Source organism: Cygnus olor, chromosome 2, assembly GCF_009769625.2.
Source record: "Cygnus olor isolate bCygOlo1 chromosome 2, bCygOlo1.pri.v2, whole genome shotgun sequence".
Lineage (NCBI taxonomy): Eukaryota > Metazoa > Chordata > Aves > Anseriformes > Anatidae > Cygnus > Cygnus olor.
In genome coordinates, this window is record NC_049170.1 from 3,010,550 (window position 1) to 3,543,688 (window position 533,139).

Here is a 533,139-nt window from a genome sequence, read left to right on the forward strand (position 1 = left end):
ATACCCATCTCTAAATTTGTTTCTATGTCAGTATTCCTGACCTGCCTGTACAAGATCAGGCCATGCTGAGCACAAACCAACCCGGCACATAAACATTTCCAGACCCTCAAAGGGCAGATGGGAATTAGGTGCCTTAAATAGGAGTTATACATCAGAACATAGATCTAGGTGAAGATACTTGGCCTAAAGGTATTATCATTAGGGGAAGGGAAAAAAAAGAAAAAAAAAGAGAAAAAAAGAAATAAAAATAAGAAAAGCAAGAGGCACATAAAGTGTAAATAGGAAACTAAGGCAGTAGGAAGATTCTCAGTAAATAATTCTTGCTTTGCACTGATTTGTTTTCCCAGTCATAGGTGCAGAGGAGGACTCAGCAGGCAGTGATGGCTGAGAGAAAAAACAATGAAGTTCAGAAAGGGGCTGAGGGGCTGAAATGTGTATTTATTTTGCTCTCCAGCACAACACAAGCCAAAGGACCCCTCCGTCAGACTATGTCTTTGGATGTCCTTGGGCTTCACTGCAGCATCTTTTACCTGTCTAAGGACATCCCAAACCTCACCTGTTTAAAAACTGGACATTTATCTGAGCTGACAAGGCTTTTCTGAGCTGCTAGAGAGAAGCAGGTGGTCTGAAAAACACCCTCCTGGGGCAACTCTGCCTTATTTCTACTCTGAATTAATCTGTTTTTCATCCCCCACTGCTTGTTTTTTGGGTGCTTCCCCAGCAGGTCAAAGAGCCCTTGAGCAGGAAGCACTCACTCTCTTGGGAAAGCTGCAGCAAGGGCACCTTTAAACACTTTCCTTTGGAAAATCTACAGGAGTTTCCTCGGGAAAGGTGGTAAGAGGCTAAAAGGCAGAGGGAAGCGGGGAGAAGAGGAGGGCTGGGAGTGAGAGGCACAGATGGCCAAGTGACTAGTACCACTGCGTGGCTTCTCACGAAGCAGGGTTGAAGCTCCTGTGTGGGGTCCCAGCCAAGTGTCTTCCTCCTTGATGAGCCCCAGCCAAGCAAAAGCAACCGAGCTGTCATCAGCTGTCATTCTTGGGCACTGTTTCTGATTTCTGCCCCCCAAATCTACTGGTAACGAAGTTCACTGCTTCTTTCTCATTTTGCAGCTGCCATTTGCTGCTCATCAAAGTTCTGCAGTCTGTGAAAAGACAGTTGATGGATCTTTTGCAAGGAGAGAAAAAAAAAATCCCCAACCCATAAATAAATGGTGAAGGAAGTATAAAAAGCAAAGCTTTCTCAAAGCAGTGGCTCGCAGCTAAGTATTTTCAGTCACCCCTACTGACCAGACAGGTTATCCAGAGTACTCCCAGCCCTAGAGATGACATTTGACATGACATGTACATGAGATGTATCAGTTAGGTCATGGTGCTAAAGCACAAGACACCACCCCTTCCTCCTCCTTCCTCCTGCACCCCTCAGGGAATCCAAAAGTTCAGGGGCTTTAAAGTTGAATTCCCCACACAAGAGTTCAGCACCTTTCAACCTTTTCAGACCTATTACAGGAAGAAAACCGGGAGGAAGGAGTGTAGGGAGGGAGGAGGGGGGTCAGGGGGTTATTTTATGGGCAGGTTTAGAAGCTCAAGAGAAAAGAGGCTTGTTGCATTGGTTGGGAAGGAGATAAAAGTCACTATATTGGTTCATCTCCAGGGCCAGTGGCAGGGAGTAGGCTCCTTCTAAAAGCCTTATAAATGCACCTTTAATTCTACAGTAATCCCTGTATAATTAAGAGAAAAAGTCAACAGAGAGGGTTGTGTCATCACAAGATACCAGCAAACTGGTTTAATATTAAAAACAAAGAGTTCAAGAAGAAAAATAATAATAATAATAATAATAATTTAAAAAGCAGAGTAATCTACCCAGTCATAATCAAGTCATATCAACTGATTCACTCCTCCTGACATGCTCAGGGTTAGTTTGGGCAATCTGGCTGGTCTGGCATGGAATGACGATTTGGGGTGGGGAGGTGCCAGCTGAATCCCAAAGAAACCCACGTGCCCCATTCGGTCAGCTGCTCTGACCAGAGCCCACAGTAGGAGGAACAAACATCCATAATGTTCAGTTCCCCAGTCAAAATTCTTCGGTATTCATATTTTTACCCTGTTGTCTTCCTTTCCCTCACATTTTTACGTAGCTCTCTGTACAACTCAGTTCACAGGAATGTAATAAAACTATCAGTATATGAAGTATATGGCCCTGAGACAAACACAGGACTGAATATGAATAGCATTCAGGACTTGTAAATAGGCAGATGGGGCATTATGCTGGACAAACATTTCTCTGTGCTGCTAGGAAAAGCTTTTTAGGCCCATCCCTGGTGATACTTACACCTAGCAGAGGCAAAGTGACAGGCTAAAGGAGCTAGAAGATGAAGATGTTGTTCAGTCCATCACCCTCATGGTGTTTGTCCACTCCAGAGTGTGGTGTACCTGGCTGGGACGGGCCAGCTTCCAAGAGAGGTGGCAGCAACAACCAGGCCAGGAGCAGGGACTAGAGTGTATTTCCTCAGTCTTCTCCTTCACTGTAGGGTTCAAATAAGCCAGGGTCTTCAAAAAGCAGTGTCTCAGAGCAGTTCAAGTATGGCTCCACCCAAGGATTTTTCAGGTAGAGATGGGAGTGGCTGTTGACCCATTGCTGCATCATGGGGCCTTGGTGATCCCCACCACATCCTGCCCACCATTGAGCCACAGTTCTCTTTGGATGCATATGAGTCTGATACCAGAGGGAAATACCTCGTGGTCCATAGGCACACGGAATTCTGGAAAGTTTCACACTCTTGGTACAACCAGTCCAGAGCGATATTTCCAATAGATCTTTTCATCCTACCAGAGACCAATAAGGCCTAGGCAGGTGGAGGTGCTAGAGCTGATCCACACACGCAGGTAATGCACTCTAGAGAGGCTCCTCACTGAAGTGACAAGTGGCTACATCAGTGTCTTTCTTTAAAAGGTGCCTACAACTCCACAGGGCTTGAAACAGAAAACTTTATTTTATTGTAGGAGTTCTGCTCCTCTCACAGGCACAGCTGTAAGTGCAACCCTCCAACACCAATCTGCCAAGTTCTCCCAGCTGTAGGTTCCTTAAACTACAGAATATGCCCTTCCCCACTGTATTAGATGTCCTCTAGTTTGGTTACACAAGTTGTTCTCACGCTTCCTACACACACACTTGCCATGCAGCAATTGTGTGCGTTCAGTGTCACAAACATCTTGAGCATTAGTCAGAGCTCCTCTGTGCAAGTATTTTTGGTTAAAGCTTCAGGCCTACTTGGAGCTAGTTGGATCTCCAGCTTCTTATTCTCATTAACTTGTTTTTTCATTGCTGCAAGTCACTGAGTTTTTTAGCATTTCAGCCTAATACTGTCCTTGTAAAGTCTGGCTGTTTCCCAGTTTGCACATATTTATGATACAATGAGGCCTACACTTAGGCCTACCTAACTCCATCCATAGCAGCTTACACTGTGCTGTGACCCCCAACCCTGACTGCCCTTACCAAAAGGACCCACCTGAATGATTGTGAGCAGCCTTGAGCCTGGAGGAAAACTCAGATCCTGGATGCTGGGTTTCATGGAACAGGACTGGGGAGACCTCATGACCTTACAGCTCCATAGCAGCATCAGTGGACATCCCACATCTTGGAGTGTTAATCAATATCTGCAAAACTCCTTGTAGCTAAGAGCCCAACAAACAGCATGTTTTCGATGGGAACATCTTCAAGTTTGTGAAAAGTTGTAAATGCTTTAAAAAATCTGTGGTGGCTCAGCTGTTGCTTAGGATTTAATAGTGACAGCAGGTTGTATTTGGCTTCCTTCATGGGCAATTAAGGGGAACAAACCTAAGTATATCATCCCATCTGAAGTTCCAAGACACATCATTAGAGATGTCTGGTTCTATCTATTTGATATAATAGGAGAGTAAGGTATCTTATTTGACATGAAATTTTTTAATGTCTCAAGATGGTTAAAATGATTCATTAGGATAGCTTCAAGAACTACAGGACTACCTTATAAAACATTTGTTAATTTGTCTCTTCACACCACATTTTGTATTGCTCTACACCAGATGTCTCTTCAGCCAGTGCTTTTTTCTGTCCCTACTATTTCCAATGCCCACAGGAACAAAGTGCAAATTTCCCATCTTACTTCCAGAAAATCTTGGGGAAAAAAAAAAAAAAAAAAAGAAAAATGGATGTAAAAATGATATGTAAATTTAAACCCGAAGTTTCAGCGAAATATTTTTCATGCTCTGTGCTAGAAATGGGTGCCGGCTCCTTTGAAAGTTATTTCTCGGGTAACATAACTTAGTAATTACTTATTTCACTTAACATCTACATAAAGGAAAAAAATCTAACATTAGTCACACTACCTCTGAGATTTCATATTTCTGTATCTATCATTGCTACTGATAACTGTCCATCCCCAAAACCCATTCCTTCATTTGATACCAGGGACAGTTTTTCTCCATAAGCTCCTCAGCAGTGAGACTCCAGCCTTGGTTTCCCAAGTCCACTAAACCCCTTGGAAGGACTTTTGCTGACCGTGACTTTTGCAGCACACCAGGAGCACCTGTGTTGCATTAGAGAACAGCAGTAGTGAAAAAAAATAATGAAATATTTGTCTCCCAGCCCCCTGCCCCACCTTGTCCCAACCCATCTGCCAAATATAAAAGAGCATTCGTAATCTAATTAATCTAACCATTGCCTGTCACGGCTGGAAGGCAGTTTTGAAAGACTATCGCCTTGTGTTTTACTTCGTCTCGAAAGTTAATCTCCTCAAAGCAAAGGGACTTCCCACTCCCCCAAGCCCCACAACCCTTAATCTTTCTTCTTAACCAGTTGGTGGTGAATGTGCCTCTGTAGCTGGATACAAGAATGTGCAAGAGGGAGGCATCCCCTCCTCCTCTCCTGCTGTACAAAAGAAGACTTGTGAGAAGAGATGCTGTTCAAGATGCTCTTCTCCTGCCACAGAAGGAATCACAGCTCCCCAGCCTCACTCTGTGGCTAACCAATTACTCTATCTCTTCCGTCACCTGGCCCTTTGCTTCTTTTTTTTTTTTTTTTTTTTTTGGTTGAGATTAAGAGATCTCACACACTTGGAGAGAAGAAAGAGCCCCCAGTCCATCTCCACATTGTCAATTATAAACAAGGACCTAGGGAGGGGGAGAGGTAGGGTTGCACACTGTTATTGAGTTAAGCACTTTGGAAAGGTCATCTTCAAGGTCTGGGCCTTCCCTTTCCCACTCCAAGCTCACCTGGGCCCATTAGGGAGGAATTTCTGGGCCCTCCTGTATTTCATTTTGGGCCCACTGACACTTCTGAGGAGTAATAGAGAAGGTGGAGAGGGAGGAGGTGGGATGCAGGGAGCGGAGGGGAAAATGAAGACAGGTGGAGGGAAAGACAAGTCATTGAGAGACTTCAAAGTAGAACAAAGACCCATCCAGATGTGAATAATTGCTAGGTCAGCACGTTAATCACAGGCAAGGGCTACAGTGCGAACCATCCCTGGTCCCTTCACAGGGGCAAACAGGGGAGAGGGGGGGCACAAAGGGAGAGGTACAGAAACGGGGCTTTGATACAGCAAAGAACAAGCCCGAGAAGCACATTTTCCAGGTGATTACGTGAATAATGAGCCAACCTCTGCTTTATTAAGGGCACACCGGGGCTGTAATTGCAAATAGGCTGCAGCTCGGGGGGCAGCGAGGGAGGCACTGCACACACACCTAGCCTCGTGCATACCCGCAGCTGGCTTCCACATACCTGCCACCCAACAAAAGCTCCATCTCACCACCTGACAGAGGATTTCCTGCAGTAGCCACCATGATATCTAGGCTTTCAGATCTCAACATGGTGGGAGGGAATGATTAGGGTTTTGTTCTTGTGTCTTTGAGGTGAATTATGACTCCGAGGCCAACGGCCTCTAACCAAGGGTTGAGAAGATGCTGGCTTGTCATCTTTGCCTTTTTTTTTTTCCCCCAATCGTGTTCTTGTGCCGCAGCACCAGCTGTGTTTATTTTGGTAACGTCTTTCTTCTAAATAAGGCCACAGGGTTTCACTAACTGCAGACTAAACACCTTCCCACGTGGCTTTTTGCTGTGTAAATAAACATCCAGCATCTAAATAGCTAGGGGTGATGCTGTGTTGCTGACGTCTGCATGTTCTGTTATATAAAGGAAGTTTCTTATTGCAATTGCATGAGCTGCACTATTATTACAAGACAGTTACCAGTATCTCTTCTTTTCTGTGCTCATTTTTAAACTGATGATTTTTACCAAAATTCTTATTCTTATCACATATACAGATCATAACATCAGACCCCCTTCCAGAATTACATGATGTGACTCACCGAGGGTCTGTGCTTTGCCCCACAGACGTGTGTTTGGTAGGGTATGTTGGTTCGGCAGGGATGTGATCTTGCTGTGTTTTAGTGAGTGTGCCACACAGGGCCAGTTCTAGTGAGGACAGAGGAGGGAAGATGTGGGCTCTGTCTCTGGAGCAAGTACCACCCATGTCTGTGGCAGGATCCCTGTCCAGGACTCAGGGAGGTTCCTGCCTCCTGCAGCCTTTTTCTGATGACAGAACATCACCTCAGGCTGTGAAATGACATTTCTTCAACCTCCCTGTCAGTCACTTTCCACCCACCACCTTCAACTCCTGTGCCAGAATCTACCATTCCTAATTTTGGGAAGTTTGGAAGTAGTCACTCCCGTGTCAGAGCCTTCTCAGAAGCAACCTGCTCCAGCTGGAACCTCAACATTGGCACAAAAGCTTAAAACAGAAAACTAAAATGAGGTTCCCCCTTGAGCAACTAGATTCTTGACCTGCATCCCAGCAACAGTAATTGTACCAAGGACCTTCCAGACTGCATCTCACCTGCCCAAAGACCACAGTGCAGACCTCAGACAGAAAACCAAGCAAGTGAGGTGTTTGGATTTGTAAAGAAAGGGGAAAAGACTCCATACATTGAGACTCTTCTTGAAATGATTCTCCCTTAGTGTCATTTTTGAGATACTATGGGATACTCATAGACACTGGGGAGCTACAAAGGCTGGAGAGAAGAATAACTAGGAGACAGATTTTCTTGTCTAAAAATTATTTCCTGAGACCCAGTGCTAAGAAAGATGTAGACAAGCGGGAAAAGTTTCAGATTAGAGAGAGGAAAGTGTTCAGAAAAAATGATTGAAAAATAACTATGAGAAAGCTTAAAAGAAACAGATCTGCTGGTCTAGAAAAGAAGAGGTTTATGACTAGAACCAGAGAAGATCATTCAGTATAGGGTTGAAGAATAAAGTTTAGACAAGAGTCCATCCAGAATATCTAGATTTCTGATGAAAGGCAGCTACTGATTAAAAGTCTTTCTCTCTTAAATGTTCTGATGGACCCCAGTCATGTGGTTTTTGTGTCTAGAAACTTCATCAAATCTCCACAGAACAATGAAGAATTTGATACCTGTGCAAGTAAACAGTTCAAATTTATGCCGTATTTTAAAATTAAATGTTAAGAACACACAAGGCCTTAAATTCCAAGGGGATGAGGCCTCAGGTCTTCAAAGGGGAAAGGTCTGAAACAGCACTGCAACTCTTACATGAGTCCAAACTGTAAAGACAGTCAAAAAGCTGTACTTTCAGGCTTGCAGAGTAATGAAGAAGGACTGAGACTCGGCAGGGTTGAGTCCTGAGCTTTTCTTCTCGCACAGATTTTCCAGATTTCTTAGCAGAGTCTCCTGCTCTGCACTGCCAGAACACAGTTTCTTCCCCATCCATCCCCCTGCTGGGTTAATTGCAAGTAGTGCTTCATCAGAAGCACCAGGGAATTCAATAAGCTCTCCTCTGCAGCTGAGCCCGAAGAGATGGTACTGTGCCAGTCATCGCTTAGAGGTGCTATTTGGCTTTGGCACTACCACTGCCTCATAAACACCTACTTGGCCTCCGCCTCATAAACATCTCATAAACAAGTGTTTGGCTTGGTGTGGGTCTCCAAATTAGTGTTTATAGCCATGTAGAGAGCAAGCTGTATGCATAAGTAATCCTGAAGCAAAACTTGCCTTCTCAGCAAAAAAAAAAAAGAAAAAGAAAAAAAAAAAAAGGAAAAAAAAAAAAAGGCAATTGCTTGGCTGTATCCACTGATTTGCTGCACATGCACAAGGGACCGTGGTGTTACCAGATCTGCATATGCCATAACCCAAGGGAGAATGCTCTGCTCCTACAACCTAAACTTTGATTTCTTGAGTTAAGGGTTGTATTTCACTTTCTAGGACTCTGATGATCTGTGGATTCCAGCTGCTTGAGAACAGCGCAATCATACAGAGCTGAACAAGTCTGATATTCAAGCTCGCACAAGCCAGATGAGTGCAGGCAGCAGGGACGGGATTCATTTCAGCTCACTTCAGATGTGAGCTACCCACAGAAGAATCCTCTCGAGGTCAAGAGAGAGAAATAAGCACCATTAAGGAGCAGTTTATCTGACTGACTTTAGATGGTTAGGCTTGGGCAGATAAATTCCAGCCAAGGAATTGTAGAAAAAGTAGTAGAAATCTGGAAAAGGGGAAGTAGAGATTGCAACACTAAGGGGACAGAGTGAGAAACTTTGGGATCAATTGCACCATAGCAGAGTTGTTCAATCAGAAGGCAAATTTAGATTCTCTGACTTTTTTCAGTGTTTTCTTTGAGCAAGCCTCAGCTCCCTGAGTCCTGCGATTATGACAGCTTCGTTAAAAATAGGCAGGTTGCTGCCTTTTGTGGTTGAGAAAAAATGGATTTAAATGTGATCCCAGATGCTCTGAGATACTAAGGGAAGTGGAATCAGATGAGAATATGCAGATCTTGTCTAATTTTCATGATTTTCACCTGCACAGTTGACAGTGTTGCAGTTTGCAAGTCTGAAATCAATGCTCTGACAAGTCATGTGGCATTTACCTGTCCCAAGCCCAGCTGCACACAGGGATAACACAGCTTCCTTCCTCCCACTCTTCATCAACTTCATCACGAGCTCTTTCAGGCAGGAACTTTTCCCCTTCAGCTAGCAAACTACTAAGCCAAACAAGACATATTTTTAAGGATAACATGTGAAATGATGATTTTTTTTTTTTAGCATGGCACCTGGCACTGGTTTGCCTGGTTCATGCTCTCACTGCCCCAGACAGTGGCTGGCTCAGGTCAGGAGACAGAGGAGGGCAGGTTGAATGCAAACACTCTGTTTTCAGGGGAAAGGGATTTTTGCTGCAAGCTGGGTTGTGTTATTTGGCCTCAGAACCGAAGAAAAGCCCTTGGCCCACGCACAAATGCAGAGTTTATGTTCCTGCACTAAACCTAGCACAGTGGGGACTTTGTTTTGTTAAGAATTGAGACGCTACTGTAATACAAAGGTTTGAAAAGGCAACATAAGCATGTCCCAGCTCAGCTTCCAGCTGCCTGTGGTTCATGAACCTCTTAGCCAATGGTAGAACCTTTGTCCATCATCTTCTTGCACAGTTGAGCTGTGGCATCAACTACTCATTTCTCATACTTGGGCTTCAAAAGGTTTACCGAAGTGAGCACCAGATGCAGAAACTGAGCACACAGCTGAAAATAATGCCATCACTATCTGCCATATAGATCCTTCAGGGAGATGGTTTAGTGAAAGCTGAGTGAAATGAGACACACCAATGCCAGCCATGGAGTGAATAGGAAATTAAGTGGTGGGATCATGTTTAATGGCTGGAAACAGGTGTTCCAACTCTCTCTAGTGTCTGGTCCACGCATGAGAAAAATACTTTCTGGTACCATCAATGAGTGAGTTGCTTCTTCAGCTCCAAGGGTCTGCTTTGCAGTATGAAGATCCTGGGACCATAGTCTTCTGTTGCTCCTGTTCCTCTCAGGCAGGGTTATTATAGTTGCCCAGATGGCACAGAAACCAGTGTGATCTCACATTTTAGAAACCAGCCCAGGTAGGACACAAACAGTTCAATTCGACTGTGTATGAAAGGTTGGAATCACAACCAGAAGGAGAAACTATGGTTAAAGAGAGGGAGATAGAACTCTCTAGTAAAGACCAGTCAAGGTGAAGATGTACCTCATCCCAACCTGTGTGTTTATTTATTCTTGTTCTACGGGGATGTCAAAGAAAAGCTCAGAAAGGTAATGAAATGAGATGATGTTGTATGCAACTGTGTATGAGTTTGTGTGCACACCTGTATATGACCCCATACAAGCACTGTATCAGGACAAGGTATAAATGCTGCTCTTTTCCAGTTACTGTTTTGACATTTTCAGCTTTTACTTCACTGTTCAGTGTTTTAGTAATGACAAATAGAATAAATACTTTTGTATTTTCTATTTGCAACACCAACAGAACAGCTAGCAGTATGGGCAGTGTTGACCTGACAGCTCCATCCTCATCAAGAAAAAGGAGCCGCATATAAAGATATGAAAAAAACACCAAATATATTTTAATTTCTTATGTAAAGAATCCAGAGCTAGCATTGTGATATATTCTTGTGTTCCTCTTGGAGTTCTAAAAAATTCTAGAGGCACAGACAGTCCTGCTGGAAGGAACTTTGAGAAATCTACTCCATCTCTCTGCCCTAAGCAAAATCAGCTCTACCTTAAATACAACTTCCCTTCAAGGAGGTTCCTAATTGGCTTGCTCTTATCACAGTCTTTGAGCTACTGCATGAAAAGGGATTTTCTTGCTTCTCACTGTCAGAGAGGAAATGTGATTCATTGTGATGAATTATAGATTCCTGTAATAAATTGCCCTTCTCAGGAACATTATGTTTCTGTGACATTGCTTTGTCTGCTAATCATATCCTTCCTTAGAGTAAGTAATGCTTCAGTCCCAATCTCTAAGATCCATCAACCAGATTCATAAATTGAATGAAATTAAATATAGACGGATTTGGGCTTTTCCTTTCCAAATGGGATGAAATGAGTGTTTTGTGAGCAGCTGTCCTGGAGCAATTCATGTTCTAAAATCTGAGAGTTCATGACTCTTAAAAAGTCTCATATATGCACTAATAATTATTCTCTTCAGTTTTCACATTTTGGGACAAAGTTAATTTTAAATTTAATCTCACTTCTCTCTCCTCACAGGTTAGGCAGAATTCCATGAGAAACCTACTTTGGATGCATCACTTACCTGGGGCACTGCTGAGCCCAGATGAACATATTTCTTGTACAACTCTGTTGAGGTATGGGAAAGAAACACTCCATTCTTCATGGGGACACAAGACAGAAGGAGCAGCAGTTCCTGCAGAAAGCTGCCAAACCCATTCAGACCATACTGACACAATGGCAAATCCAGGTATAGAAAGGCCAGACACCTACTGATCTTGCACTATCAAAGATCAAAGACCAGCTTGCTTGGAAAATTTGAAAATTTCAGAAGGCCAGGTTTGACTTACAGCTTCATCAAGATAGAGAAAATAGAGCTAATACCTTTTTGTCCATCATCATACCTAAGAGGGTCCAGTGTTTGTCTCCATCAGATTTTCAGTGGCCCTCCCCAGTGATACTTACCAGCTACTTTTTCATCACTACTTACAAACAAATCCAAGCATCTGGAAGCTTTGCAAGCTGATTTTGCTTTTCATTGTTCCAGTTCTTTCTTTCAAAATATGAACATGTATCACAACAAATAATTCTCCCTGTTTTCTATGAAATTTCAGCACAGGTCCCACAATGACAGAATCAGTCTTGATCAGGTCATTTTACAAAACTTCCTGCCTTCAGTCATGGAATCATAAAAAATTCAGATTGGACAGGACGGGGTTGGCCATTTGACACATTGTACTAATGTGAGAGGTGTAGGTGTTCACTTGGATTAGAAATATATTTTAAATCTTACTCTGGTACCAGCTGTTGTTCATGGATGGGAGACAAGATTAAGACTGATGTTGTGCTCTTGGACCAAGGCTGAAAGCAGTCAGCATCTTGAGTCTATGATCACAAAGCTGCAATATCTAGTTGGTGTTGTACTTTGCAGGAAGACTTTAAGTTTCTGTAGGTTTTTTCCTGTAAAGCTTTTAGAGCACTGTGTTAGCCCTGAGCAGAGGCTTTTATCAGCTTGTAAGATGAAAACAAGGAACATTTTTCCCAAAACATGGAAGAAAAGGCAATGTTGAGGTGACACAGAATATCTTGGAACAGAACATGTATCTCTAGTGAGCAATGCTTGTCTAGATCAACAAGACCACCAGTCTTCTCATATCTTCTTGAATCACCTGCTTCCTACCCCTACTGGAAAGGGACACCCACTTGTGAGGGATAATACCCTACATCCTAGAATTCTGTACTTAGGGTTCAGAACTAGGTTAGGGATTCACCTCCTGTACAAAATGTTTAATCTTATCTGGTCATCCAGGAGTCAGGTCACTTGAGATGCCCTTTGTATCCCACCTGGCCTCCACCAGGTCCACCAGTGTGGGGTCTCTGATAGGTCCTGTGCCATGGCTGCCAACATTTTCTGGCTGTCATAGATATCTAGATGTCATAGATGAAGGCATCTCAAAGGGTTCTGAAGTCTCAGCTCAGACAAGTGAATCTGTCCCCATTCTCTGTGGCCAGTGGGAAAAAGGCCCCACTTACAGAGTAGACATTGAATGAGCCTCCAGAGGTGCTGACCTGTCTCCATTGGCTATGGAGACAGCCTGAATGATTGGCTTAGATGAAAAGCCTAAATTTCTGGGAGCTGAAGTCAGGGGAACTCACTCCCACCTTTTAAAAATATCCACCTCCAGGAGAGGCAGCTGACTACATTAGGATTCCAACCACGAGCGTCTTGGTCTTGCTTCTGTTATAAACTCACTTTGGGGTATTTGCATGTCCCTTCATGCTCCTCTTCCCTGGGGGCAGAACATGTCCTTTGTTGTCTTCTCTGTCTGTTTAGATTGGGAGCTCTTTGGGGCAGGGGCTCTCCTTTTGTGCATGTCTGCAGAGCACCCAACACCACGGGACTCAGATCGTGGCTAGGACTACAACTTTAAGAGTAAATAATAATAATATGCATTAGTTGCTAAGTAGGGGAATTAGGGGTTAGCTTATATGTAAGCACCGTACATAGTGTAATGATATCCCCGTGCTAAATGCAACTGGATCCTTCCATTATTAAAGCAGCAGGCAAACTGATGTTTGATCTGCAGGGCTAATTCTAGTTTTTGGAGACATCAAACAGCTGCTTTTCTTTTTTTCTTGGCAAATGCGCATGTTATAAGCAAATCTGAAATTACCAGGTTCACAAGTTGAGTTTCATGCAGTGAAATGTTTACTTTGATGCCAGAGAACCTGGCTCCTTTCCATTTACAGTAAATGAGGAAGAAAATTGATTTGCAGCAGCAGGAGGGGTGTCAAACCTTTATTGCTGCTCAGGACATGTATGCACTGCTAACCAGGAAGATAATTAACCTAAATTAACCTTCTGCCTTAAGATGAGTCATAGTTTGGGGAGGGGGGGAGGTGGGAAGCAGGGGTGGAGAGGGTGTAGGGAGTATATATTTCTGTAGAGCTGTATGGACACGTCCCGTGCATTTCCAAGCAAAGATGATGGGCCCATGTAGCAACTGCTTAGATTTAAGTGGAAATTCTGGACAGGCATTTTTACCTTATGAAGCAGCAGAAAAAAAAAAAAAAAAAAAAGGTTGAGGTTGAAATTAGGGCTCAGGGCAATTAGGAATTGCATAGGGAGCTGTGCCTGCAAAGTGGGGAAGAAAGATGTGTTTTCAGGTGCTGCTGGCAAATGTTGGTCTATCCCAGCCAGGAGAAGCAAGCTGTAGTTCATGAATCTGACCTGCCATTAACATTGTCCAGTCTTCAAAAAGGATGAAAAGCCATGATTTCTGCCTGAGGAGTGGCTTTGTGTTTCGGCCAACCAGCCACATTAATTGCATTTTGAATACAAAGGTTACCCATTTCCTACAGCAAAGGGGTCCCAGAGCACAGCATCACACAGACATCGTGGACATCCCATGACACTGTCTGCCAGGTAGAGCAGCCAAGTAGGATTTGTGATGGCTGTTCACAGGGTTGGTCCTACAGCTGGGAAAGCAGGAGGAAGCTCAAGACACTACTCTGTGCCTCTCTTTTCCCTATTTGTATAAGGAGGGTTATTTAGTGCCCTCATCTGCGGATGGCCCTAAGACCTCTGGCTGAAGGGCTGCGGGCTGGGGAGAGTTGCCAGCGGTGAGACCCTTCGCTCTAGGCTGTGTGTATGAGGAGGCTCCCAGGTCAATAAGGTATGAACCATGCTGCTGTCATTCATCTACCCAAAAGCTGATTCACACTGGGTCCAAGCTCCTCCAGGGTGAGCAGCAGATGAGGCTAAAATGCCCCTTATCTAGTTCCAGGCCATAGGCATCATTTGGGCCATGCCAGAGAAAAGTCAAGCATTACTACTTTGCACTTGCCACACCATGAGGTTCTTCTACTCGGGACAAAGCCAAAGCTGGATTTCTTTTTCTCTTGTTTGAGGAGTCTAAGGGATTTAGATACCCAAACACTTTTGACGTTGCCCCTGTAGGAGATCAGAGCCCCGGGCAGTACTCAGAAAAGCCCACAGTGCGGCAAGCAGAGCCACCCATCTGGAGGGAGGCTCTGCAGAGCTGGGTACCCTGCTCAGGTCCCATGGGAAGAGCTCTGTGTCTGTTCCCACAGCTCAGCACACCCCAACACACAACCTCAGAGACATCCCAGCTTCATCGGGGTCCTTCTCTACTCCCACCTGCCAGCTGCAAGTGCAGCCTTCCTTTTGATGTGGCAGCTCAGAACTCATCCAAAGTTAATCCTCATTCCCAACAGCCGCTTCACATCCCAAGGAAAAGCCCCCGCATTATGGATAACATCCAGGGTGCTGGGGAGGAAATGTCCATTTCAGGAAAACAAATTCCTGGCTAAAGATATACAGGATAAGGGAGAGACGGAAATGATGATCCAACAGCCTTGCTGCTCAGCATGGACCTCACATCTGAGGTCTCAAATCCCAGCTGATAGGTATAGACTTGAGGTGATCAGATTTATTGTAAGTTCAGTATAGACATGTATGATTCTTGTGTGCTACTCATCCTTCCGTCTGAACAGCAGAGATAATCCATCCTGCTTCACCAGGCAGGCGTGAGGATGCAGACACTGTGTTGGTGAGGGGTGCACTGGTGCTTCAGTATGATGAGCAATCAAGCCTCTGATCTTCTGGTGCCTTTACTCCTCTGTCTGCAAAGTGGGAGAAGTGATCACAGAGAGGCAACACTGCCTGGATTCATCCAAGAAGGTTTTGTGGGGGAAATTATGCTGATTTAACCAAAAGGTTTTCAGGGAGGAGGGGGAATCTCTCAAAAAGTCAAACATCTTGAATTTTTTTTCATTTGGTGATTTTCGCCCCAAATAAATAAATAAATATTATGTAATTAAAATGATTTAAGCAGAGTTTAGAGACAACACAAAAGTTTCGGGGTCAAACGCAGCATTGCATTCAGCTCAAAGCAAAGTGTTTTTGATAGTTTTTCGGTTCTTTGAACAATCTGGAAAGCCGGCAAACCAAACAAAGCAGTTGTGTGCACCAGCCCCAACCTGCCAGCTTTGACACCGATAGCAGAGAATCCTGATGTGGGAGCTCATGCATCCCACACCTCTGGCTCCATCTACCTGGACAGATGTAGCCAAACATGTTGACTGTCCGCAGGCTATTATCCGTGATCTTAAACCACATAAGCCAGCACCTCCTTTTCCCCATGAATTTTCAAGCTCATTGGCCACATTCAGCTAAATCCCGCAGCAGGTTAGCAGTCCTAGCACTGTGAGCCACCGCATTTCTGGTGGTCCTGTGCAGGATCTGCAAGCCACGTGCTGCGTTCACTTTCTGAGCCCCAGAGCGGGTCCCCCTCCTCCAAAGACAGACTCACACAGGATTCCTTTTGAAGTCTGAATGTCTGTTCCCGGGCCAATAAAGTCCTGCAATTTCCCTGCAAGAAGGTAAAGGTGGTGAAAGGTGCTAGCAAGCACCTCCTTGTGAATTGCAATTAGCAGCTTGGTGAAGGGGGAAAGTGTTGGCAGAAGAAGGGCAGGCGATGGCTCTCACCTCCCCTGAGGTGGGCCAGATGGGCTGGGTGGGCATCAGCCCCAACACCAGGGCTGCAAACAGTCTGGCAAGCCAGCCCTGGGCCTCTGGAGTGCTAAAGGGAGGCTGGGGGGTTTCCTTACACCATATCTCATCCTGCTGGTGACACTGGAGGAGGGTCGTATGACCAACAGGGAACGGGACCACTTTCCAGAGACTCCAGCAAGGGAGCTGTTCAGTTGGCCTTAGCAAATGGAGCCATCGTGAGCTGTGTTTTCCATGAGAAAGGCCACAAGACCAGCCCCAGACACATCTCCCCCAGTGTCTAGCTACTAACGAGGAAAAGACATCCTTCATAAGCAATAAGATCTGTCGTTTTAGGGCCTCCTTGACCGCTCCATGTCTCTGAAGGATGTGGGTGTGGAGGGAAACAGCTCTGCTTCAGAAAAAGGAAGGGGAGAGGGTTATATATACAGAGAACTTTGGTTACTGTGAGGAAAAGGATGTACAAATGTTGCTCTGGTAAAGATATTCCAGGTAATAACCCCAGGTAGCCATGCTTCTCTGCAGAGAAGAGGAAAGGAGGATAGGAAAAATGAAGAGTCATGTAACTACATAACATAGGTTTTGCTGTGTAAGCCTCCAAAAATGATCTAAACAGAGTTCTTACTGGAGATGGTGGCAGTGGCAGTTTTGTTAGAGGCTTGGTAACAGACCCTAAAGCAACATCCCCTTCTGTGTCTGGTCCAGTTGCCTCCATCTGATTCCACCTTTCAATGAAGACAGTGTCAAGCAAAGAGGACAACCCAAGGACATTCAAAGAACCAAATTAAACCTCTCCTTCCCCATGACACCGCTTTGTTTCAGGATCTCCTACTGATACCAGCTGGCCATCCTGTACACCTTTAAACCCGCTGCAGAAGCAACATAGATCAGCGTTGCTCTAGCTGATCAAGAACTCTGCACCCAGCAGCATCACTCCTGTAGAGTAGCCCTTATATCAGGTTATTGGCTGGGGAGTATCTCTCTTTTTTTTTTTCAGGACTCACATGGACCAAACATGCAAGAAATCTGGGGTTTGCACATCTGTTTCTATCAACAGACAGTTCACTTGTACAAACACATCCAGTCTAAGGGTAAGGCGAATCCTTTTCAATATTAAGCCACTAAAAGACAGGGGAATAGGTTGAGGACTGGCTAGCAGCCAATGAGGTTTGCAAAACAGTGGAATCTAATAAAAATAATTGAAATATTTAAAGGCAGTTGCTTCATTTTATAAAGAAGCACCTGCAATGATTACCCCAAACATTTGCAGGTGGAAAAAGGGCTGAGCACGTCACTGGTGTTAATATCATTTTTGCTCAGAGGGCAAATTAGGCATTGTAATTGTGAAGAATCATTGGAGCTATTTCAATAATGGGATGACTCTGATAATGAAGGATGATTCCTTTAGATCCCCTCTAGTGTGTTTGCCTGCAAAGCCAAGGTTTGGGTGTATTAAAACCTAACATCAAGGCAAAAGGTATTCTCTGCATCCAGGCACTATACGTCAAGGATTACTTACTTGCTTCAGCCTGTTAATGTCTTGAGAAAATGGAGGATAATTCACCTAAAACCCCTACAGCCAATCCCTCAGCTGATATAATTCAGCCCATTTCCACTGACTTCAATAGGAAGCTGCCATTTCATGCCAGCTGAGCATCTGGACTTTTGGATTTTAGTTTGGGTGCTGATTCATCACCTCCTATTGTCTGGCTGGATCCCAGGGCACCAAGGTATAGTTTCAAAGCACAGCAAATGTGGATTAGAAATGCACACACCGCTCAGCAAGGAAATTGCAACGCATGTCCACATCTTCATCTGTGGGTAGTCTTCTAAAGGAGCTACGCTAACAGCCTGGCCTCCAGCATCAGTATCAGCCCATTACCAAATATATTGGAAGCAGAATAGCATGTTCTCTTTGAAAACAGATGAATTAAAACACACATACCCAGTGCCCATGCTACTGGACTCATAGGTGGATGTAGACACCCTTCTGGTCTTGATCCAAAGCCCCCTCAAGTCCATGGAAAGACACACTATTTTCCAAAAAAAGTTAAATCAACCATTGTTAAAAATATTTCCAGAGATGGCAAGCAGTAGAAGTGATCCTCTGCTTGTACTTCCCGTAGGCATTGGGCAGTTTCTTGGCATGGAAGAATAGACTCACTGAAAAGCCTGGGACACAGGAAATTTTATGTCCAGTTTGCGGCATTGTGGAACCAGATAGGCTAGAAAAAATAATATGGAAAAGAGCAGTCAGACATTGTTCCATGTCTTACTAGATGTGAAAGCAAAGGAGAAATATCCTGCAGAAACATGAGGCTCATCCGGGATGCTGATTCTGAGTCCTACTGACAGTGGCTGTATTGTCTGTTCTAGCTACGCTTGAAAGAAATTTTGGATGAGCTTTTTTCATATAAAAGGTAGAGAAGACTTCATACAGTATTCATCTGGCCAAGTGTAAATACATGAAATAAAGCCATCTGGATCAGAGGGAATCCTCTAGGACTCCTTCCCTTTATAGGCCATGGAGTTCTGGTTAGTGCCATCAGTGAAGTACAATTTGTCCTACCCCAAAGCAGACAAGTTGAACATCATCTTTAGTTTCCACTGACTTTAAAGACCTGAAGACTTTTGAAAGGGTAAATTATCCTACAGGGAGTACAACAAATATGAATTACAGAGCATTTGAATAATATTGGCCCCAAAATAGAAGGGCTTTTTCATAATTGTAGCAGTGGCTAACAGTCCTCCTCTACTGAAGAAGCAGATTGCAAGAAACCCACCATCTGAAGGCTGCAAGTAAGATTAGCTCAGTGTCTTTTCAGGACTTTGCACTACTGCTTATCATTATAGCAACTAAGTCACCAGACCCTTCAAAGATGGCATATCTAAAGTCCAGGGGACTAACTCATACTGATTTTAACGGCCAAACAGTGATTACTTCTAACATAGTGGGGTACATCTCCCATACCTATTGGATGCCATATGAGTGAAAAAGTTGGATGACCCCTTTCCTGTGAGGACCTGCACCTTGGTGCCCATGGATGAGCACAGATGGGTAATTAAGCCAGATATCTAGCTAGCTTTTGTGTGGTCACTATCACACCAAACTTTCCCAGTGACCTATGGATACCTTCCAAAATGCTGTATGGAAATACAGAACCAGGCTCTCTAGCAGCAGAAGTATCCTTAACCTAACAAACAGAACTGACCATTACATGATCCAAGAGCTGAAAGGTAGAGCTCCCATACTGGCTGGCTTTCATGTGACTAAATGTGGTGGAGGTCTGTCTGTCTGAGCTAACCTCACTCAGCTCCCCTTATGGTCAGTGGGGATCTTGCCAGCAAAATCATTGGTGCTACGGGATGCGTTCACACCATCGTAAAACAGATATCTAAAATAAACCAGATGACTCACTAGATCTAGCCAGGGCTAGAAATAAAGCATACGTTTTCAGCCTGGAGTAGAATTAATTTACTAGCTAATGAGGTAAACTCATTAAATCAAGGCCATTCTTTTTTCTTTTTCTTTTTTTTTTTTTTTTTTTTTTTTTTTTTTTTAAAAAAAAGAGTATATTGTCTTGGTATTTAAATCTTGCCCCTGGAATCACTGGGTGGGGTCCTCTGACTTGTGTGATGCAGGGGATCAGACCAGATGATCGTTTGTGTTGTTACCTCGCAGTTTTAGGAGTCTAGGAATTTATTGTTTTATTGTTTTATTTTTGAACCTTATGGCTCAGAGTCTGCAATTACCAAAAAACAGTGCAACCACGGGTTGTTGCTTTTGCAAAGACCTGTTCAAGACAAATCCCCTGCTAGGTTTGTTCTGCATATTTGGGCTATTAGAATGTGGATATGAGAGGAGACAGATGTTGCCCAGCTACCCTCGGAAATGACGTGTCTGATCACTTTCCCTCCTGGTAGGGCACAGCACTGCACAGGAGCCTGCTCTCAGAGACACTTGCCTAATTCCACAGAGTCAGCAAGGTGAGAGCTTTGGAGGAGTTTTGGATAACACCTAGCGCCTCCCTGCCTCTCCTTGCACAGTCGTGCCTAGTCCCCTCCAGAGCCTAGCGAAGCCTGCTGCTTCTGCAGCACCAAGGGGTATTGGACCAGATTCACAAACCCGAGCACCATTAAGAGAAAATACTACCAATATCAGCATTCTCCACTCATTTACACCTACTTTGCATTTAAATACCAGTAAATGAGTGCCCAAGGGAACAGAGAATCAGACCCATCAGTGTGGGTATATTTCAGCAACCCAGACCCCAGGAATTTTGGAAGTTCACCAGCATTATTAATGTATATTGAAAAATAGCTGGAAATGCACCCAGCATTGTTAAAGAATCATTTAATTATTATTAACTGAGTCACAGAGGGCAGGCAGGCAAGTTTATGAAACTGACACACCGAGTAACCACAGGCTCTAGACAACGAGATCGCTATAAGCCAAAGTTCGTAATTAAACTCAGGCTGCCGTGGCCCAAGGATGGGTGCTGCAGCCTGCTGCATTCAGCAAGTGCCCTCTGCTGGACTCCAGTCCCAGCTGTGATCACACCTTCTGCAAACCTCTCCTCTGCAAAGCTGGGTGCACCGCAGCATCCTTCCAGCGTGACTTCTACCTGGTGGCCCATTGCAGCAGTCACTTCCAAATGGATTTCCTAGTAAAAACAATTATTAAAAAAAAAAAAAAAGTTACAGCCCATGTCAGCACAGCTTGGTTAGACTTGAAACATTTGGAACACGGATGCAGTTCTGACGTGTTTGTTGCCCTTTCCCATCCCATTCCCACCAGCTCGTCCTGGCGACTGGGAAATGTCCATCTTCGCCAGTTAGCTCATGATGACTAAAGCAGGTGGGGCATGCACCGTGAGGAGATATGATGTGAGAGAAATGAGTGCAATTAAATAGCAGAGCTTTCAACACACAGCTCTCAGGGCCTTATTTAGCAAATTAAGTAAGCCGTGCTTTCCTCTGCAGTGCTTCCAGTGCCATCAAGAGGAGTCTCAAGGTCAAATTTGTTGCTGACCATTCATAACACCGAGCCATAGGATCTCAGTTAGAAAGCATTAGGGCTTACTATCTGGGGAGTCCCTGGATGGGAGCAGGGTGCCAGAGTGCTCTCCAGGACACTCAGATGCTGTGAGGACACCCTACTGACCAACCCCAAACCCACCTGAATACCTCCTTTTCCCCAGCTCACTCCTCTTTATGCACATCTGCCATATAGCAGAGTCCTTGAGCTCTAAGCAGTTTACCAAGGGACATAAGCATTTTTTCAGCCACCGACAACTGTCCCTAGATGAGATGCTCCCTATGCTTTTTGCTCCGTTCACTTTTTCCAGCTCCCTTGCCTATTTCGGCCACCGGGTACTCAAGGCAAAAACCATCTCTCATTAGGTCGACATGTAGGACCTAGCACGGCAAGGCCTCTAGGCATGCTTATAATGCAAACAGAAAGATTAGATCAAGCCTGGCCTCTCTCTCAAGGCTGTGGGCAGCAGAAGAGTGTAGTGTTTGCCTCTTATCTGGAGTCTTGGGGGATTGGCCCAACATATTGACATAAACTGCTGCCAATGTCAGTTTACACTAAGAAAACCAAGTTATAAAATGTGTTGGCTCAGGAGCAAGATTTGAGTCCAGGTAAGGCATCCCTCCGAGGAGCTGGTAACCTCCCATGGAGGAGGGAGAGGAAGGGACCATCCAAGGCAGTCACAGCCTTGGCCACCCCAAATCAATAGGGCACCTGGGCAGGAGTCAAACCCCAGCCAAGCTTCAGCCAAAGTGTGCTGGGGACACTTACGTGGTGGGCTCAGGGTCCTGCAAATACCTGCAGAGCTCTCCAGAGAAATATGTAAAGCTGTTTTTGAAAATCTGCTAAGGAATCAAGGGGGAAAAGACATATGTCAGACAAAGTAGTCTGAAAGGAAGAACTGCACTTTCACATTAAGAAATGCCAAAAGAAAACAAAATTTCAATGCTTTACAGTAGTTAGTGTAGCTCAGTATCTTCTCTGTGACTACAGCTAAATGAGATGCTCTCCAGGGAGGCCTCTTTCTTCAGTCATTCCCCTCGTACTGCACCAGCATCCATAGCCATACCATGGGAATGCTGGAGATGCACTTCTGCCAGCTCCTCCATCTACGGGTGGACCTGTTGTCTATGAATTTGCCTAAACTTTTTTTGAACCTGATGATATCTGATGATACTGCCTCAACAATCTCCTCTAGAAACAAGTTCCAGAGAAGTTCTTCAATGTTTTTTTTAATGTTTATGAATTAAAATTCAAAAGAACTTCTAAGCAAGAGGCAGGAGTCATCTCCAGCCTCAGACACCAACATGTAGGGTGTCTCCATGCTAGGTGTTGGGGCTCCCACTGCAGTCCATGGTGAGGCTCAGTTGTCCACCTGCAGGCACCTCAAGCCAAGTGAGGTGCCCTCAGGCGGTGGCTTTCAAGTCACCTGAGCTCTTGTGTCACACCTGGCCTGCTCAGGGATCTGCAGTGCCACAAGGCACCACGCATCCACCATGTCAGCAACCAAGCTGAGCCCCTCACCAGCAGATCCCAGAGATCCCAGTGCAGTTCCCCAACATGATTGTTGTCTTCATTGCTTGTCATTGTTGTCCTCATTGCTCATTGTCCTCATTGCTCTGTGGGCTCCAGTGACAGGATCTCCATTGATTATCAGGAAATCTCAGGCATGGGGCTTGCATGGTGTAGACATCTAAATGTAGGTAGGTAACTGAGTCTGGTGCTGAAGCAAAGCCGGGAAACCTATTTTAATTAGAAGATGCAATTTTGAAATTAGGCCAAAAATTAACATTTTGTTTTTCAAATATTTTTTTCTTTTCTATCTTTAATGGAAGAGACTAACCAAAAAAGTAATAAAATAATAAGCCATAGGCTCATAGGATAATTCAAGCTGGAAGGGACTTCAGGCATCTAGCCCAGCCTCCTGCCAAAAACAAGTCCAGCCCTGAGGCCTGACCAGATTTCTTTAACTACAAAATCACAAAACAAGGTCCTAAGAAGCCTGACTTGATTGCCAAGGTGTCTGGCATATATTTCATCCAGAGGTAAGGGGGAGCTCTGAATGTGCACGCAATAGCAACATCACATAACTGGCTATAACCACAATGACAATTGTCTACGGGTGAGACATGGAAAGGAAGGAAGCAGGAAACCTCTATAACCACATGAGCAAGAAGAGCAGGCCTGAAGTTGGTGTGAATTAATGACCACTGGGTTTCAACACAGAACAAGACAACCATGTCCTCAAGCACCTTTCTGCTCTGTACGGCAGCCTGAATGCATGCACATGGAGGCCACGACCTGAGTGACATGGGCTAGGGATCCCATGCACCAGTGAAAGATCTTTAATGATTCTGAAAATTAAGGATGGTAAGTTTGTACATCAAGTGTGGCATCCCAGGGAGAGGAATTCCTTACTGGCCTTCTTTCACAGCAACAGGGGAACAGATCCAAATGGTCAAATAGCAGTAGCTTCAACAGGAGAGACTTGAGTCAATATGTGAATTATTCACAAGTGTTTCTACTTACTGATTTAAGATCTGCAACTCTTATCAACAAGGAGAGAGATCATACTATCTTTTCTTTAAGCTAGATTAAGAAGGAAAGTAAAAGTAGGTATTTAAGATAAGGAATGAAACAACGAGTGAGCTGTTGTATTAAAATAAAACCAGTGTAACACATGGAGAAAGAACGACATTTTTGTTATAGCTAGAACTTAGAAGTGGAGAAAATCAGTAAGGGAGATAGAGGACTTCTAGAAATATTTATAGTCAGCAGAGTCAAGGTTGAAGACAAGGCATTTTTCTTGTACACAGAACAAAAGAAATCCTGGTGAGATCATTTACTTGTTACTCCAGGGGAATGGCAAAACCATGGATAATAACTGAGAAGATCCATACATGTTCAATAAATACTTCAGTTCTGTATTTTGGGAAAAAGCTGCACAAGCTACTTCTACCACACACCGCTGATGATCACACTTATGGCTCTAACCGTAAGCAAGCAAGATGGTAATCAGCATCTCCCACAGCTAGCCATTAATAAATCTGCAGATTCAGAGCATTTACATCCAGGAGTTTTTAAACAGTTGGCCAAGAAGGGGTTGGAGCCTATTCAAAATTCTCTGAACCCCAGGGAAGTTCTAGAGGACCAGAAGAAAATGTTCTGCCAGCATTTTAAAAGAGGCAGGACAACACGGGTTCTAGACTGCCAGCTTGCCATTAATCCCAGGAAAAAAAAATAATGGAATAGCTAATATGAGATTTGTTTATTATGGAATCAAAGGAAGGTAATATAATTGCTGCCAATCAACTTGGGTTTATGAAAAATAGATCTTGTCAAATTAATTTGATGTATTTTCTGATAACAGCACAAGCGTGGTTAATAAGGGGAAGAGTGCTGATGTAATTTTGCTCAGATTTTCCTCAAGGCAATTGCCTGGGTACAGTGTGATATTTTGATTAAGGAGCTGGAGTACCAAACATGGCACACATTAAAGGGATTAAAAACTGGTTAACGTAGGTCTTGAAGCGTAACTCCAAACAAGGGATCCTCGCCAGATGGGTGTGTTCCTAGTCAGGTCCCACAGGGAACGGTTCCTCAATGCGCAATTTAACATTTTCTCTATGGCCTGGAAAAAAAAAATTATATATATATATACAAATAATTGCTGGTGACAACACAAGGTCTACAGGATCAGCACATAACGAAGAGGCTGAGGTCAATGATGTGGAGAAAAAGGGCTCAGCAGCTAAGCTAGGTGCTTAGGTGCAGGCATATAGCAGGCAGATTAGGGCCAAATGTAAACAAGGATGTGCAGGAGTGAAGAATTTTGCCATATTCCACCCCCACCCCTCTGGAAGCAGCAATGTTGCAAAAGATGTGGGCACCTGGTCAGCTTGCTGTTGGTTTTATTGCAAAAAGATCTAGTGATCATGGACACTGGAAAGGAGGAATGTTGAATTTATGGGATGTCCCCATCACCCAGCACTCCAGGCAGCTTGTTATGTGACCCAGGCAATTTCCCTGGATGCTTCTGCAGGCAGTGGAAAGAGGGAGATGCTCTTGCCAGGCAGGTTATTGGAGCTGTGTGGGAGAAATACCAAATAACCCAATTCTCTCCTCCAAGGGAGCAAAGGGACATAGACCAGCTAAGACCTCCTGCTGCCCAAGACAGGCCAAAATAGGGTGCAGGTGAAACTCCCCACCCCATACTGTTCCTCCCTGACTGCACACAGTGCACTGCTTCTGAAATACTGGGAGGCATAACCCCAAAAAGATGTTGTTCAGTCAAAGAGAAGTTGGAGAAGAGTTCTGGGAATGGAGGCAAGGTTGGAAGCCCTTACAGGGCTTGGTCCACCAATTCAGTGAACAGAAGGAACAACTAATAGTTTAATTGAGCAGAGCCTACAGGTAAAGAAAAATGAATAGTTTAATTGAGCAAAGGCCACAGGTAGTAATCTGGGGAACAAAAGTTCAATAATAGAGCTCTTCAGCCTATTATGCAAAGGTACAAGATGATTTAAATGTCAGAAATCAAAGCTCTCCATAATCAAACACCAGTCATGACATATATGTCAACACTGAAATTTACTGTCTGATGGAAGAACTTAGCAGAGGCTATGACAATTCACATAACATAGATTTTGAGAGGAAGGCCAAATGTTTTATTTAAACACATTGTCTAGTTCAAGTTGGAATTTACTCAGTGTCCTCCTCTGCTTGTCTTACACAGGAGGCCTGAGAGAGTAACCTCAGTCCTTCTTTCTGGCCATTTAAACTCTCCCTAAATTAAGGCAGGTGGGGAGGAAGGCTGTCCTCTGAGGACCATGGAAGCATCAGTACCTGAGTCATGGCCAGACCACTTAGACATCCTTGCAGCCCCCATTATCTGGTAATTTGTCATGACTTGACTGGAGACTGAATTATGTCTGTGAAGACTGTGATTCTCATCCACATTGGAGTCTTCCCCTCCTTTCTGTCAATGGAGGGTTTTCATTGTATTCTTCATATTTTCTTTTCTCCTCCTTTCTGTGGAGATATATTCACATACATGCGTGCATATACACTCACCCCATTGTACCTGTCCATTTCCAGTGAAGAGAGCAAAGTCTTCTTAAAACAGCATTACTGATGGGCAGATTTGGTCTTGTATCTCTGTTGAGAATGAAGCACCCACCTCCTTCCTTGCCGTCCCATTTTGTCTGCTACCATTTCTCAGCTTGATTTTTAGGCTTGCATAGAGTTAAAGCAGCTTCAACACAAACAATTCAATGGTAACTGGATTCAGGGATATTCTGTCCTATCAGTGCATTGTTTAGGAATGTTCTTGTTTTTATATCTAACACTTAAATCCCCAGAAGGAATTCAGTTTTGGGACCAGATCCACTGGAGGGATAAACCCACCAAATTCAAATAAGTCTACAAGAGATGAGGTCTCCAGAGCATGGTACGCACTGATGTGTACCATCCTAACCACTTCCTATCTCTTGCCCATGAAGCATTTCTTCTTTACGGTGTGCTTGCAGAGAACCTAGCACAGTCAGGCCCTTTTCTTGATCTGGAGCTGGACTCTTCGTGTTTTGAACAGGAGTCGAATTAGTGGTGTGGGAGGATGTCATCCACTCCAGCCCCATGCCAGGCCTTCTCCTCCTGGAAAGAGGGGAGGGAAGGCTGACCACGATGATGTGCATCTGAAGCAAGAAGAGCCCACGATGCTTCGTGCTAGGCACCAGGAACACCCGCAGCATGACAAGTTTATACCTTCTAGACAAGGCGCTAGGTGGCACGGCGGGATTACACCTCCCATGCAAGGCATTAGGTGGCATGTCCTCAGGGAGCAGCACTGCCCTATGGCCATCCCTCACCCCCCAACCCCACGCACCCCACTCAACCGGTCCAGGGCATGATGTGGAGACCTGGAGGCAGCCAGGCCAGGCTGAGAAGCTGTGAGGTGGTGGCTGCTCCTCAGCAGGCCCTGGCGCTTATTGAGGAATGCCTAATGAAATCTGCTCAGGAAAGCTATTTATAAAGATATTTATCATGCAGATATCATGCAGAGTAATCAGCTCCTAAGCCAACACCATAATCTCTTCACATGTCAGAGCAGTGCACGGATTGTTCCAGGGAGAGGTCGGGGAATGGGAGATTAGAGCCAAGCCCAGCTCCCAGTCATGGCAGCGTGAAGCCACAGTGGGCTCGGTGAAGCCAATTACACCGCAGAAGTGCCTATAAATCAGTCACAAATCAAATAAAGCAGAAAGCATTGCTTACACGCTGTGGTTTCTACCACCCACCGCTGTGAGGATCACAGCCTGCTTGGATTCACACAGCGTGCGGCATGACAGAGATCTGCTCCGACCGCCAGCGTGAGCAGCACCAGGGCTGGGTTCTTCTTGTTATTTTTGCTAATGGAACTTCCAGCAACACGGGCAGCCGCCTGCACTGCTGGTGCTGCTCCAGCATCGGGACCCAGGCCCTCTGCAGCCCTCCGCACCTCGCAACTCCCTCCACAGTAGGCCCAGGCATTGCATAGGCAGCCAGGCATCACTAGATACATATACGATTCTGATTTTTGTCTGTGTGAACATATGCACACTGTACATAGCTTGATGTGCTACATGTGCATGTATGAGGTATCTCTTTCTTCATTTATTTGTGTGCAGAGGTGAGTGCACAACTCACAGTGGCACACAGCTGACAGGCCTCAGGCCATCCAACCTTGCAGGGCTGCCTGCAGGTCAGAGGGTTTTCTCTGAATTTTTCAGGATGCAAGAGGACCCAATTCATCTCAGTTAACTTTAACCTCTCAAAGTGGGGCACACCTGGACATCTGGGGCTTCTCTCCCACCAAGGGGCTGGTACCTTCAAGGGACAATTGATTCCCACCTTGTCTGAGGGACATATTTTAACCAGGATGAGCCACCATTTAGAGATGCTCATCTTTATCCATTGACTCCTGAAAAGGCCAAAAGAGTAGCTTAAGCCACCTGCTTGGCATAATATCAGTCCTACTCAGTGTAAGTAACACAACACCATCCCTGTTTGGCCATGAACTGCAGTATACTGTGATCATAACAGGAATAAGCAAGGAAATGGAGTCAGTGAAGACAGTAATCGTATTACTGTTAACAAATTGATGCAGATATTTCAGATAAGAGGTGATTTTTCAAAGGATCCTACCTGACTCAGCACCCTGACCTCTGTATCCAAAGGTGACGAGGCCCAGATGGCAGGCAGTCAGGGACGTGCCTTCGGTGGATTCCCAGTTCGTGCACAGGTGCTTAGGGACACTTTCACCCAAAATCCATCAGGAGAAAATGTACTTCAAAAGAAATGGTTCTTTGTTCAGGTGTTTTAATCATTGCAAAGGCGTCGTCTCCCCAGACAAGAACTGTGTGTCATCCTCAGCCTTGGCTGTAAAGAGAAGAGTTCCTACACGAGAAGCCATACCCCCGCAAGGCAGCTGATGCACTGAATGTGTGTACTGAATGTTGTTGTTTTCTAAATTTTGTTGAGTCATAAATAGGTGGCAACAGAGTATTGTGAGAAGGTATTGGGCTTGGGAAGTCAAGGGATGTGGGGAAGGGTTCACCATACTATTTTCTATATGTCTTCATTCCTACCCAACACCAGACAAGGCTGGCCATGGCTGCTGTGCACTGAGAAGGAAAATGCATTTTTCAAGGGGCTGCAACACACTGTCACGTTGAGATGTGATGTCATGGTCACATCCCACTAAACCCTCATCACCTTGCCTAGGAGAAATGCCACGCCATCACAGAAGGCAAATTTGTTCCTTCGAGCCCAAATCAGCTGTTGGGAAAGGAAACGGCACGGGGTGTCTAGCAATGCCTGCAGCCTGGCTGTGCTAAAGGTGTAGCCTGTTTTTATACAGCTGTTGCCTAGAACAGTTTCTCCCCTGTGGTACCATCATGCTGGGCCACACCAGGATACCTTCCCTGTTCCCCTCCTAGCTGACGGCCCTTTGAAGGGGCTGAGCCCAGGGTTTATCTCTGGGATTTTTCTAATGAGCTCTTAAACCTTCTATCAATGACACATTCCATCAGTGGATCAAGGCACCTAAATAAAATTGACATAAGGCAAGGCCTTTTAATTATCCAATTATTTTGTTTCAAGCAGCAGCTGGTAAAAAGTAAAAAGACTTAGTGTTCTTCTTTCGTCTCTCTTGACATAAAATCAAGGATCAAAGCACCTTAATTTTTGGCCTCTGATTTTTCTTTCCTTGATTTAAACACGCCTGTTATGAGTTCAGTGGCCTTCCTGCCCCTTTTCTTATTTAGCAGTGATTAGTGAGTGGTGAAGCTCCAAGGCCTTAACTTTTGCTGTCATGAGATGAAGTTCCTGTGCTGCTGGGTGCTGAGGGGGCACAGAATAGACCATCACCCGATCACCCCATCACTTTTCAATCTAAAGAGTGGAACGCTGAAGATTTGCTGACAGAGAACTAACACATGCAAAGATGAGACCTTTTGTCCAGGATCACACGGGAAGCCTTCTGGAGACCCAAGCACCCGGAGCTGATCGTGTCTCTGTGTTCAGGGCCCTGCTGGAGGTGCTGGTTTGAACATCCATGTGTGTTGGATCCCCAGTATCAATGCAGGCTGGAGATTTCAAATACTGCTTGCTGATCACTTCCCACCTTCACCAAGCAACCTGTAGATCCAGCTTGAGTACCCCTTGGGTTTACTGACCACTAAGAAGAACGGATACTGTGGATTACCATGTATAGACTTTTTTTTTCTTCATTTACAATTGTGGAGAGAAAGAAATACCTCATCCCAATGGGCAACTTGGCCACCCCACATCTGACTTGCCACTCAATAGGTCTGTCCCTCTCCAGGAGCAGAGGGTGGTGATTCTGGGCTTCAGTAAGGTGGGAGAGATTTGGGCATAAATTCTACCTTAGTGTAGCATAAAAATAAGCATAACTCAGTTTCCTTTTTTCTCCTTCCTGAGCCTGGACCTCCAGGCATGCTGGCATCCGAGTGGAGAGTCCCTAACATAGGACACGGAGAGTCCATATCCATGTCATGCACCAACTTGGATATACATGCATGTGTGGCCAGTTGTGACGGGGAAGCAAGAGCCCACAAGAGTGTTTCCAATGAGGGATGCCAATGCAAAACCATCCTTTTGTCACCAGCACAGGGTGGGAGGGCTTATGTTAGATTTCCCAATCAATTCCTGCAATGTGATGCTTCATGAGACCCTGTGAATATATGATGGTTTCTAAATCAGCTCATTTGATCTGTATCTGGACGCTAATGCTGCATGAAGTCCCTCCTAGGATGAAGCCCTGGGTGGCCTCATGCTGGTCTTATGAGGAGGCTTTGCTTAGGATGTTGGTTAATTGTAGGGCTCGTGTTGGCAGACCCAAGGCAGCTTTTGGTCATTCCCTCAGCTATGAAATGTGACGTTTAGGGGAGCTGGACAGAAAACATCACACCTGCCAGCAACTGTGCATTCTGTTATTGATGTCTTGAAGATGAAGCCATTGCCTCAAGCAGCTCTTCTTCAGTCTTGTCACGAGTCTGGCTCCTTCTACACCCTTGGGCAAGTCCCTGTGCCCCAGGCCATTTCGCTATGCAATGTAGAAAGGGTGCTTTGGGAACCCAAAGATCTAGCTAGCAATGTCAAAATCGGTATCAAAATCGGTATAATAAATGTGTGTGTCCGTGTGTTGTCCAGGTGTACAATACAAACTAGATTCAGCCACTCAACTGCCTTAGCTTCACCAAAAACATGGGTATAATCATGTTGCTGTCTTCACTCCACTGTCAAAAATGTGTCCTCTTGGGGTAGATGAAAAGCTCTGCTAGGAGATAAAGACCTTGGGAATGATCCAAACCTCTTAACTTCAAACATTTACACAAGGACTTGGTGGCAATTTCTCTGATGTGTCTCCAGTTCCTGTCTGACACAGACAAAACCTTTCCTTGAGAGCTTCCCACTTCTCTTTATGGGCAACACAGCGAGATGTGGGTGAGCGGCTCAGTCTGCCAAACCAACCTTGTGGGTACCTACAGGTGGGTGAGATGAATCCCATCCCTACTGAATTTGATGGACTTCTGTCTGCACTTCAGCCAAGGGGGATGAGATTTCTCTCTGTATTTTAAGGTTTACCTTTTGGTAAGGCTCATGATATTCAGGGGCACCATTTAGGAGGGAAATGACCACAGAAGAATGGAAGTCCAGATGGAGATGGGGTTCTGGTGACTCTGCAGATGTCTCTCCCGTCTCAAAGGCTGGAGCTTGATCATATCAGGAGTTCCACTTTACTCCTTTCAAAAAATAAAGACTTCTTATTAAAGAAGCTCTCTTCATGATCCCATGGCAAAGGTTAGCACAGGGTCTTGGTCATAGGAACATGTATTTCACGCAGCAGACGGCAGAGTGACAAACCGTAATTAACATCTGGGAGCAACAGGCAAAGATTTGGAATGGAAAATATTCCTGCCTTAAATTAAATATCAGTTTGGTCAGAAGATGATTAAAAATATGCTTTCACCTGCTCCTAATTATTTTCTCCACTACAATAGGTATTTGTTTCCACTCGCAGGAAGCCGGAGCTGTAAGACAAGGTGTGCAGAGGGTGGAATTCACCTCTCCGAAGCAGCTCTGACCTGCGTAAGGCATAAGCCTTTTGCATAAAGGTGCTTTTTACTCCCAAGTGAAGCTCAGAGCACCTGAGAACCGCATGCATTAATGTGAGCCCTTGCCCGTGCTGCTGAGCTGGTACCTGCTGCTGGCTGGCCCTGCCCCAGGGGCGATGTGATCCAGCTGCAGATCGAGCTCTCCCCGCGTGCCTGTGTGCATGCAGCGTGGTCGTGCATCTATGAAAATACACACGCAATATGCACGGACAGCTCTCTGTAGTTTTTAATGCATGAAAATATCAATATAAAAATAAAATCCCCCCCCAAAAAAAAAAATGTAAAAAAACTGTAAGCCTTCAAAACAAACATTCTTTTCAAGCCACTGGCAATTACAGAGAGGTCCTGATCCTTTCTGCATGTTACTGTCAAACGAGTTTTCAGTAGGATTCAATAAAGTGATCTGACATTTCTTTGGAGATCTTTACACACAGTGGCTGAAGCCAGGAAAGAACTTTACTTCTGGCAGCTATGTGAATATTTTATTTTGCCCAAAGCTAGACAGGTGTGATCAAGAACAGGGGGAAAAATATATTAGCAAAAGACCTTTCAGTGGCAATACAGGTGTTTACTGGAGTGCAGTCGGTTTGGGTTTTTGTGTGTGTTTCTTTTTTTTTTTTTTAAGAAACAAAATCTTAGCAAGGCAAGATTAAAGGCACAGTACATTTATTTCTTAGACTAAAAGGTAGGGAAGCATTTTAAAAAGCAGGTTAGAGTGCTGGGTGATGAAGTTGCTAATTTTTAATTTCTAACCTGCAGCTGTTAGCATTTGTCAATGAAAAGGGTATTTTGAACCAGAGCTACAGTAGGGATTAAGCTGCTCATTCCTACAAGCTTGAAAAGATTTTTGGCACATTAGATAAGTCTTGTATCAGAGCTTTCCTCATCAAGCACAGGGGAGGCACTGAAGAGTTAATAGGGTTTATAATTCACAGAACAAGTCAATACACTCATTCAAATAGTTACAGAAAGGTCACAGGCTGAGATGCCTGAAACCTGCTTAAGCAACAATTTTTTGCTCTCAGGGTAAGCTGAAACACAGGACACATTTCCTGGAAGAGGTCGGAGATGTTGCTAGAGCAGGCAGGGGCCGGGGAAAGGAGCTGCACAAGCTGTTCAGGACCTGGGAAGCCAAATCCCACCCCATGGGCTCAGCAGGTTTGTTACAGAGGTGGTTGAGCACGATGTACAATGAAGGGGAGGGAGGAGAAGGATCTTTAATTCAGCAGCAAGTGTGTCAGAGCATCTGGGACCAGCCTGGACGAGGTCTAACAAGAGCAGGACCCTGAGAATCAGCTCACACACACATAGTTTAAGCACAGTCCATAGCAATGCTGTACTAAAATTTAGTATCCAGCTATAAGTACTGTATACTAATACCCCTTAATATTAAAGAATTGGTCACTTGAGACCTGAAAGGGCATAATTTATCATGGGAAAAAAAAATAGCTTTTCAGTTCATAACCCCCACAGTCTGCTTTACCCTTACCCCACTGTACACAGGACTGCAATAACTGCAGTACAGCATTCACTGACATCTCTCGCATAGATGGATTAGATATCAATCTGCAGCCTGGGCTATAAAACGAAGTTTCCAAAGCATGAATGAGAGCAGCCCTGATGCAAAAATAAGATATTTCAGGAACTGGAATCACAGAAATTCTGAAGATGGATCTGGAAGGGACCTTGAGGGGGACCTTAGATCAGTGCAGCCCATGGCTTCAGGACCATTTTGAGCCCAGCCAGAAAAGCAACAGATGTAGTGAGCTTTCAATAGAAGGCTGATTTCCTGGGGGAGGGCAGTTTTCCACTCCAAGAAGGCTTCCTGAGCTGTCCCACTCAGTGGCCACAGAAATGCAGTGTACAGTGCAGAGATGCCCATATAGAAATAAGACCAGTAATTCCTGTGACCTCCAGCTTGAATCCCTTCTTCAGTCGAGCATGTACAAGAATTGAACACACCTCAGGACTGGGAGAACCCGCAACTCTCCTAGCCTCCTACATACTCTAACATTGCGTCAGGATTAAAATAATAAATGCAAGAGCTGCTTTCTCCAACATGTCATAGCAGTGCCTGGTTGCACAGGGTATCTCTGGATGGCTACTCTTCAACATGAAATGCAAAAGAGGAGGAAGAGGGCTGGGATGGACACTTTATTCCTTTGGCTTAGAGAAGCCAGGTGGCTGAATAGCAAAAAATCAACTGCACCAAACAAAGTACAAACATTTTATTCACTGAAAACACTGCTTCATGTAGACCAAAACTATGCACCATGTCCTGTATTTTTACCTATATTTTACAGACAATGTGGTGTTCCACCAAAGGAGGCAGTATTCTGCTTGCTGTGCAGAGGAAGAGTGAATGTGATAATAGGCACTGTACCAGTCCAGCTCCAGTGCTGGATTGGTCCCCCAGCACTGCTGGATCCTCTCCAGCTAGTGCTTTTGGAAGGGCAGAAGGCCAGGTATGCTCCATGTTCATGGGCCCTGCATGGACCCAACCTTATCTATGCCACAGGTCCTGGCAGCAATGACACAAAGTCAACCTCAGGCTCACAGGATGCCCCACCACCACCCCTACGTGAGTTTAAACCTTCACAACACGTTTCATGAAGAACTTCAGGCTCCCTGTATAGTCACTGAAAGGAAAGGGTGCAATTCATCTTCCTTACTTTAGGCTAAGGCAAGTCTCACTGTGGTTGTATTGACAGCACACACATGTCACCACAGTGAGGCACAATGGGTCACAACCACCACAGCTGTGTAAGAAATGTCTCTAAGAGCCTCCAGAAGGACTGAAAAAGAGTCAGGTGCCTCTGGGAGGTGACTTGGGGCAAACAGCCAGCTCAGAATCTCCTGTCTCCTTCTGGTGGAGCTTCTGCCCTCGAAGACAGAGGGACCTCACCGAGACACCTTCATCTGGATGGTGGTCTCTGTTACACCTATTAAAGAAGGCTGGCCCTCAGCACGTCCTCCTGCTTTCTCAAGAGGAGATGGAGGCTTTGGAGCTGATGAGTACAGACAGGATAGTACAGGACACAAAAAAAGAGAGCAAAGGTTGTTATTTGAACATAATGAGCACTGGAAGTATCTGACATGGGTGCTGCCACCCCTCCGGGTGATAGAGAAGGTGAGGGCCTCGCAGCCCTGCTGTGACATGCCATCAGCTCATGGGAGGCTGCACATGTTGCAAGGGCCGTGCTTCCGCAGCATTTTCTTGTAAGAGAAATTGGAGATTGAACCACAACCACTGGGAGAGTGACCAGTGAATGCGTAAGGCTCTGTCTGGAGGTCAACCTGAGGTGAGCTCAGCACCTTGCGCAGAACGAAAAAGAGGGGTGAATCATGGCATGGGTCATCAGCAAACCCCACACATGATGGGAGGGAGATAAACAAGGAAACAAGGAGAGAAGCCACACACCCATCCAGCCTTGCGTTGGCACAGCATTCACCAAAAAGTCACTTCCCTGGGAAAATGTTGAACAATTGACTCATCAAACTTTATTGCTTGCGATACCCCAGGCCCCAGCTAAATATTATTCACAGTAATACCTACCTGTGTGCCAGTAACAGTGATGAGTGGACAAGACCTGGCACTTTCTGCAGCTGGGAAACTGAGGCAGAAGGCTTTACCTGCGCTGCCAGCCGAGCAGGGGCTGAGTTGCCTCCAGCCTCATGACTGGCCCACGTTGTTCGTCTGCAAACCCACCCTCTCTGTTCCCAAAGAGGATTTATAATTCCTAGAATGGGATCTTTTGCAATCATAAGTCTCCTGAGGACAGCACAGTGTCTCCAGCCCATGGCTGAGAGAGTGCCCAGTGCCTCCCTGCCTTGCTGCAAAGATCCGTGCTCATTTTGGGGAGGGAATAAGACAAAGCCACATTTCTTGCTGTTTGTGCAAAGCAGCCCCTTAAAGAACTGAGGGCTTCTTGCTCGGAAAGCTCCAGGATCTAAGGAGCCTCTCAAAAGCCTTTTAATTACGTCTGAAATGGGACAGGCCTTGCTCTTTGGGGAACATCATGAGACCTAAGAGCAGAAAAAAGCTGAGAGAGCTGGTCCCCACCGACTCCCAGCTCCAAGCCAAACAGGTTTGGCCAGCTCTAATTAAGGTAATTAATATCCTCAAACCTGTTATTAAGCAAGAAGCAGTAAAAGGGAGTCTCCCCTTTACCTCGGGGTCCTGCCAAACACCTCAGCCCAACAAGAAGGCCATTGTCAGCCCTGTGCACGGCCTGCGGCCTGCGGGGCCACAGGGCCGGATCCTGCCACCCCGGGGGTGGTAGGGAGTCACTGGCTGAGCACCCATCTCCTTCTCCGTTCTGGGAAGCCGATTTCAGGCCACGTCCCACCACCCACACTAGATGCAACGATGGTTGGTGAGATATTTGGGCGGTGGGATGTGAGTTCAGGAGGTGTTTGAAAGGCGGCCTGCCTTATTCACTGCTCCCCAGTTAACGGGTAGGTCAAGTGGGAGCATCCAGAGGGCAGAGTCGAGTCTGCACATCACCCCCAGAGACCTGGAGTGCGAATTTGGACTTAAATTCAGACTTTTGGCCAGCAGACTGTCAATGAACACAAAGGAGCACCGGAAAGGGAGCTCAGTTCAAAGATCCCGGTGGATCTTCAAAACAAAATAATTAATAGGACATGAATTGGAATACAAGAGATTCCAATTAAATGTAAGAAAAAACTTCTTCTACATGAAGATCTTCAAACAGTAGGCCAGGAATAGCCTCCCTCCTTGGAGGTACACAGATCCCAACAGGACCCAGTCCTGAGCAACATGCCCTAGGTGAACCTGCCCGAGCAAACCATCTCCAGAGACCCCTGACCATCTCCGTTCTTCTGCAGTTCTGTGAAATCAGATAAATATTTAAGACCCTTATATAGCAGATCAAATACATGTATAACATATACCATGGTGGAACATAAGATATTCCAGTCCCTTCGACTCATGGGGTCACATTCATCCAGCTCTGTAGATGCAAAGGGAAAATGCAAGATGCCCCAAGCAAGGTGCAACACCGATCCCTGATGTCCAGCACATGCAGGGGAGATGCCAGCTGCCAAGGTGGACCTCTCCTTTCCTTTAAGCAAAGAAAGGCGCTGACAATTTTTTAACTTCATACCTGTCCTTTCAAGTCCTTTCCCCCCACTGCCCCAAGGTAGGAAAATTCCTCCCGGAGGAAAACACTGTCGCAATCTATTTTGGTTCTTAGTCAAGTGCAAGAGTTTGTTGGGGGAGGTTGTTTTTTTTTGGGGGGGGGGAGGATTTTTTTTTTTTTCCCACTGGAAATGCTTCTCTGATTTCTTCTTTCAAACATACCTAGAAGGAAAATTTGCTTTTCCACTGCTGGCCTGCAAGAGCCCGAGGTGTCAGGCTGCCCGCAGGAATGTGGGGCTTGATACCTGCAAGGTGATCTGGCAGGAGGTGAGCAGCCCCTGCAGCAGCCACCCCACCAATGGCTGCTCCATCCCAGCCAGCCCTAAAGACGGAAAGAAAGAATGTTATGGCTCATAAGAGCAAGCAGAAATGTGGTCCTGAGCTGGTTCCTAGTGGTGAATGAAACAGGGGTAAGTCCCTGTGATTTTTGTGCAGAGCAGGTGGATGCCACAGACTCTGGTCAGCACAGAGAAACCACTTTCAGTCCAGAAATGGCACAGATGAAAAACATCAGCTACAGCAACTGCTATTCTGAGTTAAAAAATAAATAAATAAATGAAAATAAAAAAATCCTTATAGTCTACAAGGCCTGGGCACCATCTAGCTGATGTCTCTCTCTCAGGGATTTTCCAGCCCTTGCTTATCTTGAGGGCTTCCCTGAGCAGCCAGGTCATGGGAATGAAAACTTCACGGACAGACCAGCGGCATCTCAGGGCTGGTGCAGGACTTGGTGGTGGCTGTGTGCTGGGCAGGTGTCAGGAAAATGGTCGTCACAGGATTTACCTTCTGTGCTTCAGCAGGTTTCTCCGAGACATGTGCAAACTAAGGTTTTCCTCTCTGGAGGAATATTCTTGTTTTGTTTTTTGGTTTGTTTGTTTGTTTTCAGGAGGACAAAATCCTCATGCTAATGCCATTAATTAATCAGAAATTCTTGTCCCCAAAATGTGCAGGGTCACAGCAGCACAAACAGCAACAGCTCCTCCGAAGGGACCATCCCCTGAAGTCTAAGCTTTCAGCTGACCACTTCATGCAATGTCACTCTGGGCTCATTCCTGAGCTTGGCTGCTCCCAAGGCAATTTGGGATACACACAAACATTTTCCCATGTTCTTCTGGATGATGCCACCACCTGCCTCACTCCTGAGTCCTGTGGGTCACCCTGGATGGGTGTCAGCTCCCTTCTGCAGCAAGACAACACCTTCCTCCAGGAAAAGACAGGCTCTTTCCAAAGGTTGTGCAGGCAGTAACCATGCCAGGCTGGCTCTAACACCAACCTTAAAAGCCCCACTTCGTGACCCTGTGAACATATAACACCCATCGCTTGGCCAAAACCCATCCATCTTGGAACTAGGCGCTGAAAGAGGAATTGAAGATGGGCGGACACAACCCCGCCTCTCATCTCCTTGAACATGCAGGCAAGGAATTCACAGCAGGACACAGCCTTTCCCTCGGGAGTTGACATCCAAAGCATTTGCTGGCCCTGCAGGCTTGTATCCAGACCACTACCAGCTGCATTCAGAGCTCAGTAGTCCCAACAATGCTGAGAATCACTGGGAACAGTCACTGTCTGTCCCCATATCCATGCCCAGGACTCTATTTGTTGGCACAGGTCAAAGTGATGCCTTAGAGCCCATTATGGGTTGGAGCAGATGACCTCCAGAGGTCCCTTCCAACATATTTTATTATTCTGTGGGCCTAAGGCAATCACCAGAGAGAGGAGAATCTCTTCCAAGAACTTCCAAGTCCTTCAGCAGAGGACTTCTCCACCTCCCTGGCCATGCACAAACCTTCCCCGCACCAGATTCATAGCCCTGAAGTGCTGGAGAGGAAAGGCACATTCATCACTTTGACCACAACCTGCTGAAGCTTTACAGAGATAGATAAAACATCTACATGTCAGTGGAAAAGATAGTATAGGAATCATTAAAAATAAATAAATAAAATAAAGACTATGGAAGGAAGGACGTTTGCCCTGTGGAATGAAGAATAAGGTTTCATCAGGTTTCAAAAGCCAAGTGGACATTGATGGAGATGGAGCTGCAGAAGGGTAACATCTCTGGTGCAGGCAGCAGAACATCAGCCCTCCAATGTCTGGCATTTCGGGGTGGGATTTTGGAAACGACAGGTCTCTTCATTCAGAAATATCAACTATCATTTTTTTCCTGCATAGGTGTGAGCCTGTGGCCTTGAAGCCTGATTCAAAACCCACGATAGTTGTGCGCTGACTTCAAGAGGCTTTGGATTAGGCAGAGCGTGAACTCAGGACCAACATTTTCACACTTCCTAAAGAGAAATTCCCTCTCTTAACATTTCTGAAGCCAAGCAAACACTTTAGCACAGTGCCTGCTTTCAGAGCCAGGCTTAGGTACACGCCGTCAAGTACATTTGCCACAGCAGAAGAGGAAGCTCTCCACACGAGTATGGGATTTTTGGTTGGTGGAGGAGAAATCTCTTCAACAAAAAGTATCTGAATAGACAAACATCCTTCCTCTGCATGGTCCGGCCTTGATAAGGTCCCAGCACTAGCCTGGGCAGAATCTGTCCAGAAAGTTAATCTCGTCCCCTCTTGGGCAAATGCCCATTCATGTTACTTAAGTAATAATTTAATTAAGTGCACCCAGGCCCCTCATGCATGACCTTGCTGGATAATTAAGATGAGTGATCAGGGAACCACGCTGGGACCAGCAAGCCAAGAGAGGCCATTTGGCAGAGCCGTGTTCCCAATGGGATGTCCACGTTGGGTTGTCTATCACCTGCTGCCTCATTAGGGATGGGAGCTTATGGCACCCCCGGGATGATAACACCCTACAACAACTGCTGTATAAAATGAGTGCACTGTGCTGTTCCCATAAAGACAAACGTGCTGTTGGGGAAGATCTGATTGGATCATAAATTTCCAGCTAGGAGAAAATGGGAGGCAGTGGTGCCAGCAGAGGGAGTTTGCCGGCTCACAAGCCTGCTGGAGCAGAGAGCCAACAATCTGTCGAGAGAGATGGAGGGGAAATGTACAAACACCAGATCTATATTTTTAAACAGATTAATGAAACCAAACCAATTCGTGTCACTTCATGCGTTCAGCAACCCATCACAAAGCAAAACAAAGAGGGGCAGAAAGGAGTAAAATAGAGACTGGCCAGCTTTGCTACCTCCAATTAAGCCAAAGTAAATTCCTCCCCCTGTGAAGCCCGGAGGCTGCCAGCCTCCCCTCCGTGCCCTACCGAGGGACACACAACATGCTGGGGAAGCCCATCCAGATGCCTGCAGGGAGAGACGAGTGGCTAATTAGAGTCCTGACCATGAAGGGCACTCAACAGCTCTCTGAGGGACTCTCCAAAAAAAAACAAATAGCCTGCAAGATACATTGCCAAATAACAACATGCCAACCTCAAGCTGGGAGATTGTCACACCATTCTTTTCCTTTTGGTTTTGTTTTTGTTTTTTTCTTTTCCTGGTGATGCAACAATCATTTTTTTAATAGCTATCAGCTTTCTTCACCCAATCCTAACCATCTGGCAACTCAAATATTCAGCAGCAACAAGGATGGGATGAACAGGTCAGTGACAGTGAAAATTTGGAACACATGCCTCTTGTAATTGGTTTAGCCACCTAAATTTTGGAGGCAGCCTTTTTCTTTCACTTGAATTTGTAGCATCTCAATGTCTGCTGTGCTTCTTTGTGAGCTACAGGCTGCTGATTTCTCCAAAGAGAAGTTGCTGTCATTGGGGCTTGCCTTGGGAGGGCTGTCTAAGCTCAGTTTTGGACAAGCACCTAGTACCAGCAGCTCTTTTCAAGAGCAGAAATAGGTGCAAAGTTCAGTGACTTATCAGCAATGGTTAAAGTCAGCCCCTGAATTTCCCATCCTTATATCTGCATTTCAGGGAGGGCTGCTGTACAGTAACCAATTTACTATTTATAATTGTTTTTATGAACAACACTCTCACTTCTATCTTTGAAAGTATCTTTGCAAAATGTTCCTAGCCCATTTCACTTCTTGTCCTCCCCTAATTTTATCCGCACCAAAGGTCCCCACTGAAATATTTCTGCCACGAGCTAAGTCAAACTTTTATTTGCAGAAATACAGAAGGGCCAAAGGATTTTTGGAATATTTTTGTACTATTCTCTACTAGTTGCTTCCATTCAGGTTTACAAGGCAAAGTTTTGACCAGTTTAGCCCACCAAAAATACAATTCAGAAAGCAGATAAGCAGAAAGTTTTGTCTGGGGCAATTTTTTGAGATTTTTTTTATTTCGCAAAGTAACGGAGCTTTCCTAGACACATCTCTGTCCACAGTAAACTTGCCAGGAAATATTCTTTTGTCCCAGAATTTGTCATTAAAAGCAAAGGGAAAGTATCCATCCTGGCAGTAGTTTACACCTGCTCTAATGAGTAATTAACTATTCAAACTATTAAATTGCTTCCTTCCTTAAAGAGTTCGTGATAAGAGGGAGATGGAGGGTGGAAAAGGGGTTTGAACTGAGATCTCTGACCTCAGAAAGAGCTGGCCTGTCCACCAGAGAGTCACTGCCTCGTGGAGCTGCTCTTTGCTCTTTTCTCGGTGGCCTGGAGTTCACCTTGCTGAGGAATGGGAAAATTTCTACTCTCACAATTATTTCCCACCCTATTCAAGCCGGAAGGCGCCTGTGTACCCCACACAACCCAATGGCCCCTGAAAGGGATGGGAATTAAAGGTTGTCCTCAGCCTTGGAGGTGATCCTCCCAGGGCACTGGGGCAGGGGGCACAGGAGCCTGGGGGGGGCCTGTGAGTGTCAAGCAAGCCTTTCCAGAAGACTTTAAATTTTAGTTTGTGCTGGATTTTCTGGTAAGTTTTTTATGATTTTTAACGCTGAGTATTTCTTTCTTGGCACTCAAGAGACATGAGATCAACTACTTAATCCTGCATCAGTAAATCATCCGAGTGTATTGGCCAAAAAGAGGTGGGAAAAAAAATGGGAAAAAAATCATCTCCTGCTTTCAAGCCTAAATAACTGTGTTGTTCGACAGCTTCAGGAGTGGGTTTTCAGTTCACCCATCGAGTCAGGGACTATTGAAAATAATAATGATCCTACCTCACATTAGGAGTGAAAGCCAACTGTGAAATGAAGACTTCCAAACTCAAGTGCCTGTAGTAGAAGTCTTCTTGGCCAGCTGGTATCTGAACTCCTGCTGAGGCCAGTGGAGATGCTGAGCTCTGTCTGGGCACCTAAACCCTGCTGAATTCAGGCTTAAGGAGTTTTGCCATACTAACCCGAGTTCCTGAGCAAGGATGCATTGAAAAACTCTTTCCCACTTTTAAACTGGGTGCGATCAGCTTCATACAATCATGCACACGCAAACAGAAGTTGGACCCATCGTGTTTCCTTTCTGACCATCATTTGAGGAGGCAGCAGCCTGCAAAGCGCAGAGGTAGGCTCAAGCATCGCCACCATCTGGAATAATCTGTCTGCCTGGTTGGCCCCATGTGGCGCAAATGCAAGCGTGCTGAAAATGGCAGGAAATGCCTCATTTTGCTTCAGGGAGGGCCGTAATTAGATAATGTCTGTACAGCACTTGGAGCCCATTGCAGGAGAGAAGCCGCAGCCCTGCAAAGCATTAGAAGCATTTCGGAGCCGGGGTTTGTCACTCAGAGGTAAATGATACGGGGGAAGATGGCAGCTTGCCACAAAAATGTTCCCGATCCTCGCATGGCATTCGGAGCTTAATGCCTCAGACGTGTCCCGACACAGAGCTGGAAGCCTGACACGCTTCCGAGCGCTTAACACCACGGTCGGGGGCTGGAGAGGCCTTGGTGGACCGCGGCAGCTGCCGAAACCGATTGCATCTGGGGAATTCCAGCTGGGAGGCCACAAGATGCACAAGAAAAGGGATCTGATGGCTCAACCCAGAATCGTACAATCCCAGAATGGGTTGGCTTGGAAAAGACCCTTAGGGATCTTCAAGTCCAATCAATCTCATGTAAATCAGGGGATTAAAGGTTGGGAGCGCTGCATCCCAAGACAGCACATCTCCAGGTGAGAAGTCCGAGCTCAGGAGGGACCATCTTCCTTGGGTCTCTCCCTGTTGGCCATGGCTTTGGGGTCTGTGTCCATCTCAGGGCATGAACCTGGGACTCGATGGATGCACCCTGGGGCAGGGAAGAGGCAGACAGGCTTTGAGATCGACCCCGCACTGGTTCAGCAAAATTAGTGGTTGCATTCAGTTTGTTTCAGCTTAAAAGCGCTTAACGATAAGAAGACAACGCAATCCTTCATGCAGTTTGGGTCTGGAACTACTGATGTGCCACCCCCGAGGTAGGCTAGGTCCATGCTAGGGAACGAGATGGAGCAGCCCTAAGTGCAATTTGTATGCCTTGCAGGGATGGGGCTGCCTTCAGCAGAGGTGAGCACCCATCGGTGCTGAGCCTGACCCACCCCACCAGGCCAGGGATGCCTTGGACCGGCAGAGGAGAGGAGCCACCACAGGCAGAAAACAGGCAAACAAACAAAAGAACTTAATTTTCGGGTAGTGGGAAATTGTTATTTTTTTCCCATTTCTAATTGCAGATGTTTGTTTTTGAAGTAAAGGGAAGGGGTTTGGGTCTTACAGTGCCCACAGATCCAGTGAGAAAAGTTATTTCTTTGCGCTTCATCTCGTTATCTCTTTAATTGTCGTTGATTGCCACAAGTGGTTGCCCCCATTTCTGTCCCCACAACAGAATTTACGGGTTTCCCTCCCCTTGGACAGGACATGTTTAAGAGGCTAAACGAAAAACTGAAGTTGAGCTAAGTGTGCCCGACAGTCCCATGGGCACCAAAACGAGACAAAACGGGACTTTAACACAGGCTCAAGGGAAACGGGTGTGGAGGTCTTTTCCAACCCCAGAATGGGAAATTCACTGATTGCAATGAATGTGTAGGAACTAAGGGGAACCCTCCCTGCTCCCCTGCTCACCACCTCCTGCCATCCTCTCATCTCTCACCCCAAAAAAAGTGTTGGATCAGGCCGAGGCTAGAAAGGGACACTGTGCTGGCACCGGGGGACCACCACGTGTGACCCTGCTCTGAGGCAGGAGCTGGACCCAAGCTGAGGCAGAAGATGCCCCCGGCTCCGGTGGCCACACAGGCTGTGTTGATGCTGCTAGAAAATGAGGCTTAGGGGCTGATCCTGAACTTGAAGCTAATTAGTGTTGACTCCATTTTGGACCACCCTATGGGTGTCTGCAGGGCAGGATCAAGGCATGATTTGGGGGCAGGTCATTCCAGGTTACACCCCTGGTATGAACTGGAGAGCGATTTCACTCTCTCTTCCAGATATGGTCCTCCAGCACTATCCCAGCAGGCTTTAGACCCTTGAACACCCCAAATGCACCCTGATCAAGACCCCAGGATGGCAGCAGACCCCCCTCCCCACTACGTAGCAGCCAGCCCTGCTCCATGGTCCTATAATATAGCAAATATTTGGGTGGTGGTGGTAGCAATGTAAATCTAGGGCTGTTCCACATCATGAGCTGTCTCTCTTGAAGCATCCACAAATCCCTGGAGATCTTTGCAGAGCCAACAGCACGGGGTGAAGAGCCCTGCTTCACCAAGCAGCAAATCCCTGACTGCTCCGAGAGGGACTTGATGGCCTGGGGGACATCTCCTGGGAAATGAATCTGGAGGAGAAAAGGAGGACTATTCCCTTGTTCCTAAAATAAGCTGATTATTTGGGCAATTCGGGCAGCCTGGAAGATCCTCCTGCACACCACATGCAGCTGCCATGAAGCATCTCTCCTCCTCTGGCGACTGCAGCCTGTTGGTACCTTCCTGGTTTAGGTCACTGAAGAGGAATATGACAGAATTCAACCCTTCCTCAAAAAGTAAGCAATATTCCCAAATGCCCAGCCCCAGCCTCTTCTCAAGATGTACCCAACTTTTCCCAGGAAGTCTTAAGTGCCACTAGTCACCTTTTTTTTCAGGGAGGGAAACTGAGGCACACAGCAGATGGTTTTTCTAAAGGAAGAACAAAATCCACTTGTCATTAACATAACAAAGTTTGTTGACATGCTGTCACAGACCTGAACCTCCAGGAGGCTTGAACCTAGAGCTGGACCTGAACTTTTTGCAAAGACTGAGCATGTCCCTGAAACCCCATCCAGCAAAACACTTACCCAACCACGCATTTCCCCAGGACCCTTCAAAGGGGACACCGAGGCTCTACAGCAGGATGCAAACACAACCTTTAAGTGCTGGTTGACACAGCCTTGCCAAGGAGGTCCCAACGCACCTCTTTGACCTCCCAGCCCCACCAACTGCTGGAGACCTGAGCCAGGGGCACCATGGATGGACCCAAGGGACACTGCTGGCTCCATCCCAGCTCATGGTCCGTCAGCACAGGGGGATCAAGGTGCTGAGATGTCCTGTTAGCAAGACAGCACCAAAAGACATGTCTGAGGAAGGGGGAAAAGCCGGATGTTTCACACGCCGCAGATCTATGATCCACAGGGAGAGATATATTGGAGATACATTGCTATATTGGGTCCAGGGTGAACCTGGTCTTGGAAAATGTACACACACAGGAAGTCCTTGGGTTTGGGCACAAGACATGGGGCTGCTAATCCAACCAGCAAGCTGCCTTTGGCTGCCTTGCAGCCTCAATTTCCCTAGCTGCAAGCGGAAGGTTAAATCCTCGACCTCGAGCCCCTCTGAAGACAGAAGGTGCCTTTCCACGTGTCTGTCTTCACCTGCACACTTCAGCTAAAAGGCTGCTTGGGAGGACGTGATAAGGGGGCTGCCAAGGCCCTGTGCCAGCCTGCCCAGTAGCAGCAAGACAGTTTGACAGCCAGGCGTCCTGAGGAAAGGAGGGGAAGCAGAGCTGGCTGCCTTCCTCAGGAGCGAGGCAAGACATTGAGATGCTGATGGATTTTATCTTATATGTCTGGGGAGGTGGCTGAGGAGCATCTGGGGGGGTCTCTGAATATCACTTAGGGAGGAGCGCAATCCCCAGGTGGTTGCTGGTGTCTCCTGGGAGAGTGAAGCTCCCAGAGACGTTGTAACTGGCCACAAACCATCATCATCCTCACCATTATTGGTATTAGTGAGATATTGCTGCCAACAACTGCTGCAACTGAGATTGCCAGTGGGGCAGGCAGTGGCTTTACCAAGCCACGAAGTGAATTTGTCCTCCAAATTGCCTCACTATGACCTCTCACACCTTTACATCGGCAGGGGGAATAAAAGATGCTCTTTCTGCTACAGCAGCAGGGCTGAGTGTCCTTCAGAGCTCAGCAAGTCCTTTGCCCACCAGGGACATCACAGCCACCAGCCTTCAGGTCCACAGCTCCAGGGGTCACAGCAAACTGTTGGCCACTTCATCATCTCTGCTCCGATGTTTCCCAGATTCAGGGTGCCATCTCAAGGAGATCTTTGTTGCCGCCTGGACTTATAAAAGGATTGGCTGGGGATAGCTGAGCTCTTTTTCTGATGGAAAAACCTCTTGTCAAGAAATTCCCACCTGGGATTTCCCCGATGGTCTCATAGAGACAGGCAAGAAGGTGGTGGGAAGTGTTGGACGGAGTCCTTGTTCACCACTCACCACTTCTGGATGGGAAAATAAAATGAGAGAGAGATTTATTATTCTTAATGATTATATTATTAATGACTATTATCAGCAGCAGCCATCATGCCAGCCTGCGCCACCCCCCCCCCACCCCCCAATGCTGGCATCCATGCACTCTCAAAGTAAATTTGCTTTGCAAGGAGGCTTAAAAACGTGCACTTTGAGAAGAAGGGCATAGACCCAACTCGTTTACACAAACAAGCAGGAGAACAGGCTTGTCGCATTCCAGGCGTGCTTCCACCCGGCCGCCAGCCCCCTCCCCATCCAGCGCAGGAAAAGCTCTTTTCAAAGAAATCCGGCACGGAAAGCTCCCCCTCTGCAATAATCGGAGGGGGATCTATCTGTGTACACACATGTTTTAGCTCCCAGGGCAATTTTGATGTCCTCCATTGAGGCTGTGAAGTTGTCGAGCACCCAAAAGCCACCCATAGGTGGGGAAGGGTCCCAGGGCCAACACTGACCCCGGCGTGGTGCTGAGAAGCCACCAGCACCACGCCGGTGCTCACCCGGCTCCGCCCATGGTGGGACCCAGGGGGAGCCACAGCCCCCGTTTGGGGAAAGAAAAGGGAAAAAACTACAGAGGGAAATCAGATAAGATGCATTCCTGGGCGCTCATTACTGAATGACCTCACAGCGCAGCTCGAATGCCCATACTTGACCGGGCAGCCGTCCGAATGCACTTGATTTATAGAGGCACACAGGCGGAGAAGGGTGTTCCCCCACCCCGGTGCGGCGGGGGGACCGGTGACAATGTGCCCCTTGTGCTTGAAGTGTGGCACGAGGGAAATGGGAAACGCCGGCGGGGCGATAAGCGGCATTCCAGCCAGAAACGCAAACTCGGCGTGCGCCCGTCACTCGGCGGCTGCTCTCACCCCAGCAGTCGTCCCTGCTCAGGACTTGATACCACGGATAAAGCCCCGAAATTGAAGCGGGGTTGGAAAAGCAGCACCCGTTCACCTTTACCCTGTGTCGCTGTTGTCCCAGAGCCACCAGGCACCAGCAACGACGGAGTGTCACCAATTCTCCATCCTCCCCAGGTGCACCAGGTCTCCTTCATCCAAATCACAACACACCCGATTCCCCTCCTTAAGGGTAAAAAACTCCCCTTGCTGCCCCAGGATAAAAATTATCAGGGTCATACCAGATTCAGAGCATCCCCAGAGGAGGACAGCTCTGTGGGTCTCGTTCTGCATAAGGGGAAACTGAGGCACGAAGCGTGCGGCTCAGCTCCACGTGCATCCTCGCCTGAATTCGGGCTGGAAGCACACAGTGGGTTTCCCAACCTTCCTTAGGAGGCAGCCGGGAGAGACTTGTTTGCCATCGCGCCTCAAGCTGGAGGGGGAATCCAGCGGGGTGGGATGCAAAAAGCCCCACTGGAATCCGGCCCTGACAGCCGAGGTTTGGGGCTGTTTATTTTCTGTGCTAGTCTGGCAGGGGAAAGAGAGATCAGGGTCACGGCGTGGGCTCGGGGGTGTGGGAAAGAGCTTTTTTTTTTTTTTTTTTTTTGCAGGTAAAGCCATGCAAAAGGCCCAGGGTCTCAAAAACCTGCAGCAGACTGGAGATGGGGCGAATAAACCACCTCGGGCATGCTCCCTGCCTCAGTTTCCCCCAGCGCTGACCTCCTGGGGGATGAGCTTTGCCATTTTTTCCTCCCCATTGGGTGCCAGGGAGGCGCTGGGATTTTTCCCACTGCCCCCAGCCCGCGGCCCCGGCAGCCTGGGTGTTCCTCGGCAGCACTGCCATGCGAGCACAGCCCCGGGGTGCTGCGATTATCAGCTAAAAGCTGCTACCTGGGGCTTCGCTGCTATCGCGCAGACATACCAAGCCACTGACTTCTGCCTTTGTCCATCCCGCGGTGGAGTTTCCTGGCTTGCTGCTTGTTTATGCACGTTTCCTCCCCGCGCCGTGACTCAAGCCTCAGGTATTTGCAGTTTGGTCATTACGGGGCTCAGCCACCTTCCCAGCAAGCAGGAGACTTCTGAGGCCCTCTGTTAAGGTGAGCACCCAAGCTCTGGGTGCCTCAGGGCTTCAGCACCCCTCTGGCACTCCAGCGTGTCCCCCCTGCACCCCACGGCTGAGGATTTAGAGAGAGGGGGAAATTGTGATGCTGCCGAGGGCTGGATGCTCCGCCGGCGTGCTGGAGATGCAGTGGTGAACCTGGCGGCCCCAACATGTTCCTGAACCCCAGAGGAAGGATTTGGGTGGTAGGGCCAGGGCAGAAAAGCCAGATCCATGTCTGCATTCACAGGGAGGGCTCGCTCGAGGAGGAACACGCAGCTGTAGGGTCTGGTGGGCACCCTCTCAGCTGGGGCTCAGCCCGGGTCCATCGCTGCAATCCACAGTTTAGGGTCACACACAGGGTCCTGTGCTTGGTGGCTCCCTGCCATACTCCTGAAATGACCCCACGCGAAGACTGCTCCGAGCTGTGCTGATGCCCAAATCCACCCCACCAAAAGCAGGAATTTGAGCCGCCCCGCCTGGGAGCTGGCATTTTCTTGAGTCCAGGCACCCCCAGGGACCAAGCCCCCACCTGAGCTGCAGTCCGCTGATTGCCAAGGATATAGGAGCTGAATTCAGACCCAGCCACCAAGGGTCCAGAATCCAACAGGACGGACCAAACGGCTCACCTCTAGCTCGCATCAGCACCTCACGCCATGGAGATACCAAGCAGAGGAGACCAGCCCCCATGGCGCAAACCTTCCCCAGCCATGGGACAAGTAGGAATGGCACACAAGGAAGACACCAGCCACGCTCCCAGCACTTTCTCAGCATGTCCAGAGTCTCCCAGCACCTCCTGAAAGCCGCGGTGTCTGCCTGTGGCTTTCCTCCTTGGAGGTAAACTGAGGCACTAACTTGCAGCTCCATCCTGGAGGCTGCTGCTCACCCGGTGAAGAAGGGGTGTCCTACAGGCACAACCGGGTGTCTGTCCCTTCAAAACAAAAGGAAAATGTATTTTCCTTGCTAAATCTGTCCCAAGAAGTCCAAACACAGGTGTCTTACATGGATGAGAGCTGGGAAATATGTTGGAGATGGAGGAAAGGTGCGGAAGTGCTTTCCCCTGGGCTCTGCAAGTTCAGAGCACGTGTGGCAGGTAGGGACGAGCTGATGTGAAAGCCAAGGAGCCCTCTGAGCTCCTCTGCTCCAGAGAAAACCCCACAGCCAGCTTGTCCCCGAAGCAGGGGCTGCCCTCGTTCCTTGCCTCTGTCACACCACGACATCCTCCCCGTCAGGTCCCCATTTCCCCACCCGTGCGTCCCAAGGACAGCCACCGCCACCGCACCGCCGGCCGAAAACCTCTTAATCCCCAGCCTTTGACCTTTCCGCCTTTGTGCGGGTGAGGAGAAATCGCTGGCGTTAAGGCAACAAGGAAATGAGCCGCAGTCTGATCCTCCTGAGCCCTGCGCTTCGTCTCCCACCCACCCGTGATGTCCCCAGCGGCCGGACCCCGATCCCTCGGCCACCCCAGGGGACAGCTCGAGGAGGGAAGGTCCCCGCCGCACGACACCATGGAAAAGCCAGGTGGAACCTGTCTGGATGCTGCAAGACGGTTGTTCTGCCCCAGGTTCCCTTCCAGACCGAGATGCAGGAGAGGATTGACTTAAATAAGAGCGGGATGGGTTTGCTCCTTCATGTCTAGGGCCACTGCTCCATCTAGTGTTGGAAGTGTCCCCTCGCCTGGCGCTGCCTCGCGCCGGCGGTGTCACCGCTGGGGAGGGACAGCCCAGAAAACAGGTCATGGAAGGGTTTGGGGAGGAAAACAAAGCCTTGGTGATTTTATTCTGCTTAGTTTTCTCTTTCTTCTGCCGAGAGAATCTCCAATAGTAGAAAATCCCAAATCTCTCCAAAGAAGCGCAGCCGTCAGAGCTGAAAGAGCGGAAGACTTCCCGAAGGGTCACTGACTCCAGAAAAGCTACAGGCTGTAAGAAACCCATTAATATCACATAAACCCACAAATAATCCCCCTCCAAAAAAGTAGAGATGAGCTTCCAGTCGCCCATAAGGACCAGGGAAAGAGGCACTTTGAATGGAGGACACGGAGAGCCATGCATGATTTCACCGCAGGGCGCGTTTCCAGCGGGCGCCAGCGCCACTGCGAGAGGGCAAGGAAATGCAGCAGGACGGATTATTTGCTTTCCCAATGTAAGATATCAGGGAAACGTCTGTGTGTCCGTTAAGCCTGACATTTGTGTGGGGCGCTGGGATGCTGCTATCTCAGCCCAGACTGTGACTTTCTCAGTCTTGGGGTGAAGGAGCGGAGAAGGCTCTTTCCGTAAGCAGCCCCGGGGTGAGCAATTTGGGGCCAGCTGGGTCTGTGCGGTGGGTCCCTCCTGGGCTACCAGCTGCAGAAAGCCACAAGCCAAAGGAAAGGGAGGAGAAAGGGCCCATCTCGTGCCCTCAGAGAGATGAGGACCAAGGGAGCGGGGGCTGTTCCCCTGCCCATCCCAATATCTCGGTGCTTTTTGGGGAGTTCACTCCCCAGCAGCTGCCCACAGACCACCCGCCTCTATCAGCACGTTTAATTAAATACCAACTCTTAAATATCTGGGCCTGTTGGGATCCAGGGAAGTGACTGCTCCAAATGATTGCTTCCAAAAGCAAGATTTTTGCAGCTCAAGAGGAACCAGGCACCAGCACAGACCGCACGAGCCCTTTGGTGGCAAGGGGTGTCAGCAGCTCCCGGCTGCTCGGTGCGCCTGAAATGAAATCGGAGGCTCTGGCAGAAGCTGCTGCCACAAAGTTTGATGGAGGAATGGCGAGTTTCCATGTTTCCTGGATGCTCGAGGGGTTCCTGGTGGGCTGGCAGGACCTTCCCCAGCCCCCAGAGCATGCTCAGCACCCAAGCAGGGGCCAGGACGCGCCCCTCGCTGTAGCCATAGGGCAGCCTGGCCCCATGCCCTGCATGGTCTTAGAGGCATACAAAAATCCTCATTCCTCATCAACAGCGTGGTCTGGGGCACATGTACAAAACAGCTTCAGGACGGGGATTGCAAATCTACCTCCTGGTCACACTGGAGGTGGCTATAGCAATATTAATGCCTGCGTGGGAGATGGGAGAGTTGGAGCCTGCAATAAAGTCCAGAAGCACAGACTGTCACCAGACCCAACATCAGGGGCACCTCCTGCATCTCTAACGGGCGCAGAGAGCCATGGAAAGCATGAAAAGGGATGGTAGCACTGCCCTATGTGGTCCTCTGGTATCTATCAACGTGGCTTCCCACCGTGGGCAAGTCATGGTCTCTGCCCTTTACCTGGCCACCTCTGCCTGCACAAGCTGGAGGGGTGGGTGTTCAGCAGCACGTGATGCATCACCACTTCTTGCTCCAGAAATAGAAGAAAGGAGGAAAAACTGTAGGGTGAGGGCTGGCAGGGTCCCGTTGTGCAAAGCCCTCCGTGCATCTGATGCTGGGCTGTGAAAGGGCAGAGCAGGGGAGATGGGAGCAGCCCATCTCCGCTCCCGTGCCAGCAGGGATTTGTCCGGCTCGCACCCCGTGGGGCTGGATGTGCCCGTGGCTTCCCCTGCTGAATGCAACTCCCCAGCGAAGGGTGATTTTCAATGGGAGGTTTGACCACGACCTAAGCCAGCCCAGCCCCGGGATATTTCTATCGGCATTACACACTCCGAATGCTTCAAGACAAGAAGTTACATGGAAAACCCCTTTTGTCCCTCGGCACAATCTGCTTTTTTGTTCGGGTGGCCAGGATAATTGGAGCTGCACAGCGCTACCTTAACGCCCTTCCCCTGGTCATGGACTTAATGCTGGGGAGAATAACTCCCTGCAGTTATTGCCATAAAGCAGCACATAAAGAGAGCGCCCTTTTCACTCGCCGATGCCACGGGGACCACCCAGGCTCCGGCGGGACAAAGCTGTGCTCGTGCACCAGCTGCAGAGGTGTTCCCCACTGATGCATGCAAATTTATGCATACAAACACGTATCCATCAAGAAACACAAAATCAATCCTTTCCTTTGCTTCTATGTGTTGTTACCCACGTGTTGCAGGACGTTCCTAAATTAATGGCAGTTCCTAAATTAATTGTAGCAGAAGTGCTGTGCCCCGTCCCGAGGCGGGGATGCTTGGCACGAGCACCCCACGGCAGGAGGGTCTCTGCCACCGATGTCTCACCTGCGTGGCCTTGGGCACATCACTCGTCCCTGTACCCCCTCTGGTGCCCTATTGGCACCGGGCAGAGGGTGTAAGCAGGATGGCTGCTCCCCCAGGGATTTCAGCCGGTGTTTGGGGAAGGTGTTTTTCCAGCTGCTGCTGAGCTGAGCTGAAATGAGCCTGCAGACCGATAATCCTAGAGCTGTAGAGGAGAAACACACTCAGGCATCCCTGACTTCGGAAACGAAGCCAGAAAAAAATAAATAAATAAATAAATAAATAAATAAATAAACAGAAAAAGGGTGGAAAAACAAAACAAAACACAATTTTAAGGAAGAACAAACCAATTAAGAGACTGATTTCCCAGTGGGAAGAAAAAAAGAAAAGAAAAAGAGAAAGAAGGAAAGTGGCCGGGCTGTGTCTGTGTGTCCATCCACCCCAGCTCTGAAATACCACAGAAGTTGATTCAGCTCCAGCATCAAACACACGGAGGTCTCCAGGGTCCTCTATGTCCTACAGCCTTTCTAAAATGTGATATCTGGGGGGAGGAGAGCTGCACACACCAGGGCCCCAGGGGAAGGGAATGCTGCTCAAGCCCTCTATTAGACACCGGAGAACCCACACAGATCAACAGAGCCAGGCAATCCGTTTTTGATGTTTTGCTGCTGACTGCAGCAGTGGGTGGGTCACGGGTGGGGGGGGTTTGGTTTTGTCCTGGTCACTGAGGGCACCCCGGGCAGTGGGTGCTGGGTGCTTGTGATGCTGAGCACCCAGCGGGTCGGGGCCCCGGTGCTTTCGCGAAGCCGCTGCTGCCATCTGCTGCAGGAAACCGCCCTCGGAGCCAGCAGCAAAATAAATAAATTAAATAAATAAATTAAATAAATAAATAAAGGCTAAAAAAGAAGAGTTTTTTGGAGCTGTTTCCACTGCTGCTAAGGTGGGCACACCAATTCGACGAAAGCAGAATGGGCAGAAAAGGGCTGCTTTTGGTGCCCTTTTTTCCCAGAGCAGTGAGCAGTACTTTCGGCGTCTGCATTTTTGGAAGAGACCGCTCAGATTTCTGTTTTTCAGGTTTTTTTTGCTCAGTTTTACATGGTCTCCAGCTTGGTTCCAGGCCAGCTGTGACCAGCATCTGCCATCTGATCCAGCACGTCGAGGAGCTTTATTCATTATTATTTTGTTTCAGTTCTTAATTTTCTCAGGAGCTCTGCTTTTGCTTTCATTTCAGTTTAGAAAAGATATGAAAATAAATAAATAAATAAATAAATAAATAAAAAACTGCAAAACTGTGGGCTTAGAAAAAACAAGTCCTGCCCTCACCCTGCTTTGATGCAAGGAGCAGCCCTGGCTGGATCGAGGACTGAAAAACCATCAGGGACCTCATTAAAACCTGGGGAGCAGCCAGCATCACCTGAGCATGGCCTCTGGTCCCCTGTGATCCGGATTAGACCCTCCAGGAGCCCAAAACTAAAATAAGGGGCTTCCAGGGGCACCAGGGAAGAAATCAGGACGATGTTTCTGGCTCAGGAGATGCTGCGAGGACAAGCGTTTGGGAAAGCTCTTCATTCCGGCTCATCCTGGAGCAGCTGATGGAGGGATTTCGAGCCAAGGAAACTCGCTGCTGTAGTTTGTTCCTTGGAAAAAAGGGATCCGGGCCCAGCTCCCTCCTGGGAGGTGTGTAACGGAGCGGCTGCAAGCAGACATTGAGTGGTCGGTGCCAACCAGCGGGCGGGCGCCCTTCCGCAGTGACTCAGAGTTGGGACCTCACGGCTGACCGACGGCTCCTCTGGTGGCCTCCTGGGGTGTTTCCCCTCTAAAAAGCAGGGCCCCCAACCAAGGAGAAAGGTGTTTCAGAGGAGGAGAGCTCAGATGAGAAAGATCTGATAGCTGAAGCCATTCCTGGTGACACGTCTCAAACTTACGTCTTCTCCTGCTCAAGCCACCAGCCCACCTTCCCACCTGCACCAGGGGAAAAGGTCTCTGGAAGCAGACACATCCCCTCCTGACCTTTTCTGCGTGCCCCAGCCAAGTGATCCACCCCAAAGCTACGTCCCTGCCATGCTTGTGCCATGCCCTAGGGCCAAGCCCACGAAGGGCTCTGCCAGCATCTTCCACAAAGTCCCCACCAAGCCCAGCACCAGCCACGCTCACGCGGTACCATTTCCACCCCTCCTGGCCTCCAGCTATCCACGATCCATCCGACAAGTGCTCCTGTGATAACTCAAGTGCCTCAGCTGGATTATAATTACAGATTTCACACCTCCAGAGATGTGCAGCTTCAGAAGCTGGGGCCTGGCTGCAAGCAGGCTAGGAGAGCTGCCCCGCACCCAGCACTTCCCACACCAAGGACCCCCAAATTTCCACTTTTTTCCCCATTTTTCCCACGCCTGCCTCTCCCATGGTGACAGCAAGTCGTGCATGTTCCCCTCCAGTCTTTCCATCTCACATCACCATGAGCTAAACCCCAGGAGCAAGCCCACATGGCCACTTTATATCAGTGCCCACAGAATAAATCAGGAAATGAGCCTCTCTTTTGGTTTATTTTCACAGCATCAGCCCTCATTAGTGGGCAGCACGTGCTCCTTGGGTGCTGCTCGGCAGATCAGGAGAGGGTGGAGCGATTTCGACAGCGCCGGCATCAGCCACGCGTTATCTGCTGGCACACGCGCGTGCCCGGCTCCCACCCGGGTGAGTTTTCAAAGGTTACAGAGCTTATTAAAAGGCTGATTCATTATATCGCCTCTGTAACCACATCGTGGGTATGGGCTTAAATGTTAATTGCAATCTAATTCCCAAGGATAAGTCACAGCTGTTTCCCTAGAGATAAGTGCGGTGCACATGCTGCAAATGTAAAGGAATAACTGAAATAAAGGGGCGTCTGCCTGAGGGATGGTGAAAACCTGGAGGGCAGATTGATCACAGCATGGAGTCGGCACAGGTTTTCCCCCCGTGTCCTGGGGGAATAAAAAGGACTTGCCTGGGAGGTGGTAGATCAAGTCCTTGCCCTGCTGTTGTGCCCCCATGATATCTTGGGCAAGAGGTCTTGCAGATGATCCCCTAGCTAAGACCTCCTAAAGTCCTCATTTGTGAGGTCGTAAGTACCACACGAGGCTACCCATGGACATTACAGCCACTCCAGGGCTGGCCAAGCCCGACCCAACCACAAGATCCAGCCCAATCTCCAACCACTTCTGCCAGGGTTGCCCAGAGCCACAGCTGGATTAAGAGTCCGTGATGGGCTTTCCCTTCCATGAACTCAGTGGACCTCTGTGAACTTTTAGCCCAAATATCATCCTGCAGCAAGGATGCCCTTGCCTGCAGTTAAATGGAGGATCGCTCAGGCACTACTGGGCCATACAAGCCAGGAGCTTAAATTATTTTAATTTAATTTACACTTGAATTTCAGCAAATGGGACCTTGGGAGCAGTTGTTTCCTCAATTTCTTCTCTGTATTGCAAGCCCAGCCCTTCCACTGAGGTCAAACTGTCTTTGACTTCAGCAGATTTGCCTTGGGCCAGAGGAAAAATTTGTGATCCATTGCACAAGTGAGGTCTGCTGTGCTCCAAGTAAGTGTTGGAGGCTGCTGCGTGATCCCATCATGTTCATACCATCCTCACAGACACTGCTCTCTCCGTGCTCAGGGCAAGAAGGGGGAAAACTCCCCAGTTCTGGGCTTGTTGAGACAGTGCCAAAACTGATAAAGTTTAAAAACTCGTGGGGACCTGTTACATTGCAGGGTCTAGGCCAGGAAAACCCATTCATCAGGTAGAAAACCTGCTGCAGGTTTTGGGACCTGTTTGGTAATGCAAGAGGTTGAGACCCAAAATGTGCATGGGGAACAGGCAAGCCACCTCCGCAGAAGGGACAGTGTGGCTCCAGGGTCTGAGATGAAGCTTTCCTTGGGGAAAGCTATGAGCCCCCCCCAAGCCTCACCTGATCTTTGCATAATGTCAGGTGGAGAACATCAGCCCAGGACCTCTCACCTCTAGCCCTGCTTATCTTTCTCCTGCCATGCAAGGAGATTTGATTAAATGAAGACAACAGCACCCAACCGAAGGCTGAAGGCTCCTCTGGAGGTCTCTGGTGCAGCGGTCATCTCAGGTGTCTGAAAGATGGATGAATTACACCCTCAGATCAATGGTTCTCTGCAGTGACTGTAAAAGGGAGCAGGGAATGAACGTGGCTGGGGATAGCTGGCAAAATGGAATGAAATGATCCCATCCTGTAGTGATTTAGGCATTTGCCACCTTTATACCTCCCTTCCCATACCATACCTTATTACTGACCCCAAAGCCTTCTCTGCAGTACTTGCCTCCAGCAGCCAACCAACACCAAACCCATCTGCCTTGCAAACCTTGCTGCAAGGCCCAGGATTTCCCTTGCATATCGTCACTTCTCACTCCTGCTGTCATCCATATTGCAATTTTTCTGCAATGTGTATCTCCATATTTCTACAAAACAGTTGCTGGATGAACAAAACTCCTCAAGGTGAAGCTTTTCAGCCTGGACATCCCAGAGCAGCCCCGACAACTCAAGTAGTTTCACACAAGCCGGACCCTAAGAGCTGCCGTCTGCTTTTTTTCTCATCCCGCAGGTGTCCGGTGAGGGTATGTGACCTGACATTGATGTTATAATTAGGCGGGTTTCCATCTTTCTCCTCGCAGCTCAAACAATCGCCGTCTTCTTGCAGGCGGTCAAAGTTCAGCGCGGGCCTGGGACGGCTGTGACATTGATCGGCGGGTCCCAGGGCAGCCGCTGCCTTCCCCTTTGACGCAAGTTGTCAGGTTGGGGCATATCAATTAGTGGCTGCCGCGACTTAATGAGGTTTTGATGATGGAGAACAGCTGAAATTTCATTCCCGTCCAGGAAAAAAAAAAAAAAAAAAACTGATAATAACTTTGATACCTCTGGTGTGACATTTTCTTGTAGATCTTTGTAGCCAAGCGACTTGAGATGGAGAGCTGGGGCACTCGCTGTTACAGCTAATTAACTGGGATCATTTTGGAAGAAGCCAGGGGTGGCAGAACACAATATTAGTGTTTCAGAAGTGGTAGTTTTGCTAGCAGACAAAGGGATTTGGGGGCATTGTGCCGCTAGAGGTGAAATATTGCAGCGCAGCATTTAAAATCATGGTTTCCTGTGCATGGTCATTAAATGTGGTGGGCAGACAGCTTTCCCTGATGGAGCTCCATAAAATTGCACACAGCTCTCCAAATGGGACATTTTAAAGCTCCTATCTTTTGCCTTTACACTGGGACAGCATCTCCCCTGAGATCCTCCTTTGCAGAGCGTAGTCTTCATGGGCAAAGCTGCACCAGCAGTGGCCTAGAGACTTAAACTGAGGCCTACAGCCTCCCCCAAGTGGTTGTAACTCTTCCTTCTGGCAAAGCTTTAGGAAGCCCTGGTCCCACACGTGCTGTGAGGCCGCAGGTCGGTCTCCTTGCTCTTCTGGGCCCTGCAGTGCCTGGAGGGATGTCCCCAGCTCAGGGAGCCACTGTGTGTGGGGCAGGCTGTGGGATCTTCACAGGACTCCCCATTAGAGCGTATTTTCAATCCTCACAGCAGCCCCAAGTTATCCAGGTCACAGGAGCTAATATATTCATACATGAGACTCAAGGATTCCAGGGAGACCAAACCAACCTCAGGAGTTGATCCCATTAAATACTTCATGCCACAAGTAATCGCGTGGACCTGCCACGTTACTGGTTTGGAGGGACTGGCAGCACCCGTGTGGCATGGCTGGCTCCAGGGACACCCTAAGGCCAGAGACAACTGTGTTTGTCCAGAGGAGGCCACAAGGACGCTCAGATGCTGGAGTACCTCTGCTGTGAAGCCAGGCTGAGGGAGTTGGGGTTGTTCAGCCGGGAGGAGAAGGCACCGGGGAAACCCTATATAGGCCTTACAGTACATAAAGGGGCTGCAGGAGAGCTGGGGAGGGACTCTGTGTCAGGGGGTGAAAGGATAGGACAAGGAGTAATGGCTTTAAACTAAAAATGGTAGATTTAGATTAATATGAGGAAGAAATTCTTCACTCATATTGAGGTGAGGCCCTGGCCCAGGCTGCCCAGAGGAGCTGTGGGTGCCCCATCCCTGGCAGTGCCCAAGACCAGGCTGGATGGGGCTGGGGGCAGCCTGGGCAGGGGGCCTACCCATGGCAGAGGGTGGGATTGGGTGGGCTGTAAGGTCTCTTCCAACCCAAACCACACTGTGCTTGTACAGTTCTACGGATCTGTGATCCTGTGACCTGTGCCCCATGGATCTGGACATGCTGCAGCCTCATTTCCTGCACCACTGGTACATCAGCTTCAACATTAAAATGCTGCCACAGAGCGAACCCAAAACTGGAGAAGGTGGACGGAGAGACCATCCACAGCACCAACCAATGCCATTATCAGGACCTGAGTCTCTGCTGCTCAGGTCCCCAGACCAGAGGCCCTTCTGGGTCCAATAACAACACTGCTGCACACTCCTAAACACTAAGCAGGCTCCAGGCTCAGCTGAGACACAGCTCTGAGCGCTCGGGATGCTGTGGCAACAGCATCTCCTGCACACACCCAGCTGACATACTGGTGAATTCGGCTCATCTGCTAACACCTCGTGCCCTTCACAGGGAGGTCTGACTGCCTAAAAAAGGAGGAAAAAGGAGGACAGCGGCAGTGTGTGAAGATACCCCAGGTGCACGCTCAGGAATATGTTTCTGCTGCCACTGCAGATGCCCAAATGTTATCAGATGTACTTGGTGTCGATGGTAGCACCTCTATATTTAAAGTGCTCTGTGGAGAAGGCACAGCCAGCAGCACCTCTCAACCACAGCCTTTGAGTTTCAGGTGCAGGCTGAGCAGGTTGCAAAGCATTTCCCAGGCAAAGCATCCTTCTGGAGTGTGTTTTCCAGCTTGAATGCTGAGCAAATGAAGTGCTTGGGGTCTAAATGATGCAGGGCGCACGGCAAAGCCTCACCCATCACCCGAGGCTGGTCATGGACATCTTCCCCAGAGCCTTCCTGGGATGCTGGATGGAGAGACGATAGTAGGAATAGTTGATGGTAGGTGATGGAAACCTGAAAATGTCTGGAGAAGGACGGGTGAATCACTCCCCTTAATCTCCACTGACCTGAGCAAGAGCTGAAGGACTGGCTGAGCAGGGACATCTGCCTGTAGCAGCTGAAGGGAGGGGGATGGATAAATGACAGCAGAAGAACCAACTTATCCTACCTAACCCATCCTCCCCACATACCAAAGACATCACAAGGCTGCTTAACGAGGCATCATCCCCTTGCACATGCAGGTGAGAGCATTATCCAGAGGTGTCAGCGGCAGCACTAAAAATTAGCAACACGAGCATTACACAAAGCTCTGCTCCCTGGCAGGTTGCACTGCACGTCCCCGAGTCACGAAGTGTAGCTATTTCTGAAATAAGGAGGAAAAAAAAAAAAAAAAACAAGGCAGAGAGAGTTGCAGTCATTTGCCCACCATCCCGAGGGAGTCGGTGTCATAGGCGGAGAGCTGATCTGCTCCCAGTTCCTCACATCTGAGATGCTCTCAGGTGCGTGGGTCCCTCTGCCAGGGAGAAACCTTGGCAAAATGAAAGCTCTTGCTGCAAGCTCTTGTTCTTCTGCTGCCCGTTGAGGGGACCATTTAGAGTTCTGCTTGCTTTTCTCTTCATTTCCACCTTCCAGGATGGCAAAGCGTGGTAGATCTGAGGCTTTTCAACAGCCCAGCCCCACTGTTAGGTGACCCCAGGCCTCCAAATGCTAAGAACACTCACTATTTTTTTAGTAGATAAGGTAGCAAATAGCTGTTGGGGAGTAATTTCTCAGCTCCTGTAAGTGTGATTCTCACCCCAACATGAGACTCAAAGGTGAGACATCCCCAACCCAGTAACACGGCCTTGCAGAGCAGAGAGCAGAGAGCAGAACAACACAGGGGCCTACCCCAGCATCACCCCAAAATACCCAAAATGACTTTGCCATCACCACTGGGAGGGATTCTCTGGCTGGACATCACTGCCACCTCCTCAGAGGGACCCGCTCTCACCACCACTACTGGACACCAGCAGAAGATAATCAAGCACTATCAATATCTCAATAATATCTTGATAAAAAACAAGGTGCCCACACTGGGGGAAAAGATTTCTTTGGGGGACCTGGAGTTAAAGCAAACCCTACCCACAGTGTTTTTTTTCTGGGGCAGATGCCAAAGGAAAGCATCACTCAAGCAAGCACTGCGTGACTGGGGGTGATATTTTTATAACCTCAGAAAATTCGCCTTTTACATACTTTTATTTATTTATTTTTTTGATTTTTTCCCCCAAAGCCAGGAGAACAGGCGTAGCTCCGCAGCAGATGCGTCATCCGAGGCTGCCGGCGGGGAGAAAACTGAACAGCCCCAAGGGGGTCGCGTGGAAAAAGCCATCCCCAGAGCACCCAGCATGCCACCCCGGGGAACTCGTCTCTGTTTTGTCTTTCTCCCAAAACTGCCTTTTCACAGAAAATAAGGTTCCAGCACTCCTGCCCTGCTGGCAGCAGAAAGAAGCCTCCTTCTTCCTCCAAACGCCGTGAGTCACCGGGCAGAGCGCTCAGCTTGCATCACAGCAGCCGTGACTCAGACCGAAGGGGACAAATTCCTCTTTGGGGAATCTCTGCAAGGCGCAGGCTCGCTCAGGGAGGAGAAGGATGATTAAACCCCAAGAGCCATGCGCCCTGCCTAATCTGACCCTCCATCAGCTGGGGTTTTGCAGGGACAGGCGAGAGGCGATGGGGCGAGCGCCTCCTCCCCGCGTTGAGTTAGAGCGAGAAGCTGCTCTGGGTTAAAAATAACCCACCAGAAAGTGAAAAAAAAAAAAAAAAAAAAGGTTATTTTTAGTGCAGAGCATCGCCCTCATCTGGTTCAGAGTCCAGGCATGGGGACCCAGCTGCGAAACAAGCGGGTGCTCGGCTTGTAGGGGGAGCTGGGTATGGGGACACATGCACCGGTGGGGTTTTGCTGCCCGGGGTGCAACTTTTCAACCTTTTCCAGGAAATTCTCCTGATGGCAGAATTTGGCAAGAAATACAAGGGGATTTGAGCACCTGGGGCTTTTTTTTTCCACGCCCTTCACCACTGGTCCCCGGCCCCGTTCAGCAGCGGCGGTGTTCAGGGACGTTTCAGTGTGCAGCCTCAGGCACCGCAAGGAGCCCGAGGAACAAAAATATGAGCTGAGCAAATATGGATGTGCCAAATGCAAGCTCGTGAAAGCTTTGCAGTAATCTCTGTGGCTGTGGGATGGGAAATATGGACTGTTCCTCACAAGGTTTGGCAACAGAAGTGCCATCCTTTATTGTCACTTTAGGTTGTGCATATGGGAAAGGTTGTTGGAAGGCAGTAGTAGTAGGTAGGCTAATCGGGAGGAAACCAAGCCCCATGTGAGAAATAGGGAACATCGGTTTGACTGCTGGATAAAGAAAACAAGGGGGCTGCTGAAGGATTCAGCCCCCGTTCGCATTTTGGGCCCTGATGCTCTGGCAATGCTGCGCTCTGCTCCCGATGGACGCAGCTCCCTGCGGCTCGTGGCGCCTGCAGCCGAGGGGACAGGGCCATCTGCAGCCTGGCACTCGTCACACGCGGATGCAAGCTGCTCCACTGCAGGAACTGCTTGGGTTTTCCCTTCCTTAAATCCTTCCTGGTGGCCCATTTCAGCGGTCATCTTCCATGGACAGTGGAAAAAAATAAATACCTTTGTTTCTCTCCTCATGGCTTTGCTTTTGCAGCACCCCGTTGCCATCGCCCTCTCCTGCACCACCGATTTTTTTATTTTTGTTTTTTTAGGGAAAGAGGCCTTGCCTTCTGTCCTCCCTCATGTAAGGTTTTCAGCTGCCACACCATTTCAGCCCCATTTGCAGGTGACTGGAGGGCTCTGAGGTGCTCGTTTCCTGGGACCGCTGGGGGGAAATCTTGAATCTTGAATCTTATTTTTGTGGCTCCCTGCTGCCTTTCAGAACTCCTCTGCCTGTCTTTAATAAAGGAATTATTGAGAAGTCAACCTGGGACAGCACACGACCTCGGTTTCCCTTGAGGTTACCCAACAGAAAGAAAATCATCCTGACATTGCAGCATGCATTTGGCTACACCAACCTCCTGAGCTTAAGCCACGTGAATGTTTATTTCCCATGAGGAGTTAAAAAGAAAAAATCCCTGCCGTTCCCCTTCCCCCTGCCCATCTGCGTATCGTTAAGTGTGAAATATATATATATGTATATATATATTTCTTTTTAGCCCCCATGGCAGGGTGCAAGGGCAGCTTTCAGATGTGTGCCCAAGCCTCAAGCACACCCCTGAGCAGCAGAAGGTGAGGGCACAGAGGCGAGAGCTCGGGGCAAGGCAGCAACCCGCAGCCCGACCCCATTGCGCTGCCTTTCAGCCCCATCCCGGCCCTGCAGGATCCCACGTCCAGCTGCGCCAGGGGAGGTTCAGGATGGAAACGAGGAGACATTTCTGCTCAGAAAGAGCAGTCAGCGTTGGGACGGGTTGCCCGGGGAGGTGGTGGCGTCACCGTCCCTGGGTGTTCCCACACGGAGCGGCACGGCCTGCGCAGGGCACCGTAAAGGATGAACACAGCAGGCCCCATACAGCAGGCATGCGCTGCCACAGCAGCCCTCTTTCTCTAATTTTCCCCCCTTTTCGCCCTTTTCCTCCTTTTCCCTCATTTTCCCTCCCTTTTCCCCATTTTTGCCCCTTTTCCTCCTTTCCCTTTTTCCCCCTTTTCCCCCTTTCCCCCCCTTTTCTCCTCTTTCCCCCTTTTCCCCCTTTCCCCTTTTTATGCACTTTCTTTTTCCCCTTTTTCGCTTTCCCCCTTTTACTCCTTTTTCCCCTTTTCCACCATTTCTCCCTTTTCCCCCTTCTCCCTTTTTCCCCCTTTTCCCCACTTTTCCCTTTTCCCCCTTCTCCCCTTTTTTCCCCTTCCTCCCTTTTTCCCCATTTTCTCTCTTTTCCCCATTTTCTCCCTTTTCCCATTTCTCCCTTCCCCCCCCTTTTCCCTCCTTTCCCTCTTCTTCCCCCTTTTCCGCTTTTTCCCCCCTTTTCCCACATTTTCCCCCTCTTCCCCTTTTTTCCCCTTTCCCCCTCTTTCCCCATTTTCTCCCTTTTCCCCATTTCTCTCCCTTTTTTCCCCCCTTTCCCCCCCTTTTTTCCTCTTTTCCCTTTTCCCTCCTTTCCCCTTTTTCCCCCTTTCCCCCCTTTTTTCCCCTTTTCCCCCTTTTTTCCCATTTTCCCCTTTTCCCTCCTCTTCCCCCTTTTCCACCTTTTTTCCCCCTTTTCCCACGTTTTCCCCCTCTTCCCCTTTTCTCCCCCTTCCCCCCCTTTTTCCCCTTTTCCTTTTTCTCCCCCTTTTCCCTCTTTTCCTTTCTTTCCCCCCATTTCCCCCATTCCCCTCTCCCCCCACAGCCCCACCCCCACCGCACCCCCCCACGCCCCGGAGCCGGAGGGGGCGTGGCCACGTGGCGGGCGTGGCCGCGTCGACCAAGTGGGCGTGGCCACAGAGTGGGCGCGTCTCCAGTCCCCCAAGCCCCGCCCCTCCCCGTTACCTCCGCGGGGAGGGGGCGTGGCCCCGCCGCTTCTCCCGTCGTGCCCCGCGCGGGGCTGGCACTGACGTGGCCGCCGAGCGCCGCCATCTTGTGTGCCTGGGCGGCGAGCGGCGCAGGGCGGGCGGCTCCGAGCGGCACGGCCCGGGGACAGCGAGCGCAGCGCCCGCGGCAGCGCCGGCCTTCCCCGGTGGGTCCCCGACGGCCCCTCGGCTTCCCTTCCCTTCTGTTTTTTCCCGCTTTCCCGACCGCGGCCGCCTCCCGTCCGCGGCTGCGGCCTGAGGGGCCCGAGGCCCTGGGCGTTGAGGGAGGGCGGCGGGGCCGCCTCAGGCCGCGCACCCTTCGTTCCCTCACGGCTTCGGCGGGGGGCGGCGGGGCCGCTTCTGGCGGCCCTCCCCTGCTTCCCTCACGGCCCCGGCGCCAGGTTGCGCTGCCAGGCCGCGGGGCTGGGCCCGGGGAGCGGCGGGGCAGGGCCCGGAGCTGCCCCCGGCCGCTGTGGTGCCCCCCTCCCTCCTCCTCCTCCTCCTCCTCCTCCTCCCCCCTTTCCTCCTTTTCTTCCTTTTTCTCTATTTTCCCTTCTTTTTCTCTCTGGGGAGCCAAAGGGAAGGGGGAACCGCCTCGCCGCTCCCCCTACCGGAGGGATTAACCGGGCCTCCCTGCCTGCCCCACGCTCCCGCATTCCGGCCCCGCCCGAAGGAGCTTTGCCTCCCCTTCCTCTTCTCGGAGGGGCCTCGGAGAGGTGGGGCCGGGGAGTGGGGGGTGGATGCATGTACGGATGGAGCTCGGGGGAAGCTCGGCGGAGGGAGGTTGTGCTCTGAGGGGCTGGCTGCCGAGCTGGGCGTTGGGGTGACGGGAAGGAGTCTGCAGCCTGGAGGAAAGTGGTGGACATCCAGTGCTTGGGTTTGAAGGTCTGGGAGATCACTTTTCCATGGCATAGCAGCTCCCAGTGTGAGGATATTATTTAAAATACTTTTAAAAGGATTTAAAAATACTATATGGTGTCTCTGTAGCAGTAAATGTGATGTTTTGGGCTGATAGCCTCCCTCCGACAAAGGGATAGGCAAGGAACGGGAATCTCTTCATCATTTGCCCCGTTACAGTGTGACAAAACTCAGCCAGGTCATAAAACTGCCCAAATGTTGTGTTTGACATTGACCTTGCTGCTGTGCTGCGAGGCTCCTGCCAAAGCAAATTCCACAGGTTGATTAGAGTTGTATCCAGAGGGCTTGTTTGGAAATATGGCTTGGTCAATAACTAAAATGTGAACTGTTTATCTAATACTTTGAACTTTGTTTTGCAAGCAGGGAGGCTGACAAATCCCCCTTGCAGCATATTCCATTAACCTTATTTTTCAGGGAAAGAAATCGAGTCAGGGTTTTTGTTCAAGGTCGTTTGGCAATGTGGTTATTACTATTTTTGCTACTGATTTGCAGCATTTATGTAGGAAAAAAAGGAACTCCAGCTGAACTAGAGGATTGCTTCTTGACTTTTGTTCCTGGATTTTGTAATCAGCTTGTCAAAACAAGTACTGTCGTACAGATACAGAAAGGAAGGGATTCTTTGAAACAAGGTTTAGGAGGCTGGTATGATGCTGCATGTTTCCTATGTTTAAAACGCATCAGCAGTGCCCGAGAACCCTGTTGGACTGCTTTGTCTGTTGTGGTAATGACGTTGGGTGAAAGGGTGAGGAAACTTGCCTCGCTTGAACCTCTTACGCTCCCGTGGTTCGCCGAGTTTACCGACTCCTCCGCTGCGGTAGCGCGTCAGGTGTAAAAATGACTCAAGCAGATGTCATCCCCGCTCAGAACAGCCTCTCCTGCCCCAGCAGCTTGTGGCAGACACCATCGCTGCTGGATCGTACCTTTAGAGCCTGGAGTAGGGTTACAGTGCAAACACCTGGAGGGAAGGCGCTCCCCAGGGGGCTGAGGCACGATTTTGGAGGTTGCCTGCTGGTGAAATACAATCCGGAGCTGGAGGGGGACTGGGCAGAAGTTCTGCACCAGTGCTGAGAGGCAGAGCACGGTAGGGGCTGGATTCGCGTCCTCGTCCAGCTCGTTGTGTTGTGCTCCTGTAAAGTGGGTTAAAAATCAGCTTCAAGCAGCATTCGTGCATCTCACTGAGGCGCAATTATCAGATAAACTATCAATTGCCTTAATTGGTGAAAGGAGAAGCTCACAACGCGAGGTTCCAGCTGAATTTGCAGTGCTGTAGTTTAAAGAAAGCCCTTTCTTTTAGTAAGAAAAGACCAGTTCAGATATAAAAGCTGCTGGGATGTGCCAGGAGGGACTTTCATGCTAGAATTCTTGCGGGTTTCAGCAGCCTTCCCAGGAATCAGTATTTCCTTACAGCGGGTAAGGTTGGTGAGCACGAGTTCGCTTTTTCTTCGAAGGAACAGTTCGATTCCTTCTGGAAATCTGTCAAAACTTTTGCTGCTGGGATGCCGTGGAGCCTGCGTTAGAGCTAGCACCGTCCTCTGCTGTTACTCCCTTTCCTTAACTGATGAGTAAAGAAGTTTATAATCAGCTTCCTACTACAGCAGCTGTTTTTTTCTGTTACTCAGCATATTTTTCTTTCTGCTTGCAACTATCCATTTTTGTTTCTTCTTCCTAGTGCATGCAGACGTTGGAGGGCCGCGGTGCTGCTTCTGCTGATGTTTCAGTTCTAACGAACCACGTCTAACGCAGCTCTCACGCTGATCTCGTACCTAACTAGCTGTGTAGGCTCTGCTTTGACATTTTCCCCCAAACCAAAAGCCGATTTCGTTACCGGGGCTCTCCTGTGAGTTCTTGCCATTCCTAACATAAATGTTGACTTACTGCCCGGCTGCTAGGAAGGAGTAACGGGTTGTTTGGCTTCGCACCGAAGGTTTTTAAACTTGTGAACGGTTCGGCCTTAAACCGTGCAGAGCTTGTCGGCAGAGAAATGCTTTGTAATGCTCACTCGCCCAGCAGCACGCCCGCCGTTTAACGGGGGAATGTGAAGGCAGGATCGAATTGGGGTGTCACAAACACGCTGTTGGCACCGCCTTATTTCCTGAGCAGTCTGTGGGGAGGTGATGGATGCGCTTTATCCAAAACCATGAACGGCGCCTGGCTGTGCCTTCAAGAAAATATTTTTCAGGCCAGATGTGTTTTCTCCTGTGTGTTGGTTCGCGTGCTTTTGAGTCATGTAATGACACCTTAAAATAGGTTGAGATTTTGCTGTGCAACAGACGTAGCTCGTTCCCTACATCAAGGTGAGCGTAAGGTGACGGGTCTGGTTTGGTTTGTGACCTGCCCTCTGGCTTGCTCCAGACTTTTTCTTTTACTCCAACCCCTCCTTCAGGAGCGAGTTCTTGTGGTGTGTAGGAAATGGTCGTGGCCCCAAAGGCCACCTTCAGCTGATCAGTTCAAGCCTTTGGAGGCCAAATTCAGTGGTGCCTCTGCATGGCAGCATGGTTACAGGCCCCGAACTTCTATTTTACATGGCACTACAGCGTACGTATTCTACGCTAAGCTTCTCTGAAAGACAAACACCAAATTTGTGCCCCCTGGGGACATCGGTTCCATTTCACGCTTGGCAGAAGCACCGCCAATATGCAGTGGGGGAAACCTTTGCAGTGGTTGGGGTCCCTTGAACGCTCCCGTGGTTTTAATGGGTATGGCTATGAAGGCACGGGGACTTTTGGTGATATTTGAGTTCCAGATAACGCCCTGTTGATGGAAGAAGCCAGCAGACTCGTTAGCTACGCCTCTATCTTCTGCTCGGTGCCTGCCGACCTGAGCATGGTCTTGAGGAACCCAAGGCACCGAAGCCAAATTCCGGTGTTAAGGCCCCGTTAACAGGGCTCCTTTGACACTTGGTCATCTTTCCCTCGGGTCATCACGTGCGGGGGGCCAGCAAACAGCGCCTAAAAATAGCTGGATACGACTGGAGGTGAACAGTTGGGTACGGGGCCGCCCTGGCTGTGTGCGAACGGGGGTTGATCAAAGTGTTTATCAAAATTTTCAGCGACGGAGAACTTAAATCTGTGAAGAAATAGCTCCAGGCTTAAAGACCCCAGCCGTACGTAGCTGCCTGTGCCTGCGGGGCTGAGGTGCTGTGGGCCCAGGTCAAGCCAAAACCTCCAGCAAGGGTTTGTTCCTCCTTGGCTCGCTTCTCATGTGATTGAATCACACCTTGTGTTGTAAGGAACAAGCTGCTGAGTTCATCTGCACTTCGGTTGAAGTTCTTCACCTGTTCTCATGTGTAACGCCAGCAACAGCTGCTCAACCAGATTTTTTTTTAACAAGTTTTCTCACCTCCCTTTTACACGTGGCTGTGGTGATGTTTAGTGCCTATTATTTTGCTGCTTTTTGCGTGCTGAGCTTTTAGCGTCTTCTAAAATGTGATAAAGCAGCAAAGATGATACTGGCCAGCTAGTAAAACCTGGCTGGCTTTTAAATTGATATTCCTGTGAAGTAACAAATTGAATTTTATTTTCCTGTGACGGATGTGATCAGTTTGTGTTGATCCCGGTTTAGGAATGACGGGTTTGGTTGTTTTTTTCTTTCAGTTAGAGATGGAGCTAATGGTTAGCCCAGTGGCAAGCAGTCTCCTCGAAATGGAGACGTGTTTGGGATGGCAAACGGGCCGCCTCCGTCGGCGCACCAGCGCTTCTTGCCACAGGTCCCTCAGCAAACAGAACAAGGTCCAGAAAGAATCGGTAAGGCTGGAAAAGCCCTCCGAGGTCATCTGGGCCGGCCACCCCGCTCCCAGCACCATCACCCACTAAACCCTGTCCATGCAAGCAGCCAGGGGACAGCTTTTTGATAACCCTGTAGCTGTAGTGTCCCCGCTCTGCTGCGTGGGTTTTTAGGTGGGCTTTAGGGTTAGCACTATGAGTGGGTCCAGCTTTGCGATGCCACGGCTGCCCCTCGTGGGACGGGGCACTGAAAAAAGATGGAAACATCCTTGGGAGGGAGGTTTTAGGGGTTTGCCTTCCGCACCTCCATGTGCCAGAGAATTGAGCTTTTCTTGCCTGATCTTCGTTGCTGCTGGTGTTCGTCAGCTGCAGAGACCAGGGTGCCAAAATGAGCGCATGTAGCCGCTCTTTTCGCGCTGCTGGCAAAGCGTTGAGCATTATTTTTTCTGCTTTGGAAGCCTTCTGTGGTAAGCGTTGGTACATACCATGTACGTAAATGTTTCTATACTGTCCTTTGCCTAACGAAACAACCCCTGACTTCTGTCTGTTACGGTGTGGTGAAAGGATGCTATAAACCTGGCATTCGCCCTAACTCCTGGCTTTGTGAAATTTAACCTACGTGTGCTCAAAAAACTTTTTTCCAGGGGTGTAGAGCTGAGATCAAGCAGAGTTGTGGCCGTGCAGCTGCGCTTCCCGTATCGTGCGGTGACCCCGTGGGCTGCTGCTCTGGCTCCATGAGAGAAGCGCTCTGAATAAAACAGCACTGAAAGGCATTAATGTGTGGTTTAGTGCAGACTGCTCCAGGAGGTTAAATGTTGAATGATCTTCGGTCTTCAGATGCTCCTCGGAGCTTTTATTTAACCCCCCCTGCAATTAATAAAGGCAAATTCAAGCTCTTAGCACGGGCTGCGTCGCTCTAACAGGCACCGGGCTGCCTGCTCCGGCAGCCGCTCGGAGACCTCTTCCGAAGATGTGCTCCCAAGCAGTAAGCTTCTTGTCACGTTTCCAGGCGTTTCATCGGGCTTGTTGAGCCTCTAAAACAATGTTCAACAATTAACAACAATATTTAAGGAAAAGCGAGAGTTATTTTTGTATATAGAATACAGGTAGTATTTTGGCAAGTCTTTACAGGTGGGAAATGTTTGAAGATGCCTGAAGATGCCTGAGGATCGCTCGGTAAACCTACCAGGGTCTTGAATTTCCCCATGTCTTCGGTGTGTGTATGTTCTCCTGGCCCAACTAACGGGCTGAAACGAAGCAGACTGTGCTCTGGGGTATGCTGGAAATGCTCGCACTGTCCCTTGGCTGAGCTGTGGTGGGAAGCGGCTCCAGCCCAGCTGCGGGCTCTGTCGTGGTGCTCACGTTGTTGAAAAGCAGAGCCCTGGCGGCGGCAGGTCGGGATCTGGTGCTGGTGTGGCTGAGGATGTCCTCGAGGAGGAGGGAGGAAGTCAAGGGGCTTTTGCTCGTGGTATGAAGTGACAAATTCTGGCAGGGACGGTGTCCCAGGAGGGGTGTCGTGTCCGGAGGCATAGGAAGGAGCAAGGTTTCCTTTCCTGCGGCAGCGGACAAACACGGGCAGAGGACGGTCCTGCTGGTGGGGAGGATGGGCTCCTTCTCTGCCCCAGCAGCATCCCAAAGGTACCAGGTGGGACCCGCAGCACCTCGGGGAGCTCTGCACGGGGGCTTCCTGCAACGTTCTGCCGGGGGGCAGAAGCTGGTGGGGCTCGTGCCGTGCACAGCTCGGTCAGCACAGGCTGCGGCTTCTCCGAGGGTGGAAAGAGGTGGAGGTAACCGCCAGGATTTGCTCCTTCCCTGGTGGCTGCCGTTGATCCACGGCGTTTAATAACCTACGATGCTTTTAAGCACGCTGAAGGAAAAAAAAAAAATCTCACAGGGTTTACGAGGCTGCCTTCCAACAAAAGCCCTCGAACTAGTTCCGGTGGGTTATGGGAGCTCCGGTAACGGGTAAGGGTTCAGCCCTGACTATTGCTTTCCAGATAAAGCAGCAGGTAGAGGCAGCGGGAGCAGAGGAAAGCTTGCAGCCTCCTCCCCCAGCACAGCGAGAGCTGCTGGGCAGGGAGGTTCGCTGCTGTGTGAGCGGCCTGGATAAACAGGGACTGGAGCAGAGCTGCCTTCTCTGCTTCCTCCTGAACTTTCCTGCTTATATAACCTCCACAGATTGAAGTGGCAGGTGAATATTCCCCATGGTGCTTCAGAAATCGGACGGAAATGGTTTAATACCAAAATTTTACTTCTAAACTTTTCGCTTGGTTTTCACCCGCCGGCTGCCCTGTCTGGTTTAGAGAGGAGCTTAGTTCTAAAGTCTCAATCCTGCTGAACTTCAGTCACATAAAATAAATGAATCTGACTTGAGTTCCTCCAGCAAGTCGGTGTTTGATGTCATTCAGGAACTTTGGAGTGGACTCTGGACCTCACTGTGAGGCTGCTTAGTGCAGAGGCATGTGACTCGCTTCGTGGCACAGGCTTAACTTTGGGTTAAAAATTGTTTCCAGCAAACTTCCTGCGGGGGGCAGAACTGCGCGGGCCTTCCCCAGCGCTGAGCGAGGAAGCCAGCCTTGGGAAATCTGCAGCGCAGGGCTAGAAAGAAAAAGGCAAGATTTTGGTCTGGAGAGCACTTTCCAGTTCAGTATTGTTTAATTGTCTCACGCAGATACGCTGTGAGATACACTTGAGTGAGAATTCTGTTTCAAGCACGCAATGAGCACAGAGTAGCTTCAGGAGCAGGTTCAGCATTCGCGTTACTCCTTAAATTCTGACTTGGTTTACAGGAAGCCCAGCCCTCGGACGTTGCACGGCTTGGCTCTGTGCGCCCGTGCCGCCTGAAGCTTGGGTTTTCAGTTGGGCTCGGTCCGTTCTCTTCAAACTTACATCTGGCTTTTTATACTAAGCAGCAATAAAAGTGTGTAATGTCCCGGCTACATCTGGCTGTAAAGCTTTCGGGCTGATTTTCTCCTCTCGGGCGAGCAGAGCGACAGCTCTGGGTGGTTCAGACTCAGCAGGGGCAAGGTTTGGGGTGGAGAAGTGGTGGTAAGGGTGGACCCATCGTCCCAGGGGCTCAGTGGCTGCTGGCAGGGAGAGGCGGTGTCTCAGTGCCTAGCCAGGGAGCTCCTGGTGGCATCAGTCGCTTGTGAGCAAGAAAAAGAGTTGGGACAGGGCGCTCGGACACGTGGTCTGATTTTGGGGTGGCCCTTTGGGGCCCCAGGAGCTGGACTTGATGGTTCTTTAGGGGTCCTTTCCAACTCGGGACATTCTGAGATCCAAAGTGAAGAACGAAGCATCTGTTTCTAACCTGGCTCTTTTAAAGTACTTCACGTTGGGAGTTGGATTTGGTAAAGAAGGTCGTTGGCGTTACTGAAAGTAATGGTGCTTACATTGTGTTCACCGGGCATTTCCTCAGGGTTCAGGAGGAAGGAAACTGTTTGAGTAGGAGCGAATCCAAGCTGTACTCTGAGTTTCCTTCTCAAAGAAGGTGCAACTGAACAGGGAAAAGAGAAGAACGTGTTGAAAACTTCATTTAACTGCAGGACAATTACAAAAAGTTTACGGTGACACCTCAAATTACGCCTTAACAGGGAGACAAAGTATCTGACATGGGCAGTTGTGCTGCAAGCCAACAGGAATGGTACAAAACAAGTTAGAGAGCAGCATTTAATACTAAAATCCCTGAAAGAACATTTGAAAGCTTTAAAGCACTCAGAGCCGCATCATTTTATGAGGGCTAAGTTTTGGTTTACCTGTTCGTTGTCTTGTGTTGCTTCAGTGTGGGGGAACAAACCCTGTGCTCTGGTCGGGGTGTCTGTCGGGGTTTGTATGGCCTGGTGCTCTTTCGGTGGCTGACTGTGCCCTGCTCAGAGCACGCCGTCGGTAGCTCACGAGTGATACTGTGGTCTCTTTCTCTAGACTTCACTGGCCAGTGAAAACACATCTCAACCATGGGAAATATTTTTGCAAACCTCTTCAAAGGCCTTTTTGGCAAAAAAGAAATGCGTATCCTCATGGTTGGTCTGGATGCTGCAGGAAAGACTACTATTTTGTACAAACTTAAACTTGGTGAAATAGTAACTACTATTCCCACTATAGGTAAGACTTTTACGTTTATTTAAATGCTTGCGTTGAGGTTTGGGTCCTGTCGTTTGCAGCAGTGCCTTACCCACTGTCATCCCTGATGTAAAGGATGTAGTGCTGCACCCCCCCCGATGTAAGGGACTTGGTGCTGCGCCCTGACTGTTAGACAGACATGGCTAAAGCCATGCTATGAACGAATCTCTGCCAAATTTTCCGGCATGGGAGGAGATTACACTGATTTTGTTGTTTGTTTTTTTTTTTTTCCTCCATTCCCTCCCTTTAGTCCCTTGGGGAATGACCCTTCATGGGCCGCAGCAGGTTGGTCTGCATGCCTTCTGCTAGGCACGCCGTGGCCTTGGGTAGTCGGCTGAGAACTGTGGATCTGAGCCTTGCATTATTTGTTCTCCTCAGCCTGGGGTTGCTTTTTGACATGTTTGCTCTGCATTTTGCAGCTGCTTGGCTAGCAGCCCAGCTGTTAAGTTCATTAGTCTAATTGGGGCAGGGGTGGTGGTGGGGGCAGAAGTTCTAGGGAACCCCCATCCCTCTGTTAGGAGGGATGCACTGTGAGACTGCTTGCTTAAAGTAGACCTAAAGTTTAACATTTTTAGTAACGACACTGAGTGTGACTTGGTAAATAAAATAGGTACAGGCCACCGATGTTTAATCGAGACTTTGCCACAATTTCTATTTTAGGTTTCAACGTGGAAACAGTAGAATACAAGAACATTAGCTTCACAGTGTGGGATGTAGGCGGCCAGGATAAGATCAGACCGCTCTGGCGCCATTATTTCCAGAACACACAAGGTGAGTCCTGACACTTCAGTCACGGGTTTCCAGGATATAAAGTTTCTAGTGTCCGTACTGTAATAATCTTGCCAGTTTCTTGGGGTGGCGGGGAGTACATGTTACGACAGGGTGTGTTTGTGTGCCGTGTGGCTCTTACATTAAGCTCGTGCTTGTTTAAAGAGGGGTGGAAAGAAATGTAGAAACCAATCTTGTCCATCAGAATCAGAATTCACAATTTCTGCTCTTCTTCTGTATGCATCGTAGCTCTCAGCCTGCACTTCAAAGCAGCCTTCACTGCTTGTCATTTCCTACAAACTTCAACAGCCCCGTGAGCTGAGAGCTTGTCACTTCTTCCACTGCTGCGCCTTTATAGTGTGCATGCATTAGAGCCCTGTCACAGGATTTCAAGAGTTGCTACTGATTGGGAAGTATCGAGTGGTTACGTAGATGAAGCACACGAGCTCCAAAAACGCAGACACGACGAACTGCTCGCTTTCACCAGCTCTCCACAACAGCAGGCTTTCTCTCAGACACGAGATTACAATAATACAAACTGTGTTTTTTCAGGTATATTGTTCTGCATTACTCCTCCTTCAAAGCTTAGCTCTGATCTCCAGCAGCAGGTGTCATTTGGCAATAGTATTTGTATGCTTATTCTCACTATTTGCTTACTCCTAGGTTTGATTTTTGTGGTTGACAGTAATGACAGAGAACGAGTGAACGAGGCCAGAGAAGAGCTCATGAGAATGTTGGCAGAAGATGAGCTTAGAGATGCCGTTTTATTAGTGTTTGCTAACAAACAGGTATGCCCGAGGAAGGTGTCTTTCTGTAAGAAACCCCGAAAGCACGCGACGTATCCGTGAGTGAACTCAAATTTGTGTTTTCAGCGTAATAGATACGCTCAGTAAGTGTCCGTTCAGCTTTGCTGAAGACAACCGGCCCTTTCAAACTCCTCTGTGCGTATCTGCAGGGCGCCTTCTGTAAGTGAGCTTACAGAGGGAAGAGCGTGCTGCTACGTCGCTTGTGCAGGCTCGGATGTGACGGGTGAGAAAGCCGTGCGAGCCTTTTCTAGGAACAGGAAAGGTGGACTATAAACAGAAGCAGTACTCAGCCGAGTACTTTGTGATTAAAAGCCGAGGTTAAATCATTACTGCAGTTGCAGAAAACACTTCCTGCGTGGAAAGTGAATGAAAGGGCTGTGAGCTGTAAGCAGGCTGGGGGCAGATCAGAAGGGCCCGATGGCTTGAGCCAAGCATCAGCCAGTTTGCTCCTGTTTTCTGAAGGCAATATTTGGTGATGCTGCCAGCAGTGCTCCTGACTGTGTTTTTAAACCTTTGAAAACTTTGGTATAAGCAAAATAGCTTGAATATAAAATTAATTATCTGGGGTTTTCTGAAAGTTAAATTGAGAAGTCTTAGCTTTTTTTAAAAATGGATTTAAAGCTGATGATCAAATTGTTAGGAAGGTGGGCGTTCCTCCTCTGGTGCTAGGAGAGAAAATGACTCTTCTTCCTTCCCCCAGGACCTGCCGAACGCGATGAATGCAGCGGAAATCACAGACAAACTTGGACTGCATTCTCTTCGTCACAGGAACTGGTATATCCAGGCAACCTGTGCCACTAGCGGAGACGGTCTCTATGAAGGACTGGACTGGTTGTCCAATCAGCTCCGAAACCAGAAATGAAACCATAAACCTTCCTCTTCCCTCTTTTTCCACCCCTCCCTCTTATTTCCTCCTATTCGCCCTTCGCTTTACTCTAATGTGGCAAACTGTGCTACTTTGTGGTATTGAGTGCCGGAAGCTGTTTTCATTTCTTTTGTCACAGTATATATTGCGTCATGCTGTAAATGTGGCAAATCCAAGCCTGAAAACAGTTAGGTTTCTTATTTAATGTAAATAGTTTTTGTTTCCAATGAGGCAGTTTCTGGTACTCCTATGCAATATTACTCAGCTTTTTTATTGTAAAGAATCAACTCACTGTTTAGTACTTGGAAGGGATTAAGTGGATTACCATAAGGGTTGCCAGTGGTCCTCGTGCAGTAGAGCTGAATACTATCCCGGTTGGGTTGTGAGATCTGTGAGATCCATTTTGGTGGCTGGTTTTTAACCTGAATTCTGTATTTTTTTAAAATAGTCGAGGAAAAGTAAAAACACTTCAACACACAAAGGTTTGACATAGCTTCTGCTGTTCTAGCTCTAATGCGGTGACTCTTGATTCTTTGGAACCGGTGAAGCAGCGATTGACACCCGGCTGGCTTCATCTGGTTAAAACACAGGTCGTAACTAACAGATCTCTGGCGCTTTCTGTAGCTCATCCTACGTGCTCACATTTGTTCCTGCTCGTTTCAAAGATTTGTCGGACCTGGTTTAGCTGAGCGCGCAGAGTCGCGCTAAACTTCTGACTTTTGGTTCAGGTGAGATTTACCACTTCCATTGAACTTGAATAATTTCTGGAAGTCACATTTTTAGCCTGTCGTATTTTGTCAAAAAGTGTTTTGTACTTTTCTTGTGTGTAAACCACTCCAGAAGGCAAACTTTTCCACAGAAAGCACAGCCTGTACTAGTCCTAAGCTCTATAGTCGGAAAGTACTGTACTTAAGTAAGAATTGCCATGAAAAACACCAAACATCTATGTATAGTGTCTAGGGGAAAAAAAAAAGCATGAGAGTTAGGAGAGTCATTCCACTCTAGAAGTACTCAATCCCATTTTGGAACAATCCCATATCTGTATATGTGTGAAAACCCTTGGCATCCCTCATACTGCAAGGTTCAGATTTGCCATCAGAAAAAAAAGACCTCTTTACTTTTCTTTTGTATTTTGATAAACACTGAAGAAGCTGGAGCTGTTAAACTTTAACTTGAGGAACTATCAGAACTGGTTTGTTTAGTGTTGTGGAAACCTTTATTGCTTTCAATACACGATTAGTAATCAACTGTTTTGTATACTTGTTTTCAGTTTTCATTTCGACAAACAAGCACTGTAATTAAAGCTATTAGAATAAAATCTCTTAACTATTTCATGTTTTTTATGCCTTGCTGTTCATTTGATCATCTTGGCAGAATCATAATGAGATACTTGTTGAATAAAAAGTTTCATGAAACTTGCGCTGGTATCAGGGTGTTCTGTATCCCCTTTGTGCAGCAGTAGGTGTTAGGCTTTGCTGAGGGCTAAATTGAACCAGTACCGCATCACAAGTCCCATGAAAATCTACGAGCTCACATTTACCAAATAATGCGTTGTTCTAGTTCCTTTTTTCTTTTTTAAGTGAAGAAGCGGGCAGCAGCCCTGTGTGTCCTGGTGTTTGGTGGCGATCTGCTGCTTCTCGAGTCCTTGAAGGGCATCTATCAAGCTTCCTGAGCAGCCCCATCGCCTCCCACAGCAGCTTCTTCCTTAATAATAGGCTCTGGGGATGATCTGCTTTTAAGGAGGCAGACTTTGTGCCCCAAAACTCTTTCGTTTTTCCCTTCCACAGTCTGCTCCAGCCCTAGGGCTGCCCTCCTGCCTTCTCCAGTCAGCTACAGCCGTGTTACGGAGGCTCGCCGAGTGCCGCGGTCGCTCTGCCCAGCTCCAGCAGGAGCGCAGGTTTATTCCGGGCTCACAGCCCCGGCTGTGTTCTCGCTCTCCGAGCTCGTCTCGGTAGCAAAGTGTAAACAGCGTTAGGCAAACAGCGACAAGGGATTACCAACCTCCGGTAAGTCAGGTTATTCCTCCAAAGCCCTTCGTCCCACCTCGCATTTCAAGCTCTGAATCATGATCTCTGCACGCCTCGCTGGGCAGGACGTGTATTTATTGCTGCTCGGCGAGGGACCTGAACCTGAAGGGCCGTCGCTGCCTCGGTGAGCAAAGCCCCCCCCCCAGCCCCAAAAAGGGGGGGCGCCCTGCCCTGGTTCGGAACCCTAACCCCAACACCAGAAGCTCCCGCCTGCGTGGGCGTCCCTAAAAGGTTTTGGGGTGAGGCACGGTGCTGCGGGGGCAGCGCAGCGACCTGACTGCCCCAACCTTAGCAGCTCCCGCGCCTCCGCGCGCAGGGGGAAGCGAAGAGATGTGAGCGCGCTGATGTTATCTGAGCTGGGGGAGGCAGCTCCAAAAGGGCGGGGGCGGGCTGAGGCTCCTTCACCCCCTTTCCACCCCAAAGGCCTTCGCTGAAGGAGGGCGCGGGGAAGCCGGAGCGTGGGACCGCAGCTTGGGAGCCGGGCCCCACGCTGGGATTCGTGCAGCCTTTGGGGTTTTAAGTTCCCTTTTCAGCCCGGAGCTCCCGGGGCCGTGTTCCCGTTAACCCTCCCCGGGCAGCGTGGCTGCGCTGCACCAACCCCGCCCTGCATTGGGGTGCTCCCGGCAGGCACCGCTCGCCGCCTGGACCCCAAAAACCCCAGCAGGGCGACCTCAGATGCAGTGAGCTCGGCGAGAAAACAGGCTTGGGACTCCGGTGGATTCCCCGCAGGCAGCCAAGCCGTGGCTCCCTGAGCTGGTGAAGAGAACCAAGGGGGTTTCTCCCACCAGCGGGGTGCCAACTCCACCCCCAAAAAGCATCTCAAGGGAATCTCAGGAAGCAAAACCCCACAGCAGCGGGGTTAAGCAGGCGCTCGCAGCCGGGGCAGCAGGGACAGAAGGGCTTTATTGCCGCTCGTCCCCCCCGCGCTGAATGCGGCCCTTGTGCACGCGCGGCCGGTCCCACCCCGCACCGGCACCCCGGCCCTCGCGGCCGCCGGGATGACGAAGGCCCCGAAACGCCGCCAACCAGCACCGGGTGCGGGGCTTTTGTCCGCCACGAGGGCACGGAACGGCCCTGTCCTGGGCAGGAGAAAGGGCAGCGGTAATTAAACGAACGAGGCCCTTGGTGAGAGGAGAGCCCTTCCCCGGCGACCAGGATCTGCTGATTTAAAACCCACGCTCCTCCCGCGGCGCGTGGAGCACGTAAATCCCCCTGGCTGCGGTCTGAAGTTTAAAATCCTGGAGGGGAACGTGAGCGCGCGGCTCCCCGCGCGGGGGGCAAAACGCCCCGGCCTCATCCAGCTCCTCCCCGTCAGCCGAGGGAGTATTTCTAATTCGGGCGGCTTCCTTTTTACCCAAAGCGGCCGTTTCTCAGCCAAAAAAAGGCACGTCCGTCCCTCCTTTTTCTCCGCGTGCCTTGCTGGGAAGGTGGTGGCTCACGCCCAGGCCTCCCCAAATTAAAGAATTAGGGGTCAGGGTGGGCGTCTCGTCGCAGCAACCTGCTTGGGGCACCCGCTGCCCCCCGAAGAGCACCCACGGCATCGGGGCGGGGGGCTGCTCAGCCTCTGCCTCACCTTTATTTTGCAGCTCGTGAACTTAAAAAAGGGCTTAAAGAAAGAAATTCCCCTCCAGCCGCTTCGCCAGCGCTTAGTCCGGGCTGCGCCGAGGCCAGCCCGCCCCAGCCGGACGGCGCCAGCGGAGCTGTGACTTTAATTTAAAGAATAACCTTCAAAAATATAAAACCTCTGGCATCTCTCCCCAGCAAAGCCCCTCAGTCACCCGACTCGGTGTCGTGGCGCTGCCTGGCCCCGCCGCGGGAGCGGGGAGAGCGGCTCCTGCTCCTCTTCCTGCCCTTGTGGCGCGGGGACGGGGGCCGGTGGCCGTCCCCGCTCCGGCTCCGCGCCCTCCTGCGGGCCGGGCGGCGCGAGGGGCTCCTGCCCGAGCCTTCCTCGCTGCCGGAGGAGGAGGAGGAGGAGGAGTCCGTGGTGTCGTGGCGGTGCCGGTGCCGTGAAGCCTCGGGGCGGTCCTGGGCTTTCCTCCGGTGGTGCCTGCGGGGACAGGGGGAAGGTCAGAGCGGGGGACATATCGGGGACATCCCGGCCCTGCTGCGTTTCCCTCGCCCCGTTACCTCTCGTCCCGGTCCGGAGAGGAGGCTGAGGAGGAGGGGGAGGCCGCCCGCTTGTGATGTTTGTCCTTTTTCTTCTCCTTCTTGTGTTTTTTCTTCTTCCTTTTCTTCTTCTCCTTTTTGGCTTTCTTGCCGCTCTCCGTCCTGTGGGGTCGGGGAGAAATCAGGCAGCACTGGCGGGTCCCTGCCCCCCCCCCCCCATGTCCCTCCAGCCCCTTCCTCTGCCAAAAACTCGTCCGCAGCAGCCCTCCCTCCAGGCACTCCCCCCGCGGGTCTCCCTGGTAAAGGAGACTCCTGCGGTGAAAAAGGGGTTTTGGGGGTGAAACAGAGGTTTTGGGGGTGAATTCCCAGAGGTTTTGGGATTCTTGGGTGGCACTGGGACGTCCCCCGCCCTCACCGCTTCTCCTCCGCCTTCTCCTCCTTGTCCTGTTTCCTCTTGGAGCCGGACGCCTCGGGACTGCCGGGGACCTTCTGGTGCTGGAGGTTGGAGAGAGAAAAACGCGGAGCGAGTCCACGGGCTTGCCCAAAGCTCTGAATTACACAAAAGAGGCGCTTTCTCCCTTTAAAAGGGGGAAATTAACTTTGGGACCAAGTTGAAGTGCCCGCAGTTGTCGCTTCCAACCCCGCATTTCTTCCAAAGCATGCAAGGAGAACATGGGAAACGCTCGCGGGTCGGCCCCGACGTACCGTGAAGACGGAGAGCCCCATCTTGGCCGCCTCCTTGTCCTCCTTGGAGAGCATCACCCGGCCGGCGCTGCCGCTGGGGACAGAAACGTGAAAAATAACGATAATGATAAAAATAAATAAATAAAATAAACGTGAAAAATGATGATAATGATTAAAAAAAAAAAGGTAAAATAAAACCGCTCTGAAACGCGGCGTCTCGGTGCCCACCTGGAGCTGCCCAAGCCCACCACCCGGTCCACGTCTTTCTCAGCTCGCTCCGCGCCGTCCCGCTTGCACACCTCGGCCAGGTCCTGCGGGAGAGAGCACTGAGTCGTGTCCCCCCCCCTCCAAAAAAAACCAAAAACAAACAGAGTTGGGGGGGACACCCCAACCTGCAGGGACAGCGTGGGGACCCCCTCACCTCCTTGCTGAGCCCCGTGGGTTGCCTCTTCACGTTCTTGTAGCCCCTACGACAAAAACACAAAGGGTGCTGGTGGGTGTCCCAAGCACTTATTTTGGGGGGGGGGGGGAGTGTGACGGGGGGGGGGGCACTCACAGGGCTGCCATCATGGCCTCCTGCTCGGCCAGGCGGACGGCGGCCAGCTCCTCCTCGCGGGACAGCGGGGTGGCCTCCTTCTTGCTCTTGGCGTACCACGTCAGGTCCTTGCCCTTCTGCCACCGGCCCACCGGGGCCATCAGGGAGTTTCCTGCAGGGACACAAAATGGAGCGGGGGGAGGGGGGGGGGGGGGGGCACGAGGCGTTTGCCCCCCCTTTCCTCTCCCCGACCCGCCAGCCCCCCAACCCCAGGCGGTGAGGGGGAACTCACCCAGGTAGTTTTCCCTCTGTTTGTCCGTCTTGACATCCTCCCAGCTGAACTGGTCCTGGCCCCCTCGCACCCCGCCTCGGGACGAGCCGAACATGGTGCCGGGGGCGCGCTGCAAGAGTCAGCCCCCGTTTCACCCCCGCCCTGCCAGCAGAGCCCCCCCACACCCCATAATTGAGGGGGGGGGGGGGCTTACGGCAAGCATACCCCCCAAAAAGCCCCAAACCCATGGGTGCAGAGGTCAGAGAAGGGAGAAAACCCTGAGGTAGTGCAAAGTGGGGGTTCTACGTTGGCTGGGAGGGGGTTGGGGGGGGGTTACACGAGTTGGGGGGGGAGTCAGCAAGGCCCAGAAGCCCCGCACAGCCGGTGAGGAGGGGCAGCAGGGGCTGCGGCCCCAGCAGCACAACGCTGGGGGCTCAGAGGTGGTGGCAGGACCCGGATCCCCCCCCTCTATTCCCGGTGCCCCCCCACCCCCACGCACCTCCCGCGCCGCTCAGGCCCCGCGCACCCCGCAGCCCCGCCCGGGAGCCACCACCGGGGAGATAAGGGGGGGGGGGGGAAGTCGGGCTGAACCACCGCGGGGGGAGCTCCCCTGAGGGAGATAAATAAAGCAAAACCACCCCAAATTCTCCAGGACAAAATATTATTATTATTTTTTAACATGTTGCTGTTAGGTCACAGTCAGTCGGCCATCCCGTCTCGGCAGGAGCGACCGCGAGGTGCTGCCTCACTTTTTGCAATGAGCTTCACGGTGTCACTTTTTCCAGAATTTCTTGTATTTCTCCATGTCCAGCTTGTCGAAGGTGTCCTCCTCCTCCCTGGCCCTCAGTTTGGTGGGGAACTGCCGCCGCAGCCGGGCCTTCCTCTCCGCCTCGGGCAGCGTGTTGCTGTCCAGGGGCAACTGTGGGGAAAAAGACATCAAAAAGTGACATTGGGAAGCATCAGAGCATCCAACACTGGGTTTTGATCTTCAAATAGATCGATAGTTGCCACAGTGTTCCTCAGTAAATGGTTCTGGTGAGGTGAGCGCCTTACCATGAGGATCTTCTTGGGCTCCTTGTAGCGGATGTGGATGGTGGAGCCGTCGGTCCTGACCAGCAGCAGCGGGTACTGGCGGCCGTACGCCTGGCGCTGCAGGCGGGACACGGCCACCCGGTTGGAGTTGGCCTGGATGCAGGCAGTGTGCAGGCAGCGAGGCGTCGGCAGCCCTCGGGGCACGGCGTCGAGCTGCAGCAGCACGAGGCTGGGGAGATAAATTGGACATAATAAGTCAGCACCAGCCCTGCTGGGAGCCGTGAGGGGGCTGAAGGCTCCACGTTTACCTCAGGGATCTCCTCAGGGCTGCCATCACGCCCCGGGCCAGGCTCAGGCACAGCACAGAGGTGTGAGGGGATGCAGTGCCGCTCCCTCAGACAACCTAAGGACAAGGACAGCGGTCACAGGGACAGATGAAGCCCTACTGAGCCCTGTTAACACCTCGGGGACGGGTTTAACCCCAGCCCATGCCCCCAAACCGCCGCCGCCCCCCTCCGCCCCTCAGCCTCAAGATGGCGCCCGCGCCCTCACAGCCCGCCGCCTCCAAAATGGCGCCCGCTCCCCCCGCACACCCGCACAATGGTTTGCCCCGCTTCCCCCCTCCCCGCTCTCCCCTCAGTGGTTCAGCCCAGGGTCGGCCCCGCCCCCACGCGGGGCGCCCCCTCCCCCCCCAGCTGCCGCCATGGTTCGGCCCTCACCTCCCCCCCCTCCAGCCCCCTCAAGGTACGGCCCGGCCCCCCCCCGCCCAGCCCGCCCTCGTGGTTCGCCCCGCTCACGTGACCGCTCCGCAACAGCCGCCGCCTCCCCCTTTCCCCGGCGGGGCTCCGCGCGCCGGGACGAGGGGGCGTGGCCTCGACGGATGGGCGCGGCCTCGCTCGAAAGGGGGCGTGGCCTCGCTGAGGCGCAGGCCCCGCCCCTTCCCCCCCCCTCCCGGTGCCGCTTCCCCCCCATGAGCTGGCGGCGGCTGCGCGGAGCCATCGCCCGGGCGGCGGCGGGTGAGGGGGAGGACGGGGGGCTCTGAGGAACTTTGGGGTCCTGTGAGGGGCTTCTGGGGTCCTGTGAGGTCCCTATGAGGGGCTAGGGGGGTTCCCGTGAGGGACCGGGGGTTCCTGTGAAGATCCTGTGAGGGGCTTCTGGGGTCCTGTGAGGATCCTGTCAGGGGCTGAGGGGGTCTCTGGGGGGGGGGCTGTGAGGGACTGAGGAGGTCCTGTTAGGGGCTAGGGGGTCTGTGAGGTCGGCCTGTGAGGGGCTGGGGGGGCTCTGAGGATCCTTCGAGAGGCTGCTGGGGTCTTGTAAGGTCCCCGTGAGGGGCTGGGGGGGTCCTGTGGGGGGCTTGGGGTGTTGTGAGGGGCCAGGGGGTCCTGTGAGGGGCTGAGAGGGGCAGTGAGGGGCCGGGGGTCATGTGAGGATCCTGTGAGGGGCTGAGGGGGTCGCTGGGGGGGGCTCTGAGGAATTAAGGAGGTCCTGTGAGGGGCTTCTGGGGTTGCTGTGAGGATCATTTGAGTCTTTTTTTTTTTTTTTTGGCGGGGGTGGGGAGTGGTGGTGGTGGTGGTGGTGAGCTGTGAGGGGCTGCTGCGGTCCTGTGAGGTCCCAATGAGGGGCTGGGGGGGGGGGCATCCTGTGAGGGGCTGGGGGGTCCTGTCAGGGGCTGAGGGGAGCAGTGAGGGGCCGGGGGTCCTATGAGGGGCAGGGGGCGTCCTGTGAAGATGTTGTGAGGGGCTCAGGGGGTCGCTGAGGGGGGCTCTGAGGAACTGTGGGGGTCCTGTGAGGGGCCGGGGGACCCTGTGAGGCTGGGGGGTCAGTGAGGGGCTGTGAAGGACCATGGGGGGGCAGTGAGGGTCCGGGGGGGGGGGGTTCTGAGGGGCTGGGGGGATCCTGTGGGGGTCCTGTGAGGGTCTGAATGTCCCCTTGAGGGGCTGAGGGTCCCCCAGCAGCACTGAGCTCTGCGGAGAAAAGATCTCAGAGTTATCATGAGGGGGTTTCTGCACCCAGGAGGGGCTGGGATGGGTGTTGGGGGGTTTCTGTGTCCAGGGGTGCTGGGATGGGCTGCCCAGGGACGTGGGCACAAGCACAGAGCCTGCTGGAGATCCAGGAGCGTCCTCTGGAGAGCGCCCTCAGACCTGGGGTCTGGAGGGAACGGCCTCAAGCTGCGCCAGGGGAGGTTCAGGCTGGAAACGAGGAGACATTTCTGCTCAGAAAGAGCAGTCAGGCGTTGGGACGGGTTGCCCAGGGAGGTGGTGGCGTCACCGCCCCTGGGGGTGTTCAAGGAGAGGTTGGACGCGGTGCCTGGGGACATGGTTTGGTGGTGACATCGGTGGCAGGGGGATGTTGGACCTGATGATCTCGGAGGGCTTTTCCAACCTTGATAATTCTAGGATTCCTGTGCAGAGCCGGGGTTGGATGCGGTGACCCCGCTCACCAGAGCCCGGTGTGGGGAACGGGGCTGCGTAACCACGCCTGTGTGAGCATCGACCAACAGAAACCTCCCCGGGTGTGTGGAAGGGAGCGGGGCAGTGCTCGGACCTGCAGTTCTGCAGCTGGACGCAAGGTCCTGGGGCTGCCTCCTGCACCCTGCACCTGACTGATCTCCGCAGGGAGCGGTTCGAGCTCAAGACTGCCCTCTGCAAAGCCAGGACTGCTAGTTGCTGCTGTCAGTGGTGGGGGGGGAGGGTTAATTAGCGCTTTGGGGTTAATTGCTTCCAGCAGAAAGGTTATTCGGGTGCTCCTGCCAGCCCAGCTGCGTGGAGGTGCTCTGCTCCCGTTTCAGCGCCGCTTTTCGGAGAGGGAGGAGGAATTGCCCGCGTGGAGCCGCAGCCGAGCGCGTGACCGGCTGTTGGTGCTTGATTAGGGGGCTCGTTCCGTGCGGCTAATGAGGCGATCCCGTTAAGTGGGCTGTGGACAACGAGGCCTGGTGGCAAGGAAGAATTTTGTAGAACAGGTAAAAGCGAGTAATTCCCTTTGATTAAAGCATCCCCTCAGGGCAGTGCTCTTCTGCAAAGCCTCTGGGGCTCCCCGGATGGGTGCAGGTGGTTCTTGAGCTGTTGCAGCCTGCTCAGGAAGAGTCTCCACACTTACAAAGTCAGAGTTGCACCTCTGAAGAACCTGCTAAAAATAGGGAATGGGTTTATCCCCCTAATCCGGGAGACCTTTCCTGGGGCTCCAGAGAAACTATCCTGTAAGCCGCTTTCCGACTCGGGCAGGGGGCTTTGCCTGCTCCTTACGGGCTGTCAGCTAATCGGCGTTAATTTCGTTTGACTCTTGTGATGTCTGTCCTTCGCCTTACTGGCTCTGCGCTGCCTGCCAGTTAAAAATCAGGGTGGCTTTTAGGAGGCAGGGCTGGCCTGGGAGATGCTCCCTGCCCGCTGCTCACGTGTCCCCCACCCCCTCGTCACCTTGCGGCCCGGCGGGGTCTGAAAATGTCAAAATCTGAGCGGAGGGGCGGGGTGGGGTGGGGGGGGTGGGGGGGAGGAAATTCAACTTCTGCTCAAAACGTCCCTGGAACTCTTAGAGCTACAAACGCGGCTTGGAAACGTGACGCGTAGGGGCAGGGGGCTGTGCTGTGCCAGGCCTTCCGAAAACGCGTGCCAGGCCGGCCCCGAGAGCTATTTTTGCCGCCTGCTGGCCCAGGTCCCCAGCTTGCCGGCTGCGTGTTTGCTGCCTGCCACCCACGGAGGGCCTGGCCCCTTCGTCTGGCGGTGGAAATCGCTTTTTATTTTTTTTTTTTTTTCCCCTGTAAATTACGTCGTGTTTTCCTCTGCTCGCAGAGGTCCCCGGCAAAGGAGGTGGGCTGTGTTTGGAGGGAGGCAAGAGGGAGCGTCCGTGAGTCCTCCGGTTTATTCTTAGCCTTTTTCCCAAAGAAAGGAGGTGCTCCGGCTGGGCAGAGCGGAGGTGCGTGATGGAAAGGGGTGCTGCGAAGCCAAGACCCTCCGAAACAAGAACTCGGGGCAGTCGGCTCCCGTCCACTGAGGATTTTGGGAGCCTCAGGATTTACAGGAAGCTCGTAGCCACAGAAAAGACGGAGCGGTAGGGCGTGGTTAGCCAGGTTTGGCGTTCCCTGAGGACATGAGGCTCGCTGCGAGAAGATTAAAGATCAGCGGGCGGTCTTCGTTGGCCGTCTTAAAATCACCCCCGGGCGATTAAACAGCTCACACGCAGCCCGGCGTTCTGCCTGCGAGCCTGTCGCGAGGAGCTGGAAGGGAGCGAAGGCACGAGGTAGGGATGCACGGCGGCGACGCGCAGGGCTGGTGCCGCAGGAAGAGGCGTGTTTGGAGCATACTGGAGCGACTGGGGGGGGATAAAGTGGCTCCCCAGCGCCCTCCTGCCTGATTTATGGTGAGGGGAACAAGCAGGGAGAGGAGAGGAGCTTTGGGCAGGTCGGAGGGGCGGCTTCGCTGCCCTGCCGCAGGCCGTGTGGTGGCAGGGAGGTGCAGAGGGTGCTCTTCTGCTTTTGGGGCTGAGCATTTAGGGGAAAACCCGTGGTTTCAGGAGTTGGACTCGATGACCCTTGTGGGTCCCTTCCAACTCGGGGTGATTCTGTGGTCTCTGGGAACTGCCAAGGAGCAAAGGCGAAGGGAAGGACGGCGCCGGCCCGTACCCACGGGGACTTCTTAAAGCTTTGCCCAGCCTTGATGATTTTTTTTTTTTTTTTTTTTTTTCGGGTGGAGAAGCCTGACCCAGCAACGTGGTAACGCGCAGACGGTGGGGCTAATCCTGCAGCGCCCAAAAAACAGCAACAAGCGGTTCCCTTTTGGCCAGCGATTGACCTTGGGTGGTTTTGTCCCCACGCCTGCCTCTTCCTACCGCCCCGGATAAGCTCAGGTCAGGCAAGTGCCGAGAGTCCGTAGGAAACGGGGGAAAAACTCCCGTAATTTGCTGGCTTTAGAGCTGCCCGCGATAGCACGGAGCCGTGCGGAGGGGATTTAGGGATAAGGAGGCATCCAGCACCCGCAGGCTGGGGTCAGGGAGGCAGCGAGGCCGGATTAGCCGGCGGGGCGGGGCCGCAGCCGGTTTTGTAAGAGGCCGCGTTTGGCTTGAGGATGGTTCAGAAGTGATTTGGGAGGTCGGGGTGACATTGCCACGGTCTGATTAGAAACGGAAAGGCGTCACGCTGTCCGTCTTCTGGGTTCTCCCGGGGCCGGGCCCAGCTGGTGAGGTTAAAAAAAAAAAAAAAGTTGCCTTCCCCGGGCCTTTGCTGCTTGCACGAAGTCGTCGGCTTTAAATAGGGAAACGAGACGCGTCGGATTCGTCCCGCTCGTGGTGTCACCTCTGGGTTAGAGGCTGCCGAATTGCTGCGGGTGGCTGGCAGCCTGCAGGTCCCCCCGCGCTTTATCCTCGCGTTAATAATCAACCTCCCTTCCTCCCCGGAGAGGCGGGCACGTGAAAACGCCCGTTCTTTTCTTTCTGCCCGAAGAAACGACTGCCAAAAAGTCCGCGTGTCCCGAGGCTGCCTCCTTTCCGTTCCGGGAGCCGGAGCCTTCTCGCGCGCTGACGCACCTCGAGCCGCAGGGCGCGGCTGGGACCCGCGGGTGTCCGCGTCCCTGCCCGCGCCCAGACTGCTGCTGCGAGGCTGTGAGGTTTATTTCCCCTGTATTATACACGCAGGGGGGAGAGGATGGACACTCCGATGGTCCTGAGATGCCCCCGGGAACCTGCGGCCGTGTTTTTTCTAACCAGCTCCGTATTTGTCTGTCCCTCTAGCCATGCAGGGACCAAGGCCCGTGGTTCTGAGTGGCCCGTCGGGTGCAGGAAAGAGCACTTTGATAAAGAAATTGTTTAAAGATTACGAGAACGTCTTCGGCTTCAGCGTCTCCCGTGAGTATCTGCGTGTCTCCAGGAGGGTTTGGGGCAGCGGAGTTTGGGGTCGCCAGCCCAGAGCCCGAGTCCGTAGCCGCGTTCGTGTCCCGAACAGTGGGCCCAGGGCCAGCACGGCAGAGCCCGAGATTTAGAACTGGTTTGCTGGGTCTTGGTGCCGGGTTAATCGACGAAACGCTTTGCCCCATCGTTGCATTCAGTCCTTCCGCCGTTCCTCTGCAGCCATTTGGCAAGAACCCAGGAGAAATCTTCCCGCAGTCACGGGCGATGCGGTTCGCCTTCTTTCAGCGCTTCGTCCTCTGACACGGGCGGTGGGAAAGGGGCGCTGCCTCGGCAGACTTGAGGGATTTGTGTCGTAACCGCCAGGACCGCGCAGTTTCCCGTGAAGATCACCCGTCTGTCTGTGCAAAACGCTCATTTCCACGAGCAAAATAATCTTAACACACCTTTCCCCTCCTGCTGAATCCTATAAAATAGCGTGGCGCTCTCGGGGATGTTCTGTAAGGGCTGCAGGGTAATAATGACACGCATCGGGGTCGCCAATTCCTCTGTGCTTTCTAATCGCAGCAGAGAACAGGATTTTCTTTAGGCAGCTTGCCCGTTGCGGTACAAATGTTGTTTCCTTTGTCTCGAGTGACACCTTGAAGATTATTCAGCCACAGCACAGCTCGTTCACCTGATTTTCCCTGGGGCTCTGCGAGGCATTAAGTGCTTAAAAGTGCTTTTTGTTGCCCTGATGCTTTGGATGCCGCAGGTGGAATCCTTGCCTCTAGATCTGTGAAATCCGGATTCATTCCGTCGTGAAAGAGCAAATACTGGAATGTGGAAGAATTTAATGGTACCGGAGATGGAAAAAACTTCTAAACGTCTTTCATTTAGTGTGTTTCATTCTATTTTTTTAGTTCAACTGAATGTCTTACTAAAGAATTCACTCCAAACTAAACCTTGTCTCCTCCAGGGTTGTCTCTTGGTATGTATTTTTCCCTAAATCTCTGTAGGCAGCTCAGACCTTGGTAGTTGGCGCTCTGCGCAAGCTCAGAGGTGATCGTCGCCTTATTGTGGGCATGTTCTTAAAATAATAAAACTTCAAACGACTTCCAGCAGGCTTCAGAGGCAGCCCGATGTATTCACCTGCGGCACTTTGCCCCTGTTCATTAAATCGGGGATTTTCAGCCCCTGTTCATTAAATCGGGGATTTTCAGCCCCCCATGTGGGTGCTGCGTGACGCGATCTCGTAAAACAAAGCTAACTGTGCAAAGCGGGGCACTGCGAATTCCCCTGAACCGAGGCAGGGCTCTGAGTAACGTGTCTAGGATGGCACAGGGGGTCTGTAGCGGAGCAGAAAACCAAGCCCAGCCCGGTAAGTCCCAAACTGCTCAGCCCCTAACGATCTCGGCTGATTGCTTTCAGATTATCTAGGATTCTCCAATTACAGGCCGACTGACGATGCCGTGGTGCTTTACCCTGGCTGATTCCAAAGCTTTGATCATTTTAAAGGGAGGATCAGCTCACTGCGTGGCTGGGTTAATCTGCTGCGTGTGCGCTCTTGTTTCTTTTGTACTCTTACTTCCTTGTCAGCCTGCGCAATTTACGGGGCTGTTTCTTGCTTGCAGACACCACGAGGAAGCCGAGACCGGGAGAAGTAAATGGCAAAGGTGAGTGCGGTACGGAGCAGTGTCTCACCCGATTCCCCAGGTTACTGCTCCGAACACTTCTGAATTTTGGTGTGAAACGCGTGAATCCCCGTTGGCAGATAAGATAGCCCTACAAATGTGTTTTTGGGGTGTGTTTCTGCAGGCAGGAGGAGCAAGCATTCAGTAGCGATACATCTGGATGCGTTTACTTTTGGTTTTGATCTCGGTGGCCGTAAGACCGCAGTCACTGCTGCTCTGCGGCATGTGCCACGCGCGGGAGAGAAGAAACGAAGAGGGAAGGATGCGGCAGAACAAAACCAAACTTAACTGAGCAGTGAAGTGTTCGTTGAGGCAGAACGTGTGTCTTTATTTTCTCTGGGCACTCTCTGCGGCACGCTGCTCGAGGTTTCCAAAGCAGGGCTCTCAGTGTAAGCACCCCAATCCATACGTGAGCTTGAACGGCTCGACTTTCTGAAGCACCACGCATCTCCGGTTAGATGCATCAAAGGCACAGCGTTTGGGGAAGTGCAGCTGCTTCGTGAGACGCCTTGATCTGTGTCAGTAGCTTGTGTGCAGCTGGCTAGATGCTTTTCCTGGCTTCTGGTTTGTTTCCATATTTCAGAAAGGATCAAATGAGGCTCGCACTTCGTTTCCAAAGGCAGCTTTCACTCTGAAGTGAAAGAGGGAAAATTTGACAGAAGATAGAGAGACGTTTGTGTTTGTTTATATCTCATCTTCCCTTTTATGTTCCCATCCTAGTCTTTAATCATAAATGCTTTCAAGCCAAGGGCTTTGGCAGTCCCGTTGTAGTGTCTTTCAAGCTTGCAGGCGGGTTTCTCACTGCGCCAGGAAGGGGAAGGTGCGTGGAGAAGGGGGCACAGCAACACGTCTGGCCCCATGGAGTTCCAGAGTAGTTTGAGTAGGTGTCTGGTCAGTTGGGGTGGCGAGGAGATGCTGTAACTGTTAATTAGACAATAGTTATCTACAGACTGCCAGCGTTGTACTAAGGAGGTTTTGAGGTGCTTCTCCCCTGAGCACCCATCCCTGCATGTTTGGCCATGAACTTTACCTTCAAAGCTGTTAGTTTTGGGGTATTTTTCCTGTTTGTCCTATCCAGATTACCACTTCGTGACCCGAGAGGAGATGAAGAAAGAAATCGATGCTGGGGAATTCCTCGAGCACGCAGAGTTCTCCGGAAATATGTATGGGACGAGGTACGCGACTCGGGCGCTCACCACCAAACCCAGGTGGTGCTGGGAGCTGAGGTTAGGGTGAAGGAGAAGATATTTTAACTTAATTACACCGTTTTTTTCCCAATGCACAGATTCTTGCCTTAATCAAGCCTTTCATTTCGGTAGTGAGGTACTCGTCGGATTTATTTGGTCATCATTAGACTGCAAAGTTAAATCCTGCAAAGAATTACCTCGCTGTAATTAGTTCATCGCTGCATTATAAGATTCTCTGTGGGCTGTAGGACTACTGAAGTTGTTCGTATGCTGAACGCTTTCTTGCAGAGGGGCAGTTTTCACAGTCTGTTTGCGCTACTTAATATTTTCCAAGTGCTCGCAGACTTGCAAATAGATGCCTTGCGTGCCACTCTTGACTAGAGTTAAAGAGTTGGATGGATTTTAAAATAGCATTGCTCCGGGCATCGGAGCTGACGATCAATAAAACGTTAAGCTGCAATGTTAATTAGAAGTCAGGTATCTTACGTAATTATTGTGAGGAAACTGTGGCACTACAGCACAGGACCTGCTAAGGAAAGGTAAATATGTCCTGGGCTGTTTAATTGGTTGAATTGAAGACGGTCACCTGAAATTCACCCGGTTCGTATTTCTTAAAGGGCTGAGCGTGCCTCTTTTTGGAGCATTTTTTGGAAGCAGCAAAGGCAGCTTCTGAGGGTGGTTTCCTTACGGGATGCCCCCAAACTGAGTGTGCTGCAGGTGTACGGCTCCAAAGGAGCGGTCAGGGACTCTGCGTTTCGTTAATGAGGCTGTTCTAATGAAGCTGTTTGAACGCAGCGTGCGCAGGCGTCGCTGCTTTCCCCGCAGCTGGGGCAGGCTCTCGGGTCTGGTCCCGCTGCGGCTGGTGGAGGAGGGCGGTCTCCGCGCTGTCCTTCTCGCTCCCAGCCTCGCTCGTTTGGCCAGAGGAACCCAACCTGGCAGCTCCCCGTCCAGTTTACCTCAAATACCCGGCGCCAAGGAGAAGCCAGTTTCAGCCTCCTTAATCCCCGGGTACGTCCTGCGTAGGACAGGCTGCCTGCCTTCCTTCCTTCCTTCCTGCGTGCCCTGCTTAATCCGCTCGGCCGCCATGCAGAGGAGGCGGCAGCTCCCTGATGTCTGACCCGGTCCGAGTCAGTCGCGGGGCGCTTCCCTCGGGGTGGGTGTCGGGATGGCTCCTTTCGGGGGCCGGCTTCTGTGAAATGTGCAGATTTCGGCGTTTAATCAAACTTGGGTGGAAAGGGCTAACAGGATCGGGAGCGATTAGGAGGGAATCGGCGACCCGAACGCCTTTCACAAATAAATTGTGTTGGGAAGACCTCAGGGGGGCGTGGGTTGCGGAGCAGAGTGGGGCGAGGGGTACACGTGCTCGTGTGCATCTCAGACAATTCGGTCAGCGATGGGGAGGCAGCACGGGAGAGCGGGAACACGGCTTGGCTTTTGTCTGCCTGGCGATGGTGATTTTGGAAGAGCAGAGCTTGGCAGGTCAAACGCCACGGGCACAATAGGTTTCAGTGATGTGCTCGGGTTGGGTTTGATGCCCTTTTCTCCTTGGCCCTCCCTGCGGTCTCCTGTCCCCCCTGCGTATTCACGCCGCCTCCGCTCTGTCTGGCGGTGGGCGTGAAGGGTGGGAGGCTGAAATTAACCCGGATCAGAAATTAACCCCAAACGTTACATACCGAAACCGTCCAAGCCTGTGTTTCCATACAGGTGCCTAAGGGTGTTTCTGATGTGATGCGTGGTAGAACAGAGCTCCTCGTGCTTATCAGAGGAGCTGAAGTTTCTGCCGATCCTTTGCGCTCCCGAAATCTCACTAGCTAATAACATTTAATACCCCGAAAATGAATTTCTTTAAGGACAGAGCCCCCTCAAAGGGCTCTGCCTTTGGATGGCGCAGAGGAGCCAGGACTTCGTTTAACCTAGAGGCTGCAGGCAGACGAGAGGCGTTGGGAGCTGCTGGCTCTCGGCCGAGTGCTTGCGGCAGGAGCTGGCTGACGCCTGCTGGTAGCAGGTGAAGCCTGTAGCCAAAAAAAAAAATAAAAAAAATACACATTTGGGGGAGTTTTTGTGGATCTGCTGGGGGGCGATGCTCGGGTCTGGGCTCTTCCTGCTTCCCAGCCGGGCACGGCACCAAGCCTCTGTATTTGTCCAGGGCCCTGGCTTGGAGGAGAACCTGTGCCCAGCACAAACAGTGCCTGCCGAGCCCCCTGGGAGGGCTGACACCCGGTAACCAAACCCGTTACCTCTGCCGCACGGGGAGAGGGCTGGAGTTGCTGCTTGTCAAGGGATGACCGCAGGTATTGAGGAAAAACCTCAAGGCAGGTGTACATGCAGCCCGTTTTGTGGGAAGGGACAACCACCTTTAGAGTATGAGAGAGCCATCACTTAAAAAAAATACTTATTTTCGCAAGATGCAGGATTAAGACAATAGGCAAAGCATCCTCAGCGTGCCTCAGGAGAGTGCACGGGTACGGGAGCTGGGAGATCTCCGGGGATGGAAAGTTCTCGGTGGTCTTGCTCTTAGGGTGTGATTGTTTCTGTGTTTCTCAAAGGCAGGAGCTTTATGGACTGTGTTTGAGGGATAGTCGCCCGTTGCCCCTTCCCACACCTTCCATCGTGGCTTTCCCAGCCCCTCTGCACCATCCCGGGGGCCCAGAGGGCACTCGAGGAACGAGAAACCACTTGGGGAGGGCAGAGCGGGCTCTTCCTTCCCTCCTGCAGCAGTTTGGGCACGTGGCAGCCCTACGCAGAGCTGCTGCGGGGCAAACCAAGCCCCCAGTGCTGGGGCTGGAGGCCCTGACCCCTTCCCCGGCTGTTCCGTCCCCAGCAAAGCCGCGGTGCAGGCTGTGCAGGCCCAGAACCAGATCTGCATCCTCGACGTCGACATCCAAGGCGTGAAGAACATCAAGAGGACGGACCTGAACCCCATCTACATCTCCGTGCAGCCCCCGTCCATGGACGTCCTGGTGAGCGGCTGCCTTCCCTTGCCGGTAGCGGTTAGAGGTAATCGGCGCCTTGCTCTCAAGCCATGTCCCCCCCCGGCAATTTCCTCCCTCGTTGATTTATCTCCACGTTGATTTATCTCCGTATTTTAAGGACCACACGGCAGGGGGGCAGGAATGCGTTTCCAAGCACGCTCCTCTCCTGCCCGGTCTGACTCTCCAAGCCCTCACCCCGGTGATAAACCTTCCCGTGCCCTGGTTTTGGGTCCCTCCTGCACGGCTTCCACGCTGAAGTGAGACTTCTGGTGTTGGTTATAGGCTCTGTTACAGCACGGCCGGGATTTAAATGCATTAGGTGTGCTTACGGTGGGGAGGTTTTGTGCTGAGACTTGCTTCCAGCTACTAAAGTTAACCCTAAGAAGGCTGGTTCTGCAGCGTTGGGATTCCTGTACGCCCTCTGGCCTCCCGTGGCCCTGTGAAATACCGATCACGCTGTGCCTCTGGGAGAATCGAACCACCGACGTGGTTCAGAGGGGGGACGCAGAGGCGCGCGTGCGACTTGCTGAAGCCGTGCGAGGAGTTAACGTGGCAGAGAGGCCCACGGATCCTGGCTCTCGGGGCAGGGATGCTTTCTGCGTGCAGCACTTGGGATGCTCGTTTCTATAATGCGTTTGTCATTGGGTTTAGGAAAAGAGGCTACGTGACCGACAGACTGAGACAGAAGAAAGTTTACTGAAGCGTTTGAGCGCAGCCCGCGTAGATCTGGAACTGAGTAAGTCCGGGGGGCCTCTGAGCAATGTGCCTGGGGAGAGGGGGGGGCGCTGGTGACTGAGGAGCTGCTTTCTGCACGAACGTCTGCCTTCTGCTCCCCGAGGAGCGCTGGCAGGGCTCGGGCATGAGCTGGCTTGGATCTGAGCATCATCCTGCATCGTTTCCCGTTGCGGTTCCTCGAGGGCATTTGGCAGAGGAGCGCGTTGGCAGTGGCTGAAATAATAATAATAAAATGCTGCAGGAGCTCGGCTCGTGCACGAGCGGTGACGCAGGGAAAGAACGCGTTCTCCTCTAACTCCCCTGCCCTTGGCTCCTTCCCTAGGTAAAGAGCCTGGCCTGTTTGACTTGGTCATTGTTAACGACGATCTAGAAAAAGCCTATTCCGAATTGAAGGAGGTGCTCCTGAAGGTGAGTTTTGGGGGTTTTTCTGCCTCGTTCCCTGGGCGAGCTGCACTGAGCAGGGGCAAAACACGCGCAGGTCTCTGAGCGGCACAGCAGGGGCGTGCTGGTCTGAAGAGGCTCTAGGACAAACCTTGCTGTGCTCCTCCAGCCCTGCCTTCTCCAGATCTGTCAAACCCCGCGTTGCTTCCCGAGAGTGACGGCTGCTCGGTTGTTTTCCCCTTCTTCTTGCAGGAAATCCAGAAGACCCAAGAATCCAGGAAGTCCTGAGCCCGCTTGGACATTTTAACTTATCATTCCTGAACCACGTCGCAGCGTTTCATTTCAAGAGACATTCCCTTTAGGCCGATCCTCCTCCCAGAGCTACCCTAGGACGTTTCTATTAAAAGGAAGGAAAACGAAAGCAGCTTGCACTTGTTTCTCTTCTCCGGGGGTGCTCAGCCCGTGCTCCCGCGGGGTCGCTCCTCACGCAGACGATTTGCAAGTGACTCCCCAGCACCTGCAGCAGGGGGGCAGAGCTGTCGGGAGCTGCAGCTCCCGGTGTTGGCCGCCTCCTGCTGCCTCTGCTTCCTCGTGCAGACCCGGCCCCGGCTCCTCCAGGCGTTTCTGATCACCTCTGCCCGCCGTCCTCAGGCTCCTGGTGTTGGGTTCCGTTGCTCTTGCAGAGCAGCACGTCGGCACGGCTCGCCTGCTCGAGCCGCGGTCCCTGCGAACACACGGGTTTGTTTAACGAGCGGGGGGGTGGGGGGGAAGGGAAGGGTTGCGGGGTGTGATCTCTCCACAGCCCTTTTCTGGGGGAAACGTGCTGTGAGCCTTTCTTTCTCTGTCACTTTGGCAGCGATGTCGTAATTCAAATGCCCTTGTTCCGCTCGAGTTTAAGTGCAGGTAGATTTTTGATTGCTTCTATACCTACAAAGTGGGGGGGGGGGAAAAAAAGATTTCCAAGCTGTGCAGCCTCTTCTTTTCGGAAGATAACATAGAATGCTCTCCTGAGGGCAGAAATAAATCCACTGTCCTAGCAGGGATCCGTGAATTTTAGCCATCGTTCCTCATACCGGTCCCTGGCTCGAGCCAGGGAGAGCTTTGCCTCGCGCTTTGCTTCCCTGCCTTTGTTCAGCCCTCACCCTGATGCCTCCACCTAAGTTCTGAGCCCTCTGATCCCTCCCGCGGGTCGTGCCCTGGGCCTCACGGAGGGATCGGTCTCTCTCCGAGCCACGATGCTCACAGCACCCCGGGCTTTGTCAGAGGTGAGTGGGGGAGGCACCAGGCACGCGGCTCCGCTCGCAGGCTTGCTGTCCCAGAGCCTCTCCTGGGAAACACGGGCAGTTTTGGGTTCGATTCCTGAGAAATGGTGAATCCTGCAGAGCTGGCGTTTTGGTTACTTCTGTCCGTCCTCCCCCAAAACCAAACCCAAACCGACTGCGTTGCGCACAACAAGCGGACGGACCGTGTAGCACCAGGCTGTGCCCGTTTGCTCACCAAAACTGTCTTTCCAGGGCAGGCTTGTGCTTTTAACTCACCTCTCTTGGGTCTTACCCTCTTCACATCCTATTTCTCTGGTGTTCCCTGCTCCTTGCCCCCTCATAACCTTCTGAACTCCGGCCTCCCCGTGAGGCGCAGCGGTAAGCAGGACCTGACCTCCCGCAGCCCTTTTTGCACCTTGTGTACGTTTTAGCAAGATAAGAGCTGCCACTTAGCTTCAACATTTGTCTCTTGGGGTGTTTGAAATATCTTCTGGAGATCAGGGTGCAATCCTCCTCTCCGCTGACACGAGTATCGCGTGGCAAGTTTCTAGGATTTGGTTAAATAACCAGGAAAACGCTCCCCTAAAATTTCCCCTCCCTGGGAGCATCCCACGGTCCCCATCGTATCGAGGGGCATCGCTGTGGCCAGGCTCCTGCTGCCGCCGCTCTCGGTGCCGAGCGATGGACCGTGCGCGACACTTCCCAAGGCTGGTGCTCGGTTCCGTTCCGTGGGATGCGTTTGCAATGGGGAAATTTCCCCTCTAGATGGCGGAAAGGACAGCAGGAAAACGCGGGGGGCCCACGCTGCGGAGCGTTCAAACGCAGAGGTGCGCGACTGCGGCGCTCGCCCCCACTCCGGAGGTCCCCGGCCACCGCTCGGGACCTGCGGAGCTGCGGCCAGATGGAAATGCCCAGCGGCTGCGTGCCCGGCAGCCGGAGCCCCCCAGCCCCCCGAGCTGCACGGCTGCCAGCGCCAAATCCAGCCTGCGGGAGAGGTAAGCGAGGTCTCCTGGAACAGGCAGGGACAAAGCCGAGGCTTTGCGAGGGAGGGAAAAGTCATTCGGAGCACTTGAGCTGCGGCTCTCGACTCCCGCCGCTCCCTTCCCCGGTGGGAGCAGGGAGGGAATCCTAAGCAACCTGCCCTATATCGGGTGACCTGCTTTTAGCCGTTGCCTTCTGCGGCCGCTGGACCGATCGCCTCAGTGCCCGCGCTGATGCGAAGCGACGGGGTGGGCGTCGGGATGGCGACGCGTCAAGGAGGGACGGCGGCGAGCGGCTGGTGCGGGGCCTTTCGGCGCTCGGCTCCGCGGAGGGGAGGAGGTTTCATCATCTGAATGCGGAGGGAGGGAAAAAAAAAAAAAACAAAAAAAGCAAGCGTTGCATGCTCAGCCTGCCTGCTGCCTGCCCAGGAGGGATTTGGGGGTCTGCGGGGGTGTCTTTGGGGTCTTGTGCCAGCAGCTAGGAGATGCGGGGTGTCCCTTTCCGGGGGCAAGGAGAGCGTTGTGCTGCCTTATCCGTGCCGAATTGCTCCTCGGCATGGGATGCTGAGGGACAAGGGAGCAGCAGCGATGGGGGGAGAGCAGTTAGTGGGGGCTTGGTGCTTGTCTGGCTGTGGGGGGCCACCAGCAGGAGAGCAGGAGGCAGCAAATTTGGGGCTGGAGGGGTTACGAAGGCAGGGACGTGCCTGGGGGGCGGTGGCAGGGTTGCAGCATCCCGCGAGGCTGATGGTCCTCATCTCGGTGCAAGAAAAAAAAAAAAAAAATTCACGTGCAGGTTTTGGGGCAGGTGTTGTTAGGTCGTGGGTGTTTGGGGCGTGCGGGTGATCCCAAAGGCCGGGCTCGGGGCTGCTCCTCCCAACAGGGGGGAGCAAAGGCACCTGTTGGGATGTTTCCTCTCTGCCCCTTCAGAAGGGAACGTCCATGGTGCTAATTACACTTCCAAAACCAAACACCCCCCTGGCTCTGGGCTTTGCCTTCTCCAGGATGCTGCCGGCCACCCGGGGTGGCGCCGGCGACCTCCAAAGCTCGGTGCAGGGCTGGGGGACAGGAGGAGACGGCAGGCTCTGGCTGCTCTGCCCTTCGAGGCATCAGGCAGCCGCTGTTGACCGGGTTTTTCGCAAGGCAGAAGTCATTTTCCAGAGTCTGAGCACCCCAGCTGCTCTCGAGGGAAGGCTGAGACGTTCTCCAGCCCCGTTGCTCTGTCTCAGGGGTCTTTGCTGTCCCCACCAGCACGCACCTCGTGTGACAAATCACCCAACGGGGCTCCAGCTTCGCCCTGCACAACACCAACGTCGTTTCAAGGGGCGAACGTGGGGTCAGTGGCTTTAGGCGCGTGACGGCAGAGGTGTCCTCACCTCCTTGGGGGGGCGGTGACAGGGCCGCCCGCCCCAAATGCTGCCTGGGAAGGGAGCAGGGTGGTGGCACGGGGCTGGTGGCAGGGACGACGAGGGCAGGCAGCGCCCCAGCACCCGCTTCAGGTGCCCCCAGCCCAAATCATCCCGGGGGAAGCCAAGAAATGCTGGAGCCACGCTCCAGGACGGCATCGAGCAGCCGAAATCAGCCCGAGGCCCATCCACACACCCCCCCCCCCCAGGGCTCTTCCCCTCGTCGTGTCCCCCGAAGAGCCCCCGGGCCAGAGCCTTGTCCTTGCCGAGGCTTTTCTCGGCGTCCGTGCCGTTGGAGGCAGCGCTGAGTCTCAAGCTCACTTCCATGCGACTGCAGAAAGGCACCGCGGGGCAGAGCCGTCCCGGAAAATAATCGGGCAGCCGGGGCAGAAACGGGCAGGAGGCTGCGGGGAAAGGGGCAGCGGGTTCCCCAAAACCAGCCCGGCACGGGGTTTTGGGGTGATGGCTGCGGACGTGGCACTGAGGGACGTGGTTTTGTGGTGGGGCGCGTCAGGTCAGGCTGATGGCTGGACCTGATGACCCTTTGTGGTTCTGAGACTATCAGTTACTGGCTTTCTGTCTTAAAAAAAAAAAAACAAAACACAAAGCATTTATTTCCTATATCCAGCATCTGCAAGTCCACATTCGCAGCAGGAGGGAGCTGGTTGTCCCTGAGGGCAGTCTGGGGGCGATGCTGGATGGTGTACGCTCCCGAAGGGATGCTGTGCCCCCCTGGGGACACTGATGCCCTCCTGTGCTTCCCGCAGGACAGCGAGGGGACCGCTGTGTGCCGGCTGCTGCCGCCTTGCCCTGAGCCACCCGCCCACAACGCCGCAGAGAGCAGGTAGGTCCCATAAAACCCCAACCATTAATTAACCCTCGCTTGGGATATCAACCCCGTTTGTCCCCATCCAGGATGCTGCTCCTCCAGGGGCTCTTCTTTTCCTCAGGAAGCAGCTCAGGAGGAGGACAGGTTTCTCTCCAGCACAGGGTCCGGGGGATGAGATGCTCCGGGGTGCCTGGAGGAGGAGACCCCACGGCCCCTGGCACAGCCGCCTGCAGCAGGAGGAGAGCGGGGCCGGGAGGCGGCCGTGCCCGCCCCACCAGGCTGTATTTGGGTCATCCTCATCGAGCGGCCGTGCAGCTGTGTCATCCCTGGAGAGCCAGGGGACACCGCCGCCCGCGCCGCTCGGCGGGTGGCACACGTGGCTGGGCGCCGGTACCGACACCGCGCTCCCCGTTTCTTAGAGCGCAGGCATAAAAATGGGGGGAAAAAAACCAAACAAACGGGGAATTCAGTCCCGTCTCGGCTTTTTCTGACAAGAGCAGCTGTGCCTCTGCTGGTCCAGGACGTGGCTCCATCCCCGTAAATCGCCCGAAGCCATCTGCAATTCAGATTGCGTGCGGCGGCAACTGGTACAACAGGATGCTCGTGCGGGCGGGACGCGGTCCCCTCCTGGCTCCGTGCTTCTTCCTCCCCGGGCATGAAAGGAGGGAGGAGCAGGATGTTTTCCCGGCTCTTTCTTTCCCCATCCCGGCTGCCAGAGGTCGGGGAAGCGATAAAAAGAAGGGAGGCAGAGAAGGCCAGATGCCGGTGCCCAGGTCGTGCTGTGATGGGAAGGATGGGGCAGGCGGACCCCCAGCGGCCAAGTCCTCGCTGATTATCGTGGTTGTGCCCACGGAGTTCAAGCTGGGCTCTGTGAGCGCTGGGCTCGCTGCTCCCGCATCCTCCCTGCCCCGAGGAGGAGCCCCCTGCATCACAGCAGCTCTCCCACATCTGTTTTGCCTTCATATATGTATTTGTTTTGGAATGCACTGCATTTTTTTTTTTTTTTTTTGCTCCGTCTGCTCTGCCAAGCATGGGTGCTGGTGCTCCCAGCCATCGCCGCGGCTTCAGGCCATCACCTTTAGGACCTGCTGCTGAACCCCAGGCACCAGGGCTGGGGTTGGAGGAGCAGAAATAAAGCAGATGGCCCGGCTGTGATAACACCTCCAGGCTCTTCACTGGTTTTGTCGCTGAAATCCAACCTGAATCCCCCTTGCTGCGTTTTGAGCAACTCATCCCATGCCCCATGGTTGGAGAGAAGCAAATCCCCTGGTCCTGCAGCAGCTCCTGGTGCCCCTAAGGGAGTGGTCTGAGCTTTCTCCATGTTTCCGCATCATCTGGCCTCGTGCTGGGCCCCACTTAGCAGTAAGATCTCCCCTTCTCTTCTCCACCCCACTCATCCTCTCCTTGTCCATCCTGGTGGCCTCTCCGTGGGGTCCTCCCTTGGACGCAGCACCCCCAAGCTCAGTCCCCGGAAGGATCCCTCCCAAACGCCACCCAGACCTTCCCTCCTTTCCACCAGCGAGCCCTTAACAGATGTGAATCGCAGCCCAAATTTTCCAGCCACCGTTGCGCCCCTGAAGCATGTTATCCAGGACCCGCGCCACGTGCAGGAGCCGCAGCTCCGGGAGGGGACAATGACAGCATTGAGCGCGCCGCTGAGCCGCGGCTGCATTGTGCCTGGCAGAGAGATGCCCGGCAATAATCGCCTCCTCCTTGGCTTTGTTGCAGGGCTGCGGGCCGGCGGCGCAGCAGGGATTTTCCCCCGGGGGCTGCGGTTATGCGGTGAGGACCCGCACCTTTTTTCCTGGCTGTGAAAGGTACGGCTGGCTGCGACGGCGGGGGACCCTGGGTTCGGAGGGAGTGTTGGTTTGGGAGGCAAAAAGATGCTCTGGTCCTCGTCCTGCGGGGGACCAGCTCACTCCTTCACGGACTTTCATCATGCGTACGATGTTGGGAGCTGTGGAAACTGTCTTCTTTTTGTGGTTTTAAAATGTTTTATGATAAATGTGGGCTTAAGCTAAAGAAATCAAGCTCCGCTTAGGGTCTGGGCAACCCCTAGGAATTTGGACCCAGGGCTTTGCTTGGAACTGTTACACAACAAGGCAGAAAGAGATGTTGCTCCAGGTCCAAAACAGAGCTCAGCTGAGATTTTCAGAAGCATTTAAGGTTGTGTTCAAGCTGGGCACTTACAAGAGCATTTCCCTAAACTCTGGCAAGGATGTTTTCCTCACCCGAAATCCACTCAAAAATCTCCAGTCTGGGCTGAAGTTTGTCTTTGAATCAGTTTGAGGTCAGCAAAGACCCTCCTTGTCCTCCTGCTGCAGTCCTGGGGTGTGCTGCAAGCTCATTTCCCCCAAAATCCCCTTCTGGGAGCATATCCCTCCGGCACAGCCAGGTGGGCTCCCAGCTCTGTCCTCCCAGAAAGTAGCTGGGAGAAGAAGCTCACTTGGAAAATAAAAGAGGATGAAAATTTGGCTGCCCCCATCCCAAGGACATTCCTTCCCCTTAAAATGGGGAAAACAAGTTATTTTGAGCGGTTTCGTATGGTGGTGCTACTTAAGAAATTGCGAGGTGTGGGGTCCTCGAGATGTTTGCAGAGCACGAAGCAGATCTACATGTGTCCTGCCTGGCCATGAGGTTTGCAGGGACCTGCCCCCCCCCCTCAGACGGGCACGGGCTGGCCTTTTTCCTGGATTTATTTAGGGTTTTAAGCCCAGGCATTGATGGGGACAGGCGTTGGGCCGAGCTGACCCCAGCAGAAGCTGCGGTTTTGCAGCTGGTGTCCCCAACCGCTGACAAAAGGTCCATTGAGGAGATGACGCTCTTTGTAAGGTGCTTTTGTCTTGTTGTTTGTTTTATTTTAAAAATAATACTAATATCCAAGGATGTGAACATACCTGTCATCCTCACACCTCAAAGCACCTCGTGAGGGCTGTCTGGAGCAGCTGGGGAAACTGAGGCACAGGGAGGGCAGCAGCTGGTGGCCTCATCTCCTCATTAACAATTTTTCCCTCTCATAGTGGGGTGACCCCCAGCTCTCTGGTCCCCTCAGAGCCACCTCGGTGGCCACTGGGGGCCCCTGGGGGCTGGAAAACTCCTCCTGGCCTCAGGTGTTTCCCGATCCCCTTTGGGGCCTCCATCTCCTCCTAATGGCCTCCTTTAGGCCTCGATGGGTTGGACACACCACGTCCTGTGCTGCCGGGGGGGGGGCAAACGCCCCAGGCCCCCTGATGTTCAGGAGGCCTCCGGCACCTTCTCCTTTCACCCAAATTACCTCCAAGAGCCACGGGAGGGCAATCTGTCCTCCCCCAAAAGCCTCCTTAGGAAGCGTCCCGAGGAAGGAAACGCGATTTAACGGGGCTGGGTGAAGTCACGGGCGGCTGGGAACGGGGGAAAGGGGCACGGCGGGTCCCCGCCTCGTCCTCCTGCAAGCCGCGAGAGCTATTTCTGAGACAATCCTTGGGCGCTTTCCAGGCCCGAAATACCAGAGGATGTTTCTCGGTGTGTGTCATGAGGGACCCCCCTTCCCCTGTGACACGCGGCTCGGGGAGGGGGAGCAGGGCACCGAAGGGCTCCGCTCCCTCAGCGCCGCTCCCCCGCCATTTCCAGCTCCTCTGGGGCTCGCCCACCCCCGGCTCCTCCACCCAGGGGCACTGTGAAGGCCGAGCAGCTCCCTTTGACCCTCTGTGTTGCTCAGAGATCTTGGTGACCGGCCATGTAAACCGCTGTTGTTCCAGCTCCTTGCCAGAAAAAAATAAATAAATAAAAAATAAGGGTTTGGGCTGCTGCACGCTGTCTATGCAACCCGTTATGAGATGTGGAAATGGAGGCTGCCAGCCTCAGGTGCCCCTGCTGCCCCGAGGGCGCAAGATGGCTCTGTGTGGGCCCGAGGGCTCTCTGAGGCCTCTGTGCCTGGCCCGAAGCCTGTCCTCATGCCCAGCAGAGGCTCTGCCATCCCCTGGGGAGGCTGCCAGGCTGTGGAGGTGGGAGGGATGGTGGGGAGCCACCTGCAGCCGGGGGGACAGAGGCTGAAGGTACCTCAGGAGGCCTCGGGGGAAGGCCAGCTGTGGTTGGCCTGTGGTGGTGGTGGTGGGTGAGGTTGCCCAGGGCCCTGTCCAAATGAGTTATCTCCAAGGGTGGAGATGCCACCAGCTCCCTGTGCCAGCGTTTGTCATGGAAAAAAAATATATATGTGTCGCATCCATTTGAAATGTTTCTGGCTGCAACTTGTCCTTTCACTGTGCACTTCTGAGGAGAGCCTGGTCCTCCTTCCCCACGGCCTCCTGTGAGGCAGCTGCTGCTGGTGAAACCTTCCCCTTCTCTCCTCTGGGCTGCTCAGACTCAGCCTCCCCTTGGACAACCGTTTTGGACGCCTCTCGTCACCAGGACCCCAGTTTGTCTGCAGAGCTGCTCTCCAGCCAGTTGCTCCCTGCTGGCCTGCATCCTACTGGGGCCGTGGTTCTGCCTTGGCCTCTGCTGAGCCTCACCTGGGTCCCCTCAGCCCCTTCCTCCAGCGTGCTGAGGTCCCCCTGAGTGGCAGCACTGCCGTGTAGATGCTTTTCCTCTAGCTGGGACCGGCCACAGACACAGTCCCATCATCCCCATCATTAACGGTGTTCAACAGCCTTGTAGTGAGGCCACATTTCTGGGTGAATTTACAGGCAGCATCGCCATCTGAGCTGGGATTAGGTCTGTTTCAACACAGCAGGGACGGAGGGATCTTGGCATCGCCCGAGGCCGTGGTTTTGCTTTGCCTTGTTATTTCTGGCTGCGATTGTTTAATGCCCTCTCCGACACACGCTTGGCCAAGAGGTTCACAAGCGTGTGCTTCGTGCAAAGAGCCTTTCTGACACTAGGGAGCGGGCCGTAGAGGGCATGCGTGAGCTTTGGGCACTCTCCCACCAGCGGGATATAAACAGATAAAACCTGGGAACGCGGCCCGGAAACACGGCTCATCCCGGGCGGCTGAGCCGCCGTGCTGGAGCATCGCTGCCGGCCCCAAGCATCTCCCGTTTCCTTCCCACCAGGAGGGCTGGGATGTTCCTGCCGTGCTTCCTGCCCCGGGGCAGTTTGCAGCTGCAGGGTGGGAAGCTGGGGGAATGGGAGAGCTGGGAGCAAGCCCCCAAGCCCCCAGGCTGAGCGGGATGCTGCCGTCCCTCACCACAGCTGAGAAGGACCTTGAGGACCACAAGAGCATCTCTGGGTGCCTGAACCAGAGTCAGTCCAACCACAACCCCATGACGTCCCCCATCGCTTTCAACCTGGGAAAACACCCTGACCATGCATCCAGCGGTCTCTGCTTCAGAAACCTGCTGCCGGTTTCTGAGCCAAATTCCTTCAGGCACGTTTTTATCATCCCATTTTTCCTGCAGGGGACAATGGCGTTGCTGGCTGCTCTCTCCAGCCATTTCCTCTGCTCTCCCAGACAGAAATAGTTAACTGGGTTTACTACAAGACCCCATTTCCCTTCCTGGCCCCCCAAGCCGTGGACAAGAGTTGCTATTTAGTGACAGGGTGCAGGAGCAGAGGTGCCCTCCCTCGCCCCAGCACCGTGTCGGTGACCACTTCCCTGGGGCTTTGGCTGGTGGCACAGCACCTCCTGGCTCTGGGGACGGTGTGAGCCAGCCCCAGCTCTGGAGAGCTTCAAGCACAAATAAATGGAGCCACTAGGAAAATGGTGGGAGACTAACAGGGATAAGCAGCTCCAGGCCACCCCTAGCTGGATTCAGTTGCCCAAATGCAGGTGTTCAGGTCCATTTGAGATGTTTTGGGGCAGCCGCATGGGAGACAGCCAGGACACCCCAGCACCTCTGCTGGGGACACCACATCCCCCAAGCCTCCGTGCAGCCCCCCAAATGAGCTGCTTCAACCTGCAAGCCCTGGTTCCCACAGCCACCAGCCCCATTACCAAGCATCCCATCCCTCTGCCCCTACACACCGTTTTCCCTCCCCAAATCCAGCCTCGGGCACATCAGCGGAGGCACAGGGCTGGGGCAGCCTCCAGAACTGACCCCCCAGCCCTTTGCCACATCACCATTAGAAGGGAAACAAAAGCTTTCCCCCAGAAACACAGATCCCAGGTGGAGATATTTCATCCCCCAGCCACTTGAGACATTTTCGCCGTAACCGGTCCATTTTGGGAAGGCTGCTGGCTCGTGCAGACCTCCAGCTGCCCGAGTGGCCGGGGGACGAAGGCGATGCGGGGCTGGGGAGGAGCCGCGCGTCCCCGATGTAGCCACTTCCCCAAGGGCACCGAAGGAAGGCTGCCTGTCAATGGGGCTTTGTTGCGAGCGGACGAGGCGCTTGGAGGGAGGTGGTGGCTGTCAGGCCCCCAGCAGCCCAGACAAAGCATTTTTCATGCGGCGGGGTCAGAGCAGGAGCTCCTGGGTGTGAGTGGGGTGAACCAGATGCTCGGGGAGCTGCGTGTGGGGTAGGGGTGCATGGAGCCCCCCTTCCTGCGCTCCTCCGTTCTGCCCCATGCAGAAGATCTTTGCTGGGGAGTTCAGCGCTGCTGCTGATTGAACGCAGCCAGAAATTTGCCCGGGATGGACCTGGAGTTTTGTTGGGCATGAGCCATCCCACCGCCTCAGCTGGGAGCGGAGAGATGAGGAGCCCCAGCAGGCCAGCAGAGCTCCACCAGACATCCCCAGGGGAGATGGACTGCACAACCCCACGAGTTCAGGAGATGGAGAGGAGCGCCGTGTCCTTCCCTTTGGCCTGCCAGATGTCCTACAGCTGATATCGTCCACGCTGCTGCTCTTCCAGTGTGCTGTGGGGTGAGACCCACGGCCAAGAGAGCAGGGCTGGGGCTGGATCCCTGCACCGGGACTGCTCCACACCTCCAGCTTCCTGCCTCCCCACATCGCTGTAGGGTTTGACCGAGGATGTTTCTGCCCTGAGATTGGAGAAAGCTTCAGGGGCAGACACGGGAGGACGGGACTGCCTGGTGAGTCCGTGCCGGGTTGTACTCGGTGTGAGCTGTGATCCGAGGAGCCCCCGGGAAGGTTTTGATCTCCTGCTCTGGTCCTTTAGAGGAGAGGGAGCTGTGGGGGTCGGAAGGACACATCTGAGGAGCCCACGAGAAGCTCGTTTGCAGGAGAAGCTCGTTCCTAGCTGTTATTGCAGAGAGGGCTGCCCTGGCAAACGGGAGGAGATGGCTGAAAAAAGCTGACATCCCCTGCTCCTCGGGGCAGCGAGGCTAGAAGAACGGCAGAGGAAAGCAGACAGCTTTCTGCAAGAAATATTGTGCAAAAACATGCGAGGCTCTGCGTGCTGGCCAGGATGTGCGTGGGTGTGGAGCTGATTTATTTGATACTCCACGAGCAGAGCTCGCCCCGAGTTCCCGAGGCAGGAGGACGAGGTGGAGGCTCTGCTCCCAGCAGCTTTGCTCCAAGCCTGCGACCGGCATTTCTCCCCCTGGCGGGTGGCTCCCGAGCCCCCTGGCAGCTCAGGGCACTTTTTTTGGCTGTTCCAGAAAATTGTAGCAGCAGTTTGAGTGAGGATGAACTCTGACATGTGATTTACGTAGAGCGTCTCACGGTGTTTATGTTGGCAGGGTGTGGTTTATCCACAGCTTGAAACGTTCACTGGAACCTCTCGTAATTGGAGTTTGAGAGCAAAAGAGTGCTGGTGACTGACATGCACTAATTGGAAAAGGGCTGATTGAGGGTGTGGGGCAATGGGGTGGACCTCCTGGCTCCTGTAGGGCTCGGGAGGCTGCTGCAGGGACAGGAGGCCTCGCCGGCAGGAGGGTTTCACCCCCAGTGTGGTGGGATCAGTCCCGATGTGGCTGTACCGCCGCTGACGGCCGTGTCCCGCTCCCAGCGGGACCGTGTCCCTGGCCTGGCAGAACAACGTGGTCAGCAGAAAAGATATTGGCTTGGGAAACCTCCAAAAGCGATTGCTTAAACGTGCTGTTTTGTAAAGCAAAGCAGATCATCCGCTGCTCAGATACAGGGGAGCACCTTCTGCTGGTGTTAAAAACTCAGCTCGTTTCCCTTCCCGTTGCTCCTCGCTTTGTCACAGTGCTAGGATCTCAGTGGCGCAGTTAATATTTTACTAAAATCAGTGACTTCAGTGGGATCCCGTCAACATCTGTGGGGTTTGGAGCAATCTAAGCTCACAAGCGTCCCACAGAAAGCATCTCCCTGCCCTTCTACAGCTCCCCGCTGGAAGCAGGACTGTCCCTCTCCTGTTAGACCTGCAGCTGAGGTCTGCGAATACAAAACTTCTTCAGGTGCAGTGGGTCATCTTGGGGCATAAGGCAGCAATTTATCCCGTCTGCCATGAACGTAAGAAGCAGGGAGCTGAGCTGAGTCCTCCTATCTCATCGCTCTTTCCCTTCCGAGGCAAAGCCACCACGTGCATGTGGTCCTGCCTCCGCGTCACCCCACACTTGCCCCATACCCCAGCAACCCTCTTCCTGGAAGCATCTCCAGGGGCTCCCCTTCCAGGGAAAAAGGCACTTTATTGCAGGCCACTTGATTAGGAAATTTGACTTGCTTTACACTGTTGTACCCTACTAGAAAGAGAAAAGAGAAAGCCAGAGGACTGGAGGCACACGTACATGCCTACAGTCTAGGTGTGCATCCTAGAGAATGGAGCAAATTTGGTTAAAACTGGTTTGTTGGAGCAAGCAGCCTTCTGTTTGAAGAAGTTTCTGCTATCTCGAACTGCACGGCACCATAAAAAAAAAAATAAAAAATCAGTAAAGCCTCGTCTGGCATGTGTGAAATCCTATTAACCTGTGGCCCGTGCTAATGTGCGGGGGCAGAAACGAGCCGTACAGTAGGAGAGCCCATCCTGCTGTTCTTCCTTGTAACGGGACGCTTCCAACAGGGAGGCCAACACAAATATTTGTAGCACGGGCAGGGGCTGCCCGAAGGGAGCCGCGGCGGCAGGACCGCTCCTGTCCCCGGGCAGGAGGTGACATCACCCGGATTCCTTCACTGAGGAATGCAGGATTTGGCCTCTTCCCTGCCAGTAATTGCTTTTTAAAAACAGACCTGCCCAGGGGGGCACGTTTCACCCAGCCCCGTCCATCGCACACCCTCAAGTCCCCCCAGTTCCTTTTCTTTTCCACGGCGTTTGCAGGGCTGCTGCACGGATGGGCACGTTGAAAGTGGTCATTTTCCCCAAATTGCAGGGAAAAGCACCCAAACTTCCACGACCGGGGGCCGGCCAGTGTCCTGGGGAGCTGGTGGGGGAGCGATGAGCCCTTCTTGGGGCTGGCCAGGGCGGGCCGAGGATGTGCACGGACTTCTCTGCTGGGCAGAGTGCAGAGCTCAAGAGGAGCCCATTTGAGGGTACGATGATGACCCACATTTCTTGGTCCTACAAAGCCCACCAACTGTGTCACGAGTTTTTGAATTCCGGATTTCTTTGTCATGACTTGATCAGATATGCTAACATGCAGAGCATTGTGGCTGACCACAAGTAGGGCTTGGACGGGTGGGGCTAACCCAAGCAAAGCCATAATTCCCCTTCCACCCAACCCTTGACTCCTCCGTAGGGTTGAGCATCCCCACGGTCCCTTGAGCTCGCAGTCCTCCACCCCTGGCTCTGCTCTGGCTCCAACTTCAGCCACCACCACTGGAAAATGGTGGGGTCACTCATGTTCATGTGTCATCGGCACTTCCACCGGCCTCGGCGGCAGCGGCGGGTCAGTTCCTGTGGGCTGGAGGCGCTGCCGTCATTTCAATAGCTGGAACTAGGTGTAGTTGTCCTGCCCCGCTCTGGGTCCGAGGGGGTAATTTAGTGGATGGAAAGGCACCACGTTTTTTTTGCTCTCGGTGCCTGAAAGAGGATGGCTGGCAGGAAACGAGAGCGCCGTTCTCCAAGGCAGGGGCGGTGTTGCTCCTGCACTGATTCTTTAATTTTCCGTCGGGTTTTGGAAATTGTTGGCTATTACAGCCGGACAATTAAACGCAGAGAGAACGGCCAACAGAAAAAAAATAATGCTTGATCAGCTGAATTTTTGAAATGCGGATGGATTGAGGATGTTTGAATGGAGAGCAGCAGAGCAGGGGCTGCCTGGGGTCTGGAGCTGTGGTCCCAGAGATGTGGCACCAGGTGTGCCAGGAATGGGTTTGGTGAACTATGGTCATTGGAGCTGGTAGGACAGATAAAACTGGCAAGGCTGGAGGCAAAGGGATCGTGGTGGAGCGATGCCATGACATTTTGTTAGGGGTGTAGGCAGGAGGGAGATACACAACCAAGCTGGACGCAATGGTGTGGCTGCTTGGGTCAAGACGGGCACGTGGGACAGAGGGGCAGTACCATGGGGCAGGTGCACCTCTTGGGGTCCCCCCAAAGATGGCACAGCAGCACCGAGGTTGGCTGTAGAGGGTTGAGGTGAAGGCTCCCAGGCTTTGAGGGCAATAGGGACCCAATAAACAGCCAGGAAAAAAAGACGGCGATGGATGAAGTTCTGCAAACGATGCAAGGAAGCTCACAGGCCCTGTGCTCCTCAAGGCTCAGCGGGATGGGTGCCGCTGTGGGGCTCTGCTCCAGCTCCTTGCTGCACGCACGGCCTGCAGGGCTCTACCTTGCCCGTCCACGTGCAGATCATCCTGCTGGAAAGCAACGCTGCAGGACAGAACTTGTGGGTTTGGTTCACGTCCCTTCTGTACAGGGCAGGGATCTGTGCTGTTACTGAGCCTTTCTCAGGAACACAGATGGTGTGGAGGTTTCTTCATTTTTTCTGTCTGGAGGCTAACGGGAGACGCCTTGAAAAGGAAGGGAGGGAAAGGGCCAGAGGTGGAAGGAGGGAATTTTCAGGGAGATCTTCCCACAGCTTCATCTTCCCTCAGCTTCTGGTAACGGCCAGGTCACTGACCACAGCTGTTCACTCCGGAAAATTTCCAGGGGGCTTCCTGGAATACCCAAGTGTGGTGGGCTGGGGGTCCAGCTGTTGCTGGAGCCCTGTTGAAGAAGACAAACCTCGCTCAGCCAGCAGCAAACAGCGTCCCAATATCCTCCTGTGGGTGTAACTGATACCCTGGCCTGGCATTTCTAAGAGCTGTTTATCACACAGTGGAGGAGGATCAGTTTTTTTTTCCTTTTTTACTCTCTTTCCTTTGTATTTTCCACATCGTTTCACTCTTTAAGCAATGTTGAAATCGGCAGAGGAGGCTGAGCAGGCTCTGGGCAGCGAGCTTCGAAGACAAGAAATGTGAGCACAAGACTGGGAGCCCAGGAAGGGGCTCGGTGAATTCATGGGGGATTTCAGTGTTATTGATGATTAAACAGTGACTGTAGCATCCTCTGCATCCCATCTCAGCCTTGCAGTGGAGAAAACCTCCTTGGGGACCAGCAAAGTACCCGGCAGGGGGGTGTTTGGGCCCCGTGCCCATCCCGGCGATGCCGTGGGTACCATGGGCCCCTCTGCAGCCCAGCGAGTGGTGCAGGGTTTGGTGTCAGCTGCTCATTGCTCTACGAAACCTGCACCATGAACCTGGTGCTCTCTTGGGAAGATTCCCACCTCCAGGAGGGTGTTGTATCAGCAAAGAGAGAAGAAAACCTCATTTGGCTTCCCACCTGGCCCAGCCCTGAGCACCGGAGCGGTGTTGGCTCAGCCCCGCGTCCCTGCCTCTGCCAGATGCAAAGGTTCTCCCATGCCAAATGTGAGGAAGGGCTGTCCACCTCCTCCTCCCGCATCTCCCCCTCCTCCCCTTCCGCCTCGACCTGCTCATTCATGAAAAAATGCCTGTTGGACGGACACGGACAGAGGAATTAGCGTTGGCGCATTTCTTTTCCTCGCGTTGGCCAAGGGAGGTCGTAGGCTCAGAGGGTTTTAATCTTTGTTTTCACAGCTGGATCCGATATCGCCCTTTCTTCTCTCCGCCTTTTTATAGCTGCTCCCTCCCCACGAGCAACCTGTTGCAAAGCAGAGCGGGAGCGTGGAGCACAACCCGCTGCAGGCTTCCCCAGGGGCAGCGAGCCCCCACCTCGGGACCGACCACCCGCACGGCCCCACATCTTCATTAAGGATTATTTTAATCCCCTAAGAGATTTACGCTCTCCTACTGGGGTCCTGTGCCCATGAGGGCAATGCTGCAGTGAGAAAGGTGCCATCTCATGAGGATCCTCTGAGAGGATCTGGCTGCTTCCCTGCGGGCACCACGTGGGGTGAAGACGTCCCAGCAGCGTGGTCCGTCCTTCGGTAGGCAGCAAGGTGGGGTGTCTGCCTTAGCCCTGCGCATGGGGTAGGAGGGGGCCATACCAAACCAACCTGGGGACATCACCGTGTGGGGTGCTGTAGGGTTTGGTGGTGCTGGTGTAGGGCTTGGAGGTGCTGGTGTAGGGTTTGGTGGTGCTGGTGTAGGGCTTGGTGGTGGTGGTGTAGGGCTTGGTGGTGCTGGTGTAGGGCTTGGTGGTGCTGGTGTAGGGCTTGGTGGTGCTGGTGTAGGGTTTGGTGGTGCTGGTGTAGGGCTTGGTGGTGCTGGTGTAGGGCTTGGTGGTGCTGGTGTAGGGCTTGGTGGTGCTGGTGTAGGGCTTGGTGGTGCTGATGTAGGGTTTGGTAATGCTGATGGAGGGCTTGGTGGTGCTGATGTACAGTTTGGTGGTGCTGGTGTAGGGTTTGTTGGAGGTGATGTGGGGGTTGGTGGTACTGATGTACAGTTTGGAGGTGCTGGTGTAGGGTTTGGTGGTGGTGGTGTAAGATCTGGTGGCACTGGTTTGGATAACTGTCCCATGCAGCAGACAGGCAGGTGGGTGCCCAAGGCTCGGACCTCTGGCTCTGAAGGTCTCCTTGGTGCCAAAGTGTGCTTCAGGCACCAGCACGGCCCAGACGGGGCCAGCTCCGTTCCCACCTGGATGCCAGCCTGAGGCCGCAGGGCCTGCCCCCTTGGCATGGGGGACCCAGTGGCATCCAGACACAAATTTTGATGTGATCCGTCATGCAGGGACTGCCAACCTCTCTGACATCCAGGAAGGCTCCCATCCTGCCCAGCCTGCGCTCTCCTTCGGATCACACTGCCCATCCTTCATGATGCCCTGGGGCTCCCAGGGCAGGAACCGGACAGCTTGCCCAGCACCGGGCACTTCCCCGGGCATTTCTCTCTTCTATTCCTCTTTTTGGCACGTAGACACAACTGTTTAAACATCTCTGTGTATAATTATCTAGGCGGACATTTAAATATTTACTGGTGATACTGGGGTGACTGTAAATCTCGGTCAGCAGAGTAGAAACCTGCCCCGGTCACGCTGGGACCCCGGCCAGCAGGGTAGGAAAGCACTTGTAGTAATAATGTTTCCTTTTTTTCTGTATTTTCTGTGCTGTCTGTTATCTAAGAACAGCTGGCAAGAGCATGTCCAACCCGTTTGTTTCCTCATTTATCACGTTCGAGTCTCTCACTCTCTTCCCTTTTAACTATCTTTAAATCTTATTAGTGATGGAAAAACATCACAAAGTCGCGTCCAGGTGTCTGGCACTTTTGCTTTGCCCTTCGCTTCGTTGTCTTCAGTCTCCTTACGTAGTTGATGATGGATTTGTGTGTGTGGAGGATGCCGGGGGGGTCCCTGCTCCTCTGGAGGGGATGGTGCCATCTGTTCCTCCCCAGGCCTGGTGGCCTTGCCGAGATCCCTCGGTTGGTAACCACTCCAGGTCCGAGCCCTTCCAGGTGTGGAAAGCCTTGGGAGGACATTTTGTGTGGCGTTTATCCGGGGAGGCAGCAGGGATAGGTTTGTCGGGGGGAGGGACGGTCTGGCAGCCGTCCCCGGCCCTTTTCCCCACTTGCACAACGCCGTTGTGGTTCTTCCTGGCCTGGCAAGTCGGAGGCTCCTCCAAAGCCAGGGGGTTGGGAAACAGAGGCTCCAGTGCCTTGTCAGAGAGGTTTGGTGTCATGGACACACGTGTCCCATTCAGACATGGTTTTGGTTCACTCTACAAGCGTGGGCTCTTGAGCTCCACCTCCGCTCCTCCAAGCAGGCCGCTCATGGAGCTGCTGGGTTTAGGAGGCCACCACTGGCTTTGGAGCAGGTCTCAGCGCGCCGAGCAGGTGCCACACCACACCAGAAGGACCTTCCACCTGCTCACAAGCACGGCAGCTCTTCCAAACCACCCCACGGGGGCTTCAGCCGCACTGCTGCTGAAGGCACTAAGGCCTGAGGCCTGCCCGGGGGGACAGGGCAAGCACCTGCCTTGCTGCTGGCGGCCTGTAGACCAGGTTGGATGAAGGTGTGACCACACGTAGAGCATGGACCTGGCTCACGTAGCTGAGCTGGATTCCCCACGGGTCCCATTCCCACCCAGCTTTGTGGGGACTTGCTCTCTGCAAGTCCCTGTCCTCACTAGGGCTGTGGTACAGCTCCTCTAATCCTCAATACCTTGGTTGGCAAATCACAGTTACTTTCGGGGTGTTGGAGAGGCAAAGATAACTTTGGATCAAGTCATTCTGGGCTTCTCCTGCACTCGGGGGTTAAGAAATCTCCACCAAATCCCATCTCCAGAGCCATCCTCCGTCCTGCGCTGTGGTTTGGGCAGGCGGACATCTGACAGAGGAGGCACGTGGTGATGGAGGTGACACCGTCCTTCTTCTTGTTGGAACTCCTACAAAAACGGGCAAACTCTCAATGTCAGCAACCCACCTGTGTTTTTGCTCCCTACCTTCCTCCTCCCTTTTCCTGGGGCTCTTCCAAGCTCCTCTCTAACACACCACCTCTGCCCATTGACAGGTGTTAGGGGAAACAAAACCCTTCTGGAACAGCCAAAAATGTGTCCGTTTTCGGTGCAGCTTGACTTTTTCCAGCGTTCCCTCATCTTTCCCGTGCACCCTGGCCTTTTTCCTCTTGATGCACCTCTGCTCAGTGAACCGCTAAAGGAGGAACGACCACGGGGGCGAGGACAGGCGGAGGTGATGCGCCGCGAACTTTTGCACATCCATTGTTGCCCGGGGATCCACTTCCTCTGATTTTTATGGATTTTTTGAATTTTTTTTCCTGCAAGTTCAGGAAGGTCTCCAACGAGCCCACCCTGGCGGGGCTTCACAGGGCCATGCCGTCGGCCAGCCAACGCTGGGAACGCCGGCTGGGAAGTTTATTGCTTCCTGTTATGTGCCGCGGTGGGTTGGTGGGAGAGACGTGGGCCAGCGCCAGCACCAGGTACTGCCCCGGCACACGGGGTGGGGTTGGAAATGGCCCCTTTTCCTCTTTGCTTCTCCAGCTACTTCAGGAAAGGGAAGCAAATAAAGGGAATAATTGCTCGATTTGGCCTTTGCAGGGACCTCTGGCTGTTGAGGCAGATCTCCGCCTTTGGTCTGCTTGCTTTGGAGCAGGAACAGACGCAGAAAAATATCCTATAAAGGATATTCACCAAGCAGCGTCCCCACAGGTCCCCATCACGGTACCTTTCTTGCCACCTCTTGGTATATCGGCCTTGAAAATTTAACCGAAATGTTCCTGATAGACCAAAAAAAAAAGTGGTTTTGTCAACATCGAAATTTATCTCAGGAATGTGTCCATCACAGCGAAAATTTCAGCTGGGAAGGGCTGGAATAAATCGCTTCTGCGCTTCAGCCCAGGCTTAAATGCTTCCTCTGGGCTTTTGTGCTTTGTGATTTAAATCTTATTGTTATTTTCCTTTATTGGATTTTTCTTGTCATTTTCAAAGTGAAGTGCTTTTACCTTTCCGCAGTTATGATTCAGTGAAATCCCAGGGAAACGTTTCACCGCTTTTCAGCAGAAACATTATTCATCCTGCTAACATCTGGCTTTTTCCTCCAATTACCAACCAAACCAAATTTAACAGGAATTCTGTTTTCTGACCTATCTTCTGGGCTGACTGAGGCCAAAGCGTGGTCCAAATTCAGTGGCAGTTGAGAACTAGAGTTTATATTTTCCGAGTGCATTAAATAAAGCAGCTTCCACCTTGTTTTCAAGGTTACCCTTACGTTACCCAGCCAATATCCCCACGGGCTGGTTTTTTTTTTTCTCAATTTGGTCCTTGAAAGAGGCAGAGACCCTCCACAACGTCCTGATCCAGACCAAGACCTTCTCGGGTTGATCCAACCAGAAGAGCTGGGAGCAAAAATCACCAAAAACCGAGCCCGATGATGAACGGGTAGAGGCCTCTGCTCTCTGGCTTAACATCCCTTCTTTACGCCTCACCATAGTTCTGAAAAGTCCACGCAGAGATTTGCGATGGAGCAGATTTTAGCAACAGACACTGCCATAACGTTTTACCCTGCCTGTAAATTTTTTGGTAAGACTGTTTCGAGGTTTGGCTGAGTCCCTGCGACGTGAGCCCTGCTTACTCCCAAGCCTTGGAGGACACCCAAAGCTCTGGATGAAGGAGGGAAGTTTGCACAGCCGAGGATTGGGGTGGTCTGTAAGGTCCCTTGCAGCCCAAACCGTGCTGTGGTTCTAGGTCCAAAATGAGCCCGTAAAGTCCATTTTGCATGGGAAATAGGACATAAATGGCAAAGTCAGTTATTAATCACTGGTGGTGGGGGAAAAAAAAAGAAAAAAAAAGAAAGAGAGTAGAAATTCTCTGAGTCTCATAATTTTGAGGACAAGACCAGGGGGATTTCTGGAGGTGGTGTTTGAGGAAATGCAACCTTTTGTGACCTGGGCTGGATGTGAACCCAGCAGCAGGTGTGAGGCAGTCCTCTGCCTCCTCGTCCTCGTCCTCCTTGTTCTTCTCTTCCTCCTCTTCATCCTCCTCCTCTTCATCCTCCTCCCCCACCAGTGCTCCGTTCCGGGACGAGCAGAAAAGGAGACTAATGGCAGGAAGAAGGGAATCAGAGACAGGAGGAAGCACTGACGAGGGAGGTTGCCTCTCCCTGAAGCATGTTTACATCTGACAAAAATCCCCGTTGAAAGCTGTTTCTGGAACCGCGGTGCTCTGCTCAAGGCACGGGGCTGCAAATAGCAGTCCAGACAAACCAGAAGCACTAACGAAATCAAAACCTGCCTCTTTTTTTTTTTCCTGTTTAGCTGCAATGTTTTAAAGCGTCACCTCTGCTTGCACAGCCTGTCTTTCAGTGGCTCTCACCATCACTCACCAGTAACGCTGTGATGCTTATCCCTTTTTTCTCTCTAAGTTTTGTAAAATTTGTCCCAACACGGTGACGTTGCTTCCTGGGTCTTGTTTTAAAGAGCAGGCTTGTTATTTGAACAAAGACGCTTTTCTTCATTTTGCGTAGTTACGAAACAGATCAAATGAAAAACCAAAAGGTGGAAATTAGAGAAGAAAAGGAACCCCGTGCAATGCAGTACAGAGCTTCGGAGACTTGGGGCCAGGCTGGCTACCTATGGCTGCTGCTCACCACTGCAGGCACGGAGATGTAGCACCAGATATTACTGTAATTAGTGGCAGCAGTTACTCATTTTAATGGGACATCCAAGGGAAACACATCCAGACCAATGCCTGGCTGGAGAGGTGGCTCCCAGCAGCCAAAAGTGCTCAAGCCTGCATTACATCCACTCCCCTCCATCTCCGCTGTTTCTTGTTTGGTGCCAAGCACCAAATGGAGCCAGGACACGGGACGCTGCACAGAGTGAGAAGGTGCCTGTTGCTGCTTTAGCCTCTAACATTTATTTATGGCTAGAAAAGCTCTGTTTGGTCTCCAGTGCCTGCGTTGGAAGGAAGAAAACACAAGCTGTTTATAAGTGCACATATCCCTGCCGTCCTCTGCTATTACCCTGGCTACACGCAGCGAAGGTTTTGCCACGCATGCAACTTGCTCGGATGGTGAAAACCGAACTAAAGCACGCAGGAGAAAATGCTCAGCCTCCAGCCCTCTGCCTCCTTCCCCAGGTGATGCTTTGGTTCGGGGAGATGGGAACCACTCGATCCCCGCCAGTGCGGCTGCTGGAGCTGCTGGAGCAGCCAGTGCCCTGCTCGCCCGAAAAACAGCCACCCCAAGAAGACGTCCACCAGAAGAGATTGCTGTGTGTATAAATAACCCGCACGGTTTGAAAGCAGAGGGTCTGGAGAGGCTGCGGGACCCACGGGACTGGGACGGTGCCGAGCTGCCTTTTATCTCCCAGCCGCTGCCTGCGCTCCTGCAGAGCCTGGAAGTTGTTCTCAGCTGGTTATTTTTAAAGAACTAATAATACTTCTCCGCGGCTCCATCCTGCACCCGCTGGGGCTGGTGGAAGTCTTGCCACGCTCCATGGTGGGAAGGAGGTTTTGGTGGCCATCCCTCAGGTCTGCTGGGTCTCACGGTCCTTCAGAGGTCGCTGGTGTGAAATGCGCTGGAAGCCGGGTGGGAGAAGGCTCCCAGGGACCACGCGGTGGCTCCTGTGGAGGTGCCCACCAGGTGTCCCACCACGTTGTTCCCAGACGTGAAGGACCCTGCCCCTCCAGCCTGCTGGAGGCCAGACCCAGCCCTGAGTTGTTCTCAAGGGTACCAGGAGAATTTTCTCCTTCTCCGTGAGGTCCCGATGGTCCAGGGAGGTTGGGGCATTGCTGGAGGAGATCTCCAGCCCTGGTGGTCTCTGGAACCAGCTCCGTATCACCCCAAGTCCTTTGAGAGTGCAAGCTTTGTAGGTGTCCTAAGCACTTGAAGCATGCAGTCGGGGTCATGACCATTTAACCTCTTTAGGGACTCACTCCCCCCAAAATCCCTCCCTGGACCTGTTTTCCCCTAGAGTGGCAGCCACCCCTCGAGGGTATGTTCAGCCCTACATCTAACTTTCCCGAATATAAGGATTTTTCCACCTGACCTACCAGAGATGGCTACTTCTGAACAATGAATTAACTGACCGATTAATTAAATGAAATGATTTTGGAAAACCATAGCAAATATCCTGCTTTGTCAGGACCTTACTGGGATAAAAGTTCCCAAAAAGGCATATGTTCTCTAATGTGATTCCCCTCGATCAAAATGTGCCTCCTCCCGCGCTTTCTCCCCTCAAAGGCTGAGTCAGATCCTTTTCGTGACTTGCTGGCTGCTGCTTCCTTCTCCTCCCGGGGAGACTTTCTGCCTCCACCCTCTGCTTTCACCCAGCAGCTACCTGGAGCCCCAGCGCCGATCCCACCGGTGCCAACGACTCCCCATGGGCACAGCAGGGACGAGAGGTGCCCCCGGACCACCAGGAGGGAGGGTTTCTTCTCCACTTTCCTTAGGCTTTATGCGCATTCCCACACTTCTTATTTCTTTTTCCTCCTGCAAAGAAGCCAGAAAGCCAGAATGTGTATCCCAAAGCCTTTCCCCATCCTTTTTCTACCCTCTGCCCCCATCCAGGTGCTCCGAGGGAGCACCATGTCTTTCAGAGAAAGCCTCGCCTCGAGGAACACCAACGCAGGACCTTCCCACTGCCTTTCCTCGCTGCTGAGCCTTGCTTCTTTCTTACTTTTTTTTTCCACCAGCTCTCTGCCCAAGAAACTTTTGCCAAAATGCATTTTCCACATGTTCCCTATTAGTCATGCTCTCTGTCTTACAAATCTGTTACCAGCGCCACTAGCTGATGCTATTAATTTACTTCCAGCCGGCGCGAGAGCTCGGCAGCAAAATTCCAGGCAGCGTTCCTAAAACCAGACCCGGCGGCTTGTTTGGATTTAAAACCCATGCCTCCTTCCCCCCTCTGGGACATAGATTCCACCTTCTCCCAAGGCTTGGGGAGACCCGGCGAGGTGTGGAAGCAGGAGGTTGCGGTGGGAGCGGGGCTGCCCCAGAGGCGGGGTCTGCAGTGCCTTAAATTCATCCCCGGAGCTCCGGTTTCCAACGGCCGGGGCATGGCTTGACCGCAGCGGTGGCGGCGGCAGGAGTTTATCTAGGGCAAGGCGCAGGAATGCCGATGGAGGAGGGCAAGCCGCCGCAAGAAGCACCATGTCTCTGTGAGTACGTTTCCCATTGTTTTCCCTTCAGTTTAAACAACTGGGTGGGAAGCGAGCGGAAAGGAAGGACGTCCAGCGAGCACAGATTTTCTTCTCTTTTTTTCGTCTATTATTCTTTTTTTCTTCTTCTATTATTCTTTTTTTCTTCTACTATTCTTTTATTTATATTTTTCTCCCTGTTCTGCTTAGTTTACCCTCGGCTTTTAAAGTTTTCCCAGTTCCAACAGTCGTGCCTGCGATTGCACAGAGGGGTCAGTGGATTTGGGGAAGTAACCGCGGTGGGAACGTGGAGCCAGCAGCTAGTTCCTGGCTAAAATTGTCACTATCCTAAAACGCTGCTGCCGGGCAGAGAGGTCCAGCCGCTCTCTGTGCACCATGTGCCCGATGTGCACCCCATGCACGGCAGCAGGGCTGGAGAAGCGTGCAGGCGGATGGCTGTGAATGAATGGATTTCCGAGCCGGAGGGATGGGAGGTCCTCTCAGGGGATGTCTGTGGCAGATAACAGAGCTACAAAAGCCAACAAATCCCAACCGTCTACCTGCTGCAGACCCGTGCACCCCTTCCCCAGGGGCTCGGCTGCCTGCCCTCTCCACTCAGCGGAGGAATGAGGGCTACAGCACACGGAAGATGCAAAAATCCAGTTCTTGGGCTTCGATAGCCAGCAGCGTCCGGAGCTGAGATATAGTCCTGGCCTGTTAGCGTCCTCCCCATCAGCAAAAGTGAACGAATCCTTCCTCAGAAGCTTGTTTGTGTTAGAATTGGTTTTAAAATGTTAGCATAATACTCTCTCCCCACAACTAAAGGCATTGAAATCCCACAGCGTTGCCTTCCCGGCTGGCACGTCGCAGGCCGAGCACGGGAAGCAGAACCAAGCTGGCCCTAGGAGGGTTTCTGCCCTCATTTCCCCGGGGTCCAGGGGCTGCAGGAGCTGATTTCTGCAGATGTTTCTGAGGGTCCGGGACAGCACCGACAGCTCTGCCTGTAGCTGGCATCCTCTGCGCGCCTCCTCAAAGCCCCAGCCTGCCAATTCTGCTGGTTCACAGCCTCTCTCCCTGATGCAGGGGGGCTGTGAATGTTTTTATGCCAATGTTGTGGGGTGCTCCTTTCTGAAACGTGCCTCCCAGAGGAGTCAGTAGGTGCTTTGCTAACAATCCTGACTAATAGGATTATTATAATTAGGATCCAAAGTGGAGTATTTGCTCCAAAATCCATCATTACCTGGGGCAGGCACTCGCTGCTCCAGCCAAACTGCAGCTGGGAGGTGACCCCAGTCTGTGTGGATCGTGTCACAGAACCACAGCATGGTTTGGGTTGGAAGGGACCTTAAAAATCATCCAGTTCCAACCTGTGCCATGGGCAGGGCCCCCTGCCCCCAGCCCAGGCTGCCCCCAGCCCCATCCAGCCTGGCCTTGGGCACTGCCAGGGATGGGGCACCCACAGCTCCTCTGGGCAGCCTGGGCCAGGGCCTCACCGCCCTCTGAGTGAAGAATTTCTTCCTAATATCTAATCTAAATCTCCCTTCTTTTAGTTTAAGGCCATTCCCCTTGTTTTATCCCTACACGGAGTCCCTCCCCAGCTGTCCTGCAGCCCCTTCAGGCCCCGGCAGGCCGCTATGAGGTCTCCCCAGTCCCTGAGTGACCCTTGCAAAATGCTGAATTGTCCCCAGGGCCCACCTCAGGCGAGCACCGAGCTGACAAACAAACTGCTGTACGGGACATTTGAAGTCCATGTTTTAGAACAAGCCTAAGTTGGGGCTCACAGCTAATTGGAGAAGCAGATGGTGGCTGAGCACCGACGTGGGGACCAAGGGGCTGGGTCCCCGTGTGCTCCGTGTAGGCTCCAGAGTTGCCTCAGCTGGACACGGATGCTCCAGAGGTGGAGGCACCATGTCCCACAGTGGGCGATCGGCACCCTGGTGCCTTCCCTTCCTACCCACCGTCAGCTGGAGCTTGGCTGAGCGCTGGGATTAATCCTACAAATTGGCTGAGGCCCCATCCTGCCCTAATAGATCAGGGACACAACGCAGAGGGAGGGCTGAAGACACCTTGAAGTGGGTCCAGTGGGTCTAAAAGAAGCAAAAGGTGCTCAAAGGGGATGGTTTCCTGCCTCACCCCAGATAAATAACATAATGCTAAACCCAAATGCTTCAATAAAGAAAGAAGAGCTCTGTGGGGTCACTTTCCACATTCTTCTGCAGTGGCTGTGCTGTTGTTTTTGTGGCAGCATTTCTGTACTGACCATCAGGTCTGAGGCGTCACTTTTGGGGCAGGAGATGAGGATTTCTGGTCCCAGTAGCATTGAGGGCTGTAGTGCTTCTCCAGGTAAGCTGAGGGCAGAGAGGAGACCTTCCCCAGCCCTGCTGGCTGGGCCGAGCTCTTTCCCTGCTCCCTGCCCCGGTTTCTCCAGCTGCAGGACAGGAATTACAGCCCCCAGCACCATCTGCAGCGCTCCCGCGGTTCCAGCCTGGCGTGTGAAGACCTGGGGGTTTGGGTTCACAGAGGTTTTGTTTGATCTAGAAATAGCAGGGTTAGAAAATTCCATCTGCCGGCTCTCGAGAGCCCTCGACAGTGGAAGAATTGAGCTGGATCTCGAGCCTCCGGCCGCGCGAAGGCGAGCGCTGAGCAAACCAGAGCTGCTTGGCTCCCGTCCTAAGAAGCAGCGTGAGCAAAATAACATTCCAGGAAGGCAAAACGTGGAGAACAGAGCAAGTCACGTTCGTGGCTTGCTCCTGTGCCGGCTGCTGCTCGCAGCTGCTCCCACCCCGTGCCTGAGTGGCTAAGGGGGTTCAAAGCCTCCCCTGAAAACCTCAGGGTGGGATTTTGTGTCTCCGTGTAAAAACGGTGCCAAGGGTTAGGACCAGGCTCAAGTCTTGTGGCGTCATTTGTCTTCCTGGACATTTGCCCCCGTAAATGAGGGCTGTGGAGCAGCAGGGAGGTTTGGGAAGGCTTGGTTCTCCACCTGCGGAGCCATCACACACCCCACACCAACCTGCTTGTGCCCACACTCATGCACTCGGCTCTGTCATCCACCACCATCCCACTCCATCTTCAATCCCACCCAGGCACCGTTTTGCGGCTGGGACTGGGCTCATGGGTGCCCAATTCACCACCTGACATTAGGGGCACGGCTCCGAGCCTGGGGGTGATCCGGAGCAGGGACGCAGGGGTGCAGAAAGGGTGAGCCGTGCAATTACTGCCTGCCTTTAATGATGCCTGGGGCAACCCAAGGAGCTTGGGCTGAGCCCCTGACTCCCACAAATCGAGCTAAACACAAAACAGTTCTTCTTCCTGCCCAGCTGTCCAGGTCTTCTAAAACATGCATGGTTTTCCCTGCAAGCTTTTGAAGGTTTATTTTTAAAACAGTCTGCATTTGATTTAGGCATGTTTTGCTTTGTTTTTCAAACGGAACTTGAAAGGGACATCAGCCTGTAAATATAAATATTCCCATTCTTTCGCTGATTCTTTGCATTTTTCTGGGTTTGCTAATGCAAGACATTTCAGCATCCCCTGCTCCCGCATTCAGCCCAGGCGCTCGAGCCCATGGCAGGCAAGCAAAAGACTATCACAAGTTAAGGATGTTCTGGGTACCTAGGTGGCCTCTGTGGTGCACTGCATTCATTTTTAGTCACCCAAGCCCTTCCTACAGCTGAGCAACGTCTTGAAACAGGCAACAAAACGTGTAGCTGGGATGTTGGGATGTTTATTTACAGCTCTGTTGTCTTCCTTCCTTCTCCCTGCAGGTTATAACTGAGTAGCCCTTATGACCAACATGAGCTGGAGCTTTCTAACCCGCCTGCTAGAAGAGATTCACAATCACTCCACCTTTGTGGGGAAGGTCTGGCTCACCGTGCTCATCGTCTTCCGCATCGTCTTGACGGCGGTCGGCGGAGAGTCCATCTACTCCGATGAGCAGAGCAAGTTCACCTGTAACACCAAGCAGCCCGGCTGCGACAACGTCTGCTACGATGCCTTCGCACCGCTGTCGCACGTCAGGTTCTGGGTCTTCCAGATCATCATGATATCCACCCCTTCGGTCATGTACCTGGGCTATGCCATCCACAGGATCGCCCGGTCGGCGGAGGAGGAGAAGAAGTTCAAGGGATTCAAGAAGAAGAAGCAGTTTGCTCTGAACTGGCAGGCGGTGCGCAACATGGAGGACCCGATGGAGGCAGACGAGGAGGAGCCCATGATCTCCGACGACACGGCAGACAACGAGAAAGCCAAAGCCAAGCCCAAGAGCAAAGAGCAACAAAAGCACGACGGGCGGAGGCGCATCCAGCAGGAAGGACTGATGAAAATCTACGTCTTCCAGCTACTTACCAGGGCTTCGTTTGAAGTTTGCTTTTTGATAGGGCAGTATTTGCTCTACGGTTTTGAGGTAGAAGCTTATTTCGTCTGCAACAGACTCCCCTGCCCTCACACCGTGGACTGCTTCGTGTCCAGGCCAACAGAGAAGACGATCTTTCTGCTGGTGATGTACGTCGTGAGCTGCCTGTGCTTACTGCTGAACATGTGTGAGATGTTTCACCTGGGGTTCGGGACCATCCGAGACGCCATTCGCAACCGGAAAATCAACAGCTTTAGGCAGCCCCCCTACAACTACGCCTACCCGAAGAACATCTCCTGCCCTCCCGAGTACAACCTGGTGGTGAAATCAGAGAAGTCCACCAAGATCCCCAACAGCCTGATGGCTCACGAGCAGAACCTGGCGAACGTCGCTCAGGAGCAGCAGTGCACCAGCCCGGACGAGAACATCCCGGCAGACCTGTCCACCCTCCACAAACACTTGCGAGTGGCCCAGGAGCAGCTGGACATAGCGTTTCAGAGCTACAGCAGCACCCAGGCCAACACGCAGCCCTCTCGAACCAGCAGTCCCGCCTCAGGGGGCACGGTGGTGGAGCAGAACAGGGCCAACACCGCCCAGGAGAAACAAAGCGCTAAACCTAAGGCCTGCTTGGAGAAAGGGAGCTCCAGCAGTAAAGACGGAAAGACATCTGTATGGATATAGCTTGTCTGATGGCAGAGAGGGCAGTGTAAGTGCGGTTTTTGTTTTGGTTTGTTTCTGGTTTTCGGTATTGTCTTGAGTTCATTTCACAGGGCACAGACGCAACTTTTATATAGAAGTCAAGAGAGAAAATTCAGACCAGTTTAGTGCTGTCTTCCGGTGCATTAACAAAAGACGTTTCCTTCCTCTTCCCAACTCTTTCTCCAGCTGGGAAACTCCAGCGAGCAACAGCGAATGCCACATCCCACCGGGACTGGCTGCGAGCAGGCAGCACGAGGACGCAGTGCTGTGGATCATACGGTGTTTAATTACTAAATACCCTTAATCAAAATTAACTTCTGATCCCTCGGTTGGAAGGGAAAACAACCAGTCCGTGGCATGAACTTTGACGACGTGCTGCCCTGCCTGAACCTGCAGACCTCAGGCATCGCTGAGGGTGGCAGAGATGTGTGCTGCGAGCGACGGCCCGGCACCCGCACCACTAACACAGCACCGAAGGCTTTCATCTTTTGGTCCCCTGCGCTGAAACACCAAGCCACTACGATTGACCACCCTTGCAGATGCGGTGGGAAGCACTGCAGTTACGGTGTTTGCAGCAAACCGCTGCTCCACATCATCAGAAAGTGCCTTTATGCAACCAGGAAAACAAAATCGCAAAGGGTTTCGACTACTTGGTTTGCTAATTTGAGCAGAGATGGGAAGATCAGTGCTGGCAGATTTGTTTTTCTGTTTAATCAAACCCTTCTAACTAGTGGCAGAGAGCAGATCTATGCATCGCGTGTATATGGTGTGTGTGTGCGTGCATATACGTATATACATGGACACATGAACATGTGTGTGTGAATATAGATATATAGAGAGATATATAAATGTAATATCAACCCTCTGGTAATTTTACAGCCTTCCAGCCTCACCGGGCCATGGGCAGGTTTCCGCACGCTTGTCTGGGGGCTCACCTACAGCTCCGGCTTCCCTGGGGGCAGGACCCAGGCCAGCAGCAAGAAGTTTTCCCCCAGTTTATGAACAGCTTCTTTTGGCTTCACTTGGTTTTAGGGTGAGGTAGCTAGTGCTGGATGTGTTTCGTCAGGATGGTTTCATCCTGGGAGCTGGGATGTCCCTGAGGTGCTTGAGGCTTGGCAGATGCTCTTGCAAGAGTCAAATGGTTGATTCACCACCATGGTCAAGGGCATACTTCACGTGAAGGAAGCAAATCCTTTCTGAACACAGCACCACCCCTGCTGAGCTGCTCCCTCACGGCTGTGCCAGCGCACAAGTCCCCATGCATTTCTCATCCACTGGATCAATGTACCTTCCTGATGGGCATCTTTCTCCTGTCCCCGAGATCAGTCTCTGAAAGCCTCAGGGGTGCCAGTTGTCACAGGCCAGCCCTTGGGGACCTGAGCGTGGCCATGAACACTGGGTTCACTGCACCAGAGCTGTGCAATGCCCTTGGGGTAGCTAAAAAAGGAGGTTCAGAAAGATGCAAAGAAACATCCTACAGGGTATTCAGCCGCAAATATTCAGCGTGGTTTTGGGGAACAGTTTCAGGCTTGTTCCTGGTCCCGCTGAGGGTACTGGTGAAATGCCTGGAGCTCTGCCTGCTCTCGCTGCTGGAGATCTTCCCCTTGATAAAGCCCATATGCATCCAGGAGGAGGATCAGCGCTTCCTCACAGCAGCAACAGGCAGCAGCACACACCGGTCACATGGAGGGATGCTTTGTGCTGTCAATTTTCCATGAAGGGCTTGTAGAGTTCACGCCGCGGTGGTAGGACACACATATCACACGGCCGGAGGGGCCGGGTGCTGGTGGGTGAGCTCCTGAAGGCACAGGGAGAGCACAAGAGGAGCTCTTGGTGGACATTTGCCCCAGGCAATTACAGCAGACACCAACCTGTCCCACACACTGATGTGAAATCCTCACCGAGGGAATCCCCCCACGTGGCCTGAGCACAGCCTGGTGAGGTCCCGGGGCTCTCTCAGGAGCCCACGACAGATCCGTTTCCACACCTGCAGGTTCAGAGATGCTCAGAGCAAGGGTGCTGGAAAGGAGCACAGATCTTCTCGCCAACTTGCCAGCATTGAACGCATCCCCAAAGGCTAGCACCAACCCCCCGCTGCCACCCCTGGCTTCTCCCCTGCTCGGTAGACACGAAGAGATGCTTCTTCCCTTTAGGTCTGCAGAAGGTTGGGGGTGCCTGAAGAGGGTCTCTTTTTTTTTTTTTTTTTTTAATTTTAATTTAATTTTATTTTTTATTTTCACACCACGGATCCAGCACGCCGAGAGGGTTTTGGACGCTCTTGGTCCTGCAGCAGATCTGCAGCCTCCTCCTGGCTGGTGTCACCGCCCCATGCAATACGCACACACTGTTTTCCATAGTGGGAGTCGATAATTGCGATATTGACGAGTACTGGAGCCGGGGCAGACACTCGGGGGGATCGATACCAGCTCCTCATCTGGCAGGGCAACCGCTCGCTCGGCCGCCCTCCCAGCCAGCCCTGCTCATCTCCAGGGCTTGAAACCTTCCCTTGCATCAAAGGCTTTGCGTATGGGGGCCGATCTCGCTTCCCTATTTCTTTTTCCAAGCATTTTGACAGGGACCAGAGCACACAGGCACGTCCATGGCAGGACTGCTCGGTGCTGGAGAGGGATGCAGGGTGTCCTGCGAGGCCCCATTGACTCCTCTCACTCTGAGTCAGACATGTATAGAGGGTTATTATTATAACAATATTATTATTATATTGCTCACTTCCTCCTTTCCTGCTCCACTGCTTGGCCCCTGAAGCCCTCAGGAGGTTGTGTCTTCCACTGAGCCACCACCAGCAACGCGACCGGCGCGCACTGAGCCGCTCCTTCCAGGGCAGGAGGAGCAAGCCCACCTCCGCCGTGTCCGTCTGGGGAGCAGAAGGCAAAGAGGGCAAAACAAGCAGTGCCACAAGCAAAAAAAAAAAAAAAAAAAAACAAACAAAAAACCCTCACAAACCCAACCGGCAGCCGGAGGAATTTCAAGTAGACGACTGGCAGCGTCGGCCGCGAAGGAGACGCCGGTAGAATAATTAACGCTTTGCTTTTCTTCCTGCAGGTCGGTCATTTTGTTCACGCTCCGGACGGGTTTAGCTCTGTAGCTGAACTAATCGTAAACGTTGACACTCTCGCTAAGCTTTGCCGGGTAAAGCGCCCGCCCTCGCGTTTCTGTTCTTGCCATTCAGGGCCAGGAATGTCCCACGTAAAAGCCAGATTACCTTGTTGCTTGCATCACATTCCTCTGGGAAATACTTGAACTTAACTCGAGGCCATAACCAGTCTGTGCTGTTATGAAGTTTCTGGGATTTTTTTTTTTTTTTTTGTATGTACTAACTGTATTTGTACTAGAAAACCTTTGAGTATGAGGTTGAATCTCTAAGTATTTTTCAGTGTAAATGTTCCATGTGGGCTGTAGTTAGAATATGAAGCACTGGTCAAAGGAGAGATACGTCAGCCCGACTCTTCAACTGGCTATTCCACATCCATTACTAATAAATGGAATAAAACTTACATTTTGTTACAGTACGCAGAGCGTGTGATGTTTCCGTGCGAGGGGGGCTGAATGTTGATGAGAAGACATTCTTCTCAACCTCTCATTTGCCCGGTTTAACCATATAAGACCTCTATTTTCCCAGATACGGCTATAAATCACCGCAAAATATTTTTGCCTTAAGAAGCAGTTGACCTTCGGGTTGTTTGGGATGTGTTGTCTCTCTGATGAATCACTGCCTGCAGTTCCTTCAGGCATGGAGCTGAAACCGCCTAGAAAAAGCCTCTACCCCAAAAATTGAGAGAACTTTTCCGAGGCTGGGAGAAGTCAGGAGCGAAGGCGAGCAAACGCTGGGAGGTCCCTTGTGAGAAAGCCTGCTTTTCGGAAAGCCCTCGGTCTTCGCCCCTCCCGTTAACTGGCAGGCATGTTCGCTCACAACTGCCATCCGAAGAGTCTTCAGGAAACGGATTTGGGGCGGAAACGTGCATTTTTTGCTGTTCCTCTGGCAGCTGGGCTGTCTCCACGACTCCTCCGGCAGAGCAGGATCAGCTCCCCCCAGGAGACGAAGGGAAATGGCACCCTGCAAGGCGTCCTTGAGGATGGCCGGTGGTCAGAGGCACCTTGTAGGGCACCCACTTTGCAGTGCTACACAAAGCAGATGAAAGAAAGAAAGAAAAAAAAAGTCTTGCTAAACAACAAGGCGTCCTTCAGAGCAGGAACAGGCTGAATTCGCCCATGCTGTGGGGTGATACCAAAGCCAAACACCCATGGGTGCTGACCTCAGCCTGGTGCCGCTGCAGGACTGGGCCCTGCAGCGAGATTCCCTCGCTAGCAGCCTTCATCTCTCACCTCAATTCCTCCGGGACCCAGCCTGGGGGCAGCCCTGTCCTGTCCCAGTGGGCGAGCGGCATCAGCGAGGGGTGAGGTGTGCGGAGCAGCAGTACCCCTCTTCCCCAGGTCATCTCCAAATTCCTGCTGCTGAGAGAAGTGGCAGCAGCAGCCTCGGTCTTGCATTTTCTCGTTTCTCTAGAAAGCCAGGCTGAAATGCCAGCGGCTTTCCAGCACCCCTGAGATCACAGGGCTCGTCTTGTTCATCAGCTGCTCCACGCCTGCAGACGTTCGTCCTGCCAACAGCATCTCACCAGCCCCCAGTCGCCCCCCCTGGGGAAATGACAGTGACAGCTTTACCTTCGTTTTCAGACAAGTCTCGCGTTTTTTTGTGCCACCCAGGCCAGCTGCAAGCTGTGTTTCCCTCCCGTGCCCTGACCCCTGGATGCACAGCTCGGGGACTAGCACACGCACGGGGCTGGGGCTGAACAATCGCATCTCACGTGGGTTTGTGGACGGCAGCCTGTGTGCTCTGAGGAAAAGCCGGAGCAAAGGAGTGCACGGCAGCAGTGCTGAGCTGCGGGCGGGTGGCCAGGGGCAGCCACTGCTGGGTTAGGGGGGAGCACCCCAGGGTGAGCCCTGGCAGGTGGGAACCCAGCAGCCAGCAAGCCCCAGGGAGAGCAGGGAGCAGAAAGGCAGGGGCAAAAGGCTGCTGGCAGCTCTCTGGGGCCAGAGGGAGAATTGCTGGCCTTTTCCCATGTCGTATTCATTGTTAGAGGTGTTTCTGAGGCGCCCCAGTGCCTGGAGGAGACGTTTGGGGGCGGATGTCCCCTTTTGGTCCTGTCACCCTGCCACCCTATGCCACCGTTAGAGCATTACAGAGAAATTGCTTTTCCAAATTCCCCCTGCCTCTGCCAGCCCTGCTCAGCACCAGGGCACTAAAACTCCTTCGAAGCGGAGACATGGAGCAGTAGCTATCAGGTCGAAGGGGGTGCCTCTCCCCCACTATCCCACCCTTATGAGACCCCATCTGGAGTCTGCACCCAGCTCTGGGCCCCCAGCACCAGAAGGACAGGGACCTGTTGGAGAGAGTCCAGAGGAGGCCACGAGGATGCTCAGAGGCTGGAGCACCTCTGCTGTGGAGCCAGGCTGAGGGAGTTGGGGTTGTTCAGCCTGGAGAGGAGAAGGCTCCAGGGAGACCTCACAGCGGCCTGCCAGGGCCTAAAGGGGGCTGCAGGAGAGCTGGGGAGGGACTCTTGGTCAGGGGGTGTAGGGATAGGACAGGAGGAATGGCTTTAAACTAAAAGAGGGGAGATTTAGATTAGATATTAGGAAGACATTCTTCACTCAGAGGGTGGTGAGGCCCTGGCCCAGGCTGCCCCCAGGAGCTGTGGGTGCCCCATCCCTGGCAGTGCCCAAGGCCAGGCTGGATGGGGCTGGGGGCAGCCTGGGCTGGGGGCAAGGGGCCCTGCCCATGGCAGGGGGGTGGCTCTGGATGATCTTTAAGGTCCCTTCCAGCCTGAACTGCTCTGTTATTTCATGTTTCTATGACTCCAAGTGCACTGAGGGCAGGGCGCAGACTCCTCTCCAGCCTAGTTTTTCCACACAGATGCTGAGCAGAGAAGGGGGGTCTCAGGGCAGAGAGGAGAGGACCAGACAAGCCCATGCATACATGCTTCTGGAAGCACAGGTCAGATGCAAACTGCCTCAAATGCAGTTCCCAGTGAGGGACATGGCAGTGCTCAGTCTCACCCTGGTCATCTCACAGGAGAGCACCCGCCACATGCAATATTGCCCTCCTGAACAAAGGCAGGAGGGTCCTGCTGGAGAGGGGCTCTGGTGCACCATAGCTTCATCAGGTGCTGAATGAGGGAGGTGGAGGGTGGGTAGGAGGCACCCCATGTCTGCCACGTCCATGGGGCCAAAGCTGGATCCGGCTGTGGGTCCACAGTGCCCGTTACCCCTGGGGACTCAGCCCAGCTGTGCTTCCAGATGTGCAACTTCTTCCAGACCTCTAAATGTGCCGCTCTTGGCAGGGATATAAAATAAATAAATAATAATAATAATAATAATAAAAAAAACATAAAAAAACAACGATGGGCATCACCTCTGCATCCCCAGCTGGCTCAGCCACCATGTGTGCAGCTCCCCAAAAAAACAGCCCCATCAGCCATGTTTTAGGGTTTGGTGGGTTGCGCCTTGGGACCTTCCCATTTATTTGGGGCCAGCTGAGCCCCCCGTGCCCAGGGCAGCAGCAGGGATGTGACCACAAGCGACAGGCACCCCCAGCTGAGGGACGAGCCCCAGGCTGACGAACCATGGCAGTACCAGTCCCTTGAGAGCCACCCGCCCCCCTGAGAGCCACCCCAAGGAGCCCCACCAGGGTGGGCGCGCAGCAGGGTGGGTTGACCAGGCGGCCCTAGGGGCTGGGGCGGCCAGGTCTACCCGGGGTTAGGCCAGCTGGATGGGGCCTGGTCATCGGGGGGCGTGGTCTGTAAAAAGGGGGCGTGGTTTGCAACCAGGGGGCGTGCCCCGCCCCTCCCCGCCGGCAGGTGGCGCCCGGCGGACACACACAAGATGGCGGCGGCGGCGGGAAGAGGAAGCGGCGGCCCGCCCTGACAGCCCGTTACCCCGCCGCCATGTTGGTGAGGGCGGGCCTGCCCGGCCTGCGGCGGCTGTGGGGGCGCGGAGTGGGGAGCGGGGCCGGGAGCGGGGCCGGGGCTGCCGCCGCCGCCGCCTGGTGCTTCCCGGCGGGCCGAGCGCTGCTGAGCGTGCGGGGCGCCGAGGCCGCCATCTTCCTGCAGGGGCTGCTCACCAATGACGTCACGCGGCTGGCGGGGGCGGGGCCGGGGGAGGGCGCCGTGCCCCCCCTCCCGCGCGCGCTCTACGCGCATGCGCTCAACGTGCAGGGCCGCTGCCTCTACGACCTCATCCTCTACAGGTGAGACCAATGAAGGGGGGGGGGGGGGGGAGGTGGGCGAGACCATTGCCGGGAGGCGGGGGGGGAGCCTTGGAGCCTGCGCTGTTGCCATGGAAACGGGCGCACGCGGCCTGCGCGGCCTGCTGTGTGGTGGCATAATTCTAATAAAGTGAAAATCCTAATAAAATTATAATGATGTATCTTACTTTATCATTCTCATAAAATGACAATTATTTTATTTTATCATTATTAAAAATGATTTTTTAATTTTATCATCATAAAATGATCATTGCCACAAAGATAATTATTTATTTTATCTTATCTTTATTAAAAATGATATTTTTTATTTTATCATCATAAGGTGATCATTACCACAAAAAGATCATTATTTATTTTATTTTATTGTTATTATACAATGATGATTTTATTTTATTTTACCATCATAAAATTTTAGTTTTTATTTTATCATTATTATAAAACGATAATTTTTATTTTATTATCATAAAATTATATATTTCTTATTTTATCATTATCATAAAATAATAATTCCTGTCAGCGGCAGTCACAGACCCGCCCCTAAGAAACTTTGTGCGTGTCTTTATAAATTCAGAAAAGTACCAAAAGCAGCTCCTCTGTATGATTTTCCTCCCTGGCTGTCATATCTGTGAATTATCCCACAGAAAATTACAATAACCTGACTTTTTAAAGCAGCCCTCCCAGCAGGTCCGGTGTCCGAGGATCTGTCTGGATGGTGTCCAAGGGGTTTGGGTTCTCCACTCACTGCCATTAATGGGGTCATTAGCACAAGCAGGGTGTCCGGCGCTAATTACACTTTATAGCCACCTGACCCAGGTGTGAGAGGGGAAATGTGTAACCCAGTGAATAAACATCACAGAATGTTAGGGATTGGAAGGGACCTTGAAAGATCATCTATTCCAATCCCCTAAACATCCTGTTTGTACCATCAGGTCACTCGCTTAGTAATGAAAGGCACAAAAATGAAGACCAAAAGATGGAACTATCAGTCTGTTTCTTAAGCTGGTTATGATCTGGAAGAGAACAAGAAAAATACACATCTCAAAAATACGCTCTAGGTGACCCTGCTTGAGCAGAGGGGTTGGACTGGATGATCTCTGCAGGTCCCTTCCAACCTCAACCATTCTGTGATTATTTTGTTACGGGGTGCGGAGTGCTGTCCTTGTCTGTAGCAGCAGCATTCCCCAGATCTCTGGATTCGGACCAGGCTCAAGATGATAATGCCTGTTTGCTTCCTCCGCTGTGGGGGTTTGCTGCCCTGACCTTGTAGGTGTTGCTTTTTTTAGGCTTCACGAGAGTCCAGAAGAAGAGCCACACATCCTGCTGGAGTGTGACAGCAGCGTGCTGGATGCCATACAGAAACATCTGAAACTGTACAAGATCCGGAGGAAAGTAAACATCGTCCCTTGCCTTGACCTTTCTTTGTGGGCCGTCTTCCCTGGGGAGCAGGCTGGAGATATCGCTGGTTCCCTCGCACAATGTGCAGACCAGGCTCTGGTTTTAACTCCTGACCCCAGGACAGAAGTCATGGGGTGGAGACTGGTTACAAAGAAAGGAGCAAATCTGACAGAGGTCATCCCTGGAAGTCGTATCGGGAGCATTCAGGATTACCACAGGCACAGGTATAAGCAAGGTAAAGCCAATACCTGTTTTGCGCTCTCTGTCACTGGGTTTTAGATAAATACATTTCTTTATTATGAGGGTCTTACTATCGGAGTCCACTCTGATACTGATCGGTGGAGTAAATTATAAAAGCTACAGGGGAATGCCTCAGTGTGTTTAACTTTTTAATAAAGGCAGGAATTGTTTGCTAATTTAAGGATAAGACTGATCCAGTAGTTACAATTCTGGCCTGTGGCAGAATCAATATTTGAGTCCAGTTTCCCATTACAAAAATCGTGGGATTGTGGGTCAGCGAAAGAAAAAGGGGATTATTCATTTTCTTAGAGGGGAATTTCTGTGGTTTGAGTCATTTTGATTATTTTAGAATTATGCACAATCTACATATTTTCCTTGTTGCTAAGGAAGGAAAAGGAAACACCCTGACATACTTTCCTAGAAATGTATGACTGGATTTGCAGTTATTTTGGAGGCCAAGGAGTGTATGTTTGATTTGAGAAGGAGTTTGGTCTTGAACGCCTCTGTGCCTGTGCAGAGCTCCCATTGATTTTACTATGTCCACATAGACAGTGGAATAAAATAATTAGCAGACAGAAAGATGATGGTCGTCTGCTAATAAACAATGATCGCAACGTGAGTGTCTGTCTGGTACAGAAAAGCTAACTGTTAATGGGTCACAGTGGGCTGGACCGCGGTGGTGTGCTGCCTCCCAGAAATACCAGCGCTAGTCTTGCTTGCTACTACAAAAAGCCAGGCCCAGCACTGCTTCAAAAAAAAATAACATGCCACTGGTCACAAAAGAAGCAGTCATAGCTACTCACACAGCGTTTGACAGTTGGCTGGGTTACTTTTGCTAGCTTTGAAGAAAATAACTCATTGACGTTACGGTCTACCTGTGGGAGAAGATAATTTTGCCATTAGCATTAAATGTATGTTGATGCCTTTGTATGGGAGTCTGTATTGCTCAGCTTCACAGGATTAGGGTTTAGTGCAGTTTTTGCAGTTATCTTTTAGAATAATCTTTGCTAACCCTGATCATTTACAGCTAGTGGTTTCATTAAGGCCCAGACCAGAGTACTGACAAGCTCATTCCTTTACATTGCTTCTTCTCACCTCTCATTTTATAACACAGACGAAACATACTCCAGAACTCTAAAATACTGAACATGTTACTTTATTTACATGTTGGTTTTACTCCTTTCCTAGGAATTCCTGAAGGTGTGAAAGATCTCCCTCCTGGAGTAGCCCTCCCACTGGAATCCAACCTGGCCTTCATGAACGGCGTCAGCTTTACCAAAGGCTGCTACGTGGGACAGGAGTTAACAGCCAGGACCCACCACATGGGTGTCATTCGCAAACGTCTGGTGCCAGTGCAGTTTTCAGTTCCTCTTCCCCAGGAGAGCATTCCCGAGGGTGCCGAGATCTTGACTGAATCGGGAAAGTCAGCTGGCAAGTTCCGGGCTGGAGGAGATGAATTCGGCATAGCTTTGCTGAGGCTGGCTAATATAAACGAACCACTCTGCCTAAACGTAGCGGGTGATAAGGTGAAGCTCACCGCAAGTATCCCTGAGTGGTGGCCAAAAACTGCTAGCAAATAAATGAGGAGCCGCCACTTGCACATTTGCCTTATTGAGAGTATTTTTGTGTGACAAGCTTGGGAAGGTGACTGTGCCTTCAGCTGTTGTTTGTGGTGTTTGGTGAGGGTGTGTGTCAGCAGAATTCTTCAAATTGGGCTTAAACAGCAGGAGCCCAAACCAGCAGCAAGTGCTGCTGACTGTAATGCTTTGTGGAGAGACCCTTACACAGGGAAGCACACCTTTCTCTGAGGGTGCCCCTTGTTTATTTGGACTCCTGCTGAATCTTTAGTCCACCACTTGCTCGATCAAGTTGTATTCTGCATGGGGTGCTGTGTGTATGGAGAGACCAAAGTGAGTGATGGGGCAGGAGTATCAACACTCTATGCACTGAAGTTTTGTGTTCAGAATTACCAATCTGTGGTATTGTAATTTTCCATTGGGGAGCATGCTGCACTTACCTTGAATAGGATATATCGTTGCTATACTCAGGCTGAAGTGTTCATTGCAAAACACTCATTGCATTGAGCTTCTTATTAAACTTGCTGATTGGGTGGGTATTTTTTTTCCACCACTCTAACTTCTAATTGTGCTCAGGAAGAGGAATAAATTGTACTTCTCCTTTCAGATCTGCTTTTAATACATCACGCCACATTGAGAAATGGGGGAAAGCTCTCAAAATATCCCTGTCCTGTTCCCTGCTTCATAGCCAGCAGAGGGTGCACAGCCAGAGCAACCTGCACCGAGCTCCTGTGCCGTTGCTCACCTTGGCCACGCGTGCTTTGCTCACGCAAACAACTGTTCAGAGAGGAAAGTGATATTTTATGGAAATAACGTGTGCTGGGGCATGCCCTGGAGTGGCTATTGTATTGGTGTACTGGTGCTTGGCTGAATAATCTATTACTATAAGCACCTTCCCTCCAGCCTTAGTGATTGAGTTGCCAACAACAGTTGAGGGGTGGAATTTTTTGGCAACTTTGTAATTTGTACATGAATGTGTGCACAGTTACATAGGAGGAAAGATTCCTCACTGTGTTTCAGTTACGCTGGTGTAGTTGCAAATGAAGGTAATGCCAGGTGAAGGTGTTGTGATTAAATGCAAAAAACACTAAGACCACATGCCCCGCAATCTTGTAGAAAAATCCTCTGAACTTTCCTGAAGGCTTCAGCAGGGGTAGCACAGCTGGTGAAGGGACAGCGTGCCCCCACGTCAAACTGAGGTCCTTGCGCTTCCCTCTGCGTAAGCTGCAGTCTCTGGGGCAGGGGTTAGTGCTTAGCCCGGTGCTTGGGGCAGGATTTTCACCATGTTCATTTCTCTGGCTGCTTCATCACCACACTTGTTCTTCCAAGAGCTGTGTCCCTCATACAAAAAGCCCGTTTTGGGCGAGTCCCTGCTGCCATCCCTAGCTGAGGTTTTCTCCATCCATAGTCCCCTCTGGGTTTTCAGAGCAGCCCAATACTTCAGGGTGTCTTTGCTGCTTTTTTCTATCTCCTGCTGCTCTTCTTTAAGCTTGTTCCTGCTTCTGCAATCAATGTGTCCATCTCTCTGTGCCCCAAAGCCAGACAGGTCTGTGCCTGTCAACCTGTGGCAATTTATAGGAGCCCTATGTATTTTTATATTACAATAAATCCATTATGTGTTCAGTCTTGTATTTCCATGGGTGATGAAGGGGGTGATGAGAGAGTTTAGCAGGTGACTAAAAACGCTCTTGTATGCGTATGTGTAATAAAAAACCGTCCAAAGTGTGTTCTATTACTGTGAAGGGAATTTATCTGTGAAAAAAATGCTCATATTGCTTAAAGCTCATTAAGCTTGCTGTGAAATGAATCTGTGGAATATCTCATTAAAAGTTTATTGTCTCAGTAATTTAAATGCGACTTCTCTTAGAGGGAGAAACACTAGCTGATGTTTACCTTGTGCAAGGATATACAACAGAAGAGTTGTTAGGGCTGGTTGCCGACAAGAAACACGTTCAACACAGCCCTAAAACACTTTGATGGGTTTGAGATTGTTAAAAAGTCTCTGCGCTGGAAAAATAAATTAAACTGTAGTGCTTCACACTTTCAGGATCCTCTGAAGGCGACAAAGGAGAGACTGTGCTGCCTGTGTTTATGCCAGTCTGACAGAAGCAGCTTTTCCTCTCAGCCACCCACTGTGCAAAGCCTTCTCAAAATAGTTATATTGCACTGCCATACCAACAGCCTGAATAAACACCGCATTTCTTCTGTCTGGGGAAGCCCAGTACCTCTTTTCTGGTGCCCAATACCTCTTTTTCTCTCTTAAGTATTTGAAAGGCTTTTTTTCTGTTGTCAACTGCTGCATTTTTCAGACTGCAGACTGAAAATGTGCAGGCACAAAATTTGCCCACAGGCTGATTTTCAGAGGCACTAGACCACTTCTGGAGGCGAGAAGGGATGTTGCAGAAGTTGGGAGGGCAGCCCCCATGCCCACCATCCTCTTTTTTTTTCTTTTTATTCTCCCTCACAGCCCGCTCTATCACTAAGAGCTTTGTCTGGGTGAGCTTGGGCTGAAAGGTCAGCAACACAGCTTTATAACTATGAGCTTGCATTTGCAGTGGCATTTACTCTATTATTGATTTTCGGTAAGGAAAATCTCATTCAGCTAAGGTAGAACTGAATGAGGCACAAAGATCCGTTGCTGAATGAAGAAGCTATCAAATACAAGCTAGTCAAAAACAGAGTAACCACTGACCTTTCTGTTAGCTGCATAAACTAATGGGTCAAAGTGGTACTTTTAATGAGCAACTTCAGTATGAATGAGGAAAAACTGAGAAATAAATCACTGGAGGGCTGCTGCCTGCATGATCTGATGCCTTCCTAGTCAGGGTTTAGGCACAGTCCACATATTAGAGGATTACCTCCCTACAGACTGCTCTCAGTTGCCAAAATCCTTATCAAACTGCTTGCTCTGAAATTTCCAACCAGGTGTAGACAGCTTGAAACACCTGAGCGTGGCTCACACAGTCCCCTTGCAGAGAAACAAGATGCTTTTATGGTGCAAAGCCATCTGGTTTTTGTGCTTTTGCCAGCAGGGGATGAGCATTGCCCCGGGTTACCGAGCTCAGCTGCGTGTATTTACCTCTCCAGAAGCTAGGTGAGGTGAATCCCACATCAGGTGCTTGTCTCAGACTAAATATAGCTGAAAAACGTCAGCCAGAACAGATTATATCTGTAAACACGCAGCTACGGGACAAGGCATTGTTGTGGCTATTTAAAAATCGTGGTGGCCCTGCCTGGCAGAAGTTTCTGGGCTTTCTGAGGTGGAGCGGGGACTGCATCCAGGACCAGTGGGCAGCAGGAGAAGGGGGCACGTATAATTTCTGAAAAAACAAACAAACAAAAAAAACATTTCAGTGGGCGGTGGCAGCAACGGCTGGGGGGGAGGGCTGGGGCGGACCGTGAGGGAGGGGGAGAAGGGCTAAGATGGCGGCAGGCCCTGGGGCTGAGGGGGCTTGTGAGGGGAGGAAGGGTTTCTTTCCTTGTGAGGAGCAGTGCTGTCACTGCAGTGGGGTTGTTGGGCTCCCTTAGAGCTGAGGGGAGCCCCTGTGGTGGTGTAAATAAATAAAGGACTGTCTTTGAAAGTACCAGGTTTTCGTGTCTGTCGTGTGCCCTGCTGGGTGTCTGTCAGAAGTTAAAGGACTGTGAGGGGTGCTGGCACCCCAAGTGGGTGATGTTTCTGACCTGACAGGGAGCAGGAGGGAGCTCTGAAGCAAGCAAGGGTTATCGATTGAAATCCCAACAGGGTAAGACAGGCATCATTTTCTGAGACTGTTGAGGGGAATACCCTGAAATGTTTGGTTTCGGGAAGAAAAGTTTTTTTTTTTTTTTTTCCTTTTTTTTTCTTTTCTTCTGTTTGTTTCTGGAAGCAGTGCTCGGTTTCATGTTTCTGGTTTTTAAGTTTCCTCTCATAATAAAAGCCTAAAGGTGTGGTGAGGGGTCCCAAAGGAGGAGTGCTGGTGCTGAGTCTGCTGTGCATGCAGGTGTTTGCAGGGTTATTGAAATCACTACTGCCTGCCCTGTAAAACGTATTGTTACTTGAGTGAATCCACTGCTGTGGCCTGCTTGATCTTACAGATAGTGGTAGCTTTTTAACATTTTGAGTATGTTTGTCAGCTGTTGATACTTTGCTAAGACCTTTTAAATCTTTGGTGAGTTGGAGTGCTGCACAGGTGAGTCACAAATGCCACATATTCCTCCCCAAAGCGTGTGGTGTTCCTGCCTTTCTAACAGGCATGTTTTCTCCGGAGTTTTCAATACATGGCAGTTTGACAGCTTGTGCTGACTTTTTCATAACAATCCCTGTTGAAACCCAGCTCTGCCTGCACACCTCTGCATGGGCAGGAGGGGCACTCAGTGCATTACTTGGAGGTGCAGGTACCAGTGCTGGCTCCTTCCTCACCTTGGTGGTGTGGGAGCGTGGGTTCTGCTGGCTGGGGGCAATGAGATCTGCTACATTTTGACTTAAAACTACTCTCATCAACCATTTACCTTTTGTTTTTGGCATAGACTGTGAGCCCATCTTGTTCTGCCATACCATGCAGTTCTGAAGCTAGTGGAAATAATTTATCTCCAAACAGGATTTGGGGATTTGTGTATGGTTTTCTTGACTTTCCCCTTTTTTGTCCAGGTCAAACAAGTGTGAAATTTTGCTCTCAGACTTCATTTGAAGCCGTTTTGGTCTCCATATCGCTAAATTGAGTGCCTGTACTTCAGCACTGTTTGTGTTGCCATAACACTGGAGTTGTTTGGACTTTCTCTGTTTCTTTAATCCCTGGTCAGAGCATGGCTTGAGATCAGACTTGTTGAAACACTTGAGCTTGGCCTGTACTTTTGGCAGCGTTAGTGCAAATACGTTATTCTAAACGTGGAAGTGGGTGTTAAAGCTTCCTATATCACGTTTATGTACATTGTCGGTCTTAAATCATGGCCCCATCAGATTATTGGGGAGGGTGGAGGAGGACAGCCACCTCCTCTAAGTGCTTTGTGGTAGGGGAACAGCGACAGCCTCGTGGTGAGGGGCTGAGGCTGTTAGGAAGGTGAGCCCTCATTTCCTACATGCTGCTGTGTCAGGAAAACCATATGGATGGACTTAACATCTGGGGGAGGTTATGTGCTGCGGGAAATTCTGGGGTGTGTTTTAGCAGTGCTGTCACTGGTAAGTGCTAGGGTGATGGTGATTGTGAAGGATTTTAGTGAAAATGCCTTAGGAACTTTGGATAAAGTCTCTCTCTCTTTCACCTTTTAAGTTCTTTAGTTTTTAGTCAGTCTGCACTAAGTTCTTCAAGAATTTAAGAAAGCGATTTTCTGATTTCTAATGCAACACTTGTGGCTGTCATAGGAGTTTTCTCCTATTTTGTAGGATGGATTTAGGGGCATGGTAAACACTTCAGTTTTATTGCTCAGGGTGAGCAGTGTATATTTTTAATTGTAATTCAGCTGAAGGATAGATTGAGATTTTTTGGAAAAAAAAAAGAAGGCTAGGGACTTGCTGGCACTTTGCTTCCTGTTTTATTCCAGTCTCTAGAGTCACTACTAATACCTGGCTGGTGATGGACTGTTCTACCCAGCTACTGAACTGCTTTCATTTATAGCTATCTGACAAGTTGATTGCTTTGTTGGTTTGTTTTCCCCCCAAAAAGATGAAAATGGCTCTGTTGGCACTGTGCATTGTCCCTATGGATTTCTTAATTTGCTTAAATTATTTCTTATTCTTTTGTAGAATGAAAGAATGTGGTGTGAGGGAAGGATCAGGGTTCACTGTTTGAATTAATGCAAAGAGTTATAGAAAAATAACATCTTTATAAGGAAAAAATGTGTAAATAACTGTTTAAGGGGTATTTGACTGAAAGTGGAGAGAAGGTAAGTCAGGTACAGCACTTTAGCTTGCAAGGAAACCTTTGCCTAACATAGCCTTTGTTTCCTGTAATGAGAATTAAAAACATAGGGCTCCATTTGCTCACACTGCATCCTTCACTGGTTACTTAGCTGGAGTGAGCCAAGCTGTAGCTTTCAGTGGAGAGAACAGGAACAGGAGAGGAGTGGCAGGTGCACCATAGGCACTGACAGAAACATTCATTTGGAGAAATTATTTTTTCATGTAGAGAAACCAAAACCCTGGAGGTACAAGAGGCAATGAACTTGTTATAGGAACTCCTGTATTGTTAAATAGGATGTTACTATACCCCATAGCAATTAATCCTCAGTGACAGTGCTTCCTGATTACACCTTAAAGGCATTTGGAATTATTGATCACCTGAAAGCAATTGTCTAGGAACTACTGTTCCTGCGGGCAGTAGGAGAAAGTGCATTTCGCAAGCACCAGACGCCTTTTTCTTTCCATCTGAGCAGCAGTCCCCAGCTAAAATACTTCATCTCTGTTTGCCAGGCAGTTCCTGCGAGGCGCCGTGCGAAGGAGACTGCTCCAAGGGCTGCAGCCCTGGCTCCTGTGCCTCGTGGCTGCTGCACGACGGAGAGGAGACTACAATTCCCATAGTACTTCCACATACTGGCACTCCAGTGACATCAGACGCTACATGGCTGAGACTGGTTGTAAAGCGAGGAGACCAAAAATGTAAGCTCGGTGTTTCTTTCGCTTCTGTAGCTTGGCCTTCGGCAGCGTGAAATCTTTGCCTGCTAGGGGAGGATTTCACTTGCTGCGGAGGTGTTTGATAAGGGCGCGTACCTGAAGAAAACCTGAGGTGACACCTAAGGGCAAGCCACCCGTACTGCTCGTGGCGGTGCTGCTGCAGCTCTGGGACTCCCCTAGTCTCGGAGCAGCTGCGTGGAGTCCTCACTTAATGCCTGTGTTGCCAGTTGGGCTCGGTGGGCCGTTGCCTTGCCTGCTGCTTTCCGCTCTTTCTGGCGGGTGGAGAGGAGACGCTGTCCATAGCCTGGCAACGGCTTCGTCTGCGTGTAGTAACCGGCTGCGCGGCGCCGGTCCCATGGCAGCACTGGTAGGAAGGGGAATGAGGTGCGGCGGTGGCACCGGCTGAGCTACGCCAGCGGACTCGCGAGCCCAGGGATCGGCTGCTGCAGTGTGTACAGCTGGCACGTCCCAGTGCCTGCGCCGCGTCCTCGGTGGCCCGTGGCGGGGTTGGGAACGCTGCTGCGAGCGGCTGGGGGGACCGTCCCCGCAGGTTTGTCTTCAGGGAGGTTGGTTCTCGCAACGGGGAGAGATTTATGGGGGGTTTATTGTTCGGGAGAGACGTCAGGTGTCTGAAGTCGTGCTGGTGTTTTAGGAAGCTGGAAAGCAGTTTTGCAGTGTAGTATTGCTTGGGTTGCTTGAATGCTGCAGTTTAAAGTGTAATCGGTTACTCGCCTGGCGGTGCCCAGCCTTTCAAGAGATCCCATACTATGAGTGCCTGGTAAAAACAATTCTCCAGACACAAACGTCACGTAGTGTGGACTGCCTGAGCTTTCTATAGGGCGATGGTGGGAGACTTACAAAGTGGATGGATGGGAAACTTGAGAATACTTGCTGTTGTCCTTACTCTGAGAAACTTAACTTTTCAAGCAGGTAATAGTTTTCCTTTAATTCCTGTTAACAGCTTAAAGCTGTTAAATGGCCTCGTGATGTTATTTGCTCAAGTCCGCAGTCCTGAAGACTATTTACTACTTGAATTTCACAAACTGAAGAAGTGGCCAAGAGGGAAGAGTAGCTTTATATCTAATCTTAGCAGTCTAATGAAACTAGGAGACAATTCTTTTTATAATGATACTGTGTATACAGATCTGTGTATACAGATCCTTGTACTGCTGACGTTAAAAATTCAATTTGGCCACATATACTGGTTTGTAACTTCAGAAAATTTATTTTGATACATGAAGTAATTTGAACTTGAGCAATTTTATGTCTGTTTAAAAATAACTCTAAAAAATACATTTGCAAAGACATTTTCATTTAATGGAGTTTAAATTGTAGTGGATGAATCTGGAAAAATATTTTGTAACTTCATTATTGATTTTGTATTCCTAAACAAAGAGGTTTACTGGGAGTATGTCAGTACTAACAGTGCTGTTCTACAGAAACATCTCTGAAAGGATATCAACTGCATATTGTGCTTTTATTTTTAATACATTTAAACCACCTTTGGGTTAGTTATTTGTGAAGTGAGGAGTTCAAAAGTCATCGCCTGTCTGTGTAGCAGTGCCTTGTGTTTCCCTGCTCTACCAGGAGGTGATGGATGTGACACGTGGTAAGAACTGAGCTGAAGGTGAATAAATAGAGGTAGCTGCTGTTAAGTTCCTTTTTATTTCCATGAAGCCTACAGTGAACTTAATATTTTATTAATTCAAACACTGAAGCATATATTTGGTTGCCAAATATTTTAAGTATCATAGCCTGCTCACTGATAAAGGTGTTAGAGTGAATTCTTTCACCACCTTTGTACAACTTTCCCTTATCAGTCCCAAATCTGACCTTCTGGCTAAGGACATCCCACAGCTGAGTTGTGCCTACTGCTCTTACAGCTGGCAGCTTAATGTCAATGCTTTGTGAGGAGTGGGTTTTCTTTTTAATGGGGGATTAGCGCATCAAGGCATTTATAAACAAAAACATCCTCTGAAACTCCAGAGTAAGGGTGGGAAGCTTAAGTCGCTGCCTGCAGATGGACTTGGAAATAGGGCTCTGCTGTTTGAGGTACTCAGGGTTTTGGAGCACTGTTAGAGTTTGTAGATCATTAAAAACAACGCTGGTAACTTTTGTTTAAATGAATTGCAGATCAGGACTTTGTTTCTTAGCTACCAACTGGCAAAGTAATAGCTTATTTTTTAATTAATAAAGCAAAAATTGCAGCAAGAGAGGTTAAAAATTTGAATTTCTGAAATTAAAAACTTTAGGAAGGTTGAAATTACAGTGCTTGCACCTACACAGCCCCACTTCCTGTGGATAAATCTGTGTTGCGTGGCTTCCCAGGTGCTGAACTTGCTTCATTTCTTCCCATTGACTCTCTAAGCTTTTATGTTCGTGTTGTAGAACTGTTCTGCGTGTTGATTGTTTAATTTTTTTTGGCCAAGGAAGAAGCACCTCACAGAGGTACTGGCACACTCTTCCGGGGATAATGTTTTCATAAAGTTGCAATTGAGGAGCAGATGGGAGATCCGTTCTGCAGCAGAATCTCTGTCTTGTGGCTTTGTAAAGCAGACACAGGACTAAATATAAGAAGTCCAAACCAGGCGTGTCAAAAAAAGGAATGAGGGTCTTCAGACTTAGCACTTCACCCTTGGAATCTGATTTCTACAACTTGTAAAGGCTCAGGTAGTGGAAGTGGAAGTCTTTATGCCCTCCTTATGATCTACCTACAATATTAAAGTGACGTTTCAAATTCTTTTTTTCCCCCCTATGGTTTTAGATGCAGCCCTGATGCCGATACTCTTCCATGCTGACATCAGCGTGGGTGCACGTTCACAAAGCATCTCTAGGAGGGCGATGTAAATCCTTCTGAAGATGCTGCTACTTGTGTTATTTTGAAAAGCAGGCAGCCAGGTTAGCAGAGCTCACGTTAATCAGTGAGAAAGAGCTCAAAGTGAAGTTTCGTGCTCAAAGTTTGCTTCTGTTTGATCAAAACAAGGAGGTTGTTGAAGCGTGTGTGTCCAGACATGTGCATAAGTATACAGGGGAACACATTATCCCTGCCTTCATCAGGGGACAGGGCACGTGTGGGCAGAAGCTCAGAAATCAGAGTGGCTGCATATGTCTTGAGAGGGCTCATTATTTACAAGGCGTGTTCAAAGTTTCTGGTGTTAACCTGAAGTGCTGAAGGGCAGGCTGATGGACATGACGCTGGCATGAAGGGTTGGGGGGGCTGTTCTTTCAGGATACTGAGAGTTATGTTTTTGGGGAACCTGTCCTTCCTCTAAGCTTTGAACCATCGGTTAAATGCCCTGAAATTGCAGGAGAGGTGGCGAGGTGTCTTGGCAATAATGGATTTCTGTAAATGCCACGGAATTTGACAGGTTTGCACAGAAGAGAGCATCCTCGTACAGAAAAAGGCTTCTGAGTAACTTTGAGCATCCATCGTGGCCTGCTGGTGCAGCCCCATTACCGTAAGCTCTGTGCTGGTGGCCCTTAGGAGGAGAAGGGGGGAGGCCACGAGGCTGCGGCAGGGGAGGTGCTGCTTGGGGCAGGGCACGAACGTGGAGGAAGGAAGCCAGTCTTTGGTTTTCCCTGCTGATGGAAGAAGTGGTTTCCTCCAGGTGCTGGGCCTGAGGTCGTTCATCTTTTGCTCAGAGTTCTTGAACAGTGTCAGAAGAAAAAAGAAAATAAAATAAAAACTGTTTAAGCATTCAAGACGTGATGTGGAAAAGCTCCACGAGAAACTTTTTATTTGTGAATTTAGCAAAATGCAAGCTGGCATTGCTTCTCTAACTGAAGCATTTGCTTCTACCTGAACTCTAACGTAGCACCCTCCCATCCTGAAGATACCCCAAAAGACCTTTCTAGGAATGAATTATTTACCAGTAGGGCAGCGAGCATGTGTTTGTCACTCCCTAAAAGGTAAGTAACAGCTCACAAAGTTATTGAAAATCCTTTTTTTTTTTTTTTTCCTGAAAGATGGTGTATTGGCTGGGGCACAGTGATTGCACTCTTACCTCTTTTTTTGGACAGCTGTATGAATTTAAAACTTGGATGTTTCAAGCCAAGCCTGCAGAAATCCCACTTTTAAAGCTGCAAGTAGTTGCACTGTGTCACAGAGAGGAATGATTTGGCTAATCACTGCAGGTCTCGTTAAGTCTGCTTTGGCAGAAGAACAGCTAATAAATCACAAGTAGGTAAAAGATCCAGAGAGGTTAGCAGCTTAAACGTACTGACAGAACAAATCATCACTGGTGGTGTAAAGATCCTGCTCATCATCTCTATTGAAAGGAAGCTGTGTAGGGAAGGCAGCACCAGGAGCAGCTGTGTGCACCTGAATCCCTTCAGTGCTGAGCCCCCTAACTTAGCTTAAGCACGGCGGGGGCTGATCCCCCTGGTTGTAGGGGCCACGGAGCTTTTTGTCAGGAGTTCAGAGCGTGTCAGCGCATCGAACGTGCACTGAAGGCCACTTGGTGCTAGAGCTGCAAGCTCGGCCCTTCCTAGAAGCATCGAGGTACCTGCAGGACACTTCCCAGTGCTGTTCTGCTACTGGCTGCAGACTTTGCTGTCCGTCTGAGCATGTTTCTCTGCTAAAAGGTGATGTAAATGCTGTGGGAATCCCAAAAAAGCTTACTACCAAGAACGGGTTAACTAATTCATCCAGCTCTTTGCCCGTTTCCAGCAGCCCTTGGTAGAGAGAAGAGCAGGAGCTTGTCTGGGGGCTGAATTAATTGCTGTAGCATGTTTCGGTATGGCCATCAGGTTGGGTAAATCTGGTTCTGCCGTTCAGCAGGTCAGCCACAGGTGGACGTGCGTGCAGCCGGACATAAGCTTCTTTCTTTAGAGGAGTAAATTTAGAAGAGTAAGTGCTGCGCTGATTTTTAAGAACTTAAGATGTGACTTGCACACTTAAGAACAAGCTAAATCGAGACGAAAAGCAGCCCGTTGCCCACTTGTTGCTTCCACCAATTAATGCTTTGTGTCAGCAAAGATGAGACCTTACAAAGATGAGACCTTGAGCAGCGTTCAGTTCAAATGTGGGCTCTGCTCCGCTGCGTGCCGTGACGCGGGCGGCTGATGCTGGAGGAGTGGCACACATACAGCTGCAGGTGTGTCAGTAAGCGGCGGCAGCTTGACAATCTGCTTCCCAAAAGGGAAGCACGGAAGCTTAGACTCTTAACATGTGTAAATGCACATGCAGAGCAAAGATCTTTAGGATCAGCCTGTTTTTAATTGGAGTGCTGCTGGGAACGTGCTTTTATCACACCTGGATTTGAGTAACAGTGGGTGGGAGAACCTGCCTGGCCTTTGCCACTGACGGAAGGTGGACTGGAGCCCTTACACAGGCAGTCCCAGGGGTTTGTCCTGTGTGCTGGGGATGGCCGTCGGGTTCTGGGCTTGTGAGCAGGACCCCGTGGTCCTTACCTGGTAGGTAAGGACCTGCGTGATGTGTCGGTCAGCCTGTGGCTTGCTGGGCAGCGTGCTTCTGCCTGCCTGAGCCTAGGTGCAGCACGGCGCTGCTTGCTTGTCCCTTCTGGGCCTCCATGTGCCCCGTGGTCAGCAGCTCCTGGCTGCCGAGCTGTTTTGTCATGCGGGACCTCAGCAAGAAAGGAACATCGTCATCGTTCTGCCAACATCTGAGATGTAGGTGATAGCGGAGGAGCTGTGGGCATGGAAAGATGGTGGGAGGAGCAGTGAGGGGTGGCTAGAAATGAGTTTCGTGCATAACAAGAAATACACTGACCTGGTAATTGTTCTTCTTCTTTTTAATTGTTTTTAAATAGGTTAAATCTGTCCATAAGAATCTAAATTTCTGCTTGCATGGCAATGCTGCATACGTCAGAGAAGAGAACTGGCATTCTGCTACCAAGGACATGGTCAAGCCCAGTGCCACCCTTGGTCCTTACAAGTCACAGGTGAGTCCAAAGAGCAAGTTTGCTTAGGGAAACAGAAATAAATACTTCTACAATATGTTGGTTTTTTTCTAACTACGTGTATTGAATAAGCACATACAAAAAATAAAACTCCTCCAACCCAGGAAGTGAAGAGAGTGCTCCATTACAGCCAGAGCAGATTTCACTGTTTGTGTCAGTGCAGGAGATTAATCCCCTGTTCGTGGCAGTCAGCAGTTCCTCATCCAGCAGGGCTTTGAGTGTCTCCTGTCAAGGGCACTTGTGAGACTCACCACAAAGTCTTCTGAAGAACAATTACTGGAAACTACTCTGGATAAAAATTCTTTGACCGTAAGAAATGAGTGTACTTAGATGTCAGTGTTTAAAACAAACAAACATAAATTTCCCCAGTAGCCCTTGAGTGTGCTTAATGGTAATGGGGCTACAGAACCCCTGTATTGAGCAAGCGTCTCAGAGCTGTGCTCTCTGTAGGATTTTGACCCAGCTATCAAAGGAAGCAAGTCTCAGAGCTCTCTTATTCTCAGGAAAAGTTTCCAGTGCTTTGCAGAGAAGGAGCATTCCCTTTATCCCTAACAAGCCCTTTGGATGTTAGGAAATTGAGATTTAGAAGGAAGTCTCCAGTAACCTGCCATCATTGTCTTTTTGTCCCTAATATCACGAGATCTGAATACCTGACCTATTTTCTTCCCCATTTATAGTTTTTATTTATCCCTGTCACCTGTTTGTACCCCTGCTGGTTAGTTTCCCAGGTATCACAAGAAGGCAACTCGTAGAACTCTGATTTTTTTCACTAGTTTGTTTCAGAGAGTTGCTAGCAGTGCCTCCCAAATGGTTAACTGGTTTGTGTGCTGTAGGTGGGAGTTATTAGGGTTCTTAGTCACAAACAAACAAAAACCACAATGCTTTTTCATGTTTGGTTTATCTTGCCAGGAAAAGCAAGAAATAAACACTAAACGCTTATCCTGCCAAGAAATCAAAGAATACATTCAATATAGAAGCAGTAATGCTGTTGTGGTGCTGTCACTTACTGGCATCACAGATAAAGTTTGACAGCTGGTCACAAAATGCATCTGTGAGCAGTGCTCTGTAGTGGGGCAGTCCTGCAGTTTTAGGATACCTGGCTGTAAAAGGACTTTTTGCTGATGTAGCTCAAATGTTTTTGGTAAATGCTCGAGTTTGCTTACTCCTCAGTCGTGATGAGCTTCCTGGAAGTGAAAAGCCCTCTGTGTGCATCTGAAGATATGGTGTGACTTAATAACAGTATTAGATGTCTCAAAAACAAAACAGTGTGCCCAGTTATGTTTGCAGAGAGAGAGCTTAGCATATGCACGCTTCCATTTTACCAGGAACAAACTGAAGCTCTGTCTTGTTATGCTTTGAAAGAAAAATCCCCTGAGATATTCTGTCTAGGTTTTAGATAGGGCAAGTCTTTTGTTGTTGTTTTGAGAGGTAGTTGAGTGGGAGCAGAGGTTTTCCCATGCTTTGCAGGGTGCGAAGAATGAAGTAAGAACCTGACTGCAGGAGTTGCCATTTCGTTTTGTTGGAGACAGCGTTTTGTTCATTGATTTACTTTATACATTCTCTTAGGGTTGAAATTTGGAGTGAAAGACACCTGTGCTTCTGCAGGCAGCCCTTTCTTTGCAAGGCCTGTTAGGGAGGTTATCACTGTCTGAACCTCAGTGAAGAAGGTTGAAAATAAAACAAACTGGCAGGCAGCACGTTGTTTTATCCCTTTTCTTTTTTTACTCTAGCTTGCTGCTAGTTTGTATGTGAAGCCCAGGTGAGATTTCCCAGTTAGTTTGGAATTTTGTTGAACCAGATCGAATGAGACTTCAGAGCTTTGGAAGTGCAGACCGATGGGGCTGTGTGCGGGGTACATGAAATACCTCCTCTGCTGAGCTGTGGTCACATTGTCCTGCACAGCTCCCATCAGCAGTGACTAATGGCTCTGAAAATAAAGGATACATCCAATAGTTACAGGTCCTATTTTTAAGCTCTGCAAAAGCATTTTATACTTTAGCCAAGGAGTGTGATTTATCTCCGCGCTTTGATTCTGAGCGGACTAAACAAGACCAGAGCCCAGGCAGTGGCACGAGCTTGCTGATGCCACTAAATTGTTCCAAAAGCTCTGGCCCTGGTGAGCTCCTGCTTTCCTAAATGATACCTGGGCACGATTTGGGAGCCACTCGCAGCAGGCCCTTTGGGTACCGTGCTCCTTCCCATCAGCCAGGGTGAGGGTTCAGCTGAACAGCATCGTGCCGCTGGGTCTCTGGGAGAGGGATCACGTCCTGTACCGTGTGTGTGTATGGAACAGTACAGAAAGTGTCCACTCTACAGGATGATACTGCCTCTAAAATAACCCGTTATTTAATAGGGGTTTGTTTGGGTGTGTGAGACAAGGTTGTAGCAACTGATAAGCCCTCAGTTTAAGCTTTTTTCCATTCAAGTGCACTGCAGTGTCAAAGGGCTGTTCAGTCCTGCTCCCGGTAGGAGCAGGCTTTGGCAGGTAATGCTATGTTTTCAGACTTAGAGTCAGGAAGAGAGCCTTCTGAGGCTGTGGCAGCTTTCACTAAATCAAATTCTGGCTGAAGAGTTGTAGTAAGCAAATTTTTCTTTCTTTACACAACTTTTTTCAATAGTAGACCAGTGAAATCTTAATTTAACTTCATATTTTCTCTTTTGAACAGATAAGGCATGAGGTAGTGATTGATATCTAAATAACATAAAAAGATAAGTCCAATATAAATGACTTTTGAAAAGCCTGTCACTGGCTCTAGAGACACTTAAAACATAGCTATATTCAGACAATGTGAATTTCCCATAGCAAGTGCCAGTCTCACAGAGTTGACAATTTTGGCCACGTAACTGTGACTCTAGCGACAGTGCAGTTTTTAATCTTAGGGCCATAAAGTGAAATTTTAGTAGATCTGTTTAAATGTTTTTAAATAACTCGTCGTAGCACCGTTTCTTCCTTTCATATTCTGTTTTTAACCCTTTTCAGGATTTTAAGTACATGATGGAGATTTCTCTACAGTTATTCAAAAAGGGTTTAGCAAACGGTTTGTTTTGTGTGATCCAAGGCTAGTTTGACCATGCTGATGAAAGATGTTTTTCTTTTTTTCCTTCGTTTTTGAAAGCTTCCCCCCAAAAAAAAACACAAATGTTAAATCTGTCTTTGTACCTTCTCTAGCTGCATTTGCAATGGAGGAGAAGTGTTTTATCCTCAGTCTTAAGAGCTCTTGCTTTCCATCCTCTGCAGCCAGGTAGGCAGAGTTCAGCATGGCTTCTGAATGCTAGGATCTCAGATGAAGCTTTTTGCTGCGGTGCCTCTGGAATTCTTCCTGCTGACAGGTTGGACGCAGGGGGACTGAAGGTGAGAGATTAGCGTAAGGAAGGGATTCCTTTTATGCAGCAAGTTATTTTTTTTCAGTCTGCCTACTGACCATTCGTTTACCAAGAACGCAAAATTCTGAGATTGTTTCAGGAAGGTGGGTTGAGTTACAGAAACTGAAAGGTGGCATCTTGAATGAAACTCATCTTGAAATAGGAAATCCCCTCGATAGATTTTTAAGCTGGTACGTTGGTGTTTTTCTTTCTTCGTAAGAACCACAGCTTGCTGAGAAATACTTCTAGAAACGGTTGGGGAAAAGATGCTGCTCAATGTTCTCCCTTGGCTCACGCCCTTCCCTCCTTCCCATGGTCTCTTGCAGCTTTGGTTTGAGTCTCCCAAATGTCACTTGCAGAAGAGGAGTCAGTACCCCATCTTGACTGGGTAGCTTTACTTGGGAGAACTGAAGGGACCTAGTTCAGTACTGCATTATATATAATCTATTTTTTTTTTTCCCAGGAAAGCTTGAGGTTTTATTTTGAGAGTCAAAACTTGCAAAAATTGATCAACAAGGATCGGGGGCCTGGTGGCAAGTTGGCCACTGGTCAGCGGTGTGACCCTGCAGCAGAGAGACAGCGACCCTGTGCTGGGTTGCTTTAGGAAGAGCACGGTCAGCAGGGCGAGTGCTCTTGTAATCCCTCTGTTCTGGGGCTTCCCGTACAAGGGGGGGACTAGAGCGAGTCCTGCAGAGGCCCCCAGGATGGTTGTGGGGTGGGGACCAGGGAGCCCAAGGAGAGGCTGAGAGAGCAGAGTGTGATCAGCTGGGAGAAAAGAGGAGGAGCAGCTTGCTGGTGTGTGCAGCTACCGTATGGGAAGGTAGAGGTAAGGTAGTCCGGGCTCTTCTCTGTAATTCTTAGCAGTAATTCCAGGCAGCATTTAGAAAAACTTCCCCAGAGAAGAAATGTTGGGACCTCAAAACCCAGTGTCAAGTTTGTGAGTAACCTACCTGATCAAATCTACCACGAGCAGGGAATTAGGCCGGGTGACCCCCAAAGGTCCCTTCTGATTCAAAGAGTTTCTGGTATTCTGTTCCCACCTTCATCTGTCACAGGTTCTGCTGTAGCAGCTCCTCGTCTAGATGCAGGAGGTGCGGTTCCTCGTGTTGCTTACATCTCCCATTTTTTGCTCTTTGAACAGTAGCTGTCAGTCACTTACCTGTAAGAGTCTTTCCGGGACCAGTACTCGAAGAGAGGTTACTTTTCTTAACCCCACTTTTCTCTGAAGTTTAGATTTCCCTCCCTGCTTACGTGGGGCGCTCTGCAGGAATATTTCTGTTCTCAGGGGATATAGCCGGGGTAATTGCTGTACTCTGTTTTCCCAGAAGGGATGTGTATGCCTGTGACATGTGCATTTCCAGTCACATAGGCTAGACGATTCTGAGCTTGTGAACTTGACACTCAAAAACCAGCAATGTGAAATCTGTAGAGAATTCCTGTTATTGTATAGTAAGTAATCTTTATAATTTCTTATTTTTAGGAGATGCGTAAACTTGTCACATTTCAACTACTTTAAGGCAGGGAAAGGAACAGGTTTTAGACAGTATCCTTTTATAACACTTATGTTTCATTTTCCTGACAAATTATTTAGCTCATCATATGAAAGACAAGTTTAACTTTGTTGCCCTTACTGCTCACTGACATAAACATCTAATGTTAACAATTTTTCCTTTTTCAACGTAGGTAAATATCAAGAAACAAAAAATGGACACTCAAATATTTTCCCCGTTACTAGGGGCAATTACTAGCACGCCACCTCCGTTAGAATCTTCCCGGCTGTATAGCGACTGGTCAGCATGTGGAGAAGAGATCAGCACAAAAACTTCTTTTCAAGACTGCACAAAAAAACGGTATGAACCTTTTTGGCGTAGTCTTCTGGTGGTGTTCTGCAACACTGAAATTGTTGCTGAGCAGCACCAGTGGGATTGTGGATTGTTTTAAGAAGAGGTTATGGCATAACCTTGCTCATTGTGGCCTTTCAGTACTTGAAGGGGGCTTAGAAAAATGATGGGAGAGCGACTTTTTACACGGAAGTTACCGCTGGGACAAAAGGGAGTGGTTTCATACTAGAAGAGGGGAGGTTTAGATTAGAGGTTAGGAGGAAATTCTTCACTCAGAGGGTGGTGAGGCACTGGCACAGGTTGTCCAGAGAAGCTGTGGGTGTCCAATCCCTGGAGATATTTAAGGCCAGGCTGGATGGGGCATTGGGCAACCTGGTCTAGTGGGTGGCATCCCTGCCTGTGGCAGGGGGTTGGGACTGGGCAGTTTTTAAGGTCCATTAAAGGTCCAACCCAAGCCATTATGTGGTTCTGTCTTCATTAGAAGCTCAACTTATTATGTAGTAGTTGATGTAGAGCTTGTGAGAAAAGATGAGGGAGTCTGTTTATGTGTATCTATGTAAAAACTTAAGAGTTTGGTAAGAATAGTACAATTTCATTGTTAGGGAATGGAATGGGAAACTGTCATAAGTGAGAACTCCTTTGCAAAAAAAAAAACAAACACCACCACCTCTCCTTGCCCCATCACTCAGTGCTGCAGCTTGTAAAGATCCCGCCTGGTGGTGCAGTGTCATGGAACACGGGTGTCAGTGGTACCCGTCTGCCACTGAAAGCATAAATACGTGCACCACTGCTCTTGTGGCAGCCTACTGTCTTCATGTGCCCTTGACTAATGCACTCAAGTTTGATTTTTATAATACATTAAAAAATATACTTTTAATGCTGGCTGAATGCAAAGCCCTTTTTGGCTTGCATCGTCTATTAACTGGAACCATGTATTAAGAATAAATAAGTGAACTTTCATGTCAGCTAAAATTAGCTAGTTTAATACACAATTTTGTTTTCTTGATGGAAAAGATTAATGTTCTTTTCTGAGATTAAAAGCCTTGTTTTCCCCCTAATTAAAACAGCTTTAAAATGCTCTCGAAGAGGAGAGGATCACTGAGTTCTCATTAAATGACAATGGGCTTCCTCATCTGCACTTCTCTTGGGTTCTTGACCTTCAGACCAAAGCTATTTTATCTTTACAGCCCTCCCTTGGACTTCTTATGGAGTCCTCCATGGTAGATCTCTGAAAAGATCACCATAATTCTTTAGCATTTGCCAGAAAGACACATACATCGTTTTGAAGCTTATCAAGGAAAAAAGGCAAAACCAGAAACAATTTTATTCCTCTGGAGAAATTCACTCTGAGTCTTGAGTATTGCAGGCACTTGTGATCCATCTGGTCTTAGTAATGCAGTGAAATTATTAAAGGGACAGAGAATGAGGCTGGGCAAAGGCTTGAAATATTCCATGTCAGAGTGTAAATAAAACTGCTTTTTGGTTGTGATAAATCAGGTGGGCAGGCAAAAAATCATGACTTCTGTAAAATCAGGAGTTATATGAGGATTGTGAGGAGCAGGGAATGAGTTCGTAGTATACAAACTAGGGTAGGTACTATGGTTTTATTGTGTACTACAATTAAAATTGGGATGTTTAAATTATTTCAGCTTTTGAAATGCATAAACAGTGAATTCATATTAGGCTTCCTACTCTTTTTTTCTTAATAGCATATGCTGGCAGTATAATACTGCCTTATTTCGGGGGTTGGTCGGTGCAGACTGACGGTAGCTTTTAACACTTGCTACCAGTGCTGCTAGCATTTCTAGTATCAATCTCTCTGTGTTTAGAGTCATAGAACATCCTAAGTTGGGTTTGTATAAGGGAAGGGATAGTTGAACACTTAGTGCTATCACAAACACTTAACAAAATTCTGACTTTTTCAAAAATGGGATTACAAAGTGGTTCAATAGATCTTAAAATAAAAAAAAAAAGACATTTAAAAAGTGATTAAGATTAAAATAGTAGATATTCAATATCAAAGTAGAATAAATCAGAACCCTCAAGATTTTGAGAATGATGATTGTGTTTACCCTATGAAGGAAATAGTCAAGATTTGAAGAAATATGTTCTGTGAAATAGTTGCATTGATTGGAAAGAGGAAGATCTTTTGGCACTCCTGTCTCTTCATGTAACAGCTAGAGAAATTTCCCAATTCCTAACTTTTTGCTTCAGTGGAGATGATAAAGGAAATTCCTTCTACTTGGTATAAGCTATAGAATTCACAAATGCAGGAAGAGATTTCTATATGTTGCTGCTGAGAATACATCACATTCAAAACACTTGAGAGATGCTGCTAATGCAAATTAAAGGTGAAAATAATATTTTACCTTTTCTTTTATATGCTTTGTTTAGGGGAGAGACTTACTTATTTAAACTTTATTTTTTTCAGGGCACAGGTAAATCTTTCTTATTCTGGCAGTGGCCCAGATATGTTTGGGCTAGTGTCAAGCATTTTAGAGGAGCCAAACAAGACAGAACCGGTTACAGATTGGTAAGTTTATTCTGAAAATTCTTTTATGTTGCATATCACTTTTGCATTCTTTTATCACCTATATACGTTTTGAATGTTTTCACAGAATTTAGATGTAAGGGTCTTATAAATGCCCTTGAAATGTGGAAGCTTTTTCTTTTTTTTAACAAGTGGTTGAAGTAAGCTGTTAGAAGTGAAAATTTTTTCCTCCAAATGCTTTGAGATGAGACTAAAAATTTCATTTTAAAATAATAGAGAGTTGACTAAATAGAGTCAAATCTAAAATACTGAGCATAAAATCTGCGGTGCTGAATATATATATATATATATATATATATATATATATATATATATATATAGTAAACAGAACAACGTTGGCAGTCAGATCTCACAGCATTTATTGAACTACAGCAGGAACTTCCCTGCCCTGAAATTTTGTAGGAGAGCTGTGTGTGACTAGCCAAGAATGTAACTGGGGGCACTGTGTTAGGGGCAGGAAACCAACCCTGAGATGTGAACTATATTGCACTGTATAAAAAAGCGTTCGATTATTGCTGGAATTTTGTTTAATTTTGTTACAGGAATTCTCTTTCAAGATTGTTTCCACCAATGTGGGCACCTGATCTTGGAAACGATGGTGAATTCTCAGGGCTTTCATCTAAGCACTCTGTAGGAAATAAGGATTTTTCAAACCTGATGTGCACACAGAACTACTACCAAGAAGAGCTGCAGAAGTCGCGTGACGTGGAGATGTTGCACAGAGGGTTAGAAGATCTCCATCTCCTAGAGTCTTGGCTTTCTCCATCTGGCCCTTGCACTCAGCCTGATAACATGCTGAAGAACAGTTATCCTGACAATTCCTCTTTCCAGAATAAGAATTCAGTTCACCAAGAAGGGTATTCATTTCAAAGTGCCAACTACAATCGGCACTTGCGCAGTTATGACCACATGAGGTTAAATGGGGACTGTGAAAAAATTGGTCCCAATTTTAATACTTTTTCTTCTAGAAACAGACTTAAAGACGACACTACTGTTCAGAAAGACTATTGGAAAATTGAAAGAACAAGGGGTAACGTTATGAATAATGATGCATGTGAGCAAACTAAATATTCCCCTGATCTTTCCAATCAGCCTGCTGATGACTCCTGGGATAAAACGTCCCAGGACAGCCACTTGTTTTCTAAAAGATATGAAAACTTTACAGCTGCTCATAAATCACAGTCATCTGTTCATCCATCGCTGTATTTTTTCAATCAACCATCTAAAGAAAATTTTTCTGGAGTGACAAACAGAAAACCACAGGAAACCCACATGCAAAATGGTCATCAGAGCTTTACTTTGGGGGATGCTTTTAATAACAATGAATCTAAGATCCATGCTAGTCCTAAAGAGTGCTCTCATAAAACTTTGGAGTATGATTTGTCTGTCAAAAATATGCAAAATGGGAGTTACTCGCCCTACCATATGTGGCTGGGTGGAAAAACTGCAGGTCCAACAGCTGCGTCAGATGTTGTGTATGGAAAGCAGCTGGTAACAAGTCCCCAGTCAGCTTCTGGGGTTTCAACCATGTCTGGTGGTTCTCCCACCCATCACTCTGTAACACACTCCTACTTCTCACAGCTCTCCCCTGTCCCCTCTTCAAGAAAGGATGGAAGGTTACACCCTTCAAATGGTGTTTCTAATAATTTGGGACTTTCTAATTTCATCTCGGGAAACCAGAAGCAAACGAAACCCTTTGGACGCTCGCAGCACGAGTCGTTGACCAGTAAGGAGTGGCAGCACAGCAAATTCCCCACGAGTTTTTCATCCAACTGGTTAACAGAGCCCAATGCCGTGAGCGAAGACCCCGAGCTATTCCACAGATTTCAAAAAAAGCAAACGCAAGAAAACGGTAATAAAGATGATAGAAGAGGCAGAAGGAATTGGGTTCCCCATTTTGGATACGCAACCCCAAACCGCCCGCAGTTCAACGTGTTCCGAAAAAAGCCCGAGCAGAACGGTGGTAGCATGTCAGATCTCATCAGTCCTTCTTTTCTCCCCTCCTTCCCATTAATGGCTGATTTTAAGCAAAATCCTGGCTTCCCTCCGTTTAATCACCACCTGTTTTCATCAGCAAATAACTTCAACTTTCCCCCTTCACCCTTACCATTCTCAGAACTTGTTGATTTTCTTCATTATGACGATTTTAACCACTTGAACCCCTTCATCAGTGATCTGTTTTGTGGGGAAATAACCGCACCGTACTTTGCCTTTCCAACGCCATTTAACAAGTACAGACCGCCAAGAAATCGCAGCGGACCCGCTAATGAGCTTCATACCCACCTGGAGGAGTGTTATGAGCAGTGGAGAGCTCTGGAGAAAGAGAGAAAGAAGGTAAAACCATAAATGAGTAGCTTTCTGTCAAAGCTGGTGATGGGATCAAACAATCCACAGAGAGCAGAGGCTCTGGTACTTCTGAGGAGCAGAGGGTCCTGTTGTCACACTTAGCTTTAAATACTTCAGATGCCATCTGAAACATCTTCCCTTTCCACTCAGACAGGGCTGCTGACACAACATTTTTCTCCGTTAACCTGCAATATTCGCTACAACAAACAGAAGTGTCACTGGCCAAAGCACTGAATTATCCTTAGCTTGGATGCTGGTTCTCGTTTTTATGGTCGATAAAAGATCACCAGCTCCTTGTTACTCGTTCAGGAGGCCTTTATTATGATTCTGGAGTCACCAACCATACGTGGAGACAAACAGGGTCAGCGCTACCACAGGCGATTCTTGTAGACTGGCGTTTTATGCACCTCCGTGGTGTAAGTTTTTATATTATGTTCAGGGATTGCTTTTCTTGTCCCACCCCATTTCTCCCCAACTAAATCTTTAAGTGATATATTTAGAACCCAGGCTCTACTCTTCCATAGTGCAGTCACTTAGAGAGAAAGTTGTGTTGTCTTTTATTTAATTAAACTAACAGTCATCTTCTGGTGTCTTTCCCTTTTTATTTCTCCTTTTTTTTTCTTTAAATCTTTGGCTTAGTAAAAAAGAAAGGAAATAATCCTGGGCACCCCGTGCCCAGCTGTAGAAGACACCTGCAGTGTCTTGTGTGGATGTGACTTCTCCCAAAGGTTCACGCTCCTATCTCAGGTTCTCTTTAAGAAATTGTCTGTGAGGGGACCGTGCTCCTAATAAATGTCTTATTTTTAGGAATGAAAACTCTGAGCTCCGAAGGAGCAGGAATTGCTTCCCCAGGAAGAGTCAAATCTCCTAACTCCGCGTCAGGTCTTGGCAGCTGGGTTGTTGCTCATCCAACAGTCCCAGCGGATACGCCGAGCGCCTGCTTTCTGCCTCTGTTAGGGAAGTCTCCTGGTCCTTGGAGAAGAGGCAGGTTTCTGACCCAGCTGGCTCGCCGGAGAGCACTTCTTTCTTTCTTTCTTTCTAGGTTTTTGGAGACCTACCTAGAACTGCTTGTCGTCTTTGCTTACTGATGCCCTTAACTCTTTTCTACCCATCCAGTCGTCTACCAGGAATTCTCTGCAAGTGAGAACGGGTGCTGATTCTTGCTCCTGGGTCTGAGAACAGTGTTTCCAGAAACTCTTCTGCTTTCTGTTGTGACAGGCAGCTATTCCAAGCCTGCTCATGCAGCACTGGGGTCAATTAAGTCATTTGGGATGATTGATTCAGTCTTCATCTCATAAAACACATTTTTGTGCTTTCATCCTTAAAGAAGGATTGTTCATCCTTGTTCAGTGATGTTCTTAATAATCCAAGGGATTTAATCAGTGAATTTGATCTGGTCCATTTTAAGTGGTCGTTTATCCTAGTGGTCTACTCAGGCTACAAACATCGGTCCTTGATTTTTGTGGTAAAAGCTACACCTGCAGATAGCTTTATTTATGAGCATAAACTCTTCTCAGTCCTACAGGTCAGCTGTGATAGTATGGTTCACATCCTTGCAGCCAAAATATTTACTCCTCAAACGAGGATGACTGCATCACGACTGCCTGACAGGAACGTGCCTGGACTGCATTAATTGCTGATTGTGGCTCTTGTTTGGACGAATGCTGGTTGGCAGGGAGTAAAACTGTCAGAAACTGCTCTCATGCTCTTGACAGTCTGAACTATGCTATGACAGTGCCGAGGCCTCTGTGTCAGTGTTGTTTAGCTCATTAGGATATGCATTTCACCTTTCCTTGGTCCTTAAAAAGGGTTTGCTCTTGAGGTTCTCGCCCTTTTGATGTTGTTTTGATTAGCTTGCATGCTTTCTGAAGAGGGTAGGCACGAACTCCTCGCAGTGGGACTTGTGTTAAAGTCTGGCACAGCGAGCTTGGTTCTTCCTCTACATCTTCCTCTTCTAGGGATCTGTCATCAACAAAATATTACTAATTGTCCATTTGGAATTGCCTGCAGTATTAAATTGGCATATAGATTAACACTAAAAGTTGTTTATTAGCTGTCATTCTTGAATACCTGGTAGGGTTTTGTAAATTCATGACCCTTGCCCCAACTTTTTTTCCTGAATGTCAGACTTCAAGAGTTGACTGTAAGTGGAGTGATTGAGCTCTGTACTTACTGAGTTAGAAGGCAGACACCCAGTAGTAAGGATGCCAGTAAAGCAAAAAGGAAGAGAATTTTGCACGCTTTCAGTCTGAATATGGACTTAACCTTACCCTGAACAGCAGCATGGTACCTAATCTTTGTCCTCGGTCCCTTGCATGCTGAAGAAGGACCAAGACAGAAAATCCACTGCTAGTTTTAGCTCTTTTTATACTCCAGGTACCAGAAGCTCCTATCCAAAAACAGGTTTGGTGGTGGTTAGTCACTACCTGTGCTGTATAGCATTTGGGCCAGTTCCTTTCTCAACACAGAGTCTGGCAGCTGTGTTGATGACTTTCAGAGCCAATACCAGATGGTTAAATCTGGTTTAATTCTGATGCAGTTCAGATGGAGCTCGTGCTCCTGGGACCATCTGTTTCTTTTGGTATGATCATAATATGTAACAATAGATGTGGTGAGAGAGTTTAAGTAACTGGTATACAGAACAAGAAAATCTCTGCTTTAGCCTATGCCCAAGGTTGGTTAAAATAAAGCTGCCCAGAGAACTTTATTCTAAGGTAGGGCTGAATTAGAGAAGTATTCTTCTTCTGTAGCTTGCTGCACATCTAGACAGATACTTGGGAGCATTTTGCTGTGAATGCAGTCAGAAGCAAAGATAGGAAGTACTCTTTGAATGTATTTGAGAACTCTTAAATGAAAACTTTGGTTGTAATTTTGTGCTAATTTCAGACAGTTAAAATGGGTATGTATTTCCGCTTCAGACTGAGGCTGACCTCGCAAGAAACTTCCCAGGAAAGCGCATATCTAGCTCAAATAACACTCCTGTGTCTCGGCTGCCTGCTAACCCATCCCGCGTCGATCGCTTGATTGTCGACCAATTGCGAGAGCAGGCCAGGGTAAGTTTTCTTGAAATATTGTCTAGTGAGCTCTAATATCTGGTTAAATGCTTCATTTCTCTTCTTTTCTTTGTTTTATTTTGATAGAGAGTTATAAATAGTTAGCGACTTTGGTGTTTTCGATGTGTCTGGTAGGTGCTCACCTTGATAGGGAAAATGGAAAGGCTTCGTGGTGCCCCTGTGCACGGTAACATATCCGCGACGTTGGAACACCACATGGAAGCCATCCACGTAACACAAGCGAGGCGTAAGGATGAGATTGTTAATGCTGCTAATCCGCAGAGACAAGGAGCGCTGCGCTATAATAATGAGAAAGGTAAATACTTTCCGTCTAGTAGTTCTTGGAAAATCTTTTCCAAAGATTTAACTATGAAAATAAATTATTTGAATTATGCAGCAATTATTTTATCTTCAGCAAAAAAGTTGTTTAAAAAAAAGTCTACACCTGCCATTAGGTAAAATTGTTTAAGCTTTTTGAAGAGCTCTTTTCCTTCTTCTTTTTTGTTACTACATTAAACACTTTGAGGCCTTCTCCTCTTTATTAAAAGATCTGTAAAAACTGTCCAGTGATACTATCTAACCAGAAGTAGTTCTTAAAATCAAAATGTACTTGTTCTTAAACAAGTTTGTTTTCTTATTAGTGCTGTTTGGCTAATCTTTTCTCTTTAGCTTATAAGGTAAAAAATGTGTTGGTGCTGTGTTACTTCATGGTGTTTACCTTATCAAAGTCACAAAACCACCAGAAATTAGACTTTCGAATTCCTAACTTCTGTTAAAGTAAAGCCAGAATAACTTGCAGCAGAAGTATGTATTTCTGTAGAGACATTGTGTGCTGTTCTGCAGTGTTTTTCTCACTTGGCATAGCTGCTACTTAAATAAAAGATTAGCTTCAAGAATTTACCATAAATCTGTTTTCTAACTGTGACTTTGAAAGCATATTAATTGCTAAAAAGTTAACAAACTCTAGCTCGTTATGTATTACAAAATACCTCCAAAATACAAAATACCTCCAAACCTCAGTGCCTAAAGGTGCAGATCATTACTTTTCTTCAGAAAGTACCCATCTCAGGAAAAGGTTTCCAGAGGGGACTCTACTTCCCCGGCCTCATTTGGATCCGTGTGCAGCACTGGTTTGCAGTGTGTGACTTAACTGTCCTTGTAGTGACACTGCCAGTGGGTAGTCCTCGGCTTTGTGGGATAACCTTCCTCGTAAGAAGGGAAAGCTGAACTGTAAAGAGTCAAAATACTTAGTTTTCACAACTTAGGTGTCAAGCACCTTCTTAATGATGTCATATACTTAAAAGTAATAGTCCCGTAAGCAAACCACCTTCTAAAATTACTCTGAAAATTGTATGATGTGATTTGAAACACAAGTATAGGGCAGGAAGTAGGCATCTTACCAAAAAAACCCAACGCCAACCATGTTTTTGATAACACTTCATAGTCGAAGGACCTGGAACCAGTATGTGAGCCATTGTAGCTAGAAAAATTGCTGTTGCTTTTATCGTTAATGGTGACACTTCCAGTGTTGATAGGGTCCTGAAGAAGAGTTGTGCTGCTGTTGCTCGTCTAAGTTTAGTCTAAATTGCATACAGAAAAACCTCAGGTCTGTTTTCTGCTGTGAAATAGTTACTGCCCTGGGTTCTGCTGCTGATTAGGTAGCCAAAGTTCGGTGTGCTACTGGCGGGTGGGTAAAGGAGGAAAAAAGGATTGCTTCCAGCTCCTCTGGCTGGACTGAAGTAGGTAGTTTTACTAATCATACTTGTTTAATGTTGTTGTAGATGGTCTATTTTGATAACATTAATTAGGTTTAATTATTATATCGTAGGCGTGGTGATTATGCCAGTGAATTTTAAACATGATTATGGTCGCTAGTAGTGTGAGATGTTAGAGCTATCAGTTGCAAGAGGGGAATAACTGTTGCAATTCAACTGTTGCAGTAACAGGGTGCAATTTTCGCTCTTTCTTCGTAAAATTGTGTGTATTTTCAATGTATTATGAGGCTTGTGTACTAGTTTTACCCATAACGTGTTTTTCTGTTGCAGATGTTTTGGCTCTGGCAGCTGCCATCAGAGAGTTGGCTGCTTCCACACGCAAGGCTCGTACTGCGCTGTGGTGTGCGCTACAGATGACTTTGCCAAAAATCTCTTTAAGCAGCCCAGTACAGCAGGACAACGTTGAAAAGGCCTTGCAAGAGCTCTGTCCTCCAAGCACAAGCACACAGGAAAAAACCTATGTGGAGCATGAAAAAGGAAGCAAAAATGAACAAACTGAGGAACCCATGAGGATTCTGGATTAATAACAAATACTTGAAGGGAGGCAGAGGGCTGAGGATCGGGAGGGAAGGGCAAAAAGCCTGCCTAGTACTGAGGGGGGCGTGTTTTGATGGGCTATCGGAAAGTGAAAGGGTTAAAAATAACTAATCAGTGCTGCAATTCTATTACTGTGATTCTGGTGTTGAGAGACACATCCTGTAATAGTGTTAATGCAATTTTAATATTGCTGGTGTTGCGATGTCTGCTACATAAGAATTTTATTATTAAGGGGAACTAAACAATAGCTGAGCATTTTCCTTTGTCTGCTTATCCAAAGCTCTGTATCAGCTGTGACTCAAGCCATGACCCGAGAAACCAGTGAGACAGGACTTAATTCTCTTTTGTTTATGATATAATTTTGCATACTTAAAAAACAAAGAAAAAAACACATTTTAAAGGTATTTAAGAAAGGTATTTAATTCAGGTGTTTTTTCTTTTGTTTGTTTTGCACCATGATGTGGTTCTTTGAAGTGCCAAAGTGATCAATAAGTAGATCGCATCCTGTCACAGAGCAGTCCACCTCCTGTATTGTTTCTGTGACTGGGAGTCGTTGATCGTTCAGGTTATTGCCAAGTTTAATGAGAAGAATCGGTGTTTCCTGGTGGTTCTGCGAGATGCTTCAGCAGTTGTGCTGCCGATTCAGTTTCTACCTAGACCAATGTAGACTGAGATTTCATATCCCTTATTCCATATAACAATGTTTTACATCTTAAAAAAAAAAAAAGATTTTGTAGATGTGCAGTAAGTTCTGCATTAGCAGGCGATATAAAACTGTCACTCAGGATCAGAAACTAGATGTATTGATTTCTCACTGGGTTCAAACCCATGAACTAGAGGTCATAGTATGCACTTAATTAGAAAATATTTTTTGTTACTAATGTAAGTTCATGGTACTATAATTTTCAGAACCATTCCATATTTATTTTAATGTCTTTATTGAATGTTTATTTAAAACTTTATTTTAGTAATATAAAGTTGGATCTTTTTGCCAAACCTTCCGAATAATCAGATTTAACGATTTACTCAGGAAATATGTATATTGTAGTATACACGTGGTATATAGGGATTTTGAGTGGGAAGGGATGTTTGCAAAATATTTACACAAAGCTAACTATATACTAGATTACCAAAGCTGTTTAATTCATTTTCCGCATGGAAGACTTCGTAAACTTAATTGCTGTTAACTAGTCTCCGTTTTTGTGGCTTAGACAATCAGAAGTGTCGTGTGTCAGTGTGGATGTTCAGGGTGAGAATTAGAAAGGAGAGAGTAATTCCAGTTTTGTTCGTAGGGCATGTCAATATTTTAATGCTTTAACAGCTGTCTTAATGGAACAGGATCTCTTAACATGTGCTGGTAACCAGCTGTGGCTCCTGGGCTTTGAGATATTAGCGGGTGGCTTTGGAGAGCAGGTCTTATTTTAAAAGTCAATTAAGCATGAAGAAAGGTTGAAAGATAGAAAGGTGGAAAGATTAAAAATGATTTTTTTTTGTGTTCCGTAATGCTTGATGTTAAATTCGACACTTTGTGGATAAATCTAATTGTTTCCATATATATGCACTTGCAAAATGTTCTGTAGTTTTGGATCTGTGAATGTTTCTAGGACAGATACAGACTCGTTAGTCCCACTGTTAACTGGAAGGAGGCAGTAGCCACATAACCCTGTAGGTACAAGGTTACATGAGCCTCTTTGTAATGCACTGAATAAAGCTCAAAAGCTAGAGTTGACAGAAATCTGAATCTTAGTGTAGCAAGATCATTTTTTCCTAAAGAAAGTGAATTCAACTTAAATGAATATTTGCAGCCTTAGCCTAAAAAAAGGTACCGAAGAGTTATTTTACCATTTTCTTTGTGTGCGTGCAGTTTATTTGCACAAATTAATTTCAGAATTTGCTTTTGTGAAACTAATTAACTATACTTCACAGTTTAGAAAGTGGAGTCTACAGTATTTCAGTTAATGACTATTCTTTAATTATGATTACTGTACTGACGGGAAGTCAGAATTTGAAAGTCTTGATCTGCTTTTCTGTTTACAGAACAGTCGTGGTCCTGCAGGATTGCTTTGTAGTGGTGGATGTACAGGGCGTGGTAGGTCCTACTGTATCGCTTGTGTATTAATTATTATTATGAGGGAATGTGGTCTTAATTGGTTCATACCATAGTTAATGTGCCTTCAGCTGTCTCCGTTTTCAAAACCAGTAACTGTGCTCACTCTGTTTTCCATTGCAGTTTAAAACCTCCCTTAAAAAGGGTTACAGTGGCTGTGTTTGGCTGCAGCCAACACCTGGACACTCATTCCTGTTGCTCGTGGGAATGCCCAGCACAAAGCTCCATGGCTGCGGAGAGTTATTGGGGTCAAATGTGTTCAGTATGGGACCTCCCTGGTCATGCCCCACACATGCAAGCACCGTGTGCTCCAACTTCACTTTGCCTTGCTCTGCTTTCCCTCAAACCCCAGGTCTTCATATCAATATGATTTTGTGCCCATTGCTTTAAATTATTTAAATATGGATAGCACTGGACCTAAAAAGACCTATTTCAGAATATTCATTTCCGTTGCTTTATTGTACACCCTTTTATATTTCAGGGGAAGTAGCACTCTATTTTATCAAGTTGCCACTTAGAGTTGCAGTAGCTCTGTTGCAGTCATCAAATATTTTTAGCTGCCTAGCATTTAATTTGTCAACAATGCACAGATTGTGAATGTATTGCACTGAATTGTTGGTATGGATGAGTGTAATGCTTCTGCTTTTAGGGACCAATCCTATTCACATTTTATTGATTTTGCTGGAAGCAGAGTTGGGGTGCTAGGTTACACTTAAGCCAGAGATGGTTTTGGATTGGACTTGGGATTGATTTTTGATTATTTTTTTTCCATTTGTAAAGCAATCAGGTAAAAAAAATTAGCAATGGATCCTTAATGCTTTAAAATCTCCAACTCCTGTTCCAATACAAGGTGGATTTTAAGAATTCAAGTTACTTTGTGGCCTGTGTAAACTGGAGTCCTCTGGTGATTCGACCTTACAGTTTCCCAGAAGAAAGGCTTGCTGCAAAGAATGATTTTTTTTTTTTTCCTGGTAATGTGTGATATCTCTGCTTTTCTTCTGTATCCACGGAGTGCCCATGGCAGTTAAGTTAGTCTGATGGGATTTACATAAACCAAAACTAGGAAGTTGGTGTTAGTTTGTCATTACTTACTAGAACACCACACAGGGAGATTGTTTTGCTGGGGCTTTTTGAGGAGCGTGTGTCAGGTTGTAGAGTTCCTAAGCCAGCCCTATTGTTTTTTCTTCCCAGACTGACTATTCTTTGTTGGTATTGGTATTTACCGCTGCTGCTAACCTCTTTCCCTCCCTACCTGGACATGTATAATTTGGAAGCAGTTTGCCTTACAGCTTAGGAACTGTTGCTCTGGGCTTCACGATGTCTTTGTATTCCTGTTAACATTCCTTACTGGTGTAGCAAATGCACGGCAGCAGATGCAGGTTGGGTGAGTGGGAGGCTGTCTGAGGAAGTTGCTGGCCTTTTGGCCTTCACTGTGTCTTCAGAGAGGTGTGGAGATGCTCCAGGCTGTAGTGGAAAGCTTCCTAGCCGTTAGTCCTATGCGCTTGTCTAGAAGTGACCATGAGCACGCTTTCCTGGGGCTGTTTGGTCTGCTGCCTTCTCACACTCTGGGGAAATACAAAAGGAGAGGGGAGCCACAAGGAGGAACACCGAGCCACTGGAAACCCTCCTTCCAGAGGACAAGATCACTCTCTGTGGCTTAGCGTGAGACTTTCCTTGAGCTATCTGGCTGTGGGTTAATTTTTTTAATCGGTTATTCCCCAAGTGAAAGCATTCAGCTCTGCTCAGCATAATGTATCTGGTACCTGATTTATGAGGTCATAGCTCTAACTCCAGGATGTGGGATTTTTTTGTTTAACTGCTGTGAAGATTGTGCAACAAACAAACCTTAAAGCTATATGTATTTGTTTAAAAGTTACCTTCTTACCTGTTCTGAGAGCTGATTTTGTTTGTTTTATTCTCTGTTTGGGAACTGATGTCAAAATGCTGCATTTTGGAGCAACCCGAAGCAGTAGGGTTTTGAGTTTTTTGTTATTTGTATCTTTATTGCTCTGAGAGTATATATGATAAAATTTTATTGCCATGGTATTCTGTAGCTTTTTTTCTAATAGTGTCATTAAAATGGAAAAACTTGAGCTCGGGATTATTTAAATCTTCAAGATTGTACATTATGTTGGACACGAATAAGGTATGTGGCACCTTGGTGAATATATGAGAGCAGTTGACTTTGGAATATATATTTTTATTTTTTTTAATTAGGTGCATTTGCAATTAGGCTACTGAGGAGATGGGTGCGGTCCTGCTTCCACTGAAGCCAGCAGCTTTAACAGATTTTTGTCTTTGTCTGTCTTTGTCACTCTCCTGGCATGGTATCTCGAGTTAGGTAGGCTTTTTGTAAATACAGCCTTAGTAGTTCACCTTGAACATTTGATATCGAGAAACTCCGGAAGGATGTGTTCCTGACCTTTTTGATAAGGTTTCTCCCTCTGCTGACAAACTTGGGATTAGCAGGGTTGGTTTGCTTTCTTTTAAAGCTGAGGAATGTACCCACAGCTGAAGCTTCGGCTGAGTTGAATTTGTGGGTTTCTGAGAATTTTGCACCTTGTTTTATCCCGATTTGCTTGGATGGAAAATAGAGCCTTAACCATACCAAGACCCTGATTTATTTCCTGTGCAGTTTATTGGTCTCTGTCACCAGCACTTTTTTGTCTTGTGGAATGTTCTATAAAAATCAGGCATCTCCTAATAGATTGCTTTCTAATTAAGAAAATAAAAATCACTTTCCTGATCAGCTTTATCAGTTGTATAAAATGGAAGGTCGTTATTTTTCTTCGTTAGCAATACTGTAATCAAAGGTGCAAAAAAAAAAAAATGCATTTAATGTCTGTGCTGTTACAGATTGGAAGTGTACGGGGTTAGGAGCAACTTTTAAAAAAAAACTTGAGGAACTAGAGCTATAAATCTTCTCTGCTTGTTTGCCAAATGAGCTTTAAAAAGGAAATTATTTGCAATAGTGTGTTGAAAGTTAGTTAGAAAGGATAAACCAGAGTCAACGTAAAATCATTGCCAGATAAAAGTTGCTTTACATTTTTTTTACTGTATAAAATACAACCAGTTCAAAACTTGTTTATGCACAGTAATAACTTAAGGAGCGTAATTTTTTCACAGAATTAGGCTATTTCCAATATGTGTGGGGAAAAATAGGTTTCCTTTTATTTTTTATGACAGATATACAAAGATTAATAGTGTCTATATTTTAATATACTATTTGGTGTCTGAAGTATCTTTTACATGTTTGTTGGTCAAACTCATTTACTTAAAATAGTAAATTTTACACTGCTAGCGTTGTATTACTGCAGGAGGGTTTTGTGAGTTGATCCATGTGATAGACCCAGCAGAAATATGTGAAAGTATAATTTAGCTTAAAAAAAGTCAATTGTTGATTATAAAAGATTTTAATCATTGGTCAATTTCGGCTTATTTAAGTATTTCTGTAAAAACAACTGTGGCTGTTGAATGAACGCTGCAGAAATCTTACTTCTACCTCTTGTGTGACGTTCTTAAAATTATACTTCACAGATCTCTTTGGGATGTACTTTGACGTTAGAGGAAGTCGGTACACCTGAACTTGTGAATTTCATGTGCTTTCTCTTTTTTTTTCTGTTAGTAGTTTCACGTGGAACACCAGGATGCCTTGTGGCTGAGGCTAGGTTCTGTTCACTCGTGTAAAGTAGCTTCAGGCAAGCTGTGCACATTCACACACCGTTTCTGTTGAGCAAAAGGTACAGCAGTCGAGAGATGAGGTTTGTGTTACATGTGTGAAGTCTCAGAAATATGAGAATTCTGTAATAAATCATGGCCAGTGTAATTTTCTAGTCTTTTTATGTACACGATTGATTCCTTTTATTTAAATAATCAACTGTGTTGTACGTATGTCCCTAATAAATAGTTACAGCTTGTTGTTTCGTTAGTTCAACACTATTCATCAGCTGCTGTTCTCCATATGAAATTAATTTTGGGGCAATTCTGCCTCAAAAAGACATGTTATGTGTTCTGCTTTAACACAGTTACAAAAATTAAAACTCTTCGTTTTATGACACTGAGCTTACTCCTTTAGCAACCTCTGTGGGTGAAGAACGGGCAGTTCTGTTGAGTATTTGTTGTGCCTGGGTCTAAGGAATACCCTTTGAGCTGTATGCGAGGTTGCATACAGATTTTTCTCAGAGAATGTAGAATTGCATCAAAGAGTTGAAAATAAAGGACAGTCTTCAGTTGTACTTCCAGTAAATTGTACTCATCACTTCACACAGCATTACTTGGGGTGGGGCTGGGTGGGAAGTGCTGATGAATTTGGCACGTTTCTCAAACCAAACTACCAAGTGTCGTGGTTCTGTTGGTACGTGGAAATAGTTACAAGCAGCAACAGAACTCCTGTGTACTGAATATTCTAAAAGGCACTGTGAAAGACTGCGTGCTCTGCAAGATCTGTACTTCCCCCGTGCCCTCAGCAAGACGACTTTTGGCAAATCTCAGGTATGTGGAAACTCTTTAAATTCTGGGCTTACTCATTGACAGGGTGTCTGTGTGCACATCAGGTGAGTTTAAGCATTTTAAAAATTAAAAATAAAATATTACTGATAAATAATGAACACTTGCTTTCTTTATTTACACTGGGTGAGCTGTTCTTTACAGACTTTTGAGGATCCCATCTATTCTGCATATAATAGCTGAACACTTTGTAAGGGTCAAGGGTGATTCCTCTCAACAACACGTAGACACGTAACGTGAGCCCGGCAGGTCACGTTGGCTGAAAGGGCCCATGTTTTTTCCCCTAGTTATAGATGGGGCATAAGCTGGCTATCTCTTGTTACTTATGTTGATGATGAGATTAATCCTGTCTTGCATACTTTCTGGATTTATTACTGGTAGCAAGTCAAGCATTGCACAGCCAATGTAAGGATTCAGCTTGTTTGTCTTCTGGAGTCTAGTGTGAAATTTCAGACCTCACAGGGAATAAATGTTCCTTAGTTTAGAGTTTAAAACTTTCTTACAGCATTTTCTTTGCTGGTGGCATGCAGGAAAAACAATTTCCACTAAAAACAAATATATTAAGTTTTTATGGTACTTTGAATGATATAAATCTGCAATTTGCAAGCAGCACATTTCTAGATTGAAATTACTGATATGTGTCAGTTATCTTAATGTGAAGTTATTGAACTCTTTTTCCATGGCTCAGCTTTGCAAGAGTTCCTCCCAAATCAAAGCTGTACAAACTGTTTCGGTTCCTTTCTCTGAAATCCCCAAGTTCCTGCATTTCCTATATGGTGTAGGTGCTTGTGTGGCACCCAGGGGCACGCACACGATGGCTCAGAATGACGGCAGCAGTGTCATGTGGCTCGAGGAGGGAGGTCGCAGTGGTTTCCTGAGGCATCCTGCTGCACCTGCGTGGGTTTGGGTTGAAGTCTTTGCTTGGGAATCGATCAAGCCATGTCACTTACGGAAAGCCACAGGAATTTAGGTTATTAACCTCAGTGCCATTACAGCTGTGATGGCTTGCATGATAACATGCAAGAAACACTTGAAGTCTTCCTATGAAAACGCTTACCTAGGTAATGGAAGCAGCTGTCTGGGTTCTGGACCCCAGATCTATTCACTTATTCTCAGCAGGTTTCTGTTGCTCTGGGGTCACTAAAAGGAGCTCTTTTTTTTTTTTTTTTCCCCCAGCCCCTTTTACATAGAGAACAGGATTTCCAAAGCACTGTTATTTATCACATCTTCAGAGGAACGTGCCTCTGCAGATGAGTGTCTCTACTTTTGCTCAAGTACAGCTTGGTTGCTTTGATGCTTGTTCCAAAACACCTGTAATGGAATAGTCGCAGCTATTTCAGTACGACTATGCTGGCAGCTTGCCTGGGAAGATGCTTTGGAAAACAGTCACAGTGAAGTGTTCTGGTCTGTTACCCACCCCCGTATTAATCTGATAATGTTTGGTTATCTTACGGTGATTGTTAAATAATAATAATTGAAAGTATGTGGAATTACGTGTTTGTTAGGTTGATTTTTACAAAACCATGCAATTTGGTTGTACTGTTAGGATTTGAGTAATAGTCTCATATAAAAATGAAAACACTTTCCACGGTGCTAGCTTGTAAAGGTTCCCGAGAAGACCTTTGACTTCTAGCTGATGAATCATGATGTGTATAGATAGATCTCTATTTCATGAGTGTTGAGTTGCAAGATATACACAGCTCGGTAAGTGAGGAATTTAGTTAAACACTGTATGTTTTCCTAAAAGAAGCAGCATTCCTTTATACTGTCTAAGGAATAAAATTTGTTGCACTCAATGATACCGTGAGTAGATTATAAGCAAATGTAAAACTGAAATGTTTGTTTTATTTGTTTAGGATCGGTGCCTGAAAAGCAGAAGATGGACATGCTAAATGAAGAAAACAGATCTGGCATCAAGACCTCAGTCTAGCTGTTAAAAGGGAAGTAATGACCAACTAAAAAAGTGGCAGTGTTGTCTTAATTTCCTCACTAATGTGTTGTCCTAGAAACAAATCTATCTTGTACTAGCAATAGGAGTACCAGCTTACCAGCTGTTGGGATTTTTTTTCCTCCTAATAGCCACCGACTGCCTCATCAATTTTATTACAAAACATTATTTCATATGGTCCTTTCAGACTGCCAAGTAGCTTCCGCAGTTGTTTGTAATATACACTTCCCAGATACTTGTGACTTCGGTAAGCCATTACTGAAGATAATACATAACTTGTAACTCAAATGTGGCTCTTTCCCTGCCTCTCCCCTGACATTTGTGATTTTCCTGGTCTCTGGTGATTGAAGAATCCATCACAGCAAACCATTGATGTTGCAGGTTTTCTTTTTTTTAAAAAAAAAACAACTCACAAATTGTGAACTAGAGCATGTAGCTGGATATATGGGCTCTAACGGTAAAAACACGTGAAAAATCTGCTTTTAAATTTCTGTATGGTTTTGTGAGTGCAAGGGTGATATGAGGTATGATTTAGTAGTGTAGTGGGTAGTATTGGTGATAGGAGGATGGTTGGACTAGATGATCTTGTAGGTCCTTTCTAACCTTGTGTTTCTATGATTCTGAGTGCACACAGGTGTCAGAACAAATGTGAACAACTGACTACCAAGTGACTGGCAATCTGAAAATTCCCTAAATACATCTTCAGTGTCAATTTTGCATACAGTTTGCAGCTTGTTCAAAACAACTGTAATTTTTCTCCTTTTTTGTTTCCTTTCTTTATTTGCATGATTGCATTAGAGGCCAGGCTTCCCACTGCCTGTTCACTCACAGCTAGCTGGTCTTGTGCAGAGCCCTGCATGCAAGACACGCAATGTGAAGGAGCTGCGTGGACATTCTGATTTACAGAAAATTCCTTATGGCAGGAGCTTTAAATTTGCTTATGAGTTGTTGTTCTGAGAAATGTAGATGAGATTAAGAGCTTCTAAAACTTGCAGGGTTATGTTTTCATCATAAGTAGAAGAAAATAGTGGCTTCTGTAGGTAAGAGTGAGTTTCAGATCTTATGTAGGCAGTGTTGCATACGTAGTTGTTTGGCTAATCCTCTTCTATAAGTTCATACCTTACGTAACTCTCAGGACCCACTTCTGGTTTCCCTCTCCCATCTTTCAGTGTTACAGACTTACTGAATGAAAGAGTTCCTTCTGGTTTCTGGGTTTTGTGGTGGGGAGGCTGCCTCGACAGTTCCTGATGTAAATATAGGACTCGAGCTCTGCTTGAGTTTGTCAGTGTAGTTGTATCAGCATGACACCGAAAGCTTCTGGTTAATATTGCAATACAGGATGGACTAAAATCTCTTAGAGTGAAAAATAGGATTGCCAAAGACTTCTCAGAACCTTAAACGAAGACATGTGGGTAATCAATATCAAAAGTTTTAGAAAAGCTATCTTGTTGAATTGATGGAGCAATGCTTTATTGTTTCTGTGATCCACCTGCCTGTTTTCAACAAATATTTAATGTGTAGCCTGTTTGCATATGGCTTATAGTGCGAAAGGTGATTTTACATTATCCTGCCAGATCACCATAACAAAGGCTGTAGGGCAATTACATCAAGACTTAAATGTCCAGAAGAACAAACAGCTTAGTTGTAAGAATTAGCAATATGAAACTGCAGGTGTCAAGGGAGGGAAATAAATTCTGTCTTGCTAGTGTCAGAGGTTTTTATCAAAATATTTAAGTAAAACTTTCATCGTATCTTGTTATAGAGCAGTTTATTAGCAGAAGGATAATGCTGTTTGTGTCACTACAAGCTCAGCTAATGATGAAGTACAACAGATGGGTGAGCTGGAGAGCCAGAAGAAGGGGTGAGGCGATGGTCAAACACCAGTGTTCTGGAGGCACTGGGACAAGCTGAGTCCTTGGGCAAGGACTGAAGAAGGTTTGGGATGAGAAAAGGAGACCATTTTATCAATTCTGACACCTCTTCCTTAAATGAAATCAGTATCAAGCAAGAGCTTTATGCATATGACTAACTTAGAGCGTATGACTAATCCCATTGACATCTGTGGTGCTACTTAAACACTTAAAAATAGGCATTACTTTTGGGTAACTTTGAAATGGATTAAACTTCTCATGTGATAGGCATTCCATAAAGTAAATCAGCTTCTAATTTCTTCTGATAGTCTAGTATTGTCTGAATATTTATATACAAAAGCTTCTGACCAGCTTCTGTATGGTCTCTTCAGTTGCCTGTGCATGATCCAAGGTGTTTGCATATTCTTGAAGATCTTCACCACCCAGCAAAGAAGTTGTTCACAAGCAAAACCATACTTGCATCAGGATTAAAATTTAATGTATCCAATATAAAAGCTAACTTTGCTATATTGGCAAGGTAAGAGCTAGCGAACTACTGGCACTCAGTGATAAAACACTTGGTCAGAGGAACCTATTATGAAAATGTTTCTGGACCCTCGCCTTCCTGAAAATGTCAGTTGCCTGGGAAGAAATAGTGCTTTTTGAAAAACAATGATGATAAACCAGTACCTGTGCTCTTCAAGAATGCATGTTTTCAGGAAGTAGGGAGTATTTTTAAGAGATGAAGTTGTAAAAGAAACGAAGGGATGAGAGAAAATACAAAGAAAAGCATCCATGGAAGACATGGTGAGAGCTTAAAAGCGATGGAAATGTTTTTGAGGACAATTTTAAAAAGTGAATGTTTTCTAAACATAATGCTATTTAGCAAAGACAATTGCACTACTCTTGGTGTAAAAGAAGAAATAAATCCAGTGTAGTATGGGTTTTTTCATTTTCATGAAGACAGTAATCCATGTAGAAACTAGTGATGTCTAATCTTTTATTTATTTTAATTCCCTTTACATCAAAAATGTAACATTTAGGAAGTATTAGACAAATTAGACAACTTTCACGGGCAGAAGTACATACGAAATCTCCAGCAACCACATTCTAAGAGAAGAACTGGATCATGAAATATGTAAGTTTGGAAGGGACTTCTGAGTATCTACTTCTCTGCCTGCTTAAAGGAAGGCCAATTTCATAGCCTGGGGGCTTGTCCACTCAAATTCTGCATTTCTCCACGGATGGAGATCCCACAGCCTCTCTGGGTGCTGCACCACTCTCATAAGGAAGACTTTCATTTTTCTTATATCCAATTTGGCTTTTCCTTGTAACTTTTCTTTGTCTATTGTCCTTTTGCTGTATCTATGAGAAGAGTCTGGCCACAGTCTGTTACAGCTCTGTCTCCTTACCCTTTGGGTTCTGGTATGTGTCAGTAGAGCTTAGGAGGAATGTCGGATCGTGTAATGGAAAGTGGGTACTGGTGAATGTTCCTTCAGAAGTTTATCAGCTCTACCGAGACTAGTGGGAGCACTTTACAGAGAGCCCAGCTGTAGAGGGAGGCACTAGCTTGCTTGCTTTTCACCTGGATTCATATGCAGGAGTCTTGGAGAAGTTCAGGTATAACGGATGGGGCTGCTGCGTGCAGAGGGATTTGAGATACGCTTAGAGAAATGCTGGTACCCGTGTTCAGATTGGAGCCACAGTAATCAAGGAAGGTCAGTGGGCTATCCAGAAACAGAGAGCTTGGCTGTGTGGTTGGACCCCAAGCTGGGATGTACGCGTGTGTCTGAACAGGACCCAGCCTAGAGAAATAGTTGAGAAAAGCTGTGGTGTGAAAAACATGCAAGGAGCAAGCGATTTAATGATGATAAACATTTTACAATTGTATGAATGATAAAAAAGATTGAGGAAAGGATTGACTGAATATTTAGTAAAGCAGGGGAGTTGTCAATACATTTTTTTTTTTTTTTTTACTTTTACTCAGTACAAAGGAGGCTGCAGCCAGATGAGTGACATAGTGTCAGAACAAAAGGTTTTATCAAGCAGGCTCTGCTGTGGGCACACTGACATTTTCCTGAAAACCTGATTTTGACAGCCTGTATCATGGCCTCAGCAAGTCAGATTTAGAGTTCCACAATCACGGATTTGAGAAGAGGTCTGAAAACTATATGAAGTTCTCTGAGAGGGAAGGTGCTAATAACAATCAGGTGCTCAGTGGCAGCATGGGAATAGCCGTTCAGGTGCGGTTCTGTGAAGGATTTGGGGATTACTGGGAAGCACGAGTAGATTTGGGATCAACAATGCCTGGCTCTTGCGAAACAGCAGAGTCCATCCCAGGATGCCCAAAGGGACTGGCAGGCTGCAGCACGGCCCCAGTCATCCTTCTGGTCAGCTTCCCCGAGGGCTGCGCCCTGCTTTGGCCATCACTCATAAAATTCATGCAGACAGATGGATTTGGTCCAACTGAGAGGAAGGAAAATCACCGGTGGGTCAGAACTGGGGCTGTGCAGCCCAAAGAGAAGATGAGTGGGGGAGGCGGTCTGCAGCCATGTCAAGGCTTCCTGCCAGAACAGAAGGGCATGAAGTGTCTTTCCTATTTAGGGCATATACGGTTTTAAATTATGATGTTTCAGATTTGCTGTATAGAAATAGGTTTAATGTCAAGGACAGGAAAAGGCTGAAAAAGATGGCATAGGATCCTTTGTATGATTTTTTTTTGAAGCCTTTAATACTAAGTCAGGCAAGCATGTGTAAATTTTGTTTTTTTGTTATTGTCTGTCCACAAATTATTTTTTTCCATCAAATCCTGGAAAGATGCCTTTAAAAAAAAAAAAAAGTTAATCCAGTACCTCTGTTTTTTTTCTCAAGTACTTAAATTTCCCTTCGTACTATGGCCATTTCTGTATCCTCCATGACTCTTAACTACCAAGTAATGTTGTCAGGCACATGCAACCTTTTGGGATAGAAATGCTGTGTTCAGTGTGGAGTGCTTTAGAAAGCTGCTAGTGACTGCAAGATGTTTGGCACAGAATAGGTGGTTCTAATAATCAGAATTAGATGTGGTAGAAAAATGTTGTCTGCAGGTTGTTCATGTGTGAAATTTTTGTTAGCATTGTTTTTTTCTGCTCTGAAATTTTAGTGTTAGACGGGAAGAGAAAAAATTTTTTAAAGTTTTCTGTGAAAACTAAATAATATTGAGAAGAAAAAGGTGACAGCTTTTTAATTTTTTTTACAGCATCACTTGGGGGAAAAAAAGGTTTTTTGTTGTTTTGTTTTTTTTGATGAAAACTTGCCCTTCTATCCAAAATATGTAGTACTTAAGAGGAACATTGCAATTAGACCTAATGCCCTAGGCCTTGCCAGTTGGAGCAATTCAAAGAATTTCATTGATTGCTTGAAGGAAAAACAAGCACAACTCATTTTGTTTTCTGCAAGCTGTGGTTAAATCACTTTGGAATCCTTTTGCTTTCAACTTAGAATTTAGATGAACAACTCTGGAGCTCAAAGATACAACCTTTTCAAGCATGAGCAAAGAATTTTCTCTATTTTAAAACCGTATGAATAGAAATTGCTCCTTGAAGCACAACTCCCTGATGTTTGGAGGGACAGAGGGGAAGAAGACATCCTTGTGGAAGAGCTGGCTGTTGGCTTCACAAAGGACGAGAAGGGACTGGTATCATGCCTGATACTGGTATTTTGTGTGTTTTCATTCAAATGCAGGTTACTTCAACCTATTCATCATTAAATCATTAATTTATATCTACAATTTCAAACATTTATTAGTCGATATAGAGCTTTTCCTTTAGTTTATACCTGTGATGCTGTAACTTCTAGGTAAATAACTCCTTGCTACTTCAGTTCATCTCACTTGAGAGATCTTCGTTCAGGGTATCTCAGGCCATCCACTCATGTCAAGAGATCTGGGATGAGTTGGAGTCCAGGAAAGCAACTGCTAGTGCAAGAACACAGAGATATCACTCATTTGTGTGGTGCCTGGGAATGCCACTGCGGAGTACTGGCAGGCACGGTAAGAGGAGCTGCAAAGAGATGAGTTAAGCAATGAGGTAAATGCTCCATGGAACTGTGCTTGGAAAAGAGAAAATTGAGAAGGGGTCTTAATGTGTATAACTATCTGAAGGGAGGGTGTTAAGAGGATGGGATCAGTCTCTCTTCAGTGATGCCCAGTGACAGGACGAGGCAATGGGAAAAAAGTGAAACACAGGAGGCTCCAGCTGAATGCGAGAAAATATTTTGTTACTGTGAGGGTGACAGAGCACTGAAGAGGTTGCCCAGGGAGGCTGCGGAGTCTCCTTCTCTGAAGGTATTAAAAACCCACCTGGCTGCCATTCTGTGTGAGGTGCTGGGCAGAGGGTTGGAAAAGGTGATCTCCAGGGGTCCCTTCCAACCTCAGCCATTCTGGGATTTGGTGATGTGTAAAGGTGAGGGGCAATTCAAACAGGATCCTCTTAAAAGGTATTAGGTAAATATGTGACAATTTGCTGGAACTCTAAACTCAGTTTTGGTGTTTTTTTCTCAGACTGAAGGAAACGTTCTCCCAAAATAAAAGGATTACACATTTGTTGACCAAAGTACATTTAAAAGCCTTCCTTAAAACAGACCACCACCACCAAAAAAAGCACCCTAAAGCCAGAAAAAAGGGGCACTCTTTGTCCATCTCTCCAAAATGCACCAGGTGAATCACAGAATCAAGGTGCACAGCTGGAAGCCCTTCCAAAAAAAAGTACCTGTGTTTTCACTCACATCAGGGGAGTGCCAGCACCCTTATGATGCTGGGCTGGCTTCAGCTGGTGCCTGCAGAATTGAACAGGAACAGAGGTGGGGGCTTGGAAGGGGCTTTTGTGCCATTATCATCACAGGGTTGCAATGTGGAGCTGATGCAGGTGCATTCATCTTATGCTTTGCACCTCCAAAGAGTGAGTCTTGCATATTAATTACCTAATCCTCCTTCATAGAACTAAGCAGAAGGGCCAGAATCTTTAAGAGGGAAGATGAGTTTCACAAAGCCATCACTAAACATCAGATAAAGTTACAAGTCATTTGTAAAAAGGCTTCATACAAACCTCTGCCTCCATCTCTCAAAGGAGTGCCCGAAGATTTGCGTGGAGCACACCATTTCCTTTGGTAGATGGTGCTAACCATGAGTGGCCTCTCTGTTTCCAAGTATTTGGCTCTGTCATGCAATGAGGACGAGTAGTCAGGGACAGCATAATGGCATTCATGTCCACCTGAACTCTTCTATATCTGAAATAGCTCCACAAATTGCTTTCTCAAACGCTGTAAGAAAATAGGCAGCCACTGATGTTACATATCAAATCAGAGATACTACCAACGATGCTGTAGACTTTGTATTTTCATGTGTTTGGCTTTCTGTTCCTAATGGCAGGTGAGATGTCTGGAAGAAAGCAACTTTTGTACATGCTGCCTGTGGCTTTGGGTGGTGGTCCTGGTGTTCCCGATCCCTCAGCCAGTGTGCAGGCAGTTCAGGACCAGAAGGTGATGAGGAACAGCCACTGTGCGTGGATCAATATCCAGTAGTGCCTGACCAACCTGGTGGCATTTTGTGATGATGTGGGGACAGCAGTGGATGGTTAGAACGGACTTTGTCATGGTCTGCCATACTGTCCCTATGGCCAATTCAGAAAACTATGAACTAGATGGGTAGACTACAAATTGAATGGAAAACTGTCTGGAATCCCAGGTTCAAAGGGATTCAGTTTTTCACCGTCTATCTGGCTGGCAGACTGTTCACTTGATAAGGACAGGAAAACTAGAAGACTGTTATCTCCTGAGAGTCAGCGTTAGGTACCCACCTCAGATAATTTCTCCCTTTTTTCCTTGCCTGTGCTTTCTGATCAAACTGTCTTCGTATTGATATCATGAACTATATCAGGAACTTTTTAGCATGTTCTGGTTCAGGATTGCAAAGCTCTCAATGATAACCACAAGCCAGGGTCTGTCTACTTCTGCCTGGGCTTTCTCTACCAACTTGAGGAACTTATGAAAACACCACCTAAGACCTAGGTGCCTTCTTCCTCCTCAATCTTACAGCTTTATAGTCATTTTTGACCCACTGTGGGTAACTTCTGATTGTATTTTTACTCAAAAGGAGTGGGGAGCATGAGGCAGTAGCATGCCACCTTCCTGCAGTGTCTCTTTGGTCCCTCTTACTCTTCTCAGTCCCTGCTTTCAAAATCCCTAATACCACTCCCGTTTGCTCCCCTGCTGGTGTTTTTGTCCTCTGGAAAGCGAGTAAACACAACACATTGTTGTGCCTTCAGCTGATCCGTGTCCTCAGACATGCAGAATGTTATCTGTTTTGTTTCCTGCCAAGAATAAGCGTATCTCACAGCTCATTCCCGATAGCCATGCAGAGGTGAAGTGGTTGTGGGTGGCTCTGCTAGACTCTGGTCTAATGCCCAAAACATTAGCAGAATTGAATTTTAAATTCAAAATTGTGAGCCTTGATTGCTAGTAAGAGTTACCAGAAGCTCTGTGTTGAGGAAATAAATAAAAATAACAGTTTTACAGGTAGAAAATAGGATCTTGGGCCTCTGAGATGCAACGCGTGTGCAACTCAACACCATTTCTGCTGACGCTGTGCACAACAGATTCGTGCTGCAAAAAGGGAGATAGTGTTAGGGTTATTAACTCAATGCTTATTTGCCGTTCTAACAGCTCTTGCCTGGGAGGCTATAAATAAACCTACTATTGATCTGATGCCTTTTGAAAAAGGCATTGCTCCTATGAGGAGCGGCGTGCAGCGCTGATAAGCTGGCAACTGCCTGCTCCCGAGTCCCTGTTTCACATTTATTGCTTGGCTCTGGAGAAGCAGCCCTGACCCGTGCTGTCATCACAGCTTGTCCCCTACACCACTGACCACACGCCCCTCCGATGAGTCCCCCCCTGTTGCTGGACTGTCCCAGTGAGTCCCTAAAACGCTGCCCTTTCGCCTCTCTCCCGCAGGAAACCTAATCTCCCCAGTAAATGACACCCGGAGCTATTTTGGAGCTGGGCTGCAGAGGGAAAAGCGAAGCACGTCAGCGATTTGACGGGAGGAGGACAAGCGAGAGGAGGGGTGGGGAGGGGGTGGCACAGCCTAACCCCGAGCCGCAAAGGCACTGCCGGGGGACTTGGGGGGACCTCCTGCTGCACGTCCCTGCCATCGCTGGGGTTTCTGTTTTATTTTGCTGAAGGGGAAAGGGGGGAACCAAAAGCAACATGGTCCCCCCACGTCCTCTGTTCCCCTTTTCCCCCTTCCCCCTTCTGTCATCTCAATAGGAAGCGGCTGTTACCCTGCCCAGAGCTTTTTACCTCCTCAGACCCTGACAAGACTCCAGGTAAGACCTAAACCTTCAGCTAAAGAGGAGTAGGCTCGGGGAATCTGGTATTTCAGAGAGAGTGGAGGACGGTGGTCCTAGCTGAGGGAGGGGTGAGCTTATTCCTCTGACAGCATTTCTGTGCTGGAGTTATGTCTTGTCTCACGAAACGTATTTGAAGATGGAGCTGAAGACAGAGGAAATCCATCCTTCTTCTGGTCTGAAGCAAACACGGATTTGCTTTGCTTAATTATTTCTGGCCTCGTTAGCCAAAGAGCAAAGATCAGCCTCCAAAGGAGAGGAGAAAAGAGAGGGAAGTCAGGTTTAAAGCTGGTGGCTGTACTTGGTACATTTTCTCCTCAAACTGGTGAGAGCAGTGTGTGCAAAGAGCCTGGAATAAATCAGGTTCCTGCGGAGAGGTGGCAGCAAGGAGTGTTTTTTAAAGAATTATTTGCAGGGCATGAAGTCTGCGCTGCTTTTCTCCTCAGCAAGAACTTTTTTTCCTCTGAGCTTCTCTCCGGTGTCAATACCAATTCAAACCACAGCCCCCCACCCTCCTCACATTTCTACAAATGGCTCTGACGAGAGATGGGGAGAGATGGAGCTCGACAGCTGAGGCTATTTTCGGCCCTACAGCTCAATGGGGTGGAGTGGCTGTAATGACAATGACGTCCACCCGTTAAAATACAAACGCTCGGGCCGCAGCCTCGTAGCTAATTGTCACGGGGGGAATTCTTTGTCCCTGCGGCAGTTGTGACCCTGAAACTCCCTCACACAGGAAATCACACGTGCTAAAACTTGAGGCAGTGCTTCCAGATTAATATAAGACAGTTTACTTTTCCGTTAATGCTGGTGGCGAAGTATTTAAGGGTTGGGATTATTTCTTTCAGTGCTGGTAAGAGCCTGCGTTCTTCGTGAATATGCATGTGACAAGTGACAGAAAGCAAGGAAACGGTCTCAGATTGTACCAAAAGAGGTTTAGGTTGGACATTAGGAAGAACTTCTTCACAGAGAGGGTGGTCAGGGTTGGGAATGGGCTGCCCAGGGACGTGGTGGAGTCCCCAGCCCTGGAGGTATTTCAGAGGCGTATGGACGTGGCACTGAGGGACGTGGTGTAGTGATGGGACCCGGGAGGTCAGGCTGGTGGTTGGACTTAGTGATCCTGAAGGACTTTTCCAACCTAGCTGAATCTATGACTCGATGTGTAAGGGAGAGAAAGGTACATGCACACATCCAGGGTGTGTGTGTGCACGGAGAGGAAACATGCATTAGCTCAGCCGTGGAATAGTGCTGCCAACTTCAGACATGTAGAACTCCAGCCTTCAAAACTGTGAAGTAGTATAAATGAAGTATTATAAATCTGTGTGAATCCGCTGTTTTTCTGAACTTTTCAAGCTCACCCAGCTCATGCTGTCATTCCTTGCCATCTGAGCAGACACTGGGGTGCACCTGCAGCAGGGGTTCTGCTATAGACACTTGCCTCCCGGGTATGTTTTAAGCAAAATCCAGTTGGAGGAAATCTGTGATAAAATTGCTAGAGTTTACATCACTCCTTTTCTGTCCCCAGGGTGTCAAACTCATAATTTTTGTCCTTCCCCTCTACTCATGTCCTGCCTTTTCAGCCCCGTGAAGCAGTGATGAGCATCGCCACATGCCTAAGAACTCCCCTGCATTGTAGCTATTCTTTATGTGCCGTCAGAGCAGCCTGGGTGGCTTTAGGTTCAGAAAAATAAAAGGAAAATATGATGCCACACCATCTTGAGTATCAGAGGGGCTGAGCAGAACAGTTTTGGTCCTTTGGAAGCTTCTGGGGTTGTTTTTGTGGCTTCATCAAACAGAGGATCCCAATGAAACCCTACGCTGCAGCAAAGCCCTGGTAGGAAGAAGTCTCTATGTGGACCTATGGACCTTTTTGGATCTTTGGATGTGTTAGAAGGAAAGCAAACGCTAGCTGTATGGTTAAAAGGGGTGAGTTTTATAAGCAATAGGTCTGCCTTCATCAAACAGGAAAGACCAGTGTGCTTGAACCAATGTAAGCCATCTAATTGGCTTCAGCCCCTCGTGCTTTACATTAACCATGTGCTTATGTGACTGGAAGGTGATCTGCCTCGCTTGGTAGAATCACAGAATGGTTTGGGTTGGAAGGGACCTTAAAGGTCATCTAATTCCAACCCCTCTGCCGTGGGCAGGGACACCTCCCACTAGACCAGGTTGCTCAAACCTCATGAATGATACTTGTTAGAGTTTTCTAATGGTTTGACTCTCTTGTTTGCTACCAGTCATTGGAAATATTCAGATTATTAAGAGAGGATTCATACCAGGAGCATGAGGTGGTGCAGGTCCCTTCCTAGATAGCTGGTGCTCATTTAGCCCTTTCCTGAGGGCCAGGTTGGAAGATTTTGTCTTGAGCTTAGCTGTCTTTTTGCTGAGGGCTACTCACAACCTTTAATGCTACATGCTAGCCACTGACCAGCTATGAAACTTCCCTGAACATCTCCTGTGGACTTTGGCTAACTATGGAGGCACCAGATGGCAGGGAAGGCAAGTGAGCCTTCCTCTGACTTGAGATAGCTTATGGCAGTAGGCTTATTTTAATGCATGGAGTCCTCTGTGTCCAACATCTCCTACAGAGCATGGACACCTATCCTCCAAAAAGCTTTCATCTGCTCACCAAGTGACCTTTAAACATGCCAAAATCTGTTGTCTCTCACTGAAGAAGAATTTAGAGTAGCCCAGGCTAAGCTCTATGTCCAGCTCCTCCGTGACAGATCCTGTTCCTGCGCAGATGAAACAGGCATCCGATCAATTCTGTCATCTCAGAGCAGTGCGTCTGTGCGAATGTCTACTTACACCTGATTTGGAGGTGTGATGGGCATGTAGCACTGGGTGTGCGGGTGTGCATTTCATCCTCCAAGCAGGAAGGATTTGGGACCCAGGAACAGGAGCTTCCCTGACTTAATTGCCTCTCTTCTCAGGAGAGGAAGGAGTGCAAGGCTGTAGCAGTTGTCCTTGTGGAGAAGTCCAGGAGACATGAGCTCTAAAGCTGACTGAGTAAATGAACAAGCAGGCGTGTGATGGGTCTTAATGTGTTTCTGAGAGAACCCTCATGTTCCTGACTTGCATTTCAGTAGTCTCCTGGGTTTAGGGAGCTGTTGTCATGTGTTTAATATCCTTAAAGTTCCTTGTTCTTTGGGGGGGGGCGCTACTCATGGCCACATTTGTCTTGGGAATGTTTTGTGAGGTGCATTGCACAGTGCTCTTTGCCCAGGGTCATGGTGGACAAGATTTCCTTTCCAACCATTGACCTGAGAGGCCTCGGCAGAGAATAATCTGCCACCTCTGTACCCTCTCATGCCAAAGAGCATCACTACAGGGGCAGTACTCCACGGCGTGGGGCCTCTGCCTGCCCAGGGGCTGCTGAAGGCTTCTCAGATGCAGCCCAACATCGGCGAATCGAGGTGAAACCCATCCGCTAGCCAGCTCCGCTCAGCGAGTCACGGGAGGTCAAGCGAGCGATGGCGCTGCCTATACATGGGGTGACATTTAATGACAAGGGCAGTGCCTGGCTCCATGGGCTAAGACAAGTGGCAGGAGGGAATTATCTCATTGATGTAACCAGAGGCGCCTGCGACGGCTTCCAGCGGGGGCTGCCTGCTGGTGTGCAGGAGGCCTGCTCTCGGTACTGCAGTCGGCAGGGTGGCCTGAGGTGATGCTTCTTTCTTGAGGGGAGAGACCTTTCTCTCTGAAGGCCATTTAAGTTTATTTTCTCTTCAGAAGGAGAATCCTGAAAGTAAATGTGCCCTTGGTGGAAGACCACTGTCAGGGGCTTGCTTGTCCAGGGGGAAGCAGGTGAAGGTGGAGGCTGACAGCAGTGAGGAGAGTGTCGGGGGCCTTGGCTGTGTGCATGCTGTGTGTTATTTCCTATGATTTATTTACATTATCTGACAATTCTTTCCCCAAAACACAAAACGGTGAAAATTTGAATGAATAAAGACGCGGTTAAATTACGATACCACTGCTTTTCCCTCAGTGTGCTCAGAAACACCCCGATGGGAATGTGATCTCTGCTGCAAATGATTAATCACAGTGGGATTATAAAGTGAAATATGACACTGGTAAATGTTTGAGATTAATTGGAAGGGGTGTTTGCATTGACTAGGTTTATTCATGCTTTGCTGTCAGTCCTGTCGCTTCCAAGAGAGCTGTCCTGGCATTTGCAGAGTTACTATTATTTTTGACGTTCGCATGCACCTACAAAGAATTTGAATTAGTGATTTTTTTTTTTACTAAATTGATTAACAAGTTGCACTATAGAGAAAAAAATAAATCTTTTAGCAGTATGTCCACAAGGTTATTCTCTCCCTCTTACTCGTAATCTATTTATCAGTCTAATCTAAGGTGATGCATTTTGTCCTATTTAAACTTATAAAATGTAGTTTATCTGGTCCAACCTATCCAAACCTTTTGTTATGTCTGACTGTTGGTTAGATATTTATTGTAGCTTCATCCTTGCCACAAATTAAGATTTCATGCCTGTTACGGGATTTCTTGCATTCAGCACCCTTAAGACAATGTTTTTATTCAGGCAGAGACTGAAGATACGAGTGATTTTCTCATGATTATAAAAGTAAGCCAGTGGCAGAGCAAGGAATAAGCCCTGTTTTATTTTCCTACTGTGTTAGAAACGTATCTAAAATAATTCTGATGAGCACGCTGTTGTCACTGATGCCTGGTGGTCTCCTGTCATCCTGGCCATCTATAATGGCATAAGAACCGTCCAGTGTGAGGGTGCGTGGTGAAAGCTGGTAGAGGGCAAGGTGCCTGTAGGTTACAGGATCAGACCTGGGGGCTTGACCTGGCACAAGGAGGTCTCTGTCTGCTGGGGCATAGGGGCTTGTGCCTGCTGGAGAGAAGAGAAATGAGATGCAGATACCAGGGAAAGGTTTGGGAGAAAGGGGAGAGGGAGGCTGCAACTTAAGGGAGGAGACCTTGGAGAGAAGTGTTTTGGAGTGGCTGCACCAGTCTAGTTCAAGAGCAAGGCCAATAGGCAGTCGATGCTGCAGCTTCCCCATGTTTTAACTGCTCTTGGCTGTCAGAGCTACCAGTGAATGGTGAGGCACCCGTTTCAAACAGGGACGTATCCATGCAAGCAGGCTGTGGGTGGAAGGAAAGCACGGGAGGGTGGGTGAGGTGAATGCACAAGAGCTTTAGGAAGTGAGAAGCATTCCTGTTCTCACCTTGTAACAGCCAGGCTTTGTGAGCGCCCACCGCATGCCCACAGCTCTCCTCCAGCCGTGGAGATGTCCCCTGGTGACCAGGGGAGGCAGGCTGCTTGAGGGAAGCCTCTGCTGAAAGGTCTCTGGTTGGCTCATAACCAGGCACCTCTTGTGTCTGTAGCCATCTCTGTGCTCCAGCACTGCTCCACATTACACAGATCCCACTTCACAGAAGTGAAGCAACTTCACTCTTTTGCTCTTTTTGGTGCCATGGATTTGAAGCTGGAAATGTTGTTGGTGTGACACATCTGTCAGGAACAAACAGGGATCTGGAAAGGATGAGACACAGCAATGCCTTGTGAAGGTAGATCCAAAAACTTTGATGCCACGATGCAGCCTGAAATTCAGCCTAATGGGCAGGAAAAATTAGGTAGGACATGGGCTTGAAGTCCATACCTTGATTTATTCATTCTTATTGTCATGAATTTCCCTGCTAGATTCTCCAGAGATGAACTTGGATCCCAGCATACACACACACACACCACTAAAACTGTCCAGACTCAAACAAGCAGAAGACCCTGATCATCACTCAGTCAACTTCAGTGGAAATTTCCACTGACTTCAGTGTACTTTGGCTCAAGCCCAACGCCTGTATCTACATCTTCCAACCGTTCATGTAGCTTCTCTGCTTGCAGCCTTGCATGTGTTTATGGAAAATATATTTTAAAGCTTAAGTGAGGACAGAGGTTGAATTTAGTCAGAGGGAATAGGAAGTGCAAACTAGTTCGCAGATTTCTGAACTCAGTTTGAGACTAAGGGAAAAACAGTTCTGTACATTAATTTCAACGACTAAAGGTGACCACTGTACAAAAAGTCAGATGTTCTGAGCATTAATGATTGCAAGTCAATTGTTCTTTGCATTCCTAGCATTTACAGAGTGATTTTTCCCCATTACTGTTTTTCAGGTTTAAACTTTGAGAACAATTTATTTAATTGCTAAAGATTTTTGGTGGAATAATGCAATATGCTCGATAACTGGAAGAAAAAAACAAGCAAAGCTGAATTAGTTTAGCAAGTATCAATTTCCTCTAAACAGAAAGGTGTCTGACTACTTCTTAAGAGTTCAGTATGTTGGAGAGGGAGACAGGAGAGGGTTGTAAGTAGTGTATTTTTCCTGTTATATATAGCAGGAAGACTGCATTTGGTTTTGGCTTAGATCCATGGCCCAAATGAAGTCTGAAGGTTAGATCAGCTATACCATCTTCAATGGTAATAATGATTACAGTGAAAACCATTTTGTGTTTTTGTGCCACCACTTTCCCTGTATTTAGTTTTAATGGTAATTTGCGTCTTTCAGTCTCCAGCAGAGAAAATGGAATGAAAAACAGTAATTTGCTGTTAATTTTCATGCATGATTGTTAAATACTCCAGCAAGTACCTTGTCATATACACGGAGCACATCGTTATTCATGAGACCATCCCTGTCCTAATACAGAGACGACTTGGGAGAAGAGCCAAGGCACAGGGCAAGCAGGCAGTTTCCCCAAGGTCATGCTGCAGGTCAACAGCCCACTCAACTCCCACACCCTTGTGCCATTATCGATTCGCATATTAACATTAATGCACTGCAACGGGAACTGGGGAAGGAAGGAAAAACTAATGCAACTTCTGCCCAAACGGTGGTGCAAGAAACGAAAGCCAGGTTTTTGGCCTACTCTTAGTGCTTTCTGCTGGAGGTGGGAAGGAGGTTGTAAGGGCATGCATCTGTCATTGGGTGAGAGAGTGGGTGGATTTGTGGCCAGCAGAGAAGCCAACCTGCTGTAGGATTAAGAAGGATATTTCTGTCAGGGTGACTGGGTATTATTTCCTTTGAATTACTTACAATGCTGGCACAGTTTGCTTTGTGTGGCCCTTCTGAAAGGTGAAAAAGCAGATATGTGAGAGCAGCCTTACAGATCTCCCCTGAGTAGCTCCCATGGCTCAGGGGGTGCAACTCGCTAATGCCCAAGTGTCTGGCATTATACAGCTGAGGACATCTAGTAGCTTGGAGAGAAACAGTGCACACGGGTCTGGTGAGTAGGCCTTGAAGAAAGGCTTGGAGCTGGGGAGTTTGCTCTTTACAGAGCACTATTCCCAGGCCTCATCCTGCTCCCAGGAAGAGTCAGGTGGTGCGCCCTGGGGTTTCTGGTGCCAGTAGGGTCAATAGCAGGCCTTGAGCTGTGCTTTGCTTGTATAAGTAAATGACAGCTAGTGCACAAAAGGGATTCTGCTCTTGGAGGATTAGAAGTAGTTTCACTCCATTGGTAGGGGAGGGACATCTAGGAGTCTGTATAGAGAGCAGCGAATGAAGAAGACAAGTTTGTGTGTCATGGGGAATTCAAGGGGACCCTAATTGCAATGCTCTCTGTTCATAGAATCATAGAATCACAGAATCATTAAGGTTGGAAAAGACCTTCAAGCTCATCTGGTCCAACCATCCCCCTACCACCAATGTCACCACTAAACCATGTCCCCAAGCACCACGTCCAACCTTTCCTTCAACACCCCCAGGGACGGTGACACCACCACCACCCTGGGCAACCTGTCCCAATGTCTGACTGCTCTTTCTGAGCAGAAATGTCTCCTCATTTCCAACCTGAACCTCCCCTGGTGCAACTTGAGGCCATTCCCTCTAGTCCTATCACTAGTTACCTGTGAGAAGAGGCCGACCCCCAGCTCCCCACACTTTCCTTTCAGGCAGTTGTAGAGAGCAATGAGGTCTCCCCTGAGCCTCCTCTTCTCCAGACTATACAACCCCAGTTCCCTCAGCCGTTCCTCACAGGACTTGTGTTCCAGGCCTTTCCTCAGCTTCGTAGCCCTGTTGTATTGTTCTCCAGCCGCATAGGGGCTGGTGGACTCTGTGTGGATGAGGGCTGTCAGGAGTAGTGCCACTGATGGCTTTTGGACACAGTGGCACCAGAATTGCCATGAGCTGTAGTTCTGAACACTGCTTAAGCCTCATCTCCTTGGCTGGTCTTTGTTATCAAACAGCTGCAGGCTGGTGCACAGCTAGCTCTGAGAGCAGCTGACAACAGGCGGGTGATGAGACATCTTTCCTGTGAGCCCTAAGCCACGTGGTGCCTGTTTGGAGACACCTGGCACCGTCTGGGTTCCAGTGTGGGTGTCCCGTGGTGGTTCCTTCATGTGCCTTTGTGCTCCTGGGAACATGAGCAGGTGGGAGAAGGCAGGAGTGAGAAGGCAGACCCACTGCGGCTGGGTCTGGCCCTGCAATGTCTGGATGAAGCTGCACATAAGTGACAGATACTCGCTGACTACCATCCCAGTCAAAGTGGCTGTGTCTCAGGGTTGTGCTGAATAGAAATTGGGAATAAAGAGAAATGTCATCAATAACGTGGCAGGGATATCTGTGTCCCCCACTAAAGACTGGCCCCTGCAGGAGAGGGGTTTACTGCAAGGTCTGCATGAACAAGATTCATAGAACAAGGCCTAGGGGTGGATAAAGACCAGACAACACAGACAATAGAGATGGAGAGTGTTATATTAGCAGAATTAAAACAGCAACAACAAATGGGAAGGAGAAAGAAATGTTGAAAAGAGTAAGGTTAATGAAGTGGGGGATGGAAAAAAAAGATGAAAAGGAAGAAGAGGTGACCATGAAGAAGGAAGCATCTTGATAGGTAGGCCCATCTCTCAGAATTTGTTTTCTGTGATTACAAAACTGGTCCGTATGTTATATAGCATCAGTGCTGATCATTTCCTAGTGCCATCATGTTCTTCCTGTATGAACGCTTGTATTTTGAATACTTGTATTTTGCCTGGTGACTCCAGTGGTAAACTGGGCCACTTCCTCTGTCAGCAGATTCACATGACTGAGATAAAATCCAAGAAGTAGGCAAGATCTTCTCACCTGTAATGAGAACAATGAAAACGTGCCCCAACCAGATTGTTCTAGATGTCAAATGTCCTGAAACCATGAAAGTGCAACAGTTCTTTGCTTATACCACCTAATCTGTTCGCTCCTGACATTTTTCTTTCTCACCCTTTAGGTAACCAAGATGGATTACAGCTCGTTCAGTGGAGTCCCCCGATTCTTGACCCGGCCTAAGGCATTTATGGTGTCCGTGGGGAAGGACGCCACCCTGAGCTGCCAGATCATTGGGAACCCCATCCCAGTTGTGAGCTGGGAAAAGGATAAACTTCCAGTCCAGTCTGGGGGAAGGTTTAAAACCACAGAAGATGGGGATCTCTATCGGCTAACAATCTATGATCTGAGCCTGGAGGACAGTGGCCAATACATCTGCCGGGCCAAGAACACCATTGGGGAAGCTTTTGCTGCTGTCAGTATCAAAGTTGGAGAGGAGACCACGGTAACAGAGTCAGCCCCGTATTTCATCCAGAAGCCGTCCTCCATCAAAGTAACTTTGGGCGAGGATGCCATGTTCAAATGCAAAGTTCAGGGCAGCCCTCCCCTCTCGGTGAACTGGGAGAAAGACGGGAGACACCTGCGGAACCGGGCTGACGCAGGCCGCTTCCAGATCGAGTCTTCCGGGGAGTCAAATGCTCTCACTATCCAATGTGCCCGGCTGGGGGACAGTGGCACATACACGTGCCGGGCAGAGAATCCCATCGGCTCTGCCAGCGCTTCAGCTGCGCTGGTGGTGGAAACGCAGGGCTCTTCGAACCCAGGCAGCAGCAGCCATTTTGACACCAGCTGCGGCAAGACGGCTTCCTTGTTGTCTCACTTGCAGAAGAGGAGGGAGGAGATAAGGAAGACAGATGTAGCCCATGGGTCTCTCGATTCCACGGCTGCCCAGTCTTACTCCATGACAGAAGGGCTGTCCAGCATCAGTTACAGCCTCTCCCGGGACTACGAGCGGGCAGCCGGCCTCACCACCAAAGGGGCCCGCAATGCAACCTTCGGCGCGCTGACGCGCACCTGCAGCGTGACGGAGGGCAAGCACGCTAAGCTGAGCTGCTACGTGACGGGTGAGCCCAAGCCTGAGATCGTGTGGAAGAAGGACAACGAGGTCATTTTGGAAGGGCGGCGGCACGTCATCTACGAGGACGATCAGGAAAACTTTGTGCTGAAGATCCTCTTCTGCAAGCAGGTAGACAACGGGCTGTACACCTGCACGGCCTCTAACCTGGCAGGCCAGACCTACAGCTCTGTGTTGGTCACTGTCAAAGGTGAGTGCTGACGTCTCACTGGGGTGGGCAGCACACAAGAAGAAAACCGCTTCCACATCGGGTGGGAATGTGGGCAGAACTTCAGGAAAGAGGCGTGGGTGAGGTATGAAGAAAAGCCCTCCAGCTGTGAAGGGGGTTAGCATTGGAACAGAATACCTGGGAAGGTTCCAGAATACCTGGGGAGGTCTCTGGGAGAGAGTCCCATCACTGGAGGTTTTTAGGAAGCACAATAAACAAGCATCCCTCAGGGATGGATGGTGTCGAACTGGCAGGTTGTGGGGCAGCTGGAATGAACTAGATCTTTAAAGCCCCCCTCTGTCCTCATTTTATAGTAATCTAAGAGATCCATTATCATCCTCTGGTTTAGTGACTACTAACCCCTCATCTTCCCCTCCAAGGTTTAATCATATTTAATCAAGGTTTAAATTCACCACAGGGCTTAATCAAACTGGTCCTCTTAATCTCACGCTTGCCATTTAAAAGATGGTAGAGGAAACTCCTCCCTGCAAACTGAGCGTGCCAGGTTGCACCGGATCCCTTGAGGGGCCTACCCCAGCTTTAATACTGTCCCCCCTCAGTTTTCCTGCCCAGAGTGACCCATCAACAGCATTTTTCTTGTCTGGCCTCTTCAGTCTTTTCCCAGCTTGTGTTGCTGGATAGCCTGTAGTCCTTGTGTGCTCCCAGATCTCCACCAGCTCCAGCATGCCTCTGTTTGCAGTGCTTAGAGGTGATGAACTTGCCTTCAGAAGGTCCCTCAGCTCTGGCAGAGGTCAGATCAAGCTCTTCAGAACACAAACAAAAATGTGGCACGTTTTCACAGAGGAATTTCTAAATTTTCAAGTTGCTCTCCCATTTGGCAAGGCTTCAGCAGGCAGTCTGCAACCCCAATAAATTAACTCTCAGATGTATAAAACAACAACAACAACAACAACAAAACTTTGCCACTTGTGTGACAAAATAGACTTTTTTGACTGGCAGCGAAATGTGTTAGAAATTCAAATGAGTAGGAAGGGTCTGTGTTTGAAATTTGTCTTTAAGACGCTCAGCTTTTATTCGGTTTTCTGGTTTCCCTGTTCCAGACCTCTCCTTCCGTGCTCACCATCTTTCCCGTCAGTGACTCAGTCCCTGTGTCAGTCAGTGACACCCGATCCTCTGAGCTCGCTGGCACTTGTCCCGTTCATTGCCATCCCCTGGAGGTGCTGAGTGGTGTCGAGAAGGGCATTTGGCCCCTTCCATAATGCTGTGATTCCCTTATGAGACAGGACTCAAGGGAGAAGACTGAGCCTGTTCCCTCTGAGCGTGGCTCAGGCTCCAGTCCTCGCCTAGCTCTTGTCTCACAGAGAATTGCCCCATGCCTATCTGGTTATTCCCAATGGGTGCACCTGCTCCAAAGGAGACAGGCAAAGCACGTGAAGCAGCAGGTCTGGGAGCAGGCACCACGGGAAAGTGTTATTTATCAATGTCCATTGTCAAAAGATGCCTGTGAGTCAGAGGACTCAAGTGGAAATGTTTGCGGTATGTTTCTTTGTTACACTACACCACGGTGGGCTTGCTGGCCAGGCTTGCTGCCATGGAAAATCCACATGGGTTGGTTATAATTAGGCCCTGCATAATGACTCTCCTTTTTGTTACCAGAAGTCCTCAGTCATCCAAAGACAGCGGAATGATGGAGCAGTGAAGGGAGCTTTTAATTCTGTCCATTATGCCATTGGTGGTGCCCTTAGCTCATCTGCAATCATGTTTGGGGGGGTAGGTCATCTTGCCACGTTATCTTCTCTTAGCCACTTCTGCAGGACTGAGCAAAACTCTCTGTGCAGCCACCTTCTGCCAACACGAAGCTGCTGCACTGGCTTTACACAGGCGGCAGCATGTTTGTAGAGCCTGTGACTCTGCTTCCCCAGAGTATATCCATAGCCACAGATACCTGGGTAGGCAAGCTTCATGGGTTTAAGTACCCTCTGGCATTCTGGTTCGCATATAGCATGTAATTTCAGCCTGAGTGAGAATATTTGTGGGTGTTTTAAAGTGTAATAATAAGAAAAAAACAACTAGCTCAGCATCCTGCCTCTGAGGTATTTAGTAGCAGCCTCTCAGGGTATAGGACTGGGCACAGGTCAGACATCTTCTAGCTTGCCTCCTGTATTTTGTCAGTCTAGATGTTAGACCTAGGGACCCAACACTTGGCCAAACCCATGCCTTAAAGATCATTGAGCTGAAAGAGACTTTTTTGAGCTGTTCTTAAATGGCATGTAGTCAGTTAGGTGAAAATCTCAAAGGAGAGGCTACAAGGCAGAGAGTCACTATCATAGTTAAGGAAAACCAAGAGCTGATAACTCTTATTCAGAAATGTGCTGGATTCTAATGTCTAGAGCAGAGATAAAAGCACAAGCCATATACTGAAACGTGAGCTGTAAAAGTTAAGAAACTCTTCCCAAGAGTAAACCTCTTTGATGAACCAAAGAGCAGAGACGATGGGAAGAATGTGAATTAATGACTTAAGTTTCCTGAAGGCTTTGAAGATGTCCCTAAGCCATGCATAAAGTTAGCAAGAATAGCGTACAGGTCTCTATCCTTGGGCCTGGGCCAAGCAATGTTCATCTGAGGAAAGGAATTTGGGACTGGGTCACTGAATACAGAGGGACTAGTTGAGTAATCAGATACTGTATGGAAAGGTTAAAGGCTGCGAGTCAGATAGGATCAGGACTGGAAAAACAGACCGGTGCTGAGGCTAATCCTTTCTTCTTCTGATCTGAAGTGATTTTGGATGACTGCTGTCATGGTAGCTGCATTTGAGATCTGAAAGAGAACTACAACATGAGAAATGTGGATGCACAGAGGCAATTTGGAAAGCACAGTAACTAAGGAAAAGAGCTAGGAAACAAGATGGTGGAAGCTTGTCTACATACCTTCAGATAGCTTCTCTTGGAAGTATTTTCCATATTCTTACTCTCATTGGATTGTTTTTGGAGAAAAAGGAAAAATTGCCTCTAGAGTAAAAAATGGAGAACCTCTGAGAAGGCCAGGAGTAGGCAACAGGAAATGTAGGCAGGTGAAAATCACAGAATATCCTGAGTTGGGAAGGACCCACAAAGATCATCAATTCCAACTCCCAGGTCTGCACAGGCCCACCCCAAAATCAGCAATCAGACCACATGTGTGAAAAGACCTACAGGTGAAAAGATAAAGGTCAGGCAGGCAGATATGCCTTGGGAAGGTTAGGAAGACACTAGCTTCTCTGCAGGCCGCACCTATTCTTAGCAAAATATGTGTGAGCAGGACCTGCTTTTAACACATAACATCATCTCATTGCTAGTTTGGTTGGTATGGACCAAACAAAAGCCTATGACACTCTGGAGAAATATGTTTTCAAGACAAGCAGCCAAATTTATGGCTGGTTTAAGCTCTTGCAGCTTTCCCGCTGACTCCATGAACTGCTCTTGCTCCATGCTCCTTTGGGGTTTTGTTGTGCTGTTTCCATCTCACATTTTTCCCAGTAGGCAGGATTTTGTAGGTCTTTGATTTCTCCTTCTTTAGAATTGTTTTTATTGCCTTCGTTATGTGCCTTGGTGAGTATTTCTGCTTTGGCTGAAGACAGATTAATAGAAAAATGTAGCCAAAAAATTGTGGAGAATTCATCATTAAAAAAATAAATTCATACTGACAGTAGAAATGTATTTAAATGACCTCTCAGGGCACTCAGTGAATAAAAATGAGTCATATTGGGAGTCCAGGTGCTACAAGGACAAAGTAGAAGTGATGCTCAAATTAGGACCACTGAGCTTGGATGGAAGTAAACGTTTCTAGAGAATGAATGGTTGATTTGGAGTGATCAGAAAAATCTTTGTTTCATACTTGTGGTCTGATTCTGTACGACATCACATCCACGTGAGCCGTGCTTCCAGCTGACAAGACCTGCAGCTTGGGGACCTCTGCTCCCCCCCAGCCTTGGCTGTGTCTAAACTGTGTCCTCCACAACGTGTGGCCCTTGCTCTGCCGGGAGCTCTGGTGACTTGAGCAGAGCTGAAAGTGCTTTGTTGTGGGAATGATGGAGCCAGTGGGGAGTGTGTCCTCAGGAAAGGATGGGGACACGAAACAGCCAAAGCGTGGGGTCCAAAAAGCACCACAACAGATCACCGGGTTGTCTTCTGGTGGGAGAAAAAGTTTTTTGTTACCACTTTTGAACATTTCCACTCTAGTCATTCTGACAAACCACTTAAATACAAGATGGGGTAGGCTGACACAAACCACTTAAATTTTCTTATAGGTAAAAATAATAATAATTGAAAAAAAAATTGAGTAATTTAGGGTCTTGAGTAAAATCAGCATTTTGCTGTGGAACAGAAAAGGAGATCAGAAATTGCCGTTTTTACTTGATGTTAAATAATTTCTAACCAGCTCTGGTATTATAGGAGCTAGAGATGGGAACTGGTGGCACTTCTTATGTGAAACAGGGCTCCCTGTGCAAACTGTCACAGGTAACCTCAGGTGAATGCACCTTATCCTCCAAGGACATTCTCAGATATTCTGAACATTTTGGATAAGGACACCGGTTGGTAGCCAACTGGCTTTATCTTCCATATTAGAGTCATACTTAAGAAGAGCTTACATTGAGAATTACCTTGTGAAAGTAATGCATGACAAACAGGCATGTAGAATTGAGTAGTCAATATTTATGAAGTCCAACAGATCAAGAATAATGTAGTTATCTGCACCACCTCTTCCCCAAACGCCTGCGGTAGCTGCAGCACAGAATTCAGAGTTGTGCTGGGTGCTGTACAGAGAAGTAAGAGGGTCCCTGGGCTGGAGGATTTGCACTGTAAATGTTGATATCTGGCTGATATCTGCAATATCTGCAGCCCGGCGTGGGGTGAAAGAGGGCGATGTAGAGGTCTCTGTTCAACTCACCATTCTGACCAGTGGGGTCCTTCTGTGGTCCCCTTACCAAAACTGACACCTTCTGCCTGAAAGCTGACCAGGCATTTGTTAGACTGTGTAAAGAGCATGAAGATGTATTCAGGAAGAGGAGGCTGGTGGGTTTCAGAGCCTGTCTTATATCTCCAAAAAAGCAGTGGGCTGGGAGAATTGCAGCTTTTAGTTCAGTTTGTCAGCTGCTGTCCCTCTGAAGCCCATTCAGAGAAAAATAAGATGCGTGTGCACATCAGCAGAATGAAAGCAAAGTTGTTTTCAGAGGAGATCTGTGACCCTAGGCTGGCAAGGATAGCCTTGTACCTACCGCCCCTGGCTGGAAAAGCCATGCTTTTACTGCAACACATAAGAAAGAATCTAATGACTTGCCTGTGGTTATACATTTAAGAACATTTTCCTGGGGTAGCTTTTTTTTTTTTTTACTTTAGATACTGCTCGGTGGCTGTAAAGGGAGAGGTTAATGACACGGCCAGCTGCTCCAAGTGTAGAAACAAGCTGCTGTGCTTCTCAGGTGCATCTTGGATTTCCTTCTGGCCCTTGGGCATGCCCCTGTGCTCTCATGGCCAGCTCCAGAGTCCCTCTGGTCTCACATAGCAATATCGCCTCCAGTTCCTCAAGGCTGGCATCCTTCTGATAAAGGCTTGTTCTCCTCCCACTGCTTGGTACCATGGCATGAGAATTGCATTCACGTCATTCCCCCTAACCACATGGGGGGCTTCCAGATGTGAAATACAGGAGTGCAGGGCAGGAGGCTGAATTCTACATGGGATAGAGGAAGATAATTAATACGTGGGATGGGGGCAGACAAGGTCTGTGTTATTGCAGCAAGACTGCAAGACTTTGACTTGCCTTGAAACGAAGCACATAAAGCCAAAAGACACGTCCCTGTTCCTAAGGTATTCCATGGGTTCCCAGTCAGGTTTCAGTCCCCATTTAACAACCAAGCTAGCATTGCTCCCTCCAGGTGCCCTGCAGGAATCCACTCCTGCCTGACACTTAGGCTAACACCTGCCATTACTAGCTGCTAGCCACCAGCTGAAATTATCAGCCTGGGAGTGTGTGTGTGTGATCAAGAAGAGGGGGAATGGCACCATGAGAACAGCCTGGATGCTGATGCAGGAGCTGTTAGAAGGTGAAGGTACACATCAAGACATAATTTCTCATGAAGCATGAGTGGTGACACATTGTCATGAGCTAATCCAAGTGTCTGACGTGGCAATGGCACCGCTGACCACTGGCTGCCCTGTTCGGTTCAGTTCCCCTTTCTCTAGTTTGTTGCTGGGGTACCAGGATGATTTCACAGCTCAGCTGTCACGGGAATTAAAGGGCATCTGCATTGTTCTGTTTGTAAAATGTTTTTCCTCACTGTCGTGCAGCTGTTCTGCCCATTTGATCTACGCTCTGGTATTTCCCTAAGCCACAGCAGTGCAGCCCCATTGTTGTAGGAAAGCAGAGGCAGTTGGGAGACTCAGGCTCTTTCTCCTGTCCTTTCATTGCTATTGACCAAAGCAGATGTGGAGGCTTTGGCGCTTGCAGGGAGAACAGGAAGCACCTCCATCAGCTATGTCGGTGCTTTCCTTCCCATCTGCCCGTGTCCGCACAGACACCTCTCATCTTTCCGTGCCATTTCAGATCCCTCCATTGAGCTCATTTCTGACTCAAGACCCTTTACACATTGTTTTTTGCACCAGCTGACTAGCTCAGCTGCTCACCTTGACCTAGAATTGCTGCCCTGTGTCCTACCCACCTGTAGCACTTAGCGAGTACGGTGCAGAGACGTTCGTGTTAGAGGACGAGCAGGCCATGAGAGCAGAACTTACCAACCCAATGCTGCACCAGCTCGTTCACATGGCTTTGGATTAGAGCTAACTCCTGGGCGGTGTTGTGGGGCAGGTACTGCAGTTCAGACTGACACTGGTTTGTCTATAAGTAAGTCCTGAAAAATATGTCTGATGAGATCTAATATATATATATTTGAGAGCAGATCACCTACTGCAGTAGGGCTTGATTCTGGGGTCGGATGGGAGCCCAGTACAAATCAATATCATTATTAAGGAGTGTTAGGGTTAAGTCTTCCCTACTAAGTTATTTATTTGCATGCTTCTTACCTCAGACCATCCCAAATTCTTGTTTCTCCTTTCTTTTTTTAATTCCCTGAAGAACCCTCGATACCCTTCAAGGAAAAACTGAAGGATCTTGAAGTTCGGGAGAAGGAATCTGCCACCTTCCAATGCGAGGTACCTGTTCCTAGTACGGAGACAGCTTGGTTCAAGGAGGAAACCAAACTCCGGCAGAGCAAGAAATACAACATCGAGGAAGAGGGCACGTACCGCCGGCTCACCGTCCAGAACGTCACTGCAGATGATGATGCCGTCTATATCTGTGAGATGAAAGAAGGAAGCAGGACCATTGCAGAGCTGTCTGTCCAAGGTAAGGAAGAGTCTTACTATTTCAGACAGGCCAAGTCTCGCCTACTGAGTGCCAGATGCACATGTGAGCCTCCAGATGTGAGCTTACGAACCGTGTACATCCCCTGCACGTATGTATGGAAGAACAGCCGACTCCTTACAGTGAGAGGAGAGCCACGTGTGATGGGTCAGTGGGTCCCTGGGTCCCCTGCCAGGGCGTATCTGGGACATGGGGTCACAGAGCAGGGAGAGATTGTGTTTCTGCTTAAGACATGTCACTTGGTGGGGTCCTGTGCTTGAAGGGGCTTCCTAGAAGGCAAAGCCCTTGAGCTGTAGCCCAGCATCGTAGACTTTCCTTAACATGATCCAAAGCAAAGGATGTGTCCCCTGGTGCTGTCTCACACCAGTCTTGCCGGGAGTCTGGCAGACACGATGGTAAATCTGGTCTGAGAGTGGTGCTGATCACACTGGGAAGGTGGCTTAGCAACGGTTCTATGGTTTGACATGTGGGGCAGGCTGTGGTCATCACCAGGATGATTTCAGACTGGGAACCAGGTTCATGTTTCAGAGCCCTGACATCGGGAGCTACTTTCTGGGGTATGGAAGGCTGATGAGTAAGGGGTAAAATGTAGGTGTAGATCCACATCCAAGCCCCCTGAGACTGGCAGCTTAGGACTGAAGTTAATGTAGGCATAGAGTTGGGTGCACTGCTGGTGTCTCACAACCAGTGGACGTGCTCATCAGAGACACAGGCATGTCTGCAGAAGGGGCCATCAGTTCGGAACTCACCGATTTGCTCACTTACCTGTGCAACTCCAGGACCTGCAGTTTTGATTTAGATACTGCTTACGCTGCAATCATTGACGTGTTTTCTGTAGTATGAGTCGCAGACCTGTAACAGCTGCAGGCTCACACTTTTCCTGTCTCGTTTGAAGCCTGAGTTTACTCCCACTGAAAACAGAAGTTCTACACTACACAAATTGGTGAAAGATAACTGGGTGCTCTTCATCCTTGGGCATATTCCTTTCTGTATAATTAGCAAAGACATAAGAGTTCATACGGATGAAGGCAGAAGGGGTAATATAGCCCACAGACACCTGAGAGTTTAGATAGCCCTACCAGAACAAAAAGGATGTCTAAGCCATTCAAACACTGTAAATGTGTTTAGCCCTGGTAGGACATCTGGTATTTGTGTTGTGCTGTGATCCTACAACAAGCTCCATCACAAGACAGTGACTGAGCCAGGTGGAGCTCTCAGGAGGGGAAGGAGGCAGAGGCTTACTGGGGGATCCCATTGCCTGCCTTGGGGGAGAATATTTGAGAGAGCAGGGTGGGGTTGGGAGAGTGTGAGAGCTTGGCAGGATGCACAGGCCACAAGTAAGTGATTTAGTTCCATGTGAATTTCAGGGCTCACTCTAAAAAGAAATCTGAGGCTTTTGATGTATTTTCTGTTAAGTTAGGTGGCTGCTGTGTTTGGCCTCTTGGTTATGTAACTTAATGGTCATTTAATGGAGACAAAATCCCAAAGACAGCCGAGGACCTGTCTGGTTTAAGACTGACCTACTTCAGCAGAGTGTTTGTGCAAATTCCCAGCATATGCAGGCAATAAAAGCCGTATCACTGACAAATCTGTTCTTGGCAAAGCCACGTACCTTGTGTTTACCCAACAACAGATACTGCATGTGAGACTAGAAACATGAGTGACTGTAGTCAAATAAAATTGTTTTTCTCTCTTTGAAGGGCAAAATGAGTCCTTGGGATTATCTCTTCTGTATAACACAGAGCCTAGGGTTTCATTTAGGAATGCCTGTGTAGTGTCTATAATGTTTCAATTAGGTGAGAGCTATTGGCTAGAACAGCTGTAGTCTGGGTGGTCTCGTGTTACTAGACACTTTAATATCTGCTGTTTGCTAATCATAATTACTTTATTTAAAGGGAACATCATTAAAAAACTTCCACGAAAGACTGCAGTTTCCATAAACGATACAGCCATCTTCTGTGTGGAGCTGGACAACGAATGCCAGAACATCCGCTGGCTGAAAAACAAAGAGGAGGTGAAAGCCAGTGATCGGATCTCCATCACACGCTCTGGCAAGCAACACACCATGATCATCCGAGAGTGTACGATGGAAGACGCTGGTGAAATTGCCTTCCTGGCTGATGAAAGCAGGACTTCTACCCAGTTCACTGTGACCAGTAAGTTTCCTTTTTATTTGGCCTTGGTCTTTTGTCTTCCCCTGCAAGCAGGTACTCCCGTGTTAGCACTGCTCTTACTGCCATGGTAAGTCGTGCGCTGTCCAAAGACAGTGGGAAGTTCGTTGCCTGCGAGAAAAGGCCAACGACCTGATGTGATGGAGAGGTTAAAAGAGAGAGAGAAAACACGTTTTGGGAAAGAGCGTGGCACAAATGTGTCTCCCCCATACCATTCTCATTCCATACTGGAATGAATATACAATGACAGCTGTGTAAAATGTAGTGGTAAGTGTAGTGTGATTTCTTCACACTGGGAGGTGCTTAGAAAACAATTTGTAAGCTACATGCATTATGGTCATCTTGCTTCATTATACACAGAGTGCTGTGGGTACTCTGTCTACAAGCTGACCTTCATTTTCCAAAATCATTTGTTTATCTGAGGGGTATTTACCAGTCCTTGTTGCCACTTATTTCTCTCCCTCTCTTCAGCGAGTATTTGGAGGGAAGTGTCAGCCAGCATTCAGTTCAGTCCCTAAGTCCTCAGTCTCCAGAGACACGAGGGTAGCTTGTAGGCATGCTGGCTCTTACAGAGAAGTAGATAGGTGTCCCAAATATTTTTGGCAGTGTGTGAAGTTCATTTCCATTCTAGGAAGCAAAAACATCTGTGAAAGAACATCTACACACTTGCACACTAAACCTTCCAGGGGCAGTCAAGCGTTCAACAAACTCGAAACATCTTACTTTGATTTTAGCTTCTTAAGCTGTTTGCATTGAAGTAAAATAAATAAATAAATAATAAAAAATAAAAAGAAAAGAAAAAACAAAGACCTGCAAGAAAAAGGGAAAATGCTTCCTCATGAAAATATAATTTCCTTCCTTTTGTGGGGCAACGGATATAATATGCAGGCTGGAGAATTCCTTCGGATGGCAAATCTGATCTGAGCAAGGGTCCCAAGCATAGCAGTAGCAGCAGGTGCAGTGTAGTTGATAACAGACCTGAAATGAAATTTTGATGAAACTGCCTAATTTTATTAGGTAGGTGTTCATATTTTGGCACTGTGTTTCCCAGACGTGTGGTTTTTGGCTCTGCTGCAGTTCTGGTCTGCATGTGAACACCAACTCTACTTACCACTCGGGGAGAATAATACTTCTTTTCTCCCACCAGCACCTCCAAATTGCAATTACTGAGTAGTAAAAAGAAATCCTTAAATAACAGTTTAAAACTGTTGTGTTATCTAAAGTGCTTGGGGCATTCTGATGCTATTAAGCTACATGTTTAAATGAGAAAAAAAGCATAAGTATCTTAGCATTGTGACATTTTCTAAGGTATTTGGGAAGTTGTAACATCCAACCAAGCATTGATGGGGATGACAATATTCAGTATGATTTCTGACTCTGCTGTTTAAATTGTGAAGCAAGAGCTGATTCATGGAACAGAAAAAGCGAAGTAGTTGTCTTCCTGCAAGCAGGTATCTCTGAACAAAATATCACATTTCAGTTTCTGTTGGTAAGGTCAGGAGATCCAATTCCAGCGTCTAGTTTTCAGCTTAATGCTATGTTAGCAGGACCTTTGGCATCTAGCTCTGACCAGCACCAACTGACAGGCTGGTAACAGTGCACCCCAAAACACTTATGTGTCTACTTATGTAATGAAGAAAAAGTGTATCACATTGAGATTTCCTATTTTTACACTTTGTGCCTATTTGATTAGCTACTATGTGCTATGTCCACATCTTTTTCGATTAGCTGGATGAGATTGTTGTTGTGGTTAAGATTGTTGTTAGCTGTTTAATACCATTCACTGGACGAGCAATGTTTATATATTAGTTGCTCATGATCGTGTGTTATTACTATGTCTGTTTTACAGATAGTAAACTGAGGCAGAGAGCAGCTCAGATCTCCCGGACTTCAGTTTGTAGTCTAGACTCATCACACAGGCTCCCTCTTTAGTCTTGAATACTTGAGTCTCTACAACATGCAACTCATTGCCCCTGTCTCACACACCTTTAAGCTCGGATGTGTTGCTCCTGAGTGTGCTGTTCTCCACAGGACTGCAGTTGGAGTCTGGATGGCTGACTTAAACCAGACAGCTAACTTTTAAATATCCAGAATTACACAAAATTAATCCTTTACTGTGTCAGTAGTCTGTAACTAGAGCACATCAGCTAATGCCTAGCCTCTTGCCCATATCAGTGGAAGCACATAGTGATTAACCCTAGTAGGATTTTAGCCTTCTCTACAAGAGCAATAAGAGGGAGAATGCAAATTTTTGCTATGCAAATACCTGCAGGAATAAATCTGTCATATGTGACCTCAGGTACCATGAAAGAGCCACATCTCCTTGGCTGTAGGGTCCCACAGTGGGACATGCCTTTTGCATCATTTCCTTTCAAAGTTAATTCCCCAACCCCAAAAGCTGGCTCTGCACAGATTACTAAAACACACCTTTCCCAACAGAGGTCCCTGCTGATGGCTATCACTCGGGAGACAAAGTTTACAGAAGGCTGTCTGTGGCATAAAATTCAGAGGCAGGACAGATTCCCAGAAGAAAGTGGCTGCAGAGAACAGACAAGCCTGTGTAACCCACAAATGAGACCTCTGTGAGGCAGTGTGACTCCAAAACCCTCGCACTCTTTATTCATATGTATCTTTTATCTCTGAAACGTCCCAGTCATTTAGCTGGTCTGTGTTTAAGCCTGTTAGAACCTAGACTGAAACATTTCTGTATGCTGTTGGAACAGGTTCTTGAGAAGAAATTTAGTCCACAGACTCCTGGCACAGGCTGCTCTTTATGGGGTAGATTTACATTGCCTCACAGGATGCCACATCTGCATGGAAAGCATAGCAAAATATTATTATAGAATCATAGGATGGCTTGGCTTGGAAGGGACTTTAAAGACTATCTAAATCCACCCCCTGCCATGGGCAGGGCCCCCTCCCACCAGCCCAGGCTGCTCCCAGCCCCATCCAGCCTGGCCTTGGGCACTGCCAGGGATGGGGCAGCCACAGCTCCCGGGGGCAGCCTGGGCCAGGACCTCACCACCCTCTGAGTGAAGAATTTCTTCCTTACATCTGATCTAAATCCCCCCTCTTTTAGTCTAAAGCCATTCCCCTTGTCCTATCAGTATCTGTCAGTGTAAAAAGTCTCTCTCCATCACTGTGCTCCTCCTTGACACCTTGGTGCCTTGCCACACGCTGGTTCTCATAGGCACATCTGTGTTCTTGTCTGTGATTCCGAGGGGACTTGTTCGGTTGAAGTTCTGACAGCAGATGAATCCTAGTAGGCTGGCAGTATTATTGCAGGTCAATCCCCTGTTCAATGAATGACATGTAGTAGGCAGGTGGATGAGGGGTAAAATCACATTGATGTCCCTTTTTTTTTTTTGGTTGGATTCACACTAGGGAAGTGGAAGAGGAGTTTGGTGCATACAATTTTGGACAACTTCTGATGGTGATTTTATCCCTCTTCTGAGTGAAAATAACATACTGAGCCTTAGTCTGCTTTATCCAGGAGCTGTATAGGAGGTGGCATGGGTCTGTATCTACTTTAAGCCTGTGAGTTGTTCACAGTAAACTCTTTGTCTGTGTAAAGCAGCCTGAAAGGATCTTCCATCCATTCTCCTGCTTTTCCATGTCACATTAAGGTTTTACAGAGGTTTATTAACCTAGGGTAGCCTTTAGACCAGTGTAAGCTCTGGTTTTCTTCAGTGAGACACAGTGGCCTTTTCACTCCAACATTTGGAGTACCCATTCCTGGAGGTTTTGGAGTCCACATCCCTGGAAGTATTTCAGAGACGTGTAGACGTGGCAGTAGGGGACATGGTTTAGTGACGGGACTCAGCAGGTCAGTTTGATGGTTGAACTTGATGATCATTAAGGTTTTTTGCAACCTAAATGATTCTATGATAAACTTCTTGCTGTTTTTATTTCTGTGCAGCTCCCAAAAAACCTCCCACACAGCCCCCAGTTGACCCCGTGGTGAAAAATAAAACAGAAACCTCAGTGACGCTAGCATGGTCCCCTCCGAAGCTGGACCGCCCCATTCCAATAGATGGCTACGTAGTGGAACGCAAGAAACTAACTGGCTTTACCTGGGTGAGATGCCACGAGTCTCACATCCCTGTCCCCGAGTTCACAGTGAGCAATCTGGCAGAAGAGGCTGATTACCAGTTCCGAGTGTCTGCCATCAACGCACATGGACAGAGCCCGTATCTGGAATTCCCAGGGAGCATGCACCTCGGTGAGCACAAACCCCCCAGAGAAATGGCTCAGTCTGTGCTGACCTGCCACGTTGGTGCTCTAAAGACATTTCCCATGTCTTTGAGGAGTACTGAGCAGTAGCACTCCAAAGCCTTTTTCCTTTGCTTCTAGCTCTTCTACCTCATTTCAATGTCTGCCTATCACTAATGGGATGCAAGTTGGGTTTCTGTGATAGAGCTGTGAATATGGTTATATTCCAATATCTCACACCAGTCTGTGTGAGAGGCAGAGCTCTCTGTAGTGGATCTTCAGCCTGGAAGTGCTTCTTCCAGCGCTTGTGTGAAAGGAAAAATAAAGGTGTGCTTGTGATTTAATATTCAGTATATAAATGAGATACTCAACTTGCATCTGAAGAATATTTCTGTGATGATCATACGGTCCTAAAAACCAGGTTCCAATTAGTCTCTCTATAGTGTCTGAGTTACTATAAGAAATATGGGGATTTTACTTTATTTCTAGGGTACCAGTGTGCCACAGAATTATGTATAGTGGGATTGTCTCCTCCTTTGATTCGTTTTACTGAGCAATATCTACTTAGACCCAGATCACACTCTGTCTTGTTACTGTGTCATTCTTTTCCCTAGCTGACCACATATGCCTGTGCTTCCCTAGAATATCTGGAAGTAATTAGTGGGCTGATTGGGCTGTTGAAGATCCTTTTGAAATCTGAGAGTAATATTTTTTACTAAAGAAATAGCACGCTTGCTAGGGATCCTGGGTGGTTCAGGATGCCTAGCAAGTGTTATGTCTGTCATGCCTTTAAAGACAGTAGGGAAAAAATAAGTAAAATATATTTGTTGTTCTATCTGTGCAGGAAACAGGACTTAATCTAGTGCCACAGGTCAGTTAATGGCAGACGTAGACATCAAATCCCATTCACCCATTGTGCATTGCTTTCGGTACATGCAAGTTGTGTAAGTGTGTAGGATTTTATTCTCACGTCTCATTTACCTTGAGAGCTTTGCTCTTAGGAAGGACTCCAGCATGGCAGTCTTGTCTCTTTTGTTCTCAGACATACAAGTTGTTCTTCTTTCCCAGAACCGGTCCTGGCTGTGAAAACCCCCTTGACAACTGTTGAAGCTGTACCTGGAGGGGATGCCATGTTCACTATTGACCTCACAAAAACGTGTTCTGGAACTTGGTACCTTAATGGTAAGGTCTTGCAGGAAAGTGAGACCTATATCATTAAGAGAACCCAAACTACTCACAACCTAATCATAAAGAATGTCACCAAGAACGATGATGGAGCAGAAGTGAAATTTGTTGCCAACAATGTTGATATGAGCACCAAGATGAGAGTGAGAGGTATTTACTTTGATCATTGTCCTTTCTTCTTCCAGTCAAGGGACAGTTGCTGTGACCTGATAGTTAGAACTGGGGCTGGAGGCCTGCACTGTGGCCTGGACTGTACAAAATACCTGAAATTGCAGCATATGGACTAATGTGGGTCCTGGTAATGACAGAAACATGGTAGCACAGAGGGAGTCAGTCTACTCAGCTGCTTGGTATTTGAACTAGACTGCTTAATGTCAGCTTGGGAATTTCTGCAGCTCCCAACCATCAGTCAGTAGATTCAGTTACCGGATAAACTGCTGAATCCCTTTAAATCAGTAATTTCAGCTCCAGGTTTGGCTAGACTTTCTGGCTGTAGTGGAATCATTCAAAAGTAAAGGAGCATTAATGGCAATACTATCTGTATCTACTGGTGTTGCATGGCAAAAGCTAACGAATAAAATGTTTCTTATGGAAGAAAGTGTTTGGCTTTGGGTGAAAATCTCTGCAGAAGCATGTTTAGAGTATTGTTAATCAGTAGAAAATGTGCATTTTTACCTTAGTGAATCTGAAAGGAAAAAAAAAAAAGATTAAATCTGCAATGGGAAAAGAATTGCGAGGGCAGGAACAGGACCTAACACTTTTTCAAAGGTCTTGCAGCAGACACATATCAGGGACATGCTAGCCTGATATAACTTGAAATAATGAGGCCTTTGTTCCTGACAGGTGCTGAAGTGAGATTTACCAACAAGAGCAGAGATATAGAAAAGGTCTCTGCTCGGCTGCGTGAGGAAGCCAAACTTCAGGCTGAGCTTTCAGACACAGACGCTACTGTGAAGTGGATGAAGGATGGGAAAGAGCTCAAGGCCAGTGAAAAATATGAACTTCAAGCTGTGGGGAAGAGGCACGTCTTGAAAATTCGCAACATTGCAACAGAGGATGCTGGAGTTTATCAGTGCATCTGTGAAGGGGATAAAATGGTCTTCCAGCTTTCAGTGAAAGGTATGTGACTGGGTTGCTTTGCATGAATGGCCTGTTCCTGCCCTATGCCAACAGAGTGTTCAAGGGACAGAAAGGGAGTGCTCCAGAGGTGGTGGCATGAGCTGCTGGAACTGGGGGTTGTCTTAACTTCCCAATGACATCCAGCGTTGACAGTGTCTAAGATCCCAGAGTAGGAGAATTTGGGAGTGAATACAAGATGTAACACCATCTCAGTGGTAAGAGCTATGTTTTCACTCAAATTGGCATCTTGAAATTCCACAGGGTTTATTTCATGAGCTTAAATTGTAGGTAGTGAAAAGGTGAAGAAATTCAGCCACGGAGGCAGGTCATGATGCCATCTCTGCCCTTTGCTTGCTATGTGATGGTGGGTAAGTCACTCAGGAGGTAGTTCAGCTCTGATTAAAGGTGAAGGGACCAAGGTAATATTGGCACTGTTTTTTGTTTTTTCGTCTGTTTGTTTTCTGTCAGTACCCTGGCAAATAAGAACAGACATTTCCAGGGCATGGTTGAATGGCTTGACTCATTGCTATTTGCAGGGTGTTCGGATGGAGGCTGTGTGGAACAAACAGCAAAATACAATTTCCTTTATATTATAGAATCATAGAATATCCTGTGTTGGAAGGGAACTATAAGGATCGTTGAGTCCATCTCTGGACTCCACACTGGGCAACCTAAGAGTTAAACCATGTATCTAAGAGCATTGCCTGAATGCTTCTTGAACCTGGGCAGGCTTGGTGCTGTGACAGGGGCAGCCTGTCCCAGTGCCTGACCACCTCTGGGTGCAGAACCTTTCCCTAACACCCAGCCTGACCCTCCCCTGTCCCAGCTCCATGCTGTTCCCTCGGGTCCTGTCGCTGTCCCCAGAGAGCAGAGCTCAGCGCCTGCCCCTCCGCTCCCCTCGTGAGGGAGCTGCAGGCTGCCATGAGGCCTTCCCTCAGTCTCCTCTACTCTGGGCTGAACAAACCACGTATTAATGCTTCCTGTTTGACAGATTTGAACCAGTACAACTTTACAGCTGCCTGTTGTTCAGCGGTTTCTGCCTTCATGGCTGTCCTTTCCTTACTGCATGCCCTCTCTCTAGCTGGCAGGCACTGTGACTACACATCCACCCTCAGAGCAAGGTGAGGAGTCTTGAAGCTTTTCTCTGAAAACAGTGGAATGAAACTTTTGTCTCGCAGTTTTGAGTTTTGTCTACCTTGAATGGGACCAGAATTTGGCTGAAAAGCACCAGATCCTCAGACTTTTCCTTATGAGTATCATCTAGTTGTCTGCTGAAGTTCAGAGTATAAAGCCTGACTCCAGGACAGTCTAGTGTGTTATCAGACATTGTTTGGGGTGTGTTCAATGGCTATTTTGATTTAAACTGGCAAATTCACTTTGTAGAGCCATTTGATTTCTTTGTAGAGCCATTTGATTTCTTTGTTCTGTTCTGTAATTTATCCCTAAGATACAGGAGGAATCAAGGAAAAGATGGGAAGAAGAGCAACCTAGCTTTTCTGCTGTTCTCTTAGGATAGCTAGAAGAGGTGATATAAATAGGTTTTTTTATGGCAGTGATACAAAATTTGAAAGAGGAAAAGACCTGTGAAGAGTGACAGCTAGGTAAAAACCCCTGTAATTCTGTCATTTAATACACAGTAGTAAAGAGAGGGTTAAATTTTCCACCCCGATACCTGTTTTGCTGAAGGTTATAGGTCTGATCTCTGAGATCAGTGTGCTGGGCATTGGTTGCAATAAGTAAGAATCCTTTGTGTACTCCACAGAAAGATTTGCTGTTCTGTCCTGAATCTTCAGGACTGCATGCAGATTACAGTAACGCAAAGGCACCTTCTTCCCAGCAATGACTGCACTGAGTATGTATGAGGCTCCTCTCCATCATATTCTGCTGGCTTGTCACACTCATTCACCTCTAGAAATAACTAAACCCTGGAGTAATATATGCATTTTACCATTGGAAAACATACTTGCTTGGTTATTCTCAAAAAACAAACTCAAAAGAGACTTGAAGACAGCTGAAAAAAAATGATTGAAAAATGGGACTAAATTTATGGAGGAGGAACTTTCTGTCTACGCTTGGCAGCTGTTCTTAATTTTGGTTTTCTTCTCTCTCTCTGCCTCTTTAGCATAATTTTTCACACTGGCAGATCTACGCATGGATTTAATTGAATTAATTGATGGACATGTCTATGTGCTTTTCACTGTAATGTGACCATCAAATGAGTAACGAATGCTATTATTTTAAAATCTGTGTTGGCAATCTGTGATTTAAATGTCTGCTGTTTGTAGCTTGATTACTGGAGAATCAGCTTTGATACATCTCATATTGGTAGCACGAGGCTCACAAAACTAGTCCCCTTTTCATGCTGTCCCACTATTTCACTTTCCAGCATCGCCACCTTTGATCTGTTCTTCCTGTAATTCAGGTACAGCTAGCTGGTAAATCATTTGATTTGCAGGTCAGCTGTGTCTAGCACACGAGCATCAGGTGGCTGCCGAGAGGCCTCTGTGTCAAGCTGCGGCCGGAGGTGTGCCACTTGCTGGGCCTGATGCCCAAAAAGCCCCGCTAGAAGGTGCACTTGTCATTTATCACTGCAGTCCCTACACTGCCGTGACACTTCATGTGCCAGATGTCCTCTGACACACGACCTCCTGCGTCGAAACAGGACATCTGAGAAGTCTCTTTCAGCCTGCTGTGGCTGTAGTTTTTATTCTAGTTTTCTAAGTAATGGAAAAGTGCATGAATAAACTTATTTTCCTGTTCTCCCTCCTAAACCTTTTAACCTATGCACCAAGTTCCAATAATGCTGATGGAGAAGTGGAGATCTCAGCAACATTCAGCCTCCACAGGCTTCACGGGTATAGGAGTTGGGTAGAAGAGAGACACTGTGTTGTTGTCCTGCTGAAACAAAGCAGCACCATCCTGAGTCTCTAGAGAAACCACTGGAAACAGAACCCTCAGACAAAAAAATAAGAAATTCATTGTTTTAAAAGTATCTGGTATGACTTCTTTACCCATAGACACTGCTTCACCAAGCTTAATAAACCCCCAAAAACAGGGCTGGTAGCAACCTAGAGAGGTCAGATAAAATCTCATGTCTGCCAGAAGCTCATGGTTGAATGAACTCACTTGAGGACCAAAACCAGAGAGGTCTCTAGTTTCTTTTTCTTCTAGGTTTCTTTTTCTTTCTTACCTGTGGACTGCTTAGCAAGTCAGTTCACTCTTAATTCTTTAGATGTCCAGACTCTGTCACTGTACAAGCCAGGGAATTTTGATTTCCTACCAAATATTTAGTAATATGTACGTAATTAAAAGCACTACACATTCAGAGAAATCTGAACAGCTAATCATGTAATCACACAGAACCACAGAATAGTTTGGGTTGGAAGGGACCTTAAATATCACCCAATCCCTCCCCCTGCCACGGGCAGGGACACCTCCCACCAGCCCAGGCTGCTCCCAGCCCCATCCAGCCTGGCCTTGGGCACTGCCAGGGATGGGGCACCCACAGCTCCTGGGAGCAGCCAGGGCCTCACCTCAATCTGCGTGAAGAATTTCTTCCTCATATTTAATCTAAATCTACCCTCTTTTAGTTTAAAACCATTCCCCGTGTCCTATCCCTACGCCCCCAACAAAGAGTCCCTCCCCAGCTCTCCTGCAGCCCCCTTTAGGCCCTGGCAGGCTGCTGTGAGGTCTCCCCAGAGCCTTCTCCTCTCCAGGCTGAACAACCCCAACTCCCTCAGCCTGGCTCTATAGCAGAGGTGCTCCAGCCCTCTGGTCATCCTCTTGGCCTCCTCTGGACTTGCTCTAGTGCAGGCTCCAGGTGGGGTCTCACGAGAGCAGAGCAGAGGGGGACAATCCCCTCCCTCGCCCTGCTGCCCATGCTGCTGTTGGTGCAGCCCAGGGCACGGTTGGCTTTCTGGGCTGCAGGCACACATTGCCAGCTCATGTCGAGCTTCTCATCCACCAGCACCCCCAGGTCCTTCTCCTCAGGGCTGCTCCCAATTCATTCCCCGCCCAGCCTGTATTTGTGGTTGGGATTGCCCCGCCCCAGCTGCAGGACCTTGCACTTGGCCGTGTTGAACCTCATGCGATTCACACAGGCCCACCTCTCAGGCCTGCACAGGTCACTCTGGAAGACATCCCTTCCCTCCAGCATCACACAGCTTGGTGTTGTCGGCAAACCTGCTGAGGGTGCACTCAATCCCACTGTCCATATCACCAACAAAGATGTTAAGTAGAACTGGTCCCAGTACTAATCCCTGAGGAACACCACTCATAACTGATCTCCACCTGGACACTGAGCTGTTGACTGCAACTCTTTGTGTGCGACCATCCAGCCAATTCCTTACCCACCGAGTGGTCCATCCCTCAAATCCATGTCTATCCAATTTAGAGACAAGGATATCATGGGGGACAGTGTCAAATGCCTTGCACAAGTCTGGGTAGATGGTACATAATTAAAAAGAAGGAAACTAAATGCAAAATCCATCCTTGTTAATAAGGTCTCCTGAGGGCTTTGAGATAAGGAAAGCCCTCATGCATTGCACCAGGAGGTAGCACTGATAATAACACCTTTGGAGCAAATCCTGTGACAGTTGTGCTTAGCTGGTCCAGTCCCGTGGACTGTATCAGCAACGAAAGCCAATAACTGCATTTGAATGGACTGGGCTTATATCCATCAGTGGTAGTGTGCAGTTAGAAGTAACAGTTTCTGAAAAATGAGTTTTTAAATCTGACATGATTATAGGATGGAGTTAAACGTATTTACAGGATCTCAGAAACTTCTGTGTACATCAGCTAGCTCTTGAGCTCCTAAAACACAGCCATTTGGTACAAATTTGTTTAATTTGTATTATGTGTGCACATTCTTGAAATTACGGAAAACATGCATACATAATAAAGGCTTTGATTTTAGTAGCTTTGGCAGCACAGTTCCAAAAATCTGACTTAATTGTATGTGCTATTTTAAAATAATATGTTAACAAGAGGTTTGAAGATTAATTCCATTATCTAGAGTAAAGTGGGACTGTGGCTTTAGGCTAACGTTTTTGGCTAGAATAGTGGTGCTTTTTTGGAATCTTTGCAGTCAGTGACTTGAAGTGACTTGATTATTCCACTATGTATTAATAGATGCCAGATTCATCATCTGTCTTCTGTGCTCCAGTAGATTTCCAGGAAGATTTTTTTTTTTCATTTCTGTCCTATGTGATATCTCCATAGATTTTTAATTTATTCTAACTTTAGTTATCTAGATTACATTTTAATTACATTTTACATGGAGTTGATTTCTTTGCCAGGAGGTTACAATAGAATGATTGGATATCCTTCATCTCTTTCCTTCCAGTTTGCTTGTTTCAATTCTTTCCTCAGTTTTCCTATTTCAGGTATTTTCTTAAAGCCCTATTGCCTAGGTTCCTCTCCCCTTGACTCAGCCTCTGTATGTCCTCTGACTTTTGGATGTATGATTATCTGGTATATGGTTTGTAAAGGCTGCAAATTTGTCTGCTTCTGAATTAGAATCTAGTAACTATATCCATAATTATACATGGATATTTGCTCTTATGATAAATTAATACCTTATGTGCATGTTTTCTAATGTTTATGCAATTATTTACCAGCACTATGTGTCCATATTTTGTTTCAGCACTTGCAACCTTCATAAACAAAGAGAGAACTGGAGGAGTTATCAGGGCCATCACTGGAAAACAAGCTGAATTTGTTTCTGAGACCTCTGAAGCCAACATCATGGTTAAGTGGTATAAAGATGGCAAAGAAATCACGGCCAGCAAGAAATTCACTATGGAAGATAAGGGGAAACTGCATAAACTTGTGGCTTCAGCTGTGACAAAAGAAGATGAGGGAACATACACATGCAAAATTGGAGATGACACTCTTATTTTTGATTTAAAAGTCTCAGGTAAGCTTGTGATGCAAGTGTGGGATCAGAGTCTGTGTTAGGCACTGAAGACTTGATTCAAGTTACTTGCGTTGCCTTGTAGATTTCCAGGTCTTTGGATTAAGTTTGCACAGTACTATTTCAGAAACACTGACCTTACAATAGTCCCCTTGCAAATCCACAGTACAGGCAAATAATATAACCATGCTGTTCTATGTTCAGGTCCGCTCAAGGTTTTGCTAGGGTTGTAGTCCTGACTTGAACACTCCATGTGGTGAGCAGGCTGAGGGCCACATCTGGGCTATATGCTTTTACTTGAAGGATTGCCTCAGCATTTACATTATCCTTGAACCTCCTGACTGAAGTGGCCATAAAGTCTTTCCCTGGAAGTCCTGTGTCCTCCTTTGACAAGTTGGAGCTTGGAGATTTGGAGAGCTAAGCGTCTCCTTTTGTTCCCAAAGGACGTTATGATCTCTGAGATGTCCCTCCGAGGTGCTGTAAGCCCAGCCATTAGTTCATGGCGTATGCCCATCAGCATAAAGCACATGCTCAAGCATGTGCTTCTCAGATCAAGCCCAGAAGAGTAATGCTTGTCACTGATGTGTTCCAGTTCAGGATGGAGCTGGAGTATAAAATAACACAAGAAATTATCTGTGAAATTCAATATCTGGAAAATTCTGCTGACTCAATTTGCATAGCCTGGTGGGAAGCTTTCTCTTAAAAATGGTTTTGTGTCTTGTGTCTCAAGCCTAATTTTTCAACCCAGTCCTCAGTTACAAACTGAAACTCTAGTGAAAGCTTCTCATTTTGTATCTATGTGCTGCAGTGCAATGCGGTTTAAGAGAAGTAACAACTCCCTGCTTGTGACCTGTAGCAGTACATCTGAGTTACGGTAATGCTGTCCATCAGCGAACCTAAAAACTCAGCAGAGCTGATAGATCTAGCACATCACTGGACCTGGGATTCCTAGAGGGTTTACTGAGCTAGAGAGATTGCTTCCAGTTTACAGGTGATGTTTGCTCAAGTATTCACTCTGCATCCTGCCTCCAGTTCTGTTTGCTGTTTTGCCAAAAAAAAAAACAAACAAAACAAACAAACAAACAAAACAAACAAACAAAAACCAACAAACAGAAAACAACAAGCAAACAAACATTAACCAGCATCATATGCGAAGTATCTGTGTATCCTCATGAACTTTTTGATGAACAAGGAATGAGTTACAGCCTGTTAACAAAACCTTAGCTAGGGCAATTTCCACCTTGTTTCACGTCACCACAAAATGTTTCCAGGTTGTTAATAGGAAGTACCAAACAGTCATGATATGGTCTTAAGGCAGGAAAGTAATCTGCCTTTATGGTAATGAGTTACCCCATTAGTTTTGAATAGCAGGACTCTGGAGGGAGTTACCCTTCCTTGCCCGTCTATTTTTAAAAGAATAGATCACTCCTAATGATTACAGTTTTTAATGAAATAATTGTTTCCTGATGCCACAAATTTGCCTGGCATGGGTGTAGCATAGCAAATGTCCTTGGTATATTCAGTGACTGAAAGCAACAGTTGCTGCTAGCAGAAATACAATACTGAGCCAAGATTGCTGGTAACTGACAGCCATCAGCTTGCTCTTCAGGCATGGGCTGGCTTGATGGAATGAAGGGTATGAAATACCTGACATGCTCATCAAACGCTGCTTGTTAGCTTAGGGACAGGGCATGTTGAGTAGGTTTGCTCACATTTTGCGAGCAAGGTGGCTGTTTCCACTTAGTTAGTTGCCTTCATTTTAGCTTTAGAAATGCAGAAAAATAATACAGTAATACAGAAAACTGAATTGATTGAAAAGAAAAAACTATTGAAAAAAAAAGGCTGTCAGTAACTTGAGGGCATCTCAGCTTGATTTAAAAGATCAAAGATTGCAGATTTTCAAATTCCATGTATTCGACTAAAACACACTGAGTATTATTTGTATGAAGTTACATGTTGAGACCCAATTCTGCAACCATTTTACTTACAGAAACAGTCGCATTGAATACAGTGAGGCTTAACATAATATTCTCCTATCTCTGTATGTCTCACGCATGCACGTGTATATAGGAGTGTATGTATACACATATGGAAGAACAGTTTATTCATCTGTATACATTTATAAAGGATTCATCAATACCCAGCTCCCAAACTGGAGACCATTGTGTACTAACTCTCTTAAACTTGAGCAACGAGTTCCCCAGTACAGATAACTCTGCTGTACCTCGGTGGGAGGACTTTTCTGACTTGTAAGGACACCTTCTTGCTGTGTCTGTTAATGCCCTGCCATAGTTAAATTGAAAGAGTACCATGCACACATCTGTACCTTTATACCTCCAGAGATGAAACTTGATCACCCAAGCATGACTAGCAATGAAATAACATTCAGTTGTAACTATATCTTAACATTGTGCTGAATAAGCCATGAATCAGGGTGTAAACTGCCTTCTTCTTTTCTTTTCAGATGAAGCTGTTAATTTTGTTAACAAGCCCAAAACAACTCCGGAAATATCAGTCAGTCCTTCTGAAAACCTTGAGCTGGTGTGTGAGGTGTCGGCTGCAAGTGGAACTGTCGTATGGAAGAAGGATCAAACTGAGGTGAAGCAGGACCAGAGGACAACAATCATCTCTCAGGGGACACACCGCAAGCTCATCATCAAAAATGTGACGCTGCAAGACCAAGGGAGCTATACCTGTGAAACAAAGAACGACAAAGCAACATTCCAAGTCAAAGTCAGAGGTGAGAAAATGCTCAAAATTCCAAAGATCAAGGGATACTCCATTTTGAATAATATCTGACAGTTGGAGAATGATATTACAACCTCTCTGGGGAGAAATATTTCAGCTGTAGGACTTGATTTGCAGTCAAGTATCCCATCAGCTTTTGTACACACAGTTTTAGTAGTAACTGCAACAAATGATGGGCAAGGAGGGTAATTTCTGCACCTCTCACAGTCAGCAGGTGTGTCTGCAGAAACACTCCTGCAGAATTACAGTGCAAGGCCATAGCAGAGGTGCAGGGGTAAATAAAAGGGAAGGGGGTGGCATTTGAGGAGCTCTGATTAGATGGAGAATTGCAAAATTTAAGTGACCCAAATAGGTGAAAAAACGGGGGTGATTCCTAGATAGGAGGGCTCTTCCCTTCTGATTCACTGGAAGCTGAGAGAGATATCAGAAGAGAGAAAGAGATGAGAGAGGAGGGTTCAGGCAGTGCATATTGGTGCCTCAGGTCCAAACCTGTGCTTGAATTTTTTAACATTGTCCCACAGTTCCCACACACCTATCATTTCCCACTGGCAAAGTAGAGAAGGTGCTTTCCTGTCCTAATGGGCCAGCACTTGCTCTGTTAGAGGCAAGTACGGTGAAATAGGGGGAACTTGAATAAGCACTAGAGAAGATTACTGCAAAAAACGGTGTGACTATTGTGGTATTCTTGCAGAGAAAGATGTGTTTACAAACAAGGACAAGGTACAAAAGGAGGTGAAGGCTGTACTGACACAAAATGCCACGCTGAGCTGTGATGTGGCCCAGGAGAAAACCGATGTGAAATGGTACAAGGAGGGGAAGCTGATCACCTCGAGCAAGAAGTTCAAGGTGGAGTCGGAGGGCAAATCTCGTCGGCTGGTGGTGAGTGAGGTGGAGAAGAAAGATGCTGGGGAGTACACCTGCGAGGCTGCTGGCCAGAAACTGACCTTCAAGATTGTTGTCACAGGTAGGAGAGACGTCGTTTCTCATCATGGAATGGCCCATGAGTCCCCTTTAATACAGACCAGAATAAATCAGTTTCTAGGCTCCAGGGATTGGGTAGCGTAGATCTTCATTGAGGTAGTGACAGAGATCAGGCAATCAGCTGGTGTGCATGCACTGTCATACAGATGCTTATAGCTAAGTGTCTTCGTCTGTGACCTGAATCCCACTTAGCCATCCTTGCTGTTTTCTGACTACCTGGTAAAGGAAAAACAAACAGTGATATGTAGTGTTGTGATTTATGGGGATAAAGGTAGGGCCAGCTTCCAGATCTGTTGGAAAATAGGTCTGGGAACAAGTTCAAGAAGTCACCTAGAGTGGACAAGGCTTATACATGAGTACCAGTGGCAGATAAGATCAGATACCTGCATGTGCATTACGTTATGGAGCAAAAAGACATATCCTGTACATCCGTAGAGATAAGAAGAACCTGAACTCCTAAGGCATTGGAACATTTTGCTCAGAAATGGTGATTTGTTGCCCTCAGGTTGTACACAGGGTCATGTCCTTTCTGAGGTGTACCTCAACTCTGTGTGGGGACAATTCTGACATGTCAGAGCTGTGTGAAACTTTCATAAGCAGGATTTCATATTCAGTTGTGAAAACTATGGACAGCATGAACATACCCGTGCATTTTAAATTGCTTCTCCCACTCTACAGAAGAAGACGGTTTTATCAACAAGGACAAAGTGCAGAAGGAGGTGAAAGCTGCACTGACACAAAATGCCACACTGAGCTGCGAGGTGGCCCAGGAGAAGACTGATGTGAAATGGTACAAGGAACGGAAGCTGATCACCTCGAGCAAGAAGTTCAAGGTGGAGTCGGAGGGCAAATCTCGTCGGCTGGTGGTGAGTGAGGTGGAGAAGAAAGATGCTGGGGAGTACACCTGCGAGGCTGCTGGCCAGAAACTGACCTTCAAGATTGTTGTCACAGGTGAGAGAAGATACTTTGGCCCATCCTTCCTATTTCTAGAACATTTAGAAAAATTATTATTATTTTATAAAAGTTTTTTCCAATTATGCTTCAAATTTTTGGAGAACATCATTGGGATGACCGAGCTCTGATGGGGAAATGGAAGAAAGTGTTTCAGGTACAGTTCTGAGGAAGCTCCTTCCTTTGAAAAGTTCAGGAATTTCCCTTCACTGTGGGAATGGGGAATGGGGAAACGGGGAATGGGGAAAGGAAGGTTCTGATTGCACCTCTCCATCACTGCGTGTTGGTGCAAGTGGAACAACTCTGCGGTGCAGCTGATTCCCAGGACATTTCAGAGCAGGGGCACAGTGGTGAGCGATAGGGTGTCTGCCCCACGTCTGCACACTTTTTGTTTGTCTTGGAAGGGCTCATTTCAGCCTGTGGGGAGAACATGACACGAAAGCTTTGTGAAAGTTCAGGTCTCTAAGGCATTGAGTTAATGGCAACTGAGGGAAGAAAGTGGCATGGAGAGTCATTCAAGATGTATTGCCATGCTGGGGCTCCAGAGTGGGGGAGTGGGTTCGATTTTCCAGCTCCCTCTCTGCCTCCTGCTCCTCTTTCCAGTGGCCCAACTAATCTTTCTCTCTCCCCTCCTCCCCCAAGAGCCAGAAGCTGTATTCACAAACAAGGAGAAGGTGCAGAAGGAGGTGAAAGCTGCTCTAACAGAAAATGCCACACTGAGCTGCGAGGTGGCCCAGGAGAAGACTGATGTGAAATGGTACAAGGAGGGGAAGCTGATCACCTCGAGCAAGAAGTTCAAGGTGGAGTCGGAGGGCAAATCTCGTCAGCTGGTGGTGAGTGAGGTGGAGAAGAAAGATGCTGGGGAGTACACCTGCGAGGCTGCTGGCCAGAAACTGACCTTCAAGATTGTCGTCACAGGTAGGAGAAACCCACCGTTTTGGTTGATATTTCATTGCCTTTTCTTTGTGTCTAGGTGTTCTCTCCTGTTCTTTCAGTCCAAAAATACTGCTAGGCTGCCTTTTGGTGTTGGCCTAAGCTACCATTTCAGTGAGGTTGTGTCAGACTTGGCAGGTCTACTGATTACACGCACGTATCTTGTTGTCAGCCACTCGACTTCCCCTGTCTCCTTAGGCTCAGATATTGCATCTAGAGTTTTTGCTAGGGAGCACTGTACTAAAGGACCTCTTCCAGTTTGGTATTCCTTCTCTTATTTTTGCTTTTCATTCATGAAAGTAACTGTTTTCTCCCCTCTTCATTTCATCTTTTTCTATGCATAATGTCCTATCTACCAAAACAGAGAATTTCTTTGATTATTTCACTGTCAGGCTGTGCAATCACATACATGTACACTTCCTCATGACTCTCCCATGAAACAGTTTTGTGGATAATGAACAGAAGTGGGTACAGATGCATGGAACTCGAATTATGAGTTGTTTTTAACAACCTCTCATCCTTCCCTTACCTCTTCCTTCACATCAGCTGCCTTTGGGTACCTGAATGTGATTTATCCAGCTATGAGAACTGTGCAACACTGGTCTACCAATCAATATTGCAACAGTAGCATTTACAGCTCCCTACTTTGTTGTGGCTGCATTGAGGTTTGGAAGTTGATGGTAGCATACTGTCCTAAAAATTTTCAATCAGATACAGTACACTTGTCTGTGGTCTATTGAATCCCAAGTTGATGACTGTTTCTTCCAAGTTCTACATCTGTAATGACCAGTTGTGAGTCCAGTAATGTGTATTTCTATTTGCAATTTTCTCTTTAGCTTTAGATTTGGACTCTTTAGATTTGGAGTCTGGGGATCTAGTGCAGAGGCAGTTCTCTTGCTCTAACTGCAGTATGTATTTCTTTGGTATCAGTAAATTTTGTGAGAGGTCTAATACATTTTAACTTAGGCTCCAGACATCCATGGGCTTGTCAGATACATTCTGAGTGACTGTTTCTGAATCGGCTGATAAGAAGGGCTTTTGTTTTGTTTTATTCATAGTAGTTACACTCTACTGTCTCTGCTCATAAGTCAGATGGCTCTCTGTTAACTTTATGGTTTTTGTTTCATATTCTGAGCTGATCAGAACAAGGAATCCTTCCTTCCTTCCTTCCTTCCTTCCTTCCTTCCTTCCTTCCTTCCTTCCTTCCTTCCTTCTTTCCTTCTTTCCTTCTTTCCTTCTTTCCTTCTTACGGCATTGAACACACTGGACCTTAATCCTGGCTGAGGTCTGGCATTTTATCAGCTATGCAGAGGAGCAACTGCACTGGGAGTCTACTGACTTTCCTGCTCGCACACATGCTAGAGACCTGAAGTCCTTACAGGGCATAGCTTGCGTTCTGTTCCCTTGTAAAGGTTGCAGTCTTTCTGCTGTCACTGTCCTGGAGCATCCCGCTCCCTGAGTCTTCAGTGTGCAATGTGCAACTGCTCCTATAGCACAAAGCTTTGCTGCTGCCCTGACTGTCAGCCGTCAGCTGTTACTGTCCCCACACCTCGTGGTGTACATGGGGTGTGATTTGAGGGCCTTGGGATCTTTATCACGAGTTGTGTAGCTCATGCTTTTGGCTTAGGGAATTGCCAGTTTCAGTGAATGATGGATTACAGTAAGGCTAGGTTTGAGAGGCATCTGTCACACAACGTGGACATTGATGGAAAGACTGTGGCATGGATCAGAATAAACCAAGTACATCCTCAGCTGCTGAAGCCAGCCCATACGTTACTGCACAGGTGTAGATAGGAAATGCAGAAATGTAAGGCCTTTACACTTGAATTTCGCTAGCTGAGGGCTATTCTTAGCTGTTTGCCTCAGAAACCAAGGGTTTTCAGTTCTCTTTCAAACTGGGTGACTTCATGGCTGCACGAGGTAATTTAACACCTTTCCCTCTCTGCCGTAAGTGGAGAGCGCTTGCCTAGCTACTGTTGCTGTATTTCTCATGTGTACCACTGTAACGTGACGTGCAAGCCCAGCACTCACTGGAAAATGATCTAGTGTGAAAGTCAGGAGGGGATTATGAGTACTCTTTGAGTGGTTGGCTCTTTCACTGCAGAAGTCCTCGTCTTACTGGATTATCCCAAAGTGCAATGGCTTTCTGAGTCTTAATTTATCCTCTTACCATTGTATTCAGAAAGCTTTTCAGGGTTCCTGTATTCCAGGGTTCCACTGGTAGCACAAATCCATCCCATTTTAAGGACAACTTAAGGTTAGATTCTTAGTGTTGAGTATCGGGATGCAGCTATGGCACTTTTAGCTCATCATAAAAAGAACAAAGTGCCGCACACCTTAGAGACCAAGATAAAAGTGTAGTAAGAAGAGTTTAATCTGCAATCTCATTATCTCAAGATTCATGATATACAGTGAAACCCTTATCAAAAGGATACATGATATCCTTTTGAAGCCAGCTCCATTTGTTGAGACAGAGGTTCCAAAGGGAAGCGTGGAAGAGAGTGACTTTAAACACTTCATTCTGCATGTGTTAAGTATTAAGAGAAGATTCCCTCAGTCAGTTTTCTGAAAAGTCAGAGATTTCCAAGTACAGAAAAGTGTATTTTATGCATAAAACTGAGCTACGAAAATTAACTTAAACCAAGTACTTTTCCATATTAAGAACTGTATCTTTATAATTTCCTTGGGATTAAGTTAAAAGATATTTTCTGAACAATACCCCGTCTTAATCTGACATACTCAGATGCTGGTAAATTCCTGTAAATAATGTGATAGAGAAGTCTGTGATTCATAATTGGGCTATATTTGGCTAAACTCAAATGTAGAGTGTAGCAATACGAAAAAGTCACAAAGGTGAAGATTTATCTTTGTCTTCATTAGAAGAAATTCAAAAATGAGGAGTTGCAGCTATTTTAAAAGAATAGTTAGAGAGATAGAATGATTATATGGACTATCTGTAGAGGGTGCATTATAATGTATGATAAACACAATCGTAAAGCAATGTTCCTTACAAGAAATCGTCCTATACAATATGTACACAAAATATGTGTAATATCTTCCAGTCGCAAGCTATTTGTATCTTATATATATTTTCCCTAACATTTCCCAATATCAGAGCCAGAAGCTGTATTCACAAACAAGGAGAAGGTGCAGAAGGAGGTGAAAGCTGCACTGACACAAAATGCCACACTGAGCTGCGAGGTGGCCCAGGAGAAGACTGATGTGAAATGGTACAAGGAACGGAAGCTGATCACCTCGAGCAAGAAGTTCAAGGTGGAGTCGGAGGGCAAATCTCGTCGGCTGGTGGTGAGTGAGGTGGAGAAGAAAGATGCTGGGGAGTACACCTGCGAGGCTGCTGGCCAGAAACTGACCTTCAAGATTGTTGTCACAGGTAGGAGAGAGATTCTCTCAGTACTGTTTCCTATCATGATTAATTGCTGCCTTAAACATATTCTGAGTTTATATGCACTCTGCAGCTTTATTTTATTTGTCATTCTACAAAACTGAGTTTGATTCACGGGGTGGTAGATACATCTTACCTCTTTCTATCCATTCCCAAGATGGACATAAGATTCGGTTCAGATGCCTGCATGTAGACTTCCAGTTATTCCTGAAATGCTCTGGAGATCCCTGGCTGGCATCCATCTGCCCTACTAGAAATGGGCAGCTTTCCCAAGAGTCCCTGGTATATGTCCCAGCCTCATGAAGACATCTTGGGTGCACAGGGTGTGTCAAATTGCCCAAGACACTTGTATGTGGGCAACTGAAGTGTGGTCCTAATCAGTGCAGTCTGTGAAGTGACCATTGACAGGGTCACCCCTGACTACAGCAGGGTTTCCAGTACCACATTCTCACTGGGAAATCTAAGCTTAGGTGTCTTAATCTGGGAGCTGAGACCAGCTCTACCTCCTGGGTAGCTAAAGTTGAGTGAATTTCTGTCATGATGTCAGATTCCTAACTACTGAGAATCATCAGTGGCTTCTGGGCCTCAGTAACACAAAACCTTTTTCACTCTTGAAGATTCGCTCCACAGCTGAGATTGATTTGTAGGTATGCAGTAAAAAATGTAGTATTCCTGCTTACAAGGGCTGAAACAAGCATGTAATCAGAGGTCAAATAAATACTGGTGGTGCATATGATTTTAATATGAGTATATTGTTTTGTGTACAAAATATTCCAATTACCACAGATTTTCTAAGGAATTATTGCTGATACCTAGATATTACAGAGCACATCATGTTCATATTTGCTGTTTGCTGTTGGTTTCCAATTTTTAATTAATGTAACCATGCAAACACTATACTCATTTAAAAACAGATTTTGCAGAAACAAGTTTATGCAGAGCTCCATGAACCACACAGAAATGGAGTTAGAAAGGATCTCCAGAGGTCAACCTAATGAATTCCTCTCTGCTGCATGAAAGTAGCTAGATTTCTATCCAGGTACCCAAGAGGGTTACAGATGGCTCGTTTAGAGACAGCTCTGTGCTTAAATTAGGAAAATATTTGATTAAGAACCTTATTTGTTTTAAAACTTTATAAGATATGAAGAATATATGGTTACAGTAGTCCACTAGTTGTCTGGAGAAGGAAGTGTTAGGTTGTTAACTTACAGAAAGAACATTTTTAATCTGGATCATGTTCATTCACTTTAGTATTGATGGAATTATTCTAAAATGACAAAGATGCATGAAGTTGTTGTAAGCTGAATTTTGCATTTGGTTATGAACACTTTGGACAGAATGACTGTACCTTTGCATTTTAAATTGTCTCCCACTGTAGAAGCAGAAGATGCTTTTGTAAACAAGGAGAAGGTACAGAAGGAGGTGCAGGCAGTCACGAAAGACAATGCCACACTGAGCTGCGAGGTGGCCCAGGAGAAGACTGATGTAAAATGGTACAAGGAGGGGAAACTGATCACCTCGAGCAAGAAGTTCAAGGTGGAGTCGGAGGGTAAATCTCGTCGGCTGGTGGTGAGTGAGGTGGAGAAGAAAGATGCTGGGGAATACACCTGCGAGGCTGCTGGCCAGAAACTGACCTTCAAGATTGATGTAACAGGTGAGAGATTACCTACTTACATTTATTTATTTTTTTGTCATAACAATTAAGAGAGTTCCCTAGTGTTTTAATTCCAGAATTCCAGTGATTTACTTCCAGCATTGACCTATGTGGTTCTGCAACACAATGTATATCGTTATTCTTAAAAATCAATATTAAAGGCATGTGCTTGGACACTTTAGGAAATAGAGAGGTCCATGCAAGCCAGTATTCTTTCTCAGAGACTGACCAAGAATGGTTATTAAGATAAAGTATTTAAGAACAAGACGAACGTACAACAGTCCTTCCATCCTTTAGGAATCACTAATTCCACTCTAAAAATCTGTAGTTTCTGTCTCTGCTGGGACAGAGTTTGCTTCTACCATATCTATACAAGACATGGCTTTGCTGAAAGATTTTGCCAATATGACCTTGTGAGGAATTGAAGAACACATTTTGAGTGTAAGTTCAGAACACTATCCAGCAGTTTGTGTAAGCAACTCTGTCATCAATACATACCCTTCTGTTCTTGCTGCTAGTTATTTTTGTTGAAAACACTCCCCCCTACTTCCTTTGTCATGGAATATGTTCCTTCCTTCTGTCTTGCTTGAAAGAATTGAGAGAAGACTAGTTTTGATGTAGTCATTTCTTAATTGATTGTGTACAAGAAGAAAATTTTAAAGATGCATGCAATTAAAACTAAAACAGATAAAACTACCAGAAAGTGAAGCAAAACAATAGAATTGGATTTGGTGGAAAGACTTGCTGTTTTTTCTTTCAGTGGATTTACCCAACACTAGAATCTGCTCATTTTTGAAGTGTGTGCATCTACACAGCCCAATGCACCACTCACGCCTCAAAGCTCTTTATTTTGGATTCAGCTGAGAATGTGGTTATTTATCTTCTGCACTGGAGGTGGTTTGTGGCTGGCCTCCTCCCAGTGTGGTCTGAGCAAAAGCATGACATTACAGCGTTGAGATTCATGTGACTGCCAGTTGTGGGTCTCACCGAGTACAAGCTGATTGGATTTCACTCTGCTTGCCCTGCTGTGTCTGTGTTCTGTGGTATATATTGCTGGGGGGTGACCCTACAAGGAAATTAGAGACAAATGTGCCTCATTCTGCTTTGAGAGGTGGCAACTCTCCTTTGTGCTAGAAAAAATACAGTAATATTTATTTTGTGGGTCAGTTACATGACTCTTCTGCAGCTCTATGCAGTTTGTAGGAGCGGTACAGGGTAAAACTGAATCATTATTTTATTTCAAACGATGAATGTCATTGATAGCAGAAGCTGTTCAAGGAAAAAAATGTAGTAGATTATTAATTTCTGCCTTTTAGTTTCATTTTTAAAGGATCTTATTACACTGTTTGAAAGAAGAACTCTTCTTAGCTTCATGTGGAAGGATCTTATAATCTGGACCAGGAGAACTTTATCCTGTAGCGGATGCAACAAAGCACTGAAGGGCTTTCAGCAGCTGTTTGTGCTTACAACTTAGCCAAAAGGTCTCTCTCTGAGGAAAGCTGTTGACAGCAATAACTGAGGGTTGCATGAGACTTTGGGATGAAAACCCAAGATTGGCCTGCTGTCAGGGCGTCTGAGAAATATTCAGTCATATTCATGGGAGAAAATCGCACGGCTTGGACAATGAGGATTCATATTTTTGGGAAATGGCGTCATCCTCTGCAACTTGAGATGGGTATCCTTGCTATCACCACACATTTCTGCACCTCACATCCTCTCCAATAAATAAGTGTAAGAACAGTGTCCTACCCAATGGAAGTGTTTTTCATATCATGGGTTGTGAGATACAAGGGGACCATAGAAAAGTGGACAAGCATTTTATCTGTAAGATACATATTAGTGTTCTCCAAGCCAATTGCTGCCAAAGGGAGGATGTTTTCCAGCTTTTGCAACTGCAAAAATAGGAGGGTAAAGAAGAGTAGGCCTTCTCTTGACACTGAGAGATTGACTGTTTACTTTAAAGACAGAAGTTGGGAGCCTTGAGGTTCTTGTTTGAGACTGCAGAGAAAGTACGCTGTAGAACCAGGCAGGGAAATGGATCTTCTGACCCTCTTCTGTGCCTTAATCCTAGGTCACCTTTCTTTTCACCTTGTGGATGATTAAAGGTACAACTGAGGGAGAGTACCAACTAGAGTTTGTGTAAACAAGTAACATTACCCCAAGGGAAATTAAAATAAACTGAAGCCTCCCACTTAAGAGAATTGTCTAGGTTGGAACATGACATGTGAGCTTAGGAGTTGATCATTCAGTTAGTAGCTGTATAACCTCTGTTGGTTTATACTGGTAGGTGAGATGTCTACCTAGGGTGAGAGCCAAAACAAAACAAATTAACCTGTAGAACACTTTCTAGGAACATCTGCAGGTTATCTTTGGAAGTATGGTACAAAAAGGTCTGAAGCTTGAAATCCACGCTCTTTGTAACATGGCCTCACTTCTTCCCTTGCCTACACATACATCTAAGGGTTATATGTGCTAAAGTATTCCTTGCTAGGTGTTTTAACTTCCTTCACGAGCTTGGATCCAGCCTGACTTTTGGCAAATTTTGCTCTGTTACTACTGCTCCTGTTACCAGAGATGTAGCTTTCTAGGAGAGCTGCCCTTTCTTCTATTCCTTGTTTGTGCCATGTCTTTTAAAGGATTTTAAGGGACAGTTCCATGATTTTTAGCTGGTCTTGACGATCCTTTCCCTTCTCTTCTTCTACTGGGTAAAAAGAAGATTCTGAAACCCTTTAAACCCTTCTTCTTTTGAAGAAGCCAGATTGAACACTGAGTCTTGAACAAGTTGTTCATCTTTTCTTCAATTATCAGTTCTCATAATTCACCCAGGTGTACAGCTTCCAAATAAGTGCATTACAGGGATATTTTTTTAATTTCCTCTATGACTTTAAACTAGATCATCTTATGTTCCTTATATCTAGGGTTATTTCCCACATCCAACTTTTAAAATGATGTCCTTGGAATTTACCAAAACTAAGCCTAAAATCAAGTTACTTTTCTTAGTACAGTGTCTGCTTGACTGGAGAATTTCCCAGCTCTTACATCTAGAAATCCATGATGCTGCTGGCATAGCTCCAGTGGAGGCAACCAAGATGATTATGGGGCTGGAGCATGTCATATGAGGAGTGGTTAGAGGTTGAGAAAATTGGATATGTTCAGACTAGAGAAGAGAAGCCAAAGGGAGTTTTTACTGCAGCCTGCAGCTAGCTAATTGGGGGGATATAGCTACAGGTTCTTCTCAAAGGTGCACAGTGACAGGGAGAAGAGGCAAAGTACTCAAGCTGAAACGTGGGATGTTCTGAAAAGGTATTACGAAAAATATGCATCATGAAGGCAATAAAGCTCTGGAACAGGAGCCCTAAGGTTGTGGGTTCTCCACCACTGGAGATATTCAGAACTCAATTCGACGTGGCCCTGAGTGATGCAATGTAATTTTATCTGCTCATAGTGGGCAAATTGGACTGGATGACCTGCAGAGATCACTCCCAACTTGAATTGTTTTATGACTTGGAATTTTGTATTATTACCAGCACATGTTCTGAAGAATATATCTGGGAAGTTATGTTGATCCATACGGACACAATTCCATATAAATCACTGTGAAGATACTCCAGTTGTTATGCAGCTACTTCTTAACCCTTATTGTTTTTTTTCCTGAAAATGATCTGGACCCAAATATGGGGACAGCACTGGCAAATGAAGGATCCTGCCTGGTATATCTACAGTAAACAGGAGATAGGCAGCCCAGTCTTCTCTGCAAGTGAACACAACATGCTGTGCTTGCTGAAGAGAGCCCTCCTGCTTGGCTTGTAGAAACTGACCCTACAGCATGTCTGCAGGAAAGCTGGTGGAAGCCTAAGGATGAGGTTCATCTTGCTCCTCAACTGAGCAGCAGCCAGCAACTGTGATGTCTCAAAGCAAGCTTGTACTGTTGGGAAGTTTCTGCCAATGCTTCCTCAAGCATTTGCTTAGCTCTGTTAGCCTTTTTGATTTTACATCTGCTTTATTTAAATTGTAACCTACTAGGCAGTCTCCCACTGAAAACCCAGTACCATGCAGTCTCGGAGACAAAGCTTTAATTGTCATAGGCTTCTTAAAATCTGTCACCAGCTTCACTGGCATGGTTTGGAAACTTGCCTGAATGAACCTAGACTGTGTTCCAAGGTAGAAATAAAAGGTGAAAGCTGTTCCTGTCATTCTTCTGTGCAGCTCTGATGGGATATACCCATGGCCATAAAAAGGCTGGCTAGTTGTCCATACGGTATTGCATTCCGACCCCAGCTGTGTCTGGTACCACCTCATTCACAGAGACTTGCAGGATGCCTCCAAGCACTTGGCTGTGGTTAACACGATCTTTTCCAAATTGCCTGTCTTTTACTTCTGTCACATCTGAGGGATTTAGTGCTGGATCCAGCTGTGGGACAAAGAACTGATGCCATTTCTCTCTTACATATCCATGAACGTGTACTTCAGTGAGAAGTGCTACGGACAGAAGACTAAAAACCTGCTTCTGGGGGTTGCTGTGCATTGCAAATGATTGAAACAGCAACAGATAGCAGAGATCAATTATTAGTAACCTTGAAACAGGTGGATTTAGATTTAGTTCAAGGTAGGTTTGCAAATTAATGGTCAAGCATTATCTCAAATGATAGATACTTTTTTCACAGATTTTTCATTCTTTGCTATCTTACAGATGATGTGTTTGAACACAAAGACAAAGTGCAGAAGGAGGTGAAAGCTGCACTAACACAAAATGTCACACTGAGCTGCGAGGTGGCCCAGGAGAAGACTGATGTAAAATGGTACAAGGAGGGGAAACGGATCACCTCGAGCAAGAAGTTCAAGGTGGAGTCGGAGGGCAAATCTCGTCGGCTGGTGGTGAGTGAGGTGGAGAAGAAAGATGCTGGGGAGTACACCTGCGAGGCTGCTGGCCAGAAACTGACCTTCAAGATTGTTGTCACAGGTGAGAGAAGATACTTTGGCCCATCCTTCCTATTTCTAGAACATTTAGAAAAATTATTATTATTTTATAAAAGTTTTTTCCAATTATGCTTCAAATTTTTGGAGAACATCATTGGGATGACCGAGCTCTGATGGGGAAATGGAAGAAAGTGTTTCAGGTACAGTTCTGAGGAAGCTCCTTCCTTTGAAAAGTTCAGGAATTTCCCTTCACTGTGGGAATGGGGAATGGGGAAATGGGGAATGAGGAAAGGAAGGTTCTGATTGCACCTCTCCATCACTGCGTGTTGGTGCAAGTGGAACAACTCTGCGGTGCAGCTGATTCCCAGGACATTTCAGAGCAGGGGCACAGTGGTGAACGATAGGGTGTCTGCCCCACGTCTGCACACTTTTTGTTTGTCTTGGAAGGGCTCGTTTCAGCCTGTGGGGAGAACATGACACGAAAGCTTTGTGAAAGTTCAGGTCTCTAAGGCATTGAGTTAATGGCAACTGAGGGAAGAAAGTGGCATGGAGAGTCATTCAAGATGTATTGCCATGCTGGGGCTCCAGAGTGGGGGAGTGGATTCTATTTTCCAGCTCCCTCTCTGCCTCCTGCTCCTCTTTCCAGTGGCCCAACTAATCTTTCTCTCTCCCCTTCTCCCCCAAGAGCCAGAAGCTGTATTCACAAACAAGGAGAAGGTGCAGAAGGAGGTGAAAGCTGCACTAACAGAAAATGCCACACTGAGCTGCGAGGTGGCCCAGGAGAAGACCAATGTGAAATGGTACAAGGAGGGGAAGCTGATCACCTCAAGCAAGAAGTTCAAGGTGGAGTCGGAGGGCAAATCTCGTCGGCTGGTGGTGAGTGAGGTGGAGAAGAAAGATGCTGGGGAGTATACCTGTGAGGCTGCTGGCCAGAAACTGACCTTCAAGATTGTTGTCACAGGTGAGAGAAGATACTTTGGCCCATCCTTCCTATTTCTAGAACATTTAGAAAAATTATTATTTTGTAAATGTTCTTCCTATTATGTTTCAAATTTTTGGAGAACATCATTGGGATGACTTAGCCCTGATGAGGAAAAGAAAAAAATTGTTCCAGGTACAGTTCTGAGGCAACTCCATTCTTTAAAAAGTTCAGAAGTTTCCCTTCACTGTGGGAACAGGGCCATAAAAAAGAAGGTTCTGATTGCACCTCTCCATCGCCATGTGTTGGTGCAAGTGGAACAACCCAGGACATTTCATAGCAGGGGCACAGTGGTGAGCAATAGGGCGTCTGCCCCACGTCTGCACACTTTTTGTTTGTCTTGGAAGGGCTCGTTTCAGCCTGTGGGGAGAACATGACACGAAAGCTTTGTGAAAGTTCAGGTCTCTAAGGCATTGAGTTAATGGCAACTGAGGGAAGAAAGTGGCATGGAGAGTCATTCAAGATGTATTGCCATGCTGGGGCTCCAGAGTGGGGGAGTGGATTCTATTTTCCAGCTCCCTCTCTGCCTCCTGCTCCTCTTTCCAGTGGCCCAACTAATCTTTCTCTCTCCCCTCCTCCCCCAAGAGCCAGAAGCTGTATTCACAAACAAGGAGAAGGTGCAGAAGGAGGTGAAAGCTGCTCTAACAGAAAATGCCACACTGAGCTGCGAGGTGGCCCAGGAGAAGACTGATGTGAAATGGTACAAAGAGGGGATGCTGATCACCTCGAGCAAGAAGTTCAAGGTGGAGTCGGAGGGCAAATCTCGTCGGCTGGTGGTGAATGAGGTGGAGAAGAAAGATGCTGGGGAGTACACCTGCGAGGCTGCTGGCCAGAAACTGACCTTCAAGGTTCACGTTACAGGTGAGTAAATGTTTCATCTGTTTTAAATCCCCCCCAAAACTGAAGGAAAGACAAATTGCACGGCTTGACAAATTCCATCTCAGCAGTCAGTTGATGGAGTATTTAAATTCTGCTGTTTAACACAGTTCCGTTCACACTGTTTGGCCTGTCTTCCTTCTTTGAAAGCAGAGAACTCAGAGGATTACTGTAGCCTAAGCCCAGGAAATCTGTTAATCTAATGGAGATGCAGTGATAACAAAATAATGATTTAATAATTGCAGGAGAAATTAAAGGACATAGAAAACATTCTGATCACAAGCATTTTCTTGCCAATACTTCTTCCTGAAATGAAGTGTCTTTTTACTATAGAGTCTTAGAGCCAGCATTTGGTCACAATGCTGGAAGAAGACATTAGTGTTTTTTTGTATATTATAAAATTACAAATAAAATGTAATTCACTTTTTTTTTCCCCTCTCTATAACAGGTACAAAAGAAATGTTAAAAAAGACTTAAAGCTGTGGCTTTTCTTTCCAGAAATGGAGAAAGATAAACTTTCAATATGTATCAAGGGGCTTATAAGAAAGATGGTGAAAGACTTTTTACCATGGTGTGTAGTGACAGGATGAGGGGCAGTGGTTGTAAATGGAAGAGGGTAGATTTAGATTGGATATAAAGAAGAAATTCTTTATAATGAGGGTGATCTGACACTAGAACAGGTTGCTCAGAGAAATTGCATGTGTCCCATCATTGGAAGTGTTCAATATCAGGTTGGACAGGGCTTTGAGCAACTAGATCTAGTGAAATATGGTGCTGGCCATGCCAAAGGGATCGGACTAGATGATCTTTAAATGTTCCTTCCAACCCAATCCATTCTCTGATTCTATAGAGGAAACCTTTTTATTATCACTTCTGCCATATGAGAACCATTCTCAGAAGTGGTAGCTGAGGAAAACAAGTTTCTTCAACATGACGTAAGCAAGAATGGGATTTAACCTTGACATCCCTTGGTTGTATACTGATGAATTTAAAGTAAATTGAGGAGTTCATATATTAGATTGCATTTTGATTCTGGCGTTGTGCAGTGCTAAGCAAATACCATGGGGGCTAGCTAGTTCAAATTCATTAGAGAAACATAGTTCTGGGTTGACACATGTTTGGAACACTAGGGAAATAAAGGTAATAAACACAGAATGTACTCACAAACATTGTTTCTCAAGCCTACCTTTGCTTTTGCTGTCAAAGTAAATTACAGCTCTCAGCTTGTTTGGACAATTTAATGTATGTCCACTTAAATCAAACAATTTTCTTAACAACTATGTGCACTGTTGTGCTGCTGGACATTGGGGAAATGTGAATTTTTCTGCAGATTTTGGAGAATGATGGTGGTACAAGTGAAAGTAGGTTTCAGGCCATCTAAACTGAAGGAGTCCTTCACTGGCACTTGATGTAATTCAGATGTTAATTTTCAGTTAATAGCACTGGAAGGAAATGCGAATAGGAAAGCCATCCTCAGCACCACAATCCAAAGACTGATGTGGGCATTTGGGAAGGGCTGTGTAGAAAAGGTTCACTTTTTTAATCTGCTCCTTTACCCTCAATTCCAGAAGTAGAGGATGGTTTTATCAACAAGGACAAAGTGCAGAAGGAGGTGAAAGCTGCTCTAACAGAAAATGCCACACTGAGCTGTGAGGTGGCCCAGGAGAAGACCAATGTGAAATGGTACAAGGAAGGGAAGCTGATCACCTCGAGCAAGAAGTTCAAGGTGGAGTCGGAGGGCAAATCTCGTCGGCTGGTGGTGAGTGAGGTGGAGAAGAAAGATGCTGGGGAGTACACCTGCGAGGCTGCTGGCCAGAAAATGAACTTCAAGATTCATGTTACAGGTAAGAGAAGACACTTTGGTCCATCCTTCTTATTTCTAGGATATTTAGAAAAATGATTATTATTTTGTGAGAGTTTTTCCAATTATGCTTCAAATGTTTCAAGTTTGTTTTTTATTCAAGTATGCTTTTTTTTTTTTTTCAAGTTTTTCCTATTATGCTTATTCCTTCAGGGGAGGTTTAGGTTGGATATTAGGAGATATTAGGATAAATTTCTTCACTGAAAGGGTTTTGCGGCATTGGAACAGGCTGCGCAGGGAAGTGGTTGGGTCACCATCCCTGGAGGTCTTCAAGAAACGTGTTGACGTAGAACTTAGTAGCATGGTTTAGTGGTGGACTTTAGTACTAGGTTAGAGGTTGGACTAGATGATCTCAGAGGTCTTTTCCAACCTGAATGATTTTATGATTCTGTGATAAACGACAGCTTGGGGGAGAAAGTGGCATGGAGTGTCATTCAAGATGCAGTGCCCTTCTGGGGCTCCAGAGTGGGAGAATGGACTCAGTTTTCTGACTTAGTCTGCCTACTGCTCCTCTTGCAAGTAGCCTGACTAAGATGCCTCCTGAAGAACAAGGGTATTTCACCATTTGGATGCAATAATGTGAGATGGGCTAGGCTTTTCTAAAGGTCACAAGGGAAGTAATGACACAGTCTTGAACATGGATGTCCTGGTCAAGCACGCTTCACGCTGAACAAAATGACCTAGTGCTGATCGGACAGCAGAGGCAGCTGTTGGGAACGAGAGAAATCAACAAATGGGGCTCTGACACAGCATGGTGCAATTTCTGCCACTAGGAATTCATCAGTTTGCACTCAACTTCAACCAAAATATTTCCTGCCTTAACTGGGGCCTGCAATAGAGTGATGATGATCCATCAGGTGATCTCCTAGCTTGCTGCACAGAGACACTAATCTTTGTGTTATTTGTCATGAAGCAACTAAAAGCTTCTTTGAAAAACTAAACAACAAAGCAAGCAAACAACAAGAACAAAAAACCACCCACCCCCCATGGAACAGTTTGCATGCTCTTCCAGCAGCTTTAGATGTGTACTGTCAAGTCAAAGAGATTGTTTCCAGCATTCTCTGTAAGCCCTAAGGGGACCGGGCAACTTCATATTTTGTAGATGCTGAATCTTTCTCTCTTTTCAGAGCCAGAAGCTGTATTTACAAACAAGGAGAAGGTGCAGAAGGAGGTGAAAGCTGCACTAACAGAAAATGCCACACTGAGCTGCGAGGTGGCCCAGGAGAAGACTGATGTGAAATGGTACAAGGAGGGGAAGCTGATCACCTCAAGCAAGAAGTTCAAGGTGGAGTCGGAGGGCAAATCTCGTCGGCTGGTTGTGAATCAGGTGGAGAAGAAAGATGCTGGGGAGTACACCTGCGAGGCTGCTGGCCAGAAACTGACCTTCAAGATTGATGTCACAGGTAAGACAGACGTTGTCTGAATTATAGTGGAGGATAATAAAGTAAAAAATATAGTAATTATCACAGAGTGGTCCAGTTGCAATGGACTCTGTTCAGGGTTCACCTGTACCTGATTTTCTTGTGACCAATTGCCTGGATTTGTAAGAACTGAAATGTTTGGCTTTAGCTCGGCACAAAGGCCTATCTCATTCTTTGTCTGTCTTCCCTAGTTTCCACATTACAATTTGCTTACACAGAAGGGTAGATATTGTCTAGTGAAGGCAATTAGTTTTAAGTCGCATCCTAAATACTTACCAGCCTGTGCACATAAATCTGTAAGATGACTTCATTTTAATCCCTCTGTAAATGTTTTCTTCCTTTTCTTCACTCAGAGCCCAAACCTGCATTTATAAACCAGGAAAAGGTACAGAAGGAGGTGAATGCTGTCCTGACTGAAAGCGCCGTTCTCAGCTGTGAGGTAGCACAGGATGCAACTGAAGTAAAATGGTACAGGGATGGAAGACTCCTTGTTTCCTCTAGAAAGTTCAAAATAGAAACTGTGGGTAAAACCCGGCGTCTGGTTGTAGAGCAGCTGGAAAAGAAAGATGCTGGAGAATACGTCTGTGAGGCTGCTGGCCAGAAGCTGACCTTCAAGTTGGAACCAACTGGTGAGTGTTCACTTTGGAGGCACTAAGCAGCATTCTGTGTGGCTTGGAGGAAGACTGGATGTTATCTACCCACCCAGTGGCCATGGTGCAGCCATGATTTCCCCTGGAACAACATCATTGAACCACATCATACATGAAATTGTCCTGTTTAACGTAGCAGTGAAGTGGAAAATCTGTCTGAAGACTATTTTTGGCTAAGGAAATGCTATATATTTTTTGTTTATCTTCTTTGCACATCTCATCACCTGATCTTTTTCAATGGTAGGGAGTTGAAAGTAGAAGTGGGAAATTCTGAAGAGCAGAAATAGAGCTGGGGAGAAAGGAAACTAAGAAAAGATTTTCTGCTGCTGTGTGTGTCCCAGAACTGCCCAGTTCTGTGGCAAAGCATTGTACAAGGTAGAGAAGAAGCCAAGAGAAAGGGAGTAAACAGAAAAGAGAATAGACCATAAATTCAGATTTAGCATATTAATACTTCTTAATTAGATTTAGAATCCTAAAAATGGGAGAACAAAAATTATACAGGTCATTTTATCTATAAGAAACAAGTTTTTATAGGTAGCAGGATGTGTATTTTCATTTTCTTTCCTTTGCTTCTGTTCTAAGCAGAAGCTCTGGGTTACCTGGCAGGTGATTTTCTTTCTTCCCACTCACCAAAAGATGATAGCAGCCACAAAGATTCAGCCATATTCCCTGTGTTATTAGAGATTATTATTATATATTATATATATTATTATTATTATTATAAATTGAAAATTGCTGTGTTTAAAGATTTGAGAATTAAATTATTAGTTTTTCTATTTTAATGTCTTTCCTAGAACCAGAAGCTAAATTTGAAAACAAAGTTGTCCAGAAGGAGCCCCTCATTGTTCAAGAACATGAAAGCATCACTTTGACTACTTCAGTAACGCCTGAAACTGCTGTAGTAAAGTGGTTCAAAGATGGAGCAGAAATCAAGGCGAACAAGAAGTATGAGATCAAGAGCGAGGGGGCATCCAGGACTCTGACAGTGAACCTGGCAGAGAGCACAGACACTGCTGTGTACACTTGCAAGACAAAAAGTGACAAGCAGGAATTCAAAGTACAGGTGAAAGGTGAGCAGATAGCAGCCTGCAAGTTGTGTCCCTTCCTAACAGTTGCGTTCCTCATATGGGAAGATAAGGTGAAGATCATGAACTTCTCTCAAAAACTGTTCCAACCTCTAGACTTGAATTGCTTTTGCAGCTACTGCAGCTTCCCCAGCATGGGCCAGCAAAGTCCTTCCTGCCTTCAAAGACCCAATTTTCATCCTTCAGTAGCCTCTTGGGCAACAAGGACACCTAAGATGGGTGCTTTTCCTGGCGTTTGCTCTCCAACGTTATCACACCATTTCTGTCTCCTCCTATTCCAGTGGGTAGGGCATGGGCAGAGCCTTAGCTCTTCCTGACTGCTCACCAGTGTGTCAAAGCTGATGAGTAGTTTTAATGTGTAGTCAGGCAAATTAGGCTCTGATGTTTAGAACAAACAAACAATCAAAACCAAAACAACAACAAAAAAAACCACAACCAATCAAACAGCAAAACAGCAAAAATACCCACTGTGGTCTCATCAAGTAAAATATTAGAAAGAAAGAACGGCACAGCACAAACACAAACATGTTTTAAGGCACAGTTCTTACTTTTCAGAGTGATAATGATAATATAATTTCATGTAAATGGGATCTCCACCTTCTATCTTTTTTTTTTTTTTTTAAGTTGGCTAGAATGAGTTTCGTAGAACAGATTTCTTAACTTTTCCTTTCTTGCCATTTTTTCTTTCCTCTGCACCTCAGAAATCCCAGTGAAGTTTGCCAAAAAGCTTGAAGCTGTTAATGCTGAGATTGGAGGCAGCGTGTCTTTGACCTGTGAAGTGAGCCATGCCAAAGGGAAGGTGGTGTGGCGCAGGAATGGAGTTGAGATCAGGCCCAGCAAACGTTTCCAGATTCACGAGGAGGGTGTCAAACGAACCCTGACAATAACAGGGATCCGGGCTGAGGATGAGGGAGAGTACTTCTGTGAGTCCAGAGATGACAAGAGCAGCGTTACCATCACCCCCAAAGGTAAGTCTCTATAACTGAATGGTGACAATGTGGAAAGATTCTTGGCTTTCCTCCTCAGCTGTTACAATCCTACAAAGCCAGTTTATTCCTGTGTTTATGCTGTTCCCTCTGTTAACAACAAAGTACGAAACTCCACTTTTTCTCTGAATGTCTGTGGAACCTCTGTTTGTGAAGAACATCATTGCTGAGCTCAGGTCTCTTAGTATGTGGGCAAATCAACCTTTATATTGCATTTGAGTCTGGAATTAAGTATCCCATATCTAAGACAGGATTTTTCCCCTCTTTGTTTGCCTCTTTCTTCTGGCATCTTTATACATAAAACCTATTCAGAGATGGGAAATATGATGGTCCATTATTTATTACTGTAAGTAATGAAATTTGATGCTTCTAATGAAATCATTGAATCTATTGGCTCTTTGAAGGTGCTTATGCCATGACTCAGAGACATGCTCCTAAACGTTTTCTTCCTATCCATCAGCTCCCAGAGTGGTGAAATTTGTTACAAGTCTCAACAGTGTGGTCTCTGAGGAAGGAAAAGAGGCTGTGTTCAAGTGCACCGTTTCTCCCAGTGATGCTGTAGTCACGTGGCTCAGGAATGGTGTCAAGATTGAAGCCAGCAAGAAGTATGTGATCTCACAGAAGGACACCAACCACAGTCTCACGATCACTGATCTGACACTGGAAGATGCAGCTGAAATCTCTGCCAATGCGGAGGGTGTAGAAAGCACAGCCAATCTCAGAGTCCGAGGTAAGAGGCAATAATGCACCTTTGACGGGCTGTCCCTGATGCTGTGGCCTGTGGGTTTCACATGGCCTTCCCTCTGATTATGGTAGCAGTAGGGGATTTCTGCTTTTGCTTCATTAAATAGGAATGTCCAGAATGCATTGGGGCTAGGGATAAATAAGACAACATTTTAATACTTTCTGAAAATATGTTTTCTGGATCCTCTACATTCTTACTATTACTACTTCTCCTTTATCAGAGGCCTCAATCTCCTTCAAGAAGAAACTGGAGGCCAGAACTGTTGAAGAGAAGGATACAGTGACCTTGGAGGTAGAACTGACCAAGCCTGCAGAGGTGAAGTGGATGAGGAACAGCATCATATTGAAGCCCAGTGAAAAAATAGAGATCAAAACTGAGGGAACAAAGCACATCTTGGTGGTTAAGGACATCTCCTTTGCAGACAGGGGCTTTTACTGCTGTGAGAGTCCTGATGACAAGACACAAGCCAAGATCAACGTGGAAAGTAAGTTGAATGATTGCCAGGTCCGTAAATACCCTGGACAGGATTTGGATGTGGATTCTGGTCTCTTCCATTATCATAATGGCCACTGCCACCAATCCTGACATGGGGACACAGCTGTGTGCTTGGCCACCAGTCAAACTCCTGAGATAATGTGGAAGAGAGGGCAGTAAGCAGAATGTGGATGGCTGGTTCCTGTTGCCTTCATCTCATCCCACGAGCTTTCAGTCATGCTGTTGACTATTAAACCTTTTAGCTGATTCTTCCTCTTCTGAAACTTCTCACTCCCTGGTACACTCTGTTTTTTCATTTGTATGGCTTTTAGCCTTTGTTCACCCATCCATTGCCCTAATTCTTCTCTATAAAGCACCTCTTTCAGAACAACTCTTTATATTCAGTCAGGGTTAAAAAAAAAAACAACACGAGAGTAAATCTTCTATCTGTGGGTGCTACCCTTTCAAGTAAGCTAATGGTATCTCAGCTGTAGCCCTTAGTAGTACTTCTGTCCTTTTTCCTGCATCCTTTTGTCATGATTGTTACAGGATAGATGAAGATAGAATTTAAGCACTTAAGGACTACCTAATCTTGTCTGCAAAGCCCCTGCCACCAATTGGTGCTGTGTAGGTCATAAATAATAGGTAAGGAAGGACTTGATAACAGACTTCAAGTACATAAAAGGCTGTTATAAAGTGGAAGGGAACAATCTGTTCTCCATGTGGAAATAATGGACTTCAGTTGCAATGAGGAAGATCCAGGTTATACAATAAAAAAGCTTTTTAATAGTTGGATGACTGAATAGGTCATCTGGAGAGGTCTTGAGGCCTCTGTCACAGGTTTAAGAAAAAGTTAGTGAAATACCTGTCTGAGATGACATAAAGAGCTGAGCGTGTCCTGAAGCAGTGGAGAAGGGCTAGATGATTTTTCTGGGTATTTCCAGCCTTACAGTTTTGTGATCTTCTGATGGTGTGAGTACATACCTTTATACAAGATAAACCAGTTGATTTAATGTTCAGACTTTTCTTTTACAGCTTTCAGCAGTACTGAAAGTGCTGGGTCTCACTCCTCTCTCCCAGCTGCTGTTGTGCAGCTTTTTTTTTTCGCTTTTTTTTTTTTTTCCTCTTTCTTAACTCTACTCTCACAGATGCACAAACAACATCACTTATTGGTTTGGCTGTGGCCAGCGGCGTGGCCCTTTGGAGCTGGCTGATACCGGCCCTTATCTAACATGGGGCAGCTGCTGGATTCTTCTCACAGATGCCACCCCTGCAGCCCCCACTACCAAAACCTTGCCACATAAACCCAATACATCATTCTAGGATTTTGTGCATATTATTAACACTAACATCATGAAAAATTTCATCAGTAATTCTCCCCACATATATATATTTTTTTTCTCCATTTTTTTGATTGGAAAGGTTTAGGCTTGGAAATAGGTTGGGCATGGTGAAATCAGTAGCAACAACCCCACTGATTCTCATTTTTTTGAGGCTCTAATTTTTAACTTTATCCTTCCCTTTGTGATTCTGTGCAGCTGCATGTGCCTGTAGCTAAATGTTGGATTTCCACCTTGTCACTCTCCAAGTTAGTCTACTTCAAATCTCCCTGCTAATACAGATGTGTTTTTTTCTGCCCCTTCTGTGAGGCAGCAGCTCGAGAGGGCAAGATGAGGACTAGGATTGTTTGCCTAAGAGCAGAGTGGGAATCAAAGGTATCAAAAATTGATGACAAATTGTCTCATACAGAGCAGGGTTTGTCAAATCACTTTCATGCACTGTTAGGACAGCTTCATCTTCAAAATCTTCCTGGCTGACAGTTGTCAAAACCCATTTCTTTAGTGTCACAAAATGTGGTGGTTATCACTTCTATAGGATGTTGCTCGTCTTTTTTCCAAACTGAATAGCTCTAGGAAAAACAAACAAACAAAACCCACAGACATTAGACCAGCACCTATTAGATTAATCTTGGATCCATTCAGCCTAAATCTAAATCTAATCCTCCTTCAGCTCCTTCTGTGTACAGAGAACCAAAAAAAGAAAAAAAAAAAAAAGAAAAAAAAAAAGACTTTAAAGACTTTAAGGAGTGTTTTAATAAATAAATGTTTTAAGTTGTAGATGTACTGAATTACCTTCTGGAGTGTCTTTCTGAATATTCAAGTAACCACAGGTGACTACAGTCCTGATTTAGATCTAGATTCAGGTTGACTGTCTCAGTTAAATTGGATGAGCTGGCTCCACAGAAGGTAGGGAAATACAGTACTTCCCTGGTCACCATGTGTTGGAAGAATGCAGGGCAGTGTGGGGCAGTTTGCTGCGCCATCCTCTTTTACATGTTGTACACCAAGGCGTGTTTTTCAAACTCTGGCTGAGTCAGTTACCCTCCAGCAAGATGTTTCAGCACAGTTGGTTGTAGCTTCAGTTGCATGAGTTTTTTAGACACTGGCTGTTGTTATAGCCAAGTGTTAAAAAAAAAAATGATGGAAAAGTGTTCATACAGGAAAAAAATGGCTAGTCCTGATAGCTACCAACAGTGTTTTATAGTTTTGTGCAAGGTGCCTCATGCAAGCTTGTGTGACTCTGGTTTAAAACCTTCCTGTTCTGATGGAGGGAGTGAATGCTGGTACCAGATAATTACTGGGTGTGTGCTTTGCAGATACCCAGTTGCACTCTCATCACTTAGAGACACTGTAAAAAAAGATAGCTTCTCTGTTGATGAACTGAGATCATTTCATTAAGTGGCTGAAACTCAAGGTGATCCAAGATGATCAAAACTGGAAATCAGCTCATTGTAGGGAATTCTTTTCGCATGTGATCACAGAATCACAGAATTGTAGGGGTTGGAAGGGACCTTGAGAGATCATCGAGTCCACCCCCCCTGCCAAAGCAGGTTGCTTAGAGCAGGTTGCACAGGTAGGCGTCCAGACGGGCCTTGACTGTCTCCAGAGAAGGAGACTCCACGACCTCCCTGGGCAGCCTGTTCCAGTGCTCCATCACCCTCACCGGGAAGAAGTTCTTTGGCATGTTGGTGCAGAACTTCCTGTGCTCTATCTTGTGGCCATTACCCCTTGTCCTGTCCCCACAAACCACTGAAAAGAGGTTGGCCAAATCCCTCTGTCTCCCACACCTCAGGTATTTATACACATTGATGAGATCCCCTCTCAGTCTTCTTTTCTCCAGGCTGAACAGACCCAGGTCTCTCAGCCTTTCCTCATAGGGAAGATGCTCCAGGCCCCGTATCATCTTTGTGGCCCTCCGCTGGACTCTTTCCAGGGGACCCCTGTCTTTTTTGTACCGGGGAGCCCAGAACTGGGCACAGTAAAATTCACAGTATTCATATTTTGCAGCTCATGAAACTGAAGGAGAGTAAGACGCAGACCTTAAGCATACATGCCAAGCCACATGTGTGTGCTATCATGTCAAACCACTGCAAAGAACTCCTCATGGCCAATAAAGCCATGAGACTCTCCCAATCATCCAAGCCTTAGTTATGAGGTGCAGCAGGAATGAGGCAGTGTACAGGAATCTCACTTGACTGTAGGGATTCCACATCCAAGTCCTCCAGCTGACATGGGAGTGGGTGCTCACACTGCTTTATGGCAGAAGCAAGACCTTGAAAGTGGAAGTCTAAAATTACGCTCCATCTTTTGGCATTTAAGCAAATGTCTTCTTTTTAGTTAAATATATCGTTTAGAGCTCATATTGAGGTCAGCAGATATTCTTTAAATGCTCACAGTCTAGGAAAATGAGCTACTATTATTTAGTGCTGACCTTTAGGCTAAGAAGCCTGATTTTAGAGGAGTGTGGGGCTTTTCTTGTTTTTTTGTTTGCCTTTTCTTTTTTTAAACACCAAGCTGGACTGATACTGTCTGGCTTGAAAGTGCTTTTAGAGCAAGGTAAAAAAGGAATAAGAACGCAAAAATCTATGGATTTACTCCAGTATAAAAGATGCTTAACCAAAAGATCAGTGTCTGTTCCGATCTTAAGATGCCAGCAGATCCTAAAACCAACTGAGCTGCTCAAACCAATGTCCTATTGGCCTGAATATTTTATTTTGATAAATAAAACATCTCCAGGAGGAGATATTTGAGGAAGACTTAAATAAAAATAACTCCTGAGTAAAGTGATCCTCCTTTTGATACGCCTCTAAGTTTTCATCAGGGAAAAGCATAATTAGGTCAATTAATTATAGCAGAAGTTATCCTAAGAACATGGATATAAAATTTCAAATCTCTTGACATGAACTATTGTCTATTAAAATAAATCCTGTAGAAGTTCTGCCATTCCCCAGCTGTTTGCTGCTTTATGATGAGAAGGCCTTTGTAAAAGTAATTTTTTTTCCAGTCCTGTGTACAGTACAAGGTGAGGATATATCTACGGGGCAATTTACTGAGTTAAAAATTGCTATACTATTTAGTTGATTTCTGGTCTAGACAGTGGGTGATTGCGGGGGGAACTGGCTAGAAAAAGGGCCCTGCAATGTTTGTGGGACCTATTTTTCTCAGCTGAAAGCATCCATTTAAGAAGAGCAGCCATACTAGCAGTATGGTCAGGGACAGATATTTTATTTTTGTTTTTTTTTGCAAAGGTGGTTCTTTAATTGGCAAATGCTGTACTCATGTGAGGAAGCAATGTATTTTGGAAGTCCTGATGCAATTTCTCAGCTGTTGCTGTGAGATATCCAACTTGTCCATGTTGTTTTTCAGTGAGGCAGATCAAGCTGGTGAAAGGCCTTCAGCCCCTCGAAGTCTCTGAGAAAGGGACTGTCACCTTTGAGGTGGAGGTGTCCCATGAGGATGTGGAAGGGACCTGGCAGAAGGACGGCGTTCGGCTGAAGCCTGCCCCGAATATCAGTATGGGCGTCCAGGGGAAGAAACATTCACTGACACTTTCTTCTGTGACTCTTGAAGATGCAGGACTCATCTCCTTCAAAGCAGATGGCATTCATTCATCAGGGAGGCTCACTGTGACAGGTACACTGACCCCAAAGTCTGAGGCGCTGTTTGGTGTGGCACGTGGTTATTTGCTCCTGTCCCCAGAGAGTAAGCCTTTAAGAGGGCAACAAGCTTTCTTCATCAGTAACATTCCCCTCAAATATCAACAGGATTATTGTAACATCATTGTCACTAGTACATGTAATGATAATGTGTTCAAAACAATAGTATTTGGGGGTTTGTTTTCATTTAGAAGTTAAATTAAACATGGAAAACAGGCACAAGGCTCTGCCTATCCATTCTTCCTTGTGCCAGATGTTTCTAGAGACCTCATTCCCTACTAACTGGACATCCTTTTGTATTTGTCTCTCTCTCTTTTTTTTTTTCTTTCTAGAATTGCCTGTGAAAATCAGCAAACCGTTGGTAGACGCTAGTGTAACTCAGAAGGACAAGGTCACATTTGAGTGTGAGCTGTCCAGGCCCAACGTGGATGTTAAGTGGTTCAAGGTACAGCATGTGATGGGCAGTGGTATTTTCATTTCTGATTTCTCTGGAAATGAGAGCCTTTAATTTCACTTCCGAGGGATGTAAGCCTTTGCTGTACAGGTCTCAGCATTGCTCTCTTGCCTTTATGTTCATTTATTTGCCCAGTTCATCACTACTTGTTATTTACCAGATACATTAATTAGTTTGAATTTTCTCTTGCATTTTAAGTGAATGTCTGAGCTCTTTTTGCACAGAATGTGAGCACTGTTATTGATAGGAGTGCAGTCTTTTGCTTCAGTTCATACCTAGCAGTTCTCACACAGGATTTGTAGCCTCATTGGGAACTATGGTTTAAAGTGAGATCTCAGTTCCCTTTGTACCTGATAGCCTAGGGATGAGCTCAGACACTTCATGTACCTTCCTTGGGGTTCATCTGATTCTTCCCTTAGATGGGGATAACATCATTTCTTCAAGCTAATGTCCAAATGGGTTTATTGCCAATCCTGTACAGTGCCTTAAGTCTGCAAATAGCTGTCACAGGTCGGCCAAAATTCGTGCATGTTCTTCAGCCATTCCTACATGTTGACAGCTTTGTGCTGTGCTCAAGTTTCAGCATATGTTCCAGTAAGCACAGATCCATTAAGTCCAGTGAGACAGGTGAATTAAGCATAGATCAGAATGCTCCTTTTGCTCAGTGCAGATTAAGAATTGCTGACGGTGATCTGATTTGGCCTTTTCCCTTCTAGGATGGGAAGGAGCTCCAGCAAAGTAAAAAAGTGGGGATTGTTTCCCAAGGAAATAAGAGAAGTCTCATTATTCACAAGTGTGAATATGAAGACCAGGGAACCTACATGTGTAAAGCAGCTGAAGACAAGACATCAGCTACTCTAAAGGTTCATGGTATGTTCAACTGAAAGAGGAAATAACCCCTACTGCAGTATTTTACTCCACAGTAAGAAATGCTTCACGGACAGTTTGTGCATTTCTCAGTTACTATTTTGGATACCTTTCTCTTCTTAGTGAGAAAATACTGGCAGAGCTGTTGTGTTCTTGTTCTATCCTTAGAGGAGTTATTTTTGGAAGAAGTACTAACTTATTTTTCCATTTATTAGAAGTCATTTCTGTTCTCTGGAATTTACATGGTGTTTCTGAATGGGCAAGTTAGCAGATACTGGACAGTCTGGCACAAAGCAGGGCATCAGTGGCTGACACACACATGGTTTGGTTTAGCTTCTGCCATTGTCATAGAGGGACTTTGCCTGAACCAGACAAGCCCTGGGAATGATCTCAAGATTTGCCATACTTTTTATGTAGTAAATGCTAAGGAAAGTGTAAAGATTTCTGACTGCATCTCTTCTTCATACTCAAGACAGATTTTCCCTCCATATGTTGCACTGGATAAGCACCAGATGTATTTTGTCACCAGGCTCTGAAGCACCAGATCATAAGTGCTGAAGGCCAGTTACTGAACAGACAGGTCTGCTGTGCCCTGGCAGATTTGTTTTCCAAAGGGACATCTTAAAAGACAAATCAGCTTTTTCTTATTTCTTACTAGTTGCTGTCCTCATGTGGCCACTTGGGTTCAGCATTAGCAATTTCTTCATAAACATCTGTCCTGTTCCATAGCTCTGCTGAACTCCCCTTTTCTCCCTGACCTTGTGACTGGGATGGGTCAATTTATATCTGAACTTGTTCCTGGGGCTAATCCAGGATGTATCAAGACCTGTCCTTTCAAAATGAAAGGACTGCAGTAGCACAGAAATATGGATCAGTTCTGACATAAACAAGTGCAGATCTATGGAGTTAAAGGGGATTATACCAAGTTCAAGGGATTCTTAAACAAAGGTACCCCCTAGGTAAAACATGGCTGATACAGTCTGGGCACACAAGCAAAGGAATGAGAGAGGGGTATGCAGAGAAGCATAAGAATGAGACAGGTTTATAGTGACACGAGATTGTAGGGGTGTGTCTAGTTTTCCTTGGCAGATTTTTCTTCCATTAATATGTTTAGACAGGTTTTAAAAGACATTAAAGTTCTGGCTTCCATAAAATCCAGTTGCAGTGAGCTCCACTGCCATTAGTAATTCTATCTGTGGGTTCAAGTGCAAAATGTATTTGCTGTATTGAAGAAAGATACCATCCATGAAGGGAAGGTGGTTTAGAATAAAATGCCATCTCATTTTTTTTTCCAGGCAAGTATGCATAAGGTAAAGACGCTGCACTCAGCTATGTAGAAACCCCAATAAATATTTGTCTCTATGATTTCACAGCCCGAGATATCAAGATTGTTAAACCACTGGAAGATGTGGAAGTGAATGAATATGAGAGTGCATCTTTCGTCTGTGAGATTTCACACGACGAGGTCCAAACCCAGTGGTACAAAGATGACAGCAAGCTGAAGGCTGATGACAATATTAGAATGCGTCAAGATGGTAGGAATTCAAATGGGAATCTTATCCTTGAGTGGGGGGGTGGGTTGGGAGAATAAGCAGAACGGTCTGACCTCTGAACTCAAGTTAAGACGGTTCAGCAGAGAGCTCCCCTTTTGTTTTGGGGCTGCAGTTAGGCTGGGGCAATGACATGGTGGGAACTTTAGTGTGCCAAATCTGGTGTTATGCCACCATCCCATGCTGCCAGCAGCAGGTAGGAAATCAATGCAATTTGTTCCAAAGAGGCAGTAAAAAGGGCAGTCAGTTAATCTCTCAAAGGAGTTTGTGTCTGACAGTGGGTGGGATCCTTCTGTTTCAAGTAATTTTCTGATGATGGGAGCTGCATTCAGTCCGTCCTTGGAGAAGCTGTGTTTAGGTTACGCTTTGTTACAGGGATGTGGATGTAGGGGAATGGTCAGCTTTGCTGCCACAAGAACAGGTAGTAATGCTCTGAAACCAGACAGGTGGTGCCGACCTGGCAATGTGCTTTGGAGAGTGAAGCTGTTTGCTCACAGGCAGCTGTGTGTGGTTGTGTGTCTGTTCTCAGGAAAGACCTATTCGCTGACTTACACGCGTGTCCAAGTCAAAGATGCAGCAGAGATCAAATTTGTCGCTGAAAAGGCAGAATCTCATGCCCAGCTTAGAGTGAAAGGTAATTACACTTTTGATAACAATACCGCTTAAATTGTCTCCTGTTATAAATCAACCAATTTCCCTTACTTTTAATGTGAAGAAAGTTAAACAGCACTTAAAGCTTTCACAAAAATAAAAACTTCTACCAACCTTTGTTCAGGTGAAATATCCATGTCACTGTTGAGGATTTACTTTTGCTAAGTCAAACAATTCATTTTCTCACGAGGTTGATTTCCTACTTTAGACATTGAGTTTCATGTTTGGACTGTGAGGGACAAAAAAGACATGGTTTGACTTTCATTTTCTCTTGTTGGCTTTTGTTTAGAAAGAAAACATTTTATTTTTTTTTTTAATGTACAGCTTAAATATGTGATAGAGAAAGTGAAGGAAGACATTTGAGCAAACACGCTGAGAAAGAGCTCAGGAAATCTCTTATCAGTCCCCATCCTTGTTGAGTAAATTACTTATTATCTCTGCAATTCAGCCATCCAAGTGGTAAAATAGGGATAGCAAGTCTTTCTTTCATTACCTCTTTACTTGCTGTGTGTTAGATGAGTGCTTAACACGGTGGGGACTCCTGTCATCATCCAAATAACTATCCACAAAAGAAATATTGCTTTTGAGATTTTAATTGACACCTTTCACAGGAACTGCACCAATTATTGCATCTTTTTTTCACTCCTTTTAGAGCTGCCTGTAAAAATTGTGAAGCCTTTGCGGGATAAGATTGCACTTGAAAAACATCGGGGATTCCTGGAATGCCAAGTATCTCGTGCCAACGCTGAAGTTAAATGGTATAAAAAGGATATGGAAATTCACCCTAGTGACAAATATGAAATTGTGAGCGAAGGTGTCTATCGGAAACTCATCATCAATGATGCAGATTATGAAGATGAGGACACATACACTTGTGATGCCTTTGATGACAAAAGCAGTGCTCATTTCTTTGTTGAAGGTAGTAAACAATTTTTCCTCGCAGAATACATTGGAAAGGCTGATTCAAAAGCCCTTGTCATTTACTTCAAAAACACAAGACCACTTATAGTTTTTTCATTCAGTGCAGATTTAGTGTGAATTCCATTGATATTGCTTCTTAGTAGGATTATAAGAGCAGGAATGTCTTGGAAAATTGTACATTCTCTTAAGGAGGGTGGTTAATTCATGTTCTGGAGAACTTTTTAAGATCTACTGAACAACGCTTGTTCAGAGAAAAGTTGCTATAGTTTACCAAAATCTTTCCTATTAACATTATCTGCATTTCACTGACCCTCTATTGCATTTATATATGAAATAATAAGTAATAAAATTTTCCATATGTAATTCCAGTTATAGCTCCAAGAGTTTGATGTCAGGATGGGAAGGTGGTGGTCTGCTTTAGAAATTGGACTGGGAGTCAGGAGATCTGGATCCTCTCTTGAGGTTGTCATAGTCTTACTGTCTGAGCTGTTAGCAGCAATATGTATTTATTATTTAGAAAAAGAAAAAGGGATTTTTTAAGGCCTTTTGAGCCTGGTTCACTATTCAAGTGCAGTAAAGATGGCATGAATGTGCAGGATGACAATCAAAGAGCTCTTTCATGGATCTTAAATCTCTGCTTTCTCTTGCTCCATCTTTCATCCAGAGCAATCCATTAACATTGTAAAGGAGCTGTGTGATGAGGACGTGACTGAGCCAGAAGAAGCCAAATTTGAATGTGAGATATCCATTCCATCTGTGAAACCCCCCAAATGGTATCTACGTGGAGAAGTCTTACAGGCTGGCAGAAACATTATCATGCAGCAAGAAGGCACCATCCACCGGCTGACAATACTGAAAACCAGCGCTGATATGACAGGCACCGTTCAGTTCTCCATCGGCAAATCAAAATCCACAGCAAACCTGCTTGTCAGAGGTAATGTGATATGTTCTAGCTTGAATTAGATCATGAGAGATCCTTTCTCTCACAGTCTCTGGAAGCTAATTTTCCAGACATAGTGTTTAATGTGCAGGCTCCACTGCCTGGGATCTTTGAAATGTTGCGTGTATACCTGGAAGGTCTGCTAAGGTTCCCAATTACAAGTTGTTGGGCACTGAACGTGACAGCAATGTCTCAGAAATGTCTCAGCATCTGATTAATGGGTGTGGTGTGCCTAGTATTCAAATCTATAGAGCCAAGACTGTTTTTTCTTTTTTTTCTTGGCTTTACCAAAGTAGTCAAAACAGGTTAAATTTGCCCAGAGAATTTATTTTGTCGTATTTCTGAACTAGACAAGTTTGCTGGCAGATTTCCTTAATTCACTTTTTCATTGATTTGATCTGGGACGAAGCTTCAGGACTTTTCCTCTTCTGTTGTCACCATTGTAAATGTCTCCAATCACATCCTGAAGTCCTTGGTTTGTTTCTAATTCACTCTTACTTGAGTAAAGTCCTCAATCAGAGAGCAATTCAATAAGCACTGAACCAGAACTGGACCATGCATTTGGTGCAATATTATTGTACAGAAATGTAGTCACCAGTATCCCCTATAGATTATTGTACTGTTTTAGCTTCAAGGTAAATCAGGTCCATAACAGAAACCTGTAGCATCACCTGAGCAGCTCACAGAACTGTTGTGAACATGAAATACATGAAATTAATTGGCATGAAATACAGAGTAGAAACTTTCCTCTTCTTCACATTGCATTCATCCTTTCTTCTTTTCCAACCCTGCTTTGCAGATTACCATATACAGATCACCAGGAAGATGGAGGATAAGACAGCTTTGGAACGCCATTCTGTCATCCTGTCTTGTGACTTCAGGCCTTCTCCAAAGGTTGTGAAGTGGTTCAAGGGCCACACACCCATCGAGCCCTCTGAAAAGTACAAGATCAAGCGGGAGAAGCATTCAGCAGAGCTCAAGATTCTGAAGGTGAAGCCTGAAGATGCTGGTGTGTACAAGTGCAGGGCAGGAAATGCGGAGACCGAAGCCACACTGACAGTTGAAGGTATGAGCAGTTTGCAGCAGGGAGGCTTGCCTGTTGCATATCTTTACTTTCAGTATTTCTCTCTAGATTTTTTATCTTTTTGAGGTCAAAATCTACAGTTCTCTTCTGTTAATTTGATATAAGCGTACCATTTTCTCTGATCTATTTATATTATGCACTGTGCTGATATTCCAACATAATGAAATCCAGCATTTACCATCAAATAGAATATGTACATGGAAGGGCAGTGTCTGGGTAAGGTGCTGGGATTAGGCAGAAGTGTATTTGTCTTTCTTAAGGCACATCATTTTCCCTTACCGCACTCTTTTGGAACTCTTTGATACTTTTAGCTAAAAATGTTTTCCTTGTGTTTAACTGCTATAGGCCTCTGATTTTTTGTGCACCTTTGTGGTTTTCATTTCCACTGACCGCTGTGTCAGCTTTTATCTGTAATATATCTGTTACTGGTGTTCTGTCACATCCTGGTATAGCAGTACTGTTTAGCCAGTTCTTCCCCTCTGGTGAAACTGGAAGAGAAGTTGATCTCTGTGTCACTTTCAACAAGACTTGGAGGCAGGCTGCTGAATCATTTCCAGCTGTCCAGGAAGCAGCTTTTGGTAACAGTTTGGCCTTGCAGAGGTTCATCCAAATGACAAGATTTTTTAATTCTCCAAAACCCTCTTCTGAGTTAACCAGTCCTTGAGAAAAAGCACTTCATGTGTAGAGAAGCTTCAAAGACAAACTTCTGGTCAAGGACTGGAAAAGAAAATAATTCACTTCCTGTTGCTCCCTAAACCTCAGCAAATTGTTTTATCTCTGTAGTAGCTGTTTGTGGCCAAAACCCTTGTTTTCATATAATCTTCTTTGTGATTCTTTCCCTGGCAGTGAGTCAGGGATGATGTACACACCGTGTATGTGTGTGTGCAGTGACTAGAATACAGGGACTGGAGCTCTGAGGGGTATTTAGACATCACTGTGATGTTATTACCATTTCAGAAGAATTACTTATCTTTAAATAAACGAAAAAGATTCATGTGTGAAAGGAGAATTGAGGGCTCTGGACAACATAGTCTTTTGTAATGGATGCTGTTCTGTTGGACTAAGTGCAGAACCAAGTAAATGAAATGTATTGGCCTGTGATGTTCAGGAGATGAGGCTAAATCATTTAATAAACCCTGAACACTGTGAAATCTGTTTGTGTAACAGTACTAATATATAGCAACAGTGGTAATGGTACACCTTGTTTATCCAACAGCCCGCAACGTAGAAGTAATCAAACACCTGCAGGATGTGGAAATTGAAGAAGAGAGCTCTGCTGTCTTCTCCTGTGAGCTGACCCATGATGACGAGGATGTGGAATGGTTCCTGAACGGCACCCTCCTTTACACCAACAATTTCAATGACATCAAGAATGTTGGCAACTGCTACACGCTGACGATGAAGCAGGTCAAGCCTGAAGATGCTGGCACAGTGACAATGAAGTCAGACAAGGTGTCAGAGACCGCGCATCTGAAGGTGATAGGTGGGTCTGATCATACTCTTCAAGAACTAAGAGACGTAAAGCAGGTATTACTTACCATATCCATGCAGCAATCCTCCTTCTAAGCCTCACCCCTCTGGGGGGATAAGTGTTCAGGTGCTTTCTTCTAGTTTAAGTTTCTACTGTAGCTGATGATTTTCCTAAGGAAAATTGTTTTGGTGTCCTGCCAAAAATTTCCATAGCTCTTTATCATTCTTTTACTTATCATAATTATAGTTTCAAGTGCAATTTCCTTTACTTGTTGCTCTCTTAAATAGTATGTAGTCTAAATACTGTTGTTTCTAAAGATTTTCTTTTTGACTGTAAGGAGCTGAGCTTCAGTGTACCTTCAAGGGTAGGGCACACTTTTCAGTGTATCTATCATCAAGTTGGACTGATTCAAATGAGCAAAACGAATGAAATTTGCTGCTGTCCTTAATGTTTTCAAGTTTGCTCACAGAACTGAATTGCTGTGGTTTAACATTCTCATGCATCAGCTAAGCCATAGTAAGTTGAATGATATTATTTCAAGCATGCTGGAAACATGAGGTAAAGCTTCTATCAAAATTTAAAAATCATATTTTCTTTAGAAATACACCTGTTTCTAAAGGCATGCTCAGGTAACTCATAGAGATTTGTTGCCATAAATTAACTCCATCATGTATCTGCATTGTTCCAGGATAGAAGTGTCAGTGGGAAATGTTCTGAGACATTCTCTCTGAAAGTCAGAGAGTCTAATATCCTACATATTCTTGTAGGAAATCAGAGACCATTCTTCACGTGTTTTGCCTCCTGGTCATCACTAATTTGTTTTTCCTAGAGCATCAGAAAAAATTAAATCTTTCACTCTACCTACTCAGAGAGTCTGAAGTATTTCCTCTTCTTCCTTTCTTTTATACCTGGTCAAAAAATTCCCCTGAATTTCTGCATGAAATATATTTTAAGATAAATAAAGGGAATTAATGCCCTTTAGAGGCAAGAGCAAAGATGTTCATAGAATCATAGAATATCCCGAGTTGGAAGGGACCCATAAGGATCATCAAGTCCAACTCCTGGCACCGCACAGGTCTGCCCAAAAGTTTAGACCATGTGACTAAGTGCACAGGCCAATCTCTTCTTAAATTCAGACAGGCTTGGTGCAGTGACTATTTCACTGGGGAGCCTGTTCCAGTGTGCGACCACCCTCTCGGTGAAGAACCTCTTCCTGATGTCCAACCTAACCTTCCCCTGCCTCAGCTTCACACCATTCCCTCGGGTCCTGTCACTGGTGATAACAGAGAATAGGTCATCTGCCTCTCCACTCCCTCTTGCGAGGAAGTTGTAGACTGCGATGAGGTCCCCCCTCAGCCTCCTCTTCTCCAGGCTGAACAGGCCCAGTGACCTCAGCCGCTCCTCATACGTCTTACCCTCTAGGCCCTTCACCACCTTCATCGCCCTCCTCTGGACACTCTCCAGCGGTTTAATGTCCTTTTTGTACTGTGGTGCCCAGAACTGCACACAGTACTCGAGGTGAGGCTGCATCAGTGCAGAGTAGAGCAGGACAATCACTTCCCTCGACTGACAGGAGAGTGTGCAGCATATCCTTTTATTTCTACTGCCTACTGTATGAGTTCTGCTTCATACAAAGACAGTGCCAGCTCTCCAGCTTCAGAATAGCTACATCCCAATTATTTTCCTTCACATGTGTTTCTTATAACCACCTGACCACTTTCCACTTGTGCACTGCTGCAAGAAGCAAGGAAATTCCCAGAGAACATTTTCTTCTTCTTCATGATGCATGCAAGGTTTCCCTTACTTAGGCTATCTTGTTGAGCGTCTTCTAAGTATGAAGCTATTCCTTTGGCCTTCACTAAGGCCGTACATGTCTGATTCAAGCCCTATTCTCTGTGACTGCATCTCCCTTGGGATCACCTCTGCCTGACAGATGACCCAACACAGACGAAAAAGGAGTCCATGCAATCTCAGAGAGAGACCACAATTGCAGTGCTGTCCTGATTTCCATAAAACTCATTCATATCATGAGTGTGAAACTGCTTTAGGTTCTATATTAGTATCGTCAGTTTTGGTAAGGGTTTACTTAAGCCCTCTTTAAATATCTGGTAGCAACTGAAAATTTCTCAGCTTAAATTCCTGGTTAATTCCTGTTTTGCTTGTTAAACTTCAGAGAAGCCTGCTGTCTTCATGAAGTCCTTGGATGATGTTTTTGGTGAGGAGCGAGGTGTAATTAAACTGGAATGTGAAGTCTCCAAAGAGAAGGTCAAACCTGTTTGGAAAAAGGATGGTGTGGTGCTCACTGCTGGCAACAAGTATGAGCAGATACAGTCTGGGAAGACTCTGTGTCTCCTTATCCATGACCTTGAAAAGACAGATGCAGGTTTATACACCTGTGATATTGACACTGATGTTGCCAAGTCAAAGGTCAACATTCAGGGTAAGTACTGTTGACAATTGCCAGTAAAGGGGTGCTGAAAATACATGTGGGTTGGTCCCTACATCTCACACCTATCCCCTCATGAACATAAATTGCCTCCACTATAAAACAGTGTTACTGGAATTTACCACAGTGATTTCTGAACAGTTCTTCTTGCTCTTTGTTGTAAGTATACCTTGTGTTTCCGTGAAAATCTCTGGATGTGTCAGGAATGTACCAGCAATGTTTTCTTTCTGAACATTCCTAAAGCGGAGAAACCCTCCCAGAAGAGCAACTGATTTCTCAAAACAAAACGATGCAATAAAAAATCACACCCCAAAGCAAAACACACACATACCAAAAGAAAAAAGGTGTGGCCGGGGGGGGGGGGGCGGGGCAAGAAAAGAAAAAAGCAGCTTGTTTCACATGGCTCAGCTAGTATTTCAGTCTGCTGTGGGAACACGAAAGCAGTTCAGTATTGTCTGCTGAAGAAGACAGCAATCCAATCTGTTCTCTAATCCTTGTGGCTTCTTGAAGGAAGGAGGAGTGTTCATGGCTTTTGAACTCTCATTGGTAACGAAACAAGTTTTGAATTTCAGTATGATTTGAACACCTGGAGGAGTAGGATGGTAACAAATACACAAATAAAAGCATTCCATTTCTCATCATGGGCAAAAACCTTTGTCTCATACAATATCCCAGAGTATTTCCGTCTGTTAGCTTTTCCTCATTACATCTTCACTCTGCTTCATGGAATGAGCTGTTCTCCACACAGTCCTTCCAGAGCAAAGCCAGGAGATTCACAAGTCCCTTTTGCTATAGCTTTCTGGTAATTCTGATTGGATAATGTCTGAGGAATTCTTTACATGTCAAATACATCAGTAAGGAATGCAGTAGCTTCCTGCAAATCCTGCAGATAAACCAGTCTGATGAGCTAAAAATGTCAGTACTACATCTCATGTCAATCGTAAATGCTTTTTCTTCTTATATTAACCTACATTTTGTCTTCCAGAACTGAACATTGGCATTACCAAACGGCTGAAGAACACTGAAATCCACGAGGGAGAAGACTGTATGTTTGAGTGCATTTTGTCCCATGAAAGCATTGATGACTTCAACTGGACACTGAATGGGAGCAAAGTGGAAAGTGGAGGGCGATTTAAAGCCTTTAACATGGGTCGGAAGTATACTCTGAGTATCAAAAGTGCGATTCCTGATGATAGTGGGGAAGTCATTTTCACTGCCCGTGGTCTAATCTCCAAGGCCTCTCTGGTTGTGAAAGGTAATGAGACCAGAGAGATTCTGGGGGTTGATATCTTCTACTCTCTTCTCATAAGGTGTCCCAGTAAACCATGAGGGCAAATTTGTGATATGGTTAAAGTGAATAGCAACCCTCTCTATGAGCCTTGAAGCACTGAGAATTTCCCTTAAAAGCAAGTAAAAGGGTGATTTTTTTTTTTTTTATAGATATGTGAGAATTGCAGAATACACTGAGTGGTGTTGGAAATGGCTAGTTCCACTTCTCACTCTGGCTAGTTCTATTAACAGTAGATAAAGAATGATCTGTTCAAATAACTGTAGGTGCAAATATCCTGTAAGTCTAAGCTGAAGGGATGGCCTTCGTGCCATCTAATTGTATGTGGTGGTTTTACCCAGCTGGGCAGCTAAACCCCACCACAACCGCTCTCTTTCTCCCCCTCCTCAGAAGAAGAGGGGGAGAAGAATGTATTTAGAGAGAGACACCCCACCCTAAGTATAAGCCTGCAGTAACTTCAGTGACAATAAAATGATGGCCTCTGAGAAGGATGCTGTCAAGATGAGTCCTAAATTCCTGTAAGTGATCATTGCTGTTCACTGAGAGCCTGTAACTTCAATTAATGTGCACTAAAGAACAAGATTAGATTGCTTTTGTCTCTCCCTTCCCCATCATAACCTGAATTATTCATTGGAGAACAAGAAAACTTCTTGGATATTTGAATTTGAAAAAAACACCCTAATCTTACTGCATTTCTCATTGTGTTTTTTACCTGGAACTCATTTATTTTTGTTTTCCCTCAGAAAAACCTACAGAGGTTACAAAACAACTGGAGGATAAAACAGCAGCAGCGGGGCAGGACATCAGCCTGAGCTGCGAATTGTCAAAGCCCGATGTGAGCATCAGGTGGTACAAGGATGGCAAAGCAATCCGAAAAAGCCAGAAGTATGACTTGCACCAAGAGGGAACACGGGCCATCCTGATCATCCATGACTCCACAGTCAAGGACAGTGGGGAGTACACCTGTGAGACAGAAGTCTCTAAAACGAAAGCCAGGATCACAGTGCAGGGTCAGTTGAAACACACACGGGCAGGCACTTACAAAAGCTGGGTTAAATATCAGCAATCTGTGGGGGGTGTTCTTCTGTTTTCTTAAGCAGGATCAACTATTGGTGTTCAAAAAATGTCATGGATTAAAGTCTTTTTTAAACAAAATCTGGAGACTGCATAATCTTCTGTGTTACTTAAAGAGCCAATCTATATTGGTAATTTGAATTAGTCTTTTTTGAATATGGGTGATTAAAACTATGCACAGTCTACCAGATGAGATCTCACCAGCAACTGTACAATGGCCTTAAACTTTCTAGATATCTTCTGGAAATATTTTACCTGGTATGTCCTATGTTGAGGGGTAGACTTGGTGATGATCTTAGACCCTTTCCATCTTTGCATGCTGTGATCCTGTAAGTGGGGGCAGAGGAGATTTAAGATGCCTCTGTATGCTCTGGACTTGTTGGGGTAACAAATATCTCTCTCTCCTCCTTCCCTCCTCCCCCTTTTTTTTCCTTCCAGAGAAACCTAATTACTTTGTCAAGGAACTTTCAGATCTGAAAGTTGATGAAAGTGGAATTGCAGTTTTTACGTGCCAGAGTGAGAAAGCCGCGTCCTCTGTGGTCTGGAGGAAAGGCATAGCTGAACTCAGGGCTAGCAAGAAATACGAGATCACGCAGAAAGGACACGTCCTGCAGCTGACCATAAATAATTTGGAGAAAAGTGACAGTGACACGTATACTTGCGACATTGGTGATGCTCAGTCCAGAGCCAAGCTAGTCGTGCAAGGTATGCGTGAGAGGAATAAGGCTGTTCATCCTGTTTTTCCAACAGCAAATGTTATTTTGGTGGAATTTGTACATTTATGGCAAATCTCTGGGACTGCAGCTGTCTGGCCTGATTAGAGGCTCTGTGCATGACATGTGCAGGAGGCCAAGTGCCCCAAAAGGGAAGGCTGTATGAACTAGAGCAGTGTTGTTGGGTGGCTACATGTCCAGATGTTTAAGTGCTGCCATCCATGCACAGGCAGATCTATTTCTCAGCATATGGATAGCAGATTTGATTTCTGGTTCTGATACATGATATAGATAGACTGCACAGGCCATGTGGACAAAAATCTAGCAACTTGGAACTGGACATGCAGAACAATCTGTTGATTTGAAGCATTTACATCTGGAGCACTTTAGGAATGATTTAAAAACCAAAATGCTGATGTGAGGAGGAGCTGGTGAACCTGAATTTAGTGTGAGGTTTCTAACGCCGACTTTTCTGAGTTAAAAATAGTTCTCTGTCAAAAAGCTCAAGACAAAAGTAAAGTTCCCTGATGCTGCATTCCAGGTAGTTCTGTTAGGAGAAACTTCATAACATTGGATTTGCATTGTGCTGGCTACTTGTTCTGCTATATGTGTTCTGGTATTTTGAAGCTGTCTTCATCCTATTTTGGTGTGTGTCCTGTATATATTATCTTCCTGTGAATAATTTTTGTGTTCAGTTACAGGGGAGTTACGTCTCAGTCTTCTGTATCATGAATGTATTTCCTTCTTGAAATACTCATGTGGGAAATCCATAACCATAATCCATAAGTTTTCCATAACAATTTTCATGCTAGGAGTGGAAGATTCCAGTAATTGATGTATCTGTGTTCCTTTCAGGCCAGAAAGTGCTAATAACAGAAGACCTGGAAGATGTCACTGTGTTAGAAGGAGAATCTGCCATGTTCAAATGCAGAATCTCTCCTGTAGACTATAGCAAAGTGCAGTGGTTTTTGGATAAAACCCCACTTCATACCAATGAACTTAATGACATCCAGTCTCAGTCTGGTGGATATCACTTGCTAACACTGAAAAAGCTCTCACTGAAGGACTCGGGGGTCATTACATTTGAAGCTGGTGATAAGAAAACATCTGCCAATTTGGTTGTTAAAGGTAATTCAAGCATAAAAACTGCAGGAGAGAAGAGAATGCATAAAAATATCTACAGGATAATGTGGACAGGTGAAAAACGGCAACAAATTTGGCCCCAGCATACGCATATCTGTATATGTTCAAGAATATCATTACCTGTATGATGAAGCTAGGGGTGGGGAATTAACACTTTGCATTCCTGGAGAGCTGTCAGTGTATTTATTGGACCTTAGATGGGAAAGTTATACTGTAATGATGGACATTGGATATCTTGTCCAGTTTTCCTTCAACCAAGCTGGTAAGGTGGCAACGTGATGATGAGTGAGAAGAAATAGATTAGTTCAAGGAAAAAAAAAAAGAAAAAAGAACAGTCGATATGTTTTCAATTTATGTTTCATTGTTTTAATAGTACCTCCATCTTGCCTGTATTTAATGAGACATGAGAGATGTTATTTTTGTTCTTCTACAGACATTTCCTTCTCAGTTTCTTCCAGATGGCATTAGGCGTTTACTAAACCACATTTTATGGCATGACTGATGCCTTCCTGAGGGCTTTGTAGTCCTGCACACCAAATTATTCATTACTAACCCTGATCTGTAGTTTTGACACAAGTGATCTTGGATGTAAGTCTTACAGATTACTTGTGATCTGAAAATCTGCACCTCCTCTGAAAATCTCAGACCATTTTTATGTGATTCTAGAAAAGCCCTGCATCTTCACAAAGGAGCTGGTTGATACTGAAGTCACTGAGGGAGAGGATGTGATTCTCCACTGTGAAATCTCCAAATCAGACAGCCCTGTAAAGTGGTGCAAAGATGGGAAGAGCCTTAGGAATTCTTCTAAGTATAACATCAGCCGGTCGGGATTTGAAGCCAAGCTGGTCATTCACAGGGCAGAAGAAAGAGACAGTGGCAGATATGAGTGTGAGGCTGGAGCAGCTAAAAGTAGTGCGGTTATTACTGTCAAGGGTAAGAACATTTGGAGTGATGGTTTGGGTCCTACCTTGTTCTATATGCTATATACGTGAAGCTATACTGAAAAGGAACCTCGTGTCTTTGCACCACAGTGCAGAAAAGGTTCTAATTGAGTCATCCAGGGCAGCATCCAGAGAGGTGGCAGAATGTGAGACAGGAAAATCCTTCATCTTACCTGATTTGGGTTCTGTGGAATGTAAGTGTCTCATCTTTCTAGAGCAGTCAGCAATGGGTCAGCAGAGAACAGTCTCTGTAGAATATCCACCCAGCCTAAGAGATAATCCAGAGAAAAAATTAGTCGCCTTCTGTAGCTGTCTCCTATGCTGTCTCTCTCCAAGAAGAAATCAATGCACCCACAACTGTCTAGATAATTGCTTTAGGCAGCTAAATTTTTGAGAGTAGCACATCTGAAGCATTTATTCCAAAGAACATTATCTGGCAGGAGGTGATAACTGAAGGGTTGTATTGTCTGAGCTGCAACAAATCAATGTTATTTTCTTAGACACATGAGATTTTAGTGTATTTCCTGAGCATTTTAGGAAAGCACCAAGTATATTAGGCAGAGCAGTGGGTATGAGCTGGGTCAGAACTAGGTTCACCTGCTATTCACGTTACAAACCCTCCCATCATAATTTCTCCAGCCTCTTGTGAGTCACTTCCCTAGCCTGAGGAGGAGCTCAGTTCCTGAGAGCAAGTCTGCCCATTCACACAAGCAGGTTTCAGCAGGCTGTTAATGCTTAGCTTCACCAGTGGGTATCCTGCATGCAGTTATTCCCAACACACTCTGGAAGGGCTGATCAGAAACTGCATCCAGATTAGAGAAGTCAGTGCAAACAAAAAGGCTTTGGGTCATTGGAATAGTCAACCTGAACCTCAGAGCACAATGAGGGAAGGCAAATTGCTCAGCCAGAGCACAGAGAAACAAACCAGTTTAAGGCTGAGGTCTGCTGTGCAAGGAAAGAGAACAACTGGATGACGGTGATAGCTGGTGGTTACTGGTCCAGATTTGTTATAACTTTCCTTAGCACTACTATGCTTTCCCAATACCCATTACACACAAAGGAAGGACCTGTGTTGACTCCAGTAGGACCTGGATCTTACCTGTGATGAAGTGGAATTTTTCTGTTAAGTAAAAAATAAACAAACATTCATAACGAGTGTTACAGAACTGCCCCATTTCTCCCTTCACCCAGAAGGGTGTGGATGGATGTAGGATTTGAAAACGGATTCAGATCACTAGTAGATGCAGAGGAATCGAGTCATAAGGATGTCTACAACAAATTATACTGTTGTAACATTCCTTTACCTAATAAGTCACATCAGAATAGCAGAATGCAAAAATAGCAGAAAATTTCAATATTCACATGACACTGTGAGTATACACAAAGTAGAGGTGAAAAGAGAACAGAAGAATGGGCTGTAAGCCACAGGACAAACACATCATGAATTGGTAGCAGACCTCCATATTCATAAGAACACTTTATTAGACCTTTTTTCCTCCCTCCTCTTCCCCAAGAAGTGCTATCTCTACAGTAGCTCACCTTAAAGTCTTGGGTCCCAGGCTGTGATAGAGCCTGCACAGGAATCTCCCCAGGGGCCCTTTTGTGTCCAGCATGTCCTGTGTTTCTTCTGTGCTGTTTTTAAGTCTGCATTCATGTCTGATGAAAATCTGTCTTGGTTTCTTATAATAAGAAATCAATAATGCTAGTCATGATAAAAGGTGCCTTGTCATTTCTTTGTGTTTTCTGTGTTTACGTATGAGGTGACCTCGGTTAGATTTTACATTTTTTGTGCCACTGATTGGGCTTTGACCACCAGTCTGCAATGTAGTTCAGTGTCTGCCATCCCTGACTGACTTCTTGCACCACCAATAGCATGGCTAAGTTGCACTGGTGGGACTGGCTTCTGTTTGTATATTCTGTGCCTTGCACCACGGATCTGGCTGTCATCCCAGAATGGCACGGGGGAGCTGAAGTAGGACATTTCCCCTCACAGCTAGGCCCTTGCAGTGCCCCTGCATTACAGTAGATAATTTTGGTGCTCCCTTTACTACTGAGGGGATGGGAGAGGAAAATTCAAATAACTGAGTAGCTGGCCATTGCTAAAGATCTTTTAAGACTGAAATTGCGCACTAATTCCCAAAGTACTGAAACAGTACTTTTATGTCACTAATAGTATTGGCAGCATCTGATGCTGTTGTTAATAACAACAATAATAATAGCAATGTCTTTAAATAGTACAAATAGTGGTTAAAAGATAAAAAGCATACAGTCCTGAATATTTTTGAGACTTCTCTGTAGAGTTCTGGCAGCCAGATGTGATTTGTAAGAATCCGTTCCCTTTGTTTGCTAGTGTATTTTCATTCCTGTGGTTTTCTACCTGAACAAAAAAAAGTCTGAAACTAAAAAGTGATTTCCAAGCTCGTGTGATTCCTTTAACATGTGCAATGTTCTTTTCCAGAAATACCAGTTCTCTTCAAGCAAGAGCTTCAAAACGAAGAAGCTAAAGAAGGAAAACAAGTCAAACTGACCTGTGAGCTCAGCAAACCTGATACCCCAGTGAAATGGATGAAAGGAGACACTGTTCTTTATGCCAGTGAGAAGTATGAATTTAAGCAGCATGGCACTGTGGCAGAGCTCATTATTCGAGATGTCAAATCGATAGATTCTGGGGACTATACCTGTACTGCTGGAGAACTGAAGACCACTGCTCAGGTGAAAGTAAATGGTAGGCAAGGTTGGATGCACTGCAGCACTTTCTTAATGCATTGCTTTATAGATTTTCTACAAAACAAACAAAACCACAGCACTTCTTTTTGTAGGAGTATCATCTACAAATTCATGCTTAAAATTTAATGGCAATATTGCATACTTGTAAGTACCTGTACATACTTCATTCATGTAATTTTATGTTATGCATCTGGGAGCTTAAATCTGTAACTTCCCACTGAGCCTGAAATAAGTGCAGGCGGTTTGTTTCCTATACCCTTTGTGCCAGAGTTCCTGACCTGTTAGCTATTTTACACGGTTGTGATTAAGACTGCAGTTAGATTTTGAGACTAGCAGCATGACAGCACAGGGAGAACGTGAAAACATAACATGTAAGAGCAGACGGGAATGCACAGCAGTCAGGTCTAGTCCCTAGCAAATTGCAGGTAGCCAACTGATTAATGTTTAGACTCCCAAAGTCCCCCAGACATCCTTTTTAAAGGCTCTCAGATGCCATCAGTCCTCCCCAATGCCACTAAACAAACAGCTTTAGTAAAAAAGAGTGAGAGCCTCCAAAACCAGTATATGCTGGAGAAGAAAGCAACAGAGATTTAGGGCATAGGTACTGTATCAGAGACCTGCAACAGCAGGGAATTCATTGGACTAGAAGTCTAGGACTGCTCTGCTTTTTTGAAAAAGGACTGTTTTTAGGGGTGACAGCTATCATAGGGTATTTGTACAGCGAGACAACAGGGCTTGTCTTGATCCCTGGTTCTGTATTCTAGCTGTGCCTGTCCTTTTTAAACAAACCCTGGAGAACAAGGAAATGGAAGAGGGGAAATCTGTCTCTTTGCGCTGTGAACTCACAAAAGCTGATGCCACTGTGGTGTGGAAGAAGGGAGAAGCCACACTCCAGGCAAGTGCCAAATATGAAATGAAGCAGAAGGGAACAGTGGCAGAGCTGGTGATTCATAATGCAGAGCCAGAAGATGCGGGAAGATACACCTGTGACACTGGAGACCAGCAGACCACAGCCCAAGTCAAAATCCATGGTAGGAATAAGACACCTGCTTGTGACCATTTGTTATTGTTCTTGCCATGGTCCTGCACATTTACAGTGAGTGTTCAGAAAAAAAAAGGGACCAGTACAAATGAATGGCAGCTCTGGCTGGGTCCATTCAGTTATCTGTTTTCTAGGACAATAACTTCATACTAAAACATAACAATCAAGTGTCCTTGACCTGATAACAAGGTATCTTTTCTTGCCTCTGAAATAACCGTTCTGCTTTCTTCTTGAGACAGAGGCACTTGCTAGAGCTCTAAGGTAAGAAGAGCCTCAGCCACGTGCTTCGTTAAAGAATATGCAGTTCTGTTCTGTACTTACTGAGCAAGTTTTCCATGTATTTGTGACCAACAGCATTTGGGCAGCAGAAGAGTAATTATTTTTATATTTTAATTATTGTAAAATAATTCTTTTTTTCCCCCAAACTCATGGTATGCTATTGTAAATGCAAGTAGAGTCCTGGAGGTGCAGGTAAGTCAAGGTTCGTTAGCTGTGCTGAGAGAATTTGTTTCAGTCTTTTAAGTCCCATATGGGGTAAAGTAAAATGAGAATGCTTCATTCCTCAGCTGTTTCTGCACTCATCGAAGAAGAACTTAAGAGCCTAGAGGCTCTGGAAGGTGGGACAGCCACCCTGCGCTGCCAGCTGAGCAGAGAGGCCCCTGTGGAGTGGAGGAAGGGGCACACTGTTCTCAGGCCAAGTAACAAGTACAGGATGAGACAAGAGGGCACAGTGGCTGAGCTGCTGATCCATGATGTGGACACAAAGGATGCTGGAGACTATACATGTGTAGTGGGAAGCCAAAAAACCACAGCAGCCTTATCAGTGAATGGTAAAAAGTCAGAAATAACCCATGAAACTCTGGAATGTTTCTGTCCATCCCTTCCCTCCTCCTTTCTGTACATTCTCTTTCAACACCTAACTTTATGTCCTATATCTACTTTTGTCATCTTTCCATTTTTTCATGTTGCTGTGTCACTCCTTTCCCCAATCCCTGTCCATGATCTGTTTTCATTATGCCCAATATTGCATGTGTTTGTTGCAATGTCTTCTCAGAGACCCTTCTCCAGAGAAGGGTGCTGACATGCGTGTATGTTTTCATGAATTAGTACGGGAAAAGATTCATTGGGATTTTCTGTTGAGGAGGGTTCATTACTTTTAATGATGAGGATGAGTTTGTCCTTTGTATGTGGGATCCAGATCAAATCGGAGACTTTGATTTGCACAGAAAGAGTTGTTAGAGAGTGGGTTTTACCAGCCATGAAAAAGTCAGGTGTGATTATGGATAAAGGTGTGAGGATAAGTATTTGATCAATCACAATTCAGCCTCTGACCAGAGGTGCTGGGCAGGGCCTTGGGTTGCGATCCCTTGTTCATTCTGCGTCTCTCAGCCCTGCCAGTCCGTTTCAAAAAAGAGCTGAAGAATGAGGAAGCCACAGAGAGTGGAACAGCCACGCTGCAGTGCGAGCTGAGCAAGGCAGGCAGCTCGGTCGAGTGGAGGAAGGACGGAAAGGTGCTGATGCTAAATGGCAAATACAAAATGAGACGGGAAGGCCGCTTTGCTGAGCTGGTAATCCAAGACCTAGACTTGACCGATGCCGGGAGTTACACCTGTGTGTGTGAAGACCAGAAGACTACAGCTACTTTGAAAGTGAATGGTAAACATTCTACATGTTTCTCATTAAGCCCCAAATTTAGTGTGTCTGACAGTGTTTGCTGGTTGTCTGAAGCTTGGTCAGTATGATTTCGAAGAAGTTTTATGGTAGCTCTGTGGAGCCAGAGTCACCCTGTTAGAGAATATTCCCTTGTGCTTTTTTAGCTTTGAGACATCTCAGCAATGTTCTATATTGTTTTCTCCATTTTTTTTTTCTCTCTGCTCCAGGAGATCTTCCTCCCCCTTACAGCTGTATCCACCTAGCAGTAGTACGTTTGATTAAATGCATATGCTGTAGTCCAGTAATTCACAGAAAAGCCCAGATCATTTTGTTATATTTCTGATTCCGTCTCTGTTGGTATTGCATCCTTCAGCCTTGCCTGTCCTCTTCCAAGAAGAAATGGTGAACAAGGAAGCTACAGAGGGTGAGGCAGTTGCTTTGCACTGTAAACTGAGCAAATCGGCTCCCGTTGAGTGGAGAAAGGGGAATAAGGTCCTCAAACCAAGTGAAAAATACAAAATAGAGCAGGAAGGCCCCTTTGCGGAGCTGATCATCCGGGATTTGGATTTGACAGACGCTGGTGATTACAGCTGTGTGTGTGGAGATCAACAGACTACGGCCACTTTGACAATAAATGGTAAAAAGAAATTCTTGGCACACACCTCAAGTAAACCTGCATAATTCTGAACTGTTCCTCTTTTTCTCCTGTTACATCTGATCTCTGTATACTTTCCATTTCCATCCCTTGCTGATTTTTTCCCTCTTTTTCTCCTCTGTCTCTCTCTCTCTGCACACCACTCCCACACCCTTCACCTGATCCCCTCTTGATGTGCTATTTTTCTTCCTCTGTAATATGTTTAAATGACAAGTGAAGTACAAGTCCCAGCTCAACACAACCTCCAAGTACCGTGTACCTGCCGTTTAAAAATTTTCCCATAGGTATTGTTCTAAAAGTGAGATTAATATTTTCTTTCATTACTTAAACTGCTACACCCATTACTGCTAAGTGGAAAAAGTTTTCAAAAACATGCGATGCTACATAAGGATTCTTACTGAAAAAATACTCTTTATTATGCTCCTGCTGTTCCCAGGCCTTTTACAATTTTATTTATTTATACCAATTTTGTTTTAATTATCCCAAAACATATCCTGTATGTCTGCGGAAAGCCAACAGCATGTTTGCAAGTGTTTTACTTAAGGAGTTACATTTATAAAAATACAGACAGGGCCATGATCCAAGCACTTCTGTGGAGCTGGTGCTTTGCTCCAGGGAAACAAAATGCTCTGGGCCTCATACTGACGTATGGCCTCTAATTTTATCCCTTTAATTTTATGATGCATAAAATAAAGGGTAAATGACTTGTCAAGTTTGTAGAGAAACAAGACTGCTTTCAAAACAAATTTTAAAGTGAGAGGACAAAAAAAAAAAAAAAAAGGCAAATTAAAATCTCTTGTGAATTGTTAGAGATTGAACACAATCCTGGAGTGTGAAGAAGGTTTTATGACTTTAGTGACGCGCAGGTTCAGGGAGACAACAGACAAGAGCCAGTAGGTCATGGGTCAGGCTTTCTCAGCTTTGATGCCGTGTCTGTATTCCATTTACTCTGCAGTCCTACCCACTCTTTTCACCAAAGAACTGAAAGATGCAGAAGCTACAGAAGGTAAAAGTGTCTCTCTACGCTGTGAGCTGAACAAGGCTGCTGCTAATGTGGAGTGGAAAAAGGGATTCAAGACCCTCAAATCAAGTGACAAGTATAAAATGAAACGAGAAGGTGTCGTTGCTGAGCTTATAATCCAAAATCTAGACACGACGGATGCTGGAAATTATTCCTGCGTGTGTGGAGACCAGCAGACTATGGCAGTTTTAACAGTACATGGTAAAACTAACAAAACAAGACACATACTAAAATTAACTATCTTGTTTTCTCTGTCTGTTTGGGCAGACACCTAGTTACCCTCCTTCCTACTGCCAGGCCCATACCCAGAGCCCACTGATGTCAATGAAGTGTTCCTATTGGTGTCAGCATGGCTGGTGTGCATGGCACAGGAGGGCTGTCAAAATACAAGCTCTGAGAAAAGATAGGCAACCAGGATGGCTGCTACCATTTTAGTGAGAGTCGATCATTTTGGTTTTCCTTTATCAGACTTCCTGTTATGCTCAAGCCCATTAAAACGGACTATGACTTAGTGGTGTTAAGGTTTCATCACATTCAGAAAGGTTGGCTAATTCCCTAGAATCTTATTCCCATACTCTATTCCTGGGACAGCAAGGTGCTTTTATATATACAGGCCAGTTGTCATTGTATTCAGTTACTCTACTGTGTAAAGCAAGCCCAAACTTTCTAAGTGATGATCAGGCTCATTGCAAACTTTGATTTTTACTGCAACTGACATATTTGAAAGAATATTTCAGTTGAAGTGAAAACGCTTGTTTTCCCATCATGTATTGAAATTAACAATTTCATTTCAAACTGACATTTAGAATAAAACTTCAGTGTTTCATTTTTCAATGTAGAATGTCTTCTCATTTACTTAAGTTTGTGAAAATATAGTAAATATCCTCCTTTCATTATGCTTTAAAACTTCATATAAGAAAACCAATTTTTTTCAGAAATTTCAAATTAGCTTTTTTCTTTGAAATTTCACAGGAAAAAAAAGGGTTTTCTGCTTCTGTTGGTTTGTGACTCTGAGTACATGTAAAAAAATCTCTATGGGTTACTGCAAGCACTGAATCCTTTTGCAGTTATTTCATTCCTCATACTTTTTCGTAGAAACTATTGACAATTTATGTTCTTGTGTTGATAAACCAATTCAAGAGAAGAAGGAAAAGGGAAATTAAACATCAGTGTTTAATTTTAACTCTTTGGAGCGTTACGTCTCACTGCTCATATTGCTGTCTCTCAGCTTTGCCTGCGTTTTTCAAAGAAGGTTTGAAAAACAGAGAAGCCACAGATGGTGCAACAGCCACACTGCACTGCGAGCTGAGCAAGGTCGGGGTCCCAGTGGAGTGGAAAAAGGGGGACAAGACACTCAAACCAAGTGATAAGTATAGGATGAGACAAGAAGAAACCTCTGCAGAGCTGTTGATCCGAGATCTGGAGGTAGAAGATACCGGAGAATATACTTGTGTGTGTGGAGATCAGAAGACCTCAGCTGTCCTGACAGTCCATGGTAAAAAACAAACAAACAAAACATTCTCCTCTATGATAGCAGCATTTCAGAGATCCCCCTTTTCTCTGGCAGATCTCTTTCTGACCCGTGTTGATGTTTTCATTCTGCAGCCTTTTCTTGGTTTGCTGGCTGCCTTTATTTCATCCTGTCTCCCACTGTTTGTGAGTTTGACACTGAGGGCCTTATGGCAGCATAGAGTGGTGAGAGTTTCTTATCCTAGACCCTTCTACATGTTGTTAGTGTGAACAGGCAGCTGTATGTAAGGCCAAAAGTGTCTAGGCCTCTAGCAAATAGCTTGTTCTCAGAAGGATTGTCCCTTGTGTCTCACTGGTGTCAGTGGATTGGAGGAATGTTCATTAACGGTGCTGAGCTTGGTTAGCAAGAGATTTTTGTTCTCTGTTTGGGAGAGAATGACCATCCTCTTTTGCAGGACCGTGATACATTGTGCTGATGAAATGGCACTTTCAAAAAACAAATGAACAAAAATCACCACCAACAAGCCATTACTCTGAAGGTCCTGATTTAGAGAGAAGTTAGGCAAAATATGTTCCTGTTTCTGCCATGGTGAATAGTGAAAACCTTTGGTTACACCTCTGGCAGCAGCAGTTGACATACAGTTCCAATAACTGAAAGGAATGTTTTTATTTGAGGTATATCTTAAGGATGAGGTGCTGGAGACAAACTCTCTTCTCTCAGATTTCTCAGCACACTTTTACATGCTTTTACCTCTTCTTTCTCCCAGTCAAAGGTACTTCTGTTCTTGCCTTCCTCTGAGCTGGTACTTTCTTCCTTGTGCAAGTCACTTCCTTTTTGCTATGGTGACACACCACAAGGCAACTTGCAGAGTGATGCTGAAAAAACACCTGTATTCCTCATATTAGAGCCTTTATGCCCTTGAAAATTATGGCTTAAAGGTGCACCTAAAATTATATAACTGTTTTTTTCTGAACAAGAAACATCAGTTAAGGTGTTAGGAAAGTCGTTTCATGTAAAGATCCCCAGCTAGCAGTGCTGGCATCAAGGGCTATGACTTTCAGTCAGAATTCAAGTCATTAATGTTCAAGATAGATGAATTCGGACAGAAATGGATAGAGAGGACTACTGGAATCAGCAGGGAAATGGCAAGTGTACTGCATAAGTTAATTTTAGAGGTGGGTTATTGTGGCAATTATCCTTGTGAGACCCTGCAATAGTTTTCTAGTTAGTGCAAGATCACTGCTTACAGAGACTGTATGTTTTGTTCTCCTGTGATAGTGAAGGACAAGCCTCGGGATCTAGTCCTAGGTTCCTCAAGGTCCAGTCAATGTTTTTGATGTACGGTGTTTATATTACATTCCTTAGCTTTGCCTACACTGTTCAAAAAAGAGCTCGCCAATATGGAAGCCACAGAAAGCGGGACAGCTGTTCTGCAGTGTGAGCTAACCAAATCCACTCCGGTGGAGTGGAAGAAAGGGCAAGAGGTGCTCAAGCCTAGTGACAAGTACAAAATGAGGCTGAAGGATACCATTGCTGAGCTGACGATCCATAACCTGGAGGAACAAGATGCGGGAGATTACACGTGTGTGTGCGGAGAGAAGACAACTAGTGCATCCCTGACCGTGCATGGTAAAATACATAAATTTAATAGGGATTTTTTGTCATCTGGGCACTCATGCAGGATCACAAACGAGTCTTGATTCCATGTATTACTTTAAATTTTTGATAGCTGTGTAAACCACTTCAAATATCTTTTACTGAATGTCTGTCACTTGGGAATGATAAATGGCATCACACAGTCTTTTCTGTCCCTGTTCTATCATGTTAATCAAGTCTGGAAACAGATAATGATGACCTTGGTCATAAATAGCACTTTCAGTATTTCCTTTAATTGATTTCTAGGCATATCACTGAGATTTCACTTCTTTTTCTTGAATAGAATTGGAAGGTGCTCTGTTATGATAACAATTGAGAAAGATAGGTGAGAAAGATGCATTGCAGCCTGGAATTCTAATTAACATAGCATTCCTTTTGATTGTTCATCTGATCTTAAGACAGAGCTGTGCAAGCTCATGTAAGGCTTGGGGCCAGCTTTCTGTTGTTTATATCTTAAAATGCCTTTAAAACATACATCCCAGTACTGAAGTCATAGTTTTGCAATCCTGATTTCCAGTTCAGTTTATACATGCTGAAAGGAGTATGTCACAAAGAATAAGGCAAGGAAGCCCCTAAAATTGTTGTTGTCTGTCTCTTGGGTGCTATATATTTTAATCACAACTTTTAGAGATTAAAGGGTTTTAATCCAGTGGAGCAGACAAGATGCAGTATTTCCTCACTTTTAAAGTGCTCTCTCTTCACCTGTGATCTTCAGCCCTTCCTCCGCATTTTAAAAAAGAATTGAAGAACATGGAAGCCACAGAAAATGGTACAGTCACTTTGTGCTGTGAACTGAACAAGCCTGCAGCTTCTGTGGAATGGAGGAAAGGAGACAGAGTCCTAGAGCCAAATGACAAGTTCTCCATAAGATGTGAGGGCACAATTGCTGAGCTGATGATCCGTGACTTAGATCTGACAGATGCTGGAGATTACACATGCTGTTACGGAGATCAGAAAACTACAGCTGCCGTAAAAGTGAATGGTAAAAATCTCATATAACTAATTAAGTAGATTATTTCTGACCAGCTGTTTCTTAAAAACATGATAGGATCAGCCTAGAAATTGCAGCCATATATCTGAATTTAGCTACGTATGGTTGGACATGGGCATAAAGTCCTGAATGCACTGGTCAATACCAGGCAAAGGTCAGATGTTTCTTGCAAATTATTCTTTCAATTATTCATCTAGGTTCCAAGCCACTTCTTTGATGCTCATGTGCAGCAGTAGTTGCTAACGAAGGAAAGTCATATTAGTCAGATGTTGGTTGATAAGATATTACAATCCCAAAGCTGACAGTATTAGAATTTGGTGATGAGTTATTTTTGATAGTTTTCAATGTGGTGTTAAACATTCTTTGAGAATAACTTCACTGTCAAGTTCTGCTAGATCATTATCTGAGGATAAATCTCATGGAAAATTGAGATTGATGCTTCAGATATAGTTTCATTTATGAACTTTTTCAGTAATGATTTGCATTGTAATAGCTCTTAGACACTGCAGTTAGGCTTTGTTTTCCATTGTGCTAGCAGTACTCAAAGTAAGGCAGGACTCAGTCTTGCAGAGTCTGAAGAAATGGACTAGTATGTTTCTCCATTTCATGCCATAGACCATGTCACAGTAAAAAACACTGCCTTATGAAAAAGGTGTTCTCCAACTTTCCAGAGTCACCATCATATTTTTCTCAAAGTGATTATCAATTCCAGTTTGATTAGGGAAGTTTATACTTGTCCCATGTGGTCTATGGACCAGATAAGTAGTCACTTGGATAGCTACTATGATCATACATTCTCTTCATTTTGAACTCCTCAGCCTTGCCTGCACACTTCAAGGAAGAGATGAAGAATGAGGAAGCCACAGAAGGTGGAACAGCCACACTACAATGTGAGCTATCTAGGGCTGCCTCTGTGGAGTGGAAAAAGAAACACAAAGTGCTCAAATCAAGTGAAAAATATACTATGAGACAGGAAGGTACCACAGCACAACTACTGATCCATGCTTTAGAAGTCAAGGACGCTGGGGAGTATATCTGTGTGTGTGGAGACGAGAAGACTACTGCAGCATTGACAGTGCACGGTAAAAGAAAAACAAAAACACACAAACTCAGAAATTAGAAATTATACTTTTGTGTGATGTTTCTCCTGTCTTCCTCTGGGAGCCTAAGTACTGACACACAATGAGTTCTTTCTCTAATCTTGACATCATTAATTCTGTCTGTAATGCATTTATTTATTTATTTTCATTTATTGTGATTTTTATCTAATTCTAACTAGAATTCTAGTTCCATGGATTATACTAACACTTTCCCTGTTTTCCTCTCCCTGCTCTTTTTGGTGCATGGCTGTATTGCTTTGTACCACACTGAAGGCTGAAGGATTCCATATGCTTGCATTTTTTGTTCTGGTTTACATACTTCTGACTTGGACCTAGGGAGATGGAGTAGCAGGCACACTTGTACTTCTTAAAAAAGAGTGATCTTAGATTTCAAGTTACATTAGGATTTGACAGATTATTATGAATAGTGCAAAAAAAAAATATGATTCAATGCAACTTTTTTATATAGCTGTAACTAAAAGTCATGTAGATTTGTATTCTGATATTGCAGAATACTCAGCATTACGAAGTGTGAGAGTGCTTCACAGTCCTCAGTCAAATTCATCTGTAAACATTCTTTGGAAGAAAGGAGAACTTTATTTCCACAAGTAATGTAGGACAGTAGGAAGCAGTTTCAGCCATCTTTCTCATCTGGAAAATCAGTATGAGTCATTTTCTTTGCTTCAGTGCCCAGACTTTTTCACCTTGATATTTACCTGTAACGCAAGGATGGGTTTAATCTTGCACTTCCAATTTAGCTGTGGAAAACAGAATTGGAAAGAACATCTACAGGTCATCTGGTCCATCCTTAAGCCCCACGTCATCATCCTTATCTAGCCTGCACTTGAAAACTCTAATGGTAAAGAATCTGCAGTTCCCCTCGGCACTCATTCTACTGCCTAGCTGTCATTACTGCTAGAAAGTTCTTTCTAATGCCAACAAAAATCTTTCTTGAGCTGGCTTATATCCTTACTTCTTTTCCCATGTCCCGTGGACAGGGAGAAATATTATTTTCTCTCTGTGACTTTACAGATTTGAAAATTTTTATCATGTCTCCTCCTGTATTCTCTTTTCTGGACTAAGTAACTTCATTCCTTTCACTCTTTCTTCATAGGTCATGTTTTCTAGACTTCGGCTCATCTTTATTACTTTCCGGACCATCTTCAGTTAATCCACATCTTTCTAGAAGTGTGGTGGCCAAAAGTGGACTAAAGTGCTCCATCTGAGGCTTTCCAGACTGGAGTAGGAAGGAAGGACTTCATGTATCTTGCATATGACACTCCATTTTATACATCCTATTATGATGATTGCTTTATTCACATCAGAATTGCATTTCTTGACTTGTGTTTGCGCTGTGATCTCTTGTAACTTCAAACCTCTCTCTGCAGATCTGCTGCCTGTTGTTCCCTATCCTGTATTGGTGTGGCTGATTGCTCCTAAATACAGTATTTTGCACCTGCTCTTGCTGGACTGCAGCCTATTTTTTTCACCACTGCTTCATCAAAATCTTAATCCTAATCCTGTTTAACAAAGTGCTTTCAGTTTCTCTCCTTTCCCAGCTTGAGATCACCTGACAAATTAGTAAAACTACTCTACGTTTCATTGTCCGAGTCACTAAAGAAAATGCTGAATGCTACTGGGCTCCAGAGTATTGAAGTACTCTGCTCAACTCATTCTTTCATTGTGACTGTAAATCCTAGTTGATTTTTTTTGACTGGTTTTCAAACTGATAGTGCTTCCTACCTAGAATTATTTCAGGATAATTGCTTTAATAAAATCAAGGTGTACATCATATACTGTGTCTATCAGTGAAAGTTACTAATTTAACTAAAGAAAAACTACACTGGTCCACTCCTTCATGAAGAGAATTGCTCTTGGCAAATCCAAGTGTATTGCTACAATATTATTTCGGAGAATTAAAGTTAAGCTAAAATGTCCATTATTCTTTGGATCCCCTCTCTTCCTCTCCCTGTCCTGTCTTTTAAAAGACAAGCACTGTGGGTGAAATTCAGCTCATTGAGTAAGACTGGTGAGTATTCCTAAATTCCTGTTGTTGTCAATGGAGTTCTAGTCAACGCAGTCAGGGGAAGCCAGGGAGACATCCAGCTTACCTTGTAGCAGATGTTTACTGATAGATAGATGGATAGCAGATAGATCCATTGGCTCCACTGACTTTGTCTGGATCTGTTTGGGGAGCTTAGACTCTTGGTTTACATTGAAAGAATTAAGTGCCTATACTTCAGTCTGTGAGACCTTTTCCACCTCTGAATTTCTAATTTTCTGTACTTCTGGAACATCTCCATTCTCTTTGATTTCTCTAGTGCAACTGTTTACGTCTGATATTGGTTCAGCTTGTTCCTTAAGTATTTCAGGACACGCCATCACACCAAGGTGATTTTGAGAATATCAAGTTTATTTAAATGTTCTCTAATCTGTTTTTTTCCTTATCCCAGTCAGAGTTTCTATTACTTTCTTAGCTATCATTAACCTTTAATATTAAAAAAGAAAAAGGAGGTAAACACTTCCGTTTTCTCTGTGTCACCAACTATCAACTTATATTCCTGTAAGAGAGGTAGACAACTTGTTTCTTGTTGTTTTTCTTCCTTCTAATCTACTTACGGAATATCGTTGTATTATTTCTGTTTCTTTCTAGTACAAGCTGGCCAGATTTTCTGGGGTTTGCATGATAATATTCTGATACAACCAAGTGCTACAAGGCAAGCAGAGAATACCAGCCAGTTGCTGGATACGACTACACAGAATGTGCATCTGTGTCTGGAGACATTTGATATCAGCATCATTTTCCAGATTACCTTTCAGACCTTCTTTCATATCAGTCTCTTTGTCCAGGAGGTTCCAGAGCCCAGGAATGGGGAACTACCCTTGACCCTCTTGAGACATGCAGGGAACCTGACCTTTCTGATTTTGCCTCTATATTCTGTAGTATTTCTTTCACAGTGATCTAAACCACACATATTTTACAGGTCTCCTGAGTTTCAGGACATTGAAGAATTAACGATTTAGGCAGGCTGTTCCTGATGGTCCTTGTAGTTGCATAGTCTGTGTAATTATGCCCTTAATATTCTTTTTTCAAGAAGTTTTCTGCTCTCTTAAGCCTTGTCCTTTAAATTTGCTTCTACTTCATCATAATTAACAATTCTTAAATTATTGAAGCTTGCCTTCTTGTTTCCCACATGATTTCCCTTTTCTTTGCTCCATGGTTGCCTGTCCTGAAATCCATGACCTCCCCTGCTTCATATTGGTGGCTGCCCCATTATCCTCCATATCCACATTTTCAAAGATTTATTTCTTCCTGGTTGAAGTCAGGACTTGCAGATCCTCCTCTTTGTTTCTTTCATATATATATTCTTTGTCCAAAAGTGGTCCCCACCCCTTTCCAAAGACTTAGCAGACATCGTCCCATCCTACTACTTCCACAGTACATTTTACCATCACAGAGCCATCCTATCTTATCCTTTAAATGATTCCATTCTTCCAAAAGAGGTGGGTGTTATGATATTCCTGAACCTCCTGGAGTGATGAACTTACAGAAGATATTCACAATGGAGGCATCCTACTTCTTTTTCCTTTTTATTGTTACCCAAGACCTTTCTATACGTCTGTGATTTTGCCCTTCAGCCTCATTCTAACTTTCAAGCTAAGTCTGTAGGCATCCTTAATGCATAAACCTTTTCATTTTTTCCTTTAGCTTTTTTTTTCTGATGTTGGTATAGCCTCCTATATCGATCTTCCAGGCTGAATTATACTAAGGAAGTTATAGTTTTGGCCATACATGAAGTCTTCCCATTCCTGCTGTTTGTGGTCGTGATACAAATTGGTATCTTCCTTCTGTGCAATGGTTCTCATGTCAATAATGAGGCATGGACAGATAGTGGTAAACATCAGGTTAATTTTTATTTTTTGGTGGCCAAAAGTTGCATGTCATGAAAATGTTTGCTCCTTTGTTTCTCAGCCCTTCCTGCTCTCTTCAAAGAAGAGTTAAGAGATGTGGAAGCCACTGAGGGTGAAGTAGTCACTCTGCACTGTGAGTTGACCAAGACTGCTCCAGTGGAATGGAAAAAGGGGCACAGAGTACTCAAACCTAGTGAGAAATACAAAATGAGGCAGAAGGATGCCACTGCAGAACTGGTGATCCATAACCTAGATGAGAGCGATGCTGGTGATTACACCTGTGTGTGTGGGGATAAGCAGTCCACAGCTTCCTTAGCAGTACACGGTAATAACCATTTTCATCTAGATGTCCTCATTTTCAAGCTTTTGATTTGATTATTATTTTTTCCCATGTCCATTGTTATCTCTGCATAGTTCTTGTCTGACATCGCATGTCATGGTAGTTAATTTGCATTTTATGATCTAAGAGGAAAACCTACACCCCATACAAACTGGCTTTAGGACCTGATCCCTTATGAAGTAGAGACCAGGCCCTAAGACATCTCCCCGCTGTTACTCTAGCTTTTCCCTATCACAGCTCTGCCCCTCATCTGGAGGCTGTGTTTGTGGCTCCATTTTAACCTTCTGTCCTTGCATCCTCAGCACTGCCTGCACGCATCAAGGAAGACCTGAAGGATGAGGAAGTAACAGAAGGTCGAACGGCCACTCTGCGCTGCGAGCTGACCAAAGTTGCTCAGGCAGAGTGGAGAAAGGGAAGCACTTTGCTCAAAGCCAGCGACAAATACAAAATGAAACAGGAAGGCACAGTTGTGAAGCTGCTTGTCCATGACGTAGAACTGAAAGATGCTGGAGAATACACTTGTGTGTGTGGAGAACAGGAGACAACAGCTGCCTTGATAGTGAATGGTAAAAAAAAAAAACTATATCTGTATATCTGTACCATTGTGTATTTCTTTACCAGCTCATCACTATTTGTTGTGTGTTCATCTCTAGCTGAATTTGTATTTATTTGTAAGCTGTATTTAAGATCTGGTTGCATCCAGGCTACTTTTCCATCTGTTGGTTTATCTAATGTCCTAGGATCATGAGGAAAGGAACCTCTTTCCACACTAAAATGTTCTCTCTTTCTGTACCTCCTCATCTCTTCCATCACCTGTGTGACCTGTCATTTTAATGTTCTCTGTCCATTTTGTGACCTTCAGCCCTGCCTGCACTTTTCAAAGACAAACTGAAGAACCTGCAGGCCATAGAAAGCCAAACAGCCACTCTGCGCTGTGCACTGACCAAGGCTGCATCTGTTTCATGGAAAAAAGGAAACAAAATACTCAGAGCAAGTGAAAAATACATCATGCGGCAGGATGATGTCCTTGCTGAGCTGGAAATTCGTGAGCTAAATCTTCAGGATGCAGGAGATTATACCTGTGTGTGTGGAGACCAACACACCACTGCTTCTCTGACAGTGAAGGGTAAATTCATCTTGCAGATGACTGTCCATTATTTGTTTCTTTGCAGCATCCTGCTGCTGTATGAAGTGTTCACCTCTCAGCTTTAGGCTTTTTCCTAGGAATTAATTTGCATTCAGAAAAGGAGAATTTTTGTTCTGGGATCTTAATTTTGTCTGATATACCTGAAAAGGGGGCTGAGGAAATGACTATTTCATCTTACAGACAGATGGCTATGCTGCATATTTAAGGTCACAGTGCCCAGGAAGTAATCCTGTTAGACTGAGATGTTCTGCTCCCATGGAGGGTAGCTGTGTCATATGTTCTTTAAGTTGCATTTTGAATCCATCCTTTGACGTACTGTACTTTGACCTTTCAGCTAAGCACTTCTTTTCTCTCTGTCACTGATGGATTTAGTTTTCCAGGTCATTGTAGTGGTAACCCCAACAGCTAAAGTATCTGACTTGGACAGATTTAAACTTGAATTAATAGTTCATTATGCCAAGCACAAATGCAGAGGTCTTAGTTTAAATACATTGTCTATTGACTTTCCATTCCCAGCCCTGCCAGTGGTTTTCAAGGAAGAACTGAAAAATGAAGAAGTCTTGGAAGGAGCATCAGTTTCTCTGCATTGTGAATTAAGCAAAGAAGCTCCAGTGCAGTGGAAAATAGGGTCCAAAGTGCTAAAAGCAAGTGACAAATATCAAATGAGTCAGCATGGCATCACTGCTGAGTTGGTCATACGTGACCTAGATGTAAAAGATTCTGGAAATTACACCTGTGTTTGTGGTGACCAGAAGACAACAGCAACCTTAACTGTTCATGGTAAAAAGTCATTATTAACATTAATAAATAGCATTATAGATAGTCATCATTCTGAAATTCAGGTGTTTCTGCCATTGCTCAATAACTTGTGTTATTTTTTTTTCTTTCTGAGAAAAAAATAGCTCAGGGCAAATTTTGGGGTTAAATTTGCTTCCCTTTAAAAGGAGAATGAGATTTTTCTTTCTGTTCAGGATCCCTTTTCTTATGTATTTACGTTTTCCAGCTCTTTTACCTCTGACCTCCACAGTTCACTTCGGCCAGCTTCAATCTTTTCCAAAACGTGCAGACAGGGGTCTGTCAGGCACCCTGCTCTACAGCACTGCTCAGAGAAGTGAAGGATGGGGAAGCAGAAGGAGGAGAAGTCTTGATGCTGTGTGACCTGGCCACCGCTGCTCCTGGGCAGTGGCAGGAAGGGTACCACATTCTTTAAGACATGCAGGAGATAAGAGTTCAGAGTCAGTACCCCTGACCTAGGTTTGAAGGATGCAAGGGTCTGCACCTCTGTGTGTGGGGATCAGCAGAGTAAGGACTATTTTGACAGTTAGGGACTGAAAAAAAAACAAAAACAAAAACAAAAAAAAAAACAAACAAACAAACAAAAAAAAAACACAGCAGCAGAGACAGGTTATCAGCAGTTATCCCCTTCTTTATCCTACTAGCTTCCAATAGACCAATACAGAAATACATCCTTGTGTTATGTTAATAATCTCATTGCCTGATATTACCCTCTCGTGCCCTTAATGAGTATAGTATCTATTTTAATGGAGTAACAGCCCTTGTCTCTGAGGAACTTAATTGGTCACAGATCCAGTTCTGTCCCTCCAGCTTTTTCCAAAAACTCCTGACTCTTCACTGAGCTTTCCTGAATGATGGACTTTTCTGACATGTTCTGGAAGTGCTCTTTGTGTACTGCACTGCTAACGGTAGTTGTGCATGAGGCACATTTGTGGGTAAATGTTAATAATTTTTTTCCTGAAGTTTTTTTCATTCTTTGGTTTCCAATTTTCAACATGGGAAATAGTGAGAACTTGAAATTCTCCACTTCTATATAATGGCCCTTCAAATTTCAATTTGAAACTAAAAGCAGTTTTCTTTTGAACTCTGGCTGCTTTCATGCAGATGGGGCTATAAGTTTTCGGTAAAAACAAGAGAGAAAATGACAACATTCTACTAGCCTCCAAATACTGCAGCCAGTAGCGTTACTCGTGAGCACTTTTGACCCTTTCAGTATTGTTTTTTCACCATGACAAACAACAGTCAGGGAAGTGATCACTTATGGTAAGGAAAACTTACTTACCCTGCCTGAAGAAGGATGTTTTCAGAGTTCCTGAAGTAGGCTATAGCTAATGTTTAGAATAGGCTGAAAAAGAGAAGTATAAAGGGAAATAATCCCAAGCATGGAAAAGAAATTAGGATTTCAGTTCTGGTTTTCTGATGACTGTTTGTCTGTGTTGCATCCTTCAGCTCTGCCACCACTCTTTAAGGAAGAGCTAAAGAACAAGGAAGCAGAAGAAGGTGGAGATGTCACCCTGCACTGCGAGCTCACCAAGGCTGCTCCAGTGGAGTGGCAGAAGGACCAGAGGGTTCTCAAAATGAGCAAGAAATACAAAATGAGGCAGGAAGGGACCCGGGTAGAGCTGGTGATTCATGAAATAGCTGAGGAAGATGCAGGAGACTACACCTGTGTGTGCGGAGAGCACCAGACTACAGCTGTCTTAACAGTACAGGGTAAAACTATCCTGACCCCTTATTTCCTAACTAGAAATGTCTGTCCTCTGCTGGCAGGTGTTCGATTTTCCATGTCCGTTTGTTCAACCTTATCAGTTGAAGTTCCACTTATTTGAAATAATATTGCCTGTCTTTGGTGACCTTTGATTAGAAAATACCACTCAGAATATAATTCTTCTGTGCCATCCTTTTGTCTTTTCCTTTCCTCAAACACAAACCTGCTTTCCTTTTATCTTTCCCTTCTGGTATTCTTTTCTTAGCACATAAAATCACTATTCTTTTATCTTTCCTTTCCTGTCTTTTTTTCCTAAAACACAATTCTGCTTTTTCTTTCCCTTTCTTTTCTGTCATTCTCAATGCTTAGCATTTGAATGTAGGGCATAATAAGCAGTATCCAGAATAAGGCTGTGTTAGTTATTTCTTCTGTGCTGAGGTATGTTTATATTGGGTTTTGTGCCCATAGCAGCTGTCCTAATGCACAGAGATAGGTTAGCACTGCAAGTCTGGTTTTCTAGGTAGGATGTTTTAATTTAGCTTCTTGACTATGGGGTGAGTCATTAAATTTAAGATCTGAGATATCAAACCTTGTGTCCAACAAGTCAAATATCCTGTTAACTCACCTAGTTAACAGAAGGACATATGTGAAGTTCACAAAATTAATTTCAGGGACATAACTTGCAGTGGTTACCAGAATTAAGCAAATGGGGAAAGTATGCTCTGAGGCAGGAGTACAGGCTTGGGATTCAGCATTTGGAAATTTTCTATGGGTTCAAGGGGCATCTGTGAGCCCCTTTTCAAGGGCACCTCAAGGGAGAAGGAACAATGATGAGGAAGGAGTTGTGCCAACACTCAGAGCTCAGTGGAACTGCTCTGTGAGAAGGAAAAGACATTACAAAGGCCTGAATTTTGTGAAAGACACTATCACGTGCGTGAACTAAGGAGCTCACAGATGATGCTCTTGGTTCTTCTTATATGGAAACTGGTAGAAAACAGGTGTAAATCTCTTGATGACATTGCAATTATGCTAGTAGGAAGCCAGCACAAACCAAAAGGATTAAGGTATATAGTCCCCCTAGGATGTTTTCCTTTCTCTTTCCTCTCTTTGTTGCTGATGCTGTGCCTCTCCATAACCTTCACCGTACCCTGTCACTTTGTACTCCCACCCACCCCAGGAGATATCCTCAGTTTGTAATACATTTTACCTGCACCCTTCAGCTGTGCCTCCATTTTTCCAAGAAGAACTGACCAACAAGGAAGCAGTAGAAGGTGGAACGGCCACTTTGCACTGTGAGCTCAGCAAGGCATCTGCCCCTGTCCAGTGGAAGAAGGGCCATCGCATCCTCACCTCAGGCAAAAAGTACAGCATGAGCCAGGAAGGCTGTGTCGTGAAGCTGGTAGTTCATGATTTAGACTTGAATGATGCTGGAGATTATACCTGTGTGTGTGGAGATGAGACCACTACAGCTGCCTTAACAGTGCATGGTAAAGTAATCTTTGGGACTAAGGCTCTCCAGACCTTAGACCTACCTTAGACCTACCCGAGTCTCTATTGCTGTGGTCTCTTCCCACTCCCTTTCTGTTTGCTTGGGCTTTTGTGTTCCTGTGGAGGTAGCTTATGTGCTTCTTCCTACTGTTGGAATAGGGAAAATAGTTGCTTGTTGGTATTTGTCCTCCTCAGCTGTGCTGGTTCTTCTTGCTGTCCTTGCCCTGATGCAGTGTCCAGGGAAGCTGGGGGAGATTTTCCCATTGTGTTCCACTGACCTGGATCAGGGCTCAGTAATGCACCATGCATCCTTTCCCAATGGACTTCAGTGTTTTTTTTAGGAATATTCACTCCCTATGTGGTAATTCTTTTACTCTCCAGCACTGCCTCCAGAATTCAAAACAGACCTGAAGGACCTAGAAGCTGAAGAAAGTGGGACAGCTACGCTGCACTGTGAGCTGACTAAACCTGCAGTGGTGGAGTGGAAGAAAGGGCAGGAGGTGCTCAAAGAAAGCAGCAAATATAAGATGAGACATGATGGTGCTGTTGCAAAGCTGATTATCCATGAGCTGGATGTGGAGGACACTGGAGATTATACATGTGTGTGTGGAGATCAGCAGACAACAGCCACTTTGACGGTCAATGGTAAAACAAACACCCCGTATATACATATATATATATATATAAATATCTTTTTTCCTGGATATAAAACTGTGTTTTAGTGTCACTTGGCTCTAAGAGAAGACTTGGCTATGATTCATAAGGAAGGTGTGTAATAGCATGGCCCATACAGCTTCATAGAGTGAGCAGGTAGAAAATGGGAATTGCTGTGCAGAGCTAAATACATTTTCTCAGCCTCTTACTTTCAGGGTAATTGTAATCTCTCTCCTGCAAGTGGCCTGCCCTAAGAGGGAATCTGAACTATTAAAAATCCTGCTGGTTTTCAGGACACTTCTTCAGCAATCAGAACAACGTGTTGGCTACTTTTATAGCAGGGAAGATGTTCTGCTATTTTTCAATCACTGATTGGATTAAGTTAGTATACCCTTTGTGGCAAAGTAACTTCTTGAAATCAATTTCTTCTTGTTCTGCAGATATTCCTATTACCTCCTATGGGGAAATAGCTTTGTACTTTAAATCTACAGTGTTGAGATTTAGAGCCATTTGCATAGAAGCTCTTTTGGTGTTTCCATTTTCTTTCTACTTTCTCTTTCCCAAACCCCAGCTGCAGTATGTTCCAAGTTATGTTTCTATTTTATAGCCCTACCAGCTCTTTTTAAACAAGAGCTTCAGAATACCGAGGCAGAAGAAGGTGGTATGGCAACACTGAGGTGTGACCTTACCAAACCCAAGGCTCCAGTGGAGTGGAGGAGAGGCGATATTACTCTCTACCCTGGTTTGAAATACGAAATGAAGCAGCAGGGCTCCACAGCTGAACTGGTCATTTATGACTTAGAACTGGATGATTCAGGAGAGTACACCTGCGACTCTGGACATCAGCAGACAACAGCTGCAGTAACTGTACATGGTAGGCAGAGTACTTATCTCAATAGAGATGAAGTGAAAGAAGCATCTCTTAGTATTCTCTATGGATATTTATTTGTTTTGCTGCTGGTCCATGCCGTCTGACCCTTGGTCAGGGTAGAAAGGTTTTGCTTGCAGTATCTGGAGTGATTAATCATCATCAAAGCAATTTAAATGTGTCATGATGTCAAAATGTGATGAACCTTCCTGCCCTATGAGTGCAGGAAGTGTGGTCGCATACGGGGTTTTAGGAAATGGATAACAGAAGATAGGCTAGGCAGCCTGATTCTCTTGGGTTGTTGATTGCTTCACTAGGCATGAGAGATGCATAACTGGGAATAATGCCTGATTGGGATGATAAGGGATGCAACAACTGGCAGACAAATATTTTTTGTAACATGTGAATGTGCTGTATTATTAATTGAGGCTTTCAGCCTCAGATATAAACTTTGAGTGCAAACACCTGCATCCACATCTGTTTTCCTCAGCCCCTTCTACCAACCTGAGCAAGATATAGCCTGAAATCTGTACTTCTTCCATTTATCACTTTAATGTCATCTCTTAAGGCACTGCCTCTTCTTGCATTCTGAATGCTAACTTAATCTTTTATATGTTGGTAGAAGTTTTATTTGGGGTGTGTTGGGGAGGAAGGAATACTCTTAGCTCAATATTGCAAACTCACAGACTTCTATTGAGGAACAAGGGTTCAAGTAGGAGAGAGCACGTCCCACTGTGTCCTGGTGGTCTTTGACTAAAGCATCCCTAGCTGGCACAGAGAGATGTCCACAGGAAAGTCTGACTACTTCAGGCGGAACACCAGGACGTTCTGGGGACCACTCTTTTTTTTCTAACTTCACCGTCTGTCCTCAGATCTTGGTTCATATAATGCTTCAAGAAAGATGCTACCGAGAGCAGCAGGATTGTGGAATCATTAGAACAGGCTGTTTCTGCAGAATGAGGGTAGGATTGGATCCTTTTTGGACTCAAACACTCTTAAAACATTTCCCTCTCAAATTTTGCAGCACTACCTGTCACATTTAAGCAACCCCTTCAAAATAAGGAATCAGAGGAAGGAAGTACAGCTACTTTCTGCTGTGAGCTATCAAAACCCAGTGCTGCAGTGGAATGGAGGAAAGGAGGAGTGGTGCTGCAGCCCAGCCAGAAGTATGAAATGAGACAAAGGGAATGCCTGGTAGAGCTCTTAATACATAATCTCAAATTAGAAGATACAGGAGAATACAGCTGTGATACTGGGGATCAGGAAACAAAGGCATCTTTAAATGTAAAAGGTATGTGGCGTGAGCTGACTCAAAAAGCAGTAGATTTCATCTAACACAAGGCAGCATTTTGAATGTGATTATTTTGAACTACATATTCTTTTTTCTATATAAATATTTTCATTTTCAAGAATGGAAGAGAACGATGCTTTGTTCTTCCAGTACTGTATTTAAGTCTTGGGTTCTAAGAAGAAATACTTTCTAGCTTTACAGCTGGAGAGAAATTAAAGAAAGAATAATGCTTTAGCATAACTTCTGGATATTTCACATGATATGTGATTTAAGTATTTCAAAAAAGATTTTCCTGCAAATCCTGAAATGAGACTGATGACGACCTTCCCGATCTGTCAAGGCTGTCCACAGAGTTTTCAACTGTTTTACTCCTGAGATCTTTGCAAGTTCAACTGAAGAATAAATCCATTCAAAGAGTTCAACCCTGGGAAGGATTTGAGTCAAGGAGCAAAGGAAAGAAATGTTATAAGTGCAGATGGCTGCTTTTGATGCAGAAAGATCTGCTACCAGCTCCAGGCAAATTAGAAAACATGGATCCTGCCTAGGAATCTAGCACTTGCAAAGAACAGTATCTTGTTCCCCCAGGTATCCAGCTATCTGTGCTGTCCAGGACTTAACTCTGGCTTGAATAAAAGCTTCTATTCTTTGTTGTTTTTTTTTTTTCTTTAGCCCTACCAGTTCTTTTCAAAAGGGAGCTAAAGGACAAGGAAGTTGAAGAAGGAGCTGCAGTGAAATTCCAGTGTGAGCTGACAAAGGAAAATGCAACTGTGGAGTGGAGGAAAGGCACCATGGAGCTCTTCTCGTGTGCCAAATATGAAATTAAATTAAGTGGTTGCACAGCTGAACTTGTGATCCATAATGTAGAACCAGAAGATGCCTCCGATTATACATGTGATACAGGAGACCAGCAGAGCACAGCAGTCCTCCGAGTGAATGGTTAGCATTGCACCAAAGTGGAACAGCAGTTCAGAGGGATTTGTGGAACTGCGTAGATGGTATTCTGTTATTTGTTGGTGAATAAGGCCCCCCAAAAGTAAGATAAAGAGGAAAGGTTTAGGAGGTTCCCTGTCATAAACCAAAATACAGAAAAGATGATCATATGGGACAGGATTTGTAGAATGGCTATTTAAGCCTGTAAAGCACAGTGCATTGGTCCATTCCTTGGATAGTGGTAAAACTCTGCATCATGGGGGTGTTGAAATTCTAATAGATCTTTATTTCTGGCACTTAGCATTTATTGCTTGTTCATTTGGATCAATATCTAATTGTAGGGCATTTACTAAAAGCATTTTAAAACACCTACTGCTTTCAATTTTTGTAATGTCCTTCCATGAAGATCCTGAGAACACCATGTTTAAACAAACCAGGAGTAATGTCTGTGATTGTCATCTGTGAAGTGTTTGCGGTTGTCTCTGACTGTTAGGTGGAACTCGTGGCTTTGATCTAAGCCACAGCATTTCAAACTCTATCCTGTGGGCTGGATCTGACCCAGGTAGCAGCTTCTGCCTCAGTTGTGAGTCCTTTGCTTGCTTTATATGCAAATTTCTGATCCTCTCCTTGTCTGGATATATAGAATTTACAAAAGAAAGAAAAAGAAGCTGTTATAAGAATCATATAACCACATAATGCAAATTTGTTCTGCAGCTTCAGACCCTGGATGACTTGTGCTGAGTTGTCCAGACCTGGGCATTCATTTGTACATTGAAGACAGTACAGTGTTCATGTGTTAATTGCCTTTTGCACTTTGCAGCCATCAAACCCCAGCTGAGGCAGCAGCTGAAGAATGAAGAAGTGGAAGCAGGAGGAACAGCCAAGCTGCGCTGTGAGATTTCCATAAGCAAAGCAGAAGTGGAGTGGAGGAAAGACGGAGTCCTGCTTCAGTCGAGTTCCAAGTATGAAATGTGGCAGCACGGCACCCTCCGTGAGCTGCGTGTTCACCGCTTGGAGCCCAGTGATGCTGGCGAATATTCCTGCAAGGCTGGAGATGAGATGACCTCTGCAAAACTGACTGTGAAAGGCAAGAGATGTTTCCTGGGGCAGGGGGATTTTCACTTTAAGTTACTAAGATTTTCCAACATAGTTGATACTACTGTGATAAATGCACACAGAGTGCAGGAAGGGCATCATGAAGTAGTGTAAAATCCTATGGTGTAAGAATGTACAGAAGCAAAGATTCACTTGGTGGGCAGGAGAAGATAAAATTTTTGATTCAGGGCTTGAAATATTTGCTTGATATCATGTGCATGTGAGTGAACAGATGGTTCATCCATCCTTAGCTTCCAGTCACATGGCAGCTGCCCTAATGTTATTGCAAACAGAGCTTGCATTCAGGTTGGACCACTAGTTTGGAACAACCACCCTACAGGCTCGTCCATATTATAGATACTCTGCCTGCTATGCCCGGCTGCACCATTTTTCATGCAGAATGACCGCAGTTGTATAAATATGTACTGTGTTTGCTCAGATGGAGACTGGGCTGCTTCTCCTTCAGTATTCTCCATCAGGTTCAGGGAACAGCTTTTGCCTATTGCAGGCTGTCTTTGTGATCCCTGCACATCTCTGCAGGTGCCCAGCTGTCCTAGAAGCAGGACTCAAGCAAACCAAAGCACAAATGTCCTGTGCTCCCACTAATCCAGTAAGACGTGCTGAGAGCACCATGCCATCCAGATACCCAGCCAGTTTGAAGCACCAGCACAGAGTATTTCTGTTTGCAAAAAGGCAGCAGGGGGATCACTTTTTAATGTTATTCTGTGAAGATATCTAAGTGCAAATGCAACAAATTTCAAAATCCTGCATTTGGAATCTGGCATTCAAGCCTTATTCACCCAATTACAGTATCAAACGTAATTACAAAAATCAATACGCAGTGCATCTCCGAGACAGAGCAAGCAATAAAACCACTAACAGAGATACTGGCCATATTGCCACATACACTGACAGCAGTCAAACAGCAGAGTTCGAAAGGTAATTTAAGAGGCTGTGATATCTTTGTCCTTGGAGGTATTTAGAGCTCAGCTGGACAAGGCTCTGAGCAATCTGCTGTGAGCTGGCTCTGATTGGACCAGATGAGTGCCAGATGTCCCCTCCAACCCATATTATTCTGTGATTCTGTGATTTGATCCATGTTTTTCCTGTGTTGACTACTGACTGGGCTGTTTGCAGAGCCTGACGTGACCATTGTGAGTGGCCTAAAGGACATGGTGGTATTTGAAGGGGATGATGTCACCTTTCAGTGCCAGGTTTCTCATGAGAATGCAAGGGATGTTGAATGGAAGCTACAGGATGTTGCTCTGCAAAATAATGAAATGAATGAGATCTCAGTGGAAAAGGGAAAGATCCATAAGCTGACGTTAAGAAAGGTGACAGACCAGGACATTGGCACTATTGCTTTCCGAGTGGGACCACACGTGTCTACAGCAGAGCTCACAGTAAAAGGTAAGGAGCCCTGTGATGTGCTGAAGAAACAAGATTGGTGAGAACAGGTGACGTTTTGTTTTTGTGTATGCTAATAGGAAATGTAAGGCCATTGTTCACTTCTTGTTAGCTCGTGTTAGTAGGGTGCTTGTGCTTCACAGTGTACATGATGCACTAATGTGCTCTCATATGGTGCAACCACTATGGATCCAAAGTGGAGAAACCACCCGTTTCGGGGTCCTGAAGCTGTGTTTCTTTCTCTAAACACTGTTTTCCAGAAATTCTTGGTCAAACATTCTTCTCCTTTCCTTTTTGAAACTGTTGGTCTGGTCAAAGTCCCTATTCCATCTGCACTGACCAAAACATCTCTAAAGTTTGTGATTAGTGCTTCCAGTAACTTCACAAAATATTTCTGAGTGGGTTTCCATTCACTTGTTTTAATGTCCCAGAATATTACACAGAAGTTAAAGTGTATTTTAATACTTTACTGTTCAGCTGTAGGTTTACGACTGTAGAGAAACAAAATAAAGATGACTGTAAGTTGCTTTACTGCATTTGTAATTTCAGTGCCACCTCCAGTCTTTAAGGAGAAATTACAGAGCAAAGAATTGCAGGAAGAAGAAACTGCCACCTTCCACTGTGAGGTCTCCCAGCCTAATGTTGCAGTGCAGTGGAAGAAGGGTGCCCAGGTGATTTCCCCAAGCTCCAAATATGAAATCAGGCAAGAGGGAACAATCCATACTTTAAAGATTTATCACTTAAAACCAGAAGACTCGGGTAAATACACCTGTGATAATGGAAATGAGCAAACGACGGCCACTTTAACTGTTAAAGGTAGGTTGTTTTGTTTTAAGATGAGAAGCTTCTTCCACTTTCTCGGCTGGGTACTTGTGAGAAGGCTGTACTGTCCTTGACTTCAGATCTGCTTTACTGACATAAAGCATCTGAGTCCTTTTGCTTTCAGAAGTCCAGTAGTTCCAAGCATAGTAACTGCTTCCACAATTCTAGACCCAAGGGCTTCCTTTTTGTCACTCAGAAAAACAAGGCTGGAAATAAAATTAGCGTGACACCATTCTGATTCTCAGGCATCTCTGTCCTTTGAGCTGTGTTCCCACCTGGACAAATGGTGCTCAAGAATCAAAGTGCTCATACGTACCTGAGCACTCAATTCCAGGTGAAAAGCAGGGCACCTAAATATGGTTAATGCTTAGGGTCTTAAAATCAGGTGTAATGTGCCACTATGTCCATTAAAAAAAAAAAAAAATCCACCCTGCTACAAATACAGTATTAATGGGACTTTTTGTGAGATAGAAGATCAGCTGAAATAAAAAGGAGACTGGAAGTTCTTGTGAAATGTCATCTTTTGAAATATCCCTTGAGGACATGTTTCCCATGAAGGGCATGCTTGCTGTCACACTAAATTCAGGATCCAGTGATGCCAGAATATCTGTACTGTAAGCACGTCCTCTGCTGGTGGCTGGCCTTTGTGTCTCTGTGTGTGGTCCCAGCCATTCCAGCACTCTTTGAAAAAAAACTCCAAAATCAGGAAGGTGAGGAAGGTTATACAGTCACCCTTCATGCTGAGCTCTCCAAACACAATGCACCAGTGAAGTGGAAAAAAGGGTCAGTCTTACTCCAGGCCAGCAACAAGTATGAGATAAAGCAAATGGGCTCTGCTGTGGAGTTATTCATGATCTACAGCTGAAGGATGCAGGAGACTACATCTGTGACTCTGGCGATGAGCAAACTATGGCATCCTTGGTAGTGAAAGGTGAAAAAAGCTATCACTTCACCTTTTAGGGAGCTCTAGGTTAGTTTAGATAATTCATGTGAAAGATTCAGGGACACTGTGGCAGAAAGACTGTTTATTTTTTTGTGGTAAGGGTTTCTCACTCAACAGTAATCAAGTCTAACAGACTAGGTCTCCACAAAGCTTGTCTGTCAAGACATCATTTCTCCACACTCCATATTTCTTTCTTGGCTCCAAAGAGGCATAGGGCTGCAGGAGTTAGCTGCACAGTGGGATGCCTTCACTTCAAATGCCACTGTACAAAAACCTTGACTCAAGCTATTGTCCATCTGTCCCACAGAATACACCATCCACTCCTATGTCACCTGCAAGCACCTTCTTATCTTTCTCTGCTATATACATCTGCCACCCAGTTCCTATGAATACACTGTGATTTCTATAACCCCATTTCCTTCCCTTATAAATCCCATTTCAGCGTTATCTGTGGAGCCACCAAGGTTCTTCTAGACAACTAGACTTGAGAAACAAAAGTTCTACACGTGGCACATTTTAAATGAACCTACCAAAACTCTGTCTTGACCCATCAGTTATATTTCAGTGCAGAGACATCCAACTTTCATTCCTCTTCTGGGTCCAGCTTTCAAATGAGAAGCATTGTAGAATGATATTTTTCTGTGCACCCTCATAAATACCTGGGAACTTAGATATCAAGCATAGGATTTTGAGTTGTGGCTTTGGTGTACCCATTTGGAGTTACATGCCCTTAGATGCTCAAGAGTCCATATCTGTGACCACTCCTGTGTAAAGTGGAACATACTTCCAGAGGTTGTCAGGGTGTGCAGTGCCCAGTGATTCTTGAGTGTTTAGTACTCCTGGAAATCCAACATTCTCTCTCATTCCTAGTTTGGTTTTTAAAGTTTTAATCAAGTTTGGAATGGTCCTACAATTTCACTAAATGCAAGACTTAGTGACACAGTCATCAATGAAGCAAGCTTTTTCTCTGATTTCTCTTGGTTTAGCTTTACCAGTAATTTTCACGCAACCGCTCCAGAACCAGCAAGCTGAAGAAGGTGGCACTGTCACTTTGCATTGTGAAATCTCAAAACCAAATGCCACTGTGCAGTGGAAGAAGGCTGGGACAGTGCTGCGACCAAGTGACAAGTACAAGATGCGCCAGTCTGGGTCTGTGGCTGAGCTAATGATTTGCAACTTGAGTGAAGCTGATGCTGGGGAATACATGTGCGATACAGGAGACCAGCAAACCACCGCAGTTGTGCACATGAAAGGTAGGGCTTCACGTGGGAAAATGTGGTATGGAGATCGTTGCTATGGCTGTGGCACACAATTAAGTAATTTGACAGTTAGACATTGTCCTGTGCCCAGAGGGATTTCAGAGACAAGGGTGATTTCAAAGGCATCAGAACTGCAGCAGTTATTTCTAGAGAATCAGAAATGGGTCTTTAGTCAATGGTTTAATGTTTAATGTCTTTAGTCAATGGTTTAATGTTAATGTCACCTACTAAAATCTGTTGACAATGTTTTCACAATACATATATTGCATATAAATGTTTCTATTATTTAAATACACAATATAGTATAACATGCATACTTTTTAGACTATCATATATATGTACATAATACATATGCACACATACATGCATACATAATACATCTGTAAGACTAACATATCACACTATGCATACCCATGCATGTAGTGTTTCGTGCCTTGTGGCCATTAGTTCTTTCAAATAATACAGTACTGTCAAGAATGAGCATAACAAAATGTTTAACCTAGGAAAATAGGAGGCATCACTTGAAAGTAGATATCAAACTCTGTTGACCTTTCCATAAAGAACCAGCAGCAACCATAGTGGAGATGCTGAAGGACGTCACTTCATATGAAGGAGAAGATGCAGTGTTTGAATGCAGGCTGTCACGGGAAACAACTCAGGATGCTCAGTGGTTCCTGGGAGATGTTCCCTTGCAATCCAACGAAATGAATGAGATCAGAGTCCAAGGGACACGTCACACTTTGATCCTGAGAAAGGTGACACTAGAAGACTGTGGGCCTGTCAGTTTCAAAGTCGGACAGCATACCTCAGGAGCACAGCTAACAGTCCAAGGTGAGCAGCTTCCTAGGAAGAAGGGTTTAGGAAATACTGGTAAGCACTGCCAATATTGCCTTAGCTTCTGGTGGTGTGTATGTGGGAGCAGGGGTCTCTGGAAATCTCGGGAGATTCAGCTAACCTAATTTAGGCATTTAGAGATAGACATGCACATCTGAGCTAGTCATTTTAGACCTTTTAACAGCCTGTAGAGTGAAGCAGACATCCTCTGAGAACCACCCAATTTATCCTAAAACAAGCATCTAATTTATGTCAGAATCAATGCTGAAGAACGTCAAGAATATTCTCTGAATTAATTTCCCGCTTAAGATGTTTTCAGATATTGGCTCCGATAAACATTTCATTAATTTCTATAGAATGATTTTGAAAGGTTGACTGTCAATACTTATCTTGTTTGTTGCCCTTTTATCATGTTCAAAATACAACTCTGGGCACTCAGTTCTGATCTGGGGCAGTGCTGGATTCCCCATTTGCAGCAGTGTCTGTACCGTCTTCCCCACAGTTCCTCCAGTCACCTTTGTAAAGGTTCTCCAAAATTTGGAGCTGCAGGAGGGCAGCACGGCTCACCTGTGCTGTGAGGTGTCCAAGCCCGACATCCCGGTGGAGTGGAAGAAAGGCGCGTCTGTGATCCACTCCAGCCAGAAGTGCAGCATTAAGCGGGAGGGGAACGTGCACACGCTGGTCATTCACGATTTGAACCGTGAGGACTCGGGAGAATACAGCTGCCACACGGCTGATGGGAAGACCACGGCCAGGCTGGAAGTTAAAGGTATGATTTTCTCTTTGCTCAGCAGTTGCAAGACCACAGTTGGAGGAGTACATTCTCTTACTTGGAGCTCCCCAGTACAAGAAAGACACTGAGGTGCTGGAGCAAGTGCAGCAGGGGGACTGGAGAGCATGAAGTAGGAATAGAGGGAATGGCCTCAAGTTGCGCCAGGGGAGGTTCAGGTTGCAAATGAGGAGACATTTCTTCTCAGAAAGAGCAGTCAGGCATTGGAACAGGTTGCCCAGGGAGGTGGTGGTGTCACCATCCCTGGGGGTGTCCAAGGAAAGGTTGGACCTGGCACTTAGGGATATGATTCAGTGGGGTGATATTGGTAGCAGGGAGATGGTTGGACCAGATGATCTTGAAGGTCTTTTACAACCTTAATGATTCTCTGATTTTAAGTATAAGGAAAGGCAGGGGCAGCTGGTTTTGTTCAGCTTGGTGAAAAGCAGAGAAGGTTGAGGGGGGACCTCATGGCTGTCTGCAACTACCTAATGGAGGTCTACAGAGAAGAGAGAGATAGACTCCTTGGGGTGCCCAGCAAACAGATGAGGGGCAACAAGTACAAACTGCATTAAAAGAAATTTGGATTTCTTTTGATTAGGAAGATTAGGAAAAAAAAACAAGCAGCCTTTCACAATGAAGGGGTGCTCATTTTTTGGACTTCAAAAATGAGTGTTGAAGTTAGGTGGGAATTCTTTGAAAAAAAAAAAAAAGAAAGTTTAGGATATGGGGAAAAAAATGCAGCTCCTGTAGAACTGAATTTTTTTCCTACTGGTTAACTCCTCTCCCTCCTCCTCCACCTCCTCTGTCTGGTTTAGAACTAGACAACCCTCTTCAGGTAAACACAGCCAGAATTGTGCATGAACTTCATGAGTGGCATTACCATTCCAGTTCTTACCCGTACTTTAAAAAACAAAACATTTCTCTATTTTCTATTTTTGTTTTGCCTGTTTGTTCCCTTTCCACCATTCTCCCTTTCAAGCCCTACCTGTGCTTTTCAAACACTGGCTGAAAAATGAGGAGGTGGAGGAAGGGCGCACAGCCGTGCTGCACTGTGAGTTGACGAAGCCCAGCGCACCCGTGGAGTGGAGGAAAGGAAATACCGTGCTGCACTCGAGCGACAAGTACGAGATCCGGCAAGAGGGGACACGTGTTGAGCTCTTCATCTACGATGCTGAGGCTCAGGATGCTGGGGATTACACGTGCGACTCGGGGGATCAACAGACCACTGCATCACTGCAAGTCAAAGGTAGGAGAAGCCTTGCCTGATGTCAGAGAAGTTACAGCTGTGGCTGCCCTCCGTAGGTTTCAAGTGGAAGTTTAGTCACTGAATTGCTCTGTATCTATGAATTTCAACTATAGGAAGGGGTTTGATCCTCAGTCTGCTCTTTAAAGAAGAATATAGTGTCTTCTAAACCCAATTCTCAGTTGCAATTTTGATCTCACTGTGGAAGTTGAGAGCAAAACTGCAGCTGCTGTTAATGGAGAGTACATACAGGAGAAAAAAAACTTGCTTGCTGACAGTCCTGGCAATAAGAGACAGGAATATTTCACTTATACCTAAACCAGGCCCATTTTAAATGAAGCCAGTATGGCTATTTGTGCCTGAGCAGCCCAAGATCTGTGGCTCTTTGTCTTTTTCTAGTGGCTATGCTACAGGATTTTACAGTTCTATTCATTTTATACTGAATGCTGTCTATTTTAACTCAGACAACAAGATCGTGCTTCTAGATCCTGAGCTTAGCCCCCATAACCAGCATTTTGCTCAGTGTGTGGTTTCAGTGATTCAACGTCCAAATTGCTGTCACTGGTAATTTTGTACCTCTAATTGTTTACATTGAAAATTGTGGTTATGCACACATGAAGCCCCTTATACAGCCCGTGACCTCTGCCAATCCTTTACGGGGCAGCAGTGGTCAACTTCACACCAGCAGCCCCATGAGTGTCTGCTATGGCCAAACTCAAACATCCTGCTCTGGGCTTGGCATTCCCAACCGGCAAATTGTGGTTCAGAAAGACGGGGAATGCCAAGCTGGAGAAAGGAGCATGCAAGTCACTCACCCCTGACCACCGTTACTATTGTGGATGCTTCTCCACTGTAGTACTACCCGTGCTGTTTAATGAAGAACTGAAAAATGTGGAGTCTGAAGAAGGGGGAACAGCTGTCTTGCACTGTGAGATCTCCAAGCCAGACGCCCCAGTTGAGTGGAGAAAAGGAGGGGTCATCATTCAGCCCAGTGACAAGTATGAGATGAAGCTGAAAGGCAGCATTGCCGAGCTGATCATCCATGGCGTGGAGCCTGATGACTGCGGGGATTATACCTGCAGCACTGGATACGAGATCACCACAGGTTCTGTATACGTGCAAGGTAAGATGAAACTTAGGAATGCTCTTATTTTGCTGCCTGAATTTCTTACAAAAATCTTTGGCAGTAACTGCCCAAACTTGTCACAGATGCAAACGGTTGAAACTCCATTCATTTCTTCCCTGATTTCAGTGAAGATATAAATATTTACATTCAGGCTGGGGTTGGACTAATGTGTATAAAATAAAGTAATTCGAGGTAATGACTGTACTGTGCACCAGAGGAGGCGGTGGTACTGCTTAAAAATATTTTCTTGGAGGAGCTGTTATAAAAAATACTGAAATTCTCATTATTATTCATTATGGCTTCTATCATTGTTGATACTTGTATGACTTTTTTACTGTACTGAAAATAAATATCCCATTTAACTCTTAAGCTACCTGTCCGCCTTGCACTGCATACAAATGTCAGTGCGGATGGCTACAACACACAGGACAGCCAGGAACTAGTAATGGAATGATGTCTTTTCAGTGAAACAGTTTTTGCAGACACACACTGCCTTGCAAGTGGTTGATGGATAAAAGGCATTTCTCAATCCCTTAAAGAAAATTTAAGCTCTTTTTTTTCCCTGAACAGCATTACAAGTTCAATTCTCCTGGACAACTTGCACTATTGCTTAGGTTAGTTCTGCAGGAAGGAACTTGTGTATGTTTATGCTTGTGTTTTCCTTTGGCACCTTCTCTTGCTCTGTTATACAGAAGAAGAAGCAGTCATAGTTTCTGGTTTAAAGAACACAGACGTCTTTGTGGGTGAGTCGGCCACGTTCACCTGCGAGCTCTCACACCCAGGCGTGAAGAATGTACAGTGGTGGCTCGACGGATCTCCCCTTCACAACAACTTTGTGACTGAAATCTCTGAGCAGGATGGGATAATCCACACTTTAACCCTAAATGATGTGGCGTGCCACGACTCAGGCACTGTCACCTTCAGAGCTGGGTCTCTTATATCTTCTGCTAAATTATTAGTCAAAGGTATTTAGTTGTTAGATAGACAAAGATGGCCACCTCTGGAACTGCTCAGTGCACTAGTGCTTCTGCCTTCCTGGCTACCCTTACTAAATCTCTCCACAATTCTTCTGTGGCATGATAATCCTGCAGCTCTCCACTTCTGCAAGTCACCCACGCTCACTCCAGAAGTCTTGTATGTACAAACACATCAACTTTCTTCACCTTTTTGAATGGTTCTTGTGAAGAAGGGCTACTGCTTTCACTGGACTTCTCAATGGAACTGAACATACATAGGAGAAGAAACTGTGTTTTCACCACTGTGGTAGTGCCTGATTTTTTATCCCTCTTCAACATGTTTTTATAATACCACAGAAAATTGTGTGATTGAATATTCACAGAATTGATCACTGTGCTGCTCCATAGCCTTGTTACTGGTACTGAGCTCAGCATATTCCTGAGACAAGACCTTGTGCATATATGCTGATGGCTTCAGAGCTCACTCTGGAAACCAAATGGTATATGACATTGCAGTAACCCAGTGACAAAGTGGGCCTCATTTGTTGATTGCCAGAATACTAATGGTCATCATTGTACTACCAAAACCTTGTCTGTTGAATGAATATTTTTCTCATTTGGTAAGGGTAGCCACAAGCTGCAAATAACACTGAGCTCCAGACTTCATGGTAAAGCAAGCTGCTTCCCATCCAGCCCATTTATAGCCATTGGGAAAAGTTGTTATTTGTCAGACAAAAGTGACAGTTATTTCTTGCTTGGAAAAGGGATTTTTATATATAAATATATATGATATATTGATATGAAGGGTTAAGCATTGTATATTAAAATCTACCCCAAGCTATTCACCATAACACAATTGATCCACAATATGAAATTGAGTCAGGGATTGATGTCTCCTTCTCTACCTAATGTGTCCCTTGTACATTCAGAAAATGTAACTCTATGCAGAGATAAAATACCAAATCATTTTACTAATATCAGAATCATGCAGCATCGAGGCAATGTGTAAAACCCACAAACCCCATGTCTGTATGTATGACTTTTGAGTTTCATATTTCCCGAGACAGAATTTGGTTCCAAGCTCTCTAGGCAAAGAACTCTACTGGGCATAAAGCATAAACTAAAAATAAATGCATCATGAGGTATTCTACTCAGCCAGATAAAGGGCTCCTGAGAAGTTTCCTGAAATTTCACAGAATCACAGAATCGTTGATATTGGGACCTCTGGAGATCATCTTATCCAACCCCACAGGTCATGCTACTACACACGTGTGTGGATATTTTGTGCTTCCATTAAGGCAAGATGTGGACATGAATCACAGTAGTATATGACTATCATTGGATTAGGATGAGAGAAGTATTTAAAAAAACTCCCCAATTACACTGTGCTCAGGAACACTTGATTTAGCAGGAAAGTAAAAACTAGTAAAATTCTAACTGTGCTTGTACTAAAAGCCACTTTCCTGCACTTTATTTTGGTCAGAGATTTAGAAATAGATCTTTCTTCAAATTAGGCATATTTCAGTCTATCTTTCTATCCATGGTTTGTTCTTCATCAAGGAACAAGTTGTCTTTCAGTTCCACATGCCCCATTCTCGTGATGTAAAGCATGCTTATTACTGGAGATATTTTATAATAAGTGAGATCTTAGGACAGGTTCTTCAGCCTTCACAGTATCACTGCCCTAGAACTGCATTCATTCAATGGCCCAGCATGACAACATCTTCATATAGGGGAAGGTAGAAAATGGGACAAGTTTGAAAGAGCTGCAGCCTTCTGACCCCCTTGGGCAGTGAGAATTACAGACCCCAGTGCAACTCTTTGGCTCCTAAGGTCCAAGGAGCTTCCTGCTGCTCTGCAAGGGCAAATAGGGCCACCAAGATCATATCCCAGCAGTGGGACAGTGTGATGGGGCAGTGGAACCAGGACACCTTCCTTCTTCAAGACCACAGGTGACATTTGCTGCGAGGAGCGCGTCTGCATCTTATGAAATGGAGTGGTAGTGTACTCCCCTGGTTGCAAAGATACCTTCTTGCTTCTTCAGTCCTGGTGTAGCAAAACATCTCCAGGGTCTGCCATTGATCTTCCTCTCCATAAACACACAGACAGACACACAGAGTGGTAGAGGGAGACTTAGAGAGCAGGAGCAAGACTTGCAACAAGTTTCTAAGAGACATAAGTAAAACTCTCTCTGCTTCCCAAGGTCTGCCAGTAACATCCCAAGTCCTCCACCCAATGCACCAGTTTCAAGAGGAGCATTCCAGGCAGAGATCCAGTGTAGTTTATTCTAGCCAGTTTGTGAACAGAACGATTTGAAATTTAAGGGCATTTATTAGCTTTCTCTGACTGCCATCTTTTTATGTCCCATTGTAGTATCAGTAGCCCTACCAAGACTTTAAGGAGCTGATGTGGTTCTGCTGAGAAGAATACTGCAGAGACACTTCACTTTTCAGACTCCATTGAGATTTTTCTTTTCAGCATATATATTGCAGTTTTATGGAGGTGGTCCAATTTGACATCTCAGGAGACACTCCTGGGCTGCTTTGGAAGCTCACAGTATTTTGAGCTTAGATGTATTTACTGTCCTGAAGCTGCCTTTCAAGAAGCAGAAATAGCCTTTTAAAAGAAAGACACCGATTGTTTAAAACAACCTCATGGATCTCACCATCTTCAGAGGAGCTGCCTATCCAGCTCCTCCCAGCATTCTGGGGGCTCTCAATTTGAGACTGCAGTGGTTGGCAGGTGAGAATTCAACAGGTTCACACAGCTGAGTTTCTAGATCACCTACTGTAAAGGAAATAGCATATTATTTTTACCCAAATTATGTCTCTTCTACAGAGGAACACATAGCTAATCAAAATACTGAGTACCTCTCTCCTGTGAAGTGCCCTTTTTAATTACAACTGACCTGGAACTTTGCTCCCCATACTTCCAAAGACATCTGACACATAGCCATCACCAGCACAGGACAGGAATGAATATCTGCATTTGAGCATTGCATTTCTTTTCAATGAGTGGTTGCTGTCTGCTCATACAGAAGGAGCCTCCTGTAGCTCGTGGCATTTTTTCGTGGCTGTGAGGTTGCACATCACAAGGAAGCACTCTCAGCATCCCATCCACTGTACTCCTGTCTCACACCTGCACTCCTGGCACGTTCTGGGAAGCAGAAGTGGTTCGCGCTCCCTGCTTCCTAGTCTAGATGGTGTCAACTATGCTGGGAGGAAAACTAAGCCAGCCTGGAGGAACTCCCAGCAGATGCTCTGTACAGAGGTTCATATTCAGAGCTATTAAAGCTGGCCTTAATTGTCGGTGGCCCATGCTCCAGCATGATAGTTGTATTATAATGTGCCAGTTTTGCTTCGGTCCTGCTTGATGCTGATACAAACACAGACTAAACTGCTAATGCCCAGTGTAGCCGGCCAGCTTCCTGCTTGCACTTTCACTCTGCTTGCTTCCCATGGGCTCTGTGCTTGACAAAAGTCTCTAAGTTGCTGTTTCCATGAGGAGGCACTAATGCATGTCCTTCCTGACATGTTGGTTGACAGATCCAACCATTGAAGTGGTCAGTCCCATGCAGGATATAACTGTTGATGAAGATGGCACAGCAGAGTTCATATGCCAATACTCTAGGCCAGTGCACGCCATATGGAAGAAAAATGATCAGGAAATACATGCAGATGGGCAGCGAGTGATTATCGATCAGGACTGGAATGTAAGCATGCTAATAATTAAACCTACGGTACCAGAAGACAGTGGCATCTATTCTTGTGAAGCTGAAGGCACTAAAGTGATGGCTGCACTTGATGTTCAAGGTGAGGTCTTCCAGCCAAAGAGGAAGACTATCATGGCTTCCCAATAAGAGGTGGAAAAATCATGGCAGCATCTTGCAATAAGTGACACGTTAGAACCCACTCTTTGGTGTTCGCTCCAGTGCTGATAATGATGCTAAAAGTAGTTGGGAGTTAATGGGAATTGAATATGAAGCTGCAGCATTTCATTGGAGCTTAGTTCTAATTACTGCTCACTCATTACACCACTTACGCATCACACCTTTCCTACAAGGAACCGGATTTGGCCGCAACATCAGTGCAATGGGATGTGTCCTGCTGAGTTATTGTGGACTCCCAGACATAATGTTGACCCAAAGCAATAATAAGAATACTTTTTGCTGTTACAGAGTGATTTTTACACGCAGTATGCTCTAAAACTAGTAGCTAATAGAAGGTGTGAAATTTCTTTTTATGGCTAAGCTAAGCTATCATGTTGTTTTACCTGCTTCAAATACCAATTGGTTGGGAAATGCCTTCTCACTTGTAATCAGCATTTGTAAGGGAAATTTGTCCTGAGAATCAGCAAATAACAAGGTTAATAATAGGTTTATGATTTTCTGTTGATGTCTCTTAATTTTTTTTCTGCTGTTTGCATATGGGATTCTTACTTTCAGTCACCGGGTGAATTAGTTCAATCAGCAAGGACAGGGGTTCTGATTTGATTTCTGAATTGTCAAGTTTTGTTAGGCAAAATTATGCCTTTTGCCTAATCAGAGCTGTGAGTATAGAACAGCAGCGTATTATTAACCGTAGTATTTGCTACATTGACAAGCACTTTCCATTTTAGGGATTTAAAAATATATTAATGAATATAATCTAAAAACATCCCAGAGGAGGTAGAGGTAGGACCTACAATTATGTGCTTCTCATAGTTAAAGTAGTGCTCCAAAAATACACACAGGAACAGCTTGGCTCTATCCTAACAAAATTATACTTTCTCCAAGGATTTACCAAACCCTCATTGTCCTCCATAGGTATGAATACCATAAAATATAGACCTGTTTTAGTTACTCGTGCATTTTTTTTAATTAAGTAATTTGGCATTATTTTTTACTTTGTTTAGAACAATTCTATGTAATGACTATAGAGATCCTAACCAGGAATGTCTCAGGTCATTAGTTTATATTATGGATCATAATTGATATGACTATATATATGACTATTGTATGGTATCTGTGTAAACTGTATATACCTAACTGTGGGTTCCCACTGCTGTGCATATAATTTGTCCATGTAGTTGGTCTAACAGAAATTATATTTTCAAGCACCATCCCATGCTTAATTTTGCATCAGGCTGGCTGCTTATGTGCAAATACCAACCAATGCATGCAGCGACTGTGCAGGCAAATGGAGTGTGTAGGTATGGGTATGTTTCTCAGCACACATATAACCACACATGCATGAGAAAATAAAGCTTATACGTTATCACAGAGCCTTTATAATAATTCACAAATCTGCTATTCAAAATATTGTTAATTTAGATTTTAATTCTTTGCGTGTTTCCTAGGAGCAGACTTGCAAAACATGTTGTTAACTCCGATGACAGTCACTATAGCTTTGCCAGCTGTAATATCCTCTCATGCTTGCTTTGCATGACAGACAGAAAGGTTGTATTGTGAGCTGCCAGTTGGTTCACATCTTCCCAGCTCTGGTGATAATCGTACTGCCTGGGAGATCTGGGGGAATGGTGCCTGTTGTGGGACAAAAGGACACCGACATTTTTTCTTTATTTGCCAAAACAGAAGATGGGCTTCTGGAGGAAGTTTAAATAAAATGCTAGAGGTCCCAGGGGTTCATCATTATTTTTAAACCATCTCACTGGTTAAAATGTTTTTAAATATAGTATTGTGTTACAGCCTGGTTGGAAATAACAGCTAAGCCTTCAAGCACACTTTATCACATCCCCGCGCTTTCCATCAGCTTTTCAGGAGTGGGAGTCATCCGGTGCTCTGAGGCTTGCTGATGCTCAGCTGTGCATAGCAGCCCACTAATACCCTTGGGTTTCCTTCCTTGCTAGCCAAGAACAGCATTGTCCAGGGCCTGGAGAATGTGGAAGCAGTGGAAGGAGGAGAAGCCCTGTTTGAATGCTACCTTTCCAAGCCCGAGTGCTGCGATTACAACTGGCTGATTGACGACGAGCCTGCCAAAACTACAGAAAACACTGAGATGGTTTACTTTGAAAATGGGCGCAGGCATCTGCTGCTGCTGAAGAACCTGACTCTCCAGGACAGCTGCAGGGTGACTTTCACGTGCAGCGACGCCATGACCTCAGCCTTCCTGACAGTGAAAGGTAGCCAAAACAAGTGTTGCATGGGGAGGCTTAAACTTCTGGTTGGACAGGGCAAATGAACCAGGAACGTATTATGAAGGGCAGAGAGGAAAAGGCATAAGCTGCTTTCTTTTTATGTGACTTTTCTTCCCACACAATAAATGGATGATATTTTTAAAATGTCCTTTTTTTTTCCCTTGTTCTGTATGCCATGACATGGATATAAGCAGCATCAGCTGGCAGTTAACAGCAAATGACTGTCTTACAATTGTCATTTTTCTGCTGAGTTGTGTTTGTGTTTAAATCAGAGCTTCAGAGATGAGTTATATCAGCAACAATATTATCTCTGTATCCTAGTATTTTATGCTATTACACTGAGACCCCAGGGGATCAGAATCCCTTTCAGAGAATCACAGCATCATCTAGGTTGGAAGAGACCTCCAAGATCATCTAGTCCAACCTCTGACCTAACACTAACAAGTCCTCCACAGCATGGTTTCTTCTTGCCACATGTCCTGTCAGTGGTAAGATGCTCTGGGAGGGTACAAAATGTCATGTAAGGTGCCAGGTGTAGTCTTATCAGTCTGTAGTTGCTCAATCCATTCATTCCAGCTAGTTGTGAGGAACCACCTGATTTCTTTACAATTCTTAACAAAGCCAATTGTCTCTGCACTGCTGGCTTATGCATTTTCCACTTGCATCGAGGCATCGGGAGCATGAATCAGCTTGGGTAACTGTAGGCAAATCTGTGAATTCAGTAAATCCACTTGTCCTAGATTCCTGCTGTACTTTGTAGGGAATTGAGGTATGTTCACAGTGTAATTCAAACCTTCCGTGTGGTGAGTCATGCCTTGCAAATACCAATGTCATAGAGATACAGAATCCTACGGGCAAGGAATGCACTTCTCCACATTTTCATGGCAGCATTCACAAATTGCTCAGTAAGGAGAACAGACAAAAGCAGACATTTCAGATTTGTGACTTCAGATACTGAAAAGCCCTGCAAGTTCCCTTAAGTAACTCCATTGTATTTTTCTGCTACTTGGAAAAGAAAGACATTGCTTAGTTGATTTTTGCTCCTGAAAGTTTTGGAAAGTTTCAGCCCCCAATGATATCATCTGTTCTAGTGATACACATAAGCTCCCTTTTAATGATCTCCTTGGTCTCTGGGGCCTGACTGTCCAGAGATTCAACACAAATATTCACACCATCTCTTACCTGGTTTTGTTGCTATAACTAAGGGTCTAACTATTTTCATCCATAGGATGGCGCCTGAAGATCTTGCAGCCTCTCACTGATGTGGAAGTCTCTCCGGGAGAGAAAGCTACATTTAGCTGTGTTCTAAGTGAAGCTGTGCCAATTAATGAAGTTACCTGGTATATTAATGACATGGAGATCCAATCAGATGAGGACTGGGAGGTACAAGCAGATGGAAACAAATACAAACTTATTCTGAGAAAAGCTCAACCGCATCATTCAGGAGAGGTGACCTTTGCTTCCAGGGAAATAATTGCATCAGCCAAGTTATCTGTTATAGGTAAGTTCATATGTTGTGTCTGATGTTCTAGCCCTGTGGCACTTGAAATCTCAGACTTTGGCATTGAGCTACAACCTCAAATTTTCTAATCTTTGTACTGATTTTTTTCTCTTTGCCTTCCATGTCCCGAGGTAGTGTTCTTTGTCTGAGAAGATGCTTCAGGGCAACTTGTTCCTTGACCAGAAACAATTCAGCCCATCAGAATAAAATTAGATCAGGCTAGTGATGATAGAGATGTTCACCAGCTTTCTTTAACTGCGGTCCTCTGTAAAGTGTAACACAATTGCATGGAAATGAATTTATTCAGAGTTCAACACCACATTCAGCAAACCCGTGGGCACAGGAAGGAGCTGCACTGGAGTGCATGTGGAAAAAATTATCAAGGGCTGCAGAGAACCCTATGAAGTCTGCTTATCTACTCAAGTGCAAGGCAACCAGTATTCCAGATTACTGTGTTGCATATTACAATCTTTATGTGGCTGAAATCCATAAGACTTGCACCTCATACTTCAGAGATATGAGAATGAGAAGCTCTTGGAGTACTTTGCAAGTGGAGAAGACAGTAGATGCCAAATTCCCTTGTGGAGTTTGTTAAACAAATGGTTCAATAATATCCATTCCAGCACCCAGAGGCCTGGCTCCTTTCCACAGGGGGGTAGGTCAGTCATCCAGCAATGGTCATGCCAGCACAGCCCCAGGGGTGGTTATGAGATAACTGCAATGTGTTTTAGCTGTACACTGTACTTGAGATGTTCAAGAGCCACTGACTGACCATCCCTTCTTTAAATTATTTCAGGTAGTCTGTTCTGTCCCTCTCATGAGTGCTGAGACTTGAGAGATGCCTGATATCTTCCATTGAAAACAGTTTCACATTATTTTGGGCATTTACACTTAAAGAATTGTAAAATGGTATCCTCGTGAACTCCTGATGGCAGGTTTTGTAGATGAATTTTGGCTGAAAATATAGAAAAGAATTCTCTATTATGTGGGAAGAAAAGACTGTGGTGTTCAAAATTAAAGAACTGGCTGTTTTACCTTTAATTTATTGGTTTAGTACATGGTGGCAGGTTGTTTACTTGGTAAATGCCATGAACTTGAAAACTGTAATTATTTCCAACTTCTAAGCCAAAGAGTAAATTAGATAAGGAACATTTTCCATTGTACTGAGTATGATTGTCAGTAGCCAGCCTGGTAGGACACCACGGTATTCCCATTATGTATTTTTTTGCTAATGCCCGATGCTACGACACAAACAGCAATTACACAGAAATTAAGTGATTTGCTCTTGATGTTACTTGAGTTACTCTGTAGTCCAATGGTAACCTGATGGTTCAAGGCTGGACCTGAAGTGAATAAAATCAAGGCCCAAATGTACTTGAAACGTTCAGCCAAATTCCTTAATAACACACATAGTATAGGGTCATCTTTATTTTGAATTGGGTGGGAAAAAGCAGTGGGAAAAGTATCACAATAATGTGTGACATTAAGTGTCTGAGAGGGCAGCTGGAAAATAAGTTTGTTTTTAGCAGTGTAGATCAGTGCAGGAGAAGCCAGTGCACAGGTATGTCTGAGTCATGGGCATGTACCCCTCAGCTTTACAATGATACAAATAGTGAATTTGTCATGCTTCCTTTTTATTGCTTGTAGAAAGCTCTCGGATTGTTTTAATATAAAGCAATATTGTTCATATCATGCATCACCGGACCTCTGTTGTGCCTCCAGCCCACCCTGATCCCCCCGAAGAACCAGAAGTTTTAAGTAAGAACAGTCACTCTGTAACTCTGTCTTGGTACAAACCGCTGAGCGACGGTGGTTGCAACATCCTAGGCTACAAGTGGAGAGGAAGATCCCAGGTATTGGCTGGCAGTCATGCAGCAAGGGCATTATTCCAAACACGGAGTTTATCGTGGACGATCTCACCCCAGGTGAACCCTACAGATTCCGCGTCTCGGCTCTAAACAAAGTTGGGGCCAGCGAGCCGGTGCACTTCCCTCAAATGGTGCAGCTAGGTGAGAAAGGAGAGATGCCCCCACGGAGGACTGCAAGCTGTTGTAGGCCTGTTTCGCATGGCATGTCTGCTTCTCCCGTTCCAGGTATCTCCTGGAAGAGTTCACTCTGCAACACCTTTCAGTGCTTTGCTGCCAACACAATATAGGAGAAAGAGCTTGAAAAAAAAATACATAAATTGTTCTGGGCTGCCACAAAGCAAAACCTGCTGTGTTGTTAGTACTCAACCCTTATTTTCTCCAACCTGCAATCAAGCTGTCTTGCGGCGTGAACTGCATCCATGTGTTTTCCGGTCGCCATGAGTTTCTTTTCTGGTGGAGTTCAGATGGAATGCATCAGAAGGGGCATGCTGGAATGCGTTTGGGGCAACCAAGACCCTGGTACTGATGCCGTGGTGGGCAATGTTGTCTTCTTCACCCATCTTCCTCTCTCTTTACATTATTTGCATATCTTTTGTAATAACCCCCACAAAGGAGTGCTGGAGAACAGAGTTTCTTTGCTGTCTGTTGGTGTATCTTTGGAAGTGGGATGCAGAGCCACTGCCTCAATCTTTCTTTTCTTGCAACTCCTCCTGTGATAACTGAATGCCCAGCAAATTCCTCGAAGTGAGAATAATGGTAATAAAAAAAAAAATCCTCTTTTGCTCTTAAGCTCAGATACTCAATGATGGTTTTGCAACGTCTTCCAGTGCGTCAGCTGGACCCTGGTAACTCTGCATACGCTCCCTTTGTCTACAGCAAATCCAAGGTATTTTGGGCAGTGGTTCCCTCACCCTGCTGAAATGAGCAGAGGGGTGGATCACACTCAGATGTGTGCTGCTTGTAGGAACTTAGCCGTGTGCTGAGTCAACATCTGCACGTTTAAAGCATTTGTCTTCATTTTGAGCCTCAGTGACGTACAAACAGCAATTCATTTGCAAGCCAAAGTAGACAGGTTTTTTTGAGATATTCTTTATTCTTTTTGTGTGAGATATTCTTTATTCTTTTTGTGTTTTTTTTTTTTTTTAAACTCTTCCTAAACTAGCATAATTTTATTTTTTATTTCCCTTTCAACACTTGGATGAATGCATCTTTTAATAATTTATTTTCTTTTTTATTCTTCATATTGTTTCTTCATTTTTTCACTTCTAAATGTTAAGATCTTCTAGGATCTGTAGGACTGCTTGAATACTGGTTGTGATGGGTAAATGAAGATCAGCAAATAAACGCAGGAATGGAAAAAATGAAATGACTTTTGCATGTATATATTTAAGTGGATGCTTGGACATTTCAAAGAGTGATCTGGAGTGCCTTAAAGTCAGACTGTGGTATGTTCTCTGTGTTAATTCACCTTTTTTTTTTCATAATTACAGAACCTACAGTTACGGTCACCCATCCTTTGGTGGGAGGATCAGTCTCAGAAGGGGACATGGCTCGCCTGGAGTGCAAATTATCAAGTGAAATCAAAGAGAGCGTGACATGGCTGAAAGGAAAAGAACAAATACACACTGGAGGGAGATATGAAATCATCTCTGATGGAAAAAAACAAATACTCATTATTCATGCATTTAAACCTGAAGATCAGGACACATATACCTGCATGGTTTCTCCAGAAGTCAAGTCTGTTGCCAGCTTGTGTCTTGAAGGTATGGTGTGTGCATTTGGGTGATGTTAAATCAGTTCTGTTTATGGACAGCTAGGGGCATCTCCATGTGTTGGATTGGAATTTGTTTTCCTTTACAAGCTAAGTCTAAGATCCACAAATAATTGTTATTTTCCTTTTTGGTACAACTCAGTAAATTCCTGAATTTCTAATAGTTTTGATCTGCTCACATAAGATGTTTAAGGTGGGATACGGTTGCCTCTACCTGGGTTTCTGGTGCTTTTTGAGATGCCTTAGGGTATCCTGCCTGGCCTTCAGCTGCCACTTCAAAAAGCAAGGGCTCTTTCATAGGTTCTGCGTGATATCTTCCAGCCCCTGTCCTGGCCATCCCAAATGGCACTAGGTTATAGTGCTTAGGAAGCTGAATTACACCCTTAAGGTGTGGATTCAATTGCCCGCACATAGGCATCTAGTCCAACTGAGGTACTTTAGGATACTGTCCCTGGCCTCTGTCTCCTTCTTTGGAAGGACCCAGATTACTCATAGGTCTTGTGCTATATCTGCAAGCCACAGAAGGATGTCCCAAACAGCCTGGAGCATCTCCAGTGTCATTGGGCACCATGCTGTGGCAGGTCAGTGTGTCCCAGAGGGTGAGTTACAACTTTCAGACTTGGACACATGTAACTCAAGATATCCACAGGCAGGTGCCTCCATGTGAGGGGAGTCTCAGCTGTCATTACAGCCACTGGAGAGCTATTTCAGACAGTTGGTGGAGCCCTGTCTGGCTTTAAAATGGCATGAACATGAATAAATAGCTTTCCAGGCTCCACTAACATTCTTAAGTAGATATTAATTAAATTGCAACATTTTAAAAGCTCAAAAATTTATTCAAAAATATATATTCAAAAAGCTCATAAATTTATTTGTTCAAATGTGTGAGGAAGAGAAAAAGTTATTGTCTGGCCATGTCTTATGCTTGTGCATAGAATCACGGGATAGCTGAGGTTGAAAAGGACATCTGGCATGTTGTCCAACCCACCTGCCCAAAGCAAGGTCACCCTGAACAAGTTGACCAGGACCATGTGCAGTTGTATTAAATTTGTATTTTGTTCTCAATAAAATGCTTAGTTAAGTGCCACTGGTCCTCTTCTGTCCAGACTTTAGAATAATGTTTCCATGTGCTTTTCAGAGCTTACTCATAGACTTTGTCTTTTAACATCTTATCAATTTAATTCTCCTCAGTGCCTACAGTGACAATGCTAAAAGAGATCGCCATGGAAGCGCCCCCTGCAAGCCAACAGGAAGAGCTGGTAGATGGCCACGACCAGCCCAGGCTGCCCCCCGAGGCTGCGCAGGAGGGAGACCTCCACCTCCTGTGGGAAGCTCTGGCCAAGAAACGCCGGATGAGCCGGGAGCCCACCTTGGATTCCATCAGTGAGGTACCTGAAGAGGACGAGAGGCTCCAGAAGCTGAAGAAGGAGGAAGCAGAGATGTCTCACTATTACTCAGAGGAGTACTCCACATGTGATGAGCTGGCCAGGACAGGAGAAGCAGATTTGTCCTTCACAAGCTCAGATGATGAGTCCAGAGCTGGGACTCCTTCACTAGTGAACTACCTCAAGAAAGCTGGAAAGAAAAGTGTTAGTGTTACTGCCAAGGTTCAGTCTGTCTCCACAGGCAAATTATGGAAACAGTGGGAGAAATCCAGTGTGGAGACTGTTGTGGCTGCCCCAGCTGCTAAGCCAGCTGAACCAGAAATAACAGATTTAGATGATCCTTCCATGAACAAGGCTGCTGTGAAGATTCAGGCTGCTTTCAAAGGCTACAAAGTCAGGAAAGAGATCAAGCAACAAGAATGTCCAGTGTTTACTGAGACCTTCAGAGACTTCTGTGGAGAGCCTGGAAGCACTCTCCACCTTGAGTGCATGGCCCACAGCAAACTGACATGAAAGTCCGTTGGCTGAAAGATGGGGAAGAACTTTCGGATGGTCGCTACTATCACATAGATAATTACAGTGATGGGACCTGCTCTTTGATCATCACTGGCCTGGATAGGAAAGATGCAGGTAAATACACCTGTGAGGTATCCAATAAATTTGGGAAGGTTTCACATAGTGCCAAGGTGGTGATTGGCACTCAGGAACCTCAAGTGCTTCGTAAGGAGAAGCAAATTAAACAAAGCACTGATAGTGAGACAGAGAGCTCCTCTGGCAGCGAGCTGGATGATGCTTTCCGTAAAGCAGGAAGGAGACTTCATAGACTTTTCAGGGCCAAGATCTCAACGGAGATATCTGATGTGGAGGAAGAGCTCTTGTCAGCGCGGATGAAGGGGACATAGACGTGGTTGACCATCAGACATATCGTGAGGATGACCAATACATTTACATCAAGTTTGAAATCTTGTCCGAGGCAAAAACTGCCGCCACTCGTTTCAGAGAGATGTTCGGTGCTCTGGGAATTCCTGTGGAGATTGACATTTTAGAACAGGGCCCTAAGAAAATTGAATTGCGTATTGGGAAAGCAACACCACCCACCCATGGGAAGTTTGCACCACCAGTAATGAGACCACCACCACCTTTGCTGACTTCTGATACAGGTAGGTAAAGCACATGTTTTTTATGATTTGAAAGAGGCAGCTGGAGCATGTCAGAACGTTCTCACTCGTGACTTAATTTCTAAAATTTTTGTTTTTCATTTTGTGCAGATATTTTCCTGGAAACTTTGCACTTCTGGAAAAAAAGATTAAGTTTTTGTTCTTTCTTGTATGTGGGAGAGGAGGGCAGATCAGTGATGAAGGCAGAGACTGCAAAGTATTCACTTATTTACAAAGCTGCTTTTCACAGTAGAAATGTCCCCTACAGTAATCAGATGGCCATAAATGCTATATGATTATTGTCCTTACATCAGTGAAACAGTTTTCAGAACAGTCCTGAGGAAGAAAAGACGTTTAGAAAAGGGGAGGAACAAAGACAATGTTCCAGTTTGCACTGGCGGTATTGCAATGCTTATGGTGGAATATCTTCATAGTGTTTATCAGGGACTTTCTTCTTGACTGTTGTCATGGAGGAAAGAAACTACTCTGCAATTTAAAACCCTAAACCAGAAGTCTTCAGGCACTGGGCAGCAGTGCTCCTAAAATACATCTTTTAACACAACCATTTTTTTCTTTCTTCTCCCAAACTACCCTGGCTTTAGCTCCCATGTTCATGACTGAGCTCCAGAACCAAGAGGTTACAAGATGGATATCCTGTCAGCTTCGACTGTATTGTTGTTGGCAAACCCCTCCCACGGTTCGCTGGTTCAAGGATGGGAAAGCTATTGAAGAAAATGATCATTACATGATCAACGAGGACCAGGAGGGGTGCCACCAGCTGATCATCACAGCTGTGGTCCCCACTGACATGGGCGTTTACCGTTGCCTTGCTGAAAACAACATGGGAGTTGCTTCAACCAAGGCTGAGCTTCGAGTGGACTGTAAGTCTCAAAACCACTGTAGAAAAAACAGAGGGAAGGGGTCATGTTCAGAGGTGGATATATATTTTTTCAAGAAAAACACTGTTTACATATTAAAAATATGTACAACGTTGCCCACAAAATGTTTCACTCTCAAATCTCTTTGGTCCAGTCGGGTTTTGCCAACACCAAGGTGAGGCTCTGAGCAAAGCTTTTCCGATAAACTGAGGTGTTTTACATAATGCAGGGGCAAGTGGGAGCCTGCTGCAGTAGCAGCAGTGAAATTAAACTGCCAGTCACTCACATTAATAGGGAAACTATGATTATAGTAGAATAAAATTTTCAAAGCTCAGAATATATAAAATATTTCCTTTCCCATTTAACAGTGACCAGCACTGACTATGAGACAGCAGCAGATGCAACAGAGACATCTTCTTACTACAGTGCCAAAGAATATATTTCAAGGTAAAATATCAAACTCTAACTCTTTCTGACTTTTGGAATGATAAGATCGCCATGTATATTTATATGAAGTCTGTTTTTGCTATATCTGGTATGGCCAGTTTAATGTCATAAAGGAACACTGACCAGCTGAATATTCAGATGCAGTAACTACAACAGCTGGACGTTTATCATGTGGAAACTTACTCTGGCTGCGTCGAGGCTAGCCCAGATATTTCTTCACAATATCTTTCCATTACTTTTAATGCCATATGCTGCTGAATCTGTTGTCATAATGACAAAATACACAGATTAAATTAATCTAAAATAGGCGTTTCTGATTCCAATCTCTTTTTTCTGGCTTTCTGACTTTCTTCTTTCTAATTCTAATCGCTTCTTAGTCGAGAACAGGAGGAATCTACCACTGAAGAGGAGCAATTGCCCCAGATCCTCGATGAACTTCATGATATTCATGTGGCACCTGGAGCACCACTGGCTAAATTCACCTGAAGGTGAAAGGTGAGGGGAGCCCACAACACTGTCCTTTGTTCCAGGTTTGTTGTCAGGGTGAAGTGCTAGCCAAGGTATTCTGATGTGCTCTTCTGCAGTTGTGTCCCCGGTCTGTGCATCTTGCACCATATTTACACAAAACAGCTAGAAGAATGTCTGTGTGTGCTGATGAGTCAATGCTGATGCATTGACTTTTGCAGGAGACTCAGGCAAATAAATGTCTCGTTCTCTTCCTAATCTACAGGGATAATTACAGGCATATGCTTCTGAAAACAAAGTCTTGCTGTCTCTGAGCACATTAGTTATAGAGGAGCAATAAGAAATTAAAAAAAAAAAAAGAAGATGACAGTGAGAGTGTCTTTTATTAACTTTAATAAATGAAACAATTCTAGATTTGCCTTACTCTGTGAGGGAGTCACTGCCACAAGTTAAAAAATGCAGAACATCCTTCTGATGTTGTCTGTCTATTGTAGGGAGAGGTAGAGATTCTACTGTTTTTTTGTTTGTTTGTTTGTTTGTTTTCTGATTGTTGCCTGTAAAAAATGATGAGAACTCTCTTGGTTTCAGTTTTTGGAGCCAATACTGAAACTGTGATATAAGCCAGGGTGATTTAGATCCACATTTTACTTCACTGGGACTTTCCACTTTATGTACATTGCAAGTCAGACATGAGCATTACCTTTCCAACCCGGAAGGCATTTGGATATGCAACAAATATGAGGAGTTCCAAAACTGAAGAGACACAAAAGAACTTTCATAAATAATAAATAGAATTTCATGAATTTGCTGTCAGTTCCAGTTGGGTAAACTTTCAAAACAACTTCCCAGGGCACAGTTGAGGATTCTTTGACTGTCCAGAAGGATCTGCCTGGTTGGAGATGTTCCCAAATCAGCGTTGCTAATGCATTCTGTTGTATGTGTCTGTAACTGCTCCTCACAGGGTACCCAGAGCCCCGTCTCTATTGGTTCAAGAATGGACAGCCATTAAAGGCCTCGGATCGTATCCTGAAGATCGATTAAAAGGGAATTGCATTCACTGGAAATTCTCAATGTCACTAAGTCAGATGCTGGCCAATACTCAATATTTCTCATCAACTCTGCTGGTTCTGCATATTCATCAGCCAGGCTGGTAGTCAAAGGTAATACTGGCCTATTTTTGGCACCTGATTTTCTCTGTTCCAGTGAACTGATTTTCTCTGTTCCGGTGAAATTTTCCCATTTGTATAGTTATTTTTCTTGAGAAAGCCTACCAAGGGAAGTCATGGGAGATGGAGAAGGCTGTAGTTAAAACACAACATGCTTTAATCTTAGTTCACCTGTAAATTTACTGTGAGTCCCAAAGATGAGACATATCACTTCTCTGGAATCTGACTGTTTCATAAACATACAGTTTACTCCTGCCTACATTAACTTTAATGGTTAATTTTACAAAAACTGAGGGCCTCTTATAAGTAATATATGAGGCTGTTGTAATAAGACACTGTCATAAAACTAAAATTTTGAGAGTTGTGAAGCTGGTGTTTCCAGAGACGACCATGTATATTTGTATTTATTAATATAATTGTTCTGAAATTAGTAATTAGGTCATCTTGGTAGGCAGGCATTGTAAGTTATGAAAATTATATTTATGAGTATAAGTTATAGTAGTACTTGAAAACCTAAACAGGATACATTCCTATGCTATAGGACTATTCTTGTCATTATTAATAAATGTACTTCAGAATAATGTTTTAACAGAACTAAGATTTCTGTGTAATATGTCCTGCAATGAGTAATCCCCTGGAATCCCCTTTCTGTTTTTTTCATCAATTCATGGACAAAAACGTATTTGTATTTGTCATTTGTTTTCTTCTCCTTGTGTTACAGATCCTGATGAGAAAGAAGAGCCAGAAACAGGTGAGAGAAGCCACAGCAGGTGGTGACAGAACCTGTAGAAATTTTTCAATAGTCTAAACTCACACTGAAGTTGTCACCATGTTTCATCAATAATGTCATTTTCAGATTCCCATGAGCAGCTGATACACCAAGGTTCCTAGAAAGATTTACTAACAAAAAGGTAGAAGAAAGGTGCAAGCATCACATTATCTGTAAAGTTGAAGGTAAGTGAATAGTTACCTAGTCTCCTTCCATAACACTTAAATTGCGTAACTTCATAATACATTTTGGACACTCTGACCCAAGTCATTGCAGCCTCATCTCTTGTATTTAATCTGAAGTTTGGGACTTTACTCCCAACTCTAAGAGATTTTGTCCACTTTGCAGGAAAGCATGTCACTCATCTTCACCTCCATTTTCTGTCTGTAAAAATAAGGATAATAATACTTACTAGTCTTATGAAGATGTGTTGATTAACAGCCTGGGCTTTAAAAAAAGTTTTGATGTCTTTATGAGTGTGCCATAGAAATCTTATGTCCTTTACTATGTATTATGACTTATTTTTGGAGAAAAATCAGGAAGCAAAAATCAAAAGCAGCATTTGTTCATAGCATGGCTTGTGATTGTGTGGAAATAGCACCATTAGAAAAAATTAGTTCACTTCATTGGTTTTCCTTTTAGGACACCCTCCACCAACTATTACTTGGATGAAAGAAGAGTCTCAGGAAGACATCCTGTGGATCAAACCAGATACTCCTGGATATAAACTCGCCAGTTCAAATATGCATCACAGTCTAATCCTGTTGGATGTTAAAAAGAAGTACAGTGGAGCTTATACATGCATTGCTACCAACAAAGCTGGCCAGTCCATCTGTACTGCCACCCTAGAAGTTGCAGATGGTAAATCTTTCTTATAATAATGATGTTCTCTATATTACCTTCCATACAGTTCCTAAGAGTATGACTGATAAGGAAATAATCAAGTCATGACCAAAATTTTGGTCAAGTTTCACAAGATTAGCTATGACTTTGCTTGCCTTGCAGATGATGATGCTCTTAACTTTTAAAATGATGTTTTAGATTTCTGATTTCCCAAGCTTCAGTTAAAAGCAGCATCTTTTCTGTATAAACAGAAGACAAGTATGAGAAAGAACCCATATTAACCACAAAATTAAATTAAATAAATTAAATTTAATTAAAATTTTAAAAAAAGTAATGTAAATTAACTGGAAAAAGTCCCATAAAAATATTTTAAGATGATTTTCAGTCTTCTAAGGTATTTTGCATTGCAGAGTTGCCTTTAGGAATCCAAGACAGACAGAGTTATTGATTCCCCTATTGGTAACTTTCCATAAGTTCTTCTTTCATGTTCCTGCACTAAGAGGAGGGGGAAGTAAATATAGGTTGAGAGTAGGGGCAGCACTAGGAAGGACTTGAAGCATTTTTCTTTTATCCTTCCTTTCATCCCACATTTTACTGTACTAAGAGCTAAAGCAGAATAGCTTGAGCACTGTAGAGAAATGGGACAATCCTACATCTTTGTGAACAGGGAGAGGAACAAGTGTTTGCATCACGTAAGTGGGAGTATGTATCTCAGCTCAGGAGCTACTAACAAGCAGATTCACCATGTCAGTATTCCAGTAATCCATGTCTAGAAAATGTGCCTAAGTAAATATATAAAAGACCATCCTATGTCTTCTGTCCTCTGATGATAAACCCTAATTTTGCAGTGAAAGAGGCTGAAGTTCTGACCCAAGAGCGCGTGATGGTATCAGAAGCCATAATGACCACGCTGGGGTAAGTGGCTGGCCACCCAGGCTGAAGTGGAGCAATGCCGATATCGTCCTGCACAGGTTCCCAAGTCAGTTTTAGGCAGTGTTGTACTTTGGACGTGTTGTATACATGTCTCAGCAACAGATTTCACTGTGAAATTACTGGCTGTGTGTGACAGAGTGCTCATTGGTCTGGTAGCTATCAGGTAGCTGGAAATGATTTTGGTAAAACAGTGAGAAGCGAGTGGCTCATACCTACAAAAAAAGAGGCTATTTCCATTGAGGATCCTGAACAAAGATCTTGAATACCAACATCTGTAGTACTGACCATTGTCCCTCTATAACTGCAGATCCCACTTGACATAATGCCTCCAACTGTAATAGTTTTATTTCAGTGCCAGCTGAGATAAAAGTCCATGTAACACCTGGGAGACAGAGTGTTACTCTGCAACCCATTTCCCAAGCACCCAGGTCTTCTCAAGCTACAGATTTAAAACAAGTCAGGAATAAGAATTCTCAGGTGGGATTGGCTTAAAAGTTAAGACAGCCAAGTGTTTGTGCGTGTATGAGCCGGTTCTCCAAATCTTGATGTAGCCAAAGGGAATTCAGGCAGTACAGACTGTAGGATATGGAGTGATGGAACTGAGCCAGTGCTGGTGTCTGCTTTTAGTGTGAGCCCTCTGACACTGAGCTACTTCGGTGACCCACCAGTTGTGTTAGGTAGCAGTGGAGGCATCCTGGATAAACAAGCACTGCTCAATGCCAAGCAGAGTCCTAATCGAGCTGTTCTCAGCCTTCATGCACAAGTTGTGAGAAGGAGGGGTTTTTTCTCATTTAGATCTTCTTCCTACACGTTTCATTTAACTTCTAACTATGCTTTACTCTTTTTTTTCAGAGCTGTTCATCCCTCTGAAGGTAAGAGAAGCTATTTTCTTTCTCCTTTTCCTGCCCTTTACACCTACAGCTGAGATTGTCTTTGTTTTTCATGATCACCACCTACTTTTGTCCTTCTGTTCTCTTGTAACTGTCCAAAATGGAACTTTTTGGGACTGGTCTCTGTTCAGGGTTAATTTTTTGAAGAAAAAAATGAGCAAACAATTTTTAAAAGCACCAGAAGTGAAGAAACATAGACCTTCCTTCCACAGAAGCTTTGTTACTTAAAATTACTTTCCAATGCCATATTGAATGCTTAATAGACTTTTTTGTTGTTGTTTCCAGGAGATCTTGAAGCTGGTAGGGAAGGTGTACCCAAAACCCCTATTTCATTAGCTGATGTTGGAACAGAAGAGTTCTTCCAGAAACTCACCTCTCGTATCTCAGAAATGGTATCTGCAAAAATAAGTCAGGGTAAGCAACCTGGCAAGCACAATTTAATTAGTTTAGAAAAAATATGAAGTCTTTGTTACCATTTGGTCTTTAAATATCAGTGAGATTTGTGAAGCAGTTCTGAAACAGCCTACATAAGCATATGAACATTAGTAAATGTTTAGTACTAAGAATTTTAGTAAGAGCCCATCCAAACTGACATGTCTTAGTCTACAAATTTGAGAATAAATAAACTACTACAATACACTGAAATGGCTTATGTCCATCTCAGGCATACAATGTTAATTTAAATAAATAGGATTAAATGTAAGCTTCGGAGTGTAGGGCAAATTGTAAAAATGGAAGAAGTTTGTTTTGAACATCTTAGGTGCTTGATTTACTCAGATAGGCATCACTCCTGAGTAAGAGAGGAATCCTGCTTTGAAGACTTCCCACGTCTTAAAGTTTAGCTCAAAATGGGGTTTTAAAAATCAAGTCAAGGCTGAAAACTTTGTGCATAGCTGTGCAGTGAATCAATGACTTGCTGAATTATGTGAAAAATATCTGGTTTTGTGTACTGATTATCTTGCCATCTATTTATTTCCATGTAGTAAATTTTTATCTTGAAGCAAAGATAGAGACATACCTCTCCTACAGATATTCCTGCAATGCAGTAACAATGCATGTAGTAGGCACACAGCCTCATGCATTAAAACGTCTCCGTGTTTACTCAATCCTATATATCAGTAGGATATCACACTAAATACTGCAAGTGATCTTCTCTAGCAATATTTGTTTTTATGACATTGAAAGTTATTACAGATTTGGTCCATGTTCAAATAGGAGATCTTAATTTCTTACTTTTGGGTTGCTCTGCTTTTTAGCTACACTTCGAGTGCCAGGTGCAGAAAGTGATGAGGAGTCAAAAACTCCCTCTGCATCTCCTCGGCATGGACGATCCAGACCTTCATCCATTGCTCAGGAGTCCTCATCTGAATCTGAAGATGGGGATTCCAGAGGAGAGGTATGATACCTTTATGGAGAAGTTTCATGCAAGGAGAAAACCTTACTTAGAATGATCAGTCTCCTGTATTTTAAGGATCTCCAACCCCTTTGGGGATGTACCTCTCTTCAGTAGGTGCATTTAGTAGTAAATATATTGGACCTGTGATACAGAGAACAAAGAATCAAATTCTCATGGCTCACTGTGGGACCTTGAACAAATCATTCAAGTCAACATGGTCAAAACTTAACCATTTATTTATTTGATACCTTTTGTTTTCACCACTCAGCTTCAGAAAGTCAGAGCTTGATTTTCTGTGGCCTTGGTTACAGTTGATCAGAAGAATTTTGTTGAGAAGTCCTTTGCACGGTAAAAATAGAATTTAAAGTAAATTAGGATGGTTTTGAATGATCATTTCAAAAAGTTTATGAAAAGAAGAAAAAATAAATTAAAAAAAAATTAAACCTTTGGCAATGTTGGCCAATTTTGACATTTCAGGAACATTCTTTTTCCTTGGGAGCAAAATTCATTGTTCATCATGTAAATCCCAAATAGCTTGGACAGTTTTGAAAATATGGCTTAAGCCTCCTTGAAACTATGTCCCACTTTCAAAAAGCAAACAGCGATTCTCTTTGCCATGAAGGAGCTGGGAAATAAAACATTAGACATAGATGAGCACTTATGTTCTGCTGGTGTTACTGTATTCACTTTTCAGAGCTCGAAATAACTGTCATTTCAATCCATCCAGATTCTTTGATGTCTAACATGGGTCACAGCTGACTATGTGCCTGCTGCACCTGACAGGGAGACCATCACTTTGAAGGAAGGCCAATATGTGGAAGTCCTTGATTCAGCTCATCCTCTGAAGTGCTGGTCAGGACTAAACCCACAAAATCCAGCCCCTCTCGACAGGGTTGGGTATCTCCAGCTTATCTGGACAAGAAATTAAAGGTGACTGATCATACTGTGTTTATTTTTATGTAAAATTACGTGGGTTTGTTGCCATCTATAGACATTGTTTTTGCATGAAGTAATTAGTGAGGAAGTCATTGAGAGGTCTGTAAAATGATCGGGCTTTTTGCATGCTATGATTAGGCATTATTCTTTGTGTGTGCAGGTGTGCCTGGGTTTGAAAGACCTAATCATCTTCCAGCAAGAAAGAAATTTCACACTGCTGCTTTAGAAATTATTGAAAGTGACTGTGAACACACGAGGGTTATTTCTCAGTGTGTGCTGACAAAAGGACTGTTAACTTAAGATAATATATTTCTTTATTCTTCTATTTCAGTTGTCACCAGAGTGGGGATCAACAGAAGTTCCCGAGTTTCCTGGAGAATTTGTTTCTGAGGATGAATATAAAAGGAAGCTAAGGTAAGGTCTTGCCATTTGTTTTTTGCAACTTTGAGTCTTGCTGGTTTTTGAACTAACGTGAATATTGGCATTGAGGTACCTTCTGCCAGAGTTGCCTTTTTTGTTCCTCTGAGGTCTGACACCTACCCTTTCTAAGACTTACAATGTTTGAAGTTTGATTGATTTTGCCATTTTCAGCCAAGAGGAAATCCAGGCAATCACATTGGGTGACTTGAAGGAGGATAGGAGGATTTAGTGATGGAATGCTGGTGGTTATTTCACAAAACAAACAAACAAAACACCTTAAAATTTGGTACTTCCTGTCCTTTAGGGTGCCTATATGTGAGGATGATGTCTAAAAACAGTGAAAGCTCCCTCAGAAGACCAGCTACAACCTTGTGTTACTCTCCTGTAGAGCAGCACTCTACTAAATGTGCAGTCACAGAGATATTTGCTTTCTTGGTAACATAATGTGGCAATGAAATTGCTGCTGTCTACTTTACATAAATCCTTTCATCACTCATGTCTGTTTCATCTGCCCTAACAGTGGATATCTGTAAGGTAGAGGTAGTTGTCACACCATGAGTGAGGTTGTCCAAGTTCCCTTTACGGTCAGAGAGGATCTAGTCAACACACTCCAGGGAGTCTATTACTCTGATAAAGTATCTCTTCATTAGAGGCTAAAAGTCTTTAACATGTTGAGCATAATTGTGATGATTGCTCTTTCTTTTGCCTGTTTGTCTTCCCTTCAGTGTTCTTATTCAAGAACTATTGATCTCAGAAGAGGATTATATTCAGGATCTACAGTTCCTCCAGACTCATCACCTTAAGTACACTGAGGTCTGTCCCAATGTCCCAGGAGCTGTTGCCAGTCAGAAATCCACCATCTTCAGAAATATTGATGACATTGCTCACTTCCATTCCAGGTAGGCATTCTCATGAGCCATCATTTGAGACCAAAGAGTGGCTCACATGATGTCAGAGATAGAGTAGCTATGGTTACTGTGAAGGATGTGGAGCATAGGCAGTGCCAAGGTGCAAGGAAACTAATAAACCTTTTGGGATGAGAGATGATGGCATAGCTTAAGTCAGAGCACGGGGCTGGGACTCCAAGATACCCTCAATGCTTCAAGACTCCATGCGTCCAGCTTACTTTTAAGATAACTTAATTGTGTTAATCTGAGATTGTGCCTGATCTAAAGGTCTGGCTGCTGGGGCTGAGTTCTAGCCTCAATCCATCACCTTCTCCTCAGGTGTCTTTTTTTGTTTGCTTCACAGTGTCTTCCTCCGAGGCCTACAGAAATGTGACACTGATGATGACGTGGCCATGTGCTTTATTAAACATGAGGCAGAATTTGATAAGTACATCCAGTACCTGGTGGGGCGGGTACAGGCTGAGTCGATTGTTGTAAGCAAAGCTGTCCAGGATTTCTACAAGGTAAACAGTAACCAAAGTACCTGCTGAATGTGCATTCTATAACCCACTGCGTCATGAAATGTAGTTATTAATTACAACTGTGATCCTGAAAAGAATTATTAAATATTTTGGAGTGAAACCATGGCTACATATGATACTTTGCACTCACTCGCTAGCTCTCCCTGGTAGACACAATGGATATGTGAACATATTTACATATCAGAGTGGTAGAGCTATCCAATTTTGGCTTAGTGAGTTAGGTCTACGAAAGGGTACCATATGAGCATTTTTAAGGGAGTAATCCTTTCTATTGCTGTTTATAACAATATTTTCTCTTTTTTTTCTATGTACTTTTTTTCAGAGATATACAGATGAAATTTTAACTAATGAAGATCCGTCACATCCACTTATCCCCCCACTGCAGCACTATCTGGAAAAACCCATAAACAGGATCCAGCAGTATCAGACTATTATCAAGGTGAAGAGACTTTATTATATGCTTATTTCTGATAGGCTTATATTCTGCTTTGTGCAACCCGTGGGGGAAAAAGCATTTTTATTTCATGTTTCTTGGCTTCATCCTGATGTAACTACTGTCAAAAACTGATTGAGTAAGTTAAGGCAGTAAACATTACCGGTGATGGTGCTCCCTGAATAGTTTTGTAATTGTAAATCCAGATGGAGGTTCACTGTCTCCAACACCATAATGTTCAGCAAGCTTTATCTGAATTAAATTTAAGTAGATGCATATATACATATATATGTATATATGTGGATAAATGTATGTATATATCCATGATAAGTGAGAATTTGCATTGCGCTGAGCAACAGTTTTGTTATAAATATAAGCAATTTCCAATGTTCAAGACATCAAATTACCAGTTTACCTCATTGTGTTTTGTATTGACATTGTAGTACGATGAAATTTCTGTTTCTGAAAAGCTTTTCCCCACTTCCCTATTCTACCATCCTGAAATATTTCAGCTTTCAAGTTTTCATCTGTCCTGCTATCTTAGGTTCTAGCCAAGACCTCAGGAAAAAGCTTCAAAACAACATTTTTCTGTAGTATTTTTCATGGGAAGTAGCACAACAGTATCCAGAAAGAAACTTGTCTGGCCAAAAAATTATTTATTTTAGCCTTATAGAAGTGAGTAAGCAGTGTGGATAGTTTGAAGAAGGGTCAAATTAACTTTCTAATTTTGAACACCTGCCAGCACACAGACATCAAGATTTTAAGGATGTTCTTGGAACAGACAGTAAGCATGTGTGCTTCCCATGCCTTCCGTGATAAAAGAGAAACACATGAACAAACGTGAGAGCAAAAAGATAACTGCCCTTTTATACTTTTTCCATCCTTTCGTATTTATATCTAATATCTACTCTTAGTTTAGCATTGTCCCATGAATTGCTTGCCTCATGGTTTTGTCAGGATAAGCACAAGAAAAACACAATGGATACATTTATGATTGCTTTGGTGTTTGTTTTTTTATTGTTTATTGTTTTGTTTTCCATCACTGAAGCATGTCCGGTATTTGCTGCAACTTCATCTTTGTTTAATTACAGTTGATAAAAGGAAAAGCCAGACTGGTTAGTCAGTGAGGCTGCAGAACGGGTTGGAAAGCAAAGACTTTGGTAGCTAAGCAGTGCAATGTGAAAGAATAGGATAAATGTTGCTCAGATGAAAGAGCTGGAACAGATATTTGGGAAACTTATTTTTTTGAAGGAAATGCACTTTTTTTATTCTGACCACACAGTAACATTTGCATCATTCATCTACAGGAATTAATCCGAAACAAAGCAAGAAATAGCCAAAATTGTACTTTGCTGGAGCAGGCTTATGCCATTGTGTCAGCACTCACCCGAAGAGCAGAAAACAACCTTCATGTCTCACTCATTGAGAACTACCCAGGGACTTTGGAAAGCCTTGGTGAACCTATCCGACAGGTAACTGAAATTTCTCAGTCTGTATTATGCTGGGCAAGTCACTTACTCTGTCTCGTTGTATCCCCTCTCTTGCATGGGAATCAGTGTTCTACTGAGCAGGGTTGTAAGGCAAAATTACAGCAATTGTGAGGCCATCTGGTGGAATCCAGCTGTTCACATTTAGTCATTCAATAAAAAGAGTCCAGTGAATCACAGCCCAAGTGTGCTTGCTTCTCCCTAATGCTAGAGGGAACCACTAACTGAGCTGCTAGTGAAGATACATAAAATGAGTATCTTTCTCTGGTGAAGGAGATCAAATAAGCATATAAAGCACCCTCATAACACACAGGATATAATTCTCTATCAGCGTTAGTACTGGTGAAGTGTATCTAACAACACATAGTGGTGGTCTTACCCTGCTGGGCAGCTGAACACCACCATAGCTGCTCTCTCACTCGCCCTTCTCAAAGGAAAAGGGGGAGAAAATACGATGGAAAGGGCTCAAGGGTTGAGATACGGACCCTGCTCCACATGGGGTCCCTCCGACGGGGTGCCGTCCTTCCCAAACTGAGCCTGCGGGGGCTGCCCACAGGCAGCAGCTCTTCAAGAATTGCTCCCACACGGCTCCGTACCACAGGGTCCATCCCTGAGGAGCAAACTGCTCCAGCACGGGTCCCCCACGGGCGGCAGCTCCCCCCAGACCCCCTGCTCCTGCGTGGGCTCCTCTCCATGGGCTGCAGCTCCGGCCCGGGGCCTGCTCCTGTGGGGGCCCTCCATGGGCCGCAGCCTCCTCCAGGCCACATCCACCTGCTCCACCGGGGGCTCCTCCACGGGCTGCAGCATGGAGATCTGCTCCATGTGGGACCCATGGGCTGCAGGGGGACAGCCTGCTCCACCAGGGGCCTCTCCACAGGCCGCAGGCGAACTTCTGACTTGGCTCTGGCCAGTGGTGGGTCCCTTTTGGATCCATCTGGAGCTGGCTCTGCTCTGACATGGGACAGTTGCTCGGCTCTGCTCACAGAAGCCACACCTGCAGCCCCCCTGCTACCAAGCCCTTGTCATGTAAATCCAACACACACATAGCATCACTTGAAGGACAATGTAATGACAACCACTGTGTCAGTCTGATTCATTGCCATCAGCATTAGAAGCAATCTGCTATGCTGTAATAAAACAACAGTGCATAAGATGTGGATACAACAGTAAACATTTGTTATCTCGTTGCTGAAAAATGATGGTGAGATATCACCATAGTAATTATTGCAGAGTTACCACTATGTGCTCTTTCTTATTTTTCCTATCAGGGCCACTTCATTGTGTGGGAAGGAGCTCCAGGAGCTAGAATGGCATGGAAAGGACACAAAAGGCATGTCTTCCTGTTCAAGAATTACATTGTGATCTGCAAACCAAAACGAGACACAAAGACGGACACCTACAGCTACATCTTCAAGAACATCATGAAGGTCTGATCACTACATCCTCACCTACAGCATTTCTCTGTCGTTGAGAACTTCACATTTATGTCCAGCTTCTGATCATCTAAAACCAGGATATTTCACAAATTCTTTTGAGCTCTTCCTTTGTTTCTGAAAGCCTTTGAAGCACAAGTAAAATCTGTCTGTCCCAAAAGTCTCTCTGTGAGTCCTGTTAGAAATATGCCCGAAGCCACCAGAAGCATGGGTAGATTTTTACTGTGCATCAATGAGATTTACACATACAAGTGTTTATACTTCATTGTTATCTCACTGAGTTAACTGCAAAAGTGTGTGATATTGATTTTAGTTTGGGCGTTCTCTAGAGTACTTGCTAGAATTTGGTCTTTGGTTTTGGCAGTCTGTTGCGGTGGAATTAAATTGGAGAAAATGTGTTTTTTTGTCAAATGGCACAATCCCAGTGGTTCTCTTCACTGCTTGCAACCTTTTCTAAAAGCAATTCCTGTTTAGAAATGAAAAGTTCAAGACATTTGTCTGTCTCATCTTCAGAGATTCAGGGCTCAGATGACTGCAAGAAGTCACAGAAAGAGCATTAGATACTGAACTCCAGTAAAAGACAAACAAGAAAACAAAAAGGCATGTGGATTTGTTGACTAAATGCAGCTGGGGCCTTCTGAAAGTCCTTATCTCTGTTCTCATGGATATTTACAGACAAAATTTATTTTCCAAGAAAAGGATATTTTGTCTAGAGAGTGCCTGCTCTTTAATTTCTTTTCATGTAGTCCCTAATTTTGCTATTCCCAGGTGTTGTTGTCAGCCCAACAGCACTGCACCATAGGGCAGTTCTGTATCCCATCTAGGGATACGCTTTAATGCTGGATGTTATTTTTCTGAAATGTAATAATTACTCACAGGAGAATGTTTGTTTGGTATCCAAAAGCCAGGTATACAAGGGAAAGGGTTGCAAAGTGGCCCTGACTGCTGTTCAACCAAAGCCACATTGCATACAGTCTGACAAATCTTTAAAAGCAGTGTAAATTATCTTTGTTTCCCATTTTACTGTTAGAGCATCTAATATGCTTTAATGGGAATGACATAACTAATACCCGTGGAAGAGGGTACACACTGGCAACAGGAGACATGCTGATGGTTAGTAGTTGCTTTCATTTAAAACCTTTATTGAAGACGGTTCTGTTTCACAAGGGCTAGGTCCAGATCTGAACTGTGCTATACTGTGGGATTTCAGATTTGGGGAATGTTCTGGCTGAAATTCAACCCTAGGTAGAAGAACAAAGAATTTGTGTTGACTTTCTTGTGTTCCTTCTGTAATGCAGCTGAACAACATCGATGTGAACGACATCGTGGAAGGGGATGACCGTGCGTTTGAGATCTGGCACGAACGGGAAGATTCAGTCCGCAAGTACCTCCTTCAGGCGCGTACAGTGAACATCAAGAACTCCTGGGTGAAGGAGATCTGTGGCATACAGCAGCGAATCAGCCAGCCTATCTGGAGTGAGTATGGCCCAGGATAGCCCAGACCTCCTACTGCTTGCTTTGGGGTGACTCCCTGATTCAGGAAGATTTTGTTGTCGGGACAGATAGAAATCATCCAGGGTCACATGCCAGCTCTTGAACTGAATTAGGGTTAGAGGTTTCCCACGGTCACATCACTGCTCTAAGTAACAACTCACATGACTGCAAGCAATAAGCTTTAACTGAAATGATTATAGTTGTGTTAGGTCTTTTGCCTGAACTGGGGTAGGCACTGTTATCAGGATGGGACCATGGTTTATGACTCTCTCCATTTGTCATCAAGAGAACCAAGACTGTACACCATCAAAGTGATTACATTTATGTGACAGAGCTCCCACATGGTCCCTGGCCATTTCAACTGATACCTGTTATGTGGGTTCCCTCTGATGGAGGGTCAGAGTCAGAGGCTGAGGTGGTTGCTCAGTTCCCTGTCTTCATATTTGGATGTCCTTGTCAATAAACAGAGAATGTCGTTTTCCATTACAATAGCCCAGAAAATGTGCATCTCTGGAGGACAGACAAACATTATTGAAACTTCTAGAAAGAATCTCAAGATTTAGACCAGAACCTTGCTGATATCAGTATAAAGCCACCTGTGACTTTCCTGGGTATCGAATCCTCCACTCTAGACTTCTGGCTTACATTGTTGTACCTGGTCATGTAGATTTGCTTTGGATTTTTATCTTGTCATTCAAGTCGTTTTGTCCTCACTCTCATTTAATATTCTACCAATTTCCAATCCACAAAATTTGTCAGCAGGGACATTAGATATTTATTGTCCAGCTATAAGTCAAAAATGGTGCGCTTTACAGCATAAGGAAATTTGTCATCTTAAAATGCCAGAACATAGTTGTTTTCCATGTATATACATTGAAAACAAGTCCTGGCCATTTATTGTTGTGCTTTTAGTGAGGTGTTCTAATGAAAAAGACTATCAGAACAAACTATATAGTTTTGTGTGGTAGGAATAAGTCAAAATAAAAGTATCTTAATAAAGCATAGATTTGCTATATGGAGACCAACAGAATACTAGTTTTAATTTCAAGGGTGTATTTTAATTGGGGGAATTGTTTTACCTGTTGCAGCAGTGTGGTGTCTGAATAATGGATGTGCTTATTAAAATCATGGTCTAAAATACTTCCATATCAGCAGCAAATTCACAATTTTTTATTGTTCATCTTTATTGCCAACAATGGACATTTGTCAGACTCAGTTTATTCTCAAATAAGCAAGGACAGCATTTTGCCTTGAAAGTCACTAGCTGCTAAAATTTCTTATTCAGCTTTCCATCTGAACCTCACAGAACTGCAGAAATTATGCCTGTTATCTTACCTTGTAGCAGCCGTCCTACAGACATTCTATCCTCCCTGGGACTAACATGCTTATTCTGATGTTTCAGTACCTCCAGACTTTGAGGAAGAACTGGCAGACTGTACAGCTGAGCTGGGAGAGACAGTCAAGCTGGCTTGCAAAGTTACAGGAGCTCCCAAGCCGTCTGTCAGCTGGTACAAAGGTATGAGAAGCAAGTCACAGAATGCATACTCCAGCCTTCTTTTCTGTGTACATTGCTCTGTGTTAAGCTGTCAGTGAGTAATATAAAAGCTAATCACCTAGAGATACCCAATTCTAGCCTTACTGTTAGATACTAAACAACCCAGATGCAGGTAATACAGATCTTCCTGAGAGTTAATATACCCTGCTTTTCAAGTTTGTCTTTTAGTCTGTGTGAAGCTACATCTTGTTGCAGTGAAACAATTTCTAGGAAATGAACAACTTGTTTGTACTAGCTCAGGCATTTCTGTATCATGGCACAGGCAGCTCTGTGGACACACTCTTTTTCCCCAGCATTGCTATATTGCAGAGGAAACAACTTTGGTATAACTTAATATTTTTTAAAAGATTTGTTCTGCATGCTTACAGTTACTTTGGAAGTGGTCCTCTGGCTAGCAAATAAGAGCTATAACTACACCACACATACTGTGGGAGAATTTCATTTTTAAATGAGGATTAATGATGAACAACATGCCCAAACAGCGATTTACCTACCAGTTGTTTTGTAGACAGATGGAGGAAGATGAAGACCTCATTCTTCAACTACTACTATCAGGTGCTGAAAGAGCAAACACAGCTCTTGGTCCTCTGAAGTGGAAGTGCTGAATGAAATTCCCATGGAGAAAACGTAATTAAACATACCAAACAATTTACAGAGACTTTTTTCCCTTTATCTTTAAGATGGAAGGCCAGTGGAGGTGGATCCCCATCACATTATAATAGAAGATCCCGATGGTTCCTGTACATTGATCTTGGACAACCTAACAGGTGTTGACTCAGGACAGTACATGTGCTTTGCTTCCAGTCCTGCTGGAAATGCCAGTACCTTAGGAAAGATCCTTGTTCAAGGTAAAGACCTGCACAGATGCATTGTTTCAAAGAGGTCTTCTATGTAATGCCACAAACAGGAACATTAAGGCATTCCAGAAGTTCTGTATAGCATGTAATGGATAATACTTTTTCTCTGATGATACAGTAGTAGTGAATTGTTCTCATGTAAAAAAAAAAAAAAATGGGTCTTTTAGTGTTTTGTGTGCAGAAATCATGAGAGTCATGTTGTCAGGGATACATCCTTTGTATCTGTTAGGGAGTTATCGTATTTCCAGCTGTTAACTACATTTATCCTTACCTTGCAGTGCCACCACGGTTTGTGAACAAGGTTAGAAATGCTTATTTTGTTGAGGGTGAAGATGCTCAGTTTACCTGTACTATTGAAGGAGCACCGAGGCCTCAAGTCAGGTCAGTTCTTCACATAGCTTTGGGACAAATTCTATTTTCCCATTTTGCATGGCCAGAAGAGTCTCTTTGCTTTTTTTTTTTCCAGGTTATGACCCTTTCTTCTCTGTGTTTTCCACCTCATTGCCATCCCAATGCTGGTTCTTCCTGATCCCACCTTTCCTGAGCTTCTCAATATTTTTTTTTCTCTCTAGAATCTGAAAAGAAATACTTAATACTTTATATAAGATCTAATGCCCTTTTATCATTCCTTTATCCTCCCTACACTACACTTAAATTAAGCAACCCGTCTGGGGTGTTCAGATAGAAAGCTCAGGATAGCTTCTCATGATTAGAAGTTCTTTTCCCTACATTGGCTGATGAGATGTCTTGAGAAGGATCTCAGAAACTTGTGCAGTTCAGTATCCATGTGTGATCTACCTACCTGTAGACCTGTCTTTTAGGAAACAAGCTTTTGTCTAATGGTTATCTTCTGAGCTGTTTGCCCCCTGATCTGATAGATGGATCAGTGAGCTGGGAACTTGCCTATTTTTCCTGGCTTATATTCAATGTTTTTCACATACAGATGGTACAAAGATGGTGTACTGTTGAAGGACACAAGTAAATACCAGACGTTCAGTGAACCACGGAGTGGCATTCTAGTCCTGGTGGTCAAGAACACTTCCAATGAAGATATGGGACACTATGAATGTGAAGTAAGTTCAGAGTGAGAGATCGGCTGTCTGACATGATATAGATTGTAGAATTCATTTTACTGAGATCCACTGCATGAGATTAGTGGCTGAGCAATTGTTGCTGCATGCCATATCAAAAAAGTTTATACAAGTCAGGTTCTCCCTAACTAGATCTGAATTGTGAAGCTTCAGAATATTCTGATCTGACAGTTTGGTTGTTCAAGTAATAATAGGGTGAGCTTATTCTAGAGCTTAAATCCAGATCTCTAGAGCTATATCTTGTAAAGTCTAGGATTGTTCTGACATGATGTTTTGTTTCTGGTCCATCTTTAAATTAGAACATATTCATGCCACTACAAATCCAAGAGTAAGAGGTAAAGTTTAAATAGAATTGGAAAGCACTGACATTCCTGCTTATTTACTAAGCATATATGGGAAGTATCTAACAAAATTAGAACAAATGTGCTGTAAAACATTCTCTAAAAATTTATCATAGTCTGTGCATTCACTGTAATAAAAGAGTAATAAACTCTCAGGACTCAGCAATAAAATTGTACACAGCTCAGCTCACAGCAACCTCACAGTTATTCCACATAATTTTTAATGTGATCTATATAATTTAAAGTTTTCTGTTAGAATTTTAGCAAAATCGCATTACCTTGCATTTGCCATTTAGCTAAGATTCCAAGATCCAGTATTCACTTGGTTGAGTAAGATTGAGTGGATTAATGGAAGATAAACAGAAAACAGCAACTGCTTAACTACCACTTAAATGGCATATGACAGGAATTCATGTCTCTTGATAAAGACAGAGTCATATTAGGACCAAGTCACAGATCAAACGACAAGCAACTAAGCTAGCTGTTTGGCCATAGCTTGTCTGTGTGAGTCATTTGTGGTAAAACATAATGAACTCACTGAGCAGCATGTGTTCATTGAAACTGTAGCTTAGGTCTGGGGTCACAAATTCATCTCTTTCTGTTGTCATGTAATTGTGATGCATTTGTAACACAGTATAGAAAGATTTTATATTATAAAAACACCCTGCATTTTATTCAGTACTGCATAATTCTCTTCAGCTGGTGAACAGATTAGGGTCAGCAAAAAGTGGAGCAGAACTTTACCATCACACTGCTGCAGCCCTGACTCAGGAGAGGAGAGGAGACCAAGCCATTACCATAGAAGGTATGATCCTTGTCCAGCTCTGTAAGTATGCCAGTGAATTACTCCAAAACAATCTCATCGAGGTTCAAATATATTTGCAATCTTATCCATGTTGATTATTGGTGTACATGTCTGTGTATGTCTATAAAGATGTGCATGGGTATACTGCGGCTCAGCTCTATACCCATCACCATCTGTTGATTTCCATATCTGGCAAATCAACTTCATCATATAATGTTCATAAATGCATTATATGAAAAAGGAGGAGTAAATGAAGGGTATGTCACACCACTGTTAGCGCAATAAAAATGTTTCTATTCCTGTTGCAGTACTTGAAAACATATGTCAGCCTGGCAGAACATGAGTTATATATTGCTGAGAAAAAAACAGGGGCCAGTAAGTAAAGCTGCAGATGTATTGTGATTGTTTCTTGAAATAGTACTGAAAAGCTTCTGGAATGATTAAGAAAGCAAAACTGACAGCAGTATGTCACAAACAATTTAGTTCTCCTGTTAGCTAGGACTGTTCAGGTATTAAACATCACACAGTCATAGAATCTTTTTTTTTTTTTTTCCCCTGTATCTTTTATCTGTATAAGTAGGGTGATATGGGCTGATCTTACACCTATCCAGTAATGCATCTATTTCTTAACACATTTAGGAAGTGACTTCTTGTAGTTACCTATGTACTAAAGGAATTCCCACAAACAGTATGTCAGGCACATTTATTGTAAACCTATCGTGAATGAGTTTAGATCAGTGGCTATATCTGAGTATGGCACATTTCCCAGCATCTGAAATTGGTTTTTCTTACATGTCCTTGGCTGTCTTGACATGGGCCAACCGTGCTGTCTCTTTAGAAGAGCTCCCAGCAGTAGTTCAGGAGATAATACAGCCAAGGTACAATTTATAATACATAGTAGATGGTTTACTGTTTTGGAGGGCGAGAGAGAGGACTAGGATAGGCATAGGCCATTCCATGCCAGCAAGCATTGGTGTCAGAGAGCTGTTTCAGATGCAGTTAGAGGAGACATGGCCAACAAAAACCAAAGGTTTGCCAACAACTGTAGAACCTTCTTTCCTCATTGTCAGTGTTTTCACATTAACTCATTATAATAACAGAGGTTCAAATGTGCTTTTGACGTGGGATAAGTGTTATCAACATCCAAGTGAGAGCCATCAAATGCAAAGACCTGAATGAAGAAGCTTCTGAGCAGCAAATTGACCAGTTTGGGAAAATGGCACTCCACTCTCCTATTTTCTTATAATTTTCCCCAGGTTTCTGCTGGTCCTGTCTGAGACAGGAGCCTGGTCTGGATGGACCTTGCGGTCAGCCCTCTGTAGGGGCTGATAATGTATTGCTACACTATGAGGATTCAGCCACACTAGGCCATTAAGAGTAGTATCCAGATCTATGTACTCACTTGTTTTGGTTTTATGCTTGCTTTCCTTGTGGTCCTTAACCAGAGTACCATCAAATCATTCAACAACATTGCAGGGAAAATGGTATTACTATAGTTACACTAGAATTGTTTCAGTAGCATAAACCTTGAAGTACTTTAATGCTTTGTCCTTGCTGAGGCATAAAGAGGGAAAAATAATTTATATGCAGCATGTAGAGGAACAGAAATAAATTACTGTTAGGGTGGCATATCTTCATGAAGTTCCATTGTGCCAAGGGAGAAGATATAAAAACAAACAAGAGTTGTAAAACAAGTAAAAACTCTTCACAAGTGTTGTGAAGCATTGTTCAGCTCATGGGGTTACAAACGTGTGTGTTCAGCCCTGAATTAGTCATGTAATGTGTCATTCCCACAGTCATAAACAAACAGATTTTATGGGTTTGGTTGAAGAAATATAATTGGAGCTTGCCTGCAAGCTCCAGAAATATTATCATGAGATTGTTTTTGGTCCATTATGTGCAATTGCCTGAGCTTGGTAATAGGGAAGGAGATAGTTCCCTGAGTCACCTCCATGGAGAAACAGCAAGAGCTGCCCCACACCAACTGGAGCAAAAAGCAGGCTCATCCATGGAGCATTATTACTGTTCTGAGCAGAATTGTATCAGGGGTGAATTTAGCACAATGCACTTGAACGAGGAGGGAATTCATTGCTTTCCTGGAAATCAATAACCATCTTTGATCTACCTATTGAAAAATCAAGCTCATCTGGCAAAGAACAGGAGGATGGATGGATCTCATGACGGCTTTCACTTTCCATCCTTACAATCCTTCCTAGTTGTGAAAATGGGATTATTTCTAACTTCACCAAGAGGACTACATTACTGCTGTGTGGTATTATTACATTAGAAAATAGATAACCGTGTCTGTTTCCTACCTCACCTGCACGGTGGGTCTACATTCTACCTGATTTTTTGTTCGTTCTGTGAAATGTCTATTACCAGAGCCTCCTGAGGCACCCAAGAGCCTTTAATTGCAATTATTTTAGTTGTTATTCTCCTGCCTTTTCTGTACTGTTTATTATACTGAGCCAAACCTACTGTTACAAGTTGGGATACCATTAGTACAGTGGTTTAAGGGCCCTGGCCTGCAGTCAGTGATGATCCACAGACCCACATTAGGGGGTCTTAAAAACAAACTTCTTGTCATTAGGTTTAAAATCATGGTATGAGAATTTGCAGATCCATTGGAAGGATCAAATTCAAGAAGGATGGAAACCACTGAACTAAGGGTCCCCTTGCAAACAGTTGCAATTTAGGCTTCAGGCCTGAAAGGTGGACTTCTGCCTTCAGTTACACCTGGTTGTTTCACTGAAGTCAACGGAGAGTTGCTTTAAAAATCCTCTTTCTGTGGATTTTGGGAGAATTTTAGACACTTTAAAAACATGTAGTTGGAAGATCTGTCTCTCTGACTTCAAGCTGACTGTCTGCTTTGTGGCCACCCGCCTCGCTGCTTAACCTACATACAGCAGATCTGACCTGACATGGGCTGATGTGCTCTGGCATCCCTTTTTAACACCTTACTACTGCAATCCACTCATCTCAGGTTCACTAACTTGTTCTTTTTTTTTCTTTGTTTTTCAAGAAAAACAAAGCCCAGATTCTGAAAAGAGTTGGATTTTTTCATATGGGTGGGCAGATCCAGGATGTATAGTGAGACAGTCAGCAGAAGGAGAAGGGATCAGGTAGTCAAATGGATATAAGCAAAACCTTTAAGAAAAAATACCCAAAATCTAGCACAGGTAACAGAAATTTCTTTGTAGTTTTGTGTTAGTTCACATGCAGAGCTGTGGGCAGGTTATTTAGTTGCTTTGTACTAGGCTTTTGGTAATACCCCTCTTATGAGGTAATGCTAAGTATTCTGAGGCTCTCAAATGTGAGATTGCTTTAAATGCAGAAGAGCATTAGATCTCCTAGTGTTACCCTTTTCTGGAAGAAATAGGGCATATGAGTTTGCTCCCCTGAACGTTTTAAAGCTCCCTAGTTGGGGTGAGATATTAATCTTGTTATTTTTAATTTGTTGTCAGTGTCAGTTAATCTCATTTTTGTGCCAGCCATGGGGTATTCAGTGCAAAATGCAAGCGAGCACAGTCTGTCTTTACAGCATTTTCTGTTGCTGTGGGACTAAAACATTTTTCCCTTTACATTGAGAGAAAAACACTTGCATTTCATTCACACAGTTTAGGAAATTATTTTGTGTCCATGAATTGCTCATTTTGAGATTAGCTGTAGCAGTTCATGTCAGTTTTGTGCATCCTCTCTTGTGGGCTTATCTCTGAAATGTAGCAGAAGAGGGGTGAATGCAGAGCAGCATTCCCCTGGTTTATGCCAGCAGGAAAAATAGGTTTATGCTTCTGTGAGTGAAGGAAGTAGAACTTAAAGTGTGTAATGAAGGCCACATTGGAAACCACCTTTCATCCATTTCAGAGCAGCAAAAGCTGACATTCATTCAGACTTAGCCTAAATGTTTCATCTCATAAGTCACTGATTTAATGTATTAACCAAAGAGGAGTCTAGTCTTGTAGAAGCACTGGCTGATCCTAATGCTTACAGCTTTTAACCTGCTTATCAGGGTCTCCTGCTTTGCAAAGCTGTTTTCCTAAACTGCTATCAAACAAGTTGAAATGATAAATCCGGTGCTAAAATGGATGCAGAATATTTTCCTCTTGGAAAAAGAATCCCAAGTTCTCTCATCCTACTTTCATGTGGTTCTATCCTTCATAAAGAATTGCTTAAATCCTCCTTCACACCTTGGATATAGCACGTATAAAATAGATGTTTTATGCACTAAACTGCAGCTCATCAGGACCTATTTACTACAGGCCATTTACAGTTTCCTCATGCCCAGGCCTGCTGACCCTCGAAATACTGAATTCCTTAGCATCTGCTGCAGATAGAAGTATTGCAATCAATGTCATATGGGAGGACTTCCAGAACACACAGTAATAAAGTAAATGTTACAAGGGAATTTTTCTTACAGACATTGTTAAATATGTATTTAATTATTATCTAAATAGGGTTGCTGTTATAATAATTGCTTAAACACCTGTGTTTAGGTGTACAATCAAATTAATTCATTTCCTGTTTACATCAGAACCGATTCTCTTGTTGCTTATGGATTCATCTCATGATATTATTTGATGACTTTTTCTAAAAGTTACATTACATAAAAATTCCACAATATCAGTTTAAGGATTTACATATTCATTGGAAATTTCCAGTTTGGGCACAGTAAGTTGTTTGAGCTCTCAATTCATCTTCTATCACTGAGTGATGTATTTCGTAATTGAAAAAATGATGTTTTAAAATGCTTGAAAATTGTTAAATAGGTAGGTAAAGAAGTTATATTCTATTCACATTCACATCTGAACATTTCAAAATAATTTTATCCTTGACATAGCAGATAGACTGTAAACTCGTATTTCCAAATGGATTATTTTTAAACCCACCTAATTCTGTAGTAACTTCCCTGACTCTGTTGGAAATGATTCCAAATTTATACACGCATAAATGAGACAGAGCTCTGCAAACAAAGAATAAAACTCTAGGTCAGATATTACCATCAATATTTGCACAACATTCTCTTTAATTATCGTGGGATTTGCAGTTTCACCTAGCGGCAGAAGAAATTCCTTGAAAGTGGAAGTAAAATTAGGTTCAACTATTCCATCTAATATTGTAAATATATTTTTAATATTCTGGCAATGCAGTTTTTGGCCACTATTAAAAATATCAGCATGAATCATAAATTATATGACAAATAACACAGACACTACAAGCTCCCTGGGCAAGAACTGTTTGTGATTTTATAGATTTTATGTGTTTGTTTTGAGTTGCAGTTCACTTGTAATTGTTCAGACAAGAGCTTATTTATTATAGGCTGGCTGGAAGATTGTAAACCAATTGCTGGAAAAATTACTTTGACATTAAATTAGTTTTTATAGAAACTAACTAACTTATTAGTTAGTTAGTTTTACTAACTTATTAAATAAAAGATGGGGCTTGGTCTTGTTTTTTTCTCAATCTCGCATTAAGTTCAGTAGATCAGAATATGTTCAAAACAGTCTGGTTCAGTGTCTTAATTTTATTCAGGCAGATAAGTTGGGAACCTGCTGAAAATCTCTATTAGCTCTTCAAATGTTATCAAGAAATTCTAGTTCATTATGGGACAAGGGTCATGAAAATCTGCAAATTAAGTAAAAAAAATAAAATAAAAAATTGAAGAAGTAGACATAAGTGTATTACAGGGCTCCCTCTGGGCTTGGTAGAGAATTTTTTATTCCAATTTTCTGTTCTGATGATAATGATTTTAGTTTTCATTGTTATCAGCTTGGATTTTGCATCTAGTCCACAGTGGAAACTGTTTATTGTTTTGGGGAAACTTTTCTTCTAGTAAGTGAAATAACAGTTTAAAGAATTTCAGCTCTCCAGAGTTTTTCATGTCAAGACATTTCCAGGTTTCAGGTTTCTTACACTATCACTAACTTATTATAGGGGAAGGAAAAAAAAAAGGGTGGAAAAAAAAAAACAACAACTTTGTTTTCTATGTTTGCCCTTCCAAACAGAAATGCCATGATCTCACAACAGCAAAAAACATTTTTTGCGATATTGTTCTCAACAAAATAGTTAATTGCAAATCTAAATTACTCTGTTCAGAGAGCACTCTGAATTCTCATTCTTGGTCATAATCATTAAAGGTGATGCTGGAAATAACCACAGAAAGCATGGATGGGATGGTACAGATGTTTTTCTCACTCCAGTTTATTTTGAATAACTGAGGAAAGTTAATTTAATCATTTCAGCTTTTGCCTTTCTTTAACCCCATGCTGTTCATACTGTTTTCTTTGTAGTCACTGAACAAGAGACTAAAGTGCCCAAGAAAACCATCATCATGTAAGTGCTGACTTTTTTTTTTTTCTGGTAACATTTGTGATTTGCCTTGCTGCCTATGCATGATCCAATAACAAGCTTGTGTTTATTGGCCATGCAAGTGTGTTCATTCCTGTTCCACCAGATCTCATGGTATTTTGTGTTATGCAAAGTGACAACCTGAAAAATCTTACTGTCCACTTCAAAAAAAAAAAAAAAAAGCAATGTTGCTGTTAGACACAGCATGGGCTAATTATTTTTAGGATACTATACGAGAGGAAATTCCACTGACTATTTCAGGAGTCGCACAAGGGCTCAAGGATGTAGAATCTGACTCACAGTGTTGGAAAAAAAAAAAGGCGTTGGGAACCGGGTACTCTAAAGATGTACAGACATAACAAACACAGCTTACAATGTTTTATTTTGCCTTCCTGTTTAAATTCTTCAGGAAGGCCTTTCATGATATAGCAGAAAGAAGCTGCACATTTTTACCCTCTCTGGCTCTATTTCTATGAGTTTTTTTTTCCTTGGGCTTCTTGGATACTTTGATCCCGATTTATACTGAAATATATAAAGATTAGTTGCAGCAAAAAACAGTACTTTCTCAATTGTATGTGGACCAGTAGCTCATCAGCTATTAAAATCTTAAAGTATCTTCTTGTTTATAAGCATCATAAGCAAGTACATAAATAAAATTGTCTTGTGTGCTGGAGGGGCTACACTGTCCTTCTATGTTAGGCCTTCAGAGCACCTTCAAAAAATGTAAGCCATGTCTTAATGGCCATAGGTGACTGTGGAATGTGTATTTTGGGGAAATGCATTTCCACCGGAGTCATAATTTTGCTAAAACCAATCATCGACTTGGACATGCTTCGTGATTCTTGGACATGATGCTTTTTTTTTTTTTAACAATTTTGTTAGATGGTGAGGTGGATGTGTGAAATGACACCTCAAATATGGTTAAGCAATTGTTTTACCTTTTGTTTCTTGTATTATTTTCTGTGATGACTATCAGTTGTCATCATTTAGCCACTTTGGAGCCAGTGGATCATTCTTATAAATATGCCTCCATGCCTCCCGCTCCTAGAAGCTTCTACCCTGAATAACTGATAAATTGGCAAAGAACAGGAAGGAGAGGCAAGAAGGAGGTCTGCCTTTGCCCCCTTCCTTGAACACATCTGTTCAGTTAACACCTTGAGTCATTTGACTTTTTTTTTACCTTGTAACGACCAGAAAATGAAGGTGCTTCTGCCTACGCCATCTCAAGAGCCAGGGTTCAGATATCTATAGGGTAACAAAAAGGAGAAATACTTTTTGATATCACATTCAGAAACATCCCAAGAAAGTCATGAGCAGGAAGTAATCACCCACAGACAGGCCATGTCTAAAGCTTAGTAAAGCTCATCTTTCTACATATCTGTGCCTGCAAGTCAGCTGAAAAAATGCTTTTATTTCACATCTCTCCTCAGTAAGCTTACCGTCCTCTTTACGATTTCAGATCACAAGAAGCAGCATTAATATTGGCTGATTAAATAAAAACAAACTAATGCAAAATACCATCAGTTCAGCTGATTCGTAAATTTTTAACTGCTCCATGGGCTACTGCATTGGGCAACTCGAGAAGTGATTCCTAAATTAAGGGCTGCAGCCCCAAAGGAGGTTGGTATCTTTGTGAGCGGGTTCTCAGACCGATGGAAATCCCCCACCTTTTGCTAATGGATGGGGTCATGAACCCATCAGGGAGGCCCTCAGCTAGAACTAGGGTAGTGATGGAGTAAAGTTTGGAACAGCTCTGTTAAGGGCACATTGCATCTTTTAAAACATAATGAGCAAAGCAACAGAAGCAGCTTTGAAACTATAACCAGGAAATAAATAGACAGCTAATTTAGAGACAAGATTGAACAATATCTGTATGTGTAAATCCTGGAGCCAAAAAAGCATTTTAACCTTGCAGTGTAGAGCAAAGTCTACTGCAAACACAAAAAGGATTCGTTCTCATCTGTATAGAAGGGACTTAATTTTGCATAATTCAGAAAGGCACCGTGGTCATTATGAAGGCTCTGCATTGCAGTGCCAGCAAACAAGCCCAACAAGAGGTGCAGAAAAATTCTGATAACTTTTGGGAAAGAGTAAAGCAGTAGGAGGTAAACAGTAGAAAAGAAGGCTGGAAGGCTGCTCAGGGAGAAAAGAAATTTCACTGTAGCTGATCTGATCCTGACCTTTACCTCATCCTCAAAGGGGCAGAATAATCATGGGAAAAAATCTGATCTCGTTAGGAGAAGGCACTACCAAACCAAGTCCAGTCCCCAACGATCAAATTGGTAGAAGAGAAAGCCTACAAGATATTGAAGCTGGTTAGTCTTCTGTGCTGGTTAGGCAAGTGCAGCAGGACAAACAGGCTCTGCTTTCACAGGGGCTCCTTCCACCTATCTCTGAGTCCCAACTGAAGAGCCAGAGCACAGAGGGCTGGAGAGCAGAACTGTTGGTTTCAGCCCTTCGAGGCAGCATGTCAGACTAGCTGCTGAGGCTGGGGAGGAAACAGAGAGAAACAGAAGAATAGAAAAAGCTATTGTATTGATTCATAATGACTCCTTCCTGCCTCAGGCGATTGTCTTTATCCTTCAGTTACCTCCATTTTTTTATTTCAGTCTCTGTTGCTTGGAGGTAGGAAGAGAATCTCAGCACAAAAACAAAATCAGTTTTGCCTCTTGGTTCCACTGAACTAGCTACCTCTGCTGAAGAGCATCAGCTTCTTTGCACTTGCAAAGCAAATGCTGTCTTTGCCTTCATGTTTTTCCATGTGAAAAATGACACTGAAAATATCTGCAGGAGTAACTGCATGTTAAACGTATGAATTATGAACATTAAAGACTGAGTTTGGGTGTTCCTGTCCCCAGCTTTTAGTTATTGATAGAATTTTATCTGCAGCTCATTTAAAGTCAGTTTGCTCAGGGATGGGAGGAGAATATTGTTTTGACACAAGCAGTTTATCTCTGCAGAGATACGGAAAAATCCCAACTGCTTTGGATGCCTCAAAAAATATAAAGACCAGCAGAATTCCTCTCAGAAATAGCAATCATGCATCCCAGATTGATCTGGTATTCCTATGGCAATCGCTGGTAGTAGGATCAGGCTGTGCCTGCAATGACAGTATTATGAAGAGTAAAAATGAGTATAGTTTGACATAGATGACTTCTGCGGGAAATGTTCTAACTTTCTTTTCCTGGCTGCCAAATGCCCTCTTAATGTAACTGTTCTGCCTGTGGAAAGGCAGATGTGTGGTCTCAAAAGAATCAACAACATAAAGATATGATAGACTTATTAAAAAAAAAGGAAACTACTGACCCTACTGTAAAAAAAAGAACATTTTGCCATTGAGTTTGAAGCCCAGATTTTAGCCAAGGACACTTAGAAAAAGGGTGAACACCGCGAGTGTTTAAAATCTTTGGGTGAAACTGCTCTGTGGGTCCAAAGCAGCATAGTAGGTGGTCAACACAAGCACGTGAGATATAGCAGCATCCAGAAGACCATTTCTCAGCTGGAGATACTCATTGTCTTTGTGCACTCAAGGAGGCTAATGGAGCTAGGATCCACCTCGGGGAAATGGCACTGAGGTTCTGCCTGGTTCAGAAAGTAAGTGGAGATGGGCATGTGGGTGTGTGTGTTGTGTGTGTATCCCCTCCAAAATGACACGCTTCACCAAAAGCTGGAGTGCTCATAAAACTAACCCCACTGTAGCGCCTTGAACCACAATGGCATGTGCGGATGGAGTGTGGCTCCCCAGAAAGTCTCGTCTTCTTGCCAACTCCATCTCAACCCTTTCCCTCATCAGAGAGGAAACGATAACCACTGTGGTGAAGAGCCCAAGGCAAAGGGGAAGGGTTTCTCCTGCCCGTTCTTCTTCAGGTCATTCACCTTCCCGCTCTCCGAGAGCGGAGCCAACTCCAGAGCCAGTTTACGTTTCAAAGATCAGGCAGCCTGTCCACAGACATGAGCAAGAGGCAACATCGAAGTCTGCTGTCCCCGTGCTTTATGTCACAGAGCCCGAGAACAAGCAAGGAGCAGCAGCAAGAGAAATCACAGAGACCAAGACAGAAGAGCAAAAGCCCAAATGGGTTGAAGTAGAAGAAATAATTGAATTCAAGGTGAAAAAATTACCAAAACCTGCAAGGAAAAGAGGATCTTCTCCAGCAAAACAAGAAAAAGATGACTCAGGGGTGTTAACATTCACTTTTCCCAGCTCAAGGCCTAGGCATTCCCCAGATGATGATCCAAACACAAACAATTCCAACAATAAACTGGTGGAACAGTCAAAATCTTCTTTGCCTAAAGACAGTCTCTCTGAAGTTGACATCCAGCCCCTGGTTTATGCAACAGATCAGGAAGGACCTCAAGTCAGCAGCGAGGACAGAAGTTCCCCGTGTGGGTCTGAACAACTAGGCAATAATTCATTTATCGATTACGGAACTGAAGGAAAGAGCAGCCCACAGGAAGCGAGCGCTCACTGTGGATCAGGTGTCGATTCCCCACTGCTTGCCTGCGGGGGTGAGCCCTTGATCTTCAGCTTTGAGACCACTGCTGCAGACGAACACCAACTTCTGTTCTCACCAGCGAGCGCCGAGGTTAAAGAAGAGGAGGATGAATTAGACACATCTTGGCCTGTTGAAGAGGGAGTACCCGAAGTAGTGCCAGATGTCCTTCCAGAGGAGGATAATGTCATCATAGTTGAGGAACCAGAAGAACTACAGACAGAAGACATTAGCACCCGGGACCGCAAAATCTTAACCCACAATGGCAAAGTATTAACTTTGGAGGATCTTGAAGACTATGTTCCTGAAGAAGGCGAGACCTACGGGTGTGATGATCAGAACCAGACAGCAGACAAACCGTGTGAGATCTCTGTGCTCCAGACAGAGATTAACGAGCCAACGATTGGAAAGCCAGTGCTGCTGAACCTGGGGCGACCCGTGGTTTCCAAGCCCAGGCAAAGATTTTTCAGCAAGTTTGAGGAGCACGTTCCTGGGGGCATGTTCGTGTCGGCATCTAGAGTAACTGGTGTGCAGTCTGTAGGCCCCTCAAACATCTCTTTCCACGTGAGTGATACCTGCATGGCGGTGACGCCCGGAGTGCACGCAGCAACAGCAGCGGCTTCTTCTGGTCCCTCCTTTACAGTGAAACCATCTTTCTGCACTGAAGTCCAGCTCTCGGCAGACAACGGACAGTCGAGTTTTAAAACTGAAGTTTCCACAAGAACCCTCAGCTATGGGACTGTTGGTGAGCCTGTTACGCTGCACATCAGCACAGAAGACCTCTCCCAAAGCTGAGCAGATACAAGCATAATTTTTAACACAAAAGAAAAGCAGAAAAAAAAAATCAAAACTGTTGTAGGTGAGGAGAATTGGTGGCAATGATTACACGGTAACATGTATGAGGGAATACCTTTGAAAAAAATGTATTTAAATATGAGTTTTTCTAGTCTTAAAGGGAACATGTATGTCAGTTTGGTAATTTTAAAAGCTTTGATCGAGGTGAACATATATCATTCCAGAGTGGAGCCGTGGTGATAGGTTTAAGAAAAGCCTGATTCTCCTACCTGTGACACAAATATAAATAAGTGCTTTTTTGTTCGTGAACATAAAAATTATTTCACATGCCAACTTGTAAATTATAGTGTGGCAAGAAGGTGAAAGTACCTAAGCTTTTCAGCATCCTTCAGCAGCCAGAATAGGAAGACTGTTTACAGCTAAAGCGATCTCCTGTCACGGTGTGCACCTGAAGGTCGTGGAGTTTCTCACTGCTTTGACACCAATTAGCTCTGCCAAAATTTTCTTCATAAACCTTTCAACATGCACAGTCTGATTAAATTATTATGAACTTCTGCCACAGAATGAAATAACTACGAAATATTACATTTACTAGGAATGCAAAGGGCTGCTCAGACCTTTCAGTTGAAATTCTAACTTGACTGAAGTCAGCGGTCAAAGTCCCACTGACTTGAGGAGGTCAAGGATTTCATTGCTCTCTTCTGCATTGAGTTAAAAAATAAATAAATAAAAATACAAGAAAAAATACCATATTTAAAATGACAGCTATGTTCAAGTCCACTTCCTAGTTGTGTAAAGATGTAGGTTTCATTTTCTCTGCATTCTAGTGTAGTGGATTTATGACCCATACCTTTTAAAATACAGATTTACTTAATGCTCAGCAAAAGATTAAAGGGCTGCACAAAATGACTTCTGTATCTATAATCAAATGCTAACACACACAGAGAACCACAAATGTGGTCTTTGTCAATAAATATTACTGGTAGAATAATCTGGTATATTTGGTCTCCTGTCCATGCCAGTGGTGAAACGTTGCTGTTAGCAGATTGATGGATAACGTCTCCTAACATGTTAAAAGGAATTCACCACTGAGCAGCAGGAGCACAAACACAGTTAAAACCAAAACAAAGCAACAGATCTTTACCATAAATGTCTGGCTGAAGAATACACCTGTTGATAATATTTTGGGCTGCTTGGAAGCACTGCCAGGTACAATTGCATCACGTTACTGTAACCACGTATGTTGAACTGCACTGTAGATGTCACCCTTACTGCCTTCTGTTGAGTTTCTCTGGAGCTTTGCAGCAGGAGAGCTGATTGCGAGGGGAAGGCTGAGATGCACCGGGCATGGCTCATTCATTCCTGTTGGCTTCACCAAAAGTGGAATTTGCACAAACCTTCAACAAGTTGCTCAGCCCTGGGAAGAAATGAGCTCATAGGCCCAAATACTGGTCCCAGTTGAAGTCAACTGGAATTTGTCATTGATCTCAGTAGGACCAAGCACTGGCCCTCTCCATCTGACAGAGGTATGGGGTGAAAAGTCCCAACACCTTGTCCCTGCTGAGTTGTGTGGCCGTGTCATAGTAGAAAATGTTTTCATTTAGATGGTGCAGGGAAACCAGAATGCTCAGATGCAGCTGAATTTCTAACTAGCATGAAGAGAGAGGATTGAGTGAGTTTTTGCCTTGGAAATGTTGGTGTGTGATGTTCCGTCTCAGTGTTTCCCAGCTAGGTAATATTGTGAAACTTGTTCTGGAGTCCCCCAGGCAATATTCCTGCTAACAGGGACTGAATTTACAAAAGGTGCTTGTAGAAAAGAATGCATTTTTTTTTTTCTTCTGTGGCTGCACCTTGATCATGTGGTGACTGAAATTAATGCATTTCACAGCCTTTTTCATTTCAATATCCAGACAGGATATTATGTGTAATACCACGTGAACCACCCTCCAGATATAGGTTGCTTTTCCAGTGATTGCATATGGTGAAAGAAATGAAGCCTCTTTTATGTTACTCTTCTGTTTTTGATAACAACTCCTTGGTTTATACGGTTTGTTTTATAATTAAGCAATACAATGGATATATATTAGTGCTTCTTTCATATATTGCACTGTATGTTGGAAAGTAGCAGACATACAACAGGGAAATATTTTTGAAACTGAAAGTGTTTCTTTCATATCAGACCTGATTCTGTTCTCAGTTATTCAAGTATCCATACAGAATAATTCCACGGGAGGAAGTGAATTTCATTTGGATTTATGTAGATACTGCTAACAAATGAATTTGCTCTATATTAGTCTTTAAAAACATAATATTAACCCAAAGATAGTAAAGATGCATAAAGGAATGCAGAGGTTCCTCCTGATGTGCTTGATGCTCAGGTATTTTTTTTAAGAAGCTAGAAAGCTGCAGTTCAGATGGTCATAGAAAAAATACTCATTAGCCCAAAATAATTAACATCTGTTTACACTTTCTTTTGAAATTTAAGCAAAAGAAAATCAATTGAAAATAATGTTTAAAATCTTTATATAGAACTCTGTTCAAAAAATGAAAGGTTTATGAGAAGTCCATCACATATTTTTTCAAAATATTTTCCTAGAGGTTAAAAATTATGCTTGTAAGTGATTAAACTGTGTAGATAACTAATGAGATGTGTGGGGGTTTATTTCTTGTAGATGAAAACACAGCTGTATTAAAATTTTAATACAATGTTTTACCATAATTCCTGCAGGTATTAATAAAGTGGAAACTTCAGTTTGCTTGAGATACATAAAAAAAAAAAAAAAAAAAAAGGCAAATCAAATGCAAGATATGCTGTTAGATGCTGAGTTTATATCAATAAATGTCTTGCATCGGCTGTCACTAAACTTGCTGGTTTTGTCTTCTTCTCTGTTCACTGCACTCCATCCTCCGTCAGCTCATCCACTTCTCCCATCGACCAGCAGGAGCTGAGCTGCAGCCCAAGGACATTATTAATGCAGTTCGGCTCTAGCTGCAATTTTTTACAGTTTCAGAAGTGTGGAAATGAAAGAACCTGTTTTGAGGGATACTTCCTGTTCAGTTTTAGGATCGTTCAATAGTTTCTTTAATAATTTTGAACAATGCTCGTCTACTTGGGTTCTTCTCTGAGGCTGATTTGGAACTTCAAAATATGCGTGGGTATTGTGTTCCTGGTTATTTGCTGAAGGAGATGTGAGGTGGAAAGGTTCATGGTCAAGATTTTAGGACTGGCAAACAGGCTGTCCATTGCAGGAGTGTCATCACCACAGTGTTAGTCTGATGTACCTTAGATAATATTCAAGCTCCACAGGTCAACAGCTTGAGTCCCAGCATGTAACATCACTAAGTAGGGAAGAAAGCAATGGTACTAGCAACACAAGGGGAGCTGAATCCTGCATTATCTTGTTAGGCCTGGAATGTTTGAGAACCTCTTGCCTCACCAGTTGTCTTAGTTTGATCTTAATACCACATTTGACCATAATAACACAAATCATAGTTAAACTGAAATATATTTTCTCCTTGAGAGATATCGAGGGTGTTTCACGCCTTTCCAAATGGCTCACTTGTTGGCAGCTGCCCAGCTGGTAGGGCAGCACCAGCTGGCAGCAATCATAACAGGAACTCCAGGGAATCAAAATATTTTTCTAGGGAAACATTTAAAGATCTTTCACCCAGCCCAGTGCTGATGACCGCTGATGGGGCAGTCTGGGACGTGTAAGCAAAACTTGCTTTTTCCATCAACAGACCCAGAACTGAAACATTCCATAACCATGGGGGGAGGACAGTAGAAAAAAAAAAATCAAGTGAGTTGTGTTAAAAGAGGGTGATCCAAACCTAGCCTTCAACTTTACCTTAAGGCCTATCATGTGAATTTGCTGTCTAAAGGCTGGGAAAGAAGCAGAATCGAAACAGAGCTGCAGGACCTGCTGTATGTGAATGACGTGAATCAAGTCAGAACCATGTGTATGCAAGTACTTTATTTTTTTCTTTCAGCAAGATCCTGATTGCTCTCCCTGCATCTTGGCCCGCTGGGAACCAATTCTTGGTATGGCAGGGAGTCATTTTTTCTGCTCCGAGAATACAATCAGATTTATTTTTCTTTTACCCATGGGAAACTTTTTATTTTTTTTAATTCCTGTATGAAATATTTTTAAAATAATTAAGGTTTGGGCAACCAGAATAGGATGTCTAAAGTAGAGCTTTTTAGCTCGTTTTGTTGTGGACTGCAACATCATTCACATTTGTACCCTTCCTTTGCGAGCAATCACATTGTAAACATGATGAATAGTCTTAATCTGACATGGATTTTGTCATTTTTGATGGGTATTTAAGGGTATCCCTAGATATCTGTCCCTTTGTTGTGCCTCATCATGTTTTGGGGAAGGAGTGCTGGGCAGGAGATTGAATGTGATTAGCTCCTGAGGTCCTTTCCAATCTGAATTATCCAGTGATCCCACCTCCCCTAGCTTCTTCTGCCAGTGCTGGCTGGGGAGGAGTCTGTGGGATTTGTCTCCAGGGTGGCAGTTCTGCAAAGATGTGTGTTCAAAATCCATTTTTGTTTGGAAAGCTTCTTGTCTTCCCTCTTCCTTCAGGACTGTAGTTTCTTGAGGCAGAAGATATGTCTTCCTCTGCATAACGCTTCCCTATCCACAACTGCTGTGCATTACTGTGCACACCAGCTGGCCTTGCCCCTATACTGCCTTACAAAGACACAGCTGAGTGAAAATTTAAGTTTCAGGTACTTTCCGGTGCAAACCCAAATATTGCAAAGGAGGACAAATACATTATTCTTCAAGCAGTAGCTTCAGAGTCTTTTTTGCCAACCTTTCAGGCTTACAGGCTCATCAACCCTCCCTTCTTCAGAGGCACCACCAAGCCTGGTATGTGCCCGATTCTCCTTCCCCTTCCCCGGGACAATAGCTTTGGTATCTGCACAGCAGGTCACCTCTGGCTTCGTTTCACTGCTCTCAATGAAAGTATTTTTGCCAGGCCAGCCAGTGTGGGGTTGAGCTGGGAGATGAATCCCAATGTGAGGAGATGAATCCCTCGTTCCACTGTCTGGGATGTCTGAGGGGCCGGGGACACGCGCTGTGGTGCGGTGTCCTCGCCTCGGTGAGATGCGTCTGTCCGAAGTTTGTTGTGCCAGTCTCCTTGTCCTGAGTCTTAGCCACATTCCCTCCTGCTGGAATAAGTGTTCCTGCATCATCTCCCTGCTCTGTGAGGGGAAAAGGACGTGATGACAGATGCTTCTTCTGATTGTGAGGGGTTGGATGCTGCTGCTGTTTTCTTTTTACACTGAAGAGAGAAAAGCTATTCTTCTTGTCTGTAGGAAGGGCTTCCTCACAGCCAGCACTGGAGACTTCTGTCCAGGCCTCACTTCAGCGTGCTGACCAGGAGATCAAGACAGCCCTAAGGAAACTTGTGGACTCGGCGTCACTGCTTGTGACTCTTCCCCCGGGCGTGCGAGGAGCCGGTGGCCATGGCCTTCCTGGGCCCGTTCCCTCAGACCACTCGGGAGCAGCGGCCGGGCCTCCTGTTCACGAAGCCAGCACCCAAACCCAGACTGCTGGAGGGCATGGTAGGTCTGGAATTAATTGGGAACATGTCACAGGGAAGCTGAGGGAGGCAATAATGTTGAACACACAAATAAGGATTTTTTTTTCCTCCTTGGTTTTCCATTTTGAGCAGCTGCAGGGTAAGAGAGGACATTCAGACCCAGTGAAACATGGTGCTGTGGGTTGGGGTTAGGTTGGCACAAACCTTGGGGCAGCTCTTTCTGGAAACAGGATTTGGTGGGGTGGGGAAGGGAGATTGTTTTTCTCTTCTTGTCTGCCATAAACAAGCTGGAGTTTTAAGAGCCCTTTGTCAATTGCCAGAGGCTCTGTAGCATGTAGGGCACAAGTTCACCTGCAGTTCGCTGGCCCTGGAGCTTGAGGAGACCCCTCAGCAGTTTATTTGCTTAATACCAATGATGTGTGTGACTGTGTCTTGCTATGGGAACAAGGCTTTTATATCCATGGTGTTTCTGAAACACACAAACAAGCTGCAGCCCTTCCGCTCCTCCTCCTGCTTCTACCCTAACAACTTGTCTCAGCTGTCTGTGTCCTGTCAGAGCATCTGGCCTACACCAAGGTGATCCTAAAAGGATTTGTCAGGTAGCCTGCAGCCCTCAAACTCCAGACACTGTTAAAAAAAAAAAAAAAAATTGTCTAAAACTTTAGAATGATTTAATGGAATCAGACCCAAAACAACTGCTTAAAAAATTACAGGATTTTAAAACCTTTTTTTTTGTTGTTGTTCTTTTAGTGGGAAATCATCCATGCAAATAATCCTCTGGTGAAGTAGAATGATTCAAAAATGATCTATGATTCTATGAAAAATCAGAAGTAAAATATGAAATGGATTATTTCTTTAGTCTCAACTACAGAGAGCACAGAATAGAGAATGTGATGGGTCTGCAGTCCTTTCACTCGAGGCAGCTAAAGGTCTTATCAACAGGGGAATTATCTTAATAAGATGGAGACTTGACAACTGTCCCTTTGATTATATGTTTTAAACAAAAAGAAGGCAAATATTTTGATAGTGCTGGCAACAGGAAAGCACAAAGCCATTTTCCACCCAGCTGGGATCTCTCACCCTGCCAGTAATGCCTTGAATAATCATGTTCATCAAAGTAAAGCAGTATTATGTGCTTTCTAGAAACTGCTGCTTTCTTCCAAAACCAGCCAGCACCAAACATTCCCAGAATGTTCCCCCCAAAAGCTCCTTCCCTCTGGCAAAAGACTTCTCTTGATTTCCCCTTTTCTCAGATGGAAAAGATGATGTATTTTATTCTAGGGTGTAACTCTAGTGGTCAGTGTCAAAAGAAAAACAGGTACTTTTGCAATAGATGCTCAAACCAGTTTTTGAAGATATATCTGATCAAATAATTAGTAATAAAAACAAAAAATATCTCATCTGCCTTCAAGCTCCTCCACCTTTTTATTTCCTCCTTCCTGTAATGTTCAGATGCCAAACCTTGTTCTGGTGTAATTTAAGAGCTGTATGGGGACATTTTCCAAGAACCCAAGGGAGGTATACCAGATTACTCCTCCAGATTAGCCTATCTCCATGCTAGCTGTACCTCTGGACACGGCCTTCCATGGCCACCAGTTCTACATTTATGTAAGCTTACTAATTTCACTGATGCAATCTGATTGCACCAGTGAATCCGAAACTGTCCTTACAATGCATAGTTTAATTGTATTATTTGTGTGTAGAAAGCTAACACCAGGCATATCATCATAGTCACACACTGGTGGAACCCAAGCCCAAGTTAAATTATCTCCTAAAATGGATGCTCTGAACTAACACTTTCTTTCAGTCATCCTATTTCTTTTTGTCCTTATAGACTGCCTTTTCTATTTGTGCCTGCATGTGTTTCCTTACAGAAAAGTTCATATAAATAAAAAATAAATAATAATAATAATGAAAAAGCAGCCCTTTGCTTCATATGGCCTTCTCAAAAGGGCCGAATTCCCCCTTTAGCTTCAACAACGCTCAGCTGAGGTCGGATGGGTTCAGCTCTGACACAAGGCAGACTGGAGATGGCTCCAAAGTTTTGCTCTGACTTTCAGCTGTGCCCTCATGGGTGACATGCCTAACTTTCCCTATTTCTGCCGCCAGACAAAGCACAAAGGCAGATTCCAGCTGAAGAACCAAGCGCACCGAAGCCCAGCCCTGGCCTTTCCCGTGAAGAGACGGCGGCTGGAGCTCAGAGCGCTCAGGAGCGCACTGTTCCCATTTCCAGGTGAATACAGGTTCTGATACACAGATTTCCAAACGTGGCAGACTTTGGTATCAGAAAAGCAAGTCCTCTGTAGAGAAGCAGTTGGTGACTTGAACTGGTTCTTGTAGGTTTGTTATCGTCTTCAGAGTCTTGTTCACACATGCAGTATGCAAGAAGGCTATAAATGGTTGGGGAGAAATTAATTCCACCAAAACTAAATTCTTCTTTTATTAATTTTAAGTAGATATCGTTTTGTCTGGTGGTTAAATGCATAGATTGATGGCAAAGTATATCCCTGCAGTTATGTGTGACTGTGTAATAATCTTTTCTTCATGAAAGAACATCACCAGCTGCGGGGGCAGGAGACTGGTACAGAAGAGAAGGAGATGTGGTCTGGGATGTACACAGTGAAGTTTATATTGAGACCACGGAAAGAACTCGTGTGTACAAGACTGAGGAGAAGACCCCAACAAGTAAGGAAGAGACTTGTTTCAATTTCCCAAATCCTGTGACTGTCGTTGTCTTCTCTTTGGCTGATACCTCTAATTGACTTGTTGTTGTTGTTGTTTTTTGTTTTGAAATAATTCAGTGTCTTGACCAATAACTGTTTTTTAAACAAAAAGTAACATATAAGCATGAAGATAAGGCTAAAGGTAATGTCAATATAAAGAAACCCAAAAATATTGCTGTGTTGTCTCTTGATATTATATTAAGCCAATATCATATCCAAAATGGCTGGTCATGAAAATCCCATTCGAGAAACTCAACCTAAAGCAGAACACCATGGACAAAGTTATGGTATCGTGAACGCCTGAAACCTTTGTGTCTCACCAGGTCCTCCCTATATGCAAGTGACAATAGAGGACGTGCAGGTGAATGCTGGTGAACGTGCCAAATTTCAGGCAGTCATTGAAGGAACCCCTCAGCCTACTGTGCTGTGGTTTAAGGTAAGTGCAGGCGTTTCCCCGGACTGTGGAAAGGACTGCAAAGCAGTACTTCTGTGGGGAAAATCTTCTTATTCTTTCATCTTATACTTCTTATGCTGATTCTGGGTGATGGCCCAGAAGGGCCATCTTCTGTGATGGCCTTTAGTTTTCGTATCAGAAAAAGTCTGTCCTTGCCCACTCTTTCCAAACTATTCAGAATTTTAGACAGCTCTGTCATATCGTATTGCTAAAGCCTCCCTTCCAGGCTGAAGGGCCCCAACTTGCTCTATCAGTCCTTGTCTGGAAGCTATTACAGAGAAAGCATTGCTGCAACAGTTCCTCACCCTTGGCAAACCAAGGATTTATAAGATGGTACTTTCTATCACCGACTATGGTTCTTCCCTAATCATTTCTAACATCTGGTATGTATTTTTTTGTTGTTGTTGTTTTGTTTTTTTCTTTTTTGACTGCCATCCAGCACTGAACTGGTGTTGCCATGGAGTGATCTGTTGTAATTCAAAGTTTTGCTCCGGTGTAGTAAAGAACAGCTCACAGCCCATCATTTCATATGGAGAAACAGGGTTGCATCACTTTATGTTTTATCTGTATTAAATTTCATCTGACATATATTACTGCCCAGTCAACTGTTCTCATAAGGTCTGCACATCTTCATAATCTGCCCTCTATGTCACACAACCCCTCCGGTACTCTTTTTTTACGGCATTTATGGATGTAAAGCGGTATGCGTGCCAGCACAAAGTGGGGACCAGGCAGGAGCAAGGCTGCTGATCTTTGTGTTCCCTGGGCTGACTGCCCAGGTTTGGTGTGTTGGAAGAGATGAAACATAAACCACACAGCCCTGGTGAACCTTCCCAAGCCTGTATTCCTATGAATGGGTTACAAAACAAAAATGTTGTGTAACATAGATAAACAGTTAGCCATGAGGACTTCTTCAGCCAGCATCTGTTTTCTTTCCATTTCTTGAAGAGAAGAAATATCTGTTTCCATCTTGGTTTTCCAGTACCAAAAAGTCTTTTCATTCTTTCAGGGCACTTCACTGCTGACAGACAGCAATAGGCTCCATCAAGGGATGGCAGGCACAACGTATTTCTTAATCCTGGACAACGTTGGCTCAGAAGATGGTGGTGTCTACACCTGTGTAGCCAAAAATGCAGGAGGGGAGGTTCTGTGCAAAGCCGAGCTTGTTGTACACGAAGGTAATGTCATTCTTTCAGCTGCAGGATTTGCTGCGGTAGCCCCTGCAATATTTATTCTGTTGCCATCTTCTCCTGGTACTCGTATGGTTTCTGCCATGTATTCCTACCTAGCAGTTGGATATTAGCGGTATGGCATGATCCAGTATAAAGGTAAATGGTCTAAACACCTACACAGATGGGCAAAGGAGTTTGTTTGTTTTTTTTTCCCTGCTTGAGACCATATGATGAACACCGATATGACATAGTGGGCCACAGAAATAAGTGGGGGCATGCCTCTGGTGGTGGTCTGCTCTTTACCCTGAGTCCTTATTCCTGTCAGATGAAGATGCAGCCCCAGTGATTGTGTTGGCAGGTTCTGTCATCAAATAACTACACCTAATTCTGTGCAGAAGTTTAGAGGACCCCTGTATATTTTCTATATACTGTCCTGAAGTAAATTTGAATACCGTTAGCAAGACATCATGGTCTGAATATTAACCCTTACATTTTTCTTCATTTCCAAAGCTAAGAAAGACCAAGCAGCAAAAAAAGTGGCCACCCGGAGAAAACTCCATTCCCTGTACGAGGTTAAGCAGGAGATTGGAAGGTAAAGGAATTTCTCAACATCACAGCATCACTGCAGGAGTACAGCTCATTGCCCATCTCAGCTGCTGAGCAGCAGCAACCAGAGGCAGAAGAGGGCCCAGCTGTGAAAAACTAGGGAATAGTGAAAGGACTGGCAGAAGTAGGAGGTCACCCCGCTACAGGTGGGCTGGAAACACTTTCCTGAGTTTTCTGCCAGGCTGGGAGAGTCCATAGAGCCCGCAGGTCCAGGTGGCTCCCACCAGAGAAATACCAGCCAGAGCCTGGCAGAAAAGGTGCCCAGGTATGGCTCTTGGGCAATATTAGCCTCAAAAGCCCACAGTAATGTACTTACAAGCACTGTGTCCATCTAAGGGGTCCGAGAGCATCAGCCTTTGCCAGCACAAGCCTGTAGCACCTGAAATTCCTTTTCCTTCGATAGAAACTTATTGCTTAGTTTTGGAGACAGCCGGGAGAGGGCAATAGCAGCTCGCACACAGGAAAATCAGCTTTGGTGGAGAGTTTAAGCCCTGAGCAGTAGGAGCTGAAAAAGGCTGGGGAGTGGAAAGGTCTACACCTGCAGTGCAGGGGGCTTTGAACCGAGTCTGAGCAGGGTTTTTCCTTTGATTTTACACAGGGGCTGCTTCAGCTTTGTGAAACGAGTTGTGCATAAAGGGAACAGAGTGTCTTGTGCTGCCAAATTCATCCCTCTACGAAGCAAAACGAAGGCTCGTGCACATCAGGAGAGGGATATTCTTGCCTCTCTGTCCCACGACAGAATTACCAGGCTGCTGGATCAGTTTGAGACACGGAAAACCCTGATTTTGATTCTAGAGTTGTATCCTTTTCTGTGCTTCTTCTCTGAGGAGGCTGGGAAGTATTCCTCAGGCAGACCTCAGCTATTAAATAACAAAGCAATCTTTCCACACTTTACAGGATAACATATCTATGTGCACTCCTCACTGAAGTACTATGTTTCTGCTGTTTTAGGCAAAGCTATGATACTTGCATATAGGAGTAGGAATGAGTTGTTAAGCACCAAAGTTCTTTTCTGAAATATCTGGAAGTGAACGACTCAGTTTGCAACGAGATGTCATGAATTCTGCTCTCTGTTAGTTGAGCAGAGGTAGCTACAAAGTAAAAAGAGTAATTTAACTGTAGTTGTATTTGCCCTTAATGCCGTTGTGAGATGCTCCAGCGAGGAGCTCCTTGACCGTTTATTCAAGAAGAGTGTTGTCACTGAAGCAGAGGTAAGCTTTCCTTCTCATTTGAAAGTCCAGAGCTGGTGGGTACCACCTGTTTCTTCTGCAGAGAATAATTTCCAGCTGTATTTTCTTTTTCCAGTGTGAGAAATATCTTTGAATCAGTGATAACTTGTTAAAACAGAATCAGGATTTACAATGTGTTCCCATCAGCTTTTATTGGTCAGTTTCTTCAGGGAACAACTAGAAACTACCAGTGATTTTGCACACCACATCACATTCAAACTAATACAAACCATATTTGCTGATGCACCATTTCTTTGCTATCTGTCACCTATGGAGATTCCATATCTTCACTTGTTTAATATTGTAATGCTTTGAATGCTTTGTCCCTTCACAATTGTACAGGTATCCAAGGGCTGAAATGATAGTTTCTAAGGTGGTGGGTTTAGTTTTTTAATATTTGGTACTCAAAGCTCAAAATATTTCACGTCTCCTGCCTATTAGCCAAGTTTCCTATACTTATTGATAAAACTGATTTTTCTCAGAGATCCTCAGAGGGAAATGTCAGTTAACGCTATAAAAATTCAAAGGTGATGGACTTCCGATTTTGAAGCTAGCTGTAAATCTTCATTCCTCATTCAGTCTTAGTCACACTGGATCTATACACAGTCAAGAAAGTAGGTTTGCAACATAGTTTTAATGTCTGTTTGTTTTTCAAATGTGTTTGCTTGATTTATGCTGTTTATGAGCCAAATCTGAGTTCTAAAAATAAGGCTCATCGAACTTTTTAAGTGAGGGCTTTCTCACATTAGGCTCAGCTTCCTTCCACACAGTAATGTTTGGTTCACATCTGATTTCAACTGCAAGGACTGATATAAGAAGTTCAGTCCAGTTTTAAAAGTATTCCTAGTTCAATCTCTTCCTCTCTTACATAGAAAAAAAAAAAAAAAAAAAAAAGAAACCATTGGTGGAATCAGGGACCTTCTTTATTTAATATTAATGTTTAATGCTTTAATGAGTAATTGTTTAATATCTTATTGATTTTTTTAGGTCAAATTGTATATCAAGCAAATTTTGGAAGGAGTCAAATATCTTCATGACAACAACATTCTACATTTGGACATCAAGGTAATGTGCAGTGGCAGGTCTAGTTTGTCATAGCTTCTTGTTGGCCAGGGAACATTTTACTTTTATTTTATTTTATTTTATTTTATTTTATTTTATTTTATTTTTGTTTTATTTTACCAGCCTCTGAATATCCTCATGGTTTATCCTGAAAGGGAAGACCTTAAGATCTGTGACTTTGGCTTTGCTCAGAAGATCACACCCTTTGAGCCTCAGTTCAGCAAATATGGGTCTCCAGAGTTTGTTGCCCCAGAAATTGTTTCTCAGTCACCGGTGTCAAAAGCAACTGATATCTGGTAACCTATTGTCTTTCTAAAAACCTTCTGCACTAGACAGCCTGAATTTGGGGCTTCTAGATTGAAACAAATGTTTTCTTAGGAATACCTAATGATATTATACTGTGTGTGTACATTCACTCCGTAGGGTAATTTATTGTAGTTACAGCAAACTATTTTGCAGTGGATAGGCTTCATCTCATCACAAGCTCAGTACCCTCTGCTTTGCAAATCTGACGGTGCGGGGTATGGGGAGTGTTGTGCAGAATCACGTGCTGTTGGTCACACCTGCCACATCTGCAATGTACCACATGCTTATAGGTACAAACAGGGCACTAGGGAGTAAGTAATACTGTACTTCGATAGAGATGGTGCAGCTAATAAAGGTGTTCCTTAACATTTAATAAGTAAATGGACTAGTGATGATAAGAAAGGAAACTGAAAGTGAACACCGAGAATCCCAAATCCCTTAGGGTTATTTAAAGCTCCTTCTTTTTGTTTTGGTCAACCATTACTGAACTCTGACAGCTAATTAATGCAAAGGAGCATCTTAGAGAAGCCAATCTTTCATAAAGGCAGCAACTAGAGAGAACGATCCTAAGAGGCTTTCTAGAAAAGGCCAACAGTCTCTAAAAAGTATTTTGAGTCTTTGCCTCTACCTGTGCTTTAAAAACGAAGGAATACTTGAGACCAATCTTATAAAATGCTAAAAGAAAAAAAAAAAAAAAAAAGGTGAAAGCAAAAGCTTTGGGGATTTATTTTCCTTGGAAAGGTGGGGAAAAGAAAGTTATCTTACTGTGCTAAGGTGTCTAGTGGCAGGAAAAGGGGCTGTGTGCTTGAGAAGTGATGGACATCTGACATTTGTGTTCTTTCTCTCCTCAGGGCTGTTGGAGTCATCACATATTTAAGGTAAATAAATCTGCTTGGACATACTTATTCAATATCCCTTTGCCAGTCAGAGCCCTCCAGCACCTTCCAGTGAGGGATCTGAATGAGTGAAGCATCAAGTCCTCTGGCAATTTATTTTCTCTTTTGGTCACTCTTTTCTGCATCTCCAAGGGCTTTGGTCACTGTCCCTGCCTAAAGACTTGACAGCTGCTCTCCTCAGCAATGAGAGCAATGGATCGGGTTCAGTCTTTATCTTGCTCATTTTAGCCATCATCCTACTGTAGCTGTGAAAAATCAGACCCTAAATTCCTTATCTGTGAGTAAGAGATAAATAATCAGTCAGATGTTGAGTCATGCTGTAGTAAAAGATGCTCTGTTAATGGATGCACTGTTCACAAGCACTGCAAGTCCCACGCATGGAGTCCCTCAGGCCTCTTCAAGCCCTACATAGACATGTGTGCTCCTGTTGTTGAACAGCAAATAAAAATCTAAAGTCTGTCTCCTTTTACTTTATGTCATTCAATGAATAAGCCTAACATGCAAGTCTCCATTTGCCGGGGAGAACGACAGAGGAACACTTCTAAATATCCAAAATGGAGAAATTTCATGGACTATCCCTGATTTTGTTCACCTGAGTGAAGATGCAAAGGATTTTATAAAGTGGATCCTACAGAAGCACCCCAAGTGAGTGCATTTTTGAGCTTCCTACAGATGGCATGCAAAGATGCTGGTGTCTTAGCAGGCAGATCTCAGCTCATCAGAGCTGCAGTTGCTTTGAAAAGTGGAAAGTTGAGTGAGATGTGGTGCGTTATGCCCTAATTCTTTATTCACTACCCAGAACACAGTTTGCCAAAGAGCTCTGCTTCTGGTATGGCAATGTCTTTACTCCCTAGCTCCAGGTACATGAGTGTCGGAAATGACATGAGGACGTGGGAAGAGCAAGTGCTGCTACAGAGGGAGTTATGGGGGAATTAAACAATATGAACCACATTTATTAAGCAGTTTCAAGCACAAAAGGAGGCTTGAAGGCATGTATAGAGGTCATTGCTTTTTAATTTCATTTCTGTTCTTTCTGCCTGGTGCCAAAGCTATTTTTGCTTTGGTCCTTTAAAGAGTCAGAGTCACTCATGGGACTGCTCTTGATGCCCTTGAACAGGCTCCCTACAGGGTGCCATGGGATCTTCCTGCAGATCTGCAGGGAGTCTCAGGCTGGGCAGGAAGAACTGTTCTGCCTCAAGGGAAGGAAACCTTGGGTTGAAAGCTTCTTTCTGTCTCTGTGGCTTCTAAGCTCCAAAACAGAAGCAAAAAGACATACACTAATGTGTATGCGTGTGTCCATATGAAGCAGGCACCTTCAGGAAGATCTTGTGGTTGCTGCTTGAAGCGACTTGCTACTAAAATTGTTATTTTTTCTCTTATCAGAGACAGGCCTAGTGCTCTGGACTGCCTTTCCCACAAGTGGTTCCTGGTAAGTTTGCCCTTGTTCTTTATTAAAACCATAAAAATAAATTCAGGATGGAAAAGACCTTTGAAGGGGCAGCTCTTGATAACTTATCGAGGCTGCTTGATAATTATTTGCTGTTTTATTTTTTCTCTTGGTCTCCAGGCATGGCTCTCCAGAAAGAGGAGACACATTGGTGTTTACTTGCCAGGATATCTTTCCTTTCCAAAGATTACTACTGACATGAGCAAATATAACATGTCTGTAGAGAGAGGAAACACTGGTTTTGCAGAAGGAAGTTATGGTTTACATTCTGGTGCCATAAATCTCTAAGGAGGAAGAGGAAAAAAAAAAAACCTTTAAAAAAATGAAATAATAATTAAGGAAATTTACCGAATCACGTGCATTGAACAAGGCTTGCTTTTATCATTGAAAAACTGATATTGCCTACAATGTAGCCATAATGGGATTGTAGAATTTGTTCTATTATAACTTTCCTAAATTAAACAATTCTGGAAGGAGTCAGTCCTTAAAAACAAAGCAAAACAAACAAACAACAACAACTTCTCTGGAAATGCAGTCAGGATTTTTAACCACTGATTTTCCTCTCTTTCTACCTGGCAGCATAATCTCCCACTTGAAACAGCTCATTTCATTAATACCAAGCAGCTCAAATTCATTGTGACTCGGAGCAAGTGGCAGGTGAGTTGGCCTTAATCTATGTTAGTTCTTTTTAGGTAAATATTTTTCAGTTACATTAGAATCTTTTAAAGCCTGTTGTGCTAGGACAGGGAGCACGGCAGAGATCTCAGCTTGGCTATGAATGGGGAATAAGCCCAGAAGTTCTATGGATGTGGCAGAAATAAATTACCCAGGCTATTACTGTAGTTCTGGGGTGTGTGCAGTGCTTTTCCACCAGGCACTGAAACAAGGATTAAGACACCTGCCTTTAGGTGTGTAGATGGGAGCAGGTTTCTGCATTCCTGCTGGAGTCAGCAGAAATTTTGACTTTTACTTTGGTTTTCTTTTTGTGTGTGTGTGTGTGTGTGTGTGTGTGTGTGTTTTTCTCCCAGTCTGTACTCCTGCCTGGGATTGCCCTGACCCAGGTACAGCACCTTGCACTTATCTAATGTGTTTGGTTAAAAACTCTTTCTCCATCTGCTTTGAATGGCCAAATTGTCTTTAAAAATCTCAGACCAGGTCCAGTTTCTCTGTTTACAGAGCAAGTATGTAGTAGTCAATACGGTTTCATCTCTGTGAATGGGTGATGAGGAAGGCTCAATGAACAACGGAGGCTTAGGCTGACTGTAGCTATAAAAGGGTGGCAACGTGTTATTTAACTAGTATTGTGGTTTTTAGGGTGCAGGAGATCATTTTCCTAAGTTTGCTTTACCATACTCCACCATGTTTCCAGCTGATTGTGCTGTATTTTTTATTGGCTTTCAGCGGTCCCTGATGTGCTATAAATCCATACTGGTGATGCGATCCATCCCAGAAATCCTGGAAGGGACTCACGACAACACCTCCCTGGCCATCTCCCGGCATCTGATCGAAGAAAGCACTTCCTCCAGCACTAGCGGCTCCTCTTCAGACAACGAGAACTCGCACTTCCCCAAGAAGAGGCACTTTGGCTCTGCACCTGAACTGCACTTGTCCATATTTGATGCACCGAGCAGCCAGGAGCCTCCAAAACATCCACGTGAAGAGAAGCACTCCAAAATCTCAATCCCACCTGTAAAACCCATGAGGAAGAAATACGCTGCAATGAAAAGTGAAGTGAAGGACAAATCACCTACAGAAAGCAAAGAGCTCGTGACAGGTATTTTAAAAGAGCAAGAGGAGGGGCTTCAGCTCAGAATCCAAGATGAAAGAGCAGAGTGGTCCCAAAGAAGTGGTGCAGCTGAACCTTCATCAGTGAAGACTTCCTCAGAAAATGCATCAGATCTATCTCAAAAACAAAAACCAGACATAATTTTATCTGAAAAGGACAAAACTGAAAAGGCTGGGGATGGGACAGAAAAGCCACCTGTGTGTGTTCCTAGACAGAGCGTCATTAAAAGCACTTTCTACAGCCAAGCGGCTGAACTACCTGCAAGGATGCCTTCGTCACCCAGCAGGGAGCTCAGGAGGCACTTGGACAGAGCCAGAAGAACTTTCCGGAAAGCTGGATATTCAAAAGTGCCCCTCAGTGGTCTCCGTGAACCCCTCCTGGAACAGTTCGAACTGGAAGAAGAAGAAGGCAAGTCTGATGATGGAGATGATCACAGGGAAAGCCTCCTGGGTTCCTTGACCAAATCAGCTTCGTTTGATACTTCCAGGAAACCACCCCATCCTGCTATTGCTGGGTCTAGCCGGAGTCGTTCCCTGGATGACTACAGGCTGAGGGCCTCGAGATCAGTGAGGGAGCAAGATATTTTGGAAGAAGACTGTGATATAACGGCACAGGAAAGTTGCCCGGAGGGCAGCGAGCACTGCGACATTTCTGCGGGGCCAGGCAAGGGATGTTCTGCAGGCACTTCAGAGCAAGAGGACTTCAGGAGAGCCAGCAAGGATCGTTCAGAAGAGCAGCTCTCTCCTTCCACACAATGTGAGGGTAATGGGTGCCCAGCTGTTTGTGTGCAACAGCTAGACAGGCTTCCAGTGTCACCTCAAAGGAGTGAGAATAGGAAACATTTACTGAAGAAGTCAAAAGCGACTTACATGGAGGAGGAGGCTGGAGATCTGGAAGGCAAAAGCCCCATTCTGTCTGCCCAGCACTCAGACGTAACTGTGTCATCAGCTCAAAAACATGAAATCAAGGAGGATAAGCCTCCCTCTGGCAGTGCTCCTGACGCTGCTTTTCAGGAGGGTGAACAGGCCATTTCAACAGTCCCACAGTCAGAGACCACCTCCACGTCAGCCCCTGGCAGTACGAGAGGAGCGTACCATCTGCCCCAGGAGTCTGCTCACAGCACCGACACCCATCCCCATGTAAAAGGTGAGGGCTTCCTCATCAAAAGGACAGCCCCAGCTCCACCTTGGAAAGACAAAAGGCAGAAACATTCCCATGAGAAGGCTTCTGCTCACAGCGTTGTCAAGTCTGATCTCATGGAGCATGAAAGTTCTTCTGTTTTAACAGGCCCACAGACAGAAACTGATTCACTTCCAGTGTGTAAAGAAAAAAGTCAGCAACTTTCCGATCAAAGCATTCCAGCACCTACTGGCGTGGAGGGCAAACAGCCAGGTGTCCCATCAGTTCTGCAAACAGCTGGTGAACATGCTCACCAGAAGCCAAAGACCTACAAAGAGGTGAGATCTGCAGTCCTGGAGGATGAAGGACCAAGTATTGCTGGGATCACTCCACTTTCAGCCCACGGTGGTGAAAGTGAAGCCCACACAAAGGCTTCAGTTCATGCAGACACGACATCAGCCGTCCTAAAGGGAGAGCATCCCGTTGTTTCAAAAGTCCTGCCACCAAAACCGATGAGAACTGCCATTGCTGACAGAGCACGGCACGCTGAAAGGGAGCAGCCAGCTCACAGCAAGGAGATGCTGGCTGCTCTGAGGAGTGAAGGTTCATCTGTCACAGAACTTGTTCCCAGTTTGGTCCATGAAGCTGAAATTGGGGGAGGTGTACCCCAGAAGGCTTCTCAGGGCAGTGGCATGGTGCCTGCTGCTCTGGAGGGCAGACACACGGCTATAACTGTTACATCCCAAAATACTGGTCTCCCTTCGGTCTATGAGAGGGAAAAACAAGAACACCCAAAGGCATCGCTTCACAGTGAGGTGAGATCTGCTGTCACAACAAGTGGAAGCCCAGAGGTGGGGCAGACTTTGTCTGCTCCTTGCCCCGAGGCTGGAAGTCAGGTGTTTGAGCAGCACAAGGCTGTCTATCCTGGTGGAAAAGTTTCTGCTGCTCTGGAGGGCATGTGCCCAGGTATTTTAAGTGCTCCACAACCAGAAGTTCAGTCTCCGGCTTCAGTCTATCAGCTAGCATATGAGGAACATCTAAAGGTTTGTGGCGAGGGGAGAGACACTGCCTTAGAAAGTGGAAGCTGTGATGACGGAAAAACTGTCCCACCGCTGCTCCACAGGGATCAAGGTCAGGAGCTCTCCCATCACAGGTCTTCTTTTTACAGCGATGAGGAGTCTGCTGTGCTGGAGGGCTTAGTGGACGAGATGGTTTCCCTCTCTGAAGAGATGAATGTTTGGGCAGAGTCAGTTTCTGGCCAGGAGGAATGCGTAAAGCACATCTCACCTCCCACAGAGATGTTCTACAAAGGCCCAGATAGCCAAGTACCCATGGACACCTCCTGCCCTTCTGTACGAGGGGGTAAACGAGAAGTCTCTGAGCTGGATGACCTCGCAGAACCCTACCTTGCTGTGAGCGAGGAGCCAGAGGTACCAAAAGGGCAGGAAGCAAAAACAGTTCCCCATGAATGCGAACATCTGGAGGACTTGGCATTCGAGAGCCTCAGTTCTAGCCAAGTGAGCGTTTCCCCGACGGAGAGCTCGGATGCCGAGAAAACACCCGGTGAAGTGCCCGTGAGCAAGGACACCGGCAGACACCCAGAAGTTTCGTTAGTGAAAATCAAAGACCTGTCGGATGAAGCACCCAGTCCTGGCAGCGGGACTCCAAAACTCGACATATCAGAGGTGGAGCCCGCCTATTTGAATTTCTCTGACTTGTATGACATTGTCTATTTTCCGTTTGAATTCATGAACTTTAGGAAGCCTCCTCCCAAACCAACGGGTAGGCGGTTTATACCTTTTAGTGAAAGGGCAAGGGCAAGGTCACCTCCTGCAGGACACCTGCATAAGGATAAAAGACTGTGCATCAGAGAGGAGGCAGAAGGAAAGAACAGGAAGAACCATTTGGAAATATCTGAGGATTCAGAGGCAGCTAACCTCGTAGTCATGGGAAAAGGGTCAGAGAGCCATAGGGAAATGTATGGCCCCCAAAAGGACTCGAGTGGCAAGCAGAAAAGCTCCTTCTACAGCAAGCCAGGACTCTTTAAACCCTATGGAAGGTCTCACTCAGTGGAGCAGTCAGTGGAGCAAAGTCTGAAGAAGAAAGTAAAAGCTTCTGTTGCCCATATTTCAAGAATCCTAAAAGGAAAGACATCTCCAGAGCCAGAGGCAGAGGAAGGTAAGTATTTTATTCTGTGCCTTCATGGATTAACCACTATAACTGAGCTCTATTAAATCTGCCACTTCCTTTCCCCCCAGTGTATCTGAGGCTGTGGTTAGACGGTCATTGCAAAACTGGCAGTGGCAGGTCATGAAATTAGCTGTCCTCAGCCCCACCACTAGCTCTCTGTTAGTGTCCCGCTCCAGTGCAGAGTCAGCTGGGGTAATCTGCTGATGGAAGCAGCTGAATTCCCCTGCCCGACTGTGCACAAAAGCTGTGCATGCCTCCATCTGCAGCTGTCATCTGACCATGACAAATCTTTAAGGCTAAAGAGACCGGGTGAAGTTGGTAAAGTCACCCTGGCTGCCTAACTTGATGATGATATTCATATCTGGACCACAGAATCTTGCCTTACTTCTCTGCCACTCCTACATACACCCTGCTCTTCCCGTACATTCTCCTTGTAATGGCTGTCACAGCCTTTTCTAAAGGCTCTTGACTAAAGGCTTGTTAATAAGGATGTCCCTGTCTGCCAAGCTATTTTCGCACGAATGGCAGACCTCTGCTGTAAATGCATGCCACGGGAGGAATGACGGCCTTGAATGACTTCTCATCCTTTCTTTGAAACAGAGTTCGGTGAGCTGGGGAGTGAGGTAACAGAAAAAGAGCCCTTAACAGGGGCTGAAGGATCTATGAAGCGGAAATCAGGACTTGCTTCCTTCAAATTATCAAGCCTCATGCCAAAAGAGAAAGGTATCGCTGTTGCATAAGTCACCAGTTAGTTTTATTATGAAGCATCACCAATGAATATGTGTGAATATCAGTCCTTTATACCGATATATATAGTTTCTATCACTACTGTATAGAGTGTCTTCGCTAAAACTGTCTTTTCATGGCCTTGCTCGCAAATTAGAGCCATTCTAGGAAACCACGAAAGACAACTAAAACCTACTTGAAAACTAAAAAGGAAAGAAATTGAGTATCTTAGGGTATCCAATGGAGTATCCAGGTGGCAGAAGTGGGGAATTGTGGATTCCTGTGCTACAGACCTGCATAGATGTGTAAGGGCCAGGCAAGCTGCTGTAAGAGGCAGCGCTGTGAGATGAAACATAGTAGGGCAGCCCACTAAATGTGTTTTTTTTCTTCTTCTATATCCATCTTTTATTTCTTCCTCCTTCTCCTCATGTTGTCTTGATCCGATTCCCCTGTCCTTGAGATGCCTTCATTTAGTTTTGCCCACACGTTTGTACCAGCTCAGCAGAAAACTCCTGCTGTGACATACTCTTCCTCCCCTCTGGGGGTTCTGCTGCTGTAGCTGTACCAGCAGGGCTGTACAATGCTCGTGTTCCCCAGATCCGTCTCAATTATCACGTGTGGGCAGTCACACTGTGCCTGCGTGCCCAGTGCCCAGGGGATTCTCTGAAAACCAGTGGTCACCAGAATGCCAGGGCATGAACAGAATGCTCTTAAACTGATCAAAAATGCTCTACAACATCCTGCTTGCACTTACTTTCCATGCAGCACTCCTGTCCGCTCTGCATCAATACTTTTTTCTCTTCTTCACAGCGCCTTTGTTCGTTGAAGAGCTCCTAGACCAGGCTGCTGCCGTAGGACAGTGCGTAACGCTGTCGTGCCGGACAGCAGCTCACTCCTCCCTGCTCATCAACTGGTTCAGAGGTGACGTTTGCACCCCTTTAGGGAGTACCCAGCCCCCAGGACAGGGGTGCAGGGAAGGTTTAAGCACCTGAATTTGTAGGGTACTTATTTTTTCTCCTATCCTCTGCCTTTTAGATGGGATACCTGTCCACAGCAGCAGTCAGATCCTCATCTCATCCACACTCAAAAACTTCCAGCTGTTAACTATTCTCTCTGTCAGTGCCGATGATTTTGGCATTTACACCTGCGTGGCCACCAACTCCCTGGGTTCAGCATCTACCTCTTGCATCATAAGAAAAGCAGGTAAGAGAAGGATCTAGATTTTTTTTTTTTTTGTCTCTTGTAAGTGCTGTACGCAGAACTGGTCAGCCCTTGAGGATTTATCCCTCATCAGATTGTTGGTTTTGTTGTTTCCCCTTATCCTAGATGCGAGAAGCCAGCTGAAATCAGGAGACTCTGTGACTTGAGAGTTAGAAGCAGGGTAGATTTAAAAAATGATAATACAAAAGGATCTCTGTAATAGCTAATGCAGCTAGCATTCAGGAGCATGGACAGAGAGGGAGATGCTGAGGATTAACAAGCTTCACAAAGCTGGTTTAGTTCAGCAAGCAGATTTTGAAGCTGAAAGCAGCCACAGGTTTAGGGGTTGCAGTACTGCCACCAAGGAAATGTGACCACTAAATACCTGTGAGGTGAGATTCCTGCAAATGTGTTCAGGGGAAAGTTTCTCCTCCCTTGCCTGCTCTAGTCCACAGCCACAGGCCTTGTTTTCTGGTGGCGTGGCACATTTTGCCGTGTTTGTTCCCTTTTCTTCACCCTTTAGTCTCTCTACTGGATTTAGAACCAGTCTGGTAACCATGTGGTTATAGAATCAGACTTCAAAATCTTAGTATTGAGTTTAAACTAGGCACAACTGAACTGTTCTTCCACTATGAATGTGCATGTATGTATACATACATATATATATGTATGTATATGATGTAGAATGTCTGTAACTCAGAAATGCTGGCTGTCTGGGTGTGTATCACAGCAGTGCTGCTGCTAACACTCACTGGTTGTCGTGCCTCCTCTCGACAGAAGTTCCTCCCAGCCCTCCGCCCCCTGACATCGTGGAGGTCTACGAGGATGGAGTGCAGGTGGTCTGGAAACCCGTGGAAACCAACACCCCTGTCCATTACACCATCCAGTGCAAGAGTGAAGGTAAAGTGGAGCTCTGCCTTTCTGCCTTGCAGAGAACATCTCGATTTGTTTGATCTCTCCACCAGCTGGATGTATTATTTTTATTCAGAAACAGCCTTGCTTTAGCTCGCTCATTTGGAGTTAGGAATGAAATAATTATACACTAATAACATCCACAGCAACGGTGGTTAGCAGATGATATCATCCTATATCTGGGCTTTCTTTACACTCTGTGGAGAAGGATGGTCCATCAAAAAGGCAACTCTTCCTACACCAAACAGACACACTTTCTTTTTCTATCGATGCAGGAAATTTAGGGTAGACAGCCAAATGACCCAAGTTTGATCAAACTGCATCCCACCCCTTTTGTTCTCTTCCAAGGCTTGATTCAGAGCCTGATGAAATCGGTGGATGTTTTCTTGTTTAATTCCATGAACTTCGAAACAAATCGCTGAGTCTGTTCTGTTTCTCTTGGGATTAGTTTTGTTGTTCTTAAGAGTACTGAGATTGATTGTCACTTCTATTGCAGTCACGCGTACATCACCCTTTGGAATGTACTGCTCCGTGCTCCTTTTAATTCTCCAGACACTTAATTCTGGATTAACACTAACATACCTTTTTATTCTGGAGCTGATGTCAGTTGTTTTTCCTCCAACACACCTTTCTTTATTGTCATTCCTTTCGACACAACTGTAGCCAAGACTTTGGAGAGGATGCTAAATGCAAGTTATTCTAGGTAGGAAGAAAACCAGGAAACTGCATCTACTATCTTCAATCAGATTCTGTGTTATTGACAGGAACAAGTGAAATCCTACTTTCCTGAACACAGGAGGATTAAGATAAACAGAAAAAATAATCCTTGTCTTATGCATTATTTGACAGTAGGCTTTGGCATGCTGCTTCTTCTGAAACTTCTCTGATTTTAAGCTCCTTCTTACACATACACACACCCTAATTCAACCAGTACCCTGCAAAGTCATTGATACCTTTGTTTTAAGTAGGGAATTATTGCCTTTGCTATGATTTAAGGCTCTCTGTCAGTGTTTATTTGAATGAAGGGATGGGTTTATTCCTGAATAATCTCAGGGAGTTTGAGTTCAGCCTTGAACACGGCAGCAATGACAAAGTGTGGGACACAGCACTATGTGAAATGTTTGCTGCTGACTTCCTGGTTCACACCTTAGTCCCATGGCTGGTAAGTCCAAGACAAACCTACAGTTTCATTTCCCTGAGATACCACCTAAGTTTGATAAAAGCTGAGTGAACTTGAAACCTCAGTTTCAAATACTGGGTTTGCTAGGAGGGTGTTAATTAAAGGTTTTGTGCTGAAATCCTGCAGCTCATGATTTCAGCAAGATTCAAGACAGGGCCAAAGGGAAAATAAGGTGATTTTGTTGGGCTTTTGTTTGGAGTTCATGATATATATTTGCATTTGAAATTGGTGGCGTGAATTAGATAAAGAGAAACCATACGAGAAAGTTTCACCATTCCTCTGAAACACTATTGCCACACCTTGGACTGATCAAATATAAACCAGCTGACTTTGGAAGACGTGAGTTTGCTACATTGACTAGTTACACCATCCACAAAAGTAGGCCATATCAGGTCAGTTTTTCATCTTGACCATCCTAAATGAGTCCTAATTTCTTTCTCTCTTTCCTTGGCTAAGATGGGGACTGGACAACTCTTGCTGCTGACATTGCTGACTGCTGCTACTATGCCAAAAATCTCTCCAGGGGATTTATCTACTGCTTCCGGATTGCTTGCACCAGTAAAGCAGGCATGGGCCCTTACAGCAGCCCATCTGCCCAAGTGAAAATCAGCGGGAAGGATCAAATGGGTAAGAGCACGGGGAGAGCATTGTGTTCTTCCTGAATCTAAATAATTGCACTCTTTTAGATGCAGGTCCAGAAATCAAGAACAAGTGCATCAGGACCAATGCCACTTGGCTCGAGGTGTTTTAGGGCTTCCCCCTCTTTGGTTTTCTTAGTTAAAAGTAAATTATTTTCTAATTCAGGACAGAATTAGGGGAATATCTATGCACGGCATCTGGAAACTATAGATTGCCCCCTGACAACACACTCAGTTTTTCACATGAGGTCGTGAGGTCTGGGACAATGACCATGTTACGTGAGGCACTGATCTATTCGTGTATATCTGCCACTGTTTAAAGCCCTGGATCTACTCCTTCTCATAGACACAGTCGTAATTAATTCATGTTAATTCATGTGCTCTGGTTTATACTTGTGAGTTGCCTTCCTACTGCGGTGTATTTTTCAGCTGTATTTTCTCTCCAAAGTAAAGCAAGCTCAATTTACTTTTATGTTTTGTTTTTTTTTTTCGTTTGAATACTTTGTACTATTCACTCGTTTTGTTTTGTTTGTTTTTTTTGAAGAAGTCCATGACCTCACAAAAAATACACCCTTGTAGCAAAATATTTTCTTCCAAGAAGTGGAAGGATGGTCTAAATGGAATTTCCTCCCAGTGGAGACGATTCCTTTGTAAAAGTCAGTTCACAGAGATGTTTTTAACTCACCCTAAGTCATCTGCTTTCCCTTGGCCCAGGATTCATTAACAAATATATGGCTCCTTTGCAGTCACTCCCTAAAAGGCCCATACTGTCAGATTCCTTTATTTCAATGCTTCCAGCATTTCTAAGCAGATGCTTTATTATGTCAGGGGATGCTACAATATTTCCAGGTAGCACTTAGACGGAATCATATGCCAGAACCAGAGCAACCAACTTCAGCTGCTTCCCAGTATACCCAACCAAAATAAGTTTCTGATCCTTTAGCAGTGTCTTACTGTACCCCGTTGATTGGTTATGTGAGCAGATGAGAAATGGTAGCTGAGCTGTTTGATATCATAGTCACAGCACACAGCATGCAATCGATCTCGTATACTCCAGAGTGGTCACACCAGGGAATTACTGGATGGTCAGCCAAAACTCTGTTGCATTCACATAGCCCTTGGTGCCTCAAGTGGGAGCCAACATGCAGACTTCCCTGGAGAAAGCTTTGCTGTTGTCTTTATCTTTGCCCATAGACAGTGGAGGGTGGCTCAGAGAGGCTCCCGTTTCCACATGGAGTTGTTTTCCCGTGTAATCCTTGCCACTTTTTCTCTGCAGAGCTTCATGCTGCAATGAAGAGCTTCCCAACAGCTGCTACTGAGGAAGAGAGTGAAATAATCACACCATCCGAACCTTTCCCAACCTACCAGACCTATGCCTTCCAAACAGAGATCAAAAGGTAGGGAATCCAACTGAGTACTCAGTAGCAGGAAATGCTGTATTTGGCTAGAGTTTAGAAAAGTCACTTTTATAAATGCGCTGCTCAGCTACAGTCATGGTATTTTGTTTAGAACACCTCCACAGCAATACACTGGGCAAATAAACCTCAGATCACTGGCTGAACGAGCTTCGTCTTAGTTTGATAGGATTCATGTGTGGATTTTCTGGGAGAGCAAAAGGGTCTGTGGTGAGCACTATGTGCTGGATAACAAGCCCCTTAGCATATTGTGGAGCGAGGCCAGGGCTAACAGTCTCCTCTCCTTGTTGCAACACCCTTTGAAGGTAGTGGTTTCAGATGTAGCATTGGGATTCAACTTTCACTGTCTAGAAAAAAAAGGAATAAAGTCCCAGAGGGACTTGGGATCCTTTTGTTGCCAAGAGAAGCAGGCAGCTGCCTGCAGGGGCCAGTTCTCATGCTCTCGACGGGATGAGCCAACTTCTCTCTTTCCAGAGGAGTTAGGATCTCCCTCCTGCGATGTAAAGTGACTGTACAGATTAGAGACACAGGAGGATGTGCAAACTGTGACAATTGCTGCAATAACTCACAGCATGGATGAAAACCACAGCATGGGATCCTTATAATTTTGAAATACAGAAGCTCCTGGCTCTTCCAGGAGTAGCGGAGAAGCTTAACCTGCCCTTGTGTTCCTCTGTACCAGGGGGCGTTTCAGCATCGTCCGACAGTGCAGGGAAAAAGTAAGCGGCAAGACTTTAGCTGCTAAAATTATCCCTTACTGGCAAGAGGACAAGCAGACTGTGCTCCTGGAGTACCAAGTCCTGAGGAAGCTTCACCACACAAACATCGCTCAGCTGAAGGGAGCCTACGTCAGCCCGCGGCACCTGGTGCTGATCCAGGAGATGTGTGTGGGACCAGAACTGCTCCACTCCTTGGCATTACGGTAAGAACAAGTGGAGGGAACAGTTTTCCCCATCAGGGCTGGTGTAGGTAGCAAAGCACCTCTTGCTTTCACTTGTCAGACTGGCTCATCTCTCTCATCTGTTCTGTTCTGAATTGCAGTGCATTTATTCTGCAACTTCTCATGACATAAAAAGGTACTTAGGTTCCCTACAAGGCTGGGGTAGAGATCAATTCAGGGCCACTCGGTTGAGTTGCTGAAAGCAGATCACAGTAGTTACTATGAACCCCTCTTTCCCATAATAAGCAGAATACTCTGGCTCAGGAAGCCTTGTTTCCCCTCCATGTTGCTTCTCACATTGGCAGAAGATGAATCTGCTGGAACCCTCTGACTAAAACAGTGGGAATGGTGGGCATCAAATCTGCAATTTGATTTTTGCACGTCCTCTGCTTCCTCTAACATGCAGCTCTCACAACCTCACGAACCTCTTGTATCTGTAAACCTGAATTACAATATGGGTAGAAATCTCTGTATATGATAGATTTGCTAAATTAATAGAGTTGTTTCTTGGCTCTCAAGTGTCTCATGGGATTAGATATGACAGTGGGTGCAGAATGGTGCTCTCAGATGTACAGATAAAACACCTCTGGTTTCTATCCCCTTTTTCTTCTACCAGGACATCGTACTCAGAAGTGGAGGTCCGAGATTACCTGTGGCAGATCCTCAGTGCAGCTGAGTACCTCCATGCGCACAGCATCCTGCACCTGGATCTCAGGTCTGAAAACATGATCATCACCGAGCCCAACCTGCTGAAGCTCCTGGATTTTGGCAACGCACAGTTCTACACGCAAGACAAGGTTATTACCATGGACAAGTGCTTGGACTATGTTGAAACCATGGGTGAGTGGAGTTCATGCACAGAACCTTGGCATCATAGGCAATCTGTGGCAAACAAAAAGACTGAGCCATTGGTCAAGGCAGTTGGCCCCAGCAAGCAGTCCCCGCAGTGCTGCCCTCCAGTAGCAGCATGAGCTGGTGGGCATGGGTAGCAGTGACAGCCACCCTGCTTGCAGGCCACAGGGGACACAACCAGAGGTCACAGCCAACACCGCTCTGGCAGGCATCCATGAGTCCTAAGCTCAAGGATGCAATGTTACAGCCAGCAGTCCCTGCTGGTTTGATGTTCTCAAGGTTTCATTGCAGTCATGACCTAGGAGAGTTACCTCAACTGGCTCCCCATACTAGAAAGTTTTTCTTTTTCATCTTTGGGAAGGCAGCAAAGCTTAAAAGTACCTGCTGTTTTGTGCTGGCTTCAGTGCTGTAGCACTGAAAAGGAGCTTGGCTCACACCGATTTGCTTTTCTAGCTCCAGAACTGCTGACAGAGCAAGGAGCCATCCCGCAGACTGACATCTGGTCCGTCGGAATCACAGCGTTCATCATGTAAGTCAGTCTGTCTGTCCCTACCCTAGGAGTGGCTTTAAAAGTGCAATTTCAGAGTCATCAGCAAGGGGAGCTGCAATGACTCAGTTAACCTCCGCAGCTCCCTCTCCCGGGCAGTGCCCCAGAAGGGTGTGGAGCTAGCTGCACCTTGCAAGGAGGCCCCATCCCACCGAGGTCTCCACATAAAGTAAGGAGGCTCTTCTGCAGCACAGCAGCTGCTGGTGTGTTCACTCAGCTTCATCTGAAAAGCTTTAACAACAACAACAAAAATATATCAAATTACACCGACCAAAAAAGCAGCTGAAGCCATGAAACACTGCTCTTTGGGATTTTGTTTCTCCATGTCATGCTTCTGCACATTGCCATGAGCTCCCTATCTCGCAGCTGGGTGGGAAATCCCAGGAGAAGGAGTTATCTTGAGCTACGCCTTTCGTGCTGATAATTCTCTTCTTGTGGGGCAGGCTGAGTGCCAACTACCCTGTCAGCTCTGAGGTACCCTGCGAGTTTCTGCGAACAACCAGGAAGGGGAAGGTGAAGCTCACGCGGTGCTACGCGGGTCTCTCCGGAGGAGCCGTGTCCTTTCTCCAGAGCACACTGTGTGCAAATCCTTGGTAAGGCAGCGCCTGCTTTTCTAGCAGGACAGTTTGTGTAGGTCCTGGTTATTGCCCCTTCCATCTCTCCCATTTGTGAGGCTCTTCCTCACCCAACGTGGATCTCCAACTGACCTTCTCATCCATGTCCTAGGGGAAGGCCATCAGCCTCCGAGTGCCTTCAGAGTCCTTGGCTCCAGGAGACCGGTTTGGACAACAGGCAGCAAGCACTGGTTACCTTCCCCACCACCAAACTGAGGAATTTCCTCACTGAACGAGAAAAGAAAAGGGGCCTGCTGTGCTCCAAGTACGGCCTCATGATTGCCCAATGAAAGAGATGTGGCGACGGACAGCAATGGTCTCCCTCTCCCTTTCTGCACCCAGCGTTTGGTACCGAAGGGTGCCGTTGAGTTACTGTGCATCACCTGAGCCAGGCTGGCTGCCTGGGGCTGTGCACATCACTCTCCGTGAGTGCAATTTAGCGTAACTGAGCAAATGAATCCACGTTACTCGCATTGCCATGTGGTAAGAACAGAAATACAGGCTGTCGGTATGGCTCAGCTGACTAACAGTAACTTTACGGTATGTGTCACTCGGCTCCATGCTTCCAGGAATAACCGGGAAAGGTTTGCGTAGCCATTTCTGAGGGGGACTAGCTACTAGCCCTGAGCAGCTTTGCAAATCCTTCCCTGAGGTCAGAAAAACTCCCTGTGTGCAAATACTGGGCCCTGACTTCTGCCCCTGGCCCCAGGGTGTCATCGCCAGACACTAGGACACGTTACTCACCTGCTTGTCCCACGGTAACCCCTGCAGCAAGGTCTGAGTGCCTGGTGCGCTCCTCACCTGCCTCGGATCCAAAAGAAAATGGTGAAGACTTGTGATGGGAAAATATCTGATGTGGAGAGGACTCAGGGAAGGTGATAGGAGACTGGGGGAAGCAATCGGGGTAAATAAGACAGAAAGATTAATCGTGGGGAAATAGTGAGCAGTTGTGGGGTATTAGACAGCAGTGTGTCTGAAGGCTTTGGATGTGAAGGTCCAACAGCAGTGTGTCTGGAGGCTTCGGATGTGGAGGTCCAACTGGAGAAAGCCCTGAGCTGACCCTGCGTTGAGCAGAGCATTGAACAAGAGACCTCGAGAGGTCCCTCCCAGTGTGACTTGTCCTGTGATGCCATGTCTTTGCCACGTGCCAGGCACAAGGAGCAGTAGGGCTCTGACAGCACCATCGGCAGCTGGGCTCAGCACACCACACACTTGGCCAAGTTCTGCACCATCCGCACGGGGCCTGACCCAAGACTAAACGTGGGGTGGAGAAGGGCTGTTGTGGAGCAACAAGACGCTGCAAAGGGGAGGTGTGGTACGTATGTGACAGTGGTGCCACAGGGGAGATTTTTAACCTTACTTTGTGAGGAAACCCTTTCCATCCCACGTCACCAAGAAACAACTGAGCCAGTCTCTGTGAGAGCAGCCTTGGAGCACAGGGTGTGTGCAGGGCGGGCAATGGCAACAGGGCTTTCCAGCCACTGCGCACATCTCATCCTCACCCTGTATAGCTTGCTTGGCTTTGAGAGGAGTTACTGCTCTCCCTGGGCCCCAAGTTAACCCTCAGCTCCTGCTGTCATAGAGCTCACCAGCCCTCCGTGGGCGCTGTTGTTTCTGCAGAGCTGACCGTGATTCTCAAGGGGTTCAGGGTGAGTAAACTCCACAAAACTTGGGTTTTTTGGAAGTGTATTTGAAGTTTCATATTAGACCTAGATGATCAACTTACCGATCACATAGGATCTAGCAGTAATCCCTCATCTGGCTGACTGCATCCACATCGCTTTGTCTTAGAGACACGTTAAAGAACAAACATACAGACACAACTCTTGGAGAAACCAAGCTGTGACTTCGTGTCTGAGCAGCTCTGGGAAAGATGTTCACCATGAGCAGGATGCTGGCCCATGGAGGATTTAGTTGTATGTCTTTCCTCACAGGCAGGGCTAAAACGAGCACGTGCAGCAAGCCTTCTCTGAGCACATCCAGAGCTGGGAAGTGGTGGTGTCAGCACCGGGCCAGTTCATTGCAGCAAAGTCTCTGCCCTGCTTTGCTGCCCATCAAAGACACTGCCCCATCCCACCTGGCTTCACAAAGGTCTGGATTTGTGCATTCTGCCTGCCACGGGATAGTTCTGCGCATGCTGTGATGTGCTGGGAATAGCTCAGCACAGGACAGCAACGGCAGCACACACAAGTGACCGTGACCTCGTTCCATGCAGACTTTGCACCACAAGGGACTTTGCCGCTTCGAAGCCCAGCTGTCATTTTCCAGGGAGGCTCACCTATCACGAGACGTGACTCCAGCAGCATTGGAAAATGCTGGGGGGGTTATTTCTTCTGAAAAGTCCTAGAGCAACCTGAACTTTCGTGGTCCTTTTTCTTCCTCAACATCTGCTGAGGATTGCTTGCCTTCATGAAGGACAGTGTTAGCTGTGTCATTGCTTCGCACTTATAACCTCTGTTCCTGCGAGCTTCTCTGGTGTGAATGTTGTACCTGCTGGTGCACTTGGGTTTTGTGAGCTTTCCTCACAAGCAGCATGTAAGCAGAGGCTTTCCCAGAGCCACATCTCACTCTCCTTAGAGGGATGAGGGTGGGAAATCTGTTCCTAACGTGTTACAGTTTAATACTAGACGTGATGCTGTTTCACCAGTGGTGGTCTTTTCCAACACATTTAACCCGTGTTGTCCCAGACCTGAAGCACGCAGCATCACGGCGACTTCTCCTGCATGGTGTGCAGAGTGAACTGGGAGCAAAGGAGCTTTCACTGTGCTGTGGAGAGCAGACACTGATTCGATAGACTGTATAACTTTGAATAGCAAGGTAATATTGTCCTCACAATGCTCTACAGAAGAGAAAACCAAGGTTTTAGGGCCAGATGCCACTCCTGAGGGACAGAGGAGTTAAGTAACACAGACAGTGTGACAAGGTCTGGCCACTAAACGTTTCAGGAGCCTGGATTCCTTCCGATTTAACTTCTTTTACAAACCCAGTAAGGTTTCTGTTGCCGCATCTAGTTCTTCACTCTTGCTGGTACGTGTTGGGATGGAGTGCTCGGTGCCAGGGGACAGCCCATCTATGCATAAAATGTTGATTGCTGATTAACCCATTTGGAGCTTTCACACTTCCTCAAATTTGATTTTCAAAGTGATTTTTTGCTTCTCACACTTGCATGCATTTGAGCATGTCTGAAGTCTTTTACAGACTCAACATTGTTTTGTTAAATTAACCATTCTGACAAGGAAGTAAAGCCAAATTTTTCTGCTGAATCATTGTCACTGTCATTATTCTTATACCCCCTTCTCAAACCCAGTCTGTGTTTGTGCAGAACCCATCCCTCCCCTCTGACCTGGAGCCTATATGCGCGATAACAAAAAACACACACCACGAAGTGCATTAGTCATGAACAGCCTTTATGTAAACGACCCACAGAAAAAAAAAAAAATCCTCTTGCCAGAGTGTGCTTTGGAGTGGGGAATGTCACTGGGCCAGGGTGTTGCTGTGCGACCAGGAGCTCCCGTGGGTGTCTCCCAAAGAGCGAGAGGCTTCTGCGGTCACCAAAGGCTTTGAGATAGCTGGAGCCATCAGCCTCTCGATATACTTAGGTTATCTGGAAAGGAAGAGTTTCCTGTCATAGGACAAAAAAAAAGATTCGGTGACAGATTTCCTGCACTGGTTGGGAGTACAGCTGAGAAAGTAAAGCACTAAAATGCAGAGTGTTTTTTTCCTAGGGCAGTGCTGCCTTCACCAGGGGGAGAAACCACCAGAAACCACCCAAGTAAGCTCATTTCTGGGAGGCTGTCAGGTCAGATTTTCAGGTACCAGCATCAGCTGCAGGGTCTGGCTCTCCCCGGCAATTAAGGTGCTTTCGGGGACTGTTTGTAGGTGTGGAGGTTCAGTTGTCCATGTGTTAAGGGGCAGCATAGTCCTTGCCGTGGCCTTGACCTGTCCAGCTATCCCAAGGCATCCCTGGGCACGGTTTGGAGTGTGCAAAGGTCAGGCCATTGGCCAGAACTTGGGAAGAGCTCCAGCTTAATTCCTGGTAGCAGAGCAAAGAAAAAAAAACACGTGTGATGACCAAAAAAAAAAAAAAAAAAAAAAAGAAAAAAAAAAGAGATGAGAGCCATAGGGGGAACATGTAAGTTGTGAAAAGGAGCTGGAGTTTTTAATCAGAAGTGTCACAGCCGAGCCTTTTGCAGTTACAGGTTGATCTTGTTTCTCTTGGCTCTGCCACAGCTGCCTGACAGTTTCTGTCTGAATTTCCACCCCTGCAAGCTCTGGGCTCACACCCAGTGTGGCAGCACTGGACCGTTTGCCCTTGACGTGCAAACCTTACAGCACAACCCTGTCCTTCACAACGCAGAGCAGGGGCTGGCTTTGATGTTTTGCCACACGTGAAAATGTTCGAGTTGTGCTCCTCACTCGTACGTAACCTCCAAAGTCCAAAGTCAGTGTTAAAATCGGTTCACTGTCCTCTGCACAGGCACGGCTGGGTTTAACTCCTGGGAGGAGTGCTGCTGCCAGAGCTGCGATGTTGAAGGGAAAAAACACAGCAGTGCTTGTAGGGCAAAGTTTTATCCTTCATCATGAGGTGGATAAAACCAAGATGTTTGGGGTCCCAGAAGGTCCCAGCGGCTGTAGTCTGTAAGGGGCTGAGGTTGTTACACTTTTTGCTCACACCCCAGTTCATTTTTCTAGCCCCTTCCTGCTAACCCCATCCCCTTCCTTACATGTTTGCAGAGGCTGGGGGCTAAATTTGGAGGGGGGGGAGGCACTTTCCAGCAGGCATCTGGGAACACCGTCGGCCCAGGGGACTCGAGGGAAGGGTGGAGGACCATCGGGATCCTGATCAGGCTCAGCCCTCCCCTCGCAGGAGGACAGAACTGCTGCAGCCCTCTGCAAACTCCAGAATTTCTGGGTTTTGCAATGGTTTGCACTGAAGCAGTGAGCTGGCTGCGTGCTGCAGGGGATCCCACCTGAGCTGTGTTGTGGTTGGTGGGATGAAGCCAGATACAAACACACACACAAAGCTTTTTATATCCCCAGAAACTGTTCACAAGACAGGGCTTGAACAGCCAGCCTCCTGCAGTCCTGGTAGGGCAGGTGGCCACATGCATTCCCAATTCAGGGCGATGCATGAAAACGGGTCCTTAGGCTATTACTGACATTTGCAACTCACTTCTCCTCTTGCTAAAGCAATAAACTAGACTGGAAAATCTCTCCTTTTCTTAAGCATGAGCAGGGGATGAGTTGTCAGTATGTCCTTGCTCTGTATGCCCCACATCTGCTGTGAGGGGCACCTCTGTGGAGGCTTCATAGGAGCACGTCTTGAACAGAGGAGAGAAGGGGATGACAGATGAGGCAATCTGAAAGCCCCTAGGAAATCCTGACGGAGAGGATATTTGTTGTTGTCTGACCTGTAGGGGTGTACTACAAGCTGACGCCATCCTGCCCGTGATGTTTCATGTGGAAAATAAGCTGGGATCCCTGCTCACCTTGTGGTCCTTCTGATGTGTCGTTAGGGCTCTGAAGGGAAACAAAGCGGTCCCAAGGTGGAGCTGGCACACACAGGGCTCATCCCCAGCTCTCAGGCCCCTTCACCAACTCCCTGCTTCATCCGGCTTGGTCTGGCTTGCACACCCATGCTCACACCAGCTGCCGGCACCATGGACCCCCAGACCTTTGGTTCCTTCCCCAAACATCCCATCATACAGCCCATACAATGCCCAAACACTTTTCTCCCGCACCCCACAACATGCCTCACCCCTTGGCAGTGACCTACCTGGATCTGGGGGAGGTCTGGAGAGCTGCTCCTGATGGCACGTCCTGGACCCAGCTGAGGTCCCTATGGGGCCCGGACAACGTGCTGGCTCCTCGGAAGTCCTTAATTTGGGTTCCACCTGGCACAAAGCCCCTGTGCTCCTCCAGGCTTGTGCGGATGTGTCTCTGATGGGCTGGCGGCTCCTGTGCAGGGGTTGGGAGTAGCCCAGCAGGGTGTTATTTGGGCTCCCCCACCTCACCATTGTCCCTCTGTGCTCTCTTGCGGGCGTGCAGACGAACTTTTACTTCATAACCTAACCGAATTCAGGAACCAGAGGTGCAGGGCAGCGACACGTGCGAAGGAGGTAGAGAGGAAAGCCACAATAACCACTAAGCGAACAAGAACGTACCGCTATCGGCTCCACACAGATCCAGCGACCATGAGATCAGGCAGTTTATTTCACAGATAACACCTGAACAACAACAAAAAAAAAACGCAACCTGGCCTTCTCAGAAGTGCCGCCGGTACCTGAAGCGAACGTCATGGACGGGCTGCATCGTCCCGAACCCCCAGCGGCTGATGTCGATGGCTGGGATCTCCTCTTTGCCATCGACCAGCTCCAGGTCGTAGTGAGCCAGCATCAAGAAGACAAACAATTTAATTTCGGTGGTGGCAAAGAACCGCCCAGGACAGATGGATATGCCCGCCCCCCAAGGCATGCTGAAGTATTTCAGCCGTTTCCCATCCTTGTAGAAATCTTTCTTGGTGCCATCTGGGTTTACGAAGCGATCGTACTTGAATCTGTGAGGCTCGGGGTGGATTTCAGGGTCCATCTGCACGGAGAGGTGTGGGAACAGAGCCACCCTGTCTCCTTTGCGGAGCACGTACTCCATGCCGTTGCTCATCTCAAGACTCATGTCCTGGAGGACAGCTCTGACCAGCAACGGGGCTGCCACCAGCCTCAGGGTCTCCTCCAGAGCGCTGTCCAGAAGAGGAGTCTGGTTTAACATGTCCCTAGTGATGTCAGTTGGTGGGCTTCCAGCCTTCACCTCGTGGCCGTTCTCCCTCAAGACCTGCTCTACCTCTTCCTTCACAGCCCTCATGGCATCTGGATGCTTCATGAGATAAAGGAGGAGCCAGAAGGCAGTGGGGCCTGTATTGCCTTGGGATGCCCAGAGGAGCATAAACCTGAAACGATCCCGCATGTACTCAGGGACACCGTTTTCTGCCAGAAATTGGTCTTGATCGCTTATCCACCCACTGACGTTGTCCTTCTGACAGCTCCTCCTCACGGACAGCGTGCTCCAGAAGAACCTCTTCAGCCGCTCAGCTTCGAGTTTGTCCTTGGGGGGCAACATAGAGTAGGCCAGGCAAGGGAAGAGGCGGTCATACTTCCGAAACTCATTGAACAGCTGGTTGGAGTGGATGCGATCTCGCTCGTTAGCCCCCTCCTCATTATCTGCCCCTCGGTGGGACTCTGTGCCATACAGAGCCAAGTACCCAGCTCTGAAGACGATGTTGTAGCAGTAGTGGAAGAGGCTGTCCTCTTGCCACGGTCGCTTCTCCTCTCGTGAGCTCAGCTTGGAAAACATCAGCTTCTGAAGGTTACCCATGGTGGCTTTCGTCAGGAGGTTGAGCCCATCTCCCGTCAGGTGCTTCATGCTCAAAGCATGCATCGTGCTCTGGCTGGCTTCGATGGGCTTGTAGCCAAACACCTGGAGGACCAGTTTAGATGCGAAGGACCTGAAGTCTAGTTTAGATCGTGATTCCTTCATGATGGCTCCAAAGCAGAAGGGGTCCATCACGAAGGTAAAGTAATAGCCTCCAATCAGCACTGTGAAAATATCCCCATGTTTTCTCTGCATCTTTTTTAGAAACTCTGAACTGTTCTTTCTAAAATCCAGCACGTAGCCCAACCAGGGGATGATACCTTTATCCAGAGGGGGTTCATTGGGTCTTCGGCTCCGGAAGACACCCAGGAGGTAGAGCCCACCGAGCAGCGATGCCACCAAGGCACAGAGGAGAGCTGCCCAGAGCGCCATGAGAGCCCCGTGCCTGGCCGGGAGCAGGACCCTGAGCCAGGCTGAGGCAGGCGGGTGCTTTTTATTCCCATCCAGGGGCTGATATGCAGATGCACAGCTGACAGCATCTGCCCGGATTGGCAGCAAGTATTTGCTTTTCCCCTGTAGCGTGAGGATACCTCTCCCCTTGGCAGGGATTTTTAAGGTGGAAGGCACGTTGTAGTCAACTGGGGTTATTGGGCTGCCGCATAAAGAGCGAGGGTTTCAGCGTGGGCTTTGCAGCAGTTCAAGCAAAGCCCCTTTTCTGGGCTGCGTTGAGCCTAGGCTTTGCCAAAGGAGCTTCAGAGAACTCCCCTCGGTGATTTCTGCCTTTAACACCAGGCTACGGACACGTGCTGCAGGCTGGGAAAAGGAAAGGAGGAGCAGGTGTTGGAAATGCTGCTAGAAATGAGCTTGGGATGGAAGGAAGGGGCTGACAGCTGATCTAAATCCGTCTCAAATGCCAAAAGGAAAGATTTCTAACAGTTTTACCCATTTTCCCTTCTGCTTCTCGATGTCTCCTGACGGGGTTGGGGGACAGAGCAGGGCCCTGTCCCTTGTGCTGTGCTGTGCCTCCCGCTGCTGCCAGCCCAGCCCAGGGGTCCGGTGACTGCAGCCCCTGCCCCAGCTGCTGCCCCTTGCACGGCACAGCACCTGGCGTGGATGGAGGGATGTTACACGGAGAGAGAAAAAGGATTTGGAGAGAAAATGGGACAGACAGCGACAAGCAGGCGCAGGGCATGCTGCGTACCCACAACCAGCTCCTTTAGCACCCCCTCCTTATTTTCCCTCCCTTGTCCTTCCCCAATCCACCCCCCATTTTCCCTTCCTTCCCCCCTTCCCCTACACATCCCATCATAAGCTCTGCACAGTCCCACGAGCCTTCCTTGGGGAGGTCCCAAGACAAAGAGTGCAGCCTTCATCTTTGATTCGTTTCCCAGCTGCTCTCCCTTTCCACGTTCCCTCCCGGTGACCTCATGAAGGCCACATCACAGCACCAGCAAAATACGTGCTTCAGCACTTTTTTTAAGCAAAGCTCCCAGCCGTACTGTTTTTCACACAAGCAGCATGAAAACTCACTGAAGCAATGCTGGAAAAAAAAATTATAATGCCAGTGAAAGCAAACGTACCTTTCTGGTTCAAATCCAAACCTTTCTCAGTCCTGTTGGTAACCCCGTCCCACAATAAAAGTAAGAAGGTGATGAGAGTTTTGTCTTAAATTATAAAATTTATTTGCACAATTCTATGCAACTCCTGTATTCACTTTATTTCCAGGCAGGAAATAGCCCAGCTAAGGTTCAAAAGCAAACAGTACCTTTTACATAACAGTCAGCAAACTAATGACCTTGAACTTTAAAGCTACACTGGGTGTAAGGACTGGTACCGGCTGTCCGTGCTCTCCTGTCTGAGGCCGTGCTGTCACCCTGTGGTGATGTAAAGCCAATACTTGTGTTAAAGATGGTTGCAGAGCTTTGTCTTGTCAAAATTTATGTTGGGAAGGCAAATAACTCCACCGCCATCCTGCCAAGCCCATGTTTTTTTCTCTTTCCCCCTGGTTCTTACTGGTTTCAGCTCCGTGACTGCGATGTTTCAGCGCCGTTTAAAGCACCTCATTCCTCCTGCGGTCTGACCTGGCCGACAAAGGGCCGAGCCTGCTGAACACAAAAGGGAGGCCACAAAGATGCTCAGAGGCCTCTCCTGTGAAGAAAGGCTGAGAGAGCCTGGAGGAGAGAAGGCTCCTGGGAGACCTCATTGTGGCCCTTCAATACTTGAAGGGGGCTTATAAAAAGGATGGAGGAAGACTCTTTACTTGGGTAGATCATTATAGGACACGGGGAATGGTCTTAAAATGAAAGATGATTGATTTATACTAGACATTAGAAAGAAATTCTTCACTTAGAGGGTGGTGAGGCACTGGCACAGGTTGCCCAGAGAAGCTGTGGCTGCCCCATCCCTGGAGGTGTTCAAGGCAAGGCTGGAAGGGGCCTTGGCCAACCTGATCTAGTGGGTTGGAGTTGGGTGATCTTTAAGGTCCTTTCCAACCCAAACCATTCTGTGATCCTATGAACATGTCTGGCAGACGGCAGAAGCCAGGAGAAGCGAAGCTGCCCAAGGGTGGCCTTCTGTCTGCCCGTGCCTGGCCTGGTGGCTGGGTGTGCTGAAAACGCTGCCCAGCCGGTGCTGTGGGCTGTGGGCGTAATGGGATGGCTCTGCTCCGACGGCCCCTTTGGGATCCGTGAGGGAGAAGCTCTGCACAGGATTCACATCATGGTTTTACACCCCCTCCTTACCTTCCCACCCTTGTTCTTCCCTGAGGGCGTTCAGATTGTGCACAACACCCAGGCAAGCCGCTCCTTCACCCAGTAATGCCTCACAAACCTCACACAGGGGCTTCCTCTGTTCTAGCACAGACCCAGGGCAGTCGTTTTGAATCATTTTATCACTTTCAGTGACAGCATAAACAAATCCCACATGTAGTTTTCCAATCCCAACGCGGAGATTCCTCAGCTGGATGCCGGTGCTAGGCTGCCACTTCTGGCTACGCAGCCCCGTGGGCTCACGCCAACCCCATCGCATGGCCAGGACCAGTAAAATAGAGCATAGAGGACATAAAAATAACGTAAAATAGTGTAAATATTTATCATGCATTTGTGATACTCAGCATTTCTATCTGGGCAGCGTACCTGCTGCAAGAGGGGCTTGTCTCGGAGGGCTGGATGTCAACGAAAGTGCTTCTCCTGCAGATGGCCTGAGGGATCTTCCACAAATACAGCCGGAACCGTTTCTTCACAAAAGCGTAGAGCAAGGGGTTGAGGCAGCAGTGGACGAAGGCCAAGCTCTCTGTGATCTGAATGGCGTAGTCCAGCTGCCTGCTCCTCTCGCAGCTCCAGATTGCACCAACATCTTGCAGGGAGTGGAGGATGAGGACGATGTTGTAAGGGAACCACAGGACGAAGAAGACGCCCACCAGAGCGAAGACCAAGCAGAGGGCTCTCCTCGAGCCGGGCATCCGCAACGTGGTGAGTACGCACGCTATGCGGGAATAGCAGAACACCATGAACAGGAGGGGAAAAAGGAAACCCAGGATGTTTTGGATGACCTGAAAGACAACTTTCCAGAATAAGTGTTTCTGCCCATAATCACGGGTACACACGATGGTTTTGTTGTTGATATGCTTCGTGGTGGTGAAGAGGCCATCCGGAATGGATAGGAGGATGGAAAGGACCCACACCACCACCAAGACGAGGATGGATTTCCTCTGCATCGTGGAGCTGCGAGGAGAGCAAGCATCAACAATCTGCAGGTACATGTCCAGACTCATGCAGCTCACAAGAAAGACACCGCTGTAGAAATTCATGGTGTACATGGCATTTAAGACTGGGCACAGCATATCCCAGGTCACCTGCTGGGAAATGTACAGGGCCCAGAAAGGAAGGGTTAGCAGCAAGAAGAAGTCTGAAACCACCAGGTTGAGCAGATACACCTCAGTCATCTTCTTTTTCTTCCTGACGTACAGAATGAGGACAACAAAGAGCAGAACGTTCCCCGCCAAGCCGACCAGGAACACCACGGTGTAAAAAGCCGGCAAGAACGCCCTGCTGAAGGAAAGTACCTCTTCTTTGGTGCAAAGGCCATACTGCATGTAGTCCTCCTCGTCCAGGTACTCGTAGGGGTAGTCGCTGGCATTGGCAGCGTAATCTTGGGCATCCAGCAGGGCTGCAGCAGTTGTTGCTGCCTTGGAAGCTGCGCTCGACATGGGGCTGCCTAAGACAAAAGACAAGCGAGTTTCAAGACAAGTGTTTCAAAACATCATTCCAATCCATCCAGGAAAAGCAGACATGAAGCGTTTCCCTCTAGTTCATAGGTTGAAATCTCTGCCACCTCCGGGTAACTCTCCCACATCCTGCGCTCTTTGGTCTTTGCCTGCAGCACGGAGAAGGCTGCCTACACATACCCAAAAAAATCTCAGTCTGGCTTCCTCACTCCCACGCATTAAGAGCACGGTCTCCTCTGGGATGATTCATTACTTCCTCCTGACACCACTGCGAGCTTCTAGGGAAGTTTGTGCCCTAAATTATGCAGAGCCCAGCACCACACCCGGCTGTGCGCCGCTCTGGGGTCACCCGGGGTGCTGCCGGGAAGCGGCATCGCGCTTCTCGGTGAGGGGAACCCACCACCAGCACCTCTGTGTTGGTGGGGCTGCACCCAGAGGCAAAACATTGAAAAGTAACCGCTCCTGGAAGGGCTCTGACCCCTCTCCGTGCCAGCTCCAGGACACAAAGCCACGGGCACCCATAAATGATGTTAGTAAGTGGGAAATCCCAGCTGTAAGGACGCATGGGCAGCAGAATGACCTCCTGAATGAAGGTGAGGGGTGGGGGGCACGTTTGGCTGGAATGTGTTGCTGGCACCGTGTGAGATAAAGCGGGTCCAACCCCGCTGCGTGGGGCAGGCGAGGGGCACAAGGTCAGCGTTTCAGCAGCCCAGCCTTTCGGAAATGGCCGATGGTTTGGAGAAGTTCCTATTTTTGGAGCCTGATTCTCGAGAAACTACACACACACCCCTCGAGGACCACCACGATGAGGCCGTCTTCCAAAGGCCACCCAGCCTGGGTCACTGAAGAGCCGAAATCTCCTACGGTGGGAGATGAGACCTGCCTGAGCCACCTCCCGCCAGCACCACGGAGGTTACCGGGGTTTTACAAGTCAAGGCTACTCTCTGGGTGCTGCCAGAAACCACAGCAGACTGCCTGCAGATGCCCCCGACCCCAAGAGCGCACAGGTTTTGAGCCATGGCCAAACCTGCCCTCATTTCCCTCGGGACTCATTTCTCCAGCAATCCCAAAGCACACAAGTGTTTCCCACCTGGGTTGCAGACCTCTGCCCCGCTGCTGTCCGCACGGAAACAACCTCACGGAGGTGGAGGGAGGTCCCAGCTCACCCCACAGCCACCGTGCAGCACCCCAAAGAGCCAAAGTCCCCCCGAGCCAGCCAGGGGCAGAACTGGGTCTCCCCTTCGGAGGGGGCTGAAGCAGGAGCCGCTGCGCCCCAAGCAGCTTCAGCAAAGCGCCCCGGGCTCGGAGCAGGGTGCTGACGGCCCTTGATGGTGCAGAGCAGCGAGGGGGGAAGCTGCAGACCTACCTGGAGCAATCCCATGTCCGGGGTTGCTGAAATATCCATCCCAGGTACCCGGGGGCGGCTGAAACAAAGGGAAAGTTTGGGCAGGGCTGGGCCGCGATGTTCCCTCGCTGGCTCGCCCTGCCCTTGGCAAGCGCCCCGTGGTGCATCAGAGCAGCCACAGCGCCCAAAAAAAGATCTGGGAATGAACTTTCTAATTCATATTTTGCAGGAAACCCACCCCCGGCCAGATGCTTTTGGGAGGAAGCCAAAGCTGCCCGGCAGCTCTGAGCACGGTCCCATCCAGCAGGACTCCCCAGCACCTCCGACGGCCCCACATCAGGGCCACCCTTCCCCGCAGCTCCCATTTTGGGGTCTCTTTCAGCTTTTTTTCTCCCCGCTGCCACGTCGTTCCTCCTCCATACTGTGCTGCTGCTCGCACCCTGACAAAAACGACGTGGGCTGTGCGCTGCCATTAATCCCAGCCCGCCCGCGTGCCAGCGCTCGGAGCTGGCCAACCTTCAAGGAGAAAAAAAGGAACCTCCCCAGGTTTCTCCCACGGCTTTATCTCCGAGCACAAAAGAGAAAACACACTTACGAGAGACGCTTCTCCACGGCGGGCAGTTCCCATCCTGCCAGAGCTTGACTCAGGCTTTAGAAACCTCCCGTCATGGTGTCAGAGGACAGGCAGGAAACATGAGCTCAGTGGAACCGCCCTGGCTCCGCTTCCCCTATCCTGGGGTTGCTCAGCACGCAGCCTGCGCTTCGTTTTCCTCGTTGGCCTGAGGCTCGCTACGTAACAACCCCTGATGTGACAACATGTTCTTTCGGATTTATTTTACCAGAAAAAAAAAAAAAAAACACTTTAACTATTGGAAACATCTGCCCCAGCCTGAGAAAGAGACGGGCCTTCAGGTGATGTCCACCCTGCAGCCTCCTGGCTCCCACAGGCAGGATCCAACCCGCTCGCTCTCGGCACTGAGATGCCCTGGGGACTGCCCAGGAAACCTCTCTGGCCAGCGCAGAATTTGTTGTTGTTGTTTTTTCCAACAAATCTAACTATTTTCCAGTTAATCTGGATGCTGCAGGATCCTCGTCCCTGCTTTCCTCAGTGTTCAGGCAAGGAGCAGTGGGGTCTGCCTGCTGGTACCGCTCCCGTCCTGTTCTCGGTGGCTCTGGACATCATCCCAACTCAAGGTGGGCAAAAAGATCCTCCAGGTCTCCGCCGTTTTGTCTGTGGGCACACAAAAGCTGGGGTCAGGTTCTCGAGAGTCTCTCCCCTTCTCCGTGCATCCCTTCACCACGGGACGGGGGCCAGGATGGGGCCCCAGCACCATGGAGCCAGGGCGTGCTACCCCTCCAGGACACGACTGAGGGGTTCATTAGGTTTCCACCTGGAGCACACTGGTGGGAACAGGGTGAGGAGCAGAATAAGCAGATATTTTTGTAGGTAGTAGATATCACAGAATCATCTAGGTTGGAGAAGGCCTTCAAGATCACCGAGTCCAACCATCAGGTCGTGCCGAGCCCCATCACTAAACCACGGCCCTTCGTGGTGCATCCATCTCTTAAATACCTCCAGGGATGGGGACTTTGGGGGAAAAAACAGTTTTTGGGGAGGGAAACGAATATGCTGGAGCTGTTTGAGATGAGACAAGTGTGGGGTTAGGACTGAGCCGGTTATATTTTGGACCTTTCTGGGCTTTCAGAAATCTTTCAATAATGTTCCTTATCAATGTTCTTAAAGAAACGAAGGGAGAGTAGCAAAGACTGGGCTGAAACCCCCCGGTGAATGGCTACAAAGGGCTACGAAGCTGGTGAAGGGCCTGGAGCACAAGTCCTGTGAGGAGCGGCTGAGGGAACTGGGGGTGTTGAGTCTGGAGAAGAGGAGGCTCAGGGGAGACCTCATTGCTCTCTACAACTGCCTGAAAGGAAGGTGTGGGGAGCTGGGGGTCGACCTCCTCTCACAGATAACGAGCGATAGGACCAGAGGGAACGGCCTCAAGTTGCGCCAGGGGAGGTTTGGGTTGGAAATGAAGCCCTGCGCCCTCCCCTGCAAGCCCCCGAGCACAACCGTGTGGGCAATGCCCCCGTCAGCAGGCAGCAAAACGCCGCTCACAAAGCAGAGGCCTTGAACGAGGCTGCTCCAGGTGAGTGTAGCTTCATTAGCCCAGCAACAAAAACAAAGTAAGTTTGGGTTTTTAATCGAGTTTCTCCCCCCGAGCACGTATCGCTCGGAGCTGCAGGGGATTAGATGTGCCTGTGCCAGCCACAGCCAAGAGCAGCCCTCGCTGCCATTTATTACCAGACTTTAATTCAATTCAGGAACTGGTAATTGCATAGATTTCTTTTTTTTTTTTCATTTTATACTCTGCAGATCCTTAATGGCTTTGGCAATTAAGGTAACGAGGTTATCGGTAATGGGAAGCGCACTTAGCGAAATTCAGCGGTACGACCAAACGCTTGGCTGGGCTGCTTGCTTTTCCTGCTGCCGAAAACGCTGCGGGTCAGGAATGGGGCTCTGCCTTTCCTGAGACAAAAATGGGGCAGGGGGCTCCGAAAACCTCATTCCTTTGCTCTTTCACAGTCAAGTTGCTGCCTCACTTAGGGGAAGGTTTTAGGATCTGCAGGATCCAAGGGGATTTTTGTTCCAGGGTCCTGCTGTTGAAGTCCAGAACCATTTCTAAGTTGTCTCGGGGCTTTAAAATCCCCAGCCTGGCATACAGAGGGGTCAAACCAAGGCCTGCCGGAAAGCCGAAATTCAGAAGAAAAAAATAAAAAAAATAAAAAGGCAATTCACTGGCAGGGAAATCAGATGGAGGGAACGCAGGGCCTGCCTTTGCCCCGTGCTAAAAAAATCCCATCTGATGTCAAAACGTGGCTTTGCACCAACACATTTCTGAAGCAAAAACTCAAACAATTCGCAGAAAAAGCAGCGCTCTGCCTTCCCTCCTGGGAGGAGCAGGTTGAAAACCAACTTGGGAGCGCAGCAACGCGCCGGGCTCAACCCCAAACTCCTGTAACTTTGGGGAGCGAGCTCCTGGCGCCTGCCGGAGCAGCAAGCATTAAGAAAAATGAGGAAAAAATAAGAAAAATTAAGAAAAATAGCAATAAAAATTATCAGGTGAGGAGCACGTACACGCCGGGGCAGGCACACGGCCGCCTTTTGGCGCGCCCGCCGCCCGGGGATTCCCCGCGCCTCCGCGCCACCCCGCGTGACGTCACGCCCTGCCCCGCCTCTTGCCCATATAAGGACTTGGAGGTTGGCCCGGCGGCGAAATGGCGCCGGGAGGAGGCCCCCCCGCGCTGCGGATTGGCCGGCGGAAAGCGGGGGCGCCGCGCGGGGCGCTGGGAGTTGTAGTTCTCAGGCGAGACGGGGCGTGACGGACCAATGAGAGCGGGGCGGGCGGGGCGCGGTCGGCCAATAAGAGCGGGGGGGGCGGGGCGCGGTGCCGGCCGGTGCCGGAGGTCGGGCGCGGAGCGGCGGCGGTCCGAGGGTTCGCGGGTTCGAGACCCGGCGGGGGCGGTGAGCGCGGGGCCGGCCTGGGGGGAGCGGGGCCGGGCTGGGGGGGGGGGCGGTGCCCTCGGTGCCCTCGGTGCCCTCGGTGCCCTCGGTGCCCTCGGTGCCCGGTTTTTGGGGCGGTGGGAATGTGCTGCTGCTTGGTTTTTTCCTGTTCTGCCCCATTCTAGTACGTCAGGGGCTCGTTTCCCGAAATTTCACTCGAATTTAAACCAGCTTTGTGCAGTGCGTCGGCGCAGCTCTAGGCCCTCGTCAGTTGTTTCGCGCTCGTAGAATACCCGGGGGATTTTCCTTCCTCCACAAATTTCTCTGCGCTTCTCATCTCCAAAACCTCCAGGGAGGCTCCCCGTCCTTGCAGGCACCATGTCGTCCGGTCAGGAATCTGTGTTCTCCGAGTATGAGGCGGAAAGCAGCCAGACGTCGAAGCTGCTGCGGAAATTTAAAGAGACGCCGTTTGTGCCCGTCGGTAAGATCAAGTGGGGGAAAATGTGGATTCATAGGCAATCTCCTCCTGGGGAATCAATATGGCAAACACGGTCACCTACCGTGAAAAGGAAATTGCTCTGAAATGACTTCCTCGTGCAGGGCTGGGCTGTAGTAACAGCTTCTACCTGGGGTGGTATTTGCTCCCAGGTGGAGGGAGAAATCAATGAGGCCCCTCATCTTAAGCAGAGCGCCCAGAACCTAGAGAAAAGAAAGTTGTGAGTTTAAAAAAAACATGTTTGGGTGATCCTGGTAGGTGGTGAGGACGGTGTCTCGTTCTGGAGGGACTGGGAGCTGCGTGATCACCACACAGTGACTTTCAAGCTAACAAAAGCCCAACCAAAAGTATCCAAAATTCATCCCACCTGCTGAAGGTTTCACCTCTCTGTGTGGCCATCCCTTAGTCCAAACGCATTTTCACACTAGGTTCAGTGGTTACCCGGCTTAAGGACGTTGTTAAAATCCTCAGCCTCTCTGCTGAGACCCGAAAAAGCCTCGAGGAGAGGGTTGTGTGCCCTGAGAACTTTCCTCTGATCAGGAACTGCCTCTGACGGGAGATGGGTTTTGATTTCCAGCCGCCTTAAATGGAGGGCAGACGGGTCAGCCGGGGTGGGCTGTTCCTTGCCAGCAGATAGCTGCTGGTTTCTGTGGTCACAGGACTTTGTTCTCCAGCTCACGATGGGCTCGGCGAGTCCAGCTTCTTGCAGGCAGATTAGCAGAGTTTACCTTCAGCCTGAGTTAGAGCTAGCTTGAAGGCCCTAGAACTCTTAGTTTGTATTTAATGAAGCTATCGTGTGAATCACGCACAGGGAAAGGGTGTTTGGTCTCAACTGGAGCTGGTCACGCTCCTGTTCAGGCAGCCAAGCTGTCTGGGTTCTCAGCAGTAAAATACACACAGCCCTTAAAACTTGGCAGCTTTCTTTGGGTTATGTAAATAATCATCCTAAATGCGGAATAAAAGGGACTGGGTTTGGGATATTTTGCGCACCGCTGTTCTGTGAGGGCATCGGTGTCCGTGGTGGGAATTGGCACCGCCTGGGCTGTGTTTGGTCCGTCCAAGCACTAAAACGAACAGTGTTGCTGAACCTCAGACCCACGGTGTGGGACAAGTGACTTAGAACTTGTCCCGGTGAAAGCACGCCAAATGTGACAACCCAAAATAACACCCTCAGCGGGCAGGTGGTATGTCAGGATGCATCTGTGCACCAGCAGCACTGAGTGTCCTGGCTGAAGCCGAGCGGTGTTCTTGGTGTGAGGTTCCCTCTAAGAAAGCGAGCAGCGCTTGTGCCCTCTGAAAAATATCAAGGAAACTCCGTGACACCCTGAGAATGTACTGTGAGAGTCTGCTGTCGCGTTTTAACACCAGTGGAAATCATTGTTCTGCCTGCTGTGTGTTAAAGGAGATGGCACTCAAGTGAAAGCAGTAGGAAGAAAAAGGGACCTCTATACACAAATAGCGTTGGACACAACCAGGCTTAGTCCCAGGATTTCTTCTTTAGATAGATCAATGCCACTGAGATGTTGGAGGTGATTTTCACTCATACGAATGCCTTCCTTCCTTTGCAGGGATGGCTGGCTTCGCCGCGGTGGTGGGCTATGGGCTCTACAAACTGAAGCACCGAGGGAACATGAAAATGTCGCTTCATCTGATTCACATGCGTGTGGCAGCCCAAGGCTTTGTCGTGGGAGCAATAACGTGTGGTAGGTACCGAGCAGGAGGTTCTTGTCATGGGTCCTTTGGGTCACGTAAACCCTCTCACACCTCTTCTGCTGGTGGATAACATCGGCGTGTGTTAAAAACCCTCGGGGTGGAAACATTCAGGCTACTACATATAAATATTTATGCCTGTTTGATCACTCTTCCTAGAGTTCACATAATGTTTAAGTACGTGTATTCAGTATTAAACTCCACTAACTTTGGGAGTAGAAGTTTTGACCACTTTTAGATGTGGATGGTACGTGTGGTTCTACAGATATTGAAATTAGAGGCAAAGAAAAAAAGGCCATCTGCTGTTAATATTTTCCCTTGAAAATATGTTGCTGTTTCTGAACTTAATGCATTGGAAAGTCAGCTTCCTGGGTCTCATTTAAGTGTTTCGGCTGTGTGTGTGTGTGAATTTATATCCCATGAAACGCTGTTTGCCCGTACTGTATTCCCAGGAGGTAAAAGAGCAAAGCTTGACTTTGGCTGCAAAGTGAACTAGAGTTGGCTGGGGATCTGCATACCACTAAACTAGGAAAAGTTCCTGTGTATAACGAATTCTGTAGTGTTCATCATGGCTGTTTAAAGAGAGAATGAAACAGAGTAAGGGAAATATTACTTTGGTTTCTCAGAACTTCAGTGTTCAGATTTTGAAACCCTTCATTTCATATTTAACCCAGCTTTCTAATACTTTTTTTTTTGTCATGCAGGTGTGCTGTATTCAATGCTACGGGAGTATGTCATAAAGCCCAAGGAATAATGGAAGAACCTAAACCTCTGTGCTGGTGGTGGCCTGTGTACTGCAGCTATCAACTTAATATTGAGGGGTTCTTGAGGGGAAAAAAATATGTGGCTTGAGAGAATTGCCCTTTATTTTGTGTATGGTACGCTGTCCCGAGGCTGGCAGTCTAAATGATTGCATACTAAGTAAAATGGGTATCAGGGTCTGGTTCGTTTTGATTTACACTACTCTATCCCAATTTTTAGGGGATATAGTAGAGTACAATCACTTTATCTTCCCCTTGAGTGTTAGCTCAATCCTGCAGTTGGTGACTTCTCTTGCTGCTGTTGCCCAAAGTGACAGTTTGAACTAGCTTCTGTTAGGTAGAGGCCACATCTGTAAGACAGCATTGTGAATGCTGTGAATGTTCTGCTGTCACTTCCTATCCTGTATATTTGTCAGCCTCCAGCTGTGTAATTTAGAAGCTTCTAGCAGCACTGACTTCTAAAATATCGAGATACCTATAGACATCTATTTTATTTTTTTATTTAAGGCTTAAGATAAGTATGTGGTGTGTTTCAGCTATTTAAATGTTATATTTATTAATTGTTGATGAAAACACCGGCTCCCTATTTTTACTATAGGTTTTCAGATGCTTAGATTACTGTATTTTGTAATTTTATTTACAGTGTTCTTCTGGGTAACATTTAAATGTAACATTTAAAATGCACTTCGATTTGGTGTTCTAATGCTTTTAAAATATATGATCTAGCTCTGACTTTTGCAGTACCATTCCCCACAGAAGTTTTAAAATGTTTGAATCTGAAAAGCCACCCTCATACTTCGTGAGATGTAAAACCTTTCTCTGCAAAGCGCCAGTGTTATTTTACACAGGAACCCCTTGAATCTCTTAACAGCAGCAACAAAAATGTGTTGATGAAGCAAATTTGTTTTTAAAAAAAAAAAGGCAAGATTTTCTCTGACTAGCTTACATTCCATGGTGGCAGTGTGACAAGAGGAGGTCTAATAAAGCAAGATACACCCTGCACCGGTGTCATTTGTTGAGCAGCATGTGATATGATACGAATAAAATATGATATGAATAAACATCCGTGAGCAGTGGAGACACGGAGCTGGTTGAGTTTTGACTGTGGGTTTATGACGGGGCTCCCCTGTGCGCAAAGCCTCCGGGGTGGGGGGGGGGTGGGGACTGAGTGAGGGGGGTACATAGGGATTAAAAAAAAGCCCTGAGAGGGCACGGGGCTGCCATGGAGGACCCCAGCCCTCCCTGAGAAGGGCGGAGAGGGGGGCGGGCAGAAGGAGCTGCGTTCACCCGTGGCCGCCCTGCAGCCCTGAGGGACGGGGGGGGCAAGGGCGTTAAGATGGCGGCCGCGCTGAGGAGAGCGACGGCCGGCTCAGGGCGCATGCGCGGCCCGGGCCGCCCGCCCGTTGCTATGGCAACCGTGTGAGGCCGCGGCCTAGCCGGGAGCCTGAAGCCTGGGCCCGGGCCTCGCTCCGGGGGCGCCGTCGCCGGGCTGGGGGCTGCGGGGGGCGGCGTAGGTGGGCCCACGGGGTGGGGGGAGGCGGCCGGAGGAGGTCTGGAAGGGAGGGAGGCGTGGTCCGAAGGCTTGGGGCTGAGGGAGGCAGCGCGGCCTGGTCAGGCCCCTGGTGGCAGTCATGCGGGGACCCCACCCTCTGAGGGGAGGCTGAGCTGTGGTGGGGCCCTCGGGACCTGCTCCGTGCCCGGGTGGGTCACGCTCGGTGGCACTCGCTGCTTGCAAATTGAGGGGAAAGTTGTAAGCCGCGCTGCTGGTGTTTAGGATGAGCAGAGATCTCTCATTGTCGGTCCCAGCTTAGCCCAAAAATGGGGGGATTTGGGTCTTTTTTTGAAACCTGGGGAGGAAGGCTGCATGGGCCTGAGCTGCAACCAGCCAGTGTTCCTTTTAGTCATAAAAACTAGAAGTTGCATGGTTTGATTGCTCGGTTTGCTTGGGTTTTCCTCCAACTTGCTCTTCTCTAAAAACATTTCTTTTAAACAGATACGTTTACAAGCGTTTTAAAGCATTGCTTTTTGAATGCTAGAGCGAAAAAGACCTGAAGGCTTTTCTGTTTGAAAGCCGTTTATGGAAAAAAAGGGCCCTTAAAGCGAGGCCGTGAGGCTGAGGAGCACAGTGGCTGAGAGGAGGAGGAGGAGGTGGCAGGGAGACGGCAAAGGTCGGGGTGGAAAAACTACAAGGCAGCTGTTAGAAGAGGATGTTTTGAATGTGATGTTGATCTCTGCTCTCTGTTGCTCTTCATTTTCCTCCCGCGATGCTTTTAGTAAACCATGGAGTCAGACATCAAAGCACAGGAGCATTTTAAAAGCCAGTTTAAGGCTCTTCAGGAACAACAGCAAAGAAAGCTGCAGAATCTAATGGAGAGGAAAAAGGACAAGCAGAGCAGTCAGAAGGCTAACAATGGCAATGCAAAGGAGACTTTCGGCATCCCGAATGATCTAAACCTGTTTGAAACAGAACAACCTGTAACTGAAGATGACAGCAAAAGGTAAAGGTGTAGCAGCACTGTTCCCTCAGGAGGTCACAGAACTGTGTTTTGCGTATGATCTTATGAAACTCACAATAAGAGAGCACTTCGTCCTCACGTGTTAGGCGTTCAGTAGCCTGAGAAGAGACTCACTGTCTCTGGTACGTTTAGCCTCAGAGCACTGTTAGGTGCTCTTTGTTATCAGAGTTTCACGAACGAAGAGCTGAAGGAAGGACGGAGGGATTGAGGCGACGTGCTAAGGGCAGCTGGGTGCCGTCTGCCCACCTCCAGTCACTCCACGATCACTAGCGTCCTTTGAGCTGCTGGTTAGCTCCTGCCTCACCTTGTAAACAGGTTTCCTACACCGATAATTTCCAAAGACCAGTATGTGCAAAGCGTCATGCAGCTAATGGGTACAAGCCAAAGGCCTGCAGCCCAGAACGTTGTTCCCCACGTACCTGTGCAGTGTGACATGATTTAGTAAGTCAAAAGACAGCCACAGGAGATGAAATATAGGAGAGTCTCATAGGTGGGGTTGCCTCACAGGTAAGATACTTGACAGGGATGTACGAGTTAGGGTTGTAAATCTTCCTGGTGGCAAGGGTTTGGGCCTTACCTCACCCACTGGTGAGTATCTGGATTGTCTGGACACTGGGCATTCTGCTGTGGATCTTCCTGAATCTTGCTTTTGGAGCTGAGTGCAGAAATCAATTTACTGGCCCAGATTTGGAACCCCAGCTCAGATCATTCATCCTCCTTCTAGGATGTAGTCAGTGTCTCCTTCCGACCTAATTAATTTATTTTCACAGACTGGAACAGGTCTGGAACTGGACACATCCCAGAGATGTCTGCAGTTACCGCAGCGTTGGCTGTTCTGAGATTTGCTCCCTGTTAGTGGCGAAGGCAGCCTAAGAAATTCCTGCTTCTGCTCACTACTTGCGACTGTGCTGACACAGCTGTTTTCAGGGCTGTGCTGGAAATTGAATTCACTTTCTGGGGCAAGGGTAGTTTTATCTCAGGTCATTTCAGTGATCCAGATTACAGCTTTCGCCCCACAAGCTGTTTTATTGGCGTCACGGTAGGGTGATGTGCTGCGGTACACGCACTGAGGTGTATACCTTTGAGACAGTTTTCCCTCCCAGAATCCAGAGTGGGAAGGGCACCTCTACCAAGGTTTATCAGGCCACTAAGCAAGGTTTATTGGGCCCTAAATGCTGGTCTTCCTTCTGTGTTACTCTGGGCAGCTCCCTGATCAGCTTGTTCTGAAGATCGCGTCCTTGAATGCCTGAGTACAGAAGCTGCAGCAGAGCTCCTGTGATGAGCCTGGGAGCGAGCCGCCGAAACTTTCAGGTGCTTCTGGGAACGTGGTGTTTGTACAAAACAGGGAGCTGAGCGTCCAGAAATAACCTGGTGCTCTCCTCCTTGCGCCATCCGTTCCCTCCTTCACACACAGGTCCCTCTCTGTGGCTGGCTGATTGGCCAAGTGTAAGCTTCTGGTCTGACCTCTGCCAGCTGTCCTCGTCCCTTCAGCATTTTCTCTGATAGTACGTACGGATCAGCGAGCAGACTTGAATCAGTTTTTTCTTTTTAAATGCAGAGGGAGACTCATTCCCACGTGTTGGGTGTGGATTTCTTTGGGCATAAGGTGGGGCTGAGGAGCTCCTGTAACATCCTGGTGCAGCGAGGTGCAGAGTACAAGAGTCCCAGCAACTCTGGGGCTGCTTCTCTGCCACCTGCAGTTCAGAAACTGAGGTCTGAGTAATTCAGGAGCTGTTGCTTACCTCTGCTTTCAGCAGCACTGACTGTTCAAAGCCCCGTTTTGACGTAGCAGGTGTAGCACACTGCAGGTTTATTTGCGTTGCCCTTTGTTCAGGTACATCTACATTTGGCAGAAGAGTGGTTACGAGTGTATCACATCCAGTCAGGATTTGCTTCTGGAGGGGATTCACCAGGATGCACGGATGCTGCTTTGCAGGATTGCCAAGATAAGACGTTAGGAACTCGTTTCAGAGAACCAGGGCTCCCTCCGTGTGGTCTGCAGCGGCAGCGACTTCAGCGTGGCAGTGCTGTTTACAGCAGCGCCCTGAAAGCATTCTCTGCCCAGAAGTCTCCCTTCCTCTGGGCCTTGGGAGCTCATTTTTCCATCTTTCTGTTCCTGCATCCAAATTTTGTTCAGGCAAGCGCTTAGCTGACATTTCAGTCTGTCTTTTCGGTTTTGTTTGTGTGCGTGCGTGTGACTTTATCCTCCCTGGTCTGTTTGGTGCATTTCAGATTAAGTGATTTTCCCCATCACGTGGAGAATCCCTAACAGAGCGGGGAAAAACACTGAATTTCGGGCACAGCCCTCGCTCACAAGCTTCCCCAGCTCTCTTCCCTTGAACTGCAGTAAACCAGGTTGGCTTTCTGTGGCCTGTTGCTTTTGTCTGACTTTCCATTGCTGAACCACTTGGGTAGAACCTCCTTTGTAACGCGTAGAAGTCTCTCAGAGGAGACTCCAGCTCTTTGCAGTTGGGATTTCCACCCATTTGTCACCATTTGGAAGCCAGCTCTGAGGCAGACATCGCTGACCAGGTGTGCCGGGAGCTTAGAACCGTTTTTTCATGTTAGTTCCGTAAAGGTTGAAAATGTTTCTGTGTATCCCTCATTAAATCTGCACGGTTTTGTTGTTCGCTTCTGTGAGTGGTACATGTGGGAATAACTTAGTTTTGTCTTTTCTCTGCTTAGATTGCTGCTTTCTTTCTTCTCCTTTGTAAACAGCTGCCTTTGATCTCCCTTTGATTTGCAGCTTTGGAACAGACGTCCACTGCTTAATTACGGGTTGTGAATCATCTTATAAATTGACTCTGCTGTTTATGACAGTGCTTTAAGGGGTCGTTTATTCTGACATGCACACATGCAGCGTGCGTTTAACAGCTAAAGCCCAGCTTGAGCCAAAGGCTTGCTAAAACTAGAAGAGAAAATATGCAGGTGGCTATTGAGAAAGCCGACGTCCGGCTGTGGTTATAGAATCACAGAATCGTTAAGGCTGGAAAAGCCCTCCAAGCTCATCTGGTCCAACATCCCCCTGTCACCAATGTCACCACTAAACCATGTCCCCAAGCACCACGTCCAACCTCTCCTTGAACACCCCCAGGGACGGTGACGCCACCACCTCCCTGGGCAACCCGTCCCAACGCCTGACTGCTCTTTCTGAGCAGAAATGTCTCCTCATTTCCAACCTGAACCTCCCCTGGTGCAACTTGAGGCCATTCCCTCTAGTCCTAAATGCTTTTATCCCTCTCGTTACGCTTATATCCACAGCCGTACACTGGAACAACTGGCCTACATCCAACCCTCTACGATCACTCAGGCTGCCTGCTTCCTGCTTCGGCTGCAGTCTGGAGCAGTCACTGTGTAGGCTAAAGGTGTGGGACTCTGATTTAATCACCACAGTGTAGCTACCCAGGTCACACTGCAGGTAATGGGAACCTCAGGCTCAGTTCAGCCGCCTGCCATAGGTGCCTGGTGGTGTTTGGGGTGCCCGAGGGTACATCAGGAGCATCCCCGTGGGACTCAGACGAGGACCCTGCATCGTTTCTGCTGGCCTCACACGGGGGGCTCTGATAAATGTGGGGCGCCTCAGGTAGATGCCTGTGTGCCCACAGTTTGATTGAGTCCCCGCGGCCCTGATTTCTAGATTTTACATTTGGAGGAACCACCGTGTAAGGACAGCAAAGAGATTAAAGTTGTTCATCCTCTGTGTGCCTGAGAGAGATGAAACCCATAAATGTTACTAAATGTACCAAAGAATTGGAGGAGCGAGGCCGTTTCCTCCCATGCAGAGGGCTTTTTGATAGTCTTTGTTCTTAAATGAATTCCAAAAAGTGACATTAACAATACAAACTGATGCTAGTCCGTCCTGGTGGGATACCAAAAAAAATCGGATGAGGACACAGGCAATTGGCCTCTGGTGAATTGCTCTGAAGCGTTCATTTTTAAAGAAGGAACCTCAGTAGCAGCTTTTGTAATTTATGCTCTGTTGGATTCTGGTGGCTTTGGTAAGCAGAGGAAGTAAAGGCTGAATGTCACAGATGCTGAATGGCAAGCCTTCCTGCTTTCCTCTGATGAACCAGATAAGTAAGAATGAGTGAGATGAGACTGTTCTGTAACCTTAAGAGCCCTAAAAAGATGCCTACTCTGTGATGTTGTGCCCCAGAAAACGTGGGGAAATGCAGAATTTTTGAAGAAGACGTAAATGAACTGAATAGATCAGATATCAGATGATCAGCTTCTGTTCTGACCTGAGGTTCAGGGTGTTCTGCTTAATTCAGTAAACTCATTCCTGGTGAGCTCAGCTCATCCAGCACACAGTCTTTTCATTTTATCTCTGGAAGCATTGTTTTGAAGCACATCATGGCGACGTTTGTTGTCGTTACGACTTATTTTCCCCCAGGTTGCTTGAAGTTGAGAACGAGCAACTTCAGGATCAGCTTCGAGAGGTCCGGGATGAGAACTGCAGGCTGTACAAACTGGTGAAAGAGAAAGAGTTTGAAATAAAGCAACTCCAGAAAAAAATGCAGGAGGACAGATTGGCTTTGTCAGGTAACGGCGGGAGCTTTGCATTCACACCGTGTTAGTTCCAGGGTTTGCTTGATGCTGATGACAATAGAGGCAGGATAACGGAGTCATTGTGAGCCAAATAATCCTCCTGGCCGGGAAACAGTAATGTGACATCTCTTCACCTGCTTTAGGCTTAAAAAGGAGTATTTCATTCACATTGTGCTTGCCTCCATTTACTCTTCTCTAAAAAGCTTCTGCTAGGATGAACCAAAATCAGCTCTTTTAACTGAGAAACAACTGGCCTCTGAGATTTGGTGTTGAGCTGGGCAGTAATATGCCGTAGCACCGAAGCCTCTTGTCTCTGGATTTTGGAAATTGACACCTGAGAATATACTTACATAGTCAACACTTTGTTGCTGCCTAAACTTGCAAGGGTCTAAGCTGGCCCTGTTTGGCGTTTGCAGTTACCTAAACGTTGACATTTCCCCCCTCGGGAGAGTCTCATGGCTTTGTTGGCCGTGAGGAGTTCCTTGCTGTGGTTTGACGTGATAGCACACACATGTGGCTTGGCATGTGTGCTTAAGGTCTGCGTCTTACTCTCCTTCAGTTTCATGAGCTGCAAAATACGAATGCTGCTGCTCCCCATCATAGAAAGAGCTGTTGGGAGGACCAAAAGATGTCTGAGGTTTCCGGGTCAGAACTGAGGCACAGAATATTGTTTTTGAAAGTGATACTTCCCTTTAAAGAAGTGTAGTGCTGTGGGGATACACATTAGTCCCTGCTCCTCACAGATCTACTGCAAACTTGCATCGATGAGCACAAAAAATGATGACTCTAGAAGCCTTTATATTAATGTCAAGGAGCAGTGTTAGAGGTTTTCTCTGCTACATAGTGTTAAATTCCTTATTCAGGCTTCTTTTGTTTAACTGCCTGAACAGGACACATGCAGCACGCTGGCTGAACGAAAAGTCCAGCTTTGAAAGCGGTTTGGGTGTCCTTTGAAGGCTGAACTGTGCAGTTGGAACCTCTTCCACTGGGTGCCACTGTTGTTCAGGACAGCAGCGATGACCAGGCCGGTAGAGAAGGGGAAAACCAGCAATAAGCGAAACCAAATAATGCGTACGCCTCCACTCGTAATAATTACCTGTGGCTTGTGTTTAGGAGAGGTGATAGGCTATTACCGGGTCAAAACCAGGAGCCAGAAATGCTGCTGCAGCTTCTTGGCTGGCTGAGATGCCAGCTGGTGGCATTTTGCGCCATGCCTTACCTATCTACTTTGGGGCAAGAGACCCGGACACATTTCAGGGAAAGAAAGAGCTTTAATTAAACACGTGCAATGCATTCAGGGGCCATCACGTGGAAGGAAGAGCCTGGGTTTTGGTTAGTTTCGTGTGTCCTGTGATCCTTAGTGGCCGTAATTTGTTAGGAAAACTAAGGAAAAAGTAGCTTCTAGATGAAAGAGGGAGCACATCAGATAAGGAAGATCAGTGGGAACTCTTAAAATAATGAGCATTATATATGCCAAACATAACTGGTTATTGCAGGCCGGTATTCATTGCTGAGCTAGAGGTTTTCTTGCATGCCGGATGCAATTATATCGACGTTGCACTTGGGCAAGAACTTTTCTTCACGTGTGTGATGTTAACAAAAGCCAGGTGACACAGAAGGCAGTCCTGGGGATTACTTTCTCTGTGACACTGCTCAGCCCCTCTCTGAGGAGGAGGAGAGCGAAGCGTGTGTTTAGAAGAGCACAGTAATACAGTAAGGCTGCGTGCGTTATCGCGAGGGACTTATAAATAGGCACAATGAAATTTCCTGGCTGTTATCCAGGAGTCAGCTGTAGTAGTGCTCCTGACCTTTAAGGACAGATGTCTAGAAAAAGTTTGCACCTCTGTTTCGGCGACTCCTCCAGGAGTAAACAACCAGCGCAAAACAAAATGTTGTCTTTTTCTGTAACATGCCACAAATGCCACAATATGCCACGAGCAGAAAACCACTCTCCCCTTTCTGTGTGTGTTGCTAGAACCACTGGTGTGGCCTCTTCACGTGTGGCTGTTCCTACAGCGTGAAACGTGGCTTTGCTAGCCGCGGTGTGACGCTGGCTCAAAGGGCCAGGCAGTCCAGCTGGATCACTGATGCCCCTTTTCCCTCGCTTCGTCATTTATGTGCCTGGCACGGCGCTGGGAGAGATGGCTCAGACAATAAAAGTACACTGTGCGCTGGACAGAGAACAAAAGCATTGTCTATTCTGAATCTTGCCTGTAAGATATGTCCTTTGCTTTTATGTGTGCTTTTCAGGGACATCTGGTTTAGCGGGGGACGTTGCCGCTGCTAAAATCGTTGAACTGGCCAAAAAGAATCGTGAGATAACTGCCGAGACTGAGAGCGAAAAAGCCAAAGTGAAGCAACTGAATAACAAAGTCAAAGAGCTGGAGAGAGAAGTGAGGCATTTTTCTTGTTCTCTTTTTTTCAAAGAAACAAAGAAATCCAGCTTTTGGGACAGAGGAGCTGTAGCAGCTGTGGGTTTGATTCATGTTGCCATTTGGAATTTGCTCTTGCATTCATGCTTGCTTTGAGTTCTTGTCATTTCTGTCCACGCTGGGAGGGAGGGATGTGTGCCCTCAGCCGTTCCCACCTTTGCAGAAAGGAGGAGCTAGGAGAGGCTATCAGTAAGCTGAGACAAAATAATGAGCCAAAGATGTATGAAATGCCAGTTAGCAACATTCGCTTGTATTTGAAACACAAATAGTTTAAGTGCTTTCTGAACTGAGGCGATAACGAACTATGTCACTTAAGATGGAAAGTCTTCACTCAGCCAGCTGTATTCTTCTGGTTTACTACAATGTTTCTATATAGGCTGACCTTTCACAGGACTAATTTCCCTCAGGTGACTGCTGAAATGAAAATTAGATGCCCCGATGTCAGTGTTTACTATGCTCATTGGCAACTGCTGATCTTCCTTGTGCAGTATTGGTTAATTTTTTCGATCATTTTTAGTGCGTTTTTCTTCACTTTGCCTCCTCAGAAGGCATCATTTAAATGCATCGATAATGCTTATCGCTCTGTCTGACAAATGCATTTTGACTCCATCTTTCACAGTCGCTTATTTTCATGAGTCATTCAGCTATCTGAATTGGATCCCAGTTACTTGAAAGATCAAGAAGTGGTAGATGCCAGATTTGAGAACTGCATAAATCCAAAGAGTTCAGAAGGGCCTTGTCACACAGCTGGCAGGCTGGCTAAGAAATACCTGGTGTAGCTGAGGACCTGTGAAGTTACATAAGTAGGGGAGCAAGATGCAAATAATTTTAAGAAAAAATACCTTGCTTATAATCCTCTATTACAGAAGTGTAAAGACCATTATTCAACCAGAAATGTAAAATATTGTCAGGTATTGACCTAAAAGAAAGGAATTGCAGACGCTTCAGGAAAGAAAGTCAAAGTAAACAGAAATTCTCAAGAAACTGTGCTGGTCAGGGCAGAGATAGGCACCTCAGGTACGAACTAATCTGTTCCTTGGACACCAGCACCATCAAAATCAAAGACAAAAGAAGTCAACCTGTCTCATCTGCGATAGAGATGAACCACGGTTGGGCCCCAGTGAAGCCATGCCCTGGTCTGTGTTTTCATCAAATCACAGAATCATCAGGGCTGGAAAAGCCCTCTGAGGTCATCAGGTCCAACATCCCCCTCCCACCAATGTCACCACTAAACCATGTCCCCAGGCACCGCGTCCAACCTTTCCTTGAACACCCTCAGGGGCGGTGACGCCACCACCTCCCTGGGCAACCCGTCCCAACGCCTGACTGCTCTTTCTGAGCAGAAATGTCTCCTCGTTTCCAGCCTGAACCTCCCCTGGTGCAGCTTGAGGCCATTTTCTCACAGACTCCTTTGGGATGGCTCTTCTCCAAACCATTGATCATTGGCTGAGTTTTTGGAATGGGTTTGTTCAGAAGAGCTGTATGAAGATGTGAAGGAAGGGTAGGACTAAAGCAGTGCTCAAGAGTGGGAGATACCTATCAAAAACGTTGAGTGAGGTGTAAGGAGAGCTATCACATATAGGAAGCTGCAGATACTCACATCTCTTCAGTAACTTTTACGCTAAGCTGATGAGACCCACTCATCTTTTTCCATTGATTATAGAACAAGACAACTAAAGCACAATTCAGTTACCCGCACAAAGCATAAAAGTACCATTTGAGGTGCCACTTGACCTCCCAGACACCCGTACAGGGCTGTAGGACATGACAGCACTGGCACTCTGGGTGCAGCAGCTGAGGGCCTGCTAATGTCACATCCCTTGGGCACCTCCAACAGGACCAGACACCCGTGTGGGGCAAAAAAGAGCTCGCGGTCAGTGCATCTGCTTGACCTAATGTAAGGGTCTAGTGTAGAGTGACCTGAAGAGTAGACTTCCCTGATTGTATTGATGAGACTCCATTAATTATGAATAGAGACGCCCACGCTGAGAAGAGGAAAAGTGTTAATTTGAGAGTTGGATCTCATTCCATATGCCTGCTTCTAGATGGCTTAAACTCAGGGAAATGAATCATATTGATGGTACCTTGCAAACACGTCGCAGGATGTACTTTGACCAGGGGAAAACAGTGTTATTTCACGTAGTTGTTAGCTCTTTGCTTGCATGAAAGCTGCAAAATATGGAAATCATAAGCGTTTTAACATGGATATGTTCCCACAAACAAAATGCAGGGTGTGGTCATTGAGCAATCGCTTAGCAAAGAGCAGAACATGAACAAAGACTGCAAATGGGTGTTGGCAGAAAACATCATTGAAATGTGACCCAGCAGCTGCCACCACTCGCTGAAATTCCTGACTCTCGGTCCATTGCCTAAACAAATTTATGAACTGGGTAGAAGTGGTGGTTGGTCTATGCAAGGATTTATTGCAAAGAAAGGTAAGATGGCCCTGAGTTGCACTCTCTGGTTCTCCAGATACGACTTTAATGAAGAAGCTATTCCTTAGAGCCTTCTTTTATTCAGGCAAATAACCAAGATTTTCTGCCCACCTCAAAGAATGAAGTCCCATCCCTTTAAAGCAACACTTCCTGGCCTTTCCAGCTCCAAACTCACTGCGCTTCGGTCCAGCAAGAAGTCTTTGCAACCTCAACAGAGGACATGATCCCGAGGAGTAGGGGCAATGTGTCTGCCTTCCTATTCTGTGGCGAGCAATAGCAGACATACTCTTTACCTGTTGAGAAATGCTACTTCAGAGATGTCCCAGCTGAAGAAAAAGAGACTTAACATCATTACTAAATCTCAGCTGCAGGGCGTTAGGTAGTCATTTCTCCTTTTAGGTTCCTCTGGTGAAAAGAGCTGTGTGCTTTTTATTAAATATCCTGTGATATTCTTGAAAAGTGAGTAAACTGGCATCCAGAGAGAACATCCTGATCTGTACTTCATTGAATCTGCGTTTATATGTATACGTTCTTATTTTATGAACCTGTGATGAGAAAATCCCCCAGAAATACCCATAACTGATCCCATCTCAGCAAGTCAGAGACATTTTCCCTGAAGTTATTTTGCAGTGAAATAACCCAGGCTTCTTTGGGAAACATTTCAGGAAAAGGCTTTTCTACTATTTTTTTATAAAAAACAAGGGGAAATGAAGTCTTTTTTTTTTTTTCTTAGACCAGATAAACATCCAGGATCATTAAAATTACCATCGTATTTTTTTCTAATTAGTCTTCCATGAAGGTGTGTTCTTCACTGTATCCATTCTATAACAGTGCATTTTTTTTCCAGCTACAGACAGCTGTGGAAAAAATACATTCTCTTGGTGGTGATGATGCAGGAATCAAGCAGTCAACTCTGAAGAAGATAGAAGGAAACTTGGTATGAATTGTAATCGTAGAGTGGAAATGAGAAGTAATAGCTGATGCTTAGTTCTTTCCTATTGTGCATTCCTTTCCTATTGTGCATATCCTTCCCTTATGGCAAGGATGTCTCCCTGTCTCTAGTTTTGTGACCGAATTGCTCTGTTTTCACATCCTCTATACCCCACAAATTAGGGAATGGGTCTGGAAGAAAAAAGATTCTGTGATCCTGATGGATATGTGGATCTTAATAACTTTAGGTTTTCACTGAGGATTCTGTTCTTACCAAATCCATTCTTCTCTTCAAAGGCTGAGAGTCCAGAGGTGAAAGCATTGCAAGAAAAATTAACCACGGCCAACTTTAAAGTGATGGAGTACCGTAACCAACTCCAGTCTGCAAAGCAGGAACTGAAGATGACGCAAAAGGTAGTGTTCCGGGATGCAGTCTGTGGCTGGGATCCTGTTCAGGAGGTATACCCCTGTGACATCAGGAGCAGGCTTCTTTTCCTCTGAGCTTTCGTTAGCCTCCGTGATTCCAGTCAACTGTAAGGAGGTAACAAAACCAGGGGAATAGTGGTTGAACTGGAAAGATATGCGCGTGGGCACACACTGATTTCATGCCCTGCCCCTATAACTGGATGGCTGTTTCCATTATTTCTGCTGCTATGATGGGTACAGATCCTTTAAGGTTTGAAAGTCCCAGTTCAGCAAAATAGATTTTGACTGACTTGAAACATATAATCAAGCCCATTCCTCTTTTCCAAAACATTTAATTAAGTATTTACTTTTTAACGTAGGCTTCAGTCCCATGAAGTTGGTGAGATTAAAACCCACACTTGAACCGAAGCACGTTTAAACAGTTTGGTGGAGTGACATCCAGAGTAACTTTTTCCTGCTTGATTCACGATGGGTTTTAATGCATTCCTCTGGGCTCTGCTTCCTTTGGTTTCATTACTTTGCATAAGAGACCTGCAATGCAGATCAGAGTAGAGAATATGCTTCTAAAAATAGAACTCTGCCGGCCTTTTTATAAATAATTTAAACGCTCGTCATACTAACTTTAGCTCTCATTAATGTGGCTGTTTCAGAACTGTGCAAGAGAGGTTGGCTTAGTGCCTGATTGCAAGGGTGTGTATTAAGACAGCATCTCTGCTCTGCTCCCGTTCAGTTCTAGTTATATGTAATGCAGAATAAATGCAGGTATTGAAAACTGTCAGCAATGCGTGGGAAAACTTGGTGATGAATTTGAAATCCTCTTACAGAGGTAGCACGGTCTGACACCTGTCGCCCCATGCTATGGGGACAGGCGGGTTCCTTTAGGGATCCTCAGTAGAATAAGGACTGGCCACAGGGTACTTATACCTAGAGCTTTATTAATACATAAAAAAATGAGCAATCAGCATAGCTCGTTGTTACACAGACTTTTTAGTAAGTAGTGTAGCTTTCTTATTATCTAGAATTTTTACTCACCTGGAGTACCTTTTAATCATCTGGACTCTGCAGATTGGGTCAAATTCCTACAAACAAGTATGTGATACTGTAATCGTAGCCTAGACTCAGAATTCACCTAAAAGAACATGAGTCACTCGCTCACTCCTCGGAGAAGGAAGATGATGGTGAGGCACACCTGACCGTCTCTGATCACAGGTTTTGCCGTCCAGCAACGCTTCTGTTCTAAGTCCTGCTTGGGATTTGCAGCTGCTTGATTTTAGAAGCAGTGTCTGATGTCATGTTTTGCTTCCCTGGTCCATAACAAGTGTCACCACAGCTGTCACAACGCAGTGCCTATGCTTGGACAGCCGCCATGGGCAAATGTTTCTTATCGCAATGCCAACAGGAGGCTTGCTTGTTCTGTAACGGGGGTCACCACATCCTGGTAGATGTTCTTATCATAATGCAGAAAAGGGGGAGATAAAAGGCGACTGATACATGATCGGGCTGCCTACATATTATGGCCATTTGCCTAATAAAGTGGTGTTGGTTTTGCTAACCATATTATGAAGTGTCAGGGGCAGGGGGTACAGGTCACAACTCCCAGCTATGCAGCTAGACAGTACAATTTGACAGACTTGGTAGGCAGGCAGCAAAATACAGACTCACATTTAAAAAAAGAAAAAAGAAAAAAAAAAAAACACACTGACAACTAATACTGAAACGTTAAAATACCAAAATACCCACCTTAACAAATGAAGCCGTTCATGTTAGCCAAACCCCTCCTAAGCAGCAACAATCTGTGTTGTGATAATGGTCCAAAATAACTTACATCACATGGGATCCTGGATATCAGATACAGGTGAAAAGGCTACTGTGTATAGATACAGTGGTTTGGGCTTCCTGCTAGAGAGAGCAGTTTTTTCTCCCCTCCCCACCACAGGTATTTCAGCCTAGTCTTATTGCTGATATTAATCCCTTCTTCATAGCTTTTAGCAAATGAAGTTGGCGAAGATGTGAATATTCAAAGTCTCTTGACCAATTCTGGCAGCTGGCGTGGACGAGCCCAGCAAATTCTTGTTCTCCAAAGCAAGGTGAGTTGAGACCCTGCACAGGGCCTGCATAGTAAGCTGGGGGCCGGCGTGCTCCGAGTGGGATGTTTGAGGTAAGCTCTTGGTTCTTCATTAAGTAATGTAAAAACATCTAAACCTGCTGATAAGATGTGTCCCAGGACAAAGAGTTTACTACAAATACGTAGCCAGTCTTTTCTGTGTTGAGGAAAGCAACCATTGCTTTATGCTTTATGTTGCTTTTATTGCTTTAATAAAAAGCTTTATTGTAACTTTTAGAATGTTTTTTAGTGCTTGTGTGTGCGTGGTATGGTGGTGCTGTGTCAAATTTTAAACTTGTAATGATGTGTGCAGAGTCTTTCAGAATTCCTGCAGACTACGCTAATTAGTCTATTGCAAACATGCAAACTTCCATATTTAAGCTGGGAATCTTTAGCATCTGTGTCAGAGGAGAGAGTTCAGTGACTCTGGAGAGCTGTGGCAGCCTAGTTAAAATCCCAGGATGTTTTGAAGGTGCCTCTCTCCACTGCAGGAGCCCTGTCAGTGCCTGTGCTCTGACAGACACCTTTGTTCAGTGCCTAAAGTCAGACGGGAAGAATTGAGGCCAGATAAGATGTTCAAGTTGTTCCCCCGGGAACTTAAGTAAAATCTTTAACTCCTGAATCTTCTGAAGGGCACAGTCTAGCTGAAATGTCAGCTCAGGACAGGGAGGCAGTTTGTCTGTCTTACATAAAACTTCTCTCAGGTAATTTGGTACGCAATCCTCCTATTTTTCTGGTGTTGAATTATATGCCAATGAACTGTGATTTTTGCACTCTGATTGACTGAAGTTGTTAATCTCTGTTTTCCTGTGGCCGAATTACATTTTCTTTTCATTAGACCCCCTGGCTGGGATTCAGCTGAAGGCTGTACATATTATTACTGTACTCTACTGTAGAAATTTCGGAGCCAGTCTCCACAGGCCCCTTCTGTAGTCAGTGGTGATACAGTAAATGCAGTCACTGGATCAAAAGTGATCCTGCTTCCTTCTCCTGACCATAAAATAAATCTGTAGTGAATAGCTGAGATGCAGCAGCTGAATTCAGTTGCCCACACACTGGTGTCTAACGCCAGCTGAGATGCCATAGGGTATCCCTTTGACCTTTGGCCATTGCTCTGGAGGAGTATGGATGTCCTGTAGATCCTGTGCCATGTGTCTCCAGTACCCCAGGGCAGCTAAAACAGCGCCAGATACCTATATTCAGGCTAGTGAACTGTGCCTTGGATGTGGACATCCTGGATGGTGGTTCTGCTGAAGACTGAGATGCTTAAATTTATATGGGTAAGTGGGTGTCTGCCCTCGTAGAGGATATCTAACATTATTCCGTTGGCCACATACATAATTAGTGGCATTCAAGAAGCTTTGGGGTATCTGCCTTGCTTTCACATGTGGCTGTGATAAAGCACAGAGCTCCCATGTGTCCTTTATCTCCTGTAGGTCTTGTGGTCATATCTCCTTCCTGCACAGATGCCCTAAGCGTCTGCACGTTTGTTAGCACCTAGCAAATATAAATTTGAGAAAAAACAACATTCACTGCTCTGTGTACCCATGATAATGTCAAGAAGTGAACGATCAGGTGCTGTGCTCTGAGCTCTGGTTCTGTGCTCTTTCGTGCTGGACCACTGTATCGTGCCCTAGGTTCGAGAGCTGGAGACTCAGCTGGGTCAAACCAAGAGCAGAACATCACTGAGTGAAATCGATGAGGAACTGCTGGCACTGACTGATCCGAGGAAGCTGTCAGCCCAAGAGAAGAACTTGCTGAAGATTCGCAGCTTGGAAAAAGAAAAGAAAGAAGCCTTGGAGGTAAAATGTTGTGAGCAGAGTCCTACTTGGGTGCATAGTGAGTAATAACTTGCCTTACTTTCGGGGTGTGTGTTACGTACCCTACCTGAAGACCATTTTGGAAACCCACTCAATCTGCTCGAAGAAGTCGTGCCACACTTCACAGGCTGTGCAAGAGACTTCCACGCTGGCTTTCTGTATTGTACTCGTGTGTCAAGGCATATCTTTGCAGTACATGATACATCCCCTTGCTTCATGATTCACATGTCAGATGCATCCACTTGGCCTGAAACGTGGCCACCTGACAACTGGGCATGGTGTATGATGTTAGAAAGTGGCAGAGAGTCCCTCGGTTTCAATGCAGCTGGTGCTGGCTTCGTGCTGAAGTCACATGTAGAAAGAAGCCCTGCCTTAGCTGCGTCCAACCTCTGGAGCATCCCCCTCTCCCCGTGGCCAGGTGTGCATTCTCCATGCAATGTTAAATACGAGCATCCCCCTCACACCTCATACATCTTTATGGCTATGGGCTCCTACATTTGAGCAGAATAAAGTTCAGAATTGCACCGGACTCCTTCCAAGAGGCATTTTGAACATGGATCTTACTCTCCATCTATCGTATTGAGTTGCTACAAAAATAAACAGGTTTAGGGCTTGAAAGGGGCTGTGGCTAGTGGCACGCAGTAAACCGTGAGCTGTAAAGGATCCATAGGTCTGTGTCCACAAGAACCATGGGAGGGTGCAGCAGCGGGGAGTCGACTGTACAAACAGGCTAGCAAAGCACGTTTCCCTGAGCTCTTTTCCTGCGTTCTCTTCTGTAAAGGCCACCTGGCACCACCCCAGAGCTTAATTAGCTGCTGCTTTTCTCCCCACAATTTCACCGTGCAATAGAGTGAGCAGTGGGGTAATGCACACCTTTCACTCTTGGCTGTGAGGAGGAGAGAGGTTTATAGCCACAGGCATGCAGCACTGGGAAGATTTCCCTCGGTAACTGTAATCTGCATGGCTCCACTCTCCCCTTGTGTTTCAGGCTCCACTCCAAAATTTCCTTTGCACTTGTCCATGGCTACATGACTGCTAGCACACTCCCTGGCCAGTTCCAGCTAGGTGAAGGCATGGCTCAGGAGACAGCATGTGCCACGCAGAGCTTCTAGTAGACGCTGTGGCAGCATCATCCTGTATCTGGAAGTAAGGCACTTTCCCCATGGGAATACAGTGAGACAAATGAATGAGCAGGAGCATACAGAATTAGGTTTTAGCACAAAATTATCGTACACTTCCTGGCACGTACTAAACCAACCCAGTTCCCTCGTATTTCTGGTCAGACAGACCTTTTTGATGGTGGCAAGCAAACAGTGAGTAGTGCTATTTATACTTTCTACTTATTTAGGGATGATATGATATGCCAGTGCCATGTTTTTCATTCTGCTGGGCAACGTGTGATTCCTTTAGCTCACCAAAGCATCCAGGCTATAACTGTCATTTCCTACGATGTGTTTGCGTCTGCAGAAACTCACTGGGGAACACGAGGCTCTCCAAAAAAATCACGAGGAAGTGAAAAAAAAACTCGACGCATCAAAAGCCAGGAACAAAGTGCTGTGCGGCGAAGTGAAAACCCTGAAGGGACAGATTGTAACCCTGCTGGAGAAAGGAAAACACGATGATGAGCTCATAGATGCCTTACTGGTACTGCCTATTACTGTTGGTCCCGGCCCTTGCAATCAGCCCTCTTTCTCTTAGTGATGAAACACGATGTCATTTAATGACGCAGTGACACAGACGACCTTACACAGGGGGCTGCGACATCAAACTGCGACAGCCAGAGGTTTCGGAGTTAGCTAAAGCCCTTGTGCCTTTTGGAGCAGATCACCTAAAGGCTGCAGGACAGCACTGGGGGTGACAGTCGGAGTCAAGTGTTGGAAGTAACATTTTGCAGAAGGATGGAAATAGGAATGTCTGTTAGGTAGAGGAAGGGCTTCATTCCTGACTCCAGAAGCTGGACTGGATTATCTGTTCTGCTTTCAGCCCTGTTGGTACATTTTTTTTTTCTCTGAGAATGCCTGCAGTCTTGCACTTTAATTTGTTGTATTACACAGCCCAAAACACGCAAGACCTGAACCATGCCTACTACACCGTGTGCCCATCTGGCTGCAGTAGCTGGAGCTGAGAGGACTTGGCGCCTTCAAAACTAGGAGTACCAGTGGGGCCTCAGGACACAGATATGCTGAAATAAATGCCCACCGTCATGCTCTTGTGGGATTGCTTTGTCCTGCTGTGGTTCCAAACAGTTTTCCCCAATTACAATAACGAGAAAAAAATATGAGAAAATATGCCACTGCCTAGTAGAAGCCCTAATCCAGCTTCTCACAAGTTTAAAAGCACTTACGTTTCCTTGCTTCTGTACAGAGCTTTTAGCCAACAGAGGCTAATGACTAAGCTGGCATTCACCTTTCTGCACACCAGGCAGCCACGAGGGGAATATGGGCACTGACCAGCAGATTAGGCTGATTACAGAGGAGCCAAATAAGAGTTGGCACTTCCGCTAAGTCTGAGCACTCTCACTAAAAGTATTACAGAAAGACACAATTTTTGTTTGGAAGGAGCGGTTAATTTTTGATCCATTACATCAAAGAAGTACCTTGCTTGCAGCCTGTTTGCCTGACAGAACAAACCATCCAACAAGTATTAGATTTGTCAGAGTGTGAAAAACTCCAAAACCCACCGGCAAAACAGCCGAGCCTCATAGCTGTCTTCTCACACTACCCTCCTCTTTTAATGTCACCGTCACGCAGTCTGATCGTCGTCTGATGTCACAAAAACCACATTGAAATCTTCACTTTTATTCAGCTTATGAAAAAAGTCTATTTCTTTGTCAAAAGCCAGCCGTTCTTGCTTTCTTTTCTGCTACACTCGGTAGCAAAGCTCCCAGCAAACTGAATCTTTCAGTTCCTTAGATCTTTTCGACTTGAACCATCCAGCCACTGAGGTCTTGATAGGACCAGTGAGGGCAGACCGCCCTTACCCAGCAGAACATGTCTGGGTGTTACAAATAGATGTGCTGGGCCATTCTTTTAAGTGATAGCTGCTGAGAGCAAGGCAAAGTGACCTCATGCTTAAAACATAGTGGACCAAATTCTTGGAGTAGTGCTAGTGACATCAGTTTGCTTACACCAGGAAATGAGTTTGGCAGGGCAGTGGCTTGCCCTCATGCTCCTAAATGGGTATTTGTCTTGTAGGGTGTAAAACACAGGGCGTCTTAATAATCTTTGTGTACAAAAGTATCTCACTCATTATTTCTATTTTATCAGAGTCAGCAGAAGCAAATGCAGGAGATCTTAAAGCACCTGAGCCAGCAGAATGAGAAGAACAAGGAGTCCCAGCAGATGCTAGGGCAGCACTTGAACAACGAGGCTCAGAAGCAAAACTGCCTTATAGAGCAGCTCAGACAGCTGGTGGCTGAACGAGAGGCAAAAGTTAAAGAGCTGGAAGAGGAGATTGGGCAACTCACACTCCAGGTAGTCAGAAGAAATGAACTAGAGGAGCACACTTGTAATAATTTTAGATCTGTTCTTCCACTTCCTTCTCCAGTGTTGTCCAAGATGGTTGCTAGCTCAAGCCACTGATGCCTGCCCTACTGATAGTCTCTTCTGTCCTCTCTTGTAACTCTAATTTTCTTTCCTGTTTATACATAATTTTTCTTCAAGCTGTTTAAGCAGCAGAAAAATATAGAAATATTAGTGACATCAGCCAGACAGCAGGTGTGGGGATGCAATGGGGACTGACCATCCTTGGCTGCTGAAGCAAGCAGGCAAACATAGGTGAGGCAACATCAGCAGGCTGCTGTGGAGCCCAGCTACATCCCCTCATGCAGTGATGGGACTCCCTAGTAAGTTTATTCTCATCTCCCACTGTGAACCACTTAAAAATCTTCCTCAGATCTCCATGCTAGTCTTATGAGTCTGATGAGTCTCAGCCACGTGGAACTTTTGTTGTACAGGTGAAGGAATCAGGAAGGTTGGCTCCTTAGGGACTAGTATGTTAAGAATGTCTTCAACTTTTACGGTCCAGTGTAAAAACTAAGAGTGCAAGACATACTACTGCAAGATGGCAGAGGAATTGAGGGGCAGTCCACTAAACCGTCAAAGGCTTCTCGTGTGGTCTGCTAACTTACATTCAGGTTTTGTTAAGAGTAGGTAGACACCCAGTTCCTAAAGATATAAAACCCTCACAATGGTGAGGTTGTGAATCTGTCAGATACCTCAGAAATGGAGGCTAGAGCGTTGGGTCCAAGGTGAAGCCTGGGTTAGGGACACAAGCCAATGCTGGCAGTGGTGGTGCTGCACTGTAGGTTCTGTAGTGACACCGTGCATACCCTATGATAACCTACAAAACAGCACTTTTTACTGACTTTTGCTTTGTTTCTCTTCTGCAGTGGTAAGAAACTAAAGAAAAGTTTTGGAGCAGGTCCTGTAAATCAATAGTTCTGGCAAGCTTGTAGCAATAACCATAATCTGCTGATCAGGCGTTAGTGCAGCTCTTTTCCTTTGAACTGTGTCATTGGTTTTATAACTTTCTCCACCATTAACAGAAGAAATCTGCCCATCAAGGGGACGATCCAGGAGCTGCTGTTGTACCACCCTCGGAGCAATCAGAAGATCCACATTTTACTCTGCTTAAGCCTCTGCCGTCAGGCGGTGATCAGGCTGGAAGGATTGAATCCGCTCGGTAAGAAGAGCCTAGTGTCAATGTTTTAGGTTGCTGTGAGTTACTCAGAAGCACGGTTTTCCCAGACAACTGTATCAAACCACAAGTGCTGTGTGCCAGCAGCTGTGGTGGGCTGTTTACAGTATATAGGAATTTCTAATCACATTGTCTCTTGGACTTTTGTCCTGGAACAGAGAAAGATACACAGACTTGCAGACGTTACTACATTTGGCATGATGGTAGTGCAGCTAATTCTCTTTCTCCATCTCAGATAATGTTTATGTGGTTAACTTAAGTGCCTGTGTTTCATGACTCTTATGAGAAACAAGGTTTCTAACGAGCAGGCTTCTGAAAGCAGGGTTGCAAATTAATACATAGCCCCATTTTAGGTAAGCACTAAATCACCGGTGCATTATTTAAATCAATAAAGCTGCTTTGAGTAGGATTTCCTTGCAGAAATGTTGAAAGCACACCACGCTGTTTACTCTTAACAAACACCCTTTTTAAAGCCTTATTGAGGACCATGTACGTTATAGTCATATTAATATCATTATGTCTGATTTTTGTTCACACTTATGTAACTCTGTCTCTCTCTGGCTGTGTGAAGGGACCATAACTTGCACCAGAACAAGTTGTATCCCATCCTGTCAAAACACTGGGTTTATTGCTAACGAGTTCATGGTCTAATCGACAATGAGGAGTTGAGACTGGCCTTCTGAGGAAGGAGGAAATTCTTTTACCAAGTTAAAGATACAACTAATTTCTCTTATGGAATTTTAACTAGCCTACCACGTTACTTTAGACACTGAGATTGGCCTGAAAATTGTCAGATGTATCCCTAAATCTAAGTAGAACATTACTACAAAACTTAAGAAATGTTCTTCAGAGTGTTTTGGAATGAGAGTTAGAACTTATTTGCAAGTTTCCTTGGCAGAGTGGTAGCGTCTCCAATGGTGGTTGACTTTACTCTCCCACTTCCAACTCCACAGACGTTGTGCTCTCGTGGTGCCAGTCCATATTTTATCTACTTTTTTTTTCCTTTTACCAGTTACTTCAAATATCCTCTGATATTTGAAGGAAGGTGAGCAGGAAATCTAGGCTGGGTATGGGCTTTGTAGAAGCCTCTAAATGCAATGCATACATTATTTTTTGTGTACGTGACTGACATAGCTCTGTCCTGACAATGGCTGACGTGTCAGATGGGCAGTGAAAGAGTCTGAAAACTGCAAGAGCCGTTAATAATTTGGTCAGCAGGGCTCACTCATTCCATTAACTTTAATATGCTGATGAACCCTCTATTCCATTTTGCTTTAGTGAATCATCTTTTCCTATCAGGAAAGATGAAATGAAAAATGCTATAAATAGGAGCTAAAGCCCCTTGGAGATGTCAGAGTAAAAATCCTCATTTTTAGACTGGGCCTCTTCTGTCATTACCAACCTTAACTTGATTTTAGGATGGATTAACCAGTCACAGCCTAGAAGGCAGCTCCGCCTGGTCCACAATATTAAGGCTTTATCATCTGTTAGCTGAAGCTTAAAGGCAAGGAAACACAAAGGCAAGGAAAACGGAATGGCCTTCAGGCAGCTGAATTCAAGACTGGAAAACAAACACTGGAATTTTATGTCCCAAGCACGCAGATGCATAAAACTCATCCAGGCTGGAAGTGATACTCTAGTGTTAGCAGTCTGCCAGATCTTCCTAAGATCTTGATATTCGTAAGTCTGACAGATCTTCCTGAGAGCAGAAGAGTTCAAAAAACTATAAAATATATTTTTAAAAGACATCTGGAAAGGAAAGTTCTGCACCTTGCTGCAGAACAGGGGTTCAGTTGGTTAGGAAAGCGTGCGATACGCAAACACCAGCAAAGAAACCCAGTAACCTGTCCTTGGCTCGCGTCCTAGGGGGTGTGCGATGAGAGTACTCTATGCGAGGGTCCGAGGCAGTGCCCGTGAGGAAACAGAGCAGCAGTGGCTGTTGCTGTGGCTCTTTGCCTGTTCAGCTTGAGCCAAGCAGGGTCAAGAGCTGTTCCTGCTCACCACATCCGCATGCTGTGACACGCAGCTCCAAAATGCTGGCGTGGAGGGCCAGCAAAGTGCCTCCAGAAGCACAGAGATCAAAAACTGAGCTTTAGTATTTGTACACGGGACACACGACGTGGTTTTGCAGTGCGTTTTGGGGCCGGAGAGCAAGGTGAGCTGCTGCGTATGCACAGCCTGGGTGATACCCTCGTAGGAGGCTCTGGGAGTCTCTCCCCATAAAGGCCACAATAAACACAGACAGTAAAAAGTCAGAGGAGTTCTTGGATGACTGCTCTCAGTAGATCTCGTTGTTTAACAGAGCTTTCTCCCTTGTAGCGCGGTGTCCAAGATGGGCCATATGCTTGTAGAGTCGGCAGCTACTCAACCTCCCCTTCTCAGTAATAACGTCCCACCTGGAAGGTACGTATATAAACTTCGCCATGAACAAGAGAGGAAACCTGCAACGCTCCACAAGCTGCTGGCAGCCCTCAGCAATATCAGCCTTGTTTCCCAAACGAACAACTTCTTTTACCATCCTTTCCACGTGATACTGTCAAAGTGTTCTGAGACAGGCTGCAGTGTCTCCTTGCCGTCTTAATTTTTTAATTGATTGCTAGTTTTATGCCCCATAAATCCCCTTTTCCCTTTTTGTCATCCCCAACCACCAAGATTTCTCCTGGTTTTTGCTCTAAAGGAAATATTCTCGAATATTCCCGTGCAGAGGTAGAAGAAACGAAGTACATGGTAATGGGATACGTGGAAAAATTGCCCCTTCCTTTCATCACCTACTCGGCACAAGAATAACCATTTTACTAATGCTGCCTGAAGCCTTTCAGTTAAAGAAAATCAATAGCGTGCCATTTAATAGCTTAGCGCAGCACTTTGGAGACTCCACGTGCAGGCTTCTCTTTGGCAGGAGCAGTGGGAGGAGAGTCAAGCGTTAGTGAACTGATCGGTGCGGGAAGTTTGTTTTCAAGGGTGATGGGAAGGGAGAGCGTCGTTGCAAGGGGAAAGGCCTTTCTAGTGAGACTCAGAGTGGCTTTATTTCCACGTATTTTTATTCCACGTATTGCAGTATCAAGCATGATGCTGGGGGGAGTTAGTGAGCCTGGCTCTGCGTTCTGGCTCAGGCCTCAGAAGTGTATTTTGATATGTTTTTTTCAAACGCTGTCTTTGTTTCATTTCTTTCATTCGTGAAATGGGAAACAGACTCTTTACGCTTCTGCTGCTTTTAGGCTTGCTGGCACTGACAGCCTGGATTTCAAAGTGCTGCAGACGCAGATCACAGAGCACAAGGCTCTCTGCCAGGCTGCTGAGGTGGAGAGAGACAGGCTCCTGGAACTGGTCACTGTGCTGCAGAAAAGGTAGTGGCTGATTCTGCCCGTGCCCTTTGTGGGATGCTGTGATTAAGGAGCAGCTGAGACAGTCCGGTATGCTGTACTCTGCCACTGCGAAACTTGCCTTAAATAGGGGCGTTTGAAATTATTCTGCTCAATTTCACTGCCTACTTGATGATTCATTTTTTTTAATTCTTTTAGAACAAAGTGAAGAAAAAATGGAGTCATCTTCAAGCTTGCTACCCTCAGATAAAGCTGGAGTTGGTGTATTTGTGTGTGTGGTGTTATTTAGGCAGCAATATTATTCACCAATACTAAATACTGTAATTAGAGTTATAATCTGATTTCTGTTCCAGAAGCTTTTCACGTTCTTTTAAGTTTCACCGTATCCTCTTTTAAATGAATTTCTTCTAGCTTAACTGAAGCATAACGGTGACATTTTTTCCCATTTTTCAATTCAATTTAAGACAATGTTAAAACCAAGCTATGCTTTGGGAGGGCAGAGAAAGCAAAGTCTTTTATCTTTAGACACCTTTCAGCTACTGACTTTTTCCCAGTTAGAGAATTTGATTTAAATATGCTTTGATTCCCAAATCTGTATTCCAGTTTATAGGAAGACACATTTTTGTCTGGGTATTTTTGAATACAATAGGTACTGTTTGCTTGATTGCTTTATTTGGCACTCATTATCATTATCATCATCTCACTTGCCTGACTTTTAATAAATCACAATCAGAAAAATGTGGTTTTTAAAACTGTGGTAAAGGTATCATCCCCTGTGCCTTTAAGGGCTAAATCCTAGAAACGTGCACTGGGAGGATTTTATTTACGTCTGTAAGCCCAGTGACTGACAGAGCTGTGCAATTAGGTAACGATGGAGGTCTGGGTGATTTCTGAACTGGGGCCGTTGCGAATATGGGCTAATGAAGAACGCAGAGTCAATGAAATGCGCAGTTACTAGTAAAATGTGCCACAGAGTGATGATTCAGCAGCTCCACGGTTATCACACATTTATCAAGAGCTCCTGCAGGTAAAGCAAATTTTATGAGATTGTGTGCAATAATTCTTGGAAGACCTCAGGATAATATAGCATCCAGTCATATTTCAACATGAATATATGTAAAGAAGCGAGGCGTTCCTCCTCTTCCTTTCCCCTGTTGGAGCACAGGTCAACAAAGCTCAAGGAACATATATAATGCTGAAGCCAAGAGAAGAGCACTGAGAATGGTTATGAGAGTAGCATTGTCCTACAGCAGCTGCCAGAATTTACGGCCGTGTTTCACAGCCACTCACCGCAGAGCAAAAGATGCTGCCAGAAGACACTCGCTTGTAGACTGATTGTAGGATTGGGCCCTGCTGGAGGAGGGGAGAGCTAGAGCAAGATTTCAGTTTGCTGCACATATTGGCAGAAGATTTCATAAAAACCAACGAGTTCTGTCATTTTTCCTCCACTGTTTGTCTAACGCGGGTGCTAGGGGAACACCTGGTCAAACGAAAGTTTAATGAATTCAGAACCACTGAGGAGAAATATAATTTCACATAGCATGTCACCAGCCTGCTAATTTACTGCCACAGGAGGTTGGAGCCTTGCCTGTAGCTAGAATTTTAAGACAGTGATATAATTTTATTATAGTTGTAATATTTTTTTAACTTCTGTCAGCTAGGAGGGGAGTAAGACTAATCAAGTCTCTTGATTTGGGGAGTAATCAGCTATCACCCATAGGGCCAAGGAGGATTTCTTTTGTATTTGCATTATCCAATACAGTGTGTCAGTCAATTCAGTATTCCTTCGAGCTTTAAATTCCTCTAAATCATTTGGTGTCAGGCTCTGCTCCCCACGAGGTGCACCACTGACTACATCCGTGGGTGCACATCAAACTGTTGTAGTTAATTTTATAAGGTGTTATGTGAGGTGAACAGACAGGTAGTTTGCTCTTCCTTTATTGCATCGCTTTCTCTTCCACTCGCTTCCTTCCACAGCCAAGTTTATTAAAAGCAATGTCCAGCTTCTTTTCATACTCGCAGATAACTGACGCAGAACAGCTAAATGCTTGACAATGTTTTTATAAACTATTTTCCTTCCAAATTTTTCCCAGTGTTTAAAAAGATGCAGTTTATTACTGCCCTAATAAAAGATCTCCCCTCAGCAATCTGCAGCTTGCCTGCTCTTCTGAGTGGGAAATTTAGCCGGTGTTAAGGGATCTAGGCAACCTCCATTAGCCAACCTATTATTTATAGTTATACTCATTAGTTAATTCTGTTTTGCAAATGTAGAGGATGTCATCTGGAAGAATCGCACTGGGATTTCTGCCTTTGGATGCATGGAAACTTCTCTTGTTCCCTCTGCTGGGAGTTTTGGAGTAGGATTCAGTGTTTAAGACTGGCTCATTCTTTATACTTAGGACATAAATAAGCTTGAACCACTTTTTTTTGCATATCAGGGTGGAGGAAAGCAGTGATAAAGTCTTGGAAGTTGAGAAGAGGCTTCAGGAAGAGCGGCGGCGATGTGTCCTTTTGGAGCAGCAGCTTGAAAAACTACAAATGGATCCTGGGAGGAACACAAGTACACAGAAACCTCCTCTGAGGGGCAAAACAGGTGAGGTGGAGCTCTTATCTACATCTGTGTCCCCCATCCTACCTGGGTGGTTAACAGCAGCAACATTTGGGCTCTCATCTCTCAAACCTACACGAGTGCTTGACCTTACACACAGGGATTTGGACCTGCTCGGAGCAGTGGACTGATACTGAAGGTGAAATCCTGGCCCCACTTAATTCAAGAGGGCTCTGACGCAGATTTAAGTGGGACCAGGACTTTTGCATTATGTTGTTTTCACGGGATGATGGTCTAGAGAAAGAACTTTACACTGTTCTGCGTCTCTACTGTGACCACTGCTGTGTTCCCTTTCCACTTCTGCCTGAGAGATTCATCTGAAGGTTAAGAGCAGAATTAAAGGACGCATCCCAATTTAAGGCCTGTCAGTGTCGATGAAAAAGTATTGCTGGTGATGTAGTAATTAGATCTGGTGTAATTTATTATACCATGAACATGATAATCTCCTGCTATAAATATGAAAGCCTTACTAGCATAGTTAAAGGAGGAGAATTCATGATGGATGTTAAATTTTTATTTCTCTGATCAGATTCTTTATTACTTAAGGACTCTGATTCTGTAAGGTGTCTAAACCAATAAAATGGTACATATTCTTAAGGAAACTTTTCCAGTGGCTTCCCTTTTTATATGTATTTTCATAAAGTAAAAGGAGTTTAAATGCCAGGAGACGAACAGTAGTAATAAGCATTTTAATTTGGCAAATACTGGGATGGCATCAGAGTGAGTTATGGTGACTGGAGAGGTCACAAGCCTCATAACAGAGCTCGTACGTGCTCTTGGCCTGCCCCACGCAGGAACACATGATCTTTGGCCATAGGACAACGGCCCCACAGTGCAGCAGATGCGTGGTGTGGCTTTTTACTACTGTGTGTACCGGTCCTACCTCATCAGCTTCTTACAGCCGGTCTGTATTGAGCACCTGTATGAACAGTCACCTCCCTTTCCACCTGCTCCAGTGTCTTGGTTCTCCCTAGGTGCGGTTCAGGCGAGGTAAGAAATGCTGCTCGAAGTGCACTGCATTTGCAACTCCCATCGCAGTGCTATTGGCCGTGGTTGGCAATAAAACCTCTCTGGAGCAGCATGATGATGCAAGAAAATGCCTGGTGCTGTTCACTGTGGTCTCGATTCACACAGGAGAGTTAGGCTCCCCAGTGTGAGATGTACACGGTGCTCAGGACCTCAAGTGAAGCACTGCCATTCACCCATCCGGCATAGAGAGAGAACCAGGTATGCAGGAACAGGATGCAGAGGAGCTTTGTCCTGAAGGGATACTGAAGGATTGCTTGAAACCTACTTCTCTCTAAAATATCCATCAATTCCTTGGAGCAGAACTGCTGTGTCTTTTACAAGGGCTCCAGCCAACACTGACTTATTTCTTTTTCTGAAAGCACTGATTTTTAGCGCTGTCTTACCTGTATTAGCTGAGAGCCTGGCACAGAAAAGGTAGTGCAGAAAAACTTCCATCCTCACAGAGACACTCGCCCCACAAAACAGAAAGTTGCAGTTCAGCGACCAGCACGATGTTAGAAGAGTGCTTAGAAGCCAAGCGCTGCAGCCTGTGGGCTTTAGGATATGGAACATTCAACCCGATAGAAGGGCAGTGCTGGGCCTTGCAGAAGTGGTATTGGGTGATACCATTTATGATTCTCAGTAGGGTTTTGATGTAAGGTACGTTGGAGCTCTCAGCTGGCTTCTTCTGAGGAAGAAATCGGAGTGTACGTAGGGAGAGGTAGTAGGCAGGTGGGAGCTTGGAGAATACAGCTCTCAATCACAAGCTTTTTCCTCTGACTCCCTGCCTTAAATAGTATGGGAGCATTTTGGTGCTGTCTTCTAGAGGAGAATTTAACTGATATTTTGAGCTTAGACTTTTATACAGCCTGGTAGTGTAAAGCTTTGATGTGTTACTCAGTTATTCTGCATGTGCTCAACTTCGTTTTCCCTCGCAACCTCAAATTGATGTGGTGATGAACTCATCAGGTTCTGAGCCATTTTGATCAAATTGTTGTAACGGTTTGGTAACTCACCTCTGAGAGACTGGCATTTCATAGCTGGAGGAAGCAAATTGTTCCTACCACCGTGACGGGTTCCTTCTTACTAAATACTTAGTTCGTTAGCCTCGTCGGCTTAAGGACTAAAAGCAAATGTAGAAAAGGATTGGCAAGAAGACTAATAAGAAGAAATCCTCTGTGAGTCTGTAAGGTGAGTAGGTAACAGTCTCTCACCACAGTTGTTTGAAGAGAGCCCAGCCCCTTGTAATGTGCCAAAATTCTCTGGAGTTTGTACAAGGAACAAGTCTAGAAATCTGTAATACATCCCTTCAGCAGAGCGTGTAGGTTGTCTAAACGCTTTCATGCCAGATAGTTGAGGAAATGAGAAGGAATGAAAAGCTTGAACATAAAATAGAGACTAGAGAACCCACTAATTAACATAATATTTTCTTTTCTTTCTGAAAGTGCAAAATTGGAGAGAGCTGATCTAATTGCTAATCTAATGTTTCTAGTCTCCTCAATTCAAGGGAAGTAGATAATGATGCTGAGTAGTTAGAAACAACACAGTTGTGTTTTAAAATTATTCATGCTTTTGTTTTTTTTTATCTGTCTTATCCAAATTTCTAATTAGCAAAGAATAATCCCAGAGGAGAACGGGTTAGTAAAAGCAGGTTTTCCTCAGTCCTGTGAAACACAACATCGAGTTCAAAAGCATTTCTTTGTTACACAACAGGACCTTTCTCCCCATATGGTTTTGTCAGAGCAGAGTACTTTCTGACCCGGTTCTTTTAGGTATTCCACACGAGGAGGATTCAGTGTTTTATTAGCAAATTTACTTGAAGATATTTAACAATATGTGGGTTTTTAATTTAGAAAAAAATGTTTAATGTCTTTTAATTTAGAAAAAAATATGTCAGCAATGTACTGAAATCGCAACACAGGCACAATATAGCGACTGCAATGTACTGTTGAATCACAGACATGATTCCTGTCACTGCTCTGGGTGCCACGATGCTGGCTGTCCCCATTTGCCAGGAAGGAATACATGAGTTGAAGCCAGCACAAGCCCGTTGTTCTCTTCAAGGTTCGGTTTGCTGGTTGATTTTTATATTCTGTGTTGTGCTGAGCCAATACTTTCTGTGGGTTGTTTTAGGGAAGGCTGTTTACATTCACTCAACTGACACAGCCGTTTATCTACAGCAAAGGCTACCCTCCAGTCCCCTTGGTGTTGAGATAAGTTCAGCTTCTCTCACGACAGCTGTGGTTGCTTCCTACGTTCTTTTCTGAGCTTCGTGAGCACATCATCCTTGCCTGTCTTCTCTGAGCCTTCTTCTGTTGTAGGGATTCCTTGATCGGTCACAGTTTTGATTCTCCAAGCCCAGTAGTAAATTTGAGATAGATTTTCTTATAACCCTTTGTGTATAACCCTGAAAGTTGTGTCCATTTGAAATGGCAGGAGCAATGCTGCACGTTCTGAGAGAGCTTTATTTCGGAAAGCACTCTTGATTTACAGTCTCAGTTTGACTATACAGGCGTATTTAATTGCTTTACTGAGCTTAACCCACACTGTGTGTATGCTGAGCATCAAAAGGTGCTTTAAAAAAACTGTTTCAGTGTGTGCCACACACGTACCTCATCACTGGCATTCAGTAAGCAACGGTTGTCATAAGCTTGAATGAAATACAATGGCGAGATAAAGGTTAAAATAATACTTTTCAACTGCTTCTATCACCTGTCGTTTGGGGCCCTTAAATATTTTGGATGGTCTTTTTTTACAGGTAAACATACATGTTACTACCTCGTGTTTTAATTTTGCTAAAAGGAGATTAAAATAAAAGCCTGTCCTATATGTTTGCACCATCTTTTTGGATATACATAGAACCGAGCAGATCCCTTAGCATTTATTCACTATTTCCTGAGGTTTACTCGATGCCTCACCAAGTGAAAAAGATTGTTTTACTAAAGCTCCATTTTGTGATGAAATCTACAGGCCAATCTAGTCACTCAAGACTCACCTTGAACATGAGTGATAGGAAAGAGCTCTCTGCAGCCCAGATCTCCAGGCTGCCTCTGGAATCGCAGATAGAGGAGCTGAGCACAAGGTATGTTCTCCCTTCCTCCACGCTGTGTTACTGCCACCTTTTTTCAATAACTCAATAATTCGGATTCATTGTTGTCCTCTTAGCAGTGCTATTACCTGGACCAGCTCCTCAGAAAATAAAAAACAGTAAATTGTACAAGTCACAGATCCTATGGTTTGTTCTTGTCTATGTCCTTCTTACATAACTTTCCTAAGAATTACACCCAGAAATGTTAAGCCAATGTTAAGCAGCACGAAACACTTGCAAGAAAGACACCTTTTTTCTTTTTATTTTTCTTTCCTTAGCCATTGATTTCAACCTATTAGTGAAAACAAAATTATAATAAAATAAAAAAACATCTGAAAAGTATTTGGTCTTCTAGTACCCTTTTCTATCTCAAAGAGAGAAGGAACAAGTGTTTATAAGTCTGCTCTTTCTCAAGCCTGTTATAAAATTACCAGAGAGCATGTGGTTCAGTGTTTTCTTCCCTGGAGCTGGAGCACTGTTCTAATTTGCTTTGAAGCTCCACAGCTCACATGAAAGTTGCCTTTTGTTTCCTCATAGGCTTGTGATCCAGCTGGATGAGAACGAAGCTCTGAAGGCTGCTTTGGAGACTACTGTGAGAAAGAAAGAGGAAGACTTTAAACTGTACCAGGACACAATGGACCACGTGAAGGATATCTTTCTACAGGCCATTCGGCAGCAGAAACAAGAGAAGAGTTAAGCAAGATATTCAGAGTCCTTTGGACTGCAAAGCAGGGAGAGAGAGAGCCCAGGCAGCGTGCCCACGGATTGAAATGCAGTGGAAGCGTAGTTTTGCAGCCTCGGATCATGGCATGTCGTTAGCATTTGCAGGAGAGGATGAGAAATGGAAATTAAATCCAAAAAGACTGAAGATTTTGCATGTCAGCGAATTGTGAGTTAGCAGGCAGCTGGCTCGCAGGGTGCACGTGTCATAGTTCGGTGCACTTTAGGGAGCTGCACTTCTGCGGTGTGATTTTAGGCAAAACCTCCCTAGCTTCAAACAAATTTTCCTAGAGAGGGCTCAATATTCATTACGCTGCTGCTTTTATCAGCGCATGAAGGAATTTGCAGCACAAAAGTTATGCCAGTCCCCTCCTGAAGCCGTGCCAAGAACAAACTGAGTTCTTTGTGTATCTGCACACTGACACCTGCCCGTCTGGGGTTTTCTGTGGTGCTCAAGTGCTGAGGGAGCGGGTTAGCCTGGCATATGGGCATCTGCAGGAGCATTTTGTGTGGTCTCTGTTGACAATCCCAGCTTATTTCTTTGCTTGAACATACTGGCAGAGTTTTCTGAAGCTCAGTAGAGTTTCCACTGGAAAGGAAAACTGTGCAGATTGCTCCCACGATCAGTAGGACTTACCTTAAATCCAGCTCCCTGTAACAGCTCACGTGAAACTTGCCACCCAGGCTATCAATTCCCAAATTTCTGGGTCTCTGCAGGCGTGCATCAGGCAGATCTTGTTCTCATTAGGAAGAAATGCTAGTGGAACACTGGCGGGTTTTTACTACAGTAGAGGAGGGACTTTTGGAGGTGCTGAAGACTCTCGCATCTTGCCCTTTTCTCTTGCAGCGTGGTGAGAACACCAAACGCAAGCTAATAAGGCATTAACATGCAGGCTGCCAGCAGAGAGCCAGCCTTGGGGATCGCAAGCAAATGGAGAGCTAGTCATTTCTGAATAGTGCCGCTTTGTTTTTCAGATGAAAGTCTTTTGAAAGCTCTTCTCTTTCTGCTTTGCTTTTGTCAGCCCCTTTTTGTGAGCGTGAAGTTTGTCGGATTTCAGCCCCGACCAGCACAGGGTGGAGCTGGGGACGGGAAAGGCGCCGCAGCATCAGGATCGGGTTCTGGCTCTGCTTGCACTGAGGTAAAGCAGAGAGAGCGGAGCAGGAGTTACTCCAGACGTGGTCAGAGCAGTGTGCTTCCTGTCTTTCTCCTGCTTAGGTTCGGAGGTGTCTCTTCAAACAGGTCGCAGAGTCCGGAGGCGATGGAGGTGAGGAGAAGCTCAGCACCTGGCCGTTAACCCTGCCTGTGCTTTAGAGCCCTGCCCCGCTCCCCCAGCGCTGGCTTACAGCCGAGCAGAGCTGTCAGGTGCCTCTCTCGAACAAGCAGGACCAAAACCGCTCGCTGCCAGATGCCTCCTGCTCACCCTGCCAGGAGCATCAGAGGAAAAGACATCCTGCAACCCACAACGCGCTCCTGGCAGCTGGAGGAGCTGTAATTCCTGAATCGGGAGACAGACACGGGTCTCATCCAAGTGAGCTGCCCAGCTCTATCCTGACGATGCACAAGGTAGAGTGAGCAGACCAAAGAGAACAGTTCAGCACACCTCTGACAGATATTTTCAGAACCTGCAGTAGTGAGCACACCCTAAAAAGTGACCTGAGCTGTGCCAAGACTTGTGGAGGTTTCGCTACGCGGTGGCTGCTACACTCAGGCTGGCAGCGTGCAGCTGGACTCTGATTTCGCTTGCACAGAAGTGTGAATCAATAATATTTCCCCGTAAGTACAGGAGAGGAAAGCTGTCGTCCTTCCCAACACGCGGTCAGCATCCGTCTCCCGTCCTTGTGCTGCAGCAGTGAAGGTCGTACCGCTCTCTAGCAAAATTCTTCCTGGGGTGGCTCTGAGTCAACCCAGGAAACTCAGAGAGGAGTGGGAGCGCTGTATGTTACAGAACACATATGGCTCGCTAGCACATGGCGCAAACTTCTTCACAAGTGCTGCAACACTTGTTTCTTTAAACATATGCTTGTTTGGGGTTGCACGGAAGCAGTTTCTCCCTTTTTTTTTACTCCCACACGCAACCACAGGGTGCCTTGAAGAAGGAGGATGGAGTAAGTCACAAAGAAATGGCTTGTTTAGGGAGCCCATACCTGTAAGTAACGTTCCTCATGGAAATATGCGATCTGTCTCTGAGCACAGAGCAGGGGGGATCGCAGAGCAGTCCAGCCCTTCTCAGTTTTCACCTGAGTTTTGAAATAAATTCCCTCTGCACCTCCAACAGAGAGACCTGACTTTGAATTCTCTCCGTGCTGACTCTTTAAGGAACTGATTCCCATTTTTCAAGGTATGAGAGCAATTTTCTACCAGTGCGTGTAGTTCTGTCACTGAAGATAAGAAACCCAGTCGGATCTTTGAAGCAGCAGCCCTAGTTCAGCTGGCTGCAGCAGCCCCATATCTCCCAACCCATCACCCAGAGACCAAAACCAGTGAGAATATTGGTGTCACTGCCTGCAAAAACCCTTACTGCCAGTCCCCAGCCACAGAATCTCCCCAGCAAGCTTGATGTGCTGTCTGAGCCACGTTTCTTTTAGAGATGCAGCTGGACTTGATCTGAAACCTTCAAAATCCCCTGCTTTCCTCGGAAGTTTCTCCTAGCGGATAAGTGCCAGCCTGTGAAACTCCCCTGCCTTCATTCTCATTTGAATTTCTCTGGCTTCAGTTTGCAGCCAGCCGTCACGATGCCTTTCTCCGCTGGATAAAAGCGGCGTGAGTATCCAGCATCTCCTCTCTGGGACAGCCTTCATGCAGCGTAAAGTCGTGTCACAGGCCACTTTTTGATAGAGTTTTTTCAGTCTCGTAGTTAATGGCAGGGACAAGCTTGTGGTGACAACGCTCCGTGCTGCTGACGCAGGCTGGTGGCTACAGTTAAGCTGCGAAGAACGGCCCAAGTTAATTTTGCTGCAGGTATTTGAGGCTGCGGATGCTCTCCGTTAGGATTCAGCCAGCTTTTAGCCAGCGTGTGCTAAGAGCACGAATCCTCCAACCACTTGGGCTGAGCCAAAGGTTGTCTCCTGCCCCGGAGCTGGGCAGAGCACTTCCACGGAGCAGCCAGAAAGTGCCTGACGGATGCATCCGCTTTTAAAAGCACAGCTGAGCCGCCGGGAATAAAGCCCGATGACCTTTGATTAATTGTCAGCATTTTCGTCTCGGTCTGTCGTGAGCAGCCTACCTAGGGACAGCAGGCATGGCAAGAGTGCAGCCTACGGAACCAGCTGGCCGCAACGTGAATTAAGTTGCATTAGCACGGTTAAATATAGACGGCATCGACACACGCGAGCTCTCCGTGCCCTGGGCTCTGCCGAGCCAAGCGCGGAGGATCGGAGCCGATCCCACTGTAACTGCTCCGATTTAGAGCCGCAGGTTTGGGCTGTGAGCGCTGCGTGCCCCCACGCATTCAGCCCTCGGGGGTTTTGCATTTTGGGGGCTGTCACCTTTCCGAGGCACTCGCTCCACCCCAGGCTGTCACCTTGCTTTTTGGCAGCACTCCCTTGGGTGATGGAAAGGCTCCAGAGCAGGGCGAGGCGTGAGGAGGAGACGCTTTTAAGTCCTCTGCAGGGGGAAATTAGGAGGAAGGGGCACTGCAAATCTGCCTTGCCCACCCCTTCGGCAGCTTACAGCCAGCAGCTGCTACTGCCCTGCAAGCGGCAGGGCCATCGCCCCGTGCATGACCGATGAATGAGGGTCGGCTTTAAATGGAAAAACACCGTAGCAGAGCCCCTGCGCTCTAAATTAAGCCACCACGGAGCCAAGAGGGGTGTTGGGTTTCTCTCCTCATCCTCTCCCCTCCGAGCCCAGCTCGCGAGCCGGCCGATCCCGCAGGACAGGGCGGCCCCGTGCAGCAAATGCCACCTCAATCCCCACGTGTCTCCCCTTACAGACCAAAGGCTCCAAATCCCATCTGCTGGCAGGGGGAGAGCTCCCGGGGCTTAGAGGAGCTCGTTTGTCAGCAAGAATCGTTAGCTGGGCTTTCTCGGGAGAGAGAGGGGATCTTGGCAAGAGGGGGTGAAGGTGGTGGGCTTCAACCGACGCTGGGCTGTCCCTGAAAGGCGGTGGGAGCCTTCTTCGGAGTCCTTCCCAGGGCAACAGGAGGGCCTTGGGTTGGATTCTGTGCCCCAGGGGACAGGCTGGATGTTCTGGGGGTGCTGAGAGGGGTCCTGGGGGTGACCTGGGTTGGGTGGATGGGTGGGTGGATGGACGGACAGACGGACGGACGGACGGGTGGGTGGATGGATGGATGGATGGATGGATGGATGCATCTCCCCACATTCCCTTCTCCCACACCATCCTTACAGGGAGGTGCCTGCTGAGGTCCTGGTGTGGTCAGCATGTTCCCAGCAGTGTATGTGCATGGACAAACCCAACGGGGTACTTCAGGCAGTATAAAACAACCACGTGGTTTATTATAACCCTCTTTCCTTCCAGTTCACCCCATAAAGAGCTGCTCCAGCAGCAGGGAGACAGCCATATAAAGCAGGATGAAGCGGCAGGGAGGAGGGTCCTTTGGTGTCCCCATCAAACAGAAAAAAGAGAAACAGAATCGTCTAGGTTGGAAGAGACCTCCAAGATCACCCAGTCCAACCTCTGACCTAACACTAACGAGTCCTCCACTAAACCATATCACTAAGCTCAACATCTACACGTCTCTTAAAGACCCCCAGGGATGGTGACTCAACCACTTCCCTGGGCAGCCCATTCCAATGCCTGACAACCCTTTCGGTAAAGAAGTTCTTCTTAATATCCAGCCTAAACCATGTTTGTGCCATGCCTCACCATGATGGAGCTGGGTGCCTTTCACTGAACCCCACCACCTTCCTGCTCACTGCCCTGGACACTGAAGAGGGCCACAGCTTCCAGCAACCCGCCAGATGTTGGAAAAAAATGTCATTAAAATCAGCTCGAGGCCATAAACAACCCCTAGTCATAAAGCAGCAGTGCTGGGGCAATAAAACACAGAGGTGTCCCCTGTGCCAAGGAAGGCACGCTGGTCACATTAAAAATAAATCTTATTATATTAGAAATCAAGAGCATTTTTTTTCCAAATTTTTTATACTCTCTATAAATTAAAGTTAAATGATTTTTATCACCACCCTTCCCAGAGCCTCGTGAAAAACTGCCGCACAGCCCGCCACCTATATTGCACTTTTAATCCGGCAAGCTCACAAATTACTCTGGGTAAAAATAATAAAGTGAAATAAAGTGAAATAAAGTGAAATAAAGTGAAATAAAGTGAAATAAAAATAAAGTGAAATAAAGTAAAATAAAATAAAATAATAAAATAAAATAAAATAAAATAAAATAAAATAAAATAAAATAAAATAAAATAAAATAAAATAAAATTAAATTAAAAAGTATATCATCAGCCGCAAGCTCTCTGGCTATGAGTACACTGTGTGTCTTGTAGTGGGGAACAGGGAGCCCTGGGGACAGCAGTTCAAGAAGCGTTTGGGCAATGCTCTCAGACACGTGGTCTGTTTTTTTGGGTGGTCCTTTGGGGACCCAGGAGTTGCACTGGATGATCCTTGGGGGCCCCTTTCAACTCAGATATTCTACGGGGCCATATTCCTTCTTGCCCTCCGCTGGGATAAAAACTGGGATCCACTCCCAGGAGCCCCCCAGGCCCCCGGCACACCCAAAAACAAGATCCCACGGACTCCCAGACCGTTGACCCAGGACCTCTGGGTCCCTCTGGGGACACCCAGACACATCCAGGCCCTGCAGCACCCTCCTGGCCCATCACCGGCCTCTCCCCACTGTGTCCAGGTCCCTCCTGTCCTGGGGAGCCCAGAGCTGGGCCCAGCGCTCCGGGTACGGCCCCCAGGGAGAGAGGAAGGGTCCCCTCCTTGTCCTGCTGGGGACACCCTGACTAATTCAGCCCAGGTCACCTCTTCGTGGCACTGCAGGGGCTGGCCCCCGACTGTCCATAAACCCGGGCCCTCCTCAGGCACGTGGAGCATGACAAATGGGGTCTCCGTGCTTATTGACGCCGACCGCTTAATTACTTCTCCTCTGAGCACCCGCTGAATTACGCCGAGGCCTGAGGAGCCAAATTCCTCAGGGACCGAGCTGTGGCAGAAGGATGAAGGCTGGGGCTCTTTGGGGTCCTCAGTGTCACCCCATGGGGGGCTTGGCTCTCCCCAGGCACATGGGGAGCCTCCAGCAGGACGAGGAGCCCCTCAGCGAGGGGGGGCCCATGCTGGAGTTCCTCTCTCTGGAGCCCACAACACGCCTCGTCTCACCCCAAATCAGACAAGCTGCGGGGTTTTTTTTTATAAAATCCCACCTTCTTTCTGTCCCCTGGCCCCACAGGCAGCCCAGGAGATGCTCGGGGATGTCAGCCCCAACGTGAGCTCCCGCAAAACCTCTCAGGGGCTTGGCAGAAGGAGCCCGGCAGGGGACACGGAGCTGGGCCTGACTTGCCCTTGGCCGACCCCAAAATAACAGAGCCCACAACCCAACCCAGCCCCTCAACGTCCCTCGTTTTGGCTGCAGATGCCGAAGAACACCCCAAAGGGAGGTTTCCCAGAGGTGTCACAACCTCCAGAGGAGCTCGGAGCCGATTCAACCGGGGAGGGATTGTGCCGTTCACCTCCGTGCCTCAGTTTCCCCCTCTGCTCGCAGAGACCCGCAGGGGTTTGGGGCGGGGGGGGGGGGGGGGCTCCCCCCACCCCAGGCCCGACAGGGCTGGAAGCAGAGCCCCAAACCCGGCCTGGGTTGGTTTTGGCAGCCAGCACCGGGTCCTCTCCGGCAGCTGCCGTGACAGACAGCTCCTGAACCAGCCCCTCTGCAGCGCTGCTCTAAAATAAAAATACCTCCCGCTGCCGCGCTCCACTCCCGGCCAAACTTCCTCCGGGGGCACACCGGGGGGGTCGGAGCCCCCAAATACACCCAACCGGGCTGAGAGATGCTCTAGGGGAAGCCAAGGGCCCCCAAAGCTTTGCCTTGATTTCTTTTTTTTTCCCCCCCCGCCTCCACCTCCCCACTTTTTACCCCTCGTGCCCCCCAAGCCCTCAGGTCGCGGTGCGGGACGCTGGACCCCCCCACACACACACTCCCCGGGGCTCAAGGTCAGTAATGGGGAGGGACATGGGGCTGGAGGGGGGGGGGAAGGCCAAGCTGGGGAGGGGTCCCCGCTGTGGGAAGGGGGTGAGGATGCTGCGGGCCCATGGGTGCCCCCCCCGAGCACCCTGCTGCAACGGGGGGGGGGGGGGGGGAAGCTGCTCTCCGGCTGCAAGAATTGACCTTGTGTTCCCCCCCCCCCCAAAGTACATAAATAAACAAGCAAAGAAAAGCCTTGAAAAGCATGGAAAAGGGATAAACACCACAAAAGCCCTTTAAAGCCGCATCCCCCAGAGGCCCCCCCCGCTGCGTGGGGACTGCAGAGCGGTGGCAGCTTGGCTTCCCCCCCCCGGGCCCCCCCCTCTCCAACTGGCCGAAAGCGCGACCCCAAATTATCTAGGAGGGTTTGCAATGCAGATGGGCGAGCAGAAGGGCACCCGGTTGCTTTTTTATTTCTTTAAGCCGGCAGCGGCTTCGCAGGGGATGCTGGCGGGGGGGGTGGCAGCACCCAGGCGGTGGGGACAGGTCCCCCCCCAAACCTGCCCCAGCCCCTAAGGCTGATTTTGGCAGCTGCCGACCCTCAGGAGCTGCTGAGCTCTCATGGGAGGGCATTGCCAGTGCCCGGGTTAATTAGCATTGGCGGGAGTAATTAGCCCAGGGCTTTAGGAGCCCCCCCCTGCCCCCCAGGAGAGCTCAAGGCAGGGCAAAACCCCGGCAGAAAGCGAGCAGCAGCCAGGGCAGGGGAATGGGAGCATCTCATCGTGGCCCCTCCAGGCAGGCATTTTGTGCCCGATCCTGGGGGAAAACGAGAGAAATTTGGCCTGATGCCGGACGTGCCCCGTCCTGGGGGGGGGGGGGGGGGGGGGGTCTGTAGCATCTCTGGACATGGGGAAGAGCCCAAACCCTTGCTCCTGGGGGGGTTTTGTGGTGCAGCATCCTCATCCCCTGCACCTGAGCTGCCCCCAGGTGATGCCATTTGCTTCTTCTCCTCTTCCACCAGCCTGCAAGGAAGCCCACAGAGCAGGGACCAGCACCGAGTCAGGGCACCGAAGGGGTGGCAGGGCGGCTTTTAGTCCCTCTCCTTCCCTCCTTTCCCAGGTCTGGATCCCCTGCACCGGCCGGGGCCATAACCCATCGCCATGGGGGTTAAAACCACGCTCCCCAGCTACGAGCTGGGGTTTTACGCTCTCGCCGTGACCAGTGCCGTGGTGTACAGCGGCAGCGGCATCTTCGAGGCATCCAGAGGTAACGTCCCCCGTTGTGGGGGGTCTCTCGGTACCAGCAGTATCGCCACGGGTTTAACTTTCATGCCTAATGGCTTGGGGATCCTTTGCATTGGATCTGAAACGGTTTAATATAAGCTGTGTGGAAATGGTTGAGGTTCCCAATTCTCGGCTGTCCGTGGCAATCGGGCACTTTCTGGCGGGGGCTGCTGGTGTTTGAGCCCTGATGGCTCATCCTCGTGGCGAGGAAGGCTCCTTGCCTTGCCGAAAAACCTCTCGCTTCTGTCCCCAGAGCCGTCCCTCTCCCCAGGCCTCTTGTTCTTTTGCAGACAGCGCGAACAGAAAGGCTTTTCGGGATGGCATAAAGCCAGGCTGGCACTACTTCGGCAGGAAGATGGTAAGCGGAGGAATCACAGAATCATCTAGGTTGGAAGAGACCTCCAAGATCACCTAGTCCAACCTCTGACTTAGCACTAACGAGTCCTCCACTAAACCATATCACTAAGCTCTACATCTAAACGTCTTTTAAAGACCTCCAGGGATGGTGACTCAGCCACTTCCCTGGGCAGCCCGTTCCAAGGATCCGGTCATCCCAGCGACGCTGCTGGTGCTGGCCGCTGGAAAAGCAGAGCTGCTTTTTCTGCTCCTGACACTTCGGGAAAGCCCGTGCGTGTTTTCTTTTTCTCCCTAAAGAGTGCAGTGGATGGAAATATTAGCCCTGCAGCACAGATGCCCTGCTTTGTGTGCTCCGAGACGAGCAACGTCTGCATGTCTTTATCACCAAGCCAAAGTGCTTGGGAGCCCTGGGGTGGAACATGGGAAAAGGCTAGGAAATTTTTATGGTTTCCTCTCGAAACGAGTGTTGGGGTGGGGACAATAAGGCGCCCGGTGCTGCTCCTGCAGGATGCGGCTGATTTCGAGTGGGTGATGTGGTTCACCTCGTTCCGGAACGTCATCATCTTCGCCCTCTCGGGACACGTCCTCTTCGCCAAGATCTGCTCCATGACGGTGCCGCAGGTGAGCCGGGGATTAAAAGCACCGAGGGGCCCTGGGATCCCCCGGGGGGGCTCGGCGAGAGGCCGCAGGGTGGTGGGGAGACAAGGGGATGGAGAATTCACCGGGCTGACGGCTGGTCGGGGCCGCTCTCCGCTCGCAGCACCGGGCCGTGGTGTACATGCTGTACGGGGTCCTGGCCGTGCTGGGCAGCATGGGGCTCGTCTACCTGATGATCATCCTCTCCCACTGCCTCGTCCTCTACTCGGTCGCGCTGGCCAAGCAGAAGTGGCTCTGCTACGTGGCCGGGCTCTGCTGCCTCGCCTCCTTCAAGCTGGAGCCCTTCAGCTCCTGGCAGGTAGGTGCTGAGCCACCCCTCTGCCTCGTTTCCAGCCCGCCCGTGTCCCTCTCCTTGGGTTTAGCCCCAGGGAGGGCTCCTGGGCCGTGCCCAAACCCAGGGGGAGAAGCAGAGCTCAGGATGCCTGGGTCCTCCTTGCTGCTTAGACGACAATTTGTCAGCTGCCCCCAGGTAAGCCATCTTCCTGCCCCCTGCCTCAGTTTCCCCTCCTGTAACACCGTGCTAGGGTGGGTTCGGTGATGCCCAGGCCTGCCCCTCAGTCTGCCCAATTGAGGACCTTCTCTCCCTGGTGGGTGGAGAGAAGCCCAGCAAGAACCTTGTAAGGCACTTCAGTCCCTCTGAAGGACAGCGCTGCCCGTCCCTGCCCAAAGCTCACCTCCCAAAATGTGTTCCCACCTCTCCATCTGCCTTCCACTGCCTCTCCTCCTTCTGGGGGGCTCTATCCCCTGGACGAAGTGACATTCCCACCCCAGAACAAAGCCTACGTGGCCCACAGCCACATGGCGAGGACGTGGCCAAGGGGATCTACCACCTCCTGGCTCCTTGGGATGCAGGAGGCAACGGCAATGGGGCCCTGGCTTTCTCCTGCTGGTGGCAGGGGTCACTGCCTGCTGGTGCCAGAGGGTAATTAGAGGTAATTAGAGTGCGGATATCTTCTGCAAGGCAAGGGAGCACAGAAGTGGCACCACGTTCCCGGCGGTAACTCTTCGTTTCTCGTCCAGAGCGGGTTTGTAACGGGAGCTTTTGATCTTCAAGATGTCCTCTTCTACGGAGGCTGCGGCTTCACCATCATGCGCTGCATGAGCTTCGCGCTCGAGAGCTCCGAGAGGAAGGAGGGCATCTACTCCATCTTCGACCTCCTCAAGTACAACTTCTACCTCCCCTTCTTCTTCTTCGGGCCCGTCATGACGTTTGACCAGTTTTATGCCCAGGTGAGTGTCCCCAGGGCCAGCCTGGAGGGGGACCTCTCCCTGTGTCCCTTTATTTGGGTTAAATGCCTACAAAACCCCACTCTTTGCCACAGTGAAGGTGAGAGCCTCTTGTGGTCCCTGGGCATAGTCCAGGAGGCACAACGATGCCGTGATTTTTGGGGAAAGGCAAAAACTGATGGGTTTTTAACCTTTCCTTTGGGATTTTAGCCATTTCCCCCCATCAACGCAGGAGGGAGGATATCGCTGTGGGGAAAGTGCTGTGCTGGGACTGGGGACAGGAGGGCTCAGCTCGTGTCCTTGCTCGCTGGGGACTTGCTCTGATGATGTCTCGGTGTCCGTGTGCCCGTGCTGTCCTGCTCTGTGATGCCAGGAGGCCACGGTGCCTGCCTGTGGGACCTCTGCCCGCTGCTGGCTGGGACAGCAAAGGCAGTCGCACACCTCCATCCAGCTGGTTTGCCCGGAGAGCACGGATTTCCAGGGATGGTCTGTCTGTGTGCCTTTAGATGAGGTTATTTCTCTAGGAATCAAAGAGGTTGGACAGAGGGCTGTGTTTTGGCAACCTCAGTCCTGGGGCTTCCTCTGATCCATGTGAAACATCCCGCTGCCCCAAATCTTTGCATGTGTTGCACGCAACCAAGGGGGCTTTCTGAAGGGCAGACCCCAAACAGCAGAACCAGGTGCCTGCTCCTCCAGTCCCTGCATCCTCTTACACTGAAGATCCCTTGCGTCTTGCAGGATCCATTTAGAAGGGTTAGTGTTTGACCCTGAGGACCACAAGGACTTTCTCCAGATCAGCTCCGGCGTCCCCCATAAAGGATGCTCACAGTGCACCGAGCTCCCAGCAGCAGAGACAGCCAGGATCTTCTCCCCAGCCCCCTGGCAGAAGCATTTGGGGCACCCACCATCTCATCCTAAGGCTTTGCCCTTCCAGTCGTGCATTATATGTCGGGCTGAAGTCCAGGCACCCATGGCTCCTGCAGCCCCGTTGCCCAAGGCCCCTGAAGGGGCTGTAAGCCCTGGTGTACCCTCCCCATCCTATATTACTTTTTCTTCCCCTCTTTCCGTCAGTCTTTCCTGAGAATTCGGCAGCCCTGCTTCCTCATGCCAATGCTGTCAGGTGCACATAAACTGGGACATCAAACTTGTGGTGGATATCAAATCTGTGGGGTCTGCAGGGCAGGAGCTCTCCTTCACCCCTACAAGGCTTGACTGGGGGGCTCTGTGTTTCTTGCTCCTCCTGCACAGTCCCAAACCAGGATGTTTGTAGCCACTTAATGAGCAATCACGTCCTCTGCTGCGTAAAACCCTGTCCCCAAAGGCACCCGGAACAAGACCCCAGCCCCTTTCCTGCCCCCCAGGCCCTGTCTTGGCCTGGCCACCACTGCCACCTCCTGGCTAAATGCCCCCCTGCACTGCTGGACCTGCAGCTCGCTGCCGAGGTTAATTCCCAATCCCCCAAAAGCAATTATAGGGGCAGGGGGATCGAGTCCCTTCCCCAGGCTGGCATTTAGGGCCCAGTTAGGGGCTGGCTTTGGCTCCTTGGCTCCTGCTGCTGCTGAACTGTGGTGGGTCCCTCGCCCCTTGCACCCCCACGTGTGGTGGGAACCCACCTGCAACAGGGCTTGGCCAGTCCCACTCAGGATGGAGAGGCTCTTCCTTAGTGGGGTTAGGAGAACAAATTCACTTCTGGAGGGCTGGAGATATGGGGGACAGAGCCCCAGTCCCAAGGGGATGGTGGCAGAGCGCTGCCACCCCGCACAGACGTGAGGATGGGTGGGAGACTGGAGCCACACGTCCTCTCCTGGCTTCTCCCCGACTCAGGGTTTAGCGTCCTCTTTGTCTCCGTAAAGCACTTGGCATACAGCAGACACGAGCAAATCTGGCAAAGGCTTTAATTCTCGGGAATCATCTGGTTTGACGGCAGGGCTGGTGCGGCAGCCTGCAGATTACTTGGCGAGAGCTCTTACCTCTCGCAGGGCATAAAGGGAAAGTAATAAGCATAAGAGGATTTTGAATACAGCAGCAATTTTTCCAGCGATGTGGGGGAGCGAGGCCATCAGTCCGCCCAATGTAATCCTAAAAGCTCGCTCTGGTGACGTTTGTGTTACAACGTCCAGAGGAATGACAGCTCGGGGAGGCAAAGCCCAGCCCACGCTTGCACGGGGCGCAGCAGAAAGGAAAACCCCATCGATCCAGTCCCAGCCCACCGGGATGGCCCCTCGAGCAGCTGTCCCTCTCATTTATACCAGATGTCTGCAGCAGGAGCTCCAGGGACCATCAGCCATCCTCCTCCTCCCAAATGACCCCAAGCAGACACATCCACCTGTCCCGGGCAGGGCGCTCAGCTGGAACTCCAGCCCTGCTCCCAACCCCTCCGGGGCATGCAGATGTCTTTTCTTGTAGGCTCTGGCATCCCGTGGATGGGGTGGGTAGGAACATTCGCTCACCCTTAGTGACCCGTGCAAGGGCCACCCTTAAGCTGGCTTCCTGGGCACGTCTCAAGCCCCAGCTCCCTGGTTGGCATGGTTTTCAGCTCGGATCCCTGCGATGCAGCCGGACCTGTCACTGCCATGGTGACAGGAGCAGCCTTTGCCATGAATGTGCTCCCCGAGAGGTGTTCTACTGTGCTCAGCATCGAGGCGGAGGTGTTGGAGGGATGCTCTGGGTGGGACGTGTCCCCCATCCCTGTGGGTGTGCTGGCCTGAGCTAGTCACTTGGGTCCTCTATCAACAGAGATTTGGGTGGTGCAGTCTGTGGTGGGATTCCTAAAGGAGGGCGTTGAGACCCCATTTGGACCTCAAACGTTTCTCCAGATGGAGGAACCCGCTGCCCTTCCTCAGCTCAGCCTCCTCCTGCTTTGCCACCTGACAGGTGAGCACCCGAGAGCTCAGGCGCAAGGACGACGAGATGAGGAACATCCAGGTCCATGCCCTCCTCCACGTGGGGGCCGTCATTGCTGTGGACATCTTCTTCCACTTCTTCTACATCCTCACCCTCCCTTCGGACCTGAAGTTCATGAACCGCCTCTCGGACTGGTCCCTGGGTGAGTGGCCATGTGGGGGTTTAAGAGGCTGAGCACCACACCAGTCCTATTGCCTCCATGTGGGCCGAAAGGGAGCTCAGCACCCCGGAAAATCAGCCCCACAGAGGCACATCTGGTACCTTAGATGCCTTCACAGGTGGCTGCCCTTTCTGGGTCCCAAAGCAGGGTGTTTGTGAGGTGCCAAAATGACCCCGGGGCTGGGGCATGGGCTGTAGCCTTCAGCTACCTAACAGGGCTGTTGGTGGACTGTTCTTGGAGGTGGCACAGAATAAGCACAACACAATGAGCAAGGTGCACCAAGACAAACTGTGAGTGCCTCTAAGGATTTTTTTTTGCACAGAGCAGTCAAACACTGCAATAGGGGCCCAGATTCTCCCAAAGAGCTGGAGATATCCAACATTTAAATGGACAAGGTCCAGGAAAACCTGATCTCCATTCAAAGCTGGCTGTGCTCTCTCAGGGCTGGATTAGGGACTTCCAGAAGCCAGACTTCTGGGATGGGTAGCAGTAGCACGCTGGCATTCAGCTGACAGCTGGACGGAGGATTTGAGCTGCCCAAACAGATGTCCAGGGGCAGCAGTTGAGATGCCATAGGGTTTGTGACACCCACACAGGGCTAGCAAGGACTGGAGGAGCCTGATGTCTCTCCAGATTGGCAGCTGGAGGCCAGGGGGAAATCCTAATGCAGTTCAAATGGCACTAGCATTGATTTAGGGTGTCCTAAGAGACCTAGATAACCTGATCAAGGATGTGTTGCACCAGAGGGAGCTGATCAGATCTGTGAGCTCCATGTACCACATTGGCCAGATCTTTCTTGTCCACTGGGGGAGCTCAGGCATGGCCCACATTGAGGCCCTGTGGCTTTTTTACTCTGTGAGCTGAATCCCACCTAGATGGGGCATTTTAGCTTCTGTTACATGGGAATTTGAATTCTTTGCTGTTTGTTCCTGCAGAGATCATTTCACAGTGTCAGATACCTCTCCAGGACATAGATTCTGGCCCTAGCTCTTCTCTAGCATCTGTGTTACATCTACAGCCACAAGGAGCTGGGGTGGGTGTATTTCAAATTAGAAGTGTGGATAAAACCCTTAGAGATCAGAGTTGAGAACTGTGTTGAGTTTGTCATAGGTTAAGCCTTACAGGGAAGGAAAGATCTTGTGCTGGAAAATGAAAGATCTGTGTGACTTTTTCTGACTATTAAAACCAAGAAACACTTTGCTCCCTAATACCCCAAGAAGATGATGTCCTTTGGTTCAAGCTTCTTAAGAAGCTACTTAATTTCAAGAGCTTTGAAGAGCTCTTTGAGCTTTGTTGGTCCCAGAGAGCATCAGACTGTCCCCTCAATGGCATGTTTGTTGCAGTAGACTACGCAGTCCCACGGGACACGATGTCCCCGAAGTCCTGAAGATGTCAGGTCCTGTGCTCCTCTTCACCTGTTTGACTCCTCTTTTTGCTCCAGCTGGCCTGGCCTACTCCAATTTGGTGTACGACTGGGTGAAAGCTGCCGTTATGTTTGGGGTCACCAACACCATTGCCAGACTGGACCACTTGGACCCTCCCCAGCCCCCCAAATGCATCACCATGCTGTACGTCTTTGCAGAAACGTGAGTACCCCGTGGGCATCGCTGAAGAGAGGCGGCGTGTCTGACCTGAACAAAATGTGTGTGGGGATGAGGAGGTCTGAGCTGTGCTTCTGAGCAGCTGGCCTCATCTTGACCAGTCTATACTGAACCTATATACTAGATCAAGGAGATATTTTTGGGCAGGGAGCAATGGGTAAGGAGGGAGGTGAGTAGGACCACTCGGCAGTAGGGCCTGTGCAAGGAAGGAGCATGGAGAATGGCTGAGTTTCAAGCTGGATCTTGCTGGAGGACCAGGCACCTTCTCTGGATGACTGCTGGATGGAGAGGTGTCATTGCCCTGTGTGTTTTAACAAGCTTTTTATCATCTGTATTTTAGGCATTTTGACAGAGGGATTAATGACTGGCTATGCAAGTAAGTGTCTAATCAGTGTCTCTAGTCTGGTTTGGGGTCTTCTCTTTCATCACACAGCAATGAAGCATTAAATACCATTCATCCCAAAGCTGAGGTGTCTTCTCTTCTGGGTGAATCCCACTAGGGAATGGAGTCAGATTTGCCCTGTTTATCCCAAAGACCATTGAATTAATCAAAACAAAGTACAACAGCCCCACCCATAACTGGGAATAAGAGAGTTCCCTCCAAGAAAACCTCTCAGTCTGATGGGTTTAGTGTTCCCTCAGAGGAAGAGGCAGGTTCGTGTTTCATTGGGCAGAAAGAGGAATTGAGCCCAGGTTTTGCATATCCTGGATAAGAAGGGTGGCCTGATCTCCATGTACATATCCCTCAGCCCTTCAACTCTGTCCAACCATCAGGACAAACCGGCAAACCTGTGCTGAAGGTGGTGGCTGCACTGTGCTGAAATGCTGTGTCCCAGCAAGTTTAAGACATGTATCCCCACATTTTATTAAGTTTTACCTGCAGGAGTTGGGAAAGGGTGGTATTTTGTCCTTAAGGAGCTATAGTTTTGTGAGGAATGTGAGCCATAAGTAGCTGGACTGCAGTAAAATCATTTTTTTTGCTAGACTGCCTCATCCAAAACGTCCCTCCTTTCTCACTGGGGCACTTTAGACTGGCCTGTCTGTGAGGAGCTTGTGGTGGGCAAACATGGGAGAAGGAATTCTCCTTGACTACAGGGAGCACCGACCACTTTCGTTGGCCATTAGGTACGTGTATGACCACATTGGAGAGAACCACGACAACATCATCAAGGAGCTCATCGCCACCATTGCCACATTCGCCGTCACCACCCTGTGGTTGGGACCCTGTGAGATCGTTTACATCTGGTCTGTCTTCAATTGTTTTGGCCTCAACTTCGAGCTCTGGGTGCAGAAGTTCTTCCAGTGGGAGCCCTTCGCCAAGCTTGAGGTGAGGAGCTGGGCTACCAGCAGGTACTCCTACAGACTTTATCAACCTTGTGATCAGGAACACAGCTGTGCAAGGGAAGGACAGTCCTGATGCTCTTTACCCCTTCATTTTATGCATGGTGCCACCCACCTGGAGCAAATCCCCACCAGTTCCTACGCTGTTTCATGAGAAATTTAGGCTGAGTGTGGAGCTTTGAAAGAGAAAAAAAAGTCCAAGAGAACCAGGGCTGCAGCCCCAACAAGGCGCTGAAGTAGCTCAGATGGTTTCAAAATCTGAGGTGTGTCCACAGGCAAATGTTTATACATTTCCATATGGAAATCATTTGTTCTTCTTGTTCTGCAAAACATTTTGGCATTCTGAATGCTTTTGATCTGACTTCTGATAAAAGTAAATGTTTAGGTATCAGAATGAATTATTTTCCAACCACTCCAAAGCTTGGTGCCCCATTTTTGTTTGGGATCAAGGTGCCTCGGAGACGTATTTGGAGAAAACTCCATTCTGGAAACAATTCTGTTGTTTATTTGCTTTGCCCAACCCAAAGTCTGGAGGTCCTAAACTGATTGAGTAAAGACCCCATTTGACTCAAAACTTCGCAGAGCAATCCTCCTGTTTGCTCTCCTCGTTGAACTTCTAATCAGATTATAGCACTCCCAGGCAGTGAAATCTCCTTCCCTGCGGCACCACAGCTCTCAGCACTAAGTGGCCTGGGGATTCATCATGCTCTTTGAAGATTGCTATGAACCACTTCCCTGCTCCACTCCGAGCAGCTGCTCCTGAGGATTATGTGCCAGTGACAATTTCACTCTGCTGCTGTCACTGGTTTTCAGCTTTTTTTTTTCCTTTAATTCCTAAGAAACAATTTCTACCGGGAGCTGGGAGTGATTTGCACATAGGGCTAATAATAATCCTGGTGAACAACAGCGTTCATCTGCCTTGTGGAAAAGCTTAACCAGGGCAAAAAATGAAGAAAGGGGTACCCAGGCATTACAATTAGCATGAAGCCATGTATAACATCTTGCCCCTTTTGAGGACAGAGGACCTTGAAATACTGGTCCAGAGTGCCAAATGCTTCTGCGTCCAGCAGCAGAACAGAAGTTTACCTTCTATTTTGTTCCTTCATCCCACAGACTCTAAGGCTGCTCTAATTTTTGCCTACCCCCCTGAGATCCTGGATGGAGTTGGGCTGGAGTTGGACCAGCAACCCTTCCCTACAGCCCCGTTTCCCCTCACTCTCTGCTCCTCTCCCCTATATAGGCCAAGATGTCAGCAGCCATGTCTCGGCGGATTAGGGCGGCTTTTGGGGCAGTGAATTTCTGGGCCATCGTCCTCTACAACATCCTGGCCCTCAACAGCCTGGAGTTCGCACTGCTGGTCACCAAGAGACTGCTCCTGACAGGTGAGGTGCCACTGGCCTTCCCCACCAAGGGACCCTTGTCTTTGCGGGGGGACACTGGGAGGGCAGCTAAGGTCTGGAGCTTCCAAGCCCTCTTGTCTCCAAAGTGGTATGGCCACTGACTCGCTATATGTCTGCTCACAACCTTCTTAATTCTTGTGAAAAATGTACAAGGAATGGTTTTCTGAGCTCCCACCCTTCCCATGAGCTCTCCGGGGTATGAGTTGCCTCCCAGGTGTGTTTGTTCATCTCCTCGCACAGCCTGACGCTGTGATTTTGACCCCTTGCAGCAACGCAGAGGTTGCAGTCGGGGACACTTCCAAGGTAGGCTGAGGGGCTGTGAAATGATCCCTTTGCTGGAGAAAGGGCTTTTCTTCTCCTGCATCATCTCCTTTTGCTTTAGTCCTGCATCAAGCTGAAGGGGAGGGTACAAATCCTTGCTCTAGGCTCCTAATGAACAGAATTATCTGGACATTTCTTGCCAGTAGATACTGACACTATTTTGAAGTCATCTCAAGCAACTCATGGTATAAATAGCCACCTGGAATCCATGTCCTCCTCCCTCTCAGGGACAGGGCTGGCGTAGGAAATGGATAATGTGACGCTCTGGGCTCGCTGTGCCAGGAGTGCCTGCCCGCTGAGCTAGCTGGCTTTTGCTGGTCGCATTATTCATTTCAGAGGTCCTGTTTTAGCAGGTACAAAGCCTGTGTCTCCCCTCTGCTGTGGATACCAGACTCATTACAAATGCCCTCAGGCCCTGAGAGTGGAAGGAGAGCTCCCAGCTCTTGGTCACTGATCCAGGTGACAAAAACCCTGGGCACACAATGTGTCTGCGTTAGGTATGAGACAAGGCTGGGGTTGTTCCTTAGCATCATCAGGGCCTAGATCTTCCAGCAGGTCACAATGCTGGACAAGGATGGGTGTGGGCAGGTTGAATGGGCATAAAGCCAGCCATGGAGTCTGAATTTGAGGGACAGAAGCGGGTTTGGGGGTCAGGGGACGCTCAAAGAAAAGCTCCAGCATTTTCCCGCAACATTAACCATGGTCTAGGGTGCCTTGGTGGGTTCAGGCACTTATTCATCTAAAGTCTGCCCCTGGGGGTTGCTCTCCTCTCTCAGTGAAGCTGTAGGGCTGGATCCACAAAGGAAAATGATGCTGGCCATGAACCTGTGGGACCTCCCAAACTCATCTGAGAGGCAGAAGTGCTAGAGAAAAGTTGGCCCCGCCAGGCAAGCAGCCGCACCGAGGTGACCATGTCTCCCTCCACCTTCCAGGTTTCCCCGTCAGCACCTTGTCCATCTGGTTCATCACGTACTGCGGAGTGCAGCTGATCAAAGAGCGGGAACGCATCCTGGCCATCGAGGAGGAGAAGGGTGACAAAGCCAAGGCAGAGTAGAGAGGACACTGGTGGGCTTGTCCCAGAGCAACTCCCCTCTGACCACCGCTGCCAGGCCAGCCCCAGGCAGGGGCTCTCCAAGCACTCCTGGCATTCAGACTGCTGTAGCTCACCCATCTAGAAGTCACCTGGAAGGCACAGGTCACCCCCATGGTGCAGGGAAGATTTTCTGTGACACTGTGGGCATTTCACAGGCTCTCCACGTGTGGCAGACAGCTGAGGTAGGCTCCCAAGACATTTCTTTAAGTACCCATCAATTTTCTGACCCTCTGACGTTATACAAGCCTAGAGATTTCACCCCATGCTTCCCATCACACCTTGTCCACCAGCATTCAGCTCTCCCACGGGACCTGTAGCCCACGTCTCCCAGAAGAAGTTATCCAGGTCCTGCATCTGGAGGTTTTAGAGTGGGCCAGACACAGCTCTGAGAAGGGGATTAGCTGGTGATGAGCCTGCGCTGAGCAGACCATGCCATGTCACTTCCAGTCCAAGCATCACACATTTCTTTCACTACAACAAATGGTCATCATGCACTTTGAAGTGTTCAGCACCCGTGGCTGTGCATTAAGGACTGTGAAATGGCTCAGCACGATATATACCCACCGAGAGGCTACTAAATAAACAGCGTTTATAGCAAAGGGGAGGACCAGGAACTGCACACTGAAGAATAATTATCTTCCTGCCGCCGTCAGCGGTGCAGAGTGATGTATGTTATGATCTAAAATCAGGTCCCTTCACTCCTAAATGTCTTGAAAAATGATTTAATGCCACCCTCAGGCATAGTTAATGACAGTGCAGGAAGCATACCTGCTTCGTGTACTGATCACCTGTGGAACGGGCATGCCAAAGAAACGCAGCACCCAACTCACAACCGCTCAGTCCCCAGACCCCGACTCAGACCCAAAAAGCTCCTCACCGTGGTTGTGAGATCAGTGTGGCCACCACGGCCATCTCTCTGTGATATATGCCCTGGGACTCAAGCCAAATACCACCCACATTTTTTGCATGCCATGGACAAAGGTTTAAGCTCACATTCCTACCCATGGCTGAGGACAAGAGGACTCTGCAGCCTGCCCTTGCTCATCTTCAGCAGCCAGCCCTTTGCTCAGCTGACTTTGGTGCACGCAGCCTAAGCCTGTGTGGCTAAATGAGCACACACATACGTATAACCAAAGGAGAAAGACGCTCAATGAAGGGCAACGATTTGGGGCTGGGTGGTGGAGGGAAAGTGCCTGACAGCACCCTAGGAGAAGTAGACTTTGGGACACTGCATAGGGAGTGCATTGAATGTGGAACACGGTGCCTTGGGGAAGAGGTGAGTTTATAACTCAAAATAGTCGCAGCTCTCTTGCGCTTTACAGTAGCTTTCAGTGGCCTTATGTCTGAATTATGTCAGTGTTTGGTGAGCACAGGATCTGGACCACTTTGCAACCATGGGTTGAGATGCTTGGTGCTGGTGTGTTCTGGCTTCTCTGTGGATGAAACAGGAATGGTTCTTAGCAAGCCTTCAGCTCTGCCAAAGTAATTTGTGAAGTCCCTGATAAATGTCATTTATTTATGTAGTAAATAATTGTTGGACATTTATGGTGCCTGCCACTCATCAATGGTATGTTGCTGTGATGCCAATGAAACCCTGGGCAATGAGCTACCGTCGGAGCTGGGAGACAGAAGGGTATGTTTGGAAGGCCTCACCTTCTGCCTCCACTTTTGACACATCGGACATTGCTGATATTAATAGACACCCACCTTAACGGCGTCACCAAATTGGAGCCAGTGATGTTTGGCTGTAGCTGCATTCGTATTTTGAATCTACTTCCATGTTGGTAAAACATCACTAGTCTAGTGCTGTAAAACTGGCATCTGTGTAGCTTTTGGGGCAGAAGCCTTGGTTTTCTTTCTGGGGACCTGGTCCAAAATGCTGGAAGTACAGGGAGATATTGTGCTTGGTGGCATCTCTTGTCACATTCCTAAAACCCCTTCTGTTGCCAGGCACATCCTTTTTAAACAGAGGTCTACTGCTGGACCTTTAGTAGATGTTTCTTAGCCTCTCCGTCATCTCACGTTTACTCTGTACCACCAAAACAGCTATGATATGATGTGCCTCCTCCCAGGGTAAAGTTCAGTTCTTCTCCTCTGTACGGGTGTCCTCACACAGCTGAAGCCACCCTGAGCTGCAGAGACTAAGGACTCTGTCTCCGTGGGTGTCCCTGGCTGCACGGGAGGAGAAGGAGAGTCACCCAGCTCCTGGTGCTGGAATGACTCACATGGCAAAGCTCAGTGACTCTGCACTGCTCTCCTGACTTGGATAATCTGGGGGAGAAAATAACCCATTCACTAAGGATCTAAATTTACCCAGCAGCTGCATCTAATGGAGCTGTCAGGAGGAGCTAATCTTAGACACCGAGCAAGCAATCTGTTAGAGAAACAGTACATGGGAGAACATGGGCTTTGCCTCTCTTTGCCTGAAGGCATCCCCTTGGTTATCACTGTCATTAGAGTTCAGGGAATCTTGTAGGCCAGAAGCACCAAAGTGGTGCTATCACAGCCATATCTCACTGCTCAGCCTTGTGCGGAGTCCCTCAGCCTCAGCATAGGCCTCTGTGGAGTGGGTTTTATCAACTGCCCATCTCCCTCCTGGAAAGCATCTCATTTGATCTCATTATTACTTGACTGAGATAGCAAAACTCACCTAGAAGCCAAAAAAAGCATTTTTTATTGAAACTTCAAATTCATAGTCCTACACTAGACACCTTCATGTTACACCCAACATGGCTGTAAGTCCTGCGTTCAACTTTCTGGTTTTAAAATCTTATAAGGGAGGGAGTGATCCTGCTTGGATGGGGAGTGATCCCCTTAGGATGCTTTCCATTCATTCTCACTCATCCCTGGGTGGGGGACTGTTGTCCACTTGGAGACAATGACTTAGCCCATTGGTCATCGGGTATCATTTGCTGTAGTCCCATTAGACCAGGGTCAGTTAGCTGAAAGATATCTCAGAGTAGCCCACCTCCGTTCAGGGTTGTGTTGCCTATTCTACAGCAGTCAGCACTGTTGGGAGTGTTCCCCGGGGTGCTGAGAGAGTCAATTCACATATTTGTGTGCACAGAGATAGTCAAATTGTAAGAACGATCACTGCTTGCTCTAATCACATCTATATGTGCCTTTTCATCTGCTTTTAGATGTTAAAACCCTCTGAACTTTGCTGGTACTTGCTTGGAGACCAGCTTACCTTCATGGTGACGCAGCAAATGGAAACCGGATGGGAAAAGTCTACCATGATCAAAGCCTCCATAAGAGATTAATATTTACGGGGGGGGGGGGGGGGAGTCAATTGCCTCATTTTCCACTGCTATCATGGAGAGAGAGAAATGTCTTCCACACCAATCAATAAGATGTGGTCTTGACTCGTCAGTGTGGCAGGACCCAGCCCCAGACCTCTCCAGTTCTGTCAAACTCCCTGCATATAAACACAGATTGTAAAATGGCAATGACAAACCAGCATAAACAAATAAAAAACAGGACGGGGGGAAGAGTATGCACACAACTGAGAAAAATATTTCATGCTTGAGATCCAGCCTGGAAACATATAACCTTAAAATATGAGATGAAAGTTAGTCTGAACTCCAAATACTCTGTGGTGGAGAGGACCTGAAGGCTGTGGATCTGAGCTGCACAAAGCATTGCTGGCTCTTCACTGCCTGCCCTGGGAGGCTTCAGGAGAGCTGCACATCAGTTCTGAGAGCACCCCTGGGTCTCCCCATTAGCAGCGTGTGAGCTTCCCCATGGCACAGAGCTGCTCAGAGGGTTTGGAGTCCACCAGATCAACCTTCTGTCCCACCAGGCTGTGGCAGAAACTTGTTTGGGGAGGAATGTTCTGTATCTGAGACGAATATGCTTGTGTTCAGGAGCCAAGGAGGCTTACACACCCTTTGAGGTCAGGGTTAACACAGAGGGCACAGCCTGCAAGTCCAGCCTGGGCCACATATGCAACCATTAGGGGGTGTCCAAAGCAGGGTAACAAAGTTGGTGAAGGATCTAGAAGGCAAGACGTGTGAGGAGTGGTTGATGTCCTTGGGTTGTTCAACCCAGAGCACAGCAGGCCGAGGGGAGGCCTCATGGTGGCCTGCAGCTCCCTCACGAGGGGAGCGGAGGGGCAGGCGCTGAGCTCTGCTATCTGGGGACAGTGACAGGACCCGAGGGAATGGCATGGAGCTGGGGTTAGGAGGCTTTGGGAACAGTTAAGGATGTCTAGTATGAATTCATGATTTAAGTGAAAGGGGAAAGATGGACAACACTGGAGCCCTCTCATCACAGGCAACTCTCTAACGTGGGTGCAGGAAATCAGCTGCAGGGGTGCCTGCTTCTCCCTGTGGTTGTAGGGGGCTTAAACAACACCCCCAGAGTGAGAGAGCCAAATCCATGTGGAATAACATGGTGTCTCTGAGGCCTTTCAGTCCAAATGGTTCATTTCTACCAGGCTCTAGAATGGGCTGGCTTCATTTCAGAGCAAAATGAAGCCTGGTAAATCCCATCTCTGACATGTGGGCTTGGATGTGTTTAGAAATAGGGCCGCTCCCCACTTGGGCAGGGGGGTCTGAGTCCGGTTTCCCTGCCAAAGCAGGGCATGGTGGTGAAAGCAACCAAAATCCAGCTGCTCATTTGTCCTGAGGTGGTTGTCCCTGCGGGGTTTTCCATCTCCCTGAAGGGTGGAAGGCTCTGGCCACTGCTGCTTTGGAGAAGTCTGCCCCAGGATGAAATCCATAAGGGTGAAAAAGCCCATCAACTGTCAATATGAACCTAAAACAACAGTTCTTGGGCCCTGTTTGCCCAGAAAAAGCACTGATTTCCATCAGTCTCTAAAGTGAAAGATTTACTTGTGGAGGTGGATCAATGCCTTCCTGCTCTTCACTGAGCTGTTGCTCATGGAGGGATTGAGCCCACTGCTCATTGCCTACCACTTCCTAGGGTGGGTTATTCACCTGTGCCTGAGCCAGTACTCATTTTCAATCACCTGCACAGTCCAAGACCATATACGAGTTCATACTTACTACAGGAGCTGCGATTTCAGGTAGGTCCCATTGCATTTAGAGGTGTCACCTTATGATGAGAAGTGAGGGGAGACAGCGCTCTGGAAGAACTGGGGTTGCTTCCCCAAGCCTTGGAGCTCTGCAGAGCCACAGAAACTGATGGAGACCCCAGCGCAGGTTTGGGATCAAGGAGGTGTTCTTTTCCTGGGTGGACCACAAATCTTAAAGAAGCCACAGGATCGCCTGGGATCTGCTCTGGGAAGAGCTGGGCTGTAGCTGGCTCGGCAGCAGCACCTCGTGACGTGAGGAATGTGGAAGCAAACCTCGAATGACAGCACACGCTGAGAGCACAGTGAAAAGGAAAACAAACAGGGGTTCAAGGGAGATTAAAGGCAGAGGAGGAAAATCCCAAACAATAGCACAGTCACACTGGATTATGCTTGGAAAAATGAAAAACTAATACAGAAGGAAAGGAGAGGGGAGGATGGGGTTGGCCAGTCCCTGACATCTGTGAGCAAAGGAACATTTCTGAGGTATGACCCTGCTCAAAGATCAATGCTCATCCTTTGATCCTGTCACAGATGAGCAGCCCAGACAAGTTTATGATCTGAGCTCTGAAAACAGCATGTGATTACTCCTCTGCTATATTGGTACTGCCTGGGATGCTGCTGGAACCTCACCAGTACTAGAGGGCTTCGTACCAGTATCGCTCCCTCCCTCTTCCCATTTACGTAGGTAACCGTCATGGCACAAAGCACTTTTATAAGCACATCCATTCCAGAGCAAGTGGTTATGTGGCTTTAAATACACCGAGAAGAGTGGCTAACATCCTTGCATAGATTTAATTAGTTTGTTAATTAAATCTGTGCCATCTCTGAGTGTCAGAGAGCCCAGAGGGTCCATAATAATGGAGATAAAATAAAAGACTTATGTAGAAGTTTCAGCATAGGTATAAACACTTACAGTTACTCTGCTCACCTATGCCTGTCAAAATTAATTTGCTTCCTCGTGAGCTCTGTGGGAAGAGCTGGACCTGGACCAGCCACTTGAGGCCCCGTGAGGCTTCCTTGACATCCAAGGATGTGCAAGCAGGACACAGGACCTGATGGAGTCCTCAGCTTTCCTGGAGCATCAGCTGAGGGCCGGGCAGGCTCTAGGCCTCAGCATGGGGGTGTTGAATCTCAGTAGCCCTTATCAGGAGACCCCTAACTTGCAAGGAGATACCTGGGTTTAGATGCCTTAGTCTGTGAGTTGAAGCCCACTGTTGGGGTCTCTATATTTTGGATCTGCCTCAGACATTCTCTCCACCACCAAAATGTGGAAAAGGTGGATTTATTAGTGGTGAGGTGTCCAGAGACTGTGCTGGTGGGGCCTACACTCATACTGCAGGCAACACAGGGACATTCCTCCCCCAGACTCCTGGGGTCTCCTCCTTTGGTGAGACTTTTTTAGTAACTTCCCACATAGGTCTCATACCCCATACACGGGTGTAAATAAATAACTCACCTTCATCCCCCACCCCCTTCCAGCCTCGAAAAGTGACTCCAGACGAGAATAAAGGACAAACCTGTGCAGAAAAGCAGCCCTGGGGATGAGCTCTTTGGCCTCATGGGTGCCACAAAGCCCACACAAGACGCTCCCTTCTTGCATCTTTCCAGCGTTGACTTCACAGTCTATTCTTAGCACAGCAAAAGGTTTCGGAGCGGTCATTTAGTGGTGTTAGGAGAAGGTCCCAGCCCTGCCATTCATGACCCAGCAGGCAGATTAGGGGGGTTGATTCATCTGGAGGATGTTTCCCCAAGCGTGGTGGCCGTGCCGTGGGGTCGCACGCGTCTTCCATCATGGGATGGCGGCAGAAGCTCGCGTCCCCCCTGCAGTGACTCACGGGCTGCCAGGCCGCTCCTGAAGCATCGGGGCTGGAAGTACAGCTGTTCCCCCCCGTCCCCTCCCTTCCCCCTTGTCCAATGTGTCATATTAGAGGGTGATCGGCTTACACATGCTCCAATATGGATTCCTAAGCTTTGTAGCGCTGCGGCTATATATAAAGCCCTGCGCTGGAAGCTGAAGTACACAGACAGCTGCGATAGCAGCGAGCCTTTCACATTCCCTGTGCGCTGACAGGCTGGAAGCAAGGGAGCCCCGCGAGCCCTGCTTTGAGTAAGTTTCTTTACCAGCGGCACACAGACAGATATATTCATAAATACAGAGTTAGGTTTGGTGAAAGCCTCGGGGAAAAAAAGAGCTTTACTCTGCACTATGGGTTTACCTTTCGATCAAGTGGAAGAACTGCGTCTCTACCAGCAAACTCTCCTCCAGGATGGACTCAAGGACATGTTGGACCACAATAAGTTTCTGGACTGTGTCTTAAAAGTCAAGGGGAAGGAGTTTCCCTGCCATCGGCTGGTGCTGGCAGCTTGCAGCCCATATTTCCGGGCAATGTTCCTCTCAGACATGGAAGAGAGCAAGAAGAAGGAGGTCAGCTTGGAAGATGTTGATCCAGATGTCATGGGCAAGATCCTCCATTATATCTACACCTCTGAGCTGGAGATCACAGAGCAGAATGTGCAGGACATCTTCTCCGTGGCCAACATGTTCCAGATCCCCTCCATCTTCACCGTCTGCGTGTCCTTCTTGCAGAAGCGGCTTTGCCTCAGCAACTGCTTGGCTATCTTCAGGCTTGGTTTGATGCTGGATTGTGCCCGGCTGGCCGTGGCAGCTCGGGATTTCATCTGCGATCGCTTTGCGCTGGTCTCCCGCGATGAGGAGTTCTACCAGCTCTCACCCGACGAGCTCATTGCCATCATCTCCAGTGACTCCCTCAACATCGAGAAAGAGGAGACTGTCTTCGAAGTGGTGATGAAGTGGGTGGGGACCAAGGACCGTGAGAGCCGGCAGAAGGCCCTGCCTGTCATCTTTGAAAGCATCCGCTTCCGCCTCATGTCCAAGGACTACATCAAGGACCACGTGGAGAAGCATGCCGTGGTGAAGTCCAGCCCAGAACTGCTCAAGAAACTGCAGATGGTGAAGGATGCCCAGCAAGGCAAATTCACTGTGGTGAAGAAGAAGAAAGTGAAGACAAGCAGTGAAAAGCAGGCAAAAGATAACGTTGTCAATGGAGCAGTGGAGGAGGAGGAAGATGCAGAGGAGGATGCCCTTCCAGGGATCCTAAACGACACAATGCGCTTTGGCATGTTCCTCCAGGACCTCATTTTCATGGTCAGTGACAGTGGAGCAGTGGCCTATGACCCCACTGCCAATGAGTGCTATTTTGCCTCCCTGTCTGCTCAAATCCCCAAGAACCACGTCAGTCTGGTGACCAAAGAGAATCAGATCTTCATTGTCGGAGGACTGTACTACAACGAGGACAGCAAAGAGGATCCCATGAGCTCCTACTTCCTGCAGGTACCAGCTTTATTTCTTTTTTGTTTCTTTGGCCACTTAAGAGCACCACCAGATGCCAGTAATATCCATTGTCGTGTGATGCTAAACTGAAGGTTGTAAATGAAGGTGAGACATGTAAGTTGCTTTACTAGAGATTCTTATCATTATATTTTAGTGGAGATCTCACTGACAGGGGGTTCTGGTCATTGAGGAAGGAGGGAATGTGATAGGAATAAGCCTTCCTGATCCAAATCCTGAACAGGGCGTCACTTTGAACAACGCATATGGTCCAGCCCTGCTGCCATAAGGCACGCTAACTGGAAGGTTAGTGGGATCAGGGCTGGATTCAGCTTTGCATCCTTCATGTTTCTGGGTATGAACCCCCAGCAAAGTAGGAGAGACTCTGCCAGATGCCAACACAGGGAACAGCAACAGCTACAGCCACAGAGAGAACACTCCAAGGACGTGGGGTACGTGCCTACCTACCAATATCTGTCCCTTTTCAAATGCTTCTCTTGTCCCTGGGTGTGTTCTAGTTTCAGCTCAGTCTGCCTTGGCTGTTTCCATTCTGTGCAGAGGAAGGCACCGTGTGATGCCTCTTTGGGATTTCCCACAAGACAAGTAGCTGCTCTAACTGAGCAAGAACCAAAGCTGCGATCAGACTCAGCTGGGAGCGGTCTGAGCCCCAGGCTGGGCTGTAAGCCATGAGCACCTTCCCCACAGGGAGCTAACAGAAGGCCCCTACCCTTCCTGCTGACCCTGTATGAATCCAGTAAATCCTATATCCTTCCCTTATACCCAGAAATCCTTTTGTATTTCTCCCATGGCTCACATCTGTTTTCGGAGGAAGCAGTAAAGCATCGAAAGGATAAAGCAAGGGGAGGTCCCACGCTGAGACATGCAATTTGGTCCTTTCCCTGCCTCGTTGCATGGGTAGGGCTGTGCACCCACACCATGTGTCCTCACCTGGAAAGGGGCAGCGTTTGGAGCCTATGCAGCCTGTGAAATGAGGAGTCAGTGGGAAGAAACCACGAAAGTGGCCCAGGAAAGCAGGATGGAGGGGAAAGGCAGTGGGAGTGTTGAGGGAAATGGCTCTTTGTGCTGAGCAGGAGCTTTGACCACAGCAGATGTGGGCAGCTCCATCAGCAGCGCAGAGCAGGCAAACAAGCTATGTCCAAAGATCAATACCCCACCTGTTTTGTTGCTGATCAAGCAAGGTTGTATTACCGTGACTGCGGCAAGCAGGTCAAGGAAAGTGATTTTTCCTTTAATCAGGCACTTGTGAGCCCACATCTGGGTGCTGAGTCCAGGCTGGGCCCCCCCACTACAAGAAAGACATTGAGGTACTGGTGTGGGTCCAGCAGAGGCCACCAAGATGGTTAGGGCTGGAGAAGAGAAGGATATGGGTCTGGTCAGCCTGGAGAAGAGGAGGGGAAGATGTCATTGATGTCTGCAGCTCCCTAATGGGGCACCTCATGGCCATTTTTAGCTGCTTTCCCCTCAAAAAGCGGACAGAGGTGCCTTCACAGCCTGCTGTGACACTCCTGCATGGGAAGAGCAGACACGTCCCAGGGCTGGAAGGTGCTGCCAGTCCGTGGAGGTGTGATTTGTTTCCATCAGTGCCCTTATGTAGGTCACAGTTTGTATAGGAATACAATGTTCTTCTGAGCCTTTTTCAGCTGAAATTTCACACAGATGTAGGCAGGCAGCTGTGTGACAAGCCCTTGAACCACAGTGTCAGTGCAGCAGCATCTTGCACCTTCTGACTCTGTTTCTATCCTCTCTGTTTTCGTGTTCCTCCTGCTGAGAGTTAGGTCAGGGATAGTTTAGACTTAAGGACAAGAACCAATGTATATAAATGCTGATAAATCCCAGAGGCCTTGCACATTTTGGCAGGAACAAAATGATTCCGTTGACATTCCAGATGGAAAAGGGTATCCTTTATTTGTCACTTCTAAGATTTATGCCTTGAAAACAATGCTGAAGCCATCGAGAAGCAGGAACTCTTCTGGTGACCGGGCTGCTTGGGTCTGCGCTATAAATAACAAATATGTGGGCCACAGCTTACAAAGAGACAACAGCCACAGGCCCCCAGCTGAGGCTGAGTTTTGGAGGCAGCCCAGCAAGCTGGAGCTCCTTGGCCCAAGCCCCCAGCAAACGATGCTTCGGGCAGTGCTTCAGCCCAGCTTCCTCGTGCAGAGTCCCCCCAGACAGGCTGCTAGAGGTCACCCCAGGCTTAACACATGATGTCCCCCCTCTGCTGCCAAGATATGTTAAAAATATTGCCCCAGTTTGCAGGTCCCACCATGTCCAAAGAGCTCCCAGCCCCGTGCTGTCTCATAATCTTTCACGTCTTTTTTTTCCCGGTGGGAAGTGGGGTAATGCCTTGGTCCATAGATGTCCAAGGACTTTGCCGTTTGATCTACTGGCACTGTATGGATTAATCTCCGTGGCTGTGGGGTGGGATGGACACACCGTGGTCAGCGTCAAGAGCTCTGGTTTTTGCAGCACCATCTCAGCTTCATCAGGCCGTGTAGATGTTGGGTAGACGGGTATCACGTAAATACCGTTTGTTCTGGCAGACACACACACGTTTCATCTCTCACACCAAGGTGGTAGAGGACATCAGTATCTTGAGAAGCAGAGGAGGAACACGGTAACTGAGCTTTGCCAAAAAGAGGGAGAGTTGGTGGGAGCAGAAGGCATTTTACTCTTTGCTTGCTCAAGACAGTGACCCGTGTAGCCAGCATTGCTGACACCACACTCTTACCTGGCAGAGACAGAAAATACAAGATGAAATACTGCGGCATGTGCTATTTCTAGAGAGGTTCGGGCAAAAATTCCGAAGACTGAAGTGTTTCAGCTCCTCCAGTCCCAGGAACTATTTTTTTCATAGGTCCAACGTGAGACTCTCCTGTCCAAGGACAGGACAGCACAAGGACAAGAACAACCAAACTTGTTCCAAGCCAAGGCTTTGGTGTACGGAGCAGAAAACGTTCCTGCTCATGCATCTCTGCTCTTACGCCTTGTCATAAAACACGTCTGGTGATGTATGACTTGGATTTGCACTGAGATTCCCCATCCTGCACCAGATGCAGCAGCAGGGGCAAGGCATGGGCAGAAAGTGCCTGCTGGGGTGATGAGCAGCACATGGGAACAGCCCTGCTCTTAGCCTCTGGCTCTTCATTAAGCCAAGATGCCGGGAGAGCACACACTAACGAGCATGTGTTTCCTTTCAGTACGACCATCTGGACGCAGACTGGCTGGGCATGCCCCCCCTGCCCTCCCCTCGCTGCCTCTTTGGCCTGGGAGAGGCAGAAAACTCCATTTTTGTGGTCGGAGGGAAAGAACTGAAGGAGGGAGAGAAGACCTTGGATTCGGTCCTGTGCTACGACCGGCTGTAAGTGTCCACGTGTGAGCGAGGGGCTGGAGGTGGCTGGCAGGAGAAGGTGAGGCAGCTGCCGTGCAAAATGACTCCGGTTCTCCAGGGACCAGGTTTAGAGACAGGGCTTGAACTCTGCACCTAGATGCTGGGACCACGGGGAGCGATTTGAGATGAACCTTGGGGCTCCGAGCTGTCTCTCTCCAGCTGCTTCATTTATTGTAATTGAATCTCCCAGGGTGGGAGCCATAACTGGGATATTAAATTATCAAGGACTGAACTTAGCAGATGCTCACGTGGGACCTGCACGGAGGAGCAAGGGGAGATTTTTCCTTCTGCTCTTGCCCATTGGTTCGAGTTTTGGTGACCTTCGCTGTGGTCTCACAGGGAGTGGTTTTTGTACAGGAAAGCTTGTTTTGAAACTATTCAGATGTGGCACTGAATGGCCCACCCTGATTGATATCAGGCTGAATATATGATTATTTTTGCACAATGGGCTCTGAACCATGTTATGTCATGAGCTATATTAAAACTGACCATCCTGTTCTGCTCGCAGGAGGCAGAAATATCCAAAGAGTGCTCCTCTCTGCCCTAAAGAGGCACAGTGGTAGTTGTTAACAAGCCTTTGGTCAGCTTATATTTAGATTTGTGTGCTCCAAAATCTGTTTTATAGGCAGAGATTTGAAACCAGTTTCATTTCCCCAGAGTAGGGTATTTATTGCCCCTCTGGGACATATTGCGTGTCCTCCTGCTACTTGCCCAGGGGTGGCTTAAATATTGGCTGGAAGCTGGCAGAGAGATGATCAACACCTCTCCTATTTCTGGTGTTATTTAGGTAAAAAATTCAACGCTAACAAACCTGGAGAGGACAAATTGCTGGTCTATGGGAGCAACAGTTTGCCCAGAGTTATTGGGCAATTAGAAAGCACTCAGAGCCCAGGCATCTCCATTCTTAGGTAAAATAAAGTGCAAGTCTTGGGGGGTACACCCTACATGGATGAAAATTGAGGATGACTGTAAGCAACGCGGACATCAACAGCCACATCTTGAGAAATTGGTCAGCCCTATTTGTGCCTGTATACCTGCCCCCTGAACGTAGCCGTCTAATTGATGATGAGCCTTCCCTTGGGTCCAGATCACCAGAAATGTCCCCAAATTTTAGTTGTTTCCATTTGGGGCTACTGCTACCCAATGTAAACAATAAGGATGTAAAAATAAAGACCGCAGGTGTGCTAAAGCCCCGCCTGTGGACAGAGCTGGAGGGTCTGCCATGGAAAAGCAGTGGGTATCCTAGCAGAGGCACTGCTTTGGGGTTTCCAAGTCTTATAGCTACGTCCTCAGCTCAGCTGCCCTGGGGCTAGCTCAGAGGCTTCAGCACAACCCTGTACTCCAAAATGTGGATGTAACCACCTTGGTGGCTGCTGGCAAACCAAAGCACTTTAAAATCAAAGGTCATGTAAAAAAAAAAAAAAAAAAGGAGAAATTTGTCCTCAGAATACTGCACCCCCAAGTCTCATTGGTTTTCATTTTTTACATAATGCTGGAATCTCTGTCGCATCTGTATTTGGCTGGTAATGCTTGTAAATGATGTGAGGCCCTAGGAGAAGGCACTGTTTATGCACAAAGCCCAAAAGTAGAGGATGCTGCAGAAAAGGATGAGCATTAGCATAAGCATCTGGCATGTTTTATGTTTTATCTTCCTTTTTTTTTTTTAGAATGACAAAATTTACTGGTTCAGCATTACCTCATTGGAAACCTCATATTTTTAAGATACTCTGTTTTCCATTTGTCAGGATCTGCACTCACCTTCAGGTCTGGAAAGCGCCCTGTGCTCTGGGCCTCACCCAGCAAGCTACAAATCCTCTTGCCTCCCATCTTTCCCTGATCCAGGTCCTTCAAGTGGGGTGAAGCTGATTCCCTCCCCTACGCGGTTTATGGCCACGCGGTGGTGTCGCACAAGGACCTCGTCTACATCATTGGCGGCAAAGGAAGTGACAAGTAAGTCAAAAAACCGAGAGAAACCAAGGAGTCAGCCCCCGAACTAGAGGGAGGGCAGAGCATGAGTTGGTACCTCCCCAGCCTGGATGAGCTCAGGAGGTTGGATGGCATGCAAGACATAGAGCCACTTCCCTCTGAGCTCGTCTGTGTTGCTGTTGCCCTTCCCAAGCCCTTAGGAGCCCTACAGGGCACAGTGAACATCATGGGAGTTCCATCTCTGACCTGCCGTGGAGAAGCATGATCCTAGTAGCTAAACCCAAGTGGATGCTTGCAACGAGGGTGAAAAACCTCTTCAGACCTCACCCCTATTCTGCCCTCCTGCAGAAACTGCCGCTCTCGGGGAGCGTTGCAGGGATTGCTTCGCAAGGCAGAAGCGTGAGTGTTTGCAGAGCAAACATGCCATAACCCAGCAAAGAGGTTCTGCTCTGAAAGGATTACGGTCTGATGTGGGCGTGCATACATCCACACACATCACACTGCTGTCCTGGGTAACGGAGACCTTAATGATGATATTTTGCTGGGTCATGTTGAGCCAGAAGCACTGAAACACCGTCTGAAGGCTGCTTGCAAGGTCCTGAGAGGAATTTAGGTGCACAGGGCCTTTACCCAGCTGTGTGAACACGATGCTGAGCTTCTAGGATTCCTTTCCCAAAGCAGCCATGCCATGTTATACACACACCTAATGTCTCTGGGCATGGTCATGCCTGAGTGCACACCCAAGCAAATCCCCTAAAGCTGATGCAGAGGGTACCAAAATCCCTCCAAGAGACCCACATTCCTCCCAACAGCCATCCCCAAACTCCTGTGGTGCCAAGCTGCCGCTGGGCAGGCAAGTGAGCCTCCTCTCCTCTCTCCTCTTTCTCTAGGAAGTGCCTGAAGAAGATGTGTGTCTACAACCCCAACAAGTTCGAGTGGAAGGAGCTGGCTCCCATGAAAACTGCCCGCTCGCTGTTTGGAGCCACGGTGCACAAAGACAAAATCTACGTGGCGGCTGGTGTGACCGACTCTGGCTTGACCAACTCGGTGGAAGTGTACGACATTGCCACCAACAAGTATGTACCTGAGCACACCTTCAGGGCCTAGCTACCAGCTGTAGGTGTACATTAAGCAGCTTCCAACCCTTCAGGAGGAGCTTGTTTGCAACTCCTGATACCAGTTTCTCCCAGTCTGTATTTCTCAGACCACTGGGAATCAATGAGACCACTGTGGTTGGGCTGTGGATCCCACCAGGCTTGCACTCAAAGTGGTTTCACCACCTGGTCAAGCCCTTAGGTGCTTTGCAGGGCTGTAGCTTCGTATTATCATCTTCACCCTATGCAAGAGGCGTGTTCCCTGGCTTGGGGTGGGCCTTGTGGCTGCATCCAGCCCCTGGAACCTGCTGGTCCACGCTGGGTGAGCACCACAGCTCAGCTACTCACAGAAAAATGAAGTTGAACTGCGATGATGGAAACATCTCTAGTACCAGGCAGTGTATGATCCCATCCCATGTAAACCTACACAAGTTAATCTGCCGCTAGTTAATTCTGCTGATGATGATGACGGGGAGAGGCAGGGTGCCCTAACGTGTCCCCTCTCTCGACATGGCAGGTGGGACACCTTCACCGAGTTCCCACAGGAGCGCAGCTCCGTCAGCCTGGTGAGCCTGGCTGGGGTGCTCTACCTGCTCGGGGGCTTCGCCACGGTGGAGACTGAGTCGGGAGAGCTGGTGCCAACGGAGCTGAACGATGTTTGGAGGTGATGACCTTCCCTGGGGCTCTCCATGGTGGCATGGGAGGTGGGGGGACGTTACTCAGTGAAAACCACCAAGGGAACAGATAGTTTCTGTCTTTCTTGATGCCTTCAGCATGTTGTTGTTGCACGAGGCTGAAGGCTCAGCATGGGGGCTCTGGGTGAGATGTTTGGCCTGTGCTGTGCTGGAGGGCACGTTAGGCAATTCAGTGATTTCTCCCAGCCTCATACAGCAACATACCAGGGAAAATCTGCTCCTTCAGCTTTTTCCTGAACTGACATTTTGTTTGGAGCTGGTTCCAGACCTCCCCTTTGGCTCAAAGCCGTGTTTGTGCAATGAGCGCTCTCCCTGGGAAGAGCCAGTGCTCAGGATGGAAATGAGATTGTCTTACGTGGGAGCAGAGGAGCGGTCAGAAAACGCTTTCTGACAGCTGCTAATGCGGGGTTAGCTCCTGTCGTTTGGCTCTGTGGCTCTAGAGCACCCTCAGCAGGCATCTGGCCTTCACCAGAGGTGTTCAATCTTGACATCAAGCCATTTCCAGTGGAAATGGTGTCTCCTGCGAGACCATGAGCTGATATCTGCACATTCTAGCCTGTTGAACCAAAGCATACCAGGGCTGAAAGTCCCCATGTTACCCCCCAGTGGCCAAATATCCTCTGTGGGACACCACACCACACACCAGGCCTCCCACCACTATGGAGAGCAGCTGAAATGGGGAGGGAAGATGCTTTCCTCACCGCAACTCTCCCTCTGTCTCTCCCCAGATATGATGAAGAGCAGAAGAAGTGGGAAGGGGTCCTCCGGGAGATCCAGTACGCCTCTGGTGCCACCTTCCTTCCTGTGCGCCTCAACGTTTTGCGGCTAACGAAGATGTAGTGGGGCAGGATTTACTTCTTCCCCTGGGGCCTGGGACAAGGAGGGATGGGGGGAGGTGAGGCCATGCTTAGTAGCACAGAGACATGGCAGAGTTTCTTGAGATACTGTGTAGGACATTGCATCTGTGATTGGTACCATTTTACTTGGTCAAATGGGAAAGGGGGAAAATTATCTTGAGGTATTATGGGAATTTCATGATGCTCACTAGATAACTACAGAAGGACCCTAGAACCTGCATGGAGCTGGGGTAGAGTAACAAACATGGAGCAATGAACTACTCCAGAACAAAACGATTATACTTCTGTTCCACTTCAGGTTTTGTCCAATCTTCTCAACCACTGTTGAACCTCCCCAACCAACAGTGGAGGCAGAAAGTGTGTCTGAAGGAATTAAGCTGATGTTTTCCCAGACAAAGGGGTCTCTAATATATTTCCTCACCTGAGGTGTGGTGCTAGAGCCCACCTTGGAGAGGAAAAGGAAGAGGCGAAGGCCAGTGGTGCAGGTCAGACCTTGAGGGGGACTTGGATGAGTTCCCAAGTGATGCAGGTTGTTGGGATGAGACAGTTAAAAGAAAAAAGTCATGTGAGCATGGGCAGCAGAAATTCGTAGGACATTGCAATGACAAGAAAAACGTTTTGGTTCTTCATCTCCATCCTGACTTTGGACTGAAGAGATGTAAAGAGCTAAAGACTGCAGAAGGGGAAGAGTTGTGCTAGGAGTAGGGGAGGGAAGGGAAGAGAGACAGGCAGGGAGGGCCGTGAGCACTCATCTCCATCCTTTTGGGCTCCTCACCTTCAATCACAGATCACAGTGTCCTGACCTACAGTTGGACAAGTGCTGTTTTTCAGGGAAAGGTTTTTTTTATTTATGCTGTCTTTCATTTTTATTGTTCTGAACTTTTTTTTTTTAACACTATTCTAATTTGCAAAATTCTTGGAGATCTCAGCTCTGTTTGGCTCAAAGAGAGCTTCCTACTGAGAAAAAAATGCATTGTGTTTTTTTTTTTAAGTTATCATAATGATGTTTTGATAGAAACATGACTGTACTGGCAGCAGGACAGAGATCTGTTAGAGCAAAAATCTAATGATGTCCATGCTGCCTGACCAGTGGTTTATTTTAAAATAAATCTTTAAAATGTTTCAAAAGAAATTCCCTTTGTCTGCGTGCTTATAGAGCCGTAACTGAATGTCCACAGCAACCAAACACAAGGACCAAGCAAAAGCTGTGATGAACACATCCAGCAAACCAGCCCCATGGAGAGTCCTAGCAGAGACCCAGATTTTATTCTTATTTTCTTGCATTTATGAGCTGAAACTTTAGAGTTCATATCCTTAAAGTTTCTCCTTGTAGATATGAGGACTAGAAGCTTACCTAGGGAAAGGAAGAGGAAAGCCAGCTGGATGCTTACATGCCCTCATGATGCAGTGAACGGGGGTGACAATAAAAAAGAACAAATACAAACCTTGTAAACACCCTGAAAGTGGCAATGAAAATTACAGTATCAAAAGTCTGGCTGATTTGTCTTGCTCAAAATGAAGTCTTGGAGAAACTAAAACATGTTTGGAAGTAAAGACAATTTTGCAGGATAATCTGCTTGGAAGACAATCATGTCAGAAGAGCAATAAAACATTTTCACAAGAAAAATAAATCCGAGGCGACTGGGTGGCAAATGTAGAATAGCTTGTGTCCGAAGTGAAAAGATTCTTTACCCAGAATAAAAAAATAAAGTCATTTAACACAGTGGTGGGATAGCACCTCCTGCCTGGGACTGGAACCCAATACCTCTGCTTCAAGCACTTCTTGCTGGCTGTGGAACAGGAAGCTGTAGGTGCTCGGTCATAAACCAGGGTTCATCCCCATCCACCGGCTGCCATGTGACTCTCAAAAAATGCTTTCCTGGGGTAAACATGGGCCCTTTGAAGTCAAGGGGAGCACTGCAGTGTCTCGTTAAGTTGCTATGGTCAATAACAGTTTGAGAAGTGGTGATTAAAGCCGGTCCACATCCTCAGTCCTCTCACCTTGCAGCTGTCCACTGGGGATATGGTTAACGGGAGGTGAGCGCTCGTGTGCAGTTCACATCCATTACGAAGCCCTGAGAGACGCCACCACTGGCACGGGGCAAGAAAAGATAAAAGGAAAAAAGGCAGTTTTATAAAAGAAGAGCTTGAAATATCCCATCACTTGAGCAACAAGGGCCAACTCTCAGAGTCTGCAAGCCAGAGCTGGCCCAAGGAAGGCAGAAGATTTGCACAACGCCAAGCAAAACTCTGGCCAGGAGACGTTCACCACCTCCTCGCCAAGAGGCGGCTTCAGTCCAAAGGCAATCATAAGGAAGAAACGCCAGCAGGAACACCCATGGAGGCATCACTCCTTGCTGCTGCCCCGTGGTTTCCTGGTTGAGATGCCCACAATTCCATCAGCACAGGTCCCCACGGGTATCTTCTCCAGGCAATGCTAGCTGTAGAGTGGCAGGTACATCCCAAGGGTGCGGCAAAATCATCTCGTCTTCCATTAGCTTCCCAACATCGGTGCTGACATCAGCTGGCAAGGTTCCCACAGCTCCATTTCCAATCAATGAAGGTGCCGCGTGCCTTTGGATGGGTTCCTCGGTTTCTCCGCTGCCTACAGAGGTGTTCACCCAAAGCTCATGCAGCCAGTAGGACCTATGAGCTCAGTCCTCACCTACCCTAACCCCCGGGGCTGTAAGCATCGAGCCCTGTCCTCCATCCACCCATCACCATTCCCTGAAAAGCTATTTTTTTGTTGGCCCACAACAGTCCAGTTGCCTCACACAGACACACAGAGCCTCCCACCAAACCCAACACAAAGTCCACACGTGTGAAGCAACAGCAGAAGCGAGACCCTGCCATAGGAACAAAGAAAGTGGTGGAGCTTTAGGCTTTCTTTTATAAAAGACAAATCGTTTATTGATTCAGTCCTTCCACTTGCAACCTCTTTGGTAACAGTCATAACACTTCCAGACTGGGAGAACGCAGTGGAAAGGCCCAGTTCTGTCCTCTCACCACTTTCAGAGCTCAGCGACCCCTGAACGTGCCTTGGTGAGAGGCCAAAAGCAGGTTTCAAAGCACGGCCAAGGACCTGGCCTCTAGGGACACCCCAGAACAGCCCGCCATGGCTCGTCTTACTCGCCGGTGGCCCAGAGAGCAGCTCCAGCACCCCCAGGCAGAAGATGGCTCAGGATGAGGCCGTGGTGCCACGGCTGGCTGTGAGCTGTGCCCTGGAAGGCAGCTTTGAAGCACCTCTTGGGACCTCCCGGACATCACCGGGGCCAACACCACAGCAAGAGTCGCCCCATTTCTGCAGCAGGCAATGCCTTGCCCTGGCGGCCCCGTGATGATGGGCTAAACCGGCAGCCTCAGCCTCCCCCTCCTCACACCGTCCCAAAGAGAGTAACTGCTGTACTTGGCGTTAAAGATAAACATATATTGATTACACATGGTCATAAAAAAAAAAAAAGAAGTAATAATAATAATAATAATACATTTCCTAGAACATTACTTAAGACGCTTCCGAAAAGCATCCACGCTTCCCCTCCCCTCCCCGTCTTCCCTTATCTATACAGAATAAAGTGCTTCGTTTAGGTTGTTCACACTAGTAGAGCCACCGATACACTCTTAACTTGGCATGTTTGGGCAACCGGTACTGAATGCCGCAAAATAATACAGAGCCGAACACCAGGCATGAGTAACTAGTTTTGAGGCAAGTGCTTGGGGTTTTGTTCACTTCCTTCAAGTTCCATGCTACTGAGGTTGTTCTTATTTTCTTTTGTTTTTTTTTTTTTTTTCTCTCCTGTTTTTCAAAATTTTTCTTCCTTTGTGAGTTCGACCCAACTCCGTCACGGTTGTGTGTCATTAAGCGGGACTGCGTGCGGGGAAGCTCTCTCCGTCCGTGTGAACCAAGGGCGTCTGTCCATCTGTCCTTCCCTCTTGACTTCAGGTGAACCAAGAGTTTAATCAGTGGAGTTGTCTAGCAGCGGATGCTCGTCTCTATTGCACTGTCACAGCCGTTCCCACCCACTGTCCATCCATCCATCGCCTTCCCACTGCACTTGGGTTATGGCTGTGGTCCAAAGGGCCAGCCATACCTCATGGACATAATGAGGCTAACTGGTCTGTGCTACCAGGCTCCTGGGATATAGAAAACAAAAACAACCCTCCCTTCGTGGCTCCCTCCCTCCCCAGAGTTCAAACCAAAAGGAAAAATAAAACCCAAAACTCCGCCAGGTCCGGGCCGCGGGCAGAGCCATCGGCCGAACATTGCGTTGCGGTCTGCTCATGGGTACGCGCAATGGAAATCAAGCCCCTCTCCACCCTCACGGTCTGTCGAAGAAGGGATGTGAGAGATTAAGGTGCAAGAGTTAAAAAAAAAAAAATAATATAAAATATAAAAAGCTTGAAAACAACGGACCCAACTCCCCTGCCCCGTCTAACCCAACGGGGGCCAACAGGGTCCGACTGGGATGGATGTGGGACGAGGCGCCGTGGGAGCGACTCCTTTGAGCTCTTAGTATTAATGAAAACCAGACACGACGAGACACATCGGGACTGAGTCAGGGCGTAGACAAAAGGGCTCGGAGGCTGTGTAGGACTCCTGGGAGCTGCCCAGGCCTCGGAGAGGGGAGGGAGCAGCAGGGATCTGGTTCTCCAAAGTGCTGTGTGCATGGTCACATCTCGACATCTCCAAGCGGCTCTCCGGGCAGGCTCTCGAAGGGGACTGGAGGTGGTTGAGAGCAGTCGTCGGGTTTTCCATGGACCAAGAAGTTTTTTGAGGGCCAGCAAGTGCTCTGCACCCGCTCTTCCCTCCTGAGCCCAACGTGGCTTCATCAGCCTCGAGGAGGAGCTGTCATCTCCTGGTGACATCTGAGCGGCACAGGTCCTCACTGGGAGAGGATGAGCTGGGACAGGGATGGGGAAAGCCACCTCCAGGTGAGCGGTACGAGGGGGCATGCGTTGGTGTAGGGATTTACTTGGGGGGAGAATCTGCCAGGCAGGCAGGCTGATGGGCTCCATCACAGAAGACCATACAGGCAAGGTGAAGTCTCCCTGGGGTGCGGGCTCCCATCCTGTCTCAATGCCAAGTGCAAGGGAAAAGAAACACAAGGGAGCCCAAGGGGAAGGGGTCTGGAAGGCAGAGAAGGAGGAGACAGCATGGACCACTCTACTGAGGCCCTCCAACATCTCCAAGGGTACCACTGAAAGTGCCTCCAAAGCAATTACTTTCCAGGCTGGGTCATGGTCCCTTCAAAAAGCCAATGGCCCCAAGAACCAAGTGCCCACGTCCCTCACAGGTGGGAGTTGGAGAAGGCATTGCACCGCCCCGGTAAGCGCAGGGGTCACGAAGGAAGGCAAGCAGCAGAGCTTCTGGCACCCACCTGAGGAGGTCAGACGTGGCAGGGCAGCTCTGCCACAGCATCCTCCCCCTGCTCAAGGCAGCCGGGATGGGGCTCAGCTCCCTGATACTGAGCTCCACAGGATCCGAGCCAGCACAAGGATGAACAGCAACATGCTAACACCCATGAGAAAAGCCGGCCCTCCAGAGATGCTGAGTATGGGGAGCACCACCCAGCAGAGGACACCAGGCACCTAACTCGTCACCTCGAATGGCACTCTCGAGGACAGCGGGCAGTCCCCTGTCCCAGTGAGGCTGCTGCCCCTGCACAACCCCATCCAGCAGAGCTCCTGAGCACGTGGATGAGCCCTTCTGGCTTCGCAGGGGCAGGTTCAGAAATGCCCAAGAGCTTTGCTGGCTTGGTCCAGAAGACGAAGCACAAAGACTTCGCACAGAGCCAGGTGTGGATCACCCTCCCCAGCACCCCAACACCGCCCAGACCGAGGTGTGAACAAGAAAGGGCTCCTGCAGTGTCCTCTCTCCCTCCTTAACCACCATCAGACCTCCTCAGCACCTCCTCCACGACCTGGCCACATCCACACACGTCTACTGGCCTGGGCAGCTGCAACGAGCTCCACTTCTTGCCCGGCACCTCTCTGCCCAGGCCAGGGGCTCTGCGGTGCTCCCAGGTCACCCCAACCCAGAACGGGGACACCTTCCTGGGCAGAGAGACCACAGAGCCATGGTCAGATCAACACGTGACACCCCAAGGTAAATCACAGCAGCAAGAGACCCAGCTTGGACCCCCTGGCGTCCGACAAAAAAAAAAAAAAAAAAAACAGCAAAACCTCCCTGGCTTTGCTGCTCCACACCACAATTCCTCTTCTCCTCCGCTGGCACAAAGCCAGCCTGAATAAGTGAAATCCAAGACCAGCTCAACTTCAACATCATTCAGCTCACTGGGAGGCGAACACGCAAGGACAAGGTGGCCAGAGAGGTGCTAACCCACACCGTGGGGCATCACCGAGCCGACCGCAGCCCTTTTCGGGACAACATGGGCATGTCAGTCCCCTCTGGTCCCCCCTGAGGGGCTGCCAACCCTACGGGGAGGGGAAGCTTGGTAGAGTAACGTGGGCTTTCCTGGCATGGCAAGAAGTTGGAGGACGGGACGTCATTGGGCTGACCAGGGTCTAATCCTTGGGATGAGACCCAACAGCTCCCAGCCTGGAGCTCCCCCATGGGTCAGGGGTTTATTCGAATTGTTAAGGCACTATTCTGGGCTGATTCTGCCGAGAACGGGCTGCGTCCCGCTCCTCCATCCCGGAGCCACCCTCCCACTGGTCCCGAGGCCATCTGAGCTCCTCCAAAGCCACCCTGCAAACTCCAAAAGCCGGCTCTCACTGGGACCAGAAGAAAACCCCCAAAATCGCAAAACCAAAGGGACAGCTGGCTGCCGATGCCCCAAGACACAGCACCGGTGTTTGTGCTTTTGCCTATCGGGGAGGAAAACCTGTGTTGGGGCAGGAAGACAAGGCGAGGGCTGCTGATGGCTCTCCAATGGGGACATCTACTCGCCACAGGCCACCAGGGCCGGCGGGAAGCTCTTGCACGGTGCCCACCTCAACTCTCGGGGAAAGGGCCTGATTAAAGACCAGCTTTACAGTACAGGGATTCAAGCACCACTAGCTAGATTTCTGCTTATAAATACGGAAGTGCTGGCACCCCGGATGGCGCAGCATCATGTTCCTCCGTGCCCCACCGCCCTCTTGGCATGGAGATGAAGCCAATGCGCGGGGAAGGGGCAAGCCGGGGAGGGTCGGGATGAGCAGCCCAGCTGGGGACGGAGCCGATGGAACCTGCACGTCGGCATCCGTCCCCTCGCTGGGTCAAATCACCATCTCTCGGTGGGAAAAGTCCCTTTGGGAGAGGCTTCCCTTCCCTGTTTTCCCAATGACGGGGATTGCTGGTGGAAGACTGCAACAGGGGCTGACGGCTGGGACAAAACGGAGAGCGATGCCTTTTATCTGCACCTTTACGGACGGTTACCCCTCAAGCATCCACGCTCCTCAGGGGCTTCCCCCAGCTCCCCCTCTCCACAAAAAAAAAAAAAAAAAAAAAAAGGCTTTACAGGCGAGAAAATGAAAAAAACAAAAAAAACAAAAAAAACACCAAAACAACCCCAAAATGAGGAGGAAGGGGGGTAGAGAGCAAGCAAAGCCATGGCTCCCCGGGCATTTCCGAAGGGCAGAGCAGTCTGTGCAGGGCGTGGGGGGGCACCTAGTTGTTATTGGAATTTATCCTCCCCGCAGGGAACAGGGGAGGTGGTGGCGGTAGGTGAGGAGGAGGAGGGAGGCTCTGTGGGAGGGGATGAAGCAGTGGCAGCGGGGAGACGCCGGGGCCGGGGGGCAGCGGGGCCGGGCTGGCGGCGGGCTGGGGGGCGGCCGTGTCCGAAGCCAAGGGGTTGCTGACGCGGAAACATTTCTCCTTGTGGGCTTTGAGCATGTTGGAGAAGCGGAAGCGCTGGCCGCAGACGTCGCAGGGGTAGGGCTTCTCGCCCGTGTGGGTCCGGCGGTGCCGCTTCATGTTGGGGCGGCTGGTGAAGCTCTTCCCGCAGATCTCGCAGATGTAGGGCTTCTCGCCTGCGTTGGGGGGCACGGGTGAGAAGCGGCGGCCGGATCTTTCCCCCCCATCTCCATCTGTGCCACCCACGCCCCATTGCTCCCCATCCCACAAGCCAGGAGCTCTCTCTCACCTGTGTGTGTCTTCATGTGCTCGTCGAAGTACTGCTTCATGTTGAAGTCCTTGCCGCACCACTGGCACATGAACTGCTTGTGCCCGATGTGGATGCTCATGTGGGAGCGCAGCTGGTACTTGTACTGGAAGCGCTCGTTGCAGTTCTGCAGGGCGAGGACGAGCGGACAGTGAGCGCTTCAAACACCCCCGCGTCCTGTCCCACCCCTGCCCAATCGGCAGCGTGGGCGAGCAGCACAAAAATCAAAATTTTCCGCCTAAAATAGTGCCAAAAAATGACTTCCCAGGGAAGGGACCTTACCTCGCATTTGAATGGCTTCTCCCCCGAGTGCTGCAGCGAATGGACCTTGAGGGACATGCTGCGCTTGAAGGACTTCCCGCAGGTCTCGCAGGTGAAGGGCATGTCCTTGGTGTGAGCTGGAGCGAAGGCGAGCAGCGTCACATGCCCTCCCCATGCATCCACCTCCAACAGTCCCGTGACAGCTCCCAGAATCCCACAACTGGTGCCCAACCACGGCCAACCCAAAAACATCTTGAGAAGATGCACGGCAGCACCGTGCCACCCATGAACACATCTTTGGGCTCACCAACAGCCCCCTGTCCTTCAGATCTCTCCTTAAAACAACCCAGTGTGGGTCACCCTCCTCGCTGCCTGCAAAAAAATCCCTTTTTTGGTCCTTTCTGGTACCTGGAGCAGCAGCCAGCCTGAGGGATGTGACTGCTGCTGCCATGTGCAGTTTGCTTTTCAAAGCCCAGCGCTGGCGCAGGCTCATCCTCTTTTACAAGGGAAGGATGGTTACACTTCAAACCCTCCTTTGATCACTTCTGAAGTCTTTTTTTTTTTTTTCTGGTTAAATAAAATAAATGAGATTCCCCGGTGCCGTGCCTGCTCTGCAGCAGAGAACTGCTCCAAAAGCAAGCTGTACAGAGCAGACACACTCTCAGCATTAACTACCTGGCACCGCAGGATAAAAAAAGGCAAGTCTCAATGCCTCTGTTTGCCGTTAGAAAGCTCACCAAGAGTTAGCCCAGCCCTAAATTCCCAACACGGCAGAAATAGAAGAACGCCCTTCATCATGGGAATGCCAGACGAGCACCCTAACGAGACCTCCCGTGGCCCCAGCACCTCCCACACTCACCAACCATGTGTTTGCGCACGTGGGCCATGGTGTAGAACTTCTTCTCGCAGATCTCACAGGAGAACTTCTTCTCGGCGTAGCCGTGGACGATCTTGTTGTGCTCATGGAGCGACCAGAGCTTCTTGAAGCCCTTCCCGCACGTCACGCACTGCAACGAGAGAGGGGCTGGGCAGGGAGGCAGGGGAACGTCCCGAGGCATGGCCACATTTGAGGTTTTGCTTCATTGAAAGACAACATTATCAACAAAACCTAAAGCCAATATAACAACACCAAGTCTGCTCCAGACCTCGTCGGTCAAAAATCTCCAAAACTCAAATTTCTATCCATCGGATGGAGAAGGGGGCGATGCCTTTCCAAGGGAGACAATGGGTGGAGAAGACTCCCATACCCATTGCCTCCTGCACCAGGGGCTCATTCCTAGTTGGGCCTTTCATGCTTGCACACAATGAAGACCTTATATCCAAAAAAAACCCACTATCTCAGCATTAGGAGGCTGCAAGGGATATGGGAAAAAAGAGAGGCCCAAGACAGGGCAGAATGACTTCAGTCCTTGGCAGGTATTCTGGATACTTTAGCACTAACTGAGTTTTCTGAAAATCCCCCAAATTCAATTAATATCCATAAACTGTGAAAATATCTATTAATCCCCACAATTCTATTAACGCCCATTAATTCAGATAACAGTCATTAATGGACCAAAGCAGACCCCAAAACCCGTTCACTTACACAACACAACGTCACGCCGTGACGTTTTTAAGCACGTGCAAAGTCTCCCCCTTAAAGTTATGGTAGAGATTCCTTCCAGCTCCACCAAGTTTGATGTTTCTCAGAAAACTGCCAGAAAAAGCTGTAACCTTGGCTGCCATGACTTGTTTTTTCACCTCTGGCACGGGCTGCAGTTGTCTTTTCACCACATGCCCATGGCTACCACACGAGCTCAGCTCACATCCCCGTACGAGGGAGGGCTGGGAATTGCCTAAATCAGGGCAAAACTGTTTACTGAGCCTCAATGGACATGGATACTCATCCTCCTCTTGTCCAACCAGGACCAGAGTCTCTTCAGCTCGCCGGTGTGTTGAGAAAAATAATTAATTGATGCCTAGGAGCCATCTGGCAACAGCACGGCCAAGCAAACCCCTGGGGGTTCACGGCGGAGCCTGAAGAAGCGCAGATAACGCGGCCTCGACCTCCTCCTCCCACCCGGAGGAGCTCATTGATGGGCTTCATCCAAATTTTGCACTCTATGAGGCTGCAGAACCGTGGAAAATATACTGTTATGTCATGTAGTCACAGTGTCTCTATTTATATTTAGGTGCCTGGGAGGCACGACGAGGGTCACAGAGGCATTCCCAGCGCTCGCCTTCCTCATCTCGGCAGGCCTGAACTTCAGCACGAGCAGTCCTCTGAGCTTTGCCGTTTCTAAGTAAATATTTCTACAGATCGGAACAGTTTTATCTCTGCTCTAAGAGATGTTTCAGGACAACTTCCACATTCCTCCACTTAAAAAGGAAAAGGCTGCAGGGAAATATTAAAATTAAAGAGAGAGAGAAAGCGGGAGACGAAGGAAAGCCCCCGGCTGCCACCGAGCTGCCTTGAGGGCAGAGCCCTGCACCCTCAGGCAAAAGACAAGGCAAATAAGATCAATTCTGGCAAGTTAAGAGGAAAACCACACTGGAGACGGCCAAAAGAGATTCTGAGATCCAATGTGACAAAGCGAAGGCTGAATCCTTTTTCAGGTGGCCGGAAAGCTGCTACGGAGCCTGCAGGGCCATGGCTGGTGATGGGCAACGTTCACAGGGAGCAAAGTTCATGGGTGAGATTTGGGGACTAGTCAGCAAAAGAGAGCACCTGACACGGATGGGATAAGAGGAAAAGTCCCTCCACAGATGTGGTTAAAAACAAGAAATAAAACCTGTCCGGTATAGGTATAGAGTTGAAAAAAAAATCTCATTTCCATCCAGAAACAATTCCACAGTATATTAATAAAGTTATTCAATATTATCGGAGTAAATTGAGTGAATTTGGCTTGTATTTATAAAATTAAAAATAATTCACTAAGTAAAAGGTAATGAGCCAAGCTTTCCACTGAGGGCAGTCACCACAGGGGCAGCCGCAGTTCCCCCTATTCTGAAATGACCTGGAAAAGGGATAAAAAGGGGAGAGGAAAAAAAAGCAATGAGGTGGAGGATGATAGCCCCATGTCATCCAGCAGGAAAGCAGAAGAGCATGAAGCAACGCTCTGGGAAAACCCACTTTGAATTGCCTTACGACAGGCTCTGAACCAGCCACAAGCCCGCAGGCAGGGGGTGTTGGAGATGCTCTCACTGGTCCCGGGCCAGTGAACACAAACACATCCAAAAAAAGCATCCTCAGCCCCACGAATTTCTCAGAAAGACACCCCAAATGGCTCCATCACCCATTTTATTTGGGATATAAGCCTTAAAGGACTTCAGCAGCATCTGGGCCATGTTCCCTTCCCCCAGTAGGGCTGCAGGACCATTTAAAATCCCACTATTTGATGGGAAGGATGATGTGCAAAGCCCTACAGAAGACATGATTTATATTATTTGTAGCAGTGGCGTTGTGCAAAACTGCTCCTTGGGGATCAGAAGACGAGTTGGAGGGCTCTGCAGGAATGTGTAATTTTGCTGCTCAACTGGGACACCTATCTACCCTCCCCAAATTGCACTGATTTAATGGAGGTGATTTGCACACGCAGACGAAGATCCCGTTAGCTCTAGGTGAAGGACACGCCATGCCTGAGCCACGCGCAGATGTCAAGTGGGTTCAGAAATTTCCTAATACGCGAGCTAACGAGCACAAAAGGCAGATTACAATTACTTCAACTCATGTCAGCAGTTCTTTGAATTAAGCTAAATTGCTTTAAGCCTGGGTGGAACCGGCTGGAGTGCATCTCCATTAGGGGCTCGCAGTGTTTTATGCAGATTAACTGAATAAACCCAAAGAAAAATTACTCCCCTGAAGTTACACCCCATTTCCACCCAGCTGGCCAGGGGAAACCACAGTCCTCCAGCACTAATCCACCAGTCCCATGCCACTGTGGGAACCCCCAAGCCTAAATACGAGTCATGGGAGAAGCAAGGGTCCCTCCTGTCTGCTATGTGCCATCAGCAAGGTCAAAAGTATTTTTGAGCAGGAGCCCATCCCAGGGTGTAGGTGGGTGGGATGTTCTCCATGCTAGGTGGACTGTCCCATCATGGTGGGATGTACTTTCCCTAGCGGGATGTCCCCTCCGTGGTGGGATGTCCATCCCTGTGGTGGGATGACACCCCATGGTGGGATGTCCCCTCTTGTGGTGGGATGTCCCCCCCGCCCCCAGTGGGATGGCGCCGGGTTGGCTCACCTGGATGTTCTTCTCGCAGTCGGTCTGGTGGTGCAGCAGCAGCTCGCTCTCGAGGAGGAAGCGTTTGCCGCACTTGTCGCAGATCTGCATGCGGCTGTGCGTGACGTTCATGTGCTTCTCCAGGTACCAGCGGTTGTTGAAGACTCGGGGGCACTTCTTGCACGGGTAGTGCTGCTTCTCCTCCAGTTTCACCTTTTGGCCCAGCCCGTCCTGCTCCTTCTTCCTCTTCCTCCCTCGCTGCCCTTCCTCTTCCTCCTCCTCCTCCTCTTCTGCCTTGGCCATCTCCTGCGACCTGGTGGCCATGGTGGATTTGGTGGCCTTGGATGCTCGGCTACCCCTGCGGGGCTGCCCGCTCTTTTCTCTTTTCACCTCCGACGCATCTTCATCATCATCTTCGTCCTCCTCTTCTTCTGTCGTCTCCTCCAGGTCTTCCTCCTCACTGTGCTCCTCCTCTTCCTCCTCCCCCACCTCCGCGTCCTCCTCCTCTTCCTCCTCCTCCTCCCCTTCCTCGTTCTCCTCCTCCCCGTCCTCCTCCGTGTCGCGCCCGTCGCCATCGGGCCGCCCCATCACGGCTGCCTCGCTGGCGGCCGCCTTCCCCTCCATCCCCTTGGAGACGTTGAGGGTCTGGTTGTTGAGGTTCACCTCCACGATGATCTGCTCCCGGTTGTAGGAGCCCTGGCTGTCCAGGTCCTCCTCAGATTCCTCACCCTCCATCTTACAGACAGCGCCGGGGCCGCCATCCTTCTCCTCCTTGTAGTACTGCTTGGCCGGCCCCGCGGGGAGTGTCCCACCACCCGCCCCGTCCTCCACCCGCACCGAGTAGGGGTCGTTGCCTTCCCGGGCGTAGATTTTGGGGTGGGGGGCGTCCACCTCCTGCTTGATCTCGCAGTAGTAGGGCGGGGGGCCGGCGCAGCCCTCGGCGGGCAGGGCCATGTCGGCGGCCAGGCTGAGCGAGCGCGTGTCAAGGAGGTCCTGGCAGGAGGAGGCGATGTTGTTCATCTGCAGCACGGCAGCCGCGTTCAGCACGTCCTGCACATTGCAGGAGTTGACGAGGAGTTTGGAGGTGTAGATGAAGTTGAGGATCTGCTGGAGGCCCTGGGAGGTGAGGGCCTCCAGCGAGAGCTCCACGCGCTGCAGCTGCTTGTTTTGGGTGAAGAGGGAGTGGAAGAACTGGCTGTAGGCCGCCAGGACCCCCTTGTGCGCCGGGAAGATGCTCTTGTGCTGCACCAGCACGATGTCCACGTCGCACAGGTCCGGCTGAAAGAGGCGCTGCTCGTTCAGTCTGTCCATCAAACACGTGAAGTGGAGGGCTACATCCTCCACCAGGGAGTACTCAGCCGAAGGGTAGTCAGTCGTCTTTTCGACTATCAGCTGTGGGGAAGAAGGAAATAAAAGTGTTCAGGAAGGCTCTTTCCTCAGGAAAAAAAACTGCCCAGCCATGCCACCCATCCCTGTCCACGTGTCCCATGTCAGAGGCCAACTGAGAAGCTCCACCACCAGGCTAAACTTGCCTTCACCAACCAAGAAGCTCCACCACCAGGCCCAGCTTGAAGACGCCAACCAAAAAGCTTGGGAGTTACCACACAGGAAGCCCCACCACCGGGCCCAACCACGCCGTTCCACCACCCATCTGAGTCCATCAGACTCAACCAAGGAGGAGAAAACTCACCGCAAGGGCAGGCTGAAGCTACACAAGCCCTTGCCAACAGCCCTCCACGTGGGCAGGAGGCAGCCTGACCACCCCACCACCACGTGGGGGTGGCCAAAGCACGACTCAGCCCTCCATGCCCATGGACAGAAGATGCAGCACAGGAGAGGGGACACTTCCAGATGTCCTCAACCTCCTGAATCAGATGGGGTTCCCCGGAGGGGATGTTCACCAACTTTAGGCGCTGGCTGAGATGTATCCCTCCTAGCTAGGAAGAAATTAGGACTTGAAACCTCTCCACTTCCACAACATTATTGCATAAAATCCACCAAATGTGGGGTTTTTGTCCAGAAAGCAGCCCCTGGGCTGTATCTCCTCCTCTTCCTCCCTGTCGCATGAGGTCAGGGCAGATACAGACGAACCCACTGGCTCTTCCACCACCTCACCCTACTCCACCCCGAGCAAAATCCCAGTCAAGCACGCATCCCTTGAAAGAAATTACCGAATTACGCTACATGCTCTGGCTCACGTTGGCAGTTACTTTAGCAGGACTCACCAGGATAACCTACACTTTTTTTTTTCTCCCTTTTTTGCCTGTCTGTTCCTTTTAATTGCCCGGGGAAAGGCAGCACCTGATAAAACTCAAGTCTGGGAGCTGCAGCCCTGGGCCGGGAGATGCTGCAAACACCACTGCTGGTGCTGCCTGGTATTTATTTCAACCCACAAACATTTTCCACAGCACAGACCCCCCAGGACCCTCATCCCCTGTCCCACGGGGACCCCAGCTTTTCTTCCCTCTGCTCCCTTCTTGCTTTCTATGCCAAGCACCCAAGAAGACCTGCGCGGACGGATCCGGATCCAGCCCCATGGACGCGCCCGGTCCCGCCGCAGGGATGCGGTGCAGTGATGGAGGCAGAGGGGCAGCTTCATCCTGCAACTCCTGCTCCATGGGACTTCCTCGGCTGACACTTATTTCTGGGACAAACGGCAGTTCTTGATCAACAGACAGATTCCAGCAAGATGCACTTTGTTTGTCCTTTTTTTTTGTGAGCCAAAGGCAAAAGAGCACGAAAAAAAAACTGCTCGAATAATAAAAAATGGGTGTTTTCTTTGTTTTCTCAACAAACAAACAACATCCCTCCTCCTCCCAGCTAAAATTTTTCATTTTCTTGGAATTTCTGCTCCGCAACCACCCAGCGGCTCCCCGGCCCCGGCGCGGGGCAGCCCCAGCAAGCGCTCGCGCCCTGGGGAAAAGGAGGAAAAATGCAGCTCCGCAGTCTGGAGCGGGGCAAGGAGGTGGGAAAATGAGGATTTGTGGGTGTATCTGGGACAAAATGATGCATCCCAGATGGAACAGCCATCCGTCCGTCCCCCCATCCATCTGTCTGTCCCCCCATCCATCCGTCCGTCCCCGTTTTCCAACCCCAACGACGCGCCGACGAGAGGAATTTGGATGGCCAAAAGATGATATAACAAAAATCACCACGAATGTCGAAGAAACAGCAAGCTCTCAACCGAGCACTTTGCTGCTTGCCAGGGACTCCCCCGCCTTTATCTTGCTCCAAAAACCCCTAAATTCAGGTTTTCCCTCCAGCATCCACGACGCCGGTGTGCACCTTGCCTGGCTCCCGACACAGGATGCCACGAGGCCGGCAGAGGTGCGCGGGCGGAGAAACGGGGGCAATTCAGGGGAAATTGGGCCCTCTGGACGGCGTCGCAGCCCAGCCTGGAAAACAAAAGCTGGCTTTTTGCTCCGGATCGAGGCGTTTTTGGCAAAAAGGGGCTGACCCCTCACCCAGCGCCGGGTCCTGCCAGGCGGCTCTAATCAGTCCCAGCAGCGGCGAGGACAATGCGTGTCTTGGCCGCGGCCCGCCGGTGACTTCAGCCCGGGCCTGTCAGCGGGAGGGTTTTTGCTCTTTATTGCTCTCAGATGCTTTCGTGCTCTCGCCCAGAGCCGGCGCCCCAGCCAAGCCCCGAGCCGCGGCGTCGAGGCGCCCGCGGGGGTCACATCCCCGCCTCGTCCCCAAACATCCCCCTGGGGCCACACAGACACAAGGGAGGCGATCCCACAGCCCCTTCCCACGGGCTAATTGCAAATACACGTATCTGTTTTCATTAAAAACCCCACTTTTGCCATCACTGCCTTGGCTCGATGGCGGCTCGGCGTTTAGCCTCGCAAGAGGCCCAACGTGGTGCCACGTGGTGGGAGCGAGCCCCACGCTGCGTCGCCAACCCCATATCCCGATTCTGGGTGCCCCCCATCCCCTAGGACACTTGCACCCTCTTCCCAAACCCAACCGGGGCTAACACCAAACCACCTGGCGCTGCCGCCGAGCCCCGGCACTGAGCAAATCCCCATCAGGATTATTCGAAAGCGGCGTGGCCACGAAATCCCCACCCCGCCGGGCCAGCCGGCGCCTGCAGCCAGCCCCCCCGCGCGGACGCTTCCCTCCGGCTCTATTTTAAGAGCATTTCCAACCATCGCTGCCAAAGCCCCGGCCCGAAACAGCCCGTGAGGAGGATGCTGGGGGCGAGCGGGGGGCCCGCCGCGCGCAGGCTTTATGATGGCGATGGATTTTTTTTATTATTATTATTTTTATTTTTTTTTGTGCGCACAAGCCCCCGTTTCCTTCCTTCCCCTTCAAAGCAAACTCGCTGCTGCCCCTTGGCTGGACGCAGGAGCCAGGATGCGAGCAGGAGATAAGGGCGAGGTGGGAACTGCAGATGCTGATGCTCGCTGGACCGCGGGGAGCCAAAATTTGGCCACCATGAGGAAGCAAGAACCACGGAGGCACTGGGGTTATTTAAATACCCCCCTTGCACACACGCACCGCAGCGCAAAAGGTGGCTGCGAGACTAATTCGGGAATTTCCTTAACGTTTTTCAGCTCCCTGAAAATCCCCCAAACTCAGCTCTCCTGTGAAAACCTGCAGCCTGCTTCTGGGTATCATTTGTACCCGCCGAAGCGTTTAACGTTGACCTTAAGTATTAAATTGCACGTAGGAAAAGTGCTTTAATAAGGAGCTCAGGACGCTGTTTATACTTGCTCATCAAAAAATAAATATATATATAAAGACCTGTCCTATTTTCAATTTGGACAACGCTGCATTTTGGGGAGAAAGCGCTTCGCTGGATCCCTACGTAATGGCACGCTCAGACTTCTGCTCAAGGAAGGAAGAGCATTAAGCCCATATTTTTGCAGAATTCAAATGACACAAAGGCACGGCGCTAAATCAATGCTGACCCAGGTGCCAGCGCTTTGGGGTTCGATCCCCGAGATTCACCCTCAAATTCCAGCACCCTCGGAGGGGATCTGCAGCCTCTCCTTGTAGGTTTGAGGCCAGGTAGTTAAATACGACGAGACGATCCTGGCAACAAAGCCACCCTAGGACGAGCAGCCGAAAAATAACAAGAAATACCACCAAAAACTCAAGAAACACCCCCAGAACGCCCCCAAAAGCCATTAAACATCACCAAAAAACCCAAGAAGCCACCAGATTTCGGACCGCGGCCATGCACGGAAGCCCGGCGATGGGACAGGCTCTCCCCACCGCGCCGCCCCCTCGCCTGTCCCCTACCTCCAGCAGGGCTCCAGCTCCTCCCGGTGCCGTTCCTGCCCAATTTTTTGGATAAACGGGGGCGGAAAGCTGCCGGAGCGTCGCTCCCGCTGCGTGCCCTCCCAGAGCGGGACCTCGCCGGGAGCCGCTGCGAGGAGGGGAGGGGGGGGCGGTTAGGATTTCACTAGGACGTCCGGAAAAACAAGCAGGAAGGGAAAACAATAGCTCGGCCGTGCTGCCGGCGGGCAGAGCCCCAGCGGCCGCCTCGCAGCGCCCACCGCCGGCATCCCGCCCACGGGGTGCTGCGGGGCCACGAGGTGGGCACGGTCCCAAACCACCGACGGCCTTCATGTCACCGTCCCTTCCCTAGGTTGTGTTTTCCCTAAGATTTGAAGGATGCTGGGAACGGTGGAGATGCTCGAGGCCACCCCGAGTAGAGCCAGACGGAAGGCAGAGGTGTTTGCAGGGGTCGCTGGGCTCGCCTGGTTGGATACAGGACGATTTTTGGCTGGGCGAGGATGTTCGGCAACGGCAGGTCCCGACCCATGGCTTCAGGAGATGCGTGCGGGTGGGGGAGCGATGTTCCCAGCGCCTGTCCCACCTCGGGGTGTCAGACACCCCAAAAAACACCTCCGTGCCACCCCAAGAGCCAACAAAGAAGCGTATTAGCCCACGCTGGTGACAGCCGGATGCTTTTGGGGCTTATTTTCCCCTCCCTTCGGTTGCTTTTCCCCTCTAACTCATCACTTTGGTTCAAAGACGATTTCCAGGGAGCAGCCTGGAGGGCAGCAGAACCAGTCCTGGAGCAAGGATCGGGGACGGATCCTTCCCCCATCCCCGGGGCTGGGCCTCGCACAGAGGCCGGGTTGAGGGGCCCCGGCGCAGGGGAGCAGGAGCCGCTGCTTAAGGGCTGGTTGCGTTTGTGCTTTTGTATTAAAAAGAAATAAATAAATAAAATAAAAATTATTTTTTTTCAACCCTCCCGGCGTCCTTCTGCTTTTCTTTCGCGCACGGAGCTGCAAAGCCACAGCGATGGTTTGTAAGGGCGGACGGACGGACAGACCATCGGCCCCAACAAACCGGTGAAACCAAACCATGGGGGTGATGCTGGGGGGGACCCCACAGAGGAGCAGAGATGTGGGGTCCCCCAGGCACCCGCTGCTTGCAAATCAGAGCCAAAAGCGTCTCGGTGCTGCAGAGGGGGCCCCTTGGCAGGGACGCGCTCCGTGCCACCAAGCGCGAGCCCTCCGGGTGGCTGGGGGGGAGGATTAGGGGACCCCAAATAGGAAGAGGAGGGTGTGGGGGACACACGGACACGCAAAGCTGCCGCCTGCCTCCCTCCCCAGCCCGAGAAAAACAAGCGGAGGGAAGATGAAGGGAGGAAACGAGGACAAACCCCAGCACTAACCTCCCCGGCCGGGCTGCCGGCCAAGCGGCTGCGCCAGGGGCCGGATCCAGCCGCTGCCCAGCCCCGGCGCGAGGTGCTGGCACGAGCGGGGCCGCGGCACGCATCGCCCTGCAGCGCCGTGCACCGGGGTCACGGGGATGGGGAGCAGGCGAGCATCCCCCCTACGGGACCCCCATGGATGTCCCCACGCGTCCCAGCCCCAGAACTGGCGGAGAAGAGGTCGAAATCTCCCCAGAAATCAGGCACCACGCGGGCTCCGTGGAATGAAGGGGCAGCGGGTGGCAACGTCACCCTGCCCGCGCCACACCGGGGGGTGCCACCGAGGGTCCCCGACCCTCGCAGGTGGGAGCTGAGGACCGCAGGTGCCCCCGCGTCCCCGCATCGCGGCGGCGGTTTCTCCCTCGACACCTCCGAGGTTCGCCTCGCACCTCGATCGGCCCCGGCGGTTCTGGGATTTGCTCTCCTGCGGCTAAAAACACGGCGCTCCCCGAGCCCGACTCCAGACCACAAAATTGCCGGCGTGGTTAAAGGTTGAGCGCAGCCCTTCCCAGAGCTCAGCCCCGAACCCGGCCTCAACAACTGGGCCTCCTCCGCTCCCTCCAACCTCCCTGCCCGGCCGGGGAGGCCAACGGGCTGATGCGAGGCCCCCCGTGCTCCCCAGCGGTGCCAACGCCTCCGGTCCTTCCCCGTGTCCGAACTCAGGATGAGGTGGTTGGAGCGGTGGGGACATGGGGACGAGGCCCCCACGTGTCCCCGACAGGAGGATGGAAGGGAACAGGGTGGGGGACGCCTTGCCAGCGGGGGCCGGATCCTGCACTGGGTCGATGGCAGCGCTGTCGGTGCTGAGCCCATCCTCAGCTTGTCCCCAGCTTCGCTGGTGGGGACACTGGGGACAGCCAGGATGCAAACAGCAGTGAGGGGACCTACGGATGCTCTGTATTTCTTTTTGGAGGGGGGGGGGGGGGGGTCAAAGCAAACGTAACAGCATTGAAGCCAAAATAAATACAAATAAATAAAATCTTGGACTCTGCCTCCACGCGGAAAGCTGTCGGGCCCAGGCACCGCCACGTCCCCATGCGAGGGGCTGTGCACCCCAGCTTTGTGCCCCTTTTCCTCCAGAAGATCCACGGAGGAGCTGGTCCCGCACCTGACACGCAGCCAGCCTCTACCCCGGCCTCCCGCCTCCGTTGAGGCTCCCACAGCACCGAGGCTGGGTGGGATGGGGGGTCTGGGGGTCCCCCCCCAGGCTCTCACCGCTGCTCGCCCCGGCAATTCGAGCCCAAACCCTAACGCAGCACCTCGGGTCGGGAGCAAAAATAAGAATAACCAAGCAGCCTCCTTCCAACAAGGAGGATTTTCCCTCTGCCGAGCACGTTCCCCTCCAGCTCGACGTGAAGAAAAATTTCAGGCCCCCAACTTTTCGCCCTCCCCACCCAGCTGGGCTCCGGCATCTCCATCCCCATCTGCGCCGCCGGGGGACCACCGAAACCTCCCAGACTCATCCCGGGGGACACAGGCACGGTTTTGGGGCCCGATTTGATGCAAACGGGATTTTCATGAGCGCAAGGCCGGCTCCGGCATCCCCCCGCCGGCGCTTCCCTCGCCGCGTCCCAAAAGCCGCCCGGGTGACCCCGGCTGTTAGGACGGGCACGGAGCCAGGGCACGGGGGCAACCCCACAGCCGCTCGCTTTTGGGGACAGCGAGGTCGCCGGGCGCATCCCGAGGGATTTCCCCGCCGCCCCCCCCCCCCCCCCCCCCCCCCCCCGAATCCAGCTCAAGGCCTGCTCGCTGCCCCTACCCCAAAAAGAAAACCACCGCTGGCGAAAATAGGTCACCGCCACGCACCTCCGCGCCGCGTTCCTATTATCATCGCTATTCATTATTTTATTTATTTATTTTTAACGGCACGGAAATGGGGGTTTCTCCAGGGTGCCGCGAGGGGGGGGAGAAGGGGGGGGGGCAGCCCTGCAGCAGCTCCCCATGGGGTGAGGCCGGGGGAGGAGGGGGGGGGGGGGGGGTGGCCGCTGGGTGCCCCCCACCCGCAGCGGGGGCTCGGCAACATGAAGGAGTCATCCGGGAACCCAAAGCGCCGAGGGAGCCCCGGGCCTCTCAGCGCCGCGGGATCCTCTGGCCTGGGAGGGCTCCCAAACTTTCCCAGTTGCCCCCCATTTTGCCCAGTACCCTCCCCCCCCCCAGCCCCCAGCCCCAGCTCCCCCCCCTACACACACCCAAGCAGGGCGAGCGGCCTCCCCCCGGCCCATGGGTGCCGGGCCTCACCCCGGGGGGGGGGGGTGCAGCCTCCCTGCCTCCCCCACCCCCCCACCCCTCAGGGCAGCCCCATGCAAACGGGGGCCTGGGTGTGATGCGGGGGGGGGGGGGGGGGTTAATTAATTATTATTATTAATTATCCCGCAATTAAAGCCGAACGCAGACCATTTCCGCGCTGCGCTCCAGGGAGGGGGGGGGCTCCTCCATGCAGCAGCAGCCTCCCCCCCCCCCCCAAAAAAAATAAAAATAAAACCCCCCAAAAGGAGCTCCCCCGGCCCATTTCGGGGGGGTGCAAAGGGGGTGCGCTGCTTGCAGCCCCCCCCTTCGCCCCGTGCCCCAACCCCCCCCCCCCCAAAGGGGATGCAGCAGCCCCCAGCTCGCCCTTGGAGCCCCCCCGGGCCCCCCCCCCCCCCAGCCTCCGCCGGGGCAAGTTGCGGGAGGGCTTCTGCGAAGCAACCGAAGGGGGAGAAAGGGGGGGGGAAGGAAAAGGGGGGGCCGGAAAAAAAAAATAAAGGGGGGGGGGAAGGAAGGGGGGGGGCGCAGGCTCTACCATTTTGATGCAAAGGTCTCCGCGCAAAGGAGTCCCGGTCCTCCTCCGCTTGCCTGGGGTTTGTGCTCTCCATGAAAAAAAAGGAGCTGGTGGGTTGGGTGGGTTGCTGGCTTGGTGGCTTTTTTTTTTTTTTTTTTCCCCTTTGCCTTTTTTTTTTTCTTTGCCCTTTTTTTTTTTCTCTGCCTTTTTTTTCTTGCCTTTTTTTTTTTTCCTTCGCTTTTTTTCCCCTTTTCCTTTTTTGCTCTGCCTTTTTTCTCTGCTTTTTTTTTCTCTGCTTTTTTTTTTTTCTCCGCCTTTTTTCCCTGCCTTTTTTTTTTTTCCTTTTTTTTTTTTCCCTGCCTTTTTTTTTTTTTTTTTTTTTTTTTAGTTTTTTTTGCTTTTTCCCCTTTTCGGAGGGAGGAGGGAATCACCGCGCTGCCAGCCCTGCTCGCATCCCCCTTCCCCTTATTTATCGTTTCTCCTTTTTTCCCGCTTTCTTTTTTTTCTCCCCCCCGCCTTCTTTTTTTCTCGCCCCTTTTGCTCTCCCCCCCTTTCCTCTCCTCTTCCTCTCCTCCCTCGCTCCTTCACCTCATCCTGCCCATCGCCATGTTAGCCCCTTTTGGGAAGAACGGAGGAATGCGGAGCGGCGGCGGCTCCGGCTGCCAAGAGCCCTTGGGCCGCTGATTGGAGCCGCAGCATCAGCTGGGGCCGCCGCTGCCCCCCCTTAAAGGGACAGGCCCCCGCCGCCATACAGCCCCCCCGGGACCCCCCCCCCGTTCCTGTCACCCCCCTCGACCCCCCAGGATCCTCCCCTGACCCCCCTCTTTCCCCTCCTACCCGCCGTGGGGAGACCCCACCAAGCACCGCCAGCATCCCGGAGGGGGAAACTGAGGCACCGTGGAGGGGTCTGGCCTCAAAAGATTTAAAAAAAAAAATATATATATATATATATATATATATAAAGAGGGTTTTGGGTTGTGAAAGGGTGAGTTGGGGAGGTGTGGGGGGTCAGCAAGATCAGTTTTATTAAAAAAAAATAAAAATAAAATAGGGGGGGGGAAATGGGGGTGTGGAGAGCTCTCCTGCCAGCGTGGAAATGCAACAGGGATCCTCCGGGTGTGGAGAGGGGTCTGGGGTCGGGGGGGGTTTAAGGTGCTTTTGGGTTTTTAAGGTGCTTTTTAGGAGTGGGGGGGTCACGGGTGGGGAGCGGCATGCCCCCCATGTGTCCCAAGCGGGGTTTTGCTCTTTTGCCCCTAGACCTGCATGGGTCCCCCTGTACCCCCACCCTGGTCCCCCCACCCCACAACACCGCCATGGGGGCAGCAGTGGACCCCCGAGGCTACCCTCCGAGCCTCCTCAGGGTGACCCCAAACCCCCTGGGCTGCTGTGCCTCCATCCCACGTCCCCAGCCCCTTTCCCCCCGTCCCACCCCGCAGGCGGCAATGCCGTAACGTCTTGCACTTGTCTGGGCTGCACTCGGGTTGCCGTGCGCCGTAACTTGTTCCAGATGTGTTCGGCTCCGCGCGCAACGTCGCCGCGGCCACGTCCCGCCTGCGCTCGGCTTCCTGGGTTTATTTTGTTCGTTTTTGGTTTTAATTCCCCCCCCGTCTTGCTTTCAGCTCTGCTCTATAGGAAAAAAATCCCATTGGAAGCAAGCAGAGCTTTCCCCCTATCAAAAAGCTTTTCCTGGGATGAAAGCATGGCCTGGATGGTGTGTCCCCTAACCTGGCCGTGTTTCCGAAAGCTCCACCAGCTGCTGGGGGATACGTGGTGGCCATACAAAGCCCTGGAGTGGTGTCCTGGGTGGCCTTCTTATGGGGTTCCTGCCCTTTTGGGGGATGCTGAGCCAACCCCTCACCTGGGCTCCTTGCCTTTGACAGCTGTGGGTTTTCCTCCATGGTGTGGGAGAAGGTGTGCCTATGGTGGCCATGGCCACCAACGCAAGGGGATGTGTCCTCTGGGCACCACCAGCGACACTTTTGGGTGAAAAACTGTAGTATGAGAGCAACGTTCCTAAAAGATGAAGCACGCCTGGTTCCGTTGGCCAACGCTGCCCTACGTGGGGTTTGGTGGAGCAACTTCCCAGCTCTGCCCACAGAGCCCAGCCAGCCCAGTGGGGTGGTTTCGTGGCATGGCAGAGGTGATTCCATCGGGTTTGGTGGCAATGCGGGACGGGGAGCGTGAGGGGAAGGCTGTGGTCGTCCTCGTGGTGCGTGGGCATCCTCTGAACCCGCCCACAGCGCTTCTTCTGCTCCTCATCCTCAAGGCAGGTGACACCTCCGGGTGGATTTAGGCAGACAGGGGGCCCTGCACCATGCCTGGTCTCTCTCCTGGGGGCTTTTTTCCCTCATGGTCATCTGCTGGGGTCTCTGAAGGGGTAGCTCCATGCTCGTGGTGCAAGGATCTGGAAGGTGTGGAGGCATCGGGGCCTTGTGCGCACCCTCACTGACCAACGTAAGGGTAGCGGGGCCTAGCACACCACAGAGGCACCCCAGCCCCGGGGTCACTTCAGCTGCCGCTGGGACATGGGTGCAGTGGCAGAAGGGAAGCCCTGGAGGTGTTGGTGGGTGAGGAGCAGAGGCAGGGGGGTGCTGGTGACATGGCAGCAGCCTTGGGTCCCAGCCCACCTCGAGGCAGCATGGTGCCCGCGAGGGGACATCTCCTGCTGCTCCCACTCTTCATTTTTTGCACTGGGCCATGAGATGGCAACCAAGTGACCCCATAAGGTCATCACAAATCTTAAATGAAGGCCCAGGCACAGCAACAGGATGCAGGATAGAGGCCAGGGGGATACAGGACTGAGGCCGGAGGAATACAGGATGGTGGCCGGGGGGATACAGGATGGAGGCCTGGGGGATGCGGGATGGAGGCTGGGGGTGTATTGCCGGCTCAGCAACCGGGTTCCACTCAGCAGCTGATTTTCTGGGCAGGCACCACGCAGATTATGGAAAAGAAGGGATCAAATCAGGCCAAGAGAGAGAGAAGAAAAAAAAAAATAGGGAAAGCAAGAACATTCCTGGAGGCTCTCTGGCCTCTCTCCCTGTAGCCTCCAGAGAGGAGGAGGAGGAGAGAGACGAAACAAAAGGCACGAGAGGAGAAGGAGCCGAGGAGGCGCTCGGGTGAGGATGGCGGGGCTCGAAGCACCGCGGCGGGACACGGCCGGAGAGGCCGGGAGGCCCCGGGGGTCGCACCGAAAGCGCTGCCCTTTTATGGCCCTTTTATGGAGGGCCGTGGCGCGGATCCTGCCCTACTAAGGGAAAACGTCGCCCGCTTCGGCGCTCGCAACGAGAACACCCACAGCGAGCAGATGAGCTCTCACAGGACGGCTGAAATACGGCCGCTTCGCGTTGACCCCAATTCTTCCCTTTTTTTTTTTTCCTGACTCCAAACTGGATTAAAAAAATAATAATAAAATTATTTAAGTGGTTGCAGGTGACGGAACGGCACCGGATCAGGTTCACCAAGGCCACCCGGGGCTGCGGTCCGAGGCGGGGAGGAGGTCGGCACCCGGCCCCAAAACACTGCAGGGTTGGCCCCAAAATGCTGTGGGGTTGGCCCCAAAACGCTGTAGGGTTCACCCCGCTGAGTGCATTCCACCTCAGCCCACCCCTCACACTTATTTTCCTTTCAGGGGGTGAGGATCCCACCCCGAAGGCCTTTTCTCCTGGGCTGGCGGGGATGGGAAGGGGACTGCAGGCACCCTCCCGCACCCCATCGCTCCCCCCCGCAGGGAGCTGCTGCAGCCAGCCACAACCAGGGCTCGGCTCCCAGAGGAGCTGTTATTGGATTGCAGGCCCTGTTTTCTACAAATTCCGTAATAATTAGGTTTGCTTTTTATACGCCACGATGCCAGCATGAGGAAGTTTACTTAAAACCCTTGAATGATGAGAAGACCGAAATGTTAAAGGAAAAATTGCTCAGAGGAGGAAGGGGGAGGAACCCCCCTCCCCCCCTCGCTTCCAGATTTCCTGAAAAACATTTAGCTTGTTTTACCCCTGGAAAAATAATTGTGGAGTCACCGATTTGCTTTTTGTGCTGATTCAAGGTGCTGCTGAAAGCAGAGGGTTTTCCACCTTACTTCTTTTCCTCTGCTCCCTCCGCAGCTCTGGGGGCAGCCCCAGGCCCGGGTTTGGGGTTTTTCCAGGTGGGTGACACAAAAGTGCCGCAAGGGGCAGGAATGGGGCCCAGCGGTCATCCCCCTGCTTCTTGAGCTGCTCCTGCTCGTCCCTGGGGTGTTACAGCAGAGGGACAGAGCATCACTGGGTCAGGTATTGGGGGGAAAAAAGCTCTTTTGAGTGTTGCTCAGCTGCAGGTTTAAAGATCGAGGCCTCTGCTCTGGGTGCATCGAGCCGAGCCGAGCTGTCCTCGCTGCTGGTGTGTTGGAGGAGCTCTCTCCATTAACAACTCGACTTGGCAGTTTTGACATTTTGGGGGAAGAAATATTTGTTTTCTCCCACCAGACTTGTCTCCAGCCAGTTTTGGCTACTACTTCCCTGCACGAACAACTCCTGCTGCATTCAGGGCGCCAGCCAAATGTGAATTCAACAAAACTTTGCCTTTTTTTCCATGGAAATGTATGTGGATTCTATGCTCTAGGTGGGACAACCACAGGATTTTATAAATATTTGTTGTTTTTAACACCCTTGAGAAGACTTTTAAAGAAAACGAGTTGCTGCAGGACAAGATCGAAGGCCCCTTTATTGCTCAGCAGCTGGGTAAAAGTCGGCAAGCAGAAGGCAGGGCTCGGTGGCCACTTTTCAGGATGGAGAAGGCTTGGCCGGCACCAAGTCTGGGGTTCTTCACCATCCTCATCAGCAACCCGGTGGGCGAGGAGCACAGCCACAGCTCACGCTCGCAGGGGAGCCCTCCCGGTGTCCCCAAATGCCACATGGATGGTGAGCAACCCCACAAGGACCTCAATAAATGCAAAAGCAGATGCAAAAGTTTCAAATGAATTTTGGTACAGGAATGCATACGGTAAAGCATCAGGAGGAAAAAAGTCCAGACCACGCTGATGTGATGCCTTGGAGCTGGCAGCTACAGCTGAAATCCCAGTTGCCACCTCAATGTGTGGCCAAGGTGTGCTTTAGGTGGCAGGTTGCCACAGGAGCTAGAAATGTTCGTGGGCTCAAAAAAGGGCTGGAGAAATGCTCAGGCCATCAGTATGCTTGCAGATCCCAGAGGGAATGGGCAGGCTGCTCCTCGTTGGTGCAGCTCCTCGTTGGTGTGAGGATTGCTGCTGGGGGAGTAGGGGTGCATGAGCTGCAGATATTGCCTGGCCTGCTCTCTTGAAGAATCGTCTCCTCCTGTTGCTGCTGGAAGCAGACTACTGGGATGGATAAAATGCTAGCCAAAATCAGAAGGGCACATCTGGATGGAGAAGGGAACTACGGGGTTCTCCCAACTCACCGAATCATCCAGGCTGGAAAAGACCAAAATCACCACGTCCAGCCAGATGCAGGCAGATGACTTCTTACCCCAGCTAGACCCCATCAAGTCCTACCAATGAGCCTGAGTCCTCATCCCACCCCCTACCAAAACGCACACGAAGCGGCTCCGGCGCCGCGCCGCGCACACTCAAGGACTGAACTTCCACAAAGCTCGGACACGCGCCGTGAAGGTGACTTTCCATCCATCCATCACCCAGAAACCTGGCGAGGAAAGTCACCTCCAGCACCGGCGTTGCTTGTCGAGGAGCCAGGTGTGAGAGCTGCGCGGGTCTTCCCAGCACGGGGCTGGCGGCTCAAAGGCATCTTCACACCGCGAAGGACGAGAGGCGGCATTTCATTAGGTAGGAAGTTAGCAACCGACACCTTGATTGAAATAATTAGCAAGATTAAGAACCACAGGAAATAGCCAGAGCTGCATTTATAAGTCAAGAGCATCTCCAGGGAGCCGGGAAAACTTCGCCCCGGGTTGGAGTCTGTGCTGGGGAAGCGAAGGGCTGCGGGATGCTGCGTGCCAAAAATGAGCCCTGCCTTGGCTGGGCTGCCTGCTGGCCCCTTCTGAGCATGCCGGTCTCCAAGCACACTCTAATTTTTACCTATTTCTTAAGAACAGATCCTTACTTGTCCCTTAGATGGACATTTGTGCCCTTGGAACACCCCACCTGGTGCCCAAGGCCAGGCTGGATGGAGCTGTGGGCTCCTGGGCTGGTGGCAGGGGGCCCTGCCCATGGCTGGGGTCAGGACTGGGGGGGCGTTTGGGGTCCCTTCCCACCCAAAGCACCCTAAGGTTATGGGACCTCGGTTAGAGAGCGCTTTTCAGGACTGCCGGGGGAATGCTGACGCTTGGCGGAGCGGCAAAGCAGGTACATGCGAGGTGTGTTCATTTCTAAGTAGTTTTGGTCCCCTGTGGCTCAAATGGAATGGAATCCATGGGGAATTTTTCCATCCCGTTAGGGCTACAGATTGGGAATGAGAAAGACGAGCTCGGAGGCCAGAAGCCATCTCGTTCAGTAAACGCTTGTGCAGAGAAACCGGGCACGAACAGGGAAAACCAGCGAGCGTCCCTCCCTCGCTGACACCGATGGCCGTGGGAGACAGTCCCCCCCCCGACAAAAACTTCTGGGGTGAGGAAGAGGAACATGAAGTACATGAACACTTCTATGTTAATGTTAAAAGAAGCAGTACGAGCTGTTGGACTGTGCACGGACGCTCAGCTTTCCAAAGCTGAAGGAGCCGAGAGACAGCGTCCAAGCGTGACCGGCAGGCACCGGGCACCTCAGGGCGATGTTTCGCAAGCTCCAGCAGCCCCGGCTCAGGTCAGACAAGCTCGAGCCAGAGCCGAGTTTCAGCTCGTTATTACGAAGTGGAATGAAGCCCCAGAGCAACTCATCAAAAACCGTGCCCAGATTTGGCACGGGGGAGTTAAAACCGAGGGGAGCGCCGCTCGCGAGGCCGCGCTGCTGCCACCGGAGGGGTGGCAGGGACCCGGTGACATGGAGCTGGAGGGAAACGTTGCTGGAGGAGTTATTTACACTTCGCCATGAAACCGGAGAGATACACAGCCCCGGAGTCCCCGGGGAGCCGTCCCAGGCCTGGTACTGCTCAAAATATTTTTTTAATAATTACTTGCATGAATAGCGAATTCGCTTATTACAGCTGCAAACGATAGCGAGCCGGGAGGGACTTCCAGTACTGGGGAGGATGGGCTGAGACTTCAAAACAAGCTTTGACACATTAGAGAAACGGCTTGGGAAAAAAAAAAAAAATAGGCTGCAATTCAGTGGAAACAAAGGAAAAAGTCGGTGCTTGTGTAAGGCCGGGGCACAAAGCTGCGGGAGCAGAGCGGGGCAGGGCTGGCACAACACTTCCCAAAAGATCATTTTCTCTTCTCCTCTGACCTCGGGAAGTAGTGGTGATGGGCTCCAGCAGCAGCAAAAGAGCTTCAGACATCAGAAAATACATTTATTTATTTATTTTTTTAAACAGAAGTTCAAGGAAGTGCTGGTTTTGGCACTGCAGCTGCCGAAACCCAGCGTTAGCCCATTTTACAGACAGGTTGGATGGGAACTTGGGTGATTTACCCCAGAAAGGGGGGGCAGGAGGAGACATCCCACAGCAGGAGAGGGCCCTGGGGCTAGGAGCTCAGACACCCCCCTTTCCAGCAGGGCGGTTGTTCAGTGCTATGGCTGGGGATGGAAAACAAGAGTGGGAGGCGTGCAGCTTGCTGCAGGAGGTGTAGAGGAACCCTGTCACTCAAGCAGATCAAAACAAGCTGGATTTCAGCATCAGGAGGCATGCTTGGCATAGCTAAAGCTGGTTCAGTAGTTTTTATTTATTTATTTTTACTTCTTGGCTTTGTTTCTCCCTTAGTTTAAGCAATTGCTCACTACTTCTCCCCAAACCAGAGCCAAGCACACTCATAACGTTACCAAAACTGCACATTATAGCATAGAGAATGAATTTTTCCCCTTGCTGTGTTTTCTTTAGACGGTGGAAACCGTCACCAGAGGAGGCTGCAGACCTCAAAGCACAAGGGGACAACAGGGACAGAAAACGCACACGTGTATTACATGTATTACACATGCCACGTGTAATTATGTATTACGTATTATGTAAAACACCGGTATTACAACTCTTGCAAAAGCCAGGGGTCTTTACTGAAGGATTCCATTTTTTCCTGGTTCTTTTTTTTTTCTCCTGGTGCACCTGCAGCTCGGTTATCACCACAGCCACATCCAGGCCCTCAGCTCTTTCAGGCCACAGCCGGGGAGGAGGTGAAACACCAGCAGCCTCCCCCTACGGAGCTGCCTCTGATCTCAGCTGGTATGGGATCACTGATTAAAAAAGCTTTCATCGTGCCAGGTATGGCAGTATTTCTGCCGGGCCCTTCCCAAAAGGGCAGGTCGTTTCTCCTGGAAGCATCCCCTTAACCCCTCTCCCGTTTCCGAGGACCTTCCAAATCATCCTCCAGCTCCCTGCTGGCCTCCACTGTGCTCCGGGGAGCATCCGTGGGGAACGCTCCCTCTCCACGTCAGCCCCTTGGTGGATAAGGAGAGTTGTTTTCTTGGGCAGCACCGTGCTCTTTCAAGGGCACACTCACATCACAGCAAGCAGCAATTAATGCCAAATTAATGACGCCCCCCCCAGTCTTCGTGCCTCTGCTGCAATTGTGAAATATTGCTTCCATTAAAAACAAACCGAAAAATAAATCACAGGCTGGTTTCGTGCGTGCAGTCCCATCGCAGAGGGCCAGGCAGACCTTATTAAATCCGTGGTCGGGTCCCTTTAATGGTTTAGGGTTTTTAACAGTTTTGCCTTCCCACAGTCAGGCTGCTAGAGCATTTCAAAACCAGGGAAAACCATGACTGTTTCACAACCGTACGGAAAAAAAAAATGTATTTATATGGATGTTAAGTAGAGGTGGAGCCTGCAGAGCTTTATCTCCTCGTGATTTAAATCCCAGGCAGCGCTGGGTTTGGAAATTACACCAGCTGGATCACAGAGTGCAGCTCAAGGTCATCTAAACACTGCGCTCAGCTCCCAACTGTAAGCGTGATCATCACGAACCACCAAAGCCATCGAGAGAAATTTAATCCACCGCCAGATACTTGGTGATCTTCAGAAAGAGCACTTTAAATGCTTCTTACCCTCGAGTGCGACGACACAAATAACCCTTGTTTAAAAGCGATACGGGAGCAGGAACGAAGGCTCTCTGCGTGTAGATAGGGTAGGAAAGCTGCATTTATGCTGGGGCTCTGTAAATGCATGCTTTGTGCAAACCAATTCCTCTTCTGATCGACACCCCTCGCAGCCAGGCAGCTCGTTTATTATCTTCTTATTCTCGACAAGTTAGGAGGAAAGCACGTACCTGAAGCTGGAGGCGGCGCGCCTGCCCCGCGGAGCTGCCCCACAACAATACTCCGCGTGCTGGGCGGCAGGGAGCCTATTGGCAAAACAACCAGGAACACAGAGCTGACCTTCGGAACCAGATTTAAAACACTTGCCCCACGTTTCCCCCCATCCCAAACCCCTGTTATAATCAAGCGAGAGCTAAGAAATACACTGCAGGATTAAGATATTTTTTTTTTCTTTTTAACAGGAAAAAGTCCTTAACAAGGAAGACGTAGCAGGGTGTCACCTACCCTATTTTTTAAACGGCGCAGCGCCCCGCCGCCAGCCCGCAGGAGGGGACAGCTCGACCTCTGCAGGAGCAGCCCCGCAGCACCTGCGCTGCTCCCATGTCCGCTTTCTGCACGGCCCACGGCTGCTCAGGCACAGAAGGGAACATTCTGCACGCAAAAGCGAGCGAGGCTGACTCGCCGACAATGAGGAAGAGGAAACCTGTTTTGCACTAGTGCAACGCAAGTTGTCTGACATTTCTTCTGCTATTTCGTCTGCCGTCTTCCCTCCCAAACCAAGGTGGCCCCTCAGACTTTCCCTACCTTGAATTCCCATTTTTACACCTTTTATTGCTACGGCCCACATCACCTGGTGTTCCTGCTTTTCTCCTGCGTGGAGTTTCTTGTGCTGCCTCCCCCAAAGCCATCTTCCCACGTCTGGGAAATGCCAGGTCAGCCGGATCATGCTGAGGGCTAAATTAAACAAGGCAACACCTCCGCTTGTCCTCGCCCATAAGGAAATCCATTTTTTAAACCTTAGATCAAGGCAATTCATTTTTCCATTAGGACAGAGCTGGCATATCCAATGAAATCCAGTTTCCCTGGAACAGAAGGTCTGCAAGACTAATGGATTAGCATGCTGAGCCATTACATCTGCTGACTTCAACCGACACCACATCTCCCACGTGCTACGGAAACGATGTGGGAATGTAAATTTGGGAAAGAATATTTAGCAGGGCAGTTAAACTCCGCACATTCAGAGATTTCCGCCAAGATCTGTTAAGTGTATCTGTTCACAAAGGGTAAGAAACTGTCATGTACCTTGAGGAAACGGCGAGACCTCAAATCACTTGGAAATTTCAAAATATTTGTTCCTCCGATGACTATTACGTAAACCTAGTGCAGAGTCTTGCAGAGGAATTGTTCTCTATCTAGGTCAGGAGAAGGAAAGACAACTTGTAGTCTTGCAAGGGACAAGCAGCTACAGAAATTAAAGCGCATCTCTCATTTTCCTGTACGCTTCCCTCAAGCAGCAATGGATTTTTCCAGATTTAGAGAAAACAGCATTTGCAGATATGTACAAAAGTTTATTTTACAAACAGCAACTACTTTCGAATAACAAAATTGCAAAAACAGACTGACATTAGAAAACCAGCTCCGTGGTGCATTTTCTATTTGAAGCACAATTTAACAGAACTCACCAAGTAAAAATACTCCCCCCCTTCCCTCACATCCCTCCCCAACCATCTACCAGATGGAACTTCTTTATAAAGCTTTAATTCAAGATACGAAATAGACATCGGTAACATTGCAGCGATTCTGGACAACTACAATTGATTGACAATATATCTATTTCGCTACCTTTTCCTGGCCTTAAAAAAAAAACAAATTAGATCTGAAACGTGACAAAATCAGATTCTGGAGCAATTTTGTTTGAGGAAACGTTGAGTGACAACGCTTACGTTTGTAACTTTTGTTACACCATTAGCCCACTAGTGCTATTGTCTCTGTAGGGGAAATAACAAGTTACTTAAAACTACGGAACTGCGACAAACATTACCTTGAGTTAGCAAAGAAATATTTATTTGAGACTCTGAAATGGCTGCTACCGTTCAAAAAGAAATCTGCAAACATACTGATTTGAGTAATGCATTTGAACATTAAGTACATTTATAAGAACCTTACAAAATACTGATTTGAAAGGACTACGTGCAAGCAGTTTTTCATTGAATTGTAAGAGCAGGAGTTTAAGTTCAGGACTGCGGGTTCTTCTAAAAAGGGGGAAAACTGTATGACAGATTCCGTTTTAGGAACCTGCGCACAAATGTCTTATTTAGCTGGTCATGTACAGATGTGCAGGGCATCGTTAGTCTTCAAATTTCACTTTGAGCTTTCTTTTCATGTTTCCGAAGTGTACCAAAAGCTAATTTGGAGTAGCTTAATTCAATAAAAAACAGTATGAATTGATGTCTAAGCAAGAAATTACTACTTTTCGTTTTCAAAGCTGTTGGGTCCTGATGAGATTAAAAAGTCATTTTCAAGGTTTGAAAACATTCAAGAAAACTAAAGCATCTCAAGGTATTACAGAAAATCAGTAATGAAAGTAGTTATAATACAACAGTACTCATTAGCTCTAATAAAGCTACGTTAGTATGTTTTTGTTTTTACTACAGACCCCGCTTTTTAGGGTACGACAATATGCCATTAAAAAACGGTCTCTTAGTATACAACTTTCTAAACACTGAAAAACTTTATAAATGATTTTAAATTGACTCAGTCAGAATATTGCAAAAAAATTATGCTCTTCAGCTTTAAGTCTATGTTTTTTGCAAGCCATTTACCTGTAACACGTAGTCATTTTTGGTATTAAACTTCACTTGGAAAGTACTTTCCACGCTTTATCAGGCATACCAGTATTTTCGTAGTCATTTCACTTTAACAATATATAATTCAGGACCTGCACACTGATATTCCCTCTGGCAAATGGGATACATCTACAGACATTTTATAAAGGAACCATTATGGTTTATTTTCTCAAAACTTATCACTTACGTTTTTAAGAAGTGTTTTGAACAAACTCATGATATATTCAAGTTTACACCATTCAACTTCAAAACGTGTTGAAGTACGCCAAGCGCTGCCGTAGGAATTTAAATGTGACCGCTCAGAAACACTTCTTTAGCCTCTAACGAACACTGCAATTTAACACAAACTTGGCTTTTAAATGCAAAAGTTTAGACAGGTTGGATTTTGAGATCAAAACTAATTCATCACACTTTCGCTCGCTGCTTGTCAGTTTGACAATTCCTGTTGTGTGTAACCTCACCCTTCTGAGCAGACTTCTGTAACACCACAGCACAGGAAGGATTAAGACATCGTGGCAGTCTTTGTTTTCATCAACTAGCTGCTGTATATATACTCTATATAACGCAACAGTCACACAAGACAGCATGGAACCCACCTTCCAGCTCTAAAAAAAACCCACATTTTAATAAACTAGAAATGCCAGCCTTTGTAAGAAGTTCTTCACAGTTTTATAGTTGCTAACATATTTAACAGTAACAGGCAGAAAGCCTTAAGGTGTTTATAAACATACTTGAAGACAGTACTGGTTGCTGCACCGAGAAAAGTGGCGTCAGCAAACTCACTTAAGTGTCATTCATGGCTTGGAAAATCCGATTCGAGGAAATAAAACCCTTTTTTTCTATTTTGTAAAAGTAGCGTTTGACATAAAAAACAGTTGAGTTGAGCTTCAGTACTTCTCTCCTTAAGTATAGTCAGTCAAGTGAGTTCACTGATAAATGGTAAAGTTTCAGCTAGCTCAGTAAACATCCTTCAACTTCACTTGTGACATCCTCAGAACAGTTCTGTTTTTTTTTAAAAACATAACACTGACAAACTTATTAAATATGGTTTCAATCGTCAAAGGAACATTTTCAGCTATACCCACTGCTTTCACTGGGACTTCGGTTGTTGGAGTAACTGCGATCACTTTCACTGTCAGAGCCATACGATCTACAAAGAAAAGATTGAATTCTTCAAAATTTTATTTTGAGCTTTAAATTCAAAATAGCATCATGTCAAAAAATTGAGACAGATGCACGAGACAAGAAGAAAACAGTCATGTATATAACAACTGAAACATACATTAATGGACACTCAAAATTAAAATAGTCATTAACTTTACGTGCTGAAATCCCTGTGCAACTCAAGTCAAACTCTGATTGTAACTATAAGATTTCTTCCTTTCATTAATACAGCTAAGAAATCATCCAAAAAACAGTTAAGTTTTTGTTAATGCTAACAGCTGACTAAGAAGTATATTCTAACAAATACAGTTTTATTTCTCAACCAAAATGATTTTGCAGCTCCTTGCCTTTACATATTGCAATTTGAAGTTCGAAGAAGGATCTGAATAATTAGGCTCCATAACAACAACAGGAGTGCGTGAGTGTCTGCAGAAGGGAAATAATATGTTCAAATGTTCTGGCTTATCCAAACCAAAAGAATTCCAAGCTCAGCACCTGGCCAAGCATAAAGAAATGGTACAGATTGTTTCAGATAAGCCACAAAACATATTCAAATTATACAGAATGAACTTTAATTAGACATTTTCTAGCCTCATGCCTGTAAGGAAAGCTTTCTGAATGGATAGGCATATCCTAATCAAGCATTGTTTCTCTGATGCTTCCTGACATCCCAAAACAAGGATTTTGGAACAATTTCCACACTTTTCATTAATATAATTAATTTCCCTTCCAACACATGAAGAAGTTGTCTTACTGTCGGAATCTGATGAGGAAACTGGTGACACCAGAGTCCATTAAGAGGTGATACTACATCGTGAAAAAACGAGTATGAGAACAGCAGAGGACGAAAATTTACAGCAGCCAGATATCTGTCTGACTTACCGCTGAAGTTTATGCCCTATATAAAGATCACATTCCACTTCTATCTCTGTTGAAATGTGCTCACTTGCACCTATGGTAATTCCCCTGGACTGAGTAGGATAACTTAGCTTAAATTTACAATAGTGCAAACAGTGACATCAGAAGCACACCAGATTTGCTGGTTAAGATATTCTTTCAAAACATGTTCTAGGAAGTTAAAAATTAATTCTGGATAGCGCTGTAATTTTTCACTTCCTCTGCAGATGCTTTTTGGCTAGACTGCAAAAGTGGTTTTTAAAAAAAAAGTATTCACCATCCAATGGAATTCTTTGCATACCAGGTAGCTTTTAATTTGTAACAGGGCACCTGATTTAAATCTTAAGAGCTAGTTCACTGCAGGATTTTAAAAACCACTTACGGGCAGCATTATTAAAAAATTATATGCTTACTTTGAACATGTACAGATTTATATATGCAATATATTTTTATGGTTGGGGAAAAAGACTGTAGCCTTCATGAACTTAAAGTACGTACTTTGCAAATTCTTTTGCATAAATATGGTATGAGAGACATGCAAGTAAATAACATACCTGGATCGCCTATCGTAACTTCTAGATCTCCGATAGCTGTCACTCCTTTTACTTCTACTTCGGCTTCTGCTATAGTAACTATCATATGTGTATGACCTGCTTTAAAGGGAAAATAAAGTCATTGTAGATTTACAGTTCCTTGTCTAAAATGTCAATTATTTCAAATGCGTGACACTTAGATGCAAAGAGATGCATCGCTATATAGAATTTACTCTTGAAGGATGGGGAAAACAGGACAATTCTAAGTTTTTGTAGAAGTTTAAATACCAGAATTCAGTATTATCAAAACAACATTAAACTTATTAATCTACAAGAGACTTAGTAAGCACTTAAAGTTTCGAGTTTTCACTACAAATGGTATGTGAAATAAAAGCTTGCTTTCAGAAGTATTAACAAACAACAAAATTATTCCCATTTATATTTCATTTTTATATTCCATTTAACAATAAAGGGAAATGTGTTCACCATTATTTATGCCATACCATCCCCTATCACTGTAACACCAGTATGACTTGGTTATTTTCCAAGCGCCTCGCTTATGTTATTCTTGCTTTGGTTGCTCTCAAAGTTGCTAACATGACAGTACATTTTTAAATAAATAGCATGTATGCAGCGGTACTCTTACGCTAAGATGTTTTTATAGTAAATAAATTCATTTCAGAGTTGGTACAGAACTACAATCCATACCTGGATCGGCTGTGATGACCATAGGAACTACTTCTTGATCTGCTTCTACTATAGGTTCGACTGACAAACAAAAACAAAACACTGTGTGTTAAGTTAATCAAGAACAAGTGCTGAACAGGGAAGAAGGGGAAAGAGGAGGGGAACATGATTTTCACAGAATTCCTTACTCATACTGTAAAACATGAAATACAATTCCTTTTCAGTAACAGGAAATTTCAAAATCTGATTGTTTTAACTTGCATGTTTCAAGCAGATGCTTCAGACAGCAGCATGCACTGCTAAGCCCATTTCCAACTTGCTCAGAGACTGAAGCATCAGAGTTCTGGGCACCATTTACTGGTCTGCTAATACACCTCAAAATTAACAATTAGAGAAACTTACCTACGACTCTTGTAACTGTGGTAGGAACTACTTCGACTTCTTGACCGATCTCTACTATACCAGCCTCTGCTTCGGCTTCTCGTATAGCTTCTTGACCTACAATCAAGAAACAAATTTTGAAAAGCACAGACCAGAATAACTCAAGTGAAGAGCACAAGAACATGGGAAGCAAAAGCATTTTAAAGCTTTATCTTTCAAGCTAAGTATCCCATATGTGCTAAAATATACAGTGTTGTTTAAAAGAAAACATAAGCTGAGATCAAGAAAAACATGCCTTGAGAATATTGGGAACTTTCAAGTTAACACAAAGAACAGGAACATGAATGCCTTACCTATACGAATATGTAGAACTTCGGGATCGACTTCTTGAGTGGCTGTAAGACAGAGACCTTGTTCGGTGTCTGGATTTAGATTCAGATTTACTTCGTGACCTACTGAGGCTCCTGGATGGGCTATTGTCATCTCTACTTGGAGACTCTTCCTCACTGGAACTTTCTTGGTTCCTTGGCCTTCGATTTAGCCGTGCTGTTTTCCTAACTTCATCAAACAGAGATCCAGGCCTTACTTTATTTTTAGCTTTTATTTCAATCCTTAAACCTGCTGGTTTAGGCTCTGGTGCTGAAGCTACGTTCTTTACTTCTGTGGCAGTACTAATTGTAGCTGGTTGCAAGTTACCAACACCTTGCAAAGGCTTCCATTTATTATCGATTGGATTGCTTTGTGTATTTTCAGTGATTTCACTTTTTAAACTACAATCTTTAGTGCTAGACACAGGGACAGAGTTATTTTCTTGCTTCCCTGTTTCTTTTTCTTCTTTGTTAATATTAAAGTCTATAACATTGTTTCCTAATTTGACAGCATCTTGTTCAGGAGGCTGTAAATCTTTGTTTGTACTAGCACTTAAAGCCTGAGGTTTGGCAGTGAGAATGACAGGAGATGTGTCCACAACCACCTTCCCTGGTGAGTTACGGTCTGGAGTGCAAATCTCCATGTTGTCATCTGTCTGAACAACATCTTCCAACCCATTCTGGTTACCTTCTTCAACATGTTCAGTCTCATTCTTGCAAGCAGTCACTTTTATTCCTGAGTTTAAAACATTGGCTGAAGGGTCTGGATCAACGTTATCTTTATTAAGGTTACTGTGATCTGGTGAGGCATCAGTAGTGCTTTTACCTGGAAGGTTTTCATCCGTACAAGGCTTTTCACCATTTCCCGTTTTGTCTTCGACTACTTCATCCTTTTCAGAAGCTTGCTGTTTTTTATCCTTTATGTCCCTGGTAAGCTGCTTTTCTTTTTTACCGTCCTTGATAACTGGCTTTTCATTTATATCATCATCATCCTCTTCACCAAACTCCAGCGGGGGCTGCCAATGAAACATTTCTTTTGTTTTCTGAACTTTGTGTTTCTTCTCCTTTTTTCCTTTGGATTTTTCTTTTGCTTTTTTGGAGTGAGATTTTTTAAGAGTTTTTTTTGATTCATGTTTGGCCTTTTTTGACTTTCCTCTAGCATTTGTTGAGCTAGAATGAGAACTCTCAGATTCGGAAGATGACAACTGTTTGCTCACCTTCCACGTACAATCAGAATCCAGAAAGCCTTCTGAGGAATTTGATTTTTTTATCCTTTTGGTAACGCTAAGTTCTGTATCAGATCCTGATGTGGCCTCTCCTTCCTCTTTACCAGAGGAGGCTCTGGAATCTGCCCTACTACGCCTAGCCTCTCCCCTTTCTGAGTTTGATTCAGAGTCCCATTTGCTACCTGAATAGGATTTTCGTTTACTTTTTGCACCCCCTCTAGGTTGCTCAGATGATTTCTCTTTAATGGCTTTGTTTTTAGAACGATCAGCATCCCTTTCACACTTGGATTTCTCCTCCCCTCTCACCAAACTTAAGTTGCTTTTATCCTGTTGCTGAGCATCTCCTTCCAACTGAAAATGGCCTTCTTTTTCTTGGGCTCCTTTCACTTTGCTGGAATGCTCACTGTCAGTAGAGAAGTCAGAAGACGATAAACTGTCACTCTCTTTCAGTCCTTGAGAAGACTCGTCATAGTCTTTTGTACATTTATAAGGGAGAGTGCTTTCAGAGCTTGTTTCCTGCCGTAGTTTAAGAGACCGAGCGTTCTGATCCCCCAATGTAGATTTTCTTTTGCTTCTGTGCCTATCATCATCACTAAGGGAATAGTAAGATGTTGACTCACTATAACCCGACCTGTCACTGCGGTATTTACTCGGTGACTGTGATCTGCCAGAAGAACGAGATTTTGTTCTTGAGCTAGACAGACTTCTAGATCTTGTGTAAGATCTTGAGTATGACCTGCTTCGGGAGGACCTGCTTCTCGATCGCGGCCAACTATCCGAGCTTCTATCGCTACGATATTTGGAATAACCACTTCGGTCACTATCTGAACTCCTTTGTCGCTTTCGGAAGGAGGAAGAAGTGTTAGCCTCTTTAACAACAACTACATTATAATTAGTTTGGGTGGGTATTAAATGGGTTGTTTTAGCTTTCATTTCCTGAATTCGCTCATAGGATGGCTTCCATGGTTTCTGCCCAGGCTTCCACCTTGAAGGTGGTGGGCTATCACTTAAGGGTATGACAGGGAGGCTTTCTGGGACAACCGGTGGTATGACGACTTTATCCGTCGGCAGTATAACTGCTCTTACAGGGTCAGCAGTCTTGTTCAGCTTGTTCTCATTTAATCGTGTCGAAGTGTTTCGTGGAGAGTTGGAAACAGTCTTTTGATGCCTAGGGCTAGGACTTGATCTTGATCTACTTCGGGAACGTGATGATTTAGAGGCTGATCTTGATCTGGAACTTCGAGAGTAAGACCTTGATTTAGACCTAGATCTGGACCTGGACCTGTAGTATGACCGAGTGTCTCTGCTTGATAAAGTTGATGAACTCTGGTCTTCCTTATCAGATTTAGACCAGTCTCTTCTGGATGAATGTCTAGAAGATGATGAAGAAGAACGAGACTTCCTCTCACGATCACAAGATGACTTCTTCCTCCTGACGAAGGAATGAGAGGATTCCACATCTGACGAAGCTGATGTTTTCTTTTTTTTCGTTTGCTTGTGCTTCTTGAAATGCTTCTGCTTTTTAGACTTCTTTTTATGTTTCACTTTCTTTTTCTCTTTTCTGTGCTTTTTGTGGTGGCTGGAATATCTCACAGTACTCAGATCAGAATAGCCGTTATGTGACCAAGACCTTGATCTCCGTGATGCACTTCTTTCATCCCATCTGCTTGTACACGGGTCACTCAACCTCAAAAACAAACAAGCGAGCCCCACACTAAGTGGAAATTCTGTAAGAACTTCGTAAGTATTTTCCCCTCTCCCTGTCCCAAGGCAATTAACGAGGTCTATGAACTATAAAATCCCTGCATTTACCACTAGACAATTGCGTTTTGAATGAGCTTGTTACACTTGTTTTAAGACTTGGAATTACAAGACTATGAGGAAAGCTACCACTTCTCTGTAAGAGATGAATCAGACATCACCACCCAATTGTGCCCATTATAAACCCACGCAAAGAGATTTAATTACCCTAGTCCACATCATTATGAACTCTGCAACTATGGGATTTATAAACTATGTTTAAATGTATTTTTTAATCACCTTATTTAGGTACCATCTAGCTAGTGCAATGCAACAAATTGTATGCACTCAGTATATAAACAGGTTTGGTAAACATTTGCAATTTTTCAATATGTTCTTCAGTTCTGCATTTGGGGTTTATCTATCATTTTGATACAAACTCAGATTATCAAGTCATCAGAAATTCTGGAAAGTCAGCTACATCATAGAGCTAGTAACAGTAAAAAGAACACGAAGCTAAAACTTAATACAGGCTTTGTGGATTTGGTTGTCTTACTTATTATCAAAAAACCAGTTAACCAAGTTCAAGGCTAAAGGAAATCTGACGTGACTATCTCAGAGGAAAGCAGTAGGAAATTGGACAGGTGAATTAATTTCTTCTTAAGTATTGAAGATAGTACCATCAGAAATAACTACTCTGTGACCTTACGCTTTTTCAGCATGTGTTGACCTGCTGTCACATCACCAAAGAAGAAAAGTTTTAGGAAAGATTACAAGAAAGATTCCATTTAAATTCAGAACACTGGAAGTGGGAAGATATTAAATACAAAGATAGTTTTACGCATTTTAGTCAGTCAAACAGGAATGACATGGAACAGCTATATAACCTATTATTGCTTGTGTTAAAAAAAAAAAGTCATTTTAAATGTGCAGTAAGGATCTTACTTATCGCCTTTACTCCACTTTTCTCCACTAGGTGGTCTATATGTTCGTAATCTCTGCATTTCCTCTTTCCAGTGCGGAGGGGTCTCACTACTCTCATCATCATCGGATTCAGAACACGACCGCGATCGAGGTGGGGTGTGATACCGCTATAAAACCAAAGAAAGACAATTACTTTTTATATTATACAGCCTCCTTTAAAGAAAAAATATATTCTGTATCTGGTACCTCTCATACAAGTTTTGCATGCATCTTCATAACAAGCCAGACAATGTTATTTACACAAAGGGCAGGAAGAACACAAATTCTGAATTCCCTGCCAAAGATACCCACTTTTGGTATGAATATATGCTATAGGTGAGCCTGATTACATAGCTAGCTGTCTTTTCATACTCTGAGGGCACTTCTCAAAGCCTGAGAGGGGCCAGCTAACCTGTTTTTCCAAAACATAAAATGTAGAATTTAGGAAGTCAAGTTCTCTTTACATTACACTTTTTGGAATAACACAATTACAGCAGATAACCAAACTTCCCCCCTCCAGGATACTAAAGCACAGATGTTTCAGTTCAGTTAGCAGATACTTAGCTGCCTGTAATCATAAAAACAGGCTCTGTTTCAAAAGTCACTGCTGTTCAGCCCTTCAGAAATGGGCAGTTTAAGACATCTGCTAAGCAAAAAATCTTTCAAAAAAGTGTAATGAAGCTTCATGCTAGAAAATGATGCTTAGGCGCAACATTATAAGAGGTAAGAAGAGCTTTTCCTGCAGCAGCAGAAACATGGTCATAATATTGCCAAGTCATTATTTTCCATTACCCAGTTGGATACACACTTAGGTAACTCATACGAGGAAATTAGATGCTCCTTGACTCAATTAACAAAGAAGAAAAACATCTGGGTTTTACTCAATTATTTTGAGCCACTTATAAAATAAGCGATATGTGGAAAAAAAAACTAGACTGTCTCCCAGAATAAAAAGAGAAAGATGAATGCATTGGTTTACATAGAATTCATTTAAGAAATATCTTCTTACTTTCTCCCTCTTCAACCGACTGAAAATCAACAGTTTTGGGCCCTGTATCATGGATTAAAGAAGGGATGAGAAAACTTTTGCTTAAGAACAGTGGCACTAATGCAAAAGCAAAAGTTACCAGAGCACTGAAATAGGAATGAGATCTAAAGAAGCAGTGACAGCCTTCACAAAGTAGGAAAAAATGGACTGTGCAGTTGCAAAAAGCCTTCTGTCCAAGCATGGCAAAAAGTAACTTCTTGCCTGTGCACTGTTATCTGAAATTACACAGACTTCATCTCATGCAGGAGAGCGGATGAAATTTGGCAAACTATGTTAACTAGCTAGAAACAGAAACAAAAGATATACTTAAACTGTTAGTTCTGCTTTTTGACATTTTGACAAGTGATTCTGCCAGTGTTGCCAGAAAAATTGTTTATCAGCAACATATGCACAGACCCTGTAAGTATATCTCTTGTCCTCCCAGTTCTGATATGTCAGAAAGGGCTGTACATACTTAGGACACTTCAGAACAGCCTTGTCTGCTGTTATACAGAAACAGTCCTAGTGCTTAGGAGAAACAGTGAGGAAATCCAAGCAATGGAGAGAGTAAAAGCTTGTCTTTTCTCATTGCTTCAGATCTTGCAGCTTGCCTAGGATGAACCTTTCCTGACTTCATTTCAGTCTTTACAAAGAAAATTTTATTCTTATGTTTGAAGCTACTTCTTATGGCTGACACTACTCTTGTAGCTGGGTAAGCCTTTGTTTTCCCAAACAATGCTTAGGCAAGAAGACATTAAGAAGAAGAATAAGGAAAAAGCACTGCAAAATGAACTACCTGGCAACAAGATTTCAACCTTCTAAGCTTGAATCTACTGTAGGTCAACAACAGTTACAGTGCCACACAAAGCCTTCAAGGAAATTCAAAGTTCATAGCTCAAGGTCAGACAAGATACTTTGGGTGAGAGGAAATAAGAGTAAGTCACATACTATTGTGCCTCTTCCTTTAATTTTTCGTCCAGATTTAGAGACTGATGGTTTCTGGTCGGTTAGAACTGGTGTAGCATCAAGAAGCTTCCTAAAGAAATTAATAAAATATAAGTGTACACAAAAAACCAATTTTATCTTAAACCTAATTTTAAATTAATCATGCGAAGTACCTTAATTACCTATTTTGATATGGCAGAACTAAGAATTTAGCAACTGGCTTTCCAATAAGCAAGCCAGCTACACACAGACCTGCGATGAAAGCCAATCAATACATACTGGTTTTCAACCAGCTCTGCAGATCTGACCTGCCTTTGTGATAAATAAAGGCTAACAATGAACTTCCAAAGCACTCTGATACAGCGTTACACAGCTTTTCTAAAGCAGCTAACTTATGTTTAGTGGACAAATGGTGAAGATGACATGGAAAGAACAGTTTCAAGATCGCAGCAGTTACACAACAATGCCTTAGCAGACAGAGTGGCAGGTCATAACACTCCCCAGGTTCTAAAGCCTTCTTTCTTTCCTCAGCAAGAAGTAATTCAGTATTCCTTTTTACACAGTTTGAAAGAAGCAGATACAAAAGCTTTGAAAACATGAGTAAAGAAGAAAGAGCTTACAGCAGACTATACCTGAATTAAAACAAATAAAGTGATTGGATTTTAGAGATGCCCAGGAGTGTGCTATATTAACTCTTCTGAATCCAAAAGTGACGAAATTTGATAGAAAAAAAATTGCAATTGGGTAGGCATGCAAAACAAATTGAAAGCAACTTGTGAATGCATGATGTCTTTTCTGCTAAAAATATGTATTTTCTCCTATTCCAAAAAAATCAACCTGCTGTAAGATTCTGTTTGACTGATTTTGCACTAAAGTTTGATCCTTTAGTCTAAGGAAATTGAAAAATTACCTCTCCTACTGAAGTTTACCTTGCAATCAAATATCGGCTATATTTTACGTTGCAAAATTTTCTCTGGAATTAATGAACCTTGTTTTTCTGCATCACCTGTAATTGTGTTTAAGGTCAAAACATGCATGACCCTTAAGGACCGATGAAAGTATTTTATGAGTTTTCACTGAAAAAAACTGAACCACATTGAAAGGAAAATTCCAAAGAAAAACAGTAAACAGGACAGGTAAATTGCCTCAGTTAGAAATTCTGACACTACAGCCATCCCTTGCTGTGAGTTCTGGTAAAATAATGTTAGTGAGAAAGTTTTATGCATAGTTTCTACCACGAAAGTCAACACAATAATAAAACTCAATGTTCCTTACGGCTCAGGTTCTGCGTTGACAACAGGCACATCTCTTCTTAGCAAAAATCTATTTTCAGGCACTGGGGGAATTTCTTCAGGACGTACGACAGGCTTATCCCTCTTTGTGCTAACATCAGTTGCTTTTTCTGTTACATCGCTCTTGTCAGAAAGGCTGCTAGGAGGAAAAATAAGTTTATAAATAAAAATCAATGACAAACACCACCGTTCAGGTTCCCACAATAAGCCCACGTGATGCAACAAGCTTTCAGATGACTTAGCTGTTTCATTAACAGCTCATTTTATGCTAAAGGAAGGACAGTGTGTTATTAGAAGTAAGGTTCAGTTCTCACACTACAGCAAACAATTTTGCTTTTAATTTGCCATTTGTCATAAAATATTTTTAAAATATAATCAAGTATGAACCAAAGGTCTCTATTTGCCTAACATTACATTAACACAGGTAGAGCAAATCCCAAACGCTTTAACATGCTAGACATTTATTTCAAAGTTACTCTAGATTCTATCTACAAAGATCTTTAACTGTTTCATAGAAAAGTCTACCCAACAAGCTCAGCTTTAGTGATTTGTTTAAAAAAATCAAAATCCAAACTTACAGAATAAAAGCACCGTCATATTAATTGCTTAAGTACTTCACGAAAAAGCAAAATTTATCAAATTCCTCTGACATTCTTAAATTTGAGAAAGTAGTCACCATCTTTGGTTTGAGGTTCGCTTGCATCTTGAATCCTCTTTTTTCCTCTCCTCCTTTCTCCGTTTTCTTGATTGTTTTGCTTTAGCTCTTCTTTTACGCTTTCTTCTTCTGCTTCTTTCATTTTCAGCTTCGCTTTCAGATGAACTTTCTGAAGAGCTTGATGCACTGGAGGAGGATTCTGACTCTTCTGATTCAGAACATACTTTCTTCTTCTTCTCCAAAGCTTAGAAACAGATATTATAATATTTACAGTGTGCACATATGCATGTAACACATAGTGTGTATATAAATATAACACAAGATATACAACTTTATATATGTGAATACACACGTGCTTCTCCAGAGGATCTGTGTGTAAACCATGAGCATTTTTTTTTTAACAGTGAGGTTTGTTAAAGAACAATTATATGGATTTATTGTGCCGTGTAAACCAATAAAGTTACACAGATATTTTCCAACAAAGATGGTTGTAAAAAACACCTTCAGTGAACTGTAAGAACCTCCATGCACAGCTTCTGCCATCTAAGATGCTGCAAAGCCAAAGCATTTTTATGATAAGCCATACACTGAAATTTATAACTGAAGTTAAACATCCACATGTGCCAAGCTTTGCCATCCTCTCCTTTCCGCATTCCCATACTTTTACATTATCTTTCCTCGGACTCTCCGCAGGACATAAAAAACACATTATCCTTGAGGAAAGTCAAAACTAAAGTTAAAATATCCTAACTCATAACAACCTGAAGCTTTACAGCACCTGTCCAAAGACATATCTAACACCATCTATTTCCTATGAATTCTCACTAAAAGGTAAATTATGTTGACTATGTTTATGGCAGATATTAACTTGACATATCTTATAATAAACCTTCAGAAACTGCACAAAATTCTACATCAAGAAAAGCTTCTGTTTAGATTACCGTCTTTCAAACTCAGAAAAATAAGTCATAATTTCTTTTGAGTATGTCACACGAACCTCAAATATTAATTAAGGAGACCAGGAAGCAGGCATACATTTTCTAAGGCACAAAGGTTTAGGTTAGAAAACCTTTTCCCTTGCTGTGCCTTACTCACCTACGCCAACCTTTAAGTTTTAAAGGGTTGTTAGAACTAAATTAAAATTCTAGAGATTCACCATAGTGATTTCTGGATGCTGGCATAATTTTTATACTCTGAAAAAAGTGTCAACATTCAATTAACTTCAGCATATGTATGCTTACCATCCTTTGCTGATTTCGTAACAAGCACCCCACAGTCAATAACTCGTACATCTGCATAGGGTCTACTGGCAGTATCGGTTTTCAGATTTTCTATTTGCTCTATTACTTCAAAACCAGAAATAACCAGTCCAAAGACAACATGTACGCTGCAGAAATAAAACATTTGGGAAGTACAACATTTATATCTCGCTTTTTCTCCGATGAATTTCAGATTTAAGAAGTCATTCTGAAATAGAAGCATTCAGCTTCACTGGCATCGACTGGCCCTTAAAAGATATTAAAAAATCTTATTTTTAACTTTATTACTTTTATATTTACAACAATAAGACTTCATGTAATGGAGGTCTGCTCTGGTTCAACATGATGTCATGCTACTCTCTTCTAGCAGGCACTAAACAGGTCATAATTTCTCATCCACCTTACTTTTGAAATTTTGTGTAATAGACAGATCAAACAAATACAGCACAGAAGCACAGCTTTCCCCAGAAAAGAAGCATTTTTAGGTCTACGCAATCTCAGCCTACACGTTCCCACTGACATTGAAGGTGCAATTATTAACAAATCCCCAATTCTGTTCTACTGCCCCACATTCCTCTTTCCTTCCTCCAATTGCCCTATAACTTGCACTTCAGGAACTTACATATTCTGGAGATAAAACAGGTCACAAAAAGTACTATCAAAACATGTTAAACCTGACATTTCAACCTGATTTGGGGACTGAGGGCAGCAACCGGATTTAAATAAATGAATATTAAGATCAAGGGCCTTCCAAGTTTTCAAATCGTTTTAGGAAATAAGTTGCAATTTGAAATATTTATAGAACTCAAATTTTAGTTTCCCATCTTTTTCTATCGTATAATCTTTCACAGAAGTAAAAGTGTTTCCCCATTACTGCCTACTGCCAACACGATACGCAAAGCCTCATGAATAAACTCTGAATTTATTCATCGCTGAAGAAACTATAAAGGACTTACCCATCGAGATGGGGAGCAGGCTTTGTTGTTCTGTTTGACAAACAGCGAGATGGTAAGATGGTAAAAAAAATCAAGGATTCAGATGAAGTAAGAGGAGAATGTCACAGAAAAAAAGGTGAAGGTAAGACAAAATAGTGAAAAAATCCAGTTACACACACGGAATTAAAAACCTTACAGATTACACATACAGACTTTTTTTTTTCCTTTCATCTTATCTTTTACATGAATTTTGTTTAAAGTTTAGCTAACTGTGCATACTTGAAAGTTGTACCAAATACCATTGGATGCATGCAATAAACAATATTCAAATGCCTTTACATACACACTCAAATATAACTCACTAACATCTTTAATCACAAAGATACAATTTGGAAATAAGTACTGGCCAACTAATGGAATTTAACGTTTCTGAAACTGTTCTTACATTACAAGGTCACTTTAAAGTCAGTTCAATTTAAAAAAGGAACAGGAAAACAGAGTTATCATATGTGATAGATTCTTTGCTTTTTTTTTCCCTGCTATTTTATTACTTTCCATCTACTTGATTGGCCTCAGGACTCACAATACAAAGCAATACTACTTTAACCATCAAGACTACAGCAATTCAGCTCATAAGCTCACAGGCTTCCCCAAAGCAACAGTAGCACAATGCAAGCAGACATTATAAGGTACCCTATACTCTATTTCTGTGATAAATTCGGACTTTCTCCCTTTTTTTCAGGTTCCCACGTTCAGCTGTTTCCAGCCCAAAGGGGAAATGCCACTGCATAACATTTTGCACAGAGGTGGTGGTGGTGGGAGCTACGCCAAATTTCCAAGCTGACTTATAATTGCGATAGCCAAGGCTGTGCATATGCAGCTGTATTTTAAGATTCACCTTTTTGGTGTCAATGCTATGACCTCGTACCTTTCTCTATCCTCTTCTAGAAGGGAAAGGAAATTAATGCAGGCATACCTACGGGAGCAACGTTGCCCAGAGAACCAGGCTGCACAGACAAATTCAGTGAGGAACATCAGAACTTGCATTGATCTTATATACTGGGGGAAGGGAGGGGAGGTGAAATAAATGTCGATCTAATTTGCATTTGAAGCTATTTTATTATTTGAAAACATTCTCCCTCTCTTCCCGAGGCACTATTTTGACTTTCCAGCTTCCTTCCACTGTACTACACTCTCAAAAAAATAAAAATAAGAACCCCACAGGGCCCAGATGCTTCTCGATGGTACAACCAAGTCAGGTTCTCACTGCTACAACGAAATAACTCCAGATAAAGCACGTAGCTTCCTTCTGGCTTTCAGCTAGGAGGCCACAGAGCACTGCAGTGCTGGGACCCGTGCCAGAAGCTGGAACTGCAATCAGGAGTGCTTACACTCTGATTTTTCTAAGCTCCAAACACCAACCAGACCTTCTACTTCTGTAATCCTAAATATTACAGAAAACAAAGGGAAAGAAATGCTATCAAGAAGACGTCTCATCTCTCAGCAGCAAGGGCTGATCTTTTGTTTTTCCCTCGCTAACCCAGCACGTGGCTACAAACAGAAAAAGTCTCAGAGCTTTGGGAGTTCGGTAAGCAAAAGTTAACTGCAATAACAACCTGCTGTTAGGTGAACGTTTTTGGCAGGCTTAACGACAAAGCTGATTTAAAGTAGTGAAAAATAGAAGTGGGTTACTTCAGTGAAACCAACAGTCAACGAGTCTCAGCGTTTAGAGTCAGCTCGAGAAAGCAACAGGTTCAAACACGCCTGCTATGAATGCTGTAGTAGCGTGCTCCTGCCATGCTGCAGCAGCACTTGGAGGCCAATTGAGCAAATTATTTAAGCAAATTATTTAAGTACTTTCTTTGGACTGGTCCTTGATAAGCAAGGAAATGGACGGCTGGTAACTAGTAAAGCCATTTAGTTTCTTTCATTACGCTGGCAATTTGATAGAGTGGACAGGATTTTTCTCATTTGCCTGGTCACGAAGTGGAAGCACACAGAAAAGCATTACCCAAAAGCAAACTTCTCAGATGCACAAGGAGGAGTCGGGCAACTTGCAAGACTTTCCACGGGAAGCAGAAACCAAACTCCTCGTTGTGCTTCTGAAAGTTCCCTCATCGCGAGGTTAGGGCTGGAACACTGCAATTATTCTGCAAACATTTGCACCTTAGAAGACCACGTCAAAGCTCTTTTTGCCCATGTTCCACCCTACATTTCTTGAACACTGACTTCAAAACTTCCCCAGGAGAAAACCTACTTACTACTTCTGCACTACAGAAACCTAGTTAGGATGAGTCCCTCCCAAGAAATAGTGTTTTATTAAAACATTTCTATACAGAAGTTTTATAATTTAAAACATTCAACATCTGCCTTATTATAGATGTTATTATCCATGTTATTTGGAGAAGGACAAATATCTTTACTCACCCCCCAATTTAAAGAAAATTGGTTTAAGATATTGGTGAAGAGAAGAACATCTTTTCGATAAAAGCACCTTTTTTGCCCACCCCCCGAGAGCCTCAGACCTAACAAAGGACTCAAAGCACGTAACAATATGATCAGAAAAACAAGAAAGATTAAAAACAGAAAGAGAAAAGAAAAGGACACAGCCTTAGAGGAATGAGACATTACCTTTGGAGCGCACGATGTAACACTGTTTCTGTAAATTTTACACAAAAATGGCAGAAATAAATTGTAATACATTTTCAGACAAAACTGAGTCTATGTTTTATTAAATACAAGTTTAAAATTAATATTAATCAAGTTGTATGCAGAACAAGGATGCCTAAAAGAGGGCTCTAAATTTTCTTTAGAATACAAGGTACTTTGAAAACTACAGTAAGTTCTCTTTAAAAACAAAAAAAAACTACAGACATAGCCTGCTTGCATCCACTATTACACAGGAAAACTGTTAGAGAATCCTCCCAGTCCCCTCTGAGCCTCAATCCAAGTGTTAGAACACATGCACAACTTTAAGCAGATGAATAACGGATTTCAATGGGTTTATTCACATGCTTGCAGTTACATAGGTGTTCAAATGCTCGTCTGAACCCAGTCCTAGGTAAATACTTCATAGGATGGCAGCCCGTACGTGAAATGGTTTGGTTTACAAAATGAAACGTGTCAGTAAGTCCACAGCTTCTTAGATTTCGTAGTTAGCTTGTACCTCCCTTGTATTATGAAGCTTTTCCAAAACTACGAAAAAAAGGTGCCCTCTAAAATACGTGCAAAGCTGTTATTGCTTGTGTTAAGAATTAGAGAAAAACAAGAATGCTGCAGGTGCAAAAGCACAAAGCACGTGCACCAGCTAATTCTGTGCTTTTGCTCCGGTATAATTCTCACGAGCAGCTGTAACTTCAAAACACACTATCAGTTAAGTATAAATCTATGCTTTTTCTCCCATACAGACTATTAGCTCTTAATTATCTCTCTGCATATCCAAACAGTGAAATGATCCATTTGTAACTTACTGCAAATATCATCCTATGAACGCTTCCACATGGGCTGTATATCTACGTAAACCTGATCAAACTGACAGGACCTGCTTACGTGACAAGTGCACATACATCGCCTCTGCTCAAGGATAATGTGAATTTTTTGTAGTTCTCTTTCATATTTCTGTAAACTGTTCAATAATCAGCTCAAAGTTATTTCATTCAAAATAAAAAAAAAAAGTGTTGATTAGAAAAATACCTGGTTTGGGACACTGAAGGAAAAAAAACTTAGAAGTGAGCCACTTAATAAGCTAGTAATATTCAGAAATCACTTGTAAAATCCAACCCAAAAATCTTCACCATTTATTTTAGCCTTTAGCCATTTAGCAGTTCCAATAAGTTAATTTATTTAAATTTAGTAACTAGACACTACCATACATTGAAAAGATTTTTGAACCAAAAAAGCTATTTAGTTTGGAGCAAGAAAAAACCTTGAGAGCCACATTAACTGACAATACCCTCAATATGGGGAAAAATGCATTCTAATAGCAAAACAGCCTCAAATTTTAAATAGCTTTTAACACAATGGCAAGAACTACTAACTGTTTGAGCTGATAACGAACATAAACCTAGCACTCCTCTAAGTTGCAATAAGAAGGTATCAGCCTCGGTAGTTTAGAGGAATCCATGACTCAATAGCAAGGTGGTAAGTCAATTATACAAAGCTTCCAAGTGACAAAGAAGTTGGTTACTCTTTTTGCCTCCTGCTGTTCTCTTTATGTCTCATTCTGCACATTCACTTTTCTACTTCTGCCGTAAATACAGCTCAGTAGATTTTGGATGACTTAACAGAAGCACAGTTACTTGTTAGCACTTGTAGAATCAGTAGACTCCCAAGTTTTATAGTGCTTTATATATTAATTTCCGTAAGAGTGGCACTTATTTTGTATTACAACTTACTAGCAGGCTGGGCAGGGCCACAGGCACAAGGGAGTTGCTCAAAGAGATGAGATAGCTTCATCAGATCAGCTCGTCTGAGAAGCAAAATACATTGCTCCAGAAGAACATCATCCAGCAAGTAATACAGTCACTGAGCTGGAGAATCCAAGAACGGGCTGAATATTCCCCTTAGCTCTCAATCTGTGACCCGAAGACCCCAGAGGCATTTCTGTAATACTCTAGATGCATCCCTTCACTCCCAGTAATAACAGTATATAACTTAAAAAACATTTTCAACAACAGTCCAAAGCAGGTGCTGGAATATACAGAAAAAGGAAGATGTTTCTAGTGTGGTTCCTGTCAATGTCCACCCCACCCAAGAAATTCTGGATCTTAATAGCAACATGGAAACAGGACAATTAAAAAAAAAAACATTATCACACTCAGGTTGTGCTTAGAACACTTGTTAAGTAACTGGCTTTAAAAAAATGAAAGAAATTACTCGCAGAAAAGAAAGAAATTAATAGTGGAGCTATCTGAAAATATAAATAGCTAATTTATAAACTAGGGTCTTACAAATGTCTTCAATACAAATCTGCAATAAAATGCTATAACAGACCCCTTTGGGTACAGAAAGTTGAAATTCCAGCATTTCACAAAGCCAGACAGCCTGTGTCCTTTCTGCTGGATTTCAGTAAGATGCTTCTCATCTGACCAGGTTAAGATACGTGTGTGAATGGCTTGGTATATGTAAAGTGCATATGCATGAAAATCTTAATCCTGCTGTAGCCAAACATTCTCCTTTCAACCTAACTGCTACCCCTATTCAAGTAGGGAAAAAAAATAGTCAGTGAGCATTAAACATAACACTTCTGACATATACCTACTCTGGACTCTAGTTTTGCATCTTGCCAATTTGTACCCATGCTTTACATTTATTCTTCTTCAATTGGCATCACTGAAGCTTCCCAACTTCACTTGCACCGTTTTTTTCGATGTCCAGTTCTCTACTGTTGCTTATGAATGCTTCAACACATTCACGCATACCAGAGGAATTCCTGATGAATCAAAGAAAACTGATGATACTTTAGAATTGGTCGGATGCTTCATTAACTGGTCTGAGCTTCCATTTCAAGTAAACTGATCACTGTGGCTCAACTTTTAATAATTTTTAGTCTTGTTGTGACCAGTTTGCTAGTGCAGTCTGCCAAAGAGGTATTTGCTGCCTGATTCGCTACTGTAAAGACCAGTTATTCCAAATGACGTTCATCCGTGGTAAGCGGGGGAAGTACTTCTGATGAGTAAGTAAAAATGTTATATTCAGAATTCTTACTATTATTTTAGCCCCAATCAAATGAATACTTACATAAAAAATAACTTATTTGCACACCTTATTTGCTACTTTGGGAAACGATACGATAGAGGAATTCAGAATTCTAATCCCTGAAGTTATTTATGCACTATAACAAATGTAAACGTTTAAAAAAGTTTGACTGAGATGAGCTATTTCCTTTTCTATAAATAGAATCAGTAAATTAAACATATTCAGATTTAAAAATCTAAGGACTGAAGATTTCCACTTAAGACTGCCTTTCACACAATTCTCAGGTTATACATTTGAAAAATATTTTTCCTAATGATAAACTAATGAATAATTGAGCTACTTCTTTGAGTAGAAGGACAATTTAATTTCAACTTAAAGCACACCACTTAAGGAAGTAAAAGAAAAGCTGTAGAGATGCAAAGTATATTCCCTAAAGTAATCAAACAAATGTCAAACAAAACTTATTGCTTTAAAATATTGCATTTTAAAGTTAAAAGTCAGAAACTGTCTAGCTATAATCTTTAGCTGTTTTCTACTTTGAAACTGTAAATTCAAACTCTATATATATATTATGAAGGAGAAGCCAAGTTTCACTTTGAAAAAAGTGCACAGATTGCTGACTTTGTGTTTCACCATCCATCCTTGCCTATTTGTAAATCCAGTTATTGGACACAAATGTGACTTCAAATTGACCGTATACAAGCACATCTGCCTTTATGAGCAGCCTCAGTGGCTTCCTATGGATTCTGTAATTGCACCTGTTCCCAGGATGAGCTACGGCACTGGAGACCAAATAAGGGATTGAGCTTAAATGCCAAAACTTGAATATATTAAAAAAGGCATCTGCAAGTGTATTCAGCTTGCACAGCAAGGTTGTGGTGGCAAAGGGGCTGCAGGGGTGGCCTCTGTAAGCAGAGCCCAGCAGCTGCCCTATGTCAGATCAGAGCCAGCTCCACAGCAGATCCATGAGTTACACTGGTTGGGCCTCTGGGAGAGAAGATTTAAGGGGAAAAACCTGCTGTGCTACAGCAGCTGGGAGAAAGGGGTGAGAAATGGGAGAGAAGCAGCCCTGCAGACCCCGAGGTGAGTGCAGCAGGAGGGCAGGAGGTGCTCCAGGCACACAGCACAATTCCCCTGCGGCCTGTGGAGAGGCCCCTGGTGGAGCAGACTGTCCCCCTGCAGCCCATGGGTCCCACACGGAGCAGATCTCCACGCTGCAGCCCGTGGAGGAGCCCCCGGTGGAGTAGGTGGATGTGGCCTGGAGGAGGCTGCGGCCCATGGAGAGCCCCCGCAGGAGCAGGCCCCGGGCCGGAGCTGCAGCCCGTGGAGAGGAGCCCACGCGGGAGCAGGGGGTCTGGGGGGAGCTGCCGCCCGTGGGGGACCCGTGCTGGAGCAGTTTGCTCCTGGGGGATGGACCCCGTGGTACGGAGCCGTATGGGAGCAGTTCTTGAAGTTTATGGAAAACCCACACAGGATCAGTTTGGGAAGGATGGCATCCCGTGGGAGGGACCCCACATAGAGCATGGGCAGAGCACAATATGTAATACAATGTGTGAACAGTTGTCTGATGGGCTGGGGCTCTAAGCATTATAATAAATGGGATTAGAGCAGGCTGGCAGCCAGTCACTAGTGGGGTTCCCCAGGGCTCCCTTTTAGGGCCAGTTCTCTTTAATGTTTCCATAAATTACTTGGACACAGGACTTGAATGTATACTAAGTCTGCAGACAACACTAAACAAGAACGAGCTGTTCACCCCCTTGGGAGTTGAGAGGCCTCGCAGAGAGATCTTGGCAGACTCAAAGGCTGGGCAGTCAGCAACAATATGAAGTTTAACGAGTGCTGGGTTCTGCACATAGGACAGGGGCAACCCTGGCTGTGTGTACAGGCTGAGGGACAAGAGGCCGGAGAGCAGCCCCACAGAAATGGATGTGGGGGTTCTGCTCAGTGGCCAGGTGAATGTGAGCAAACAGAGTGCCGTAGCAGACAGGAGGACTTTCAGCATCAGCTCGAGCACCGTGTGCAGTTTCGGGCAGTACACACTTCTACTAGCATCCAAAGGAAGGCCACAAAAATAGGTCTTGCCCTCTAGACCTTTCACTATGAGGAACGGCTGAGGACCCTTGGCTTGTTCAGAGCAGGGCAGGCCGAGGGGAGGCCTCATGGCGGCCTGCAGCTCCCTCATGAGGGGAACGGAGGGGCAGGCGCTGAGCTCTGCTATCTGGGGACAGTGACAGGACCCGAGGGAACGGCATGGAGCTGGGACAGGGGAGGGTCAGGCTGGGTGTTAGGGAAAGGTTCTGCACCCAGAGGTGGTCGGGCACTGGGACAGGCTCCCCAGGGCAGTGGGCATGGCCCAATGCTCTCAGACATAAGGACTGGTTTTTAGGTGGTCTCGCGTGAAGCCAGGAGTTGGACACAATGATCCTTGTGGGTCCCTTCCAACTCAAGATATTCTGCGACTCTAAGAGAGTGACAGTGAAGGAGTGACAGAGACAAGCTGTCATAGATTATCCCCAGCCACCCTTCCTCATTCCCTTGCACTGCTCAAGGGGAGGAGGTAGAAGATGATGGATGAGGGAAAGTGTTTTCAGTTTGCCTTTAGTTCTCACTGCTTCAGCCTGTTAGCAACAGGCAATAAATTACATTAATCTCCCTATGCTGAGTATTTTCCCCATGACAGTAACTGGGGAGGGAACTCCCTGACCTTATCTCAACCCACGAGCCATTTTTGTTGTATTTTCTTCCTCGGTTCTGTTGAGGAAGAGGAGTAAGAGCAGTTGTGGTGGAGTTCAGCTGCCCAGCAGGGTGAAGCCTTAAGAGAAAGCGTGCCAGGCACCTCAGCTACTGGCCAGATGCAGGGAGAACACTCAATGGCCAGCATAGAGATTGTGAGTGCCCTGTGGGATCCTGTCTGGCTTCCAGCTGCTATTCCAGGAGCACTGGGTGTCTTGTGGATGGCACACCCTGTCTCGCAGATACCCAGTGCTATCTCAAACAACACTGATGTCTGCATGTGGTAAGAAGTCCTAATCAAAAGGGTCTAAAGCATTACAGCACGCTTTAAAGACTTATACAGCAGCCCACCTAAACCTTATCAGGAGCTCAGGAGCTTACTCCAGAGGTTTATTCACCTGCCTGACCCCAAGGAAAGCTAGTGCCATTTAAATACACTACAGGATATCCAAGAAAAATACATGGGGCAGGCAGGCAAGACATGACATTCAGAACATCCACAGCCTTCTTGCCCAGCAGCTGAAGCCCTGGCAAGACACCCCAGGACACTAAAAATGGCTCTAGATTAACACAGGCAGCTGAGGTCAATCTAGCTTCCGTGGAGATGATTATGCCTTACTCTGCCTGAATTCCCAAACCATAAAGCTTTCTCACTACAATGATTAAGAAAAAGAATTCTTTGAGAAACATTAACATATTTTAAAATACTTTCATATTTGGTAAAAAGTACTCTCAAACACTATTAATTTTGTCTTCGTACATAAACTATAATTTAGCATCTGACACAAGCTTAGGTTGTTCCTCTGCGTGGTGAGAGGCAGGGCGTTTTAAGTCCATTAAAATTGAACAAGTAAGCTGAGACTATCATAACTGAAAGAGGAAGACATCTGAATTAAATACAGGAATGAAAAGAAACTTTAGAGCCCTCAAATGATAGCTTCTTGATTGATGTAGCATCATTAAGTTTTGATGTGTATTGTTCAGATAAGCTTAAAAATGGAAAATTGTGACAAGAGAATCAGATATCACCAAGTAATAAATAGCAAACCTGTGTCTTGTAGAGAGCTTTTAAAATGACTTTTTGTCTAGAGATTTTCATAGTAGTATATACAGTAAATCTGAATGGATAAATGTAAGAAAGCATATCACTTAGAAGTTGGTTTGAAGGTTAACAGAAAATAAGCTTTTGACACAGTTCTCTCTCTACAGAAAGAACAGGAGTAACTGAAAAACTCACTCTTAGGTTTCTCATTAATTTTCCATTTTTAGGGCATTCTTTAGGAAGAGACCTAAAAATGTCTCTTATCTGAACTTCACTGTATCATACTGAAGCTCTTTTCAGGCAAAGGAAAAAAGGAATATTCTTCAGGAGAATTTACTCTTTTGAGGACAGGGAAGCGCCATTCACTCTTATCCCCCAAGAAAGATGGCAAAGAAAAAAAGTTTTTAGAGCTAAGCAACTACAGTGAAGTTTAATTTTGAAAACACCGTCGTTATTTCACAATGAAAGTTCTCAGCAAAAGCCCAAAGTTATAAACTACATCTTCCCAAACAGAAACTGTTAAACATTAACAGAAGGCCATTTTTAGAAGGGAGTTAACAGGATGAATATTGACATAAACATTAGCAGCCTTAAATACTAATATTGGACCTAGAATACAACTACTTTAATCAAAAAGACTCCAATTTACATCAGACTTGGCAACATTTTTAGAAGGGAGTTAACAGGATGAATATCAACAAACGTTAGTAACCTTAAATACCACTATTGGACCTAGAATATAACTACTTTAATCAACAGACTCCAATTTACATCAGACTTGACCATTTATTCATGACAGAGTCATGCATTTTCTGCAAAATAATAGAATGTGGCTATATACTGGAATAGATTGATTTTTTTTTTTTATTAAGATACGGGAAAACTTCATTTTCAGCACATTATTTTCCATAGTGATGGGACCAAAGTAAATAGTATGTGTGTATGAACAGTACTATCCAGCAACGCAGAAGAAAATCATGTCTGGAACAAATACTCCAAAGGGAAAAAATAAAGTGCTCTCTCCAAATAAAATGACATTCCCCTTCCTCCCTCCTCCCCCCCCCCCAAAATAAATAATAGGACTTTGAAGGGCACGTACAAAACCATACAAACCATCTCTATCACAGATCTCACTCCTTTCTGCACACAATGCTCAGCATTGTAATTTGCAGATATTCTATTAAAATGTGGTTGGTACGCACAAAACCAAAGAATCTATTATTTTCTGGACGCTAAGAGCACACAATAGCATAGCCATACTTTCAGTAAAAAGCAATGAACAAGGAGCAATCATGTAGCACCTGCTTCTATCCTAAATGAATGCCACAAGCAAGTCGTGAGAACTGATGTTTCCTATTATAGATCACACAGGAGGCACCCACTCGACCCTATTCAAAATAAGGTGGATAACATCGTTATAGGTAATTTAGCAATACCATCTTTCTCATGAACAGCGCTCCTCTGTTTAACAAAAGCTCAACTATCACATTACATCTACTCACATGAAAAATTGGGAACCATTGGTATGTTTCCCTCGGTTTGCCATTGACAAAAGGAACGCTCTGTCATGTTTGAGAATAAAGTTTTCATCTGTTTGAAGAAAAAATATGTTTGTCAGATTTTCCCTGACAAGGAATACGAGTAATTTTCTTAGCAACTTATGGGTGCTACAAGGAGAAATTCTTCCGCCGCTAAAGAAACTTGAACAGGTTGGAAAAAACATAAATCTAATGAAGACTCAAAAGTTACAGTAGAAAAATTCAATACAGAAAACATTTCCCAAATAAAGTCTCAGAAATAGCAAGAACTTCTCTAATGGAAAAAATTAAACTCATCATTAGTGTTCTCAGTAAGCACTTGATCCTCAGACTTAAATTTAAATCCAGCATTTTCTCAATAAAATAAAGTTGGTAGACTTACTGCTATGCTAAAACAAAACATAAATGATACTGTTATTTACACAGCAGGCACCTCAGGTAGAAAGATCTACTGAAACAGCCATATCCCTGGAATGGCAAGTTAAAAGACAGCCACCTATCAATCCCAAGCTGGATGCATCAAAACACATAAGGAAAAAAAAAAACAAAACAAACCCCCAGACCCCTAGATACCTGAAAGAGAGACCAAATAATACATTCTTCCTTCAACCTAAATGTAAATCCAATTAAAACTAAACATGTATTTCATATTCCAGTGAATTAAAGAGGACTTCTGTTTTTACAGCGTTAATATTAAAGCAGGTAATTTTCGAAAATTTGTTTTCAAAGCTAAAAATAGTTTGAGCATACACAGCTGTTATTTTACATACCAAAACACGATACTGCGTGCTCAGCACTTACCACCTTTAGTACACTCTTTAGAAACTAAGGCTAGTAAGATCTTAGCAATTTTTTCTATTCAAGAGCTTCTTTTGACTAGAGACTGCAATACTCATCTGTCTTTCAAACTTAACCGCATGCACTTAGCCACCCAGACCTGCTTGCAAAACATTCAGAACCAGTGGGCTGTTATGTACACAGTGCCTTTATTAACACTTCAATACCATAGTAACTACCTGTTTTTTTTCCCTGCAAGAAAGAATTATGTCCTTAAATGAATACTTTATAAAAAAAATCACCATTTTCTTTCCAACAACAGATTAAAAAGGTAAGCGCACATTAAAACTTCTTTCCAAGTAAAATAACTCACGTAGCATATAAACAAAGTCAAACACTTGGAAATGAGCACTAAGCATACAAACCTTGAACAGGGGAGGGGAGAAAAGGGACGTTAAAAAGAAGAAATAATTGTTTAGAACTGAAAATTATGCCAGTAATTCTTTCCCAGATTAAGTCATTAACCCTCACAAAGGTTAGACACAGAACTCTTCGTTTGTCCAAGCAACACAGATATCCATCTACAAAGGGATGTATCAGTTGTCTATATATTTACTAGGGAAGGTACAGGGGAACAGAGTTTGAATTTGTGTTACTGAGCTTTTGTCTCTTACCTTTTCATTTTGCAAAAGACCACATTCTCTATAAACAAAAGAATATGTTGACAGTTTTAGGCAGGAAGATAGGAGTTTATTCATGAATAAAGTTGCCTAACCTCCATGCTGAAAGTCATGTTTAATCAATAATGTTAGCCTTAATTAATTGTCAGTTAAAGTTAAATATTACAAAAAAAAAACTCTGAAAGTCATGCATATAAAAATAATTCTCATGCAACATTAGTTTCATGCAAAAGGTGATGTATAAGTAGAACTCTTCTCATTAAGTATCTTGGGAATCGAGGCTTATCTCACAACTGAGCTGAGAATATGGAAAAATATACTTGCTCTTACCTTTAAAATAGCCACCATAAATAGATTCACCTCCTTTTCCATTACCTGTGCATTAAAAAGCATGGATTAAACCTTTTGTTCAGTTTATAAAACACTGCATGTAACATTCCACCAAGTTATAAGACACCAGGACACGCCAGCCAGTTACTAATACATGAGCATATGCCCCTTAATTAAAAGGCAGGGCTGTTTGTTATGCAGTTCACTGTCCTGCTGACACTCAGAATATTGAAAATGAAGACTGCTTTCGTGCTTCTGAACACTAGAAAACCTGAAGTGAGGCTCCACTGCCATTTGCTAGAGCAGCAGCAACAGAAAATACAATGACAACCAAAAAAAGGACAGTGGGCATGACCAATGATCTTGTCCTGCTCAGAGCAGCTGAGACCACTGGAACAGATGAGAAAAGGGTTTTTTTAAAAGGCATCTTTACTTCTACTTGACTCTCAACACAGTATATTCTCCCACCACCCATTTTTATCCATTAGAAGACTTCAAGATAGAGGATAACAGACACTTTGACAGGTATTTCACAGGACAACCAGTTGAAACATCATGTTGTGCACATACTGCGGGGAAGGAAACACTCTTGGAAAACCTGCTTTTAAAAGAAGACTTATTCATTAAACATTTCTAGCTCATTTACTCCCTTTTTTCCCCCCACTTTAACTTGTTCAGAAAGGTCCTTGTATCAATAAAGCAGTAATGAGCGTTGCTAGTACTACCACTGAGATGAGAGGTATCACTTTGGTTGAAACATTTTAGAACCTCAGAAATTAATGAAGACACAGGGGATCTACGCTATACTTCTCAGCAAATGAAGTATTTTCATGGCATTTTTAATACTTCCACGATGTATTCCAAAATTATGTTATAACCACATAGACAATATCTCCGTTCCATTTAAAACACCTAGGTTTTAAAGGTGTATTTTACCTTCGCTGAAGTCCCCACCCTGAATCATGAAGTTTTTAACCACGCGATGGAATGTAGTGCCTTTGTAACACAGCTTCTTGCCAGTTGTTTTGCCAATTCCTTTCTCACCTGCAAGAAGTTTAAACAAAAAGAATCCACAGACTGTCACCGAACAAATTCAAGGATTTTAGTGCTCTAGCCCTCTAGTGCTAATGAACATGAGACACATAAAATAACAGCTATAAAAGATAAAGCAGCGCTACCTGTTGCTTCTTCACCTCCCATTAACAGCATAGTCTTTTGCAAGGTGACTCAAGTAGGCACAAGCAAAAGTTAGGCTTCTTCAAAATAATTTCTGAGCATGAAATTCCCTACAAAGTGGAGCTCAGTGGACAGATACATGGCGCAGCTGTAATCCAAGCCTGCTGATTTCTGAGAAAGACATCCCAGCACCTCAACCTGCATTAAAATATCTTCCAAAGTTTGGAAGAATTATGCCACTAGGCACCCGGACGGGGGTATGAGGACTGGGAGTGCAGAGACCCCAGTTAGTAGGAAACATTTGTTTACAGGAGACACTTGTATAGACCCCAGTCAGGGAACAAATTAGGTCAACACATATAAGCCCCAAGTTTGTGTTAAGAAGTCTTAGTTTCTTGGTCCGCTAAGAGCTCCTACAGCCCTACCTACTTGCTTCCTCCCTGCCTAAAGAATTCTTTCCACGTGCTGCAAATCACTTGGACATGGGATGGATGAAAAGTTGTTACTCTGAGACTGTAAGGGATAATCCATCATCTGAGGAGAGCACAACACAAGGACCTTTACCGAAGTTCCCTTCTACCTCTGACAGGTAAACTTCAGTTTCAGGCCCTCTCACCACCCTGCACTGCCAACCTAATCCCAGGTATTCTGCTCCAGGTGCCCAACAGCAGTCTCCTGTTGAGATTATAGGAAGGCAAGCTCCTGACTAAGCTCCAAGAAGCAGATTTTTGTTTATCTGGGAGGGGACTGAAAGATCTGGACTTGCAAACTGGCATTTGCAGATGTTTAATTTAAATGCAAGGAGCGTCTTGCTATCAAGGCAGACAGCATTCCTTCCCAGGAGCCAGGCCTATTTGTGACAACGTCAGGCTGCAGGAAGGCAGCCAGAATCACCCTGTCCTCCTCCACCTGTTTCTGACCTCCACGTTTGCTTCACAGATTATGGAGGGTGCAGCAGGGGCATGGCGATGGGCACAGCTTTTGAAACCCTGACCTCCGGTCTCTCTCTCTCGGGACACACCACGTTGCTCTGAAACAAGTGAAACCCCTCTTCACAATGAGGGGATGGCCGTGCACAGCCCCAGCCAAGTGTCTGTGAGGTCCCCAGCAGGAAAAGTGGGGAAACACGACACTAAGAAGCCACGATGCCTTCACCAGCTACAGCGCAGGTGGGTACCCACATGTCTTGAAGCAAAATAACATGCTAGATCCACCTAGCATGCAGCAGTTAAGTATTATGCAAACATGCAATGCTCACAGCCTGCTGCTAAGGTATTCTATTACCTTGATTATATTGTCCAGAATAATGGGATATCACCCCCTCTCTATTATCTACTTCCTTAAATAAGCGTAGTCCTTGTGTAAGACTGCAGCAGGATGTCAACACCAGGAAACGACCCTGTATTGGGTAAATCTCCAATGATTCAAGGTTTTCTTGCAAAGAGCAAAGATAAGAGTAAAAGATATACCTGACAGGAACCCAGGCTTTCATGCTGACTAAACGGATCTGGCTGTCAGAAGTGAAAGGAGTCGGGGAAGCCCAGCTCCTAAAAGTGACTTATTTCGTCTCTGAGGATGGTGTAGCAGCTTAAAAGCCCAAGAAGTTAAAGCAGCCCTCATTTCAGCTCTGGTTGCCAGAGGTATACGTGATCTCACCTTCATCTCCCACCACTGAACTGCTGCTCTTCTGAAGACAGGCTTGGAAAACCCCCTAACACAGTCTAGGCAAACACAGAAGTAGAGGTCAAACCACAAAGCTGCATCCGTCCCTGGGGACAGGCAGAAAGATGTGCCAGCGCTGCTGGATCCTGCTGCGAAGAGCACGAATGACCCTAAACCTGGCCTGCTGCTCCTGGCCACAGCGGTCACCTGCGGCGCCACGCAGCAGACAGCATCCTCGGGCTGCAGGTTCGTAGCTCGGGTGCTGAGGCAACAGAGATACAGAAAGGACGAGAAAAGAGGGCAGAGGTGGCATGCACGATTAGCAGTAACAAACGGACTGGAAGAACCTGTCAAGGAGAAGCAGGCAGACAGAGCAACTGATAGGAAGAAATGCGAGCAAACAGAAGAGCAGCACAGGTGTGACTGGTGCGAACAAGGTAAGGATTAATGTTAGCTGCACGATGCTAGGCTCTAAACCCCAAAATCCCAAGTTCAAACTTGAGAAGTAGCATGGCAGCAGAGAGGTGGCTTCTACTGGCAAAAGCAGTGAATGCAATTTAACTCTCTTCATCGTTAATTACACCAAAATTAAAAAAAATGTTACTCCAGGCTTCTCTATATAAATAATTAAATTATGAGGGGGGAAAATACATAAGCAAGTTTTTAAAAACACCTAGCAAATATAACTCCATCCTGTGAGCACACAACCACAAACATTTGCAGGAATGAAACCAGCGTTTCAGGTAGCTTTTAGGTCTGAGTTTGATCTCTACATTAGACCTCAGGACTCCGTGCTATCTTTCAAACGTTTTGCTAACTGAAACACAGGTTCTAGCTGGAGACTTCAACGAAACCTGTACAGCCAGCTGCAGAACACAATTCAAAAAGGGATGCAACACAAAGCTGTGAAACTTTAATTATTCTGCTAAGTACTTGTTTCATTGCCTGTGATCTCCAATACCTTTTCCTTCCTTTGTCTTTTATTTCCGTCTAACTTTTTCTAGCAAAGCTGCTGTAAGGGTTTAAACAAAAACAAGATGAAGGACTTGAGGCTCAGACACTATGCTATTCGGTCTGCTACTCCATCTTATTTCTCATCTTCCGTTATCTATTCTGATTAAGAAAAATTACAAGGAAGCTGCCCATTTTTCTACGGTAGTCTTAACTTTCTTCCCCCTTCCCAGTCTATCCCCAGGTCTCTCTTCAATGACCAAAAAAGACGAGGCATCACTACACACACCTCAAAAAAAATTGAGTTACATACTGTCCCCTCCACAAGTTCGTAGTGATGCAAGACCCCGAAATCTTGTCAGATGTTATCTGGAATGTGTCACATTCTGGGATTTGAGCCCTGACAGGACAGGCTTCAAGAAGTTAACGTACAAGGATATCAGCAAATAAATGTCCCCCATAAACGGTTAGCTGAAAGCTGTTCACTAAAGCCAGGCACTGGAATGCCGTCTGGAAGGTCTCGCAGGAAAGTTTGAATCATCCAGAGAACAGTTACTTCACATACAAAGAGGCTTCGTTGATGCAGTTGATTTAAGGTATGCTACAAGTACTTGAGCATTCCTGTACACAAGACCAACAAACCACATAACGCATCCTTCGCATAAATACCACGCAGCAGTTCCTGTAATAACCTCATCAAGGCTGATCTTTAACTTACGGTTGCAAATTCACCAGGGAACAGCGTGGATCAAAAAACCACCAAGCCCTTCCTACCCTCACTCTTCCGATCATTAGAAGCCTTTCAAAAATGTTAATTCCTGCTTAAAAAAATGTGTAAAAGATTAGACCCAGTCATTATTTTACTAACGCTGTCCTTTGATTTCCCAGATCTATTCTTTCTTTCCCCCTCAAACAACCCCAGGATTTTTAAGGGATCATCACGTTCCCACTCAGTCCTTCATTTCGCTAAAAATGAAGACGTCTTCTCTTCACATTTAACAGATGCTTCTCTCTTCTGATCCCCGTGTAGCACTCCTGTGAACCTAAAATACACTTTCTTGGTATGAGAGTAAGCAGAATTTGACATGGTATCAAGCCATACATCACCGGCGTGCTGTGCAATGACACGATCTCGTAATGTCTGTCCTGGGAAGTTGTCAAGTCCTGGTCATCTTTTACACATGTGCAGCTTGAGCGATCAATAATCCCACCACAGCCTCACACTTACCAATCACTTCTATCTAAAGAAGCCCCACATTAGGTTCAGGAAATATCTTTTTGCTCCACGAACTTAATTTGGCCCGATGAATTATATGCAGAATCTCCGCTACTCTAACTGAGTAACAGGGTATCAGTGTTCTTCAAGTCATCCTCTGCACTAACACGTCCCAGCTTTGCTCTTACCAGGAAAAAAAGAACATAAAACATTTGCACTGTTATTTAGCTATGGTTTATGCTTGTTGAAACAAACAGTAATCGTAAGAAACATTAAAATTCTTAAATGCAAGCATGCTACTTACCCGAGCATAAGCAAAGGAAGTTTTTGCAAGTCTTTGGACATATATCTGAGAAGAGCTGAAACATAATTCGACCAACTAGAAGATTAAAAAAGAAATAAAAGTTTTATAATACTTCATGATGATATAAAAAACTGCATCTAAACAAGTCAGCATATTTTGACATGAGTTTTGTGGGAAAAAGTTATTTTATCACACAGAATACGAAGACACCTCAAATATGTAAACATCAAGCCATGTGGCAGGAGATATTACAATTGCTAGAAATGAAGATTAAGCAATATCAAAAATCCCAATGATTTCATTTTGATTTCAGCCTTGGAAGCCAAACCAACTTGCTTAAACCTCTGTTGTGTCAATTAACTTCTGCTCTGGGAAAAAGAGTTGTCAGGAGTGCAGGTCCTCAGACAGCTGGGGTCTTTTTTTTTTTTTTTAAGAAGTGCTAAGTTTATGCAAGTACATGATTATGCCTCTGCAGTTTTCCATGTGACCATCACTTAAAAGAATCCAACTTAGCCCCACATTGTGTCAAGGATTATAAGTACATTGAACTCTTGGCCTCAAACCTTTTGGTTAGAAGGGTGCAACAGATGAACTGAGCAGGAAAAAAGAAAGACAGGCGAGGTGGAACAGCACTAGCTGTTTCAGGACTAACGAATGCTCCAGTTGCCAAATACAAACACTACTTCCTCCCTACACGAAATGAGCAGAGTAATTCCCACCCTCAGCACAGCTACTCCCACACTACTGGTAGTACTTACGCTGTGCGCCTCGGAAATCTATTAAAACACTGCAGAGTGGAGAAAAACTCATTTTGAACTGTTTCTCATTTTTTATATTATTTTACAAGATATTGGGACTTACATTTCTAAAGCAAAACTCTAAATGCTCCCAGACAGAAAATCTTACAGAAATGTGTAATTAGCAAAGTTGTTGTTCTCTCTACAGGCTGTGAAATCAGCAATAAATACCACGCTGCTGGCCAACATTAGAAGACAACCAGGAATAATTTCTAAATGAGCACTACCCTCTAGTGGCATACGCTGGTAAGACTTCAACATAATTATTTAAACAGTAACTACTCTAAGAAATATTTTCTCTTTTCCTTCCCTCAAAGGAAAATAAAAATTCAGACTTATTTTACTCAATACTTCAGCACCAAGATCCGTTCCAAGAGGCTCCTAAGACACCGCATTCAATTTTAAAGCCTTGTCCAAATATATACGATTGCCAACGAGGAGTATTTTTGGTTCAAAAAGCTAGGGGACAAGTGAGACCTACCACAGAGATCACCTTTATTTTGAACGCTTAGACAAAAATTCAAGATGCCTTCAGCTGTTGAAACGCCTGCACTTCATTAGCTGCAGCGAGAATATTCTCTGAGGAGCTGTTACAGCAGGAAAGACTGAAGGAAATGGGTAGGGACAGTCTTCAAAGCAGGAAGAAATAGCAAATGTTCAGTGAGTCCAGATTAAACAGCAGCAGCTGTAACTGCCACCGTGAAAGGACAGCTATTTGGACGTGAAGGATCCATTGTAAGCGACGTGCATTGAAGATCCACGCAAGAACACAAAGAGAAGGCAGTTAAGTACCAAAAGTTTTCCATTCGCATTGTGAGCCCAGCAATTTAGGGCAAGAGAAACCCCATTCCTGTTTGCAGAAGCGCTGACCTGAGCGGTGAGGGTGCTTCCGAAAGCCACGCGCGTGTCCCCTCCTGCATCCACCGCAGGAAGTATCCTCCTGGGAGGGGAAATGGCACAATCCCCCTTGCACCAAGAGCAGAAAAACAAAGAGCAGCTGCTGCTGCACCAGGGTGAGAGCTGCCCAATAACCCAGGGGTGCTGCTGCCACCAGGAGGGACCTCAGCCCCCAGGCACGAAGCGCAGAAGCGGGCTCCATCCTACACACCAGGGCACGGCAGCCAGCACCCTAAGCAGCACGCACCCCACTTCTGTCTTCTGGTGGAAGAACTCCCTCGTGAAGTTCTGCCTTGACATCTTCAAGAACTAAAGAGAGGTCCATAACGAAGGTACCGTGATTTCAGGACTTCCAGTGCTTTGTCACTAACATCTGCACCGCATCGTGCCCTTCAGCCCCTACGAACTACACCGCACAGCATCAAAAGTCTAAAAAAAAAAAAAATCTTAAAAAATAAGGAAGCAGTTCAAAAATGAAGGAAATCTCTTCCCCCCATCGCCTGCAGCGCTCTCACCCTCCTATTTCCCATTGTAGGAAACGCGGCGGTGTGCTTACACCCACACCAGCCACACGCTGCGCGCCCACCTGGTGGGCTGCTGCCCGTACCTTACCTGAGCTGCACCAACAGCACTGCCAGGGAAAGGCTGTATTTTCCCCGGGTAAACAGTTAATAAAACGTGCCAACGAGATCCAACGCATTTTGACACCTTGATCTGACAGGCACCTCGTGAGCTACCGCTGTTAACGCACAAAAATCTGTTGTAAGGCTGCTTCGAACCTACAGACATCTTCGACCTGCGCCCTGAAGAAGGGAAACAGCTGGTTTTAAACCTGGAGCTGAGGCTCTCGCTGACAGACCACAGGTGAAAAAAAGCATCTGTGTTGCTAATTGACTCTAATTTAGACACCTCTGCTCTGAAGTAATCGCCGTCACTGTGTGCAGAGAATTTCCAGTGGTTCCTTCGGATTTATTTCCCTGGTAGCAGGCTGAAGTTACCTGGATGGGGAACGAGCTCGCTGCGACCAACTGTACGCCGTGAACTGAAAGTTAAATGAAACAAAAACCTGCTGACGAGAGTTGCCCCATAGGGGGACATCTGCTCACAAACCTACACCGGCTCCTCTGTTGGCTGTAGCCAAGCAAGGAGCCTGCAGAAGTCGCTCGCTCCTAGACCAAAGCAAGAACACTGGCATTAATTATGTTTTCTGACGATGAAACTCACCTAGCTTCAGCCACAAGTCTTCCAGCTCTGCAAGGAAGTTATACCAACTATTAAAGTCTTGTTTTAGAGTAAGACTGGATAAGCAGGCAGGCTATTTGTCATTTTAATCTTAACTTTGCTCTCAGGAAGACGATTCTCACCAGCTCACGGCTCCACAGACGTGCCTCAGCTCTGACAGCACTTTGCTTTTTGTGCTGGCCACACCACGGAGGTTTAGCCAACTATAACTTGACATCTGCTTCTTAATCACAAACCTGTACTTGGATAAGTACTCTAATTTGCTGGAGGCTTTTACCTTAAAGATATTTTGGGGTAGAAATTAGAGTAAGTGGTAAAAGTAGCGTTTAAGTTGCTGTAATTAACTACAGTGAGTGATGTACAGATAAATTCTAGGTTGGTTTGAAGTCTGATTTCATAAAGATTTATCATAAAGCTAATGAGCTCCGCCAATTAGAGAGACCAGACAGCATAATGACCAGATACGGGCCTATTTCAATGCTCTATTTCCAGACTGAAAGACGAAAACTTTTTGGTTTTGAACCCCTCAATCCTTCAGCCGTGGAAACGCTCGCTCTGGATTCAAACGAAGCCGTAAAGAATCCAGGATAGGAATATCCCCACCACACCATACTAAGCACTCCTGCTAGCACAGCTGGTTAAAACGATCACCGATTTCAAGGGGTTACCCAGCGATTTCCCCCCCATTTAGATGCTTAACTTCTGTTCGGAAGCCAGCTCTGGAGACAGCCACATATTGCGGAGTGCATTTCCCAGGGAACACAAGCTGTTTCCCTCGCCCGCGTTAGGTTTAGGCCACAAAGGTGCCAATTTCAGACACTCCCAGAATAAACCTAGTTATTTAAAGTAGATTTAAACACGCTTGTCTTTTCCCGGTTTCTCAGAGCAAGCCAGGTAAGAAGACGCCACAGAATTTCCCCTGGATATGGGGGGAAGGCCCTGCTGGAGGAAAAAGCTGGGGTTACAACCCCGGGGTTACAGCCCGAAGGCACAGCCCCTGCAGGCTGAGAGCAGGAAGTTTACCCAAGGCCAAAGGGCTTGGGTACGTTTGCCTAACAACTTCGATAGCACCCCACTAAAATGAAGTTATTTTAATCTCACGAGCTTATTTATTTATCCCTAAATTGGGGAATTCTAAGTTATATACACCGTAAAAGATTGCTTTAAAGTGGGAGCGTGGCTACTGATTTGAGAAAAAAATGAAAGCTGCCTGCAGGAAAAGAGCAGATTTCATTCAAAACAGCAGTTAAAACAATGGATGGTGCACGTCCTCTGAGCCCAAACCTGCAGAGGTCTCGACACATCAGCGCTGTTAGTGCCTCCACCACCCCTCTTCGCAGGGAAAGCCTCTGCAAGCCTCCTTCCCCAGCCCTCTGCTAAGCCCCGTCCCCAGGCATCCGCAGGTCCAATCTTCCACGATCTCCCCAAAAGCGACCATTTCGCTATTGCTCACACCAACTTACTGGCTTCGGTTTCGCAAAGAGAAAATGAGAAAATACTTCCTGGCTTCCCCCAGAGGCACGAGAGATCCCTTTGGTCTCCCGTTTACCGACTGAACTTGTCCTAGACCTCCAGACAAATCTTTGGGGGATTCCGTCCTGCACTGGCCACAGCAGTTTTATATAACAAGTGGATTTCAGCGTTGTTAAACCAGCTCCCCACAGACTCTAGCTATATCCTACAGCCCTCACGCTCTGCAATTAGGGTTCCCCATGCTGTATGTCCTTTTGACTCACATATAGCACTCAATTGGATTGCCGAACTGTTCACGGACAGCCAAGGCACGGATCTGTTTCCTGCCCATCGGCACCTTTCTGCCTTCCAAGTGCTAGAAGTTAAAGGGAAGCCAGCTGGGAACAATTCGTCTCCTCAGGAAGGGCAAGAAAGACCCCATGAGGACTCCCAGGCCCTACTAATGCAGACAGTCCTGCGATGCCTTTTGCAGCGGAGCTTATTTAATGTAAATTCAGACTGGAGACTAGGAGGAGAAAAGTAACGAAGGAACAGCCTGCCTGACAAAGGGACCGACGGGACGAAAAGAAACCAAAGTGAAAGGAAAAATGAACAAGAGGTCAAGCAACAACAGAAGGCACGAGAAAAAATGGTAAGAATAAGGAAAAGTCTATCGTGAAGAGCGACGAAACAAAGCAAACCCAAGTGTAACGTGTTTTCTGATGGACAAAGCCAGCCAGCAGCACGAATGGGGAAGAAAAAATTGGCATGGCCACACAAACTGCTACATCAGCAGGCTACATACGTGACACCCTAGCCAGGCGTCAGGCTCGGGTATCATGGTCAGAACAGGAGATCCACACAGGTTTTGCACCACAGAGCAAAGCCAATATTATTTAGAGAGGCATCTGCTGCCATCCCCAGATTCTTGGCTTGCTGCAAGGAGTTTACTTGGGCACGCTCTGGGTGTCTGAGCTGGGAGGGACCCAAAACGAGGGACAAGTGCTGCCTGTGCAACTATCACAACACATCCTTATTCCTGATTTCATCTCCTTTTGCTTTTTAAAAAAATACCACAACGTGCGTTCATGAAAACGAAGAGGCAATTTATTTAAAGTAGTCTCAATTTCGAGTTACACTGAAAACACTGAAACCAAGCCTACAGAGTCTGCCCCGAGCAAGAAGCCCGTACCAGCAGGCACACAAGTTTCATTTCGAGATTCTGCAGCTGAAGTTACCAAACAGACACGGAGGCACAAAAGCTGTAACGCAGCTTCTGAAAGCACGACCAAAGCCACACCATTCATCTCCCTGTTTTGTAAGGGATCTAGTTAAACAGCAGAACTAATTCACACTCTGCACTCCTCTTCCCCCTCACACACCACCTTTTGCGGCTCCTCCTAACCTGACCTGTGCACTGAGCTCCTATTTTTAATTGCTACAGGTATCTGCACAGCCACGGGGTAAACGTAATCGGGGAAGGGAAAGCTGAGAGTTGGGGGAACACCGATGGTCTCCAAGCAATCAACACTCAAAAACGACAGAGTTCCCTGTCCTGCAGGCGAGATGCCTCCTGCAGCGAGAGGCACGTCCTGATTCTCTGCATTTTCTGGGGAGATGTTACTTTGATTTCTTAGTGCGTACAGGGCAGGGGCCAATGCTTTACCTCCTGGCTAGCAAGAAATGCAGCGCTGTTCTTTCCTCCAGGTCTTTCTCCCTACATTCAATAAAAGTAAACAAGCAGCTAGACCGATCACATTAAGGCCAGATAAGCAAAATGTTAATTTGGCAAACTGCTGGCAGTTTGGAAGTTAAAATTAGTACCACCCTAGTATCAGCAGGACACTCCATCTCGCAGAGCTAACGCTTCGTGTCATCTGGAAGCACTGTTCTATCATTCACACTTCATTCGGCTCTTGAAGGTTACCTCACAGCCAAAGGGTGATGTTTAAGTTTCTTAAATGCAACTTTACCTCCCGAGATAGAGTTGTATAGGAAATTGATAAACAGACGCTCGCATACAGTAGCATAGCCATGTTACACACGAGTCCTGCACCAGTATTTTATTCACTGACATGCTTCCCTGCAAAAATACGAGTGATTAATCAGGTGAAATAAAAGCAGCAGGGCTCTGCATTTCACGTTCACCCTGTTTTAAAGGGAAAATAAATACTGGCAGCAACGGAGCCGAGCCCCGCGCCTATGCCAGGTAACTTAAGCTCTGCACCACCAGGAACGTAACAGCGTGATTCCTCGCCGACAGCAGCACCAGCCACCAAATCCTAGCAGATATGAGGGAAAACGGGGTAACCTGCTGCCTTCGGGATTCACAAGGCTGAGGAGGGACAAGAAGGTAACAAACAGGAGGGAAAACCAAGTGGGGACGGGGCTGCGAGCATACAGACAGTAAGGAGAGGTTCCCCAGATGAGGAGCCCCATCGAAAATCCCTGCCAAAGATGGAAATTCGGCAAAGGCTCAGCCTCAAACCACAGCTCCCACACCAGAAACCCCGCCACAATAAAGCAGCTTTTAGTAGCCTAATTCCACAGTAAATCTGGATTTAAAGCACAGCGTTAAAACTCCACTTCCTTTAGCGTTTTTCTCATCAGAAATTAGTTCTGAAATGCTAACCAAAGGAACTCAAACGTAAACCTTAAGGGATTTACACAGGAGCCCTCTCAGGCCACCGGAGCCGAATTTGGGCTGAAGTTTGGGAGCAAGCCCAACGCCTGACAGCCGTGCCTGAACGCAAGGCAAACCTGCGGAGAGAGTTTTTAAATCTCCATTTTCTAAGTCCTTTGGAGAAAGACTGAGGCAGAAAATGAAAGCAAAAGCACAAGGAGGCGAAGAAATCTTGTTGTGAGAGAGCGGCGGGGCCGGGAGGCACCCGGTGCTGGGAGCCCAGGACCAGGAGCCCCCGGCAGCCAGGAGCCAGCAGGGCTAACACCCAGCTAGCCACACGGGTCACACTTTCTATGTGGAAAAGAGGAGCTCTGAGACATTTCTTTTCCTTGTTTTAAAGCATGCCGGCCCTTTATGTCCACCCCGGGGCAGGAGGGGGGCAGCAGCCCCCTGTTAATTAGGGGTAATTAGCGCACTTCCAGCAGGACCCAGACCCCCTTCCAAAGCCCCACACGCCCCAAAAGGCTCCCCAAATTACTGCCAGCCCCCCAAATCCCTGCCACCCCCCCAGCCCCCTCACCCCCCCCCCAAATTCCTGCTCCTCCTACCCCAGCCCCCCCCCCCCCCCCCCCCCCCCCCAAATCCCCCCCCCGCCCCCCCGTACCTGGGTCCCGGTTGATCTCGATGTCGAAGAAGCACTGGGGCCGGTCCTGCACCCCCATGGCTGCCCCCTCGCCCTCACCACCTGCCCACGGAGAGAAACCGCCGGGGGCTGAGCCGAGCCGAGCCGAGCCGAGCCGGGCCGGGCCCGGCCCCGTGAGGAGAACCCTCTCCCCTCACCGTGTGAGGGAGGGGAGGAAGGGGGTGGGGGGGGGGAGGGAAAAAACGGGACAAAATGGGGCGCCCTCCTCTCCCCCCCGCCCCCCCCTTTACCTGGCGGCCCCTGCGCTTTGTCCCCGCTCCGCGCCCCCTCGCCCTCCCCCCCCCGGCCCGGGCGCCATGAACCGGCCGCGCGCAGGCCCCGCCCCCCGCCCCTGCCCCCCTTTGGCACGGCCCCGCCCCTTGGCCCGGCTCGGCTCGGCACGGCCCCGCCCCGCCCCGCCGCGCGCGTGCGCGCCCCGCCCCCTCCTCTCCCCCCTCCCCCCCCGCCCCCTCCCGCCCTCAGCGGTTTCGCGCCGCTCCCTGAGGGGAAGGAACCCCCCGCGGGGGGCGGCCATGTTGCGTTCCCCGGGCTGAGGGGGGATTTTTTTTTTTGGTTGTTTTTAAGGGGCGTTTGGTTGTTTTTAAGCTTCGCGCTGTGGTTCTGCCGTTTGGTGGTGTCTGAGCAGCTGGGGCAGGTCCTGACTGAAATGCTCGCCGCGATTTGTCCCTGGTCATGCTCCCAATTCCTTGGTGCTTCCTTTAGCCAGCGTCAGGAGGAGCTGAAGGAAATGGCATTATTACAGCAACTCATATATAGAATCACAGAAACATTAGGGTTGGAAAAGCCCTCCAAGATCATCTGGTCCAACATCCCCCCTACCACCAATGTCACCACTAAACCATGTCCCCAAGCACCACGTCCAACCTTTCCTTGAACACCCTCAGGGGTGGTGACGCCACCACCTCCCTGGGCAACCCATCCCAATGCCTGACTGCTCTTTCTGAGCAGAAATGTCTCCTCGTTTCCAGCCTGAACCTCCCCTGGCGCAACTTGAGGCCATTCCCTCTAGTCCTATCGCTAGCTATCAGCAAGAAGAGGCAGATATATGTGTTAAATTTGGGATGTGCGACCATCCCAGGGCCTGGAAAAAAAAAAAGCTGTTTACTAATTACTGAACTGTCAAGTTGTTCAGGTTAGAGGTGCCAGTCTCCTTGCTAACTAGATAAATCCCCTGCTCACTTTGAGCCTACAACATCCTTCAGGCATCCCTCACAGCAAGGATGCCCAGCAGCTTACAACAGCTTTTCCTGTGTCCCCTCATATCCATCTCATTTGTGTAATTACTTTGTTCGCATCCTTACGGAGTCATCTTTTTGTGGGAGATGGTGGAAGGCAGCAGAGCACATACCCTGCACGACCTATGGCACCTACATCCCGTACAGACTCCATCTAAAGCACAGCCCCACCACTCTGTGCAAGAGATGTCTTGTATTGCTTCCAGAAAGAAGACTTTCTGGAATTAATAAGTTTAGTCTGGAGAATAGTTAGTCTGGAGAAGAGGAGGCTCGGGCAGACCTCATTGCTCTCTAAAACTACCTGAAAGGAAGGTGTGTGGAGCTGGGGGTCGGCCTCTTCTCGCAGATAACTAGCGATAGGACTAGAGGGAATGGCCTCAAGTTGCGCCAGGGGAGGTTCAGGTTGGAAATGAGGAGACATTTCTGCTCAGAAAGAGCAGTCAGGCATTGGGATGGGTTGCCCAGGGAGGTGGTGGCGTCACCGTTCCTGGGGGTGTTCAAGGAGAGGTTGGACGTGGTACTTAAGGACATGGTTTAGTGGTGACATTGGTGGTAGGGGGGATGTTGGACCAGATAATCTTGGAGGGCTTTCCCAACCTTAATGGTTCTGTGATTCTATGACTTGTACCTTTCTGAGCAGTAGGGACACCCTTACTAAGCCTTCACCACCCAAGAAGCAATCTGCTTCTGTGTTTTTCAAAAGTTGTACAAAGCAGAACTCATTGCAGTAGTTTTACTTGGCAGCAGTATCTGCACTTATGTCCTTGTCCACAGAGAAATTCAGAGGTCTTAGATAAGAAAAATGAAATGTGCTGAGAATAAACAGTGGCAGCACTGAGATCAAGGGATGTTTTCGACAATAGGAATGTAACAAAGTGGAATTATTTTAGGTGTACTTGATCTATAGCTTTTATGGCTGCTGTCACCACAGCATTTGAGCATCCGACGAAGTTTTAACAGCCGGATTCTGACATTCCTTACTGTCCCTAATACCTGGTTGTGCGAGTGCTCCCTCAGGAAGCTGGTCTTTGGAGCTGTTGCATACGTCCTTTAGGGATACTTGCATTGTAGGCTATCACACAACATAAAAAAATGTAGCATAGTCTGGCCCTAAACTATTTATGAAATGCCTTTATAATATAGAAGGCTATTATTTGCCTCACTTTAAAACTAGAAACTGAGAAACAAAGCTACTGAGAAATTAATACTAAGTATTCAAGTAGAAATATCACTTATAAATTAAGTAGCTCTATAGGATTTCCTTTCCAAAATGAACATTTGAAAATGTCTTCTTGATTTCCCTAATCTTTCCCAAACAAGGAATATTGTATGTTT

The 533,139-nt window shown here is 46.7% G+C and overlaps 17 protein-coding genes and 1 long non-coding RNA gene across 49 annotated transcripts; 11 read left to right on the forward strand and 7 right to left on the reverse strand.

Annotated features, from left to right (window-relative positions):
* The first annotated feature begins 64,169 nt into the window (after positions 1-64,169).
* ARF1 (ADP ribosylation factor 1) lies at positions 64,170-76,798 on the forward strand. The gene is made up of 5 exons (XM_040549692.1): positions 64,170-64,352; positions 72,747-72,926; positions 73,605-73,715; positions 74,376-74,500; positions 75,219-76,798. Exons 2-5 carry the CDS (start codon positions 72,779-72,781, stop codon positions 75,378-75,380), a joined length of 546 nt encoding a protein of 181 aa, XP_040405626.1. The 5' UTR covers positions 64,170-64,352; positions 72,747-72,778; the 3' UTR covers positions 75,381-76,798.
* Positions 76,799-79,034: 2,236 nt separating this feature from the next.
* On the reverse strand, positions 79,035-81,568 carry C2H1orf35 (chromosome 2 C1orf35 homolog). 2 transcript variants are annotated; one of them, XM_040549684.1, is made up of 9 exons: positions 81,506-81,568; positions 81,028-81,136; positions 80,757-80,907; positions 80,622-80,667; positions 80,429-80,511; positions 80,222-80,294; positions 79,932-80,011; positions 79,538-79,678; positions 79,035-79,457 (listed from the first exon to the last, which is right to left on the reverse strand). In XM_040549684.1, the coding sequence occupies exons 2-9, from the start codon at positions 81,119-81,121 to the stop codon at positions 79,181-79,183; spliced, it is 945 nt and encodes a 314-aa protein (XP_040405618.1). In that variant the 5' UTR covers positions 81,122-81,136; positions 81,506-81,568; the 3' UTR covers positions 79,035-79,180. The 2 variants fall into 2 exon arrangements, with proteins under 2 accessions (XP_040405618.1, XP_040405617.1); XM_040549683.1 differs by having other exon boundaries at positions 80,757-81,136.
* An 85-nt stretch (positions 81,569-81,653) lies between these two features.
* On the reverse strand, positions 81,654-82,965 carry MRPL55 (mitochondrial ribosomal protein L55). Of its 2 annotated transcripts, XM_040549694.1 has the most exons (4): positions 82,836-82,965; positions 82,347-82,441; positions 82,060-82,267; positions 81,654-81,925 (listed from the first exon to the last, which is right to left on the reverse strand). In XM_040549694.1, exons 2-4 carry the CDS (start codon positions 82,370-82,372, stop codon positions 81,779-81,781), a joined length of 381 nt encoding a protein of 126 aa, XP_040405628.1. In that variant the 5' UTR covers positions 82,373-82,441; positions 82,836-82,965; the 3' UTR covers positions 81,654-81,778. The 2 variants fall into 2 exon arrangements, with proteins under 2 accessions (XP_040405628.1, XP_040405627.1); XM_040549693.1 differs by lacking the exon at positions 82,836-82,965 and having other exon boundaries at positions 82,347-82,605.
* On the forward strand, positions 82,962-95,239 carry GUK1 (guanylate kinase 1). Of its 5 annotated transcripts, none has more exons than XM_040549686.1 (8): positions 82,963-83,054; positions 87,757-87,870; positions 89,484-89,525; positions 90,622-90,769; positions 93,552-93,690; positions 94,354-94,438; positions 94,760-94,845; positions 95,071-95,239. In XM_040549686.1, exons 1-8 carry the CDS (start codon positions 83,009-83,011, stop codon positions 95,104-95,106), a joined length of 696 nt encoding a protein of 231 aa, XP_040405620.1. In that variant the 5' UTR covers positions 82,963-83,008; the 3' UTR covers positions 95,107-95,239. The 5 variants fall into 5 exon arrangements, with proteins under 5 accessions (XP_040405622.1, XP_040405625.1, XP_040405620.1 ...); XM_040549689.1 differs by having other exon boundaries at positions 82,964-83,054; positions 90,622-90,718; XM_040549690.1 differs by lacking the exon at positions 82,963-83,054 and adding an exon at positions 87,487-87,627.
* A 1,606-nt stretch (positions 95,240-96,845) lies between these two features.
* Positions 96,846-127,628, forward strand: GJC2 (gap junction protein gamma 2). Of its 5 annotated transcripts, none has more exons than XM_040549680.1 (4): positions 96,846-97,075; positions 99,092-99,307; positions 101,021-101,109; positions 122,816-127,628. In XM_040549680.1, the coding sequence occupies exon 4, from the start codon at positions 122,836-122,838 to the stop codon at positions 124,081-124,083; it is 1,248 nt and encodes a 415-aa protein (XP_040405614.1). In that variant the 5' UTR covers positions 96,846-97,075; positions 99,092-99,307; positions 101,021-101,109; positions 122,816-122,835; the 3' UTR covers positions 124,084-127,628. The 5 variants fall into 5 exon arrangements, with proteins under 5 accessions (XP_040405614.1, XP_040405613.1, XP_040405615.1 ...); XM_040549679.1 differs by having other exon boundaries at positions 99,231-99,307; XM_040549681.1 differs by lacking the exons at positions 96,846-97,075; positions 99,092-99,307; positions 101,021-101,109 and adding an exon at positions 105,677-106,238.
* Positions 127,629-130,983: 3,355 nt separating this feature from the next.
* IBA57 (iron-sulfur cluster assembly factor IBA57) lies at positions 130,984-136,434 on the forward strand. Its single transcript, XM_040549685.1, has 3 exons — positions 130,984-131,362; positions 132,664-133,010; positions 134,204-136,434. The coding sequence occupies exons 1-3, from the start codon at positions 131,061-131,063 to the stop codon at positions 134,593-134,595; spliced, it is 1,041 nt and encodes a 346-aa protein (XP_040405619.1). The 5' UTR covers positions 130,984-131,060; the 3' UTR covers positions 134,596-136,434.
* Positions 136,435-137,989: 1,555 nt separating this feature from the next.
* Positions 137,990-164,023, forward strand: LOC121066258 (meiosis-specific coiled-coil domain-containing protein MEIOC-like). 7 transcript variants are annotated; one of them, XR_005817628.1, is made up of 10 exons: positions 137,991-138,335; positions 140,978-141,163; positions 146,950-147,081; positions 152,146-152,312; positions 154,735-154,836; positions 155,397-157,188; positions 160,119-160,253; positions 160,389-160,569; positions 161,883-161,996; positions 162,299-162,510. XR_005817628.1 is itself a non-coding variant. In XM_040549672.1 (9 exons), the coding sequence occupies exons 3-9, from the start codon at positions 147,040-147,042 to the stop codon at positions 162,550-162,552; spliced, it is 2,673 nt and encodes an 890-aa protein (XP_040405606.1). In that variant the 5' UTR covers positions 137,991-138,335; positions 140,978-141,728; positions 146,950-147,039; the 3' UTR covers positions 162,553-164,023. The 7 variants fall into 7 exon arrangements, 6 of the variants coding, with proteins under 6 accessions (XP_040405610.1, XP_040405611.1, XP_040405606.1 ...); XM_040549672.1 differs by lacking the exon at positions 161,883-161,996 and having other exon boundaries at positions 140,978-141,728; positions 162,299-164,023; XM_040549671.1 differs by lacking the exon at positions 161,883-161,996 and having other exon boundaries at positions 162,299-164,023.
* Positions 164,024-189,246: 25,223 nt separating this feature from the next.
* OBSCN (obscurin, cytoskeletal calmodulin and titin-interacting RhoGEF) lies at positions 189,247-369,858 on the forward strand. The gene is given in 130 exon segments (XM_040550191.1): positions 189,247-190,719; positions 197,806-198,075; positions 199,989-200,249; positions 204,184-204,486; positions 205,545-205,811; positions 206,505-206,780; positions 212,425-212,697; positions 215,159-215,434; positions 216,134-216,406; positions 217,102-217,374; positions 218,017-218,292; positions 221,423-221,698; positions 223,089-223,364; positions 228,055-228,324; positions 228,967-229,242; positions 229,846-230,121; positions 231,705-231,980; positions 233,125-233,400; positions 233,772-234,047; positions 234,863-235,138; positions 235,855-236,121; positions 236,600-236,869; positions 237,105-237,368; positions 242,065-242,331; positions 242,687-242,799; positions 243,525-243,678; positions 245,049-245,210; positions 245,755-245,859; positions 246,529-246,795; positions 247,462-247,731; positions 248,537-248,803; positions 250,038-250,304; positions 252,466-252,732; positions 253,724-253,993; positions 254,770-255,036; positions 255,539-255,805; positions 256,669-256,941; positions 257,623-257,889; positions 260,356-260,622; positions 261,389-261,655; positions 262,233-262,496; positions 263,056-263,322; positions 263,693-263,956; positions 264,930-265,196; positions 266,224-266,490; positions 267,832-268,095; positions 268,838-269,104; positions 269,932-270,195; positions 274,187-274,450; positions 274,768-275,031; positions 275,328-275,591; positions 276,129-276,392; positions 277,857-278,120; positions 279,336-279,602; positions 279,985-280,248; positions 280,865-281,131; positions 282,150-282,416; positions 283,086-283,352; positions 284,167-284,433; positions 285,579-285,851; positions 286,398-286,664; positions 288,600-288,866; positions 289,434-289,703; positions 290,209-290,475; positions 291,458-291,724; positions 292,578-292,844; positions 293,540-293,812; positions 297,349-297,615; positions 299,651-299,923; positions 301,167-301,439; positions 304,798-305,070; positions 306,270-306,962; positions 306,965-307,336; positions 307,339-307,623; positions 308,223-308,260; positions 308,262-308,307; positions 308,310-308,501; positions 308,867-308,945; positions 309,323-309,420; positions 309,423-309,440; positions 310,372-310,448; positions 310,450-310,570; positions 311,298-311,327; positions 311,433-311,450; positions 311,453-311,530; positions 311,988-312,206; positions 313,037-313,103; positions 313,974-313,993; positions 314,297-314,425; positions 315,268-315,407; positions 316,135-316,252; positions 316,255-316,337; positions 316,675-316,757; positions 317,489-317,662; positions 318,015-318,174; positions 318,515-318,631; positions 319,933-320,097; positions 321,381-321,539; positions 322,844-323,021; positions 324,442-324,555; positions 325,275-325,442; positions 325,730-325,832; positions 326,395-326,524; positions 327,583-327,688; positions 344,645-344,893; positions 346,981-347,104; positions 347,423-347,556; positions 347,918-348,030; positions 349,058-349,226; positions 349,731-349,812; positions 350,425-350,625; positions 350,977-351,037; positions 352,043-352,120; positions 352,241-352,413; positions 353,275-353,301; positions 353,812-353,964; positions 354,703-354,748; positions 355,346-355,423; positions 356,168-359,849; positions 360,462-360,584; positions 361,398-361,508; positions 361,623-361,790; positions 362,565-362,687; positions 364,336-364,506; positions 365,794-365,914; positions 366,615-366,854; positions 367,489-367,712; positions 368,178-368,253; positions 368,715-368,864; positions 368,998-369,858. Coding segments are annotated over 130 exon segments (31,089 nt in total). The 5' UTR covers positions 189,247-189,587; the 3' UTR covers positions 369,176-369,858.
* On the forward strand, positions 337,345-342,199 carry LOC121066266. Its single transcript, XM_040549695.1, has one exon. It carries the CDS (start codon positions 337,747-337,749, stop codon positions 339,316-339,318), a length of 1,572 nt encoding a protein of 523 aa, XP_040405629.1. The 5' UTR covers positions 337,345-337,746; the 3' UTR covers positions 339,319-342,199.
* Positions 369,859-369,914: 56 nt separating the features above from the next.
* LOC121066267 (7-alpha-hydroxycholest-4-en-3-one 12-alpha-hydroxylase) lies at positions 369,915-377,147 on the reverse strand. The gene is made up of 2 exons (XM_040549697.1): positions 374,662-377,147; positions 369,915-374,405 (listed from the first exon to the last, which is right to left on the reverse strand). Exon 1 carries the CDS (start codon positions 376,680-376,682, stop codon positions 375,150-375,152), a length of 1,533 nt encoding a protein of 510 aa, XP_040405631.1. The 5' UTR covers positions 376,683-377,147; the 3' UTR covers positions 369,915-374,405; positions 374,662-375,149.
* Positions 377,148-377,912: 765 nt separating this feature from the next.
* ACKR2 (atypical chemokine receptor 2) lies at positions 377,913-382,571 on the reverse strand. 3 transcript variants are annotated; one of them, XM_040549699.1, is made up of 3 exons: positions 382,416-382,571; positions 381,842-381,899; positions 378,419-380,465 (listed from the first exon to the last, which is right to left on the reverse strand). In XM_040549699.1, the coding sequence occupies exons 1-3, from the start codon at positions 382,446-382,448 to the stop codon at positions 379,342-379,344; spliced, it is 1,215 nt and encodes a 404-aa protein (XP_040405633.1). In that variant the 5' UTR covers positions 382,449-382,571; the 3' UTR covers positions 378,419-379,341. The 3 variants fall into 3 exon arrangements, with proteins under 3 accessions (XP_040405634.1, XP_040405633.1, XP_040405632.1); XM_040549698.1 differs by lacking the exon at positions 382,416-382,571 and adding an exon at positions 382,059-382,345; XM_040549700.1 differs by lacking the exon at positions 381,842-381,899 and having other exon boundaries at positions 377,913-380,465; positions 382,416-382,461.
* A 2,644-nt stretch (positions 382,572-385,215) lies between these two features.
* Positions 385,216-388,360, forward strand: HIGD1A (HIG1 hypoxia inducible domain family member 1A). Its single transcript, XM_040549701.1, has 4 exons — positions 385,216-385,343; positions 385,675-385,803; positions 387,387-387,521; positions 388,233-388,360. The coding sequence occupies exons 2-4, from the start codon at positions 385,701-385,703 to the stop codon at positions 388,280-388,282; spliced, it is 288 nt and encodes a 95-aa protein (XP_040405635.1). The 5' UTR covers positions 385,216-385,343; positions 385,675-385,700; the 3' UTR covers positions 388,283-388,360.
* A 1,323-nt stretch (positions 388,361-389,683) lies between these two features.
* CCDC13 (coiled-coil domain containing 13) lies at positions 389,684-424,125 on the forward strand. 7 transcript variants are annotated; one of them, XM_040549702.1, is made up of 16 exons: positions 389,688-389,803; positions 390,564-390,787; positions 395,199-395,347; positions 397,604-397,746; positions 401,068-401,157; positions 401,448-401,564; positions 403,559-403,663; positions 405,318-405,482; positions 406,968-407,144; positions 408,767-408,973; positions 410,047-410,183; positions 412,518-412,601; positions 413,417-413,545; positions 415,960-416,114; positions 420,108-420,219; positions 420,763-424,125. In XM_040549702.1, exons 2-16 carry the CDS (start codon positions 390,570-390,572, stop codon positions 420,920-420,922), a joined length of 2,148 nt encoding a protein of 715 aa, XP_040405636.1. In that variant the 5' UTR covers positions 389,688-389,803; positions 390,564-390,569; the 3' UTR covers positions 420,923-424,125. The 7 variants fall into 7 exon arrangements, 6 of the variants coding, with proteins under 6 accessions (XP_040405640.1, XP_040405636.1, XP_040405637.1 ...); XM_040549703.1 differs by having other exon boundaries at positions 389,697-389,799; XM_040549704.1 differs by lacking the exon at positions 389,688-389,803 and adding an exon at positions 389,838-389,990.
* On the reverse strand, positions 420,252-421,662 carry LOC121066272. Its single transcript, XR_005817630.1, has 3 exons — positions 421,583-421,662; positions 420,657-420,815; positions 420,252-420,323 (listed from the first exon to the last, which is right to left on the reverse strand). It is a non-coding gene; the product is annotated as an uncharacterized LOC121066272 (long non-coding RNA).
* A 3,567-nt stretch (positions 424,126-427,692) lies between the features above and the next one.
* On the forward strand, positions 427,693-442,140 carry HHATL (hedgehog acyltransferase like). 2 transcript variants are annotated; one of them, XM_040549709.1, is made up of 12 exons: positions 427,693-428,064; positions 429,155-429,301; positions 429,609-429,676; positions 430,183-430,296; positions 430,436-430,630; positions 431,353-431,562; positions 434,434-434,605; positions 436,065-436,209; positions 436,565-436,600; positions 437,350-437,551; positions 438,806-438,947; positions 440,219-442,140. In XM_040549709.1, the coding sequence occupies exons 2-12, from the start codon at positions 429,196-429,198 to the stop codon at positions 440,338-440,340; spliced, it is 1,512 nt and encodes a 503-aa protein (XP_040405643.1). In that variant the 5' UTR covers positions 427,693-428,064; positions 429,155-429,195; the 3' UTR covers positions 440,341-442,140. The 2 variants fall into 2 exon arrangements, with proteins under 2 accessions (XP_040405643.1, XP_040405644.1); XM_040549710.1 differs by lacking the exon at positions 427,693-428,064 and having other exon boundaries at positions 428,766-429,301.
* A 5,383-nt stretch (positions 442,141-447,523) lies between these two features.
* Positions 447,524-458,298, forward strand: KLHL40 (kelch like family member 40). Its single transcript, XM_040549713.1, has 6 exons — positions 447,524-448,769; positions 451,988-452,148; positions 454,021-454,128; positions 454,995-455,180; positions 455,716-455,862; positions 456,622-458,298. The coding sequence occupies exons 1-6, from the start codon at positions 447,624-447,626 to the stop codon at positions 456,731-456,733; spliced, it is 1,860 nt and encodes a 619-aa protein (XP_040405647.1). The 5' UTR covers positions 447,524-447,623; the 3' UTR covers positions 456,734-458,298.
* Positions 458,299-459,633: 1,335 nt separating this feature from the next.
* Positions 459,634-479,432, reverse strand: ZBTB47 (zinc finger and BTB domain containing 47). 2 transcript variants are annotated; one of them, XM_040549712.1, is made up of 6 exons: positions 478,768-479,432; positions 469,337-470,707; positions 465,973-466,120; positions 465,135-465,250; positions 464,835-464,979; positions 459,634-464,721 (listed from the first exon to the last, which is right to left on the reverse strand). In XM_040549712.1, the coding sequence occupies exons 1-6, from the start codon at positions 478,768-478,770 to the stop codon at positions 464,360-464,362; spliced, it is 2,145 nt and encodes a 714-aa protein (XP_040405646.1). In that variant the 5' UTR covers positions 478,771-479,432; the 3' UTR covers positions 459,634-464,359. The 2 variants fall into 2 exon arrangements, with proteins under 2 accessions (XP_040405646.1, XP_040405645.1); XM_040549711.1 differs by lacking the exon at positions 478,768-479,432 and adding an exon at positions 474,563-475,325.
* Positions 479,433-491,693: 12,261 nt separating this feature from the next.
* Positions 491,694-530,885, reverse strand: NKTR (natural killer cell triggering receptor). Of its 6 annotated transcripts, none has more exons than XM_040549719.1 (17): positions 530,800-530,885; positions 530,531-530,611; positions 522,856-522,930; positions 518,483-518,590; positions 517,547-517,591; positions 515,724-515,811; positions 504,771-504,800; positions 503,797-503,942; positions 502,577-502,799; positions 501,884-502,036; positions 500,612-500,699; positions 498,619-498,764; positions 494,693-497,620; positions 494,361-494,456; positions 493,980-494,039; positions 493,293-493,388; positions 491,694-491,827 (listed from the first exon to the last, which is right to left on the reverse strand). In XM_040549719.1, exons 2-17 carry the CDS (start codon positions 530,586-530,588, stop codon positions 491,749-491,751), a joined length of 4,419 nt encoding a protein of 1,472 aa, XP_040405653.1. In that variant the 5' UTR covers positions 530,589-530,611; positions 530,800-530,885; the 3' UTR covers positions 491,694-491,748. The 6 variants fall into 6 exon arrangements, with proteins under 6 accessions (XP_040405653.1, XP_040405648.1, XP_040405649.1 ...); XM_040549714.1 differs by having other exon boundaries at positions 493,293-493,391; positions 501,884-502,039; XM_040549715.1 differs by having other exon boundaries at positions 493,293-493,391; positions 530,800-530,851.
* Positions 530,886-533,139: the final 2,254 nt, after the last annotated feature.

What these genes read in the sequence shown, in the direction of transcription:
- LOC121066267 (XM_040549697.1), bottom strand. Translation starts at nt 376,682, where the DNA reads ATGGCGCTCTGGGCAGCTCTCCTCTGTGCCTTGGTGGCATCGCTGCTC.
- CCDC13 (XM_040549702.1), top strand. Translation starts at nt 390,570, where the DNA reads ATGGAGTCAGACATCAAAGCACAGGAGCATTTTAAAAGCCAGTTTAAG. An exon ending in AACTGAAGATGACGCAAAAG is followed by an intron (nt 401,565 to 403,558) that starts GTAGTGTTCCGG and finishes CCTTCTTCATAG; the next exon opens with CTTTTAGCAAATGAAGTTGG. An exon ending in AGCTCATAGATGCCTTACTG is followed by an intron (nt 407,145 to 408,766) that starts GTACTGCCTATT and finishes CTATTTTATCAG; the next exon opens with AGTCAGCAGAAGCAAATGCA.
- NKTR (XM_040549714.1), bottom strand. Translation starts at nt 530,588, where the DNA reads ATGGGGGTGCAGGACCGGCCCCAGTGCTTCTTCGACATCGAGATCAAC. An exon ending in TTATGGTGGCTATTTTAAAG is followed by an intron (nt 515,812 to 517,546) that starts GTAAGAGCAAGT and finishes TTCTTCAAACAG; the next exon opens with ATGAAAACTTTATTCTCAAA. An exon ending in TACGAAATCAGCAAAGGATG is followed by an intron (nt 502,800 to 503,796) that starts GTAAGCATACAT and finishes TCTGTTTCTAAG; the next exon opens with CTTTGGAGAAGAAGAAGAAA.
- C2H1orf35 (XM_040549683.1), bottom strand. Translation starts at nt 81,121, where the DNA reads ATGTTCGGCTCGTCCCGAGGCGGGGTGCGAGGGGGCCAGGACCAGTTC. An exon ending in GAGGCCATGATGGCAGCCCT is followed by an intron (nt 80,668 to 80,756) that starts GTGAGTGCCCCC and finishes TTTTTGTCGTAG; the next exon opens with GGGCTACAAGAACGTGAAGA. An exon ending in TGGGGCTCTCCGTCTTCACG is followed by an intron (nt 80,012 to 80,221) that starts GTACGTCGGGGC and finishes TCCAACCTCCAG; the next exon opens with CACCAGAAGGTCCCCGGCAG.
- LOC121066258 (XM_040549672.1), top strand. Translation starts at nt 147,040, where the DNA reads ATGGTCAAGCCCAGTGCCACCCTTGGTCCTTACAAGTCACAG. An exon ending in TGGAGAAAGAGAGAAAGAAG is followed by an intron (nt 157,189 to 160,118) that starts GTAAAACCATAA and finishes TTTCCGCTTCAG; the next exon opens with ACTGAGGCTGACCTCGCAAG. An exon ending in AATTGCGAGAGCAGGCCAGG is followed by an intron (nt 160,254 to 160,388) that starts GTAAGTTTTCTT and finishes TGTGTCTGGTAG; the next exon opens with GTGCTCACCTTGATAGGGAA.
- GJC2 (XM_040549680.1), top strand. Translation starts at nt 122,836, where the DNA reads ATGACCAACATGAGCTGGAGCTTTCTAACCCGCCTGCTAGAAGAGATT.
- HHATL (XM_040549709.1), top strand. Translation starts at nt 429,196, where the DNA reads ATGGGGGTTAAAACCACGCTCCCCAGCTACGAGCTGGGGTTTTACGCT. An exon ending in ACTACTTCGGCAGGAAGATG is followed by an intron (nt 429,677 to 430,182) that starts GTAAGCGGAGGA and finishes CTGCTCCTGCAG; the next exon opens with GATGCGGCTGATTTCGAGTG. An exon ending in CTGTACGTCTTTGCAGAAAC is followed by an intron (nt 436,210 to 436,564) that starts GTGAGTACCCCG and finishes TCTGTATTTTAG; the next exon opens with GCATTTTGACAGAGGGATTA.
- LOC121066266 (XM_040549695.1), top strand. Translation starts at nt 337,747, where the DNA reads ATGGCATGTGCGGATGGAGTGTGGCTCCCCAGAAAGTCTCGTCTTCTT.
- KLHL40 (XM_040549713.1), top strand. Translation starts at nt 447,624, where the DNA reads ATGGGTTTACCTTTCGATCAAGTGGAAGAACTGCGTCTCTACCAGCAA. An exon ending in GGCGGCAAAGGAAGTGACAA is followed by an intron (nt 454,129 to 454,994) that starts GTAAGTCAAAAA and finishes CTCTTTCTCTAG; the next exon opens with GAAGTGCCTGAAGAAGATGT. An exon ending in GAGCTGAACGATGTTTGGAG is followed by an intron (nt 455,863 to 456,621) that starts GTGATGACCTTC and finishes GTCTCTCCCCAG; the next exon opens with ATATGATGAAGAGCAGAAGA.
- MRPL55 (XM_040549694.1), bottom strand. Translation starts at nt 82,372, where the DNA reads ATGGCAGCCCTGAGGAGATCCCTGAG. An exon ending in GCCCTGAGGAGATCCCTGAG is followed by an intron (nt 82,268 to 82,346) that starts GTAAACGTGGAG and finishes TTATCTCCCCAG; the next exon opens with CCTCGTGCTGCTGCAGCTCG. An exon ending in AGCCCAAGAAGATCCTCATG is followed by an intron (nt 81,926 to 82,059) that starts GTAAGGCGCTCA and finishes TTTTCCCCACAG; the next exon opens with TTGCCCCTGGACAGCAACAC.
- GUK1 (XM_040549686.1), top strand. Translation starts at nt 83,009, where the DNA reads ATGAGCTGGCGGCGGCTGCGCGGAGCCATCGCCCGGGCGGCGGCGG. An exon ending in CCCCGTCCATGGACGTCCTG is followed by an intron (nt 93,691 to 94,353) that starts GTGAGCGGCTGC and finishes CATTGGGTTTAG; the next exon opens with GAAAAGAGGCTACGTGACCG. An exon ending in TGAAGGAGGTGCTCCTGAAG is followed by an intron (nt 94,846 to 95,070) that starts GTGAGTTTTGGG and finishes TTCTTCTTGCAG; the next exon opens with GAAATCCAGAAGACCCAAGA.
- IBA57 (XM_040549685.1), top strand. Translation starts at nt 131,061, where the DNA reads ATGTTGGTGAGGGCGGGCCTGCCCGGCCTGCGGCGGCTGTGGGGGCGC. An exon ending in TACGACCTCATCCTCTACAG is followed by an intron (nt 131,363 to 132,663) that starts GTGAGACCAATG and finishes TGCTTTTTTTAG; the next exon opens with GCTTCACGAGAGTCCAGAAG. An exon ending in CAGGCACAGGTATAAGCAAG is followed by an intron (nt 133,011 to 134,203) that starts GTAAAGCCAATA and finishes CTCCTTTCCTAG; the next exon opens with GAATTCCTGAAGGTGTGAAA.
- ARF1 (XM_040549692.1), top strand. Translation starts at nt 72,779, where the DNA reads ATGGGAAATATTTTTGCAAACCTCTTCAAAGGCCTTTTTGGCAAAAAA. An exon ending in TTATTTCCAGAACACACAAG is followed by an intron (nt 73,716 to 74,375) that starts GTGAGTCCTGAC and finishes GCTTACTCCTAG; the next exon opens with GTTTGATTTTTGTGGTTGAC. An exon ending in TAGTGTTTGCTAACAAACAG is followed by an intron (nt 74,501 to 75,218) that starts GTATGCCCGAGG and finishes TCCTTCCCCCAG; the next exon opens with GACCTGCCGAACGCGATGAA.
- ZBTB47 (XM_040549711.1), bottom strand. Translation starts at nt 474,892, where the DNA reads ATGAAGGCCGTCGGTGGTTTGGGACCGTGCCCACCTCGTGGCCCCGCA. An exon ending in CGTGCGCAAACACATGGTTG is followed by an intron (nt 465,251 to 465,972) that starts GTGAGTGTGGGA and finishes CCTTCGCTCCAG; the next exon opens with CTCACACCAAGGACATGCCC. An exon ending in GCACATGAAGACACACACAG is followed by an intron (nt 464,722 to 464,834) that starts GTGAGAGAGAGC and finishes CCCCCAACGCAG; the next exon opens with GCGAGAAGCCCTACATCTGC.
- ACKR2 (XM_040549698.1), bottom strand. Translation starts at nt 382,157, where the DNA reads ATGTGGGGCCGTCGGAGGTGCTGGGGAGTCCTGCTGGATGGGACCGTG. An exon ending in CCAAAAGCATCTGGCCGGGG is followed by an intron (nt 381,900 to 382,058) that starts GTGGGTTTCCTG and finishes CCTTTGTTTCAG; the next exon opens with CCGCCCCCGGGTACCTGGGA. An exon ending in CGGACATGGGATTGCTCCAG is followed by an intron (nt 380,466 to 381,841) that starts GTAGGTCTGCAG and finishes CTTTTGTCTTAG; the next exon opens with GCAGCCCCATGTCGAGCGCA.
- HIGD1A (XM_040549701.1), top strand. Translation starts at nt 385,701, where the DNA reads ATGTCGTCCGGTCAGGAATCTGTGTTCTCCGAGTATGAGGCGGAAAGC. An exon ending in GACGCCGTTTGTGCCCGTCG is followed by an intron (nt 385,804 to 387,386) that starts GTAAGATCAAGT and finishes CTTCCTTTGCAG; the next exon opens with GGATGGCTGGCTTCGCCGCG. An exon ending in CGTGGGAGCAATAACGTGTG is followed by an intron (nt 387,522 to 388,232) that starts GTAGGTACCGAG and finishes TTTGTCATGCAG; the next exon opens with GTGTGCTGTATTCAATGCTA.